The sequence below is a fragment of the Lasioglossum baleicum genome, chromosome 12 (assembly GCF_051020765.1).
Source record: "Lasioglossum baleicum chromosome 12, iyLasBale1, whole genome shotgun sequence".
NCBI classification, from domain to species: Eukaryota; Metazoa; Arthropoda; class Insecta; order Hymenoptera; family Halictidae; genus Lasioglossum; species Lasioglossum baleicum.
Genome location: NC_134940.1, coordinates 5315482 through 5766299, shown reverse-complemented (window position 1 = coordinate 5766299; position 450818 = coordinate 5315482). Strand labels below are relative to the sequence as shown.

Below are 450818 nucleotides of genomic sequence, written 5' to 3'. Positions count from 1 at the left end.
AAGAGTTCTCCTGATTTTTTCCAGGAGTCCGTTTAATGCGTCGAGGACCGCTCCAAAGGTTGCTGCAAAGCGTATCGGACCCGACAAACTGTTATTAACACACCTTTTAGTTTCCACAATGCTTTCACGTTGAAAGAATATTCATTTCATACTGGAGCTGGGCCATTCGTCATTGACGTTATCGATTTATCAACTTCGTTTAGTCAATTTATTTATGAGGGCATACGAAACAAGATCTGTTAATGCGAATTTGGTTTTTGGTTCTTGCGAAATAATGTACGATGTGGGATAAATAATTCGCGAGGATGGTTCGTATAAATATCGTCGGATTACTTATTAATGTCAGCGCGATGAAAGGGGTTGGTCCGAAACAGAGGGGTTGCTTTTGCGGGCGCGTATTTCTGGGACGGTTCTCTCGCGGGTCGAAAGGGTGAGAACCCGGCCGGGCTTGTCTGATTCGAATTGATTCGCGGAATCGGTGAAAGACCAGCGTGGGGTTCTCGTGAAAAGGATGAAACGCAAACTTTTCAGCCGACGTGCTCGGGTGCGATTTTTTTTTCTTCCTCGTTTTGCACCCCCTCGTTCCGGTCACCTTCTTTCTCTCTTGACGCTTCAAGCCCTTTCTCCGTGAATCGCGGTTCCGGGTTACTTGAAACGGCCAACTACTATATTCTTCGTTTTCTTTCGCTGCGTCGCTTCAGAAGAATTAAACACTGTTGCTGTACATTCCCTTCCCCCTTCCCTTAATAAGTATGCAGACACTTATCGAAAAATACAGCTGACTTGGGAAAAAGTTCAGCAGGACTGCGTTTTGTGTAAGCGTTTTGTTGAAGTTACTTTACTAGTGGATAAGCTCTGCCGACAAAGTTATAATAAATGTATTGCAAAGATACCGTGTCGATGTTGACGTATTGCAGCTAGTACCATTCCTGGCGCTGTTGTTCGATTCGAATGGTCGACACCTGGTTCGATACGTGCGATTTTTGAGGATTTGAAGGATCAGGCTTTGCCGCAGTTGAAATCCACGGACTGATTGATCGCGGTTTGCTCTGGCTCGCGATTTCCTGCGAAAACATGAACGTTTGCGTGTCATGGTCGCGTTCGTACGAAACAACGCCGGCAGCTGCTCATCAACGGAGTTGATTCAGCTTTGCATAGCACAAGTGATTCGCCCCGTTGTCGTGGAATTTCGGTTTCAAGCCTGTGATCATTAAGGCGCCGTGTACAGACACACTGTCTCTTTGACGGTGCTCCACGGAATGCCTGTAAGTTGGCACAAACGATCGTCCTAATCTTACACGGAACTTAGGGGTTCTAGATGCACAAAGGCCGACGAGCGCGACCATTCCCGTTTGATCGAGATTTTTGGTGTCCCATTAGGTCGCTCGTCGAAAATGTTTCCCGTCCAGCTTCTCTGTTTAGGGGAACAGAATTCTCCATTTACGGGAACAATGACAATATCGAGGATTCTCATCTGTAAGGTGAAAAAACACGTTTCAGCACGTTCGTACGTTTTATGCATTTTTAATGTGGCAAATGAGTTTTCTCGTCGCACATCATGAGATTTTCCGTTTCACCGTGTTCCGTAGATTGGTATAAATAAAACCACGATCCATCCACGTTTGTAATATACACAGTGGAGCATCGATCGGTTAATGCATTGCTTGGCAAAGCACGGAGGAGCGGAGATGCTGCAACGCGAAGCAGAATGGAACACGGAGCCGGCGAGTTGCACGCCGTGTGATGGGTCACGATTTTGTAACAGCATTACCGAGGTATATTGTAACTCGGCTGTAACTAGTAATTCGAACTGGCTCTGGCTATAGTCAATCAAGATCCCGCGGCGGTCCGGCCACGGTAAATTGAAGCGATTCTGCGGGGTACCGTTGTCGTGATTCCATTTCTTCCCCTGGTCTACGAAATTGCGAGCTCGAGCATTTGATCGCCGTGTAGCGCACGGGAAATGCAAAGGATCGACTCGCATTATCGAACAATCCGATTCACCAAAGAACACCGGCTTTCCTTAAACTTACTTTATATTTTAATTCAATTATTTCCAAGGCATGTTGGATAGAGCAAAAAGAAGTACAGGGTTTGTCCAATAAGTATCGGAACTGATTTTTTCCATCCAGCGGCAAAGGGTGGAGGGCGGTTTCAAGGGGCTAAATTGATGGGGGTGTTGTCAGGTATGCTAGGATTACAAGTTCATTAGTTTCCCAGCATTTGGAGTGTGAAGATCGTGACAGAAGTTGAAGCGTGTTTGGTGCACGCGTCGAGATTCAAGATGGAGCGACCAATCGAGTAGCGTTGTGCCATCAAATTTTGCGTTAAACTTAACAAATCTGCTACAGAGACTTTAGACATGATCCGTGCGGCTTATAAGGGCGAAGCCATGTCCAGAACGCGTGCTTTTGAGTGGCATAAAAAATTCGAAGATGGCCGGGAAGACGTCGAAGCGGCTTCGACCGAATGCCTAAACAGCCTTGCAGTTACCGAATTCCAGGAGACGTATAAACAATGGGAAAAGCGCTGGCAACGGTGTATCGATTCAGAAGGGTCCTATTTTGATGATTATTAAATCCATGTACAGAGATATTTTCAATAAATTCTTTTTTATGACTTCAGTCCCGATACTTATTGGACAAACCCTGTATACTAGAAAATTGATGAAAAAATATAGGTCTATCTTTAACGGGTTTGGTGGTTTGCGTGCTGACGGCCTTAAAAATAGTATAGCGATCCGTCGAGCCCATAAACGCTCTATTTTCGTAGATTTTCAAACGCGAAGACGGACTCGATTGATCCGGGGGAAGATTGTGTGACCTCACGAACGCCCGCGGCGCGGCGCGGCGGTGATTAGAGCAAAACGCTTCCGCAAAATAGCTGAGAATCAACCCTGGCCGTGTGCGTGAACAATCCTGAAACAGTTGCAAACAATATAGTCGGCCCGGTATAATGGCGGAACGTATTTAAACGCAACGATAACTCACCGAATGTCCCCGACATGCCTGATTTCGCGGGAAACGGTGAAAGGGCAACGAGCAATGGCGCTCGAAAACGAGGTTAATCGTGGTAAGTTTCCGTTGTAACTTTATGCCGTTCTGTTAGTCCGTATAGTTCACTGTTCCGCTATATACCATATCGTCTGCGAATGGGCTGATTTATTGGCAATTATGGATCGACGACAAATGCCAACCCGTTTGCGGGCTGGCTGCTGGTAAACCTACGACGAAGTAATAATTACTCGAAAGATCTATGGACGGGGACTTGACGGGCTCTACCTCACACCGGAGCATGTTAACCCACGCGCAACGGCTGATGTTACGTGTCAAACAAGCTGTTGCGGATAGAATGGCGTTTGTGTGTTTTTTGTAGTTCCTAAGTTGTTGTATTGGCGTTAGAGTAAATAGTGCGTTGGATTACTATTTATAAATTATGATTGTACAAGAGGGAGCGGGGAGGGCGAGAGTCTGTTATGTTCACGAGTCTCCTGAAGTGGGGATTCCCGCTGGCATCGCGAAACGTGTGTTGGACAACCGTATGGTTGGAAACCACAATGTACAGTGGCGTGCAAAAGTTCCCCGCCAGATGATTTTTGCGATTTTTCTTCTATAAGAAAAGCGTTAAGAAATTTTTATTAGTATCATTTATTAGGGCGTATCACGTGAAAGCATACTACGAAAAGCGTCAACGCTATTTCTTTTTCTTGTGTGTTTGTTTGCAGAATATGTATACAGGGTGTCCCAAAATTCGTGAAAATCCCGAAAGGGGGTGGTTCCTGAGATCATTTCAAGCGACATTTTCCTTTGCAAAAATGTTATCCGCGGCTTTGTTTAGGAGTTATTAACGAAAAACACGGACCAATCAGAGCGCGACCTAGACACGAGTTGGGACAGTCGGCCAATAGACAGCTGGCGCGCCGGGCCGACTGTCCCAACTCGTGTCTAGGTCGCGCTCTGATTGGTCCGTGTTTTTCGTTAATAACTCCTAAACAAAGCCGCGGATAACATTTTTGCAAAGGAAAATGTCGCTTGAAATGATCTCAGGAACCACCCCCTTTCGGGATTTTCACGAATTTTGGGACACCCTGTATAGATTAACGTGTTCAAAAGTTCCCGGCGAATTTCGATTATAAGTCTGTAAAAGGTCAGCAAGTGTTTACATTCAAATAATATTACGTAGCTATATTACTTCAGTCAAATAATGTACCGCAAAATTGCTACACAATCAAAAACGTACATAATTCTTTTGTTAAACATACTGGCCGGGAACTTTTGAACTCGTTAATCTACATATTCTGCAAACAAGCACACAAGGAAAAGAAATAGCGTTGATGCTTTTTGTAGTATCCTTTCACGTAATATGCCTTTATATATGATACTAGTCAAAATTTCTTAACGGTTTCATTTGGAAGAAAAATCGCAAAAACACCATCTGGCCGGGAAGTTTTGCACACCACTGTATAGGTCACGTGTAAGGTCGCTGATAGTAGCGATCTATAGACCCGTTTATGGCCCAAGGAGGACGGTGTGACCACCCTTCTGCGAATTGGGACCACGTGCACGGTAAGACTTGAGAGGTTGAACCGGGGCCGGTAGGCGTGCGAAGCCGGCGCGCGGCGGGCAGCGGTGTGCCTCCATAGCCTTCGTTTACAACCCGGTGTTTCTATCATGTGTTGAGACTTAACACAGGCAATTAAATAAACTCGATGTTCATGCAGAGGTATTTTTCCGGGGAATTGCGCACGACGTTTCGCTTTAGCAGATAGTTTTATTAGACTATCTGGGAAACCGGATCCGGTGCGCGATATGCCGTTTAAATCAAACGGGGAAACAGGATCAATTTACCAAAACAAATTCGAGGCTCGGAACGTACGGGCCAGCATTTTTGCGAACCGATCGCTGCGTCGATCCCCCGGTTTGGAAGAAGATCGCGAAAAATGCCACGCAAAAAAAAGGGTAGACAATCGTGCGAGCGCAGGTTGACACGCTGTGGAAAGCCCCCGACGCGACGTCGATGCAAACGGGGGGTGAAGGGGGTGTTGCGAAGGGGAGAATACCGGCGGATGGCTGATGCGAATTGAATCATGGGGGCGTTTTAGCGTCTACGTGGGCCGCATTCGAAATATCAAAGCTCCGGGAGCCCCATCCAATAGAAGATCGGGCCCGGCACACTCCGCAGAAATAAGATTTACTCCGAAAAATGCGAGAACCTTTTAATTTAATGCTGTTCCGCTGAATGACACTCTGTATACACCGTTCACTTTACAGAATTAACCGGCTCGAAAGGGAGGACGCTTCTATGAAACATTCAACAGCCTCCAGTCGGTTTGCTACGCTAGCCAACCTTAATTGTATTTTCTCTTATAGAATTTTATGAGTCAAGAAATTATACGTTACACTACGAAGCTAGTATTCATGGTCTAGCTATAATACAATTAAAAAATATGTTAAAAATGAACAGCACAGCGAAAGAGATTGAACAAAATTTCTGACCAGTGTAAGATGCTGGAACACATAGCTACCGATTTATTTATCGCCAGCCGGCTACATTGTGCTACTTATGCCTGAAGTTGCACGTATCGAGCAATCGCCATCATGCGAGCTCATCCCGCTGAGCCCATCCCCGATTCGCAAAAGCGAGGGAAACCGGAAAGGAAAAATGTTCCTCGAGACTGCATCGATTTTTAAATTTGTTCGCCGGCGTGCAGGTGGGAAAGGGAGAGAGAGTTCTCCTTCAGAATTTGTCCGATTGAAAATTTATCCGATGCGCGCGGTATACCAAGCAGCCGTTGCCCCTTCGTACCACTCCTTCGTCCGCCATTTTTTCTCCGTACACTCGCCTTATCCACCTTTTCACTGTGTATCTTCTTCTTTTTCGCGTATTTTCCGCTGCTCTCCTCTTTTTCCCCCGTTTCTTCTCTCCGCGAGAGAAACAGAGAGGAGACCGTCAATAATTTATCAATCGTGAGAGCCGACAGCGAGAGAAATATTTTATTTCCTGTGTTGTTATAACTCGCTTCGGATCCTGAAGAATTCAGGAACGACAGCACCTCTCGTCCCGCAACCACTTGGATTCCGCGCGCGAAAACTCCCGCAAGAAAAACGCGACATACCGGGGAACAGCCGGTTGCTAATAGCGGTGACTAAAGATCGTCGATTTATTGTTGCTTGCGAAATATTTCCGCGACAGACAGCAGTCTAAATGTGTGTGAATGTTACATCTCGTTAGAAAGGCGAACGACATCCTCCAGCTCTTAACACTAAACCTACCGACCATCAAAAGTGACTGATGTGTATAGTATTATAAAACTAACAAGATTAAATTTATTTACATTTTGTGCGGTTTTTACTATAATATATACTGGAGTCAAAAAAGATATTCAATAAATTCCCATGAAAACACCTTTACAATCTCAATAATTGTCAAATAAAATCCTAAAATGAGTCATTTGACTCCTCGTGGTAGGTTTAGTGTTAATTTGCACAATTGCTTATCGAATCTGAAAAATGTTACCCTATTTGGTTTCTTGTTGTATCACTCGAGTTACTCGAATAATCTCGACGAAATCATGAAAGAACTTTCGCGTCAGGTGTGTAGCGTGAATATTCAGAGCCAGGGGACAACAATGATCGATTCCATGGCAGATCCGGCTCAAGGGAGAGCGAAGCTCCAGCCGGGAGGTCAACAGGAAAACAAGAACGACGGAAGTTAATACGATGAAGACGAAAAATCCGAGGTCGACGGAGAGAGGGAGAGGGGGAGGGGTGAACTGAAAGCAGCGCGCAAAAGTTTGATACGCTTTAGAAACAAGTAAGATAGTGGAGAAACTGGAAAGTCGAGAAGTCAGGTGCAAGAGGGGAAACGTCGAAGTCGATGAGGGCAAGAGGTTGGAGGAGCAGAATGTATCGATGAAGACACCGGACTAGAATAGATGAAGAAGTTTTGACTGTTAGAGATCCCACCGTGCGAGAAAAAGAGAAAACTGTTACGCGTCTACAGTGGCGTAAACATTTGCCGAAAAGAATTGAAAAAATCTGCCGGAAGAAAGGAAGGAAAGGTGGAACGCGGAAAAGTAAACAGATAAAAATTTCACTTTTGCTCTAGTTAATTCTGTGGCCGAACTTGTGCACGGTACTTTGCCTGCGCATAGTATCGCTCACTATAGCGAGCTATGGCTGTGATTCTGGCACAGTTCCGTGGTATACTACTTCTGTTTTCTACCGAGATACTTGCTTCTGGAAGAAAGTTCACGCGTGTCTGGATTTTTGGAAAATTCTACGGCGGATTCTCAAATAATATATGTTTTACTACATCGATTTTATTTTTCTCGTTAAAGCGGTCTGCAATTTAATTTCTCAGTGAACTTAAATATTTATGTCTCGGTCTAATAGATTATTGTCATAGATACCCAACCTGTTCGAAATCGAAAGACTATTTTAACATCAACGATAAACAGCAGGTTTTAAATTGCACCCGACGCGACGTCGCGCCACTTGTTTCAAAATGACTGCCAGGTTAATTACACTTGTCGGCCACGTATGACATTCAATTTTAATTCGAAATCATCACGACCTACATACGGGTCGTGGAACTCTGTAAACGCGTTACACGCGAATTTAGTTTCTATAACGAGAGCTTCGTTATGTCAAAAATAAAGTAGGTACTTTGCAAAAGCTTCATTAACCTTCCCTTACTGTTTTCCAACAGAATTCTGTTGGAAAATGAATCATTATTCGACACTAAACTATTCCGCTTTTGATACTTTTAACATTTTTTTTATTCGACGATAGAATAATGGAACGTGTATCAGTGTAGCGAAGGACGATTGGATCCTCTGCGACGATGAATCCAGATTTCAAGTTGTTGATTACAATACCGATCGTACGGGAACAAACTTTTCCCGGATGTGTTTTTCGCGACGTGAAAAATAATGAAAAAAAAAAATAACGAAACACTCTGTATACTTTATAATTAATGCTGATATCTCTGACGTGCAGCGGATAGAAGTTCCACCCGCGCGCCGTGAAAGGTGAGAGTGAGAGAGAGGAAGAAAAGAGAACAACTCTCGCTTAAGCTTCTCTCGGTACCCGATGGCCGATGTTAATATATAATACGTGTCAGGTTTAAACAAACTCTGAAAATAATTAATGGCGATAATCTGGAGGGCGCATGTAGACCGCCAGATGGTGAGTTTAATAAGTCAAATTAAATTGGATTAAGAGGAGCCGTGCTATCCGAGCGATGCCCGAGGATTTTGAATATTATATCAGGAATTTTCTATGAGTCTGTGTCGGAACAGCTGCGAACTGGTTTGCTACATCGCCGATATAAAGCCGGATATCCAGCGAAGATGTTCTTTGTACAATTGTTCCGAACTGACCATGCTGCATCTTTAATTAATTTTAATCCCTCGTTGCGGGAATTTTCAAAACGGACGGCCGAGGAACGGCGCAAATACAATTTCAACTTTGAAACTGAGCTCGTTTGAAATAACTAGTTCGCAATGCCCGGAATAACGAAGCATCTCATTCTGATTTTCCGACTGCCTTTTTTTGTACTTTTTAATTTACGATTATTGAGATTGTAACGATGCATGCATGAGGAATTATTTAACAAATTTATTTCTTTGTGTACGACTGTGCAGGGCTAATTATCGCTCGCGAAACAAATGAACGGTTTTTGGAAGCGCGAGTTCGGAAAGAGCAATGGGCAACCCTTTTCTTGTCCCCTCTCTGAAATCGCCCTTTTACGACAGCGCGTGAAATTATTTGCACTCGATTTTCACGTCGCAAAATCACGAGGGCGCGACACGCTTGTATAATTCGCAAATGTTTTCCACATCTGTACAACGGCCGGCCGATATTACGAGGCTCTTTCACCGTCACCAGAGCCGGACCGTGCAATTAATGGCGGTCCTTTAAAACCGGCCAGCCTTTTCGGCCGTCTATAATTCATCATTAGCGGCGAGCGTGCTTTTCGTCGTTCCGTGATCCACGGTAAAACATCGAGTCCTGCGAATCGACGATGAATATTGGCGATTTCGCGGACGTGCAATGGCAGGCCCGAAAATCTTGAATATTAGTACGGTCCATCGGGACACATTATCGACCGGTTAAATTTAGAAGAGCAATAATTATGCTCGAAAGGGGACGCTATCGCGCGCCGACCCCTCATAAAGAGCTATATCGTCTTGATGCAACCCGAGGGTCGGGGGCTGGTTAATTAATAAAACACTCTCTGTTCATTATCTAATTGGTAATTGGATGAAGAGCGGAACGGGGAATAATCTCACTTTTGATGCGTCATGCTAGATCGCCGTTAATGCCCGTCCCTTGATTTCACTGACGACGTGAAATCGGGTCGCCCAGGATGGGGTTGAGGGTAGAAACATGATTACAAGATGGCTACCTATAATCGTTGTGATCTTGAGACTGCCGAGAGCCCAGGTATCCTTGATGACGGGTCGTAATTTTCAATTTTTTGGATTCATCGTATGATATTACAATACATTCGGAAAAAGAGGCTAGCTCCTAGCCGATTAATCAAACTGCCCTAAAGGTTTTTCAATGATTATCAAACCATTCGAAAGCTGACCAAGAAAAACCTCTCCGGATAAAATTTCAGCCATCTAGCTTGCCTGCGAGGGTAGTTGCAGGGTAAATTAGATTTTGCGCTTCTAAAGCGCATTTTAGAGAATTTTTTCAGATTTTTTTGTTGCAAACTGTGCTCGTAAAAAATGAGAAACCAACAAGTGTAAACTTTCCTCCTCAAAGCAGATACGTCGAAGAAGTTCGGTTTTTATTGTTTTTCACAATGATCTCCCGCAACGAAAAATCTGAAAAAAATTGACTGCACTGCCTGTTTTAGAACTTTATCAGGGAGCTAAACAGTAGAATAGCATGTTCTCATATTTTCTAGAAATCTGCATACTTCCGATCTTTTGGGGGGTTTTTCATTTTTTACAAGCACAGTTGGCAACAAGAAAGTCTGAAAAAATTCTGCAAATTGCGCCGTGCGGTAAAACGCGAAATCTAATTTACCCTGTAACCAATGTTGGGCAAATTTTATTTTAAATAATAAATAATTAATGCAAATAATAACTACACTTTTTATTTAAATAAATTATTATTTCTTATTTGCAAATAAAAGATTATTTCTTATTTAGATTGAGGTGGAAATCAAATAAATAGTTTTTGATCTTCTCTTATCTCTTGTATTTCGTATATACAATGAACACGTGCGCGTTTTTTGTCTGCTATAGCAACCTTTTCAGGTATACCGCCAGTGTACGGGCCCGTCCGAAGGGCCTAGCTGCCTATAAAAAATTCAATTTAATTCATTATTTGTCAATACAAATAATAATTGAAATTGTATTTATAAATAATAATTAACTCTATTATTTTAGATAATTCATTTAGACTTGCTCAAATATATAATAAGTAACTTGTTATTTAAATTTTTATTTAAATAAATTTATTTATTGTCCAACACTGTGTGTGCCTGTAACTACCCTCGCGGGAAAGCTAGAGGGTTGAAACTCGGAGGGGTTTTTCTTGGTCAGCTTCCGAATGGTTCGATAGCCATTGAAAAACGTCTTAGGGCAATTTTGACCATCTTAATCGGCTAGGCCCGACTAGTTGACACTAGTCTCTTCCTAAAATAAATAGCTGAAACAATAAATCTTCACGAAATCATTTAGCATCGCGGGGGATTTGAAAGGCAAATGTCCGAAAATCCTAATTCTCTATCAGTGCTGCGTCACGGAAATTAGGGACCTCGAACACGTCGCTAGGGGAAGAGAGAAATCAGGACCAACGAGCTCGAGCCTCGGCGCTCGAAGAAAAAGCAACGCGCGGGGGTGGACGAGTGACAAAACCGTCGTAGCCGGAAGTCGGCGTTGCACAATCGTGCCAGACGATTAAGGCGGCAAAAAGGACCACGGGAAGAGGAGGGTACACACACAGGGGGTCGTGGGGTTGCCACGGGGAAGACTCAAGGTGTATAAAGTGCGGCGTAATCAGTATTCGGTCGGCACCGACCGGAAATTCAATTCCATCTTGGGGTTATAAATTTTTTGCACCGCTCGTAAAGGCGTGCTCGCGGAGAATCATCGTGATATACTGGGTGTCTCGTCCAAAAGGGGGTTGCGCTGCACTAGTTCGCGTTGAGATGCTAATTTTTACGCGAGAGATACCGTTGTTCGTCTATCGATGGAATGGTTAGACCATATACAGCAATTGTGGTTGTCGATGACCATACATTGGAAGATTTCACAATTGCAGTTATCAGCGAGTATCCATTTGGAGGATTTCATAACAATTATATTCTTCGTGTATGTTGCAGAAGCTGTGGAGCGCGTCAGTCGCGAGAAAAGGGATTTGCCAATATAATTGCTAATGTAGCAGCAATGGGAATGTATTATTCCAGTAACTGGTGACGTCGACATGCTAAACACTATGACGCAAGCGATCGCGTCGATAAAAGCCCTCCGGATAACCGGGAATTCCGCAAAATCGAGCTTACTGTCGTCAGTGAGCAGGACCCACCGACGATTTCGCCGTTGTAACAAGAAATTCCTGCGGTCAGCCGAATTGGGATCAACGAAGAAACTTTGCGCGCGAAATTGAGGTTCTATCGAGGCTGCAAATATGAATATTGCGCGCTAAGTGCGCCGCACAACTATCGATCCCTCGAAATACCGATCGTTCCTATCCCCCAATCGATTCTTCCGTTCACAATGATTCGCGAACAACACAGCCGACAATGCATGATTTACCCCACTAAACGTGAATCCATTTTCCCGACAATAAAAACAATTCGAAAATAAAACAGAATGTTCCCCGCCCCCGGTCGTGTTTCCAAAAAAAACATCAATCAAGCGAACTCGGCTCAATCTATTCATGCCTCGCAACACGCTCGAAAGAATGATAGAGGCATCATTTATCAAAAAAATTTTCGATTACACCATATGTTTTGATATATTACTTTTTACGCACCAGGCTGTCCCGATATAGTTGTGCTTTGATGGCCGTCTTCACTAAAATCACTATCCCGGCCGAGTTCTAAGGCTAATTAACATTCGAGCGGGTCCTGCTTTAATCTTGCCGACTTCAAAAGAAGAGACTAGCTCGGGGATTTTGTGCAATCTCGGTATAGTTGATTCGCCGTTCCGCGTCGCAGACTAGTTTGAGGCAAGCCTGATTTAGGTTCAATTAATTTTCATCTGATTTGTAATCTAACGGAATGTATTGCAAAGAAACTTTCGCATGCCCAAAATACTACTATATTGCATCCTTCGTGGCAATTTCAGTTAATAAATGTTACTGTATGATATCCGACGATTAAATGTTTAATTTTGCAGTCCTCGGAACGGCAAGTGGTCGATAAACAAATTGAAATGATCAAAGAGTTGTGTAATAATCCGACGATTCGACATATATCAATTACACGTAGAGACAAAAGTTTGTTGCAGCTCTCGCCCCCGAAAACTCGTCCAAACATTTCGCACGTCAACTGAAACGAAACGAGACTACAAATAAACACGTCATTACCTAATAATTAATTTCGCGGACGTATCAAGCGAGCGTATCATTTTAAATAAACATTGCGAACGTGATTCCGTAATATTTACGGAGGGCGTTAACGAGGCAATCAATCAACCTGGCTCGAGCCACGTTCTCGCTACAGTGAAATCGCATTAACAATAAGACACATAGGAGGGTGCGCTCGAAAAGTTGGTAAAATGCATTTTTTACTCCTACGTCAACAGTGCTGCGGCTACTTGCGATTTCTCTGCAGTCTTTTTCAAATGTTCTTTTTCACATCCGATATTAAAAAAGTTACCATCTTTTAACTAAAGTATCAAATAAAATCTAATTGATCGGCAGCAAACAGAGCAGAGTCTTTCTTATGGGGCGCCAAAGAGCGCAGGAAAATGCAACTTTCTTGTGGAGTCAAGAGAACCAAGAAGAGGCAACGACGAACGACAGTGTTGTTGCTCGTAGAATTGTAAATTAGTTTTACGATTCACGAGCTTCGCGGTTAAAGTAACAGAAGCAGCCGTGTTACTGTTAACCGTTATGTTCGTACATAAATATAAAGCAAGTCCTTCGGACCCGAGTCGACTATCAAGCAGCCAGGATGGATGCCAAGTCGATCCGCGAAATATTGCGGCGTATACTAGACGCAGCGTTGTGAATAAATTTATAAGCGTTGCTTTTCTATTGCTCGTATCCGACGTTGAATAAGTCTCTCTACATTGACTTCTCGTTCGGAATAATTGCTCCGCAGCTGTCGATGAATTGGTAACGATTAGGGGTGTGCAAGTACCCGAAATTTCGGGTTCGGGTCGGGGTCCCGAAAGTTTGCAATCTTCGGGTATCCAAATACTGAGTTGGTTGGGATTAGGTAGGGGAGAGGGCGGCAAGGTAAGCGGCTCGCGGTCGTCACTGCAAACCAATATGGCGGCACCCTTACCTGTCAAAAACACTGCAGATTGCTCAACTTTAAGGGTCATTCCATGCCGAATCGATCACTTTTTGCAGGCACCATCGTCGATTTTGTTCTAAATGAAATATGTTGTAGTCCATGAGAAATTAGGGGAAGGGGGTAACCACTCTTGGTTACAATAACAAACATGCTGATTGTTTACAAGCTCCCTTTGCAACAGCATTACCAATTAGGAACACTAGAAGCTTTCATAGCTTTACCCCATTATCGAATAAAGAACTGCTGTGCAAAACTTGCTCGTGCGTTGATGATGGCTCTATTTTTAGTGTAATGAAATATTATAGTTTTTCTTATATTTTTTCCATAATCCTTAAGTCTACCCCACACAATGATCCTATCCATATTTCTTACCATAAACTCTCCTTATCCCTCCCCGAGGGAAGAAAATCACCACCTTTTCTCGTGGCTTCCATTGAGCAACGACACCTTTTTTGTAGAACATATAAAATTCGTATAAAAACTAATATCAATAAATGAAGTCATGATTAAAAAGGTGTTGTTGGCCAAGAGTGGTTACTAATATTGTTCTCTTAGTTGTATACAGTCTGCTGGTATTTTATTGACACCAGCGGTATAGACAACGGACCATAATAGCCGTGCGCTCGACTCGTCTCTACCTGAAACGGGGGTACACGGCGTCCTTTACCAGCTCATTGTGACATCAGTTTTAATGACACCATCTTTTTCAAGGGCTCATTTTAAAGGGGAAACTGCAAGGAATATAACCATATTTTTTTTCAAAATTTAAATCACTCCGCCCCATCATCGAAAAAATCGTAAAAAGAGAAATCGTTTCCATTTTTCGACATTATAAAGTTGATTTTCGAGGTTGAAAAAATTATTTTGTAATAGCCCAATCCTTCCCGAATAAAACAAAAAAAATGTAGCTCAATCGGACAAACAGTTCCAGAGATAAAAATTCGTAAGCGAGGCCCGTTTTCGCCGAAACGGGCAAAAATTGAAAACTTTGAAGGCCTGCCATTTCTAAAAACATTCGAAAGCGGCAAAATGATGACTTAAACCCCCCCTAATTTCTCGTGGACTACAACATATTTCATTTAGAACAAAATCGACGATCGTGCCTGCAAAAAATGATCGATTCGGCATGGAATGACCCTTAAGCAAGCATTGATTGATCCTACAGGATCGAAACTTCGATCTGTGTGTGTGCAGCTGCCCCGGGTTCAAATCTACTGGATTACATATGAAATACATCATAATTTAGAGGAGACAGGCACAAACTTTGAGTCCGGTAAAGTAAAGAGCAACCGAAATATGAACTATAAAACCACCGTCGCGTCGGTGCGACGGCGACACGACTGTTTTGCTTACTAATATGTATAGTGCTGGAGTTGTCGGTGTAATATATGAATCACTAGACTGGAGTGCTAAGGGTTAAGATGTCCAGTCACACTGTCCCACAAATTTCAACCTTTTTTATGTTCCCAATATACTGTTGGGTGGATCTTTTATAGAGTTTTTGCGCTGATTCCGAATCTGTCCTTAATTTTTCTCCTACGCACGCACAGTTTTTGAGAAACATGATTGAAAAGAAACGTATTTTTCAACATTTAGCAAATATTGTAATGTTATTATAAAAGATATTGAATTGTTCTTTACAGCAACAGATTCTACAGTGATACCCAATACTAATACATTATGATTGTTTAAACATGTTTAAACAAGCATTAAAAGACGGAGAGACACCACTTTTGCACCAATTTTTGAGGATATTGTTCAATTTATCTAAAAAAATAAGGGTCCAGTGGAAAATTGAACTATACCACGCGATAGAGCAGACTTTTATCTTGAGGAAACACCATTTCAAGTTTGCATGGTCGACGTTTTTTCCAAACCAGAAAGCAAAATATGTGGAACGCCTGTTCTAGTGGTAAGCGCCACTGGCGGCAACTCATGTCGGGCGAAGATATTTTGCTTTCTGTTTCGGAAAAAACGTCGACATCCCAAACTTGAAAGGGTGGTTTCTCAAGATAAAAGTCTGCTCTATCGCGTGGTACAGTTCGATTTTCCGGTGGATCCTTATTTTTTGAGACAAATTGAAAAATATCCTCAAAAATTGGTGCAAAAGTGGTGTATCTCCGCCTATAGCGATTGTTTAAACACGTTTAAACAATCATAATGTATTAGTATTGGATATCACTGTATTCGGGAAAGTCTACAGAATCTTTTGCCGTAAAGCACAATTCAATATCTTCTATAATAACACCACAACATTTGTTTAAAGTTGAAAAATACGTTTTTTTTTTTAAGTCATGTTTCTCAAAAATTGTGTGTCTAGGAAAAAAAATTAAGGAAGAATCGGAATCAGCGCAAAAAAGCTCTATAAGAATCACCCAACAGTAATTGTGGAACAAATTTGGTGTTGGACAGTGTCATCGGTTGTAATAATATTTCGATTTGTAATAATCACCGTTCACTAAACGCTGATATGATCGCAGAAATTTCGGGTACCCGCACACCCCTGGTAACGATGGACGGTGAACTAACGTGACAAATTCAAGTAAATGCACAACTAAACGCACAATTGAATTTAAGTACGGGAAAGAAATGAATGAAATCGCTACGGTTGAAGTACAACAGTGCTGCGAGAAAATCGGAGTTACACTGATTGGCTCTTGAGCCGTTCAATTGTTAATTTAGGGGCGGAGTTGCGGGAGGAATTGCGAAGCAAGGAGTGAAAGAATATGAAGGGGAGCGATAGGAAAGGCTGCGGCGTTTCTAGGCGGAAGGCTATTTAGATTTATTCGCGAATCCTCGACCCGCCGATATATCCTACGAGTGCACGTGCCAATACCAATAGGCGGAGTGGTTAATACCATCTGCCCTGGCATCCATCCTCGCTACTTGATAGTCAGCTTCCATTCGAAAGCTTCGTCTTATACCACGGCCTATACAGTAATCCTAACTCTCATCCGCTTTTTTCCCTGAATCCCCTCTATCACGGATCGGCATCGGCTGCATTCCTCGAAACGGTACAAATGTCAATTGAAATTCGAGAAATTCAGACGATTGTTCCGATACCGGCCCGCAAAAGCTTAATCTAGAAATTCCGTACTTCAATCACTTTGTAGTCTGCGAACTGTGGCCGAGAAATTCGTGGAAATAATCGGTCAGAACTATTTATTTTCCTGCGGAACGACCATCCCGTTCGTAAATTGAAGCCGAAAGTAATTAGCTATGGCGCGGCCGCACAATATGATGGCATAGCTATAATCAGATGGCTTAGGTTAGTTTCCTGGTTGCGAAAATACTAGCCCTGAGTGTAACTTCCGGGGCGAAACGGAGCCTCGGATTATCCGCGGAAGTGCGAAGAGCCTTTTAACGCGGTATAATTTATTTAAAAGCCGAGCCTGGCCCCTCGAAAAAGGGAATCTCTGATGAAACAGCCTTAATTAGCGCAGAGTTTCTTCCCTACAAATTCTCCTTTCTTTTTGCGAAAGAAAACCGCGAGGCTGCTGCTCCCTCCTTTTCTTCGCCCTCCTAATCGTTACCCTGCCATTTTCTTTTAACAGATCCTTGAAAAAAAAACTCCACCCTCGCCGTTCAAATTTACCTGCAAAGTGGATATTTGATTAACGATATAACCACCAACAATCAAATTGGTTCGTGAGATTGATTTGTAATTTGGGACGCTGCAATACTGATAACAATTGTTATAGAAATATGGAATCTGATATTGATGATATTGTCGGTTCCGGCGGTTCTATCGCTAACAAGTAAGATAACGGGTCAAGTATAGCGGCGAAGTTCTCCGGGCTGATTTAATTAAATGAGTATCGAGTGACTTATTTATGAATATTGTACGGAAATATGTTAATGACGCAGAGCGAGTGACACCAGCTGGCACCTAGAAACAAGGTCGATCGATCGGCCAATGAATTTTAAATAATCGAGGGCGACTTAATGCATGTAACCTAATTAACATGACACGCGTCATAGATTCGGATCGCATGCAAATGAGACTGTTCACCGGGGAACAGAGATGTGGCGCTTCGCCATTTTCTAAAAGTGTTTCCTCCAACCTGCGAATGCAGTTAAATTGATAATTACTTTTCTTGAACAAGCAAGGTGTCCAATTTGAGCGGACAATGAAATGAAGCAGAATTTAATCTTGAAAAAGTGATCATTTTACACCACCAAAACGATCCTAGAAAATTGGTTTCATTTGGTTTTTATTCAGTTTTAATGGAGGTTCGTCGAATTATTTTTTTGTAATAATTTTATATAGAGATAAAAATTGAAGGAAAATTACAATTAAATGTTGGAAAGTTGTTGCAAAATTTTATGAACTGTATGTGGATAGCAATGCAAATGCGAATTGCAGCGAGTATTGACTGATGCGCGTGTTTGTACGAATGTAATTAATATCGATTTGATACATAATATTAAGGCCGTAGAAAAGGATTAAACTCTAATTCCTGATTACTCTAGAATTCGTAATTTCCCGTTAATGATGATGGAGTACGTAAAACTGGACACTTTGCAACACCTTTAAATGTCATTGCAAAAGCAATTTACATCGGCCGGCAGAGCTTCACAATTAAATTTTGGTAATTACGTTTTCACTGCAATTCTATTCGAATCCTATCGAGCAAAATTCTGAATGTGCTCAATATTAACGTCACTCCTGCTGACAATGGAATTCGATTGACGTTTTTACAGCAGGTACTGTTCCCAGTCTCTCTCATTCCAAACTCATACATAAAATTCCTGTAATAATCTACTCATCATAGTTAAAAACAGGAGAGAACCAAATGAATCCTTCAACTTCGTCAAATAGAAATGTGTCCATTAATAATAATTTAGGATTGATTGCCGCTATCACATCTCTGTAATCTTACCCATGACTGACAACCCTAAATTTACACGTGCTTTAGTCTTCTAAATCAGACGTAAGTGGCTCTTTACTTCTCATCTTCTTAATAATCTAAAAATATTTCTGTAAAAGGATTTTCCCAGAACCATTTAGGAAACTTGCCCTATTAAAGTTTAGACTCGAAATGAATGCTAATGTGCTATGTAAGGAAAGTATAAAAGGTGTAAAACATATAAGAGATTTAATTAATGTACAAGGAAGTAAGGAACTGAAAAAATTACTTGACGCGTCCTACATAATTCACCACAGATAAAAATCGTATCTATTAGCGAAAGTAGAATAAAAATCAAGACAGAGTTTTAAATTAGTTGCGACTTAGCATTTCTAAAGAAATCGATATTATTCAGGAAAAAAAGAGGAATTTCCCATTGAACAAATTGCCGGTCGACTCAGCGGCCCCAACCCCCATGGACTTCTTAACCCGTGGAACTTTTATTCACCGAAATTGCGTCAACGATTTGACGTAATGCCATTGACTTCTTCGTTTCGCCTTACTTCCCGGTGCTGCGGGGTGGCAGGGTACGCAGAGAGACGTTTCGCATCCAGCGTGCGCGGACGGAGATCGAATTTGCGAAATGGCTGTGTACGAGGGTTGAATTTCTGACGAGGTAATTCGCGGGGTGGCGCAGGGGTGGTAAGAAGAGGATTCGCAGACTGACGTCCCGCGGAAGCCAGAACGGAAAAAGTTGTAGGGGACGAAATTCAAAGTGAATTCCCCCTAAAATAGGCAGGCCGCCGATTCCGGCGCGTTTAGGGTGACGAGTTACTGCGCTTTCCTTTCAAAAGATAGATCTCTGACACGTGATTCTTCCCATTCTTTGATAGACCCGTCCCGAATGCAGCTGCAAACTCTTCTTTCAGGAAAGAAATGTTTCTGATTAAATATTTCTGGTGAAATATTTCTTATAAAATGTTTGTCCTGAATGCATAACATCCACAATCGAATAATTAAGTTGCAGAAGCTTGAACGGTGTCAGAGCAGAAACAGGGTCGAGAACGACGATACAAAGAAGAACTCCAAGATGGCGATAGGTGCAAAGACTGGTTCAGTCTGGGAGAAATTTTCCGAGAACGATTCCTTTTGTCTCGGGGATGGCGTGAGACATGAACCTGACCTGACCCAACTTGATTCAAGTCTGCTTCATAGACCGTGTAAGAGCGAAAGAATAGAGGAGGACACGAGCCGGAAATGAAGGTAGCTGGGAAGTTCGCGCGGCAAACATACGCCGTTACCTTCTGCCGAGTAAATTTTATCGAATTCGGTGATCCTTTAGCTTCGGGAGAACGGGGACAGGGAACCGTAACATGTATTACACGGCAAGCTACGCAGCCAGAGCCGGAAAATGCCAGGCGAGACGTACAACGTGAAATCAACGGTCCACTCTTGTGATGCTGTACTTCCTTACTGACAATCGAACTTCTTTAAGGAGTTGCACTGCCTTCGCAAGCGCAAAGTGTACTGAATTTTTAGAAATTTTTTTCTTTGCAATAGAAACGCTTTTATCCGTAAAAGAACCGAAGAAAATTGGGAAATCGAACGATTTACCACGATTATTTAAATTTTCCAAGTGAAATGAGCTTTCCCCGACATGGTCAATTATTTCCAACAGATCCACTGGGATTCTCACGAAAGTATTATTACAAAATGGAGTACGTCCGGCTGTAAAACAAACGTTGGAATTTAGCGTTATCTGTTCGCCGGTAAAAATAAATTGCGTACTCGGCGGATTATTTTGTGCATACAATTTATTCTCCAACCTCGAAATTCAAATATAAAATACTATTCGAATTTACACAATGTAATCGTCCATGTTAAAATAGTAACTTGGAATAATCAACAATGCGTATTTGAACAGGGGACGTGTGCACGTGCGCGAAAATCGAAATTTACAAGCGGAAAAATGAGATAGAGATAGAGCGAGAGAGAGAGAGAGAGGAGGGAGGGAGAAAAAGGGTAGAGAGGGCTCGGGTGCGGACGCGCAAAAATGCAAGCTTTTTCTCCGACGTGTAAAATCATTAGCATCCCAGCGAGTTATGAAGCTCATTTGCATTCCCGATGCCCACGGTATAATGCACCCGTTCCTGGAGATTCCTCGATATTCGCGTCAATATCCATTTTTCCCCGTTATTTCCTCTCCTTTTTATTTGTGTTTCATTTGGTAAGCCCCGGCACGAGCAAACCGTGAATCTCAAATATAAAAACACTATTCAATAGACGAAATACATTTTGTCAAGTTAAAAAAAAGAAGGAAAGAGCTAGATAGAAAGATGGAGAGAGAGAGAGAGAGAGAGAGAGAGAGAGAGAGAGAGAGAGTAAATTCGATCTAACTTCATCCCGTCGATCCAATTTCCAATAAAATTCCTTTTCGAGAGCCCGAAATTGCTTTGCCTCCTGAGAATGCAAATATTCGAGTGTCACAGAAAGCATCGCGCGAGTTCGGCTACTGTGTTTCCGTACCCGATTATTATTTTTCGCGAGCGCGAAAATAAATTCGTCCGAGAAACGACATCGCGAGACCCCGCGAATGCAGATCGACGATCGAAAACACGCGCGCCGACGACATAGACATTTTGTACTTTTTTTCCTCCCCTTTCGATTTATGGCTCGACATACTCTCTCTGGAGGCACGCACAATTTGCGTTTCGGGACACGTTATTAGATCGATATTTTCTCGGCGGGACGGTCAATTTCGATTTATCACGACTAAATGTGTATTTCTATCGAAAGTCGCAAAAATTAATCCTAGCAAACCGCGAGACGCTCTTATGATCGTCGATCGCGGGAATTCGGTGGGCAGTCGGTCGCACAAATTTGTATACACCTAAATTTTCATTGTATGAAGTTCAGGAGACGCAGACAAAAATTCTCGGAATTTGATCTCGATGAAGAAAAATTGGTGGCATTGAACCTTTTTTAACAAAGTAATTCTGATTTGAAAGGTGTATAAACAATCACGCGAGTCACTATATGACCGGAAAGGGTTGAATTAAAGTTGCCTAGGTGATTTTTGCCTAAAAATTTCGCTATATAATTGACGGAGAGGGTGATATATCACGGCTCCGAATTCGGATCCAGGGCTCAGAATTCTGAGCCACCGGCGCGGCGTCCGGTCTCGTACGTGCGATTCGCACCGGGCCCGAAGTGCTCTAATTGAATCGTTCACCGGCCACGGAAAAGATTTCCACGGTCGCCGAGCGAGAAGTTTCGACGTCGTTTCGGGGAAACTCTTTCGCTCGCGGAGCTGAAGCAAGGCTAAAATGGGGGGCCGGTGTGGCGTGCAGGGGCGGAGTGCGGAAGAATTGGATTCTTCATCAATCGAGATCGGGCAGGCCGCCGGTGGAGCCAAAGCTGTCTCTGGAATCCTTTTGGGCTCGCTCGAAATGGCTGCCGGGCGAGGCGTCTTTCAGGCGATTCTCGAAATTCAGAAAGTCCGAGCCGCATGGGCTGTAGGCCTGCATTGATTGGGCAAAGGGTCTTTGTTCAGGTGATCCGATTGTCTTCCACTGGACCTAGGATGTTTATGCTTTCCGAGTACGTAGACTCTATTCGATTGCTAATCGTTTTCGGCAGTTCAATCATTGTCGACGTTTAAACGGTTATAACCAGGGACCACAAGAATAATAGTTATTCTAAAATTTTCTACGATAAAGATCATTATTAAAAAGTTTATTATTATTAAAATTTGAGATAATCTACGCAAAATATGAAGACAAAAATTCGAAGAACAAAATGATTAAAAAATATAAATTTTTACACTTTTTGGTTACAAGTAACAGTTATTAGTGTCCAAAAAATTGGAGCCTTCTCGACAACCGGGCCTGTCGTAGCAGAAATCGAGCCCAGCGTGCGGAGGCCACCTAATGAGCATTATACTGGCCGAACGTCGCTCGAAGCACACGATGGCTCGATTCTGGTCATGGCAGCAAAGCTAGCTTGGGCCAGTGCTTCGATTGTGCCCAACATTTTTCGTACGATGGATGGCCGCTAGAGGCGCTGCGCGGAAAAACAGTAACGTATCTACTATTGGGTAGCAGAGCGGCCAGAGCCCTGAGACAGTTATATTGGCGGGAATGTATCGAAATAATCTTACCGGACAAAAAGACTCCAGGACGTGTCCTACGAGTTACAAAATATACACAAATACACTTTTTATACATTCATTTTTCAGAATCAAATCATATAAATTTTTTTAAATTCTGCGGGGTGCTCAAGGAACCCCATTTCATCTACCCAATAGTAGATACGTTACTGTTTTACCGCGCAGCGCCTCTAGCGGCCATCCATCGTACGAAAAATGTTGGGCACAATCGAAGCACTGTCCCTCGGCACCAGCCCGGCGCACGCTGCCCTCTTAAAATGGACCGAGCAGCCAGGATTGTGCCATGCCCCGAATCATTTTTGCTTACTGGGGTATGTCGGCACTGTTAAACTCTGTTAATCTTTTTTCTGTTTTGAATTACACCTACTCATTTTTGTCATAAATGCATAAAATCCGCAATGTAGTTATAACTTTGCCAATACGAATCGTACTGAAGCCTCTGTTTTCACAATCCGTCATTCATTTTTTTCTCAAATTTTTTGCATAACCTAGCGGGTAGAAAATCGGAGACCCCTTTTTTCTCGGAAGGAGATTTGCATAAACATCCTGGATCAGCTAATGCTAAATTGTATTTACTTGAATCAAGAAGCTGTCAGTCCCGCTATTTTCGGTTATTTGCCTTTCCAAACGAAGGGACGAAATCACAGTGCTCTCCGCGCTGTTGCATAGCCCTCCTTCGATGTCCATCATCTTTCAAGAATAATTACGAGTTCGTTTAAAATGATTAATTCCGACTGTGTCGACAGAATAATAGAGCATTTATAAAGCAATTACAGGTACGATTATTCATGACATATGGAGCGAATATTTTAATACCCGTGACCAATTCAGCACTGTGATCGATACTTTCACGAATATTATGTTCGGGACAAAAATATTAGAAGTAAATTGGTAAATGTTATTAAATTAAACTGAAATAAAATCACGACGATTGCGACACTATCGAGGATAGTGCAAGGAAATATTCACATTTTATTGCTATCAATACAGCATAAAAAAATATATAAAAAATAGCATGTACGTAAATTCGCAAATGTAGACGATCTTAGGAACATAAATTATAATTATTCTAACGAAAGATTCCGCTACGACGAATATAAATACAACGTAGTTTATATTAATAGTAAACATTATGATAAAAGAAAGTGCGCTATTAGTGACTTGAACAATTATAACATAAAAGAGTCACTGAAAAAAAAAACAACTATCACGTGAATTAACTATGAATACCAACTTGTCGTCGGATTTAAGTGCTAAAATTCAAACAAGCCTACTTGCGGATCCAGTAAATGACGATAAATGAACATATCGAATGCGTATAGATTTATAATATTTTGATCTTGCGATCTTAAGGACTGGTAGGAGTTATATGACTCTGGGAAATTGCAATAATCAGGGAAATCTGTTACCAGCTTGGTTTTCTCCTCGACGACCTCGACTACGTTGCCATCCTCCGTGCTGGTAATAATACCGGTTCCCAGCTTCTTCCCCAAAATTTTCACTTCCTTTCGGCAGCCACCGGAAGTGTTCACGACGTTTGTTTCGCAGCCGTTCGTGTTCACCGCGGTGTTCTTCAAGAATTGTTCGTACGGAGTGAGCAGCTTCATGTTCGAGTACTGGGACGCCATAATTTCCTGACTGTGGTTTTTCGGGCCCAGGATTTTCACCTCGCCGAGGCCGGAGAACAGCTTCGAAGATTGCAGGCTGTCAGTTGTTCTGCTACCGTGAACCTTCGTGTGAAATTTCAGCGTTTACGTGGAATACTCAATGTATTATTTTTAATTTAGTAAAAGTATTACAAAAAGACTGACGCATTCTTCTTGCGATTTATATGAAACTCTTTCCTTAAAAATCGTGAAATTTTGAATGAAATACCTTTGTACTCTGGTGCGTGGTTCCCAGAATCTTCAAGTCCGATTGACCAATGGGCATCAAACCCCCGTCAGGTTCGCTGTCGTCGAATACGGGTGACAGTTTCATCTTGCTTTCATAGACCGAGTGATGTTCCTCCATCGTTGAACTACCGAGAATGTTCAGATCCTCAGTTAAACTAGTGTTGCTCTTCAAATACGGAAGCGTTTCACTTAGGATCGACAAGGGGGGATGATTTTTCAATAACAGGGAGGATATCGAAGGTTGCGAGGTGGTTGACAAAGTGGAAATGTCGCTTCGGTGACTGAGAATGTTTGTTAACTCTTGTTGACTCGAGGGTACTCCTATACCTATCATAAAAGTCAGCGTATTCATATTTCAACAAACTCTTCTCGCTCGCAGCGTACGAGTATAGTTACGTTCATAGAATGGTAGCGTTAAACAATCGAACAATTTAGAACCATTTATCTTCGCGATACTCTCAGAACCAATGTTTCCATTCAAATTTAAACTTATTGCCATCAATTCGTTTCAATATCTTAAAAATAAGGAATCAACTCGACACAGAATAAAAAATCAATTGCTACAGATAGGACCCTACAGATTGTCCCAGAAATTTCTGGGACAATTATAGGCTGGATATTTTGGGCATTTATCGAGCAAACATTATATTTACTTTTCTCATCAATGCTGTACATCAAATCAACAGACTAGTGATCCATTAGAACAAATTAAATATTAATTCCTTATTTTCGATTCTACAATTTTCTTGATATTCTCACAACTATTTTCTATTTAATGACTCCAACCGATGTTTCTAAATTGGTCGATGGATTTCACACATGTTCCACAGATTCCAGAATAGATCTCCTGAGAACATGGAAAGAAACGTGAATTTTGGATATTGAAAAGCATAGGAATTGAATCAATGTGAACCTTCGTCGTCGTGTTCCGCTAGGTCTGCGTCAATGGACAATGATTTCGGGCCAAGGATTAAGTCGTCGATTTTCGGCTGTGAGAGGAAACTGATACCGTCCACGAAACGATCGTCGAGGCTCTTGATGTCGAGAATCCTGATGTCTTTGTCCTCGAGGATCTCGATACCGTCCATCGATATGGGTTTCTGCGTCGAGGCCGAGTTAAGTACCATGATCTGATTATCCGAATCCCCGATGATCACCTCCCCGTTGCCACGTGTGCTCATCACATTGATCGCATCCGCTTCGTCGCCGTCGAGGAGCGTCACGTCATGAGTGTTCTGCGCCATCAGATCGCAAGCTTCGCTGTTAGTCATCACCTAATTAGCCCAATCAACACAGAAAAATGATCAGTAATCCACGACAAAAGTATTCCATCAAGCAGACTTTTGTCAGCGTTCCAGCAAAACTCAATTGTCTAAATTTTTTATTTCTGCACCATTACTTTCCATAAATCGATCAGGACTTGGGCATAACAAAATTAACTAAGGAAGTGAATTTTTAAATGATAATTTTGGATTTCAGTTAACAATTTGTCAAGATTGCTTTTCGGAAGAAGGGACCTAAAATACATTAATAGTCACAATAGCTGTCCACTCTGCTCCGAGCACCCCAATGTCATTAGTTTAGAGCGATCATAGTAGGGTGGACAGCTATTATGACCGATGGTGGGGCCTCTCCTTTCGAGAAACAGGCTATAGCACTTTAACAGATCAATTATCAATTTTTCACTATTTAACTACATTGAAATATTCGCAGAAACTTAATCAAATACAAACTAGTCTCTAAGGGGAAAAAATTCTTCCAGAATTCTTCCAGAATTTTTTTAATGAAAACTCTGTATCCTGGTTCGCACATTTAAAACTTGGGAGAAGCTTTATCATTACGGTTAACAGAATGCGTGCCGATCATTATAACCTAGCTGCTTCACTAGCGTGGGTAGGTATTGTCAATGATAGCCAGGTTAAATGCAATCAGGCCTGCGAAACCCTTGATCACATAATATAGGAATGCGTATTGTATGATCCACAAAAGCGCACTTAGTATAGGCCTTCAACGTCCTCTTAATGTAGACACACTCATAGCAAAGCCAAATATTGGAGCTTGTCTTAGTATTCATTCTTTTTTCAAAGATTGTAATTTACATATTTAGTGTTAACGCACATTCACTTGTATTATTATTGTATTATTACTGTATTATATATTATTGTATTCACTTATGGATTATTCCATGCCAAATCGATCACTTTTTGCAGGCACCATCGTCGATTTTGTTTTAAATGAAATATATTGTAGCCCATGTGTGTGTGTGTGAAATTAGGGGGGGTTCAAGTTATAATTTTGCCGGTTTCGAATTTTTTTAGAAATGGCAGGCCTTCAAAGTTTTCAATTTTTATCTCAGGAACTATTTGTCCGACTGAGCTACATTTTTTTTGTTTTGTTCGGAAAGGATTGGGCTATTACAAAATAATTTTTTCAACCCCGACAATCATCTTTATAATGTCGAAAAATTTAAACAAATTCTTTTTTTACTTTTTCTCCATGATGATGCTTAGTGATTCAAATATTGAAAAAATATGGTAATATTCCTTGAAGTTTCCCCTTTAAAATGAGTCCTTGGAAAAGTATCGTTAAAATTGGCGTCACAATGAGCTGGGAAAGAACGCCGTGTACATCCGTTTCTAAATTATGACTTAACCCCCCCCCCCCCCCCAATTTCACAGGGACTGCAACATATTTCATTCAGAACAAAATCGACGATGGTCCTTCAAAAAGTGATCGATTTGGCATGAAATGACCCTTATATTATTCCTGTAAAGCAAAATAAACCCAGAAGGGTTTAAAATGCTTACAAATAAAAAAAAAATACAAGCTGGTGCTTTTCAAGATATAATAAAAAATAGGAGAATATGGAAAAGAGGAATTGCTCAATTAGGCTATCCATTTCGAGATTTTGATTTTGTAAATTTCTATAAAGTAAGAATGGCGACCAGTTCCGTCACAGAGAAGAACAGACAAAAATCAGGAGTCGTTTCAAGGAGGTGGCAGGCTAAGTGGCAAAACCGGGTGGAAATAAGTAGGAAAATCATGATCGATCTGCTTCATCACCTCGTAACGACCATCCTCGGTGGCTCGCACGAATTGTATCCCGCCCTGGGCAGCCAGTTCCAGCAACTCGTTGCAATCCTCCATCGTCGGGGATACAACAGTTCCATTCTGGCGATTTGGCTCGTTTCTCGGGGCCTCACTGTACGTGAACTGGGAATCCAATGCCGTGACTATGCTCTCTGTCGACAATGCACCAAATAAGGACCACATTACCACGACAGTTTGAAAAACATCGCCGCTTTAACGAGTCAATTATAGTCGTGCGACGACGTTGAATCCTGGCGCCGCGCCGGTTGTGATTTCACCGTAAACAGAAATTGTTTGATCCATCTATCGATTATCACCAACTTTATTGGCTACAATTGTTCGGTGGTAATATCGGAAACTCTTTGCAAAATCTGTTCTCTTGTAAACTTATGTTTCTAATTATAAAGCAACGAATTTGAAATGAGTGATTCCGAGACCGCCCTCCTGTAGTTCTTTAATTCGTTCGTTAATCCTTCCCTGTAGAATTGTCTATTTTTTTTTATATCCCTCGTTCCTGATCGTCCCTTGTGTTCGTGATTATTCATACGAAGGTAATCCTCACCGTGTTCGTTTTCCGGACCAGGCGGCTCAACTATGAAATTGTTTTTTCCGTCGGGATCAACGCGTTGGATGACAGTGGCAACCACGGGCACCTTTATCTGCACTGCTTTGATTCTGTCGGCGTCCGGCGTGATCGTTGGGCTCAGGGTCATCTTTCCGGCTATTCGTAGATCTTCTGCTGTCGCCGGTGTCAGGATCTATCAAATAATTGCACGACAATATTTTATATTTGGAAAATAAAATATAATTTCAAGCTTATATTTTGTAACAATCCTGGTAACTAAAAATTTACGTTTGAACATCGGCTTATTAATTTAGCGAAAAGAGAGTTCAAAACAGGACTAAACAGAAAGTCACATTTTTATGAGTTCCAGTCGGCGACACTTTCACGAGAACAGGAATTCCCTTGGCAGGCTTGAAAAGTGCGAAAGGTGTTTGGTTCTCCAACAATGCCATTTCCATCGCTTTGGTGTCGATCTTATCAATCACGACGGATTCCATGACATCCGACTTTTAAGAAACATTTATTATCATTTTATCGTTGTTACATTTATTCGTCTAGCTACCTACTATCATATGAAACATAAAAACTTGATATGGCAGATGATACCTTAGGTGGGCTACGAACCACAAGCAGTGGGTCTTTCTCTCTAACTTCGATGGTCTGATTGCGTTCACAGATTGGCAGATGCACGATCCTCACATTTTTACTAAAAATTAATTTTTTTTATCAATGTCAGCGAAACAAATGTGCCAGATACAAATGCATTTTTTTATGAAAATGTAATGATCATAAGAATATCATAAAGCTTTGACCAGAATTCCCGTAGGAGGATCGACGGGAGATCAAGTTTGCTGAAAATTATTGAAGAAAGAGCGAAAGAGATATACGATCTCAAATAACTCGTAAGTTATTTGTTGTACAAAAATAATGTTCAAACGAATGTTATATGGTTCCTAGGGGGACATACAGTGCTGCAATCTGCTTTTTGTTACTTCGATTTTTTATCAAGATATGCAGGTCACCTTCAGTTTTTTAAATAGAATGCCCAATATTTTTACTCGAACTCGGATGAAGCACAAAATTTTATGTAAAAAAGTATTGGCCTTCGTGTATCGTAAATCTAATAGTTAACGAGATATTGTCGAAATCATTTTCCATATGTACTTATTCAAATTGAGAGATATCAGTTCAAGCGCCTACTAGGTTGCAGATAACAGCTATTATACATATGGGAAATTATATCGATAATATGTCGTTAACTATTCGATTTACGATACACGATGGTCAATACTTTTTTACATAAAATTTTGTGCTTCATCCGAGTTCGAGTAAAAATATTGGGCATTCTATTTAAAAAACTGAAGGTGACCTGCATATCTTGATAAAAAATCGAAGTAACAAAAAGCAGATTGCAGCACTGTATGTCCCCCTAGGAACCATACAACATTTGTTTGAACATTGTTTTTGTACAACAAATAACTTACGAGTTATTTGAGATCGTCACGTTACAAGACTCACCCTGTATACAGGGTCTGTCCGGAAAGTAATGCGACCACATTTTTAAAAAAATCTATTAAACATATGGGTACAAACCTTTAAATTTCTTCAAAGTAGGATCCTTGGGCGTCGACACATTTTTTCCAGCGCGATTTCCATGCTTCGTATGCTCCCTGGGAGGCGTTTTTTGGAACCTCTCGTAGTACCCTCGTCACAGCCTCTTTGACGCGTTCCACGCTTTCAAAATGGCATCCTTTTAGCACATTTTTAATTTTTGGAAACAAGGAGAAGTCGGCGGGAGACAAGTCAGGACTGTACGGGGGTTGAAGAAGTGTTGTGATCCAACTAAGAAGTACCGTTTACTGTTTTCCCCATAATCTACGGAAAAGTTTTGGTTGGAAGTGCTCGACGAGGCTGCGACGAAGGTACTACGAGAGGTTCCAAAAAACGCCTTCCAGAGAGCATACGAAGCATGGAAATCGCGCTGGAAAAAATGTGTCGACGCCCAAGGATCCTACTTTGAAGAATTTTAAAGGTTTGTACTCATATGTTCAATAGATTTTTAAAAAAATGTGGTCGCATTACTTTCCGGACAGACCCTATATGTAGAAAATAGGGGGAGAATAGGGTGAGGGAAGGAAGGTCGACCAGAAAGATTAACATTCAGGCTGCGTTCATTTATCCATAGGAGAGAGAAAGGCTGTCCGTCAGGTAGCAAATTAAGCGACGTCTGCGCCGCGACGTCTACCTACTTTCTTATGACGTTCGGATCGTTGATTTCTGGCTGCGAGGATGTCGGATGTCGATACTTTATGCCGTGCTTGTACTCCTCGTGCGATCTCAAAGAGAATCGACGCGGAAACTCTTTGCCGCAGATTCCGCACACGTACTGCATTTTCTCCGCGTGTGCATGCGCTTTGACCTTGTGGCAGACCAAATTCGACATTTGATTGAAGCCTTTGCCGCAAAGCTCGCATTTGTACGGCCGCTCGTTCGTATGAGTAAACACGTGGTTCCTCAAATTGCCTGACAACGAAACGGTGTTCAACCATTAAAGCTTGTAATCATCCCCAGAATTATATTGACCGACCACCCCCCCGCGGTATCGCGATCAGTTACAGACGATTTCGCGTTTCGATTTTACAAGTTTTATGCGATACTATATCCGGTTTTCATACCGCTTTTTTAACGATCGGTGAGAACCAAATTGTTTTGCGATTGCAGCTCGTCAATTGAGGTCGAACGATTTTATTTTTATGAAGCCATTGAATATTTTTTGAACACATGTAGTCATGGCAAGAAATATATTTTATTCTCTTTGTAACTGTTTTTTTTTTTTTTTGGTGTTGTTGTATGTCTTCCGTGAACGTTGCAAATTTTCACAATTTTTATGTATTTACCTTTTTGTCATGTATAGCAATTATTATATTCGATACCTTTTTGATGAAACCCTTTTCCGCAGACCTGGCACTTGTGTGGCTTGTGCTCCGAGTGTGTTTTTCGATGAGAGATTAACGTGGATACCCTGTGAAATCGAAAATATCAAATTGAGTATAACATTTAAAAATACAAATAAGATTCTGTCATTAATGCATAATATAAATATAAGTTAATAAAATATACGATAATGACCACTGCGAAAACGCAGAAACAAGCATGTCCGTATAGGCAATATTTAAAACATTTGTCCCAGAGAAAGGGATATGTAGGGGCGCGAAAATGAATCAGTCTACTCGTCGTATCCCCGTAACGCGCTTAAGCGGAGTCGTTTAAAAGAGAGTCCCGCTTTATTAAAGTTAATTCATAAAAGGACAGAAACGTCAGGCTCGTTAAAAATTTTCTTCTGCCGTTCCCGACAATCGCGCGGCCCGCGATCCGCGCCGCGATTCAAAACGCTAATGACCCGACGTGCTCGGTTAAGCGCGCATAATTAGTTTCCTTGCTTGTGGGTGAGATTGTAGTTTCGAATTTTTCTGCGCAGTTTTTCCCGTCGCTGGAACAGTACAAACGCGGCATAAAAGTTACAGGAATTCCAGTGTAACGAGTCCAAAACGATAAATATTTCTAGCATACATAAAAAGAATACAGAATTTTTGAAATAAGCTCACAAAATTGTATAACCCTGTTCAGGAGAAGAGGCTGTAGATAGAAACTTGAAGTTGGAGAAAGGATGACCCGTCACGCAAGAATACCCTTTTAAACGAGTACCAGATTCGGGGATGGTTCACGGTTGGGTAAGGTACCCGAGCCGAAGAGGAAACGGGAAACACGGTATTGACGGTTCCATACGATCGCAAAGTTACGCGAAACCAATTCGGATGCAGAGAGGAGTGTCATGAAGAAATTGCGTATCGATTCGTTTGCTGACCTGTTGAAAGTTTTCTTGCAAAATTCGCAAACGTACGGCCGGGCGTCGCTGTGTATCGCCTTGTGCTGGCTCAGTGTCGATAGCTGGCGGAAAGCTTTGCCGCAAGCCTCGCATTTAAAGTTTCTCTCGTCGGTGTGGGTCGGCAAATGTCTCATCAAGGTGTACTGATGCCGGAACTCCTTCGAACCTAGTTCGAATATTAAGCTTCTCAGTACTTCTTTCTCTTAAGGGGGGGGAGAGTGTTTAACCGACTGTCGATCGCATCGCGGACACAATGCCACTCTGTCCTACCCGATTTAAGAGCCGAGAGTCGCATTGCCAGAAGCCAGCGATATCTCTTCCCTTTTTTTTTATTGTAACACCAGAATTACCAGAGCAATTCTTTTATTAAAGTGGATAAGATCTTTTTTCGTAACTGAATGTTTGTAGTACTTGATTCAATTTTTTTTTGTTACTCACAGATTCCGCATTCCCAAATTTTCAAAGTTTTCCCATCGCGTTTCAGGTACTTCACGAAATGAAGCTTTGATCTTGGATCATCTTTGTCGATTAGGTGAGTCGTAGACGATGATGGGCCTTCGACCATCGGATGCGAGTACACCATGACGTTGTTTTCCGGTGGAGCGATATTTTGATCCAATATCTGAAAAGAATTGTGCATTTATAATGACGAATGATTAAATTCCATATTTTATTCTCAGTCTAAATTTGAAACTTCCAACGCGAGAATTTAATTAAACTGAAATATTTTAGGAGGAAGTGAATTGGAAAGTAACATCTACTAATGCGTTCATCAGATATTAATAGGAACATTCTGTTATTAAAAGGAACATTTCAGAAGTACTTCGATAATTCAAAATGTCTACCTTGTACTTAAATGCATCCTTGCCAAGGAATTTCGGTACGCTGTCGTCATTGTTGATCACCTCAGAATCTATGGCAACGTCCAGGTTCATGCAATCATTCTAATCGCAGATAAATTATTTATATATAAATTACAGGAATAATGATACTTTAGAGTCGGTGTACAAAGTATTCGTACACATTTTAAAAACGAATAACTTTTTCAAAAGTGGAACCAATAGCTCGAGTTTTTTTCAGACGTCAGATAGATTAGTTTACTAGCTAATGTGTAAATAATTCTTTTTAAAATTGTTATTGGTGGCAATTGCGGAGGAAAAAGAAAAGGTCATGATTTCTAAATGTTTTATCTGTGTCTGTAATGAAAATTTAAAACACGTATATTGTAAATCTAAGATAGTTCTATACATGTTCAAAGTTTCATTGAAATCGGTTGACGCATAAAAAAGCTATGGGCAATGTAAGATGTAAAAATAATTGAATTTAGGATTTGCGATTCATTTAATCCGCAGATTCTTACAATTTTTGCTATTTTCAATCAATTATATTTCATAAGAACCTTGATCGATTTCAATGAAACTTTGTACATGCATAGAACCAGAGTTGGGCAAAATGTAATTTCAGTTACAATTACAATGACTTACCAATTACTGTAATTTGAAATTGCAGAAATAAAATTACAATTACATGTAATTGGTAATTGCAATTACTTTGACTCGACCAGTGATTGTAATTGCGGACCACAATTATAATTACAATAATTGTGAAAGGAGTAATTGCAATTACTTAACACGATTACAGAAATTGTAATTGAGTCTAACGATTACTTCAGTGTAATTGTTCTTTTAAACCACTAATTTTTATGTTTTGGACCATTTAACCGTTTTCTTATTGTAATTATAGTTTACTTTTGCACGTGTAACTGAAGATGAATTAAATACTCATGTAATTAATTACTGCCCAACTCTGTATAGAACTAACTTACAATTAGATTTACAATATACATATTTTAAATTTTCATTACAGACACAGATAACACATTTAAAAATCATGACCTTTTCTTTTTCCTCCGCAATTGCCACCAATAACAATTAAAAAAAAAAATTATTTACACATTAGCTAGTAAACTAATCCATCAAACGTCTGAAAAAAACTCAAGCTATTGGGTCCACTTTTGAAAAAGTTATTCGTTTTTTAAATGAGTACGAATACTTTGTATACCGACTGTATATCGAATAATAAGTAATAAACTAAAAATGTTAATAACGACGATTACTTGAATCAACTGATGTTCATTGGCGGAAGTCAAACCGGGAAGAATAGTGACGTCGTTTCTCCCATCGGAACCTGTAGTCTCTTCCTTCACATAAACTTCATAAACGCTAATAATACAATCAACAAATTCTGTTATCAATATTCCCATTTTTCATAAAATACGACAAACAGATTTTATCTTTGATTTTGCTACACAACTTACGAAAACTAGATACAAAAAGAATCAAGTTTATTAAAGAATTCGTGAAGTTAAAATTGAAGATTAAAGTCTTGTTAAATTTTATTATTCCATTACATTTTAAACTTTCGAGTGCCTCAAAAAAATTCCAAAATCTGCAGACTGAAAATTATCGTCGCGTGAGCTCTTGTGAAATTTCGGTTACAATTTATTTACGGAGTCAGGAAATTTAAAGGGGCTTATACAAAATGAAAATTTTCCCTCAAGACTCCCTGCTCCGTTATCTGTAAACGTCAGAACTTATTTAGTGGAATAGGAAAAATCCGGGATTAAATCCGAGAATAAACTTGATTACACCGTAATCACTTAGGTCTAACCCTGACCTAACTCTCGGCCCTAACCGGAATGCATGTTAATGTTTTAAGCTCACCTGATAACCTCGTCCGAAATAGGACGGGAGAATTGCTCCTGTGAATCTTCGTACTGGGTCTCCCCTACAAAGTGCAACAGTGCTTTGTGAAAATTACTTGTCTTTTTCGCAGGAGTAATCATTTCGCATAGCCGAGCTTGCGCGGAATAATTTTTAAAAAACTGTTATTCGCCCTGGTACACATATAAACGTCTGAAGAAAATATTTCTAACGAGAAGAAACACTAAAAACTATTACAATACTCTTTGAACTACTTTCGTTCTCTGTTAAAAATAATTTTCTTAGTGGATTTTCATGCGAAATTTAATTTTTCTATAGAAAATTGTGGGAAACAAACGCTTCCTTATATTTTTTAATTTTTACATGCCACAAGTGCGTGATATTCTGCAATTAATAGTATTTAATCCTTTGGTACATGCAAAATTTTATAATGAAACTCTTCAGAAGTGAACAAAATTTTTATCAAATTGAAAGTTTTTAATTTACCGGTTTATTAAAGCAGATCTGGTAATGTTCGTGCTGTAGCCGTAACCTGTAGCCTGTGCATATTGGAGTCTGCCCATAAATTTCACTCTATGTAGCAGCATAGAAAATAAATTCTATTCCTTTCTGTGCTCGTCGGGAGACACTTGAACCTTTCAGGCGATCCGTTTATATTCTCGCGAAGGGACGAAGCGTAACGAATTATCGAAACGCGAGCGCGTCCACTTGAGAAATGCTTTCTCGATGAAAACTGTCACGCGATTCCGGTCAGAGTCGCCAAATGATTGGAATAGACTAAATTTAAGGGGAAAAAGTTCTCTCTGCCAGTACCGAATTAGTCGCGCATAAAAATCCACCGTTTAATCATCATTACCCTAATTACAAACAGACTTCACAATTTCATGTATCCAAATTTAAATTCAGTAGACATATGCGAAAAACGTAGAAAAAATGTAAACTGTAGAATCTCAAAAATATGGTTTTTAATTTAATAAATCCTAACAGAAAGCTCGCGTTCAAGATTTTCCTCGAAAAATGTGGAGCACGATACACTTGAATTTTAAAATATCCCATGATAGTCTTTCGCTCTTTTTCATTTAATAATCCACTCCCCCACTGCGCTTGCTGATGCTACAGTTACTTCAGCAAATCTTTTATGCACTTTGCGCAATCTGATCGCGCTCAACTAAAAGAATCCGTAATGGGGACGAATGAATAAATCGCATTACTTATATTATATTGATTAAACGCCCGAATTTCGGGCTATAATTTTTGTTCCCGTTTCAAACCTCGATGGAAATCCTTTGAGATTCTTTAACAGAATATTCCTTTTTAACGCGACCGTAAAAAGAATTTCAAATATCAAAATGAATTCGGAATTAGGACATGCATCTGGCAATTTTTCTGCTTTCTTCTGGAAAACGGATATTTTTAATACTTGAAACGAGGATTTTTTGTGAAAGCTGGCTGGTTAAATGTTGAACCAGGAATTACGCGAGTAAACTCGAAATAATAATGCTTCATGCTTCAGAATTAATAGTACGTGGAAGGGGAACATTTTTATTCCACATAAAAGTTCGTATTCTAATGATTACGATTGAGAGGCACTGGTTTAAATGGAAATGGAGAGACGAGCACCTTCTCATACAATGTATCGCGATTCGATGACGCGCCTCGGACAATGTTGCACCCAGCCGTGTGAATAGTCTTATAATAGTTCGTTCACTCTATTCTGAACATCAAGTAGGTACAAGAAACACGAAAATATTTTATGAAAACATCAATTCCACTAGCAAAACTATTAAATAAATTACCAGACCTACAATGCCACAAATATTTACTCATACAAACGATTCTTCTGGCCGACGCAAAATTTAATAAATTGCCGACGATATTAAAAGCGAATACTTCGAAGCTGCACATAAATTCACTGTCAGGACTCAATAGAAAACAAACTTCTTTGCGAATAATCCAGAACGCAAAGCGAATGGAGGAAAAGGCCGGCAAGCTCGCGCGTTACGATCGAAAACACGAAAAAGCATTTACCCCGGTCGAATGAGAGAACATTCCGCAGTTAGAAAGAATAAATTAGAGTTTTTCGTAAAATTATGGACGAGATCGGTAGCCATTGTGATGAAATCGGAGGTTCGCGAACAGCCAGAAAGAAGGCGAGAAAAAGACTATCAATTTCGCGGGGACGCTGACCGGCAGGAATATAATGTCCCCACGGTCCTCGCCTTTTTTCCGGCTGCTGTTTGCAAATAAACGAAAGCCGCCATTATCACAGCTCATTTTTCACAGCCGGAGGCGTGACGGATCGTGGAGAGGACACAGCCAGTCGCGTATCGCGATCAAATTCGCGTCGGTTCGCGAAAACGAAATAAACCGAGCGGAAAAAATCAAAACAGAGACCGGAAGAGAAACTAAATCGAAGTGCGATGTAATAGTTTTTGCGGATGATACTTACAGTTGTATTCTTGTAGAAGGTTATTCTGGGACATTTCTCTCAGTCGTGAATCCGAATCACTTTCCACGTGGACGTCTCGCAGCCTGATTCGTGTCGATCGCTGACAGCGAAATCTTTCGGGACGGTCGACGGTCTCAGATCGGTTTGCTCATATCGCCGCCATACGGGCAACTTCGGAAACCTATCCACCAGTATCGTGTCTCCCGTTTCTGCCGTCCCTGAATTTCTTTAATTGGAGCGGGACGTACATACATAATTCGTTTTTTTAAATTCGTGTGATATGTGAAATTTTTATAATTCTTATACAGGGTGTCTTAGCTGAAGGAGGCCACCTAAATATCTCCTTTATTTTTAATGGCACAAAAACAATATTTTTGACATAATTCAAATGGTAGCGAAGGAGGAATATCATAGAACAATTTTTTTTATCCGGTTATTTTTTACCGGAAAAACTTATTTCTTTTTTATTCCATTTTGTTAATGACTTAAGCATATTCAAATGTATTTTTTCAGTCGCTATGAGATGGAATAAAAACATAAGTTTTCCCGATAAAAAAATAACGATCACCTCGAAAAAACTATGAAAAAATAACCGGACAAAAGAAATTGTTCTTCTATGATATTCCTCCGTCGATACCATTTAAATTATGCCAAAAATATCTTTTTTGTGCCATTAAAAATAAAGGAGATATTTAGGCATTGACTTTCGTTTAGGATACAAATTTCTTCGAACGAGGAAAACTTTTTCGTTGACTATTCTATGCTTGAATTTGAAGCATTTTGCATGAATAAAAACTAATAGAATTTCTTCCATTTTTTGAAGTCTAAAAATTTGGTCTTTCTTCTAATTTAAAACGACTTTCTACTGAACAAAACACATTTTCGTTCTTATTCGAATTTCTACCGGAGACCTGTGAGAACGGGGATTTGCGTAAAGATACATATAAGGATAACAAGGACCGTGTCGATTTGCTCGGTGTTTGCTTGATTAAAAGCGGAACGAAGCTCATTGTCAGTTGAAGTTCCGGCGGCCATCCGAAGCGTTAACAAGTTGAAGCGAAGTGATTCTGCCGTTGTAACACGAACCCGATCGGATTCGATTGCAGAGCCGCGGCCGGCGTGAATATTCTCCCGTGGAAACACCGAAATTCTGTGCGATCGGCGGAACACACAACCATGAAGCCATCTTCTCCATCGTCGAAGTCGCCGGAATTGCCCGCCCCGCTCTCGTCTGTTTTCGAATTCCGGTCAGGTACATCCACATCGCTGTTCTCCAGTCCGGGGCCGGTATGGTCTGCGGCATACTTGCCTGACTCAATTATTACTTGCTACTTCTTGTTACCCGCTGTTTAAGTTGCCTCGACCCTTCCCTACTCCCTCCCCCACTCCTCTACTATTCCAGTCAGCCGGCCTTCGATTCGCCCTCTGTCTACGCTAACTACACCAATAAGGGTTGTTCGCCAACGACTAACGCTATCGTTCGCCAAACGTGTTTAAAACGTCGAGAAAAACAGGCCGGGTTAATCGCCGGGAAAAACTCCATGACCGATCGATTTGCCGGGCGATGTAGTTTCTATCCTTTGACGTTTTCCTACCTTTACTGCAGCCGCCATCTTGTTGGGTTCTGTCAAAATAGTAGCAAAAAGTAGGAAATACTTCGCAAAGTCAAAGGAATAAATTGTAGTCGGTAGATCTTTGAATTCCTGTAACCCCGTGTCCAAATTTTTTAAAATATTCTAACTCTGTACAACTGGAGTTTAAAAAATTGTTTTTCGGTTTGGTTTCGAGTGATATTTTGAAGAAAAGTTTCCCCTTCACAATGACCTTTAAAAGATTAGCTCGAGATTTTTTGTTTCGGTTTTATTGTACTTTAAATGAAAAGTGTGCCGCAGGCGATAAAGGATGGAGCATTTTTCCATTATAATTCAGTGTTCCTTTAATTTTGTAAAGTAGGTTACTTTTAGAAACGAAGAATACGTACATTAGTGATTACTGCATTTTAGTATTCATATTTTAATTAAAAAATAACAGTGAAAATGTAAGACTTTTTGATATGGTATAAAAGCAAAGGGTTCTATTATACAGGGTGTTTATTTGAAAATTTTCCAGCCGAATATCTCGAAAAGTATGAAAGATATTAAAAAAGTGTAAAAAGGTTTGTCCCAGGTTTCAAATGGAAACCTGCGGATAAAAAAAGTATCCTACGAAAATTGCTGGTCCTTTTACGTACAATAAGATCACATAATAAAAAATATAGGTTTCCATTTGAAAAAACAAATTTGACCTTCAAATGACCTTGAAAACGCCACTCAAATAAAAAACTAAGACTGTCCCCCTCTTTCCCCCTCGAAATCCTTGAACACGTGTTTTACGCTTTTTTAATATCTTTCATACTTTTCGAGATATTCGACTGGAAAATTTTCAAATGAACACCCCGTACACTTACAGTCGGTGTACAAAGTATTCCTACACATTTTAAAAACGAATAACTTTTTCAAAAACATTGTACATGTATATAACTGACTTACATTTACAAAATACAATTTTCATTACAGGCACAGAGATAAAAAAATTTTAAAATTGTGACCTTTACTTTTTCCTCCGCAATTGCGATCAATAAGAATTTTAAAAAAAATTATTTACACAATAGCTAGTAAACTAATGCTTCTAACGTCTGAAAAAGCGCAAGCTATTGGGTCCACTTTTGAAAAAGTTATTCGTTTTTAAAACGTGTACGAATACTTTCTGCACCGATTGTAATTCTACAAGCAGGAGAACACGGAAAAGAATTTGTTCATGGTCATAATTATACTCGTTATCTTGTATTTTACTCGTTACCTTTGTAATTCCCTAATTAATTTTAATCATATTTATATCAGAGATGGTATTTACGTATATATTCCTTATATATATATATACAGGTTAGTCCTTCAAAGCATTTATAGTAGAATGAATAATACAAGAACATTAATTTCACATTGCTTTTAATAATTCAATAATCGGTATTATATTCGATCTTTTTGTTTCGGGCTCCTAGCAATCAATAATTCAATGCAGTTTCACGAATTCGCATTTTCAATTCGATTCAACGGAAGCATGGAAATATAATAGAGATGGAAAATGCTTTGAAAGTGTGCAAACTTCTGAATCAGCGACTACGAGATAAAATGCATTCCCGGTAAACATCGAATGCGCGTAATTTAATCAAAATTCCCAATCTCTAAGAATTTGTACCTTCTAAATGCAAAATCAATTTTCTGAGACAATACGAATCACAAACCCTTCAGGCGTTAAATTAGCCAATTAAAAATTCAATGAACTCAGACATTTCCAATATTCTATAAAAAAGACGTTCACCGTGTACACGTAAATTCTATCTTCTGTTTTTAATAAAATGACGTCCACCCACACGACAGAAATAATAAAAATTTCCTAGCCTCGTCGCAGCATATTTATCGACGATTCGATTGAGCAACGAGCCGTTAACTTCTACGAGGGAAATAAAATAGCGTACGAGGTGGTCGGACGTTCGAACGGAATGTTTTCACGAACTCCAGCCCTGGGTGAAAAGGCGCAGGAATTTGCAGGGGTGGAGTCGAAGAGGGTTGCCACCGGGAGAAGAGACGACAATTTGATTTTGCAACCCAGATAAAGAAAGCTTTCTTCCTCGTTATTGGTTACCAGTGAGTGGAGAATTCGGGTCCCCTCTCGTTCCCGAAACCGAGCGAGAGCCTTCGTCGTTGTAGCCTTTATACAATGAACGCGCCTAATCGAATCCTTTAGCCCGGGAAAAGGTCACATTTCTGATGTCTGAAAGGGAGAGGACAAAGCGGATGATTCAGTCGAACGCGTGCCGAACGAGGACAAACATGGTGTTATCGTGTCGGAAGGTGTTTGAATTTTTCAAAGTGGTCCAGAGAAATAATTTCAAAACATCAACTTGTTGGTCCGAATATTCTTTCGACAGATCGTAGTTGCAAGAAGAGCATCGCAGAATCGGCTGATCAAGCAACACGTTGCGATGTTCTCCGGTCGATCGGTTCTCGAGGTAAAGCCGGTCCATCGATCTCCATCGGCGCGGCGGGCAAAGCCCGGGAGATCGATATCCCCTCGAACAAAGTATTATTACAGGGGCGGCGGTTGGAGCGAGAAACTTGAGGATTCTTGGGTGGCCGGTCGGTCCGGCCCGCGGAATGTTTGGGAAATCAATTTTCCGTGGGGGCAGAGGCGGGGTATATCGCGCTTATCGTTGACCCCGGAAACGACGTCGAACGGGGTCAAAGAAACTCCATGGGAGAGCAGCAGCGATGGAGTCGATCGACCCAAAAACAAAGCTGTAACTCGATAGAGTGGTCTCTCCGAATGTGACACCGGTGGAACTCGTTGTGACAGAGGGGAGTTTGGGGAACCGGTGGCCGATTCTCCTTCGTTTCCGCTCATCGTCCCCTTGGACAGGGCTGCACGGGGGTTGAACGGAGAGACCAGAGGACGACGACACTCGTCTACACCAAGACCACGGAACTGTCCAACTGTCCAAGTGCCCATTTTCGTCTTGGCTGGCTCCATCTCCTATCTTGAATAATATCTCCGTCGGATACCGACGAGCACGTCTCCCGAGTCTTGACAAATACCACCGCCGGCCCCCGTACCTTTCGAGTTTACCTTACAGGAACGTGCCGCACATATTTCGATCGGAACGCGGAAGGGAATCGTTGCGAAGGGAGCAGATGGCCCCGGCTCGCTGGCAATACATTCCCCAGCGAGAGCTTCACCGACGACCAAAGAAAATTATTCGACCCCCGCACCTGCATACCGATTTCGTTAGGCCCGGCGAACTCGTTCCAATTTTTCCCTTGATTGACAGTTCATTGTCACACAAAAGACGCAGGATCCCAGCAAAGAGACGATATAGGCGACGGTCGCGATAATGTAAACAATGTCCTATCATAGTTTCGATCGTTTACCGTGGAATCGCAACGAATAAAGCGTTTGCGAATCCTGCGAGCTGCGCGACTAGAAAATACGACACGGAGACAACACGAGCCACCGGCACGACCCGTTGAATCTTATTTTACGCGTGTGGGGGAACGGTCAGCCCTGTTCGAGAGGGAATATTTCAGAATAAAGAGAGAGAAAAATCCTCAAGACTTACGAAGTTATATCTCCGGACGCGGGAAACGTGTAGCACACCTTGAGCGGCTGGTTACCCCGGACAAGCCGCGGGGAACACTAATTATTTCGCAATCCCGGCACTCACCTCATTTCGCAGATAGTGTTGCATTAAGAAAATTAATTTTTTACAGGCAATCCTGAAGGAACGAACGTGGTGGGAGAGGGTGGAACGTGTTCTCTGTTCCCCTTCTCGGGAAATTGATTCGAAATGCTCTGCAGCCCTCGCCGACAGCAATCGGATGTAAACTGGAGATTATGCCATTAAGAAAATTAATAAATGAAAACGAAATCACACGCGCCGCTCCATTAGGAAGATGAGTCTTACGAAACAGCGCGTTGGTTGACCAGCACCGTTGATCGTCTTTACGGGTGTGTTTGTTAAGATCGCTTTTTTTCTACAGGATCGATTAACGTTGCACAAAGGGAATACCGGTATTCCACTCTTTACAGCTTCTTCATTCGGCCGGTTAATAAATAATGAAATGGTCTGCAGTGTTGGATACTTTTGTACTCGTACATGATAAGCGCCCGGTGACGGTTTTGTGAAATAAAATATTGTTGTATAATCGATAAAGTTATTTTAACTATCTCAAATTGCGCCTGTTCATTTTCAAATTAATGAAAAGTGAAATAGTAAATTCATAATGACGATGAAGCATTTGGAAAATTGGTGCAGGACGATTCCAGAGAGAGAACATTGCATCACGATGATAACAGTAATAATCTACAAAAGACCAGTGTAACAAAGAAGAGCCATTTGTGCAATAAAATACGTTACTAATTCTGGAATGCGCATTAACAATTTCTTGCGAAATAATGCCGGAGGTATGCATACGTAAAAACGAATGCATTTTCATCGGCGGAGACAAAAACTGGCTGTTTTGCAGTTAATCCCCGGAGCCTCGCATCGGAGAAATTCAATTTTCCGGGAGCGCGGTCTAAAAAATCTGTGCTGGTAGTGTACGTTGTAAAAAGTCGAAACAAAAACGGAACAACAGAAGATCGCGACGCGACCATTAAGCAAATTAGACAACTGAATGCGACGAGCTTTTATGACGGAGAGGAGAGTGAAGCCGATTACAGGAGGGAGACATTTTCGTAGCGATGTGCATAAAAGAGCGGAGCGTTTTCTTTTTTGTTCGCAGAATGTCCGGGCAACCAACCGATCAACTAACATAATGAGTAGCATTCATGATAACGGGACAATAAAATTTCTCGATAAAAGTTTCAAGAAGGGGAGGGGAGCCGGGAAGGGGCTCAGAATATTCTGAAACGCAAAATCGCGCGCGATATATATCTTGGCCGCGTAATGACTATTAAAGTCGAGGAATTTTTAACTGATTCGAAACTCGAGAGAATGGCTTGGACGGAAAGACGTTCGACGATTTAATCGGCTAAAGTTATCGTCCCGCGTACCCGATTCCCGTTGCTTTTACCTCGGGTGCTTCTCACCCTCTTCAGCTCGTTCCGATTCCATCGGAACGAACGCCATCTTCACTCTTTCTATCGGCGCTACAACTATGTTTTATTTATACAATCTTCGACTACCCGCCTGGTCACAACCAACCGCCGCCACGGCAATAAAAGGAAAACACGGATGAATTTAGCAGACTGTCTCGAAAATCTCCAAGTCAATTCATCCATTTCTGACGCCCCCGCAACCCTTCTGATTTCCAATCGAAGGGGACGAAAGCTAATTGGCTGCAGAATCAGAGAAACACGTGTCTCGAAGAGAAATTAATGGAGAGAGAGGGAGAATAGAAAGATACACGTGTGTCGTGCGGGCTGCTTGAAAGTCACAGGGCTCAAATACATTCGACCACCTAAATTCGAACAAGCAGACTGGAAGAATCGAAAAATATTGTATTATACTTCTCAAAGAAAATTTCTGTTCTGCAGCTAGACATTCGCACTTTGATGATTAGGAAATGCATACGTCTTTCGTTTTATATTTCTTTTCGCTTAGCAGACTACGAAATAATACACGATATATTTTCTGTATGTTGCCGAAGCGAAACACAGTTTTGGGGGAAGAGAGGTTCTCACGTTTTCTCTGGCAGCGGGTTCTGCGGAGCGCATTTCGATTTCTTTATCGGAAAAGTGGCAAACGTCAATCCCGGGCATGGGGAGTAGTTGCTTTTCTTACCGATCTGAATTGTAAATTTCATTTTCTTAATAGCGCGGAGTTCAACGTTCAAGAAGCTAGACAGTCGCCTTTCGAAATGTAACGAAACATTATTGATGTAAATTTGTCTCGGTGCCATCTTCTCCAGGCGAATCGAATATCAAGTATTGACAGTTGCGGCACGGCGGAGTCGATAGAAAAAAGAGAGGGACAACTGTGCATGAAGAAATTACGTAAACTTTATTACGGGAAGTCTGTTATGACACTTCGTCGCATCTAATAATCATTACACAGAATGAGTCGACTACCGATGCTTTCTTAAGGTTTGAGTTTGCTCGCCGAGACTTCCGTGCTCGATGAAATTCTCAGCGGCTGGAACTTCTTATGCAACCATTACAAGTCTCCTGCTAAGCATTGTAATACGAACTGTTAAAAATTTGAGATACACAATTATCCACAAGAATTAGTGAATTTTCACTCGAGCTATCAAAAACAAATTAAACACATTTCTACGCAGTGTGTCGTCCAATGGGAAAAAGTCCTAAAATCAAAGTGTAAGATCTGCAAATTTATTTATCCTAAAAGGTTCATAACAAAACGTAGTTCTTAAAACTATCTTCAATTTGAACTGAATAAATCAATCTGTTATTAAAATTGAGGCTGAAACTTTACTATCAAATTCTGTGCATTTTTTTAAACATACGTCCCTCGCAAGCTATTTGGTATTTTAATTTGATTTTTAGGGGCGTGTTTAGTATTATAAGGCCTCTAATCTCCCAAAATTTTTTTTGAAATAATCGCAATTTGTCCCAATTTTTTATGTTCAACATTTATCAACTTTGATTCGAGTTTTAAACAAAGTACCCCCAGATAACCACGTGAATTTTTTTACGGTAATTGGTGGTATATTTATGTATTCAATTTTATTCTTATAAATTATATATTTAGTTTTGAAATTGTTTAAATATTTACAATCTTCCAATTGAGTATTAAAGAAAGTACCAATAGGTTCCTTTGAGATTTTGTATTATATTAATTCAGAGCACATTAGATTTGACCTTAAGTGCATAAATATACACAAACGTTAAAAATAGAAATAAAATAAAAATCTGACTTATCAGATTCCAACCCACACACTTGTTCTGATGATAGTGAAGCTGAAGTAGTATAGTACGTACACATATTATTTAATAACATATTATCTATGTTTATTAATTAATTCATTCATTCATTTATTCCTATTCATTCATTTATTCATCATTTATTTCTAGGTAAACAAAAGGAATTCTTAAGGACTCCTAAGTTTTAATTCCTCCTTGTGAAGATTTAGATAAACAATGTATATAGTATAGTACATTTGTTTTAAATTTTCGTTAAAATTGTAAACCACTTTTTATTCGATTAAAAAAAAACATAAAAAACAAGGTAATCGCAATTTAAAAAAGAATTTATTTTAAATAATTAAAAGAAAATTTTTTTTATGTACCAATCGATTCGTCTTTGCATTTTATTTCAAAAATATTGAGGAATTTTACTCGAAAATAGAATAGCTAAGAGTCATGATTTTTTTCCCGAACGCCCATTTACTCGACACACTGTGAGTCGTTGCAAACTCGCATTCTTCGCACGCCACAACAATATTTTATTCAGACATACGTATAATAACTGAAAACGCAGAACAAGACGGGACGAAACCAAATATGAAAACATGAAAAATGAATGATTCATTGTTCCGGGCGCTTTCGTTTCTGTTTTCGCGGGTACGCGCGGCCGTTGTTTGTTCGTTTCGGCAAAATTAATCCACCGTCGGGATTACTTATTCGGCGGAGGCAAGTTCTGCGGCGAAAACGCGCTGAAGTTCCTTCGGGTACAGCGTTAGATAATCCGGAAACGTGTTTGACTTTTAAAATTTATGAAACTCGACTGACTAGATTAGACTCTAAGCAAGTTTGCGGTTTTCATATCTAACTTCCGTTGCTGTTTACGCACAGCGACTGTTCAAACTTCCCCCTCTGTTCCTCCCCCGCCCCCCCCCACTCTACCCACGTCTCTCGGCCCGTCCACCCACCGCGACGTAAGTGCGCAAAGGTCTCTATTAACAAAGTTTTAATCGAATTCATCACAATGCGCCGTTTCGTTTAATGCAAATTCGTCGGTCGGAGACGCGGAGTCTTCCTTTTTCTAATGTCCCCAAATGAGGAATAAGTCGCATGAATTTTCGCGGTATTTGCCGGCGACAGTCGCCGTGCTTAAATGTCTTTTGCAAACTAAAAGCTTCGCGAAATATAGGAACTATTGGAAAAATTGGTCTGCTTTTATTGCATCTCGTTTTATATGCGATTGCGACGCAGACATTGCAGAATATTCTACATTTTTGGTCTCTCGAGGAAGATAACGGTTTGCCAACGCAAAATATTATTACAGCGTGTAAGGAATACAGTTTGATAACAGCTACATCTATAACGAGTTTCGTGTTTCCATTAAACTTACACAGAAAGCAACTTCTAATAGTTCGTAATAATCGAAGCCGTATTTTACGTAGAAAGTTGCACGATGTTCAAACGCAAGAAGTTCAGAAACACCGAAGAACGTATAAAGTATCGATGGATGTGGCCATCGGTGTCCGTCCCCTGAACCGGAAGTTCCAACGATTCTCCACTTGGACGAAGGCTTTCGCGGGGAATGAATTTTTTAAAGCGCTTCTTCCATTATAGTTAACAAAAATTTCTCCGACCTGCTCGCTTCTTCATCATCCCTTTTAATCTTTAATCGGTCTTTTTGTAAGTAGGAAGTACTATCTACCAGAACGTTACATTCTATCGTTTGTATTCTTAATTAGTTGAAGAATTAGCCTCTTTGAAATTTCACGAACGAGGGAAAAATCTTCGTTCGTAATTTAATCGAATATTCACGGGCTACTTCGACCGTCATTTTTTTAATGAATTCCGCACACTTTCGCGGCGACCTAGGCGATTTCCTTTGAACTAAGTTCGTCCTCGTCGGTAGATGACAATCCGTAGAGAAAGGTGACTCGTTACGTTAGATGCGCGAGGAATCTTTTAGCTAGTAAACTTTTTCAATTGTGTTATATGTCTTGCTGATCAGCTCTTTCCATCGATTGAATATCAATTCTCGAGAATTGCACAATTTCCGATAATGAACGTTCTAAGAATGTCGATAATTTTCTACCCGTCACATCTTGCTCAAATTCGGAATTTGTTAACAGAAGGTAAAAATATTTCCTCGGCAGCTCGAAATACGGGCACAAAAGGCGCCAGTTAAGACCGCATAAGACCATTCACAGAGATCTTATATTTCCACAATGCTCGATCCGCGGAACGACCGGTGACTCAATAATACAAAATAATATTTCGTCGGGATGGTCGCGGGCAAAATGCGGGCCGCGTCGCAAGATTTCCGGGGCTCGTCAATGGACTGCGAGAAGAAGGAAGATTACATCATTTCACCGGGGGAGCCAATAACGCGACGCCACTGTCGAGAATCGAGGACGCCAGCTATAATCGGAATCAATCGTCCCGTTAACGAGGTAGTAATTCTTCCTCTCGAACGGCGCCGGGAAAAGCGGCAACGAGAGGGAAAGAGCGAGAGAGAGAGAGAGAGAGAGGGAGAGCTCGGTGAAAGTGTTCGGCGTCGCAATAGGGGCGTCACGACGCCCTGGCTTCGTTCTGGAGAGCAAGTGCGCGTGGAAAGTGGATGGCGGCCTTGTAAGAAGCAACGTAAATTGTTAAGGCCAGGCCCTGCCTAGTTGTAAATTAGAAAACAGGCAATCTCGCTCGGGTTGGCTGTTTTCCCGTTTCTTCTTCTCCCTTTGTTCCTTTTTTCTTCTCCGCGACTATGTGTTTCTGCATCCCTCTCTCCTTTCTTTCTTCTTTTCTCTTCGTTTTCCACCCCCAAACCGGGTCGTTCCATTCCTCTGTCCCTACCGACGTTTCGTCGTGTGCGCCAGGGTTTAGTAGGAGCCATAAAAGAAAAAACGAAAAGACCGAGGGTGTAAAGGGTCTTAGAAATCCGGCCGAAATTAAGCCGAAACTTACGAGCCGGCACCGGAGAAGCGACAACGCCCGCCAGAGCATCTGTTCGGCTGTTCGCCCGTTAATTAAGTCGTTTTCGGAACCTTCACGACCCGCCTGATCGCCGCTTTCGCCTAATAAAATTGGCTTCGAGCCGTTCCTCCAGCGAGGAATACCCACGGCATTCTTGTCGTGGTAATGTTTATCGCGGGCTCGAGGGAAACTGCGTTAATCGACGATGAACACCTGGTCTGAGAGCCTTCTGGGTGGTTTTGAGGTGAACATGTGGAACTAACTCTCGTACGCTTCTTAGAAACAGCGTGAAAGGTCCTGGGCATTTTTATTTGACACCTTACGGTACGAAGTCAGGTCTAATACAATAAAATTTTCGTAAAAGAATGATTAAAAACAGAAAAGTTCATACATTTGGATTAGTATCGCCTCATCGGTACATCCAATCTCGTATCGCGTTACACCCACAAGATCATAACGCGAGGGAAATGAAATCGTGATAACAGTGACTAGGATAAGCGCCACTGCGGAGAACTATAGCACGATGAAGTGAAAGAATCACTGGTTAAATGGAAGATGGAAATAAAAGCGAGATCGAAGAGAAGCGACGAGTTAACTCGTCGGGCGGTTGGAACGAAAACATTGGTCCGTCCGGCGAAGAGAATAAACAATGTCGGATATTCTATTTGTTCAAGTGTACAGTCTAAAACGAGAGGAACCTCGGCCGCAATAAAAATACCAGTAGATTCGGAGAGTATCTCTCGGCGTGGCCGCAATATCACCGAAATCTCGTCAGAGATTCGCGCGAAAAAGAGATGGCAAGCCGTCGACAAAGCTTACCGTCGCTCCCTCGGTCGATAAGAATAATTTGGTAGCGTCGGATTTCAATCTGTCGAGATGACGGATGTAACGTGGGTGGGGGGACGGGATGGAAAGAAGGGGTTCCGGAGAGAAGCCACGAGAGAGGCGAGCAGAGGAGAGGAGAGGGGAAGAGAACTTTTCTAAAAGGATGCCGGCGTGGATGACGAGCCAGGGGCGGCTCCTTTTTAATATCTCTAATATTTCCAGCCGATATTCCCATTTATTCGCGATCCATCACTTGTCTGATGTGTAACCGGAATCCACCCCCCGCCCCATCTTCGTTTCGCCAAAGGTTCTACATCAGAAGTCAATTCGATATAGGTGGGTGTAGTTCGAATTTCCCGCTGTGTAAAACGATCTGGGCCGCGCGTGTCTGCGCGCTGCCATGCCGGTCGAGTGCAGAAGCTGTTGGCAAATGTTTTCTTTCCAGATGGAAAATAACCAGCCCCATCCCCCCGATATACCACGTCCGGGTGCATCGATTCCAGCACGACCGGTATGGAAAAATAATTCTGCTTCGCGTAATTTCCGGCGACGGGCCCGCGCCGCCGAGTTCCCACCCCTCGAGCTTGCAACGCTATATCTGCCGCAACTATTTTCGTTAAATTGCGCCCGAACCCGCTTCTGTTTATTTTAACAATGAATTACGATCGTCCCTGGATCATCTCTTTTTATTATCTGTTCGTGGAACGATCGATAAAACGTTTTTGTTTATTTTATTTTGATTCGTTTCTTGATATGCCAACACTTTCCAATTTAACTATCGATTCAGCAGCCTCCAGATAATTATCTTTCTGTAACGATCGTTGTAGAAAAATATCTGAGAATAGGACATTTGAACTGATTGCAGAAAAGTTGATACTATTCTTCCTTTAAGGGCCGGTATAAAATTCATTACCGAAAGGATTCTTCCGGTGAATATTTCAGAAGTCGAAAGACTTTTCGCCGGACAATCGAACCATGTCCGTGAAGGACCTCGGGAACCGAAACTCTTGTCGGGACACATCGAAAGCGCGGGCAATAAAAAGAGGATATCGACGGTCGCTGCGAATAACTGGGCTCCTCGCAGTGGTTACGCCCAGTTCTAGTCAGACTTAGCAGTGGGTTGGTCCGATTAGGGTCAGCCGAGAGTGGAGCCAGCCTTTGCTTGCACCGGATCGCGTTCTATCCTTCGCAAAAAGAACCTTCCATCCGCTTTCTGCAAAGGACTTCAGAATCCGCCAACATTATCGGACCTCTTTCCCAGGAAGTTTTTCGGAAAATCAACGTCGTTCCGCTCGCCATTCGGACGTCCGGACTCCAGGCGACGTCCGACCAACTTTTTATCGGTATTTTGACCTGTTATCGTTGATCACTTAGTTTTATTTCCTGCTGAGTAACCCGTTTGTTCGGTTTCTTCGTTTGTTTTCGCAAAATGACGACTGGACTAGTAATAGGATTGCGTCAAGTTTTGTGTTTGGTGTTCGATGGATGACGGAGGGGTTGTGTGACGTTGCATATCGTCTATGAAAGCTTTCTGCTTTATGACTCGCGGGTATCAGACAAATCGATTGCCGTTTGTTTATCAGAGATTGATGACGAGGCTCGTGGAGGCACAAGGACGCGAGGAAATAAGGCGCGGACCACTTGCTGCCGTCGATAATCTAGTTGAAGTGATTGGATATGGATTATAATAGGGTTTCGACTCCACCGTGAAGCACTTCACTCTCGAGCACTCGACAACTCACGTGGATGGATCAACAATAATCGAAATGGAACCTCAGCGGATCAAATCACGCCCATCATGACCATAGGCAAACTTTAAAACATTACTGTTGCTTCAAAATCCGTACAACTGTGTCGCCGAATCAAATACACTCCATTACAAATGCACACAATCTAACAGACCAAACAGAATTAATTGCTGTTATTAGCCTTTCACGGACGAGGATTATTTAAAAATCCGAAGATTATATAAAAAATTAATCAAATACTCGGTTTCTCCATTTCTACCACGCTTATATTAGCTTGCCGTGTCGTTGTTGTATGCGCCAAATCTTGTAATCGAATTTTAAACCACTTCCCGATGAGCTAGAGACTTGAAACTTTAAACATAGCTCAGAACTGGATGACAATGCAATATTAAAAAAACAAATTTTAAAAAAATTAACCGTCACACCTCGCCGCGCGATGCTCGGTAGTATGCCATCGCGTTCAGCGATCCCCACCCCGCGCGCCAGCGCTCCCTACTCCACTACGCGTTCCCACTCCGACTTATCCCCACTCCACTGGCCCACTTCGCACCGAAGGAGCTCAGTATGGTTGTGGATTTCGGACAATTTTAGACAATTTCAGACTCCATCAAGAAACCTCGTCGCTCGAAGTCATCCCCTCATTCTATCTCGCGTATTTCCATATCTTACTATTTCTACTATATCTTGCGTTCAATTTAAAAAAGACTAAAAAGTAGGAAATAAAAAAATATATATTAAAAAACTTTTTAAAAACCACGCTTACATTAAAATGCACTGAAAAGGAGAAAATAATTTTTTTAGACATTAGTCACTATAAATAAAAGCGTGGAGCGCAAAACTATATTGACGTAATCTTCGTGGGTGCTCCAAGCTTTTATTTATAGTCACTAATGTCTAAAAAATTATTTTCTCCTCTTTAGTGCATTTTAATATAAGCGTGGTTTTTAAAACGTTCTTGTTTATATATTTTTTTATGTTTAAAACCGTATACACAAACGAGACCAACGTCGCCGCGAGATAAAAGACGCGAAAGCAAATCATAAAGATCGAAGCGGTTCTATAAAAAGTAAATATATTCCCCGCTAACCATTAAAGAAGGAATCAAAGATGGCGTAGGCGAGCGTCGTCGTGTCGTCGCGTCGGAACGAATGTTGACTGAGAGACAGCGGTAAATTTTGCATGCAGAGGCCCGTGCGCCACGGGTCGCGAAATTCTCTCATCTTAATTTTAATTTCATCGCAAACACCGGCCGGAGAATTTATGTAGAAATATTCATCGTTGGTGTACGCGGTTCGTCCCTCATTCTCTCACGGGAACTTCAATATAGTTACGCGACGATGTAATTGGAGTTCGAAAGTTTGGATTCATTAGCGCCGAAGCGGCCTTATCTCGAGATCTAATTCGTAATACTTCGGGGATAGGCCGAGAGGCCGCCTGTTACTTTCAAGGACTTTCGAAGTATCCAACCGCCCCCGCACCTTTTGCCCCCGATTCGCATAGGTGGCTCGATTCCTCGAACGATTTGCGCCTAATTGCTGTGGTCCTTGTGCAAAAAAATATCGTTGACAATAGCCGATTAACATGGTCAAAACTGCCTCTAGAGGTTTTTCAATGACTATCGAACCATTCGAAAGCTGACCAAGAAAAACCCCCCCAAGTAAAATTTCAGCCCTTTAGCTTCCCGCGAGGGTAATTACAGGGTAAATTAGATTTTGCGCTTTTGAAAAAAATGTGACATATTTTGGATCGTAAGGCGCATTCTACAGAATTTTTCCAGATTTTTTTGTTGCATACTGTGCTTTGTCGCACCCTGTCCATCGTTGCTTGACCCTTAATGTCTCGATAGAGATTTTAAATGATTTTATCGGCAGCTTCTTTGCAAGGACAAGAATCGTTTATAGTAGCAAGCCTACGGAACAGGCGAACATCGATATTGGTTCTGATGCATTGGGGAGGGGTATGGAAATCGTACAAAGACGATGAAGACGTCAGGGCCGGTTTTCCGGGGAGCACGCCGCGCCGATGCTTAATCGAGCAGATAAATCGTGCCGAGGTACACATCGCGGAACGATGCTCTTGGAATAAGAGTTCTCCAGCGGAGTCGACGAAGCGAGAGGGAACAGGGTTGCGGAGGACCTTATGCCGCCACAAAAATATTTGTTTACTCGAATCCTGTGCATAACAACAGGGGGAGAATTTCGAGCCGAGCCGGTATCGTAAAGGCAAGGATGCGATGCTCATTCCTTTGACATCGATACTTACGTTCTGTGTACTCTTCCGCGTTCTTTCTTTCTTTCTGTTTTTGTCGGCCGCGAGCGCTACCAACCCCCCTTGGAAAATATTCCTCATACCGAATTCCTTCTCCTGCAAATGCAAACGCGAGCGCAGACCGCGCGGTTACACCGCCTCCTTTATTTTTCCACTGTTTTCCTGATGTTTATGCAAACAGCGCGACGCACCGTGTTCTCCCCCTCCATATTTATGATCGCGTTCGTGATCATGGCCGCATATCAAAATGGTCGACAACGCTCGCTCGGCCAGACAAGTCGACGATGATCGACGGCTGATCGAAAATCTGTTTTGAGCTCGAAGCACTGGTGTTCGTGGATTTGTCTTGGTTCGAACTAGTGTTCCTGATTTCTCAACATTTTTCATTTCTCGAGAAATGAGAAACAAGACTATATTTCTCGAGAATTCTTGACAATTCTCTAGAACTTTTAATAAAATAAAAAAATATTGGAAAACTTTTGATATTTGGAATATCGTTGATAATATTTATCGAAAGCGTAAAAAACTCATTAACTCAATGTTTATTCCTGTCCAATATGTACATTAGGGTGGACCTAACTGGACGTTCAAACTAGTCAGTTATCAAATCATTTCAACAAAGAAATGATTTCTCATTAGTTCTTTGTCACAAAATCGATTTTTTGAAAAATCCTGAGGTCGTAGACAAATTTTGAGACCAGATTTGAAAACAGCGTGAAAAAATCTACAGGAAATTATGTGTAGCATGTTAAAAAAACATTTTCCGCACATGGTATTGAAAAAACCGCAATTTTCTTGACATTGTACAAGTTTGACGAATTTTTTCAAGGTTAAAAAACTTCGTACCATAATCTCCCTATTTTTCCCATATCCTGTCAAGTTTCAGCTGTAATTAAAAAAATTTCAGCGCTCTATCTCATTTCTATCGGAAGTTCTTTGATTTTGTCTCCGATTTGGACGAAAGGTCCTACTGTGCGCCGTAGGATGTGCCTAAAAAGGGTTTCCAGAAAACAGTTGACCCGTCCCCATCGAAGATTAAGCTTCGTTTCAATGAAACCCGACGAACATCGTGCGTGTAACAAAACGACCACGATAAGGATCAGACCAATGCGATTCCGTTAATCCGAACGAGAGGGATTGTTCGCCGGTCTTCACTCATTGCGCAAAGGAAAGTTAGAGGCAATTAGATGATCCCGATAGGAGGAGCATAATCGGGGGAACGGTCTTGTGCCCCGGCCCTTTTCGTAAAACAGGCTCAATCAGAGCTAACCCAGACAACGCGTTCCGAACATCGCCGATGGGGAGGAAGCACAGGACCTCGTTGAAGTTGTTCCATCTACTAGGATCCGATGATAACGTCCGTCCCCTGGTAATCTGACCGCTTATCTGGCTATTTTTTCTCCTCCCTCCCTCTCTCTCTCTCTCCTTCGTGTTCCAGCGTTCGATCTTTCTTCCTCGCTCTCTCAAATCGGCCGGAAGTTTCCGGGAGAGGGAATTAAAAGGTCCGCTTGCCGATTTGGTGGAGTCGGTAATCTCGGTGTCGCGTTGCGGCAATCCTCTAATTCTATCGTGCGTCGTTACGATAAACTCGCCCGTTTTATCCGAACCCAGACCGGAAATCGAAACGAACGCCGGCAAACGAACCTTCAATTTTGCTGCGTCGAACAGCGGAAACTCAACATTCGTGGTCCACCAAGGTCGCAGTCTCCGAAATCCAATATTTCGAAGCAGCGAAAAATAATGCCAGGCTTCTCCGCGCGTGTTAGGTTCGTTTTCAGGAAAACGATGGTCCCCGGATCGTTTCCACGCGCGTCCGACGAACAGCTAAGAGAGGAGCGTCGCGTGATAAATAAATAGGGGTCGATGGCGTTGTAAACGTCCGCAGTAAAGTGATTTAGCCACTTCATTGGCTCATAGAGAGTTAAGTGCAGACGCGGGCTACATAAACGCCAACCAAGAGATTCACTCGGCTCTCTCTTCTGTTCGTTTCTTTGGCCACGACGTCCGCGTCCTTTAACTCAGGAGGGGGTTGGGGATGGTAGGTTTCCATCCTTGGCCGCGTAAATCCCAGGTCGACGGTTTCCCATCGGTTTACTCTCCTGCGAACGTAAAATGTGCCTTTATTTTTACGTTGGATTTAACCGCGCGGCCTGCCGTGGACTTTTCGAACGATCCAACCAACCCCCTTCAACCCTCGCGAACAGCCATCCCCTGTGTCAATAACGGAGATCCACTACCCGCGTCCACCGTCGACGGGATCCGCTGGTTACTTTCACGGGAACGCGGCAAGCCTGTTAATTCTGAGGGGATGAACCAGCCTCGCGTACCGGAAACTGCCCGGCTTTTTCCCCAAGAATATTTTAGAACGGGCCTTTACGAGCCGGACGCTGCACGGACTATCGTCCTCGCGATTTTGTTAATATATTTTTGCAGTGGAACACCCGTTGTGTGGTAACAAGGCTTGTTGTTTTTTTTTATAACCATCTCCCCTGATTTCAACCCTTATGTGATTTCTAACACGTTCAATACCACGCCGGTTACCGGATTTCATGCAAATTAATTTCTCGAAAATTCTGCGCGAAATACAAATTCTGTCTGCCACAGTCACCGTTAATCGAACCGAACTGTTTTGGAAATATGGATTACGCGGCTTGGCCCGTCGGCGATATGAATATCAATTGAAAAATACACAAAGGGAGAACGGTAAAACAATCGAACTTACGGAAACGACGGAATAACGAGCCACGTTTCACGATCCCCCTTCGGAGCGTCTAAATCAAACTTGCCTGCCCGGTGGACTTGTTGTTCAACGCGAGGGTCGAAAGACTCGCCAGAGGGTAGCTCCCTCATTTACCCCAGTTACGAACACGACCCTTCCACTTAATCATCTTGATCGATTCAATATGAATGTCCACCGCGGCCGACAGAAATCCACGGTGTTAAAACACTCGAAACGAGTGGACGCGACGACTCTCGTTGATTAAACGCACCTCGTTAATCGACACACTCGAACCGCGAAGAACGGGGGCTAAATAATTCACGCTCGCCGATTAGGAGGTAGTCGCGGGGCTTCATTAACGTTACACCATCTATAACAACCATTTCCATGTCGACGGGACAATATTTAACACGGTGTACGCTCGCGAAAATCCGCGCAATTAGCCACCTTTTAATAATTAATTACTCACGCCCCGGACGCGGTATGCGAATCGCGCGACTTCAATTTTCTTCGAATTCGTCGCTGTTGCTGTTGGCAGATTTTAATTATTTTCGCACACCGTTTTATTTCGTGGATATTTATTTTTATTGAATAATGTCGTTTCGATGCTTTATGCACTGACGCGAAACGATTTTGGTGGTGCAATATCTTTCAAATTCTATTTCTTCCGACCTAGATTATTTTCATCCTATAAGATTTTTCTTCAATTTGTGGACATGGAGGTGTAAATTGGTGTGGAGGCAGCAAAAAGAAATCGGGAGGATTTGTATTTCCATTTTCCGATGAAGCGATTCGACGTAGCGTGAAGTCATCGGGATTTGTAATTAATTAATTCAACTCGCAGTGACGTCGCTTTGTCGTGGTTTGAATATTGCATTTTTCCATTAGCAGCTCGCAGTTTCCCATAATCGATATTTAATAATTCACGGGGGCGGAGGACGAACGAGAGAGGCAATGCGTGACAAGGGAGAAACAAAAATTGAATGTTCACGGTTAAAAAGACCGCGGTTTTACAATATACTGATACATATCGCGAACGAATGACGGGATCAGCGGCAAAACTGCGCACTATTCTCCATACGCAAACACGCGAGATGTAGTTATTCGGCGGTCGCTAAATCCGCAGCAATAATAACAAGTAGAAACTGTTTGCATTGGAAATTAGTCGCGGTTTTTCCGTAACGAAACGATTGCCACGCGGTTGTTGAAAAATAAACCCCTGCAAATCCCGTACAACGTTGTTTTATCTAATTGAATTCTTATGGCCTGCGCGATAAACAGACCCAGAACAAAATAAAGCCGGAGAAGGTATATATTTTTCGAAACTTTTACCATGTTCCCGTAAATTCAATTTTCCCATCTACAATCTGAAACACATTTTCCCAATGCGAATATCTCACTTTCGCAAATGAGAAATACGCAAAGTTTATCAATCAAATGTTTCATGATTAAAAACTTGATAAAACGCGTTTTACCAGATCATAATTTATGGTTCTTTCAAGTTGTCAATATAATCACGCGAGTTAATTAAAATATAAATTTTCTGCTGCTCATGCACCCGGATGATTCGAATCTCATATTACAAAATTACATACAGTTATTTATTGGATGCGTCCAACAGATTTTTAATTTGAAATTACACGCTCTGCTGACACACCGGCAACGAATTTTGATTTCCGAATTTCGCGAATACATTTAGCACACGATGGACTCCCGTCTGGCGTTTCGCGTCTCCAATCTGTTAATATAATGAATTTTTACATCGTTTTCGCATTAATCCAGAAGTTTACTTCCTCTCGAACCCACCATTAACTCTCGCTCTACACAGTTAAGAGGGTCCGGACACCAACGTCGCAGACACGCACCGAGAACCGCTAGATCATTTAATAAATATGTAATCGCGGCAAGCGGGAACTTTTCTAATTCCTTAATCCATCAACCGAGCAGATTCTCGGGGAAGAAGAAAATAAAAGTTCGCGGCATCGACCTGCGATTCCATAAAACACGTTCTCGCATCAGCAAGCCGCTGTGAAACACTTCAGACGGATCTCATCCATCCAATCCATCGCGCCGCGCCGGTTTTCCTCGAAGAAAGGAAGAACTCGATCTTACCGGAAAAATCGGTCTGAACGGAGTCGTCTTTGTCGTCTGCTCATCGAAATTCTGTGGCGACCGATTTCTCGAAGGCGACTTCATTTTCCATCGGTTTTAATCTCCGTGCTGCGAGCTCGTTCGCGCGCGTGTTCGGAAAACCGTCGACCAATGGGACGGCCGACTCTTAACAGGAGTAGACAGATGGATTGAAGTGCGGAAGCTCTGTATTCAAGTACTATCCAAGTACCGCGAAGGACGATGGCGCTCGTTCCGCAGGAGAAATACGGGGGCGCCGACGCGACGGTAGCTAGCTGTACTCGGAGTTGATGGCGTCAGCTGTTACGTACTGTTGTCGAGGCTCGACCCCCTTCGACCGATCTCCACCCTGAGGAAGAGCACCTGAAACGAAAGAATACAATATTCTGGCCCGCGGTGTCTCCACCGATTGATAATCCCCCATTTGTAACCCGGTCTGGTATTTGTAGACCGATCCTTAAAAGTAACTGGTACATGTTCCCTTACAAAAATCACAAGATTGATTTTACAGTGCTGTGAATAATTATAAACTCACACTTATTTCCTGTATTTTATCATTATTATTTCCAAGTATCCACTAAGCAAGTTTTACTACATTTATGATGAGGTAGTACGACATTTTCTACGTTAACAGTTTCTTTCTATCTATTCTTCATGCAATGTAGTAGCTGAATGTTTCAAAACAAGAAGATTTGAGCTGTGACTATGTAGAAACGTTCCTCAATTTTTTTCAGATCTTCTTAGTGATAGTAATGTTACAGCAAGTCTCTAAAACAATTTTTTTAAGGATCTTTGAAACAATTCTGTACTGTACACTATGCCGCGTGGCGCGCAATTGAGTGATGTAGGAAAACAACGAATAATCGATTTGGAGAGCTGTGGGAAAAGTCAACCACAAATTGCGAGTATAATTAATAGATCCCAAAGTGTAGTTAAAAATTTCTTGAAACTTGGTATTGAAAATTGCGTCAAGCGATTAGGACGACCTACATGATTTTCGTCAGCTGTAAAACGTGCAGTTTTAAAGGAGATATCAAAAACTGGAACTTCCTCCTCTAAAATTGTGAGTCGATTTAACTTGAACTGTGATTCCAGTCTTGTAAGAAAGTGGGTTGCCAAACCACCATTACAAAAGAGTCATATTGACGCTAGTCTAAAATTTGCCGAAATATTCATTTAAAAAAATAGCACGTTTAGACATGTGATTTGGAGCGATGAAAAAAATTTTAATTTTGGTGGGCCTGATGGGTTCAATTATTATTGGCACGATTTGAGGAAAGAAAGAAAGATCATGTCGCGAAGAGCTCAGAGAGTGGATTAGTCATGGTTTGGGCTACCTTTAAAAACAATTTTAAAAGTGAAATGAGCTTTTGTAAACGGTAGAATGAATGCTGCTAGTTATCAACGGATGTTACACTACTATTTGTTGCCTTTTATAACATTAACAGAAGACGATAAAACGATTTTCCAGCAAGATAATGCTCCCATTCACACAGCGTCCTCTACAAAAAAGTGGTTTCAAAAGTTCGGGATCGAGCTATTACCATGGCCAGCACTGAGCCCTGATTTGAACCCTATCGAAAATCTATGGGGTATCTTTGCGAGGGAAGTTTATGATCAGAAGAAGCCGCCAATAGAAAGTATTGTCGATCTTAAAAAAAGAATAAAATGTTCTTGGGCAGATATTCCAAATGACATCTTAAATAAGTACACTACTAGTGTTCCTGACCGGCTTTTATATGTAATAAAAAATAAAGGAAAATGTACTAAATACTAAATGAAAGATATTAAAATTAATAATGAGTCTATACTTGTTCACACAGCTTAAACCACAATTTTAAGAACAAATGCCATTTTTTCCTAATTTCTGAGGAACAAAACTAATATTTTTCGTTTGCTCACTTTTGTTTTGTATGAGAATATAAAAATGCATAAACGGTTTCGTTAATTTTTGTTTCAGTACTATGAGAAACATAAAAATATGGTTGAGTTTATAATTATTTACAGCACTGTACATAGACTTAGTGCGGCCCTTATTGTAATACGTGCTCTACTAAAGATATATCTATACAACCATTCCTTATGAAATCATTTTTATTATTCCAATAATTGTAAAATAAAAAATCTGGAACCGGTCATTTTGACCGGTGTTGGTAGGTTTAGTGTTAAATAAGATGAAAGTTTAATACAGCGGTGCCTCGATATTTGTGAAAACAATTGTGTTGTACCGGGTGGTCCAAAAGTAATCAGATCATTTAAAATTCGGAATTCTTAATATACGAATAAATGTGAATTTTGAAAAAATTTTGCTATTAAACATCCCACCTGTTGCCGAATTTCGGTTACAATATTGATCTATTGTTTAAACATCACATAAAATATTCTTTTCTATTTCTTAACCCTGTCCATTCGGTTATCCTATAACCATTTCAAACACGACTGAGAACTCGGTGCAAAGCCACACCACCTAAAAGAACCTGAATTCCCAGCATCGTAAACTAAAAGAAGGCATTCGCAAGTAAAGAGAACCTATTGCGAGTAACGACCAGAGGAAACAATAAGAGGACCCTGCGAGAGGGGAAGAAGCTTCATCGCGAATAGTTATGGCGCATAGAATTTGATGTGAAATCGAATTCACCGGATGGAAAAGCCGAGCCGGGAAACTGGTTGACGTTGCAACCGGACTGGGAGATTTTTGCAAACCTGTTCGCGCGAATAAAAATTTTTGATAACTCGGAATTGATCGGCTAACTGTGAAAAAAAACGGTTTCAATAACTGATCTGCAATTCGCCTGAGGGGCAAAGTATATTTCGACGAAAATTATTTATACCAAACCCATATAGCTATGCGTAATTTACATTTTTATAAATAATACTGTAATATGTAGTCTAACCATGTTCTTAATTTATAGGCTTATTAATAGGGAAAATATTTTGATTAATAGGGAAAATACGGAAGCGCGAAATTCTGGCGAACAGTCAACCGAGTTCGATCGTAATGGGATTGGTTCGTTCGAAGTTAACATTTCATTTCGACAAATAATGTTCGTTGCATTTTATCCCGTGTCGATATATGGAATCGAGTACGACGCAGCGATTAAAAGTTTCAAGCGAAGAATTAAACGGACATTGAACGGTAACGAAGATGTCATTGAAGCGATCGGAAAAGCTGGAATGTCGCTTTCATTCGTTGCATATTCATTGTTTCCATTATATATTTATACGTCAACCGCGATCACCGATATAATCGTTACTTAATTATTTATCGTAGAATTTAATATTTGTTTATACTTTCGGCCCATGAAACGGGATAATATCATTCGGAATTTCCCGTAAACGTTTACTGAATTTATAACGTGTTTATACGTTCAGCTGAATTTTCGATAACGTTGATAAAAAATGGTTATTTGCTTGTTTGATCTGAAAATTTTAGCAGATCCATCATAAATACTGTGTGGCAGTGTTTAAGTTTGTTTTCCAGATTAACTATAATATATAAGGAGGCTCGACACGGAATTCAGGCTCGATACGGAATTCATAAAGATTCGACACGACGTGTTATTTCGTTGATCGCTCGCAGGGGACTGTCTCTTTTTATTTTTAAACAAAATCACAACGTAAACATTAACAAAACATTAACGCAATCAATAAAAACATATATAACAGTTGCAATCAATAAAAACATATATAACACTTGCAATCAATAAAAACATATATAACATGCACACTTACATCATTCTTACAATTCGGCCGTCCTGACGACAAATCGTCCCGATTTACCGAAATATAAACAACAAATATATACCGATGACAAATATATGTCGATTCACAGCGGCCGTCCTGACGACAAATCGTCCCGATTTACCGAAATATAAACAACAAATATATACCGATGACAAATATATGTCGATTCACAGCTTACAACTCTCGGCCGTCCTGACGACAAATCGTCTCGATTTAATATCTAAATATAAAATTAAACACCTAAATCTACGGTGACGGTTGCCACGGTCGCATGTTGGCGGCTTCCCATGTTCCACGGTAGGGTATTTGCGACAACTGGAACCCCTCTACATCTTTGATTACGTATCGATCGTTTCGCAATACACGATCGATCTCGTACGGTCCTTTAAACCGCGGAATCATTTTTGTTGACACTCCTGGGGTGCAATCGTAATTCTTGATGAACACCTTATCTCCAACCCTATATTTATTCGGAACCTTATGTCTTTTATCGAAAGTGCGTTTTTGTGACTCCTGATTCTTCCGAATCTGTTCACTAGCTTCTTTTCGGAGGCTGTTTAAATCACGGGAAACACTAATCTTACCACTGATTTCCAACATATCACGCAACCCATCTATGACCTCACCACGCTGTTGCATCCCAAACAGTAACATACTCGGACTCTTGTTGGTAGACTTACAAAAAGTATTATTGCACGCAAATTCAACCTCTCGCAACACATTGTGCCATACCACACCACGCTCACTCATCAATTTAGCGATCATCGGCAAAATTGTGCGATTATATCTTTCTACCTGCCCGTTCGCCTGAGGGGAAGCGGTCGCTATCATAACGTGTTGTATATTATACTCTTGTGTAAACTCATCAAATTCACGAGACGTAAAACAACTTCCTCGGTCCGAAACGATACGCAGTGGCCGACTATAATGCTCGAAATACGATTTTAAACACTTTATAAGATCGGCGGTGTTCGTTGTTTTAGTTGGATACATTTTAATATACTTAGTGAACGCGTCGACTACAACAAATATATAATTGTAACGCGATTTGTGCGATCTCGAAACAGGAGCCAAATGATCAATGTGTAGCGTATCAAAAGGTGCATCCCCTTTCGGTATACAGTGCAAGGTACCTTCCAACTTTCCGTAGTTTGGCGTGTACGCGATACATTTCAAACAGCCACGAATGTGTTTCTCGATCTTGGATCTCATATCCGGAAACCAATAAGTATCTGCAATGTTCCGCGCGGTTTTCTCAATTCCGACGTGTCCCATCTCATTGTGGTATTTATACATAACGCTCGATTCCAAATTGCTCGGCACGTAAAACAAAATTTTACCCTGATACTTCCGATATACTAGACCGTTCCTCATTTCGTACAATTTACTTTCCGTGGTTTCTAACTCTGTACGGATTTTCTCGATATCTTTATCATTATGTTGGCATAGCGCTAAATTTCTATCGAACGAATTGTCTTCGATCACGAGAACCTGACGACTTAACGAGTCTACGTGGAGCATACGCGAACCAGCCCTATGCTCTAGCACATAGTCGTAATTTTGCATTTCAAGTACCCAACGTGCAATTCGAGGATTGGTCTCTTTTTTATTTAGTGTCAAACTAAGAGCTTGACAATCCGTAAGTATCTTAAATTTTATTCCTAGTAAATATGTTCGGAAACGGCGGAGGGCAGAAACGATTGCTAGTGTTTCTAACTCGAAACTATGATAGCGCGATTCAATCTCGGTTGTTCGTTTAGAAAAGTAAAATACTGGATGCAGCTTCTTGTCGGCTTCCCTTTGCAACAGGATAGCACCAAACCCCGACGCGCTCGCGTCACAATGCAACTCAGTCTCGTCTCGCGGAGAATAAATACTTAATATCGGCGCGTTTAACAATCGATTCTTAAGCATCTCGAATGCTTGTTTTTCTTTTTCGCCTAACTGAAACTTCGCATCCTTTCTCGTCAAATCGTACAAAGGCTTCGCGAGGATAGAAAAACCCTCAATAAATTTCCGAAAATATGAACAGAGGCCTAAAAATCCCTGCACCTCTCGAACATTTCGCGGGAGAGGAAATTTCTTTACCGCCTTGAGTCCTTGTTCCGTCGGCCTAATTCCTTCGTTCGTTACAGTATAACCCAAATAATCGAGTTTTGTTTGGAGAAATCTGCATTTATCTAACCGTAAATTCAAAAGATTCGCTGTAAGTAGTTTAAATACTTTTCCGAGGACTTCCATATGATGTTCTATCGTCTCTGTCGCGATAAGAAAATCATCCAAATAAACAGATATTTCGCCCTCATTGATTAGTTCTTTAAAGATTTCCGTGACATAGCGTTGGAATTTAAGAGGCGCACCTTTTAACCCGAATGGCATCCTCGTGTATTCGTATTGCCCGAAAGGCGTTACGAACGATGTAAATTTAACCGACGCTTCGTCCATCTTAACATGGAAAAATCCATCTTTTAAATCGAGTGTCGTGAAATATTTTTTTCCCTCCAGTAGATCTAATTGATCTTCGATCAATGGCAGAGGAAAGTTATCGCGAACCGTGATTTTATTCAATGTGCGGAAATCTACGCACATTCTAATTTCTCCGTTCTTTTTCTTCGTCAGAACGATAGGAGATGCGTACTCGGATGTGCTCTCCCTAATTATACCTCTTTCTAATAATCCGTCGAGGATACAACGTAATTTATTTTTCTCATCATACGATAATCTACGAGGTGAAAATGAAAAAGGTTTGTCGTTCGTAAGCGTTAATTTCATCGTATTTTCTACGCTTGGCTCTGCAGGTCTCTGTGCGTTAATGTACGTCTTATTAAACAACTCGCGTGCTCGTGTCTTAATCTCAGCCGAAAGGCTCTCGTCGAAATGCATGTCGTCGGCACTAATGCACGCGTTAACCTGATCTACCTCAATGTTCATAATGTCGGCTATATCGTTGCATTCTACCGTTTCTTCTCTACTCAACGATAACTTGGCAATTTTCATGAAGTCGCGTCCTAAAACTAATGGGTTTTTCATCGTTTCATCCGGTACAATTCTCAACGTAACATAATATTTTACTGCGTCATAAATAATCGTAGCTCGCATCTTTCCTAAAACGTTCAAGTCACTACCATTAATTCCATGAAACCTATCTGAATCGCGATCGGTCATAAAACACATTCTCGGAATGTAACCCTCTTTAACAAAACTAATCGGGCTCCCTGAATCAATTAGTGCGTTTACTTTTGTACTGAAACTACCGCTCTCGCTACTTATCTGTAATTCTACCGCACGCCGAAAGTCATCGACTTCTTTCCGCCCACGGGTAATGTAGTTGACTTCGCCCCTCGTTGTCTGTGTGCTGCATTGATTTGCTCGATGACCCATCTGTCCGCACGTGAAACAGGAACCCCTTTCTCTTGCTGGCTTCGTACAATCAGCTGAGAAGTGACCCGGCTCGTTGCAATTAAAACATCTCCGCCCGGTGCTCGCTGATCCTTGTCCTTCCCTCGGCGATGGCCTTCCCGATCCTTGTCCTTCCCTCGGCAATGGCCTTCCTGATCCGACAGCTGAAGGGCCTGTTGTTTGGTGGCGTATGGGTGGTCTACCGGATCCATCCAACGGTGTGACTTTACCCGACAGCAAAACTCCTTCCGATAGTCGCGGTCTTCCCGCCGGCAACTTGACGTTTGTGAAAGCCGTCAGTATTTCATCCACGGACTTATAACACTGCACCTTAGCTTGTATTTGCAATTCCCTATTCGGTATACCGTCAACGACGTAGCTAAGTAATTCTGTTTCCGAAACAGGCACTCGGTTTGCAAGGATTGTCTTATCATGCACGTAATCGGCGAAAGATTCTTCCACGGCCCATTTCCTCGTTTCAAGCTCGCGTCTCAAACATAAAGGATCTAGTCGTTGCCCGTACAGCCTCTTCAACTCTTTCAAAAGCTCATCGGTACCTAATTCCACACAGTCCATTCTAGAATGATACCACTTCAATGCGCGACCCGTCAATCTGCTACACACTAGAGCTTTCGCTTGGTGGTTGTCCAACTCGTACGTCGACAGGAGTCCTCTCACCTGTTTCTCCCACCGGTCAAAGTCCTTACTATTCCCACCAAATTCACCCACTATTTCTTTCAACTCTTGCCACTTCTTCACTCTCGTCCGTCCAGATGCGCTTGCTTCTGATCTTGGCGTCTCCCGTAACAACGCCAATTCTCTTCTAAACAGTTCGTTCTCTCGTACAACAACGTCTCGTTCTCTCCTTAGAACGTCTAATTCGCGTAAAATTATCTCGTCCACCAGCCCTCTCGTATCGGGTCGATGGCGAGTCTCGTCGCTCGTCCCCGCAACCGGTTCTTCCGTACACCCATCATCTGTCATAGCTAATTCTTCCACTGTGACACCAGCACCCAATAAACGTTTTATCAGTTCGGCCTTCGTACCAGTCGATTGCAAATTCTTGGCTTTCAGCTTCTCTTTCAGTTCCGGTACCGTAAGAGAACAACTCATTTTAAAGCGACACGGTATGAAATTTCACACAAATGTCCGTCACGTAACTTCACGTAAAACCGACTTGAAATTGAAATTGCAAAACGACTGTCTCAATCCCACTTCTGAAAATTATAAGGAGGCTCGACACGGAATTCAGGCTCGATACGGAATTCATAAAGATTTGACACGACGTGTTATTTCGTTGATCGCTCGCAGGGGACTGTCTCTTTTTATTTTTAAACAAAATCACAACGTAAACATTAACAAAACATTAACGCAATCAATAAAAACATATATAACAGTTGCAATCAATAAAAACATATATAACACTTGCAATCAATAAAAACATATATAACATGCACACTTACATCATTCTTACAAATAGTCCATATTAGAAGCACGCCGCACTATTCAGCCGAGTACATATCACGGTAATGCGCGATATTGTGCGAGATACGCGCCGAGATTCGTCTGTCTGGGCATCGTTCATGACAGCCGCCATTATGAAAATTTGACACGCCGCCACCTGACACACATATGTTTTCGCCTACTTTATTGGTCACATACAAATTCGATGCTCCTGGCCGTCACTCATTGTACACAAGCGACTATTTAAACGTCACGCCAGACATCGCCAGACACTGATTTATCGATGGTACTTAAATCTGACAACGAGGGTTTGTGAATTGATGCGAGCGGATCACACATTGGTCGGATTTCACGCGAAACAACATCCTGCCTTGTTAAGGCGTTAATATGTGCTCACCAAATTTCGCACATTCGTCAGGCGTTATTGAAATTAATGTGCGGACGACAACTCTAAGCTTTAGATACCAGAATATCCTCGTTCGAACATCTTCGTTTGTCCATAATTCCAAAATATTCTATTAATCACACTGTAGCAGTAAAATCGGAAAGAGAAGCATCGATTCCGGTGAAAGCTGTTCGGTGGACGCGTCGCTGTCTAAAACCCGTGTAACTATATTAATATTTCTCGCCGGGAGTGAATAGTTTCCATTCGGCGCGATCCCATGCTCGTTTTTTTTTTCGTCCACGGCAGCCGAAAAGAGTCGTGTTTCAATTCGCGGTATACTGTGTGAGTAAAAATGGGCCAGTGTATTTAAGTGGATTTCACGCGGACACACTCGTGGGACTGGCCGTCGAAAAACGGTCGATCGATTTCGACAATTTCACCGACGACAGACCGCACCGACCGGACTAGTTACCGAAAATTAAAAAAAAAAAAAAAAGGGAGAGGGAGAGAACCGGCGGGAAAGGAAGAGCGGAAAAGAGGAAAAAAGGATTACACACGCGGGTGGAAGAAGGAGAGTTACGTCGACGACTGACGAAAAGGGACGAGCAGCCGCCCAGCTGCGGGGCAAAACGTTCCAGCCCCGAATAAACGTCACCGATACGCTCGTGCTGCGTTCAATAAATTGTTGACGGTTCATAGGGAATCGCGGGAAAAGTTGTTTAGCGTTATCGCGCGAAATAAAACTCGAAATTCTGTTTCACGCCGCGCTTTTTAGCGAGATTCTTCTATTCGCCGCTGACCATTCCCGCGCGCCGCGCGCTGACCTTTTTTAATCCGTCTACGCTGACCTTTTCCGAGCGCGCGATATTTTCACCTGATGCCGATATTGCCGATGCACCGGTGATCCGGAACGGACTTCCGCTGGATAAACTATTCATTATCTGAAATAATACCCGAAATTCGATTTTACGCGCTATATCCCCGATTCTGTTCTGCTCCGTGTCCCGACCATTCTCAACCGGTTTTTCCAAGTCCTGACTAGATTGTTGATTTGTGCGCGAAATCCAAATTTTCTGCGGTAATTGACAGGTGCAGGAGCTACAGTCAGTTTCATAATTGAAAGCAGATTGTGATTTAAAAATCAGAATGACATTTTTTTTATTTTACTCTGTTCCATTTCATCATTCGTATCGCGTCGTATAGTGCACACGGAATTATATCCGAATAAAACTAGATCGCAAATCTTCATTCGGCTCCCGAAATAAATTCGGTTATTACGGGTCTCGCCGTTGAAATAAAGTTTATCGCCGCATCAATTAACGGTCGCGCGCGGGGCTATTTTAAAAAATCAATTATTTCATTTGCGGGGGTTGCCGATCGATCGATTGAATTTGAATATTCTGTACGCGGGGGGCATCGTTTACAACGCGTGAGAAAAAAAGAGGGAAAAAAAGGAATCACTCGCGCGCGCGCAACAAAAAAAAAAGGTCGTATCGTCGTTCCCCGAATGAACATGCAAATGCCGGTCGGATAATCAATTTGAATAATTACTTTCGGATATTCGGTATTAACGGGGTCCGAATGTGCCGTGTCCCGGTATTCCCATGGCGTCAATAAAGAAATAAAGGGTTCGGACTGTCCCCCTACCCCTACCCCTTTTTCCGGTGCCGTTTTTGTTTGCTACCGTTCGACATCTGTCGTGATGTAATATCTCCGGCGGAAAATTTGACCGGGGCCGCGGACGATTCGATTCTCCATTTGCATGACAAATGTAATGGTTGCATTTCGGTTTGCGTAACGCGCACTCGATCCTCGAGTCGCGTAACATTGTTGCGGTGGACGCCATGCTGCGCTGAAATAAGTACAAATATAATAGGGCCATCCGGCGCGGAATCGGACCCTTTTCGGAGTACCGGTTTTGCTGAAATTGGGATATGTTGACGTCCACAATGTGCAAACGTATTCGCCGATTTTTGAAAATTCAGCAAATGGCACAATAAACAGTAAACAAAATTTTATAAATGGATGGTTAACATAGAAAAGCAGTGGAACTTTTAGAACAATTAATGAACAATTATTTCTTAAACAGAAACTTGAAAAATTGAAGCATCTATGGCAGATTGTTGGGTTAGCTACTGCGCGAGATAGAAAGATTATTGACCCCGGCGGTTTTCATTGGTAATTTCCAAGAGGATATTCGGAGGATTCCCCGGGGACCAAGCCGGTTGTGTTTCTTGTTTTATCAATCATGAATTTCCTCGATAATCGTTTCGTTATCGGTTCCCTCGACGTTACTGCCCCCTAGTAGACCGTATATACGACCGTCGCGCTTCCCTCTTTGGATACCCTTTTTATCTTCAAAACATCCTTATGAACTTTACTTCTGCTGTTTCTCCGTGAGTTGATATCACGAGATTTCATCCCTACGTCTATTTCTCCTTCCCTCTGTCAACAGTGTTACTAAAACTCGTAATAAAATAACACCATTATTTTCATTACAGATCTAGCTGATTTACTTATTAAATTTTTCTGTTGTTCTATTAAGTATGTAAATATATTTATTATTGAATAAGTAAATTTAGAGAGCTTGAGAATCGGTATATCGTGTCATGTTCGACGGGTCGACTTTAATTTAACGCATTGAGTACAATGGACACACGGCACACACTCTAACCGCTGTTTGACTAATGCACTCGCTTCGATCTCGCGTACTTGGACGATTTAATTAGCTGCGTATTCAATTACGGTGATCGAAATTACAGTAAACAGAAAAGTCAAGAATTATCCGAAAAATCATCTGAAGGAATAAATCTTCATAATTAATCAAATATAGAAATCAAAGACGCTCTTCAAAGTTTGGCAATATTAATGAATTATTAAAATGTAGAATTGTCGTTCGAAGTGAAAGGAATACATTTTCAATGTAACGCGTGTTTTTTATTTTGAGATACAGTTGAAATATTTACTGTTCGTCGTAAATAATAATCGTTGGTCGTGACAAGAATTATTTCCACCGACTAGAGCTTCTCTTCACGATCGATCCGACATTTTCAAACGATATCGGTTCATCCTGCACGAGCCTATACACGTATACATCTATTTCGCTGAACGTGTTAGGCCACTACCAGCCCGACAGATAGTGCATCTATTAGTCAATACTGAATGAATATTTAATAGTGAGAGTTATGGCCTCGATCAAATTCCAGGCCGTGCGCCCACTACTTACATATATTTCACATGCATGACTGGTCGAAGTACGGGATGCTCCTATTATTTACGTTCGTATCTACACATGGACAGGGTTAAAGAACATCTTTCCAAACCTTTCATGCATCTTATATCCACAACTTTATCCCTTCGCGTTACGTCAATGCGTAAATGCGTCAACGGGGCAAGTGCGTTAATTGGCTATTTTTATTATAATATGAGCGAAATTTCTCTAGCTTGTATTTATTAATGTAGTATAAGTTAGTATGAACTATTCGACATAGATGTAGCCTACGAATAAAGGTGTTTTCCTCGCTTAAATCAACCAATGCCAAACAGTCACGTGCGAGGTACACGTACAACTTTGAGGTTACCCTGAACGTGCAATAGTTTACAATTTGACAAGTTATTAATATATTCTGTGTTGTTATTTTAGGTAAGTACGACAACTATGGATGTAGGTTTACATTAAATAAAACGTTTTTATTGTATTTTCTAAAATTTATTGAGAAAAACACTAAGATGCACTTGCCCCGTAAATATTACTGCACGGGGCAAGTCCGTACTATCACGGTGGGATAAGTGCGTACTGTATGGGTAACTATAAAACTAAACAATATATTTAATGCAATAAAAAGCATTTTGTAACAGGCTTGATAATAATTCTTTCCTTGCCCCGTAGCACTCGAAACATTTTTAACTCTCAGAGACGGACTTGCCCCATTTTCGGGACAAGTGCGTCCTAGTTGACACTTTGTACAATATCCAATCAAAACGATAATTTTCAAGCGAAATTAGAATCTTACATAATACTAATTCATCAGTAATAACTGTGGCAAGAGTTTGATACCAAGAGCGTTAAATTTTTACATACCAGACTGAAAATACATCAGTTTAAAGTCCAACTTTGCAAAAACTAGGACGCACTTACCCCATTCCACCTTAGCACTTTATTGTCATTTGGACGTCGCATTCATTGAACAATTTAAAGAAAAGAAATTTGATCGCCGGTGCTCGTATAAAATATAATTCGCACTCGCCACAAACGATTCCACGTTCATCGCACCGTGGACGCTCGTTTCGCGAGAAATCAATTCCTCGACGTCCATTACGAAGGAAAAATGTTCGCCAGAGGGCGTTAAGGGAGAGATCATTCCACGGGGGATTAATTTCGCGTCGTCATTTTAAAGACAGCGATTCGAGTAATTACGAAAGTTGGCGCGGTAGGGGGTGGAAAGGAGAAGGCCTGCCTCCGTCCGGACGGTGAGAGAAAAATCGAGGGTACCAACACGAGCGTACCGGGCACGTCATAGTTACATAATAAAAGCGTCGAAATCTCGACGCGAGTCTAAGATCTCACGGCTCAGAGGCGTTATATGAAGTCCTTTAAGCCTCGCAGCCCGCCGAGTCTTCGGGGCTGCTGCCCGATCGGAAAGTATTTCTCATTTGGCCTTTGAGGCTGCTCTCAGGATTACCCCCGCTCACCCCCTCGACCAACCCCCTGTCTACCATCGCCCTCGAGCATCCCCAACCCTCCCCGGCACACATCCACCGAAGACATCAATAACGCCAACTCGAAACTTTCGCTCTGCTTCGAAGTGTTTCTCCCCTGTCCGCTCTCCTATCTTTCTCACTCGCCCTCTCGCGAAAGCGAGCTTTTACCCCCTCCCCCAACGTTGCCCTTCCGCCCCGTGGGTTTTTTTAAATTTTTTATGGAGCACGTCCAATGGCCCGAAAAGCAATGAACTTTGCTCGAGAGGTGACAAATGGCCATCGCGAACCAGCCACGAAATATGAGGGACAGGGTGTAATCCACGCTGCCGCAGGACAGAATGGAATCCGGAGACGATTGTAACGTTATTTTATTTCTGCGTCGACGACCCGACCTTCTGCTCCGCATTCGTGACGTCCATAATCTGCTGTTCCACGCTGTTAACAGATATACAGTTTTTGTTTGCGATACGAAACATTTTCATTTAAATATTACTCGTTTTAAAGGGAAAGATTTAATCGTCAAACCTGTAATAGATTCATTCAGGGTAAAATGTTTTTCACGCTTTTACAGACGATTAAACTCAGTTTTTGATCGTTCCAATCATGGCAAATGCTATCAATAAGCTCCTGGTACAAAATATTACGAAATCCAGCTCGGATAATAATTCACTTCATCCCCCAGAAGCCGCGCGGCCGAAAACAAGCGGCGAGTGAAATTAAAAAATTTGGCGAACGGTGGAACGGATGGTTTCGCGTACAGGGATTGCTAAGTTGCTGCCACAACGCCTAAGAATAATTACGTTTCTCGAGGAATAAATACCGCCCCGTTGCCTGTTTATACCACCGAAAAGCTGATCGTTATGTCCTGCGCGCGATAAACGCCCGGTAAACGAGATGCTGAGGGTGAGAACAAGAAAGAGAGACGGGGAGTGTAGAAGAAAAAGATGAAAAAATAGAGGAGTCGAGGAATTAATTGAAAACACAGGCAACGAGGTGCAACGTCGTTTAACAGCGAGAGCCCGGAGTATCCCGAGCCCGAGGGCCACGAAAATCTCGTAGGCGGTAATAATAAAGTAGACGATAAATAACCGCGTTTAAGTGGTAACGTAATTTCAGTTTCTACCCTTACAGGACCATTAAGGCCATTATTGCGAATCTCTTAATTTGCGAAAAACACTGTTTCCTCAAGGGGTCGGGAGAAAGCCGCGCCGTTCCACAGAGGCCACGTTAAATGGCGACGAGGTGGCGAGATTGTGTTCCTGCACCTGTTGGGGTATTATTCATTTCGACTAGAAGCTCGTTGACACCTTTTTCCCACTCCTCACAATTCCTTATATTACCTTGTGCCGCGCCGCACGCCGGTTCAAAATCACTAGCTGGTCGCCATTTTGACGCGCTTCTAACCTCGTTTCTCATCTTCTAAAGACTCAAATCATAGAATCAACTGCCAATTAAAATATTTTTGAGCCATTTGTAAAACATTACAGATAGTCTACAGATTTTTCGACAATTTTTTAGCTATTAATATCCACAAATTGTTTTAGAAACTCAAAGCCGTCAATTGTTTCACATAGAAGTGAATTTCGAAACGGAAAATTGCAGATTTAATAAAACCTCGGCCAGAGTAAAATAATTTCATATCGTACAAAGTATTAATCGTTTATTTCAATCGTTTCAACATAGACTAAATTGCGGACTGCTAATCGGTTTACATACATGAACTGCAAAACGAAAAATTGCAATTTTATTCATTGAAGGTATTAACGTTACCATACACCATACTCAAAAAGCATTTCTGTTGGGAGCCCTTCAAAAATAAATTTCGGAAACCCGTCGCTGTCGGCAGTCTATTTATCAGTTAAATGCTCGTTAAGAAACTGTTGCGGACGGCGTCGGGGCATTTGATTTCCAACGTGGGAGGACTTCCATTTAATTTGAAAATTTCCTCGGGAACGACCAGAGAGAAAGAGAGAGAGAGAGAGCGCCGTCACTAGAACTCGCGAATTCGCTAATTGTCACTCGGGCTGTGCGGCGCGGCCACTTCCGCTCTGGGAGGTCCGAAAACGCGCATAAGTCACGAAAAACGATTAGCGGCTGAACTAATTGAGAAAACCGCCCCTCTCCTCTGGAAAACAGAGGCATCGTGCGCTCGTGTGGGTGTGCGGCCGAGGGCCGGCAAACACGCTCACCGGTCGTCACAACGAGAAGATTAATCGCTTTAATTTCCGAGACATGATTAATCATAATTAACAGGGCCGGGGTTACTACGCCGGTGGAAAAAAGATAGAGACAGGGGGTGAAAAGAGAGACGGGGAGGAGGGGCGGAGTCGACGTTTGTAGCGCGGAATCATTTACAGAGGGTTGAGGGAGAGGCAGAAAAAAAAGAGAAAGCCGTGAAAAATTCACCGCGAGCCACACCGGGGAATTAACAAGTTGTTTTATGTACAAAACAGAAATGGACGCGTATGAATGACTCTGTAATTGAAATATATCCAAAGTATTGAGTACCCGCGGCGAATGCATGGATAAATCGGCAAATAATCTATCAGTTTGTGTATTCCGCCGACAGAAAATACTCAAATCTCCATCGGCCTGCGTGTTCAATCATCCTGCGGAATACCAAATATTTTTCTAATCTCCGCGCGCCCGGTGCGTCATCGATTTCCAAATATCACATTTTTTTAGTCGGCGTCTAATTAAGCAAGCGACATCGAGCGGGGAATACATTTTGGTTTCACTACCTACCTCTCTACGCATATAGATCACGGAATTTACAAAATCAAATTCACATCGATGTTTCGCCATTGTGTCTATATTAATACACTGTATTACAACATACTATATTACACATTTACTCTACGTGTGAGAAGACACCATCTTCTTCATCGCACATGGACCATCCCCATGACCGAGGTTCACCCTACTATTTCCATTCAATCATCGACGACATCGACATGATATCAACTTTGATAATTAAGAGAAGAAGAAGGTTCTCGAAGTTTCGCGGTATCGAGACACAGGGTCAGCATCCGTGAACGAGGGTACGAGAAACGCAAAAAAAATGGCGGGGTGAACGGTGTTTCTGTGAAGCGTACGTCGGGAAATCCTCGAGAGAGGGAAAAGTTGATCGTGCATCCAAGAGCGACCCAGTAACAGAGTCCTGCGCGTGACAGAGGTCACGACACGAGCATTATTCTCCCCCGCGCTCGCGTTCGACTTCTGGGTTCTCGCTGCGCGCGAGAGAAACAAAGAGGGAAGGTGAATCCGGGTAAAAGGAAGCGAGTTTGTCGTAACAGCGGGTACTGACTTTATCGGCCTTTCGAGTTTATATATTTCCCTTTTACAAGAGGTGCAACCCCCGCATTTTCACGCTCTCGAACGAAACCGCCGCCCTCTTCCTTTTTTCCACCCCCGTCCTGCTTCTCGCACGCCTCTGCTTCCAAACCCCTTCCTCGGCGTCGTCCTACTTTCTTCCTTTCTCTTTCTGTCCCTCCTTCCGTTCTGACACTTCCATTCAACGGACGACCACCACCCCCGGCCGACCCTCTACGTAGCACGCATTCATTTCGCCCCACGCCACGCTGTTCACCCTCTTCAACCCCCTTGCAACGGTAGACCTCTCCCGGCCACTCTCCATCGGTTATTTATTCGCGATAGTTCCTACTTTTTTACGGTTTACGACGCTATATCGACGGCTTTTGTTCGTGCCCGTCCCTCCTCGTTCGCATCTGGCGATAAGATACACCGGGAAAACTACCCTCTCTCTCTCTCTCCATACGGTCACGCCGTGCCGAAACAGAAATTCCTCGTTCCGTTACCGTGGCTCCGAGCTGATGCGAATCGTATCTTGCCTCGAGAGCAAATGGCAAGATTGCCGGGATTATTCGGGACGTTTGGGTAGTTGCGGACTATGGGGTTGGGTTATGGGATTGTGATTAACCTTAGATTTGCCCTCGAATGGTGGGACTCGGGTTCATTGTGATTTTAAGAATTACGAACTTGTTCCATTTCAATTCCAATTGAGAAAAATGCTGTTTTGGGGATGATTGACTACACTGCAAATTATATGCATTTACGATTTAAAAAATTTAATAATACTGTTGTATTGTTTCCAGGTGCCGTGTTATTTCAAAACCGTGTAAAAGAAAAGTTGTGTGCATATCGATATTCGAAAATTCTTGTACCCTTTCTACTGTTCCGACTTGTCTCTCGTTTCTGCGAGAAGCGCATCAAATCCGCAGTCTACTGATAAATGATTCAAACTCGAGGCATTCGGGTAGCGTGCCCGAATACTCGCGTCGAATCCTTTTCTCGTGGAGTCATAAACTTATCGCGAAATATGTTGCCTCGCCGGCGGGCGTTTCGCCGGCGTCGTCGCGACGGAACGGCGTCGAACGTTCGTCTCAGCGGGTTTCGAGAAGGGAAATAATAGGACGAATGGAAGGCAACGAACGGATAGCGAGAGAAGATCGAGAAGGAGACGTGGACCAAAAGCTAGAGAGAGAGAGAGAGTGAGAGAGAGCAAAGGAAAAAAGGTACAAAAGAAAAGTAGCGAAAAGGCGGGCGAGTGAAAGGCGTAAAATCGCAGGAACCGTGCACGCTGGAAGTACATAAACTCGAAAGCTCAATAAAGTTCGCAGCTACGGCTGCAACCGGTTACGCCTTGCGCCTCCAACCCCTTTCGAATCCTAGGGTTCGACGATTTTTTCTTGGCCTTGCCACGGTCCTGGCCCGCTCCCACCCCACCTCGGAAGGTCCTCCATTTTCTTCTGGACTTTTTGCCTGGCAAAATTGGCCGACGCTCGTTCGTGACGCGAGTCACGTGCAAAAAAGGCTAAGTAGTAAAGTCAGGCGATGGCCAGCCGACGGTGGAATTCAAAGGGACGCGTGCACGGTTTCCGGCCACGGCCCTTTCCCTTCGTTTCGGCCTATCGAACCCGCAAGAGAATCGGAGCGCTGATTCCCGATGGGAGTCGTGACCCTTTTCACTCGATCTTCCCGCAAGTGAATCCGGGATCCTTCCCAGAAGGCAACCCATTAGGTTCTCGATTTTTCTGGGGTGCTGCACATCGATTGTTTACAAAAGCGATTAACCCTTCGCAAAAGCCTGCACTCCTGAGAGTTACACTTCGCTAATGACTTTTTAAAGTTTTTACTAGAGCTGTAACGTGGTCTATAGGTGACCGTGATTAAAGTTAACAGATCGCGCGATCAAAGGAGCGCAGTGTAGAGAGATTTTTGCGGAACATCTGACAGCGCGCATCTTAGTCGCAACCGACTTATAGAGCAAGAAAGAAGTCGCAGAAGGCTACGGGATTTCCAGGCGATGAAGCGGGGAATTGACGAGAGGAAGCATTCGCAGAGCCGGGAACGATGAAACGGCGGTGCATCAAGTAAATCAAACATTTGTGTCGGTTTCCGGCACGGGGGCGAGGGTGGGGCGAGTAAAAAGAAATCTTTTAACCAGATGATACGAGGAAAGAAGAAAAAACGAACGAAAGGGACCAGAGGGCCGAGGAAAAGGAAATTTTAAAGCTGTTCGAAACGGAGGCTGGATAGAGAAAGAGACGAAACGGGAGGGGGAATAGAAAAGTTTCTGTAAATTTGAGTAGTGGTTTTAACGCTGGTTTAAGGACCAGCCACCGCTGACCGTCTATAAAACCGGCGGCTTTCCTACGCCAATGCGACCGAAGGCGATTCCCGCTTGACGATCGATTGTAATTAAATGGAAACGCTTTTACCTCCGGCATGGCAGGCCACCTCGCCGCTCCCGCCTCGTCATCTTTTTATCGTAACGCTGAATAATACTTAAGCTGCCGTGGAAGATGATCGTGGCAAGCGATGTCGCTACAAGGCGTCCTCGATAAAGAGACAGAGAGAGGGAGAGAGAGAGAGAGAAACCCCTCTGAGGAGCATTGTGCTCGAGAATACTCTCGAGCTTGATTGTAAGTACTCGGCCGTGCCTCTCTTAAACCTCGAATAGATTAGAAGATGGTCCTTTAAACTTGTACAGGCCATTACCGTCGCCTTCTGTCGCTGTCAACTTCGAGACCACGTCGGTCCAACGCTAATGAAGCAGCTGAAAAAGGAGACGGCATGATCCAGGTGTATCCTGCTTTAGGACTCTGCTAGAATTCGTTGCGCACGTCTAGAATACTTTGTACGTTGTACACGACTAATACATTCATGATATTGAAGGAGTGCGACAAAGAGATTTGTGGAGGACCTAGGAAGTATTTCATCGAAGACATCAAGGAGGTCCGCCATCGAAAAGTTGACCGAGCTTTTAATTTAATGGAGACTTGGCATCTTACGATTTCGTGTGGAACTTTCTGCGGCAGGCGGGTCCTCCTGGAAATCTGCACTTACAATCGACTACATTTGCGGTATTACGGCTTACTGCGAACGGAAGACCATGAATGCCATTTGGAAATCATTGCCGATCGGAGAGCCAGAAGCTGTTGTAATGCTCTTAGGCGGACGACACAAAGTGAAAGGATCCTCGTCCCGGGGCTGCCTGAAAAGGGTCCGCCTCCGCGTGCACCCTTTCTTTTCTCCACACACTCTAAAATATTTCTAATGGTATATCGAATCTGTTCTACGGTCTACGCCGAGGAGACATATCAGTTATTTCTTATACGCGTCTAAACATTTATAATTATGAACAGAAAGGTTAAATTGTAGCGAAATTGAATGATACGAGAACTGACTTTTGTAACTCAAACAATACTTCTTACTAATACTAATTTACTAAATGCTAATAGCGATTTTACGATACTAAAAAGGCGCTTAATGGACAGTTCATAAGTCAACGTGTAAATGTGCATATAAATCATGCAGAAATTCAGCATAGCGAATCGTGGCGCCATCTTGTTCGATATGCGTACAACCTCCTTCACCAAAGAAAGTGTTGCAACCCCTATTCGATACTCAGGTATCAAATATTTTTATAACAAGTTGATTCTTCAAATATTAAAAATGACAAAGGCCAGCAGAGAAGCATTAATTCCGCGCCACTTCGGAAGACTTCTAAGCAATGAAAAACTACATGACTTGAACATGACATGAAAAATAGGAAATCGACTGAGTAAGCGTTTACCTTATAAGGGTGGACACGAAACACTATGTCGAGCAGAGTTTCCATCATCGGGAAAAAGGGGTAGAAGCACTAGCGGCGTCGACAAATGAGAATTTAAAAGCATCTCGTTGACGTGGCTCTTACCCCTCTGGCTTTCAACATCGCCAACAACGATCGACATTAATTAAAGTAATCGTCTTAGCGATTGGAATGCACAGGTTTCTCCGAGAATAAATAATTTATGAAAGCTCGCTGGAACCAGGCGAACGAGTGAAAAAGAAAAAAAATCCTCTATGGGAATATATTCTAAAATATTCGTGAAGGATCTCATTGACATCGAGTCAATTTTGAACGAACTAACGGATCATCCATGCTTACATATAAAACAAATTTATAAAGATTATTACGATCACTTTTATTCCTTAGAGTGAGAGCAATATTACAAATGAAACGTATAAAAATATCTTTATGCTTTAGCGGCATCCTCTATTGCCAAACTTTGAGTGGTGATCGGTTTCAACTCTTTTATGCCATCTTTCGATATCATCTGAACCTTGAAGTTGGGAAGATTAACTATCAAACGTTTATGAATTTCTCTAACGCACAATTTCATTAGGTTGTATGCTTCCTCCTCCGTTGAGTCTATAATAAAAAATATTAAGCGTAATCTGTTTTGTACGATCGTAGGCAACGATAATGTTTTAAGAAATAGTTTCTCTTACCTAGTTTATGGTATCTGTCTAAAATAGACAAAGTGAAGAAACCTCCGTAACCATGCGCCGCGTAAGGCACTTTGACGCACGAAGCTAAATAGTCGATAAAGAACAATTCTGGTCCTGTGCTATCGTCGTATCCGCCCAGCAGCAAATTAACAAAGTACGGGGTTCGGCTTCTCAGATAATCGGCCAAGTTTCTTCTTGTGAACCAAGCGGCAGCGCTCGGAGACAATTCGTAACCGTTTCTCATTTTATACAATTGTATATTCTTTCCTATGTATTCTGAAAATTGTGTTGCGTCACCGGATTCTCCAGACACAGCCATCACGAGCTTGCTAGAGATTCTATGAATCTTCTCCTCGTCTGAAACAAGAAAAGTAATACAACTTGAATTTATGTTCGGTAGAAATCTAAATCGTAAAAGTGCCGAGTAATAGAAAAATTGTAACCAAACAAATCCCTTACCGCTTTTCATAACCATGATCGAATGGGCTGTGGTCATATCAGCCGCGACTAATACAAAATCCTTGAATTTTATTCCGATTAAACACTCCATTTTAATCAGCTGTATCACTTGATTCTACCGTTGCAAAATACAACTTGTTTTCAAACACTGAAAAATGCCTGTCACCTACTGGTAAGCTAACCTCCACTGCTCCAATAATCATTCACCGAAACAGAGAGTATATGAGAGTATGAGAATGCTCGCGTCCGGGGTTTTGCTGTTCCCGGTACAGTGCTGCCCCCTAGTCTACTTTTTAGCCTGGATCAGAACCTATATTACCTTTAGCTTGGATCACAATCAACATCGTTTTTAACCTGGATCAGATCCTTGCAGCGTCACCTACAAGAAACTAGACAAATTACTAGGGCTGCAGGCGACTCGCCTGCACTCGTAATTTGAAATTACGACGCGAATTATTTGCTTCGGAAAATCTGCAGAAAGCGCCATTAAATGTAGCGGCAAAGCGCTCAAACTATTCTAGAAAATAGATAGTGGCGCCACCTTACAGAAAAATGATGAATTAAGTATATTAGAAGTTTTATCTTTTGCGCCCACTATGCGAAATGGCGCTAAATTTATATTTTCGGGAACAGATAATTCGTGCCGCTTTTTGTATTAGTTCTTAGTGTGGATTTATAGTGGAGCTGCGAGCATCGATGATAGCGGCGCGGTGAAAAGAAACCAACATTCGCGACAACATTTCGACACATACTAATGAAAAAGAACATATGTATTTTCTTTGTTTTTCTTTTTTTTTCACCGCACAGCTCACCTCGCTGCTCCACTATAAATCCACCCTTATGAGCGAAACGGCAAGAATCATTTACTCTCGCGCTTATAATTGCAATTATAATTTTCGTATTCGCAAATATACTTTTCGCATGTCTATAAATTAAAAGAAAATGTTCCTTATTTATAATATGAAAAATAATTTTCGAAAGGCTTTCAGCGACAGCTGGTGTCTTCAGGGACGTTAGAAACATCTTACAGTCTTACACTGTTCTACTTTCCCCAGCTGCAAATATAGACTGGTCCTTGATTCAAACTGAAGGCAACATTCAGATCGCAACAATAGCGCGCCATTGTTTCAAACAAAAGCGCGCTTATGCTGCAGAATGAAAGTCTATAGCTTCTTTTATCGTCCTTAGAATCATCGACCTCCGGCACAGACCCAAGATTAAGTCTGTGCCTCCGGTCCAATTATCTATTTCGGATACGTTCAGCACAGATCTCTATCAATTGATACACTAGAGTTCGATGACCTAAAAACTTCGGAAAAGTAATTTTGACAAACGAGTCTTTTTTCAAAAATTCTTGGAAATCATGTTTCTTCAGATTACACAAATGGAAGGTAGTGGACGGCAGAAAAAAATTCATGTCAAACGCTCGATAAAACTTTATTTCTTCCGTGTGTGTCGCGTTGCGTGTACATTCGTGTACAGAACCGCTTGCGCGTGTGTGTGTCCGCGTGCATACGTGGTCGGAACCATGAAAAATTAGAAAAGAGAACCGTGTGAATGGTCTTAGCGCGTTCTTAACGTGAAACTCTTGGGCGGAGGAGAAGTTTCTCCTTGTTTCGACATAGTAGGTCTTCGCCACAACCCTTGAAGGGCTGCGCTATTAAGGCACTCTATGCCAGGAATACGTTCAGCGTGCACGCGCGGTACAAAGAGGATCCATCGAGTACACAACGCACAATAATCTCTCACAATAATCCCTTTATACACAGGGTGTCCTCGGTATCTGGCTACTTCTCAAAAAAGAAATGCTTCATGAGCATTCACCCTGTATATGTATATATATGCCTAGAAAAGAACGAGTCACTTTGCTTGCACTTAAATCTGCAAAATAATTCGCGTACGTGTACGCAGGTTTCGAGGGAAATTAAAAACTAGGCGTTATCCTAAAATTAATTGGACGGCGGTCTAATGCTTACTCTTATCGACCCGTTCGTCTCCTCGCTTTTCATCGTCGCGGGGAATGTAATCAGAAAGCAATTTTCCACGCGTCTCGTAAAATGGCGAAATAAAAGTCTGGTAAAATAGAACTCGCGTATCTTTCTCTGCGCTTACGGTACGGTGAAAATGTTAAGTAATGATGAACAAGCGAATTCCATTCCAGAAGTTTCATTAAGTTCAGTTAGGCTCGATAGATTTCCGGATTCCTGTGAACGGGTCGTGTCGTAAAACCTAAAACAACGTAACGTAACGTAAATGCTATGATTGTACTTGCTATAAACGGCAATGAAGGGGTTGCCTCTCTGACGATCGCGAACCTTCGTAGGCAGCGACGAGCATAATCGAGTGTACCATTAAATTAGGCTGTCCGCGCAACTGAGACAATGTACATACATACAAACACGCTAGGCTTCCTATACACATATAGTACGACGATAATTAAAAAAAAAGAACTGATGCGTTGCACGGGAACGGTACACTGAACCGTCAAGCTCGATGATGGTTCGAGAGGCTAGCTCGATGGACTACGAAGGCCACCATTCCGTGTTCCATAGGCATCGATGAGTTTCGAACGGGGAACGATGGAAATGGACGAAAACTGATACTCTGTCCATCCCCATTCCCAATGTTATTCGCGATTCCTTCGAGTTCAAAGGCGGTTTTAATAGATCCAGTTGACGGGGACCCATTGGTTCTCCCTGGCCAGGGAGTCCAACGCTGCGACCACCTGTCTGAAGGTGTTGTCAAAGTCCTCGTTCACTATCACCTGGTCGATGTACTTCTCGTAAGCCCGCTGCAACGCTGCAGACTCTTCCAACGTGGATTTCAGATCGTCCTCCTGTTGGTTACAGAGCAATAGTTACTTAAATAGTTTGGAATCCGTGGTACTTGGTGCGGTTTCGTTTCTATCGGTGATCGCAGTTTTGCTTTGGTTTTCGGTGCCGAGTAAACGTGAAGTTTAGAGTGTTTCATACAAATAAAATGAAGAAAATCGTATAAAATGGAAATATTCTCAGAAGAAAAATTTCGTTTCACTTTCAATCGAACGCAATACAATCCACTAAAACTACATTCGACTAGCAAACAATAAACAACTGTTTATCTACAGAACTACAATAATGGTGAACTGCTAAATAAAAGGGGAAACGCATGCGAATACAAACCTCGTACAACGATGCAAGGGACTCCAGCGTCCTGGCTCTCCTCGAGCTGTACCTGATGGAACTCGCGCGGTCAAACTAGCGAAGCGAACATCAAATACATACAAAGATTAAATAAAGAACGCTACGTAAGAATGGGTGTGGGGCCTGGGGTTTGAATTTACCAAGAGAGCGAATCAAAGTATTCGAGTAATGCAGACGAAAACAGATTTCGTTTACCGCAATTGATCAAATGTTTGCGAGCAGTAGCGCGAACGAGGATCGCGATAACTCCGGCCGCCATATTCGGGACAGCGAAATAAACGCTGTACGGCCTCCAAAATCTGTTTCGACCGCTTCCGGGGGCAGGATCTTCCTCGAACGCATCAATCAATGGGGAGTGCATGCGATACGGATTGCAGTAACTAAATTACATTTACACAACGACGGCAAACAGACTGGCAGGCAGGGATCTTAAAGTGGTTGCGTCGTAAAATGTTTGATGCCGATGTTTGTTTTCGGACGCTCGCGATACACACAGTTCGGGAATTTCGTTTTCCCGTTTCTTTCTCGCATTTGAGACGCGTGGTACGCGCGAACCACTAAAACGTCGTTACCAGGAATTTGTTTGCGGATCCCGATCGTTCCGCGCGAATATAACCTTCGCGGAAACCGATTTACATCGCGTGCAAAAATATTATTACGACCAGCGCAATAATATTTAGCGAGCGTTCACGCGCGGACCGATCGATTCCTCGCGTTCATCGAATTATCGCGTCATTATTATTAATGGCGACTCAGATATTTATTTTTTAGTATCTGCCCGCTAGCATTCTTCCACTTTTCTTCGAACTTTCACGAACGATATCGACGTTTCGCGTTGATACTTTAATGAAGATCATTGTCGACGCGATTCTCTTGGTACGAAGCGAATATGCATTTTCGAGACCGTTAAGAGCCGCGCGATAGAATACAAAGAGCGGAAGGAGGCGTTTTAAGTATGGTAGTTACCATCAAATTTCGACTGCTTGCCCCAGTGGACCGGCCAAGGTCGTACAAGCACTTCAATTGTTCCATTCCAGGCGCGGCTATGAAGATCACGTAAGGCTTGAACTCGGTGCTGTTATGAAGGATCTTCAACGCAGCCGGACTACAGTCCAACACGCACATCCTTCCGCTTCTGATTAATTCGCGCACCGAGTCCAACTTCGTCCCGTAAATATGGCTACCGTGTTCGCCATACTCGAGGTACCGGTGTTCCTTGATGTCCATCTCCATCGATTCTCTATCCGTGAACCAGTAGCTTTTGCCGTCCTCTTCGAGGACTCTGGGAGGTCTCGAAGTGTCTAAACAACGTCAACATCGTGTTAAAAGCTTCAAGTTTCAAGCACATACGTACAGAATTTGAAAACTGCGGAAACTGTGCAAAGATTCATGTTTACATGGAACAATGGTGCCGAATTTCTCAGGATCGCTGTTGATCAGCCTGTTTTTCAATGTCCTGCGTCCTACGCCTCTGGGACCGACCAAGGCGAGCGTCTTGCGCCTGAAAGGCAGCGTTTTCGCGACTTCCTCGTACAGAAGCAGATCCGCGCCGTCGAATTCGCCGTTCGACTTCGACTGGTACATCTTCCTCTTCTTCTTCTTGGAAATCCGAGTGCCGCAGATGCTAATCTTGTGGACGAAGTCGGCTTCCGGTGGAACGAACGCTTTCCGGCGTTCTTCCAGTTCCAGGGACGGGATCAGACCCGGCGGGTTGCGACCTTCTCCATCGACGGCTTCAACTCGCCTGGCTTGCCACCAGTTTGGATCCGCTTGGTCGACGATCTCCAACACGTCGCCCTTCTGGAAGGGCAGACCGATCTCCCTGCAAGGCAGCAGCGTGTCTTCTGATGGGTCGTAGTCGAAAAGCGCTCTCATGTAACACTGGAATCAAAAAAATCACCGTTGGAATGTTTTATTCAAAAACTATAAAAGTTGTCCGATTTATTTGAGGACACTGTATTCATCGTTTATCGTCTCTAATCGCCGCCATTACGTTTGACTATAAAAATCAGCACTTGAACACTGAAATATAAACCTATAATTCCCCAGAGTTTTCCTAACACGGTTTTACGTCGCTATAAAAAAACCTTCTACCATCATCGTTTATTATAAACTTCTTCATGCCCGCGCAGCTACGCGAAACATCGACCGCGAGGAAGTCAGAGTGGGTTGGTTAGATCCGATCGACATGATTTATTCGTTGCAGTTGCAAACTATGTATAATATTTTACTAAGATAACATTGTACCATGTTCAAGGTTTCGCCGGTAAAAATGATGGACACTAGCGTGTAAATTATGAGGTTTCTAGTTTATGTTCCGGTGTAGGATCTAGGAAATTCGAAGTATGGATCACACACCTTCAATTTGACAGGTCGTTTACCATCGATCGCAATTCCAGGCGCCAACTTCAACGTGAGATTCTCTTTCGCGTCGTGGATGGCTTCTTGAAGCTCCTCAGGGTTACGGACGTCCTTTCCGTTTACCTCGAGGATCACTTCGCCGGTCCTGAGGAGTCCTTGCTTGGCAGCTGTGCTATCCTCAAGGATCCTGGCAATTATCAGGTTGCCGGACTCGTCAACCTGCACTGTCAGACCCTGCGAAAAACCAAACCCGAATGAATAAACGCGTTTGGATAAAGTGCATCCGTTAAATGCGAGTCCCTATTACTTCGGTTCATCGAATCTCCCACTTCAATTTCTCGAAAAGAATATGAAGTCGCTCAGATGTTCTGGAAATGCGTGGAGAACACGCACGTGGCGCCGCGCCGTATCGCGACCATAATAAACTCTCCGAACGTATTTATATACCGCTGCAAGTAGCGGCATTTCCGTCTTTTCTCCGTCCGATTCTGAATGGGAATTCTCTCACGTGACGGAATGGTAAACCTCTAAAAGTGGCTGCTCGGCTGAGAAAGTCCGCGCGAACAGCCACCTCTTTGTTAATTACTGAACGCGTCTCCACTTTCTTCATTCGCCACCGGCTAAGGAAACAAATGGCGGCAGACTACGCTGTGTAAACATGTGGGAGGATTTCGCGTCGCTAAAATTACAAACACAATTTTCCAAACCAAATCTACCGACCACTAAATGCGACTGTGTTTCTAACCTGTTTAACGCTAGGTTTACGGGATCCGTCAAAATGACGGATTCTAGTATTATTATTAAGATTGTAAGGATGCTTCTCGGAGGAATTATTTACCATATTTATTCCTTTGGGTATATGTCATTGGAAAAATGGTCAAAAATTTGAATAGACACATTCTTGCTATGTTTATAAAATAATGTGAAATAGTTATTTCTAGAGCTCCGTAAACCAAGTATTAAACTAAAAACGTGACTGAAATCGCTTCTGAAATACGCGTGGCAGTGAACGTGTTAATCGACGCGAGGAACAAAATGGTTAACGAAGGTGATGGAAGTTTCGCGAATATTACCAGGGGTTCGTTAGGCTCCCGCCTAAGTCCAACCATCCTCACAGTCTCTGTCCTCTCGTTGGTAGGCATCGCCGGTGGCAATAGTTGTGGCTTCGCAGGTGCTTCTTTCCTCTCGACGACCGCGTCGTGCGTTTCCAGAAGAGCTTTCAAGTGGGAGCTTCTCAGCAATCGTGTAAGTTCCCGCGCGTTCTCGTCCCTAGAGGCGCGGAGCCCGTGGCATATCTCGTCGACGATGTCACAGACGCACGAGCATACCGGTTCCACGTGGAGAGGAGGATCCTCCAAACGCTCCTGAACCTGAAACAGAACCACGGCGCCCTGGTGATCAAGAGGATTCACTCCGAAAACTGGTTTTCGCTCGGGCCTCCTTCCAGACCTAGGCCTCGCATCCACTAGCTTTCTAGAGTCACCGATCAAAACGCTCTTCTATAAATCGTTTCGATTTTCTTAGATCTGTCTTTCGATATCGTACGTTTTTATTCTCCTGCCAAACCAATCGAATTCTGGGGGACACGAATTTTGTGTACTAAGAAAAGATGATATTATTAGCATCGTGTAAAAGATACAATTCTCAAATTCTTTGATGTTTCTGATAATTGTTGGAAGTTTTGTTCGAGTGCCTTATAAGAAAGAACGAAAGCTAACGTTGCAGAAGGGAACAGAAACGTTAGTGTCAGTGACCAGATCAAACAGGGAGAGAAATTCTTAGGTTTGTGCAACGCTCTGCACGGAGCCGAGGCCCGTTCTACGGTGTTCGTCGAACCCACAAACAGTGAGCGGCTTTGAGCTGCTGCCAGTTGTGAAAGTCGAAACGGGTTTCCGCATTAAATTCACCGTACGAGGAGCCATGGTTGCTCTTTGTCCGCCCCGTGCAGCTCCGGAGAAACTGAACCGGACCGTGCGCCATTCGATCAACGATTTCTTCGATCGCCCACCATATTGATATATTCGAATGCGTCGATTACACTGTCCAACACCAAATTTGTTTTCAATATACAGTTGGGTCCTTCTTATAGAGTTTTTTGCGCTCAAGATAAAAGTCTGCTCTATCGCGTGGTATACTTCGATTTTCCGCTGGACCCTAATTTTTTGAGATAAATTGAAAAATATTCTCAAAAATTGGTGCAAAAGTGGTGTCTCTCCGTCTTTAATCATTGTTTAAACATGTTTAAACAATCATAATGTATTAATATTGGATATCACTGTATTCGGGAAAGCCTACAGAATCTTTTGCTGCAAAGAACAATTCAATATCTTTTATAATGGCATCACAATATTTGTTTAAAGTTGAAAAATATGTTTTTTTTTTCAAAGCCATGTTTTTCAAAAACTGTGCGTATAGGAGACAAATTATTATAAGAAGGATTCTCTAAGAATTCTCTATAAGAAGGACCCAACAGTATATTGAAATCATAAAAAAAGTTGAAATTTGTTGGACAGTGTTATTAAACGAATATATTATATATTTATACGTATTATGTATCGAATCTTTTGAAACAGAGACTAGCAAATTTTTCACAGTGGTCCAAAATTGATGATCAAAAAATTCATACATAACATTAAAACATTCATCACAGCTCACTGTAATCTAACAATAACCTGAAAACTGTTACTTTCTAGGATGGAATCTGTCACTGTTATGTCGGAAAGTATGAAAAATATGTCGGCGGTTTAAAATATTTTCGTTGGGACGTGGTCCAAGAGTGACCACATCCTCTCCTCTCCTCTGATAATGACCAAGCAAATCAATCACACGTTGGTGTTAACGATGCAAATATGTTGAAATCCCGAAGAATTTCGCGTTCCTAATTTAAAATGTGTTAGAAGCCTCTTTTCTGTGACCTGGAGAACAGAATTGTAGGAACGAAGACGAGTTTGGCGAATTTCAAATGCGGCCTTCTTTCGATTTGCCACCCACCGGAGTCAAATCGTCATTGTGCAACGATGACCCAGCGTCAACGAGGTTTGATTCGATTAGCGCTCGTCACGTAAGGCTAGTGTACTCTACGCTGAACCAGCCAATATATCGTCACAACAATGAACGAGTAATTACGAAAGTGGGTCGGTTCTCAGCGTTTCAGAATCACCTTCGAGAATGCTTATTACCTGAGCCAACCGATGGGGAACGTGGCGCGAGCAGTCTTGCAGACGATGTGAAAAACTGCGTGAATAAAAATTACCAGAATCAACGAGTCGGGAAACAAATGCATGCTTCCCCGATTCTAATTAAAATTAAACTAACGACGTTGCTGGAACCCTAGGAATTTCAAATCAAACCTAACGAAGCCTGTATAGAAATTTAGAAAGTAGTCGAAAAATTCAAATCCGCCTGTTTGTGTTTCAAAGATCTAGAAAAGTTTTGAATCATGGAAATCGCCAAAGGAAACAAATACGTCTAAAATTGATTTGACCCATGATAAATGGGCGAATCACCTGTGGCAAACAATTGCACGACTGTTTAATTTCCGGAAGAATAACGGAGCGATAAATTTCAGAGAATCCGAAGGTCTGCGAGGATTGCACTAACGCGCAGGAATTCCTCTGAATCGTTTGAATGGTTTCGCAAGAAGCACGAGGATTACAAAACACTATACAATTTTCCATACTTGACGAAAAGTCTGGGGCCGTCGCGCGTCGCATCGGCTATCGCGACATGGAAATCGCTGTAAGTATCGCTCGCGGCGACGATGAATCATCATCGAATCATTCCCGGTTCGATACATGTGCATCGCAGATGGACGAGCTATTTTCACAAGACCCGAGGGCTCTATGCGATTATGGTTGTCGGAGCGTCGCGTCGCTTAATCAAATCGCCGAGGAAAATCGTGAATTTCTGAAAACAACGATCGGAAAGATAGATTCTCTCGATCTTCGCCGGGCATAAATCAGACAGCAGACAGGCGACATCAAAGAGCACGGCTTCGCGGTGTGTTTTATTTGGACGTGCAGAAAAACAGAACGTGATTTATGGAGAGATATTAAGTATGCACGCTGAAAACTAAACGGCCTTTTTTTCCCACCGTCGAACTTCGAACATTGTTCCGAACGATTTCTGTAACTTGAAACATTGTTTGCGCTAAAAGTCGGGTTGTTATTGCTTTTGAAATAGTGGAGACTGAAATATTATTTTACCGAGCACGGCAAACAGTACGATATCGTTTGATTCGTGGGACGGTCTGGCACAGGTATGTATTTCTCTCCATGCGTCGCAAGACTGTTATCATTCCGGCCATTAATTACGCCACATTTGTCACGGGAACAACAGCGCGGGGCCGGTGTGTTCAGCGGACCTAGCACAGCCTATAATGAATTCCTCCGTCGTTCTGTGACGTCCCTGAAAACGCTGCCACGAATCCCGGCGAGATTGTTACAATCGAGGAACGAAAATACCGTTGTTGACGCGGCTCGCCGTTCGCGTGTGTCAATATCGAGTACTACGTTTCGTCATCGCTGTCATTCTCAGACCACCAAACGGTCTCTCCGACGGTCGCTGTGCCGAGAGAAATCAATAGCGACGCGTCGAGCCAACTGGAAAACCGTCATCAGCCTCCGGTCAGCTTTGTCACGACGCAAAAAGATAATCTGCTTCATTATTCATGAATTTCTCATTTAAAAAAAAAATGAATCGCAGTGAATCAAACCGTACGCTGCAAAGACCTCGATTCACGTTTTACGCTGCTCGACGTCGAGTATAGTTAAACCTTTCTCCGAGAGACCTCAAGGACAGCTGAAGCGACCATCTCGAGCTCTCCCTACCTTCCAATTACGAAAACCCTGCTCACGGAAACCAACAACTCGTTTCAAGCCTTCCTCTTTAGCGATGGCGAGATATGGAGAGCAGTTAGACCCTAGCCAATCTTCAAAGGACAGTTTCCCTTTCTCGGGAAATCGATGCGACTCGGTGTGGGGATCGAACGATCCACGAATTACTACGTCGTGATCTTGCGAGGCGTATCCAGAAGTAATGCTATTGAATATTCAATGGTTCATACGATAACAAGACTATGTGTAGCTATGCTTTATGGAAAAATAGGTAGGCGCAATTCGAAACAGTATCGATGTATTACTTTCAGCGTTTTGAAGTTGTCAAAGAAATGGACATGGACAATTTTGATTTTGCATAAAGATATAGCCTTACTTTATCTAGAAGACACAGAGGCACTGAATCCTAACCATCTACGTCTAGCGAATACTCAAGTAAATCCTCGGATTCAGGTGAGCCGCTCATCGAACAAGAAACAACTCCACCGTTGGCACAGTTCACCAGACTTGGCAGATCGAAGATCATCCGCTTTCTCTCGCGAGGAGAGTGCTGAGAACTGGATAGACGAGTTTCGTAGAGGAGCCTGACCTGGACCAGGAGATCAGAGCATAAGGAGCTTCAGGTGTTAATCGACGTTGGAATCATCGGGGTCCAAACTTTCCGCGGAGCTACTAACCTCGAAACTTGAGGACTCTATTCCAGGGACACTCTTTCAGGTATTCACTTGGGAGGAGACACTTTCAGGGATTACACTTTCAGGAACTCTTTCAGGCACACTCGATCGGGGACACACTTGCAGGGGCCACCTCCAGGGGCTGACTTCTGGGGTTAGCCTAGTTATAGCTAGGGATCTAGCTGCCAGACCAGGTTGGATCGTTTGAATCGCAGGATCATGTCTCGACTCACTTTGCAGGAGAAACCAGAGGTCGCCCGCCTCCCAGGTAGGACGCTCCCGTTTGGAGAACTCGCTGGAACGACTGTGGTTCGGCGGAGCGAACGGTACGGCCGGGTGTCGGTTTGGTGTTATCGATCAGGCCAGGGCCGTGAGCGGGCACACACGGGGTAAACGCACGAAGGGCTCTCGCTATGGACGCGGATCCCGAGCTCTGTTGCTGCTTAGGTAAGCGGCGTCAGAAAACTGCCGCGCCTACTGACGTTTCTTTCACCCCCACCTTCCACGGCTAGCCCGTTCGTTCAGCCTGCCCGAGTGAAACAGGTGGGGGCCCTTCTTCGGATGGTATGCAACACTCCGCTACGTTGCGCGCAGGGCCGTCTACCGATCTCCCAGACCCGACTGATCGGAGCAACCGTGTGTGCAGACGTGGCCTGGTTTAGCTGACACGTGGACTTTGCTGGAGATTTTATTTGCTGAATGAGTAGACTGCGGATTTTATGCATTTATTACAAAAAATAAACTACATCACGTATCTCTCGTTTTGAAAAGTATATGTATAATATCCTGAGAAAGAGTTTGGGATTCGAAACATCTTGTGGTTTATATTTTTGAAGCGTCCTGTACACCGACAAACGACCCGGTAGTTAAGTACAGCAGGTGTTTCGGATTGGGTCCCCCTGTTCTTACATCCTGCACGCATCCCTTGACATCGTCGAAACGTAACATTTTAGACTCGTTTCTTGTCACGCTAACTCCAACACTTATACGCTAAAAAATATCCTACAACTTCAGAAAATCTCAATACACACGTGTCTTCTATTAATTCGAAAATTGTTTCGAACAGATTACACTTCTCTTTCACACCTCGCAACAATGAAAATAGCGTAGTTTGCAGAGGATGTAAACAGACAAGCATGAACGTGCTTCGTTGAAGGGGAATGTTCAATATTCTATGTATCAACCTGCAAGATGGTGGAGGGGGTGGCCTAGTACTTAAACATTCCAATCGTGTTCGTCATTCTTGGATGAAAATGTACACACCGTTTGCCAATAGATGACTTTCTTTTGGCTGTTCCAGAAGATACTCTCACGGTTGAATTTTGTACAACTTATCCTTTCATACGTTGATATTGAGGATACGTAAAATGTCTATTGATGATGCATGGTGCATCAAAAGTAATTCGAGTTTGTCTGCGGGTGAAAGATAGCGAATATAATAGCGTGGAAGAAAAAGGTGATCCGCAGTCATCGACACCGATCCGTTTATCGATCTTGTGACATGAGTAGACCCTTCTCGAGATACTCAATAATCCGTTACGTGATACAACGGGATCGTATGGCTCTAACGTTAAAGACAACCATCGGTGTCAGGCGGTTCGTGAACCCTGGTACATACATTGAAAAATTTCTGCGAGCTTCGTAAATCAGTAGTTTGTAGGATATTTGGGTCAATCGATATCTAAAGTGGGAATCAGAAGATAACGCGTCAATTAGGATCCTTCAAATGCTGGTTCTGCTATTTTAACGCTCGTAGGAAATTCTATCTCGGTAAAGAAAATTGGAACCACTCGCTGCAATACACCGAGTTTCTGTCAGCCGACCATCAAAAGTGACTGATGTGTATAGTATTATAAAAATAACAAGATTAAATTTATTTATATTTATATTTATTTATATTTTATATTAATTATAAAATATATTCAATAAATTGCAAATTCCTCCACATTTCAATTTATCAGAAAAAAATTTGCAAAATTCTAAACGTTCAGTAGAAGATATAAACCCACCCCTGAGACCAGTAAATCGAGATTAAAAGAGCACGAGATTCCTCTCGTTGAAAATTCAGTTTGCAGTCCTACACGTGGCGAACTCGGAGCCTCGATACGTCACTGTCACTTACACGCTCGTGGATGTCGTACACGCGCTGGTTCTCCCCCCATTCCCTCTCGCGATTACAAAGCCGGTTGGAATTACATCGGCGCGGTGTACACGCGAGGTACACGCAACACGCCTCGCGATTTCTGTGAGGCAAGGCGAGGCGAGGCGTGCGATGACTATGCTCGAGGAGACGCCGCCGTTGACAATTGCCCGGGTTCTCCGAGGTCAGAACCAATTGCCGAGGATATCAGAGGAGTCGCGGCAACGATTTGTCAATCAAGACCGCCGGATTATTCACGATCCTAACCCAGACCTGACCCTGACTTCCGGCCGTCACGTATGATTCAGGCTGGTTCCTGCAGGAAGCTTCTTTCTTCTCCAAGCCTTGTCCTGCGGCTTCGTGATTCTTGTTCGAGACCGAAGGCACGACGATCAGGTTCCTGGAGAACGCTATTGATCCTCATTTCCTTCCGCCGGATATAAATTCTGGGGTCTTCTTTTAACATTTCATGCAGGTGTCGTGGTTACCTTGAGACTTCGACTTTCACACCTGGAATTCTTTTCGGGTGATGTACTATGGCTGCCATAAATTCCTGGATGAAGCAACAATGTGAATGCAATATTCCTTTTGTCCCATAAATAGTTTAATGATACGAACGTGAACTTTTAATTTAATTTTAATCCACGCTTCATTTAGATAGTCTCATCTTCCATCGAATTTAAGCAGGCGATATATCACAGCGCGTTTCTCTTCGCATTCCGCCCCATAATTCACTAACGTCCTATTAATCTAAATTTTCGTATTACTCCAGCGACCTCTCTTCCTAATTAATCACAATCAGCGACGTTCTGCGCAGCTATTAAGCACTCCTTAAACAAACTTGACGTGCAACCTCTACGTCCTCAACTAACAAAGATCTTTTTACACTCCTCTAACTCTAATCGACAGAAAAAAAAACAATCGACACCGTTTCCATTAATAGTTTCAGAGTTCCAATTCTCAATATTCAGTGAAGACATATTTAAAATATTGAATATTAATTTTTTGCAGTAGCAAACCTTACTAATAATGTTATAGTGAACTTCACCTTCTACAGGGGATGATGGATGGCTCCCATTAAAATTTCTCGGTGGCGCTACCGCGGTATTGTTTGTAGAACTAATTAGGAATGAAAAGCTTCACACTTTGCCTACAAAGAGACTACCAGAGCCCAAGTCAACAGCCTAATTTTCCGGAGCCAATCTTTTCACCGGCTTTCCGTGAAAACCAACAGCACCCCCGTCGTGTCTGTCATCGATCCCCATTGTCGAAGTTTACCGAATATCAGGCCGGAAACAGGCACCGCTGCTTAACGACTTTTCGACACCAGAAAGGCCTCTTCTCTACCTGGTCGAGATGGAATGTGGGCGCGACAGGTGAGAGGGGCCTTAACGTCTGGGAGGAAGCGTCGACCTGCGTGCAACCGATCGGGACAAGATAATTCAAACCGTTCCCGATCTTCCACGAACCTTAAAAACTCCAAGATCTCAAGGTCCAGCCTCCCAGATAATCGAGGAGAGATCTCGCAAGCTTAAAAATCTCGGATAAGTCACGTTCCTGCCCTCCTTCGAATTTTGAAGTCTCTCCAAGCTACTTTGAAAAAGAATTCAGTGCAGATTTCCACGTTTAGTGTACGATTGAACATCGATGAATTTATAAAGTAGTTCAAAGTAAGTTACGAACCTACTAAAGAATGGTAAACGTCAGGAACGACTGTGTTTTCCTAAATATTCATCGTTTATTTTCGATCGCTATAACTTTGCGATTCAACGCGATATTCCTTTCAAATGCGATTTTACACTCAAAGTCTGCGCGATTTTATTGCCGTTTTCCATTCGCAGTCTTCGCCATTGAGTCACGCGCCACTTCTCGGGAATCCGCGTTCGTTTCCGAAAAAGACCCGAGACGCAGGAATGAGAGATGCATCGGATCGAATAGGAAAAACATTTGAGATCACGTGGTGAGGTTTTCTTAGCACGTGGTGACTCTCTCGTACCAGGGCCGCTATACGACGCCCACGCCCACGCATTATTTCGGGAGCGACATAGATTTCTCGTGTAGAAACGCGCGAACAACACACCGGCCTTCGATGAAAATATTACCGTGTCGATTGTCTGGGGCCTCTATTCCGCGGTTCCTCCGTGACGCGAGCAATCGCGTCACGTCTCCTTTCGTCATCGTTATATAACCAACTACCACGAACCGAAGAAAAATAATGTCGGTGTCCAAACACACGATATTCTTCGAGGTACTCAACGATAATCGCTTTCTTCTCGTAAATCCTCCTACAATTTGTATTCACAATTCCTTCTTCTCGCGGTGTCTCTGCGTCTTCGGCGTACGAGGAATTCTGATTCGAACCTCTTCGAGCCATTTTTCTTTTACGCTTCATTGTTTGATTACGTTCGGCATTTTTGTTCTGCATAAATGTGCCGTCCCATTCGAAGAATGAAGTTGAAAATAGTCGACCAGTCGTGGATTTGGAAAGAAGAAAAATTAATTTATTAATATCTTCTGCTATTGTGTGTCCGTAGTTGTAGTTGCTTTAACGTACCAGTATCGATGTCATTCCATAGAAATAAATTTTTATATCGGAGCGAGTCTGCTCAATTCAGTTAACTCGGTGAAATTTCACTGAGCCGGAGCAGAACCGTAAATGAGCGTTTCCTTTCCCTTTCCCCCTCTCTTTCTCTCATTCCCTCTCGTTTTCGTAAAATCGAGCGATCGTAGTAAACACGTGGACACGTGCATGTGTCTCAGCTTCTACGTGCAACGTGCGCATGCTCAAGATATTGTCTGGTACTATTTGTTTATTCGTTTGTGCCAAAAATAATACACCGTAGACCCTGTGTGCGATTAATTGCATCGATCATTGAAGAATTGCTATTTCTTCGCTAACCATTCATCAAATCCATAAAATAGAACCTTAATAGTGCTTTAAAAAACACTCGATGTCACTTAAAAAATTGTTCGCTCTGTCCAACTAACTTCTAAAATATCCACCGCGTACTACGAAAGTAATCATGCGGTCGCTATCGATTCTATGTTTCTTCCAGGGTTCAATGACGGGGGTGGCCGGTGACGTAACACCGAGAAGGAGTAAGATAAAGGGCAGTGCAAACGTTCACTCACCTTTACCAGAGAGTTCACGACCGGACTGTCCAGCAGGCCTTTGAGGAAGATCAGGTCCGTGTCGTCCGCCACCTTGCCCAGCTCCTCCAGGTTGTCTCGTACGTGCATGAAGGCGGCTGGAACAGTGACCAGGCACTTTTCCATAACACTGTGGCGACTTACACGTCGGCGAGGGGCAACGACACTACCGGCGGCAGCGTCGGGACGAGGGTGCGGAAAAGGGAACGATCGGCGAGGGGTGGCCGGGTGTGGCCATCTTCCGGGTGGATCAATATTCGGCTAGCTACAGGTGGCAGTGCCACAGCACGCGGTCCTTCGTGCCGGAAAAAATCGAATACAACAACCCCATCAACCCTGAACCCACTTGAACAACGAATTTTTCCAACGAAACATTTTCTTCGCCACCCCGAAAATTTTCTTACCTCGGACAGTCATCGTTTAGACACGTCTGCATTTTTTACAACTATTATTTTCCTGCTTTGATCTATTTATGTTTTTTGAAATTTTTTGAAACAGTGAAATTTCTCCATCTAAAACAGTCTCTGCTCGCAATTAACTTTTAACTTTGACTCGATTGATATACAGTGAACCGCATTAATATTCGGACGCTCTGAAAAATACGCGATAACTTTTTAAATATTTGAATATACGATTTTTTTTAGAAGCTAGAGCAATTAGTTTGCTGCAGCATGTGAAAAGAAATTTTTTCAAAAATTGCACTTGATCGGAATTGCAGAGAAAATACTAAACGTTGGATTTTACAACTTTTTAATGTGGACCTATATTGAAAATTAAAAAAATACGTTTCGTAGATCGTAGAAAATTTTATCAAAATCGGTCGACGTCGCAATGAGGTACAAACGTTTAAAGATGGTCAAAATTTCAGTTTTTCACGATTTTAGTCCTCCAATCGCAATAAATCTGAGGCTCCTTACATCTTTCAATGCCAGTGAATGCCTGTAAAATGCAACTTTTAGTATTTTTTCTACAATTCCAACCAATTGCAATTTTTAAGAAAATTTCTTTTCGCATCGTGTAGTAAACTAATTGCTCTAGCTTCCCAAAAAAGTCCAAATCGTATAGTATAGTATTAAAAAAGTTATCGTTTTTTTTCGGAGCGTCCGAATATGAATCCGAGTCACTGTATAAATAATGCATCAGTCTACCTACAGTTCACCTACTCATCAATAGATATAGAAACTTCCAGTGAACTAAACTAGAGCTCAATTGACAATGGGTACAATACAGAGCAAGCTCAAGGATGAAGGAATTATCTTAGAGTTAACGAGTCCACCTAAAGACGTTCCCGAGACCCAGAACTAATTAGAGCACGCGTGCGACCGGCTTTGAGTCAACCTTTCTATTTCGTTCGGCAGCGTTACGAAATTCTTTTCCCGGATATCGGTCGGCTGATCTAAATTTTTTCCAAAAAGTTTTCACGTGGAATAGTGTTTGGTCTGCGAGGATTACGCGGGCGGCACAGCGCAGCGTGGGCTCTCGAAAAAGCTTTACGATGTTTAATTTCGAGAGACAGCCTGCACTTGCAGCTCGAGTGTTTTCGATAACGGGGCTGGCTACTTGAACGCGCGACGATAACCGATGATAACCGACGTCGTCGACGAGCTGGTTGCATGATAAATGCGTTACGAAGGTAAATATCGGCGCGTGGAATAGACTGGGACGACCCACGGTGATCCACGGTGTCGTCTGTCACGAGTGCCTCGACCTAATTCTCACCGCGGTGTATAGTTCCACGATTTTTCTTCAAACCATGAGGGACGAAGGTTGCACAGCCAGTGCTACCCTTAAACATTAAACTATCGAAATCACCCACTTTGCATTTTTTACTTCGTGATTGTATAAAACGTAAGGGTATTTTTCTGGAAAATTTAGAAACTGATTCATTCATATTTATACAATCGAAAGGGGGAGAGGTTTTCTTGGAGGACCCAAGAAATTTCGAACTTGTTCCCGGGCAAGCAAATATTTCTTCTTAAATTCACGGAACGGCGTCCGGATTCCGGCGTTGGGAATATTTTTCACGAAGGGACCCCCCCTGTCTCGATTCTTTGCATTCCTCTCTGTTATTCTCGATCTGCGACACCGATTAAACATAGCGATGTTCGCAACTCCACACACTACTTTCCCCCAGTTTACCATTTTCGATCTGGTACAATTTGGTCCCGTTCACGGCGTCGATGCTGTCCAACAGCCGACGGTCCTCGACCTTCTCCTTCTTCCCGAAGAAAACCATTTTACTCGACAAACTCTCGCGAACAAGTTCCACAGAAGGCCTTCAACATCCAACAGTAACCAACATTCACATGGTCACCGATTCGCAGCAAACCTTTCTTCAATATCTCTCTTCAGGATTGTTATACATCCTCTAAACTGGGTTCAAAACTTAATCTTAGTTTAAAGTCGTTGAACACCTTGGCAGACACGAAACTTCACAAAGGTCTTCAAACTGTCTCACTCGTTCATTTCATTTAGCTTCGGGTTTTCTTGTTGATCGGGAGACGGATCATAAGCGGACCAGTTTCTCTTCTAGGTCAGCGTCTGCGGAATCATCTTCGACGTGTGTTATCGCCTGTGTGTCGTATCATCTATGTTCGGAGCACGTTTAGGGATGAGAACACAATTGAACACAACTGAGAAGCTGTCGAGAACAGGTCTTTGCTAGATGTAGCAGGCTCGCCACGTCGGATCTTCGAGACGGTGGTAACGTGACCGCTTCGCGACACTACGTCGCGGTGAATGGGAACGCTGTGTTACACCTGCCGGGCCCCTACGCGCTCGGGGGACTGAAAGCGACACCCTGTGGAGGTGACGGGACTACGGAGCTAGGCCAGCGTCCACAACCAGCTCCCCTCGGACACGAGGAAATTCCCGCCACTTTTTAAGGATATCGCCGAAGGCGAACACGACGGTGAGAGTGCTCTTCTTCCTTTTGTCCGACCGATGACGATCGTGTTCCTCCTTTGCGTCAAGAGACATTCACCATGTCTATTTGCTAATCACCGCTCGGCGAGCTTGCGTTTATCGCCGATTGTCAATTCGGCAAAACAACGCCTTTTTTACACGGCTTAGCCGTTGGAATTTTAAGTATAGGGGACTTTTATGAATTATGTTTTAGGATCTTTCTACTTCCTCGATCGCACGGAAGAACAAGAAGAAGCGTGAGATATCGAGGATGGAGAGCGGCTCGCGTGCTGTCGTCGCCGGAGAACGATCGGAACTGGCGGTCCAAGAGATTTCGTCTGTGAACGAGGGATCAAAGGGAGGAGAAGAGCTATTCTTATTTTTCCAGACGAGACAGTACGAGTAGAATGGGACAGAGGGGGGAGAGAGAACTTGCACGAGGAAACGTAAGCACCACCGACTGAAAACTGGCCGCAACAGTCTACGTGGCTTACGATGGTCCAGAAACAAACCAGCTGGTTTCTGGGGAGGGGAACCATGAAGAAACAAAGAAATGTATAGCTACTGAGATTCGACGTCGTAATACCTGACGCCTGCTTCGTCGACGTCAGATATTGTGCGTCCTCACTGATGCTGCAGTCCTCTGTCTGTGTTCTTCGTACGAACTTTTCAGTTTCCTTTTAGTTGTTAGTGTTCGTTTTTGGATTCTTTTAAACATATTTTTTAATCGTTTTTTAACCATCGACCAACACTCTAACGAACCTATGAAAATGCCATGAAACAAAGTTCAAAAATAATTTCGAACAGTTTGTTAACACTTTACCTATCAAAAGTCTACTAATAGGATTTTCAATAATTGTGCTGTACCAAAAGAAAGCAGAGAAATGTTCTTTTACATTTTAAAAGCTTAAATGAAACTATTAGATAACGTTATTGAGGGTGACTTATTAGTTCGCAATGAACATTGCTGTTGCTATTGAAGTTACCATTAAAATGTGTTTAGCCACGTACCCTAAATTTTTCAAAATTATGCAATAATGACTGGTCGGTAATGCGTTCAGAACTGTTGGAATGGAGAGGATAAATATAGTTTAGATATTCCGGCTAACGAACGATCGGAAACGGGTTCTTGGCAGGTATTACCCAATATTTTAGAATCGTAATTGAGAATACACTGGCAGTCAGTTTATTGTTTAACATTTTAGTCAGTCATTGGAACGTTGCGATGACGAGCGTATCCGCTATAAAACCGCGTTATTTTTTGTTGAACGCCTTCGTCTTTCTGAAACTGCTTCTTATCCGAAAAGTCATAAAATCGAATAAGTGGTTTCTGCGTGGAGAATAAAGTGGAGCGCCAGGGCAGAGAGGGGAAAACGGAGTCGAGCAAAAGTTCTATGGTAAACTTTCAGCTATCCATCAGGGGAACAGTCGACTGATCTATCTTCATGGGCCGGGGCCGTGGAAATCAACTTGGAAGATTTCACAACTTTAGAGAAATAGGCGAAGTTCGCGAAATTAATATTTAGGGAAGAAGAGAACGAATGAACAGGGAACAGCCGAGCTTCGGAAGAAGAATTCAGTTTTCTGTAGCGAGAAATTTCGTAGCAGGAATAAAACATGACAATACTCGATAGTCACAGGTTACGTCGAGAAAAATAGAATCAAGTAGAACAGTTGGTTATGAACCTGAGGAACATTATAACCATCGCATTAAGTATTACTCAAGGCTATAAACTGTATGGCCGCTATTAGTTTTATCGACCGCTCGAGCTTTTCTTTGGAGAACACGTGCAGTGAATCGATCGTTTAATCTGCGGGCATAAAATGTGTCGAAACTCAGATTTTTCTGTAATGTACAATTCATTTTTCATCGTATAAACTATTAGAAATATTCTGACGATTGTTTTAACGATAGAAAGCGCTTAGAATGGAATGAAAGGGTTGATACGGAGAATCAAAAGCAGAAAAGACCGATCCACCGTTCCCGCGGATCGCGAAACGTGTAATTTGCGATACGAATTTCCAACGTCACACTGTCACCATAATCACATTGTAGCCGGCCTGTTATGATACGTGTCCCGACCACGACGTGAAAAGCGAAGCGTAATCCGGCATCTAAGGTGCTTCCCCGGAAATCACGTTAATTTTTAACAAGATCAGAACCGCTTCTAAGTCCTGCGCGAGCCATCTCTCGATTCTGGTAAACGAAAGTTTCAGCAACGAAATGCGTCAGCCCGGTGAAATCGTTTGGAACATTCGAGTTTATCCTCGATAAACTCCATCAGAGCCATTCAAATCGAAGACAGGGTCAACAATCCAACCGGAGTGGCGAATGGAATCTATCGAGAGCTGTTCCGGGAGCCTCTGACGGATCGATCACTAGCGGGTCCACGGAATCGAGTAAACGAAACGTTAGAGGATGGTTGGTTGCAACGCTGGACAATGTTTAACCACTCTTGCTGTTGGCTTCAGCTGAGAATTCATGTATGGTACGCGAAAGATTTAGGAGATTGACCTTCGTGTGCAGCTGTGAAAATGGTTGTGTAAAAGATCTTGCTGGAATGATAATAATTCATTCATTTTTCCTTCATACTTCTTCTGACTTTTATCATAATATATGCTTGATCGAACGGTTTCTCACAGAATCATGATTGAAATCAATGCGAAAGAAAGAGCCAGGAGCAAGTTGTTTCAACCTGGCCAGCAGTTAATGTTTTCAATTTAAAGCCAGGGTTGAGGATCTCGCGAATAGAAGATCAAATAAACGTTGCCGAACATCAAACGAGGTGTAAATTAAAAAAGAAACAAACATGGCACTTCGAGGAAGTGTGGCAGATCTAGGTGGGCAACGATCCCGTCGGTAGGAAAAGTCAAACAAACAGTGTCAATCGAGAGACTCACCGGAAGTAGACTTCAGATGAGGCAATTCTTTCTTGGGGATGATCGAGCATCCGCAGATGTCCTCGATATCCATCATCGACCTGCTGTTCTTCATTTTTGCTCAGGCTCGATTCCGATGCAGAGAAGATTTCAGGTGATCCCAACCGGCATCACGATCAGCATGGATCCCAGCCCCTCGCTTGCGATCCAGCGTTCGTGAGTCCTCGATCGATCGGCGACCCTGTCATCCCACCTCTCGAACGTTCCACGTGTGTTGTCCGTCAATCGAACTCCGGCCAAGATGCCGGCCGAGTCGAAATGGCAGTTAGAGATCTTCGGATCTATTCATAGATCACCGGAGGTGGGCTGCGGCCGAGGTTCTGAGGACGGGAAGAACGAACGAGGAAGACCGCAACGGGACCTATAAGCCCGTGCTCGGTTCGTGTCCAGTACTTATAGCTTGGCACCGAGCGGGGGTGGGTTTTTGCACCCTCTCTGCCTCTCGGTCGCTACCATCGGCCTCTCTTTCCCTCCGGCACGCTGCCTAGCGATTTCGCGACTCGTGGCAACGAGTGCGTCCTGATCGATCGATAGTAAACGCGCTCACAGAAGGGCTGAAGCATTCTTGATTGCCCGCCGCTGAACTAGAACGTCTCGAGGATTTCGAAATATTTCGTTTATCGATCTTCCTTCGGCGAGGGCTCGCTTTTCCGGCTGAGAGAGTTTTGATCGATCGAAGGGTGACAAATCTTCGATATCACTTTCTAACGAGGTGTTAGATCGTTTTGAGTAGTTGAAGACGTAAGGAATTTATTCTTGATGTTTCTACAAAGTAATGTAAAATAGGTAGTTTCAGCACGCCGTAGATCTAGTGTTAAGTTTAGGGGGGTGGTTTGATCGTTGGGAGAGTTACTGTGGCGATATTGAATAAAACGCGTCGAGTCTTTGAGAAAAGTAATGGGGAATGCTGAAGTATAGAAAATCAGAGACTTTTCGCTGAAGCGGTGGAAATGAATAGTCATTTCCACGATTAGAAAAATTTTGAATATTTTATCGACAGGATGACTTAGGGGGGGTGTTGGCTTTTGTAAACGTGGCGTCATCTTTAGGAGTTCTGTGGAACTGTTGGGTTGAAGTGTTGATCGGTGGGTGGGGGCACCGACGAGATACTATTGAAGACTGCCAGCACCGACCAGGTTGCCAGCACCGACGAAGTACCTCGTCGGTGGTAGGGGAATGGTTAAACGAGTTATCGATGTTACCAATTGCTGTGTTACAGAAATCTACATCTATGTAGACTTGCCAGCCGTTAGTAATTTGTCTACCAGTTAGAACGTTTAGCCACTACGCACAGTGGTGCCGATCGCGAATCTAGCTGAACAAAATTATTCTAGCATTATTTTAAGACTTAAAGCCGTAGTTAAGTATTTGGATTCGTCTTGACATCAGCTACAACAATATGTAATAAAAAATACTTAGTGACACTTAAAAAATTGACATGATCATATTTTTTTATTAAAAGAAACAGTTTCGTGAAATTTTTTTATTGGGATTTATAGATGACTGAGTATCGATTAACTTTTGTTCGAAACATTTTCTTGCCAGATTATCCGAAATGTTCAAAACATCGTGATGACAATTGGGCATTTGCACCGAAAAGCTTCCGAACAGAACCTTTTCATTGATTTAGCTGGCCAAAATTATTTATAATGTTTAATGACCCCGCAACGTTTTCAAATCACATATAATATCATTTTGTATTTGTTTAAGTATTGTATAATATATGTAGTTTTTCAGCTGCAAATATTCGTTCTTCGCAGCTAATATCCTTCACAAATGTATCGATCCTTCTTTTCTTGCTCTTGTCAGAACATTCATCAAATTGATCAAAAGATTTTCCATCTACTGTTTGTATACTTTTATTTAGAAACTGGACTTTACCGTCCAACCACTGTTCATTTTTATTTAGAAATTTAGCTATACTACAGTAACTTTTCTGCCACCCGTTCTTTAAATTTACGCAAAATCTATCACACACTTTTTGAATACACTCCTTTTGATCAGCACTACTGTCTTTTAAATTAAAATAGTGCACTGCATAATTATATACACAAGCATTTCTTTTAGCAACGTTCACCTCACTGCGCCAAACATGAAATAGCTCCGCGCAAGAAATTTCAGCAGGCGCCACGAAAATGTAAACAACAAAGAAGGTTGATACAGGCCGGCGATAATTTTTTTTACGATGGTTCTACCATATTTAATCTATGATTTGAGAGTGAAAGTATGACAAAGGATTGCAAAGCTTTTTTTGTAACTCTACCTAAAGCTGAAGCAACTTGCTAAGACAGAAAATATAATACTTTACAAATAATGATACAGAACTCAATTATTTACGTAGATATTATTGGTTTTTCTGTGAAATATATAAGTACATACCTTTCTTAGAATTATCCATATTCAACTAAGTAAAATAGACATGTAAAAAATCGAAGGCAATGTTTGTTCGGAACGCTTGAAGCACGACTGGCGCGTGCAATGGTTTGACACCCTCAAAAGCTAATTTTCTACCCGCTTTAAAAGCATTTTACAACACTTCTTCGAGTAAATGATCATTGAGCCTTACCAACCGTTTTATTAGAAAGAAATCCCAATATGTTTCGCGCTCTTCTGCGAAAATGTTTTACGAAAATGTAATACAAATTTGTATTTTCGTAAGAGGATAATTCGTGCCGATGTTTACGTTGTATCTGATAGCCAGGGCGGCAAGATTCGTCTGTAGTAAAGTTTATAAATGTTATAAATAATTTATATGAATGCTTGAGAGCAAATACATTGAAGAATAGCTGAAGACACTATTTGTTCATCAATTAATCAAATCTCAATAATCCTTTTCGACACATTCTGAAAAGAATTAGTTATTAGTGACAAACAAAGCTGCAAGAAATTCATGGTCAGCCGCAGCGGTGTAAACTGCTCGAACAAAAGCGAAATTGACATTTTATCGTGGTAGTGATGTTCCAGCAGCGAGTACAGGGTCGAGATACTAGAACATTGGGCTTGAAATGGAGATTGGCTGATTGGGATCAGGCTGGTCGAGGCCGGCTGCATAATCGGCTCGTTTCGGGCCCTCTTCCGGGTCTTGTCACTTGTCGTACTTGTTGTCATACGGAACGCGATGCACCGTGGCCTCGCGTTGTGCAACTGGAAAACAGTTCACGCCTCAGCTTCGCTCGACAAAGGTTCCGAGCCGTTCACTCGGCATTAACCCGGCAACTTATCACTCTTGTCACGCGGATGCGTCCTCGGAGCGGACCGCACGCGGATAAACGCTATCTCCGCGCGGTTCCTCATATCTCCGCGTATCCGTTATACAAATAGTGCTTGATAATTGGTGGCAACTATACGCGGAACCAAGGCAGGTTCCTTTGTTCGATTGTATTCTAAAGACGCTGCGAACATTCGATTAGGTGTAAGAAATAATTCAGTAGAAAAAGTGCAACTAAAAAGGAAGAAAATGGAGAATATAAAGAATGCAGTTGACTATAAATTTCTTGAAGTGCGTAATCACGGCAGAGAGGGCAGCATAGCCGGATTCAAAAGCAATTAAGGGGAGAGACTCTTTTTTCCAGGATTGCAAGGGTGCGGAATACGTGTTCTCATCGCTTGATAGTATCATACAAAGATGGGCTTTTTCAGTAGTCAAAAGTGCAAGACAAAAGTTATATTCTTACGTTTACGACGTGCAATTTGCATTATTCGGAAGCATAAGCTGCGCAGATAGCTATTTTTATAAAGTTGCGACAGCTACATGCTGCCGAATAATAAAAATTACACGTAAAAATAGGACTTTGATTGATCTCTTTGAGTAGCCCCATCGCGCATGCATTATTGAGAAATGAGAACGCGCGTCCCGCACCCTTGCAATCTTGGAAACGGGTCTACCCCCTTAATATGAGAGGTTTGCAATGCCACGTCGCGGCGGGAATTTAAGTCCAATTTCGCTACTACATATTTGCGTGCATCAATTCACGCTAATGAATCCCGCGTTGGGGCGCGAGTACTAATCTCCGTGGCACCGCAAGCTTTGTATTACCTTAATCCGCGTGTCCAGCATTGTGTATGTATGGCTAGTCCGTACATCTCGACCCGTGGATGAGACACGCCGCGGCGAGACGGGAAAAATGGGACGAGCATCAACGAGCTAATCAAACGGTATTAAGCAAGTTCGACTACCGCGAGGCACGTTTCACCGGGCGTGATAAACGTGATCTCGATTGCCTGGTTGTTTCTGCTTTGCTTGCTCGCTTCCAACTATCCGGCTCTTGTTCAATCTTCCAATTGATACAGGAATTATTACGGAAAGGTAATTCGCGCGAACGGCCCGATTTTACGGCGACGTAAAACGCTGCAAGGTCCGAGGACCGATGGCCCAGCTCTATCGGCGACGTTTTTTCGATCTTCGAAAAAAGAGTTTATGGACGGGATTAAAGATGTTACTGCCGATGTCCGCGTAGATATATCGCTGCACGATATGGAGTAAAATAAGGGCTGTGTTAAACGTTCTTGTGACAGTCTTGCGTTAGATGTCTGAGTGCGGGTGATTGCGTACGGTCGTGTCCGACTGTGAGAAAGAGTATTAAATGAACGAGGCCGTAAAATCTTGCGATTTGCAGTGTAATCGTTATCTTATAAAACACACACAACAAAAATGTTTTAACATTCCTCGTGCCCCGTTGCGTAACGTGTCATCGACGCACCGTAAGCAGATAACGACAGTTCATGCAAATTCGTATTTTTATACACTGTTATAAAGAAGATAAAGTAAAATGTTATTTCCCGGACTCTGTCAGTTTTACCGTGACGATAATAACATACTAAACTTTATTAAAACTTGCATTTTTTGCGTTACATCAATTGAATGAAACGCGCAAACATTCGCTGTCCATTGAAGAGTGATGGTAGATGTTGCATAAATTAAGGCGTGATCATCGCAATCGATCAATCGTAACTTAACTCTTTATTGAACAATGTTTACAGGTGAAAAATATTGCACGAATATTCTCCGATTCTTTTTGTAGTTACTCATTTCTGTCGTGGACGCGTGAGATCTGCAGTTTAATGATCATGTTACCTACCAACATCGTATGTGCAGCTGCATCTCGTCGCATCGAATGCGCCGATTATACGCTTGCAACGTCGTCGTCGATGCAGCGATGCTGCTCCGATCGAAACGATGAAGCGTTGTCGCTCGGTAACCGCGATTTACAGCGACGAATTTCGACGGCTTACAAAGTTATTGACAGCGCGCGCCCGTGAATCAGGATTATTAGTGACAGCCGACGACGGGAAAAGAATGTGAAGTGTCGGGGAGGACGGGTATCGTGGCTAGAACGGGTTCAGGCTGATGTTAATCTGTTTCAGTTTTCACGGGAGTTTTACCCTCGTCCTCCTACATTCTACAAACCTTCCACGTGAAAATCTGTCGCTCCTCTCTGTTCACCATTCTCATCGTCTAATCGCTTCTCTGATACTTTCCCAGTAGTACTAGATTGTCCTAACACAGAAACTGCAAACTGAACGCAAAGGAAAGCCATAGTCCGATCACTTCGCTAACAACTCGTTAGAGCGACCGGTTCGACGGGCCAACTTTGGTTTTCGCACACAAGTCTCACAGAGTATATCGCGTGGTTCTCGGCTCTGCGGAATTAGCAAAACATCTCGAAAGGGGAAGAACCATTGTGATGCACAACGGGTATGCCCCGTGTTTATCGAAGGAGGTGGGAGCACCTGCCACTTCCAGCACGTCAGGAAAGTACGCGATGGATCAGTCAGTGTCCGACGCACTTGTGAGATCCATCGAGCCGCGACGATCTCTCGATCGCCATTGAACGGGCGAGCTCCAGTTAACCTAATCGTTCTCCGTTGGAATCTGTCACGTGTTCGCCATGCTGTCGATCGGGGTAGGTAACCCTCAGACTGCGGGGGTAGCGACGCAGCTAATAAATTAACCCTTTGTCTTGCATTACCTAGACGGGCCACCTGCTGAACGCTATCGGGTAATTGATTATCGGGTGTAATCGCGGCCGCTCTGCGAAACTGGTTTATGTGTTTCTGTCTTAGTGTAATAATTAATCAATTAAAACATTCCTGTTACGTGCAATTGTTCTAGCGCCGCAGATTTTCCGTATTCAAACTTGGTAAAATTAATAGGTTCAGAAATTCTCTAAAAATACCTTGAAGAATGAAACGACCATGAACGGTCTACGAATTACAAAAAAATCGCAGAAAAATTTGGAAGCGAGGAAATCGCGGTAACTTTTCCCGGCACGTGCGGCTCAATAGAACGCCGATTTCCCGAAACTGTTTTGCCAATTTCCATGAGGCGATAATTTATCTGGTCGGTTCGTCACGTACAGGGCACGGTTTACGGTCACGCGTGATGCAGTAACAAAAAGAAACGTGCAGCGTTAAAACGTGAAATACGGCGACGATAATCGTCGAGGCTCGTTCGGCTCGCCTTTCTTTCGTTTTGTCTCTCGAGGGATCGACCTCCTCTCGCGGCGCAGTTCCGTTTCGACAAAATTCGAGGTGGTGGGTTTAAACGCGGGGTTTTAATCGGACGGTGAGAGGGGGCAAGAGGGGGAGAACGGCTTTGACGTATCGATTCGATAACTTTCCCCGAGCCCTTTTCGTTCCGTCAATGGAAAAGTTTTCGAAGGCTTCCGAGCCGTCGTCGATTTATCGTCGACGATGCAACCCCCGTTCACCCCTGGCGAAGAAACGCGAAAATACGACGCGACGGAGAGAAAAAGCTCCGGTAAATCGAGAACGGTGGGTTGTAATTGTTCGTGCGAGTTCGAAATAGTTTCCTGGATCCTCCCCCGCCGACCCTGTTAATGACTCTGGCCAAGTTCCGGATCGTTTTCCGAAATTTCGCAGCGGTGCGCCCTGAAAATTGCCGGCCGAGAACGCTCGCATAGCTTGCAACGTTTTCTGACTCGTTGCTGTATGTCTGCGATCCGTTTTCTAACCTATAGTTTTTTTTCAGCCTATTTTAAGCCTCTTGAACAATCCCGTCAAGACAAATCCAAAAACCATTAATTCTTCGGAAGAAAACCCTAAATACTATGTTCCGTAATTGTTTCGTCAATGGCACCAAGTACCAAGGAAGCACTCTTCGTTCACCCCTCGGTGTCCCTCGATCTGAGATTCATAAGCCAACGAGTCGTCTCGGCAGAAGCTCAAGAGTTCGCAAGTTAAGGGCGAAAGAGCCTGCGACAAGTGACTCCCTGCCCCTCTAACCACTGTCCCTTATTCTTTGGTGACGACTTCTCCCCTCGTAGGCCCTCGGTCGTGGACCATTAAGGCAGACCGGAAAGTTTCAGTAGGCACGCGGTGATTTCCCAAGCCGGGTGCAAGCTTAACGAGCCAGGCCGTGGGTCGTCGGCAATTTTCCTCGCGAAATTCCGCGGATTTCACCGGGTCGCGTCTCTCGAAATTATACTAGCACCCCCGGTCGGAGAAACTTTTATGCCCGGCACGTGTTCTTCCGGCTGAAGGAACGCGTCCCGTTGCGTTTTTCTCACCCCCTTGTCGCCACCTCCGTAGACAACATCCACACCGAAAGGCGGAGGAATTCCGAGGGTTTCCGAGGAATTCCAGGCACGGTGAGGATTTTTTTACGGAGCCGGGCTCACAGGAAACGAAATCTTTTTTCCAGGTGCTACAGCTGCTGGTGTTGCAGGGATCCTTGGCAGCCCTCGTCGCCGGGAAATCCAGTAAGTCCACCCTTTTGCTCCGTATCTGTCTGTCTATCTGTCCCTCTGACTATCTTCTTCTTCTCTCTCTCTCTTTTTCTATCTCCGACACACTCCCACGGGATAATCGCGCTTCGAGTAAGCTGCTTAGGGACCGGACATTGTCTGGAACACTCGGATGCCTTTGGATCCGGAGGCAGGCTAATGCTCTTCGACGATTCGCGTTATTTGTCTCGGGGCCAGCTCCTCCTTTCTTACAATCCTTGCTGGATCGATGCGATCAGGTCGTTTAGTACCTGAAAAACGCGGGAACGAGAGATGATCTTGATGTGATCATCCGCGCACTAATAGGCTTCTGCCGGTTAGCGAATAATGTGGTCCAGGGAGAACAGGTTCGATCGAGGCTGCTTTCAACATCGTTCTCGCTAATTTGATCGAACGAGGTTTAATTAACGGTTTTAGTACTTCGGCGGTGGAGAAGGCTCTTTCGAGACTCTGCGGGATGTTTTACGGTAATGTTCAGTTAACCCCTTCGCGTCCACTCTAAGCTTCTGGTTGCTGGGCCTAAGTAACCAAGCCAATTTCGCGTAATTTTTGAAAAGGCATGACAACTCATTTTGAAACCAATTGAAATGTATTAATCTGATTTGACCATGACAAGAAAAGTATAGAGGCGATTTTATCGTGACAAGAGTGTAGATACGAGAGTGGGAAACAGAATTATATTGTTGTTGTACAATATCCTTATTAAAGAAAGAAGATTAAAATCTTTCGATAAAAATCTAGGAAATTGTCGATGATAAGGAACTCTCTATCAGTATCTCTAGCCTTAGAGAATAAAAAAAAATAATTTCAGAACAAGTAGAAGGAAGCAAATATCGGCAGAATGTTAAAATTGGTGGAAAATCCGATTTCTTTCGAGGAAATGTTGAAATTCTTCCAGCGAACGCGGAAAGTTGTCGACGATAAAGTACAGCGCGAAATAGCTCCGGGAGTAGTCGAACGATATTAATCTTATCGCGAACGGGGAAATAATCGGTAGCGGTAGACCGAAAACCGCGGAAACCGCGAAGCACCGGCAACAAGAAGGATAAGAGTATCACTCGGCTGGGCAACAAAGTTACTCTTCGTTTTCGTAATGAAATTTCGAAATTTCTTGTCGGTTCGCGTGCCCACAAGAGCGACACTTAATTAATCTTTACGCGGCGCAACTCTCGTCTCGCTGATTTACATAAAACCTCGATTTCAAAGCGGCCGTCAACGTCACGTACCGAATATACGTATCTCCCTGGCTTCTATTTTTCTTTCCAACTTCCAACTTGACTTCGCGATAAACGCGAAACGAAGAACAAACCTGACCCCTCGGCGCGTGCGAGACAACGTCGTTAACGAGACCGAAGCCTTGGAGACCAGAAAAATTCGCGAAAATTACATTGTCGCTCCTCGTTTTGCTCCGAGAATGAAAAAATGCGACAAAAGACGGTGTTCGCCGATCGCGTAGTAACACCTTGAGATTTCTCGTTTGTTCGGAGCAAAATGAGAAATTATTTTTACTAGCTAAAGCAATGTAATTTCGAGGACTGGAAAGTACAGCTGAAGGATATTTTCAACATCTAAAAACATCTATAGACAGAAAGATATCCAAGTTTAAGAGCTAAAAGAACAAGATACATCTACTAAATTAGTGGAGATAAGAATATATTCCAAGAAGCAAGCTGCTCTGCAGAATTTCGGGTTTCAGGGTAGAAAGCACAATTCCAAGGTATTTCGAAAGCTTTGTCAGCACTAGAATATGTAAATTGACTCAGTGCGGTTTCGTGATATTTCCAAGCGAATATAAAGCATCGTTCAAGAATATATAACCAGTAGGTTGCGCACCCGCAATGAGGTATGCAAAATTAAATTTACAAAACGCACACAATTTTTCAACAAACCAAGCATTATCGATACACCGCGGATCATTATGCATTTATACTATCTACACAGTTTGAAAATACAAGAAAACATGTATAGTAAGAAACTTGCAGAATAATGCAGGAAATGTTTATTTTGCATAAAGATTCGCAGTCCAGCGATGGCTTCCGGTCACCATTGCAATTTCTGCGAGAGCCACGCGTTCCTGTTGTATTTTCCAGTCTTGGAAAGCTTTCACCTTTTCTTTTCAACAGCCAACTAGTTTCCCATCCAATTTGTCGGTGCCGAATCGGCACATTTCGTAAAAGTCGTTGTTTTACAGTACCACGAGTGATCGACAAAGATTTTCGCCGATACGAGCCCACCTCGGAGGACGATCATGGCAACCTGGCCGTGCCATTCAACCTGGAGGAGACATACGACCTAAGTTTCCGCGCGATCGGCTTCAACGGCACCTGGCAAACGGACACGGCTATCCTTTATACTGATAACTATACCGGCGACGTACGTGTGTTCGACGTGCCGTCGGGGATCAGCCGAATCTTCGTGGACTCGTCGATTCTGGTAAGGCAACGAATCGAGCTTCCCATGAAAAAGAGTGCACTATCGATCCGAGTCGAATCGAGTTTCGGGAGAAAGAGAGACAGATCGGCGGAGAGTGAATCGCAGATCGGCAAGCTTTCAACCTCTTGGCGATCGCAATGCACTTACCGCGCTTAAAAATGACCCAAAAACTTCAGAATCGAATATTTTACGTTTACCATTTAAAATAAAGACGCAGTGAAAAGTGGGAGAACGATGTAAATTTTCAGAGTTCGCAGCGAGTTTTAATTGGGTGTGTTTAATTTTTGGACGATGTTTGAAGTTTCAGTCGAGTTTCCAGCCTGTCTGCTCTGTCTTTTTCCAGCGGAACCGGCGCGTAACAAACAGCAAAGGCGTGTTTAATTAATCGTATGGAAATTCTCTGTACTGTCCGGCTTCCTCGGCAGAGAATTACACAGTCCACTTTCAGACGCGATCCAACAAACGATATTGATTCAAGAGACGCGTTACCTTCCGCTCAATTTTCCCAGGCCGCGAGTCGTCCGCGTCTTGTTCGTGCGAAACTTCCACTGAAATCACATCAATTAGTACCGGAAATAGTTTCGCCGAATCCTCGATCTAATTATTTTTCAGCGAATTCCCCAGTGTGTATATTAATCGTTATATGCATTGTTTTATCCATTTTGCAGTCTGCATAGTATTTGATGAATTTTTCAATGACGAATAGTCTAGAATATTTTTTAATGCCCGAATCGATTCAATCGATAGCTCCACCTTACGTGACGTAGAAAAATAGAGCTGTGGTCTCGGTTATCAACGAGTTATTACGCTATCGATCGACGCTGTCGATCCAGATGATTTATCACGACGCCAGGCATACCACATCCACAATCTATTTTATCAACAATACGGATCGCCCGTGTTATGCCTCGTTATTCCGATAGCATCCGGAGCCACGGATGTTTATAAACCTTCATAATCGCTTTCCTTTCTTTTATACACGTGATAAGAAAAGATGCTTGGTCTGCAGACAGATGTAAAACAATTGTAATAAAAAACGTCTGCATTCGGAGTCTGCTGATAATATTTGAATATTTTCAGAGCCCTTACAAGAATCCTCTGATGTCATTTTCGTATGACAACTCGCACATTCTCATCAGCTACGATTCCCAACCTGTAAGTGTTCAATATTACCTATAATACTACCGATACTACAAATTCTATAAACGCCATTCAACGAAAAATTGCAAACAGCACGCTAATTAACTCACACACGACTTTAGCACTTCGAGAAAGGTTTCAAAGCGACGTACACTATTTTTTCTAGGGCTTCAGGCACTCGATGCATCAAAGGTTCGACGTGTACGACAGGAAATACGGGTGAGTGTTCTGTGGTTCGCCTGTGTACGATAACTTTAACGATGCGCCGATAAGCTGAATTACGAAACGATCCGACGTTTCTATCGTAACAACGATAAAATTAACGTTTGCCACGCCGTTTTCCGTGTGCGCGATCGTTAACAACAGTGTGCACAAAGTGTAGGAGGCCGTTGCGATCGGGAACGATCTTATCGATCTTGTTCAAATCGAGAACTTGTCCGCAGGATTTACACTAACATTGCGGATGGAAAACGCATACCACTTGCGAAGTGGTCGCCAAAGAAGAACGCGGTGGTTTACATTCTGGACAACGACATTTATTACCAAGACTTCACCGTTCAGAACAGTCGGATTCGACGATTGACGTTCACCGGTGTGCCTGATGTTATTTTCAATGGCGTGCCTGATTGGGTCTACGAAGGTGAGAAGATTAATAATATTATATTTATAGAACATATGTTATTCAAGATCTACATACGCATTTGCAGAAGAAGTGCTGGCCTCGGCTGTGGCTTTCTGGTTCTCCCCGGATGGCCGTCACCTTGCTTTTGCGACCTACAACGACACCAGGGTGAAAGATATGGCGATCCTGTATTATGGGACACCAGGTGCCATCAAGGATCAATATCCCACGGAAGTGAAGATCAAGTATCCGAAGGTGAGCTTAATAAATTGAGAATCACACGGCGGATCTTTCACGTTTTTCCATTTGCCCCTTCCGTAACTCATCAAAAATTGATCATATCCAAAGCAGCATAGATGATCACAGAATATCTGAATAATTCTTGAGAAAAATCTTCCGTAATTGCGGAGTCCTAAAATTTATCATTAAAATTTCAACGAAATCTAATGCACCGAACCGAACTAGGTTAAAAGTCGATTAATCTCGTTCTTGACTCGCGGGACAGAATGCAATAATTCTGTCGGTTATAATCGTTCGTACGTCGGACATGGGGCACGTAATATATGATCCGTTTTGTACGAAAGCGGTGCATGTCCAATATTTCTTGCTCTGAGATATTTACGATTTTATATTTCAACGTCCGAAACTTTGGTTCGATGATACGCGGGAAATATTTCAATTTTAGATCGATGTGCATTAGTGAATTAATTTTATATCTGGCTGTACTATCGTCTGACTGAACTAACTAAGCGTCATATGGAATCGAAATAGCTTCGAGTGGGAAAAGGTTAAAAGCATTCGCGTGAATTTCGGGGCGTGCAAAGAGAGAAAGGGGGTTTCACGGGGAAAAATCGGTGGGATTAGACAATCGTGTCATCCCTTTGGCCAATTTGTCGGTCGACGGAGACATTCGTCGCGGGTTGAACAGATTAGGAAGCTCAGTACGGACGACTGGTCTCGTTGCCGGCTTTAAAAGGGGATGAAAGGGTTATCTCGCATTTAACCTTCAGGTTTTTCTCACCGGCACACAGTGGGTCAAATCGACGCGTTAGCTGTTCACTCCTATTTCACCAGTATTTCAAAACATAAAGACCACATTATATATGTCGTTGGATTCATCTTGGCGACAGCTATAACATTATTCAATAAAAAATCTATAGTTCTAAATAAATCATCAAGGTGACCACAATTTTTTATTAAAAGAAATATATTATTGAAATTTTTTGTATTGAGATTTGTAGAAGACTGAGTACTGATTACTTTTTGTAGGAAACATTTTTTTGTCACACTACCGGAAATGTCTGAAAACTCGTGTGAATAATGAATGATAATGGATAACTAGCTGTTCAGGCTTTCAAACGAGAGTAATCCATAATTTTTGAATGAACGAATTTTATGACATTTAATGAAATAACAGAAATGTGTTATTACTGTCTTATTTAAAGAATTACAAATAGTCAAACAATAATAAGTATTATATTTTACACAGTTACTGTGACTATAATCCATTAACCATACAGATTTGCGGCTTATAATTATATTTATCTATTACTAAACAAAAATCTATACAATAATTCTTATAAACAAAGATAATAACATTTTTATTAGAAATATATTACATATAATACATATAATATATATCACATATTTTTGTAAAAACACGTAACCTAACTAAGAATCGTCTTCGACGTCTTCTCTGTCAACCTTCTTGTCAAAGATGAAAAACTTTGACGATTTTCCTTAGTTGACTAAGTATTTTTTTTTATAATAAATTATGAACAATAATGTTTAACTCCTGGCGCGTTGTCAACATAGATATACATTAAGAACGTTTTTTTGATGATTTGAGCGCACTGGTTCGATCAATTGTTATATATAACACTATTTGCAAATTTTCACAATATCTTGATTTCAACGTTTCGATCTTCTTTTCGATCTTCTTCATTCTCAAATTTTCTTGAGAATGATCTAAAAGAAAATCGAAACGTTGAAATAAAGATATTGTGAAAATTTGCAAATAGTGTTATGTATAACAATTGATCGAACCAGTGCGCTCAAATCAGAAAAAAAACGTTCTTAGCAACAATCTACGATCGACATAAGGAAACATTTATAGATATACATGATTCATAAAACAAAAAATTGGGCACATAACGTTCAGTAGGTTTTCCAGGACATCATTATGAAGAAAAGGAATTTTTTCGGTGATAAATGGTATCCGAAAAAGTTTGATCTTTGAACGCTTATTGTAACGAGAGTTTTTAATATGATTTTCGAATGGAATGGACATTTAAGCAACATTATACATTCGTTAAAAATCGATATGAGGACTTTGATTTTTTATCCCGTGAACAGTTAGCGCGTCGATTCGACCCTCTGTGCTGCACGGCGCTGTAACCCATGCCCGATGAACGTTAAGGAAAATTAAATTCTGTTCTCTCGAGAGATCCTTGCGATTTCTTCCGTATTCTCTTCTTTCGTCTGCTTCCTCGAGCGTGTAAGTAACAATGTGCTCGAATCAGTTATGCTGGCTTTCCAGGCGGGCAGTCCAAATCCAATTGCAACCCTAAACGTCATTGATTTGGATAATCCGTCCTCCAAAGTGGTTAATCTCCAGTCACCCATTGCCGACGAGTAAGTATCCTCGATGCCTTCACTGTCGTAATTACAGCTGTCGCGTCAGATTAGCATGATTTTGAACAAACAGGGTCGGCTCTCGTGTGAACGGCGCGGCATAATACTAGTCACCTCGTTCTCTGATATCTTATCATCAGCGATGACTGATTGCGACGGATATTTTTAACACTGGAGCTTAGCTTCCAATGCTCTTACAATTCTCTACAATGACTTTTCTTTTCTGTTTTAATTAACTGTGTCTAGCATCTATAAAAGATTATCTAGTGTTCTTAATCCAATAACAATGAAGTACCTCGAAGAATACGACCGACTGATCTTCCAAGTTTACAGAGACACTGATACATAATTTTCGATAGAGAGAACGTTCTATACACGGTGAACTGGTGGGACACGCACGTGGTGGCGACCTGGACGAACCGGGTTCAGAACAGGTCCATTCTAGTGGGCTACGACACCGCTGGCAACGCAGACAACCTCCTCTACAAAGAGGAAGCCGAGGGTTGGTTGCGAGTACATCCGCCGGTTTACCACAATCGATACGCGGTCATTTTGGAACTGCAGAGCGAGGAGACACCGGTCGGTCGGTTCGTGCACGCGATCCTCTATGAGAACAGGTCAGGTGTATTGATCAGGTTGAAGGATTTAACCCCGAGCGCATCTGAAGTGATCAGCATTGTGGCTGTGGATCACACCAAGGAGATCCTGTACTATGTTGCCACCGGGGTCGGTCAACCGTCCCAGAGGAACATGTATTCGGTGCCTTTGGACGGCAGCGAGTTACCCACTTGCGTCTCTTGCAGCATCATTACACCTGAAGGTCGGTATTTCATGCTGGAATGTTCAATTGGAATTCGTTTGCTTTACCAGAGATGTTGAGAACGGAGAATTAAGTATGGTTTCTTTGGTGCTGTTCACAGGCAACGCCTGCACCTACGCGTACCCCTCTTTCTCCTCTAACGCTTCATACTACGTGGTGTCTTGTACCGGACCTAACCCCACGTTCGTCGTGGTCTTCGACTCTTCTCAAAACCCGCTCTACTCGTGGGAGGAGAACCGATCTCTCAGACGAAAATTGGCCACTCGTCTCCAGCCACTTATTCAGAATTTGAACGTCAGGGTGAACGGCTACGACAGCAAAGTTAGGCTGTACCTGCCTCCCGACTTTGATCAGACGAAGTCGTACCCTCTGCTCATCAACGTGTGAGTTCTCCTTAATTACCAACATTACCAACAAGAAAAAAGTACCGGGAATTGGTCAATGAAACACCAAATATGTATTATTCATCCTTTATTGTATCGCCTTCAAAGTAGGCCCCTTTCGAAATAATACACTTATGCCAACGAATAAGCCAATCATCAGAACATTTTTTAAACGCATCTTTTGGAATCAACTTCAGTACTCGCCGCGAATTCTCTTTTATTTCATCTATCGACTGAAAACGGGTGCCTCGAAGTGGTAATTTGAGTGTTGGAAAAAGAAAAAGGTCGGCCGGAGCCATATCAGGGGAATACGGTGGCTGCTCGATTAGATTTGTTGAGTGTTTGGCCAGAAATTCGTTCACAATGATAGCCTTGTTTTTGCAGAAAATTCAGGTCTTTCGGCACTAGTCGAGCGGCAACGCGTTTCATGCCGGAACAATCGTTTAAAATGGTACGAATTGATTCGTGAGACACAGAAATATCAGTGGCTATCTCTCTCAGACTTAAACGACGATTTTCAGTCACCATATCCGTTACTTTAGCGATGTGAAGTTCAGTCGAAGACGTTGATGGCCGACCAGAGCGAGGCAAATCTTCCACCACATCTCGACCGCTTTTAAATGCACTGTACCACTCATACGCACGTGTTTTTAATAAAGTCGATTCACCGTAAGCCTTATGTAACATATTCAATGCAATGCAATGTAAGATTTAAGACAAATTCTTTGTTCGATATTTTCATTGATTGTAAAAATCGCAAAACACATCGAGATGAACTGACAAAACGGCGCACTGTAAATAAACTAAATGACAAGTGACGCTCAAACTCCGCGTGAGTATAGGGGACATTTGTGCCAACCTAGCGACAAAAAGTATTTCAACAATCCCTTTAAGCGGGCTTTTTAAATGATCGATTCCCAGTACTTTCTTGACAGAATGTATATTCGATGTTCCCTTGCATTTGATCTGGACCATTAACTGACCATTAACTTCCCGCAGGTACTCCGGCCCGAACACTGTAAGAATCACCGAACAGAACATCCATGGGTTCGAGTCGTACATGGCGACTAACAGAAGCGTCATTTATGGTCACATAGACGGCCGCGGATCCGCCTATAAGGGAAGCAAGATGCTATTCGAGATCTACCGGCGTATCGGCACTGTAGAGATCGAAGACCAGATCGCTGTTACCCGGTAGGTAGTCACTGGTTCTTGCCAAGTTGCTCGGTTAACGGTGGTTCCGCCGTTTTTGGACGGAAACCACCATGTTTTAGCTGGTGGAGCACCAGGTGGGCTTGAACTTGCTTCGAATCGAGTTTCATGGTCTGGGACGGGTAAAGATACGAGTGTACTCGCTTTTTCGGATTGTGAAACAGTTCGTTTTTGGTGCTTGGCATTTTCTGATATAATCCTTTGAGATTTATCGTTCTGTTTGATAATTTTCAGGTATTTGCAAGAAACCTACCCCTGGATCGACGCGAACAGAACCGCCATGTGGGGTTGGAGCTATGGTGGGTTCGCGACGGCGATGACTTTGGCTACTGACAAGGATTCCGTCTTCAAGTGTGGCATATCGGTGGCACCTGTCGCCTCCTGGATTTATTATGGTAATTCTGTAGGATTTATTCAAGAGTAATTTTTGTTTTCAAGTTATTTAAGCACTCATGTGTTGATAATTTTCCACAGACTCGATTTACACGGAGAGGTTCATGGGTCTGCCGACGCCTGATGACAATCTGGGCGGGTACAACCGCACGGATGTGACCAGAAGGGTGGAGGGTATCCGTGGCAAAAAGTTCATGTTGATACACGGGACCGGAGATGACAACGTCCACTACCAGCAAGCCATGGCCCTGAACAAGGCTCTGGTCGACAAGGACATCATGTTCCGGCAGCAGAGCTACACGGACGAGGCGCACGGGCTGATCGGAGTCTCTCCTCACCTTTACCACACCATGGACCGATTTTGGAGCAATTGCCTGGGATACTCGCGCGCTCACTGACCCGAATCCTATCTGGATTAGCGACCGACGACCCACCGCGTCGCGACGCCAATCCTGGACCCGTTCGTTTAAGTCCGTGGGCGTCGCTCGATCGCCTAATCCGAGCGTCGCCCGCGCGAAACTCATTCCTCGCCAGCAAAACTGTCGCGAAACGTCTCGTGACACCGTCACGGGCCACTACTACGCTGTGCTAAGTGGCTATCGCTAATTCCCTTCGATGTCGGCCACCTTGTACCTCTGCTATTTCGAAGACACTCAGATTTGGTCAGAGACGATCGTAGTTTCCGTTCGACTCGCTTCAGGATCGACGAATAGAGAGCTGAATACAATCCTCTGTCGAGGTTTAAAAATTAGTGCCAAGTGTGCAATAATCTTTTTGAGATTTTTGTAGACGCTGAAATGGCTGCCAGTTTCTTAAAATTTTAATTTTCGATTCGTTTTAAGTTTGATAAAGATACCTTGTCTCGTTTGACAATAAAAAATTCCGGAACATGCACCCTCGAAATATTCGGGGATCACATCAACCACGCATCGTGCATTCACAATAACTCTCAATTGTTTCTTTTTTCACGGTCCATTGCACGCTGCGTGACTGCTGCAGTGAATATTGTCATTCTCTCGGAGAACGTGATGCAACGGATTGTTAAAATCACTTTGTTCCGCTTCGAACGAATTTTTCGAAGCAGCCTCTGGATGCTGTTCGCTGCTTCGAAAATAAACTTGGATACCGACTGGCAAACTTAACTGACCATTGTACAGTGTAATTTCACCGTGTCTGCTCAGCGGGTATTAATTAACAAAAATGAATTTCTCTTATTGTTTGTATGGGCAGACTGAATTTCGTTAACGGCGCTTGTACGTTTGATAAAATCTAAATTGATATGTACGATATTAAATGTTGGTCTAACAAGTGCAGATAGATGCATACCATATTGAATCCGCGACTCGCGTAAATAGAGTTGGCCACCGGGTTCGACGTCCTATTTATTTTTTACGTTCAATCAGCTGGAGCACCGTGAAATGTAGAGTCCATGATTGGCCGCGCGATTTCCGAATAATCACACGGCCGAGCGAGCCGGCGAAATCGCGTGAAAAATCCGCGAGCAGACAGAATCACAAATGAAGGAACAACGGGGCAACAGCCCTCGTCGAGCGACACAGAAGGAAAAAGCAGAGCTGGGAGATACACAGATCCTGTTCCTATTGTTATATCGAATCGATTGCGCTTCATAGCCCCACCCTCTCCCCCTGGCGAATTAATCGCCGATTCGCACGAGCGACCACGCGAGATTTGTTGTTTCCACGTACGACTTTCAGGGACGCGACGCGCTCGCTGACCTAAAACACTTCACTCGCCACCCACATTGTTTTCTCGTCTTATTTTTCTGCTCCTGTTTTCTTGGCTTCCTTCAACCAAGTTCTTCTATTTTATATTTCGTATTTCGATTCTCCGGTTATTTTCAGTTTCCTTCGCCGGGCGGTGTGTGTCTCGTATTACGCTTTCGAATCTTGACTTTAATTAAGTTGCTCGCTGATTTTCGTGTTTACTCGTTCTTCTGAAAGTTTGCCTGCCCGTTCTCCCCCTAAATCACTGTTACCCGGCGGTGTTTTATTTTTCCACGTTTAATTGCGCTCAGAATACACAACTTTTTTTCACTCGCTTTTCTGCTAGCCGGAAAACATTTTTGCGGTGGATTGTTTCATTCTTGTTCGTCGCAGCTGGCTTTGTTATTCCGGGATTTTCAAGCAACGCGTGCCTTTAGATTCTCTTCAAGTTTTCGAGGCTGAAGTTCCTCCTCGATAGACAAAAGTCAAAAAAGGATGTCGAAAGATTGTCCAGAGCTATTTCTCTCCGATCGACCGTGAAACCGATACAGAATCCCGCAAACAAAGTTTGTTGTCCTCTCAGCCGCCATGTCAGTCGCGATCGGCTGCAAACAGGACCTTTGTGCAATTTAATCAGTTCCTACGTATCGTTCCTCGGAGGAACCAGTTGCCAGGGGGTTGGGGTTGCAGGTGAACGTCCCTCTCCCCACCAGAAGGTACCCGACGACCCGGAATACCCGATTCGCCGGTCACAGAGACGGCACATTCGCCGATCGTGGAGCGCGTGTTACAACCACTGGAAAGTTTCCCCCGAATTTCGGCAGGTCGCTCTCGTTTTTGCCTCTTCTTGTATCAAATAGTAGCACGGAGGGAAAAGGGGAGGTCGGCGAGCTACCGCACGGGGTTTCGGGACGATTCAAATGAATATCGGCCGTTTGCGGCTTGCGGTAAGTAGAGATTTTCGATACACGTTTGGCTGAGAGCTTTTCGAAGCTTTTTTTTATCGCTCTACTGAAATTTTGGTGGACACAGTTCACATTATCGGCGCAGTTATTGAAATAATTGTATACGATGCTTGCGAATGCTCAAGGATCCGCAATTCGGCCGCACGTTGGTGATAAAGTGTCTCAGGAAATGTTTCACTATACCTTTCTCGTGTTACGACGGCGAGATCCTTTCGATATCGTGTCTTTATCGGAAAACAACAGCGGCCGCCCACGCAAGGATGTCCGTTTCTCGGTGAACTGGGCTAAGGCCTCTGTTCAACTCCTGTATATGCATATCCCGACGTTCGAGCGGTTTAAACGCTCGAATAAACGATGGGCCATCGCGAAGGACGAGTTGGCACGCGAGGCCCTCTGTTTCCTTTTGATTTACAGCTCTGAATTGTTTCGTCCACGAGAGAAAGAGAGAGAGAGAAAGAGAGAGAGAGAGAGGGGGAGAGCGGATCGAGGCCGGTTCAAAAATTGTTTGTCGACCGTCCAAGACGTACGTACGAACAATTCCCGCGAGAACGTTCGGGTGTGTTCCGCCGATTGTTACTTGGAACTGGACCACCAGGGGAATTCAGCTGAATGCGGACGCCGAGGTTAACTACGGGCAGACCGTTCCTCGATGGACATAAACGGGAATTATGCGACGATCGCTCGGACTGGTTCAATTTCCCGCGACGCATCGAACGGGATCCAAATAAATCGTAAAAGCAGCGATAAAGGAGTAGATCCGAAGTAATTGAAAGGGCGGGAATTGTTCGTGTCGCTAACTACAGATAGATACGGGGACTGGCAATTACTTCGTCCTGGTGAAAATTATTTCGATGGTTAGTTAAACTCATTTGAGTAAAATTCCCGAAACAACGAATTTTCACGAGCGTGCAATCGACTTTCTTCCACATCCCCATCCCCTGCGACGCTTTCGGTAACTGGAAAAGTTGCCTGTCGTGTACAGCACTTTTCCAGGCGTAGACTGACGCATTAGGCCGTATGCAAATTTGGACGATCAGCGGAGCAACCATCGATTTGTCATCCTGGTGTTTCACAGCAGCCGGGAACTCGGAGACGGTATCCGTTTTCCCTCGTCCCGCGGAACACGAAGATTGGTGTCCGCGTCACCGATAGCGTTTACGCGTAATGAAAAGCGCCGGGGACAGACAGAAAGAGAAGAAGAGAGATAAAGAGAGAGAGGGGGGGGGGAGAGAGTCATTGTTGCAGCCCCCGGCCCTGGGGGTTGACAATGGGGATGCACCTCGAGAGGCGACGCAGCTCCAACAGGAAGACTTTCAACGCGGGAAATAGACTCCGTTCCTTTTGTCTAGTCCTGCCAGCCATCCCTAGCTCGTAGCTTTTCATTTCGTCCTGTCCCACCCACGCCCAGTCCCCGAGTCCCTTAACTAACGTCCGCTGCAATTTATGCTTCCTCTTCCTTTTTATCGACTGGCCGTTTTACTCGCTGTCTGGGACGCTACTCTGGCGTTCCGCCTTGTTAGCCGTCATCTTTACTCGTTATCGATTCGCGATATGCGGTTACGTTTTTCGGAACCTGACACCTGAGGCCGGAAAGCATCCTTTCTTCCAGGATCGGTGGATACGGTGTTGGTAAATTGATGGAATAGTAACAAAAAACTTGACTGAAAAGTATAGAATCATTTTTCCTAAACGTGATATTTAAAAAAAAAATTTATTTTTATTTAAATAATTATTTTTTACCACGTTTTTATTAGCTCGCTTTCTTGTTTGTTTGTTTGTTTGTTTGTCTGTTCGGTGGCAAATTTTGCAATTGGTTTTAATCTAACTTCCTGATGAGCTAGAGACTTGAAATCGGTTACATGGCTCAGAACTGGATGACAATGCATTATTCAAAAAAAATTTTTTTAAATGTCTCTCCGTTTCCATTATAATTTCCATAATAATACGTAGTAACTTTGTAAACACCGCACGGAGCTCGAACGCACACTGAGCTCCTTCGGTGCGGACAGGGTCAGTGAAGTAGGGTTAAATTAGTAGGGTTTTTTAAAAAATTTATTTTAAATATTGCATTGTTATCCAGTTCTGAGCTATGTTTAAAATTTCAATTGTAAAATTTGTACCGAACAGACAAACAAACAGACAGACAAGAAAGCGAGCTAATAAAAACGTGGTGATTACATTTTTTTGGTATATTTTTTATGCTCTCTTTTCTCTCTTTTTCCTCAAGCTCTCCAACCTCTCTTCGACATTTCTATCTTCCCTCCCGCTCACTACATCCTCGATCCTGATATTTTCACCCATTACCCTGCATTCTCTAAATAAAGATTTCTTTAGAATTGTATTTTAAACAGCCGCTCAATTCGTCGCGCTCACGACAGAACACGCATCGATGAAATATTCACTAAGTCAGAGCAGAAACTGATAGGTATCGAAGAATATTAGTGCAGACCACGATGAATATTTGATGACACCTGAAAGCTTCTCAAGACATCCTAGAGGAACTTCCGAGATCTTGCTTGTCTCGCTGTTAGGCAGTTCGAGAACATCTGGTTCCGCATGAATATCAAAGGCCACTTTGAAATCTGTTCAGATAATTAAAAGGTTGCTACGGAACATCGTCTCGGCTCAGTAAACTGTCGATGCCTCGTGTATCCACACGCAAATCTGGAGACTAAAAAGAAACATTCTCGACAATCGTTAATGGTGTTTCCACTTTTCCTTTTGTCATAAGAAATCTTCCCGCTGACAAAGAAAATTATATTTCATTGTTAGTACGGGAATAGAAATGTTTCTTTCGACAAATATAATAATGGATCTGTTTTCATCAGTTTCTGGTCGACGGAAAAAAAAGAGGCTCGATGGCCAGCCATTTCACCCGAGCGAGGAGAAGAGGGTGAAAGCGGTGTGCGAATTTCCGCGAATTGGTGGCTGCAGGTCGGCGAGAACGACAGGCAAGGGGTGGAGAAGGAGGGGTCGGTGGTGTGGAAAGCGCAGCGAACCCGTCGAATCGCGAATAGCGTTAATTATCGACGAAGGGAAAATAAATTAACGGCGCGGCGGCCGCTGTACTGTCGTTGCGTTAGCAATAACAGGGTCGCCGGCCGTTTCATCCGGAAATAATTACCGTGAAACTGCCATAATTCCCGGCTATCCGGTTACACTGGTAACGGCCCCGGGAGCCTTCTCCGCGTAGGAAAATTGAAAGGAGAATGCTCGCTCGGCTCTTTTGTAGCCGCTTGTATTTCTCTTTCCGGTGTTCGATTTGTTCGAGTGTTTCGCGGGGGCCGAATTAATCGCGAAAAAACAGCGCGCGCCAATCGCGCCGACATAAAAGCTTCTTTTCCACTTTTATTACTCGTCGAAATGAGGGAACCAATATTTTTCAGCGGTTCTTGTTGCGTTCCGAGCGGACGCGATCTAAAATATCATTGGGCGAGTTCGAATTCCGCCGCAGCGGAAAATATCATCTCTCCTTTGGTAGAATTTATTTTAGAATGTAATGGACGGATGATATTTTTCGTAGCCCAGCGGTAAGCTCTTATTAATTTTGTGTAAACGGTTCGGAATGTTAATTGCAATCACGCTGCGAGATGCATGAAACTTTAGCAGGTTATAGTATATTGGGTGTATGTGCCAAATTTTGTATTTTAGCGTCTAGGTCGCGCTTTGATTGGTCCGTGTTTTTCGTTAATAACTCCTAAACAAAGCCACGGATAACATTTTTGCAAAGGAAAATGTTGATTCAAATGATCTCAGGAACCTCCCATTTCCGGCTGTTGAAGGAATTTTGGGACACCCTGTAGAAGAAGAAGATTGAAGATTGTTGACGAAGGTTTCCGAAGCTGTTATCCGCTTCTCTAATGCAAATGACAATTTAGCAAGTACATCAACGAATTTTGATCACACTTACACCGTGAGATGCAGGAAACTCTCGCGAAACTTGATTTCAAAGTTTTAATCAATTTTGTACTGTAAATGACAGTTTAGTGAGCATGTAAGAGAGTTTCAATTATAATTACACTGTAAATCGCGCGAAGTTTGATGATGCTACAACGATTCAACTCAATCTACAAAATATGAATGAAAGGTGAACCTTAATTGCAACTAAAATGTCATTCGAATGGACCAATCACGTCGTCAAATGCTTTGAGATCCATTTTTTTTAATCTGCTGAGTGGCTCCGTCCACGCAGTTCGACGATCTCGCGAAACTTTCGGTACCTTCGGAAGTTCCTTGCTCTTTCGCATTCAAGTTCCGAAGCTATTTCATCACTCTTTGAATAGACACCGGGTCGATTATTAGTTTCTGAACGTGAGCCCGAACGTTTAGCATCGACCGATCCCTAAAATGTTCCCCGTTATCCCATCAAATCGGCCGCTCACGATAGCATCGCTCGTAAAACGATTTTTTAGATGCTATCGACGGAATTAGAGACGCTATCTTCGAGGAATCTCTATTAACCGTTATTGGATCGGGAAATTCCTCGGTTGACGATCCGCGATTTTTGAATTGTGCGGATGCTGTTCCAGAATTTTATTCGTTACGAATTCAGACACTACAAACCTTGTTCTCTCTGTAACAATATATGTGTTACATTAAAAGTATGGTATGTCCACTATCCTCTCAATAATTATGTAGTACGTCCCTTCGGTTTCTCGAGTGTAGATTCGACATCAGCACCGATCGAAATCGAAATGAGCGTTGGTCGCGTGACGAACCGGAAATCCGTCTTCCAGGCAGGCAGCAGAAGGAAGCTAGGTGCCAAGGAGAATGCAACTTGTTCACGTGACGCACATTATCACAGCTGGCGTGACGTGAACCCATCAATTACCTCGTCTCCACCATCCTGAAAATAGAGATAGCCAGCCTTGAACTATAAACCACGGCGTTGAGACTTCCGTGCGGCCGCCGAAAACGCGTGCACTTTCTTTTCTCTTCCTCTTTACTCTTCCACCCGTTACCGACGATCCCCTTTTCTTGATATTATATATATCGTGCTACGATTCGCTTGGATGGATGCGGAGAATGTATGCTTCGCTTGGATATTTTCGAAAAGAATGCCTTCGCGATCTTTAATTCGTTCTGGTATGTGGTGCAGATTAAATTCTTAGCATAGCACCAGAGTTGGGCATTAATCGATTAAAATTTGAATCATGATTTATTGATTAATGTGTACGATTAATTCAATGAATGAAGTTAATCGTCAATCGTTGATTAAAAAAAGAAATCATCGAAAAATCGACGATTGATTCCATCGATTGATGATGTTAATCGTCAATCGTTGATTAAATGAAGAAATCATCGAAAAATCGACGATTGATTCAATCGATTGATGAAGTTAATCCTCAACCGCAACTAACGACTAAACTAGGAGATTAATTGTTAATTGCGTTTAACGATTGAACTAGAAATGTAGTCGTCAATCGTTGATTAACTTCACTTGCTTTGTAACATTGATATCAGTTATATAAATTCGTAACGGTCTTTATTGATTGCTTACAATAGATTGCTCCAATGTAATTATGAAACGAAGCGGAGGAAAACTTGGTGCGGGAAGCTACGAAGCGACCTTGGACAGACAATATCGTTGGATCGTACTCTATTGGTCGCCGATCGGTGGCGTCCGCCGATATTTTCCCCGGAAACGAGCCTTTTCCGCGGACGGTGGCCATTCAACGACACCGCGAAGAGCTCTTATGATTTATCGGTCGAACGATCGACTTCCTCGCCAGCTTGAAAATCATGGTCCACATCGTCGGCGATTTTCCTGACGGACGATCCCTGCCCGTGTTTGCACGGTAGAAACGCTTCTATCAGCCATCTGAATAAATGTCGCCCTTCCAGTTCTCATCTCTATCCCTCTCTTCCTCTCTGCCTCGTTCTAGGTTGAAGTGGCTCCTATGGACGGATTAGGTCGAGGAATAATTCAGTTTGCTAACTTGGGTTCGTTTAACCCGCTGGCTTTTTAATGGACCTCATTTGAATACCTTTCCTCGGTCTTTTTCGCGCCGGTTCCGGGGTTCAAGCCCGCTCGACGGTCCCACGAATTTTTTATCCACCCAGCAACGGAAATAAAATGGATATTTGGAGATTTGGTAGTATAATCTGCCGGGGGTAGCCGATATTTCGACTATCGAGCTTCGACTCCTTGACGACTTATCAGATCAGCTCGCAAATTGATTCGCCTCCTCTCGTTTTGGTGTCGTTTAAATTTTTAATCTCTTGGAATGCTTGAGATGAGCTACCAAATCAGGAAACACAAAGTTTCTCGAATATTTTACAGTGTTCTGGAGGAATTTCCCCGTTTAATTCAATCCCCCCAACGGAAAAGTCGTTCGTTCCCAATAAAATATTTCGCAATTTTGAACCTTTCCGCCAGGCGTATCGAAGTTCGAGGACGAAGCACCGTTGGAAAAAGTTTTCGCGAAGGAGGTCCCCGGCGTTGACCTCCGCGTTTCCCGAACGAATTTGTCTGGCCGTGGATCGATCTGGCCGCACGAACGAGAGTTTTTCCAAGAGCCGACTACAATTCCCGGTAAAATGGAAACATTTTATCTCGAGAGGCCGGCGCTCAGTATGTTTCCCGATGCAAATGCGCTCGGACGGACGATCGCCGAAGAAAAGGAATCGAATACCTACCCACACAAGGATCCTTCTTTTTTTTGTTGCCGGAAAACGCCACGGAATCGACGATGGAGATCCGCGGATAGAATCAAACTGTTCTCGATAGCTTCGCAAGGGGGTTATACAATTTTTGTATACCTTCGTCGAAAAATGAAGATGTCATTTTTATCGAAGTATTAATCTTCTCAAATTGTGAATTACTACTTTCCGAATTTCTGAAAGTTGAGTTTCGGAAAATGATAGTCGTGAAAATATGTGTCAGTTTTATTGCTCTGGTGAAAATCTCGGAATCGAGGAAGCATTAGCGGAATGATCTTTCTTGTAGTGTTCCCGTGTTTTCTTTACCTAGGCGGAGAATTTTCAAGTTTATTTTATGGTTTCCTTCCCGAACAAGAGTTTCCTGTTTCTTCCTAGGCGAGTTCACGTTCCGAGGACATCTTTTTCTGCGTGCTAGCTCATCCTCTATTCTTCATCAACAACTGCGACGATGGAGAGACAGTAGAGTAAGTGTTTTGTCGTTCCGCTTCCAGTTTTAAGTATGAAGAATGGCAGGGATGGATGATCTGATGGAAAGAAACGATACCTGTTACCAAGCGAAGAGTAATGATCGCCGGATCGTCCTCCTAGTTACGAAATTTTGTCTTCTTCTATTTTTCAAAGCAGCAGGAACTGCGCCGACCCTTCTCTTCAACAGAAGTCGACTCTTTTTTGTGCCGAAAAATTGACTTTGTAAAAATTTTCGAGTTTCCCTTCCACCCGGAAATGTATTCAAATATCTGAACGCGTTCTACGGTTCGTAGAGTAATTTACATTTTTCCCGGACGACTTTTTGCTTCGCTTTGAACAGCGGTTCTCAAATCCTTTGATGTAACAGATACACTTCTGACCTCTTCCGAAATTCTACACTCCGGCTCTGAATTATTCCGTGGCAATCCAGTTACAATCTTGTAATGAGCGTATATCGGCGAAAACTAAACTTTAACACGGACTTCCACTAGATTCCGTCCAAACGGTTTGCCTTTTCCGGAAAATTCCTCGCATCGATTCTGCTTTAATTGGACACTCGATTTGCTCAGTGTGGCGGAGGGAATGAAGACATTTCTTTTTAAATTGTTCCCCTCCCTTAAAAATTAGACCAATCAAGGTTTAATCGAACCCATAGCTGAGAACCACTGTCATCGACTCTCGCCACCGCCATTAAAGCGATGGTCGCGGTATCGCCAGGGGGTGTTCGCCGAGAAAAATCAAACCCAGGATTTTATCGTTGGATGCAGACCAAGCGGAAGATAAAATTCCAGGGGCGGGCGACGTCCGTTTCCGGTGGAAGGGTGTCGCTTCGCGTTTCGTCTCGTCGCGCTCGCGGTTTTCCCCGTTGAAACTTAATCCCGTCGAGGCTCGGTGGCTGCGATCGTCATCACGGAAACTCGACGCCTCGTCTGTCACATCGTTCGATTTCCGTGTCGACGAAAAACGTGGTGCTCCGCACGCCGATGTAATTCGCCGCAAACCCTCTGCCCTCTTCGCAAAACCCTACTGGCTTCCATTTCGAGTCCACGAAACGGGACGCCACTGCCGCGCCGCGGATAGAGATTAAAGGTAATTGAATATTCTGGCGATCCAGCTGGCACCGGACTACGAACAAGTATCCGGGGTCGAATGGTTGCTTATATGCGAGCGTTCGCTCGCTGCCATTCGTTGGCCGGTCGCCATTCCCGTTCACTTTATTCATCAGGCGACGCGCGCGCGAAACTTTCCACGCGAGCCGCGCCCAAAATGAATAGCAACAGCTTCTTTATTTTTTTCCCGACTGTTTCGGGATGGGTCCAAAGTTGTATTCGATAGTAGCTGGTAGGGGTGTGCGAGAACCCGAAATATCGGGAACCTGATGGTCGGGACGAGTCGAGAAGAGGTCGGGTCGGGTTCCCGAAAATTTCGAGAATATGACATAAGACACGCCTAAAAAGAATTCGTGATGGACAACATTCTTTCAATTTCGAAAACATCTGGAATAAAAAATCCGATGGTTTTTTCTGCTTTGGAATTTCGGGCATTTTTCTGTGGGAAAAGGTAGGAGAAAGATTGAATAAACATCTTCTAACATCATTTCAAATGCTAACAGATTGAACTTACAGATAAGAAAAGTTTGGTTTATACTGGACGACGGTTGATTGGTCGGTACTGCGCGACAGTTGGATGGTCGGTACTGGACGACAAAGAAAATTCCAAAACAGGGCTCGTTAATTATACTTAATAGACTAGATATAATATACATAATTCAACAAAGTCGTTTACTTACCTGAGAAACAAATTATCAGATCTAGAAAATAACTCTTCACACTCGAAATATCACGCTAAATGTATCAGAACTGCGAAAAAGATCGAATGAACAATGTAGCAACGAAACATATTACCCACAATAGTTATATTCATTTGTTTTCTTAAAGGAAGTGTAGCCATTTGACCTGGAAAGTCTGTAAACTAATTTTGGTCGGTACAGCACGACTCTCCCCTATTTCTCGCACACCCCTAGTAGTTGGCTTTATTAGTACACAGGTAAGCTTTTGACATTGTCGGACGTCAGTAATTGCCAGGAAGCCTTTTCGGTGACGTATCCGGTCACGTCGCTGATGCAGCGAAGGTCCCAGCAAAACGAGAATCGTGAATCTCAGTAGGCAGGGCTTCAGTCACGCCGAGGACATGTTTTCCCGGTCTGGATCGAATCACGGCATACACGTCCGGTCGCAGGGCTCGTTAAGCAGACCGTTTTCACCCCTTGTCGGTCACGCAAAATGGAAAGTCGCGGTCTAACCTTGTTCGCAAGCATCGATTTCCAGCAACCCGCGACTCACTTGCATGTGCATCCTTGACTCTGGCAACCTTTCCGTATCCAGGGGTCAAGGCCGCCAGGTGCGAGATTAGTCATTTGGGAGGTTCCTCGGCTGGGGACGATGGAAGGTCCTCCGCCATTGTGCAAAGCGAGGAGTTTTAGGTTAGATCGCGTGAGACCGTTTCTTTACGCTGGTTAATGTGCGAATGGTAATTGTTACGTGTATAGCCGCCGCGGTAGAGGTCGTCGGTATTTATAGGACAGGTGAAACTGCATTTTCGTGCGCAATTCGAACCTGTTCTATTTTTGCTCGGTCCTCGTGTCCTTCAAAAAACGTTTTCTCTTGCGATTGGACGCCGATTGTAGATTTAATCGTGTCTAAATTCATTGTCGAGACTTCGCACGGTTTTTATTCTGTGTTATTAACAACATTTTTGCATTGGGAATTTATACCAGTTTCCCATTATTTCGAATGATAACGAAGAACCTGAATCGCGTTTATAAAAATTGCACGGAGCTTTTCAAAATTCAGCGCTCCCTCAAGGTTTACGACCGCTTCGAGATTATTAGCTTCCCTTCGATTTTTAGATTCTATTCCGAGGGAGGAAAAATAATTTTTCTCGCAAAAAAAATGACCGGCGAAAGTAGAACATGGTCCAGGCCTGGCGCCCGTAAAATATCTCCGGCTAAAAATTCATGGAAATCGATAAGCAGGGATGACTCGAATCTCCATAAATCGTTTCGCGGATGGGGGTTAAAGTTCGATTTACGTGACTGCGGTACATCGATTCGAACACCGTCGAACAGCCCGGTCTTCCCGTGAACCATGGATTCCCTATTTTTCGAGTGTCGTCTATCTTTATTATCATCTGTAATGCGATTGTCAGGAATTTCGCGGCTCGGGCCCATCGCTCTGGAATCTTTATTGCATCGGCGCGGCGCGTCGAGACGAGCAAGTCCGCAGGTCGGAATATTATTAGCATGAAAATGTGACCGCGCAAATCATGATTTCCACGCGATATCCACTCCGTGAAGCTCTCTGGCCAAGTCACTTTGTTTGTTCGATCGAGGAAATCATCGTATGTTAGGATTAACGTCGTGAAGCGATCACGAAAATGTTCCTCGCGAATACGATGCAGCTGATCCTTTTTCTTCTTTGAACTTGTATTTGAATATATTTACAAAATATAAACCACAGGCGCGTAAAATCCACGATATAACGGGTAATTGTAAATTATCGACCATTAATTGGATTACTGTCAACGTAATGCTATTATATTTGTTGGAATTATATTGGGTCGGCAAATATAAGTCCGTTTGGTTTTTCAGAGTGGAATAAATCACAGAAACCGAACGAACTTATTTGTCAACCCAATATTTGAATCAGTTTGTAATGCGCGCGTTTTGTATTTATTTGTTCCTTGGAACAACGTTAAATGCAAGTCAAATTGTATTTTATATGTTATATTCATAAATGAAAGCTTCTACTTCACTTCCACTCAATAATCTCTAACAAAAGTTTATGGGCCCAGCTCTATTATAAGAGCGTCACAGGAATGATATGGTGTCACAGGAACGGTATGGATCTCAACATCAAAAAATGCCATATTATGCGGTCCTCATAATCGTACCTGTATCTGTTTAGTTTCGCGTGGTCCATTCTTATGTAAATCTTAGGTTAGGACTTCTTTTTGTTATGTTTTCTTTTTGTTTTTATCAGTTATACTGTAAAAACTGTATACATTTGTACAAAAGGACCTCGGTCCTATAATAATAATAATAATAATAAGAGCAATAACTAAGTACATCGAAATCAGTGATAATAAGAGGTTGGTTCAACACGTGGCTGTCTCGTTAAAGGAATAATTGGAAATGGCTAATACCATATATTCCAACAACATCACAGCAAATGCTAATAATAATAATCATAATTGATATCACATACCTCAGCCATATTAAAAATCAATTTACCCACATGCATTTGAACGCCAGTAGTTTGCACAGAATATTCCCGGTTTGTTCGCGCGTCAAACCGGACGGTCAAAGGTAATCCGCATTCAGAAAAATGCTGGAGCTCCATCAAAAGAAGTTTCAATCCTACGAGAAACACCCGGGGAGAATTTTAATTTGACGCATCCGATTGATTCGACGCAGTCTCGCCCCAACTGTATCGAATATCCCCGAGGATCAGGATTACTTCCGTTCGCTGGGATCGGCAAACGTAACCCGAACGTCATCACCAGTTTAAAGGCGTCGAGCGCATAAAATAATTTTCGGCACGCAAATGGAGTATAAAATTTTCAGACACGATTTTTCTACAAAGGAGAGTGGAAGGATTAACTCGTATTTGCGCGGCTGCGATTAGATTTCATATGAACGTAAATATTATTAAAATATACAGGAGTTTCTCTGCGGCTAAAATTATTCAGAACAGCACGAGGCATGTAGATAATTAAAAGTCCTTTATAAGTCAAAGAGAAATAATCGCGAATATTTCAATGAATTTTTATCCACATAGAATAATATCAAAATAAGAAACATAATCCCAGAACTGTTGTATTTCCTGGTTCAGTTATTACAACTCAGGGAACCAGCCCACTTACAATGCGGAGCACACACAGAAAGAGCTCGGCTCTCCTTTGTAGTTCGAAACCCGGCGAAACGGTGTAATTTGTTGTCCATTCGAAAAACTCGCTCGATAAAGAATATCGACGCTCTATGTGGGCTCTCATTTGCGTCGCCAATCGTTTGCTTTGTTCGCCCTTTAATCCGACGAGGCCGTGAAACAGTGCATGTTTTTTTATCGCGCGGCGAAATGAAATTTCATAGCGAACGGGGACCCGGTGGCGGCCAAACTGGTCGAAGGTAAATAAAACGAAAACTAACAGTGGCGAAAAAGTGCGTCCGCCGAGGGGTCGACGGTGACGACCAAGGGGACCAATGGAGGGGGTATTTTACGTATTCGACATGCATTCGAGTGGGTCACGTGCCAGAAATATCGAATTCGAGGTAACGCAGTTCCCCTTATTACTGGGGCGCGCGAAAAACGAATTGCTTTTGATCATTCCGCGAATTGACGAGGATCGGAAAGGCAATCGGGACGAGTGGCCTAAAAATTTAAATAGTAGCTGGGCCATCCGAGACGCCGCGCTGTTTATTTTGGACTGAAAGTAGCCTGCGGGGATGGCTGGTGGTACGTCACAGGATCGAATTCTGTGGCGCGACGAAATAAGGTCCGCTTTGCGAAAGAAAGACACGTTCAGTAGCTTGCAAGACAGAAATTGTAGAACTCGACAACAAGAGTGAAGATCGTTAGGGTAAGAAGGGAAGCTGTTTAGAAAAGTTAATTACCGAACCCGGAAAAGTTGTATATTGTACTTCGCCAAGTTGGAAATATGGAACGTCAGACTAAGAGATTGGACGGGTAGATTTTTATTTGTTCAGAAGACGCATGAGCTGCCGTTAAAACAAATAACGAGGACATACAATTAGCAAAATAAGAGGAAAACGAATGACTGCACGGGCTGCGCGTGATGGATGAGGGGGATAGTTGAAGAATGATGGATAACAAATGTTCGGGCTGACTCCGAAGGCTGGAAAGAGGTGAGCAAGATGGGTATCGGTATGATGGATAGAAAATTCGAGACGGAAATAACGAGAGTCATCGTAAACAATAAGTTCGCGAAGAGAAGGTATTAACTGCATTCTGAAGATATGATTAAAACGAAGCGGTGGTCCAGAGGCAGAAATAAGGAGGAAGGATCATTGTCAACGTCTTAAAGAAGTCTTAGAGGCCAGTGGTTATGATGGAAGACGGAGGATGCGTCTGGGAACAGAATGAATCTCATAATATACAATTTAATAACAAGACTCGGAGCATTGTAATCAGGGTTGCGTAAAGTCTTGGAGTGTCTCGATCACTGACGTTAAGCGGCTTGCGTCGGGGTCCAGACAGTGGACGGGGGGTGACCGCTCATAAAAGTATTTTCTCTTTCTGGTTTTTCCTACTGCAATTTCCTTCGGGTGGATGTTATCGACGGAAGAGCTCTGACGAATCCCCAGGATTTTTCGAGCGAAAAAATTGTGGGACACGACGTTTGGTTCAAGGAAAATTGGCGACTTGGATTTAGTTTGGAGAGTTCTCTTTGGCGATCAATGAGGTAGAAAATCGTCCAATGGCTCATTTAGGACAGACGTCATTCGACGATATTCATCTCTGAGTTATGAATTCTGGCTGCAACGATTTAACACTGACATCCTGAACGAGCACCGAAGACAAGGACAAACATGTCTGATTGGACGGTATGAACCCCGAAGCCGCGCTCCACTGTAAATACCTCAGCGTTTGTGCGAAACTTATAAGCGCGTCGTCATTGACTTAGGTTAATGACATCGTTAAAGGATCTCCGAGTTAGGTTAAAGTTTCCAGCGTCTACTCGCACGTGCAACAAGGAGGCTGGCTTAGAAACCCGATCGGTTCGGCATCATTAATGTACCTTGAGACTGTCAACAGTGTTTCAAACGAGGAAAACCGACATAAAGCACGGAAAATGGACGAGCCTAGCGAAGACGGGTTCGAAATTCCTGGTTCCTAACCCAGGTGGAACGTCGCATCTAGCTGGGTTACAAATTGAAGTAAAAAACGGAGCATCGCTGTAAAAGACAAATCAGGAATGGTGTAACACGACTTAGGGAAGATCTGCAAGCGCGAAAGAAGCAACAGAAGCCGAGGAAGAGAGAAGAAGAGCATCTTATCAAGAAAGACAAGAGGAATCCTCGCCGGAACGAGGCACCTGTATCAAAACGGTGTTTTTCCGGGGAACACCGGTGGCGTCGGCGTACAAGGCAAGAGGGAATGAAGAATCTCCAAAGGCAAAGAAAATGAAAACAAATGTCTGGCAGCGCGAGCAGGGTCGGTGGATGGGTGGTGGAAGCCAACAGCAGAAGAAAACGAAACGGCCATGGAGTAGCCGAGGGGATGGGAACGGAGGAACGCGTGTTCGAAAACACAGACACCTATCCTGATCAAGAAAGATCGCGAAAGCAAAGGGGACGCGGAGGATGGAGAAACGGAGAAACGTTTCAAGCGGAGAGGCAGGGAGAGAGAGAGAGAGAGAGAGAAACTGAGGGTGCGTGGGGGTGGAGATCCGAAAAGGGGGAGAGAGAGAGGATGGGGTTCGCTAGGGCGCGAGAGAGAGGCAGGAGAGGATCGGAGAGAGGAGAGGGAGTAGCAGGAGACCCGAGGCTGCGGCGTAGCCTCAGTGCCGGCGCAGTGGCCGGGCCATCGTGTCCTGTGCCCAGGTTTCCGTGTTCTCTTTTCACTCCGATCCTGCTCTCGGCAGTCGTCGTCGTCGTCGTCGTTGATCCTCCAGGGAGAAGGTCCTCTTCGTCTCCGCCTTTGGAGACCGTGTGTCGCAGCTTCCTCCGCGAAGCAGCTTTCCGGCTTCCCAAGGAGAATAAGTTCCGAGGAGAGTGTGCGAGAACGGAGGCAAGCGGGGGCGATGAAAGCCGCGACGCGTCGTGACACATGAAGAGAGGTCCTGCCGCGAAGGACCTCCCGCTGGTGTGCCTCTCTCTCTCTCTAGCCTCGCACGGCCCTGGTGTAGCTCTCCGGCGTTACTTCCCCCGGACGACGCGGCGGTGAAAATCGGTTTCCGGAACGCGTGAACGCCTCGCTCGCGGCTACCTAGTGCGAAATCCTACGCCAGTGAGACAGGACACCAACGGGAAAGGACACCCTGCCGGGCAGCAGCGGCCGGGAGGATCACAGGCCGAAGAGGTGGGAGCCATGCCGCCCGGGCGAGCTTCCCTCGAGGTAGCCAGGATCGTCCGGCATCCCTGTCCTTACGGTGTACTCCGTTCCCATCGCCTCTTTTGAGGTAAGAGTTTTACTATCTATTCTTCATTCTACAATCTCCCACTCTTCTCTGTCTCTCTCTCTCTCTTCTCCGCGTCTCTCACGACTGACACTTTCGCGACTTTACGCCGCCTCTCCGGGCAGCCGTAAAGCTCTGGAAGAGTGCGGGTCACCACCGTATCCTCCAGGACCCGGGCTCTTTCCGAAGCTCCCTGCGGGCTTGCGGGTGTCACTGTTTGACCCTGCCACTGTCGACCCTCTGGCCACGAGATCGGGACACAGTATGAAAGCGCAGATCCCGGCTTTTCGATTCGGTTTACCTTCACGAGGCTCAAAGTGTCTCACCGACGTGCTCTCCTAGGGTGTAGTCGAGCTATCGTGTTACTTTTACCGTGTCAGATTTCCTGATTGATCCGGAAACTAATTGAACCTCGTCGACTGTATTGTACTGCTGTTTGATGATTAGGGATTCCGCTTTTATTAGTTGCTTTCACTGATCGTAGTTTGATAGACTGGTGTGTGCTAGTTCGTTGAAGAAACAGCGGACAATGACGTTGTAGGGTCAAAGCTCGACCCCAGCGTCATCGAACAGCCTCTGTTGACATTCGGGGCGCACGGCGAGGCTTCCGGCTACGTTGGCCAGCCTGCCAATGCGGCGACGGGCACCTGTTCCAGAAACACTGCCTCTGTTTCTCGTTCGATGCGCGGCGTAAACATCGGAGGCTTTAGAGTCGCTTTGCCTGTGAAATCCTCGGATGAATGCTCTATTTTCGGACTCGTCCTTCTTTCGGATTCTAACGATCGAATACGGGAATTGTGTCGAACCAGTAAATCTTAATAGCGCTGCTCTTTCTGGCTCCTGGAATGATTCACGCGCTGAATCAGTTCGTACCGCATAGTGTTCGATTGATCGAAAATTCTGTTCTTCTTCGGTGGAGGAACTAGATATTTTTTCGTGAACTTTTATAAAAATGGTCCATGTAGACGTAAATTTGAGAGACGAAACTTTCGCTTGACGGGCAGTCAGCATCTGTACAGAGTAGTTAGTCGCAGTTTCGAAGTTAATCTGTTCGAAAATTCGATTCCCTCTGTTGATCAATAATTTAGAACTTCGACGGGACTTCCCCTGCTGGAGTTTCAGTTTGGGGCCCTCGATTAGACTACTGGAAACAGAAGTGATGCTACAACTGTGAAGAGAAACGTAATTTTTTCATTGGAGGAGAAATAATAATTGTTTGAATTTTTTAAACTTTATATATATACAACCAAGATGTTTCGCAAAATTCCCAAGTTTGTCCCTGTGCGCCGTTAGTGTTATGTTAGTGGCCAGTCCCCGGCCCTCTAAAGGTTAATAATAATTAAGAAAAATATTAAAATCACAGAACGAGGTATGGCTTTGAGAATTCACGCGATGAGGTATTTCGATAAAATTGGATTCGGCGAATCAAACGTCGATGACCTCCGATTATCTGGCAGTAATGACCATATAGTCAGGGTGACAAAGAATTCGGCTCCTCAGCCGAAATTAACCGAGGCCAGTATCTCGCGAACATCGGCGCGTTTCACAGCTGCGAATAATTATTACAGTGCTCGGAATTTTTGTCGGAATACTTGACCGTATATTCCAAGTGACTCTGTTATTTGCTTCTCACGGTAGAATATCGTCATTACCTTACTTCTTTTGCCTATTGTGTTAGTGAATTTTTGTAGAGCCGTTCTTATTGTTCAGTGTCTGTTCACTTTTATTCCGATGGTGAAATACATATATATAAAAATACGGCAAACATTCCAAAGTATCTGTGGAACGCTCCACGGAATTCACGGGAAGCGAATGAAACAGTGAAGCAAATGTTCCGGGCGGTTTCCTTTATTTTCGGGTGAGAGATCGTTAATTACATAAATTGCACTTGCTCGCTCGAGTTCTTTCTATTGACGGGTAAAGAGGAATCGTTTCGTTCCATTAAATTCTGTATTGTTGGCAAATTGTACGCTCGAATGCTGTAGGTGGAAACGTCTGTGCGGTCTCTGGAGTACCCTTAACAAGTACTGTACATATTTTTTTTAGTATTAACGATGTACAAAGGGTATAGCCTTAAAATTTAATGAAACAACTGGGCAGTTTTTTCCAAAAAATCCAGAAGACTGCTTCGTTCGGCCACCGAGTTTTGCTGCCGCTGTTTCCGACTAGTTGTTGATAATTATGCAATTCTTCGATTGCGCATTGTTTGCGAATTGCGCGCTCGACTGTGGCACGAACTGCTTCGGTCAGCGACGCTAACCTCGCTGTCGATGATTCGTTAGAGAGGTTCGCGGAGTTACGTCGCCAGCAGTTTCGCAAACGAAACGAAACCGGGCGAGAGCCGGAATTCGCTCATCGATTCCGCGATTCGAAGCCAAAGAGCAAGCAAGGGAACCGGGGTTTGCCCCGGAGGCTTCTCGGGGGAACAATGCGTCGAAAATCGGCGGTTCGCGGCATCGGACCGACCTTATTTATTTTTAAAGGCCCCGATGGCATCGGTTCGCGCCTGCACCCGACGCAAACAGAGCCGTATTTATAGAAGTCAGACACTGAAGCTTCGTTGTCGCGATCGAGCGTCGGCGAACGGAAGTGCGCAACACCGAGGCGCGGTATTAAATTCCTGCCGCGGAGGCGTCGGGAAATATTCCACGGCGATATTGTGCCGCTTTGTACAGCCCTGCCTTCGATACTTTCGTCTAAAATTTGCTCTCCACCCCAGCCTCTAATTCAACGCCTAGCCGCCGCGCAGTGGGCGAGAAACCAATCTTTTTGGACAAAAATCTGCCGACAACTCAGTTTTTCATCGATTCAATTGGAATTTTTTTTTAAATGTTCGTGAAGGACTATACTTTGATGACGTGCTGCGCGAAAATCGTTAACTGTCACAAGAAATCAAGAATCCTTGTCCACAAAACCCAATAACTCCGATACTTCATCCGCCCATACCATAAATTTGCATGAACCAGCTGAGTTGCCGACACTTCTTAACCCTAAACCCTAAACCGAAAAATTTTAAACTGTAAATCTGGCCCTGAGAATTACCAATTGAATAGGTTTGGGGTTAAGAAGTGTCGGCAACTCGGCTGGGACATGCAAATTTATGGTATGGGCGGATGAAGTATCGGAGTTATTGGGTTTTGTAGATAAGGATTCTTGAATTCTTGTGACAGTTAACGATTTTCGCGCAGCACGTCATCAGAGTATAGTCCTCCACGAACATTTAAAAAAAAAATTCCAATTGAATCGATGAAAAACTGAGTTGTCGGCAGATTTTTGTCCAAAAAGATCAGATTCTCGCCCACTGTGCGCCGGGTCGTAATGTCCCGTTTCGAACGTTTCATTCCAATGGAATTATAAAGGCTGTTCTCACTTTTCTGAGAAGTTGTTGAACAGCTTCGTATGTTTCAAGCAAAGTCAAATTCAAAGCTCTGCGGTTTTACGTGCATCCCGTTCAACGTTGAATCGTGACACTGCTCTTTTAAAGTATGGTACGTATCACTGGAATTTTCGTAAAATTCTGGAAAAATTTCACTAGACACCTCTGGGTATGTGGTCAGGGGCTGCAATGTTCAAATAGTTAACTGAAACCAAAAAATTGATCGTACAGGCGTTTAAATCTACATTTTCGAAATGAAAAAGGGTCTTCACTTTTTCCTGAAGAAGTATCTACTACACGAGAAAATGTCAACGAGACCCTCGCTATCTAAAGATTTGTACTTTGAAGCTAGACATTTCAAAGAATTTCTGCTCTCGATTACGCGGCGAAGCAGATTGCGTTCGATCGGGGGATGTGGGTCGTTTCTCAGACGGTTTATACTCGGCGGTCGATCCCGGTCCTAACTACTCGCAGTACTATAATCTGCGGGGGGAAGGGCAAAGCCGGGTTCGCGTTGAGAACGTAGCGGAACGGAATAAGGCGAACGGAAACGCTGGAACTCTCGCCCGGCTTCTGCTCGGGAAAATAGGGAAGGGACGCGGGTCGCGTACAAAGCGGTCGCTTTTGTTTGTTTTTACGTTGCATCGCGTCCTCTGTTAAGCGAACGCCGAGCCCAAGGGACGCCTGTTCAGCGAACGGCAACGTTATCCCGGCTTCGAGCTCCCTTAAATGAGTTTTTACGTCGACGTAACGGAGAACGGGATCCGCGTCGCGCGCTTTGATCCAGCGACGCAGGCGAATTAACTCACCCCTCCGACAACGAAAATCCGCCGGTTTGTTTTGTTGCTTAGAGACGCGCCCGCGGATTCAACGGTTTAAACATGGCGAACGGCAAAGCCGGCAAGACGAGCCCACGGAAAATCTGAAAACAATGGCCGAGACTAACGAGTCTCGAACATAGCGCACGCCCTGGAAAAAGTTTCGGTCGAATTTCGGGGGATATTCTGCCGCGAACCTCTCTGTCCCCAGTCCTCGTATTTTTCCACGCGACCACCGAAACTCGCTGCTGCGCTTTTGTAAATAAACAGAGTCCGCCGTAACGCTAATCTGTATTTTGCAAGAATGCCGCTTCTTCTCTATTTCCAGTCACTTTTTATATTTATTACGCTTTAACTTATTTCATGTTAATTTTTATTCTAAACTAGTGGATCCCTTCGGGAGACAAAGGTAGAGACGAGGGGCGCTTATGTACACGGAAACTTGATTTCGCGGGAGGGCTTGGTTGTTTATTAAAAAGGGGAAAAATTGCGTGACCGAAGGGGAAGGTACGGAGCTGGGAGATTCGCGGAGATAGAACGAAAGATTGGTGAGTGTGCGCATCGTAAAATCGTGGGAAGCGTTAAGAAGCCACGGTCTAATAAATTCCGAAGGATGCCGGGAGCGGTTCGCTCTTCGACAGAACGACCGGGCCGAAATTCTTCGGGGATGCCGTCTCAGAGGGATAGCCGGCATTCTTGGCGAGCGTGTTCGCGAGCGCGTACGACAATAAGTCACGCTCGAATTTGCAATAGCGTCGGCGCGGTGTCTACCCGACGGGAACACGGCTCGTTCCCCGGGGATACGCAAATTTTGGCAGCCGTGGCGGCCCGTAAACCGCCGGGTTACGTCTCGTCGCTTCCGGCACACGATAACGACCGGGCGGTTTCCGTAAAATCTGCCCGATTTTAATGCTAACTCGCGCGATGGGCTCCCGAAGACCGTAACGCTGTTCCAGGATTTTTTAAACGAGAGGAAAATCCTCGCGAAACTTCACTCGGCAGTTTCTAAGTGTCCCATTTTCCTTACCTACATGTGTAATTTCGCCATCAGTCTGGATAAGGGTTTCTGTTGTCCCACGTTGTATGTTTTTGAATATAAGTTCTGGTCTTTCAGTTGCTTAGGTATGTACATAAATTGTAACATGCCCCACTTTACTTGTCTGATCGGAGACATGCCTGTTGTACTTGTCTGTCTCAAGGCACACCTCTTCTATTTATCTGGTCGAAGACAATACTAACTTATCTTTGTCACTGATCTCCTCAGGGACCATTGTGCTTCCACGTTGTCTCAGTATAGGCTGCGATATTCAACTTATCTGTTAGATCGGCGACTAAATTCGTCACCTTTAAGTTGCTGCGAGGATAGTTATTTATAGATGTTGCACAGATTGCATATTGCAAATTTAGTTGGCAACCTAATAAATTACATGTAGGTCGTAAGTGCCCCACTTTGCTTGTCCGCCAGAGATAGGCCGGTTCTACCTGTACGACTATAGGATGACCCATTCTACTTAACTGATGATAGACTAGCCTGTTCTACTTGTCTGATCGTAAACGGGCTTATTCTACTTGTCGTATCACAGGCAACTTTTGCAATATTTTTTGTACAAGATCAGTGCCTATATCCCTTGCCTGATTATTGAGAGATTTATTTTACTAGTCTAACTATATGGAGCGACTTATTTCCGCTAGCATTGGACGTCTTATAAAATTATCATAACAAGTGAAACGGTTTTTCGATGCAACCGGTACATTTTTCCCGAGACTTTTCGCAGCACCGCGGACGTGAAGAGGGAAATTTGACCGACGGATAAGCACGCCCATAGAAATAGGAGATTCCGGGATTTATATGGGGTCGGGAAATTTCCAATTCGGCCCGAACGCGATGGAATTTGAAGAATTCCGCCGCAATGGGAAATTTATGCCGCGAAACGTCGTGGATTCGGGAGGAACTTCTGCCTTCTGAGTGCCCATTCGTTTGCCTGATATCCAATTCCGCATCGATTCTCCGCGAAATTATCTTTGTTGAGTTTTCGGAGCTCGTTCCCCTGCTGGAAATAATGTTACATCCTCGGGACAAGTTACAGGAGTTTCGGTGCAGTTCAGAAGCAAAGACGTGTCTGCCCTGAAATGCGGCTCGGTCTGCGGCGACCTGCTCGACGGGAAAATTCAATTTTATTTGATAAAATTCTGGATCCTGGAAGTACAATTTTTTCATGAGCTAGCAAAGAAGTTCTCTCGCGGAACTGTTGTTCTAACACGTATTTATTTAACCGGGTAATGAAACGTTGCAGAAATAGAAAGTTCATTTGAATTCACGGTCTTACAGCGCACTCTGTACAGCGTGCTGTTTCTAATGCACTCAAAATCGCTTTGGTGCGTTCCAAAGATGATTCGATTCGCTCGGAGGTTCCTTCCTCGGGCGACTAATTTAATTAGAAGCGTGCGTGCGACGATAACGCAGTTATCGGACGTCATCGCGTCATCCCCTGTTGACGGGCGACCATTTTACGATGCCTAGCTACTCTGTTCGGATTACTCCGGGATCTATCCTACATCGAACTTGTCGTAAACCAGCGAATGGGGAGTTCGTAGGTACTAGCAGCTGCATCTATTTCCCTGGAATGGCTTCCGTGAATTCCTGTTTGTCCTGAGCGAAGGACGAGGCTAGAATTCATTGACGACCAGGCAAGGTTTAACCGCTTCATAATCGTGAAATCGGCAGCAATTTGCTCCAGGGATCACGTTTAATTAAGATACACTGAAACGATGGTTGGACCCCATTTCAGTTTTCTGATATTGATTACCTTACTTTCCTTTGTTTGTTTGTAAATTGTAGGGTAAAGTTCCCAAATATGAACCACTTTTTGTTGATGTAATTCCTTGATTATTTTAGAATGCTCTTTTTCGTCCAAAAAATTACCAGTTGTAGATGCATTTCCTTCCTATAAGATTCTGGGGTCAAGTTTCTTCAAAAAGTAATACAGCTTGGGAAAAATGTTTTTTGTTGTTTGCTGTGTCATGGTATGCAGGTATACCTTGAGTCCTTAATATGACACCTAGTGCCATATTCGGCACCCACACCAAGAATGTCAATATATATATATATATATATATATATATATATCTACATCCATATTAGGGAACCCTTGGTAGTGCCATATTGGGAACTCCACGTGGACTGATAATACTAGCTACTGACAAAGAGAAAATGAATTTCAGCCCAAACCAACAGTTGGCAAACATTAATATAAATAAACTGATACTACAGATATGTTCAAACATTCCAAAATCACTTACCTTCCTCGAAAAAGATACAAACGAAAATCTAACCGCAAATATATTCAACACGTGGCACACCGTGCGACTTCCCCTTTACAAGATATAAGCTAGTGCCATAATAGGCGACTATACTATATGTGGGCACTTTACCCTACCTTTCTACGTTGCCTTACTATTTGTCTAACTATACACCGTTCCTGTTTCGATCTTCTGACCTTGGACAGCCCCTGTTCTATTAGGTTGTCCCAAAAGTTTCTTTCGGAATGTGTTCCATGAATGTTGCTAAATAAATTTTAGTACTTCCTAACATGAATTTGCATTATGTGCACGAATCGAAAACTAACTTTTGGGACAACCTAATATTTAGTCAGCAATATTAAAGGAACACATTGCGACAGAAACTTTTGGGACAATATAATACTTATCAACAACAACACCCATAACACTAGTCCAACAAAACCAGGTCCCACTCTAGCATGTCCAACAATTTAAATCCACCAACTAATGACAATAGTTTAAATAATCGTTAATATTTGATACACAGGAATACACGGATCGTGTCCATACTCGAAATACTTGGTGAACGGTGTGTTCGGGCACCACCCACGCCGCGGAACTTTCCGCTGGCCCGTCGCCACTTCGATTTATCGACACACGTAATATCCAAATGAAGCAAACTTTCGCAAATTAGGACACCGGGACATAGAGAATCGACGAGTCGAGCGTTCCTAATCAACCATCGGATAATTCTTGTTCAAACTCGAAATCGTGTTTCGACGCCCACGCAGTTCACATCGAAACACGTCGAAGCGACCGAAAGCGTAACGTAATTATCAGAAGCGTGATGCAAAAGAAATTGAAAATATCGAGCTTGATCCTGGCACTTTATTTTCCGTTTGCTGATCGCGACGAAGCTCGTTAATCGAGATCCCATTATTTCCGGGCTGGGTAAGAGGATAGAAAATTATTACACTCCTCACGTAATCGATACACCTGCGCAAATAATCGAATAAGGCCTCCGTTCGGATCAAACGAGGTGTCTGGGAGGAATCAACCTTGTTATATACGATCGATTTTTCGAGAATTCACTTACCTATCAAAATATTACAATATAAATTTGAACGCCTGTACAACAAGCTAGCGATATTACGAGTTTCAGCGGAGAAGTTGAAGAACAAGGTAGAGATATTATAAATTTAGAAACATTGGGAATTCAGCGAACAAGGTAGACATATTACGAATTCAAAAACTCTGGTGGATTTATAGCTGCAGAAGTCATAAATTTGAAACTACTGAAACATTTAGAGAACGCCGGAGATCCGAAGAAATTTATATCCGTTTTTCTAAATTGAGTCGCAAGCAAGAATGATGGACGAAATTTTCAAAAATCCCTGACAGTCGATCGATGAAAATTTGTAACATGTCGCACAGTTCTGTAAAGAGGCCTCGCGTGAAACATGTTACCCTAATTGAAAGTGAAGCCGAGAAATCGATCACGAACGTGACTTTACAAATCGGTGGATGCACTTCAAAGAGAGTAGCGATACAGAAATAATATCGCGTGAACAAATGTTCGCGTTCCCTGTTGTATGATTTGCGACTTGTTTTTGAGCTCTGGTTGTGTCTGTGTTCAAGCTTTCATAAACCTCGCTCGCTCGTGATTGATTGATTGTCCGGTGAGAACGATGAGTTACGCGTTTTTCCTTCGGGTTGTACACTGGAGAATTATTATTTAAACTTACACGGTGTATTAGACAGGCGATCTATAGACTCCAAAATACAGTGCTGTGAATAATTATAAACTCACAGTTATTTCCTGTATTTTTTCGTTATTATTTCCAAGAATCCGCTAAGTAAGTTTTACTACATTATTATAATGTGGTAGTACAACATTTTCTATGTTAACAGTTTCTTTCTATTTCTTCTTCGTGCAATGTAGTAGCTGAATGTTTCGAAACAAGGAGATTTGAGCTGTGACTATTTATAAACTCATTCGCTGTTCATCCCTCCTTAAGAACGTTTCTGAAGTTTTGTTAGATCTTCTTAGTGATAGTAATATTACAGCAAGTCTATAAAACTATTTTTTTAAGGATCTTTGAAACAATTCTGTACTGTACACTATGCCGCGTGGCACGCAATTGAGTGATGTAGGATAACAACGAATAATCGATTTCAAGAGCTTTGGGAAAAGTCAACAACAAATTGCGAGTATAATTAATAGATCCCAAAGTAGTTAAAAATTTCTTGGAACTTGTGCTATTGGAAATTGCGAGAATATCAAGCGATTAGGACGACCTACACAATTTTCGTCAACTGTAAAACGTGTAGTCCTCGTCTAAAATTGTGAGCCGATTTAACTTGAATTGTAATTCCAGTTTTGTAAGAAAGTGGGTTGCACATCTGGAAGGTTTAAATATCATAAATGTTTGCGAAAACCGCCATTACAGAATCGTCACATTGACGCCAGATTAAAAATTGCCGAAATATTCAATTAAAAAAATAGCACGTAGCGATATGTGATTTGAAGCGATGAAAAAAAGTTTAATCTTGATAGGCCTGATGGGTTCAATTATTATTGGCACGATTTGAGGAAGGAAAGAAAGATCATGTCGCGAAGAGCTCAGGGAGGTGGACCAGTCATGGTTTGGGCTGTCTTTAAAAACAATTTTAAAAGTAAAATAGCTTTTGTAAACGGTAGAATGAATGCTGCTAGTTATCAACAGATGTTACACGACTATTTGTTGCCTTTTATAACATTAACAGAAGACGATAAAACGATTTTCCAGCAAGATAATGCTCCCATTCACACAGCATCCTCTACAAAAAAGTGGTTTATTACTATTACCATGGCCAAGCACTGAGCCCTGATTTGAACCCCATCGAAAACCTGTGGGGTATCCTTGCGAGGAAAGTTTATAATCAGTAGAAGCCGCCAATAGAAAATATATTGTCGATCTTAAAAAAAGAATAAAATCTGCTTGGGCAGATATTCCAAATGACATCTTAAATAAGCTATTTGGTAGTGTTCCCGACCGGCTCTTACATGTAATAAAAAATAAAGGAAAATGTATTAAATACTGAATGAAAGATATTAAAATTAATAATGAGTCTATACTTGTTCACACAGCTTAAATCACAATTTTAAGAAACAATGCTATTTTTTCCAGATTTCTGAGGAACAAAACTATTATTTTTTGTTTGCTCACTTTTGTTTTGTATTCGAATACAAAAATGCATGAACGGTTTCGTCAATTTTTGTTTCAGTACTATGAAAAACATCAAAATATGATTGAATTTATAATTATTCACAGAACTGTGTAACTATAACTGAAATTAGGGAATATTTATTTGACAATTGCACGGGTTTCAAATAATTTGAGCGAAGGGTGCTTAGTTCGCGAGGAAACCTCCTCCATGGAAAAAATCAAGAGGTGTACCGGGACGAGCGCGAAAAGTTCGATAAAACCGATTGTTCGGGGGTGTAAAATCCGAAGCACCGATGAAGCCGGGTCCGGAGCGAGTACAAAAGCGATTCCGATGATCATCGGCAGTTTTTGTGGGACACGGCCGGTCGTTAGCCTCGTACAGGTTGTTCCGCGATCGTTTTCATTCGCCGTGCTATTATCGAGGGGTGGGGGTTTTAACAATTCGGCGCGACAGGGGACGATGTTCGAGGTACCGCTCGAAATCGGAAATTGAACCTGCGGATTGACGAGGGTCACACGCACCGCGGGACAGTCCTCGTTGATCTCTTAATTCGCGGAAAGTTCTTGCGGACCTAACCGCGCCGGTGAAACGCGGAATTTCAGCGAAATTAGCAAGCGTGGCTCCATTCGAAGGCGAAACTTTCTCGTAAATTGCGCGGTCGGCCTTTTCGGTCGAGGCTAATGAAATTTCTGCACCCGCGATTCCGCTGAATTTTTCGTCCCCCTCTACCAGTGAGAAATTCATCCATGCGGGACCGCGGAGGGTGGGGAGGAAATGAGTTTTCGCGGGACAGTTTAATTACCGGAAGCGTTCCTTTATTTTTATTGACCGTGGTGACGCGCGGCGAAATTCACCCCGCGAATTTCTGCGTCTGAAATGGAGCTACTTACGAGCCACGATGGAATTAAAGCGGTGTTCGGACGGCTCTATCGCTCGCTAAAATACCCGGGAAATTTGCATCCTCTGTGGGCATGACGGCGTAAAATGATGCTCGGGAGATTCGATCGTATATACTTGAAATCGATTCGGTGAGCTACGGTGGACGACGAGATTTTTTACCGAATGGAAGAAGAAGACAACAAGAAGGAACAAAATATTTGAAAAAAATCTACCTTCAAATCAACATTTTTTCGATCGACTTCTTCAAATAAATTCGCTTACATTTCTGAAGCATCAGAAAGGGCAACTCAAAACGCGTCGGAAGCTTCTGTAAGCATTGATTCACTCATCTTTTGCCCATCGTACCGACCAACACTCGAAATAACGAGATCCTCGGACCAGCGTGAACCGATACAATACCGACCACGAAGTTTGTTATCACTCTCTGAATTCCATGGTTGAACCGGGTCCTCTTTCGGTTGACCAGGTTCGTCGAATCTTCCGGGACAGGCTGTTGTTATCTTATTATCGGCGGCATTGTCCCAGAAGTTGAACGGCGCCGCTCCAGTTGTCCCGTTTGTGTCGGGCCGGGCTTGGAAAAAGGGACGATTTTCATGAGCGAAAAGTTCATTTGCCTCGGAGCGAGAGGCGCGGCGAGGCGCGACGACGGAATGAAACGGTACGCTTGTTTCATTCGGCCGTTTCGCAAATCGGCCGTGCACGGTTTCGAGTCGCGTGGCTGCCTTCATTTTCATCGTCGACGACCGTCTCTTTCTCTCTCTTTCTCTCCACCTACCATACACTCTCGCCGAGTATTATCTGCGGACCCTGTTCCCGCTATTGTCATTTTTTCCTGGGACAATTTGCAGGGAACATGAGTCCTGAATGGAGGACCAGGCGCGGACCGAGATTTCTCTTCGCATTCAATCCGCATGCCTCGGGATGGCCGAGCTGGTTGACTCGGAATTAGGGTGAGCACGTCGCCGTTTGCTCCAATCAACTCGCCTAACAAAACGTTCTCCTTCAGTTAAAATTATTATCATTATTTATTATGAACGGACCGAAGCGACCTCTTACATAAATGTTTACAATAGAAAACAATGAAAGACTACTCGTATAATAACATAGAAGGGACATGCACGAAAACTAATGGTACAAACTATATGGTATTATCCTATTGTAGGAACGTATAAGAATTAGATGTACGTTGGTGTTGATGCCGATCGATCGTCGGCGACCAGCTGGGTCGATCTGGCGATCGTCTGCTCATCTCGCTGGTCGTCGTTATGAGCCGACGATCGATTTGTTATTAACGACCGACGTTTGTTTGAATTTGTATTTAGAATCAGTTTGGAATAAACTACGAATCCGTTGACATAAAGCTCCTATACTATAATCCTGCGTAATTGTTTTTTAAACATGTGCAAAGACTCATTAGATTAATTAATCCATACGTAGATCTGGCTTTAAGGGTTTTTGAAATCCTGCTCCAGTTCTCAATACACGTTCAGGTACATAGAAATTGATTTGCGCAAGTAGAGAGGGACAATCAATATGATTATTAATTAAATTAAAAATAAAGCTCTGGTCGGATACCCTCCTTCGAGCAGACAATGTTTCTGGGTTCATTGTGGTTAATATCGTGGAGTAATCGTGATCAAAGAATGACATTGGATTATTTAGCTAATACGAACAATAATTTCTCCTGGAAGAAGAATATCATTTGTGGATTTCTTTTCTTTTGTAATTTCTTTGCTAAATGTTTATAAAAGTATTTTCAAAATCGCGGCTTTCGCGAACGCATTAGGCCGTCAGCGAGCGTAACGGAGTCTCGCGAATTCTTGACGAGGTCTCGCGTATGTATAGCTCACAGTCGGTTCTATCGAACGCAGGGCATTCATTGGTAATCATTTCCTAGCGTGCCGCAGTGCACCGATAAATTCCGCGCGACTGTGCGTTTTACAATCTGGCTCGGACTGCAACTGCACTTCCGTAATTCAATCGAATTTTCGTGGCGCGGCGTCACAATTCCGCGTATGCCGCGCCGAACGGAGCGCAATTAACCGTCATTAAAGTATTTAATAATTCGCGGACGCCCGTCAGGCATGGAAAATCCACGGTTTACTGGAATAACAATAACCCGATGATAAACTTTCCGAGCACACACGTGTGTGTGAAAACCCGCGGCGAACCCGCCCCATCCGTTCATTAGAATAATCAGGAGTAAAAGTTTCGGCGAAAACCGAGAACGCTGCATTGTTAACGGGAATTAGTGTAAAGCGGCGGATTGGGTTTCGATTTTATCGAACGTCCGCATTGTTGCCGGCGTCAATATTGCGCGTGCGTGTTAATTTTAATCGCGTCCTCGATTATATGTATTGGGCGGGTGCTGGAGTTTCCGCGACTTCCTCTGAAAACAATTTAGAAGACCAATTACACTGGTAAAATTGTATTCGATCGAAAAAATTAGTTAAAAAATTCGCAAGTTGATTTTCCTCGCTTCAGCTTCGTTAAAGCGAGGTAATTAATGTTTCTCCGTATTGCGACGCGTGGAATCGTGTTTAGGTGCTGAAGACGCGGTACCCTCAACGCCTATCTCACGTTCGATCTTCGAGCACGTCCCTCGGAATGATACGTCGCGACGGAACGATAAACGACGGGACCAATTATCTCTGCTTCCGGTACGTACGTCTCTCGCGTACACATTCTTCGAATTTTTATCTACTTTAACTAGCTCTCGACGAACGAACCTCGTGTTGTACGGAGGAACGAAGCATAGTTAATTGGAGGATGGTTCGTTGGGGGTTGATGAGCATCAATTTACCTTCTGCGGGTAACGTGAAATTAATTTTATTTTTCCCGGTTCGCCGAGGGTTGATGAGCACGAATTTAAGTTCTGGGGATAATGTAAAATTAATTTGATTTTTGATGGTTCATTCGGGGTTAATGAGCGTGAATTTAAGTTCTGCGAGTAACTTCAAATTAAGTTGATTTTTCCGATAAACACCCCTGTCGGGGGAAGTCTTTTTCATTTTCTTTGTGGTGTATTGGTGGTATTACTTAAATGAATAGATTTAAAAGACGAAGTCACTGCAAGGTGACCAAACTTTACGGACCACACCCAGCGGGATCGAACGGAGCCGATGGAATTTTGTCGGAACCGCGGGCGACGCGACGAAAAGAAGAAAGCTGCGGCAGGAGAAGCCTAGAGAACATCTCGCCGAATACTATAATAGGTGGGCGGAGATTTTTCCACCGCGGAAAAATTGAATCGTTATCATGAACCGCAACCGGCTAAGGCTGACGCGTGCGGTTTTGTTGCTCGTGCCGGCTTATGACAGAACTATCGATCCTACTACTGGTCCAACTCGAACTTTTCCTCTGCGCTACCACCCACCGCCCCCGCATCGTATATCCCAAATTCCTCTCCCTACCTCTCACTCCCATTCCCCCCTCTATCTCTCTCTTCTCCGCTCTCTTTCTATCTTGTTCGGCCCCGATCTCGTGCGTGAAACACACTTCGAGAGAACGGGAAGCGTTACGCGTCGAGGGCGCGCGTTCACCTCGCAAATTGCGTTATTTCGATCATCGATTTCCTTCTTCTCGCGAACGAGCTCTTATTGGGAACTTTGATTGAGTTTCGGATTAATTATGCCCGGGGAAACTTGACGGGGCGAACCTCGTTCTTCCCTGTGTCGTTGATTTCGAGAATTTTCCCGAAGATTCGCGGTGGAAACCCTCTGTAGTTGTCGTTAATATCGTCTGGCGGTGCTCCGACGACGTAGGCAGTGTTTACACACCCTCGTGTCTCACCCTTTTTAGTCCTTTGTTGGAAACTTGTAGCGGGGTAATACAGTTATCGAAGTTTAAAGGTTAAATGGCACCCAGCGACTCTCGGAAGAACTCGCGAAATCACGTTGGGTCCTCGTCGGTATCGTTCAATTCGAAATTCAAAGAATCTTTCTCCTAAATGCATTCCAATTAAGGATGTTCTGGAGGTATATAAAAACGCAACAAAATTTTTGAAAATTTGACAAGATATAATTCTTACTAAATTAATGCAATTACCAAAGTTTGGGTTCGATTCACTGCACCGTTTCAGAATTATAGCAACTTAAGGTTTGCACATTTTAACACGTCTTCTTATGGAGAATTCATAAAATTCCACTTGAAACCCTATTTAAACCTTGAAAAAAAAGCAAGTAGAAACTCCAGTTTCTTTTGTATGTAGTAAAAATTATGTAATTAATTATGTTGAAAATTTATTAGGATCCACTAAACAGTTACAGCAAAAAAATTATAAACTGTTACAAAACGTTAAATTTATCGTGTTGTCTCTCACTAGCATGGACACGTGACAAGTGTAGACCGCTGAATATAGCTACAGATGGTACAGTATTCGCAAAAGTTTAACGTAAAATATACTCATGAATGGCTTTCATTGCCATGTATTGATGGATTTCGAATTTCTTGTACTTTTGTCTCCCATTGTACCTCCGGAACATCCTTAAGTCACGGCAGGGCAACGAATTTTCTACGAGGAATTGCAAAGGTCCGTTTAGCATTAAGTATGTCACTGCCAGTGACGTGGTTTCCGGGGACAATTCCGGTTGAGTCTCTCGAATTTTGTGAGCGGTTGCGGTTTTCTCCAAGAATCTTCGTTTCACTCGTCCGAACAGACACTGCTGCTGTTTCTAGTCGTTCCATGCGACGCTCCGTTTCGTTCGGTTGATCCTCGGTCTAATTGACTGGATGCATACCACGCTCGGTCTCATTGTCTGGCAAGACACTACGCCCCCATTCTACTTGTCTGAATAGACACGGTTCGTGATCTTCTAGGCTCTCCCTGTATACACTCACTATTCCACTTGTCTGGCTATGAACGTCCCTATTTCACTCGGCCGACTATCAATCTTCCACAGTCCCTTTGTCTGACACCCGGCCTATTCCACTTGTTTCACGATAACTTACTTCTGATGCGACCTGTCTGATCTAGGACCGTCATTATTTTACTTATCAGATCGAAGATCGATCGCCCCTCGATTTATGTTATTCGCGGCAGGCTTGGATATAGATAAACTGGACTCTTAACGGAGCTTCTTATCCCTGATAAATAGACTGCGGATTTTATGCATTTATGATAAAAATGGGTAGGTCTAATGTCTGACAGTCAAAGAATTTAAATATACTACTAAGGTGGAGTGGGGTAAGTGCGCCCTGGTTTTTGCAAAGCTGGACCTTAAACTGATGTGTTTTCAGTGACACGGTTTTCACCAGCAACATTTCACCGACTCCACATTTGACCGACAATAACTTTGGCCGACAACGACTTTAACCGAAAATGATTTTTACCGCAAGATAATAGTGAGATTGAGAGTCGATAAGCAGCTCGCAGTAGGGTCATTCCATGCCGAATCGATCACTTTTTGCAGGCACCATCGCCGATTTTGTTCTAACTGAAATATGTTGTAGTCCATGCGAAATTAGGGGGGGTTTAAGTCATCATATTGCCGGTTTCGAATTTTTTTAGAAATGGCAGGCCTTCAAAGTTTTCAATTTTTGCCCATTTCGGCGAAAACGGGCCTCACATACGAATTTTTATCGCAAGAACGGTTTGTCCGATTGAGCTAAATTTTTTTTTGTTTTATTCGGAAAGGACTGGGCTATTACAAAATAATTTTTTCAACCTCGACAATCAACTCTATAATGTCGAAAAATTTAAACAAATTCTTCTTTTGCGTTTTTTTCGATGATGGGGCGGAGTGATTTAAATTTTGAAAAAAATATGGTTATATTCCTTGAAGTTTCCCCTTTAAAGTGAGCCCTTGAACAAGATGGTATCTTTAAAATTGGCGACACAATGAGCTGGTAAAAGACGCCGTGTACCTCCGTTTCAGGTAGAGGCGAGTCGAACGCATGGCTATTATGGTCCGTTGTCTATATCGCTGGTATCAAGAAAATGCCTGCAGACTGTATACGACTAAATAACCCTATTTATAACTGGAGAACGTTTTCTCCACGTTTCAACGTTTATCTCAACGTTTATCAATCGTTCTCTCTCTCTGGCTCACGGGAAACGTCGCGCGACGCTTGACCGGTTTGTCGCGAGTAAGAAACGATTCGATCTATCTGGATTCACGGACGCTAAACGTGAATATCGCTTCTAACTATCTAACTAAAACACAACTTTTCTTGTAACACTCTTTATTCACCAAATCTTATCAAAACCGGCTTGTGGTTTCGGTCGGACACATCAAGTGTTTGTGTACAAAGTTCGTTGACAATTTGAACGTATCCAAGTTGGGTGAATATAGTTACTTCTAAGTTAAGTGATTAGTTCTACCCTTTCTAATCCGTAACAAATTTGATCGACAACGATTTTGACCGACAACGAATTTGATCCACAACAACTTCAGACGACCACAGTATGTGTGTGTGTGTGTGTGTGTGTGATAATACTGTATGATAATACATAGAATACATATGATAATACTGTTTTGATAATAGATACTGTGGTCTTCTTGAGTCGTTGTGGATCAAATTCGTCGTCGGTCAAAAATCGGTCGGTCGGAGTGAATAAAATGAGTATAGCACGGATAATAAAGTTAGGGTAAAGGATAACTTTAAGAAGAGTCCGACCAATTCAAACATCAGCGATTATCGTCACTGTAGTAGCACGATCGTATAGACAAAGTTCAAGAACACACTGCTCGTTTGCCTTAGTGGCAGGATAAAGTAATGAGTCTTTAAATCACCCTCTTAGCAACCAATTAATTTCCATGCAGTCTGGGATTGTTATGAATGCACGATTCGTTTCTGCCTGTCGAAAAGCGAAGCCCAGTTTCTACAGAGATAGACGGCAAGCTGTGCTAAAGTCAGCACAGGCGGTTCCGACCGGGTCTGTTAATTACCAGCGGCGCGATGCCGTTTAATTAGCGATGATTTACTGCAAATTGACACCGCGACGTCATACGTTCGCGGCGACAATGCCGAGCGAGGCACGATTGTTGCAACAATACCGTGGAGCTGCGCGCTCGATTTACCGACAGACGGTGGCAATTTTCGCGACTCGCGAAATAAAAGCAGAAGGCTTTCTCAGGAATCCATGGACCCTGTTTCTTCGCGTTCGTTTAAATACTTTCTTCCCGGACGGAGAAGTTAATGCACTCCCCGAGGAATATTTAAGAGGAGAATAAATCGTTCAGCAGGATCGCAAAAGAGGAGCGAGCGCCCAGCAAAAGAATCCTGCGAAAAGAAGTAGAGCTCGGACTGTTCGCGTGAACCTTTGAGGGATTAATTTAGCACGTGAAGTCCTTAATAAATTGCAAAACTGTCTGGAAGATTGCGACAGTCGAGAGCGAGCGAGAGAGAGAGAGAGAAAGAAGCGCGCAATTATTTTTACTTCGCTGTTTCTAATTCCCTTTCCCTCGAAAATTAATTCATTCAGCTGGGAGAAAATATTTAACAGCGCTGGTTCGAAGATAGCTCGTGAAATAAGTGTACTGTTTCGAGCGTGTGCACGATGATGCGGTTCTAGCAGGTGCAGGAATGTGTCTGATGCACGCTTCGTCGAAATTGCCCCGCAAATGTCGCATCCACATCACGGACGAACGAGTTCTGCTTGTGTCACGAGCCTTTCAACGCCGTTACAACGACACACGGCATTATGAATTAATGATACGACGTTGGTGGTTGGCCAAAGCGCGGTTAGCCCTCTGAGGAACGTTATCCTGACCGAATTATGTCCCGCAGCGGAATTTTTAGTCACCGAATATTACTGGAATCTCTGTCGACCCTGTATCATTAGAAAAATCCCAGCTTCAAAGAAAATAAAGAAATAGAATTATTAGAATGAATTAATGGCGATGCGAGTTGTATTTAAGAGTTTCGTTTGGCGCTACGAGATTAGGGACAGATTTTCGAAAACTATCAGGATGTTTAATTCGAGCAATTTTAATTAACGCGGGTTGCGCAAACACTTGCAATGAAAATTTCCATTGAAAAGCAGCTGGAGCGGGCAACTGGTGGCCGTTTGTAAGCCGGGATACAATTTAATCCTTCGACAAACGGGTGGACGTATCGCAGTATTTCATTGTACTGCGCGGAGCGGGCTACAAATTGCGCGGAAAGATATAGGGTTATGCGCTTCGTGCGAATTTTCGAGGCGCTTGCTCTCCCAGCGTGTCCTCGCCGGTTTGTTGTAACAAAATCCCCGTGCTCTAGGCCAGCGACAGAGATGTAATTAAATAGCAGCCATCACACGCTAATACTGGCATCAAGGTACAAAATCTTCATGTTGCTATCCACAATTAATAATTGCACACCGTTACCTGACAAACTTCTACCATTGCTTCTACAAGAATCTAGGTGCACGGTAGTGCACCAGCCAAGTTCTCGCACTACCTCCTTTTACACGAAACAACTTAACCGTTTTTTGGAGGCTTGTAACTCGGCACTGAAGGCAGATTCATGTCTCAATATTGACAAAACATTAATCTTCCAACATTAGTAGGTTCCCAGATATAGGACCTCAAAAATAATTTTTGTCACTGACTAACTGACTGACAGATCATCAAAACCTTTTGGGTACTTCCCATTAACCTACAAGCTTGAAATTTTGTTTACAGGATGTTTTTGTTGGGATCTACTTGTTCGATTATAGACTTACTCGTACTGATTTATTGCATATTCACTGATTTGTATTACTTGTCTGGAAAAACATCTACGTGCCACAGAATATACTTAACGTATCAGAAACGGGTTTGTACGTTTACAGGGTAATAATTACTAGCACGTAGTAAATTTTGTGTGCATTGCGTATTTGACCAGCGTGTAGCGCAATTATTCAAAGAAAGCTCGTTGAATCGCGCTGCCAGAAAGCATACAAAGCGGAGGTCCGCGCGCGGCGCGGCGTTCGTTACTGGAGGTCCTTTATCCGGTGAAAAGTTGCTCCCGTCTCCGCTCGAAAGGATTAACAAAAGGACGATCAAAAGCGTGACGCGTCCGAGCCGGTTTCCGTTCGAAAACAACCCCTGTCAATTATACCGAGGGACTTTGTCGGTTCGTGGCGCGTAACGAGGTTCGTTTGCGCGACAAATAAAACAGGCCGTGGACGAGCGGGTGCGGGCGTTTTGTTTCCTCCAGCGGGCCGGACCTGTCCAATTTCAGGCTCTGTAAAGGAGACTGCTGACGATTTATGCCGGTTAATGCAGCGTCGATTGAAGGACGATGTAAATTAGATTTTACGCTTTCCCGTGCATTTTCCAGTCTCCGATGCGTTCTAACATTCTGTAGAAATGCGACATATTTTGGATCCTAAGGCGCATTTTAGAGAATTTTTTCAGACGTTTTTGTTTCAAGCTGTGTGCTGTTACAAATTGAAAAATCGGAAAAATATTCTACTGTTTAGTTCGCTGACAAAGTACTGTAACAGGCAGTGTCGTCAATTTCTTTCAAATTTTTTGTCGCGGGATTTCATTGTGAAAAGCAATAAAAGTCGATTTTTTCGACGCTTCTGCTCTGAGGAGGAAAGTTACACCAGTTCGGGTTATACATTTTTTACGAGCATAGCTTGCAACAGAAAAATTTGATAAAATTCTGTAAAATGCGCCTTGGGGTCCAAAACATGTCACATTTTTTTCAGAATTTTAAAACGCATCGGGGACCGGAAAATGCGCGGAAAAGCGCGAAATCTAATTTACCTTGTAACTATCCTCGCCGGGAAAGCAAGGGGCTGAAATTTTACTCGGAGGGGCTGAGTTTTTGGTCAGCTTTCGAATGGTTCGATAGTCATTGAAAAACTTCGAAGGACAGTTTCAACCATCTTAGTCGGCTAGGCTCTTTGATAAAAATATGTGCTCGAATGAAGAAACTTATCTCATAATGTCTAATGAAAGTGAAAAAATGTGAAACCGGTGATTTGACCGGCCGTGGCAGGGTTAGTGTTAATAACCGCGATCGTTTGAGATGTTCCTCGGAATATATTCTGCCGGCACCGATGGAAATCCGCCGATCGCCGCCAAAGCGAAGCTCTCGTTGCTGGACGAACTTTATTGCTGGACGCGTGCGGCGGCGACTCGTCCGCCAAACCCGAAGATTAAATTGGAATTCGATTATCAAAGCGACGGCGTTTCGCATGCCGCGCGTTGATTTACCTTTGTCGGTTGTACGGTGCGCGATATTACAGTCGCTGGTAAATTCACGGAAACGAATCTTTTGACGCGCTCTCGGTACAGCTTTATTTTATTTACTTTCGGTTCGCGGTGCAATAAATGTTTTAGCTGAGAATTATGCTATGGAATCTACAGACTGTGTTACGCAGATCGTCTGTTTGATGTTATTACTAAAAGTCTGTGTAAAGGCAACGTTCTTGTTCGCCGAAGAACGAGATTATTGAGAGACTACTGGATTTTGTGTTAATGGTTGGGCAAAAGACTCCTCTGGAGGCAGCAATGAAATGAACTTGTTTGACTGCAAACTGACACACAACTTAATCTGACTAAACGCTGACCTGTACTACTTGCTTGAATATACGTTGGCCTATACTACTTGTCGAACTACGCGCTGATCAATCCTATTTGTTCGACTACATGTTGACCTGTACTACTTAACTGACTACACACACGAGCCCATGCATACTGATCGCATGACCAAGGCCTGACCTATACTATTTGTACAAGAACAAACTGGGCTTAATTTGATTCTCGTGTAAAAAGATTTTACTGGTTCGGTAAAAACGAGCATTAAATTTACTGTTTTAGTTGCTGCATTTTAAAAGACCATTTAGAAAAGGGCCTAGCAGACTAAGATTGGTCCAGCGGCCCCACCCACAATTTTTATTGATATTGTGTGAAAAACAATGGTGTTAGGTTAGTTTTAGGTTGAAAGATAACCTCCTAAAATTTTAAGTCGCTAACCCTTCGTATAAGGATGATATGAGGGTAAATACCCTTAACTGTATCATTTTTTTTCTCGGTCGTTAATTAAGATATTTGGATAAAAAAAAACGAAAATACTCGAACTTACCTCCTTCATATCATACATTTTTTTCATCATCGTGATCAAATTATTAAGGGTAGAAAAAAAACATTTAATTTTTTAGGGGTGGGAATTGCAAGCAAACCTTCGAGTGACCACTTCCAAAAAATTCAAGAACGATGTTCTGTTGCTTATCTAACGTATAAAAAAGTTTCAAGACGGTCGGATTGGTGGAACATAGTTAAATATTGATAAACAAACAAAATTACGTCATTATAATGGTATAATGTACAGTGCAGTGTTTCTTATCAGGATATTAAGTCCCTTCTTGAACAATTATTTCTTTTTAAACGCGACGCATAGCATTGCATAAGTAGTATATAGTTTTATATGCGATTATATCATACATCTACAGGGTGTCTCAGACCACCCCTACCACCCATTTATAATCTAGAAAATAGGTTATTTTCAAAAATTCAAAGTGTTTCTTTTATAAATCAGATGCGCTGTGTCAAATGGTGATATTTTTAACTTCCGGTTTCGGCCGGAAATAGGTGATTGAGACCGGAAGTTTCATTATTCAAATGGAACATGATATTTTTTATTACGGATTCGGATTCTATGCGAAACCTATTTCCGGCCGAAACTGCTTATGGTTGTACGATAGGAGACTGTCTTTTCGAGATGAATAAATTCGATGATCGCGGCAATGCTCGTATCTCGAGCGGCATCGAGCGCCGTCGTAATTCTTCTCGCATGGACAACGTGTTTCCCATCTGAATGAAGAAACACGCACGCCACACAGCATTCGATAATAGACATGTTTTGCCGATTCGGGATCGATACCAGCGGAATACTCTTACGCTCGACTCCACGGCCGTTTATTTCGCCGACCCGCGCTCGGAGAATAATTTCCTTTTATCTTGCACGTACTCTTGCTTAACATTGTGTAGGACCTGAACCATAACTTTTCTCTTCAAAGGGAATTCTTCTATTAATCGATTCCCCGGAAGAATTGCATAACTAGGGCGATTTCTTCGCGAAGTTTCCGCGAAGCACCGAGCGCCGAACATTTTCAATAATTGTTCAAGGAATCCAGAACTGTTTTCGAGAGTTCCAAGACTCCGCCAAGAAAGTACCGCGGTCTTACTCAACGCAAGGAGAACCGATCGAGCTCGAAATGGAAGGAACAAAGAACGGAAACACCCCTCGGTATACTTTTCGGGTTTTTTTTTTCAAAGAAAGTCAAGACGAGTATCGCTTGCTCGGAAACGAGTGCAGTCGTTCCCGAGAAACGACTCGGTTTCGGTTCGTTCCGATCGAACGGAGACGAGTCGAGCTGAAAGATCCGATATCAATCAATTCGAGATGTCTAATTATACTGGCGAAGGAAGAAAAGTAGCATAAAGTATGCAGGCTTCCGAGGCTTATAAATATTGATGAACTTTTCCCATCGTCGATCGGAGAACAAATCATATCTAATGAAATCAGATCGATTCTGTCTATTTGTGGTACTCGACAGGAAAAACCTGGGTCACCCCGTATACACCAAACATCAGTGAAAGGGATTCCGCTGAAAGCTTTTTGAGTGCTCTCAACCAAAATTTCTCTTTTGTTATTTAAAATCCAACGCATATTGTTCATCGACGCGAAACGTTTGGGAACTGTTTGTCACGTCTCCTCATTGTTCAAAGGTGTCCGATAATGAATGCGTTTTAATGGATAATCGAACGTCATTAAACAGTGCCACGCATTTATTAACAGCAGTCCTGGAAAACAACGTGTCGACCGTCAGCAGCGCCAACAAACGGATTTACGGCTCGAATAGAATCTGTAATGGACCGTTGTTCGAGGCTGCGGTGGCACGAAAAAGAGAGATCAAAGCGGGCTCTATACACCTGCTCTATAATTTCCAGCGACAGACGGCGATAAATAAGTTTCGCGCAGAAATCGAATCGCGTCCATCGTTTGTCTATTTCTAAACGGTGGATTTTGCGCTCTCGTAGCTTGCGACGCTTTGCGTACAACGCGCAGTGGGAAAAATGGTCATTTCAAAAAAGTCATGTCAGAAAATAGATATAACATTCTTTGGGAATGTTTGCTAACCCTAATTATACCCATAATCATTTATTTAACAGCGATATAAGCACATAAATCAATACGTGAAAACTTCGAACATAGAAAAGTTACGAAGAATATTGTGTCAGAGCAACAAATAAGAATCTTTAAGCTTCTATGCACGATTTTCTATATTAATATAAGTAAATGTTTACATTTATGTTCACAAAGTTCGTTAGTAAAGTCCTTCACAATAATTTTTGGACATTGTTTAAGTACCCGTTTTCTATGCCGTTTAGTTGAATTTAACAGAGCAGAACTAGCGGATTTGGCCGAGATCGGTCTTGAAATTTTTTTTGCATTAAGGTCAAACTATACAGAAGAGATTCTGACAAAAATCAGCTGCGGACTAGTGCGGATCCGCCTGCCACCATTTTTTGAAGTTTTTGTAACACTATACTGTGGTGGACTGAATGACGCACACCTCCAACTCGGAAATGTTTATTTCTTCTAAGAGTCACTTTAGATATTATTATTATGCTTATTTTAATATAACTATTACATTTTTTATTTCTTATTTAATATTATTATTACTTTCTTAATGTCTTTTTATATTTGTTTATATATATTTATATAATATTTTTTTACATAAATACTATTTTTAAAGGCTTTACATATGTTAAATCTAATTTCATGACCTAACACTGAATCGGTTTCATGATTTTTTCCACCTAGACCTAGATAATTAAATTTTCTTAAAAATTCCTTTATATTAACAATCGAATGCTAAATTATAATACTTTATCTATAAGAAATTACATGTAATTCGAATATTTTTTTCAAAAATTTTTTTCGCGATTAAAATGACCGTAAACTGAAAGATTGAGGTCTCCACTTTACAACGACACCGCATACGTTGACCGCATCTGATGCGTAGGATTTGTTTCCACCTAGAATGGCCACTTTTCGCACTGTGCAACGGCGAGATGAAACGTTTCGTAAAAGTTTGCTCCTTTATAAGAATTTTGCTCCTAAAGAGCGATCTGTTCTACTGGTGGGGCCCAGGAGACAGATCAATTTTGCTTGTCCGGTTACAAATTGATCTCTCCCACTTGTCTGATGGAAGCTCGCTGCTATTCTAGTAATATCCGATGTAAAAGATAGCGATAGATGTCCTTTTGAAATTGTTCGGGCCGCAAAAATCGTGCGAAAGATACATGAAAATTTATAGACAGTTTGGTTCTATGTAACCGGTCGAGCGCCAGGGGCGTCGGAAACAATTTCCCAGGAGAAATGCCGGCAATCTGCGAAGCAATCGACTGTCCATATCGATTCGGTGTTGATTCTATAACCGTGGCGCTCTTCGGCCGCTGTCAAGACGTTGTTCGCAGCTTAGTCAACAGCGAACGCGGGTGAAGCAGTTGGTCAGTTTTCTCTAAGTTCCTCCTAAGTGGCGGGAGTTCGGCCTCCAGTGGAATACGTATACCGTTGCCGACTCAGACATGTCCGATACAGGTGTACACAAAACTCGTTAAAGGGGATCGGAGTTCGGTACGAAATACTCGCGCCAAGCTGCTTTACACCGTAATTGCTCCAAGGAAATTATGGTCCTGCTTTATGGAAGGCTTCAGATTATTACTAACAATTCAGAAGTTCTTCTTTTAATCTTAGCAAAAGTTAGACAAGTTTTGTACTTTTTAATAAAAAAAAAAACTATTCTTCTATTCTACATATACTGTGTCAGCGTGTAACGGAAGAATTACGGGTCTCAAAGTAATTGCACGCATCCATGGTCGGGTGAAATGAAGGAACGTACGCTGTTGCGGTTCAGTCTGGTTCCCCTCTGTCTCTGTGTGTTGGTCGGTGTGTGGCCACAAGCTGACCAATGGAACCACAAATCCCATTACACGTCTATGTTCTCCTTGGCTGCGCCGACATTTTCGTCTTAGTACCCCGTATTATTCTCGATTCATAGTGCCTAATCTCTTGCCTAAATTCTCTTTACCTGTCCGGCACGAGACAAGACCCTCTCACTAGTTCTGAGAAACAATAGACTCGGAAACTTCAGCTCCAATTACCTTTGAGAAAGCCCTTCTTTTGAAGGAAATCTTTCTCGTATACGTAAAACTCTTCACGATTATACCCTCCAGACATTAATTAAAAGGGAGCAAAATTGTCCTCGGACGATGAAATTCTCTGAACTTTGTGACATACATTTTTTACTAGAAAATTTAGAAATAAAATTCTCTTGATCGTGAAAACCAAACCTGTGTACACTAGGGTGGACCTTATTCTTTGACAAAAAATTTGTTTGCCCTCCCCCCCCCCAGAATTGTGATAAATATTGAGAAAATGATCTGGAAATATTTGAAAAGAATGCACAGCATATTTGAATATTTTTATTAAATCTTTACATAAATAGACGTTATGATATATCGTTGAATTTGCCTTTCTTTTCTCTTTAAGAATCCATATATAGCATAAACAGTTGTTAATAGAAAAAACACCTGTGACCTTGAAAACTAGAAAAAATATTGAAAAAACTTGAAAAAATATTTTTTCTCTCTGATACGATCTTGAAGAGTTTTTTCATATATACATAACTAACAGGGATATTAAGACATTCTACATGCTGCCGAATAATGCAAATTACGCCCTTTACATTTGTCACAATTCTGGGGGGGAGGGGCCCAAAAAAATTTCACAAAATAATTTTCGTCAAGTATAGCTAATTGTAAGGTCCACCCTAGTGTACACGATACTTAATTTCCAAGCGGTTTGAACACTGCGGAAGGGTTGTACGATTTAGTCGGCGAGGAATTATGACCTTCATCTAGTTTAACTGGCGACACAAAGTATTCGAATCCTGGTTTTAATCTGGCTCGGTGCTTCTTAAGACGTCTGGCAATTTCGCTCGTCGGCGGACCCGGTACTCGGAACTTGAGCGATGAAATTAGGGGGTTGACGGTCGGTCATGTCGAAACGATGGAGGGTTAGAATAGTGGTAGAACCTGGAAGGCTTTAAATTAATTTCCTTCGCAGCTGTCTCGTTAGTTCTCCGAGGCCGCTCAAGAAGTCCGATCTTCAAAGACGGTCACGTTTTAACAACTTCGCTGTATGTACTCCGAAACGTATCAAGTCACGCGAGTTCGGAGTTCACTCGATCCTGTTCGGCTAGAAAATCTCGTTCGAATATCATTCCCGATTATGCACCGAGTATATTCCCTTGTAATATATTTCCTGTCAAACTTTCGAATACCCCGTGCGCAGGACACCGGCGACACACTATATCACTTCATCGAAATTTCATGATACCCTCTGTACTTTTATATTACGTCAACTGTTCGAACTTCTTATCCTGATCGATACACATTGGCTAGAAAATCTGAAATGCCAATGCATTCTTCACTCGACTCGCAGAACGATTTGTCTAGCCAATGGCTTTCCTTTTCCACCGATTTTCTTGGTTTATCGAGAATGTTTCTTCGGTTTGTGATATTTTTCAAAATTAATAACCTGTCTCCACTGTGAATGGTTTGCTGGTCTGTCTCTTCTATTCCTTTGGTTTGGGTCTGACTAAATAGTTTCCTGTTACATTGATTTTCTCGTTGGTTCTCTGCAGAACATCTCTCTTCGTTCTCTGGCATTTTAAAATTACTAACATGTCAGTGTTTTGATTCCAAACATTTAAAAATCTGTTTTCAATTCTTTTGTTCTGCGTCCGATCTCATTTCATCTTCAAATTAAAATCTCATCTTGTTTCCACTGCGAATATTTACAATTGAGCTGAATAGCTAACTTGGTCAGAGGATTTCAAAAATCAATTTTCCAAGGAATTCCGGGGACAGTGTAAACTAGAATCGATAGAAACAGTTTAAGCAATACTTTCAACACGTCCCGGTGCTCCATTAGAATTCCACCGTGCCAAGTTCAACCTTGTCTCCGTGACCTCTCAACGCGAGAACGCGGATGGCCTAAAGATAAGGCACGTAGTCATTAATTTCGGGGGCAACACGTGCCTCGGGGTGTCGACATCGCGAAGACGCCCAGCCGTCGTCACCCGTTTGTACACCCCATGTACACCTCCAATTCTACCGAACACTAATTGTGAGCCTGTAATTTACTTACACTCGTGCCAGTTCCAGGAACGCTTTGAATTTCCACTGGAATTTCTATCTCCGTCTTGGTTCGTGACACGCTTTAGGCGAACACATGCTTCTTGTCGGTAGGACATTCGAAAATATCCTCGGGATCGGCGCGAGTCCTCTAATCTCGTTCATCCTGATCCTCCTGACAGTAACAGAAATTCAATTTTCTCGTCAATAAATCCTGTCTCACAGAATTGAACCCTTTACGCCCCGAGCTAACCATCGATTCTATTCAATCCGGCAGCCGACTAATCGTCCGAAAAAGTGCAATATTAACCATTAACTACTAGCGCTGGTGTACAAAGTACACCATTATTTAAAAAAATGTTGTCCCATCATAGTGCGACTTCCCCCAGCACTGCCGCTTCATGTAACCTACGCCCAATGTATCCACAAAATACACACGAAGTATTGTTTTGGTGGCGGCACGTTGAACTGTTGTTTCCGTGTATTCATTCGTACGGAAGAAGGAAATGAAGAGGAGCCGCTACCAGCTTTGGCAGGTATTTTGATACGAGCGAGATGTTTTATCTGCGGTAGGAAGAAGAATCGAGTAACCACTATCATCTGCGGCAGTTGCAAGAGATCAGTATGTAAACAACATACGACCACCGTTATTACATGCGATTCGTGCAAGATCGGCGAACAGAGCAGCGAATAAAGCGAATGTCAAAAAGAATGTCCCCAGATTTTCTTGTTTATTAACAATTATTATATTCATTTATCGTTATGTTCTCAATAAATATCATAATTCATCAAGACAATGTATTTTCTTGTACTAATACAATGATATATGTATGTACTTGATCACACAGTGATACATATGGTGTACAAAATACACCGCGCGACTACTTAAGTGAAAATTCAAGGCGCGCGGGTAGTTAAAGGTTAACAACCGTAAGAGAACAAATTATTTTCTGCAGTAATGCCCGGGCCATTCCACTTGCCAAAGGCTTTATCGTGGCGCCCTCCATAGCCGGAATAATAACACGAGTTATATTCCCGTGGCATTCGAATTCTATTGTTCACAGTCGCCATCGTTCGGGCCTATTGTTTCAAGTTACCGGATTCGCACTCTCTTGAGAAGTTTGAACAATACTGGCACGGGCACGCAAACGTTAACGGGTACTCCGGAGTCGTTCGAATCGACCGATCGACTATCTATTGCGTCCCAAATTAGCCAATCCGATACCGAGGGGTTTAGTCGGGGCGAGACCGAGTCAGTGCGCGCGAATTATAACCGTTCCCCATGAATCCTCGCGAATCGTGCTCGCATATGAATACAGCAATTAACGCTGACAAATATACCTGTTCTACCCGGGTAACACGAGTACGGGTTCTGCTAACAATGGTGTCGGATGGTGTCTGTGGTAATTGACGTTGCTTCGATTCCATTTACAGGCATCGTCGCGGGTTCAACGCCACTTTTATGCTTCACCCAGTATTTTCTTCTCCATTTCATTAATTAATCGTTCGATAAAATTTCTCCATTGTTTCCCATCCTATTCCGCGTCACTTTAACTGGTCGCCGTCTGCTCGATGTTTCGAGCCCGTTAAATCGCAGCTTCTGATTCAATTATCGACTCGTACTACTGTATTCTCTTCGACTTTGAGCTTTCTTCAATTGTGCACCGATACCAACGAAGTCCATTTACGTCTGGAGTCTTTGTTCCCTGAAATCTCGTTTGTCTGCCAGCTTCGGCCCGACTTTCCACGAATATTGTTCTTTCTACAGACGATGATTCTCCAGCACCGAAAGTTGTGCATTCGTCGATGATCCAGTGTATCCTTCAATCATAAAGTTGCCGCCGCCTTGGCGAACCGCATTAAACGCACGAGACGCTGCGCTGCTGGAAATACACACTCGGTTACCGTCGTCGGCCGAAACTTTCCACACAAGTCGCCGAAACACACAGACACGCACACTGTAGAACTTGGCGAGAGACATTGTCGTCGAGGATTAGTTTACGCGTTCACATGGAACCCGCTATCCCCTTGTGGACACACCAAAAATAATGGAAAGAAACTTTCTACTCACGCTGAGGCTGTCTTCGGAGTTTATCTGTTTTCCGTGCAAAGTTGGACTCCTATTCGTATTATTTTGCGGTGATTTGATCCACTAGTTTCACTATTGGCAAGGTATTCATTCGTTCCAAGTGTATGCGTTTGTACCGGCGAGTTCAGTGATCAAGGAATGTCTCCCCGTTAGTTTGCTCCGTGAAAAATCGTCCTCATCCAACGGAGGACCGCTGAAGACGATGCAATCTCGTGAGGGACTGCGCGCGTGCACTAATCTAGACCGAAAACGTCATTCGGTTTACCCAGGAACTTCCCCGGATTATTTGCATTGCATGGTACACAATCGCGCCGGTGAATATATTGGCATGACACGAATAATTGAATCTGACGGGGAATTTCGTTGCGGCGGCGTTCTGGATATTTAGTTTGAGTCCTCGGCGAAGATCCGGCGAGTTTTGCAAGACGGAGTTGGCAGTTGCGATCGAGGGAGCGTGCGAGTTGCCGGCACGAGTGTTTCTGTAATATCAACTGTTTACTTTGGACACGAATTTTCTTGCTGGGACGCTCGCGTTTCTCTGGCGGATTCAACAAAAATCTACTGCAAATAGAAAGCTGTCTGCAGTTCTAACGTAGCGAGCAATTTGAGGAAACACTTGCACAACTGTTTCCGTGATTTGATATCAGTCTTCGCGGATATACGAGACGGGAAAATATTCCGGTTCTTTTTTCTGCTCGTAGAGAATGCTTTGTTCAAACGAATCGGAATGTGAAATTACATAAAAATTAATTTTCTAAAAATACCACGTTTTTAAAACGGACTAAAAAGTATAAAATAATTTTTCCCAGCCCCATACAGATTCCTAATCCCATACAGATAGTCTTGAAAATTTGTGATTGTGAATTTTTAATAGCTATGAAAATCCTTGTAAGATTTAAAACGAAAAACGCGGGGCGCATGCAGTGGATAATTGATGCATGAATAGTTCACCTAAGTCACTAACAATTTTATTGCACTGCAAATGATATGAACTGTTGTGTGAGTTTTCTCAACAGCAGCTGCTCTCTACACTCCTTATTATTATCTTGCGCCCCACGTTTTTCATTTTAAATCTTAAGTGGAGTGTGGATGAGTCAGAGTAGGAACGCATAGTGGAGTAAGGAGCGTTGTCGCGCGGAGTGGGGATCGCTGAACGCGATTACGTACTACCGAGCGTCGCGCGGGGAGGTATAACGGTGTTTAATAGTTTATATCCTAAATGCACAGGCTTTTCTAAAATCTTTTTAAAAATATTGCATTGTTATCCAGTTCTGAGCTATGTTTAAAATTTCAAGTGTCTAGCTCATCGGGAAGTTAGCTTAAAATCAATTGCAAAATTTGTACCGAACAGACAGACAAACAGACGAACTGACATACGAGAAAGCTAGCTAATAAAACGTGGTAAAATAAATGATATGAACAAGCGAACATCTGATTTCTCGTCGAATCACAAGCTAACCTATTCTACTTAGTACAAACAAAATCCAGAGTATGCGCTTTAGAATTTGACCCGTCGCATTCGTTTGATGAATATTCATTAGATTGACGATAAAATCACAAGCGCGGCCGTGAGATTCTGCAAGGGTTTCCACTTTATAAATTAAAGTTTAAATTGTCGATTTGTATGTACGTCCGCAGACTACGGGAAATTAATGCCGCTATTCTTCTTGCTGCGAAACAAAAATTTCAAATACGTGTTTTAATTAAAGGCCTCCCTAACGAGTGGAATAAAAATATACAGAGCGGATGTTCGCTTGGTTTCGGTAACGAAGGGTTCAACGAGGAAAGAAATGTCTCTAATAAAGCAAGTCCACTTGTAGAAGTAATATAAAAGCGAGGCAGCGACGACGACCTGCTACACGACGGGCTGCTAAATTTTGCCTAAGAAATAACAGCAATTCTCAACCGGTCGCCACCTGCGCCAAGACAAAATTCGAGCCCTTCACGGCTTGAAATATCTGTGCTCTCTTTACACTTTTTCATCAGTCTCATATTTTTGAAGTATAATCCCAACACGTCAGAGGTTTTATGGACACTTCAGAGATGTTTCCCTAACTTCTGTACACAATATCTTGAAAACGAGTCAACCAATTTCAGCGAAACTTTACAGACGCGTGTTCGGTAAATATTCCAATATTACTCGAATACAAAGTCCGTAATTGGATTTTCTCGTAAACATATTATAAATTAAAATAGATTCTGTAAAATCTCGCGGAATACTCACTCAGAAATCCACCAAGTTTGACATCGATACCTGCACCTTCTCGCGGAGAAAAAAATTGCTGAATGTATCTTGCTCTTTTTATGCTCGCGGCAGGGTGAGTATCGCGACCCCCGCTGCGAAAAAAAGTCGCGAAAGCCGTTGAAAAAGTCGGACCCTCTCGGAGCTGCGTTAATTCCATGTGCTTCGTAGTCCCGGCAGAATTCTTAAGATATTTTTTTCCCTTTCACCGGCTCGAGGGGGTGGTTGTGCTCCTTAAAGATTGAATGAGGCGCGCGCGGCGACGTTCTGCTCGCGCGCTGCGTATCGATCCCGCGCTCCTTTTCGGTTTCTTTTTTTCTGGGCTCGTCAGGTGGATAGAGTTAATTACAGAGTGCGGTTGAGCTTCCACCCCTCTACGCCGATTTCAATGATAGGGAGAGAGAGAGAGAGAGGGAGAGAGAGCTCGGCAAATTTTTCGCCTCTTGAATTTTTTCGTACGGCTTCGAGAATCGCGTCAAGTGAAAAAGTTAATTAGGAAGGGGAAAGTTTACACCGACAATTCTTTCTGTTTAACCGGCTCGCTAACAACGACAGTTGCCGGTGCAACCCCTGACCAGGTTCTCTTGGAACCTCGGGTAAAGTTCTGTAACGACATCGGAAAACTATAGCTCGGAGCGCTCGTTCATATAATAATATTATAATTCTTCAGCAGGATTATTTTTTAATCATTAGAGATATCTTCGAGTGAGGAATTCCTCGGGTGAAAAAATCAGCGAGCTCCCGGCGATATTCCAATTATTAGGGGGTTATCATAATTACCCGGTATCCGGAGTGTTCAAGCGAGCGCATTGAATATCCCGAACGACTCGGGGTTTAATTAGAGAGGGCAGCTTACTTTAACGGGTACAGCTAGATTAAAGACCGCCGCCGAACTGCGCGGACGGAAAGTTTGCCCCGTTCCTCACCGGTCGTGACACTCGCCGCCCTCCTTCACGAGTCAACACTCGGGAGACACTAACGCGTGGACCGCAGCGCGATATAAACGGTGTTCAGCCACTCTGGAAACTTCGCCACGGGAAAACACGCCCCGGGCGATACTCTGGCCCCTGTGGTAACAGGAAGAGACGATTACGGCATCGTCTCGAATCCGACAGCCATTAACCTCCCTCATCCGTTGATGCACGACTATCCCCTACCTGTGTCCAACAGTAAGAACTGTTTCCAGGCGCGGTGCTCGCGGTTTCACCTTTACCAGTGACATATCTCCTCCCGTCACTCGTGACTCCTCCGCGTTTACGAGGATATTTTAGCGCTTCGAGCGGCCCTGGGATCAGCACCGTCTCGTGTACCGATTTGTCAGTGACAATGTCGATGCTGCGGGTGACCAGAGAGGAGTTAGATGTGACACTGCTCCCGGTAAACAAAGACTGAGCGGTTCCATTTGTCAAATAGACGCACTGCCGGCAACTTCTGATTTCTCGATAATGCAAGGACGGGGTTTTTTAGTAGTCAAAATCGCTAGATGAAAGATCAATCTATGCCATTGTTTGCCGCAAAAGTCCTTCTTTTACGTTTCCGAGCAATGGTTTTGCAATATTCGGCTGCATGTTGCCCGTCGGAGAGGCTACTACGTCGGCGTGACTGCAGCGTCATCTAACGGGCAACATGCGACGGGAAACATGCAGCCAAATATTGAAAAACGACGCGCGAGCGTCGTCTGTTTGGAAAGGAATTGCAGCTACCAGCCACAATTACAATTACAATTACATGTAATTGTAATTGGAATTGCAGAAATACAGAATTGCGCAATTACAATTACATGTAATTGTAATTGAAGATGTAATTAATTACCGATGTAATTAATTCCTGCCCAACTCTGCTGACTATAAATAAAACCATCCTGCTTTGCTGACTACATTCAGGCTGAATCTACTTCTTACTCTATGCTCCTTGAACGTTGCTCGACTATATTCGATCTTGTGCTTCGAAACGCAATCTGTGCACTGTGGGTTTAACGAATAACGAGTACAATATACTCGCCAGTTCAAACACAGTCTAATTCAGTTTTCTTCGATTCACCGTCCAATAACGTTATCCCGGCGGATTCAGCCTCGTTCCCCGGCACTCGAGCTTACTTTGTTCTACTGATTACGACCGGGTACAATCTACTTGGCTGGCCACACACTGATTCCTTCTACTTCCTTCGCTGTACTTCTTGAGAGTTTCCCCAAGCAGATGTTTCTAGCCCGGCTATTGTACACCTTCTTCCACTGTCTCGATGACTCTTTCCCGAGAAATATTCGTGCGCTTAGTCAATAAAGTATAAGGACAGAGTGACGTCAAGCTGGGAATTTAGAGACGTAAGTTCCCCCGAGCGATGTTCAATTTAATGATCGTGGTAGTTTCGCCATGTGTTAGGACCAGTTGGCTGGCTCGTAGCTATTCCGGCGAACTAATCCGAATTACTCCGGCCCACCGCGTATTTCTGCCACTTTGCCTTGTAAAAGAGCGGATTCGCGCGCCGCGAATCTCCCCTTTGACGATTCGCGTATCGCGTTGTTGAACCGCGGGGTTCTTTGGAATGACGAATAATTCGCTGTCTAACTGCGTTCCGCGGTAATACGCTACCACTTAAACGTTTCAATCCGCGAGGAGCGCTATTTAATCTACTTTCCATTGATACGGCTACCGAGCACATCTATGGAACCGGTATCGATAATTGCTGTGCTCGAGCAGTCTGTTTCTCGCGGAATACAGACACCGCGAAACGGATAGAGCAAAAATAGAGTCGAGGAACAGACGAATCGGTCTCGATAACACAGTAGAGAATCGGAACGCGGCTCCGTGCGGTGTTAGCCGAGTTAATTAGGACTGGCAGAGGTAACTTTGGAAATCTTGGGGAATTATGTACGGTTTTGGCGAAAATAGAGTTCGTTAATTAGAATTGATGTCCTCGCGGTTGATGCTCGAAGAGGATTGACGCTCGGAATCGCGTTACGCTGTCAGCCTCGCAAACTAATGGGAATGCCAAATAGCCAGTGGGTAATGCTAGCAAATTGAATACTCGGGACCGTCGAGTGGCCGTCTATCACTATTTTCCCGAACGGAACGCAGCTCGCGCGGAAACAGTCCCACGAGTGCAAGAAAATGGTCATGTTTGCGCGTTTCAGTCGACTCGAGGATGTCGACGATATGTGCATCGCGAGATAAACCCGTCGATAACTAACTCACACAGAATAATATGTGTGGGCAACGTTTACGTAGGATTACGTCGGTTAAACTGCTCCCTACGTAAATAGGCGAGCTCCTTCAGAGGTTCGGGTCTAACGATGCGCGAATTGGATTGATATTTAATTGCGGCATACGGAGCATTGAGCAGCTTCCTCTTATGATAATGTTGGAGCGGTTCTCCTTGTGCATTATGGAAGATTAAAGGTTGGCGCACATCGAGTTGACGCCGCGCTGCACAGTGCGGACAACGTGGCATATCTCACTACACGTGTATATCACGATGTATGATAAATTCCTTTGGCAAAACGTTTTATTAGGTGGTAATTGATATTATTAATCGTATAACAATAATTTTTATGCATAAATATTGTTAATTTTTTTTTAATTTATTAATTTTTTTTGTGAATAATTACTATTGCATTTACATTAGTAACCAAAGTTAGATTTTTATAAAAAATTTTACCATGTGTCGCACTCCCTAGAGTCCCAAAAATCAAATAATATTACATTAATTGTAAATAAGTGTTGCAATAATAATTCTGTATAATGGAAAATGCTCACCAAGGTATATGCAAATAATTATCTCGTTTGAATTTCATGCAAATGTTTATTTATAATATTTACAACAAGGTCACCGACCGAATTAACATTGGGTGACTGTTTAATCCGAAGCAATGGAGGTACGATAAATATGGTGATGATTGAGTTTAGATAGGACGAGAAACGATCGATGTGTATACCGAGTAGTTTAACATCAATAGAATTCTTTCGAAGAAGTTATTTTCTTGTCCGATCTGCCAATTGAATTGTCCTGGCGAAGTAGTTCGAGTGAACCTCTACAGAGTCAAGGAGAATGCAACAGTTCTTGGTCAGACGAGTGGACTACGTTGGTATGCAGTCAGCCAAGGAGATCAGGTCAGCCGCTAGCTCGACGAGTAGAATGGGAACGTCTCTTGTCAGTCAAGTAGAATTGATTCGTGCCTTGTACCAATGAATAGAGCTGCTTCGTATCTAATCGGACGAACTGAATGACATACCGCCGATACAATACGTTCTTCCTCGATATTAGAAAGTAGAAATTCGAACCTTTTATTGACAAATCAGGTCGGTGTGAATGTTCCAGTGTGGGCGCGAACATTCGCACTGTTCCCTTCGGACGTTTATTTCGTCCACCAAAAATTCATACTCCCCCAGACCGCAAATCCTCGATAAATTGACCAACAGCTCACCGTAATCGGCTGTCGCTGGACCGAAACTACTGCCATCGATCAGCAACCCAAGTGAAAATACTATCGTGTTATCAGATAGAGAATCATGATGGATAGATCCCCGAGTTGGTGATCGATGTCAGGATCTCTGGTAGCGCGACATATTGCCGGCCGGATTTATTATCGTCCTGGCAATGTCGTTGGCTTCGCGACATGTTGGTTCTGAGACCAAATGAAATTTTCTCGAGATGTCAGCGAGGAAATTTAGGGAAGCCGCCGGACATAATGCACGCAGGCGCGCACGCATCTTGCCAACGCGGAAGACAGAGGGACGCGGGATTGGTATACTAAATTCCCCAGGGTTGACACGTCTCGTCTTGGCTGGTGCTCGTTGCCGCATTAGCCGCGGGGGTGGAGCGAGGTCGTCGCTGGAAATGCAGCAGCATTTCTGCATTAACACACACACGTGCCAGCAAGGCTGACTTTCCAAGCTGCTGCGAGCAGAGGCGACGCCGCCGCGCCGTGATTCTTTCGCTGGCCCGTCGCCGCCGACGAATCCCCTTCGTGTGTTTCTAACGGCTTAGCTAAATGTCAAAGCGAACCTTGGTTCTACGAGAAACACAGCTGCACTGTCATTCCGGTTCAATCAAGCCGGATTATATCGAGCAAGCGTGCAATTAACGTGCGAGCTGTAGATCTTTGTAGAAAGCTCGATTTATCGCCAGCATTCGCTTCATACCGTTAGAAAATTAATTATTCGTTTGTGAGCTCTAGAAATTAGAGATACCCATTTCACGCGTAATTAATATATCCGTGCTGAATGTACTGAAGTACACGTGTCCACGTGTATCAAAATATACGGATAATACACGTATAACTGTGAAAATGAATATACGGGTACACGTGTATTATCCGTGTATTTTGATACACGTGTGCCCGCGTATTCAAGTACACGGATACACGGATAGTACATTGAAATATACAAGAGTTAACATGAGAGGTTTCGAAAATTAACAAACATCATAATTTCTGTTAGTAAACCTTAATCAATTAACTGATGAAGAGACACCAAAATCTTTACATTTTCCGGCAAAAGACGCTTCCTTTTTGCTGTACGTGTATTGAAAATAACGGATACCCGTATATTATCCGTGTAGCTCGATACACGTGTACCCGTGTATTATTTGCGTATTTCGATACACGTGTACTCGTTTACTTCAGTACCCGTGTATCCGTGTATAAAGAAGTACACGGATTAAAATACGGATATATATTAGTACACGTGAACACGTGAATACGTGTATCCTCAATACACGTCCAAAACCGTGATCTCTACTAGAAATCTACAAAATCTTCGAGGCGGAAAAGCCGAACAATTTAATCGACGCGCAAAAAATTATTATGACTTTCAAGCGGAATTAATCTTCGACGATCGTTTCCTTTTGTGGCTGGTTGAATTGTTTTCGAGAGCTTTCTTCAGGAGATTATCTGTGGTCTGGCTATTTCAAGCTCGACAATACGCACAGGAAATAGAGATAATACTAGAAAAGTACGATGGTATGGGGAATGTAAAAGGGAAAAGTGGTGGGGGTCGTGCTATTTTTACGGTTATACTACTAGCACCGCGAAGCTGTGTTGTTCCGTTTCCACAGCGACCCTCGGGTTGTGTAGCGCCGGTATTTTACGAGTTAATCGTGTTTATAGAAGGTGCACCGTTGTTATTAGACTTCTTGACTCGAGTGTGTTCCCTTCGTCGCTCGCAATTCTCCCCGAACCGCGCGCGTTCAATTCCGCTGATACTTTCCATTGCCTCGGCATGGCAGGGGGCCGTTCGCCGGTTAATTCAAACGATCACGGCTCCCAATCCGCTGTGGATTTAACGCGGACGCCGCACCGGGGCCGGAAATGAGGGCTGTCGGCGAATCGATCGAGGCTTGTTTGCCGAACGCTCGCGCGAGCCTCAGAGTCTGCCACATCCGCTCTCTAAATATGTTGGATAATATTGGATACGCCGTTGCATCCATATGATTTGCCGACCCTGCTGCGAGGCCGCTTGCACCTCGTTAACAAACTGATCGATTTTGATGGCAAAGATGCTTACGGCCATCCACTTCCATAATATCCCGGCGCTTTCATCGTTGTGATAACCTTACGCTGCCTGGTTACCTTGTGGAAATATTGTGAGTACAGCAATCAGCAGACCACGGATATTTCCGCAAAGAAAATGTTTATTTTCAGCTGTTCGATCGTAGATTCTTATGTTTTACTTATTGTTAGTCTCTCTGCGGGAATGCACTAATGCACTCCTTTCTTCCTCGCAGTATACAAATCTGCTTTGTTAGCGTTGCACGTATCTTTAAAGGCGCAGCTTGTTGCCGGTGACGTTCGTCAAAGGTGCGGAGCACTTTGTTTCGTTTCCGCCTCGGTTGTTGCGCCTCTGAGCCCGTTGTGGATGCAGGTGTGCGGGCGAGAGAAACGTTTTCTCCCCCGCATCCAAGAATAATGCCGAGTCCGGCAGAACTCGGTTGGCATTCTTTACAGTGGCGCTGAGGGAAATCCCCTTTTCGACCGCCATTCACTGTCGTCGCGCGCGCGGCGTCGTCGACACGTGCCATCGCGGAGACACATTTCTCCTCTTTCGAGGGAACAGCGAAAGGCCACGGGACACCGTAAATTCGACCTGCAGGGAATACGCAGCCGTATATCAAAGTAATCTCCATGCAGGTGCTCGTGGCAACGCGACGCGACGATACGGGAACGACGAACGAATAAACGATCAAGAAACCGTGGACAGAAAATTGTCTGGTCGAATCTACTAGTCCTACTCCTTCCATTCGATCAAATTCTCGTCCGAAATAACCTGCTGGATAGAGGGGGGCGGGGATCGATTCGATGGAGGCAAGCAAGGGTTCGGGGAAAAATGAGTGGACTCGTGACGGGAATTGAAAAGCAGCCGCGATGAATGGCCAGGAAACTGGCAGCGCCAAAGGGAAAGCGTTGCTCGTAATTACGAGGCACGCTCGAAACCGGAAGGGGACACGGGGCCAATTTCAGTGTGCCTCGGCCTTTTCATTTTGCGATGCGATAATGCCGCTTCCCCTTCGCTTGCTCCGATATTCTACGGAAATGTTCCAAACGTCCGATACTGGGCTGTCGTAATCTACTGAACTGATCGTTTACATTCCTCTCGTCTACCGGTCTGACATTATTTCGAGCTTGATTCCCCTTTTCATATGTTGTCCGATCATACGCTGCCTAAATCCACTGAATCGCGCGTGCACCGTTTCCGTAAGGGTGGATTTATAGTGGAGCAGCGAGGCGAGCTCTGTGCGGTGAAAAAAAAAGAACAAAGAAAATACATATGTACTTTATATATTTTTATGATATCAGGTTATTCCACGCTGTCTCGCTATGCACACTTTTCCTCTACTTTTCTTCACGAAAATTTTCTACATAGCTCAAACTTTCTCCGTGCTGAACAACCACGATTCCTAGTTATCTTTGTTTGTTGATGGCTGATTCTACTTCGTCTGATCAATGGCAGGCTTATGCGTGCGATTAATAACAGGCTTGAGCAACTTCGTCCGATCAAAAACAGGCTCATCCTGTATTGTCTGATCGCAATCAGGCTAATCCTACACTGTTTGGTCATACAGCCTGTTTCCTTTGTTTGCTCAAAGACATAAGCTACACCACGCGTCTGCTCAAAGACTGACTTATTCCACATGCTTGGCTGGAGATCAGTATATTCTACTTTGTCCGATTACACGTAGCACTGTTCCCGTTTTGCAGCGAAAGCTTGACTTGCTCCAGTTGTCCGGCCCAGGTCCGACATGTTTCACTTGTCTGCTCGTATGTGTCCGATTCTGCTTCGTTGGGTTACATCTCTGTTTTCGTTTTCATGTTCGCAGTGGGTGGAATTATGCGTCAATCATTCCGTCCACAAGTACAGTAATTAATTTCTTTTTCCACCGGTCTGACCAAGCACAGTGTAATTTCACTTGCGACCAAGAACTACTACTGGCTACGCTGCACAGTGGAGTATTTGGCCCGAAAAGCTGGCCAAAAGTCAATTCAAAAATTTTGTCTACAATATAAAATTTTTGCATTTTAAGATAGTTAAATATATATATACTATATATATTTAAATTTTATTCCCTCATGAAGTGTCATGCTTCATCAAAGATGGAGAGTTTCGTAGTCCTGTTTCTCTCAACTAGTCTCTGTATTACTGTGCGCACGTTAATGATTCTTCTATACCGGAAAGAAATGAATGCCAACTTTTCCCTTTACAGATGTTTTTTAGGTAAGTATGTTAGTACTTTACTTTCATTTAAAAATTATGCGCTTTTTTACTTGTGTTTTTGAGATTAGTGCTGTTAAAAGCTGACCAATAATTCAGTGAAATACATTAGAATTCAAATAGAATTTTAGTATGCTTCCAAGTGCGTCCAAGTGCTTGTTTTGGTGTCATTAGACGCGCCAAGGTTTCTAGTTTATTACATGAAAAAAATTGGTTGCTCCCTCGCGCTCCTCCGAATTTCCAAACGGTTTTTGTGGCAACGCTCGATACAATGTGGACTAAGGATGAGCAACCCGCGGCCCGCCGCACTTTCTCGTGCGACCCTTCAAAGATTTGATTACATTTTGACTTTTAAAAGTTCCTACAGTGTCCCGCAGCCTCATTGTACCCTAAATAAATTTCAAAATGTTGACATACATAATTTCTATTAAAATTACATGAATTTAGAAAAATTCCTGTGCGAGTAAGAATGGATGTAATATGTTAAAATGAAATAATATAAACACAAATATATTTATATAGAATTATAAATTTGTTTGCAAAGTTTCTATCCTACACATTTTTTTGAATTGCAGAATGCAATTTTATTCGTAAGAGCTCGGCGTAATAAAAACAAATAAAATAAGTTTGTTTTAAAAAATGGTTCCAACAAAAGTTGAGAATATTCTTTTTATAACAATTAATCAAGGTCACTTTGATTTTTTAAATGTTAAAATGTATTTTTTAGTTCATAATGTTGTAGCTGATTTTAAGACGAATTCAACGATATATAATATTATGACCTTGAGACCATAAATAACGTTGCAATAGTTTTGGCCAGCTTTTCGGGCCAAATACTCCACTGTGCGCTGTATCGACGCGACGCGACGGTCCGACAGGATACTTTAAAGTACGAAAATCTAATTAAAACGGTGTTTATATTGAATCTCGAGATTTTTCAAGCACAACGCAGATCCATTTAACTTAACGTTCGATCGAACGTTTATCCTTCATCGAGGGAACGAACGAGGGAAACCGTGTTCGTTGTGGCGCGCCCCTCGTAATGGCCGAGCAGCTCGTAACACGTGAAAGCCGTTTTCCTATCTCAGTTTCCCAGGTCGACCCCCAAGAAAGCTCAAGGACGCCCCGGCAGGAAAGTCAGGGACAAATTGACGAGAAGCTGACGGCTCGGCACGTAGAGACGAAGGACAGAGAAATCCCTCTGGGAGCGTAGAGTTTTCTGTACAGAGTGCGCCACGAGTAAATCCCTTGAAATTTTGATGCGGTGGAAATGAATTTGAGAAAAGGCACCGGAGATGGTTTCCGTCGTTGCACGCGGAAGTACGCTGACGGAGAAGCGAGTAGGAAGATGCGATTCCTCGCAGAGTCTGGCCTCGAGGAACGCAAAACGCGATGAAAACGATTCCGTTGAAAAATTCCGATCCTGTCGAGAATTAAATTATTTCCGTGCCAACAGAAACGAGCGTAAATAATTTGAAAACAGGAAATGGTTGAAAGATAAGGATAGAACACATACTATTAGCGCGAAAGAACATTCCCAAAGTTAGATACAACAGAAGTTGCAACGTATTTCACGTTGGAGTACTGCACGGCGTGTTACGTGGCACATTCGACTCCCACCGAACTGGCGAAGGTTCGGTTCCCCATCAACCGCCAACGATTTTCTTTCTCTGAAACTAACTCTAATCACCGGAGAACAACAACGGGAAACCTCTCTTCAGAAATATCCAACCGAATAAAAACATATTCCGACCACGTAGCAAGAATAGAAAATTCATTTCAGCTACCAGAGGATCCCAACGCGTTTCCACGGAATGCGGAGGTGGACAATATAGTGTGTGTTTGCATTCATGGATTTCTGAATCTTCGGAATCACGCAGGACGATGCGGAGAAGAAAACACAACCGTCGGCGCATGTGCCGGACATACGTGACGGATGATCACTGGGAAATTCAAGGGAACGGACGAGTTTCCCGATAGGCTGGGGACCGAATCCACGGGAACCATTTTCCGCGACGTGACAGGTGTTCGTGATTTTCGGAGTACGGGGAGAGGTAAAGAGGGGAGGGGAATGTCCTCTAAATATCAGTGGAAAAACGAGTGAAATGCGCTTTTCCCGTGTTGCGTGCTTTCACAGATCCCACCGTGTGCTCCAACGGGGAAACACAACTCTCTCCCTCTCACCCCGTTCGCTTTGAGGTCCGTCATATTTCTCCGGGGCTTTTCTGCCGCGTTTACGATGACGGTAAAGCTAACGGCCATCAGAGAAATCATTTGATCGTTCCGGGTCAGTCGTAAAGTTTCTACGCGGCGTTTTTCGAGGGCTGTTCGCTCGCCCAGGCTTTTGCTTATCGCCCGTCCAGTTCACGGTGTCACCGGGACTATAACTTCTGCCCACACGACTGTTTAGAAGAACTATATTGCCAATATCGTGTTGGGTCTCGAAAATGACCGTCCGGCTCTCAGGCAAACTGGCCTTTACGGCACGATGTTATTAAGATCATCGGAGATATTGCTCTTGGATTTCGTAGCGCGTAAATCGCAGCTGGGGGACTTAAACTGTGATAATCGTCGGGAAGTTTCGCTCGTTGGCGTGTTAACGGGACACCCTAGGGACTATCCTCGCATACCGAACGTGCCCTAATAGAACGTTATCGAACATGTTAATAGCGTTTCCAAATTTTCCTGACAGTATCGCGAGAAGTCTATTCAAATTCCCTGTAGACTGTCATACGATTCTCTGCAACAATGTTTCTTAAATTGGAAGGACAACGACTGAATCGGAGTTTTAGGGGATCCGAAGACATTTTATTCATTTAGATGGAATCGGTGCTCTGATATAGTTTTAGGACACAGAGGGTCGAAGAATAAGAAATGTCAGATAGTACAATGGCTGACCCAGTATTCGGTAGACTGGTGAAGACCTTCGCAGAGGTGTTACGCGCGTACGAGGGTGAAAAGTCGTCATCCCAGGCACCGAGGCGGAAATCTCGATATGCAGATTAGAAGGGTCGAATATAGAGGGCGAGAGCTCTGTCCAATCGGAGTTGAGACTCGGTTTCCAGCATCCATCCACTGCTGTGGAATATTCAATTGGTCTCCTGGTCGAACCCGAACCTGCCCTCTTCAACCCTCTGTTCAAAACCCTCTCTTCCCGCTGGACTAAAAGCCACTCTTTCTTTCGCGGTTCTTCGCGCTTCGTTTCGAATGCCGAGGGCTCTCTCTCTCTACCCATCTCTCCTTCTCTTCCCGGGTTCGTGAAGTCTTGCGAAAACAAGAAATCAACTGGGTTCTGGATGGAATCCATTGGAGAGGAGAGCTGGTCCGGTGTCCATGCTAATTTATGGATATTGCGTGGTGGTTCGTTAATAACCACTGTCCGCTGGGTCTGTTGGAACTTCCCTATGAAATAGTAGGTTCGCGAGAACACAGGAAATAGAGGTTGAATAAGTTCGAGTCTCAAGCTTCCACAATTTTATGCTTTGATAACTTGACTATGTTTACGTATCTACAATCTACAAGAACAATTTACTAATGAAATTAATTCAGCACGGTGGAAATAAAATGTGAAATTCTGTTGGTAGAAGGCATTCTATTTGACACTTTAGTTGCCGGACGTCCATTAACGCCAGAACCACCGGAGCTGTTAAAATGACATTTCAGTCTTCTGGTTTGGGTATTATTACGGTCGGGAATGTTCAACCCTTTTATTTTCTAGCAGAAATATAATGTACCTCGTTCGTTGAAATAATGCTGCGAGAAAAATCTACCTTCTCCTTCAAGCTTAGCTTCTGTCGTATTAATTAACTCGGTACAATTTATTTCATTAATGTGTTCTGGCAGAGAAATTATGAGACATGGTACATTTGTATAATCGTTAAAGGATGAAGTAGAAAAATATTCGAATATCCATAGAGTTTGGTCTATTCTATTTCTTGAAGAAAACAAACTTTATCAAAATGAAGAATCCAAAAATCTACATGGAATTAATATTCCCAAGACTTTGAAAGAGTAAGCACTATGCTTCTCTGTCCTTGGCACAAAGGATCGAAATAAAAGATCGCTCGGAGAATCGTACGCCGTGGGCATGGAAATGTAGAACTCCGTAGAACTTTCGAGTCACGAGTCCTTTCTTCGGGTTATTCGGCTCAGGATATGCAAACGACGAAAGTCGCCGGGTTTTCGAAGGGCCGTTGTCGGAATTAAAACCAGGATTGCCCTAAGGGGGCGGCCGGTTTTTCGACCGTGGGCCCGGTTGAGATTCATAACGCGGACCGCAAGGGAACTTGGCGTTTCTGCTCGCGAATTTTTCTCATCCCGTGCCTCTTGATTTCCATACATTCCGCATTCAGGTGCAAGCTTTCTCATTTCGCATTCCCTCTCGCCTTTCACTTGCAACTTCAGCCAATTCATCTTCCGCCATTACCATTCCCGACCGCCGCCAATTCCTCTTGTTGTTAACGGCGCGGCATTAACGCTAATTTTCGCGCACGCTGCCGCCATCCAAGTTCTCGTTGTTCCCTGTCTGCCGGTTCTTCGGATCCACTTTTACACAGTCGACGCCGCGACTGGATTCAATTTGCATACCGGGCCTGTGATTCGCGAATGATTTACACACGTTCCACCTCATTGCGTGGATCCCATACTCCCAGAGAAGTCGGGCTTCGATAGATCTTCGGGAGTACTCCCTTTTGAATATCCGACTTCACGGCCGACCACGTGATCGTTGTTCGAACCAACTTCCGAATTATACCCTGAGGAAACTTTCCGGGATCGAGATATGAAACTTAAAGGTCCTTGCCCACTAGACCGCACCACACCAGCACCGCACCAGCGTTTTCAGTGGCGCTCACCACTGTAACGGTCTGGATTAGGTTCGACGAAATCTGCGTCAAAATCAAAGAACTTTCGATAGAAATGAGATAGAGCGATGAAATTTTTTGGAATGAAAGCTGAAACTCTGCAGAATATGGGATAATTATGGAGATTGTGGTACGAACGTTTTTTAACCTTCAAAAAATTCGTTAAACTTGCACAATTTCAAGGAAATTGTGGTTTTTCCAATACCACGCGCGGAAAATTTTTTTTTTAACGTGCGACACATCATTTCCCGTAGATTTTTTCACGCTGATTTCAAATCTGGTTTCAAAGTTTATCTACGACCTCAGGATTTTGCAAGAAATCGATTTTTCTGAACACAACTTATGAAATCATTTTTTCGGTGAAATGATTTTGTGACCCACTAGTTTGAAGTAATATTGTATTCTCGTATATAAAACACATTAACAATGATCATAATGAAGTATTTGAACGTTTACTTAAAATCAGCGTGAAAAAATCTACGGAAAATGATGTGTCGCATGTTTGAAAAATTTTTTTTCCGCGCGTGGTATTGGAAAAACCACAATTTTCTTGAAATTGTGCAAGTTCAACGAATTCTTTGAAGGTTAAGAAACGTTCGTACCACGATCTCCATAATTATCCCATATTCTGCGAAGTTTAAGCTTTCAGTAAAAAAAAATTTCATCGCCCTATCTCATTTCTATCGAAAGTTCTTTGATTTTGACACAGATTTCGTCGGTTTGGCCCATAGTGAGCGCCAGTGAAAACGCTGGTGCGGTGCTGGTGTGCTGCGGTCTAGTGGGCAACGACCTTAATACGATTTCTTTGCAAAATCGTGTTCCACCTTTCCATCCTGTTGGCTTCGTTGAGACCGATATCTTCACAAAAATCCACAGTGCAGGTATTACCAAATAGCCGAGGTGCATTAGCCAGAGAACTTTCAATTTGTTTGTGTAACAGAATAATTAAATGGCACACACAGTTGGCTTCGAAAATGGGATCACCAGTAACAGCGTGGAAAAATTGCGGATCCCAGCGCGTTTCATCGTGCGAACAGCGAACTCAGCAGATCCCGTTGCTCGCCCGGCTAATAAAACGGCCGATCGAGCGATTCAGGAACGATAGTGTGCAGAACGGCGAGAAGGAGAGGACGGAGGGAGAGGGAGGGATAGACATAGCGATCTAAAACGAAGGAGGATTTCGCGCGCGTCGCGCTGTAGACGATATTATCCGCTTAATGACCGCGCGGATTACTGGCCGTATTTCGAAACGACTTCTCGTTGCCTTTGTTGTCACCCTGACGCCCCTTTCGCTAGAGAGCTGTGCGGCTGAACGGCCGATCGTTAATGTCAGCTACGCTGGAGATAGTTCTGCTGATCATTATCCACTTGCTAATTACTAGTGATCATTTATTGTCGTTTAGATGTGTGGGAGGGGGTCAAAATAATTTTATAAAGCAGAGAAACAGTTAATTTCATTGATTATGTTCATTGATCAGGCGCTATTTTGCTATTTGTCTGACCAGATTTGTCAGACAGATCCTATTTCACTGCTTATCTGATCATAACATGATCTATTCTACCGCTGTTTGCTCATATACTGCCCTATCTACCATTGTCTGTCCACACTCTCCTATTTTACTAGTGTTAGTTCATACACTGAATAATTATCCTACTGTCTGACCATATATTGCCCTATTCTACTTCGATCTGGTCCCACACTGCCCTAATCTACTACTGTTTGTATACACCTGAATCTACTGTTGGTGCAAGCATTGACTAATTCTCCTACTGCCTCCTCGTATACCATCCTGTAATTGACAACAGTGAATCGCCTCGTATAGTTGATTATCCGGAAGAAATAAGAAACGAGTCGTCCTTACATGTAAGTAATAGTTGCTGTAATACCGCAGAAATTGGCGTTTTGCCGGCGTAAAACGGGGACGATGACTTACGACGGCGTTCTAGACCTCAAGGCAGGATGCGGCTCGTAAACGGAAGGACGTTAGTTGCCGAATTAATAGTCCACCGCGAGATACCGGAACCGCAGTAAAACTTCGTCCTTCGTCCGCTCGGCTGCGCCCTCCTTTGTTAAGCTCCGACAGACAATAGTTTGTCAAGGTACCTGTTTCCTAACAACGACGTGCGAGTCGTGTGATCCCGTTTCCACAGTGGCAGCGACTATTTTATTGTGCGCCTGCACAACACACGCGATCGAACGTCCACCGAACAATTTCGTCTGGTTTAATAAAGTTCCTCGTTCATTTTAAGCTTTTTCGAAATTTCCGATCCTCCCGGTTCCTGTACATAAAAATCTCCAATAAAGTTTAACGAGATTTTTATTGGCCCGAGAATATAATCGGTACGACGAATTTTTATCGCTTCCAATTTCTGTTGGGTAAAGTGCCCAAATATGGTATAGTCGCCTGTTGTGGCACTACCTTGTATCTTGTAAAGGAGAAATCGCACTCCGGTGAGAAAATCCTCAAGAAATAGTTTATCATGTTTACTCAACAGTGTGCAGTGCATTCGCACCATTCCATAGATTTTAGTATCGATCCTTCGCAAGTTGTGTCTCCACGTGTTGAATATTTTTGCGGTTAGATTTTCGATTGTATCTTTTTCGAGGAAGGTAAGTGATTTTGAAATGTCTGAACATATCTGTAATTTCAGTTTATTTATATTAATGTTTGCCAACTGTTAGTTTGGGCTGAAATTCATTTTCTCTTTGATAGTAGCTGGTATTATCAGTCCACGTGGAGTTCCCAATATGGCACTACCAAGGGTTCCCTAATATGGGAATTATTGACCTTCTTGACTCTATTGACATTCTTGGTGCGGGTGTCAAATATGGCACTATGTGTCATATTGGGGACTCGAGGTGTACCATATTAAGAACTTCTTCCGCTGGAACCTGCAAAAATGACACCACAAAAATAATATTTTTCCCAAGCTGTATTAATTTCTGAACACACTTGACCCCAGAATCTTATAAAGAGGAAATGCATCTACAACTGGTAATTTTTTGGACGAAAAAGAGCATCCTAAAATAATCAAAAAATCACATCAACAACAAGTGGTTCGTATTTGGGCACTTTACCCTAAGTTAATCCATAAAAATTGACGCGTGCGCGAAAATCTGCTGACTGATGTTATAACAAACGAGCATGTGTCGAACACAAGGTATTTTTAGGACACACTGTACCGGGAACTAAGAGCCTAGATCCCAGCAAGGGGTGGCAAACGTAATGATTTCACTCGATCGACGCTTCCAAATGAATAGATCAAGATAACCACCTGGTCCGTCCCGGACTGTTTGCCCACCAGATGAGCCAAGAGAATGACCCTGCGCACTGATACCGATATCCCAGAGTCCTCTGGAAATATTTGCCGAGGCCCAGCAAATAGGTGAGGCAGCTCCAAGATAAATAAGGCAGTCGGGCTCCCCGATAAATGGGGTTCGTCCGATTCCGTCTGGTGAATGGAAGACGGTCGAAGGGCTGAAGGGACTTGACACAATACTGCTCCACGATCCCGCATCTTTGCAAGTAAGATTCAATGAACGGGGCTCTAAGATTCACCATAGCACTCCACTCTCTTGGTTTGCATACTGAGACATCAGGCCAGAAAACTTTCTTACAAGTTTTAAACAATCCGGCAATTTCTATTCTTGAATTGATTCTGTTCCTAATCGACGCTTGTTGATATCAAAAAGTTTCAATTTATTTAACCCCTTGCCGGACGTCTTTATGCACAAAAATGTCGTAGAAGGGAAAAGAAAATGTATATTATTTGTACGACCACATTTATTTTAATGCTTAAATATTGATTACGAACGAATCAAATTTTATTTCATCTAGAACGAAACGCGTAACATTCATATTTGTGAGACTTTGTTAAAAACCTTCGTCACGAGTCTGGCTCGTCGAAGCACGGCAAGGGGTTAGAAACGGTATTTGCACACGCGGATAAAATGTCGTGGATGTTGTTGGAGGCGGGTAAATCGCATTGTCCCCGTTCTAATGACGTACGACAGCACTTTCCAGGCCCTAATAGCTTTAAAACAGCCGGTGCAGCGTAACGAGGGCGATTAGACAATTATCGGCCGGCGTAATGCACGCGCAGACGTGATTCGATTCTTCATTAACGGTTTAAACCGATCCGCGACCGGATCATTCATCCGTGTTCGGTAAGCCGAAAACACCGGACTTCCGGTGTGACGCATTAATATGCTAATTATCGGGTCGTTAAGAGTCGGAGTACTCGCGGTCGCCCTATTCGCCCAATTAATATTCGCGAATTCGGTAAGGAGGTGGGGACGGTGTTCGACGTTAATGGAAAATTTAATTAGCGGCCCGTTTGTTTCGCTTGCTCGCTTAAATAATTCATGGCCGGCTGAGTTTCGCCGAGGAGAGAAGCGAAGAACGTCTCCGCGATATTAATGGATTAATCGTTCATTCGCTGCGGTTTCTTTCCCACCGTCTTCATTCTTTCATCGTTTTTTGCTCTTCTCTTGATTCCGAGTATTTTTACGCCTCGAGTGTCGCGACTCTTGAGCACAATGCACTGTGCTCGAGATGCACAGTGGAAGGTAGCATCAAGAAGCCCTCCATTTGAATATTTTTCGTTTTTACCGCTTCTACTTGAATATTTAGTGGGATATTTCAGCATTGTCGGCCTGGACCGTTGCCATTCCTCATTTCCTCGGCTTAATTGGATTTTTGATGTTACGTTGACACAGTGGTACAATACTTTATACAATGGAAAGGTTTCTGAAAGTCTTTATAATGGTAATAGATGGAGCAGGACTCGATATTTCGAGTATCAGTTTCAATTCGTACAATTAGAAACACTGTGGAACCGAGACCTTGCCCTCCAAAGGATCCAGGACCGTTTAATCACGGAGCAAAGCCGCGCAACCCGGTATCAGAACGACATTTCGTGTTTACAGAGGGGGCGCAGATAAAGAGACGGTAATTTCAGTCTAGTTACGAGATTCGTATCGGTCGTAGGAACGTTCCCAGAACCCTCTTATCATCCGGGAATCCTCTCGCAGGCGGCACCCTATCAGGAATCTCGAAAATGCCGAGTGGACCTTCGCGTGGGTCTTAGACGCTCATCAGGGTTCGATCTCTCGGAAGGAACGTCGTAAAACGTACCCTCGTCCCATTGAAATTTCAGACGTGGGGACCCTCTGATCCACCATTGGTCAATGGTTGATCCTTGAGGTCACTCGAATCGACGAATCAAACTTTTCGCAATAGAGACCAGGCAGAAGTTCAATTCATCGTGCTGCGAATTCGCATCCTGGTGATACAAATCCGAAAACGATTTTAAACGGGACTGAGTAAAATTGAGTAAAAATTCCGTTCGACGATGATTCGTCGATGATAGAAAGGGTTCAAGGTAAAGTACCAGGAAACAGATTCGCCTGTTGCAAGTTGCATCCCGTTCCGGTTTAATTTTGGTGTTGGTTCAATCAGGAAGCGTTGAATGGCCGCCACACACCATTCAATGATGGAGCCGGGTCAAAGATCGATGCTCTTGTTTCCCGGTGATGGGGTGTACCGCGAGATAGTCCGGCAGGTGATGGTTCTGGTTCCCATGGAAACCAGACTTGGCCCGGTTTTCTCCTAGGTCAGGGCCAGAGCCTCGTTCCTGCGCCCTTTCTCTCCCCTATCGTCGCGAACCCTGTCTCGTGAACGTAGTCGTTGCATAACAGGTGTGTGTTTACCTCCTCCCGATTCTTTTTGTCCCTCTCTCTGACATCCCTTAGTGTATTCTGTCTTCTCCTACCGTCACAATAATAACAGCAATTTATTTGACGGTGATCCTTTCATACAAAAGAGGAGACACTGAGGAGATATCGAGGACACGGTGACGCACACGGAGTGAACATAAAAGAAATGCATAGGATTGTAATAACGCCAGGTAGACTAGAAACCGTTTAGAACAAGAAAAATATGTAAAAAATACTTTTTAAAAACCACGCTTATATTAAAATGCACTAAAAAGGAAAAAATAATTTTTTTTAGGCATTGGTGACTATAAATAAAAGCGTGGAGCGCCAAACTATATTGACGTAAGCTTCGTGGCCGCTCCACGCTTTTATTTATAGTCGCTAATATGCCTAAAAAAATTATTTTCTTTATTATTTTATTTAGTGCATTTTAATATAAGCGTGGTTTTTAAGAAGTTTTTTTTATATATTTTTTTATTTTCTACTTTTTAGTCTGTTTTAAATGGAATGCAAGATATAGTAATACTGGTATAAAATAAATAGTAAGATATAGAAACGCAAGATATGTAAAATGAATAATAATTCATAGAAGATAATGAAAGTAATAATGAAAAAATATGGAAGATAAATTCCTCAAAAATGAAAATGATTTCTTTGATCTCTATTCTGATATTATATGTACTGAAAATGTTTGCATTGTATGTAGTTTAGCCTGTATATTGAATTTTAATGTTATTAGAGTGTTCAATGCGAATTTCATTCTTTCTTGAAAATCGGCCAATAAAACCGTTAAATGTGAATCATATAACAAAGCAATAACTTTAATCATTATTTCCATTTCTGTCCCTCTCCTGTCAGTTTAATCCAATAAAGTTCTTAATTCAGAAAATGGATTTTTGTTTGACTCCGGGGCTTGTAAATTACACTCTGTTTACACAAACGTCCGTCGAGTGATTACTATAAATCATTGAAGCTGCTAACGTTCCATTAATCCCATGTGACAATTTTTTTAAAGTTTATCTGCACGCTGAAAATAGTTTTGCAAACAGAATATTTTCGTTGTCAACATTTGACAAATGTGTAACAAGTTATTATAAAATTATGAGTATCGAGTGTGTATACCGAGTAATAATATTCTACAAATACGGGTAACATCGTCTCCCGTTACAAGAAACAGAGTATCCACTGCCAGGCATAATAATTGGTTGTGTTCAGAGTGAAACCGCAGTTACTATTTCGGTGTTTACAGCCTCGTAAAAATAGTAGGATCAGAAACTTTATTGCGGTTTTCATTACGTGTGTATTTATGTTTGAAGGTTTATGAATTGCCACTCTCGAGCATTGGTTTGTGGCTCTAACGATAAACTTATACCATGTGACGCAGTTCAAAATAAATGTCTTTGTTGTGCAGCATCCAGCAGGTTTGACGATCAATTGAGCATCGATGAGATCGTGTTAGATCACATTTAGCAGAACATAGAACGGTAGAGAGCCGCGAAGCGAGTGAAGACGCGGTCGGTACTAGAAACGCGATTCTATTTCGGCAGTGTCGCGTGCCACGAATGCCACGATCCGGTTCCGTCGCATCGCTGACACGATCTTTCATGCGACATGGATCTAAGGATCATCGCTGTGTGAATATGAGGACCGTAGTCCCGTCGAGGAATTTCGTAATTAGGTTTGAAGGATTGCGTTCCACCGAATACTCTTCCCCTCGACAAAGATGTAAACTTCCCCTACCAATTAAATAACTATCAATTAATAATTTTCCCCGAGAGCCTCATTCATTATTCAAAATACAGCGATTTAAAATTTCAACGAACTGCCTGCACATCAAAAAAGATGACGGCGAACAGATAGAAAGAAGAGAGTTAAACGGAAAATTACTATCGCGCGAGCGGAAGGCAGTATCGCGTTCTATCGATGGCGGAGCGTTTCCGTTGCTCCGAAAATTTCGCGAAGCCCATAATGCACCGGGCCGGCGATGCAGTTCGTTGAACCATTCTTTTCTCTCTCTCTCTCTCTCTCTCTCTTATTCTTCTTCTTCTCCTCTATTTTGCTCTTTCTCTGTCTCGGTCGCGGACGTTATTTACCGTCGGAAAAAAGGAAGTATTACTTACGGTTACCCATTCGCCAACAATTGCGCCATAAACTAACTTTCTCGGACTTCTATTACCGTTACCGGTCCGGGCCATTCGGCTGCCCGCATTTTACAAACTTCCCGCGCCCTCCTTCTTTTATTTTCGGTTCTGGTTTTTTCCGTGTTTTTTCCCCTCAATTTTCGAGACGGGGCTCTCGAGAGACCTGAGAGCTAGTGAAGTTTACGCGATATTTTAAGACGAAACCCCCGAAAACAACTCGATTCCTGCTAGCCGGACACTGGCCGACCCGGATCGATCGATCGTAAACTTGACTTATCGAGTTACATGGAACGCCGCGCCGCCACGGCTCGACCGCTGACGATTAACTTTTGTCGAACGTTACAAATTGTTCACGTGCCGCTGAACTTTCACATTCTTCATGATACAATCCCCAATCGCTGCGCATCGTTATTAGAATTAGACAGTCAAATAAAAAATTGAAAAAGTATAGTCACCTTTCTCAGTCACAAAATAACAACGAAATAATGAATAAGTGAATAGGATATTTGTCAGCAAACGTTCCGAATAAAACCCGGTGGTGATTTACCTGGGGTATCCGGCTGACGACGAAGAATAGGTGAAACTTGGAGGGGATGAAGACGGAAGAGACTGGGAACGAGACACTGGACCTGTGTTTACTCAGTCACGAGCACGGAACCGTTCGCTACGCTTCGAGACCGGAAGAACGCAAGTGAAACCAGCAATCGCAACCACGAAATTGTCTCGTTCCGAAAAACCGTCGGTTCCAATCCCGTCCGCGGTCTCTCCACTTGTGAATCGATTTTTTTTTAATGGTGCAGTGATCTCTCGACTTCGTCTTCGAAATCGAGTGTCCGACATCGATATTTGTTATTCAGTTTCCTGTTTCCTCTCCGACCCTCATCTTTTCTATAATTTTCCATGCACAAGCTATTTCTCACACTCGGTCCCACTTTTAACCAACGCAATTTTCCGTCTTTCTTCTGTATAGCTTCTATATATAGAGTGACTCGCGAGAAACGGAACACCTGAACGTCTCGACTTGGACCTAGAAGCACCAGTAATGCTTTGAGCTTAGCAGAAACAGCTTCGGGTAATTAATTCCCGGCGACTCTCGCCGCCAAAGTTATTTCCAAACCGGTTTCATGCGTTTGCAGCAAACGTAAGCAGGGACCAAAAATAACAGTTGTTCTAAAGTTTTCTACGATAAAAATCATTAATAAAAAGTTGATTATTATTTAAATTTAAGATAATCTACACAAAATATAAAGAATGAAATTCGAAGAACAAAATTATTAAAAAATATCAATTTTTATACTTTTTGGTTACAAGTAAGAGTTATTGGTGTCCAAAAAAAATGGATCATCTTCGATAACTGTTATCTATGAAGAAAAACTGTTTCGATTGCTCAAAGTAGTTATCGATGAGAGAAGTTTATTTCGATCGCTTATAACAGTTATTCATGAGAGAAATTTATTTCGATCGCTTATAACAGTTATTAATGAGAGAAATTTATTTCGATCGCTCACAACAGTTATGGATGATCGAATTTCTTTTCACTTGTTCATAATAATTATTGATGACAAAATTCATTTCGGTTGTTTATTTAATTATTGAGTTGTCTACTCTTTTTCGGATGGAGCAAGTCTGTGAAATTCACTGAGAAGGTTTCGTACAACAAGACGAATCAACAGACCATAAGAACAACACAAAACCTATTTGTTGAGTGTCTTTATTCACGGGGAGAAAATTTGAAAAAACTCATTTTTGTCACGTTAAATCTTGATTGTAGCAATTAATTTTATGAATAAAAAATTTATGAAATAATTGATTGTCTACCATTTGAAATTTGTACTATTTAATAATAACTGTTACAAATTTCAATAACATCGATAACTTTTCTCTAATTGATAACTGTTATAAGTGATCGAAATGAATGTCTCTCAACGATAACATTTACCAACAAGAGAAAAAATTGTTGGTTACTTATAATCCTTATTTGTAACCAATACGATTTTAGTCGACGAAATACTTGTTATTCCATGACTTTTTTTCTTTTTGGTTATAACAGTTAGGGTCCCTGAACGTCGTACTTTTACTTCCAATTCACTAGAATTTGTGATACTTCATATATTAATAAACGTGAAATTTGTTTTTCATACGTTAACCAATAGTTAATATCGAACATTTTTATTTTCTAATTTACTAACATTTCATCGCATGAATATCTATGTTTCGTTTGTCTTAAATAATAAATACTGGTATCTCAACCGCTTTTATCCAGTAGAGGATTGTTTTCGTTATGGAATTTTCTTATTCGATTTCTGTCCCAGCTCCGCGTCCTCAGCTTCTGAATCGTCGTCTCTCGAAGTTCTCCGGTTTCTCTTTCACAATCTGTTCGAAGGTGCGCGGAAATAGTGAAACGTTGGAAAGCCTGTTCGAAAACAACCGTCGTCGCCGTGTTTTCATCGGCGGATCACGATGTCATTACGAAAGCACGGCCATCCTGGAAATAACGAAAGCTCCGGAGCGAAAAGCACGAGGTGGTAACGCCGCGGGATAGTCTCGCCGACTCGTTGGCAACGGTGAGGCTCGTTTATATCACAATTATGCGCCGACAGATGCCCCGTGAAAACTTCTCATTGAAACGAATACTGCGTGCAAACTTTAAACGTTACCACCGTCGCGTCGTAGTCTTTATTATCAATCTTCTTGGATGATAAACTGAACATTAGAACTTTACGACCCGTGCAGGACTGCTCGTTACTCATTTTTCTTTCAGTTCCAAGTTCACCGAGTTCTTTCCAAGATTTTCGAATTTCCTCGAATTCCAACACTTCTCGTCCACCTTCCTCGAGTTCTACTGCATCGAACGTCCTCGTCCCAGCGCGGCGCGTCCTCGAGTTCCATTAAACGTTAACAAATCTTGTCGCAAGTTCCTGGAACAGGCACCAGCACCGTACACGGTTCATCGTGTCGATAAAGCCTTCGGCACGGACTATCCCGAGCTTTTCGAGAGCATCGAATAAATAGAGCGTTGCGCCGAGACCGGATCGGAACGCATTGAAATTCCTCGCACTCGGTCGATCACGGAGTTCCAACCAGAGTAGAAGGGGAACTTCCGCCACGAGTTTCCGGGAGCCTGGTGCACAATCGAGTCACCGAATTCGACTCGTCCCTTCGTTTTCTCGCGCTTAAATCGCCCTTTTCGAAGGGCGAAGCCTCCAGGCAATCCGCGAACTGAATTTCCATCGAACGCTGCCGCCGACGTTGCCGCTGGGCCAAACTTTATCCACAACTTTTCGAGTGGCTCTCGATGATTAGCGTTAAACACGAAGAAAGTTAGGGAAGCCTCGACTTCCCGGACCTGGCAGTAAGCTTTTTAGAGGTAATCGAATTCGTCGCTTCTTCCAAGACTTTCGAATCATTTTAGGGGTAATTGTTGCCCCCTCAGTTTGATGGTGTCAACTCACGTGATTTAATCTGTATTCCTCCGTAATCAAATTACCGACAAATTTCATGTCTCCTCTGGGCCACGAGAATGTTGGATACTTCGGAACATTCAAGTATGATTTTAAAATACAATTGCGTTAGGAGTGATCAAAATCAAGGGAAATTCCGTGGAACGACTGTGAACATTTCACGCATCATTTCCGTTGCGGATGTGCTGTTTTATTCGTGGACAATGTTAAAACGTTCTGAAGGAACTCCTTTTTTCCCTTTTCCGTGCTAATGCGGCCCGAGCATTGGAAACTCGTGCAGATTCCAGCGTCATTTTATTCGAACGTATTTGCGATACTGAATCGATTATTGAGAGCAAAGGGAGAGAGCAAGAGAGTGAGAGAGGGGTATGAAAGGGGTGGATCGGGGTCGCGATTCAATTTCGACGGGAATTTTATATTCCACGAACGATCCTCGATAATCAATGAAATGCCCTGGGATTCGGGAATTAAAATGCTGTCTTTCGAATCATTTAGATCGATATCGTGTCGGCGAAATCTCGTTTACGATCGAGGATCCGTGTTTATCGCGGGAACCGTTATTTTTCTATTTAGTTCGAACACGACGAACGCGGATCAAGAATATTTAATCGAGCCGCGCGGGTTGATATCTGAAAAATGTTATCCGCACCAGCTGACTAATTAATTATTTACGCGAATTTTCGTGTCGACACTTTAACCCTCTCCGAATTGAATTTTACATTGAAATTCGTCGCATTAAATGTTTAATTCGTTCAAGCGTCTACTTTTGCCGTAGTTTAGTGAACGCAACCAAACGAGACCCTCTGGATATAATTTTCCGCGGAAATTGGCTATTGAAAACCGTCGTAAAAATCATTTTTAACGCGCTTTTCCCGGCCCGACGTGTCGACAGCTCGGCAATTAGTCGATGACAGCTTTTCACGCGATCCCCGGACATTTTTCACGGTTTCTCCTTTCCGGAATTTTTCACCCGGTGCCGAGAATGAAGGTTAGATCGCAAATCACCTCCTTCGAGGCTCGATTAATGGTTCGTCGAAACCGGGAGCGTGGCCGCAGCGTAATTGGCGAGTTTTCGCCCGAGAACGACCTAGGACTTCAGGTATTTATGCAAATCGTCTGGGGATCGTGTCGCGTTCTATCTTCGGCTGCCAGCAGGTGGTGTCCCGATAAAGGCTATAATGGTCGGTTTTCACGCCTGCGACGCGACGTATCGTTTTCGCGAAGCATATTAAATCCAAGCCGACCGACGCGATTTATGACCACTTCTTTCTCTCTGTCTCCCTCTCTCGCGCGCGGTAAAACGATCCACGAAACTCGGGGGGGGGGGGGGGGGAAAAGCTCGCCTCGAAAAAGATGTCTGACGTTATCGATTCGACGTGCCGTTACCAGGCGAGAAAGTTCATTGTAAATCGGATCGCGATCGCCCCCGGGCTCCTTTCACCCGATTTCATTGAATTACGGCAATTAATTATTTATACGACTCCGGTAATGCTATCACGTTTATGCATACGCGTTTATTCCTGATTACGCTGGCCAATACCAATTTTGATTTCGATAATCGTTTAGCGATTCCCATGGATATCGGTGCGTTGCATACGAATCCGCGAAAGTGGTTTTTCGTTATCTACCTCAGTCCGTGGGGAAATTTGATTTTGGGATTGTAGGGTTTTTGAAGAGATCATAAGGAGTATAAGAAAGGGATAGATGAGGTGTGAAACTTAAGTGGAGAAACCCGGTATGGTCGACCAGATTTGTTTCGTTTTTTTTTCAGTAAGAAAAATGGCCGATAAGACTGTGCGGCTCGAATAATTTTTTGCCCCGGGGGTTTTTCGCTTGTTGGAGGGATATTTACGGCGTGCAATGAATAATCCGCGATGTTTGTCTATCCGTTCCCCGCGCGCTCCTCCCCGAAAAACCGAGCGTCCCGCTAAATATACGCGTTCGAATCTATCTCTGTCGACGCGGGGGCGGCGTGAGAACGGCTGCGAGAGATAGAGGCTATAGATAGAGGCACGTGTCCGGCGACAAGCGCGAATCGTTCCTCCATTGAGAAAGAACCGCGAAAAAATCTAGTGGACGCGATACCGACACGATCCGGCATTTTGTCCGCGTGCTTAGCCGTGACATTCTTGGCAGCGGCCAGCCTATCAATATTTCCGTCGCTGCCGTCTATTCTGGAACCGGCTGAGCCTGCGAACGGATAGCAGCGCTGCTTGTCCTCAGGTGGAAAACCTCAAATAACTGGGAAATCGGTGCAGAGCATATCACACGATGCGATAGTCACAACATATCAAAAGTAGACTATTCTCGCGTATAATTTAGTGATTCTCCAATTTCGTGGCGCAACACATTCGTTAGAAGGGAACAGATGTCCCCACTTTCGTTCCCAACGGGCTGATAGCTTGCGGCTCAGCGAGGATGAAAAATGGAAGCGACATTCGCGGAAGGGCCAGGTTTCCGAGGCAAAGGACAACGGGGCGGAGCAGAGATTGCAATTTGCAAGTCGGAGTCCTCTAATCGAGACGGACAGCGGGAAAGGGGACCGGGCAAATTGAAAAACGGAAGTGGCCCGGGTTCCTTGGCCACCTTTTTAACCACCGGTCGGCTTATCCGGCTTTGGCGCTCCGCGCTGATGAGAACACAAGACGAGGAACAAAAAAAAAAGAACGCGACGAAAAGGAGAACGTAAACACGGCTCCTTTGCTCGTCGAGATAGCGACCTAATGGAATTTCCAGCCCAGTTTCGAAAACAGCGCACGTCTCGTGGAAACGGCCACCGACCATTCGGAATTTGACTTTACCCGACGGCACGGATATCGTGTGGATCTTTCGAGAAGACGCCTGTCGACACGGACCCGGCCACCGCGCCGGCTCGTTGTAAACAATGGAACTTCTTCGAGAAAGTTTCGGCATTGCGAAAGGTAAACGGCGCACGCCGCCGCACAGTGGTCCGGATCGAAGAAGTTGGTGTCATTTAGCTGAAAAATCAACTTTCTCATATCGATTTCTAACAAAGTTGTATTGCTTCCTAAATGTCAATCAACCTCGAAAATGAAAAAATTAATGCAGTTTACCAAGAATTGTAATTAGGACGAAAGGTAGACATTTAGAGATAGTACTTTTCACCAAGAAAATTGCTTATCTTCTTCGAGGTGCCCTGATCACACCACTCAATATTTCTTATTTCTTCTTTGTTTACGATCAAGTGTACTCTTTTGTGTTACAAAATTAACATCGACACTAAAAGTTATTGTTCACAATATGTTAAAAATTAATATTCAATGAAATAAAAAAATTGGCCGAATTGTTTACATTTGACAAGGAATATCTAGAGAACCCTGGAAAGGCTTGTTTTATAACAAATTCGATCATTTTCAGCATTCTTTCCCGTATATAATTGTGCCAGAATATTGTCCGACCTCCCCCTACTTTGCAAGTTATCATTGTTCAAAGCTGTCGATGTTACTTCGCGACGAGTTTCGCTTGCGTAACTGATCAAATGTCCCAAAATGTCTTAAAAAATATCAATGAAAAGTTAGTAAAAATTATTGTTTAACAAATGCAAAAAATATTTAATTATCTCCAGGTAAGAATTACTAATTTTTTAATATTTCTGGTGAAAATTTCATTGCGACATCTCTAATAGTTCAAAAGTTATAACAAAATGACACCAACTTCTTCAATCTAGACCACTGTGCGCCGCGATCATGCGGAAAAACGAAGTTTCTGCGAGCTGAAGAAGAGAGAGAGAGGGATTTCCTCTCTGTCTCTCTTAAGCATCTTGTGAATTTTGGAAGAAATAGTTTTCAAAACATGTTTTGGATGTTTCGGTAGCCATCCGAAAATTTTTCGATAAGCCGATCAACGTGTAATATCGCTCAAGAGATACGTGACTATGAATACGATCGTCATTATTAATATCTGATCGCTAAAATCCGCTTAATCGGTCCCGACGAAGGTAAACGGCGCTCGAAACGCATCCGCATGTATAATTAATGCCAGGCCGAGTGATAACAGGGAATAATGCATGAGCCTCTTTACCTTTTGAGGTGTTATACGGTGTATAGTTGAAACTGAAACTTTCAACTGTACCCTTTTCTTGGAAGCGTACTAAATTCGTCCTTAAAATGGTGAAACGAAAATTTGCTCGCGTAATTAATTGTCTGCGAATATTCATAATAAAATGGTGCTTGATATTCCGACGTAATTTTCATGTTAACTACGTTGTCATAGTCTACGGGGACCTCGAATTTTTTTCTATCGTTAGGCGAAGCTTCCGAGGAAGCATCACCGGTTATTTTTCCCGGCGTGGTGCCTAACAAAGTTTACTGTCTGCGATATTAAAGCGGATCAGGTATCCGGGACATTGTCAGGCACGACTCTCTTTTTTATTCGCTGCGCCGCGCCGCGATAACGAAACATGTAAATCTCCGCAAGTTCCTTGTCGGTGCCGCGTCTCTGTCGTGATTGGAAAACTCAACGGAGCGTGTCGTTCCGTATAATGAAGTGCCATATCACTGACGGGAAACGAACGGCACAAACAGATCGATGTATCACAGACTCGCACGCTGAACTTTCGCGTGTACCGTTGGCTGCTGGCACGCTGTCTGGATTCTGCCGCCGCGAAATTTATTCCGTGATGTATTCGACACGATACCGCGGCTAGTAAACATTCTGTCTGGCCTTTTCGATAAAGCTAATTGCCATTCGCAAGTTCGAATGCGCAACTTCTGCTCGCCACGCTTTTCAAACAGTTTCAAACGAATTTTTACTCTTTTTCTGACCATTTTCGATTTATTCTACTTGCAACTAGTGTTCACAACGAAATCTGCATCTACAGGAAAATTTTATGTTTCAACCATTAAAAGCAGTAAAAAGTTATTGATTTAGCGGAACTTTGTCGGATGCCAGTGATAAAATGCACCAGTAACCTATATGAAAAAAAAATCGATGCTACAAAACAGCGCCGTATTGACTTTTAGTGCTAATGCAAATGGACAATGTGAAGTGAAACTTTTCGATGAGAAGTTTTCATGAAAGCTCGTCGAACGCACGCTATTGAGGTTTGCTTAACTTGTCTGTTCGTAACATGCTCTTTCCACTTCGGCCAGTGTTTGTAAATATTGTCGATGGTGTTCTGCTGACTAAACTCCACAATACGGTTACGTAAACAATTGTCCGGGTACAGGAGGTAAGCAAATATTACGAAATTACGACATGAACCCCCTTCGAATTTCAACAGCACTATATCGTGTTTCATTTTGAACAATATTGTCTTCCACCAAAACTAACCAATTCAGCTGTGGGACGATGTCAACGAAAACGTACACTTAAAGGCAAAAACTGTTATATCAGCGAAATGATGATTCAAACTTCCCCTAATTTGATATGCGCTATGTCCTGATCGATTTCGAACGAAATTCCCAGCGGTGGCAACGAGAAACGACCAGTTTCTCGTGAAGTAGCTTATGAGAAAGCTCCAATTTCGCTCGACGAGCTCGCTAATCGAAAAGCTCGCGACACCAGGCTGACGCATCGTAATGAAGCGGCCGTATCGATGACAATAGGGCTCGCGGAAGACGATGCCAAGGGATGCTGGGTATCTGGCCGCACGGTCGAGCACGTGATTAATTGCTCGATTCTCCCGAAACGCTGACTAAACGGCTAAGAGAGCGAGAGAGTGATATAGAGTGAGAGGGGCCGAGGCATCACCCGATGACGCCACGATATCAATAACGAGCCGCGTGAAAAGGAGGCCGACTTCCGGCCTTTCAGTGGCCTGTCAACCATCAACCGACGGAGTCAGCGGTTCCTTAGGAGGAAATGAAAGCCGACACCGCTTCACCGACTTCCAAAGATGACTCTGATCGCCGAAACAACGGCGGCGAAAGTGAAACTCGTATAGGCGCTTCAGTGTTTCGTGAGAAAGGGGTAGATCCAGGGCAAGGGGTTAATGGAATACAGAGAGTGACAGCAGAATTTTTTGTGTAACGATCTGGGGTGCGTGATAGACGAGGGTGATTTAATCTATTAATCGAAGGGCTGGTTCCTGAGTCGGTGTCCAGATGTGTGATTAAGGGCTGATTTAGATTGATCGGTTTGACTTGGACAATCCTGGTAGGATATGTTCAGGAGTGAGCCTTGTTTGTCCTATTCAACATATGTTTGTTATATTAATCTCATGGTTCGACATTTCCAGTATCGGATGCAAAATTTCGTAGACTCGTCTAGCAGCTACCCTCAGGTGGTTTATTAATTGGAATGGCGAAACGTCCGGTGGTGTTTCGTAAGGGATCAGCGGCGACGTTTCATTGGGTTTGTGCACACGCCTCGGGGACCGTCTCGAAAGAGGAATTGTCCGGGCGAGTAGTCGTAGAAGAGCGGCATTCAGCAAGGCCGCTTATGCCGCGCGAGCGGCGCGCAAGAATCGGCTGTGTGCTCGCCGTGCAAGGAGGACGCGTCGAACGAGAGAGGACGAGAGGAAACCGGAGAGGGGGTTGGAACGAGGGGGTGGTTGCGCGAGGGTGGAAGAGAACGGATGTCGAGTGGAACACATGCTCTCATGCGGAAAGTCTCGTCGTTCTGTTTTTGTCCTCTCTGTGTCGTGCCGGAGAATGCGGCGCGGCTGGAAAAAGGCGAGGCGGACCAGGTCGCCGGCTTTTTCCGCTAACCCTCTAAACGAAGGAATTTCGGGACGACTCGAAATTCGGAATTAGAGCAGCGCTTAATTACGATCGTAAGCTACCACGGTTTAAATTATCTACTATAATTGATCTTCGTTAAATAAAATTGCCGAGTGAATTCGAATTAATTGTCCCCGAGGGTGGCTCGCCAAATTAAGGGTAGCTCGCCACCGACACCGACACGGCCAAATGAAAATTTGCTGTGAACTCTGTGGACACAATTAATTGTACAAATCGGGAACACGCTATTGTTATTGGTTGCCAGAATTTACGGACGGATTAAACTTTATCGACGAACACATACCTGCTTTTTTAAATTGACACTTTCAATACGTGTGAAAAATAATTTATTTAAATCGTGAATACAACATTGGGTTTTATTTTTCAATATTTGTGGAAGAATTCATACCAGTGGTGGAAAAGATGGACTCATCTTTCGACATTAGCAGGATCGTGTAATGAAAATGTTCGTTTTACAATTTTTTGGACGGAATATTTTACCTCAGAAATTTCTGACAACCTTTCTCTGGATTTTTAGTTTGAAGAGTCGGGGCGGACGAGTTTTCTGTAGGATTCACCGGGTTCTAGCCGCGATGATAAAGATTTCCACCCTTTTTACACGCTTTTGTCTACGGGAGTATTTATTTCTGTCCCATGGACCGGACCGACGACAATGGAATCCGTTGCCAAACTGAAAAACCCCTTTCATTTCGCCGACAATCGTTCCAGGCGTTCGTTCCGCGACTTGGCACCGATTTCTCTCGCTGAAATTCGGTGAAAGTGGGGGTGGGTCACGGGGAAAAAAATTAACGGAGTTACTGTCGGTTTGGTCTCGCGGGCGTCGAAAGTTTCCCCGTTGCATTTCAACCCGAGCTCGTCTGTCTTCCGACGCAGACTGTTCCCGAGTCCCAACGAATGTCGCCATGTTTGGAAATCGACGGGGAAAATGGGTCGCCGAATAAATTAACGCGGTGAAACGCTCCGCAAATTTCGTCCTCATAGATACACCATCCTTCATTTCACAATATAGCGTTACGTTTCACAATTCATCCTCGTGGACACAACTTTTTAACGCGGTTTCATTACCATTTCCCGTATGTAGGTCACGATAATTTCACATATAAAGTTAACAAGTATTTATAAAGTAGAATTAGTCTGTGTTCGTAGATGTTCAGACTGCAAAGGTGTTAAGTAAAGTAATATGTAAGTAGAAACTACCAGCAGCTGCCATACAGGGATGAAATAAAACCCATATACGTTTCACCTAACACTGCTACATACAGTGAAATATGTTTGCATATTTTTTCATATACACAACTGAAATTATTTAAATAAAAAAAATTTTAATATACCACGATTTAAAACGGACTAAAAAGTATAAAATAATTTTTCCTAGCCCCGTACAGTTTCCTCCCTCCATACAGATAGTCCTGAAAATTTGTGGTTGTGAATTTTTAATAGCTATGAAAATACTTGTAAGATTTAAAACGAAACGTAGTAAAACGAGTGTAGAGAGTAACTCACACAACAGTTCATGTCATTTGCAGTGCAATAAAATTGGTAGTGACTTAGGTGAACTATTGTCAGAGTGGGAACGCCTAGTGGAGTAGGGAGCGCTGTCGCACGGAGTGGGGATCGCTGAACGCGATCACGTACTACCGATGTCGCGCGGGGAGGTGTAACGGTTAAATTTAATAGTTTATATCTTCTAAACGCATAGGCTTTTTAAAAAAAATTTTTTTAATATTGCATTGTCATCCAGTTCTGAGCTATGTTTGAAATTTCACGTCTGCAGCTCATCGGGAATTTAGTTCAAAATCAATTGCAAAATTTTTACCGAACAGACAGACAAGAAAGCGAGCTAAGAAAATCGTGGTAAAATGCGATTATCTCCATAACCTGATGAACGCGAAAAAAATCAGCACACTCGGTTGAAGCACACAATTCTTAAATTGTCCGGGAAGAAGACACCCGTGAAGAATAAGAATCACATAACTCAGGATCTGCGGGCTTAAGTAGAATCTCCGTTGCGCTGGTCAGACGCGTTTATCTTCCGAGCTAATCAGAGTAACGAGATTAATTCGTCTTGAACAGCATTGTCTCCCGACGTTATCATAGTTTATTCAGCATAGAAGCGACTTTTGTTTCGTACCAGTGTCTCCAGGCGACAATAGTCCTTGATTTGCATAAACATCCGTAGTATAGTCTGTTACACCTTGGTCCCTGTCTATTCTCGGATAATGAAGTTCTATTCTTACAGTGCCCCTGTAAATTGTTTAATGTGACAGTAGTCACGTCCGCGATCCGCGCTTTCCCGTACTGTTGCTACGTGATACCGACCAGTGTACTGTCTCTCAAAGCTCTGCGAATCTCCAATCCGATTTAAAATTCGATGCGCGGACCCCGCTGTTGTACGGCAGCTAATTAAATCCGGGAATATACGAGATAAACGGAGGTGTCCTCGGGGTTCTTCTTAATTGTCCTACTTCTCGCGATCAAGGATCTCCTCAAAGCTTTGCAAGGCGACAAATTCTGCTTCTAGTCACCGTGACGAAATATTTCCACTGCGTTGGGTACACAAATCGGCACCACGATTGCAGAAAACAATTCCGAAACAGTTTCGATAAGACGAAAGAAACATTACAGTATTTCACGATTTTCATAGTGCCGGATGAGAAAGGGGGCTCGTAATTCAAAAGAAAAGAGACGAAGGATAAGCGACGAAAGCAGCGTGTTGCTGCGGAAGCCGGTAATCCGCCATCTTGAAGTTCGATCTTCCCGTTCCGAGAACGTGGGGGATGAACGAGCCATAGGGATGCTCGTGTAGAACCCTCTCGTATCGAATATCGCCCCGACATTACGATATTCCCGGTTCGAATGGAAGATAGAAGCAAAGGCACTCGACTTATCGAGGTACTTGTGGCGCGCGACCTCGGAAACCGATAATCTGGGCCAATACAAAGGATAGGTACTCGATGAGAGCCGTCATTAGCTTCTAGTTATACACGCTGTATCTACAAAGTGACTTCCCAGTCCTGTTGCGATATATACACGAAATTAGAAAGATCTGTGGATGTTGATTATCAAATAAATGGAAGTTAAATGTGTTATTCAAAACTTGTGTTAACATTGTTGTTATTTATTATAACGAAATTAGAAAATCTATATGCTTTCACGTGAAATAAACTAAATCGTTAGGAGCTTACATCGGTACGACTAAAGGAACCGGTTTCCTAAGTCGTACCTAAGAATTCAATTAAGCAACAATAATAATTAAAACGTATTTTTCATTAATCTGTTTGGCGCATACATCGTGCACCCATGATTTGCATTTCAAGCATTGAATCATGTTCTCCTTCCGATCTTCTCCAAAAATAAAACAAAACCAATCGCTTTCCTTCTTTTTAATTTTTAATGCCAATTCCTTTTTATTAATTACTGCGTTTCTTTTATTTGCCGCATTTTTTATGTTTTCTTAATGCTACGTTGACGTTATTTCGACTGACGAGGAAGTACGACTTAGGAATCTCATATGGGCACGACTTAAGACACGGCAAAAGTTAAATTTAACTGAATAAAATGAATACGATTTCGTTTCGACCAAACGATTCTAAATTCTACTGAATTTATATTTAATAAGGAACATAATTTTATCAATAATTTACTTGCAAGATTCACTGCCAAACATATGCAGAAAATTGTAAGAAAATTGAAATAACATTACTTGATGACAGAATTTACATTAAGGCTGGTTCGTTCAAAATTCAAGTGGTACGACTTAAGCACTGGTACGACATGAGCAACCTTACCCTATCATATTGACTGTAATTGGAAAATAAATCCTTTAAAGGATGAATTGAGAAACACAAAGTGCCCGACTATGGCTATCACGTTCTACTTACAATCTAACTCACGTCTCCGACGCACCACATCCTTTCTGAATGATATTAAACCCTCTATGGGAAATTCGCGATACGAAATGGACGAGCATTAACGCAGATAGAGGCTCACAGCAACGAACCACGAAACAATCAGCGCTGAAATCTTTATTATAGCACGGAGGGTCGTTCGCTTGAACGTTCACGATCCACAAATCCCCGACAAACCTTTCCTCGGATCCTCAGCCCGCGAATTCCCAGCAATTAAACCTCCCCGACGATCCACGCCTATTAAAACCACGCGAATTTAAGAGCACAGAAGAAAACGCAACGGGGGTGGAAGGAAAACCACCCCGGAGCTAAACGTTTTCAAGCCGCACAATAATTATCCTCGCTTTATTCTCGATACGAAAAAAACCTGAAGGAGACGTGGGGAAGGGGTACAAAAAGCGAGGTTACGCCGTGGAGAGAGAGCGAGAGAGTAGGAGAGAGGGGAAAATCCTCCGGAAGCGAATTGTCTCGCGGCCGGGACACGCAAAAATGGGGTGCAGCCAACGAAAACTGGAGCACGCGTGCACATGTCGTAGAACTTTCAGGGTTGGAACAAAATGGAACGTTTTCGCCTTCGATGGGGCATTGATTTTCAAGTCCACTCAATTTCCAAAGTACCAAGTTTCCAAAAAAATGCCGATGATTCTAATCAGAAAATTGCATTCCCAGGGCAGCGATTAATACAATCGGTTTGGCCTGTTTCGCGTCAGTTTTTCGGCGAGTGTCTCGGAGTTAAAAATGGCGACGGGACAGTGGGACAGTAGCGGGACAAAACTGGACTGTCGTTGGTCGGGTTTAGCGCGACGTAACGCGTATCGATCGGTGCGTCAACAGACAACGTTTCGCGAAATGGAAAGCTTTCCGAACTTCGGGGAACAGCGGTTCCGCGGAGCTGCTGTTTACCGAGGTATTTCGGGCCGGGGATAGGGGTGTGGATCTAATAGGAAAAGTGTGAGGGTGGAGAACCAACGGGAAAGTTTCAGGTGCAAGTTGGAAATTGCGTTCGGAGGCTGGAGGAACGCGAGCGTAAGCGTGTTCGGCGCGGGTCTCTATCCCGATGATAGTTAATTAATGCAGACGAAGATAATAAGGGTTGAAGGATCAATTTGGCGAGATGTTCGATAAACTTCGCCACGGCTTACCTTCGTACGTTTCTTCGGCGAGCTTCGGCGGCTCTGTTTCCGACGTTGTGTACCTGAACAACATCTTTCTGCTGTGTCCGTATTTGTATTAGTGTTGGAATTATGAGTTGAATGTCATATCTATATGACTGTTTGTCTATGGTATTGTGTTGTGTTGTATGAGTCGACACTCTAGGTAAATAGTATGGGCTGTGACCGATGTGCGATTCGGTAGTAGTGAAATGTATTCAGTAGAGAACAGTGAGCCGTAGAGAGATATATACATAGAGAACAGTAATAGAGATATACACATCTAGTGAGAACAGAATAAGAGGTAGAGTGAATATAGAAAGAGAGTATATTAAAGAACTTCATTTGTGTGTGTGTGTGTAAAACCGTTAAATACTTATAATACAGACATTTATATACTACAAATATAAGCAATTTCCACAACGAAATCCACGATTTTCTACAATTAGTATTACAGCTTTCGTAAAATAGACTTCAACATACATGAATTTTTCCCATTCAATTATAATCAAACACTTGTAAAGTCCGTACGTAACTCGAAGGCCTCGTTGGATGTTTAAAGAGCGGAATATTGGGAAACAGGAGAGAGAGAGACAGATAACGGTAACGATGTTAATAAACCGGCGAGGCCATCGAAAGGAAATTAACGACGGAAGAACAACAGTCGAGCAAACTTTTCTCTCCTCTCTCCGTGCCAGCTTTTCTGGACGCTTTTTATTTCGCTGGTCCGTCGACGTCAAAGAACCGAAAAGAGAGAGATACCAAGGCAGAGCGGGAGAGAGCTAGCTCGAACGCCAGACAGTATGGATCCCGAATGGCTCTTCTTGGCACGGGGCCAGTTTACCCTCGAAAATCGAAGCTAAGCCGTCTAGGATTCATCCATCCTGCTTCCGTTTGTAAGCAAACATCGTAAATATACACCCTGTGGGTAGCTCGGATTCCAGGAAGGTAGACGTGCAGAGGAATTGATGAAATATCGCGTGCGTTGGTCTACTATCTTCCCCGGAACGGTGTCTCGAATAAAAAGCCGGAGAAAATTCTGCCCGGCTGACCACTCGCGGAGCTATACCACTGTCAGTTCGAAATATCCTTTGACGTTCGCTATTTTGTCCCCGTCGACGCGACGGTATATCGGGCTCTGAAGTATTTATTGGCATCGAATGGCCGTCTATGATCCGCGATTTATGAAATACGCCGATTTACGACGCGGCTGTCCACGATTTATGCGTTGCTAAATGCGCCCGCAGACGTCCGTGATGTGTATCTGCAAACTTCCACGGTTTGTGGGCTCGAGAGAGGGATTCTCGCGCTGCGTACAAGTTGCAACGTAAACTTGCCGCTGCATATTGAGATACAGTGCTATAAATTGTGGGCAAACGATCTTCGCCCAGACCAGAAAGTTAGCGTCTGATCAGAGCAATCTGGTTTTATCGAAGCGGAACGAAACGCGACATTGCTGCAACGCGGGCACGATGAACGACCGAATCGATTTCATTCTCTAAATTTGAGCAGGATGGCGCCAATATACCTTGACAAAGAATTTCATACACGCGGCCGGTAAAAGAGGGTCACGTTCTACGTAAACAAGAAAAATCAATTTCTAGCGATTTGTTTATGAGGCTGTGCATGCCGGACTCGATATTGCCGGGATTAATGTTTACCGACACTCTCCGAACAAAACGGGCAGGGAAAAATGCAGCGAATGGATGGGACATTTGTGTCGAAGAGTAGGGCGAAGCGTCTACATCGCGGATTCCATTGGTAGTTCGCGAGAATATCCAGTGGAACGGTAGAAATGAAGCTTTATTCCTCAATAAAACGGGACGCCCGGCGAAATATGAAGATGCAGCTGTTCTAACGAGAATATACATCCGCTGGAAAAGTGAAAATAAAGTTGAAGATGTTCTGGAGGTACAATGGGAGACAAAAGTACAAGAAATTCGAAATCCATCAATACATGGCAATGAAAGCCATTCATGAGTATATTTTGCATTAAACTTTTGCAAGTACTGTACCCTCTGTAGCTATATTCAGTGGTCTACACTTGTCGCGTTTCCATGCTAGTGAGAGACAACACGATAAATCTGACGTTTTGTGACAGTTTATAATTTTTTTGCTCTGTAACTGTTGAGTGAATCCTAATAAATTTTGAACATAATTAATTACATAATTTTTACTACATATTTTAAAAAACTGGAGTTTCTAGTTGCGTTTCTTCAATGTTTAAATAGGGTTTCAAGTGGAATTTTATGAATTCTCCATAAGAAGACGTGTTAAAATGTGCAAACCTTAAGTTGCTATAATTCTTAAACGGTGCAGTGAATCGAACCCAAACGTTGGTAATTGCATTAATTTAGTAACAATTATATCTTGTTAAATTTTCAAAAATTTTGTTGCCTTTTTATATACCTCCAGAATATCCTTAACATTGAACGCGCGAGTAACACGAGTAATTTTCACCTCTCTCTTTCTCTCTCTCTCTCTCTCCCTCTGCGTCGCGATTTTTCGAAACCTTTTCGAAAGATTTTCGGGAACGAGCTCGGAACTCGCGCGCGCACACGTCGACCCGCTCTCCTCGATAATTCAATTCTATCGCGTTTATTTCATTAACTGAGACGACGGGACGTGCACCAGTGCGCCGGTGAACGAAATTTCGAAAGCTGACAGAGCGTCGCCAAATAGATCAGGCTAATGGAATCTTCGGAATTCCCACACGGGAGTTATTTTGCACGTTGCTCTCGTCTAATTTGAAGACTAGGGATTTTTCGTTGCGGTGGGCACTCCGCCGTTCAGCCATTTAAATCAACATCTAGACTTAGTTCTGTAGCATAATCTTACAGAGATGTATAAACTGGTTGAAAGTGGCTATACCTTTTGCAAGTGTTAATACCAATGTTTAATGGCCGACTAAGGCGGTATAATTCCATTTGCGAATGCCGTGGAGATCCTGGATACAAGTAAAACGGAATATGAAACGTAAGAAGTGTTTATGGATTAATTAAATAAAGTAGAACGCTCCAGGAACAAGAAGTTGAATGTAGCCTCTGGTGACTAGTCTAGATGGTCATGTTCTACTTAAAGCTCAACAAACCCGCGAGCTTTATGCTCGCGATATTACAAAAGCTGGTAGGAATGCAGTAACCACAAATAAATTCTCTACGTTCCTGAATATGGAAAAATTCACTTTTGAATGTCTGATTAAACCCATCACGTCCTTCTTAAAGATAAATTAATTGTACAGTGCGTATTATGACGACGTACACGAAGTACGAACATTTGAAACAGTCCAATAAGTAGACATTAATTCCCGAAATGAAATTCAGGCCGTTGTCTGACCTAAACAGTACTGTTCCACTGAAATTGGTAAATTCTCAAACAACCCCATGCATTTCTGTGCTCGTTGAAGGGAACCATTGTCGAGGGCAGACTTGCGCGGACCATGATACGAGGAGACAAGGGTCGAGCGTTACACCGGCGGATTATGCCAACGGAAACGATCCAGTTTCCAGTCGTCGTTGGCCGATCGCAATTGCCGACGTGCCGGTCATTAATTTCAGCTGGCGCGGCCCTGTAAACCGACAGCGACGCGGCTCGCTTCGGAATTTTACCGTTTCGAAAATATTTCACTGCGACTCGACGCCGGCCAGCCTTCCGGAACGCTGGAATACCGGCGTTCATTAATAGGAACGCGGAACATGGCACAGCCCTGCCTTTTTCTACCGGTCGGGTTGTCTTTTTCGCGTAAATTCGTTAGCTCACCCCGTATTTCCTTCGCGGAACGTTCGACCGGACTGCATCCCCTAATTTATTTACACAAAGTGCTTTCTTGCGCTTGCGGTACCGACAGCTTCTTCTTGCCCGACTGAATTTTAATTCCGGCGAACCTGTTAATGGATTCTCTTGTTCCTCCTCGACGTCCCGAGCGGTTTGCAAACAAGTCAAATATCATTTCCGAGCGGCTAAAATAAAGAATTCTTTACTCTCTGATATTTCAGAAAAATTGGCTCGAGTCGCGCGAGTGTACGTTTAAAATCTCTTGGTTGTTATATAGATGAACGTTGCGTGCGTTTTGCTTTTAATCGAGTGTTCGATGAATAATGGAAGGCGATATATTTCGGAAAATCTACCAGGCGTGAAGCGAACGCGATAAAGCGAGAACACTCTCGATATCGCAGCTTTCCCGTTAATTAGGCGATTATTATGGCCGCAACTTTTCGGTGTATGACGTTTAATGAACTGTTGCGCGTGCACAACTTTGCGGACGTGCACCTGCTGCCCACTCTACACCGATTAGAGCCGTAGCCAGTAAAAAGCGTGAAGCATATTGATCTTGTTTGAGGATGGCAGGCGCTCGTGGCTCTCGGGCGATCATCCAGATAACGTTGTTAGGAATTTTTAGTGGGTCGAGCAAGCGATATCAGACGTCTTTATCGCGCGCCTTTGTCGCTCACCTTCTATTAGAACGCGTACGGAACTTGCTAAAAATAAATCGTAAGGAGATTCTTTGAAAAATTGCTCTGCGTTGTTTTACACTCTCCGCAAAAATATTTCGTCGCTAATTTGCTCGTTCCACGTCGTACCTCGACTCCACACGAAACCCCGGTAACATTCCACTGTTTCCATATTCAAACCCTGACGTTCGAAACAATGCAGTGGAGAGATCGGATCGGCATCAGCTGCCGCGCTACAAACCACCCCAAAATCCGAATCCGTCAAGTCGGTCGAAGTCCCCATAGCCAAGCCTCTATTCAAACTGTTTCCCCGATAACAAATTAATCTCTCGCAGACGTCGTGTCGATGGGGTCGCCGCGGGTCGCGGGCACGGTGTTGGAATAGTGGATCAAAGAATGCGTTCATCAATTGCTGTCGCGCGAAATTGGAACCCGATCGGAATAACTTGAAAACGGAGAACAGACACGTGAACCCAAAACCATCCCGTTTTCCGAGTATCCGGGCATCGAGAGTTTCCATTTTGCGCCTTGACAGTTCGCGTTACTATACCTGCAACCTTGGCTTTCCTGTAACCCTGAGAAATCAGCTTTGGTGAAACGTCAAAATCAATGCGGTCACGACGACTGTGCAGCATCGTCGAAGAACAGTTCCGAAATAATCCAATTGCGAAGACGCCGTGCCGAGTCGTTTCCTCAATCGGTATATTAGTCTCTGGATCTGGATCAAGTATTTCCAGGATGGTTCGTTAATGGGAGTCGAGACTCACTGGAAAATTATCCAAGGAGAGCGAAGCAAATAAGGGTTGAGGCCGTGAAAATGCGAATCGAAGGAGAGCAACTTCCGGACGGAACGGAGGGCCAGGGGTTTGGGAAAACGGGGTGGAAGGTAGAAGGTGGGACTGGTTCGACTCCTCGAGAAGTGTTTCGAGGGACGGGGCTAAGGGGAAGAAGGCTTTTCGTTGATTAGAGTGCCTCGGATTCCATAGAAACGGGATTTCGTGGATCGCGGGCTCGAACTCGGGGGGTGTGTTCTGTCCTCTCTCTTCTTCTGTTTTTTAACCTTCAACCAGGGGGATGTTTGAGATAAGTAAACGGACGGAAGAATCGATGTTTCCGTGATGGGAAGGATTGTCGTCGACGGGGATGAGGGGCCAGGGGACACGCTTGAATATTGAAAGGGGCGTAATGAGCGAGTGAAACGGGAGAAAATTGCGACCCGGAAGGAAACTGATTGCCGCTGCGTTTCCGAATGGTAATTAAGTGTGGCGATTCGTTTTTAGCCCGTGGGAAAATATACAGGAACCGAGGCGCGATTCATTCGAAATTTAGTGCAAGCTATTCTAGAATCTAAAAAGTTAATATAGAATTTAATCCAGAATTTAATCTAGACCGTGTAGAATATTCGAGAATATTAGCTGATCTCGCGTAGTATTTAAAAATTTATATTTAGAATTTGTGTTTTAATTTTTTGAGAAAATCGAGGTAAGGCTCTACAATTTTGCCGTTCGCTATTTATTTATCATATGTATATTCTCATGTTTCATAAATTCCGAGATAACTCCGCATATGGCAATTCTTCAGAGGGTTGTTTCACCCCTTAAACTTGAGTTTTCAGCTATAAGAAGCTGTATCCCCTATGTTCAGATATTCTGAGTGCCAGTAAAGTTTTATCGTTGTCGCAGAGGGACAATTGAGTATTAGAATGTGTTTTGCATAAACAATATATAGCCCAAAGAAGTCGACCTAAAAGGAAAAAAGAAGTTGACGATCGTGGAATATGCTACAATACAGTCAGACATTGCTCAACTGGAAAGCTCACGGGTGCGATGCTCATCCGACGTTCGCGTAATTATGCCTTCTTAACCGGGCGAAATTTAATCTGAGAATGTGGAACGTGCGAAAGAGCCACAGGCTCGGCTTCCCGAGGGGGGAGGGCCTGGACGAGAACTTGGCCAACTCGAAAACGGCTTATTTCCGACGATAAAGCGTTCTCGCCGAATTTCGAAATAACAAAACCGCCCCTTAACGGAATAGAAAATTCGTCAACGCCTAACAACGACCGTTCCCGGGGACATTCGATCGTTTGCACTCGGAAATTGTGTTGTCGCAGCCTCAGTATATTGTTCTCAGTACCTTCGTATTTGTCTACACCGGAAATTCATGAAGCTCGCCGTCCATTTATTGACCTTTTGCTCTTTGCGAGTTGGACACGTAGCGCTTGTACTTTAAATCGAATTTCACAGCGTTTAGTCCACTTGAATAGAAATGCGATATTGCTCGAAGATTTAATTAAAAAGGGACAAAGGGATGATTATTCCAATATTATTCGATAGAAGAGCTAACAAACAGCTACGGAAAAAGAATTGTTAGCCTCGCGACTGATTTTCTCGAGTGCGATGTTCGACGCTGGAAATAGTGCACTGGGGTTAAGAAAATATTTTCTCGCGACCATTCTCGCCGAGGAAAGATCGGATGAATGACTTCCGGTATAAAAGGGAGCATTCAGATGCCAATCGCGTATACCTAGAGTACACGTTGGCGTTTCACGATGCAACAAAGCCGCTGTTGCCTCGCGTAAAAAGGATTTCTAGAGCTTTAAGGAACAAAGATGAGCCACTTCTGGCAGCTGCCTTGCACATATCAGATTACAGCTCCTTTCTGTTGCTTCCTGTCGTTCCCGCCGCCAGGAACAAACAATCGTATTTACGTTAGCGCTCACGTGCCCTCATTGTCTCCGTTACTTCTCCGGCGGACACCTGACGAAATTGATACCGGCACAGGCTTGCCTATAGAAAAACATTCTTCTTGGCCATTAGTATACCATCGTTTTCAGTTCGACATGCACATTCTGTTTCTCTCGCCCCTCTCTCGCGATATTCTGCCGTGCTACGGACGGCCTTCCTTCCACCCATCGCAAGAATTTTAATAAGCGACCGACTTTCCACCACCTACCTTTTCCCTACCCGTGGGAAAGCGTACGGCACGCTGGTCCGGGTTAATTAAACCACCATCATAAATTTCGTGACCCGCGCCAATAAAGAGGTAGACGAGAGGGAAACGGCCGCGCGTGTGTTACCCTCCGCAGCGGAATCAGATGAAATTCGAGGTAGCAAATCTCTCGGCAGGTCTGCGATCTTTTTATAGAGAAAGATAATTAGGCGAAGATACGGTGGGGAAAATCTGAGGCGCTGGATTGGCTTCATTTTCTTAACCGAAGGGTAATATCGTTTATATTCCGGCAATTTTCCACGAGAAGTTCCGCTTTAGTAGCCTCGTGAGAAATTTTTATTTCGTCCGACTAATCAACGAATTTTCTGCTGAAAGAAATGGACCACTAACTCTCTTCGAATATATTAGAAATAAATTCTATATTTCAAATTCACCGCGTCCACTAAACGGTCTGCGCGCCCTCTTTCTATTCTTTTGAACACTCTATTGCTGTTCTTACTATTCACTCACCTTCTTCTTCTCCATCTTGAACGACCATCGTGTATATAATAAAGTGTACAATATTATTTAACAAGTCTGTATTTATTTAAAGTAAGACTGATTCTGATCCCGGTTGAATATCCTGTGAACCACAAATTCTAACAGAATATATTCTGTGTAAATACTTTGATTTGATGATTGACTTAACTATATATTGCACCGTAAACTGTTTTATAATGGCAAAAAGCACGACTCCGTGACAAAACTGTAAGACATGTATGAAATTCGACGAAAATTCTATGTAAGTCTTGAGTTTTGTCTTCCTTCATTCATAGTGTGATTGTTTATATTATATACAAGTATATTCTACAGTTCTACGCAATATCGAAGGCTACAATTCCAAGAATTTGGGAAATGTATGTAAACATGCTATCCTCGTCGCGACAAAACTATAAGACAGTAGCTTTTCGTCAGTCGATTTTATACTCTAATCTCAGTCACACTGTTACAAGTAATTGTGTACTTGAAATTAAACATTTTTTATTTTGTTCTTACATAATATAACTACAATGCCGCGTGGGAAAAAGCTGACAGACGGTGAAATAAGAGTGATCGTAAATTTAAAAGAAAAGAATACTTCTATTGCAGAGATTACAAGAGTGGCTGGGCGAAGTCGATGTGCCGTGCTCAATTATTTAAAAAGTAGAGAGCGACAAAAGCGATAACCGAGCGACAACGACGAGCCATTCTGAGGGTAGCGTCGAATTCTAGCTTGACAGCACGGCAAATTGCAGCGCAAGCTGGCGTTCACACCAATATTCGTAATGTGCAACGGATAATTAAACAGGCCAAGTCTTTAAAAAGACGAAAATTGCAGAAAAACCGCCACTTACGAATCGACACAAAGCAGCCGGGGAAGATTTTGTGAAGAGACATATCCAGTGGGAAAAAAGTGGAGAAAAGTTATTTTTTCAGATGAAAAACGTTTCAATTTAGATGGACCGGATGGTCTTTCATATTATTTTCATGATTTGCGGAAGGAGGAATTGCATTTGTCAAGGAGACAAATGGACGGAGGCGGCATCATGGTATAGGCCGCAATAGGGTGCCACAGGAGAACCGATGTAAAATTTATTAACACCAGCATGAATGTAATTAAATATATAGAAATATTAGAAGAACAATTAACGCTACATGCAAGCACTATTGCATGTGAAAATTATATTTTTCAACACGATAATGCCGCTGTGCATACAGCGAAACGTGTAAAAAAATATTTTGAAGACCGTAATATACAAATTTTACCATGGCCTGCGAGGTCTCCAGATTTAAATATAATAGAAAACATCTGAGGAATTTTAGCAGGTGCTGTATATGGAAATCGGAAACAGTTTTTGTCGGTGAAAGAGTTCAAAACTCGTATTCAAGAAAATGGGCCCAATTAAGTCAAGATCAAATAAAAAATTTATATAAATCGATACCACGACGATTAATTGAAACTATAAAAAATAAAGTTGGCACAACACATTACTACTAAAAATAGAAAAAAATATTTTTCATTAACTTCCACAGACTTTTTCCTACGTAAAATATACATTGTCTTCTAGTTTTGTCGCACCTTATTTTAACAAAAATTGGAAATTTTAATGAAACTTTTGTCAATCTAATTCAACAACATTGCCGCTATGGAAATGTATGTACTTTAGTTGATTCTTTGGATTAATAATGAAAACTTCTACGAAAAAACAAGTTTTAATAAAATATTGGCTAAAATCGCAGATGTCTTATGGTATTGTCGCGGAGTGTAGTTGGCGACTCACTGCGGCAGATTCAACGAGGCAGAACAGTATAAAAAATTTGAACGAGCGGGATCTACAAAGGCCAGTTCTCAGTGACCAAACTGCAGCCGGCAAAGTAACTCTGGGTCATGAGGAAAGTCCATCGGTGACCATCGGGTCGATCGTAAAACGGCGCTAGTTTATATCCCATCATAAGAACTCGCGGCATCAAAAACTTTTAGGGGCCATAATGGAACTTCTGTCCGGTTCCATAAAGTGTCACCAAAATCCCGTGTCAAAGTTGTAACGCTTGCTCCTACGTCCGACCGATAACGGGTCATTCCACTGATCGTTAAGAACTCCAATCGAAACGAGACAAGTGTAACTTTGCCTGGGCAAATAAACGTTCAATTATGGATTATGACATCTTCATTGCTTTAGGATAAATACTGTTGCAGATTGCAATCGTAAGGATAAATTAGGTTGAGCGAAGAAAAAACAGGGGTTGCGTCGGTTTCCAGGCGTTCGAAGAGCTACGATCACGTTTGAATCGCCTGAATTCGTCTTCGGAGAGAAAGGCGAACCGAGTGCTCTGTGAGAAACGATAGAGGCTGTAGATTGCGTTTCTGCGAGAAAATACAGCCCCTGGCTGGGTGCCGTGGCACTTAATTAATCTATAAAGCTTGTATTTTCATTACCGTCGTAAGTCTGTTCTAATGGCGGCGTGCGCCGGTGTTGAGTTTAATTACAAATTATCCGACGACTTTCAATTTTCCTCGAGGTTATTTTGACTGGCTTTAGGGGCCAATAACTGAGAAACTGGGGGATTAGTGTTTGCCCGTATCCTGCTATAAACCCCTGAAAGTCCACTGTAGAGGTCGACAGCAAACAGTACATCCACAATTCCGAATTGTTCTCGGTGTAATTATTTCTACGAGCTATACCGCTTCGTCCCGCATTTTCCGGTCACCCAATCACCGTGATTAGACTCTCTCTCGAACTTCAACCCTCTCGATCCGCGAGCGTGAACGTTCTCACGTGAACAGAGGGAAGCCCGGGTGTAACGAATTTCGCCCGCTCATCCGTCGCGCTTCGACGAATTACAAACTCATACTTTATACAGGGGAAACTCGTGCAACTTACCCCCGACCGCCCCCGCGCAGTGGCGTAGGATCCATCGAGCGTGCAACGCATAAACTTTTCCAATCATTCTCCCGCGCGGCGCAAGCACCATACAAATATAATTCGGTGCGCCCTCGATGCTGAGCTGGACGACGAAAATAGCATCGAAGAACTGGACACGAGTGTTCTCACATTTTTCCAATCTTCAACATTTCACAACTTTTTTTATCCAAACGGATGTCCAGCGAGTAAAGTTCGATTATTTCGGGTAGAAAATTCATCGGTTAATGCAACATTTTTGCAGTTGTCTTCTGCCGGGTTTTTCGGAGCAAATAATCCACTGTGCACCTGTTTCGTGATTCGGTTGGCCAGTTGGACCATGTTTCAGGCAGCCGAACAGTTAATGCCGCTCTAAACGTGCCAGCGACAGGACAATGGCGTCGATACGATTCGATTTTATTCGTGAAACTACGAGTGCTGACGCGGCCGACGCCGTCAAATCCGTTCTGCTCTTCCGGAATCGGGGGTTGAGGGGTGGACAGAGGGTGGACGGATGTTGAAAGGTGCGAGAAGAGGGTGTTCAGTTCAGGCTGGAAAGGGGTGGAAGAGGTGCAAGTGGTGAAAAGAAGGTCTGCAGAGGGTTGAAGGTGGTGAAAAGTGGTGAAACAGGGGTGAAAGGGGGTGGCGAACGGATGAAAAGATGTAAAAAGCGCTGGGAGAGGAGGCAGGGGGATGAATGAGGGTGAAACGGGGTGGGAAATGGGTGAGAAAGGAATAAAAAGCAAACGAGAGGGGATGGATGATGGTGCAGAGGGAGGACAGCTGAAGGGGGTGGAGGGGATGAATTCGTGAGGATCCTGCAAGCTGGCTACCGCACCGAGGCATCCGTCATCGTTTTTCACGGGAGACCACCTTTGCACCCCCAGACAAATGAGCTTGTTTTCACTGCATCCTCGCAGGTTTCTTAGATGAGGCATTGATTAGGGGAGGGCGAGGCTCTCAGGATAGCGAAAGGGTTGAACCACGCTAACCTTGGACAGGTATTTATGGTCTTGGTTGGGACCTCTCGGCAATCGGGCCAATGAAATTCCGATTTAGCGGATTCACCGAAGTTTTCGCAAGTTCGAGGGGAAAGTTTGCGATAGCTTTCCTGATGGAGGCGTTAGGGGCGAAATGGCTGATCGGGGTTGCGTTTTAATTGGGATATTCGGAACGCGAGGGAACTAGAGGCCTGCTGCTTTGATAGATGTTTATGGGCACTCGAATTGATACTTTGCTCGTCGAACAGATTCGCAAAACAGTCTTTTCATTTTCATATCGGGTGCGTTGTCCGAAATTTGTAGACCTGTTTAAGAGGCAGCCGTGTTCATGGAGTCTGTCATGATGTATGAGGGCAACTTCAGCGGGCGGATTCAGCACACGTAAACAATAAAAAGAGTTTATACGAACGCTTGTCCTATCTGACCCTGTTTCCAAGTCCCCGAATGTCCCATGCGATTCATACCGCTTTATCGAGTTTTATGAGGGACATTACGTCAAGTTTCACGACACGGCTGTGTACATACTCGAACAAGCCGCATGAGCAAGCGCCTTAATATCCGCAACGCTAACCCCACTTCCGGCTCTCCATCCAACCACTCGATAACGCGAAACGTATGTGGCGAATGCGATCGAGACCAGGGAATCTCAGGAGTCGTACACTGTGTCTCCGAAATGGTGCGACCCCATTTTAGTTTCAAATTAAATTACTATTTTCACTGAACATTTTCAATGGAATAGAATTGAACATTTCCCGAAGCGTTTGTACTCTTCATGTGAGATCTAGTTTCAATTGAAAAAACATGTTTCGCGAGTGATAAAAAGGTAAATCTCCGGAGAATCCTCGAAGTTGTTTGAAAGCACCAGTAAAACAGCGAAATATCTCGTGTCGGCGTCTTATCCGTGGGGAAACTCGGCTCGGGAAACACGATACCGAAATATGAGGTAGTATGGAATAAAATTCAAAGTTTATTGCTACAGTGCTGCAAATTCGTGCACACGCATACATACATGCGAAAAGGGTAGGGGCGCAAGTTCGCGATGGGGGCTGGGAGTCACGGAATCGCAGTAATACGTAGCCGAGGGGGGCACGAGGGCAAGTATATCGGCCGAAACGTGCTAGAAACGGAATTACCGTGAAATATACAGCGAACTCTGGCAAGCATGCACGCGATATTCTTTGCGTCGGCCATAAATCATGAGCATCGAAACCACGAATCGTCGCCGAACGCTATTGGCGCTTGGCAGAAACGCGGTCATGGTATTTGCGCAAACGATACGAAATAATTAAAATTAGTTTTCTTAGCGATCGTGATAGAGTGTTTTCAGAATGAAAGAAGAGATGTAAGATGTTCGTCTTGAGACAATACAGCTCGTCCGACCACAGCACGATCATTACCACTAGAATCGATTAATCGGCGATAAAGGCCACAATTTCCACGGAAAGAAAACCACGCTTCTTACGGCTGCACTCGTCGGTCGGGGACTGCACGAAATGAAAAACGCTTGATCTGCGCCAGTAGTCGGTGAAAGGCGAAGAAAAATCACGCGAGACGCGCCGCAAGAAAAGTTTAACGAGCCAAATTGGCGCCGAATAGTTGGCGAGCGAGAGAAAATAGCCGGGAATGCTCCGGGAAAAAAGTTTGCCCGGGATCTCGGGGATCTATGCGCGGCGCCGCCGACCCGCGTGAAAATTCGATTACCGTAAGAAGCTTTCGTTTTTGCCTTGGACCGTGTAAATGTTTTTGCTGGCGACGTTTAACGGCCGCTCGGTGCAAAAACCTCGAGCTAAGACCGCGATTTAACAGATTCCACCCACAGGTCCACCTCCCACCTGCAAAAATTACTCGGAAAATGGAATATAATCACTTTAGCACCCGTTGCCCTAGAAATTTCAATTTTACTGCTTCATTTCTGAACCGGATAGATTGTGTTACCATTGATCAGTCGAGTTCGAGCTTTCCTGCATAGCTTGTGCCACTAATATTTTGCTGCTACATTGCCAGTGCTAAGTTTTCCTAAAGACCGCGACGTACAAGGGGGTTGAAAGGGCAATTTCCAGAATTCTGAACTTTGCTCGATTAATAAATTACTGCGATTTTAATGAATTCTTCTGGCTGTCGTCTGGGCAGTAAGCGCGTTAATATCAACGACGGAGGGCAGGGAGAGTAGAGGGACCTTGCAGACTAATGGTGGCAGGGTTGAATAGGGTGGAAGGAGGACGTTGTCCTCGCGGAAGGGTTACCACGTTACCTCCCCCGCTCCCTCAGCCCGAGCGGTGACGTCAGAAGGGGTTGCGTTACGTCAGCAGCGCTGCAGACTGTGTGGACTCGAAGTCGCCCGATGGAGGGGTTAGGCGAACTAGGCTGCCGGAGGGGATTGCGAGGGAAAATGCTGGGGCAGAGGGATGACGCAAAATAAGGTCGTTCCACCCCGGATTTCATTCATCAGTCACAGTCCACGGAGGGCGGGCTAACCGGATTAATCGTCCACAGTTGTCAGGCCTGTCTAAGCGACAAAACCGAAATCGGAATCCGCGGATCGATGGCTAACGGAAGCGCACGACTGCTCGAATGCGTGCAAGATCCCTTTGTGACCGAACCCCTTTGAAATCAGCGCGACCCGTTCACCCCCTCAAAGAACTCCGTATCTGGTCCGGGATTTGATTCTTTGCGGAAAACGAGGCTAATTGTGGTCTCGGACCCTTACGTTTGCATTAAAAAATTGTTTAATCTTGTCCTTTACAATTATTACCCTACACAAAGATCCGCGGTCTAGTAATTGTACACGTTATTATAAATGGTGATAAGGCAATTTACTCATTGTCATTCCTCCTAGAGTATACGAGCAATAAAGGCGTTAGTATTATCATTACCGTGTTGCGGAACGAGTGCTCGTTTCATCATATTAACTTTACTATTGCTCCTGGCCCAATTAAAAAGGGGAATCTAATTAAAAAGAAACACGAAGTACGCTACCCTACGTACGCTAATCATGTATACATTAAATTTAACTACATTGCATATACGTGAAATTAAACTACGCTGCAATACGAATTCTAATACGTATGAATAATAATGGACCGAAGTTGATAAATAATTATTATTATCTTCGATATTAAATAAATGAAAGAACCTTTTCGGACAAAGTTCGCCAACACCCGTCGCAAAAGTCAGCGAGAAATTCGTCGTGATTCGTCGCTTGGTTGGCGAATTTGCAATTGACAGCGCGCAAACACCGCGACACCACTTACATAGAAGTTAAGGGGGGAAAAAGGCGGAACTTTAATTAAGGTTAATCCATCGCGAAGAGGTGGAGGGTGAAAGGGGGCTGTGTTCTGCGCGAGGCGCTAACTTCAAAGTGTCCCGTGCCAATTTCGCCAGCCTTTGCTGCGCCGCTGACGAACGGAAAGAAACCAGCGATGTAATTAAATGATTCCTTCGGGCAATAGCTGTCGGCCAGCTGCTCGACTGCCTCATTATCCGAATTCCACGCGATATCGCGTTCTCCTACTCGTCGCGGAATGATTGAATGATCCGTTTTTCGACAGAGAACAGATTCGGGGAGCATCGAACGCTTTGATCAGCCTTCCGCGAATATCAAACTTGAAATTCTACTTCCGTGGCAAAACATCAACTCAATCAAACGATGTCGGAATTTGCAAAGGGCTGGAAAGGTGCAGGCGTAATTGCTATAATCGGATCGTTTGGTTTCACCTTTCGCGAGACTTTGCTAATGTGTTTCGCGAAGTTGAATTTGAATTGCTTTGGGAGGCGAGCAAGGTTTTGAAGGAATACAGAATTTTTCTTGTCACTATAACGTTTAGGAATGGCGAAAATTATTTCGAACATTAAGTTGAATGTGGTTCTGAACTTCTTTGATGTATGATAGAACTTCGTCAAAGTAAATAGATTCGTTTTCGCGGCTGAAGTTCATGACTTCATTTTCCAAGATATGAGTGTGAGCTTTATCTTCTTCGGAACATGGAGAAACTTTTAATGAATTCCATTTTCTATTCGAACTATAAATTAATCGATCAAAATTTATAAAACCTCCATGGAGATTCACAGTTTAAGTAGTTGAATGAGAATTTTAACTTCCTCCGGATTTAAGAGCATCTTTCAAAGACTAAAGAATTTTCCTATAGATTCCATCCTCCAGAAGTTAGTCTTCAAGCTGTCGATTCTGTTTTGTACCATCCTTGAAGTATGATAGAACTTTAAACACGGTACAGAATTTTTTTTATCGTCCCCGTGCTCCGTGATTTAATTTCCGCAACGTCGAACGCGGTACTTTGCCGTCCTTAGAATACAATAAAACGACTATACATTCGCTATTAAAGAATCTCACATTTCCAGCTTTACGAAAGCTGCAAATCAATCCGGGAAAAGTCTACAAAATCTGTGTACAGATGTAACCAGGATAGGTTTCGTTCGTTTTTGGAACAGAACGCGGAGAAAACCTGCGGCCACGCAAAAATCCGCCGTTTGGTTGTTACAAGCGTGCGGAAGCGGGTCCCGTTCCGATGACAATGGGTGGCAGCAGCCAGCTTTACGTAATCTCGACGTTTTGTATTCATTGTTTATCGCGGGGGCCGTAAACGAAGGGCGTCTTTTATGCAACGGTTCCCGGGGACCGTGCAGCACCCAGGAGCGTTTCCCAGTCGTTGTTCGCTGGGCGGCAGATCGCAACGAGGGAAAATTGCATGAAAATACAGTTCACGTACGACCGCATGCATCATTTCAGCTTCCCGTTCAGTTCGACGTGACGGCTCGTCGTAAAAACGACGGGATATCTCTCGCGCCCGCGCTCGCGGTTTCAATAGGGCCGCGTTTCATACCGGCCGGAGACAGGATTACTGTTTGAATTCGAAGTTTTGCCGTCGCTCGAGCTCCGCGTCCAAGCGTTTGTAGAAATTCGCGTTTTGTTTCATTTTCCGATCGATTCGAGCCGATCTGCCACCCATTATACCCCTGTTCTCTTGCCCGGATGGAAAAAGGACGTGCGCGTTGCAGGATGAAAGCTCCAGCGAATAATTTCGAGCTCTATCGATTTATTGCTTTCATTTATTTCGTGTAGATTTTTCTATGAATAGGAACAAGTTCCATTTTGATATTAAAAAATTGCTGATCACCATTTTATTGCAATTTCCATTAAATTACTCGATTACTCGTGCAACTATTCGTTTAATTGCTTGTGCGACGACAATTCTAAAGGACGTATTAGTTTCGATTACGGATAATTAATGAACTTTTCCGCAAACACAGCTTTCTATGAACCAATTTATGGAGTCACTCTGTGCGCAGCATGAATGGCGACAAAAAAAAAGGGAACAGAACGGCGCAGCGAGAAATTCGCAACGAGCGTGATACTTCCGTCCGATAGCTCGCAGCTCGCAGTTAAATCGCTCTTCCGCGTCGCAGTTTTATAAACGCAATCGCGGGGAATTTAAATGCACCGGTGGAACGGGGATGGAGAAATCCGGCAGCCGCGGAAAGGCGACGCTGCCGGCTCTGTTTCGCGCTCTTCGCATTCCTTTTACGTCCCATAAATTCCTGTCGACCAGATCAGTAGTTCGTTATCGCGATCCGTGTTTCGGTTGCTCTGTGAACTTTTACGATCGACGAGCATCACAATGAATTAATATACGACTTCGGTTTACTTGACAAATTCGCGCTCGAGTATATATGTATCCCAACAAAAACATTCTGTAAACAGGAGCCAAGTTCTTATGGCCGTAAAAAGTTGTGAGATCAAATAGAATACGGCCAAGTTCGTTAGCTTAGAAAAATAAAAATAAAAATTAGTTAAAAAGAACGCTATTTAATTTTTAAACAGTCACATGGAGGGCTAAATTATTCAAACTTGGCCGCTACCTAACACGTTTTAGGGCCATTTTTCTTGAAATTTCATCAATTATCAAGTAGGTATCAGAGATTAACACTGCCGGCGAATTAGAACCCAACTTTACCTAGATTTTTTTTGTTATAATTTTAGTGTCATTTTCTACCTTATTGTAATCTACCGGTTTGAGCTTTTTGCCACTACCTCGAATGGCGCTATACGAACGTTTGAAGAGAGCAGATGATTCTTTCCGGAATTTACACGGTTCCTTATGGGAAAAGCGGCATATTTCATTTTCTTCATACATAACCTATTTCGTTTTTTTTTTTAATACAACCCCTTTAAGGTGTAAAATTTCAAACTTTCATAATTATTCCTTTGAGTGTTTGTTATGGTGGACCCATGTACCAAATTTCAAGCTTGTAGGTCAATGGGAAGTACCCAAAAGGTTTTGATGATCTGTCAGGCAGTCAGTCAGTCAGTGACAAATTTAGCGATTTTTGAGGTCCTATATCTCGGAACCTACTAATGTTGGAAGATTAATGTTTTGTCAATATTGAGACATGATAGCATTTAACAAGTGTACGAAATTACATCTCTCCATCTGCCTCCAGTGTCGAGTTATAAGCCTCTAAAAAACGGCTAAGTTGTTTCGTGTAAAAGGAGGTAGTGCAAGAACTTGGCTGGTGCACTACCGTGCACCTAGATATTGTCTCGCGAAGATGGGAACATTCTACAGTTTGTTTCGCTCGTTTCTGCTTCATTGACTGACTACTTCGGAGACTTTTCGGCGGACTTTCGAAGCCAGAGGACAAAACCAAGTATTCAATGGTGGAATGAATAGCAAAGCGAGTCGTATTTCGTCGACAGTTAAATAAACGGGACAGAAAGGGTTCGGACTTTTGCCAATTAGCAAGTAATCGACGAAGGTTTCAGGAAACTGTTTCCGAAGAGTTAAATGGTCGAAAGGTGTGGGGTGGGGCCGAAGCGCGCCAAAGAATAACAGACAACAGTGAAAATTCAATCTGACTTCCCGAACCGGTAAGTTAAACACGGTAATGGGGAATCGGAGCCTGGGAGGAACGTTATTGTTCGGATTTCAGGGGTGAGCTGGTCGAACGGTCCTCGCTATATAGACAGATTAATATTGATTTTTGATTAGAGCTCCATCCGCGGGGAAAAAGGTTAAGGACGGTTCCCAGCGAAATATCATGGCAATTTGCTCGGGACGATTCGTTTCTTTTACCCTTTCCGGTCTCATTAGACTCGGTTAGGAATATTTCCCAGCGCTTTTCATTTTACCCGGTGGGCTTCTGATTTGCAGTCGAATCTCTTAAAACCTGCTTGTAAAAAGCTATTAGAAAAATTATTTTTCGGTCACGCAGCAATGATTTATCATCGCAGTTTAAGATAGCAGATCTTTCCAAGTGGTTTCAAAGTGTAAGAGGCAAAAATTCACGAGGATCCTTAAGACGGATCAACGGATTTCACGGATCCGACGAATAATTCATCGGTGAAACAAACGATCGGCTCCAGGGGACGTTCCAAAAATATTTGTCGTTCTGGTAATGCCCGGACACAATTACCAGCAGCGGAAAAGATGAATAGATCGCATGAATCATCCCCGCGGGGAGCGGCCGGGAACAAAGGATAATTACGAATTCCTCGGGGAATTAAACCTGAATAAGGGATTACACCCCGCTCAGGTTGTCAGTCTTCTCCTATGAATAATTTAATTAAAGTCGAAATTTCCCGGCGGGAGGCCGTGCCGGCACGCCGCGCCATTAGTTTATTTTCGATTTAAATTTCAAATCGCGGCCACAGAGGCCTGCGCCGTCGCCGCGCGGACATGCAAATCCAAAATGCATATGAAGCAGTGCATCGTCCGTCAGGGACCCAGCTAAGGGGACAAATTACGGGACAATTAACAGGCCGTATCGATTTACATTCCAATTTCTTCTGTGTCCTAGCTCCCCGTTTCCCAAAACGTTGTCGAACGACCAGAACCTTGAATTTGCTGGGTCCCATGGCAATCACCGACACGGTTTTCACCGACAACATTTGATCGACAATAGCTTTGGCCGAGAACGCCTTTAACCGACAACGAATTTGATCGACAACGATTTTGATCCACAACGACTTGAGATACAGTATGATAATATTGTATGATAATACTGTACGATAATACATATGATGATACTGTATGATAATACATACTGTTGTCGTTTTAAGTTGTTGTGGATCAAATTCGTTGTTGGCCAAAGCTATTGTCGACCAAATCTGGAATCGGGGAAATGTTGTCGGTGAAAACCGTGTCGGAGACAATTGTGTCGGTGATTTCCATGGGACCCGAATTTGATTGGTTCGTGTTTTTGTATACAACATTTTTGAGATACGCTGTATAAACAATGCATGCATAACCTGGCCTCCTCGGCTCTTAATAAATCAATGAAAGAGTTCTCAGGAGAAGGTTTCCTTTCGTGTGGTTAATTGCGCCCGGCGGAATGAATGAATTAACCAAGTGCCGGCTATTGTTGCAGGTGAGGAACTGTGGATTGCTGGTGTTGGACCTCGGCCCCAGGAGTGGCCCGGGGGTTACCCTGGGGACCTCGGGGAAGTATTGGCGCAAGGACGAAGCTGTTAGGAACGACGAAGGACACGGGAGGCGGAGGAGGAGGCCGCTATGAACGCCAGCGTCAACATCGAGAGGAACTCTTGGCGGCTGCCTCCCGACGAGACCGTCCAGGTCGCCGATCCCCGTTCAAAGTCAGCCCAGGTAAAAGAGGTAAATCGCTCCAGCAGAGGACCGTCCGCGTCCTGCGTGCTCCCCCAAAAAGTCTCGAGTCCACGCCGCGCGAGTCGCTCGAGAGAGATTATTCGTTGACCTGGACCTCTGGCCGGGTTTCTATCAGGTTTCGAAGCATGAGTCTGTTGTGTGGCCCACTTCACCCTTCGCCGAACTCACCTCGACCCGCTCCTATTCCCCGTTTTCAACGTTTTGCCTCCCCACCGACCCCTTCCTTTTGCGTTATCGGATCACTGTGTCGAGCACTGCGGCCGGGGGTTGCTCTCGAACGAAAATGAAATGGATACAAATTCGAGGGTTTACAAAATATGCTACGATTCGTTAAACCTGTTACTTTGAAATAGAACAAAAATTTAACTCGATTCGATTGGTAGTTTTTCGGTTCGCTGGAATCCTCGTACGCACGGAATTCTGCACCCGACGCACCTCACGCACACCGTTTCTTTGTGTTTCCTCACAGAAAAATCGATGTACGTGGATTACACAACAACTAAAACCGTTTACACGACTGTAACGCATGCTAGTGTGAAGGGTCTGCATCTGGAAATGTGACTACCGGTTATGAATTAGCGATCCTGACTGGCAGAATTTCAGTGTTGTGGTTGCATCGTGACGGACACTTGCATAAATCGTGGGCACGTAATGCCGAGTATAAACGTTACTGTCAGACACACGTATTCACGCTGATCCATGGGAAATGTACGGTAGAACACACCTCATATGTATATGTCTCGTATAATATAATACAATGTCACAATGGGAAGTGGAAATGAGTTAAAAAAATTGAAAACTTCCAGCCGCTGATAAAAACAAACGAATTACAGCTCTACAGATCGAGAGCATTAAGAAAAGCTGTTAGGTGTGCACACGGCTAGTTTCAATGGCAACAAACCAGAAATACCGGGCGACAAGGCGTGCGAGGGAAACACGAAAATTACGCGCGCGAATTAAGTCAGCGAGTTTCCATTGTCTCGTCGCGAAACACTTTAAAGCGGAAAGTTTCTCGTCGCGCAAGAAGGGAAGTGCACACATCTTTTTCCGGGTTTCATTAGCCGCTCTTTGTTCGCGGAGATCTGGCTCCGGTTTTGGGAGCGTTTTCTCGCCTGAAAGAAAGGCTGTTACGTCCTCTGAACAACGCCGGGGTGTGCCTGTTTACGCAACGATGTCCGAATTAGCGAAACAATTAATGCAAACGAGCGTGGACGAACGAGCGAGCGGAGTTGTCTTCTACGCCGCGCTGCTGGTGCGTTTTCCGCGAGGACGATCAAGTTCTATCGGGTTGTTAAGTCGACTATTAACTTCTGCCTCGAATTATACGATTCGGCCAGGAGTTCAAGCTGCAAACTGTTTCAGCCGGTCCCCTTGCTTCGCTGTTATCAGATGAAAATATTATCGCGCTGTTGGAAATTCCGCGGGAAAGGTTCTAACACGATTTTAAATTTCGAATTTCTCTGACATTATCTGATAAAATGTTAATTACGTCGACTTAGCAGGCTGGCCTGCAGCGAAATTACATAAATTATTTTAACACAATTCTTGTGATGCATATGGTTGCATTGGATATAGTGAACGTATTTTTCGATTGAATTGTTTTGTTGAAAGCCTGCTTTATTTTACGTGTTAGATGTGTATACATTCATTCACGTACATACATTTACACGTACATGCATTTATATCTCTTTGTGTTTTCTAGATTAATCAGTTTTACTTTACGTTTCTTCTATTCCTTCTTTGGTTGACGATTTCATTTACATGCGAAAGGGCTCTTCCAGCTGCAAATGTATTAATAAATATGTAAATGGCAACTAAGCTGCCGATAGCTGCTTTCCGCAAACTGGAGTTTCAATTAAAAAATAATTGGAAAAAAGCACAAGCCACGATCATTTTTTAGGATTTCCGTGGGAACCGTTCGAACCTCCTGTCGAGGACCTGTAACTCGAGCGATCCTCGAAGCTATCGATTAATTAGCATTGCAAATTGCGAGACGGTTGAACGCTGCTCGAACTTCGTCTCGCCTGGACGTGACGCGACACTGCAAAAAAGTGGTTTGCGAACGGTTTAAGGAACTGAACGGAAAGAAAGGAACGCTAATTGCAAGGCAGCAGGCCGAGTACATGAATCAGAATAGTCTGGAGGGCCGGGGATTCATTATGCTGGGACTCCTTACCTCGGCTCCCTTTGTTTTCACAGCACTCGACGCCTGGCCGCGCGAGAATCGACTGAATAAGGGCCTCGGATGGCCGATATCGCGACTGAAACCTGTGTCACCGGGATTACGGCACCGCGAGAAAGTTAATTATGCAGAAGAGCGGCATCGACTCGAACTGAAAGTCTCCGATATCGATGGGGAAAGCACCGAGCAAAATCGGGAACCGAGAATCTCCAAAAATCCTGGCAAAAAGTGAACTAGAGTGAACTAAAAGTGAACTACAAATTTTATTATTATTATTATTTATTATGAACGGACCGAGGTCCATTTGCACACAAATGTTTACAATAGAACAAAGACTTAACCTAAATTACTAAGAAGGGACATGCATAAAAAAAACTGTTGGTATAAAGGTACTGATATACCGCGTAATTTTTTTTTGAAAGTGTGTAACGACCCATTAAAATAATCAATACTATTATATAGAGTGTTGGAGTTCGCAATAATTCGATTTATAGGATTTATTAATCCATATGTGGATTTGCATTTGAGTGTTTGAAAACCTGCTCGAGATCTCACAACACGTTCAGGTGCGTAAAAATTGATTTACATAAGGAGAGAGGGACAATCTATATGGTTATTAATTAAATTAAAAATAAAGCTCTGGTCGGGGATACGCTTCTGCGAGCAGACAATGTTCCCAGGTTGACTATGTTTAATATTGTGGAGTAATCGTGATCAAAGATTGACATAGGATTATTAATCTTATAAGAACAAAACCTAAGAAATTTATGCTGCACTCTCTCTAGCATGATTTCGTAATTTAAGCTATTCGGAGACCATACAACTGAAGCAAATTCCAACTGGGGACGGACAAGGGTAATATATAGCAATCTAATTGTGTGTATTGAGTGAAAATCAGTAGAAAAGCGTAGTATAAACCCGAAAATTTTGAACATAATGAAATTTTGAATACAGTAATATACAGGGTGAGTCACCCAACGTTGCCACCTCGAATATCTTTGTTGTTTTTAAAGATACGTCAAATGTCTGAGGAAGAAGTCCATGATTTGCGTCGCAGAATTGTACAGGAATGTAGAACTATTCCAACAGATACCTTCAAAAATGTTCGTTCAGAATTGCTTACAATAAGAATTCTGATGAGTTCTTCAAGAACTGCGTACAATAAGATCTCATAATAAAAAACATAGGTTTCCATTTGAAAAAACAAAGTAGATCTTCGAATGACACGTTTTACACTTTCTTAATATCTTTCATACCTTTCGAGATATTCGGCTGGGAAGTTTTCAAATGAACACCCTGTATATTGAATTATAGACTATATATTGAATTAATTGATACTGTCAGGTGTATACTGAGCGTTGATCCCGTCGTTAGTTCACGAAAAGCCATAGTCGCGCCATCTCGAGATGAGGAAGAGATGCGTTTAAAGGCCGCGCAGCCGTGCGAGCTGCAGATAACTGGCAGAGCCGATTTTCCCGAAGGTATAATTCACTGGGAGAATACTGAATACTGTTCATTCACCTCTTTCTCCCCGGCCTGGATTCTTCAGGAATTCTTGCAGCCGGGTTTTCAACCGTTGATTGCATCCGTGATGGAAATTCGGAGCAATAAGAAGTTGCTCGAGTGGATGAAGATAACTGGGAGAATCGGCAAATAAGTATCGTTTAGAAGCAGTTTTATATTAAATTCTTCAAGTCTCCAGAGCTACTTGAATTTTTACATCGACATTCTTAGGAAAATTTAACGTTCACGCTACGTGGAATATTTGATACTCCAAGGTCGGAATATTTTTAATAAATTCTGGGCTTGTTAAAGTATGGCATCCTTAAACAGAGCATTTCGATCCGCCGAATCGATATTGAAATCTACATGAATAATTCATCGTATAAAATTAAATAAAGCGGTACGTCACGGCTGACTCTTACGGGCATATACTACTTAATCGCTGAACCAGCAGTCTCTGTACTTTCCACTTGTGACACGAGCGACCAACTGCCAATCAGCACTTATCTCGCGGGTCTACCTATATCTTCTCACATTTAGCGAATCAAAAATCGATTCGAACTGAAACGATCAATCGCGAAGCATTTAGACTTGGAAGCATTCCGCGTCGAATTTCCGTGCGAGGGAAAATGGCACCGGTTTAAATATAGCTGGGAAGCTAGAACGTGGGTGACCTTCACCGGCAATGTTCATTCATGAGAGTGTCGCACGTGCCGTTGAAAATTCACCCTCGAAGTCCTCGACAGTCGAATCAAATGGCTGCTTGTGGCATTCACACGTTTTTTTTCAGGGTCCAACGACACAAATGTCGTCATTAGCCTACTTTAAAGAATGCAAGGTACAGATACGTGTCAGTATCAACCCCGGAGAGGCTGGAGGAGTATGAAAGCGGAAGAGGACGCATCAAAGAAGCATTCTTGGTCTCGCCTCATCGGTGGAAGTTTGGAAATTGTTCCCGCGGCATCATAGAATGTCACGGATGCCTCGCACTGCGTGCATCTCGGCTGTCGCATTATTTATAACTGAACTCTCCTAGATACCTCGTTGTCCAGGCATCTCTGTGTGTTCGCCGTGTACGTGGCGAGATGTCCCATAGAACGTGGCGAGGGCATGGGAACTCGGATTCCCGTCGATCGATAGAACCTGAGGCCTTCGATGCACGGCGGGAAAGTCTAAATTTACACCGACTGCCGGAATCCAACTCTGCGTGTTTGGATAATATTTACATACCGCGGCGACAATGTTGCGAGACCTGTCCCCGTAAATTTTCAGGTTCCCATGCAGATTTATTCATGAAAGCCGTACCCCTTCTCCCCATTCTCTCACTCTCTCTCTCTCTCCCTCTCTCTTTGTGCTCGTCACCGCCGCCGGGGCTGCAATGTAACCGCAGTTTCTAGCCCGCAAACTGTAGTCATAACCGGGAGGAACTCGACGGTCAAATAATTTTCATCGGTTTCCGGGATCGAAATTGTTTTACCCGTTACGTATGCGCCGACCTGGCTCGTCCGGAACGTACGTAAAAGCGGGACTGCAATTCCTCGAAAGATATCGGCGTGCTTTTTATGGTACCCCAGGCTTTTGTACATTCATGCGAGACGAGGTTGCATGGGATAGAATAATATGGTGACGGTTCGGTGGATTTGTTCTCTCTTGGTTTCTCTTCCGGTGGGCGTGGTTATTGAGATCGGTTCAGCTTTTTAGTCGATCTCAATTGAATCGTATCTGGACTGGATTCAACTTTTTCAAAATCAACGCCACCCAGTTCCGTGTTTTCCGAAGCATTCGGCGATTCGCACGCTTGACAACTCGGAATTCTCGTTATCGTTGGGCGAAAAGAGAGAGAGAGGATTGCGATCAACGCGAAACGATCGCAAAGGACGAAACGCTAGCGCCGTTTCCGCGAGATTGCATCGGCACCGGTGTTAATGGATCGCCGGCGCGATAACAGCGGTCGCAGTCGTTAAAGTCGTCGTTGTCGCAGGCGAATCCCCACGATCGCAGTACCGGAAAACCTTCCAACTGTCAGCCGCGACCAATTACAAGAGACCCAGGTCTGTTTTCCCGGCTTCGAGCCTCAAGTCGAAAGGATTTTCCCAGTCGATCCTTCAGTCCACCTTGACGCCCAGCTAAATTGCACGGTTCTCCGAGATTCCGCCGAGAAATGAAGTGTGGATATTCTGGCTTCATATTTTTGTTCGTTTTAAGACATGTTTCGTAGATGTTTGTAAATGTTTATACACATGCACTGTGCGTAGTTTCCTTCAATTCTCGAGAATTCTACACTCCCAATTACCTTGGCATGCGGCAATCATCGGTCTCGCTGATTTCGGCTTAATCCCGGCCGGTGTGTTTGCCAAACTACCGTTTCACAACAGGCTGGTTACGTTCAATTACCTAGTAAAAGCAGGATAGCTCGGTCCGACAAGCTGTCCGCGGCTTACCGTCCACGCCGACGAATCAACTGCGCCAGCAGTTGGCTCTCCCATCAGCGGGGAGCAAAACTTTCGCGAAGACGACCGTAGAACTCGCAGGAAAGTGGACCGAGTAGCCAGTGGAACTGTCAGTGCGCACGCGAACGCGGAATAACTTGATCATCCCTTTGCTTAGGGTGAGAGGAAGGATAGAGGCTTCCGTGTAGGGGTTGAAGTTGCGATTGTACGTGTGTGGGTGGTCCCTTTGAGACGGCCGAAATTCGTTGCAAACACTACGGACTGCAACACCGCAAAAGCAACATTGGCTGGGTTTGCCCGACCGTTTCATTGTCCGTTCCGGGTGTTATCTCCGGACCCTTGCTGATGAGAAGTCTCCACAAACTCCAGCACGATAATCGAACCACGGGTAATTGGGACACACGGCAACCAGCCGGACCTCAGGTTCATCAAACTCGGCCGAGATTGAAGATCCGCTGCACCAGGAAACGCACGACACTGATTCGTACGGATGAGAAATCGTCGACGGGAACACTGCGCTACACTCCGCGACAAAACTATAAGACATGTGCGAAATTCGATGAAAGTTCTATGTATATCTTGAGTCTTGTCTTCCTTCATTCATAGTGTGATTGTTTACATTATATAGAAGTATATTCTACAGTTCTATACGAAATATCGAAGGCTACAATTCCAAGAATATGGGAAAATGTTTGTAAACATGCTATTCTCGTCGCGACAAAACCAGGGCTTCAGAGTCGGAGTCGTGGAGTTGGAGTCGGAGTCGGAGGTAAAAAAAAAAGAAGAGTTGGAGTCGGAGTTGGAGTTAAGAATTTTTTCTACCGACTCCGAAGCCCAGGACAAAACTATAAGACAGTAGCTTTTCGTAAGTCGATCTTATACTCTAATCGCAGTCACAGTGTAAGAAGTAATTGTGTACTTAAAATTAAACATTTTTAATTTTGTTCTTACATAATATAACTACAATGCCGCGTGGGAAAAAGCCGACAGACAGTGAAATAAGAGTGATCGTAAATTTTTAAAAGAAAAGAATACTTCTATTTCAGAAATTTCAAGAGTGGCTGGGCGAAGTCGATGTGCCGTGCTCAATTATTTAAAAAGTAGAGAGACTTATGGAAAAAAACATCCTAGTGGACGTCCAAAAGCGACAACGACGAGCCATTCTGAGGGTAGCGTCGAATTCTAGCGTGACAGCGCAAGCTGGCGTTCACACCAATATTCTTAATGTGCAACGGATAATTATAATTGCAGAAAAACCGCCACTTACGAATCGACACAAAGCAGCCGGGGAAGATTTTGTGAAGAGACATATCCAGTGGGAAAAAAGTGGAGAAAAGTTATTTTTTCAGATGAAAAACGTTTCAATTTAGATGGACCGGATGGTCTTTCATAATATTTTCATGATTAGCGGAAGGAAGAATTGCATTTGTCAAGGAGGCAAATGGGCGGAGGCGGCATCATGGTATGGGCCGCAATAGGGTGCCACAGGAGAACCGATGTAAAATTTATTAACACCAGCATGAATGCAATTAAATATATAGAAATATTAGAAGAACAATTAACGCTACGTGCAAGCACTATTGCATGTGAAAATTATATTTTTCAACACGATAATGCCGCTGTGCATACAGCGAAACGTGTAAAAAAATATTTTGGAGACCGTAATATACAAATTTTATCATGGCCTGCGAGGTCTCCAGATTTAAATATAATAGAAAACATATCTAAGGAATTTTAGCACGTGCTGTATATGGAAATCGGAAACAGTTTTTGTCGGTGAAAGAGTCGAAAGCTCGTATTCAAGAAAATGGGCCAAATTAAGTCAAGATCAACTAAAAAATTCGTATAAATCGATACCACGACGAATAATTGAAACTATAAAAAATAAAGGTGGCACAACACATTACTACTGAAAATAGAAAAAACTATTTTTCATTAACTTCCACCGACTTTTTTCTTACGTAAAATATACATTGTCTTCTAGTTTTGTCGCACCTTATTTTACCAAAAATTAGAAATTTTAATGAAACTTTTTTCAATCTAATTCAACAACATTGCCGCTATGTAAATGTATGTACTTTAGTTGATTCTTTGGATTAATAACGAAAACTTTTACGAAAAAATTAGTATTAATAAAATATTAGCTAAAATCGCAGGTGTCTTATAGTTTTGTCGCGGAGTGTACTATGCGACTGCTCGATACCTGTTAACTTAGAACTGGCGCACAATGTTCTGAGATAATCTGGATTTTGAACGTCGTTGAAATCGATTTTGAAGCGTTCCGCTGTTTTAAGAGATTTCTTCATACAATTTATATAGAATCCACGAAACAGGGTGAAACAACGTTGAAAAGGTAAATGGTGACTTCACGAGTAGCCACTTGTTCCTCAACGACAGAAACTTCCTCCCTTCGATTATCGACCCCTCGAGGTGGCGACCGTTCTCTCCACCGACCCCTGAAGGACTCGACCCACAGCCGAATCGGCATATGCTGCCCCTTTGAACTCTGTTCCTTCCCAACCGAGAACAGGGAAACGAGAAAACGGAATGGCCGTTTGCAGCCAGCTGCGAGAGCACGCCAGTTCGGCATTGTCTTCGGGGCTGGACGGTGCTGATCTTGGTCCGAGGAGTCAGCACTCTTGTCCCGAAAAATGAGATCGGGGCTACGGAAATCGCTGGTGAGAGAAATCGTCATTCTGGACGCGTTGCTGAATTTTTAAAAGCTCCGGTAACTTATTCTGATCAAATCTTGGAACTAGCACACTGGGCCCAATTCCTAGAATAAACTCCAATCTGTTCAGCCAATTCATAGAATTGATAAAAATTCCACTATTTTTAAACTAGATTTAAGCAGCCTCCAGCCAACTTTCACCCGCAATGTCAGCCTTTAAACCGATATATCTCATCAGCCTCGAATTTTCCAGCAAAAAGACCCGCACAGGGCGATTCTACGGAAAAAACAGAACAGGAAAGTTCCAGTGACTTTTCTCCGCAGGTTCTTAGTTTCCAAGAATAGTGGACTGGAGGTTTCCGAGGACGCTCGAAGCTAAACGCGCGCTCGGTCCTTTCGAACGAAATTTTCTCAAAGACAAGAACACCTAGGAAAAAATTGCACAGCACGCTTTCGTTTCGCTTTTGCCCGCCGAATCGTGTGACGTCAGTCCCTTTCCGATCGGAGTGAGGGACAAGGAGGTATCGACATTTTTTGCGAGAGGTCCGTGGAGCGCATTATAATTGGAGTGGTGATGCTCGGCCGTTAATTGGAGTTGAATTTATGTGGCCGGGCCTGCGCGTTCGGCGCAAAGGAGAGACAGTAAACGATTTACAATACACGAGCCAGAAGCTTGCGGGTATATAATTTCTAACACGTTAAGAGAGGCACGGGCGAGGGACAAAGAGAACACTGAGGTGTGGAGGGCAATGAGCCAGAAAGTCTGGCAGAAAGATTCCTCTCAGTCGAGCCTCGTTCCTCGATGACGAAGGATTATGCTCGTTCGATCGACGAGCGACCCGTGAAAATAACGCTGATCGCCGCCGAAACAAGTGTCCTAAGCGTGTCAGAATGAAGTGTACCGTGCGACCAGTGACTCTCATCGGGGGAACCGTTCGTTGATCGTGCTATTTTCGGAATCCGCTGAACAACAACCATGGCGAACACTCCGCTCAATTTGTCAGAAGATAAGACACACTTTCTATAACGTCACGTTTTCGACAAACCTCCACCTCGTTCTCTTCACTCGTCGATTTCCTGCACTCCTCGTTATCTTCTAAGTGGACTGCGAACAACTTTCGGACCTCGAGAAACTTGACAGAACGAAAATTTTATCGAGAGAATGACACGAACATTTCAGAAACCCGTCCCTTCGGATTGAATCTGTTCGAAAATAAATACAAACAAGATCTGCTCTATTCTTTCGTCAAACCCAGTGTGTGTTACTCGTAAAATTATATTTTAAATGAACATAAGGTAATCGACACAATTACAGAGCAACCACAGTCGAAGAATAAAAATAGTGGAAACGAGAATACATAAAGGGCGAGGCTCAAGAATGTTCCAATATTAAATTCAGCCATACCGACACATTTACGGACATTTATTGGTGTACATATGTAGTTGACATTATTTCGTAAAATAATCGGTCCGCTTAGGAGGCAACTCGGAACCCGCTAGCCATTAGAATCTATTTTATTCCGGGCCTCTCGCCATGTTTTTCCTAACCTCCTCTCGCAACGATCGGCCAGCTGCAGCCTCGTTGAACTAAATAGAATTTCTTTGACGTGGAGCTTGACGGCGCTTCACCGCGTGCTATTTCCGTTTCTTAATTTTACCCGCCGCGTTATTAGAAGAGACTACTTTGTAGTCGGTCCCCTCGTCGCACACCTGCAAAGTCACGAAATGATGCCAACGCGGATCTTCCGAGATTCTTGCCTCGCGCTATTGCTCAATTGCCTCGGTCATGGGAACATTTGGCAATAACCAGATCCCCGGCCCATTCACTCCACCCACGTCCACTTGATATTGCGGAGGTTCAAGCAACCCGGTCTAATAAGCTCCGAACATCAACAATTTTCGATGGCCGTTGATCTTCCGACGATTCCCCTTATCTTGGAGTCGTTAACCTTTATTTATTCATTATTCGTGTACAATATTATATTAGAGACATTTACTACATTTCTACGGTATGTTGTCTCGCCAATTTTTTACTGTGAATTAAACATAAAAATAGTATTGTATTAATTTCTGTTGAGATGCACGTTTCTTTGAATACATTCTATACGAACTCGTTCATGCCAGAAATGCGGAAAAATCCAAGTTGAATGATTAGAAGGGAGTACCTGCTATCAGTGTTGGGCAACAAATAAAAAAATAAGTTGTTTGTTATTTGGATATTTATTATTTGAGCAAGTCTAATTGTAAATTAATTATTTAAAATAATAGAGTTAATTGTTATTTACAAATACAATTTCAATTATTATTTGTATCGACAAATAATAAGTTAAATTGTATTTTTTTATAGGCAGCTGGGCCCGACCACTGGCGGCATACCTGAAAAGGTTGCTATAGCAGACAAAAAACGCGCACGTGTTCATAGTACATATATACAAAATACAAGAAATAAGAGAAGACCAATAACTATTTATTTGATTTCCACCTCAATCCAAATAATAAATAATCTTTTATTTTCAAATAAGAAATAATAAATAGATCATTTTTCGAATTATTTAAATTACTTTTATTTAAATAAAAATTATTATTTAAAATAAAATTTGCCCATCACTGCCTGCTATTACGTCGAGCATTTCGCTAATTAATTAGGTGTCACAGAGTTTCTGTAATTACAAGCAACAATGGAGAAGTTACGTAATAGGGCAGACAGCGTACACGTGTATTCTCAGCCATACACCAGCAGGATATCACGTCAGCGGTTCAAGGAGATAGAAAATATTCAGTGCATGATACGTATATTCCCCAACAGTTAGGAGTGTATCAGTCTCTCCACCACAAGGTTCACTATATTACTAAATCTGAAACTAGCAATCGCTGTTATCTCAAGTGTTCCTCGAGCATTCCGCTCTCTCTCTCTCTCTCTCTCTCTCTCTCTCTCTCTCTCTCTCTCTCTCTCTCTCTCTCGCTATGTCTGTCGGTTACAACGAGCCTTCTTCAGAGTTCCCCTTACGCCAATAACAACAAGTACTCTTCAAAACCAGTCGCAGGAAGTTTACTCTACGGCAGCAAATATTAACACTTCGCCGAAGCACAGTGGTGCAATTTAAGAATTCCATTTTGACACCGTGCCGATTCAAGACGTTGCGCCAGAGAACACGAAACTGTTTGAATCGGGCTGGGAACCTGCGACATACCGGTTCTCTTCATTGAATTTACAAAAGATAGTCAGAGAACAATTTTACATTATACACAACCAAAATGCTCTTCCCCTCTGTGACCAAAAGTTGTGCCTTTGCATACAGACAATTTTAGGAATTGATGTGGAGGTTTGTTTTCAATTTTTGCTGCTGTGCAGTTCAATACGCAATTATACTCGAGATTATGATATCAAGAGACTTTCGAGGAATAAAAGAAAGAGATTCGTGTACGCCTATAATTCTGCAGCGTTCCGGAATCCGATAAAGCTTGCCAGATTCCCTGGCTCGTGCCGTGACCCGATATCTCCCTTTGCCCACCCCACGTATCTGCGAGACCCGTTCCGCGAGCCAATAAACGTTACGTTATCTCGCGAAAATTTTCTGCTCCCTTTCCCGTCCAGCCATCAATGGGATCCAGCGGAAAGAAACATTGCTCCCTTCCTTGGCTCCTGCTTATCGACTCTAGTTGCCACCCTCTTCGAGCTGTCCGTGGCATGTCTCTGACCATAGTGAACGACAACGAGCTAGTCTGACAGCCTGTCCTCGCGTGAACTCTTTTTACTGCGATAAGTGAAACCTAACGGTATTTGAAAATAGAGGTTGAGATAAATCAGGGTGATTTTTGGACACTGGGCATATCGTAGAATAATAGTGAGACAATTTCTCGCAAGAGCATTTTTATAATTACAAAACAAAAAATTTTCTTTGTCTGTTCTCATACAGTAAGGAGCATAACTGATTCAACACACTTTAAATCAGAATAACTTTTTTATGAATGGATCAAACGACTTCAATTTCTCTGCAAGGCTGGAAGAATTAGTTTAGTAAATGACGTCTAAAAAATATTTTTTGAAAAAATGCATTTGGTCGGAATTGCGAAAACAATTAGTAAAAATTGATTTTTACTACATTTTTAGCTGGGCCAATAACGGAAATTTAAAAGATGTATTTGGTCAACTCGTACAAATTATATACGCTCTGAAAATTTCATTGAAATTGGTTAATTGGTTTAGGAGTTATCAACGATCAAAAGTGGTAAAAATTGCAGTTTTTCAAAATCTCGACATTTTTACCGCTTTTGATCGTTTAGAACTCGTGAACCAATTAACCAATTTCAATGAAATTTCCGGACCGTATATAATTTATACGAGTTGACCAAACACATCTTTTAAATTTTCGTTATTGGTCCAGCTAAAAAAGTAGTAAAAATCAATTTTTACTATTTGTTTTCGCAATTCCGACCAAATGCATTTTTACAAAAAATATTGTTTATAGACGTCATTTACTTAACTATTATAATTCTTCTAGCCTTGCAGAGAAATTGAAGTCGTTTGGTCCATTAATAAAAAAGTTATTCTGATTTAAAGATGCTTGTTAGTGTAATTCTAGAATTAGAAATAAATTCTATGATCTATGTTCTTCATAACACACATATATGTCTGCAGCTAAATATCGGGAAACACATATCCTCTCGAAAGAAAATAAACCCTACTGAGCAAATATTGTCTGAAGACTGCGGCTTCGAAATGGAAGATTCTACATTTTTATTTTCATGGTGGAACAAAATAGCAAATAATCAAATTCTCAATAACAAATGTTACTTACGTGTTTTTATCCATCTAAATATTAAATTTCAGATAAAATTTGGCTGTACCAGTTTTTATAAGACCACCACGTATGAAATTCACCGGTGAATAAAGTTACGAATATCGCGAAATCCATTTACGTGTTCGGAGAACGATATCGATTGTAGCCAGCAAGAAGCATTATTCCAAAAAGCTCCAATGAATGTAGGGCAAAAAATTTATTTAATTTCCGATGAAAAATCACGTACAAATTCAACCCTTTGAGGACGAATATCAACATAATTTACGGTATCAGGCTCGCGTATTTCTAAAGATTCAAGCTAATTTAATTTCTATTTCATTATTTAATTCTCCGACCAAAACATCTGTAATATTTCTTAGTTAAAAATCAATAAAAATTTTAATATTGCTAGGACGCTTATCGAAAAAATCAGGCTAATTGCCGGTGGTTAGGGGATTTGAAGTGCGGGTCCTAGCTGCCGGTAGATTTGAATAATTAGATCGAGGTCGTAAAAATGTTCGACGACGATAACCGGGGTTTCCGCTCGCGAGGGATGTCGGGTAAGCACGAGAAACGGTTCCAACCGAAGTTCGACGTCGGCCTCGAGCACCCCGGAATATATGTTATTTCCATCGGGGACGCGGGCACCGTTGTAAACATGCAAATACCGCAGTTACGTCAAGCGACGAGTGCAGCCACGGAACTATATTGTGTAAATAACAGTGGGCCGAGTTCGCTTTGCACCGCTCGCCCTCGGTTTTTGCGAGGCGTAACATTAGTGCACCGCATTATTCACGGCCGCCGTGAGTCACAATGAGCGAAAACAGTGCTGCCGCGCCGGTAAGTGTGCAAAAACCTCACGGAAATCAGTGCGTCGTAGCGAATTAGCCATTCCATTACGCCCGAGCGTCGTTCGACAATAAACAGCCGCCGCCACCGACTCGAGTGTTTGTTGCTGCGCGAACTTGCACAGTCAAGTGACAGTGGTCGAGCTGTTGCGTGCCAGAAACCCAAATTTCCGGAAATAGTTTCTTCGATCCGTTCCGCTATGGTTTATTTCCAGATTACGATTATTAGACTGCGTTCATTAATCAAAAGAGTGCCATTTCCTGTCCCCAAAAAATTGCACGGGTGCATTTCACCCTCGAATTAACAATTCCTGGACAATTCTGGGCCGCAGATTAATCGACAGAGACCGGCCCCGGGTCGGTTTCATTACATTCTGCGGATATCAAAGTCGGAAGTCACGATTGAAAATCGAAGCACGCGGTCGTTGGATGTTCATTATCGGAAGAAACGGTGGCGAGCTCTAATTGTAGCAAAATTATTCCGTGTTTCATTATCGGAATAGCGGGCGCATCCCGTCGACGGGCCAGAACCTGCAGCCCGGCAGCCATTATCTCCACGGTCGATTAATTCCTGGGCCGATACATCAATCGGAACGCATCGAGTCGCGGTCTCGCTTTCCGTGTTCTCTTTTCGTCATTGCATTTGCGGGTCCGGGGCACAATAGGGTAATCCCGGACGCCACGCAGCCAGATATTCCATTCCCGGGCTCCAATTTCCATTCGTAGCCCCATAGGAGGGACCATATTGTAGAGCCGGAATATAAACCAGAAACGGGCCACTCTCTCTCTGCTCTAGAAAATACTAAATCCCTTGGAAGACTGCGCGCCGCGCCGGTTCTTCGAACAGTATCGAGAATCGATCGAGAATAAAAACATAAATGCAAAGCGCATCACTCGTGTTGCAGGAGGAAAAATTGTGTTAAACTTAGAGTACCGTAATAGGAAACTGTTTCATAGTACCCGTATCCGTAAATATATCGTTGAAAATTTCTAAGACATTTTGTTACGTTATTTGCACGATAATCGATGCATTAATGTTTCAAAGATATGGTATGCAAATATGGTATAGTCCCGTATTATAGCAGGGTTATTCAACTTTGAAAAATCTCCAAACCGAATCCTAATGATCTACATTATCTCTCGAATTTTTGGAAATTGTTCTACGCAGTCACGAGCAAAAAAATTAATTGGAAAATTCCGTTGAAACCGGTTTCTTGATTGGTAGGGTAAGGTGTCCAAATATGGAATAGTCGCCTATTATGGCACTACCTTAAATCTTGTAAAGGAGAAGTAGCACTCTGGTGAGAAAATCCTCAAACAATAGTTTACCATGTTTACTCAACAGTGTGCAGTGCATTCGCACCATTCTATAGATTTTAGTATCGATCCTCCGCCAGTTGTGTCTCCACGTGTTGAATATTTTTGTGGTTAGATTTTCGATTGTATCTTTTTCGAGGAAGGTAAGCGATTTTGAAATGTTTGAACATACATATCTGTAGTTTCAGTTTATTTATAGTAATGTTTGCCAACTGTTGGTTTGGGCTGGAATTCATTTTCTATTTGTCAGTAGCCAGTATTATCAGTCCACGTGGAGTTCCCAATATGGCACTACCAAGGGTTCCCTAATATGGGTATAGCTATATATATATTGACATTCTTGGTGTGGGTGCCGAATATGGCACTAGGTGTCATATCAGGGACTCAAGGTGTATCATATTAAGAACCCCTTTCGCTGGAACCTGCAAATGACACGCCACAAAAAAATATTTTTCCCAAGCTGTATTTTTTTTAACAAACTTGACTCCAAAATTTTATAGGAAGGAAATGCATCTACAACTGGTAATTTTTTGGTCGAAAAAGAGCATTCTAAAATTAATAAAAAAATGACATCAACAAAAAATGGTTCATATTTGGGCACTTTACCCTTTTTGTTTGATTGTTTTCCGTCGCTTCTTCAACTGCTATGGTTATTTCGCGACAGGGGTAGGGCACTTTACCCTACATCCTCCACTTCAGTCAACGAAAATCCGCAAAATCGTGTTTACGATTCTCCGTAGTCGCCTAACAGGTTCCAGTCGTACACAGAAGGAAGACCAAAGTAACTCACGTACCGCCAACCTCCGAGTTCACTATTCCCGAATAGGGAACGAAAGACTATCCCGTAGAATCGTCTCTGCCATAATCTCGTGGGTTTCGCGCACGTACGCGAATGAACTATCGGGAAAAGCGATAGTAGAACACGTTGAAAAATACCTGGTGGATGGTGTGTAACAGCGTTCGCAGCGAAGCACCACGCGGAATAGTAAAATGGCAGTGTTACAACGACGCCTATGATAGCATTAACACGATACGGAACACGGTGAATTCCGAGGGTGGCATAAGACCGAGGGAATATAATATTCTCGCGGCGCGTGGTTTCCGGAAGAAAATATCGCGGCGCGACTCTCTAGCCGACAAATTCCAGGTGTTCTGTCACGTACCGCGTTGGAGGAGTTAAAACGGCTGCTCTGTAACGATAATATTAATATAACGGGGTCGAAATATCAACATAATTTCCTAAGTTCACAACTCTTGTACTTCTTCATTGTATAAGTAGTGTACTGTCGATTTTGTCAGCAAAAGTGGTAGGTTAGGATTCAGAATTTGTTAAAAACATCGTACGAGCTTCCGAAGGATGATAAAACGAGCCATTTGCGATTACGGGCGATCGCATAATCCCGATGAAAATCAGTTTATTAATATAACGGGGTCGAAATATCAACATAATTTCCTAAGCTAACAACTCTTGTACTTCTTCATTGTACGTATAAGTGGTATACTGTTGATTTTGTCAGCAAAAGTAATAGGTTAGGATTCAGAATTTGTTAAAAAGCTCATCGTACGAGCTTTCGAAGGATGATAAAACGAGCCATTCGCGATTAGGGGCGCTCGCATAATCCCCATCAAAATCAGTTATCCCCCCGATCGTCAGATGAATTGGCCCACAGACACGCGAACAGCTATAAGCGTCCGCAGGCTAATCACGATGGTTCACGTGTGCATGGGTTCACTATTCACCGTGGAACGGTTCTAACGTTTCTCGTACACTACCGCATCACCGGTTGAATTATAACGAATAATCCCGCAAAGTGCGGCCGAGTGCATCGGCAAACAAGCGTGCGCGATCACGTTGCATCCTGGTGCATGGTGGCCACGATCCTGCGTATTCCGTCTTCGCGTATCGAAAACATTATATCCTGCTCCCGGGGGCGCACGTACACATGGTTGCATGATCGGAATTCAAAGGCGATGAATCGATCAGCCGCCCGCGACCGGAAAGAGACATTACAGGGGGTGGGGACACGAAACGGACGGAATAAAGAAGCAGTAACAGCGAGAGCAAGCAGAACAGACGAACAGGAGAACAGAGGCCGAAGAAGGACGGCTTTCGCGCGAGGTTCGACGATTATTCATCAGGGTAAACAAGTCGTCCGAAAGCGATTACCGTGGCCTGATGACGGCCAATCGTTCGATCATTTGCATCCAGCGACGCTGCTCTCGATAATCATTGCCCCGAGAGTGAAAAATACTCGCTGATTGCGATTTAACTCTCTTGACGTTCGAGGGGACTATGTTTGAAAATGATTGAGATGTCCCATGCATTGTATGGCTTCAGAATGGTCCTTTGATGCACTTCAAGTGCGACTTTATTTACCAATATAATTTTGTAATAGTACTTCTGAATTGTACTACCGAAATTGACTCGGATTGAGTGAAACTCGACTCGTCGACACGCGATAGCCATTTTATTTCCGCGATCGGCGCGGCGCACAGTGGGCCAGAATGGCTCAGTAGCTGTTCATGCTTATTTCACCATTATTTCAAAACTTAAAGACCACATTAAATAGGTCGTTAATTCGTCTTGGCATCAGCTATAATGTTATTAAATAAAAAATATATAGTTATAAATAAATATTGAAGGTGACCACAATTTTTTATTTAAAAAAAAGAAATTATTCAAATTTTTTGTATTGAGATTTGTAGAAGACTGAGTACTGATTACTTTTTGTAGGAAACATTTTTTTGTCACACCACCGGAAATGTCTGAAAAATCGTGTGAATAATAAATAATAATTGGAAACTGGCTATTCAGGCATTCAAACAAGGGTAATCCATAATTTTTGAATGAATGAAGTTTATTACATTTAATGAAATAACAAAAATGTGTTATTACTCTCTTATATTTAAAGAATTACAAAAATTCAAACAAAATTAAGTATTATATTTTACAAAGTTACTGACTATATTCAGTTGATCATATGCATTTTCCGTTTATAACTCTATTTATCTATGAATAAACAAAAATCTATACCATAATTCCTCTTAACAAAGGTAAAATACAGGTCTTCAATATGGAAAAACTGCTGTGATGCTATACTACGATGCTGTTACTATAGTCTCTCAAATGCAAATGATTCAACTAAGCTAGCAAGAAGTTCGAATATTTATCAATGGCCGTATAATCAAAAAAATTCATAAGATAGGTCTGGGTTAAGTCTTTAGACTCGTAAGAGCCGCTGAGTGGTCGTCAGTGGTCGTCAATGCGTCTCGTGCAAATAATTTCCAAACCGGGACGAAGTGGGACGAGATCTTTACAGGAACTTTTAGAGGAGACTTTACTGAAAATGTTCCACTTTGTTAGAGCTCCTGCCTCTCCCTGCATTTTAACTTATCCCTTGTCAAAGGTGAAAAACTTTGACGATTTTCCTTAGTTGACTAAGCATTTTTTAAAATAATAAATTATGACCATTAACGTTTAGTTCCTGGGGCGTTCTCAACATAGATATACATTATTCATAAAAGAAAATTTGGGCACTTAATCTTCAGTAGGTTCTCCAGGACATCGTTATGAAGAAACGGAATTTTTTCGCTGATAAATCGTATCTGAAAAAGTTTGATCTTTGAAGGCTTATTGTAACAAGAGTTCTTAATAACTTTAATTAATATTATCGTTTTCGAATGTAATGCACATTTAAGAATCACTGTGCATTGGTTAAAAATCGATATGAGGACTTTCATTTTTTAGCTCATGAACACCTAGCGCGTCGATCTGGCCCACTGCTGTGCGGCGCGGCCGCAAGAATATCGCGAAGTCTTTTCGACGGGGTGCCGTGGCGTGGCGGGGCCTGCGGACGCGCGTCACGTCGCTGGCATGCATATTGCATTCGGGTTATGTTTGCAACCTCGCACACCCTCGTCCTGTTTGCAGGACTAAGCCGGATAACACGTACCGGCTGTGTAATACGACCCGGCGCGGCGCGACTGGATTTTCGGGACCTGTTAGAATCGCCACGCGACCATCCCACGCATGCTCCGATACCAGCGGACATAACAGCACAAACATACACGCGCGTATTTGCGGAACGGGGACCGGCGGCGGCGCCGCGACGTCCTGCACCATGCCACGCCGTGGAGTCGCGTCGGCACCGGGACGCTTACAATTAGAACGGCTGTGTCTCCAACGGCATATCGATTCGACGCGTAAACGCGATTAATCCGCACGCTGTTTGTTCATCCGGAATTATCGTGAACGATGATCGCTTAATCTGCGACCCAACCCAGCAACCTGGACAGCTTAGCGACATCCGGCCGCCGCGGTGAATAGCGTTTCTTGTCTGAGCAACGTTGTCTCCAGTCAACTGAAAAAGCGTTCGTTCAACGTTCACAGGACCGGAGAACCATTTTATTGGATTGTAAAAGTAACGATCTAACGGAAATGAAAAACCTATGACATCATCTTATGTTTCCAACCAACGACTTTATTTACCACTCGCATAAAGATCCATTTACTCGATTCAGTTCCACAAAATCAACATTGCTCCAACAACCATACCCAACGTAAACTGACTCCAACACATCAAAACCATTTTTTCGAAAATCGTCACACCAGTCAGAGGCTAGCCCAGACTCGGAGCCACTCAAAATTGAGAGTGTCGACAATCAATCAGCCAGCATGATCGTGTGAAATTACTCAAAACAGACCCAACTGTCTACAGAACACGTTCCAAAGACCTCGTGACCTGCATGCCGTCAGCGCAAGCTTTCCGCATTGTATTATAGATCCGCAAGCCCAGCGGCTTCGCTGTGATCGATGGATCATTAACCGGCGTGGTATCTGCTCTATTCACAGGATCTAACGTACGGGGAGGGCGGCCACAACTGGCGGAGCATAATCTTCTCTTTGCTGGTCATCGGGTTCGTTATCGCCGGGATCGTCACGGCCATCTACCTTCTCGGGTGAGTTTTCCGCTCGCGACTTTTTCCTCTTCGCCGATTTTCCAGCGGGTCATAGTTCGTCGGGAAGGCGAGTAAGGTCGGTCGAGGGTCAAACGGTTAAGGACTACGCTGGATCACCCAATCCTAGGACCAGCTCTCTCTGCAAAATTAATCCGTTCCCCTTATCCAGGGGATCTGCCGATCCTTTTAGCGACGCGATCTGCGACTCGACTCTCGCAAGGAGTATCACCCGAAACGGATCGGATTTCGATCCGACTGAGGATTTTACGATGGGGAACGGAACTAGATCGCTGATTCGAGCTGGTTCTATGAATGGCACCATTAAAACCCGAACACCGGTTGTTCGTTCCTCGTAAGGAGGATTATTTGATTGCACCGAGGAGCAGGAGGATGGGTTCGGAGCCCTAAGGATCAAGCTGTGACGTAAGTGCGGATTTATAGTGGAGCTGCGAGCATCGATGATAGCGGCGCGGTGAAAAGAAACCAGCATTCGCGACAACATTTCGACACATACTATTGAAAAAGTACATATGTATTTTCTTTGTTTTTCTGTTTTTTCACCGCACAGCTCACCTCGCTGCTCCACTATAAATCCACCCTAAGAGTTCTTTAAGAGAGTCGTCCTCAGTTGTCCAATACGCATAGTGGAAATAATTCTCGGATCCGTATTCGCACTCGTATTCATAAGATATTTTTAAAAGCTGATGTTTTTGTGAGGACAACGAATGAAGATTTAATATAATGGGAATGAATATGTTTAGGTACGTCGACGAGCTGCTATATTGGAGTGGCAGGCGTCTCACGTTAGACGAGTGCCTTCGTGATGACCTGACGCCGCACAGGTTGACACCAACCTGGGTTTCCCACGACAAGTTTGTTTACCAAGCTGACGACGGCTCCCTCACTCTCCTGGACACCAGCAACAATTCCGTGTCCCTTCTTGTCTCCAATCACACGCTCGTAAGTACCACATTGCCATGCATTCGCAGTAAACCCGAGAAACGTACCCGCAAACAGTCCGACCAAAAAATTTCAAATCGATAATCAGAAAATCATCTGGTATTTTGTAAAACAGATAAATCACTTCTGGATTTTTATTTACATTCATCCCCATTTATTGGACATTCAGTATCGTACGCTCGATGACTGAACAATTTCACCGGAAGCATTTATTTATTCAGATAGAATTGGAATATTGATTTCAATACACTTCTAGAGAAACATTATTGCGTGATTGTTGATTTCTATCATCTACATGATGTTACCGTGGCTGTTGACCATTTCATTGTAAATATTAGCCTTTCGGCGTCAGATTCATTCGGAGTTCCAGGCTCTCTCAAAGATCGATATTCGTCGATTACAATTCTGTGCAATGTAAATTTATGAAATTCCCCTCGAACGGACTGTTACAATTTAAATAATCACGGGCTGAGAACTGATAACAGTTCAATACATTCCGTGTCATATAATAAAGTTGTCAATGAAGCACCGCGTACGATTTTATCAGAGCGAATATGAATTTGTCAAAGAGCGTTTACCAACGCGTCCCGTCCAATGTTAATTGCGATCGGACGAGGAAACAAAGAGAACGCCGGCAATAAAAATTAGATAAAGTGTAGCGGGATCGTCGGAAGGGCCAACTAACCGGAAACGCGTACTCGATCGGCCAACAAAACAATCGCCAGCGAGGGGAGACTTTCCGGAATTGTTTCGAAACGGCCATAGATCGGTGGTGGTGCGCTCCAATCGAGCGAGGGCGTGTGTCGCGAGCAATTTTTCGAAAAGCGTCGCGGTATCTCGTCGGCAGTTGGACGATCCGATAAAAGCTGTATAACGAGCAATCGTCGGGGTGGTCGACGGGAAGTGGAGGGAAATGGGAGGGGCGGGGCAGCGTGAAAATTAATTTGAAATTTCGTCGGGAAAACGCGTCGAAAAGTGCTTTAAAAAGCTCGGATACCCCGCCGAAAATACCTGACAATTTCGCCCGCCGCGTCGCTGTTTTCATCGAGCTTTTATCGGAGTTTATTGCACACACATGCTGGTACGCGATTATTGTTTCCCGATTCCGCATCCGAACGGGCGAATTACGCCTCGCTAATTTCCGGTGTGTCGTGGAGGACCGAACCTCGAGACGGGGGATTGTCGATTTGCATAACCTGTCGCGCGGCTTCAGTTGAATTTTAATCCACGACACGCATCCTCATGAATCTCTCCGTTCACTGTATAATTTTCTGGCGCATGCTTGTGCACTGCATCCAACAAAACGCGCATGGTTCATCAGGCCTAATAATAAAACGGTTGTTTTGCTTTCTGCAACATTGTAGTCTGGTTTTCGAGAAACAAGCCTGACATGCTCTTATAGTAGAACGTGATTGCAAATGATATAATGATATATTTTTCATTGTTTATAAATACAAATATTCTTCAGTTCGTGTCGATTCGCTCTCTGAAATGTTATTTAATACTCATGAATATTGAACTTTTCCTGTAATTATTCGTCTACGGTAAATATGTAATATTCGCTCTTGTGCATTAATTAATCGGTAATAATTTCGCGAGCTCGATCATGGAATAAATTAATAAATGAATTGTCGTAAGTTTCACCGAGCAACCGAACCAAAAGCTGCAGAATCTCTCAAAGCATACTGGCCCCGACCAATCAGACTCGAGTCCTCGAATCGATCGCAACCCACGAATGATCCATCATGTCACCCAACGTACGAGCAGATCGTTACGCAATTTAGAAACGTGTTTCTCGGCCAATTAATTCGCGGCCGGTCCCGTTACGTCGCGCATTATGATCCATATTGCAATTAGTCCATTGGACGGCTCGTTAATGAACCTAACAAATTGCTATAATCAGCAAGGTTCTGCCGAGGAACGATGATTTGTCGCAGCCTCGGTGTGTTAAACTAGAAATTTTAAATTCGGTGGTTCATTACGGCTTAATCGGCGTCTCTAATGCGTTCTGCTTTTTAAAGTAAATATTGTTTCACGGCCCGTATCATCGGGCAACGCCGGAATTATGTAAAGCGATAAATTTTGAATCGAGTAATAACATCGTACAGATTCGACGAACGATAAAATTATCGGAATAACGTAAAAGGGTTATAGTGTCATAGCAATTTTCGCCGCGCCGGAATTGAAAAAGAAATGGTCGTAGGAAAGACGAGCCCTCCAGGGAAATTGGGCATATTTCGGAAGGCATTTATTTTCTTGTTGCTCGTAAAATAGGGATCGTATTTTTGATGGGCCGCCGCGCCGTGCATATATTGTTTACCGTCGTACGTCAACTTTCGCACACGGAATCGCGAAAATATGGTCGGAATAAAATTGCCGTCAACATTTCCCATGCGAGCCATCAACACGGCCGACGAAAAACGGAAAGACACGCCATTCGTAAACGTCATGCCAACCACAACGAGCGGTAAAGTAACAGCTGCGGAGGTAGAATTATCAACCAGTTCAAGGCCACCGTTCCCATTACATCATTAAGCTTCCCCCGATTACTGAAACACCAACCTTTCTCCCGATAGATCTTTACAAAACACCGGCACCGTAAATAAACCAGCGGGGACCTCATCCGTTGTCGTACTCGCACACGGTGAAATATAAATAATTATAATGTCGAGTTTACTACAACATGGGTGCAGAAAGGGTTGAAAGTTCAAGTACATAAATAGAAGATCACTTCGACCTATCTAGCACTCTACTATTGAGAATATAAATAGCCGGAGGTGTCATAAAGATTGTCACATATTTGTAACAGAATTCGCGGTGGGGATAAGCGTGACCGGTTAAATGATTTTGCATAATAATATCAGTCATAATGACACGTTAAAGTACGAACGATACCGAAAGTCCGGTGGGATGCAAATGAATAAGGAGGACCAGTTGGCCAGTGCGCCTACAGAAATTTTCACTTAAAAATCCTGTCGGTATGAAGGGAACGGAGGGGGCAATAAACATGCTTAACCCATTTGTATCATAACGAACTATGAAACGAAGGTCCTTATCACCAAATTTTTTTATTATATTCAAGTACAAAAATTAGAATAAGTAAAAGAACTTCATATTTCAGTAGTCTGTAATTAAAATTAGAAAAAAATGTGAATAAATAATAATAAAGTTTACATAAGAAAAAATAAATTGCAAATATGTGGTTTACGCCCATATACATATATTATTGATAATGGCGGGAATGTTAATTAGTTATTTTGTGCAGTATGACAGTATTTGAAGTGTTGAATGCATAAAGCCACTTCACAATTTTCACACTGATAAATTGTTTCGCTTCTTTTCTTCCGGCTAGAGAGAAGGAGTAAAAGGGTCCTTCGAGCTGCTAGGCGGTGGGGTTTTTTAGTGGGTATGTCCTACCCTTAGTTTTATTTCGGATGGATGAGCCCCATACTACCGCCCCCCCTACGACCGTCATCTGGAGGGGGGTGTGCGTAAAATGCATTCCCCACCGCCCTAGAAAGAAAAAAAAGGCTGAATGATATTGACCAGCAAAATTGTGCGTGTATATACGATCCGGTGATAGTGGCCAGCAAAATTGTGCGTATATATACGCCAATGCTGCAAATGGGTTAACATCGGTATCAAACGGCGTCCTTTCGAGCCTTATCTATCAAGGAGGCGGACGTAGCCCGCGGCACGCCATAAAACAAAGAGTGTGGGTCGTATATAAGGTAAAGTTCGAGGTATTCTCCGGTTTATTCAAGGGAAAGGGGGTCATTCCCCTGCCCTCGTCCCTCTCGAATATTGCATTTTCTGCTCGATGGAACGATTCGTGCCCCGGAGCACCAGCAGTCCCCGAAAACGATAGACCGTAGCAAACAGAAAGCACCCCGGAATTGCCGGCGATGGCCTCGAACGAAGAATTTTTCGCGGCTTAATACACAGATTAATTTCAATACTGTTGATGAAACTACGTTCATTAGTCCATAACTAACATTTCTGCTGCTGTTAATAGAAGTATTCAAGAATGAAGGTAATAAAGAACGTTAAAAGAGAGTTTAAAAATGTGTCAAAGAGAAAAGTTTCGTGTTTTCAATCAATCAGGAATATGTTGATGTAAAACACGCACTCGGAACAGCATCGAGATGTTATCTATTGGTTAACGGATTAATAAAGAAGCCGTGTAGCAATAACAGAAAAATCGAAGCGTTCCCGGGCAAAGTGGCCCCGCTCCAAAACTCCCGTTTCTATTTCTTCCTGGAGCGAGCAGACAGGGTACAGATGAACGAACACACCGCATTGATCCGATCTGGCGTCCGGCAGGACACGCCGCGCCCGTCTCGCCGCCCTTTCAGAAACAAATATCGACTGCTGCCTGCTCAATTCCGTGCATATCCGCTGGTCGCGTTAATATCGCGCACGAGAGCACCGCTGATCCCATTTTCCATCGTCCTAACGAAAGGGAAACCGTCCCCTGCGGATTCTGGTGCCTTCGAATCCGCGCGAAAATAACCCGAGCACCATTAGCAATCCATTGCTATATTCTTCTTAATTCTATCAGTGATCTGTTTCGAATAAAAGCATTGCATCGCACTTTCGTTACAAAAACAATGTTCGGATACTGTTAATGCATTCGTTCCAATGCAACAGAATGAACCAAGCGTAAAGCAAAACGGGTTCACTATACAACTTGGTGATTGCAAATACCATCAATCACGAAATGCGACTTCAAAGCCCGTGAAATCAGATATTAATCGAGGCGACTACTAAAAAGAACCTGCTAACTACGAGCACAATGGTGTCCTGAAACGCAAGAACCGAAATTCGCTCGGACCCGCCGCGCCGCGCCGCGTTGATCACAAATCATCGTCAGTCGCGGCAAATTCGCGTAAACATCCACAGTTTACCGATAACGGATGTGTTCGAGCGAAAAGCGTGATGAATGGCGGCGCTCATTGTCGAACAGCTATCCGGTGTAAACGCTTTTAATCCATTCAGCGAGTAAATTAAAGACACCGAGCTGACCAGCATCCGAATAAGATAATCTGAAACCGGAGGACGTGTTGGTCGGGAGATTCACTGGGATTTAATGCATGCGTAATGAGCTACGGACACGGCCGCGATAATCAACATCTGTTCGGGCTGGGTGATATCACAATGTAATTCATAACGACCTGGGAATCGCGGGCGACTGTGGGCACGTAATTAAAGGCCCCGTGATTGATGTCGTCCGGCGGAGACTCGTTTGTATTCCCCGCGTATCGCTGTTCGTTGATTCAAGACAAAGTTTCGCCGTGAAATCCCGCTTGGAAAAATCGGGCCGGACGTCCTCGACGCGTCAGAAACTTCGCGAATTGTTTTGAACTCGCGGGAGCTGTTACGCGACCGCGCGAAAATTCGCGCGCCAACACACGCGTACATAGTCCCGAGGAAATGGGAAATACATGAAACTATAAATTTCGCGCGGCTTTATTTTCAGAGACAGCTGAACGTTCAAGGCTACCAGTGCAGCGCCGACCTACGTTACGTGTTGTTCAAGCACAATGTCAAGCCGGTGAGTAATGCAGCCGAGAAAACGGCTTTCGTTAGACCACTTACCGATGATTAGGTCGATCCGCATTGAAGGATTGTCGCAACGGATGAGTCAAGCTATGGCTAAACAATAATTGCGATAAATATTTTATGTTCTCAGGTGTTCAGAAATACTTTCAGTGCATTCTACACAGTCTACGACGTCACGAACGAGTGAGTACTCGCACAGACACCTTAATTCATGCTACTCCTCGGTTATTATTCGGAAAAAGACTACTCGAAAAATCTCCTACTGAGTTCCATTCTTTAAGGGTTGAAAAAGCATGCGTTCCTCGGAAAATTTTTCAAAAGAAACGTTTTCCGGGAGCACCCAGCGTGCCTCGCAATAAAGTAGCAACGATCCTCAGCATTTCCAATATATTACAGCCACCACACGCCGCTCCGGCTGCACACGTCTCGGAGGATGCAGCAGACACGGTTGCAGCACGCTGTCTGGTTGGGCAACACGACTGGTCTCCTGATGATATCCGAGAACGACATCTACGTGAGGATGGGGCCGTCCGCGTCCGAGGACGCCCGACTGACCGACACAGGTGTGTATTCGTTATGTGTATCTAATATAGTTATTACGATGTGTGGAGCCTGTATGTAAATATCGACTGACGCTGTTATACAACAGGATTGAGTTTGACTCGGCACTTACCCCACTTGTAACTTGACTTCGGATTTCATGCATTTGTGGTAAAAATGTGGAGGTGGAACTTTCGAAAAGTTGATGCAGAAAATTTTGCATAAAGTTCCGCAGTCTAGTTACACCCGACGAACAATTTCTACGGTGTTTCTAAACAATTTCCTAACAGGTGTTCCCGGCGTGATCTACAACGGGGTGCCGGATTGGCTGTACCAGGAGGAGGTGCTACCTCATCCCGAAGCCACCTGGCCGAGCCCGGACGGCACGCACCTTCTCTACGCATCGTTCAACGACACGAAGGTCACTGCCTTGGAGTTCCCCTGGTTTGGCACGCAGCCAGGTCAAGACGGATCCAGCTCCAGCCCGTTGACTACGCCCAGAAGAGGCTCCTTCCCGCCCTCGAAATCCGTCAGATATCCAACCCCCGGCTCCAACAATCCTGAGGTAGACCTCTGGCTGATGGAACTCACCAACACGACCAACTCGAATGGCAACGGGACTCTGAACAACACCATCGGGTGGAGGATCAGGCTGAAGCCGCCGTCTGTCTTGGATGGACAGTAAGTGGTCCTCTTGAGGACTTGCTTCAGGAGAATGCTGCAGTTCTTGGTGTTCGTTTTGTTTTTTACTCACTGGAGAATGTTCTGTGGTTTTCGTTCTTTTGGCGCTCACTTAGAATCGTTCTGTCGTAAATAGAGTACGGATTGTTTAGTTACTGGAGAATGTTACGTGGTTTCTGTTCTCTCGAACTTGCTTAGAATCGTTCTGTGGCAAATAGAGTATCATTCGTTACAGAGAGTACTACTTAATATCTGCCGGCTGGGTGGGCGACGACTCCGCTCAGGTGGCTGTCGTGTGGATGACAAGGAGCCAAAACCTATCCGTGGTGTGTGCCTGCCGTGCGCCATCATGGGAATGCGAAGAGACTCATACGGAAAGGGCTCCAGAGGGACAATGGCTCGATGCTCAACCTCACCCCGTATTCGCCCCTGATGGCGACAGTTTCTTACTGTTAGCATCCGTTCAGGAAGGTGATAAGGAACACTTCACCCACATCAAGCACGTGACCCTCACTCAGCAGAGGATAGCGGTGCTCTCTCATGGTCGCTACGAGGTGGGTAATACCGACCCAAAGTCTGTAGTCACCTAACTACCATATTATAAGGTGATCAGAAAGACATTCAGGTAATTTTTTCGCTTCCAGGTGAGCGAGATCCTAGCCTGGGACACCAAAGCCCACCTGGTGTATTACTTAGGCACCAGGGAGAGAAGGCCTGGTCAAAGACACCTATACGTGGTGCGTGACCCCACTGCCGACGACCCTCGCCGTTTGGAGCCGCTGTGCGTCACGTGCGACCTGGGGGAGGTCCTCTGGAGCAGCAGGTACAACCTACGTAACCAACATATCCTCAAAACCAATGAAGTTCGATTGTATCCTCAACACTCGTTGTTACAGGTTCTACTACACCAACTGCACACACTTCAGCGCGTCCGTGAGTCCTGCAGTCGCAGACAATGGTCAAGGCTACTACGTCCTGCACTGCGAAGGACCTGGCCTTCCTCTGGCAGGCATCCATTTGATGACCTCGCACAAGATGTTGCGCTTGCTGTACGATACCAGGCTCCAGCGAGGGGACAAGCTGTCTCAGTTGGCGCTGCCGACTCGGAGGAGCTTCGAGGTAACCAAAACATCCCGAAATCTGGGCATTGATTCACTCTTTAGCCTCATACGTTTAAATAAACTTGATAACTTTTCAGGTACCGTTGCCTCAAGGATGGAAAGCTCAGGTACAGCTTTTACTGCCTCCCTCGTGGCGAGAGGAGCTCAGGGACGCGGCTTTTCCGGTCCTGGTTGAAGTCAATGGTCGACCGGGCAGCGAAGCTGTCACTGACCGCTTCAAAATAGACTGGGGCACCTACATGTCCAGTCACAACGACGTCGTCTACGTCAGACTGGACGTACGAGGCGCCAGAGGTCAAGGGAAGAAGGACCTCTTCAGGAAGATCGGCGGTGTCGAGGTCCAGGATCAGCTGACCGTGTTGAGACACCTGCTGAAGACCCTGAAGTACCTCGACGTAACCAGAGTGGGGGTGTGGGGGTGGGGATATGGCGGATACGTGACCGCCATGGTGCTGGGCAACCAGGAGAACGTGTTCAAATGCGGCGTCGCTGTGAATCCTATAGCGGATTGGCTCTATTACAGTGAGTCATCTTCAGATTCGTTTAGTTTTCTCGGTGTTGGGTTTTATTCGGCTTGGTGTTGATCTTGAACTTCCGAATGCAGATTCCGCGTTCACGGAGCGAGTTCTTGGCGCTCCAGCCGAGAATTACAAGGGCTACGTGGAAGCCGACCTGACTCAACGAGCCAGGCTGGTGCCGAGCCATAGCCTCTACCTTCTTCATGGTCTAGCTGACCTCACTGCGCCTTACACGCACGGCGTCGCCTTCGCTAAGGCTCTGTCCGAAGCGGGAATCATCTTTAGGTACCAGGTACGTGGAATTCGAATTGCGTTCTTCTGGCTGTCCATGAAAATGAAAACTCATGATCGATTTCTGACGCAGAGTTACGCGGACGAAGACCACGCCTTATCAGGCGTGTTGGAGCACGCTTATCGTTCCATGGAGGACTTCCTCGCCGAGTGCCTCTCCCTGGACGCGTCCTAGTGCCTCAAGCCGGATACTCCCTCGTTGTCTCTAGTTCGCCTACTTCCGACACATCCGGGACGTCCGTGGATGCTCGTCAAGAAGGCTCGCCGTTCAGGATTAGTCTGTTCCGAGTGGCTGCCCCTAGTCATCCTCGCGTATCCCGTCGTCTTCTGCAACGTGGGAAACAGGGACACGCGCGAAACATGGACGAGGCTGTTCCTCGAGGTATCCAAGTTCACTGTTCAGATCGGAGCGTCCGTTCGATTCCGATCGATGGGACTGGGGACGATGACGAACCTAGCGTTTGTATAATTACTACCGTTCAGAACTAAAAAACCGTTGTATATCAGCCGCCTGCACGAGCCTGCGGATTCCTCTTTGCTACGAAAAACGAACAAAAAAAAAAAGAGAAAAGAAAAGAACCGAAAGGACACGCACGTTCACTTTGCTCCAATGGAGAGACAGGCACCCGCAGACAGGTTCTAGCGATCCATCCTCTAAACGTCCGTAACCTATGTCGAAAGAGAACACAGCTCGATCCTCTTAATGGATCCCGATCCTGGCTCGAGCTTACCACGAGCTTGCAAGCTCGCCACACATTTTGTATACCAAACCTCCATTATCCGACTGGACACACAAAAAGAGGATTCAGAAAGCGAGAGAGAGAGAGGACATAGGTTGACAAGGGACGATTAATGAGCGCATCGAGCTTAGCGCGAGTTTGCAAGCTCGCGCAACCACGTTTTTTATATGTATATCAAGGTTCACCGGTCGTGGATGAGTTTCTAGTTCGCTTTTACCAAGAGCGTCGAGCTTACCAGGGGGCGAAGCTTGCTGTGACCTCTCCTCGCTGTGTTTCTACGGTTTCGATTAGGTGGTTTTTCTAGCGTAAGCTCCGCTCTGGGTCGCGGGGAGAAATAACAACAACAAAAATTATGAAAACAGGCTTCGAAAGCTCCGGCTCGCACGCGATTGATTCCCCCTAAACACGTACACGGTGCCTCCTCCCCGGTCTCACGGGGGATAAAGCTGGCTACGCCTATGCGATCACACGTCCAGGGGTTATCGACACCATTCACCGTTAGATACGAACGCTTAGTCCTTAAGTTTTGTGTTGTACAGCTTGGCGCCTAGTCTAATGTACCACGAGGTGACACGCGTCTACGGAAGCGGAGACAGAGTGAGAGAGAATAGATCCTGGAAATCATGTCGTATTAAATCCGTCTTGTTAATTTTATTCGTTTTCGAATCATCAAGATCGTGCCAAAATTAACGAGCTGTAATCCACATGATTTCCAGGATTTCGTTCCAATGAGTCACATCATGCCCCACACACCGTTCGATTCCTTGAATATTTGTATATATCTATATACGTTTATTGGAGAACGTCTGTTGGTGTAGGGACGCGTTCCCTCGACGAGGTTCGCATGTGTTCCCGTTTCGTCGTTGATCGTTTGTTGTACTATATCGCTAAGGTGTATTATAATGGGAAAAGAGCCGAAGAAAGGACAAGAAGAAGTCGAAGAAACAGAGACGTACGTAGGTTATGTAAGTGAAGCGAGGGGGTGGCGAGAGGCTTTAGGGTAAAACGTTCAGATTCACCGTATACTTTAGCTCGTTCAAGCACCTCGTCAAGGGCAACGGGCCTTATCGTATACATATACCTTTTACTCGATCAACGTCGACCGCTTTCAGGGTCCTCGAGAGCGTTCTGATTAAGTAGGATCAGCTAGATCGTTCGGGACTTTCGTGATGTTCGCTCGGATGCGATGGATCGTGGCGGACGGAGATCGGTAGCTTTCGTACTCGCCTGATACACGATCCTTTGAAGTTCACAATATTTTTGCTACTTTAAACATTGAAATTCAAATCGTCCGTGTTACATAATCGCGATCTAAATCACTGGAATTGGACAATAACAGAAATGATTTAAAAACGAACCAATCAATGAAATTATTTGAAACCGAACACTTGAACCGATTCAAATTATAGGTTCAAAGGATTGAAATAGTGATTGGCTAGTTCGACAGACAAACCGGAAACAATCGACCCACGATCCTCCGTAATGGAGTCGCGCTCGAACGAAGAGAGTCGCACGTCGCCATAATCGCTGCCTGCCCAGCAGCCCTTAAATGCCGACAATCAAGGCTAGTGCAACTAATCAAACGATAATAAATAGAACGGAGAAGATGAAGAAATTACCTAATAATATTTAATGAATCTTAGATGAGTGAACGACGACGGTGGGTTCGTCCATGTCATAGTGTGTGGCCTCGACGAGAATCGAATAAAGAAAAGCAGCGGAAGAAAGTCTAATCTAGAAAACGAGTAGCAAAGGAGAAATGTATTTTGGAATGGTGATCTCGTTGGAGGCGAGACACGCGGACATGGCAGATCGATGGATGGAGATTCACGTGCTTGACTGTAGACAGTACAAAAGTGCAACGCGTGGCGAAGAGATCTAGAATCCACGTTTTAGGATCTAGAATTATTTTCCTCTGATAGAGAATAAATTTCACGTCGACACTGTCGTTCGTGATTAGAAGAGACAGGCTCATCTTTCGCGACTTGATTGACCCGAGCCTCGCATTTAAAGCTCCTTAGGGGCGAGGAACTACTTTCCAAAGAGACATTGCCTTATCTACGAGCGTTCGAACGTCGCAGCTCTCAGATCAGATTCATTTCGATTCGGAGGATTCTTGACCCTGGGTAACTAACCTCTCGCGAAAGTCGCGGTCGTCACACTTGTTCCAAATACAGTAAAGTCGCGATTTCTATCCCCGAGGGTCTCCACGCTCACTCTCCCTTGCCTACCCAATTCCACTGAGGGCGAACGCCGCAGAGTTCACAGAGCAGAGTTTACCATGCCGCGTAATCTGATCTTGGTTCGGGTATATCGGTGTGAAGCACTACTAATCCAATTACAAAACTTCTTCATTATTTTTTTATGGGACTTTCATCACCTTATTTCTGGCATTTTTCTGATTAAAATGATACTAAACACGATCTACTTTCAACTGTATTTATACAGTGTCCCACGAGAGTCGGGACTCATTTCGCGCAGCGAGCCTATCATCTCTCATTCCATTACCCACTCCCCACTTTCTTGAACCAATTAGGGCAAAGATGTGCAGCGACGAACGAAAACTGGTCTATACGCGAGTCCGGACTCTCGTGGGACCAAGTGTAGTGGTTTAATTGACGAGATGAAAGTTTCGGGCTAAGGAAGGACAGCGCGATCCGTGTTTACATGCTATTCTTTTCTACCTTCGGCATCCTTCGTACTTTCGGCGCGGTCGACGCAATCATAAAGAAATAATATCCCTACACGATCTCTCTCCCTGCTCGGAACCGGTGATGGGGGAAAAATCGCGACTTTACTGTATTTCCATTATCAAGCGGACCGATTAAATCGTAGCTTTCCTGCCATAAATGTAAAAATAATCTCCACAATTTCCAGCGGGGCTAAACACAGAGGGAGAAGACTACTCAGTTCGATCAGTATGTATGTTGCTCTTGATGAGTTCAATTTAAAGTTACGAAGCATAGAAATACAGTGTTGTCCAGAGTTAACTTCTGTCTGTTGGAACACTGTGGAGCAAGCTTAATTACCCGGGGTTAATTACAAGCGAACGATCTCTGCGCCACGTGGTAGGACAGACACGTTGTAGTTTCCACTGTAAAAACGTTTGTCTCGCGGCATTGTCATGTGTCGGTGGGGCACTACCTTTTTCCGACTCGTGTGTACTTGATCCGACGTCGACGAAAGAAAGAACAAAGCGTGAAAGGGTGCAGAAAAGCGTGAACGGGATGAGCGAGCGAATGGTGGCGCGAGAGTGTGCAATCGCAATCAATTATTAACTATAAATAACGGCAGAAAGTGCGGCGGAATTAACGTAGACATTAATAGGTACCGGAAAAAGAAACTGGCAGGCAAGGCTGACGGGAGAGATCGACTGGAAAGATCGAGAAGGAGAAACAAAAGCACGCGGATTCGCAAAGTCTGTTAATCGCAAAAAAAAAACAAAATGAAACCTTGGTAGCAGCGCATAAGGGTATCCATAAGCTTTTGGTAACGTATTATCGCCGCTAGGCTAAAAGAGAATTAATAAGATACAAAAAAAAAACAGAAAAATATATATATATTATATTATGAAAGAAAAGACAGAGAGAGAGAGAGAGAGGGAGAGACGCAAACACGCAGGAGAAACATTAATAAGTACATTTCACGCGGAAAAACTCGAGTGTTTCGAGAGCATCGGGCCCGTGCGAAACGAGACCTCGAAAATCAGCGTCATGGCGACGAGAACCGCTCAACCGGCGAACGGAAATCGCACCCCGTCGATGCTCAACGATTTCGAGTGGAGGTCATACTTTTTAATGTGCATTAAAAATGTGTGCTTCGTGTACACGTAGAGATCTCAAATTCCGAGGCAGCCATGGGAAAAAAGGGATACGTGGAACGACGAGCGTTTGTATAATCGGTCAACGAGAGAGGGAAAAAGAAAATAATATTAATAATTAACTATACGTCTATTCGGAAAATTATTTGGATAATCTGTGATACTCAGATTGACGATTATTATCGGTTATCTCGGTCGGAACTATTCGGAGAATTTTTGCGCAAGCGTTTTTAATCGGTGGCGTTCGTTATTAATATCGGGGCTGTTAGATAGGGGATCGACGATGAAGATCGAGAGACGAGACGGTCAAACTAAGCATGTCGCCACATTGTTATAAAAGTTTCCTCGAATTTAGAGAAACACGTTTTTTAATCTCCTCGGACAGATAATGTTAGTCATTTTAATGAGTCTTGTAAACTTCATGATCATTTTCTTGTTGCTGATATGTCTGTGTATCAAATATGGTAAACAGTGCACTAAAGATTCACAAAGTATAATTTTCAATGTAGAGATTTTTATACAATCTGACAAGTTAGAATAGAATTTGTCCATAAATAATTAACATTAGAAATGAATTAAAAGGTTTGCATCAACTTAGTTTCGTGTCGACTTGTCACAATCGATCAAGATCCTCGTGGTTATCGCATCGCCCCGAATCGCACCCAACTCGAGACGAGGTCCGAACGATCCATGGATCATCGGTAATCGGTAGATCGTACGGATCACACACACACACACACACACACGCGCGCGCGCGCGCGGACGCACACAAACACAAACACAAACACAAACGTGCTCGGAAGCGTTGAGTCGGGAACGTTTGCCCCTCGTTGCGACTCGTTGATTCGATTGCGGCTGACGCGCTCCGACAAATTGTTTTTTATATAAATAATGTTTGCTCGGATCATCCAGCGAGCACGCGCACATCGCGGCGATTAATCGTTCGGGAGATGCGTAATCGATAGTTTCTCGTGGGAGGCCAGAGCACGCGGATTCTTTCCACTCGGTTTTTTTACGATATTCGCACGGACCTGGAGATCGCGCGTCCACGAAATCGGCCACTTCGCTCACCAGTTCATTATATCTTCTTCGTCTTATTTATTATATTTTCCTTATTTATTTCATTTACAAACGTAGACTACACAGATTTTTAAACTTAACAGCTCGTTTGTTGAAATTTCTTTTCGAAATAAATTGAGTGTGAACGTCAAGCGAAATGTTTTAACGATTGGAACGCAGATTTTGTGCATCGATGTTAGGAAAAGTGTAAGAAAAATTCAAGTGAGCACTGATTCAATTTTTTAGCATAGGACGTTTTCAAATTAATCGATGTTCATTCGAGTGTTTGGCAGCCGATTTCGCGGATGTCTTTCAAGTTGTATTCCACGTAACACCCACGAGATAATCATGTTACTAAGACTCTGCGTTTTTTAATATCAGCGAGGCTCGGCCCGGACAACGGGCGGACAAAAGTGTTTTCAATAAACTGTTACATTACCTGAATTATCTGTTTACTTTTTTGCCACCATATAAATCCCATCTAGACACCTCGTATCGAACACGTTCAAACAAATGCTTTTCTTAGATTCTCGTTCATTTCTGATATTTCATCGAAACTGTCAACGCGCGGTTCTGATAAGAAAATCAGAAATTTTTTCGATACTTTTAATTGAGAATTATGCCACTGCGAAACCCACAAGGAAGGAGGCGAAGGCGAAGAGTAGTAAAAAATAGAGTGATTAAAAAACGGAAATCGACCCCATCGTTCACAGAAAAAAGGTAACGCGGATGTACAAACGATTTTATTCAAGACTATTCAATAATTTTAATTCGTCCATTCTTTTCACTGTGATAAAAATTGCAGCAAATCTTAACAAATAATCTTAAAAACACGAATTGCTTTATTATATAGTTAAGAACAATCGTTGCAATTTAAGGTTATCCGACCATCTTCACAAAACGAGATCAAAGAGCAATCGCAACAGCGATTCGCAAATGGCTTTAACAGATTCTGCGATCCTCTCGAGACAATCATCGGATAGCAGTGTGGTTTATTTAGGATCTTTTCAGAAAATCCCAGAGCTAGTGAACCTTGAAGACAGTGGCGACAATTGCGAGACCAAAATGGCGTACACGCAGCAGGAAATTAGGTCTTCACGGTCGCAGAAGGTAGTAGCTACTTTTTATTAATCTTGCTTCATTATTAATCCATCAAAAATTAAAGGAAACTACATTGTTCGTACAGATGGAACCAATAAACACCAAGACTCTAGTAATAGAACTCTAGTAATAATGGATTCCATATTTAAGAGGTGCCTTTACTATTCAATACTCTCTTCAAATTTCTACTGACATTCCAAAGTACCTATCAAAAACTACTAAATTTTATTAGTAAAAATTATTACCCCGTGTTTGACTGTCTTTCTGAGAAACAAAGAATATGAAATACTGTTTTATTTGAGATTATGTTAGATTTCTGAGAAACAAAGAATATGAAATACTGTTTTATTTGAGATTATGTTAGATATAATCACTTCCCTTGATCTTGCAAGGCAGATAAGTAACGCTCAGAAATTTTCTAGAAAAAGAAGACACGTTTTCTATCTCTGCTTTACCAGTTCGCATTATCCTGAGTTCTCTGAGGAACGTTTCAGTCATGTAAGGTCGACCTTCGATCGCGTTCAATTTCGATAGATCGTATTCGGTCAACGGAATCGTGTTCACACCCAAAGCGACTAATTCCGAAGGATGAACACCGAGCCAGCGCACGTTCGGACATGCTAGACTCGCCTCCTGATTGGACAAACTCGCAGACCCGAAACTGTTCCCAAAAACAATCAGAAAACTTCATTCGATCGTGTTCTTGCCTCATCAATACAAACGATCATAAATTTCATTTCACGATAGGAACTCTTAAAATGTCGGAAAAATGGTACCAATTATTTTTGAAGTACTTTAACAATTGTCATGATACCAATTTCTATAAAAATTAAAAATAGATCAACGAATAAATGAAGCAACATCAATTACTTTCCAAAGTATGAATTTTTCGACTCACCGATAGACGCACATGATGTCCACGCCGAAAGGATCGGCATCAACGAGGGCATAAACCGGAAGCGCCATTTTCTCTGCTAACAGTTTCACCAGCATCCTAGTAGCAACATCCGGATAGCCCTTGCCGGTAACCAAAATGCAATTCATCATCCTAGTGCAGTCCTCCTCCAGTAATTTCTGGAACACCGAGTCCTTCTCGACGATCAACACCATTTCGGCTCTCGTGCGCACGGAAATCAAATTCGACGCGATGTGCGGAACAAGGGCACCTCCTGGCACAGAGCAGTCGATAATTCGATTATCGATCACCGTGAGGGTTAATTCGCCGGCTGCTAATCCCTTTGACGTGGGCAGGAGATCTGCGCAATTGATTGTTAATGCGGAGGATTACGAAAGCGTTTCCGATTGTTGTAACGTGGATTCGCGGGTTGCAGCTAATATCCCCGCATTAATGGCTCGTTACAGCTGCCACATGATTGCGAAGATTACGCTACAGCTGTAATGTGCTACCTTTGTTTATAAAATGCGAATGTTTGACACGCGGTTTTAAATACGTTCAAAGCAATGTTTTACAGCCTCGTCCCGGGTCATTGTCGTTACCGTTCCCGTTCAATTTGAACGATTTCTAACGAGCTCGCAAATATGAGAGTATGGTGGAGATACCCACGTATTACGCAAAGACTCCGGTCCGCGGAGCGAGTCGTGATTTCAAAACGATAGGTATTAGTTCTTCCGAAACGATAACCGTGAGTCGTTCTTCCGAAACGACATCTTTTCAGTTTGTTGTGCCGCGAGATTAAAGAGTTTAACATTATAGTTATTCTTGGAAGTCGCAGAAACCCGGCTACCTCGAGCAAACCAGTGTTTATCGTTCACCCTCTCATACTTTCTCCACCGCCGGACTGATCCAACCCTTCCTACCCGATTCATAACGAAGTGCTCGTGTCAATTAAAATTAACGCGATCTGTTGCGCCCACAATTTTTCTGAAAGTAATAAAGAAAAGAAAAAAATGTCCTTTACTTCTAATACTATAAAAATACACATTCTTGCGTGATTAAAGCTTCTGATAGAATTCAGTGCTAATATTTTTTGAAATAATTGAACGGTGACTAACGAAAACACGAGGAATGACTATAATAATAATGAGGAATGAAAATAATAATACGTACTGAGCTCCCAAGGAGCGCAATTCAAAATTTTGGCCGCCTGATTCACAGCCAGGTCCACGTGTCTCTGTTCCGGAGCCAAATTCAAAGTGTTTCCACTTTTTAAATCGTAATAGAGCGATCGCCTTGTGATTGTGGTGTTGGTAATCAACAAACGATGCGCCGCAGCCATCACTGTCATCGTCAAAGCAAACTTTTCCTTGCCTCTGCTCCTCGCGAAATCAATTACCGTCTTTTTGTCATTTTGGTCTTTCTCTTCGACAATTCGATCGAAATCTTCTTGAGATTCGAATTCTATCTTACTATCTTCGATTTTCTGTGTGCCCAATGAACTGTAGCTCTGTGATGAAGAGCATGAAACGCTAGGGAGTCGGCCGGAACATAATTGTTCAGTCATTGTTGAAACCACGTCCTCGATGCGAGCTATTAATTGTTCCCTAGAAGTATAAACAATTAAATCATCGACATAATTTTGTAATAGAATATGTTACACACTTCATTATTGTAAATGAATAGCTATTATTATTTCACACCTATTCCCTTCCATAACGTTTTCCAATGCCGCCTTCCCTCAGATGCAAATTATAATATAATTATTTTCCGAGCAATTGCAGAACGGGTAATGTCAGCATTCTACATTTCTTTATTACCAGCGGTAGTAAATCAATTTACTGTTCTATTTAGGTAGAGAGGGCGGCACCACCGAGAGACCAGAAATAGCATCTCGTCGGTGATGGCGGCACCGACGAGATCTCATCGGTGCTGCCAGCCCCTGTCACCGACGAGAGGTGTCCCTGTGTTATTCAGCGGGACGGGTAACCGGGCGCGACGGGCGCGGGGATAACGTGAAAGTTACAGTGATCTGATATACCACATCGCTAAAAGTTCTAAATAGTGCCACAATAATGCCAAAACATCGTCTGAAATATGGCGGAGAATGTAACCACAGACGAGATATAGGAATATACATCGGTGATGTAACATTTAATAATAATCGATATGATTTCGTGATAATTCTAATTAAAGGATGGATCGAGAATATATCCTAGAGGGCGCAAGAAATACCGACATATTCGGGCGACACGAACTCCCATAAGGCTGGCAGTCTTTAACAGTATTTCGTCGGTGACCCTGTGTCGACTTTTGGCGCCGCTGAATAATACAGGGGGGCTGGCAATTTTTATAATTTCTCGTCGGGGTGACCTCGTCTGCAATGCCACTGCGTTGAATGACGCTGTTAGTAGATTTTTAAGAAATTACCCCTTGTTGGTAACATTCGTCTACCAGTTTCGGTGTTTCGCCACTACGTTAAATCACTCTAAATCTCGCCAAAGAGGGAATACATCGTTTCCAGGATTTTATGTTTTTATTTAAATTATTGAAATTTCAATTTTTATCATAACGAACGCGCTATTTAATATCCATAATACCAGAAAAGGCAAAACTGGGGATCTTGATACAGAAAATAGAGCTTCTATAATATATTGAACGATACTTTAGAAGAATTATCTTTCTATATTTCGCCAATGATTCGATGTATTTGCAAAAAAAAACACAATTTATTCTCATATCACGTTTGTAACATTCAATTTCAGGTACTTACCTGAATGCTAAGTTATCTTCAACGGGAAAGTCGATACTTTTCTCCTCTAAACTTCTTGTATCGCTGTTCGTAAAAACGAAACATCCCCTATTGAGATTGTTGCGAATTCTTGGCATTTTTACCTGAAATAATAGCACACAACTTTCACAACTTATATTCACCCAATCATTTTACAAATAAAAAAAACTCTGCTCGTCGGAGAAACCACGACGTCGTTCGAGATCCAATCAAATTTGGATCGCTCGGGAGCCATTAACCGCGAAGAGAAAAAAAAACCGAAAGGGGGTCGAGAAGTCAAAAGGTCGAGGAGGAAGGATCCCCCGGTCGGTTTTCTGTGCTCGCGAGCTCCGAGCGCGGCCGCGCCAGATAAAAATCTATCACCTATCCGAACGTAACATTCTCACAGCAATAAACATATTAAGTTGTACCCAGGGACGGAGAAGTATTGATCCTGGTGGCGTAGCGCCACACGGACAACGATCGACAACGATTTCCCGGTCCGGGGGACGACATACGTATCGAGTAGCGAATCTCAAGAGAGCCGGACACCCCGCTGCGCATTTGTGAGCGGCGGCCATTGAACGCTGCGCTACCGAGTGCACTAAAGACACTTCAGGAACTCATTGTGCAGTGCGAAACACATAGGCCCGCCTGCGGAACCTACGATTGTAACGAAATTCGTCGGATCTCGATCGGTGGACAAATTTTTCAATCGCTGAAACCACAGACAAGTCGACTTTGCAAGGCCGGAGGCTCAAACCGAAGCTGGAGCGTCTCCTTTAAGTATAAAAATATAAACAACATGTGCGTTTTCTTTTCATTAAAATGTTCAATTGAAGACATTGTCAATGAACGTTCGGGGAAAAAATGCTGCAGCTACACCTTTCCAGTATTGGCAATGTATTTTGGTCACGGACAGTCACCATCCGCAGATGCGGCGATAAATTTCCTTGGTCAGAAAACGTGGCAGGTTTCGTGAACGTTTACCAAAACTATCTACTCGAAGGGACAATGAATTCTAACGAGCACCGATGGACATTTGCGGCGCGTGCCGAAACATTTTAGGGTCACCCCTCCACCAGTGAATCCTACCCTCGTGACCCGTGAATGCAAATTTATGTTGTGTCGCGTGATACCGTACCAAAAAAATCGTATTCATTGCTTCCGTAAGCTGACGCGAATTGACCATATCATGGAGCATTAAGTTTCTATTTAAAAGCCTGACTTAATAAATCTTGACTTGATCATCTAAACTGGATCTGAATATTGTAAACTCCTGTCTGAATATCTGAATATCCTAAAACGGTTTAAAGGAAAATTCGCCACCCCAATAGATAAAAAAGAAACTAGAGATCGAGTTCGTTTTACTGGTTGGCCCCGATGATTGCATACATTGCGGTTCGACAGGGTCGAATGATTTTCCAAGCCGCTTGTGATTAAACGAGCAGAAGCTGAACGGCGTCTTGAAAGGCCGGCCACTTTGGCTGTGCATAAAGGGATTTGTTCACGACAAAATAACACGAGAGGAAGAGAGAGAAAGAGTTCTTGCATCGCTCGGTTTCGCATTAAAGACACTCGAAGATTGCTGCTCCATGAAGTAGGGGGATAGTGTTACATTGTGCGACGAGTATGTTCGAGAAACACCCCTGAGAATGCGCCCTCGAGCTCCTCAAATGGCCCGTATACGCGACCTCCTCAAAATATCGGTTGTAACCAGCGAAGATCACGAGGAACTCGCTCCCGATCGGCCTAATCTCTGTTCACACGCGTCTGAAATCCGTTTCATACGATCAGGGGAATTAAAGACGCCGTAATCCGTCGCCTCGGATCCCAAATATGTCCCATGAATGTTTTCCCTTTTGCTTTTTCATCGGTTTTTGCGGATTTTCGGTTAAATAGGGACCTGTTTCCGGTGCGAGGGTGGAAAATCGTAACTCGATCCCGCGGCAGGTATTTTCCATATCGAGAATAATCATGGATGAAATGCTTTTCAACGCAAATCCCTTCGACGCGACGAGGCCGATTTGCTCGAGGGGATCGAAAGCTTCGCCTTGTTCCGCATTCAGACGTCCACCTCGCATGATCGAGTACCGAGAATGCCCGGCTATGTACCTGTTCGATTCACTCGGCGATTTGTCAAAGCCGGGAAACTTCTCGCGGACACACGTGCAGAGGGACAATCGAAATATTTCTACTTCTGCGACGACCGGGTGAAACGTCGAATGAATGATCCAGGATCCTGGATCTGAGACTCGAGAACCTTGCTAGTCTGAATGCACCAATATTTTGGGCATGACGTTGACGCTCGATTCTTTTTCATTCTTTTTAACACTGCATTTGATAGACGTTCTTTTTAATTCTGTGCATTATTCTGTGATTCATAAGGAAAAACTTTTCTCCCTTCTCTTCAATCCATTAATTTATAAACAAGTAAATGAACACAGAAAATTTACCTGTGCTAAAATGCTCGTTACTACATCTTAGAATTAAGGGAACGTATAAGTTCGAATAAATTGGGATTTCTTTCTAGATCCCTGAACTGACTGTAACAGTTTGAGTTAAAAAGGAACAATGAGAACTGTAACAATGAATTTTTCAGCACCGAGAAAAAACAGTTCCATTACAGATTCACGAATGTCCTCGCATCAGTGAACAACATCAATCCACAATGGGGACGAAGAACACCTTTCTTCAGTTGGGCACCACCCATCTGCATTTCTTTACCCCCCGTACGTTAACCAACCCCATGCTCCTTCGACTCTAACCCCCACTGTTTGGACAAATACGATTTTATCTCCGGTTTCGCCTTAAGAACATAATAAAAACTGCGTGTAAGCGAACCGATGCAGATCGAGATCTACACGTTCGACGACGTCGGTTACTCGAATCATTCGATCGCGAAAGATCGATCGATTTATCGAGATTTCGTGGCGCTCGATACACATTGTGACATTTGTCAGACCTGTTGACCACGAGTATCGATTACCTGATTCGAACTACCCCATGGTGAGCAAAGAAACACATATTTTCGAAAAAGTTCTATGATGCGTCTACAGAAATTGTTTTATTTTTTGGAGATTTTGAAAATCCCCTTTCAGATGGCGAAAAACCTCAGAATGAAGTAGTATGATGATCCTCTCGCGAGCAGCTCGACGAATGACCGACAGGTTCCTCGAAAAACGATCTGCAAGAAGAGTACAGTCGCGATCTTTTTTCCCCGGTCGCAAAACGCTATCGTCGGTGCAAAAAGAGCGGTGAGAGGAAATTGCGAGGGAGAATGACAAATGGCTTGGACATCGCGATCCGAGCTGGTCCGGTCTCGATCTTGCTGCTGGATCGACCTATGAAAAAAACGTGGTGGCGATCGATCGCGATCAAGATCTTTGCGCGTGGCGATTCGCGAAATCCGGCGCTGCTCGTCAAAGAAGCCGCGGGATCGTTGAAATCTCTATCGTGGCGCGCAAAAACCGCGGAGCCGGAGCCGGGAACGACCTTCTGCCTTCTCGAACATCAGAAGCGTGTCGGGAAACAACAGGTTGCCGGTTTCCATTTAATTGGCGGTCGATCGGGAACCAGTTCGTCTGGTATAACTGACCTACACTTAAGAAACCGGGCACGCCCGGCCTGACGCCCCTCTGCTCGCCCCGCGTCTTGCAAAAACAGGGTCCGAGACCGACAGCGTGTTTCGCGATCAAGGCGACAGTCCGCGCGAGACTTTATTGTCATGATCGCCAAATCTATGCGACGACGACCCCATTATCCAGGCTGTCCACCTATTCTATCCTTTTCCGCGATTTGTCTACTCGCTTTTATCCCTCGCCGCTCTTTCGTGTCGATTTCACAAATTTTTCGCGGATTCCGGGCCAATAGAGCGTTCATGAAGTAAGAGTAGAGCGTTCTACATTTTGTTTATTAGGTGCGAATAGCGATCCCCATTTTACGCGTGTCTAAAATACACGTGTGCACGTGGAATCGATGGCGCATTTCGCTGCTCTCTTTCTTCCCTCCCCGTTCCCCTTGTTTTTTCTCGCGTTTCATTATCGAGCAGAGATCCTTGAGAAAATATTTGACGTGCAACGAGACCTGCACGATTCTCCTCCCATCTCCACCCCCACCGCTGGCTAGCTGGAGGTCTTAGTTAACCGAAGCCGAGAGCACGAGCTGTTATTAAGGAGTCCACGACTTAAAGGAAGCCGCAGAGTGCTCGTTAAGTGATTATGCCCCGAAAGATACATCAAATTGCCGTAAATTACTCGAGTAACCCATCTCTGTTTATCGGGTGCAAATGCATCTCGGGACTTGCAATCGTCCAGGTGCTTGCGAACTGGTACTCGATTCGTAGTCAGTTGGTATACTCGTATGTCAATTTCAATTTGTAGTTCAGCAGTTGCATTGCAGGGATATAATATTTCATGTTTCTAGAGGTTTACACATCCTGCGGATGTGCAGTGCCATCTGGGAAAGGACTCGCATAACGGAGGGAATTTTGGAAAAACGTTCAGGGGCGATCTGTGATTGTGTGAGACTTTTGTTCCCCAGTCTCGTAGGAATAGTCTGCCGAAACATTAATTCAAGGAGTCGATGACTATTGAACGGTCGAAAAGTTGTCGTTTAAAGTGACAGACTTTCCCAAGCCCACGATCCTCGTCGAGCACACTCTCGGAACACCCTGTTCGCAGTATGCGAACATAGCGGTTGTTACACTCACCCCGCTCGATCCCCCAAAAAAGTTCAAGCACCCCGGATAAGTGCACTCGGCAATTTCATCGAATAATCTATTCCCATTGCGTGCGTGTGCGTCGAAGAATTTGGGAAAGTCGGGATCGAACGAGTCGAGAAGTCAATCTTTACATACACTAAATTCCTTTGAATTCTTCATTAACATCTAAATTTGCTATAAGGAATTTGATTATAGTGTTACGTCCTAAGGTGGACGTATTATAGATTGTATAGTTTAATTGAAATTTAATTTGAAAGATTAGAATTGAGATACAACGCAGTTTTGAACCAACCTGCATTCACCGGCTTTGGTTCAGGTAATTGAGGATTTCTTAAATTCTATGTGACTTTGATCATAGATTTGGAACGTAGAAATCGAAGTTGGGTAATTTCTTTGAAAATGATTCGATATTTTAATGCAAGTTTAAATAAACAAAAGTATATCCTAGGCACCTTTCGGATACGTAATGTTATTGAGATCTTATTATAATTTGTTAGTAATTTTTTACTGCTAGGTAGATTTCGCCTTTCGTTCGAACAGTCGCTTCTGCGCTGGATTGGATGCTGTTTGAAATTGCTGATTTCTCCGGCGGGTTACGGATGTTCTGGAGGTACAATGGGAGACAAAAGTACAAGAAATTCGATAACCATGAATACATGGAAATGAAAGCCATTCATGAGTATATTTTGCATTAAACTTTTGCGAATACTGTACCCTCTGTAGCTATATTCAGTGGTCTACACTTGTCGCGTTTCCATGCTAGTGAGAGACAACACGATAAATTTGACGTTTTGTAAATTTAATTTAATTTTATTTTATTTTTTTAATTTTTTTAAAATTCTTTCTCTTTCCTGTTTTCTTTCTTTGTGTTTGGCTTCTTTCCTTTCCTCCGCTGCCCTCCTTTCTTCTTCTCTTTGAATTTTTCTTAATTCTCTTTCTTGTTTTAGTTCGGCTATGTGGCTTTCTAAAATGGTTTCCACCCGTCTTTTTTTTAGGCGTACCTGTAATACATATTAATATTTTTTTTTATTTTTTTTTTTATTATTATTTTTATATATATATATATTTTATTACTTTGGGATCCAACCATGGACGAGGAAGAGCTGGAACCTGGTTGTGTTACAGGTGTAGTCAATTCTAGCCCTTCGCCGCATGCTACAGCTGGAGGCTTCATATAGGCCCTATCGCCAATAAGTGAATCTATGGCCTACAACCACAAAATAAATTTTATAAATCTATACATAATAGATAGTATTGTATTTACATTTTTACGTATTATACACATAAGCATATACTTACAGAATAAAAGGCCCAACTGCTATACGCGTTGCCGCTTTTATTATTTTGGTCTTTTATATTTTTATAAGTACGACGTAGACCGGCAAATTTTGTCGAACATTGCAGCTAATTTACAGCATAATTACATTGCTGCAGTTGGGCTGCAATCTCCTTCCAAATTACATTGTGCCTCTTCAAGCCGTTTTTAAATTCGGCTTCCTTTTCCCTATGTACTGCCCCATCAGGCCACGTGAATGACTTGTTGGGGTGTTCAATTTCCTCACGTAATTCAGGAATAGCAGTAATATTATCCATTTTCGTGACAAAATCGCTTGACAGAAACTGCTTTCATATTAGCGCTACTAACTTCGCATCAAACGCTTCACCTCAGAGCTGTGGTGGGGATCTAGGGAATTCTGAGCGTTTTGATGCGCGCATTGAATGCAACGGAACACTTCTCTATGCGATTCATGCGCTTGAAGCGTGAAACGGAACGCACCCCTAGTGAGAGACAACTTTGACGTTTTGTAACAGTTTATAATTTTTTGGTCTGTAACTGTTTAGTGAATTCTAATAAATTTTGAACATAATTACATAATTTTTGCTACATATAAAAAAAAACTGGAGTTTCTAGTTGCGTTTTTTGAAGGTTTAAATAGGGTTTGAAGTGGAATTTTATGAATTCTCCATAAGAGGACGTGTTAAAATCTGCAAACTTTAAGTTGCTGTAATTCTTAAACGGTGCAGTGAATCGAACCCAAACTTTGGTAATTGCATTAATTTAGTAAGAATTATATCTTGTGAAATTTTCAAAAATTTTGTTGCGTTTTTATATACCTCCAGAACATCCTTAACACGCCTTTTTTCTTTGATGTGTTGATTAACTTCACTAAACTGATCACTAAACTTTCAATATGCTAGTGAGACTGAAATATTTAATCAATTTATAATATAGACTGAACTGTTGACTGTTGACTATGTACTGAGCTTTTAATTGATGTACGATGGCGATTGATAGAATTTTTAACTTTGACTGAACTGTTGACTGTGAATTGTGTACTGAGTTTCTGATGAGGAGCCATCCCTCTTATAGATCGATCAATCCATTGTTTTAATTTTCATAAGGTGACTACATCATCATCAATTCCTTTTAATAAATTAGTTCTTAATCGCATTCTTCTCAGTCACTCTCTTCTTAATCGTGTACATTGCATTTTTGATCCTGCTCTTGGTTGGATCATATTACTCTGCGCATTTCATAGATCGAGGAACAATCCATCGCTCATCGATTCTTCTGAAAAATCTTCGCAGTCTTCAGTAATGAACAGGCATCAACGAATATTCGCTCACAATTTATATTTGAAAATTACTCAATCATTTAATAAAATAAATTTCGTTACATTTTTAATTCGTTCAATGAAAATTTCAATTCAAAATGAGTTTTCTTAATTTTATCGCACGCAATGTGGTACAATATACGATAGTTCGACGTTAATTTTCAATTATAATATTTGATATTTTATTCCTCGTACATCATTACCAGAGTAAGTATTTAATTTAGAACATGTATGTTATGCATTATTGATTTTACCAATTATTATTAACGGCTGAACCACTGGACATGACAATAGCGGAACGGAGAGTTCCGAAATCATTCTCCGTCCATTTAGTAACGTTAACATGGCGATGGATCATGACATAACCAGACAATATAAAGTTGATTATTCATTACAATCATTCGCTGCTTCCACAGTGACGTTAATTACTTTTTGTGGATAACTCAGCTTGCTGTAAAGCCGTCAATTCATGGAGTATAATTAAAACAAACGTGAACGTACACGTGAACGAAGACGAAATCGTGGCGCGCGCGGCCCTGACCTTGAAACTAAACGTAATATTCTGTTGGTAACGGTGAGACTTTAAAAATTGTTCGGCGTGTGTCGCGTGTCGAGGCAATCTGCAGCTGCCGGAATTTTTTCCGCGAATTTTTCGCGATTCCGAGGCGAGCAGATGCGATTCTTCTCTCTCTTCCTCTTTCTCTTTCTTTCTGATTCATCCGCTCTCCGCCCAAACGGATTACAGACATCGATCGATCGATCCTCAGCGTGGTCGATGCGACCTTTGACTTCGCGGGCCACTTCGCGCAATTATCCTGCCATCATAATTTTTACACTTCCCCTTCGCCGTTTCTGCAAGGACTCGACGATTCATCGCACCTCGGCGGCTCGCGAAATTTTGGATTTATTCAGGTCCAAATGATTATAATAAAATACAGTTCTTAAATAAATCGTTTCAGCCAATGAATAAAGTACTAAATTTAAAAACTTTTTAATTGAGTACTCAATTTAATTTCCCATAAAGTCTGACGGTAGATGTTTCAGAGTACAAAGGTTTTCAGGAGGGGAAGATCGCAGTGGAAGGTCCCGACACCTTATCCCGCAACATCAAAGGCGGAGATTGGAGTATAGTTAGCGGAGGACAATTCGGGGGTTGCAATAATTAAGCGGCCCGGCCGGTCGTCGGATCCACGAATCGTTGATCCTGAAGGGCGGTCTTTATCGTGGCTTAAGTGGGGATTAACCGTGAGGAACGGAAAACCGTTGGCTGACCCTGAGGATCATCGACGTCTCGATAAGAGTTGAACGGTCTCCGATAAGCCGGCTAAGACTTTCCTGTCCAATGATCGCCCTTTGCGACATTACGATAATGAAGCAGCGAGATTATTCGACGATTCCGTGGATGATCAAACCGTTTAAGGAATTACAGTCTATAGAGGGCGAAACGCAAAAGGCATTATCCAATCTGGGTGTAGTACGACGTCGTCGGTCGATCGAGGCTCCCGGAATTTTTCGCCTTGTTTTTACGATTTTCATTTTTACACCGTTTAATTAACCAAGGCGAAAGAAGAGTCCTGGATTCGAGGACTCCATAATTTTCCACCGTTTCTACAATTAACATTTTTACGCTGTTTAATAAGATTATACAACTCACGATCAACACGAGAAGTTATAATCGACCAGAATCTCAGCAATATATTAGGTGTGCAAATAAGTTTCGTCCCCTATTTTCTACGATCATAACTTCTGACCGAATTCGAATTACTTCGAAAGAAAGAGCGTTCTTTTAGTTTTATGAAGGGTTATGATGAGCGCTCTAAGAGTTTCCAATCCTATGCAACAATTTCAAGCAATATGTCGTGTACGAGAAGCATCATTTGCGTCACTGCTTACTCTTTGCATTCCAGCTTAGGAAATCAGCTGTTGAAGCTACTGAAATGGTTTGTGCGGCACTGGGAGAGAACTCTGTATCTTACAGAACATGCAGAAAGTGGTACCAGAGATATAAAGCCGGAAATTGTAATTTGGAAAACGACGATCGTTCAGGTGCGCCGAGAAAGTTCGATGACGGTGAGTTAGAGGAATTGCTCAACGAAAATCCGACCCAGACGCAAGAAGAATCGGCAGAAAGAGTGGGAGTCACCAGACAAGATTTTATTACATTTTATGTTCGTAAAATGCAATAAAATCTTAAATTTGGAAGAAAAAAAGGGGAAAGAACTGATTTGCACAGCTAATACATGCTCCCAACAGCTTGCCAATGTCCTGGCAACTTCAACCGCTCTGAACCTTCAGGAAACCGAATCCAGAGGGATGCGAGAACTCAATATAAATCAGTAATAGTCTGTCGAATCGCGGAGGCGCGATCCATTCTGTTTGTTGGTTTTTCGAGAGCGTGCCGTTGGACGAGGCTCATTGTTCGTAAACATATGTTCCCGTGGGCGTGCAGGAAGAGCATCGAACGAGAGAGGGAGAGGGAGAGAGAGGGTAGACCGAAAGAAAACGGATGAACGAGTAGCAGACAGCCAGTCTGGCATCACCTGGACGAGGAGCACGCGCCTCTCGATCCTGCGACAGGGTGGGAAGGACACCGTTGCTGCATGGACATCGATGCAACTTGCACATTGTGCTCGTGCCACACCGCTGTCGGGCGCCCGCGTTGCCATAATGCGATCGTATAACGTCGCGTAACGCCGAGCCCAGTTGACAATACCTCGACCTGCCACGGCAAACCCTTTCGCGATCTATGAAAATCCTTTTAGCATCATCGATACCCGACCGGACCACAAAAGCTGCTCCCGGAGCCAACGCCGTGTCCGATCGCAATTAAGATCGAGGGTTAGACGTCTGGATCGTTGGGATTCAAGGCTTGCACCGTGCCGAATGCGACGGGGATTTGGATGTTGTGCAATTTTCTGATTTGTTGGTAAGCTACTTGTGCGAAATCTGAAGTATTTATTAAATTCTGATTGTTGAAACGATTTATTGCGTGAATTGTTAGGTATATGGAAAATTTCTAGTCCTTTGTTCTAGTCCGTGAGCTGGTGACATTCTCTATTAAACCATTGATGAGTCAAGTCTTGTATGTAATGTGTTTAAGCGAACGACAAGGTCCAGCAGCTAAGGACCAGTTAATAAGTAGCCAATGGAAGGACTTTTATGTGTCCTTGGTTGCGTTGAAAGGTGTTTATTTCACGCGCATCGTGAATCGTTAAAATAATCGTGTATTATTACACATACGAGAAAAGCGATTTGTAAGTGGCTTCAGGGGGAATTTCTCTGAAGAAAGATAAACGATTGGGGATTAACAAAATCCGTGGTTGTCAAACTGCTCTCCAGAAAATAGGAGAAATCTATCGAGGATAACGTCGCAGAACAACTTAACATTTAAAATAGCGCGAGTCCCAGCAGTTCGCAATAAGTGTGAAAGATAAAATCAGAATCTTTGAACCATTGGGTAGGATGGGTCAGTGTATCATCTCGCCTTCCGGTTTTCGCTAATTGTCGCAAGATAATCATCGACGTCGCGGGCGTTTATTAATAGAATTGTTCGCGAGCACAATAACGACTCGCTCGGCGCCTCCGCCGATAATGTTCCCCATTAATGTCCCGGGCTACGTAATCACGGCTTAACAGCCTTTCTTTTAAAAATCCCTCGTAAATCCTCGAGGACGGCAACTTCACGCCATAAAACACCGTCCACTCGTTCGAACCAGAGGAAATAAACGTTGTCGTTAATTACACCGAGCGTCTTGACTGATATTTATTGCTTGACATTTTATATATCTTCGACACTCGCGGCAGCTCTTTATCTGCAGAACCAGCACTCCCTCACGGATCCAACTGAAAATCCTCCGTATCCCGAATTTATTATAAACGGATTGCAAATGTTCGCGCCGTGTATGCTTGCAACAAATCTATCTTGTATTTAATCTTGCCTGTTCCGATCGTTTAATTTCTTTAATTAGATACTTTCAATGCGAAGAGAAGCTGCACATTTTCAGCAGAACTTGCAGTGTCTTGTACTTGTACTCTTGAACTTCACTGAATCCGGTCTTCGCCGCAACAAATCCGACGCAGCTGCATTGAAAAGCTATCGCGCCGTATGCAAAAGCCGATTCGCGAAAGGAGTTGAATAGTCGATCGTATAATTGAAACGCCAGTATAACCAGACCACTTGAAACCACATTTAGCCCTATCTTCGAAACGAAGTCAATCAATAAAGTTGAATACTCGACTCGGGAATTCCGCAAAACAGAGCAAATCGACGAGGAACGACCGCGGGCAGGAGCAAAACGATCGGGTTAAATGCACGCCGGTTAACCTTCGCGAAGTGAGCGCGATTTTTATGACATCCTTGACTATTTTTACCATAGGAAATGTAGTGTAGACACCCGCGGTGTCGCCGGGGAAGGATGAAAGCCGATAGGAGAGGCAATTAACGCGGTGTGAAATCTTAGGCCGGTGTCACAATGAACTTATTCGTTGCGGCTTGTATTGCTCGCGAGTAGAGCATTGGTCTGGCTGTTATCGTCAATTACGAAGATACACACGTGCAACCAGGGAAAATATAGCTGCGATCCTAGCGATATCGAAGTATCATCGGCTGCAGTCGCTGTTTTAGCATACTCGAGCGACAAGAAGATCGGCGAACTTCAATTTATTAACAAGTCCTGTTTAATATCCATTTTTATGGAACGTATCGAGATGATTATCGTTTTCGCTGGAAAATATCGTGTTACCCTTCCATAGCGATTTATAATAAGTTCTGCACTTATCGAGTGTTACAGAAATGCAAGGACTATTCCTAAAAGTGCACATCTGATCCAAACGTTTCAAAATGGAATTACGGACGAATTTTGTCACCAGAGGACCCCCCAAGAAATTCCTGACCTAATTCCCTACTGGCCCCCATCCGGGGTCCCTGAAGACGGTGTGGGCCCCAAGGAAGTGAACTGGGCCAATCGAACAGTGACACTTGTCGCGAAAGTGGCCTTGGAATCGCACCTTGCGACGTTCTCAAGGATCCTCTCTCGGAAGGAAGAGCTCGGACGGTGTTTCTCCAAAAGGAGCAAGACAGAGGGAACTGGTCTGGGTGCCGAAAAAAGGTCAAGGTGTGAGAAAACAGAATCAAAACGTAGAAAAATACGAGGAACGAAGAAGAAGAAGAAGAAAGAAGAATAAGAAGAAGAGGGACGGTCCCAGGTGGGCCTGGTGGAACCGCGTATAAATAAAACGTTTTGTAGCCAGTTTCGGGAGTGCGGTCGTGCAGGCCCACCTACCAGAAAAAGGGCTACCTGCCTGCCCTTCTGCCTGGCCCCCACCTTCGCCTGCACCCCACCGAAAAGTTTGAGATCTTCATTGAAACGTGGATTCCTCTCGCCCAGGGCACCATTGACTTCTCTTCTCGATCAGGAGCACGGTAGAGGGGACCTTTCTCGATAAAGGGAGCCAGCACCGATACACGGACACAATAGGGAACGACGTTAGGCCAACTCTTCGTACAGATGTAATCGCCTGGGAATCCGCGAGCTGGCGACTCTGTCAGACGACTTCTTTGACTTTTTATACTTGTGGAAAATAGAGGGGGGCGGTGGAACGACCCACGTTGAATGTTACGGGTGCACAATAACGTTTACACCCACCCATGCCACCATACATATTAGTGATCCATCATATGGGACACAGGATCGAAGACCTCTAACTTTTTCGTCGAGACTGATCTCACATTAATCTGCCATAGATGCACGCCATCAGATAACGCAAGTGCATTGCACCTTGTGCAACCTGCAACTCGAGAGCATTCTGTTAGAGGTTCTTGAACCTGGGCCAACCCTTAACACTAAACCTACCACCACCGGTCAAAATGACCGGTTCCAGATTTTTTATTTTACAATTATTGAAATAATCAAAATGATTTCATAAGGAATGGTTGTATACGTATGTAGATATCTTTAGTAGAGCACGTATTACAATAGTAATACGGTCTTCCCGTCGCTCTGTACCATTAATATATCCTTACCGTCTCAATGACTGTATTCTATCCTCAATAAGTGAGGACTTAGGTATTCATTTCTCCTCAACCTTGAATTTTTCCAAACATATTCATAATATTGTTAATTCCGCCTCAAGAACACTCGGGTTTATACTACGCTTTTCTACTGATTTTCACTCAATACACACAATTAGATTGATATATATTACCCTTGTCCGTCCTCAGTTGGAATTTGCTTCAGTTATATGGTATCCGAATAGCTTAAATTACGAAATCATGCTAGAGAGAGTGCAGCATAAATTTCTTAGGTTTTGTTCTTATAAGATTAATAATCCTATGTCAATCTTTGATCACGATTACTCCACAATATTAAACATAGTCAACCTGGAAACATTGTCTGCTCGCAGAAGAGTATCCGACCAGAGCTTTATTCAGACGTCGATAATGTAAATTTCTATTGAAATATTGATTAGAAGCTGCGACGTTCTATTGAAATATTGATTAAAAGCTACGACGTTCGTTTTTTTGTTGTATTGAAATATGATTCTAAAAGCACTTTTAGTTCTTCCCGAATTTTCCATTTTTCCGTGATACTTTTCCAATTTTTTAAAATCTAAAAACCTGATTCGGACTACAATGAACATTTAAAAAAAAAAAATTAGCCAAATCGGTCCAGCCGTTCTCCCGTTCTCCCGTGACCAACGAACAGCATTTGATTTTTATTATATAGATTTAATTAATAACCATATAGATTTTTTGTCCCTCTCTCCTTATGCAAATCAATTTTTACGCACCTGAACGTGCTTTGAGATCTCGAGCAGGTTTTCAAACACTTAAATGCAAATCCACATATGGATTAATAAATCCTATAAATCGAATTATTGCGAACTCCAACACTCTATATAATAGTATTGATTATTTTAATGGGTCGTTACACACTTTCAAAAAAAAATTACGCAGGATTAACTTATAATATCAGTACCTTTATGCCAACAGTTTCTTTTTATGCATGTCCTTTCTTAGCAATTTATGTTAAGTCTTTGTTCTATTGTAAACACATTTGTGTATAAATGGACATCGGTCCGTTCATAATAAATAATAATAATAATAGGGGCCGCGCAAAGTCTAAATATTGAAAATCAATCTTGTCATTTTTATAAGACAACGTGTGCGAGTACCCGTTATTTACGAGCTGAGCTAAACTCGATTCGATTGCTCGAGCCAAGTCGAGCGTTTGATTTTTCCGAGCTACTTGAAATCGTCGAACTGTTCGAAAAAATGCAAGCTACTTGAAAAAATCAAACGGCTCGAATATTCGAGCCCACGTAAAACTTCGATCTGCTCGAAACTGAATTTTCAGCTCGGACAGATCTTTATCTTTCGAGTTACCGTGCGTAACACACGTAGTTGACTGTGCAGAACACAGGCTGTTTGACAAGAATCGCGACTTTACTGTATTCGAGTAATTGGAAAAATTTCGAGCTAAAAATTTATTTTCAAGTAGATCGAAGTCTTACGACGGCTCGAATATTCGAGCCTCAAACAGTTCGTCGATTTCAAGTAGCTCGAAAAATTCAAACGCTCGACTCGCCTCGACAGACCGAGTAATGACTCGACTCGAAATTCGAGTACTCGAATATATCGAGTACACCCCTACTTTTAAGGCTTGGTAGGTTTAGTGTTACAGGAACCACCCAACAGAATGGAAGAACAGGATGCAATTGCAATATTCGAGATGGTGGTATTACATTCGCATTACAGGACCGACAGAGATATCCGGATGATCTCTTCTGATTAGCCACCGTCCATTACAACGGCAATTAATGCGTTCCGTCGATCATCTTATCCGTTTGAATTTCCATTTCGCAGCCGTGCTCAACGGCCATCTATAGGCAGCACGTTTCCACTTGCTCTCGCCGCAAATGCGTTTTGCAGCTGCGACATTTTTCTAGCGGTCCCGTGCGCTCGTGTCAGCATGAACGTCGGCTATACTACTCCTCAAGGCTTGTGCGCGCGCCCTGTAACTACCCATCGGCAGGATTTTTTTCGCTGTATCTGGATTCACCTGGCGACGATAATTGCGGTGAAACCACAACATAATCGTGCTCACCTCAGGTGCGCGGCCACGACGCGTCGCCCAACGTTACCAGCGCGTGTTTGATAGCCGTTATAAGAACGTACTAAGACAGCGCAATGAAAGACAACATGTCGGAGGATACTTAAGGAAACACGCACCTTCTACATCGCGATATAATAAATTGTATCAGTGATCGATCGGTTAGAAATTGATCGGCGTTTTATGTTTAACAGCGGGTGAAGGTGTTCCCGTTTCTGTAAAGAGCCGACGGAATATTAGAGCACCGGCTATTCGAGTCGTTTTGCATCGTTTGCGTCATTTAGAATGAGCAACAAAGAGGATATCTTCTTGATGGAAGACTCTTAAACAATATTGCCCAATCAGTTCTGCCGTCATCGCAGACGAAAAGCAATGGATTGATCGATGGATCGTCTGTTTCCGTTCGAAGAATAAATACCGACAGTTTCCTAACAATGTGGATCAGGTCGTGGTATTGTGATGTATATTTGCTACGCTGTTCCTCGTAGGAAGGTAGTAGGTTCGCCTATCTGATCAGGTGAGCTGCAGGGGGTGGTCCGCTGACCTCTTCGTCAGCGGTCTCGATCGTAACCCCTTAAAAAATAAATAATACGTAATCTGCTCGATCAGACGACACGCTGCCGGATATTCGGCATCTGCTCGATCGTTAATCTACACCACAAAATTCTCAAATATCTTTCCCATTCAAATTTCACCTGGAGCAGCTCTTGATCCCATAATTACCCGAAAGAGTAGCTGAGAGAGTTTCAGGACTTTCTCAAACGACGATCGGCCTCGTCGATCATCCTCGTTCGATTGATGCTCCATCATTCGAGGTTCGATCGTTCTTCAAAATCCGCGTGGCTATCGATTGGAGTCTAATGGAGCCTCGCCGTAGAACCAACGTTCCTCGGAAATGGCTATATTTACAAGGATTCGGCAGGCTCCCGTATAATCGATCTTAGATGGACCGTTTTGTGCGCACGACCACCGAAGAATTCGACCGTCTCTCGGTCCATGGGATTGCAGGAGGGAGGAGGACAGTGCAGAAAAGGTTTGGAAGAACGAGGGGGTGGTGGATGATCGCAAGAGAGTCCACGTGGGAGTCCCGTGGAGACGTCGAGAGGGCTGCCCGGACACGTTGAGATCGCGATAAATCAAACGCGCAAGGTGGAACCATTCCTTCCTCTCATGGTGCCGGGAAGAAAAGCCGTGGGGCCCTTGGAGAAAGCACCGGAGAAGAAAAGGGCACGCTCTGTTGTGACTCCGGATGATAATTTGTCCGCCCATTCGGACAGTTTGCGAGTCTCTGGAAATTCTTCTCTCCCAGGACCCTCGCAGCTCGTCCACGTTCCTGATCGTTCTCTTTCTCGCGGTAGCAGGTCCCCGGGATAATAATGGTCCATGGGACCCCCTCTTCACCTTTGGGAAGATTGCACAGGTGCTGGGATGTCCTGCTACTGGGTCGTCGAAGTATCCGCTCGTAAAAATCGATCTTTTTTTAACGAGCAAGGAATGCGGCAAGTGAAACCAAAGATTTTTCAATGGACGTTTGCTTTGCATGTTTCCACGTAGATTTTTCATGAGATGTTGTTTTGCAAGGACACACACAATGTCTTATACTCGATTTAACTCTTGAAATATGAAACCACATTCGATCATTTCAGTGCTCCACCCCGAACGTGTATCCATAATGAAACATCGGAGATTTGATTTGCTGCACGCGTGTCCCTTATCCGATTCTCTCGAGTTTCTCATTCCACGAATTTTTAAATACTCCCGTGCACCACAAATACACACCAGAAGTCCTTCAATCTATTGTGTAAGGGTGTGGAAATCTTCGAAATTAATTCAGCTTGTTCGGGAATCCTTATGCTAAACGTCCAGATAAGGGGCCGCCATCAAAGTCGTCGTCCTTCGGATTCGCGAAATCAATTCTATTTTTGCTGGCACGCGACCGACCGAACGCATGCGTCGCGTCGGGGCGCACGCACGCGTGCAGAAGCGAGCCGCCTCGCGAATTACAAATCGAGAAACCGAGAGAGGATGGGAGGAACGAAACGCGCCGGACAAGAGACGTCCAAACAGAGGAAAACGAGCAACAAGCAATGAAAGATCGCGCGAACGGGTTCCCGCGACCTTGGGATCCCTAACCCACATCTAATTCGCGGGTCTGGAGAACGGGACAAAGGATCCTCGTCCTTGACCATGTTTTACCCCATTTTTTCCCCCGAAAAAATCCCCTCTTTGTGAACGTTCTGGCACAGAAAATGTCTAGTAAAATGTCTATTTTATAGCATATAACGCAAAAGCATTTTTCTTGTGTTTTCCTCTGAATAACGTGCAAAACGAGCATCGATATGAACGTTTGCATAAAGAAAGGATCCATTATCCAGGGAATTGGCAAGCAAACACAACGTTCGGATGAAAAGTAGTAAAACCTCTCCGCCCTGGGTGACGGTAACGAGACAAATTATACTTCGTCGAGCGGAGTGCATTGTGCCAGGAGCGAGGATAAATACATTTTGTCGTAAAACGTCGGCTGGACGTTCCGAGGACAGGATAATAAGTTTTTGCCGCGGGGGCGGAGCTGCGCGTGCGTTCTTCCTTCGAGAATGAACACACGTTCGAGGAATCGGTATCGGTAAAGAAAAAGTTAGCGGCAATTTGCGTAAGCTCCAATTATAATTACCGGTGTCTGTACCACTTAATCCGTTTGCTTGCCCGTCACCGATGTTCAGACGACCAGTTCCGAAGGTTCGACATCTTCGAATCTCTCAGACAAGTAAATAACGATTCTATAGGATTGAAGGCGGATCGATGAAGTTGCAAGATCGAGATCGCTTCGGCTGGGGAAACAAGGCCGTTATCTAGGTTCAGAAGCGAGAGTGGCGGCCATAGATCAACCCGAACAGTTAGAAACGAGTCCGTGGCCGGTGAGGACGGACGATGATCGCGCAAGCGCTCGCACGCTTTGGCTCGTGCCAGTAATGAGCCCGCATCGCTACCCCGGCGACGTGTTTCAAATACACAAACGGTCGCACGAGCGATTCGCGTACGCACAGAGACGCTCGCATCACCGTGGACTCACAAACGGCCGCGGCAGACAACGCAAATAGACTATGCCACACGGGGCCTAGCACCTGCCCACCTTGTCGCTCGCGCTGGCACCGTCGCGCGAGACGATAAAAATATCGGGACCGTAAATTTCAAGGGAGCCGGCCTCTACAACGATCCTAAACGGTGACGGGGGTGAACGCAGGAGCTGGGTTTCGAAATTTCGAATTGTTTTGATGCAATAGATGCGATTTGAACTGGATAATGGAGGAGTCACTCGGTATAGAATTTTAGAATTTTTTCATTCTGTCTGTCTGTCATTCTTCCATCCGATCTGCGATGAAAAATACAAATACAAAGACCAAAGAAAGTAGATCGCTCCTGTAAATAATTCCATACAAATATAAATTGCCCGAAACCCCAGAAACTAAAGTTTGTACAATACGATACCTCGCAAGAGAAATCGACGCAAAACGATAAAAGGAAATTCGCCTGTTTTCATTGCGTAGATACGGCAGATGGTGAGCTCTTGCGAGTAGTCGTTTCGCGGTTCCGCACCTGCCGAACGGTGTAACTAACGCGTGTACGCATAGACGCGTACACGGACACATCGCCGACGATGCTTTTCGCTTGTCCATGAATCCCAAAGTCCGTGTATCGTGGATTCGCATCGGTAATAGGCTCCTTGGTCCCAGTATGAGCGACGGATACCTTCGATTTGAATAATCGATCTCTGCGCTCGCGTTGCGCCATTCGACCTTATTTTCGTTTTTGGATTCATCGAATGTTGGCCTCCGCTTGGTATGCGTGGGAGACTGTTACGCGAGAACTCGGAAGGAATTTGTCAGTCAGTTTGCAGGGAAAGTAAGTTGTAGAGAAGAGAAACACTCTCGATTGTTACCATACGGGTTGCACTTTTTTAAGTGTCTATGAGAGTGGATAAACGAACCACAGTACATGCTTCGAAAAGCTTCCAATCCAGTTTCTCTAATTATAATTTGCATACATTGAATAATTTCCTCCTTACATTTGTACAAATGGAATGTCTACTGCAAAGAAGAGTTTCAGAAGAAAATCGATCGCAGAATCCGTTTCCATAGAAAATCAGTAAGGAGGGAATAAAATTGTGAAAGGAGAAGAAATCGCGCGGGGACCCAGTGTTTTCACCATTAAAAGATGATCAAGGGGGACCGAGGGGCACGAGGGTCGTTCGTAGAATCGCGTGCAGACGAAACGGAGTATGCAGGCTCGTCCCTTTTAGCGCGTATTTAGCGCTGGTATTCAGTTTCGCACAATAAAGCGCTTTGTGGGGTATCCGCTTACCGGGGGCGCGTGGTGCGCGTGCCAAAATGAAAAAACCGCAAAACCGGCGCCCCGGACCCCCTTTACACGGCCCTACCACCGGTCCGGGTATCGAAGATGGCCCGCCATAGAACCAACCATTTTTTCTTCTGTCCCGAAATAATAGACGACCAGTGAGACTAGTGTATTAGAATTCGCTCGCGGCATTTAGTCGATTTCGTTAGTCGATCGAAGTTACTTATACAGAATCATCGAAAACGTCAAGATGCTAAGCTAAAAGTTACTATGCCTGTCCTCCAACACAATACCTTTACGACAGCAAAGGGCTGTCAAGATTCGTTCGCGGCAAACGACGAAATAAATTTTCAAAGCACGACGAATCGCAAGGTGGTGGCGTGAGGGTGCTTCCACGTTATCGGGGATCACGGTCTCGGGTTACCAACCCCTTGGCCAGTGTCTCCAGCCTCTGTTTAAATAATATTCCAGCAAACGGTATAGCAGCTGCCTAGTGTCGCGCGCCGGCCGTCACAGAGTTGAAACTTTCATTTAAACGTAACCGAAACGTCAGTCCCAGTAAACACCGGTTCCGTTCAAAGACGTGAGCAGCAAACTCCACGGAGTCACCATTTTATTGCACGCCACTTGTTCTACGTTTTATATCTCGTCGTAAATCTAAACGCTTCCGAAAGATAAAGTTGTCATAAATATAATTGTTTGAAATTAATTCTACTTATAAAGAGACTTGGTGTGAACCAACAATTCCACGTCTACTTAAAATCCCGTAACTTCGCCGACGTTGAATGCGACAGCACACGACCGAATGAGTCTGCAGCTTTCGGAATCGACTCGAAAACGACGATCATCATCCCCAATTTATGGCTCGTGCCCACTTCGTACTATGAATCGAATGATACGGCCCCCGTGACTTTCACTGTCAGTTCATGCGGCGAAGAATTCAATCAATCGATCCACCAAGCTCAAATGCAAAGGGCAACACCACCGTCTATATCGAATCATTTCGATGACATCAGGTTAATTCCGTCACAGATGGCCGGCTCTGGACCAGACAGAAACAGAGAGAGAGAGAGAGAGATCCACGTCGAGAATGATTCCACAGAAGCTGAACGAATCGTAATTCGAAGCATATTGCGAAGTGGTGCAGGTACGCGGGCAAGATGGCGGATGTTGATGAAATTAGGGGTTGCGGAGGTAGCACTCGCTACGCGATTACTGCAAATGGTGCTTGAATGACGGCGAGGGCATCAGACGGGGTTCGCGGACTTGCCAAGTCATTATTCATCGCGATAATTGTTTCTGGATGTTACGGTCGAATTATCCGAGAATTATCCATGTGTCAGAGCCGCAACTTGGCACGGCAGGTCCTGCCAGTGTCAGCAATAGTCCCCGAGGCTGGGCTTAATAGGTTAAACGGCATACTAAAATTGCAATCACGTTTTCACCATCGGCGACAGCGAGGATTAGCGACGTCGGCGCCCGGCATCGATATATCGTGCAAGTCACAGGAAACGCGAACGGCAGAAGCCATCGTGGAAAGTCCGGAGAGGAGATAATCAGCCCGTATGTTATAATCATCGCGTATTTGTTTCAGCCGTTATCTATCAGCCGCTTCACCTGCTCGCGCAAAGTAGAAACGCGTGCGCTCGCAATCGTCGTCCCCTCTAATGAGCAATATTATTGGACGGATAAGCGAAGCTCGCGGTTCCGGAACACGGGATTCGGTGTTAAATCATCGCCGCCATCCTCGAGGAAAACGTGGCCACGTACGACGAGCAATGGTAATCGCTCTGTTTTCCCTGTACGGCGATACCGAGGTGACGTCATCGCATCAATCATTCTCAATGTCGCGAATATTAGAACGTGTCGGAGAAAATGCTCGGGCATAAAATGAAAGAAATTCGTCGTCGTCGGCGTCGAAACGGATAAAGAGCGAAATCCAGTTAGATTCCAGGAGCGTCGCGTCGTAAGGGGTTGCGAGAGAGGAACGGAATTTCTCGGGCTGCTTTCCACGGCGATTTTTCGAGGTCGAAGCGGAGGAGGCGAGGCTCGCCGTGAAAGCTATGAATCGCATATTTGCCTATGAAAGGGATCGAAGACACCTGAGGCGCCACACACGGCGACGGTAACCCAAAACCCCCAACCCCTGAGTTGGTCGCAGCATCGCGACAGACATGTCTTGGCACAAAGGGCTCTCTCGTAGAGAGAGAGAAGGTCCCTTTTCAGGCCGCGCTCGAGATCATCTTTCTATTGATGCAACGTTCCGTGCCGCGTGTAAAACTGCGACGATAATGAAGCTACGCGAAAATCTGTCCGGTGTCGGCCGATCGCTTTATCCGTGAGCCAGAAGCGAATTGCATTGAAAATGAGGGTCGCGAATTCCTCTGCTCCGACTCAGAAAACTGCTTGAACCTCCAACATTTCTGTCCTCGTAATCATCGTTTCACGTTGTATATCCAATTTGAGCATTTACTTTGTACAATTCTATTGAAACGCATAAGAATCGACGAAAGAAGGATTTCTATGTTCCCGGTTGATGCAGAAGGGTGTAACGAAAATCTGTATGGGGCAAGCATCGAAGGGCAAATGCTCTGACCCATGACCAGTGGAAAACAGGGGCGTCCACGAAAAATGGTCGGATGAATCAGGAATTTCCATACGTAATTGCAGCGATTATAGCGTCGCGCAACTGGTGTCGTCGCGTTTCTCCGCAGCCTGGGCCCATGGTGGTCGCCCCCTTAACGCGGCCGTCGAAACCACGCGTGCACATGCCGAATTACATTTTTTTTCCAACATCGATGAATGGGGTGTCGAGCGTTTAAAACAGCATAAATTAGTGCGGCATTTCGCGACAGATGCGGGGGAGGCACGTGGCGGGCCAATATGTTCGTCAAATTTCGCCCGGGTGTCGGATCTGATCAAACCGGCCGCCGAAAATCGACGGAAATGGTCTGATCTTCGCACCAACGTGACTCAATGCCATCGCCTAACTTACATCCCCCTAATTCTGAACGAAATTGGCCAAAATTACATCGGGTGACCAAGACATAAATTGTACACTTTCGAATATGTATTGATCGATTGGAAAATAAATCTATAAAATAACTAACCAGTTAGAAATATCATATTTTTCTGTTCAACCCTTAGAAAATCTGCCCGATTGACATTTTCAGGATGGAAGTTTGCTGGGAAGGATGGAAGCTTGGATCGTTTCCTGGTAGCAATCCCGTCCACTTTGTCCACCGTCGTCCACGAACCCGACGCCATAATTGAATTCCCGAAAACGACGGGCAAAGGAGGGCGAGCGACGACGAGATGGCGTGAAAACGTTTCACGCGAGGTAAAAAACCCTGCAATTATACAGTCGTTACGTCCACAAATTACGCCGCGAGCCGCAACCTATCGCACGGAATCTACCCTTCCCCATTGATCGTGGCCCGTAATTATTAGAAGAGAGGACGGAGAGAGAACAACAAGGCCCCCGCTCCCGTTAACCTATGATTCACCTCTTAATGCGGCTCCTTCTGTGCTCGATCATTACCGCCCCGAATTAAATGAATATGTACACGAAACTCCGGCTAACTCGATTTACTCTTGTTAGCGAGTCGGCGACGAGTATTCTCGTCTGGACGACTTCGATACGCGGAAGCTCACTCAACAACCACATTTTTAGTGTTATTCCTCATGAATTCACCTTATGAATCTCCTTATGAATCCTTCCTCATGAACCTGAGCGCCGTGAAAATAATTACCATTCTTTCAAATAGTACGATCGTGAAAATACCTCCTTTATCATTATAGATGGCGAAAAAATTACAGAGTTAAAGCCTTGTTTCGACAAACGTCCGCAAGATGGACAAGCGATTGAACAAGACTTTCTCACAAGTTACTAAAACTGACACCAATTAGTATATTAAGAACTTTCCTCATGACATTTGTGTCTAAGGCAGAGTCCGCTAGATAGCCTTGCTGATGAGTCCTCTAGCGGGCCTAGGACGAAACACTCCACCTTTGTTTTCCTCCAATAAAATAGCACTTGGCATCTTCGCAGATTCAAATCCGAATCGGAAGCGTTATCTGGTTCAAACCCGAACCATAACGTTTCATGCCTCTCTTAGCTATATTCATTTAGTGTAGAAATTGTTCGAACCTGAGCGCTGTGAAAATAATTACCAATCCTCCTTATGTGCGAAGAAAGTATGAAGAAATGTAAGTATCTTCTGGTATAACATTTCAGGAACAGAAATAAGAATTCAATAATCGCCACGAGGCCCCCATGCACGGTTTCTTTTCATCGGAATGAAACTGCTCAGCGCCCATTGAAACGACGACACATCTATGGTGAAAACAAAACAGTTTCACCCCTTTCAGAGCGTACCTGCACCCAATTCGCATTGTCGACCACCAAATTGTACCATGAAACGGGTCTCGTTAAAACAAATGCAACCAGGATTCTAATTAGTATCAATCCCAGTGCCCTAAAATTCGCAACACACGAAAACGTATCCTCCAAGAGCAGCCTCATCGATGAAAACAGAACCGAGCCAGGTTAGAGTCTTCGAGATTTTCGAGTGGCACTCGAGACACCGTCGTTAGGCGAAAGGGCAAGACAATGGCCGCTGCAACGGAGCATTCACCTTAGCCAACATTGTTTTTCGGGCCACTTCGGGCCTCTGAAGACCCCGACAGGAAGTGGTCTTCGGACCGAGACCATAATAATGGGCGAAGATTTCGACGCCAGGAGAACCTGAAAATGACGAGGACCCACCGCGATGGCGGTTAGAGAAATTAGCAATAAGAGAGCATAAATTGTTCACGGGGGGTAAGGACCATCGCGGTTCCCGGGGGGTAGATTCGCCGACATATGGCGCTACGAATTCCAAAGCTGTTGTTGCCCTACTCTTTTTTTTTTGCGCCGGTGCAGTGCATCCTTCCGCTTTGGGGGCCACTGTCATTCCTATGCGCTGACGAAACTGCAATGCGCCCGACAGTGATCGCTTTTTATGCATTTTCTACATTGTATAAATTTTTAACGTACATGTTTACTGTGAATTAAACGAGATGAGGAATGTGACAGTTGTTGGAAAATGAGCATGTGGGTGTTTCGTTTGGGAAGTTGGTGAATAATGATCTTCTGGTAGGGTTGACCATAAAGTTGATCGTTATCGATTTCTGTTGTTTAGATTGGAAAGAAAATAATTGTAGAGAATTGGACGCTTGTTTCTTTCATTTGAATCCCCTTTTACACACGTCTAAGCTCGCTGGCAACCGCGAAGGGCTCGCAGTCGGAGAACAGAACTCGGAAAGAGAATTCCGATGTCGGCGCTTCTAACGAGAGTAATAAACGAATTAAGGGAGGGGTGTCCGCCGCGCCACTTTACGGACCTCGGTCCCCGGGATCGGTATAGGGTGGCTCCTTTTAACTGGTTCAATTAGGTCTCGTCCACTCGTAGGTGGGGAGCTGAGGTGGACGCATCAAAGCCACGAAACGCGTTTACGAGCGTAGAGAAACGTCGCTTTGTCCTGAACGCCGCAAGATAAACATCTTGAAGCCGTCTCCCTTTCTCTCTTTCTCTTTCTCTCTCGTTCCCTCAACCAAAAGCGACTTCGTGCAATTTCTGACTGCGGACGTGTCCGTGGACCCTGCATGCAACTCAGTGCACCAATACCAGCTCAAAGCCGTCCGCTTTGTGGCTTTTGCGCTCGAGACAATGGGATTTTCGAGAACGAGGCAGTCTGACCGCGTGTTTATGACACCCGGTAGATAAACCGATGCACCCCCGATTATCCCGACCCCCTATGAATCCTTGATGGAACGGGTTTGATGCCCCCTTTCAGTTCTCGATGAAACTCTTTGTATTTTCGGCGGGTCTTGCAGTTTCTGAAGACTTGAGCTTTCTGAACAATTTTGATAATCGCGACGCGAGTTGCATTCTGCGAACCCCCACGATTATGTTAATTTTACGAATTCAAACAATTCAAGAGAATCAGTTTTTTTGACAAAACCAGAATTTAAGGGGAACGATTATCAAAAGAGGGGCACCGAAACACTCATTGGCACCCGTAAATACCTACCACGAATCAACTTGGTCAATAGTCGACGAGTGAAGAGGGTGGGGGCGGAAAAGGGTCCATTGATCGATTGGTTTGTTCGTACAACGAGGAAACATTGGCTGGTAGAAGGACGACAGTCGAAACCCTCTGTTCTATTCGACAACCTTCGATACGGATGCCAGTGGTACAAATGAACGGAATTAAGGGGCTTTTAGAAGCGTATACACACACACATAGACAGGGGCAATGGCACACAACGGGGGTAGATAACTCCCGAGAGAATTACGAGGGGGTGAGAGAAAGAGAGAGAGAGAGACAGAGACAGAGAGAAGAAAGAGAGAAACATCGAAAGAGGAAACGTTCGAGGGGTGCTCTTTGATTGGTGTGGGAAGATTCACCGGTAGTTAAGCACTGTCACTGACTGCTCTTCCTAGGGAATTTCTTGGCGTAACGCCTACCGGCATCGATCAGCAAATCCCACCAAACACGCCCCCTCGGAAATTGCCCACTGTAATTAACAGCCTCTTCATTTTACAAATTATCTTACGATTCCGTGAAACAAAAAGGTCTAGCCGATTACGATGGTCACACTGCTCTTAGAGCTTTTTCTAAAGCTGACCAAGAAAAACCCCTCTGAGTAAAATTTTAGCCCTCTAGCTCCCCCGCGAGGGTAGTTACAGGGTAAATTAGATTTTGCATTTTCCGGTCTCCGATGCGTACTAAAATTCTGGAAAAATGTGAAATATTTTGGATGGAATATTTCAAATTCTTTTGTTGCAAACTCTAAGGGCAGTTGTGACCATCTTAATCTTTTCTGTTATTCAAATTCTTAATTCCACGGTTTCGTAAGATCGTCTACGGTGGAGTGTAAAAATTTTTTAAACGATCGCTTTATACGGGGAATAGTGTTTTAGGTTCGGTGAGCTAATCAACGGTCGACAATGCTTCCAGAACGCTCTAGGCCGGGGCTGACGATTACAATTTCAATGAACCACGCTTTCAGGGCAATCTTGGACGGCTGTTAACAGTCTGTTAAAGCAGTAACGATTCGATTCGCGAGACACTCGAGAATCGTATTCAGAGGAGTGCGCACTCGAGGTCCGAGTAACGCGAACACGGGATGTTTATGGGGCCGCGTTCAGACTGGTAGCGTATTGCTCGGCTCAGCATGGGGCATGTACAAGGCGCACCCGTACCCCCATGCTGTCAGTGAAGTGCCCCCTCGTCCTACGAATCGCTTATGTATATCCATGGGAAAAATATTGGTTTATTTGGACGCTACAAGACGCATTCGCGTAGAATATTAGACGTTTTGCGGTGAGACCGACCTGCCCGACCAATTACCCCGTGAAACGCCCAGAAAATTTTAATGGTGTCACCGATTCACTGAAAAATCATCTTTTTCTCGGGGGGTTAAAATTCTGTACACCCACAAAAATTCCGATTTCTATAGCGAGTTTGTCCAAACTCTCTCACGTTCATTCAAGATACAATCGATCTCTCGAAGACGCTATTGACACGGCGACAATGCTTTTGGACGACGGGGGTGAACATTTTCGGACACGGGGATGCGAAAGTCATGGGCACCGCCTCACGGGGGAATGTACCATGGTGGACACGTGACCACCAGGTTCGACACGTGGTTTCGAACGCCAGGTGGTCCTCCTACCGTCACGCACCGCATCGTTAAACGGCGATACCGTGATAAGAGGACACAAGCGGGGGTTGATGCACCCCGCGAGGCTTCGTTTTTCTGCAACCGTCTTATCACTCGCATCTATGCACCCCGGCGACCTGCTCGAACGTTTTGACAAATGAAAAGCGTGCCGTGGAAAAACGTGGAAACGTGCTGCCATTTTTTTTTGTCATAGGAGTGCTTGACTCGCAGCCGGGCCTTTCATGAGGGTTCAAACACCTTTTTTGAGAAATGAGTTGTGGCGACGATCCATCAAAATACTGGAGGCTTTTTACCGGAAATTGGATAACCGATTAAGAAAATTTATTATGTCCTAGCACTGGGTATTGATCATTTCTTTAGTTGGTATGGTTAAGCTGGGTTTCCGAAAGGAATCGTGGGAGGCCAGAAAGAGTGGATCGCACACGGAAATGAATGCCTTAATTCTATGCCTCGATGTGGGCGACGTGACGAGCCAATAAGCCATGACATGACCGATCAGTTTACCTCCGTTCCTTTCATCGTTTCCCGGCGCGTCGAGATTTTCACTATCTTCCGTATCTTTTTCCGCAGAGTTCACACGAGTCGTTCCACAGCATCGCTAGAGGGGGATGACGTTATATAATAGGGGATGATTGCCGTTTGACAAGCCCCTTTCGGTCCGTGCTTAATTCAAGAACGATAGGGTTTCGCTGGTAGCATCTTACATCGGGGGTGAGTCGAACCCCTCGTATCGTGGAAAATTATTGCGAATCATTGAAATAAATCGGCATCGACCGATGCCAAATCAATTTCATTTTTAAATCGATTCCGTTCCTCCAATTCATCCTTGAGAACGCCGCACACTAAATTAAAACCTACTCAGCCACCCCAAGCGAGGCTCAACAAGTAGAATCTTCCCCTAAGACTGATTTCAAACGTTCCTGATACAAACGGCCGAATTTCCAGATGATGAGAAAAATCAGAGCAGCGTCTCTGCGCACAATGCGTTCCCTTTATGGTCTTATTAGGACGTTTAACCGTCCCATATGCTCAGGAGCAGCGGCAGACTCCCATATAGAATTACCATCGAACCTAAAACGAGCGTCGCCCTCTCGAGCGCAGAATCCTCGGCCCGTCGGCGCGGCAGATAATCATTTTACTTTAATAGACTGTGATCGGCCATTCAGTAGGTGGAGCAGACTGTTTGCGTGAACGGGCGCGTGCCCGGGACTCAATGGAAGCTCCCTGGAGAGCCTGTTTCCAGTGACTTCGCGAAAATTCAGGATCCCCGAAGCGTGTTTTTCAACCCCCGAACGATGCACGAGCGCCGATTCTCTACGCGACTCTTTCTATATTTTCATTCTACCCGCTCTCGACGATCCAGACCGAAGTGGATCGAGCGGGGGCGAGACAAACGGATTCCTGAATCAATCTTGACTCGTGTCAAGAGACGGATTTTGACCTTTTCGCAGAATTTTTGCCGCCTTTTGTTGCGGGCGAGACGCGTGCGCGGATTTTAGAGACTGACGCGCTGATCCATCATGCGGTCGATGCTTTCGGAGACATTGTCAATTTCTGGGCAAACAGAAAATGCTTTTTTTCTAGTTTATGAAAGATGCATGTTTTGTAGAAAATATATTTTTGGCTGTTGCAATTGTATGTTACGAAACATCTGTGCCAAATACATTTTTGTATGTCTGGGGATTTAAAGGAAGGAATTTGAGATCTTTGCTGGTATTAAGAAGTCATTTTCGAATCGATTCTCAACGGTCATAAGCGCATCAGAAGGATCCCCAGTGCTGAAAGGATTACAGGGTTGATTATTGACACAGGGGGTTTGGTGGGTTTTAGCTGGACCCCTCTCGCGTCTGGTGACACCCTATATGTTTGAACACATTTGTTGATAACCCCTTTACGCTGCTCCGCGTATTGAGTTACGGGGATTTATGAAGTACAAATAGAAGATGCGTCGAAACATCGGGACGCGACACGGATTCCCATACCGCATGATCCCATTGGAAACCGCCCCCGTTTCGATCCGCCATTGAAAACGAAAATCAACAAAATCTCTCTGATTGTAGAATTTTATTTATATGAAACAGGGTCCAAAAACAACAGTTATTCTAACATTTTCTACGGTAAAAATCATTAATAAAGAGTTGATTATTATTTGAATTTAAGATAATGTACATACACAAAATAAAAGAAAAAAATTCGAAGAACAAAATGATTAAAAAATCGATTTTTATACTTTTTGATTACAAATAACAGTCATTAGTGTTCCAAAAATTCGATCCTCCTCGATAACTGTTATCGATGAAGAAAACTGTTTCGATTGCTCATAAAAGTTATCGATGAGAGAAGTTCATTTCAGTTGCTCATAAAAGTTATCGATGAGAGAAATTTATTTCGATCGCTCATAAAAGTTATCGATGAGAGAAGTTCATTTCGGTTGCTCATAAAAGTTATCGATGAGAGAAATTTATTTCGATCGCTCATAAAAGTTATCAATGAGAGAAATTTATGTCGATCGCTCATAACAGTTATCGATGATCGAATTTCTCTTCACTTGTTCATAATAAGTATTGCTGAGAAAATTCATTTTGGTTCCTTATGTAATTATTGAGTTGTCTACTCTTTTTCGGATGGAGCAAGCCTGTGAAATTCATTGAGAAGATTTCGTACAACAAGACGAATCAACAGACCATAAGAACAACACAAAATCTGTTTGTTTGTCACATTGAATTTTGATTGTAGCAATTACTTTTGCTACAAATAATTGATTGTCTACCTAACTGAAAGTTGTACTATTTAATAATAACTATTACAAATTCCCTTCATCAATAACTGTTATGATCGATCGAAATGAACTTCTCCCATCGATAACTGTGTTATGAGTAGACTGCGGATCTTTATGCAAAATAAAAAATGTTCGCATTGATTGCAGGTCACAGGATCCGAATAAAAATTGTATACTTCTTTTAATAATTCTATTAAGCTGAGGCTAATACATTGATGTCCTTAAATATTTATAACACGTCCACTGTTTGAAATTGTACATATTCATGTTTGTCATAAATGCATAAAATCCGCAGTCTAGTTATGAGCGATCGAAATAAATTTCTGTCATTGATAACTGCTACAAGTGATCGAAATGTATTTCTCTCAACGATAACATTTAACAACAAGAGAACAAATTTTCGGTTACTTATAATCCTTATTTGTAACCAATGCGATTTCAGTCGATAAAATGCTTGTTATTCTATGACTTTTTTCTTTTTGGTTATAGCAGTTATAGCCCCTGATAAGATATTGATTTATTTCGAATTTTTAATAATTGTAGAAAACTGTACGTTGGTTATTTGATCAATGGCACGTTTAGCGTTAACAAAGATATAGCATCGCGACTTTTAATGGTATTCACCCTACGAATGGTTTTATTTAAATTGTTCCAGGCCCCGCAGTCCATCAGGGTCAGTTTTTAAAAATTGCAAAATTTATATCGTTCACGCGTGCCGAAGTTAGAGCAACGAGGATCTTCTCGACGGGGAGTCCTCCATTTCGAGAGACCCGCGCGGCTTTTAATTTATGCAGGATCCACAGGGTCATATCCTAAACGGTTAGGAACCCCTTCGAACTACCGGTCAAAAAAAGTGGTCGCGTGCGCTCGGACCAAACGCCGGAAGCAACGACGGTTTAATGGAAAGAAATTAATGCTGGCTGTCGTTTTGTTCCAGCGATCTTCAAATTATGCATCTCGCCGCTCTACAAACTGACTCAACACCAAAGATGTCTAAACGAAGTAGAAGGCTCAATTTCATTTTATCTCGACACCAAGACAAGTGGTTCCCACAACAGGATTAATCAAAGCGCCGTAAATTCTCCGAAACTGGACTTTCACGTACAACAATTCTAAATATATCTTCCAAAGCAGTTCCCATTTAATCGTTTAAAATTAGCTTCATCCATTGACACAACCCCCAATTCATTTTAATCCGTAGAATTTCACAGAATCAAACGAAGCATACAACCGGTGGACGTATCAATTGAATAAACAATCAATTTGAAAGCAGCACCGATCATTCACCCACAGGATTCCTTCGAGATCGTTCAGCTCGTCGAGAAATGTCTCGGTTCCCGGATTCCCACCCCTACGCATCACCCTAAATTGAGACAAATTAATAGTGAGTCGAAGTGAGTCACCGAATAGGTGGCGATCGAGGAGCCTGTTCCAAGAACCCGTCCGAAGAATACGAATTCCTCCGACACGGTCCTGCGGACAACAATCGGCCACTTCCTCGAGAAAGGCTGTAACAAGTCGACGAGGAAACCGTTCGATCATGCGATCCGTCCAAGTGACGTCAAAGTGTGTCCCTGAGAGAAAGAAAAACGGGGATCGACTAGAAAATCGAAGCGGGCGAAAGGGGGGCTCGAAATGAAAAGAGAAAAAAAAAGGATTCGAAACGTGGTCGATCCGGGGACGCGATAAGTTATAAAATAGACGTATAGGTGCAACAACTCGTGCACGCCTATGAATTCGCAGCTGAGAGCATACGGGCGCCCTAATGGGGCACCACGAAATTCATCGGAAAAAATGTGTATAATGGTCAGGAGGAAACCAAGTCGGTCAGGTAAGGAACGTCTAAATGCTCCCGTATCGTGGAAAGATTCGACGTTCAGATACGAGGAACATATATGTGTATATGTTTTTTTCGTTGATCTTTCTTTTCTTGGCCACCTCTCGTTTTCACTTCTTTCGAGCCGGGCCGCGGCCGAGCCAATTTAAATCAATTTAGCCGCCATCCCCCGCTTAAACGAGCCTCAATTGGCACACAATGAGCCTCGGGGGTTCCTGAGCGGTGGAAGGAGCTAAAAGAGAGCCCAAATCTCACAGGCTCTTACACGAGAATCGCTCTTTGCGACCGGCAGGATGTTGCCCCCGCTATGAAACGCTTGGGGGATTTCAATTTATTTTTTGGAAGTACGTGGTCGTTGTCAAACGACGTTGCGACCAGGAATTAACTCGGTGAATCTACTGGAAAGTAACGTTATCGGGATTTTTATAAAATTGCCAATTAGTAGGCGAACAGGGTTTCACGCATTCATGACGCAGGGTTGTAGTTTGAATGAATTCGAAAGAGTTTCAAAAGAGAGGAAGAATAGAACAGTATACGAGAGACGAATTGGCGAGGAACGATGTTTGTTACGTTAGCCGTCTGCACTCTGTCTGGAAAGCCCTTACCTGGACAAAAGGGAGATGAGGCAAGAGAGTATAGTGAATTGGTAACCCGCTCGCATCTCTCTCGGCTCGTGCCGGCTGCTTCCGGTTTTTCAAAGAGCGGTGCTGCTGCCTTCTGGGACCGGAGAGAGATCTGATCTGTTGTGAACTTTGTAATTCACTCAGCGAGAGTCGCGTCGTCTTTACAGATTATCGGGGATCGAAGGCATGTGCGGTCTGAGCCCGTGTCCTATCGAATATGCGATCTTCGACCTCTCTAAACCGGCTCTGCGTTAATATTACCCGAAACGCTTTGACTTGAAATTTGTCGAAATATTCTCAAATTGATTACAGTGTAAAATAAATCTCAAGTTTATATCAACTTGATGTCGTTCGCTGTCGAATTTCTTCTGTTGTCTTGTGTTTAGACAATATTCTCTGTTAATGATCTTTGGTCAGGTTGTTTCTGGCCGGACAGACGGCCATTGTGCTCTGCGTTTAACCGAATTTACCCCGGAAAACACGCCCTCGAAATCAAGGGTTCGCTCGCAGCGAAAAAAAACACAACCCTCCGAGATCTGTCCCATGGGGTGTTGTGACATATGCTTCGCCGCGGCATATAACGATGGGATTTTCTGCGTGGAGAGCAGTCGCCTTTCGTTCCGATTGTGTAGGGACCAAGGGAGGCATCGGGTCGAAAATCGAGGAAGAATTCTATTATCCTGCCCTCTCGAGATAATTCGAAACATTGAATATTAAAACATTCTTATGATTTATAGCTGAGGATTTCGCAAAGAACGAATCAACATCGATGACAATTTTTCGAGCCACACAGTTTCCAACGATTTCGAAAAGATTCTTTTTTATCCGAACCGAATGAATGGTGTTTTAGCGTAATTCGGAGAGGAAAAAATTCTCACGTGAATCACAAATCGAGTTAGACTCATCCTCGTCGAAACGGCCAATGGGTATCGATTAAACGATTCCTTTTAATCACGTAATTGCGAGCACCCCGTGAAATCGGACGATCGCGGCCGGTTCACACGGTTTCTACCTGCGTCCACTGTTCCCGGTTCTCTCACATTCATTAAATCGCACCCCGCACCTTATCTCTTATCGATGGCAACACGACTCTCGCATCCCGCCAGAGAAGCCCCGGCAACTTTGCTACGAGCCACAACGACCGGGGGAACAATCGATTGCAGTCGATTAACATCGCCCCTGATCGCGTGTCGAATCATTTTCATGAGGTTTTCATCCCCCTGTGGCCTCTGCGTTCTTCGTCGCACACCCGTCGATACTATTCCAAATCTTTAAAAATTTCATTATTGTTGGCACGGTGTTAACGAAGTAAAACGAGGATGATTACGGTTTGAACGAGTGGAAGAAGGATGTGCATGGGCGGTTTCATGGTTCCGAGGAGACTGCGCACGTGGGTGACAGGTGATGGAATATTTAAGAGTCGCCTCCTACGTGCTACTGTTAAAGCCACGCGACGTGCATTCTATGCAAATGCCCGGCAGATGCACAGATACCACCGAAAATTTGTCCTGTGACCGTACGAGACATTATCGGCGTCGCTCCCCTCCCCCACCCTCTTGACTCCGCCCACCGAGCGAATCGATTGGCAGAACGTCCCCAAAAATTGTCTCAAAATTAACTTCAAAGTTGAATTACCATCCTCCGACCCCTATAAAATTATCTGAACACGATGTTTCAGTCGGTTGTAAACATTATCACAAAAACTGCACAACGGGGACATGTCGAAAAGTGTGCTCAATTAATTTGGGAAGATGAAACACATTCTCTTTGAAGTTATTCAAAGTTTGCATTCAGGTTTTTCTAGGAAAGATCGTATACAAGCATTTGTCTAGGTTAGATCGAGAACGATCAAAAAAGTTCAACTACCCTAAAGTGAAACAAGAAGCGATCATCCGCACCCCTACACTCGAAAGGTCGAATACCGAATGGTGCCGCCATAAAACTCCCGCGGAAAGAATAAAAAACTCGACTTATCAGTCGCACGGATAAAGCAAAAAATGGTGTAAAAATCCGGGACGCGCAGACAAAATGGCGTCGAAACTCGTCCCGGCGTAAAATCATAAAACAACCCCCGACGATGCGTGCCGGAGCGGGCGGCACGGTGAAAAAAATGGAAAAACGAGAAAAAGCCGGGGAGGGCAAAAAATTGTGATGTCGGCGGGTGACAATGGGGATCGAGGCGCAATTTTTTCGCGATACTTCCGCAATAATTGTCGTTTCGCTTCCGGTGTATCGGCGAGGACCGGGCCCGGAACGGGGGCGGAATGGCGACCGGCAAAGAGATAGTGTCACAGACAGAAACGTAGTTCGAGGCTACCTGTGTGCTAGTGCCGAGGCCACTGCCGACACGGGAACAAGTACAATAGGCCAGTTTCGGGGACAATAGCCGCGGCCAACAATCAAATCAGAGCGCTATCAGCCGGCCACCCACCCCATCCGCGTTTATCCTTTGATCCGCTTGCTCGCTCGCTCGCTCGTGGCCCCGGCAAACACTCCTGATTGCACACCCTCTGTGTTTAAACAGACCCGAACTCTGCCTTCTCCACCCCCGTTCCGATCCTCTCTCTCCCCGTCCTCCTGCCACCCTCCATCCTCCTGTAACCCTCTCCGCCACCTTCCACCCCCGCGCGCAGTTTCTCTTTTCGCCGCTTCGCTTCGCGACACCCTCGATGCTCGTTTTTCTTCTCACTGTTTTGCACGCGACGGCCATTTTCCGACGGAAAAGTTTCGATCCCCTCAACTGCGACGGCTAATTTGTATGGGCACGTCTTCGCGTTGCTCGAACAACGTCTAAGCGAAAATTTCACTTTTGAATCTTTTCAACGTGGAAGCTGAAGGAATCCTCATTTTTCATTTGAACATTTTTTATTTGTGCAAAGGTTCATTCACGATGTTGACGATTCAATTCTCTAATTATCTGTTTCCCGAGTGTCCCACCCCTCGACTCAACCCCTTGACACCACCGAACCCCTCACCACCAAACCCCTTAGCAGCACTTGAAGGATCCCGTGAGAGAATTAGGGGTAACATGGGCCAGTAGTCTGCACTTTGATGTACAACACTCTCTTCCGTCTTCTGGAAACGGTATCGTTCCATTTTAATGCGGCTCTTGCTCGGGTAAGCTACCCTTAACGATGTTTAATGTGTAATTTAGGGTTGCACACCTGTGAACACGTGGTAGGAAGTAACGGTAGAGTTATCAGGGAGAGACGCACGTGCCAGGGAGCCGACGCACACGGAATCGCACGTGCGGTCGAACCGTTCTTGCGGAAACGCGTCGTTGCGGAGGTGTCGCGGCGACAAGAATGCGCCACGAATTTCAGAAAAAGCCTTGTAGATCGTATCGCGATCGACGGACCGCCGGTTCATGAAATTGAGCGGCTATTCCGGTAACTGGGTGTCAAGTTAATCTACTTTACTAATTCTATGGTAATTCAGCCTGACCGTATCTTTTCTTAATTCAACCATAAAAATATTTTACCTTAGAAATGAACAGAGTAAACGAACTTAAAAAGACATGTTTCGTATCGATCTTATAACTTGAAAAAACCAAATTTAATCAGCACCATAAGGAGATCATCCAGATAATTCAATTAGGTTTCCTTCCACGCTAAGTGGTTGTTTAGACTCAATGGTGGGATCAGTGCTAATGCGAGGCTTCCAGAAACTCGTGGGGTATTGTTAAGAGGAATCCAGCATTTAGGTGGGAATCAGAGGAGCTCCTCAATTCCGAAGGACGCGCTCACCTCGTCAGATATGTTTGCGTCGTGGGTTCAGGTTCGATCGAAGCGTAACGGGCCGTTGTCTTGGATGCGGGTACCTAGGATCGACGGCAAAGGGATGGAGAAGGTAGGAAGTAGGAGGATACAAGCTGGGACACCCCCTTAGAGCTCCGCGGGACCAGCTGATTGCAAGCTCAGAGTGCTCGACGATCCTCTACAATCAAGCCACGAACCCCCTGGATTGATAAATCCAGCTGTATCATCTGGCTGAATCCTGCTTTGAACAAATAAAAAATCTGGTACCCCTCCCATACCAAAATCCATTAGATACATAGCTACCGACTTTTACAATTTACGTGATCATCTTTGAAAAACTGTAACATATTTATTGTTGCGCCACACATTCTTCGATGAAAAATGATTTTTGATTACATAGATCTAACTCTGTTTGACTGTGAGCTGCTCTTTTGTTGGAGCTCTGAGCAAAACCGCGAGGGAGACGGAAGGAGGACCGGCAATCCGTTCGACGAAGAAGAGACTCGACATGATGTCGAGCTTGTGGAGAACCGTAGCGACCGGCAATCGAGGACTAGAGGATCAGCGATTCCGGAAGAGGAGCAATAAACCCCGTATCGCATCGAGGAGGAGCGGCGGATAGAGCCGGTGATCGATCCTCTCTGTTAGGTCGAGAGGGGTTGCCGGCGACGATTATGCACCCTCTGTGAACTCTTGTGGCGGATTGGCTGAGCTTAGCCACTCCCCTAGGCGTTCCCATTCGACGAGCACGACTAACCACGCCGGCACACTATCCGCCGGTGGCAACGTGCTGGCTCCAGCTAGTACGCGACAGAGTGGAGGCGCCTCAGTTCACGAATCGACTCCGTGCCGCACGCATCGACACGCAGTATCTTCACACGCGTTCCAGGATCCGATCGTGCAGGATCCTCGAGCGATCGAGAAACGCTGCTTCTACATAGGAGCTTACCCGACAGGGTCAGTGGAGTTTGTTGTACACCAGTGTCCTACGGGTTCGGGCTATGACGAGACCGAGTTACGACTGTTAGAGGTTACTCTCTGACAGCCAGTGAAGTGTCCCTTGGTTCGAAACCAGCGCTGGACCACTGTGATCCTTCGACGATAGATATAGTAGCTGTACTCCGGTGAACGGCGCTACGAAGCAGATATGGTGGTTCTGTAAGTATTTCTATTTTGATCATTGTTTTCGAGACTTTCGGTTCGAATCCTGAGATAGGGGATGACAGGGGAGGGTGAGGTGAATATAGTGGTTGGATTGACTTGCCATTTCTTTGATATAATGCTCCGCTCTGAGAGAAGCGACAAATCTTGTGGATGATGATTTGTGTGAAGCTTCTGTTTGTTTTGGAGTCATGGATCTAACCTTGACGATTCAATTTAGAGACGGGGGCTAGGTCTGTAAAATTATGGTGAGAAACTCGGTCAATTTTGGAGCGTACATCATTTTGAACAATCCTCCTGCTGTATTGGGTATACATATAGCATTATCCCCTAACTTGCTGTGAACCTAGTAGACGATCTTTTATCCGAATAATTTTGATTGAACGTCAGTGAACGAATGATAGGAGAACCTCTAGAATATTGTCAACACTGATTTCCATACGAATTCCACGCGAACATTGACTTCCATCCGTTCCAAAATTAGCGGAGGTGTCTAATGGAAATTTGAAAACCGCGGAGCAGGTGGCGACCATTACGGCATCGATTTCTCTTCCTGGACGGCCAGCGAGATTTCCCTAGTATCTAATCAGTGGGCGTTCTGCGGGTTTCTCATTGGTGTGTGGGCGTTATCACGGTGCCCGATTGGTCGATGGGTTTTCACACATGCGCGACGTGACACAGTGCGTACGGCTGCTGAATACGAATCTAACGGATGTGATTCGCAAATTGTATGGCGAACTCCGGTAATGGAGTTGGGTGCTAACTGGTTCATGGGCTTCGATTTTTCTCCGGCTGCTCGACCGATGCCGTCACGAACTCGTGTCTCTAAATTGGGGATGGTGTGTAATTTCCTGTCTTATTAAATTTGTCAAAAGATTGTACGTACAAGAGCCAATACAATGAAAAATCGAATCCAAGACGAAAAATCGATGAAGTGTAACGATTGAAACAAGATGAGAGTCACGTGTGCGGGTTTCCCAAGTTCGAAAGAAAAACAGGACCGTCGTTAAGGGTAGGAACAAATGACGGCATCAATCGTTCGAACCCCGTAGCTCTGGCGTTCATCGAAAAGGATAATCGAGCGGTCCAACTGGAAAGGATCGTCGCCGTCTATTCGTGAAAACCCGATTACGGATGTACCCGCGCCACGCCATTGATCACGGCCCAGCACCTCGAAGACAGATTAAACGAATGTCCGCGGGTAAAACGATCTCCCTTTATCTCGCATCTCGAGAACGTTCTCTCCCTGTCCGCGGCGGTGAGGAAGTCTTTAAGCCCCGTCCACTCTTTCCTTCTTGTCCCTCTTTCTCTCCTGCGACTCCATCGGGACCCTTTTGTATCCTCGCGACCAAATGGAAGCTGACAGTTCACTGGGTTTTAATGACGACACCGGTTTTTGGGCGTGACGACTATTTCCGGGGTGGTTACGACATTTAGGCGAACTTTAATTCTCGATTCTCGATCGTAGAGAGAGAGAATCCTTTCTTTCCAATTACTACGAATAATTTTACCTCCACAGGGTCGTTTCGAATGGCCGCGGTTTCAGTAATTTTTGCAACGGATAAAAATAGAACGGTCCCCATTGAATTATTGTGGTGTAATTCTGAATTAACGGCTTACCGCAATGATAATTTCGGAATCCCAATGACCGACGCTGTAATCGAAATACCCCATCATTTTCCGGAATGGCATCGGACATTAAAAGTACGGGGTCCTTTGGCGCCATCGGTAATGTTTACGTTTTCTTCTCGTGACTGTGGATCGTAAAAACCGCTAACCGAAGTGCGAAAAACACAGGAATAATAGGGTGTCGGCGACGCGACGGCACGGAGAAAAAGGCTCGATAAAACACGATGAACCTCAATGAAACGCGATAGAGCCGAACAAAACCGGTCCAGCTGGATTTTTTTGTAAATTCTTTTAAATTTTTTTTCGCCGATTCCACCGCGGTCCTACACCTCCGGGGTGTGTACATAGAAATCGAGCGAGCGGAGACCATAGGCGAAGAAAAATAGGAAGTGAAAGAGACAGTTCGCGGCGGAGGTGGAGAAGAAAGCCGAAAGGTGTCGTTTCGACGATCCAAATTTAGATGAACGCGTGGGTCTCGTTTTACGACCGCGAAAAACCGTCTGGAGTATGGCTGTTACCATATAATTACTCCTCGACCACTGATTAATGTGTCCGGAGCTGAAAAAACCTTTAAAATTCGAACTTCTTCAATCCATTCAGTTGCCGTAAAGATTTCCATTTGCGTTTTCGACAAATCTATTCTTGAAAAGATTAGAAAATTGCTGGTTTTTATACACTCGATCTTCTCCTTCATGGAAGTTGGAAAGCTCGTAACAGACGTCGAGAGTAGTCACTTTCCCATATAATACAGCAGTGTCAGAATTTATGAACGATGCGATTTTGACTGAAACGCACTCTAATTTGCACACGAATGCGACGTTCTCAATAGAATATCGCGGGACGTTGAAATTTATGAAAATACGAGAATCGTATATGGCAAGCGAGTAGGCAAATAAAAAGTCTGTTAGCGAATAATAACGGAGCGCATGAGCCTCGAGAGCGTGAAATAGTCCGAGATAATATTCTGTACACCGCCAACGCGATATCATCGCGTGTGTAATCAGTTGGATTGACAAACACTGAAGATATTTGTATTCTTGTACTCTTGGACCAACATTTGCCGAAGAATTTCAACTGCTTGATGGAGGATTACCTGGGGATCCGTGAACATGTGTAGCTTCCGATATAATTTATGTTCCGAGATATCGAACTTTCTCAGTTTCAAAATCAAGCCTGGGTAAATGTAATTCTCAATCCAAAGATTCGTGTTTGTCACAGCTTTTGAAAGTTGAAACTTCTGAATGCATCGATCAAAAACGAAAGACGAAAGAAGAAAATCGAGATCGGACACGCGATCGCGAGTGCAGTGGATGCGAATCGAGGACCAGCCGCGCGCGGATTAACTCGTTTAGAAGTTAATCTCTGCGGACGATCCTGCTCGCGCGAATAGGCGATCGTCGAGGGCCTTAGGACGAGCGGATGCTGCGGCCGCGGCCGCGACGGGCACGAGCGTGTCGTTGAAAAAGGAGAAGCCTCGTCGTGAGCCGGGTCAGAAGCGTGATATTTTAGCGGGCTCGCGGTATCAGCGTTAATATCTGAAATTCTGAAGGCACCCATACCGACCGGAACGAGGATATAGTCCCTGGTCTCCCGTTTTTTCTTCCCTTTCTTCCAGGCCGGCCTCGTGGGCCCCGTGGATTTTGCATCTCTTTCGCGTACCTACCTATACCGTGTGCCCGTGTCCGTATCTTGGCCGGTGTTGGCGCGCGAGTCTGTTCGAACGCGCGGGACAATCTCAGCGCAGCATCGTCCGCCGATGTATCATCTTACGCCGGTGCTAAAGGCGATGACTTTATCACCGATCCGGGCAATCATTCACCTAGCCTCTCCTCTCCTTCCACGGCCGACTCTCTGGCCGTGCGTCCCTTTTCCTCCCCTTCTGCCAAAGCAAGCTCGCACCAACCACCCAACGGCTCCCTTCTCGGACCCGAAAGGTGTCGACGACGTAACAACCGTATATAAGTAAAACGCTTTGCGTGCCAGGGAACGCAACAGTCCCTCTCCTTCTCTCTCGTTCTCTCTTTTCTCCTTTCTTCGAGAGAGCCTTTGCTCCTTTTGCATTCAGCATAACGGATCGAGCGGACGAGACCCGTGGAATTATCGCCTCGAACGCAACGCCGCCGGGCCCCGAGATGGCTGCCGCTCGAAACCAAAATAATTACGGCCCTGGTTCATGCTCCTAGTCTCGGTAACCCTTTGGTGGATCGTTTATACGGTTTTTAAACGGTAGTGTCACATGGGGAGGGGGGAATTTCGGAGGGAAGTATATTTGCAATTCCCAGACTTCAACGCTTTTTATAAGAGTATTTAGAATTGAGTATGTCCTTGTGTTGTGACGCACCCTGTAAGTTCGCGAAGCATTTAAGCCCCGCGAATCGAATGACGATAGAACCAAGGTCCTCGAGAGGAGGCTCCAGGCATGCCTTCTAGAGCGTTTGTACAGGTTACGCGTTAGGTGCGTGCACACGTCGTTTCCGTGGGTTTTATCGAGTCGGCCGACGGACGTTTACGATCCTCGAACACCTACTCGAAGCCTGCTCGTCTCGCATGGAATCCCCGACTTCAACGTCCCGCAAAGATCGGCGAAAGCTCGATGAATTTCAATCGACGCGACGGTTCATCCTCGTCGCCCATAAAACTCCCAGCGAGACACAGTTTCGAGTTTTCCTCGCGGAATCGAGCCGACGATAGCTTCATAGCCCATTTCTTCTTCAAACGCAACTGTTCCATTTGCAGCACGCACTTTGATTCACGTATTTTTAATTCTCATCTGAGAAATCGGCTCGTATCCTTGAAATTTTTATATCGTAATGCGCAGCATGTAGGATTTTATGCATTTGTGAGAAGAATTAGTAGGTGAGGATTAAAACAGACACATTACCTCCAATTCTGTAAGAATGTAGTTTCAGATATTTGACTATTTCAATACTTCAAGGCCACCTCCATGTTATTTTTAAATATTTTAACTCGTAGGCTCAATATGGAAGAAAATGATGGAAGGGGAAGGCCATCGACGGAACAGCAGGTTGGCACCAGAAAACGTAGGCGAGTCGCGTCTTTCATGCTTCTCCTCATGGTCAATGACACTCGGTGGACGATGTTTATAACATACGCCGACGATTTCGCGACGAAATCAAGCGGCGAGCTTCGCCCCCGAAACGCACAATAATTTACCTGCGAATATTCGCAAAGTAACCTGCTCGCGGACACTACTCGATAAACCAGTCGAATCCAATGAGCGTTACCTACGCGACCTTACATCATCAGGGATCCGCGAATTCTAAAAATACGGAGCGTCGAAAGAAGAAAGCTGATCGCCAATTTATCTCTTTCCGAAAGAAGGAAATCATTCCTAAGATAATAATAATCTTACATGAAACTTGCACTTTTAAACTTCGAGAGCACAGTTATTTCGGAAAAACCAAATCTGACTAGAAACTCGGTTCAAGGATCGTTCTCGCGGGTCGTAATGTCGCCACAGATCATAACCGCAGACTTTAATGTCATCGGGAGAAAGGCAGAAGCTGTAGCATGACCAGACACGACCTAACACTTACGCCAGAATTTATGCAGAATCGTTAACCACGAGGTTCCTGAAGACGACGACTATTGAGGATATTGTTCGAGCTGTTTCGTGCTTATTAATTTCGTGTGCACTTACTATACACGATTGTAGGAGAAAGAATATTGTCGCTTCTCAGGCGAACCTCAAGGAAACTATATTGAACACTGATCGACCGCTTTTCTCCACAATTATAAAGAATTCAATTATATACTTTCCTGTAATTTCCTATAAAATCATTCGCAAAAAATGAAGATTCTCCGTCCGTGTAAATGTGCATTCTTCGTGGACAGCAATCGATTTCACCAGCATGCATGCTAACAAAGAATCTTATCTTGATTTATGAACGAGTTACAAACAAGCCTTGATTTATGAATCGTCCCGAGAAACCCATAAAAAGTGCACAACGAAGATTGTTTCCTAAAAACGAGTATAAGTGCATTCGAAAGAACAAAAATGACCGAGGGAAGAAAATTCCCGAAGGAAACCTCGACTACCGGAGATCGATCTTTTTCACGATCAGGAATCGTTCGCGACGAACATAAGGATTCCGGAAAGCCGGTGAACGTGGCCGTTGTCAGGCCACCCACGGGCTCCCATAAGTATGGAGCGAGGTACGGCCAGGTACGCACCATAAATCGGGATTTTATCTCGAAGCTGCTGGCCCCTTGGCACGTCGGCCATTGCGTAATCCTAAATTGGTCCTGCGGCCCGATGCAACGAGCTTTAGGTTCGGGAACTCAAGGTCGACCTTTCTTTATTAACCTAATTTTCACCGCGGTCGATCCTCCGGGCGTTTTAATACACTTACTGTCTCAATCTTGTCTCAATTATAGTCTCCGTTTCCATTGAATCAAGCAACTTTCAAACCTAATCGATTTTCTCTGAAGAATGAAGTTTCTTGATTTACAGCTGCAGAAAATTTCTCGAAAATATTTCTAAAACATATGGTTAAAATTCCAGCGAAGCGCAGTAGTTCTTTCGATGGGGCAATTAATCGCACGAGGCTGTTTTCTGTTGAAGGAGTCGCGTTGGGTCGCCGACGATGTCAGCGACGGTGGCCGGGAACCAGCAACAGCAACATCCCCATCAGGAATGGGACATCAACGACTCGAACGTGCCGAGGGTAATTGAATTTTCTCGCAATTCTACCATTCTGCGACTTGGGTAATCCCCGTGTATGGTCAAGGTTAGGTCCCGTCGCACCTGGGAAATTACCAACACTCGCGGCTTCCGACTTTCCCCAAATTCCATGAACAAAAACGCAGCCAGGTAGACTCATGAAGAGAATACCGAGTCTACTTTTCGGGGGCTGAGATCGTTCAAAACAGAAACCGAGGGTAAAGAGAACTCCGACATTACTGCCTCTTCACCGTTTACCGAATCTTCATGCAAACTGTTTTATGCGAGACTATGAACGGGCGAATACTCGAATGGAATCGTCTATATTGAATTGTCAAATTTATGGTGCGAAAGCTGCGCAGTTACGCTCTTCCTCGAAGGATTTCTCTTCACATACGTTTTTGTGCAAATCCTATAACTTCTAGATATGTTAGCTAAGACCTCGAGAAATTGCCTCCGGAAATATTATTCATCCCTGGTATATCGTTAACGAATTATTCGTGTATAACTTGAATTTGGTCGACAACGTTTAGGAACTAAGAGCGAATGCACTTTGTATGCAAGGTTCGACGTCTGACAGGGTTGAAGAAATTAACAAAATGATTTATTACCAGGTGGTAGAGTATGATCCTTGGTGCGAATGGGCAGATGGGCACGTAAGAAGGGTCTACGGGCCAGACTGCGAAGAGGCAAGAAGACACGCCTCTGGTTGGGCGATGAGGAACACGAACAATCATAATGTCAGTATTCTGAAGAAGTCGTGCCTGGGTGTCCTTGTTTGCTCGCAAGAGTGTATACTGCCTGGAGGAGGAAGGGTTCACCTTCGACCGGCTATTTGTGATAAGGTGAGCACGAGAGGAACATCGAAACCCATCATTTTCAATCATCTCTTTTTGGTAGACCAAAGTATCCAATCAAATTTACGAAAGTGGAACTGGAAGTCCTGCAAAAAGAATTTACTAGTATTTTATCATCCTTTACAATCGGAATATATTATCCTGATCTAGCCTTGCACGCTGGAGAAATGATTTTGTTTAATTGGGAGGATTTGTTCCGATTGTAAAGGATGATAAAATACTAGTAAATTCTTTTTGCAAGACTTCCAGTTCCATTTTCGTAAATTTGATTCGATAATATTATCCTGATCTAGCCTTGCACGCTGGACAGATTTTGTTTAATTGGGAGGATTTGTTGATGTTTAGGCGAGAAAGAAGCAGCAAGGGAAACCATGCCCTAACAGGCAATGCACGGGTCGATTGGAGATACTTTCGTGTCGTGGCCATTGCGGTTATCCCGTAACACATTTCTGGCGACACACAGAACATGCGATATTCTTCCAAGCGAAAGGACAGCACGATCATCCGCGACCGGAAGCGAAATCCACGTCCGAGGCGAGAAGAAGCGTGGGTGCTGGCAGAAGGGTGCGCGGACTCGCTGTTCTTTTGGCTAGCGAAGCTGCTTTAGGCTCCAAAGTATGTTACTTTTAACCTGAATTTCTTTACCAATTGTACGGAGCTCTAACCCCTTCGTGATTGAATTTTTTAAAAACAAGTTACACGATTTTTTAACTTCTCTGTATATACTCAGACTTTATGCAATTGAAATAGGCATCAACAATACTGTAGCTGCGCTTAAATTCGTAATCAATTTCGGCGACTTACCGGAAGTTGAGCTTCAAAGTAGAATTCCGGTCCCCAGACAGAACAGTTTCACTCGCTGTACAATCTGCTTGTTCCACGATTCGCTTTCACACAACTAACAATCAACTTTTCCCTATTTTACAGCTAATGTCACTGAGAGGAACGAAAAGACCGAGTTCAGACGCAATAGAACCACCTACGAGAGCGACGCAACCTCCGCCGCTGATTTCGGATAAAGGTTTATATCTTTTATCCTATAAAATACTTTGTCTAATACTTGCACGAATAAAACACTGTTCTACGAAGCTATTATCACCGTAAATTGCAAAGAAACAATGCGATAGTAACTATTTTCACCCGAGAAGAACGAGCTCGATCCGTTCTCGTACTTATTCTCGCGCCATTAACGATAACTACCTCCGCTTGGCGGCGACAGCTGCCAGACCACTGTCAGCACAGACGTGGTAAAACAGTAGACCTGACTCGCGATCTGAATTACCGACATCGTAAACAAGTCGATTTCTTACGCCCTCTACTCTGACGAACGATAAACGTTGGAACTAGATCCACGAAATCCTTAGACCATATACATATGTAGAATTATGCCACATCACATTTTAAACTAAATGAATTCAATGTAATTTTTACGATATTGTGAAAAATCATCCGTTAGATAGTGCTTATTATTTCAACATTATTTGGAATTCATTTAGTGTTAATATTCCTTTCGTTTATATGTATTTCATTTATTGTTAATATCCATTTCCTTTAAATACCTCTTTAAAATTCTCTATAGAAGCAATATATAGCTTAGACCACTTTCATAATTATGAATCTAGTTCACTGCGTTAGCGTGCGCTAATGTGAACACCATAAACATTCAAATAAACGATTTCCTCTCTTTTCAGGATACTCATGCTCCTGCCCACCGTTCGAGTGCATGTGCGGCCTTCAAACGAACATTTCCACCTACCAACCATCTCACCACCACCAAACAACGATGTACCCTCAGCAAACACCTCCGAACGACACCCCCTATTGGATGCAAGATCCGGTGCAGCCTCAAGAGAACACCCTAGGCTACAATCTAGCAGTTCAAGTCCCACAAGAAGCTTCTTACCCCGATTTCCCATCGTTCACGGGCGAATTATTCCAACCTGAAGAGATATTTCAGCTAGACCAACCCCTGCGACCAGAATTTCCTATGAACTCTCAGGACGTTGCAAGATCGCCACCCACGTTGCTCGACCTTGGTAGCGGGACCATCAAGTACGAGGTAAAACAGCACCAAGACCAGGCCTACTGGAATCAGTTCCTTAGCGAGGATTCCAGCAGCAGTCATCTGAGCATGCCGCAGGACGACAGGTTACAGTTCCCAAGTTTCGAACCAGAGAAAGACTCGAACGGCTTCTGCGCGAAGAGACCGGTCAACCAGTTCGTTCCCGACAAAGAGATCAATCAGAACCACTTAAACAACGCATTGAACTTCCAGGAGTACCAGCGGAATCAAAACCACAAGAACTTCGTGGACGGGTCAGTGAAGAACGATCAGCAACCAGGCTACTGGAGCCAGGACGATCGTCTAACCTTCCCTGGCTTCGATCCTCAGAAGGACGAAGGGCTGATGGCCTCCAGAAGGGACGCCAACTGTTTTCCGAAGGAGAACTGCCAGCCTGGGTTGATGGAGAACTATAACATGTACCCGAAGAAGGAGAACGAGATGCCGGAAGCCCGGCCTAGTCGCAGTCCCGCAGAGAACAAACAGTTCTCCTATAACGGTTACAGTCAGATGTTCGAGCAGGAGTCCAAGAACGAGATTGCGAGTCGATGTCACCAGAATTCGAACAGAATGGTCCTGGACGAGAGACTGCAGGGTAACTATGGGAACCATCATGAAGCTCCCGATTCTACGGAAAGACTGTTTCCAGACTCCAACGGCATGGACATTCAGTCTCAAAGTAGCCCCGAGCCTTTCTTCTACCCTAGCAACGACCGGTGTCACTATACTTGCGAAGTCCTCGACACGAGGCTGCCGCAAATGACTATGAACACCGGTAACACGCAGATGAACAATTACGGCGATGTCAGCGAGCTTGATCTGCCGCCTTTTGTGGATTATACTCTCGTAGGCATGCTATGTAGCTCCGCAGAGGAAGACACGTCGAATCTCTTGCCTGGTTGCCAGCCGAACACGCAAACCTACGTCACCCATCATTAGATCATCGAAGCGGTCTTGATTTGTATTATAAATATTGAATATACGATATAGTTGCCCCTGGAACGCGCGGCTCTCGAGTTTTGTTTAATCCTTCGTTCAGAGATCGACTTGGATTTGAGCTTTGGATCGGATGTTGTATTCCGGGGATACATTTAGTCGGATGAGCGTTTATTCGAGGGACTGAGCTGACACTAGTCGTCGAGGTTAACGGAGCAGGATCGGTTATGGTGATTCATCCTGCTTGCTCTGTTCGTTCCTCCAGCTCCTTGGCTAGGAGCCCTTATCCAGGGAAAAACGGGCGGAACTGCGTTCGAGTGAAACTATTTGATTGTTCTTGATTAAGGTGTATCCGAGAGAGACTGACGAAAGACACAGTTTAAAAGTATTATCACGTTTAACAAGACGAAGGACCTCTTTTTGTTAAGAAACTATCTCGAATTGTTCATTCGATTGATTTCAATAAAGAACCTTTTGTTGAACGAAGCTCGTGTGTTCTTCCCAACGAAAATAATGAAGAGTGGAGTTTGGAAATACCAAACTAATACAGGTAGGACCTATTGTATAATATTTATTTTTTAAGTAGGAGGAGGATTCGATGGCAGGTTGAAAACACTCGAGTCCCATGGAAAAGAGTCACGTAGTTTATTCGTAATTTCTTTATTCGTAACAGATACTCTCACGATCACAATTGTATGTACGTTATGTAATGTTATCATACACCTATTTTGCGTTACACTTTCTCGGATTACATGCGCGGTACTCTTCCCCCGCCAGTTTCACGAATCCTGATCACGGTGTACCACGACTCGTAGATCGAGATCGCGATTTTCTCGAGCGGCGAAACTCAATGGAGACGAGAAACGGAAACGGGCGCGCAATCGATCGCCGAACGATCGACGAGTGGTTTCCGATCTATCGTGATCCCGGGTTTCCCTTGATAAATCAGGATGCACGACGTTTCTAGACGAAGCACTATCGCTATAACGTTACTCGCGTGAGAAAGCGATCGCGAAGAATTAATTAGGAAAACACTCGTCCAGATCGTTTGCCCAGCGATTTCGCGGCTCGCGGATCACGTTGGCTAGTGAAATCCCGTGCTCGGAGCTAGCCGAGCCTTTAGGTGTGCCCTTGTTCCCCGGAAAAGGAATTGCTTGATCGAACGGATCTCTAAGTCGTCGCGAGAAATTGTTTTTTTTTCAACGAAACAGCTACGTCTTCCTCGTGGAAATTGTGAAATACGAAGATAATCGAACGAAATCCCAGCACTGGCTGAAGCAAACCTAAACGAGTCGCCTAACGTTCCCAATATCACGTACACGTAGAATATATATCATATTTTTCTTCACCTTCGTTCTTCCTCGGATTTTAAGGGGGCCGTCTCCTAGCAGATGACGGTCGCGCGTGAACACTCACACACCGCTAGAGTACACTCACACACCGCTAGACCACGTATACGTACGCGAGAATTGCTAGGATCAGGGAAATGCGTTCTGATTTCTCGATAATGCAAAGACGGGGGTTTTTATTAGTCAAAATCGCTAGATAAAAGATCAATCTAGTGCGCTGTTTGCTTCAAAAGTCGTTCTTTTACGTTTCCGAGCAATGATTTTGCAATATTCGGCTGCATGTTGCCCGTCGCATGTTGCCCGTTAGATGGCGCTGCAGTCACGCCGGCGTACTAGCCTCTCCGACGGGCAACATGCAGCCGAATATTGCAAAATCATTGCTCGGAAACGTAAAAGAACGACTTTTGAAGCGAACAGCGCACTAGATTGATCTTTTATCTAGCGATTTTGACTAATAAAAACCCCCGTCTTTGCATTATCGAGAGATCAGAACGCATTTCCCTGATCCTAGCAATTCTCGCGTACGTATACGTGGTCTAGCGGTGTGTGAGTGTACTCTAGCGGTGTGTGAGTGTTCACGCGCGACCGTCATCTGCTAGGAGACGGCCCCCTTAAGAAACCTTAAGCCTAGAAATTTTGGTCGATAAAAAAACAAAAAAAGACTATTTTCTACAGTATCGAATGACATATGTATAGTTTTCGTCCCCTACACGCGTCACACGTCAAACAAATCTACTACTATGCTTTCTTTCTCTTTTCTTGTCCATATTGTGTTCACTCTTTCTTGTAAGCGTTGGGTAAAGAACGGGAAATCTGATCGAGTCCGTTACGAGAATCCCTAGAAAAATAAAAACGTGGATATTTGTCCGCCATATTGGTTCGTCCCACTGGGAATTCTCGATCGCGCCGCAAGATCTTTCCCAAAAATACTCTGCCGCCGACCGGAAGTCCTCCAGACCCGCGTCATCAAATAAAACATCAGGTTGCCGCGCAAGTGTGTTGGTTTTTTCAAATGATTTATTGAGAATCGTGATCCAGGAGGCGCCACGACAGCGCAAAGAGCGTCGAATCAAACAAAACAATCGAACATTTTGACTGCACACACACACTGCTGGAAATGTTCAATAACGTCGAAGTTACATTCTTTGGTTCCTGTAAATTCAGAAACGATTCAACGAAAATTCTATAGAAGAACATGTTGCAGAGAGTTTCGCATGTGTAAAGTGAACGGAACCAGATCGAGCAGAATCTGCAATCAAAACGGAAGAAGCGATCTTCGGCTACGTTACTAATTCCACTATGTTAAAGCTTCCGAATGTCTTCGTTTATTCGCGAATCGACAGTTTACAGATTGCAATCGCCTCTCGCAACATGGTTCTTCCGGAAAGCATCGGTCGCCATCATGGAGCGACCAAGATCCCCGCGTCGATTCGTTCGATAATAAATTCGCTCGGTTGTTCATTGTAGAAGGCACTACTTTCTTTTATTTTTCATAGACAAAGGTGAAAAAAAAATGGTTTTGAACATATAATACAAGGTACTTCGAAACTAAAATTAAAAATTAAATACCAGTTTGTCCGTGCTGATCGCCGGACTTCCGCAGCAACCGGGCCCGGGCGAGCCTCGAGAGGGCATTCGCTGGCTTTGATTCTATTTGCAACCAACCTAATTGCTTTCAACGTGTTAGTAACTGTTATACGAGTAGATGCTGTGTCGAGGATGTGGACCGATTGCTCCAAGAAAAGTCACGAGTTCACCGAGGAAAAGAGACTCGGCAAGTACAAAACAATAAAAACAAACTCTTCACTCATGCAACCGTCCCGTTAAAAATTTCTTAGCTCGAGGATTCCTTAGCCCAGGCTTCCGAATTGTCGGACTGGTTCAAAGACGAACAGTAGGAGCAATCGTCCCACCTCCATCGCAAAAGGAGGACGCAGTCCGAGTTGGCTGTCGGCGTATAAGCTGCAGCGTCGTTTGACCGTCTAACGACGTTGCAGTTGAATGTCCGTGCAGCGTCTCTCGGGACACGAAGGTGCAGGATGCGAGCCCGAATACAGTTAAACACAGCGTGTCTACGTGGACAGAGGTTGCACGTTGTACGAGTCGGTTCGCCTAACTGCGCGGAGAGTGATCTACGAGTGCCTTCGAAGGTCGAACAAAAAAATTGAACTAATAGGAACCGTGAGTCGCGTGCGTGGTGCACTCGGTTTTCGCAATCGCGTGAAAAGAGCTACGTCTCCGAGCTACAACAAATCCATCGAATCATCGACATTCGGCAGCTAATGGAAGTCCATACGAAGTCGTGTCTGTCTAAAGTCATATCTCTAAACTCTACTTTCTTAAAAGAAACATACATTCGTTGGTTAATCTCGAAAGAAATAAAATCGTACGGATTGTCACACGTGGCTCTGGCAATGAAGTAGACTGCTGTACTATAACGTCGAAAATAAAAGACTCGTTTGGAAGATGCTGCAGATCCGTAGCACTTATACTCTAGTTAAAAAGAAAAGAAAATTCTGAGCTACGTTTGTCGAAGGTGTATAATGTTCTCCGTAAACTTTCAGTCTTGCCTTCGAACATTCGTTCAACTAAATCGCTTGAGTTACTCAGACACGAGTTCGCGTGGATTTTCGCTACCAAGACTTCGACACTATGGAAAGAGGATCATCGACAATAGCTCGTTAACTACCGAAAGGATGCTATTCACATTTACTACCACTTTATAAGGAAAATCCGTTGCGAGCAACGAAGTGTTTGTTGAAAGGCGCCAGAGAAGCGCTCGATTTCGCGCACGGTGACTCTCGGCGAATCGACGCGACGACAGGACGTCGACCGAAGCATTGGTTTGTGGCTACGAAAGGACAAGACGGGGTGCGGGGTCTCCCAGGACCCCTGACCGAGAATTCATGCTAAATGTGTGTTCCGCGGGTGCAATTTCGCTTACGGCCTGTAGAAGAAAGAGGAATCGTTAAATGATCTACGTTGCGCTATGTCAAAAGCGAGTGCGTCGTTCTCTCGACAAGTTCGAGGTACAGCCTACCAAACGAGTTTTTTTGCTTCGTCTTTTTATCTTACATTATCAGCATCTTTTCGGCGGGCCACCGTGAACGCGGGGCGGCGTCGCTCGAACTCGAAATCGGCGGCCGGCGATCGACGGCGAAATATTCCTCGATCCGCTCTCGATCTTTCCCCGACCACGAAGAGGAAAACGATTTGAGGGTCCAGGGAAATCGGTCTCGAGTGGACCGCGAGGCGTCGCTCGCCGGGGCGCCAGGAATTAAGATTAACTAACGACTAATGTAAGTAGAAGTGAAAACGTCGAGCCTAACGATCACAGCTATTGTACGATACTATGAGTGCTTAAACTGTCGCGGAGAAACGATAATAGTGGTAAACGGTTACGAAATCGGTAATCAAAAGGATGGTGTCCTCGCATTCTCTCCGTGTTGCGCCCAATACTCTCGATCGGATCTCGTTTCTCTCGAGCCTTGGTCGGTGGAGAAACAAAAAAATCTATGTGTATGTTTGTGTATATGTGTGTGTGTGTGTGTGTGGATATCTGCTCTGTGTACGCGTATTCGTTACAAAATTCATCTTACGAAGAGTTCGTACCTCGGGGCCTGAAAGACCTAATCCATCACCGACAAGATGGCGATTCGAAGTTAGGTGAGTGCCGCGTGGTCCCCTCGATCGCGTCCGCCATTCATGCGGCGAACTTAACCCATTCAGACGAGGGTTCCGAGATTTAGGAACGGTTCGGGTGCGGGTTTCTGCTTAGTTTCGTCCACTAAGACTGTTTTGCCGAACGTTTCCCGAACGTTGCGCCGCGCATCTTTGAACCGTCATCAAAGGAAAATCTCGAACCCGACGATTAGGGTTGACGATCGACGATGAGCCGATACCGGACATTGGTAAACGGCTCGAGGACGGTCCTCGCCGACCACGAGACACACGCGGAAAACGAAAATCAGGAGAACACGACCGTTTCCAAGTGAAACAAACTTTCGCTTTCTCTCTCTCTGAACGTGTTCGAGGACGTTTCTCGAGGATTGCACAAACATGGCAATTACGAATCGCTCGGTTTCTCGATAGAAAATCCAGCTTAGGACCTATGTATGACATCGTTACGCGAATATTGCACGCTTGGTACGACAGAGCACACGCGTATATTAATATACATATATATGTATGTATGTATGTATAATATGTTATATATGTTATATAACGCGTATATGTTATATATGTTATATAACGCGTAAATGTTATATAACATATATTTATATATGAAAAATGAAACGAAAAAGGAATACAAATCGTCGTTTACACTTCACAGCTAACCACAGCATTCGGCAATTATATGTTTCACTCGTTTTTTAAAAATGATTTATATCACAATAACGCCAGCGCATCCTTCCTTCTGATCGTCTGTCGCGTGCACACCAATTCCGGCGGCCCATACCTCTGTCGATTGGTTGATTCGATGGATGATCCGCCTGCATTGACGAGGCGTTTAGGATGCGTCTACAGGCTCTGGCAGGTTTTGGCCTTGATCCGAGGGATCCGTTTCCGGATGGTCGCGGAAAGGATGATGTTGCAAACTGGCGGACCCTGGCCCGAAGGTAGACGTTATTCTCGGCCTTCGAACATCAATTCAATCGTCGCGGAGCACCTCGCTATGATAAGAGAATGAATGGCTGTCCTCTCGAATGCTCTTCGAGATGTTCTTCAACGACTTGACACGCACCCGGTAGAACTTGGTGCCACGCGGCACTCGGAATCGGTTCTCAGACTGAAACAAACAATTTTTCGTTAATAACGCTCGCTAATGAAACTCCTGACCTTTTGTTGCTGTGGGAAAATTTTAAACAACCTGCATTAAAGAAAATGATTAAGCTGCTTTTAAAAGTAAGACTAGGTGACTATGAAGAAAACCAAAGTGTCTGGGTCAAGTGATCTGCAGGCTATGGTAACATCTGTAACATCGTACAACGGCCATTTCCGAAATCTTTGGCACAAAACCCTCACCTTCTTAGCCTGACAGTACTCCTTATCGACGACCTCGGCGATGGTCTGCTGCCTCTTGGGCAATCCGTCGGAGGTCGGGCCAAGATCCAACGCAGCGACGCAGTCGGTGTTGAGGAAGTAGAAGATGGGCGACTCCTGGTAGAGGGTGAAGTTCTCATGCGTGGGGTTCCAGAAGACGAGCACCTTGTCGCCGGGGTCGCAGCTGGTCACGGTGATGCGTCTCTGTTGCACCAGTTTCTCCGCGGTTTTCTTCATCTTCTTGCGCACGTAGCCGCAGTGCGCCATGCACATGCAACACTGCGGCTCAGGGCTTGTCGCTGCATCACGGCTGGAGCCCTCTGAGACCACGGCGACGGAAGCGATCATCTCCTTTTCGCGGCCCTCGGAGGACTCGCGAGCAGCGAAACTCCTCCTCGATCTCTCCTTGACCAGTTCCACCTCCAGCCGAATTTTCTCCGCTTTCAACGCCTCGATCTTCGTCTTAGCCGACTCCCTGTACTCCCGAAGCGCCTGCATCTCCGAGTTCAGCCTCTTGTTGTCATTCTCCAGCATCTCCATCCGCCTCGACAGACAGCTCTGGTCGTCGTTTGCCTCCACCCGTACCTTCTTCGACTCTGACACGTCCACCTCGTCCTTCTCAGCCCGCAGACCTTTCAGTACCTCCCGCATTTGACTGACGCTCATCTCCTCCGGAACGTTCTTGAACTCCTCCGACTTCGTCACTCGCCTGATCGTCGTTTTGTACTGCTCCAGCTCCTCCAGCAACGCAAACTCGCGCATCTTGTACATCTTCACCTCCTGCTCTTTCTCCTCCATCACCTGTCGCGCCATCTTCAACTCCTGATCCATCTTCTCCATGCTAGCCGCTCTTTCTTCTATAATCTGGACCGCAATCCGCAGCACGTGCTGCATCTGAAAAAAACAAATAGTTCAATTAGACAAACAGTTATCGCGATAGACTGCGGATTTTATGTATTTATGATAATTTTATTACACTCGCCGTGATATTGTAGACACAAGAGTCGCTAGAGCTCCCGTCCATGACGATGTCGTTCATCTGGACCCTGGTGGTCACGAGGTCGTCTTTGTACACCATGGGCAGCATGTCGGTAGCATCGACCAGCCTCTGTTGATCGGTGCTGGCGGTGCTGAGCCGGAGCTCCTGGATCGTCTCCTGACACTGGGACACCGAATTCGCGAGGGTCGTGATTTCCCGGAACCTATCGTTGTTCGCCTCCTTTGCGGCAGCCTTCTTGACCACGCAAGCCTGTTCGAGTGCCTCATTCAGCTGCTGATGAAGCCTCGTCCGCAGGTTCCTCATCTCGGTCTGCTCGGACTCCAGCTTCTGCCTCATGGTCGTCATCAGACGCTCGTGTTCCGATAGCTCCGTCTCCTTCTCCAGCACGATCCTCTTCAACGAACAGATCTCCTCCTCGTGGCTCTGGATCACCTTCTTCGCGTCCGCCATCTCGAGCTCGTGGCCGACCTTTAACTCTTGCTCTCGTTCCCGAAGAGGACGATCGTACTCGCTCGAGTAAAGGGCCAACGCCTCGCGAACACGCTCCGTCATCTCCCTGAGACCGCTCTTGTCCTCGCTCGACTGATCCCGAAGAACAGTCAACTCCTGCCGCACCGAGCTCATCGCCTCGCTAACCACCGCCTTCATCGTCTTCAGGATCGAACGCAGCCTCTCCACCTCCTCGCGCGTGTTTCCAAGGTTCTCCTGAAACGGCCAGCACCAAACACTTCCGTGAGAAACAGTGCACGAAATCTAACACGCAAGATTAGAGGACGTGTGAATACAGCTGCGAAATCGTGGTAGAAATCGGAGCAGCTGATTCTGCAGGAAAAAGTCCGGAAGCTGAAGTGACATTTTTTAGATCCAGATCTTTGAAGATAATCGAACTTAACATTTTTTCAAGATAGAATTCACTTCGTTTTTTCCCATAGAATCAGCAATCTCCTTTCATTTTGTACCATAATTTTCAATATACTCTTTGCACTATCGAGTCAGCGAGGAATCATCAGGAAATCTGTCGGAACGTTTCCTGACATCGAACTGTTTCAGTATTAACGCATTGTTCACCAAAAGAATTCTGTTAGTAGAGTTCTCGATGTCTGTGTTATATGAAAAAATAAATAAAAACGATAATACCAACAGAAAGTGTTAGATTGTATTAGCGGGAGTGATTTCATGGTTCACGATGGAAATTGCCATTGTTACTGAGAAGTTAATTATAAAATAAATACTGACAAAAATGTTACTGAATTCGAAGAGATACGAATGTGTGAATTTTCATCCAGATAGCGTATACAGAGTAGTATGTTAACATTCTCGACCAGTTTGATCGCTGGACTCCTCGCAGTCTCGGGAATTGTAAACTTGTTTTGTGACTAGTGGCGGAAAAGTTAACAGATCGGGAGTGGGAAGGCAGCTTTGATAAATGAAAAATGAAAAAAAACCCTGTGGAACAGTGCCCGATGCAGTAATGACAAGAGCCGGTTAGCATTCCGGAGAAACGAACTCGTGATTGAACAGATCTCGGGAGAGAGTGTGCGAGTGTGTGTGTGTGTCACACTTCGGGTTCTGGAGGGGACGGGATACGAGTGCGACGGCAGCTATCCTGTAATTAAAAAAAAATTAAGACACACGCACCCACGCACGACTTACACGCGGCGGGATATGCGGCTACGAGAGTGACGGGTTTCGAAAAGAGAGAGGCTAGACGATCCTAGGAGGAAACGAGGAACGGGGAGGGTTCACACCAACAATAGACGGCAGGCAAGAGATACATACCGGCGTGTCTGGGTATACATACTTGCATAAAGACAGCGCTAATAAATTGGGTTGCGAATGTAAAGACAATGACAACGAAAGTACCTAGAAACCACAGAGAAAGGGGAAGTAAGTGGAAAGAGATCGAGACTAGAGACGGTCACCGAGCTAGGTGAGGATGCGGGATCACACAGAACAGATGAAGGTGTCGGGAGACACGAATTGGTGGTCAGACTCTGGACCAGGAACAACTGGCAAGTATTATAGTCCTTTTTACGAAAGAAAAGATCCGCATTGTCCATAATAGTTGTTCATCGCACTCCTTAGATGGTCAACTATTATGACTGTGATGGTATTTGAGGGGCATTCTTTCGGAAAATAGGCCATAAGATGAGCAGGAGCGCTGGCGAGCACTCCCACGAGCTCCTACGGGCACAGATGAGCTTGGAGGCGGAGCTCCTATTCCCCACTCTCTGGTTTCTCGGCTCGCGCGGCCAGTCGCGCTCAGACATTACGTCCCCACCATGCCGGCCGCATTGCGCCACGCCTACGAAGCTCTCTCCACCAAACAACGAGTGCTCGCAGGAGGATCAACAGGAGCTCGCGAGCAGGGCCGACGTACACTGCCGTCCGTAAGTATTTGGACACTTGGTGGAATCTAATAAAGAGTTCATTTCATTATTCTTAATGATCTTACGTTTGTAGTGACTGTTATTTCGGCTGGAGTTAACCCCATTTTTTAGCTATTATTGCGATTAGAAAACTGCGTGCCACCATATGTCTAGTTTTCGAAATAAATTAGTACATTCTGGGTGTCCTGTTTACGGTTGCTGTTGAACATTAAGCGCATACCATTTACCTATTCAAGACATTTCACTTGGATGTGACGACACAGAAGATGACGTTAGGCACCATTTTTAGTATCGAGCATGAACTGTGAGCACGTTAGTACGAGACAAGAACGATATGAATATCCCTGGTGAAAGGGTTCGACGGTACAAATACTTGTGGAGGGTGGTGTACGGGTCACCGGTGCCGGTGGAACCGTGGCCCGTGTCTGACCTAAAGGGTAGAAGAGTAAGCAAAACAGTATCGAGAGTGTACCATCGGAGGGATGTTCTGAATTAGAGGTAGTGGAACGTTTACGGCTACGACTACGAGGTCTGTTAGCGAGCTGTAAGTCGTCCAGTACCTGGAGAAGGGAAATGATAGCCTGTTGCGGTCCGTCGGCAGGGTGCTCGCTGAGACTGCTCGGCAGGGACTCGTCCATGTAAAACTCAGTACCCATGAAGTCGGCGGCGCCAACACCGACCGATGGACTGCTACCGCCACTGCTGGACAGCTGATGCCGTTGCTGCTGCTGGCCGTCGCACAATACGGACCGGGGATTGAAGGATGAAGGATTCGGGCTTAGGGATCTCGGCTCCTCGGCTGTGGCCGAGGAAGCCGGCTGCTCGCTATACTTGGAAAGACCGTTCGCGGCGCGATGAAGCAAACAGCTTGACTCGACGTTCTCCGCGCACTCGGTTAGGGGACTCAGCTGAGACGGACGCTCGCTGACGGACAGGCTTGGGAAGTGGAAGGATCCAGGCTCGCTCGAGGAGGTCGAACGGTTCGTCAGGTCGACGACTTTCGAGTTCAGCGGGGATACGTTAGTCGAGGTCGAGGAAGAAGGGGACACGCTTCGCGAGCCACCAACCTCTAATTGTTTCTGACGCATTTGCTTAGCGCCGTCGAACGACTCGGGTTTCGAGTCCGTGGCGCCCTGCCCGATCTTCTCGAACTCCTCGGTGTCCGTCTCGGATTCGAAGTCACCCCTACAGTCAGACAAGTCGTCGTTAGTCATCGAAACCGTAGACATCGTCCGCGTATTCTTCTATCAGACTTCATTTGATTATCTCTTTTACTAATGAATTAAAATCAAGGGAGAACATCTCGAATAGAAAACCCCTAATTGAAAATTAGCTCCCTACTTTGTTCAGTCATTGGGTACCTGTCAGATAACATTGGAGCCCTAGCTCCTTCCTGTTCCTTGGCTGGTACGTCGTCGACTCTCATGGAACTGCTGTCTTTCTCCTTGTTCCCATCGGTGCTGGCATCGGTGAGACTCTTCGACAAAAAGAACTGCGTGATGCTGTTCAAGTCTGGTGACGATACGGTTAACGCCAGATCTGGTAATTGCGACCTTAGAACCTCCATATCATCCACAGTCAACTACAACAGCATAACACAGGTAAAAATCATCCGCGTAGTTCCAGGAAAGACAAACATCGTCCCTCAGTTTTGTACACACGTTTGGCAGTCCACCGTCGAAGACAGAAGGTGCCTGGGTGGCAAACGGCGGCGGTGTGTCCTCCAGACCAGGAAACAGGGTGTTCAAGAAGTGACCATCGAACTTGCTTTGGAACTCTCTTCGTCGGGCCAGTTCCTCGCTGTGAACAGTGAGCAGTTGGCAGGCAAGGTTGCTGGCCCAGACCAGGAAAGCTTGCGAGAACGTCCTCCTCCGGACCACCTCGGCTACCGCGTTCATGTACATCTGTGGCGCGAGGTGGATCTGCTGAAACACCTCCAGGTGCCTTCTAAGCCGCTTCAGACTCTCGTTGTACATCATTAATTTACTGTCCACCTCCCGCATCTTGTTTTCCACGTACATGACCCACTTGAGCCTTTGGTAGATGTTCACCGACAGCTCCTCCTTCGACTTGGTACACCGGCGCCGAATGTCCCTCAGCTGATTATGATTTTCCAGCATCACAAGCAACTGACGCCTGTGCGAGGTACAGAGATCAGGTAGCACGCTGGCATCGCCAAGATTGCTGGCGCGGCTCTGATTCTGCAGAAATCCCTGCGCCAGCTCGCCCTGCTCCTGCACCAGCCTCTTGGTCTGCTGCATCAGTTGCTCCAGCGCGAACAGCCGCTCCCCCAGGCCCTTGATCTTCTTCATGTCCTGCTTGCTCGCGGTGAAGATCGCTGCGCTCACCTCGATCTTCAACACGTCATTGAACAACTTCTCGTTGAACTGCTCCAAACCCCGGGAACACTGCTCGGCCACTTGCTCCAGGCTGCTCTGATTATCCTTCGCCGAGATCCAACTCAACAAGCTGAACACCTCCTCCTGGCCATTCGCGTCCTTCTCAGTCTGGATTGGCTGGTCATCCGGGCTCAGCAGACCCTCGGCTTGTGCCCTCAGCGCTGGCAGGATCGGTATCTTCGCCAGCATGCCCAGGTCTGCGTTGAAGCTGCAGCAGAACACAGTTTACAGATGTTAGTGCAATCATGCTAGAAACGTTAAAGCATCTTTTCAGAAAATACGATTTCTAAACCAGGTGGCGTAAGTATCTTCTTACACTTTTTGTCCGGTTCAAACAATTTCGCGGAACAGGTGTGTGCATAGACATCCGCCCGGTTGTTACTAGACACAGTATGTTATCAATGTTAACACAATTATGTCTACATCCTTAAACATTACATCAGCGCTACGTGCCGTCAGATTAGATCGTCTGTTTGCCGAGACGCATCTTCAAACAGAAACTTAGCGCGTGGAATGCACTTACGAGTAGAAATATTGAAGCATCAATCACCGTTTCGAATGAAACATTACTGAAGATCTACAATGTAGTCATGCGGGTTGATAGTACTCACTTTTGAAGAAGCTCCATGTGCTGCTCCCTCTCCGAAAGATAGAGAGCGAAGCTCTGCTGATGAACAGCGGCTCGAGACTGGAACATCTGCGTGATGTCCTCCAGATTCGCCACCACGGCGGCCCAGCCCTGTTGCTGAAGATGCTGATCGTGCACCAGCTTTTCACAGATCCTGGTCTGCTCCCCAGCCAACATGCAACATTGCTGAGCCAACTGGGCCCGGGCGACGAGTGTCTGATAAGTGGCGGGCATCGCAAGCGAAGAGTCGATCTGGCATTGTAGATCGATATCTGTAACAGCGAAAACAACATCCAATTACTATCTCCAACTGTAATAGCCACCTGTGGTATACAGCTCTTATCAATCGAAACCTTGAACGTCACAGAGAATCTCGATATCCTGATCGGAGAGCTCTGTCGACGCGTTAGGCTTGAATTACAGTATGTATCACCCGCTCGAGCGTCCGCGATCTGGCACTGTGTCAGGACGTTTATGTAACGGATGTTCTGAGAATTTGTGAAAAGAAAGAAAAACAAGCGGCGAGCCCAAGTCGCTGGGGGTTGGCGCGTGCAGTCAGGTGAGAATGAATTCGTTTTGTTTTGGGGAGTCGAACAGTGGGTGCTCGTGAAAGTGGTTGTGAGACTTCTTTTTCTGTAATGATGAAAGGAATTCTAATCTTATCTTTCATTCGGATGAAGAATTGCGGAGGCAGAAAATTGGAGGGCCAAAGGAAAGTAATTTTCGTGGCAACGATCAGCGGAAACGATATCTGCGGCGCGGTCCCCGGTCGACGGGGGTGGATGATGAGATCCCGAATGATTCGTCGGATCGTTGCCGGGCGATCTTTCCCGTGGAAAAGCGGCTTAAGGCGAGCTCGCCTCATCCGCCGGAGGCAATTGTCGCCGAACCAGGAAGCCTGGACGGCGTAATTCACTTCGTAGCCGATCCGCGGATCCAGGCTATGACGTAAGGGCACTAAAACGGCGCGCGAGGCGTGCCCACGACCTTGAGTTTTCATCGCGTGCCAAGATTACGTTGGCGAAGCTCGTGTCGATCAATTATATGTATGTATACATGGTATTTAGCGAGGACTGACCGGTGGCCACTCGAACCGATACGTCCACCCCGCTTGCTCTTCTCCGAATACTATCGAACCGCAGGTGTCCTGTTCGACGAGCTAGCTAACAACTTTCTGGACTTGGCTTTCGTCTTCATTTAGCGGTTTCGCGGATTGCTGTTAGCAGAAGCGACGACTATGACTAGTTGACAAGCGACAGTAGGGTGTAAAACTCTTCTGTAATTTTAACGAAAGATAATGCAATTGGAGAAAATCTATGTTTTAATGATCTACAGTAGAATGCCCCCTCGAAGCTCGGATCGTATTTATACGCTTTGGACGGAACGGAGGGGTTAATGCGGTCGCCGCGTTGTCTCGGCCCGATTTCCAAGCTCTGCTCGTTTGACCGAAATCCATCCGGGAGAGCTTTCCCACAGGCTGCATAATAGCGAAAGTGCGGCGAGGAACGGCGGAAAGACAACAGAGATACGGTGAACAAGGAATGTGTTGCACAACTGTCGGACAATGTATCGATTTTATGCGGCGCTACGGTCCGACCGAGCTTTTCTTCTTCGCGCGGAAACTGTCTCGCTGCTTCCGGTATCCTTGCAGCGGGAAAAGGACGAACGAGGACTCATTAGGGCATAAAAAGGCCACGCGCCGGAAATCGGCGAGCCGACGATGACGTCGCTCGCAAAACAAAAGCCGGGACGGAATAGAAACTACGGGAACTACGGAAACTTTTCCGTCCGGCGCAGCGCGGCCCGTTTGTTCTAGTGTTCGTGGATTTTTCATTCTCCGAATTTCATTCTAGAAATTCCAACTCGGTGTTCCGAAAATTGAGAAAGTTATGGGAGCGTATTGATCGATTGTGGATCGACAGCCGATCGGCCCAGAAACTCGTCGATACTTATCGAAGAACGACACAGGGTGCAATGGCACAGGAACGACGAAGAAGAATGGAAAAGAAACCGGGGAGAGGAAGTGATCACCTGCCGGCGATTTAATTGAACGCAGCTGCGCTCGATATTATGCAGATCCGAGCGGCATTATGCGTATTCCGGTGGAAACAACGGTAAATAGTCGCGATAGGGTCTTGATCCCACGTTTCGACCTCCTGACCCAGGTGTATTTGCAAAACCACGAGGCATCGTCCCCGCGAAAAACGCCGTTTAAGGGGAAATATTGCGACGAATCGTACACACTGTGTCACTGTGTGAGATCATCGTCGTTTGCGGCGTAGGAAAAAACAGACTCGAGAACGACCAAGGCGACTGGACACCTGCGCAGACGGATATCGCGATCGCGAATCACTGCGAAATCGTTTCTGAGATCACGCGCGTCGTCGCGTGTTAAATCGTTTCGCGAATACAGTGGTTTCATGACAGAGACGCCGGGGGAGATGCCTTTCTTGGCTTCCCGAGGGATCCGCAGGTGAAACTCGATCCACAGGACTTCGATCGACACCTCCCCTTGGATTCTTCTTCCCCTAATGTATTCGCCCCTTCGAACAATCGTTCGGTCTTTATAGATTTTTCACCAGAAAATTGTAAACACAAGGTGGCAACGCAGCGGCGCGTTGCCGAGTGTAAAGACGATAGAAAATTCACTTGTCGTGTAGCGAGGTGCATATGACGGCGGTGACCTCTTTTAATCACGCTATTGCATAAGCTTCCGGCACAGGGTTGAACCTGGCAAACAGGGGCCAAGAATTTCTCGGCACGACACTGAATTCTCAGAATATCTTAACTTGGACTAATGCTCCCTTTTCTAATTATATATTCTACGCACTACAAACACACGCCTACGCGTGCCGAAGTTCTGCTTATCGGGGGAACAATATTCTCATTCAGCACATTTTTGGGGCGTCGTTAACTCCGATAAGCTATTCTGCAGACGATTGACACCTTTTCGATTCTGTGTAACATTTGTCTGTATTTTTACAAAATTTCTATCCGATTTTGTTGAAATGTAATGCTACGAATATGAAGATAATTAGGGGCAATGTGTGGACGCTAATCGGATGATCTCCAAAAATCGCGTTTGGAACAACTGTTTACGTCCCATCGAGGTTTATTACGGAGCTTTATTACGGGTTTCGGACCACGCACCGAGGAGCATCGTATGCCAGACAATTACGATTGCTCATTTCATTCGCATTGGCCCTCGACAGCTGATACTATAGCCGAAAGAGAGAGGGAGAGAGAGAGAGAGAGAATGCGCGCTGGCATAGCGTCTCGATGGAACCGCGCATGAATGAAGAAGAATCATAGTTGGCCAGCTGAGCCGCGAACCATCATTTGCAAATCAGTGGCGAAAACTCGGCCGTCGGGTGTTTTGTCGGTGATGGGGGGTGGGGGTGGGAAGTCGCGTGCTTATCTGCACGCGAAACTAAGGCGAAAAAACGTGTGTGCAGTGACACGTGCGACGCGTGCATCCGCCGCGACGCGATTACCAGAATCCTTTACCACAGACGCCGGTTTTACGCTCGACCCGATTATGCGAGCGCGATTATCTGGCTCCATTTTCTACTAATTTTATTGCCGTTGGACCTAGTCGCGCGATAACCGAGTCTCGCGTTTCAGTTTCATTCGGTGAAGAGAGATCGTGCCACTGCGCGACTGTGTGTGTATCAAGCATGATGTAATTTGTGAGATAACGCGAGAAGGAGGAACTCAGATTTTATCAGTTTTACAGTCACATTGGTTAGCGATCTTTCGTGTGGTGTTAATGGGAGATAAGTAGCTGCAATTTATTTATTTATTTTCCCAATCCTTGAGAGTGCACGTGTGCGCAGCGTTTATGCAATAAATGCCCAAAGATTCACACCTCGAACAGTCTAACGTGATATAACATACCGGATAAAAATTATTTACAGCATGCATCGACAGCTGGTTATATCAAAAGCAAACAGTTCTCCGAATGTAGTTTCGATAATATAATGCTACTACAGATAAAAATTGTTTACAGAATGCACTGATAACCGCGTACATATATCAAAAGCAAACAGTTTCTGCGCATAGTTCGGATACAGTTGTATCTCAAAAATTGATAAGATAAGCTAATGAGTATTTCGAGACGAAGTGTATCTTCGGAAACATTCGACAGAATTCTCATATGATAATTCAATAGTGATAACACTAGTAGAAGGTCTGTCAATCTGTATAAGCACTTTACTAAATCTATTAAAAAGTAAAATTTGTTAATACTTTAATACCTTACATTGTGACTTGTCTAAAGAATATTTAATCCTGCACATGAATTATACAATTATGAGGAACGATAAGTTAACGTAATAGCGGATGATGATTGTCCATAGATAGATACTAATTAATTGATGTGGCCTATTACCAATTTAAATGATCTGAACAAGCGGTATTTCATGCAGCAATTAGAAAGTACAGATTCTACCATTAAAAGTAGACATTTTCTTTGCTGAACCAAATGTTACAAGCCTGCGAATTTATCTTCCAGTTTTTAAACGACTGTAATCTACATCTCTAGCGATTATTAAGACTGTCATTGTTCACTAACTGTAAGCCTAATATATGTATAATTGTTAATAAAAAAAAAAGAAAGTACAGAATTGTAAAGAAAATACGATGTCGATAAATTTATATAAACTCTTATATCCCGTTTGTCGATCGACGTTGTTGTACGCTTTGTACTCGTCTAAACGGCGTATTTAATCAAACAATTAGAAAGTATAGAATCGTAAACAGGATTATATACATAGCAATAGATCGACGGATAATAATTAATTACGATGTCAGTGAATATATCTAAACTTTCATAGCCTATTTGTCGATTGAAGTTGTTGTACGGTTTCGTACGCTGCAACTCGTGATCGACAATGGATAGATAATAAATGACGTGAATGAATTTTTATAAACTTACCTCTTCTATTTCAAATCAAGATGGCTGCCATATACTTATCCAAACAGTGGAAGTTGATCCGACAATTAGAAAGTGCATCACGTAAATAAGATGACTCGGCATTAGATCGTGATTGACCACGGATAATAATTAATGTTTTATATTCGGTTAATTAGATTTCTTGTCCGAGTCTCCGCTTAGACACAACCCACTTATCATCCAAGAACGCCCACCACGATCAAAGGCTAGATTTCAAGAATGAACGTACGGCTGATGCCTGCCACGATCTAATTTGCATGCAATAAGGAGGTACGCACGTACGATAATAAGACTGTCAGGATCGCCGAGACAACAGTTCGACGATAAACAGGAGGGGAACACATTTACTTTCATGCTTATGAGAGTCAAGCGACTTTCGATGCGACCGCGAACTCTGTGTATTACGTATATACATCTTGGAGAAGAAGCGTGGAAAAATGCCGACCTTCCGCGGAAATCGGCGGAATGAAAATATACAATCGCATCTGGAGATTCATCGGAGCCACTCGGCATCGAAATTCTCTAAAGTGCTTCTGAATCGCGAACATAAAAACCCGTTCTTTCGCAAAGACTCTCGCTGTTCATTGCAACGACCTCCGAAAAGGAGAGGCACGATATTTTTATCGATGCTTCAATAACGTTAACGAATTTTTACATAAACGATAAATCAAACTCGATCATCGGTCAACTAGATTTTTGCAGTATCGTTGAATTCCCAACTTCTGCAATTTTCTGAATTCAAAAGATGGATCAAAAATCGATTTGTTCAAACTTCTGGTTGAGCGTATATTCCCAACGGCGCGCACATAGTTCCAAGGAACCAATGGCATTTTTTCCACGATTTTTACGCGAACCGGAGGGATTCGTTCCCAGTGAAAGTCGCTCGCAAGCAGTTTTCCACTCCATGGATCAACGTCATCCCTCCGCGATTTTCGCTCAGGGGAAAACAAGGCGCTGGAAAAACTATTTCGCCGTTGAACTGCATCGTAGAGCCAACCTGGACCCGTGAAAAATTCAGGCACACAGCTTTTTTTGGTGCTCGAGAGACGAGGAGCTTTTAAATTGGAAAGAAACGGCACCGATGCAGCCGCTGTAAAATCATGATTTCCATCGCTTTTACGGGGCAAGTCTGTTTAAAAAGTTCCGTTCATTTCAATTACAAAATACAGAGCGCTCTCCTTCGATCGCGTTTTAAATACTTTAGAAGATGCTCGGGTAATTAACGGCGAAATGAATTGCCTTCAGACCCTATGCTCTTTTCCGTTTTTCTTCGCTGCGCGGATGAAACGCTCAACTTTTCCGAATTACTTCGATTGAATTAATGCGAATATTAAAGAACTGAATCGTGCAACGTCTTGATGGTACGAATAAGTGTAATGTAACTATTTCTGTGCCTCCTAACGGTTAACATCGATGATATTTTGAAAGTATCACGAAGAAATTCTGTTTTACGAGCACAAAGAAACCTCGACAGCTGTCTTCGTGGAAGACTCGGGGTAGATTCCTGGCACCCTAGTGTGAAACGCAAAACCAATAATAAAGAGGGTTTCAACGGGGTGGTGGCGACTGAAACGCTTACAACTCCAGTTCTCGAGGAAACTGGAAACTCTGGGGCTACCGGAAACCGTGGACTCATACTTGAACAAGTTGAGGATGAAAAAACGACACCGACCGACACGTAACTCCGACGTAACACTTACGAAATCGAGCACGCCTTCGCAAGAACAAGATCTTCTTGCTGAAACGTCCTCCTGCTAATTCTATAAATAATTATTTAACAGCTCGTCGTTCAAATTCAACTGACAGCCGTCATCTTCTCGAACTCTTACAGAAACACGTCAAATCTCAATAAAAATATGTCACTGCACGATTTGTTGAGTTGAACACCTTTAAAATTCGAATGGAGAAATGGATTACAATGTACGAGGGTAAACGAATATTTAATGTAAATGATATAAAATATCAGGTTGATTAGACTGCTTGCTTACAGAAGCAAATATTGATCTTCCCAGCGAAATGTAAACGATATGGAAGCGATGATAAAATTATCTGTCATTCGAGGGTTAACGACTGACCAACACGAACATCATTTTTATCAAGAATTACAGTGCAAGATCGCCATGTTTGCTGCCCCCACTTCAGAGAATCTGGCATTTCGCGTTGCAAGAAAAATGCAATGATCAAGAAGCACTAGATCCGAGAAGGAAACCATCGGGTTACTAGAATAAACCCTCAAGGCTGGGACCTGGTCCAAGTATCTGATATATTGTCCCTATGCATCACGCCGCGCTACTGTGTACCCGCCGAATCTACGATCCCTTGTCAATAAATGATCGTAACATACGATGCAGTCGCACTGGCACAGCAAAGGGATGTCTTTGCACTAAACGCGTCTCAAAGGACTTTGGCATCTCTTCTTTCCCCCGAATCTTTCCAAAGGATCACAACGTCTGACACAAAAGCCGATGAAACCAACAGAGACTAGAGTAACAATGTCTGCAGCTTCCAGCAGTTTGCTTGCTTGCATTTTTCAGACTTTCGGTAAATGGTCTTCAGTGCTTGGTAACATTCGCTTTTAACAACGACTATTTGTTAATTATCGCCGTTGAAACTGACCATCGCGATCGGACGTTCGCGCGCGTCGATGTCGAGACAACACACAGCCTAAAATTTCGCTCGAGTTGTCGGCGTGGATTCGTTAGTGTGCAGGCGAGGCCGATCCCAATTAATTAACACGGCCGGGCGTCGGGACGAAGTGAGAAATAAATTAGCCATCGAATCTCGAGTGGGAGGCAGCTGTCGTTTCGTAGCGGGCACTCGGTGACCCGAAAATTAATGGAAATCGGCTAGGTGTTAAAGAGCAACGGAAGAGCCAAATCCGAGAGAGGAGAGAGGACGTAATAAAGCGTCGCGCGTTGGCACTCGGCATCGAGCCGGCCCGATATTCTTTATTTAGCTGTCGATAACCAATCGGCCGGCTTTTAGTTAGACCCCGATACTATTTCTCCTCGTGCACACAACGATGCTCATTGTTGAGGAGAAAACATTTCGGTGTCGATTATCGCGCGCCCCCACCAACCGCTGCCACCCCACGGGAGATTAAACCGTAGAAAAATATGTTTTTGCGCGTATTCCGACGAGCACTGCACCGCGACCATGTTTGCCAGCTAAACAGCGGTCGATACCGTCAAGGGAAACGCCGGAAGTTCCACGGTGGCCTTAGGGTTATCTTTCATCTCTAGAGAATGATCTTATTCCGCCCCGATCGAACCACCTAATCCTAATCTGATCATCGCCGAGGCGGATTGAATCGGTGATCGCGCTCGACGTTTGCTTCTTTCATTTATACAGCTATACCCTTCTGTGACGGCAATACAGAAAAATAATATTTTGCACAGCTTACAACTACGTGATCGCCAGTAGCACAGAATTGTCGAGAATATTATTGATGCAGAGTTTTGCATCGAGACCCAAATTGGCCTCGCGACGGAGCCTTCGTATCCTGTTATCGATTCGATGCGAAGGTTCCATCAACGCGATCCTCGAACACGTACGGGAAATCATCAGAGACTCGTCATTAGCACGGGCTTGATAATTGAGAGAAATTTCGTTCCTCAACCCTTTGCTATCCAAAGTCTTCTTTTCTTGCACAACTTTCTACAACATCTTCGAATTCGACTATGTTTCCGTACGTAATTTTATAAGCATTTCTTACCGGCGGTTTAACCGAATTTTATAGACCGTAAACAGGGGGGTCCGCTCGTCGCGTTGTCATCGTAAAAATTAAGTTCCAAGCCCGTAGAAGGAACAGTGTCACCGATGCATGACTGATGCGCCAGTCAAAGTGTTAACGCGCGGAACGGCTGCGTTTTCCACGACCTGTGGACCCCGCTGGTCCACTTTGAAGCCGGACTTTCACGGCTCCGTGATATGCTCGATAAAAAGCCGCGCTCGACGAGAGGCGCGCCGCCGCCTCGGCTGAAGAAACAATATTAATTCCGAGAGTTTCTCTGCCTACTTCGAGTTCGACCCGACTTTAGCCCGAGAGGAACTCAGGAGAAGCGCAACACTGCCGAGACTCGATCGCCTGGGAAATTGAAAACATCTGCCGCGCGCGCTGCGTTTACCCATTTAGAACCATTTACTCACAGGCGCGTTTCTTCCAATATCTCCGAATCATCGTCCAGATCGATCGTGCCACGATTTCCGTGCTCGAGACACAATCGATCGGCCGGGTCGCTGCGTTCGATAAAAGGCTACGGTGCGTGAAAGTTGCGGCGAAAACCTCGGCCCGTGTTCCATCGAACGATGGAACACGCGTGCAATATCCATCGGGGAGGTCCCTCGACGTTCCACGTCGTCGTCGACGGTTCTCCGAGTGGAATCGATACACGCGGTGCATTGAATCCATCAGGTCGGTTAGGTCCTTTTATGTAACCGCCGCTAGGACGTTGGGAAAACAGAAAGGAAAGTGCAGCGTGTGGGAATCCAGCCGCGTTACCGTATCTTACTTAACCTTTCCGCGCGCGATTTACGAGGAATCGCGAGTCCTCGGGATCGTCGGACGAAGTATAATCGTTCAATCATATACTGTACTCGTTCATTTCATCAATCTTGTGAAATTGGGAATAAATACTATTATCTTCGTCAACTATCACGTCGTTAAGTATGAAACTTGTGTTGAAATTTGTGTTTTAGACATGTCTATAGACATCTCCGTTTCATTAAAAAAAATTAGTCCTCCGGTAATACATTCCTAAAAGCGACCTACTTCTGCGTGATTTGCAGTCTCCCCTCGAGGGCCCCGTAAACGAACGAGTATTCCCTTTCTTGAAATCCATCAAGAATAATGAAGAATTGCATAGTCGTCAGGGTGTTCATTAAACCCGGTGGTCTCCAGCTCGCAGGATTCTGTTGGTACACGATTTTTGAGTCGGTGTTCGAAAGCGAGCTAATCAAAAGAAGGTCAGCGGGCATTTCCCGGGCGAATCCTTTCCGCCCGTTAGAAAGGGGGACAGCGAGAAGAAGAGGAGAAGGCCTCGGGACAGACACGGGTACTAATTTGCTGGCATTCAGACGGCAGCTGGGCAGGAAACGGTAGCAATTTTTCCGCGAGACAAAACCATCGCGCCGCAACGGAGAAGTAAAGGAGACGCGTTGTTGCTCTGGGCGTAGCTATTCTTTCACAGTAGCCGATATTACAGCATTAAAGTCGACGTAAAGGGGGATTAATTCATTAAATAAGTTTTTCTGCCAATTTGATCTGTCTTGCTTGTTAACGTCTCTCGAAATGTTCGTGTTTGAGCTCGCAGAATCGCAGGATCCCGAAGAAGGAGGAACAAAACTGCGGACGCGGGTCGACCTCGTTCACACGGCCGGTATATAATGCGGCTAAATAATTGCACGGTGGGAGTGATACACGGAAAACTGCGCGCCTACTTTCCGCGTAAAAAAGCCGGCGAACAATATATCGCGGCAACGGCGCGCGGCGTGTGCTCGCACTTACATCACCTTCGACCGCGGCAATTGCCACGCGCGTCCGTGGATATCCACGCTCGTTTCATCGTTCGCTGCAACAGTTTTGCTCGTTTCCTTTGAGAACCTTTCCGCGAAATCAAGAACAATCCTGCGCGACGAAGGAGCAAGTGACGAGTTCCTTTGTGGGGCGAGGAAACCAAAGACGGTCGACTCTGCAACCGAGGATGAAATTTTCTGTACGATGATTTCCGTTGCTGCACCCAGAGTTGGGCTAAAATTTAATCAACGATAGGCGACTAAATTTCTGCTTCAATCATTAATCGCAATTTGTTTTTTTTCGATGATTTCTTTTTTTAATCGTACACATTATGTAATCAAACAATCATGATTAAAATTTTAATCGATTAATGCCCAACTCTGGCTGCACCTCGAAATAATTGCAGACATGAAATTATTTTATCGTATGTGTATATATGGGAAACACAATTTGGCTAAAGAATGTTTTCCGTCTGTGTTTTGCAGCGTTACCAAACGATTCTTCAGCGATCGGCGTGTCGTTTTTTCGAGGGGCGTCGAACAATTGGCGCGAGGAGAAATGAAGAATGTTCTAATGAGGACAGTGACCTTGAACAGTCAATTCAATCCACGTACACCGGCTCGGTACACTTTGCAACACTTTCTTCCTCGCATTACGAATGCTGAAAAGTGAAATAGGAGAGCCGGGCATCGATCACACGAGCCTGAACTAACGATACTCCTTAGTACACGACCACGATTCGTGCGCACACAGGGCGTATAATGGATGCGGTTCGACTTTAATTCGGATTAATGTGATTCCGAACAATTATAGTCGGTTATTGCGCCTGGCTTTCTAATCGAGAATTTTTCCTTTCGTTTTTCACGCGTTGCCCCGCTCGAAAGAGAATGACAGAACACACGTTTCTCGAATGATCCATTTAATCGCTGAAGAATTTCCCTCGGGTGCATGCGATCATAGAACATACAAACACGCCGCGGGGAGAGGTGTGACCGTTACTCCAATAAACACCATCGGTTTTTTCATTTTATCACATAAACGATTTGAAAGTCTGTCGAATTTAATAGAGTTCGTAGTATTCTGATCTATTAAGACATTAAACACCTATTACAGTGCTAGAGTTGCCTGTTTAATTGCTGTTGGCAAAGAGTATGCGTGTTTCGCGATACTCGGTTATGTTCCCTGATCAATATCGGTCAGAATGTAATTATAATTTATATTTCATCCCAGCCAAAGGATTCAGCTGAATTTTCTGATAAAAATTCGGTAAATATCAAATGAAATTTTAGGATGAAAGGTGGAGGAATTCAAGTTGACGATAATCGATTAATGAAACAGTGGTAAAAGCCGGAGACTCGCCAAGGAAATCGCATGACTGCGCGTCGCCACGTTCGCGTTCGCGTTCTGTCGCAACAGAAGGCAGAAAATAAAAGCTGTTCAGGGAACGGATCACGATAGAACTATAGACGATGCATGCGGAGCCGAGTCAACGCGTTGCGAGGATAAATAACGAACCTATTGATTATTCGTCCCGGAACACGGTGGATTTTTTTCCCGCGGCATGATCGTAATCTCCTCTTCTCTTTTTTCCCCCGAGACGGAGCACCGGGCATAGTTTTAAACGGTTCTTGCGTAGGTCGAAAAGTATAGCGTGTGCCCCGTCGTTCCCTGAATAACCAGGGCACGGTTATTATCGCACGTGACCACGTATAGTTATTTATCGGAATGAAACGCGGGAGAGCCGATTGTCAAACGATGACATTTAATCGAAACCGTTCGCGCTCGATACATAATTTCGCGGTCTGACGTATTAACACCCACGAGGCCGTTCATGGAAATCTCGCAACGGTAATTGCCGATACCACTTTTCTGTCTTAAACTATTCACCGTGACATAATCCCGCAATTTTCTGTCGTTCTTTTATCTTATGTCTATCGTCGAGCACGCGCGGTAACATCGGCGACTGTTGTGTCGGCCGTGTGCAAGGTGTTTCGCAAAGCGTGGGTGATTCCACGGACATAGATCCAAGAACATTCAACATCCTGGAAATGGTTTTGGCGCACAATCCTATTCATTCCTCCATTCATTTATATTTTCTAATCTCCATTAGTCTCCTTATTTTTATGACGCGAAACGGCTATAACGCTGCCGCTATAAATTATCAAAAGCTCTAAATATATTTTCCAATTTTCTGAACCACCCTCGGAGACTCACACGTGACCGGGCTCGCATAGCGACATAAAAGAAGATCTCTGTGGGAGTTTATCAGCTCCAATAAGAATCGCGTAATCGATCGTAGTGTTTACGGAGAGCGACGCGAGCTTCCCACGTGTACGACGATAAAACGCGAGAAAAAAAAAACATATCTCGTAGGTGTCCGTCGACAATATCTATCGATAGTTTAGGTACGGAGAGGGGTGGGCTACCGTTCACAGTAGTTTTCACGTGCCGGTTAAACAGATATCTATACTTTTCGCGAGTTTCTATCGCGGCGCGGCGGTCACGCGTCCACTCGCGGAATAAATACGGGAGCCTCTCGCTCGACGGGTGACGAACGAGTGACGCAGCTTCAATTTAAAGCAGACAAGCTGGCACCAAGCTAAGCTGCTTCCTATCTACTGCACGTGTTTTCCTACTGACTGGCAATTCGCGACGTTTGCACGTGCAGCGATACGCGAACCTGCGGTCGGTCTACGCATCCGCGGAAAACACTTCCTCGGAATTCGCTTGAGATTTCTTTCTTTCTCCAATTTTTTTACCACGCTTATATTAACTTGCCGCGTTGTTGTGTGCGTAAAATCTTGTAATCGAATTTTAAACCACTTCCCATAGTCCAATATTGTTGAAATTTTGTATACACACTTGCTTCCGATGACAATAAAAGTAGAAAATAAAATGTATAAAAAGAACTTTTTAAAAACCACGCTTATATTAAATTGCACTAAAAAGGAGAAAATAATTTTTTTCCTGGTTCTTCATAAAATACCGAATCCAGTTAAATGATTAATAATATTTTTCCCCAAAATTTTAGGCAATTAGTTCAAAATATCTTCTTTTATAAACCCACGAAGATTACGTCAATATAGTTTAGTGTGCTCTCCACGCTTTTATTTTTATAGTTACTAATGTCATGATTTTATTTGAATTTATATTAAATTTTTCTATTTATTCCGACACTAATTTTATAACAGAAGAAATTTTGAACTAATCGCCCACAATTTTGGGGAAAAATATTATTAATGATTTAACCGGATTCAGTATTTTATGGAGAACCAGGAAAAAATTATTTTCTCCTTTTTAGTGCATTTTAATAAAAGCGTGGTTTTGAAAAAGTTTTTTTTTTATTTTTATGTAGATATTTAGCGAGCTTTAGTGGACAATAAAGTAATAGCGTGTCCTTGAATTCTTTTAAAGTTTTCCGCTGCTTTACATTTCACAGCGAAAATTTCTTCGCGAGTGCATAAAACCTGCAACGCAATTAATTTGTTGGCTCCGTGCCAAAGTTTTGACGAATTCATAATAGATGGCGTGGTACGAGTTGGTAAGATGGATACAGTAAATCATTTCAGAAGTCATAGAAAATGTATGTTATTTCAGACAGGGATTTTGTAAGAGCTCGATTAAATTGCTGATTTTTAAGAGAATGCGATCTACATCATACACGTCGGAGTTTTTACACTGACCGAATATTTTTTTCTCTTCGATCGCAGCAACGGACCTTCGTGCGGGAATGATCGTGAGGGAAACGCGGAAGCGCTCGGAAACGGTAATTGTCAGTGGGGGCCAGGTGACGCGATAATATATGTACACGGTGTCGTGTATCAATGTACAACCAGAGTCGACAGTTAAATCGATAAATACCACGTGAAAATTCGCACGAGGTTCAGATCTCTTAAAAAAAGTGGATACCGATGATACACGAGCATACTTCAAGCGGTACGATAGACACGAAATAATGGAATACGGTGTCTGAGACAAAATTGGAATAGTTGACAGAACTTCGTCGCGGAAAGATAGATGGACGAAGTTCGCGAGTCTTAAATCACCCGTGACAGTTTCTTTTATATCGATTACCTCTAATTAAACGTGAAACACAAATAACAAATTCAGAAAACATACAAAAATTGCATATTCAACCAATCTACTTATTCTCATAATACAATGCGAGATCAAAGTTTCTGCGCGACGATTAAAAGAGGATAATATTTGGTTCGCGGAGGATTCCCGGGATCATCGAGAGGCATGTGGATTTTCCGACGAATTCCAGCGTTATTAATCGTTTCGCAAGGCGGGTGTCATTAAACGCGAATTCCGCCGACGAATTCCGGAAGCGTTTTTCCGTTACGAGCGATTCCGAGGAACATTAATTGCGCCAATTATATTATCATCGAAAGCGATCGGGCTAGCCGATAAGCGAGCCTTTGATGCCGGTTAATCATTCGTTCGGTATAATTGCTAGTTGAGCAGTTATCTACGAGTGATACCTGGATGTTGGTTAGGAATCGAGCGACTTTCCCCCACCACCGTCGCAAGACAACATCATTGTTCTTATTGTTAGATAATTAGGTAACAACCGAGCGCGATTCTTAGAACAGCGAACAATTATTCCATCGCAACGGTACCGCGTTACAAATTCTGATTGCAATTTTGCATGTTGCTCCGGAGCTTTACGACAGTTTCGGGAGCCGAATCCAACTTCCATTTGATGCTTTAGAACTTTTGCATTACAATTCGATCCCGGAACGATCGTAGAACGCTGGTTTCAACGTTCAATCAGATCCCGTCTATTCTAACCCTTTTATTGGAATTCGAGTTAGCCCGATGGTTCTACTGGGAGTTGCGAAAACTTCACATATTTTTCTTTGGAAAAACGTTGATTCGCGATTAGCTCATCGAGCAGGCTGTCATGCAACATTGCAACGAGAGAGAATCACTTTCGCCGTGTGTACGATGCAATTACGTGTACCTATCAGAAAGTCGCCGTGGGGTCTGTGGCGATGCGATAACACGAGGAGATTCGCAGAATGCAGAGACCTCGGCGAGGTCAAGGGCAGAGAGCCTCAAAGGTCCACGAGGAACAGCGCCAGCTCGCTGCGAACGCTGAAACATGCTTCAAATCCACCCTTTGACTCTTCTCATACTGCTATCCGCGTTTTCCAATTCCAATTTCCATTCAACATACTTCGAAACTGCTCGGGCAACACATCCTCCAAAGCAGAAATTTTTTCTCTTTTTTTATTAAGAAGAGAAGGAAAGAGACGATTCCTCAGCAGCGGAGCCGCCGGTTCGCTGTGAATTTTTCCGTGAGGAGGGCTCATCAATATTAAATTTGTACTCAATTTAACGCCATTAGAATCTCGCGAAGATGCACCTGCGATGTGTACGCGCATTTGTTCTACATAAATAATACGGCCAACAGTTAATTATGTATAGAATATGCTCGTCCGGCATTGATTATACATACACATTTATTCTGGCGTTACGTTCGTTTCGATGCAATTGTGTTGCCGGCTGAATCGTTCGGCAGCGTTACGCAGCGTTTTCGGAGTCCCGATTTAACCAGCTGTTACGCTCGCGTTGACTCGCTCAAATCACGGAAATGATAATTATCAGAGGTTAGGAGTTGCCTTAATTGGAGTCGGATCGACTGAATCGTAGAAACACGCGAATCGGGCATCAAAATAGGAAACGCTTGGAAAAACGTGATTCTAAGTCTTCTCGACCTTTTAGAAACTACTGCCTCTCCGGAGATCATTCGTGGAATTGGATTTACATAGAAAATGTAAAAGGGCGTAGAAACATGCCGATGAAACCGTAATGTCTATTTCGAAGTAGCTATCAAACGGAGGAAACTATAAATAGGGGTTGGAAGCGCCATTTGTAGGATTCGAACAAAAATTCGAAAAAGTATCTAGGGACCTGCCGGCGAAACCCTAATGTCTATTTTAAAGTAGCTATTAAACAGTGGAACCTATAAATGGCGGTAGGTTTGGACGAAGATGGTGAAAAGCGACTAATAGGGGTGGAAAGTTGCAGGGGAAGCCTAAAATAGGAATCAAATGTAGACGCACGTGACTGAAAGGTTCCGAAGTAACCGGAGATGGTCGAGGGGACTCGAGAAAACAAACTGGTTTGGGCTAGGGTGACAGAAAATACGACCACCTAGACCGAAAACCTGAAAAAGAATCAAGATTTTGTCTCCGGAGACTCCAGTCGCGCTCATCTATCAAAAGAAATGGCTAACTTTTTATTCCGTGATAAAGATCGACTGCGATCGGGTTTTCGAGTTGATTCACTGGATAGTGAATTTTTTTGCAAACTGAAATCGAGTGCAAAAATAAAATGAAGATTTGCGATAGGAGAAGATTCATTCGGGAATTAATTCTTTATGTTATTGCAACGCTATCTCTTACGGATCTGGAGAAGTACGCTTTTGAGAGTGTTTCCTTCTGCGAAACGCGATAAACGACGAATAAACTGGCCTAACGCACGCATAATAATCGCGATTACGTTTCACGTAGCACCAAGGTCTAGCAAGTGAAAAAACGCTCACGTAAGCGATCTCGGGCCACTTAGATAAAAATACGCGAACGTATGCGTATTTCATGCTGCCGTAATTGCGAGAGACAGACAGAGAGAGAGAGAAAAAGTAACGAGGAAAACGATCAGATGAGTCAACGCTCGATTTTTCATGAATCTCTTTTACGGCTAGCGTTCGTTTAATCACGTGATTTAATGCCCCCGGATAGATATATAATACATTTTCCGTAAAATTAAATTAAACGCATCTCTACATTTCGACCCGTAAATAATTCTGTTCTCATCGAGGCACATTTTTCTATCTTCGAATATAATATCAACGAGTTACTTCAACACTAAAAGATAAAATTGCTAGTGTGTTGGCTTATGTCGATCGCAGCTAAAGAACATAATCGAATCCTGCTCGTTCGTTTCGGAGAAACAGAAATCCCGATAGCGAGATCAAAGTCGTTGAACCATGGGATTTATTAAACTACGAATACAGAGGGGGTGGAAGAGGGGGCGTTTTCGCCAGCGACATTTACGAGCGGGCATCGTGACGGTATCGCAAACCCGTTCTGTTAAACAAGAATCGAAGGAGAGAGGAAAAATACACCGATACCGGCCGGAGAATAATATTTACGAAACAGTGCAGCCAGAGATCGCGGGGTGCGCGCGTTTACGCGAACACGAAACGTCACACGTGTACGAGATTCGAAATTCGAAGCTGCTGCGACTGTTGAAATTCAATTTCACGAGACACATTGAAGAGCAGTATTTTATACAAAATTTGAATGTATCCTTTTATATTGAAAAACACCGGGTAAAAGACGACAAGTATAATCTTCCTTATCATCGTTGCAGTGTGAAACTGACAGCGGTGGATAAGGGTTAACGTTCCTTTGTAACGGAGTATTGTATCCTTCGAATTTAATGCACTGATATTAAAGTGCGCACTCTCGTCCAGAAGTTCGCGGAACTTTTCGTTTCTCGAGAAAATCGCCCGAGGCAGGAAATTCGAGCCGCCTGTGTTTTAGTCTCGAGAAAAACTCAGGATTTGAAAGTTCCGTCGCTACTTGCTGCCCCCGGATCTAGAAAAATGACTTTGGAACTACAATTTGGATGCGAGTGTAGTTATTAAGATGATCTTTTCCTTTTCTCATGGACAATGTCGGCCTCTGAGGGCTCCTGTTATTAGCGTAATCGTTGCTCTCCTTTTCAAGGGCGAGTTTTTACGTACATTACGAAAGATGCAAGCTCTTCTTATAGGCAAAAAATCATCGCTACAGACATTACATTTACTGTAAACATGAATATCAAGAAATAAGCACATTAAATATGATCGTAAAAGACTCGAAAGGCGCAGCAAGCAGTAGAGCAAACACGTCGAAGGAAGATTTGAATGACCGATCGGTTACACTTCGCGCAAAAACGATTGAGAATGCTAATGTACACACCGGAGGTAAAAAAAAATAGTGACCATTGAGCTAGGTCAAATCAAAATAAACTGCGCAGGTACGCCACCGGTACCTTCGAAGAGGTTAACACGGTGATTCTCAACCATGTGAACACCAGTATTATTCATTTATTATTCCGGAGAACTTTACCATGCGGTCAGAGAATACATAGTAATTAGCGTGCACATAAATGTTTCTTGATGCTTGCATACAGAAATCGAAGGCAGTCCGGCGCCATTACGTGCGCGCATAATGAGGGATTAATAAAAATGATTTCGAGCGATTTGTTCCGCAACAAAGGTCGCTTGCGTTTTAATCGGATACAATTTCGCTTGCGGCTATCTCGGCAATCTATGGGCGAAATAATGGGAATATTATCGGGAAATGAGTGTGCAAGGGATCTCGCTAATCAGTTAATTAAAGTCGTCGCGTTAAATGTAGTGCCCGCTGGCCGCGCAGGTCCACGAACTATTTCCCCTTGACCGTGAGCGATTATTTCAAGTGAGGCACGTCGATATGATTTTATTTTAGGCCACTTGGCACAATGCGTTATTGTGCGATACCACTCCGCCCCTGGAGTACGAGCACTTGGAAACCTTTACATTGTCCGCGAAACCTGTGCGATTACACGTGCAGATCCAGCGGGTCCTTTGCACATCTAATTCCATTTACCGATCAGGGCGGTCTTTCCAAATCGATTTTAACAATACAATAGATTAATTAATACATCTGATATTTAAACTATCATAATTTCGTAAAAAATTATCGTACGACAATAAATTTGGAGTCGTTTTGAAGCTAGAAGTCTTCACCTCGAAGACGCGCAAGGGATCAAAGTCACAAAGAAGGTTTGAGTCGAATCATTTGGCTTTTGAGGCTCCTCCCATCGGGGCTATGCTGATCCATTCTATTCTATTTGGATTCGAGCAGGCTCAGAAAACGGTCAGCCTCCTTCGTGGCCATATTTGCGTGGAATCATCGGTCAAAGACCTGGGACGCGACACGGTCCACATCGGAACGCCTGGAACCGTGTGGCATAAATTAATTCAAGGCCGGTCGGGTGAAAAGAACTAGGGACCGCAAAAAGAGAAAAAAAGAGCGGGAATAGAACAGAGAGAGAGAGAAAGAGAGCAGAAAAGAGTGGGCCACGTTTTCTCGAGACATCCGGGGCCACGAGCGTTCCTTTGTCCCGCGTGAGGAAATCCAATTTCGCACGCGCGTTGCGCCATCGTGTCGTCGATCAGCTGACCGACACCGAGCCAATTGAATTCAATGGCCGGGGAAAGATATCGACGATTGCGAAGTCCCGCTCTCTCACTCGAGAAAGAAAGAGAGATCCTGCGCAATCATTCCTGCCATTCGATAGGTGATCTCTCTTCCTTGAACCACACCGGAGAATTAGAGAATCGGGATCAGCAGATCCTGGGAAAAATTTCGGTCCGGTAATTGCCAATTTTCTGCCGTTTGAGCTCGACGCGTTTGAAAAATTGCGGGCTTTTGTTTAACTGACCGCGCAGGCTTGTTGAAAGATGATGTTTTCGTTTCTGGCTGTCTTGGGGCCAGAACGGTAACCTTTGAGATTTGATGAATTGTCACAGCGAGATTTTAGACGATATTGACTATTAGAAGAAATCTTCAATTGTTTAAGAGCTGTGATCGAGAGCACGACTACAATTAATCTGCCAATGCACGATATTACAGTTCAGTGACTCGTGATAACGTAATCGCCGAACGATCTCGTCAGTGAAAGTATGTTTGCGTTGGGGATTCTGTCTGCATCTGTCAAAAAATCTAGCTACGTACAATCTAAAGCTCGAACATCTGTCGTAATATTCGCTCGACCAATAACCACACTCACATCGGTATTTAAAGAAGGAAACCATAATTTATCCACTGGTCGACATCCTCTTCGTTCAAAATAATCTCTCGTTAAAGAGAGCAGACCAGTTCTCAGCTGTTCTCGAAACGGATATTGCCACTAGTATTTTTACCATTTCCAAGCAACGGAGCGCACAAAGCGCGGTACCATTTAAATAGGAAACAATGGCGCGCTCAGGATCTAACATTAACGCAAACCCAATATAAAATGTGCAGACAATGGGTCCGAATTCTGCGCAGGTACGTCACAGTTGATACCAACAATCGCGAATTAACAATGCTCTCGCAAATTCCAGTTCGCAGGGAGGTGATTCTTTGTGTTTCTCCGATAGCGGGCATTCAGCAGCCAGTGGCATTATCCCGGTCATGCGAGCCATTCTCCGGTGCCGCAGCTGTTCCCATCTGCAACCGGGTTTCCGCGAACGGAATCGCCGTTCCTGCTGGCCACGGTTCGCGTGTCGTATCGTCAGCTGACGGCGAAACGTCACGTAAGCGGCTTCGACTATCGATAGAACGTGAGAGAGCCAGGTCATCGGGTACTTAAACGCGTGACCATTATGCCGATCACACGCCGGAGAGACGGAGAAAAAAAGACAGCGAGGGAGAGAGACGGTGCCATCTTCGCCTTGAACACGTTTGCCGGGGACTATCGCTCGTCAACCATTTATTGTCGTCGCACGACTCGCTCGCTGCGTACATTTCGCGTTTACTTCGATCGCAGAAATATTCATGAGTTTTTTTCTGGACGAGTCCGATGCGTTCGCGTGCTCGCTTTATTCGCTCGCAAGCACCGTTGTTGCCATTTTTGGCACAGTTATGCACGGTTTAATCTGCGCGCGGACTTTCTTACGCATCCACTGCAACGGCACGCTGCTGCTCCTTCCTCTCTTGCCAATACTTGGACTGCAGATCTAGATAACTCGATAAGACTCTCCAGAATTCGCGAGGATCCCCACGAATTAAAAAACCGAGATAACTGCGAGAATGGTCCGCGAAAAGGTTCGGTTGACGGAATCGAGGTGCACTCGAACCGTAACATTTCACAAATAAATAACGGCGCGCCCGAACGACTGCGGCAAATGCATCTCGTAAAAATACGCGGCTACATTGTTTCGGCTGCATGCAGCGGCTCGGTTTTTAAAGGGCGGTCGTCATGCAACCGTGAAAAATTCCGACGACATATCGGAACGCGTCGTCTAAAATCGGTCGCGTGACTCGGAAACGTTTTCCGGCCGCGTTTATGCTCGTTCGCCTACACGGAGAGGAGTTGTTACCCCACACTGCCGTGTTCCGCGCTCGTACAATATGCATGGAGCACGGAATCGAACCAGGTGAAGGGAAGATGACTCACGTCCAACCCCCCACCGCTCCCCCCACCGCTTTCGCCTGTAATTAAAACCATAATTCTTCTTATCGTAATTGCAAATGTTGCTCGACGACTTTAACCCCCGGCCGCCCGGCGAGATTTACAGCGTGTACCACGCGTTTATCAACAGTTAAATTAATTTATGCGTGTACAACAAACTGCCATCGACGGTCGGAGTGATTAGGATCCTCCTCAAGTCTGGTGACCTTGAGATATGGTACCAAGGTCGACGAACTGGGGAATGTCGCCTGTAATCTTCAATGTTTTGCAACATTTGAACAAATTTCAATTGCACGTGTGCATAGAAGTTTAGTGAGCACAACTGCTACCGTAAATAAATGAGAATATACCCAGGCGGTCCAATGAAAAAATTCAGATTGTTTCTGGCCAAATTCACGTATCGAAGTATTCGGTGAAATCGTCCCGCGACAATTTCGAAATGCGCCGAACGCGAACGTCGATCGGTTCACATAACTCGAATGGGCATTATTTCACGGTTATCGGCGACTCGACCTTTCGGGTCACCGAGCTGCGACAATGAATAATAAATAATGTTCTCTCAGCACAGAGATCTGTGTTAGATGTCTTAAGAATAAAACAGTGGTGAAAAAAGAACCGCGTGGCAAGGGGTTAACGCATATATAATTGCAATCTAGCTATAATAAAGCCATTAAAACAGTTTCTGATTTATTCGTTGCCGCGATCGATGAAAACATGTAACCCACATCGCGGCGACAGAGTTTAACGTTCGAAGACATCTGAATCGGAAAGTTTCCCCCGGCCAATTAAAAAAAAATGGAAAAACAAGAAGAAACAAAAACTCCATTACAGAGTCATTACGATAATTATTATAATTGCAGCCGTTAGCGTTCCAGTTCCGCAACAACTTGAAACAACCGGGGGAGAGCCAGTTGAAATAATTAGAAACGTGCTGAAAAGGAGGAGGAGAAGGAGAAGTCTCTCCCCGTCTTCTCCCGTCCCAATTTAGTGTCGCATCTTATATGTTATGTATGTACATGTACATACTCGCGTGTTGTACACGTATACATACTCCAAGCGGAAAATTCTTGCCGCTTCGACCCCAAGTTACTCGGCTGTAAACGGCGAGAATCATCGGCCCGTTATGTACGGTCTCGTACAAGTTTGAAGCCGGGGCCGGCTTGGAAACGTCGATCGAGGATCTCGAGACGTCGCCTTTAAGCCAAACGAAATGGAAAAGAAAATGTGGCACGCCTCTTCGCGGTAAACACCGAAACCTGACCGGGTTTTTAACCGACTTCGAAAAAGGAGGAGGTTACTCAGTTCGATCTGTATGTGCCTTTTTTTCGCTTTTGTTTTCTATGTATGTTCATCGATTACGCAAAAATGGATGTTCTCGGGATGGTCCCGTGCAAAAAAATTTTACATTTTGTTATTTTATAATTACGATTTTATTTGCGAAAATGTAGGGTGGTGATACCGTTGTGAACTCCGCTGAATGTTAGATATTAGGAACAGTAACGACGCGTTACCGTTATCGATTGCGGCTTCCAGATATTTATAAATTACGATTTGAAATGTGACGGCTGACAGAGATAAAAAGTGTGAAAAAAGTGTGACATAAAAAAAATTTTATAAAAAAAATTAAACCGACTTCGAAAAAACACTAACAAATATAAAATAATTTCCATTTAATTTATATGAATACACACGAACTTAAATACAATACAATCTTTTCGGAGGCGGCGCAAAATTGAAAATTTTCGGTACTGGGAATTACGAAATCAGCAACATCTGTCATTTGGAAAATTTTTAATTTTTGCACCGCCTCCGAAAAGATTGTATTGCATTTAAGTTCGTGTGTATTCACATAAATTAAATGGAAATTATTTTATACTTTTTAGTGCGTTTTTCGAAGTCGGTTTAATTCTTTTTTATAAAATTTTTTCGACGCCTACTGTCGGTCGCAAAAATATCTGGACACCGCTGCTATTTCCACATCAGTGCTCCAAACTTTCAACAGATATACAAGAAAGCTTGACGAACATCAGATTTTTCTTACAAAAAGATTCGGTCACTTGGTAAACGCAACAGATCTTAACTGCGAGAAAAGTTAGAGGAAAACGAGAATCCACGTGCAGATATTACCATATTCGAGAGAAGTGATGCAACCGTTGCGTCATTTAGTATCGCTAAATCAGTAGCTGGAGACACAACGTCTGCGAGACTGACTGATTCCAATGTAACTAGTTGGTTCTTGAATTGTAGCTGGTAATGACATTCTACAGGTTAAAGAATCTGTAAAATGAGATTTGCGCAGTAAAATTTTTCTAGAACTCTCTTGATGTACGATAGCAACATTGAATGTTTCTTTTAAGTTCCTACAGAATAAATGTCTAACGCCGATTTGTTCGGAAATGTGACAATTTTGTTTTACTTTAGACTGACTGTGTCTATATGGGTAGACGGTGGTTTTTTGCAACCCACCAGGAACCGCATTGTGAACGAGGTCTTAATGAATCGGTTTCCGCGCCGATTGTTCCTCGTCCTCGCGCGGCAGCTTTCATCGCCGTCCGAAGGCAAGACTCGCGTTTTTCCGGGATTAAAGCGTGCTTATTGTCTGCGAACAAGGATTAAATTCATTTCGCGCCTATGAAAACGAATGTGCGCATCGATCGCGCGAGATACTAAAAATTTCAAATGCTGATCAAAATTGAACGATCGCGAGACACACTAAAACTGATGTTTTTAAGCAAAATTGCAACAGATCAATGGTCACCAATTTTTTTTATCTACTTTATCTCCTATTAATAAGGCACGAATTCTGGAACAAAGCTACATATACGTGGAAATGATTAGCACCAATGGAGGATCGTTCGAAGCTCATTAGCGACGCCACAACCGGTCTAAAATTTATGTGCGGCTCCCGGTTTCAGAGACACGTGGCATGGCGGCCTCGCGTCGTTTTCACTATATAGTTTTGCGTAGGAAACGACGTATCGCATTGTCCTGTATCGGGCTCCTAGCGAGGTACACTGGGAATGACGCAAAAATCGTTCGCGTTTCAAGATTCGAGTTCCGATGACTTAACGATAAGCCCGTCTATTTTGAACGTTGTCCTTTCGACTGGTCTAGCTGCCTATCATTGTCTGTTAACTCGGTCGGTTCACGTGGCGTCGATTAACTAATTTTGCTTAGAAAACGACGTACAGCGGGCTGACCCAGTTTCGCCTCGAAATTGACGAAGACGCCAATTCAAGCGGAGCAACTGGATGCACACGGGATCGCACTTCGACGCGGTCGCAGATCGTTATCCGCCGGATAAAAGAATCAGGTCGAAGATGGTCACGAGGCCTCGTTGACGGGGGTCAAAGTCTTGTTGCGTCTGCGATCGTTCTTCGAAACCGAGGCCGATAAAAAGGGACAGTCGATCTGCGGCCGATTTTCTTTCTCTCGAACTGTTGATTATCGCTACGAGATGCATCTTGAAGGCATGGAGAGCGATAAATAATTTCAATGAAATTGCTTGAAACAGTAAAAATGATTTCCTCAGTCGTTCCAAGGTTCAAAGAAAGAACAAGTCGGCCGTGACACTTTACGACGCCAGCGATACAGCGGCAGAAAAACATCAGAAAAGAATGCACCTGGGGCCCCTGACATACACGACACGGCCGTGTCAAGGGTTCCATAACGATTCAAAAAATGAATGCACCTCGATAGGTCGCCTGCATGCTTCGCTAATCGACGACAGCTTGGGAAACGGATTTTCCAAGCTGGATAAGTACCAAGGAGATAGTAATTGCTGTGTTTAATGTATAGTGAAACGAGATTGTTACGACAACTGGCTCCTAATGTATGATTGATCCTTTCGTTTCGGGTCACTTGTTAAACGATTTTATTATATGTATTGTAGCAGCGTTGTTGCAACAACTGGTTCCTTCTGATCGATCTTATCGTTCTCTCGCTGTAGGCCACCTGTGTCGTTTATATTTTCTACAGTTGTTGCAACAACTGGTTTCTATTCAAGCATTTTATCGATCGACGTTCAATTTTTATTTTTTAGTATTTGTTCGGACCTTGTTTCATCAATTGAGACTCCTGGAAGGTCTCAACGTGGAAAAACAAGCTGTTTTGTTAATAAAAGAATGGGCACTTGTCTAAGCAGGTGCAGAAAGAACTGTTGAATATTCCAAGCAATATTTCGCAATAAGACCAAAACAACTTCTTCGCATTTCTGATCTATTAATCAGACTGACGCGCACACAGTGCCGTTCTTAATTAATCGGTCAAAATGAATTTCACATGAAACCTTGTTTTTAAAACACGTGCCGAATAAATCTCTCACATTTCTGTTGGCATTAATTACTTTTTAGTACATCGGTTGACGCTGTTTTTATTCTATGATGACGAACACTGAACGTAATTAAAATATTAGTCACCAGGTAAATATACCGTTTAGTGATCAGAAACGTAGAAGATAATCTTTCAAGTGATTGCAATCGATTAAATCGAAATAGACAAACAACTCAGGTGAAGTTCAACAGTGCTTCCATATTATCTTCATCCACTTCAGGTGGTGGAAAACCATGATGCAAGAACCAAATGAATTTTATCGTAAAATTACTGATGCTTAGGACCAAGATTTTCACGATTTCGCTATTGTCGATCGCGAGAAAGATCGATCATAGGTTCGGGATAGGTCGCAGCCGGCTTCGTGCAGTTTCGCCGGGAAAATCGAAAGTGCTAGGCGATAAGAGCGAACTTGATCGTTACTTCATCGAGAGCCTGTTGCAGCGGTGACCGCGAGGTGCATCGCGGTGCAACGTGCAACGGGTACGAGCGGTCTCTCTGCGGTCGCGTTACCGGTCCGCGTCGAGAAACGTGAATTACCGCATGAAACCCGAGGCTGCGAGGATGAAATAGCCGGATGGAAAGGAATGGAAATGAACGAAAATTCTTTCACGGTTCTGAATGGAAAAAAAAGGAATACGGAAAAAGAACGAGAAGGAATTACCACGGCCAAAAGTATGTCGGACACGAGCGCAGGGCGATGGGAAAACAGATGGTCACGCAGCCGCGCATCCTGTTACACGGTCTCCCTTAAAATTCTTCATTACCGTATTCTTGTGCGTTTCTGTATTCGCGGTAAGTAATTGTATTCCTAAGTGATTATTCCTGTCAAGCGCGTTCGCGGTTAACGCCGCTGACCAGCGAGTTACCGCTCCGAAAAGTACCACATACAAAGACGGAACTAGTTAATTTTGATGCGGGCAATAAATTTTCCTTCACTTGTGTATTTACTTCGATAACTTTTGATTCATATGAAAATATTGCGAAGTTGTCGATGACATAATAGTTCCAACCGAGAGTTATAAATATTAAATATGAACATATAGCTAGGTTTATGTTCGTATTTAAATTTATGTAGAGCTGTTCAATTATTCAAACTTCGAAGCATAACGAAGTCGCTTTAAACATTTCGGTTCCCCGCGTGACGATTAATGAAATGTTAGTTACTTTTTCCACGGTTTTATATCGTTTGAATTGAATGAAATATTCGGTATCCATCACAGCCTCTCAAAGAAACAAAATAAATCGGCTAAAGCAACAACTGCGTTTTCTACGGATCGCCTACTTCCGATCACGGACATAGTTATCAACCCGACTGCCTAGATACATACAAATTGCGCCTGCAATTCCGCCTCTAATACCTACAATACAGTCGAAAGAATATTTGCAAACCGCTATAAACAAGCTTAACCATCGAGTAAAATTTAGAGGTAGCTCGCAAAGCCTCGAGAGAAGCAACCACGCATAGGATTCGCATTCGCGATTGCTATGTTCCAGGTTTCCAGGTAGAGGGGTCGTAACACGTCTGATTTGCGGCCGAATCGGTGCTAGGAACACAAGCAAGCTTTCCGCAGAGAACACAAGCAAAGAGTACCAGTGAGATCATAGCTCGCGGTAATCGTTGTAACATAGGATCGTGAGGTGTAATAGCGAGTCGAATGTACGGCCGAGCGTTTAGCGGGGTAACGGTATGGAAATCGCGCGCGGTTAACATATCGTTTAGCGTTCGAACATAGTCCTTGCGAGCAGACGTCGAACCGACGCGCGACGGACTGACGGTGGCTCCAGGTGGAGGACGTCGACGGTGACCTGGTTTCCAAGACGCCGCGACGCGCGTCTAGACGCTCTGTCTTGAAGACGTGACGGCGTCGCGAGGGTGGCCAAAAATGGCGAATATGCCAAAATGGGGACAATGATAAAAATAGTTGTTGATACCCCGAACGGCGGAAGCCTTGGAATATCATGAATAAATTTTTTATCTTTCTGCAAAATGTGTGATAACTGTCTGCAATAATGGTTTTGTTCTTTCTTTGGCAATTAGACGATTTTATTTTACCATAGATATCGCCACGCACACATATCCCCAGTCTGGTTTTCCCGAAGTTGTTACAGAATTATTTTTGCCTCAGAGATTTTGTTTCGATGTTCCCGTGGTGTGCAAGGGAGGCACACCCTCGAACCGTTACCCGGTGACGAAAAATAAGCTAAACGACCGGCCAACATTTCCCATTGTGCCCGTTTACGGTACCGTGAGCCCCACAGTTGCCCGACGAAGACAAAGACAACCTTCGCGCTGCCGCCGTCGCACGGATATCGTTGTCGTCGAGCTGATATCATCTAACTCCTTTTTTTCTTCCCTCTCTTCTCGTTCTCTGTGCGCTTGCCGATAAGGATCGTTATTAGCCGCGTCCTTCCGGCACGATTCTCGGTTAACGAAGACAGTATAGTCAGTATAGTGTCGTCGAGATCGCCCCCTCCTCTGTGTCTCTCTCTATCTCACTGTGTGTTCGCGACCATCTTGTCGGAAGATATTATTTTCGTCACGCACGCGTTTCCATGATGCTGCGCGGATAATTCGTGCCGTTTATGAATGTAAAACAAGTACCCTAAGCGGCAGGAATCATCCGTTAAACTGTTCTGCGTGGTTGTACTTGGGTTGGTCATGCTATGTTACGTGAGGAAACTGCGGATTTTATCGATTTGATTTTTTAACGCGAGTTACAGAGATATTTAAATATAAATACATATATTTGCTTAGAAACCTCCAAAGCAGAAACCGAGCGGACTCTGATGCGAGTAGCACGCGACGGTTAAAAAAAGACGCAGATTGAGTAAGTGTCCCGATTGCACAGAGTCCGTCCGCTAAATTGAACGGGTCCGCGTATGATCGGGATACACACGAAGCTCGCGAATCACTACGAATAGATTCGTTATGTAAGCCTGCTCCTTAGTTCCGCGGTATGCAAATGCAGTATTATGATGCAAAATCTCTTGCACGCGGACATCCCGCGGCTGTTTTCTGGCCGGGTAGTTTCTCTGCGAGGGAACGTTTCTGCTTCGGCAAACAGAAAACGAAGAAGACGCGAAGGAACAGGATCGGCGGAAGCTCGAGCTGCGACGGGCGTCATTATCGTCGCGCGCTATCGATCAGAAAATCCGAAAGCACCGCGGTTTAAAGGATCACGATCGTAAAAAGACTGCGGAAGGTGTTCCCCTTGACTCCGCGGAAACTTTGTACTGCTGCTTTATCGCGGCCACTCGACGCGACGTTTTCTTCGTCGGGAACTTCCCTCCGAGAGAAAATTATTAACTGGAAACACCGAGATACGAATCTTCCGACAGACTTGTTTGCAGTTTCAGGCACGAAAGTAAACGTATGCAATTAAAGAATAATTATAAATTTTCCTGCGGAGGGGCTCTTGCAGGAAAGTTATACAGCAGGAAGTTATACAACAACGATTAAGAGTTGATTCGCTGGAACAAAATGCGAAGACCTTGGAAAGCTTGTTCGGAGTAGATTTAGGTTTGTTATTCTTTGTTGGTACCGAACGCGTGTCCGTTTTATTTGTTTCTGTTGGCTCGCGAGCAAGCGCAGACAGGAAACGAAAGAAGAAACGCCAACGGACCGCAGCAGGCTAAGGATATTCACAGGTGAAGAAGCTCGTCACTCACCGGAACCATAATCTATGCTCGGCTTGGGTGGAGTTTGGTCCTGAATGGCGGCCTTGCTGAACAAATAGATCGGATTCGTGTCGGTTCCGGCCGAGTAGGAGCAGACACGCGCGTCCGGCTTCAGGCTTTCGCCTCCGCTCATCAGGAGCACCTGGTGCGTCGCTACCACGCCGCATTCTCTCTCGATCGCTTCCATCAGCTCGGACACCCTGTGACAGAAAGAAACATCATGCAGATTAGCGCGAGACAACATCGCAATCATAACGAAACAGCAAAAAGAATTTTACACGCGCCTCCATTCGTAAAAACATATTTTCATGAACGCATCCGTTCGTACAAACAGCTTTTGCTAAAGGTAATCTTGATTAGAATAGAATTCTTCAAGTGTGCGGACATCTTCTTCTTCTTCTTGCTCCAGTGTGAAGATAGCTTAAGGTTGTTGCGTTGTTCGCGTTATAAAACATGAAGAATCTGCTTCCTACCATATCGTAAGTCCGAAACAGGATCCGCGAGAGAGCAGGGTGAACTGTTTAAGGCTTATAATCCCGGCGGATAATGAATTCTGCAATAAACCCAGCCAGTTCTAGAGCTTCAGCGTCGGCGATGTCGCGATTAAGGTCAAGATTATCTCTACCTGTATCAAAGATCCATGCTCTTCGACGAGCCCAACAAAAGTCCGACTAATTGGGGGAAACTGGAAAGAGACTTCTAAAGATCTAGCGCGAGATCCATCTTCCGGATCCAGAAAGCCGCGACCTGGTTTTGCGAAAGGCAGGAGAGGAGATCCTGACAACCGGATGACGTGTTTCCGCGGTGGAAACTGGGAAATAGGGGGGCACCGCGAAAAAAAGGAGAGAGAGAGAGAGATAAAAAAGTCCGCGAACAGCAGCGCGGCGATTCGCGAGCCTACTTTCGATCTCAAACGCGACTATCCGTTCCTCTCTATTTACTACGATGCTTCGAGTAATCCACGAGGGGCCGTTTCACGTGCTATAAACCGCGAAGAGAGCAAACGAATCTTGAAATATTGATATGTTTGACTTGAAGAGCCGCCCCGAGGCTAGAACGTTCCTCGAATGTACAGTTACCTGCCGATCTAATCTGAATCAATTGCAATTAATCGCAGATAGTCGGCTGCCAAGTAATTACAGGAGATTTATCAGAACATTGAAAATCTTCCGTGAGAAACGATTAACACACAATATCACATTTTAGTCAAAAATTAAATTTAAGATCATGAGACCGCTTAGAGTTTGACGAAGTTCTCAATATTTATTGAAGATTAGTTTGTTTCGTGTAGAACCGTTGTGATTTAGTTTAAGTTTGTAATAGCAAGACGCAGAGTAAAAGAAAATATTACATAAACATATTTTCGGCAAAAAGACCGAGCAAAATTCAACTGGTTTTTCGTTCGACGCTACTTAACAACGATCAACGATGTTTATCTAATCTGTTGCGTTCACTGAAACGAAAGGAAACCAGCAGGAAGCTCGTTAATGCAATAAATTCAGTTTCTCGATAGACTAATTCTATACAGGATCAATTTCGTGTAACTTCCCATTTTTCACAAATCATTTATTAAGAAGTAAAGTATGGAAAAATTTCATTTCGTCGATGAGAATATTTTTATCGCGAAAAATGAGGTAAAAGCTCCGCTAATTGCAGTTCACATGGACGTTCCTTTTCCCAGATCTGCAGATACCATTTATCGGAAAGCAAAGCAACGAAACATTTCATATAGCTGATTAAGAAACGTCTTACGACGAAAATAAAGTAAAAGCACCATCAATTGCAGTTCGAATAGACTATTACCTTCCGAAAGATTCGCAGATGCTATTTATTGAGAGTGGAGCCAAGGAAAAATTTCACTTTGCTAATTAAAAACGTCTAACGGTAAGAACGAAGTCAAATCACCGCTAATTGTAGTGTACGCAGACACTTCTCACTATTCTAGAGATCTTTCGACGCTATAAACGCGTGGAAATCCGCAGTCCAATTAGTCGAAACAACAAGTTCTAAAACAAATATAGAACATAAAACTGCGTGCGCCGGTAGCTGAATTGTGCGAACGAATCCGTGAGTAATGTTAGCCCTAGCCTTTAGTAGTGTTCGCTCTGTGTACAGCTGGTTCCGTGTCGGAAAATCGATTCGCGGCACGCGTCTCAGCAAAGCCGATTAAATTAAAGCGTTCTAAAATTCTGAAAAAAATGTAACATATTTTGGATCCTAAGCAGCATTTAAGAGGATTTTTTCAGATTTTTTGTTGCGGGAGATCATTGTGCAAAACAATAAAAAAGTAATTTCGTCGACGTTTCTGCTTTGAGGAGGAAAGTTACATTTGTTGGTTTTTCATTTTTTACGAGAAGAGTTTGCAACAAAAAAATCTGAAAAAATTCTCTAAAATGCGCATTAGGATCCAAAATATGTCACACTTTTGTCAGAATTTTTATTGTGAGAGATCATTGTGAAAAACAATGAAAACCGAATTTGTACCACCCCGATTTTTCACACTAAAATCATCAGAGTGTTCATTTTGCAAATAATCCCGATACGAAAACTGGTGCCGTGATTCGACTGATCCCGATAGGGTTGCATGCGGTAATTACTTCAAGGTGATATTGATCCCCAGAGGGGAATCCCGTAGAACGCGTAAAACGCGTAGCGGAGCAAACAGTTCGGATTAATGAATAAGACTGCACGGTTCCTCGGTTGTGCCGCGTGGCTCGCCGGGTCCCGCTCGAATGCACCTTTTCTAATTAATACGCGATGCTACTCGCATCGTCCTCGCCGCGAACAAAGAGCTTCTCCTTGTGCGTTATTCAGCCTCGACGAGGGTGTTGACGACAACTCCGTTCCAATTCCTTTTACGCGTACGTTTATGGCCGCTCGTCGGCGTCGGCGAGCTAAGAGCGTCTTCGAGAGTCTCGCCGCCGTAAAACTCGCAACAATCTACCACTACTGGCTCGCAATCTTAGACGTGTATCGGCTACCTCTCGGAGAATTAATTAATTTATATCGACGTGCGCACCTGCAGAAAATTGCGAAAAGAAACGCAATTTCTGTGCAGTAAGATAAAATGATCGTAAGGGAATCATGTTTCCGGATTAAATTCGGAGCACTATCCGCAGCGAGCGTCAACATCATTTTCTAGAAATCTTCGCTAAAACCTCTCGGAATAGTTCTGAATAGGCGAGTAAACAATCGGCTCGAGAGCTCTTTACGGAACTGCGGCCCTTTCGAACATAGAATTCTGCGTTTTCTGGTAGAACGGCTGAGGCAAAACGCGACATAGAAGGGAAAGAATCCCCGGAGCATTGAATGGAACCGAAGTAGATTAATGCTAACCGACTGAAGACTTTGTTTCATCGATTCGCGTGGCTGGAGACTCTTTTTTCTATCTTTAATTACCAAAACGAGTGAATGGGAAATCGTGCAATCGTTATCGAGGATCTCGCCGCTTCGAATAAGGTAATTTCTCAAACAACTGAAAATTAAAGGGAAATAGTGAAACTAACGATGAATATTTATAGCAGAATCTAGTAAGATTTCTAATGACTCTGACATATCTAAAAGGATCTCGAAAATTTAATTAATAATCTCGGGAGAAGTCGTAATACGATATTACACAACACGACTCGTCAGTTTACGAACGGAATCGGTGTAACCATTGAACAATCGATTAAGACGTCCCAGATCGGTAATATTTGACTTTTAAAGCGCAGTTAGGTAACCGTCGAGTAAAGTGTTAACAACATTTCGGGTTAAGAAGCGTTCCGCGAGGCGTAAATTGGAACCGGCCCCGCCATGCCAACGCAGAAGACAGTCTTCCTTTTGGTCGGGCGGCTCTATAGCAGTCTTCAAGAAGCAATTCAGTTCGAATCGATTGGAGTCAGCCGTTTCCTCGGTGACAGAAACAAAGCGAACAAGTGTTAACTTGTGACGCTACGGGTCCGCCCGAAGCCAGTTGACCGACGGGGACGGAAAACTAATCGCGTCTAATATTAACGAGACCCAATTAGCGACGACGCGGGTCGAATTGACTCGCGAGTTTCCGGCCGGTCGTGGGGCTTCCGCGCGAAACACATTCTGCATAGATGTTCTGGGTAGGAGTGTGCGAAAAGCCGAAAATTAGAGAAAATTTTGGAATCTTCGAATGGGTCGAGATTCCGGACAATTTTCGAGATTAGTCTTGAGAACGCCGGAAATTTCCAAGATTCCCGATATATTCGGAAACCCGTGAATACCGTTGCTAAGAAATCCCAAAAATTCTCAAAAATCCCAATATATTCGGGAATCTCAAAGTTCCCGGCCTCGCCAGCTCGATATTTTCAGGTTCTCGCATGACCTGCTTCCGGAGGCCTCAGTCCTCCAATTTGCGCACCGAACTTTCTGAATCGCGATTATGGCAACCGACGTTCGCGGTTTAGCGGTACGCTTCGCAATTACGCGAGAAAATAAACGCAACGGGGTAGAAGGCGCGAGGTGGATCGACACGCATCGTTAATTGCGTCGACGAACGGAGGGTGAATGACCGACGTGACCGCACTGTCTTGATGCACGAATATTCGTGCATTAAGATAGTCTTTCCAGCGCGTGGGATCATCCTCTCTCTCAATCGTGTAATGGCTGGCGGAACAGCTGGATCGTATGTGACATAACGTAGATACATGGTATGTATGTAAGTACGTGGCCGTGCGAGCGTCAAAGGCGGTCTCGGGACTTTGAGGAGATCTATCGTCACGTTACCAAGACAGAATCGATGCACGCATTGAAATAGAATCGTGGATGGCCTGGTGATTGATCAGTATCCGCCGTTACGGTCCCTTAATGAGCTGATGCCGTGATGGAAATCATGGAAATGTACAAAGAGCATGGGAGTGGGCTGATTTGGTTTTGGAAATGGACCAGTTGATTTCGATCTCGGTATAATACGTCAATATTTGTACCGAACGCACATGTGGGCGTGGCTTGGCTGTTCTTCGTGGTAATGAAGCTAGGGATCTGTTTCAGTCGACAATTTCTACGAATTCTGGCATGTGAGAGTTGGTAATGAAATCTTCTAACAAAAAGTTTATCTTTGATATCTATGTGAGCTTCGAAGCTCAGGCATGAACGGTAACCCTACTACATACAGGAGTATAATATTCCCTCTGCATCGAGTATCCTGAATGGGCGTGGCTTCACACCAGTTATGAATGAAAATGGTACGTTAAATAGCCATCAGAACTTAAACAATTTGCCACAATCACAATCCTCGATCTACCCTCTAAAACTTTCAGTAGAATACTGTCTCCATCCCCGTTGTACGCCCGAACACCTCCAAAACCCACAAGTTCCGTTGCTCGAACCTCTTCCCTCAAAGAAACCGCTAATGGCGCGTATCATCCGCAGAGAGCTTAATAACGACAACAATAATTCAAACATGGAGGAGAGCCGCACGGCTGAAGTGCCTCGATAAATTTCTTCCCTGACATTAAAGCTGTCTCCACGAATTATACTAAACCTCCTGGCAGTACGAAAGAGCAAAGGTGTCCGATTCACCGGGGCACTCGCGGAAACTTCTAATTAGCGTGGCCCCGCAGATCAAGCTCGACGACACGTGACTGATGTCCCGTTTCTAGAAATCGCAGGACAATTGCAACAATATGCCACGGTTCACCCGTGAAATCCCGCGTAAACTCCCGTTGGATCCCGATATAACGAACGGTAGAAAAGTTCGAGCGAGGTTTCGTGCGTTCGGTTCAGGCTTCGATCCTCCGGACTTTCTTTTCTCGAAGGATACATAAAGTGGTTGGTTTGCCAATCCGAGCGCACGCCGAGCGTAACACAGCTCGCGCGAGCGAGGGATAATGGCTCGAACGAGCGGACGGACACGCCGAATCGTTTTCTTCATCGGCGATAGTTGCACGCCTACCGGTTTTATTTTCCTAATTCACGCTGGCCTCATTCCGCGCCAACTTTTCCTCGCCTCGCGTACCGTTAACACCGTGCTCGTTCCCCTTGCGACGCGAGCCAACCGCGTTATATCAGGTCCGAACGAAAGTTCTACCGAGCGCCGCTCTTAAGAGGCTATTCTAGTTTTTCATCTCCCACAATCGATTGTTCCTGTGTTCTACATGTTCTTTGAATAAAAGTGTCGTAGAACACGTGTGCAAAAGGATATGTGAAAAATTCGCAACACCCCTTAAGGGGGTACGTTGATTTTGTTACGAACCTAAGCAAGAACACCCCTCTACTCGAGGCAGTGCGAATTAAGCGATATAATTTCCTTGTTTGCGCACGAGTCCCCGGTATCATCGCGATGATAAATGGAAGCGGACGAGACAGAAATTCAAATAGTAACGTCTCTCGCTTCCGCCTCTCTCACGCCTCTACCTCTTTCTCTCTCTTTCTGTTTAGTATCGCTATCGTTATTGATATCGCGCAACGTTACTGGGCCAAAGAACACGAGAGGCGGCATCCTACTTCCTTATCGAAAAAGGTGAGGTTCACCGCCGCGGTACGCTTTACAACCTAACTCAACGATTGCGTGCCGTTCATCGATAATCTATCGTGAGTTTCTGCGGTAAACATTTACAAGGAGCTCTCTCGCGAAGGAAATCCAGGCAATAAAACCAGAAAACGGTATCGCGATGATACGCGCGCGCGGTGTGTTCGTCGGTGAACGATCGAGCGAGCAATCGGAGCTTCGGGATCATTCGTCTTTGTTCTAATGGCAAACAATTTTGCTCTTGAAACCGCAAACAATGGAAGCTTCCTCCGATAAAAGAGTCCTGGGAGAACTAACAGAGGTCCCAACTGATTTTTCCAAAGAATTTTCGTGGAGACTGTTTTACAAAACAGACAAGAAGGAATGAGGTTGTTTGTGCAAGGAAAGGATTTCCCGGCTCCAGGATCAGAGCGATTTATCTAGGGCTGCCAGCAGCCTGGAAATAAAGCGGAAATGTCATTCGGTGGGAAGCGGAGTTCCAAGGAAAGTTTCGTAAACGGCGGTAGCCGTGCAAAAGTGGACCGACCGTTTGAAGAGCGGCGAGAGGTTCGAGAGATGTAGCGTTTTGCATCACACATTAAGGACTTGGCCGAGTTTTGTCCACGGGTCAGACTCGTGTGTGACACAAGCGAACGGCCGCCCACGTTACCCGCGCCGCGCCGATTCCATTACTATTTTCGTTGCCACCTGCAACAACCACGAGGAGAGCGTCGTCCGTCTCTCCTCTCTCGTTAGAGAGGAAAAAGGCCTCTCGAGCACGCGTTGCCCACGTCCGTCCGCGATAGATCGATCGTTTTGCAATCGTCTTCACCTTCGACGGATCCTTGGCGCTTCCACGCGGTGTCGTTGTTCGCGTTAGAGGTTGCTAAATGATTGACGGCGACCAATCCCGGCGACGATTGAGAAAATCTTGCGTGGCAAAAGAATCAACGATGCACGTCGATCGGAACGAGCCTGCATGCATCACCGTCGAGGAGATATTCGATCTTTGTTTGATGCTGTTCGAACAGTAAAAATGGAAATGAAAATGATGGGCAAAAATCTTCAAAGAAGCTAGCGGCTCAAGAAGATTACTGCCCGGGTATGATGGAACACCCTCAGCCACAAAAGAATCCCCTATGATTTCGCTTCTCCAAGCGGCAGTTGCAAATCCGTCATGGACACTGATGTCCATGATTCTGGCCAGCGGAATGAATCACTGTAACGAAGTGTTACTCACGCGGATTAGACAAAGGGACCACAGTCGTTCCTTCAGGTTACAATCACCACGTTCATCCGAGCTTAACTGTATTTGTCCTTCGGTCCTACAATGTGTCGGGCTCGGGCGGGCATCCGAAATATACCTACGCTCGGATAACCTACCTGTTTCAGATAAATTCGAGTACGTCTCCGAGTACCCGGTAAAAGAGATCGTGAAGGAAGCAAGATTTTCTCGAGTGTCGGACGGTGTCCGTTCGCAAAACGTCGAGAGAGTACGCGAACACAGGCCAAGAAAGGACGTTCGAGCGGCCTATATTCGCCGTATCTGCGAGGCGGCGGAAGAAATGAGTTTCCGCGGCGAGGAAGCTAACGTTCGGAGGCTAGGCTTGGTCTGATAAGCATCGGCCGGAGTTTAACGAGGGAGTTTAATCTGGGAATAATATCGAGCGAGCATGTATGATGTCATAAATAATACGAGTACAGTCTATCCGGAGGAAAAAAAGAAAATCCGAGGCAGGCGATGTAATTCGCACGGAGGAAGACGTTCCGCAACATCCGCGATTTCTGCCTCCCGGGGAGCAGCAATCTCGTGTAGTCTGAAGCGAAACTTCAATTGCAAATAAAAACCACTAGCCTCCAAATTGAACGGCCAATTTGAATTAGCTGTGGAACCTCCGAGGGAAACTTTCTATGAGTAATCGGAACAGCTGTGGTCTGATTGCGGATCTCGATTTGTAGCTACCTATGGAGACTTGATGAGTAGTCTCTGGGATCTTCGGGCGTTTATAAAGTAAATAGAACGGGCACATTAACGTTGAATCATCTAGACAGTGATATAAATTGTCTCGTTCGCTTGGACTTCGCTAAATTATTTATTAGAATGATCATTTGCGTAAGATCACCGTTCATTAAAAATTGTTATGGGGTCAGGTTTGCACCGAGTTAGAGAAACACTTCCGCGGGGATCGCCGCTTAATTCCTCGACTGAGCGGTTAATTAAATGTCCGCAGGATGATGTACGATTGCATCTCGTCCTACATACGAGCGGGACACGAAAAATCTGTTGATGGAAAAGTTCCGGTATATCGTTCGGGGCTGGCCGTGGCCGGTCAATATTCTTTGACGGAAAATGAATATTTAGAGCGGCGTCAATTACCTACTCGATATTCCGCGTGCGGTTAGGGTGGTTTGAAGGAAGTGAATGAAGGGCGTCGAATGGCCGCGCACAAGAGGAATGGACGGAAAAGGGAAGGGGATTATTTATAGGACGGGAATAACAGATATCGGGTATTAGAGAACAATATATGGGCTGTTGCTCAACACCATCGGCGTTCACGTTTTTCTCTCTTCTGAATAACGTAACGCTATTTTTGGAACACGCTTACTTCGTGCAATATCTCGTACAATGTGTGTAACAATCTGTAGAATCGTAGTATTCTGTGGGCCAATAGGCGGAAGGATACAATTCTGGTATTTTTAGAAAACAGAAGAGCGACATATGCTGTTGCGACCACCGATATTGCGAGTGGGAGCGGATTCAACTATTCGCTGCTATTTCCAAAGCTTCATAAGCGGATTGCGAGTGTTTACGGGGGAATGCGTTCGTAAAAATATACACCACGTGACTATCGGTGCAGGTTCCCTTTCTGCAGCTTCGTTGGTTAAATTCGAACATTTTCTGTCCGAATTGTATACTGAACGAGGAGTGGCAAAACAAACAGAAAAAAATTATAAAAACCCTTCGATAAAATCATTCATACTGAATAGCAAGTTTGTTTACAATATCGTGTCCGACTCTTAATGAAGATTCCGAACAGATTCAAATAAAAATGTATAAAATTCTATTTCGGTTTTGTTAATGTACAGCTATTGGAGAACATATAGGCATACAACAGATATAAGTTTCCTCCTTTTTTAGGAAATTACGATCTACAAAAGAGTTCTAATCACTGAAACCGTAAAATATTAGGTTGTCCGAAAAGTTTCTTCCGGAATGTGTTCCTTTAATGTTGCAAAATAAATACTAATAATGCGATAATCTTTATGTTGATGTTTTAGTACTACCTAACATGAATTTCGACTATGTGCATGAATGGAAAACCAACTTTTGGGACAATCTAATATTTATTTAGCAATATTAAACGAACACACTCCGAAAGAAACTTCTGGGACAACCTAATAAATCGTAGGGCAAGGGGTAACCCCTGAAACGCATCGAAACCTGAAGGTTCCCGCCGTAAACAGTCCCGAATCCCAGTCAAAATATTACTCACGGTTGCAGCGCCAGCTTGATGTCGAAGGTGATGGTGGTGCCGGTGTCCACGCGGAATATGTACAGCATCTTGGGGCCGTTGGTGTTCCTTCCAGTGCTCGGACACGGTATAAACGGCCAGCCCGCCTCAAGGACCCGACTGGCATCCGGCGTATCTTAGACGCTGCCAGGTATCGTCCTTGTTCGAGGACCTCTGGTCACCTCGCCTCGGCTCCAGTGTAATCAGCTCGATCGGTGCCTAACCCTCGGTTTGCCAGCGCGAGCTGATGTGTTTTCCTAGGGTTTATGCCACATCGATCATTTCCACGTAATCATTCATCGACTCAGAGTAGTCTTTTGGATCTCTCTCCAGTCGGATACGAGGATCTCGACTCGTACTCGCAACCGTACCGTTTCCTGTTCGAAATGATCGCGTGAATCCCGCGCGAACCTTGTGGAAACGACTCTGACCAGAACAGAGAGAGAGAGAAAGAACAGCTATCTCTGTCTCTAGGGCAACTATACACACAACCACTATAGACACGGTGCAGCTACGTTGGTAGCAGTGATTGGTTCAGCTGCCCTCGCGGAAGGTTTATTCAAAGACTCGTCGAGACACCAACGAATTCGGCAGGCCAGGACGAGGTTGCATCAGGTCAGGCGACTACATACACAACATGCCCCACAGTTAATCGTTGTATACAGTCTCGCTGAAAGAAAGAGTTCGCAGGTAGAGGCTGACGGCACGGTCGATCGTTATTTACAGCGTCGAACAATCCTCCGTTCCGTTCGGGTGTAAATCAGCGTAGTACACGCAGAGCAGGAACCGACCTGCTCCCCAATGGTCCGTAGATTCGTGTTGCAGCGACGCTTCCGAGGACGATGAAGATTTTCGTCGAAGTTGGTCCGCCTGTCATCGAGCTGCACTCTTGTATCCCGAAAGCATCGGTCGATCGCGCGTCCCCCGTTTTTCCGTGATGTAACGGATCTTCTCTCTTGCCACACGATTTCTTTCTCGTCTCTCCCCTTTAAACACACTACTCGCAAAGATAAATCTCGATCAGCTACGGCACAACAGCTATGTCGATACACAGACAACGCAAGTGTTTTGAATGGACAGGGCCCGTCGCGGAACGAGTTTAGTCCCGGATCAGCTGCTCGTCAAAACAAAGCACTCGCGCGTACACGAAAGGCCAGCGATTCTTCCTCCTTCGAGCTGTTGGCCAGGACGATTGAACCCAGGTACGAGTTTCGTGCTGGTTTTATCTGGTGGACGCTGTCCGCGGGGACCCGTCCCAAACACCGGAGATCAAATCGACACAGGCCAGGTAGCTCGTTCCCTAGACCGAGAGCCGTGTGTACACCGAACAGAGTGACGTACCGACCACAAGAAACAACGCTGCGCCACACGCACGGGAACCTATGCGCAGAGAAAGAGAGAGAGAGAGAGAGAACGTTTCACGTAGGAACAAAGAAACTCCACTTTCGCCGCGGATTTTTGCTGTACCGATTCCGTTTCACGACGCCTCACGATTCCGACGCCGTTGACCGCTCGTTCCCGACTTCTGTACGCGATCCGCTCGACCAAGCCAGTCCGACGAAACAGACATTCGTATTCTCCAAGAGCTCTTGCACCGTGCCTGACGATCAAGGTAGAGGGGGCAACTAGCTCCGCGCAGTCCCGTTCAACATTTTGCTCTGACGCATCGCGTCGCCAGCTGTTTACTGCCGATCTGGCCGAGCACGGAGAACAGAACGTCTGCTCGCCCGTGCACGCCGCTTTCACAGATATTCCACTCGCCACTCAGCTGTTCGCACCGCGATCGCAGCGCCATTCTCGAACCACGCGAAGATGGCGCCCGTAATCGTTGCGGCAATTTCAACGTCGCTCCTTTCAAACTATGCTTCGTCGCTCTCGAAACGCACCTTTCTCCTCGGACCTGGCACAACTGGAAACACTTTTCGACAAGGCATTTGCACATCTGATTATTAGACTGAGGATGCTTATAGAATTTGCAATTTTTCAAGATGAATTCTCAGAAACTTGAATCAAATAGAATCTTATTGTCCGTGGTAGTAGCCTTTTTTCAGCTGAAATAAATTCGAATCGTACTGAATTCTATCGTGTTTTATATCCTAGCATTTTTTGAAAATTTTACTAATTATACAAACGCGTATCAGTAATAAAGAAAAGCACAATAATAGGTTAATTTCGTTTATTTATCTTACAACTGCTGGATCTATGACCGTAGAATATGTATCTTGTATATTTTTCAACAATTGTTTGTACATTTACTGCTCCTTGATTGATCTACCGTAACGTGTTTGATCAGCGATATAGCAGAACGATGAATTATCGTGTACGAGACGTGTTGTCTCAAGAAATTTCAATAGGGTTGTTTTTTTATACTCGAAGCTCTGTTTGTGCGTGCGCGTCAGATTAGATACGCGACGAGGTTATAATAGCAGGGATAATTCAAAGTGGTTAATGAAAATAATGGTGCAGCGATCGACCAGATGTGGCAGCGCGCTTGCGCACAGGGATAAACGACCCAGCGCTATTATCGCTTCCGTGTGGAGGCTCTTCAAGCTGCAACTCGACTGTGAAAGGGGAGAAGTTGATGCAAATTTCCGTGCTGGCAGAACAGAACTGCGTGGGGCCGCAGCTACACGCGGCCGTGTTTGTTTATATGCTGTAACGCTATCGCGGCTTGCAGAAAGTTGTAGGCAACCCGACGTTCGCGATTTTTGACCGCGCTTTGATCGGCCCCTCGCGTACCTCTCTCATGAATACGTACCTTCAGTCTAGGCAAATAATAAACACACGGGTTCGATATACAACACATACATAATGCTCCGACCCGAAAATAACTATTCGTATTCGTCTCGCGCATCGAGTAGTAGGTCGGCGCGTGTTGTCTTTGATCTTAATGCGATGTTTAATCGAGAAATTAATACCCGGTCATCTTTAGGAAACAAACGCCCTCGTACGATTCTCCGCGTCGCAGTATGCAAATATTTCCCGCGGAATTGCGCCACCGAATGCCACCGTAACTCGGCAAAACTTTCGCAATGTTATATTTCGGCTATTAGGTAGACTCTTCTGAAACAATGGAGATATTAAACAAATTTCCAAAGCGTTTTTCCACGTCCAGAGATCTTCAGGATTTTAAGTCCTCCTCACTTTGGGAGTTCTTTCTCCAAAATTTTAACGCCACCACCAGTTCGCCCCAGATAAACCCATTGCTTCCGACCAAGGAAAACAGATATTTTACGACGGCTGGCAAACTGGTCGTCCACGATAAAATCCGGGCGTAAAAAGGCGACCTTTATGGCTTCGACAAAAAAAAGGGAGGGTCCGATAAGCGTACTGTAATCATCTTAGAGGCTCGTCGCCAGTCGCGTTGCACAAAACAAAGGAGGCAGATTCCGATCGACGACGGAATAATTTAAGGTGATCGCGTTAGACGGTTCGGTCTGCCCGTCTATATTCTTTTCTAGCGGTTCTAGCATACAGGTATAGCTAGAGAAACGTTCACCTTTCGATCGTGGTCTCGAAAGTGCTAGGGCTCTCTGTAGTCATTGTTCCTCGTGCGCGTTCGAGCGGACACGCGCCGGAATCCGCGCGACGCACACGCTCGTGGTTCACGCTCGGCTCACTGAATTTTAATTCTGTCGCTCTAACAGACTCTAGTGTCAATGTATGACCAGGAAAACTTACTGCGCCGCGGATCCGACATTAACTCGCCCCGGGACCGACGCAGTTGAGGCGATCTTGAGCCGCGCGTGTGCGTATATAGGTGTATATAGGTATTGTGGCACGTGGCTTACGATAACGACGCTGCTACATGTCGCCAACAATCGTGTCTGCATAGCAGTACATATTAACATAAGGGAAAATCGATTTCTTTTATCATCGATCTTTGAAGCTTTGAAAATCTTTACATAAATCAGTCTAAATGTTTACATGTATCTCCATTTGTACCGCATATTTCTCAACGAAAAAATTTCTGCACGTTCTCCAAACACGAGACAAGTTAGCCACAAGGTTTCAGAAAGCTCCGCGTCGCAGTTTCCCAAGAAAAAAATCGCAAGTATCGCCGTATTCTTAGAACTCTAAATCGAGCTCCCCTCTCTCTCTTTCTCAAAGGACTAACAAAAGAGGAAGTATATCGGAAACCGTCTAGAGTAGGGGAAATCATTTCCGACATGATAAATGAGTCCGAACCTCTCTCCCCACCTAGAACATTATACGTATACACGTTGCACATCGTCGAAACGAACATTTTACGCAATCGAGTGCAATTTCTTTCCGTGTTCGAACATTGTCAACGACGATCACAATCTTTCGATACAAAGCTGTTAACGATTTCCGTGATTAGTCATACACGATATTTCGTTGTAATGCCTATGCAATATCGATAAAAAGACATGACGAATACGTTCGTCATCTCGACGAGATTAATTTTTTGAACGATTAATTCGCGTTAACAAGTCTCGCTCGACTTTGTTCGTTTTCTCGTTTGTAACGTACATGTATTGATAAGTTTGTTGATAAGACAGGGTCATCGATGCACGTTTTCGGTGACGTGATCACGGTTCTTCCGATAAGGTGATCGAGAACGATCAACGCGCGGCGAAGAAAGCCATTGACATTGGAAACGCGTCGCGGACTAATGACGTGGGGAAACGAAACGATTTTCCCGACTGTTCTGGAATTAATTGACCGCCGAGGAGATTTATTCCACGCGATGCAGATTTGCATCGGCGCGGCGAGCCTTTGTGCTGTCTTTGTTGCTCGAGCTGATGTAACGCTTCTTTTTTCTGTAAACGTAAACTTTTCGTGTGTGGGAGATATTGAACGTTTCTTGAAGATTTCCAGAAAATGATATGTTGCTAAAGTGTGCTGCATATGTACACAGTGTCCAGATAACTGCTTTATAATGGGTTATCCAAAAGTACGTTTAGGATGTTGAATGAGAATATCTGTCAAACGCCATGTTTGTTTCTTGTCACTTTCTTGTATTTCTAACCTACAATGATAGACAATTTTAACAATGGAGTCGTATACGATTGAAGAGCGTGTTAAAGTTATCAAAATTTATTTTGCAAATCAGTGTTTCGTGATTTTTTCGGCACACATACATAAAAGCAAATCCATCAGAGCAAACAATTCGAAATTTGGTTAAAAAACTTGATGAAACTGGAGGTGTTCATAGTTCATAATTAACCAAAGTGTGACAGACCAAAAACAGCTCGTTCTAATGAAAACATTGCTGCTGTTCGTGAAAGTGTTGCTAATGACCCATCAACATCAATTCCACGTCGTTCTCAAGGATTGAGTAAACGTGGTCGTGGTGGTCATTTGACAGATATCGTCTTTCACACATAATTATCATGGATGATACCTGATAATCACATAAAAAAAACCAATAAAATTAAAAATAGTATGTTTTTTATTTAAACAAAACTCCTATAGTTTATTTTGGATAACCCTATACAATATCAATGTACGTCGGTCTCCCCTATCCACCGCATTCACTCGGATTCGATCGTGCCACGAGGAAGTATCGAAATTCGGCTCGATGAAGAAATTACCCGGCCAGGGCCGTACCGTTTGAAGCAATTGCCGGTAGTGGGGCCCGGTCGGTGATCATTAACGATCGTTTTCCCCTCGCGAAAACGCAGAACCTTGGACTCGGTTGGCGGTAAGGTAACCGGCCCGGTTCTCTCGGTTCTGTCCGGTCCGTCGGCTGATTTCTAGATTTTGCTCGGGTTGCGAAACGTTGCGCGAGCATAATATAACACGAGGAGGCTGAACTGAAACGTGAACCGTGCACCTGGTGTGCGCCCGCGAACTCTTTCAATTCCGCTCGTTGACGTGCCCGGCGACGATCAATTATCCCCGCGGTGTAAGCAAGTCCGCGCGCGATAGTTCCCGGGAAAATGTGGTGGCGCGGGCGCGTTCAACGGGTTTTTGTTCCGTACTCGGCCTCCGATTAGCATATGCAAATCCGATAAAACGTAACGAGCCGGCCCCCGGTAATTGAGCGCGTTAAGGGAAAGCAATGGCTGCGATCCAATCGTCTCGCCGCAATAACGCAATAAAGAAGGTGAACAAGAGAGGCTCGTCGCGTCGGCCAGCGCAGCGGTCACGGCCTGCGAATTTTCCGGCGAAACGGACAATGCGTTTTTTGTTTTCATCGTTCCTTTTTTTCTCTCTCTTACTCTCCACCGCTCTAATGAATATTTACGATCGACGGAAAATTCCCCCGATCCTTAATGCGCGTTTCGGCGAACGCTTTCTCCATTGTTCCGCCGATAGGAAACGCGTCTCGGATGAACCGTCTCGCACATTTTAATTATCGAGGGTAGAAAGTCTCCTCTCCACCGGTCGAAAAATTAATAACATCCAGCGGGCAGCCGCAGGATCTTTGGCAATTAATCATTCGAAATTGTAGAAAGCCTCGTGTGGATCCGAGTCCGGCGAGTCCTAATGATAGATCGCTTCGAATCGTAGAAAGTCTCGAAAGATCTCCGGTATAATTAGCAAGGTTTCATTGTTCAAACAAAGAATTTCTTTAGCACCATCTTACTGAAAAGATCGTGTCGAAGGAAATTTTGTATTTCGAAGTTTCGTTCATAAGATGTAGTTCGCACAGCATCGGCTACATTTTAATCGGGTTCTCCCATCCCCGCGCTGAATAATTCAAGAATCGATCGGACTTCGATCTCCCGTTAGCATCGTCCCCCGAAGTGTATTTTCATCGCGTACACACTCCCCATACCGTTACGGAGCAATTAAAAAATTTCTCCCATCGTTCTCACGTCGCTCATGACCCACCGCTTCGTAGAAAGTTCATTAGCGGAACGGTAACGCGACGGATCAAAGGGAAAAGGGAATCGACCGGATAGGTTCAACGATCTCCTCGATCGAGTCGCGTTTCTCGCAGGAGGACGATGTCATCATCCACTACGGAATGACGCAATTCCTAAAAAGTTCACGATACAATGTTCATTTCACTGTAACACATTGTCCGATTCAAAAGCAGCAACAAACTGTGCCCGAACTGATAAAAATCGCTGCGCAGTAGTGATAGAGGAAGACCGCGTCACGTGAATCATCGTATCGGCTGATCGATCTATGGATCAACGGGAGAAAGGCGGATCGGCGCTTGAGGCTCGGCTAGATCTCGGCGCTTGACGAGCGGATCGTTGCGTGCGCGCGACACACGCGCGGTTTCTACGCCTCTCCCCGCGTCTCTACTCCTCTCGCGGTTCTCTGGTGTTCTCTGAAGGTCTCTCGTTAGGCTTCGCAGCACGCGAATCGCTGGAGAGCCATGCGGGAGGTGCGTGGCCAGAGCGAGGTCAGCTCACGCACGTGCACGTCGTGCGTACCTCGTACTATTATGTGTTATATGTTACGGGCCCCGCTCTTCGCTCTCGTCCCGTTCCAGCAAAGGCGTAACCAGCAAAAAGGGCGCAGCGAGAGCCTCGTTGTTAGACCGTTGCATAATGAACAGGCCTTTCTTTTTTTCTCTCTCTCTCTCTCTCTCTCTCTCTCTCATCTTTTTTCCTTTCTTCTTAGTCCCCCTCCTCCCACTGCACCGTTGATCCGTTTTTTCTCCCTACGTGTCTTTTTGTTTTTTTTTTTTTAACGCTCCCATCTCCGTGAAACACGACCAACACACGGTAACGACCGTGTTTCCCGCGTCTCCTCAACTTCTGCAATAGGGAAGAAGAAAGGTTCGACGCGCTTCGCCCCTGATTTATGAACCCCAGATCCGAACCCGAGCCAAGGTCTCGACGCTCGTTGACCGCCGACGAATATTGCAAATTTACGGGTCTGGGCCAGAACAGTGATTTATAGGACCCCGAAAAGCCACGTGGCTTTCCGGCCGGTGATAACGGTGGCCATTTCTTCCTGAACGCGTTTGGCTATATTTGACTCCGACACGCGAGGATTAACGATTAAGCCTATTGTTTACTGTTTTTGGGGAATTATCGAGGGGATCGTGGAGAATTGTTTGCGACGGAAGGTATTTGTTGGCTTCGATAATGGGAAACTGGTTTTTTTTTATCATAGAATTGAGTGGGTGAGGATCAAATTGATTATTTGGAAACCAGTAAGGTGGAGTGGGGTTAGTCTGCCTACGGAGCAAGTCCGTTAATTGGTTATTTTAATTATAATATGAACGAAACTTCTCTAGCTTGTATTTATTAATGTAGTATAAGTTAGTATTAACTATTCTACATAAATGTCGCCCAAGAATAAAGTTGTTTTAATCGCTTAAATCAACCAATGCCAAACAGTCACGTGCAAGGAACACGTACAACTTTGAGTTTACAAATTTACAAGTTATTAATATATATTGTGTTGTTATTTTAGGTAAGTACAGCAAATATTGATGTAAGTTTACATTAAATAAACCGTTTTTATTGTATTTTTTTAAATTTATTGAGAAAAAAACACTAAGATGATCTTGCCCCGTGAATATTTCTACACGGGGCAAGTACGTACCTCACGGTGGGGTAAGTTGGATAACTATAAAACTAAACAACATAATTTAATGCAATAAGAAGCATTTTGAAGCAGGCTTATTAACCATTCTTTTCTTGCCCCGTAGCACTTGAAACAAGTTTCGAAAGCATTTTTAAACTTCGTTTTAATATCACTGTATCCCCTTTCATATTTCAGCATAAAAGTACTTGTTTGTTTAAAAATGGATAACTATAAAACTAAACAACATAATTTAATGCAATAAGAAGCATTTTAAAGCAGGCTTGTTAACCATTCTTTTCATTTTTAACTCTCAGAGACGGACTTGCCTCATTTTCGGGGACACTTTGTACAATATCCTATCAAAATGATAATTTTCAAGCAAAATTAGAATCCCTCATAATACGAATTCATCAGTAACAGCTGTGGCAAGAGTTTGATACCAAGAACGTTAAGTTTTTACATACCAGACTGAAAATAGATCAGTTTAAAGTCCAACTTTGCAAAAACTAGGGCGGACTTACCCCACTCCACCTTATTTGAGAACGTATGGAACTAGGCTTTTGGAATGGAGAATCGTGTGAAGAGGGGCGAGCTTAATTTAGAGACGCGTAAAATGAACTAGAAAATAGAGAACCCTCCATTCACCCCGATGGTCATCATTCAGTTAAGAGTTCAGTGACCCTCTCTCCGTCGTCTACGAACCCATGTATAAAATGTATGAGCCGCAGGCGGCCATCTTGAATGTCTGTGTTTCTAACAAATCCTGCGGTCTCTCCGAAGGGTGAGGATATACATTTTTCATGCTTCTGCGCGCGGTCGGCTCACGATAATATTGAAGTTGAAATACGCCGACGCCGAAAGTTTTTCTACCATTATTCATGGTCTATACGATGTTTATCGTCCAACTGTAATAATGTTTTAAAAATTACATCGTACAGCGACTACCGGTAAAGTTACAGGATACATTTATGTGCGTTTTACAAAAATATTGAACGCAGTTCCGAGCTTGAAAATCGTAGATTCTCGGACGGAGATCTCTCGAGGCGGACTAATTCGTTGTCGACTAATTAGCACGAAAGTTCCACGCACTATCGATGGGGAAAGATTGCGCGGCGACGTCGGTTTCCCGCGGTTGACAAATGTCTGTAATCAAAGAGGCAGCATGCGGTAGGTCCGCGTTATCGCTGCTAGACGATTATATAAGTTCAGATTACGCCGACGAGAAAATTAATATTCAGTAACGGCAGTTGCGCACGTTGCGCTCCGTTGGATGCGAGTTTCAGGTGAAGGATACAACCAACGAAACCAGAGATGCAATTGTATAGCGCTCCGAGTAACCAAGGTCGACATACAATGTGTGCATGGAACAACGTAATTCGCAACTAACTTATTCACTTTGCCAAACAAATTCGTTACACAATCATACTATTACAAATAAAACCGCCCAAGATCCATTTGAAAATTTTTCTTCGCTGCGCCAGTTCACGTTGCTCGTTGAGAATTATCGTTCTGCTCTTCAGTGTGGTTTATCAGCCGTTCCCTGTATCGTATTCTCTCTTCAGCGAGGACGACGACACGCGTAGAACATTTACACAGTAGCAAACGTAACGAGGAAAACGACAGATAAGGAACGAGTCGATGCGTCGCGAAGAGACTTCTGATTTACCGGGCTAAATCAGATTCCTGATTTCCGGTGAAAAATTGGCAAAGAGTATTAAATATTGCAGAAATCATTTGATAAACTGGAGATAATGTTAAACTCGAGTGGCTTGTAGTCTTGAATTTTTCGAAAATAGAGAAGAGCCGAGATAACAGTCAACCTAAAAACTGTGCTATCAAGTAATTAATGAGCGTCGCAAGTATCATTTATCTCTGCCACGAGCGAGCGAGACGCTGCTTATGTGGGACGCAGAAAATTGGTGGTCAACGCGTAACGTGGACGATCAAGATCTCTCGGTTTGAATCAATTAGGGCCTGTCCGCGGACGAACATGGTAAAACTGAAGAAAATTAAGGGTTACGTTAACGCGTATGAAACGGAGCAGGAAAACGAGAAGACGTACGAGAACAGGGGTACGGCGATAAAAATCAAAGACATTTGCTTTCCCGCGACTCGGATCTGATAAAATGGCAACGGGACCAACAATCGTCTGATAAAACCGCACACGTTTGTAGTATTCGTTCCGGGCCGATAATCTCTGCGCAATAGCTTTATCTAGAGAGCGAATACTCGCGACACTGTTCTATATTCGGCCCAACAAATATTTCTGGCCGCAGAAACGATCTTGGCTCGGTATGGCCGACATGATGCGATGCACGTGGGTTACGTGCATTCGGAGAAACGTAAAGGAAAGGAAAGTTATCGGCCTGCTGGATCTCGCGGTCGGTGCATCGCGTAATTCGTCACAGTCGTTGCACCAGTGACGAATGAACCACCTGTCCTGCACGCGAAATTATTCATCGGTTAAATTTAGAATCTTTTTGTCTCGGCTCGTGCCGCCGCCTTATCGACCGTGTAATTCGCCGTCAATCGAAGATCGAGATAAAACGCACGCCTTGTCTTTTATATTTTTTTCCGCTACGAACGATCTTGCGACTCATTGCACCGCGTTCACGATGGACAAAAGTTAGGAAATCACTTCTCTGTTCACGAACACGTATCAGCCATCAAAAAATGAAAACATTAGCAAATTAATGCCGCTACAGCAAAACTGTTTGTCCATGCTACGTATATTGTTTGTAAAATACGGAATAACACCAATTCAAGGATAAAGATGTTTGCTGCGACAGGCAGCTTATCGAATGTTTTTTATAGTTGCGATTGCAACGCAATTAGGTGAAGTGAATATCATAGTCGTACATATAGAGTGGACAGGTCTGTTTCTGATTTGCATGTGCGTATTTTCTGCCACGTGTGACCATTCGACGCGAACTTGGTAATCAACAGGTAGTCCATCGAGACAGAAATTTGCATGTCTAGGTAGTCGATTTTCGGAGCATCGTTGTTGTATGAAAATTCGACAGAGTCGATACAAAGTCCAGTGTACACTTGATACAGTATGTTTACGTGTTTATCGTCACATTATAATTTCAAAGTAATACGTTTCATAGTAGACAAACACAAGAATTAAAACGTCACTTTGTTATCGTTCTGACATCGCATTTAACTCGATGGAAATGTAAGAAGTACAGTCATCTTTTTTTTTTTTAACGGAATAATGCATATATTATTGATAATTGGAGCAGTGGGAAGGACTATTTCTAGATGAGTTGTATAGTTATAAAAATTCGCAGCATAGGTGTCCTTGGCTGATCAATCGTTTTCGCTCATGCTGCAGGCCACTCGATGCTTAATGGCTCGTGGTATCATCTCTCCGAGATGGTCCCAGTGATCGTCTCGATTTCAGGGCCTCGTGATCACCGCGGAGGAGTAAGTAACGAGGTTTTGCGTGCGGTATCAGCTTCGGTAACGTTTCGCTCGCGCCATTCTCTTATGAGCATTGCCAGCCTGACATCGATACTGGACGATGATATCGTCGTGAGGTCAAGCCGAGCACGTGACAAGATGTAAGCATAAGCATAGGCGAAAGGTGGAAGTACACGTTCCTTATTATCGGTTACATTTTTTCCTCCGCGTTTTTCTTTATCGCGATGCGCCTTAGGCAAAAATCGACGCAGAAGTGAATTCACGCACGGCTTAGTATCTCGACCTTGGCTCGGCTAAATCATTGGTAAAGTGAATTTCCACGCGGATTTTTGCAAAACAGCGATAGTGTGTATCGAATATATCGTCAACTCTTATTTTAACACGGAATCGTGTTCGATTTATTGGAAAGAAGAGCGAGACGATTTTATCGAATGTTGTCCTTTTCTCCGGAGTGTAATGGCAGCCTGATTATTCGCGCGTTTCGCGTAAAAAGCGGCGAGCCAGGTCAGGGACCGTGAAAAACTCGTTTCTTATTCGCGGCTGCGAAGCAATTAACGCCTACCCCGGCTTTTGTCATCCGAGGCACCAGACGAAAAGTTGTTGGCCTCGTTCGACGTCTTCGTTCTCTTTCTCTCTCTCTCTCTCTCTCTCTCTCTCTCTCTCTCTCTCTCTCTCCTCTCCTCTCCTCTCCTCTCCTTCTTTCGACGATAACGCTACGCGCGTTCGCTGCAGATCCGCTCGAAGACGAACACTTTCGCGCGGAAATGTTTCCCTCGACAAAAGACGATGGAAATTGAAACTTTTCGGATGTTATTCAATTGTTTGCGGTCTTTGAAACAAATGAACAATGGCCATTTGACGTCGTCCATGCATAATATTTATTCCTCGGAAATTATTCAACATGAAAAAAAATAATTCTTGGTGTAAAGTTTAATGGAAATACTTGCGTTACCCTCCGTTGCTGAAAAATGCAGTAGTACTATACTTGATAGCTTATTAGATGTTTTAAGAATGCCAACATGAAGGTGTGTCATTAGCTCATGTTCTGCATAAAGAAACCCTCACTGTAAATTCATGCGAATTTAAATTTTTATCAGCAAACTCTGAGAAATTGGAGCGGAATAAACATTCATGTTCTTGGCTCAGTATTTAACTAGAGTAAAACTAAACTGGTAATTAAACTTCACGATAGTTTCAAAGAGTTTGAATTTCAAAAGTGAATTACAAAAGGTAATGAATTGAAGACTTTCTGTTTGTTAAATACCATTTAAGATTTAACATAACATTGCAACTACGTAGACTGTTGTACGATGTCAAGCTTGTTGCATTATGGAATCAAAAATGGCGGTCGACTGCGCTAAAAACCGTCATTCGCAGCGTACGCGCGAGCGCGAGCGCAGCAAGAACGAACGAGGCGACATTAGCCAGTTATGATACAAGTTTATTGAATCACTGTTTGTTTTACTTCCCGAATCAACAATGACAGTGGGCCCCATCGTGTGTTCTCGTCGTTTTCATGATGATTCGTCGTATAATTATGCTAAAACCGTTCGTTTCAACGTGTCTCCCTTGCAGCCGTCGATAGAATGATGATCGTGATGGTAATAATAATAATAATAATAACAATAATAGTAATAATAATAATAATTAATGATAATTAATCAATAATAGCGGTAATAGTAGTAATAATCATAATAATAGTAATAATATTATACAATAATAACGAGAGATATGCTAATTTCTCCGATAATAATCAATAGATAACAATTAAAATATACATATGATTGTTTCATAGATTTCCTCGTGTATAATAGCAATCGGATACCCAATCATTTGACTCTCTTTCGTTTTTTTCGTTCGGTCGATATTTTTCATATACCTAGTGTCCCTATACATATTAGAAATTTCCCCTTTGATTCGTGATATGGTTTTTGTGACGCAGTAATGAATAATGGATTAACGCGTGTAGGTTCGAATAACATCCCCTACAATGCCCGTCACTTTTTCCGTGAACCTTCTCAGTCACCCTTTTTCTTTTTCGCTGTTTCTCACTCTTTCTCTCTCTCTCCCTCTCTTTCACTCATCCTTTCACTCTGTGTCACTTTTTCTCTCTCGCACGGATACGTTTTTATCAAATTGTTAGAGCTGCTCTCCCCCGGTGATACTAATTAATCGAATCATATATGCGTACATAGTTGCAATATATATACAGTACATGTTCTCGGCGAGCGAACACCTCGCCGGTACAAATAGCGATTTTTCGATTATTCCTACGAACGTTCTTCGTAACAAAAAAATCATCCTCGATCCCCGTGTCACAGGGTCCATTCAAATGGAGCCGATTACAAATCGACGATTACAGTCGAATCGACGCTCGCGATTAACTCTGAAAAAAGCTATCCGCTCGTTTATGTTTCCGTTTTCGTCCGGAGACGATGGCGAACGCTGCTCCCGATCGTCGATCATCGATCGTACACGTCGAGAAACAACGCGCGCCCTTCTATTTTCATCCTAAACGGACTTCGCCGACGATTAAAAGTACTCGAGACGGTACGCGCGAAAAGTGCTAGTGTTAGGTACAAAGAGGAAAATATATGTATATGTATATATATACCTATATGTATATGTATATACTATAGCGTAGGATGAAAATAGCGAGTGTCCTCTTTCTTTGGAAAAATAGTCTCGAAACCTGGTCTCCCGCGAGAAAGACGAAACCAAATTAACGAAATCGTGCCTGACCAACTAAACTGCGCCGATCATGGTGCGTACAAAGCGTTCCACAATAGACAAGATCCATAGTGGTGTCTAATGCAATTGAAAATCCATGAACATGTCCACGAAAATAAATTACAGCCCTCAATTTTATAAGTGATCCACACATTTTTGGTTAGACGTTCATTTCAAAAGTATCTGACAAATCCTCGACATTTTTCGAAAGATCACCGTTTATATTCAACTCTGATGACTTCTGCACATTGATAAAAATCACAGCAACTTCTTTTTAATTTGTCGAAGATCCACTGGAAGGTCAAAGACCGTAATGTTTTTCTAGACACGTCACTGCATCCTCATTTGCAGAAGACATTTAGGTGTACTGCCTCGCGTGAATCACTCTGCACACACTCTATCTCTCTTTCTCATTCTCGCTCACACTTTCTCGCCTCCTCTCCGTTCCATATTTACAAATTCACCTAGGTATACAAGCTACGCCTGAGGCTAGAAAAAAATGCGATCGCTTGAGCGCAGGCAGGTCAATCCTCGATCCCCTCGGTGAAATCGAGATCACCGTGATCGACCTTCAGCCCGACGCGTGAAGATCGACGTCGATCCGCGCGTCACGCGAGCACAATTTTCCCTGCGGGGGTGGAAACGGTCGAAAAAAATGTTCGTCATGGTGATACCGCTTTTGTAAAATGTTCGTTGACCCCCATGGGAAATGTCGGTGACGCTCGGAGTCTCTTGAAATCTATCCACAGCACGTGTACAATGACATTTTCGAAACCGTCGAGAAAATACAAAGATCGCGCGCCGAGAGAAAACGATATTCGATCTTCGATCGTTAATTCATTATTTTATGGTACGTCTCCGTAAATTAGTGACATAATCGTACCTTCGCAATGAGGATACGCGCTATTACACTGTGCAAGACTGTATTTTAATTGAACGTTTCTCAAATATTTTCAACGTAAAACATGAATCTGTTAGTAATTATATGAAACGCAGATTTGAACAGTAACGATTACGCGGTTGTTTCTTGCATTGATTTATACGGTAGAGAAAGTATACAAATGTATTTTGCACAGTGTAGTTATTGTTTCCCTAAATTTGTTCTCTCGTCAAATTTCTAGTCTCGATCCGCGTGTCCCGATCGACCGGCGAAAATCCGATCGCGACGATCGAAATCGTGCGCAGCTATGTGTATATAAAAATCGGAGAATAGTGTTTATGTACAGTGTTCGCGTGGAAGGCAAGGCTACACGAATAGACTTCGTAGACGAAGCGGTCTCCCGATGGAGCTCGCGTAATTAATTATACACATGTTCCCCTCCGTAACGTCGCGCAACATCCGAGAACGCTGTCTTCTCTTCGTCCTCGTTGGCTACTTTGTGCCATCGATTTTGTGCTGCCTTACGATCGATTGCGTCGTAATAGGGAGTCAAGTACGACGTTAGGGGGGTTCGCAGAGGGCGACGCTACGAAGGAAACAACGCGCGTCCGCACAACAACCATACAATTACATGGACACGTCGATAACACATGAATACATCGTAACGTTTAATCACACAACAACAATTCTCTCAATCTCTCTCTCTCTCTCTCTCTCTCGCTCCGAAATTCGTAGAAACCGTAACAATCGTATAGAAACTCGAAACTCGTCGCCCTAGCTTCAGTGTGCACCATCGCCCACAAGCATTAGGACCTTGTTTCTTAAACATTGTCAAAGATTAATTAATAAAGTGACTTTTTAACTAGATGGAGCTGTACACGAGAAGATTTGAATTTGTTTTTGCTCGTGTGTAGCCTACGGATTTTATGCCATCCGATTTTCCGTGTTATCATTCCCGCGCGAGTTTGAATGCTTGTGGACGCGTGACTTAAAATCGATCCAGCGAATTTATTTAAAAAGCTTCGAGCCCGAAGAACCCCTTTCGATATACAGGGTGTCCAAAAAACGTTTTGAAAAATACCTTCGACTGTCCAGGTTCCCCGACCGTGAGAACGTCTCTCGGCTTGAAAATGATCCACTAGCTGCTCTAAATGTCGCGTATAAAAGTGATCGTGTGGTCGTCCGCGCTCGAGTCGATCGTCGAGTCGACCAAAGCTGGGCTACATTTAAAAAAGATCGAATGAAACGCAACTTGTTTTCACTCCAGAGTCCAAAGACAACATCTTCATCTTAACACTTTCTCTAAAAGTTCGTTGAATTACGAATGAAATCCTTGTCGCTTTGAATTGTCGAGACATTCTGAAGAATTAATCTTTGATTTGAAGAAGACTATTAGGAAAAATTGTAGGTCAAGTGTGTTAATTCGAAATTGAAGAGACCTTAACAGAAATCATACCTATTCGTAAATGGAGTTAAGAATCTTTAATCACTTAAGGTACATTTTACTTGACACTCGGAGGTTTAGTTCGATGCCCAGTTTGGTCGTCGAGGAAGAAAAACGAAAAGGAAAAGTGTAAGAGAGATTCGTGTCTGTGCGCACCGTGTTTAGGGCATCAGGGCCCAGCGAGGGACCATCCGAAGCCCTTACAAATATTATTATATTAAAATACTCGGTGTAAAAATATGTATGATACAGCCGGTGGCGGATCGCTGAAATAGCCGGCCCGTCCAAGAAAAAGAATCGAGCTGGTCTCTCTCTCTCCAGCCAGCGAAGATCCTGGTCGTCCTTGAACCAGCTCACCGGAAGTCCTTCCGCGAGCGATCGCTATGGAAGTATCCCGGCTTGTACTTCGTGATTCGTTTGCCTCGACCGTGTTTTGATCGTGTCGTAAACTTCGACGCGAATTCTTTCGTTCTAGGTCGAAAGTCCTTCTTGTTCGTGTCGCTCTTCATCTTCTTGTCCTTTCGTTTCATCCTGCTGCTGCTGCTGTTTCTTCTTCGACTCCTGAAGAACGGTCGTCCCGATCTAAGATCCGAGTTTGATCGCTCGATAGCAGTTCTCAAGAATTTAGTCGGTGGTCTGCGTCGGGGGCGCGCTCCTGCCCCCGTGTCCATCGCTTCTTCGATTTCTGGTGACAACTCGGGGCAGCGCGACGCCCCCGAGCCTCAGGTCACGTCTACCACGAGTCCATGAATCCGATCGTCGGCTGGCTGCTACGTCAGCAGCTTGAAGAACATCAGGGCTAGGGATATGTTGATGAACAGCACCAGCATCACAAGTTTCTGCCGGGAGAACCAGTCCTGAAAACCAATTATTTCGTCAGATATTTTTATTTTCAGTCTTATCGGTGTTTTCTGCTTGCGTCCTATCGTAAAGTAAACGTTATCTTTTTTTTCTGCACGATCTAGCATCTGTATTATGTGTGATTAAATGCTGTCAAAAATAAATATACCCAATAACAGTACACACAAACTTGCCTCGATCAAATTGAAGTTAACAAGTGGCCTCTAAACTTCCTAAAATGCAACCTTTTCCAATGAGCGAACAGTCGGTAAACAATCGGTATCTTTGTGATTAGCACTTTCTATTAACAACATCGCGCTCACAATCACGTCTAAAAGCGTCCGAACGCAACATTGCTACGACTAAACCGCAATTTTCGCTGATAATCACAGCAGGCGGTGCGATACGGCGTAGCGTTAGAAAAAGAACAGGCTGTCCACGTGCAAGAATGTGCAAAGGAGTTGATTTCATAACAGTGCTCGTCATACTGTGCTACAGCTCATGCAACAAGTCTGTTTAAGTTACGCGAGAATCTCGTGATAGTAAAAATAGTCTGTCTAACGCGTCGCTGGAAAAAATCAAATCGAGAGAAAGAGAAAAAGAACGAGACCGAGAAGTGTGCCGATGATTACTCTGTTACATAAAACTAAGTCTGTTGTTAAGGTTTTACGCGAGCGCGTAACGCGGTTAGCTGGTCTTGAGTACGTCGAGAACATTCTGATCGGCGCGGCGTGGCTGCTGTTTATCGCGAAAGGTGCACGCACCAGGTAATTGCGATTCAGAGGATGACCGGTGTAGACCGGATATTCAAAGCGGCCGGCGCGATTAAATATTCATAATCACGTATCAATACTCGCGCGACCTACTCTCGCAATCGTCCGATAAGAAGTGAGCGTTTTTGCGTCGTGTCGATTCGAGTGTCAGGTTGTCCCGCTCTCTCTTTCTCTTTTTCTTTCTTCCTTCGTATTTCCCTCTCTCTCTCTTTCCCCTTCTTTATTTTTTCACCAAGGCCAGTACGACTGGGGTATTGCGTCTATTCGTCGATCTACGCAACAATTCTACCCGCGTTTTCGAAATGCCAACGTCGCGTCTTAGCTGGGACCATTTCCCATTTCGGCCTCGTCTCGTTCTCACAGGTCAAACCATTTTTCTGAGAGGCCTTACAATTTTTCTGGAGTTTCTACGAAATTCATCTTCGCACAAACGCTTTTGTGGGTCTCTGGGAATGACCGACGGAATAATAAATATGCTAACTCATCGTTTCGACGAAAAGAAGGGATAATTCCTGGGAGATACTCACTTTGACCTGAGGACTGACCAGGTACAACAGAGGATTCGCTCTGAGCCTCTCGCTCTCGTCGATTTGCCTGCGGATCTCCTCCCTCCTCATGCTGCTCAGGATACTGACTTCCTCCCTTGATAGTGGTGCGCTCGCTGTCAGCTGGATGGGCTGTGCCACATCCGGCAGTGACTTTTTTCGTTGAAGGGAGACCGCCGCTGCCGCCGGTGGCATCGCCTGCACGAAGAAAGGAAACGAGAAACAAAGAGAGAGAGGTGGCCCACGGACACAGTCCTTAAATTCTAGAGGTGCGTGTGCATATAGCGTGTCCGCAAACGGACAAAGGGTGCCCGTCAAGGAACACCCTTTCACAAAACTTATAACAATCAGCTCGTTCGAAATAAAGTTAGTAATGTACCGAAATATTGTACAGAATTCTGATAAACATAAACAGTTAGCAGTGGCGCCTCAAAGTCGCCACTCGAACGCAAAAGGTAAAATCGGTTCGGAACCGGTCCGAGGCAAGAAACGGCAACTTGCTCGGCGTTGGTTCATTAGCTCTCCACGTTTTCACGGAGTTCTAGGGAAACGGGCTCGGAGGAGTATAAGCCTAGGGGAATCCTTGGACGCGTTCCAAAACGTGCAGCCTCGCTCGTAATCGCACGTAATAATGATGCGAAGACCACGCTGTTCTCCGTGTATGCGTTGACCTTCGACACCAATTTTTCGTTCGCCTTTCGAAGAATCTCTCGAGACACGATAACCAGGCCGCTAAAGATTACAGTGTCCTGGCAATGTTACACCGATACTAGTGACCTCCCGGCAGCAACTTTTACACGGAAGCGGAAAGTGTCATCCGATAAAACGCGCCGTAGATTATCATAATCCAGAGCAGCTTCGGAGCTGCAAGAGAAGTCGCGAACAAAACCGTTCTCTCGTGTCTCTGTTTTATCTTTTAGTGGATTTCTACGGTGCTTTACTACGCGTAAAATTAAATCACCGTCTCTGTCCCTTTATGGCGATAGTGTTCAACAAACTATGGAGCCCCCGCTGCCTTTAATTAGCCCCTGATCGCAGCTCTGGTCTCGTGTTAGAGCGGTATCTCCGGTCATGGGTCGGCGAGACTTTATCGTCGGTTTCGAGGTTACTTCTCCGGAGCATTGTTAATTGCACCGCTAATGCGATGCCCGCGAAGGAAAGCTTGCCATTAATTCTCCGGCTCCTACTGTCAAGCTTACCGGACAGTAATCCTCCTACACTTTCGTCTATCATCATCCGACGTGATTCATGGTGCAGCTGAATCAACCGATGTCACTCGAAAAGGGATTCGAACCGTGGCACCTGTCGATACCGACACCTATCCTGGAGGTTCTTCCAGGTCTCAGAAAGTGGCACTTGGGATTTTACCTTTTTTTCTGAAGCCTCGGAAAATCTGGTCCAGAATTGTTTAGACGGTCAATTTGAGTGATTTAGATAATTTCGAGCAACAAAACAGACGTGAGGATAAGAACGAAACATCAAGTTTTGAAGGGGAATAATATTTTTCTGAACCGTACACAAATATCCAAAGTTAGAGGATCAGAAGAACGAATAGCATGAACAGCACGAATCGCATCGATCAAAGTCAACACAGCCGAAGAATAACGACTTGCGTGGGCTGTCAAATTGACAGGCGCCGTAAATCTACTGTCAAAACCCCGTCACAGGCTACCGGTATTCCCCCGCCATCCTCGCCACTAGAGAGGGTAGTTAATCTCATCACCGTGGAGGACATCGGCAAACTTTTGTCCTTTTCGTACCTCCACAGGAGGCGCGACGATCCAGGACTCCGAGGCCCTCCTGGCCATGAGGGCAGGGCTGCATAACAGCGCCTCTTCCTCTTCGTCGGGCTCTGACCAGAACATCTTGCTGAAAAGAGTCCTCGAGCTTCTTCCAGGAGCAACCAAATCAAAAACTTCCTATCTCGTTTGAGTCACCGGTTGATGCACCATCTTCATCGTACACTGACTATCCCTGGACATCCTTTGACACTTTGTGGACCTCGCAATTCTGCCTAGATACACAACATCTTACATGCTAGCAGAGATACATCTTATAAATCTTGATAGATAGGAGACAGAGGTTGTCTACTAGGTCCAGAAAATGTCAAATCGCGAGCTGCGGATCTGGAGAACTGTTCTAAAGGGGGTGGCCACCCTTCGGGCCTGTTTTGGAACTAGAGAACCGTTTATCCTAGAACTTGTTCGCGTGTTTTCGCGACGGTGAAAATGGGAAATTCGGACCCGCGGCCTCCTGGTGAGGAAGCCAGGCCGCAGACTGAACGGCCCTGGCTGGTCCGACCGAAATAGAGGGACGCCCCACTATCTTCTCGTCAAAATAGCGTCGCGACGCTCACGGCTCCCGTGCTCGCGACGCTGCCAGAGCCTTGTCGATCCACCGCTGCTTGATTTATGGCAGCTCGTCGCCGTGCGCCGCTCCGTTGGCATTATTTCGGAATCGTTTCGCTTTTTCGTTCATATGTGTCGAACGCCCGGTATCGGACGCTATTCTTAGGCTGACTTCAGGTACGCCTCGACGACGAACCGCGGATCCTAAGGTGCGGCGACCTTGATTTCTCGTGTGGGATCTGGTGGAGCTTCTGGTTGCGTGAATGAGCTTTACCGAAGGCCATTTTCTCGGTTTCAAGAGGTGCTAATTCAGTGCAGCACCTGTGTTTCTTAAACGAGCTCAGATTTTGCAGATCTGTCTATCTGAATCTAATCCGATGCACTTGAATGGTTGGAGTAGACGGAAGTGTAATGGTTGGCATTGGCGCATAAGTATAGCCACGATTTAAGGAGCAAGTTCAGCAGTTTTGGTTAATTAAAGGCACCGTCATGAGCAACAGCTGACGAGATGCCGGGCAAGAGCACACCTCCATTCGGGCCGTTCACGGCCGAAACTCCACCGGAAATATCGTTACGCAAATACGAACCAGCCGAACTTGCAATTCGCGTTCTCTGATTCATCTTACTGGTATGCAAATAAATTCGTCGCGATTTTCGAGAACTCTGTTTTCGATCCCCTGCACGCCAAAATGGGACTCTGCCCACTTTGTTTTCGCGCTTCATTGATGCCGTGTTTACTTTGCTTGTTTCAATTGCGCCGTTACTTCATGTATTCAATTTCTGATCGGACATTCCAGTAAGATTAGAAAGATACAACACTTTTTATCACCGTACATGTAAAGCTTGGATGATTGAACAATCTTTTGAAATATCTAGACATATCTATCTTGATATAGTCTAGACAGTTGTTACGTGCATGTGTTAAATGCTTGAAACCGGAAGTGGGAGTTATTAGTTGAGACGTTCTGCATATTTGTGTGTAAATTCGGTTCGTCGGAATGTCGCGTTTATACCTCCGAAATTCCTTGGAACGACGCAACACGACATTGGTAATAATTGTCGGACGCTCCTCCGAAGCGAGCTACCGAAATATCGCAGTTCGTTTTCACGCCAACAGGTATTGTCCCGACCAGTCCATGCATCGCTATGCGTACGTGCGAGAACACCCCTGTTTCTTGGCACTATCTTAGCGACCAATTAAACAAACGTACATTGTTACGCAAAGATTCGGACGATTTTTCCTTGGCAAGGTCTTGAAAACAACACTGTCGGCGAACAGAGGTGCCATTGAACGTACTATTCAGTGAATGCATTCTTCCGCTATGAATCACTGTCATCATCAAAATTTCGTATCTGTACTCGAAAAGTCACCGGAATCAAGAATGGAAATGATCAAAACGATGAAACAAATTCTTCATCCCAAAAATTCATCTCAACCCATAAAAAGTACCAAGAACAAAATACCACCCCATATAGAAATACTTAACACTAAACCTACCCTGGTACATGTTCCCCTATAAAGATGACAAGATTGATTTTATTTATACTTTGTGCAGCTCCCCTATTGTAATATGTGCTCTACTAAAGATATCTATACAATCATTTCTTATGGAATTATTTATTATTATATCAATAATCGTAAATTGAAAACTCTAGAACCGGTCATTTTGACCGGTGATGGTAGGTTCAGTGTTAAACCGTGAACGAGTTAGGATCGACATGTTTCGCTTAAACTTCTGACAGATCGAAACGAACTGAAAAGAGGCATCGTGGACGAGAAAATGATCCAACGTCCTCCTAATCGACATATTTTTAATCTGTCGGCCAATAACAGCTGTTACATCACGTACATAAATACATCCAATACATCGAACCAACGTTTGCAGTTTATCGTTGTGTAATTAACAGAGTTTCGGACGCCGGTCGATCACTCTACGACCTGTACGCCGTCGAAATCGTTTCCTCGGAATGCAACCTGGAAACGAGAGTGCATCGTCGAGTGCATCGGCCATTCAAGCTTATCGATCTGGCTCCTCTAACGCGAGTCGAAACTCCCTACGTTCGTTTTCCTCTAATACGCTACGATTTATTTCTCTTTTCTCTTTAATAGTAAAATACACGGAATCTCTACTTATTTGGAATTTCGGTGGATCGTTCACATGTGCCACTGAAATTCGATCATCATCTTCGTTACTTTAATCGTCGGCAATAAATCGAAAAATCTCAACGAAAATCAATTACATCGATTTCTATAAATTTCAACAGATCTCGTTTATGTGAACGCAAGTATATTAGAATAAATTGTAGTGGAGGATGAATTGAAATCAATAGGAAAACGATCAAATTTCGCAGTGCCACACCCGTCGGCCCGAATCCGCACATTGTATCCCAGTATTCTCGCGAAAAGACACTATCGAAAAGCTTGGCACTTGAACAACCACGGACATCAGGTTCGCGTCGCGGACGCGTTAAAAAATAGTTTTTGAAAGATCAAGGAACTTGGGGAGATTCAATTACAGCCGGGCCTGTCTCTCCTACGCGTTATTTTCGCCCGCAAGGTTCCAGGTTCCATTCGATTCGGCTCTCTCGTGATCGTCTCTCTCTCTCTCTCTCTCTCTCTCGCTCTCCCTCTCTCGCTCTCGCTTCGTTTCCTTAGGCACGACCGTTGTTGAGGTACGATTTGCAACCACGTTGAATCGGGAAATCGAGGAAACTTTCGGAACAGGCCTGTTTCCGATTGAAACATTCATACTCGCGAGCCGTAGAAATGCTTTTTAAAAATTTTCGTAGAAACGCTTAGTTACCGCGTGGATTGAGCAAGATGATGAATCAAGTCGCGTTCCCACGAACCAGTATTTATTATGCAACCCTCACGTGTTAGGAGCGCTCTAGATAAGCCCCGGGGCCACCATTTCAAAAAACAACGAGACAGAAGACTGTCAATATCGATTTTTCCACGCATAGTGCTCTCTCAGAGGGCGTGGCTTCGGCGCTCCCGATTTCCAAGGAGCCAATGTAATGCCCCATAGAGCAATTTATTCTCTTGCTTAATCCGTATTGTCTGGAATATCGAAAATCTGGACGATTCGTGTGTACACCCATCCAAATGGCTTACAGACCAAAATCACATAGCAGAATTGCAGAATAAAGTTTAGTTGGTGCGAGTGCGGCCTTAGAAATCAGCATTGTTGTCCGCGAAACGAATAGTCTGTTCACTTTGATCTCAGAAAAACATCGTCGAAAAGTATATATGGTTCTTTTACGTTTAAGAAGCTCAACGTGGCGCTCGAAAGGCGATTCGTAATTGTACTGTGAAAAAGTTGTGAATAAAATAGAGCAATCTGATATATATATATATTTATACGCGTACGTGTACGTATGTGTGTGTTCGTGTATGCGCGTCAGCGAGTCGGTGGATTTTTGTTGGGGCCGCACCTAATGCACAAGATTAATACTTTCCCGCGTTGGTCTAGTTCGACAAAGAATCTCAATAGTTCAGCAGAGGTATCTCGAGTTATAGTTACGTATTCATAATGCACATTTGGTACTGACGTTTGTGCTTTCTCGGTAACGAGGATCAACCCAATCGAGAAGTTCGTTTCATCACAGGGAGATTAAAAGATTACAGTCAAGGTCGCTATCCCCACTCCAGGTCGCGGTAGGAGCTCCTCCCACGCGTAAGCTACGCCTCCTTGCGCAAGAAAGAGGGGAGAGGAGCCTGCTGCAGTTCTTCGTAGCCAATAGACTCCCCAGGGATTCAATTCATAACCCTTTTGTGTAACGGCAGATTAATCAGCAACTCTGACGGAATGTTTTAATTACGACGATGATTAAAGAGCCCGGTCGCATGCGATTTCATTAACGATTCTTCCCCCTCGTTTCGCTCAATTTCGTGTTTAATTATATCGAAATCCGTCATTCCCGGAAAAAGCGTTGCTTGTAATCAGTAGCCAAGTACATACGACAATTTCAAACAGCTAGCGAGTCCCAGATCATCGTCTCGTTAGCCTTTACAAAGTAATTACGCTCCCGCCGCGTGTCTGCTCGACGATTCTGCTCTCGAGAGTACAATAAACGCAAGAATACAGCTCCCAGAAGCCCCCGTTCTCTCGCGGACACGCGGCAAGAAAAAAAATATTGTTCGCCATAGTTCTGCATCTCGAAAGGGTTGTCGTTGTCGACCAGTTGAACAATATTACCACTTAATTAATTAGACACTACTGTCTCTCCGTACTTATCTCTATGAAACGTGTGTTCGTGTATGTTCGTGTGTCTTTATATACAGGGTGACCGACTGAAACATTTTCCGAGGTGATTTTTAATTGATGTTTGAGATCGAATTGTGCAATCATCCCTTAAAATGTTTGACAGGTAGTCGAACGCCTTGCACACATACAATATATATATATGTATATAATATTATATATATCCCATCCTGTGGAACTGGTATACAGTATATCATAAACTTTACAGACTGACGCTACGTCATAGAAGCATGCGTTAGAAAAATAATGTCTCTGATCAAAAACAGGAGTAAACAAGCGGCGTGGAGGTGGAGGAGAGAAAGATCATCGTTGGCAGGCCCCGCGAAATCACCAAGCCAGTCAGAACAGAGGTGGAGTATCGGTGGAGGGGGATCGGGGGCGTGGCCAGTGACCTCGCGGAGGGGGTAAAGTACGTCCCACAGTGGGCGGATCGAAGTGTTCGGATAAAAGAGGAGGTGGGGCGTACCCTGTTTGATGTGGGGAAGTTCTCGGGACGGGTATCTTTTTCGAAGCTTGTTAGAAACAGAGTGTAAAGGAGAAACAAGAGCAGTAGAATAAGATTGACAATGAAACCGGGTCCCCGCCTCCACACCGCGCGCGCGGAACCTTACCTTTCTTCGATTTTCCTTGAATTGCTTAATCAATGGACGTCGTTACGATACTTGCGCTTAATTAATGGACGTAGACACCGAGTGCTGGGTTTCAAAATCAATTTCTGTGCGTGCGTGGTCGTGCGTGCTCTCGACTTTCACTGTAGACTCGAGGGGGCGTGGCAACGGAGAATGACGACGGGAATTCGAGTGGGCGTGTTATTTACATGGCTGCTGGAGAGAACTATTCGCATCGGAGCATCGAAGCAAGGGGTTGGAGTCAAAGCGGATCGTGTGCGAACGTTTCGCGCAATTCTTTTGCACTTCTGCACTTTCGTTGCACTTGCATTACCTTCATTGCCGATGCTGCGACTTGCATCAGGAAAATTTCATTTTCTATACGGCCAATCTTATTTGGTCACTGAACCGTTCAACATTTAATCCTCAGCGTCTCGAGAATTTTTTAATGAATTTTATAGCGCGAAGATAATCGAAATAACAATTGCGTACCGGTAATTAGAAGAATGTATGTATTTAATCGCAACATCGACAGATCGGGCGCAATTCGCGTGCACAATCCGAGATCGTAATAAATCTTTGTTCATCGTTCCGCTACGTCTATTGTGCTTCCCATAAAAAAATAATTTCGTCCGTCTCTGACAAGAAGGCGTAAAGAACGTCGCTCGTTTCGTTCGATGCCCAAATTCGGCTTAACCCTTACAGCCTCGTTAGCATTTGATCTCTCGGCTCTCTTCGATCGATAGTCTCTATCGTTCCGCGAAGCTGATTCGTCACACGGATCGAGGAGTTACATCGATCGTCAGTTTTCCTGGGATTTTTGTTTAAAATTTTCTACGCCGGAAGGGTTAAATGCCTATCGATCCGCACGTCGCGAGTTGTCTATATACGTAGTAGCTAATAACAATCTACAACCAGGTACAAGTTCTGCTTCGCTAATTCACACCTTGAGAAATCGGAAAAAGTCGCGGTCCACAAGACGAGGCTGCAAAACGAATTTTTGAAAGGTGCTTGCTAAGTGTGGATCCTTTTTGCTGCATACTAAACGGGGTCTGTGAACCATGGTTGCGCCGTTCGTGACTCACGGCGATACGCTGTGTTTGCGGATTCAATATTTCGAATTTCTGAGTCATCCTTACTTTCTGCATTGTTCCCGATTGGACACTCTTTCGCCTGGCAAAACTTTTTGTGCGAAGTTCAACAAAAGTCGGTTTTACTAAAAGCAGCCTTTCAATTCCAAAGATTCAATTTTTGAATAAATATTCCTTCAAAATCGTGAATAGGGTAAAGAGCCCAAATATGGTATAGTCGCCTATTATGGCACTACCTTATATCTTGTAAAGGAGAACTCGCACTCTAGTGAGAAAATCCTCAAACAATAGTTTATTCACTGTTCATTCAACAGCGTGCAGTGCATTCGCACCATTCTACAGATTTTAGTATCGATCCTCCGCCAGTTGTCTCCACGTGTTGAATATTTTTGTGGTTAGATTTTCGATTGTGTCTTTTTCGAGGAAGGTAAGTGATTTTGAAATGTTTGAACATATCTGTCGTTTCAGTTTATTTATATCAATGTTTGCCAACTGTTGGTTTGGGCTGAAATTCATTTTCTCTTTGTCAGTAACTAGTATTATCAGTCCACGTGGAGTTCCCAATATGGCACTACCGAGGGTTACCTAATATGGGTATAGTCTTTTTATTGACATTCTTGATGAGGGTGCCGAATATGGCACAAGTTGTCATATTAGGGACTCAAGGTGTACCATATTAAGAACCCCTTTCGCTGGAACTGCTGTATTAATTTTTGAACAAACTTGACCCCAGAATCTTATAGGAAGGAAATGCATCTACAACTGGTAATTTTTTGGTCAAAAAATTGCATTCTAAAATAATCAAAAAATAACATCAACAATAAGTGATTCATATTTGGGCACTTTACCGTATAATTATTGGAAGAATTATTGGATCGTCGATTGACAGAAAGAAACAGATTTTTCATCAGACTCGGATTACAAAATCGAACCCGCCACGTGTGCAAACAACACGCTGTCTATCATCGAGCAGGATGAACCAGCGTTCGCCTAATCCACCGAATTAGCTTTCTATCATGTTTCTCGTCTCGCAGCCTCGTGGTGAGTCTGGCTCGTCGACCGTTGAGACTAAAGTGTCGATCTGAAAATATTTTTCTTTTCGACACGCCAAACAATGGTTCCGGTCAGTGTTCCCGTTGACGGGCCACGATGTAAACTGCGAGAACGTGCCCGTTCAAAATTTAGGTTCCTTCCGACTCGAAACCGTGACCTCATGATCTATTAGGTGTAGAAACAATCTCTCTCCAATTAACTCCGCACAAACCAACATCCAGCATTCAAACAAGATCTTTTGAACCTGAAGCAGATTTATTTAATCAAATAAGAATTAGAACGTTCCTTAATTCAACGTCTTTCAGTCTTCATCGCGAACAATCGTCTGAAGTCGTTAATAGGGGTGTTACTTTCCTTCGAAGGTGGAAGTTTTTGAAGCTTCTAAGCTTCGAATTTCGGAAACTTTGAAGGTGACGAGAATCGAATTTTCGAAGCTTCGAAATTAAAACCTCCGTAATAAATTATTAGAGGAATAAAAGAAACGGAACTTCGGTGATTCGAAGTTCGAAATTTCGCTGCTAAGTTGTATTTGATACAATTACAGACACTCCTACATTTCGACGAAATGTGTCACCATAGCTGATAGATTGATTAAGTTACAACTTTATACGGTTCGAAGATTTCGAAACATCGCGCACTTCGTCCCCTTCGTTCCTTCGAATCCTTCGAATCTTCGAATAGTTAAAGCTTCGGAAAAGTGACAGCCCCAGTCGTTAATCGATCTGAACCTCCTGTAATGATTATTTCAGTAGAATGTTGCTACCACCTCGAATTCCGAAAGAATTGATTTCCACACCTAATACACACACATCTCATGCCAAAAAGTGGATCGTGTCTCGGTAGAACACGATGTTTGATCGATCGAAGAGCGTGAGACGCGCCCGATTCTTCTCGCATAAGCACCGTGGCCGGGTCACTTTGGCACAGACTCCATCGGGAACGTTATCGTTCGACAACGAGGCGATTACGTAAATCTTACGTCGTAAAATATGATCTCTGGGACCGGGAATGTGTATCTGGACCGGCTTGGCCGGTAGAATGTGAAAAGTGCGTCGCCTGCTCGTTTCCGATTGCAGAGAGCTCTGCTCTCTGAACCCTGTTTCGCGAATTCACCCTGGATCGTCGAGCGAGCAAGAAAATCTCTCCGCTAAGTTGATTAAAATCGATTCCATTTACTTCGTTACTGAGTAAAAGCATGCTGTACAAGTAGCCTCGGTTACACGGAACACAACGTTACACCCTGCGACATTGAACTCTATGACCACTAGATACACTGCGACACGACGAACAATTGGTTAAACTATAGCGTACCGGTGGACGGGACGATCATTAGGCTCTATTGTTTGGTTTGTTCTAGGCTATATTGTTGGGACATCGATGCTGAGAAATTGTATAATACTTTGCTGCACGACAATATGTTTGTCAGACAAAGGTTTGTCCATTTCGAGGTTCGCCTTTGTTGGGAATGATTTTTGAACTTCAGTTATGTGTACAGGATTGAAGAGAAGTGTTAAAGAAAACAATACATTCGATTGAGGCCTGTGAAGAGCGAAAAAGCTGGAGGACTGGACACTACCAACAAATACTAGACCGCTAAACTGGGGGTTCTAACGTTGTATACAGGGTGTCTCAGCTGAAGGAGGCCACCTAAATATCTCCTTTATTTTTAATGGCACAAAAAGAATATTGTTGGCATAATTTAAATGGTATTGAAGGAGGAATATCATAGAACAATTTTTTTGGTCCGGTTATCTTTTTATTTCATTTTGTTAATGACTTAAGCATATTCAAATGTATTTTTTCAGCCGCCATAAGATGGAATGAAAAAAAATTTTCCCGATAAAAAAATAACGATGAACTTGAAAAATCTATGAAAAAATAACCGGACAAAAGAAATTGTGCTTCTATGATATTCCTCCTTCGATACCATTTAAATTATGTCATAAATATATTTTGTGTCATTAAAAAGTAGAGGAGATATGTAGGTGGTCTCTCCTTCAGCTGAGACACCCTGTATATTCTACAACCTACCCTAAACACTGTAATTATAGAAAAAGTAAAGTGTATAAAATCCTCCGATGAACGTAAATCTATTTAAGTCTCCGTCCGTCCATCAGCACTGAGATCTTAATCTAAATTATCCTTTCTAAACGTTTCCCTGATACCTACTCGTGGGTATCAAAGTGCCCTAACCTTCTCGTAGAACATTGCCTAATAAAATCAGACATTGCTGAGACATCCAGGGTGAGATCGCGAGAGCCGTTTTTTTTTCTCTAGGTCTCGAGTGAACACGCGGCGAAACGCGGCTTGAGCTTCGCCTCCTCTCGCAAATCGCAATGTGTACATTATTTATTTATAATACTTATACTCATAGGGTTGCGCGGCCCTTCGACGTTGCGGCGAAGGCGGGGACCGTCCGGCCTGCGTCCTGGGATGGCATGCACAGAACACAGCACAAAATGCCACACAGTTACACAGACAGACAAAATCGACAGAGAAGAGAAAAGATACAGAATACAGAGGGAGGCAAAATATATATTCTTTGGTTGGTTTCACGGGGCTCTGTGGATGGTCGAGATGATGAGATACGTGTGTGAGGAGGTTGGAGGTTCCAGGTGGTCGTTTAGGGTAGCATCGAATCATGGGCGAAGCTTTATGGTCGTAAAACCGTCGTTGATCCGATGGTCCTGTAAAACTCTGCGAGGAAACGCTCGAAATCGTTCCTTGATCTCCGGAAAATCTTTGTCGATCGTTCGTCATCGAAACCACTCGATCAGGGTGGCAACAAGAACCGGATTGTGCGTGGCTAAGTCTTGGTCGCTAGCTAGCAACTACCGCGCAACTATACTGACAAGGAGTGCTGCCGAAGAGACTTTGGTTCTTACATCAAAACGAAAATTCAAATGTTAAACAGGTATTTGTTTTGGCTGCTGTTCTTGAAAACAAACTAAAACGAAAACTAACGAGGAATACACTTATACCACAGTGAACTAAAGAATTTTTGAAAAAATCAAGATAATGAATAAACACCAAAAAAGCTTTATTATAAAATAATCATCTGGGTGGCACTCCCTGCGAAGCAAAGATTTTTTATTCGACAGCTAAAGGGTTTAGAGAAAAATCGTACGATGCGACTAAGCAAGCATTGTGAGGCGACCGAATTCGAGTATTTTGGTGGCAAAGATCTACGGAACCGATCGATTGAACAATCTACGTGGCGGCTACGTGGATCGGTGATCGCTACTCGGAATTCTCGGAGTTCTTTAGAGGCGGTTACGTCGGCCCGATGGTATTTCCTTTCGTGAGAAAACGTTGCCAGGCCATAAACTCGGATGGTACGCGTGAATGAACGAGTAACAGTCGAACGATTGTTATCCTGTTTGACGAGGCCGCGGTATTTTCGATCTCCCCGGAAAAGCGTCTCGTCGGTTCAAGATTCGCCGAAGTATCCCCGTTTACGATGAAACCGCGGTACCATCTCTTATTTCGACGTTTCCCGGAGAATTGGGAGTTTCATGAAGAGAGTGACAAACGCCTAAATGATGCACTAAGGGAGATTCGGGCGGAAAACGGGTCTTTCATCTTCTTGGACCTTTTTCTGGATAAATTAGGAGATATTTCATCCGATATCTATTCGACTGCAGAAAAAAAGTAGTTGCTTTAGTTTGAGTTATAGACTGGTCTCTACGTAATTTGCATAAACATTTGCGCAACGATGTCTAGCACGAAGGTTAGCGATAACAAAATAACGTCGAAGGTCTTATTCTTAAACGCTGCACTTTGAATGCAAATACACACATATTTCGTAATGTTGTGAGAGCTAATAGTAATAGAGTTTTTTTTCTGATATGTCATTATCAATTCAAAGTCCGGGGCAATGCGGTTTTAACATTGTTTACTTTCAGTCTCTTCTTCGACAAAGCAAGGTACGGTATCACACTCCATAAATTTGATTAAACAATGATATGAAACAGAATATGAAATTCAAGATCCAAGGGATTCAGGGCCCGTTTCCCTTGCCTCGTGAGGCATGTGCCAGGACGACGGTGTCGCGTGACAAATAGGAATATGTAATAAATAAATGTAATAATATCTATACGGTGTTGATTAACTACGATAGTAGGAGGACTCACCTTCGGTACTCCGCCCCCACCACCACCACCACCACCACCACCACCACCGCCTCCACCACCACCGGATACGGTTGGACCGCGTCCGGGAGTGACGTAGAGGCTTTCGGTACGCTTAGGCTGACCCTGGCTCGGCAGGATGTCCTGTCCAAGGCCACGATTCTTCAGCAAAGCACCTTCGAACTGACTGGAAGTCGAGGCGACGTACGTTGGCGTCGCAGTGCCGCTACCCACCACGGATCCGTTCAGAGGCGTCCCTGATCGCATCACGCTCGGTGCTCTCGTTGATCTGTATTCAAAATCAATCTTTCATCTCGTAATCACATCTTTAGGGGGTAGACTCGTTTTCAGGATTGCAAGGATGCGGGATGCACGTTCTCATTTCTCGATAATGCACGCCACGGGGTTTTTCCGTAGTGAAAAGCGCTAGACGAAAGATCAATCTAGGCCGCGATCGCCCTCAAAATTCCTATTTTTACGTTTACGAGGCATCATTTGCATTATTCGGCTGCATGTAGCTGTCAATGCAAATTACGCTGCCGAATAATGCAAATTACTTTTGAGGGCGATTGCAGCCCAGATTATATTGATCTTTTATCTAGCGCTTTTCACTACTGAAAAACCCCATCGCATGTATTATCGAGAAATGAGACTGCGGATGTTATGCATTTGTGACAAAAATGAGTAGGTGTAATTCAAAACAGGAAAAAGATTAAACGACTTTAACTATACTATTTTCCACATATAAAAATCATTAATGAGGTAAATAAATTTGTACTTAGCTCCTATAGCTTGCTATTGATGTACAAGAATTTCATTTTGCATAAAGATCCGCAGTCTAGAAATGAGAAAGCGCATCGCGCACCCTTGCAATCCTGGAAACGAGTCTACCCCCTTAACCATTTTAGCAGCTAAGAAATATTCTGCGGAAAAATATTTTTCACGGGTTTCTTCGGTTGGATCGGATTGGAAATACTTTAGTCACCTGTCGAGCATATCCTGGGGCGGATTCGTGATGGTTTTATCGACGGACGGCTGCCTCGATCCAGTCAACCGGGTATGCGCTCTAGCGTAACGATCCACGGAACTATCACGGCTGGGCGGCCTCTTATAATGATCTAGTCTGTAAAACGATCGATCGGAACCGGCCGAATTAAAATCAGGTCGCTGCGAACCAAGAATCTGCTCGTTACGAGCGGGTTACGAGTAATCAAATCTCCCATCTGGATCGCGGAACTTTATGCATCACTTACATTGGCCAGACGAGCTCTTTGTACCGGTATTATTCGCAATAACAAATATTAGACCAGCATAAAGACTCTACGAGATTGTAGGACGTTTTAATGATGTAGAACTTCCCTACAAACATTAAAGTTTTATTTTCATTTTTAGTATTATCGAAGGAAGGAGACGTCTATGAAATCACAGTAATGCATAAACTTCCACAATATCTGTAGACCGCGTCTCGAAATAAGATACTTGACACGGCAATCAGTTTCGGCTATTACCGGAGTGTATGTATAATTGGAAAATATTTGCGGCAAACAAATAGCCGACGGTAACTAGAGATATCTGGTCCGCAATGCGTCAACAGAACCCGGTAAATATTTATACCGAAATTTATGGATCGCGGTAAATTTATCTTTCGAAAACCGAGAATATTTTTTAATGGTCGATAGGTAAGGTCGAGACCTGTCGTTCAGAGTCTGGCCAATATTCCCGGGTCGATCTTGCGGGGTCAAGACCCTGCTGTTTCTTCGTATACTCGTCGAACTCGGTGGTCGTTGTGCGTCCCCGATCCCGTCGGGCTGATATTGTTGCGGAACCTGCGTTTGTTGTTGCAGCGGCAGTTGTTGTTGCCCGTAAAGTTGCTGGGAACCGTATTGGTTCATCTGACCAGGCCCGTACTGATTGGGTAGTGTCATCTGAAATAAATCCGACGGAGTTAATCGCGATACTCTCGAGTCGCTGAAGCTGCTGTGGCACAGCATCTCAGAAGCAATTAACCCTTGTTTTCTCAGTTTAATTGGTTACTTCATTTCAAATTGACACATTCGTAAAAACATTCAGGTGGCAGAAGCATTTGTCAATTCTTCCTTTGACAATGGAAACCCGAGGTGAAATAAGTTTATTAAATTTTTCAATTTTGTCCCCTATTAGTCCAGTCAATGAATGCTCATAAGGGGGGTGTAGAGGGAAATTGAAGGAACACAATTTTTAACATTGGGACTTTGTTTGGACGAGTTAAACATACTAAAAGTCCCCACTCCTAGGAGGTGAGCGGGGTGCAGGGGGCATGTAGAAGGTCTGCTTTTTCGGTTTTTCACTTATATCTCGGAAACTATGCGTCCTAGCGATAAGACCATTCTATACAAAATTAAAGCTGACAAAATATGCCACAAGATTGATTCGATTCAGTTTTTCGGTATCTCGCATAGTTTTCGAGATATGTACGCTCAAAGTTCACTAATTGTGAAAAAGAAATTTATGCCTCATGTTTTTTGCCTTATTTGACTAGCTAACTTTTCAGCACAATTAGTGAACTTTGAGCGTGTATATCTCGAAAACTATGCGAGATACCGAAAAACTGAATCTAATCAGTCTTGTGGCACATTTTGTCAGCTGTAATTTTGTATCGAATGGTCTTATCGCTAGGATGCATAGTTTCCGAGATATAAACGGAAAACCGATAAAGGGCACCTTCTACATGCCCCCCTGCACCCCGCTCACCTCCTAGGAGTAGGGACTTTTAGTATGTTTACCTCCTAACTAGTCCAAACAAAGACCCAAAGTTAAAAATTGTGTTCCTTCCATTTCCCTCTACAACTTTTCGTTGACTGGATTATATCGTTTTCAAAATGTGTCAAATTGACCCGAGGAACAGACGAAGATTAATTGATCAAGCATCGTTAAGATGTTAGCCTTATTTGGGGGTCTTAGGGACGTCAATGTGGGACTATCTAGCTGGGTCAACTGTGATCAGTAGGATGATGAAGAAAGTATGTCATCCAAGCTGTATCATCAGAATAAAACTGAACACTCTTGCAAGCCCAACACAAGAACCAGATCAAACAAACTCGATCGGATCGCTCGTATTAGAAAATCCCGTCGAGTCAAACAGAGCGTACGGGCAGGCAAGCAGTCCAACAGATAGTAGATCACCTGCTGATTGGGATAAGCCTGCATATTCTGATAGCCTTGGGGGCTAGCCTGCTGCTGTTGATAAGAGTAGGGGTCCGCCTGTGGCGGGCTGATAGGTTGGTACTGCGGCTGACCGTACGGACTACCCTGAACAGGGAACTGAGATTGCGGGACGAACGGGACTCCGGGATATTGTCCCGGCTGCTGATACTGATTCGGTAAACTGTTAGGGTACTGGCCGGGCGGCATAGGATTCTGGGTGATCTGCTGCGGGAACTGCGTTTGGTAAAGGTTCTGTCCGCTCAGGGTAGTCTGATTCAGCTGGCTCAGCGGCAGCTGGTTGATGAGCTGCGCGGGAGTCACCTGGGTGGGTATTTGATTCTGTGTCAGCTGATTCTGCGGCAACGTAGCCTGGTTCTGGGGCAGCTGGTTGCCCAACAGAGGATTCTGCGGCAGCTGATTCTGCTTCATACTGGCCCTCCTAATCGACTGCATCATGTTGCTAACGGTGGACGTGTTGGTCGTCGACGTGGGTTCCATAGAGGGTATCGGGCTTTTCGTAGGACCCTGGGGACCAGCATGATCCACGCTGCTGGCTTTTTGAAGAATGCTCTTCCCTGGAACGGTGTCCTGCGGGGGTGGCACGTATTTAGGGATCTCCCTGTTTCGTAACCTCTCCAGTCCAGGTTGCCGGAAGTCTGGTGCAAATTGTTTCGCTGTCTGCTGGGCCAGTTCAGAGTCCTCTCTCGCGTGTTCAGCTCCGATGTCCGCTAACTCTGCTCGCCCACGAGCTGCCGCCGCTCTGGAGATCGCGATATCGGCTTTCTGAAGAGCGATCTTGCTAGCTCTCTGAGCAGCGTTCACCGCAGCCTCTATCCTCTCGCGGAATTTCGCCGATCTGATCAGGAACAGGTGCTTCTTCTTCTGGCTTGTAATCAGCACGTTGTTCTTGTACTTGCCCTCCTCTTTCGTGCCGTCGCGGAACGTTGTCACACCGTAGCCGTACTTACGATTGTTGAACCATTCGCCTTCGTACCGGAGACCGTCGCTGCGCTCCGATATACCGAACCCGGTTCTTTTGTCGTTTTTCCATTCGCCCAGGTAGGTCTCCGTTACCGAGGCATCCATCTGCTCGTCCTGCAAGCAGAATTTTCGAGTAAGAAACTGTCTATTGTATTGGATCATGACGTTTTTTTAACCCGGCAAATCGTGGAAAATTCACTTCGCCGTGACGGCATTCAAAATTTAATGACGCCAGAACCAGCAACGAGCTCGCGCTCTTTCAGAATTATACTTTTCCTCGCAATCGTTATTTTTAATCCGACTTGAGGTAATCCTCTTGCTCTGCCCACGTTCTTTTTCAGTGTTCCTTTCTGTTTAATGATCCTCAACGTATTTCCCTCGGAAGGGAGCACAGTAGCTAGAGATTTAGAGATTGTACTATAGTAACGTGTACCTCGATGACAAAGGACGCGTTGCTGTCCGTATGAACGGATGCCGATGCTTGACTCTGCGAGCTTTCCGTCGACATCCATGACGCCGAGCTTGCGTTGCTTCTAATACTGCCACCGGTGCCCCGTTTCTCCAAGTCGCCTGTGCTCCTCTGCTTTCGAATTTTCAGTCCCTGAAATTACAATTATACTGTGAGGAACATGGTCTCGTTAATTATACTGAAATTGTGGCCCTGGAAATGGGTCAAGAATATAGAAAACGGCTGAACTTTGTTTGCAAGAGATTTCAGGATAAAAATTACACTTTACCGAGAGGATTCCCTTCTTCAAGGACTTCTCCGTCAGGCTCTTCCTCCTGGCTGGAGGATCGTCGCTTCTAGCTTTCAGTACAAAACCACCCCTGCTGTCGTCAACTCGACGATCTCTCTTGTCCGTTGGTTCCGGCGTCGGGGCGACAGGTCCTCCACCATCGGCGCTTCTCAAGGACGTCAATGACGCCCTGACTTGCTTCGACGGCTTGTAATGACTCGCTAAACCGAACGGTGCGCTTGCTCTTACGCCGTAGCCATGCCTCATTCCACGATGCCACTGGCCTTGATAGGTACCTGCAAGAAAGAGCATCCTTCTTTTAATCGTTTCGCTCGTGTACCTTCTATTCAGATTTCAGCATCAATAATGCACGCGTTTCGGCATGATTAGGGTAATTAGCCGTGGCTGTGCGAAATGAAATAGAACAGCACGCGATAATATAGATTATTCGCCGTATTATTACATCGAATTAAACAATAGTACAAATTATGAGTCTCGGTTAATGAATAGGCATCAGTGATTCAATGAAATTCGCCGTTGCAGCGGCCGACAGCTGTCGATGCAGCCGTCGAGGTAAACTTCAAAGGCTTGGCACCGCTTTGATCCTCTTCGTTCAAAGGTAACGCGAAATTTTCTGCAGTCAGGGGAAGAAATTCAATTAAAAGTTTGTTCTCCCGTAGAAAGAATGAGGAGCGAGGAACGACGGGTTCGACTCGCCCTCCCTACAAAATTGATAATAACCATCCCCTAAAGGAGCGTCGCGTACCCATCGCGTTTACACGACCTTAATACATTTATGCAGCAGGGAATTTATATTCGCCAGTTTGTTCCTGCGACAAATTCGGGACGGGGCGGGTGCAAACCACAAATTGGCCGCTGCGTGATACAAATACGGAACACAGTGGCTGTAGAAACCTTTGACACGCTTTTCGAGTTTCCAACAATCGTCCGTACTTCGACTGTTTTCTTTCTAGATGTTCTATTAGTATATCGGAAGATAATTTTGCGGGTGGGACATTTCTTTCGTGACTGAATGTATAATGGATTTGGAACATTGATGCACGATCTCTTAGCTGTTTGATAATTATAAAAAATAATTGAACCTACCTCGAAACAACGCACTTATGTGAATACACACGAACTTAAATACGATACAATCTTTTCGGATGGTGGCGCAAAATTGAAGAAGATTTTCCAAATGACAGATGTTGCTGATTGTGATTTCATTGGAATATGGTGGATTTGGAAATCAGTAGATGGGAAGATAAGATACATTAATATGTGAAAGTATGTAGAAGAATTTAAGGATTTTCTTAATTTCCAGTGTCGAAAATTTTCAATTTTGCGCTGTCTCCGAAAAGATTGTATTGTATTTAAGTTTGTATTTATTCACATAAATTAAATAGAAATTACTTCATACTTTTTAGTGCATTTTTTCGAAGACGGTTTACTTTTTTTTTTATAAAATTTTTTTTCACACTTTTTAGTGGAACGAGCAGAATTTGTAGAACACCGTAGGATGGTTTTTCGGTCTTATTGGTTATTAGCAATAAAAACCGCAATTAATGAAAAAATGCAAATTTCTTTTCACGGGACCACCCCGGGGACATACTCTACAAGATGCAAAAGGTTTTGTTCCGACTGATCCATCCATCTCGGCGTAATCAGTGAACGTACATAGAAAAAAGCGAAAAAGGCACATACAGATCGAATTGAGTAACCTCCTCCTTTTTCGAAGTCGGATAAAAAAGAAGTGAATGTTGGGACTTGGAGATTTATTGTGTCGACGCTTTCTAGAGCCACTGCAGTTCGCCGACCCCCAAAAATGGGGGGATCTAAGTGAACAGAAGTTTTAGCCAAAAAGTGTCACGAGGCGAACAGATAGGAACTCAGGGATGGAGTTTACTCGGTCGGACGCGTGGGTGCGCTCTCCTCTTCGAGGAGCATGCAAATTCCATGCCGATGAGATACCGCAGACCGTCTGCAGACCGCCGATACAACCGGATGGACGGCGGTCGTAAAAACCAGTCATTAACGCCGCGCCGGCCTTTCGCGGAATAACCCCGCTCTTTGGTTTTCATTCGGTCGCGTGAACCGCGAGCCGCGTGTCTTTTGAATGGTACAGCTGTTGATTCTTCGTAGAAAACGGTATTTCTCTTCTTAATCGTCTTTTAATTACCGCGGAGCAATTTTTGAGTTTGTTGAGGCGGTCTAGGTAGTTTTATTTTTCCCTCGTCCATTTTTGCCATAAATACTTACAAAAATATTCCACAGAATAACTATATCTACCAATACGTATCTTGTTAAAAATTGCCCATCAGTATGTACACTGAGAAAAAAATCCTGTCGAAACAAGAAAAATATATGTTGATTCAATAAGATGTACTATTGAATAGTGCCAATATCATATGAACTTATTTTAATATTTAATACTATTGAATTTCAATAGCAAAACTCATTTCCGCCAATCATATAAGCGAATAGCTTGACATCAATGTTTTCAAAAAAATAAGATATGGCCTCAAACCAATTCCAGTATAAATCAATACATTTCTCAAATTTTTTTAACAACATATCTGATTGAAGGAAAACGAGAAATATTACGAATAATAATGTACGGTATTGAATCGAATAATATTTTCAATCATTTCATGATAGACAATTCAAATACATCACGATTTGCTTCTAAATACTATTGAAAAGAATACATTGATATTCATCGAAGTAAAAACATTACAATAACACGCGTGTTATTGAAGTAACTACTTTTTTTTCTCAGTGTACCCGAAAACAAGCTCAAAATTGGATTTGCGTTTCAAAAACGATCCCCCGCGGCCGCATTCGCGTTTTCCTGGTTCCTCGAAACGTAAACATCCCCCAGCAGTGTTTAAGTGGTTGTTGAAGGGGAATGCAACGCCAAAACCTGTTTATTGTAATTCTCTTTCGGTGAGTTATCGTTACACAAGCTTCTCTCGGAAAAAGTATTTCGTTGCTGGGCTCTGAAGCAAAGCGTGTTTTCAGCACTCTGGGATGATCAACAAAGTGGCGGCAACTCTTGAAAGCGTTTCCACTCTGCACTCCTACCCGTTGTAATCCACCATTATTCGGCCAACAATAATCATCAAAGCTTTTCGTCCCGTATTCGGCGAGCATTAAAAAAGTGGCGCGAATTCAGCGGGAACGATGCATCCTGCTTCTCTCTTCTTTTGTATTCGTAAATATTGCATTCGCATCCATCGACCTGCTTCGACGTTTTGTTTGCGTGCGTGTGTATACATAAATCTCGCGAAACTTTGCACTCTTTCTATTCCAAACATCTATTTTTCTATGTTATTTTTATTTTATCTTCTTGTATTTTAAAATACCGAAGATTAACATCACGAATCCGATTTGCCCAGCAAAATTAATCCTGTTAATGATTTTCTGTTGCAGAAACGTTGCCGGTGACACAATTCCATTGATTAAATTAATATTTTTATATTGAAGAAATTGAAGCGCTCGATTCATCGTAAAGTGAGAAGTTTATTTTATTCGATTCGAGTTCTCATTTCGCTGATATAAATTAGCAAGCTGGATATATTGCGTAACGAAGTGGAACATCATATAGTTATTTTGATGAAGACATATGAAGTTCATTGAGAGGAGAATAAAACGAGAGAACCGGTCATTTTATTGAAGTATTTGTCTCGTTTAAAGCAGAACATAGAATTTTCCGGCCAACATTTGGAACGGGCGCTTTGTCGCCGGGTCTCCCGAGACCCAGGTCGTATTCAACGGCCATTGAAGTAGTTGAAGAAGCAGATTAGCGATTCAGGAGCGTAATTTCGTGGAGCAGGGTTCGGATCGTGCCGAACCGTGTCGAGAAGCACGGCGTGACCCACTTGCTTAAACGCTGGCGAAATAATATTCCGGTTGGAAGGAGGGAGTCGGCCGTTTCCATATCTACAGTCGGCTGCAATAATGCCCGTCCGCAGACTCCATTTTCTCTCTAGCTCTCGCTCCAGCCCGTACTTTTCTGAAACGAGGCTGCCGGGGGATCGATCAGCTGGAGACGAGCTCCGCGTAACGACCTCAGCAAATAGATCATCCGCGATAAGTTACGCTGTTAATTTTTTAATCCGCCATTGTCGACGCCGTGGTTCAACCGAGAGAATTTCCCTCGAACCGTACCAAATTCTTCAGAAGATTCAAGGTTTCCAGACCGCATGTTGAAGAACGAAGTACATAATTCTTGCGAAAATATTTGACATCTTCTTTTAGTCTTCGTTCACATCGATCGGGGTGAAAGCAACCCTTAAGTTTAATCCTCGGCTGCTCTCGTTGGGTTATAGATCGAGAGGAGTCGAGGCTTTCACTTTCTTGCCGTCCTGTAGCAGGACGTCTTAAACGAATTTTTTAATTCATATCTTGAAAATATATGTTTCGTATGTTGATATATCCTTCAGGACGAATATCCTTGAAACAATCCACGTGTCTACAATTTCCTCCACCTCTCCACCGAGACTGAAGTCATCGACAACATCGTTCTCAATGTTCTCAGCCGAAGAGGAACAAGTTCAAGCCTTCAGAAATTCCTCGATCGAAAATCCGCGGATGACGCGTCGCATCGAGATTAAAGTTGCACGTTACGACGAAAACCGCTCCGACAATTCAGGTCAGCTCCCTTTCTCGGAGACGCCTGGGGACAAAAAGCCCCGTCGACGACGTCTCGGTGTCTGCAGGTCCTTAACGACATCGGAACAGACGTCGCGATATCCGGAGGGAATCGGAGCTTGCAGAAAGCAGCGATGATCGCTCGGCTACCGATCAGGTATGCTCGAAAATTCTTTGAAAAGATCTCGGCGCGAAAATCGATTTTAGAAGAATCGAATCGGAGTCGACATCCCCGAATCGAACGTATGTACTTACTATCGATCGCTTTCGCCGGCCCACGACCTAGATTAATTATTGTCGAGCGTGTAATTTCACAGCGCGGCGCTTGGTCTGCCGGCCGTCTGTTTCTTTTGACGCGGACACGACTAAAAAGAGAAGGTGAGAGTGGGGGGAGAGCGTTTCTCTCGCGGGAACTTTTACTGGTTATTGAATTTCCGTCGACTCGGCTTTTCCTCTTCTCCCCCGCGCTCTCACAGCTCCTACCCCCCTCGAACGGTTGCTCCACTTTGCGCGCCTCAAGTAGTATCGAATTTCTCGCTTTTGTCGTGCCTCGACTTTATTTCAATTCCAGTTATCCCCGCGACCAAGTTCCACTCCTCCTCTTCCTCCCCCCGCACAACCCCTATTGTCGGCAAATTTATTCCACGATCCTGATGGCACCTCTTCCAGCCCGAGGAATCATCTCTTTCGGATTTTTAGAGGATACCGATGCTATTTTACCGGATAATTTATTTCTCCCCGTTGCTGCTGGCCTGTTGTGCGAGCAACGGACAGGGTCTTTATGCAAATTCGCATTTGCATGGACTACTTGCTGGGAGCAATGAGATTTTCTCTGTAGATCTTTTCCCGTGAAAACGATCTGAATTTCGTACTGAGCTTTCGGCGAAGTATCGTTTTACGGAGGTTTACATGCAATTGGTTTTATTCAAACATTTAAAACCAAGATTATAAGAACTTTCTTGATCAGAAGATGAATCACTACAGAAAAAGCCATCAGGACCTCACCCCTTTCCTCGCCCGTAGATTTCCTACTCAGGCCCCGATCTCGTCACCAATCGATTTCGAAGCGTTCCCAAACGACCTGCACCGATTCTCCCATCAATCGTGCTCATTTCTCAATCGCGACCGTTCAATTAGGATCTAATTGCCATCCAATAGGCTTTGTCCTCTGCTCACATCGCGGAACACAGATTGATTGTTCGGAAAAACCGTCGGACGCGGTCGTTCCTCTGTTTATCAAGCGACTTCTAACTCCGCAGGGTCTATTTACTCTAGCAGCTAGAGAGGGAGAGAGAGGGGAGGGGGTCCACACACACAACCTGTTCCGCGTGGACTGCGAGGGTGAAGTCTTCAACGTGAACACCCTTTCTGGATTATGTCCGTCGCGCGTGCTCGCCGAGGCGCAAAGTTCCGCTCGACGCAGGTCTGACAAGCTGTTCAGACCTACCGTGCCGCGAGGAACTCGTGCAAAAATAATCATCGATGAATTTCGTCGCTGAAAAATTGATCGCACGCGCCTGCTTTTTTTCTTTTGGCCCCTGGCCCTGTTTCCTCGCTGCTGGACATTCGGAAATTTACGTCTCTCCCGTTGTCGAGAAACTTCCCTCAGTTCTCGAAGAGTTTATAACTGGTACAAAATTGTTGCTCTCTCGCAGAAAATTGCCGAAGCCAGAGAACGAAGGGAACGTGTTAATGACGAACCATCACGCGACATAACAATATCACTATGTCATTCGAGTTCTAATGAAGGTAATTGCATCGTTAAAATGAAATGCGAGAACGATCTTTTGATAAAACTATGACAACCTTGTACACGATTATTTCATTAGAATTAATATGTAGAACTTCCAGAGACGACGAAGATGATTACATATATAGTGAGTACTTCTCGCTCTTGAGGAGAAGTTAATTAATTAATCCTCTGGCAGGTCGGCGTGAATGAAATTCGTCTGCGTCATGGCTGTTTAGTCTGTCTTCGGTATGTATTCCTTTTGCCGACGTTTATTATTACTTTATTATTACATACACCGCTTTCTGCAACTCTGTTATATCGTGTACATAGCGAGTGTTTAGTTTGCGTTTAAAATTAGTATGACGGCCCCACTATTCTGAACTACAATTTCATTTGACCTATCCTGATTCAACCAATCTAATTGTCCGCCCTGTTCAGCGGTCAGCGTACATCTCAGTAAAAAATGCTAGAATCAGACCACCAAAAATCCAGTTTAGATTTCTCGATTTAGTAAATTGAGAGGAATGGTGAGCGATTCGACGATCGGATCGTATCGATATCGAGGGAATCCGTGGTCGACGGGTAAACAGAGGCGATCGGTACGGTCCTGCTTCGCTACATGGCACCGGCTGGCCCGCCTGAAATAGCGCGGCCACCTTCTAAGATGGTGGTCGGCTGCACGTGCAATCGTAATCGCGCCTGTGCTCGTGAGAATTGGCCGTGCGAGTGTATTTCGGTCCGCAGCCTCCATCAGATCGTCACCAACCACCCCACGGGCCTGTCGTTTCCTCTCGTCTGTTTGTTTCTCTCGGATAACTCCTCTCGATACCTCGACGGGGACCGCGTTCCTCCCTCCTCTGCCACCTTGCCCCGCCATCAGGTCGGATTTCGTACCTGACCTCGCTCTTTTGTCCGCTCGGCAGCGGTTATGTTTCGACGCTGATGGAAGTCGGACGAGAAAGTCGAGCGTCGGGTTTCCCGACCGCGAACGAGCCGTCGCTTGTTCCTGATAATACCCATTATACAGGGTGACCCAAAAATACCGGAAAACCTCGCAAGGGGTGGTTCCTGACGTGAAGATTTCCATCTCGGCTTGCCACACCATCGTTCCTCGTATCTTCTAAATAAACCCAAAATTAGCCGGTTCGAGTCCCGGCTATTTCCACGGGGCTCGTTATCGAGCTATCGTTTATGGCTTTCAATGAAACGCTATTAATCGACGCGCGAGAAGCGCGTGCGGAGCAGACGGAGAGTAAGCAGACAGGGACGAAGGTTATACGTATAGACAAGGATAGAAGATGAGAGAGAAAAAAAGATTGTTCGCGTAAAAAAAGGCGATTCTAAAACTGTAACGAACACGCTCTCGCTCTCCCTTCGACTACGCGTCGAGCTGTGTGACGCAAGGCGCTCGAAAAACGGAAATGACGGCAGTCTGCAGAAGTAGGTGACGCTGGTTTAATCAACGGAAGGTCCGGGCGGCTTCTGGCGAACGGAAAACGAGAAAAGAATCAAGAGGAAAAACACGGAAAAAATTGATTGAACGTTTGTTACCCGTTCAGGACCGATTGTGTATCGGTGTAACCGGCTCGGCAATCCGAATTGACCTCAACGAATGGACAAGAGAGTTCCTGTGTTGCAATGTTAACTGTGCAAAGTCGGCTGGGTCCCTGGACGGTTGTAGCTGCCACAGAGAGAATTGTTGCCCTCCTCATCGTCGCGCTAACGCGTTGCAACGCCGGTCCTCGAGAGCACCTGCGCTCCAGGACGAACCTAACAGAATTACCCGCTCGCGCGCTGCTGGAATGCTTTTAGCCGAGTCTTTTGGGAATGGTTGATTGCGGCCGACCCGTTCGAGGACGCTCCGCGTCGAGTGCTGATCCGGCAAACATAATCACTGGACGCTCGGGGCTCGCGTATGCTAATTGAAAGTCATATTTCGGCCCTCCGCGTTCGTTTCTCTGGTAATTGCTCGCTGTACTCTCACGTGGAAACGCTTCGATTGTTTTATTTCGAGGGGTCTTCCACTCGGCCAGGTTATTTTATCGAGCGTTATTGTTGTTTACGTAGCGGTTTCATTGCCCCCTGTATTTCTACGTTTGTTGTTTAATTTTAGCTCGTCCCGCGCGACTGAATGTTGAATTGTGTTCTCAGTATTCTTCCAATTGGAGAACAGGTGAATTTTCCCTTACACCACTCATAATCTTGTAGGCACGCGCGATGAAGCAACCTGTATAAGCATCACCGATCGGAGTCACTTTCGAAAAACCTCGACCTCGGTGGTCAGAGTTTCGTCATCGAAGAAAATGAAACAACAACATTGAAAACACCCCCGGATCCGTTTTAAGCGTCTCGGTCGAGTTAAGGCACTCTCCAAACGCCATTCCATTTCTCCGTGGCACGTGGCCGACGTATTTATTTATAAATACCAATGCTGCCGCACACGCGCGCACATGGACACCCGATGCGTGTGTCGGCTCGTGTGCGTGGCGTTCGATGCGTAAGCTTGACCTCGTGCTGGGGTGGAGAACACACCCGGTTGACCTCCTATCAATCTAGAGAACCCGCCCGATTAATAGAGCTCTTGAACCTTCCACGATCTCTCGATACAGAAATCGAGGAGTCGAGCCCTTGGGTCGCGATCCGCTCTCGAGAAACTTTGAGGCAGGTCGACCCGGTCCTGGAATCTCGAGCATTTTTCCACTTCAAAGGAAAATGTTTGCCTGGGCGGAGACCGTGGGATTAGCGACGACAGACTGCACCTAATTGGTCCCTCCCAATTATCTCATCACATTCTATCGTGAAACTTCAATTTTATTGATAAATCGAAGGGGGACTCTCGAATAAAGTGATCCAACTACTTTTTCCAGAGCTAATATCCAGCAGATAAACGATTGAGCTTCTCCGAGACGTGGCAGAGTTATTAAAAAAAGTCTATGAATAGGCTTCCAAGTAGCGGGAGAGTTAATATTAAAAGGGGGAGTGTTCCCGAGCGAAGTGGAAAGTGAACAGAGCTCGCGTAGGTGTTAATATCGGTGCCGACAAATGGTTCTTCGGTGTAAACACTTGTTGCGAATCGATTGTTCCCCGTCGTGGACTCGTTAATCGCCGGCCGGTAACCAATTTACCGAATTCCTGGCGGTAGCGCCGTCGCGCGGTGTGTCCGAATTAGAATCTTCTCCACGGACTAATCGATAGAAACCGTAAATTTCACTTTCGTTCGGCTCTTCGACGCCGTGCCGCGTCACGTCGGAAAGAAACCTGTTCCACGTTCTCTCTAAGTAAGATCCTTCACTCGGTATCGAAGCAGCAATCGACGCCCGGCGCTGACGCAGCGGCTATATTGTCTCTAATTTTAGAGCGACGTTCGTTCATTGACGAAACTTGTCCGAGTTTAAAATAAAAATGAACTTCGACTTGGAGAGAACCGGGATATGTACGTATCGCACGCGAACGCTGTTTACCCACGGCGATCCTGGTAGCTGGCGATGATAGTGATCGCTTTCTGTACTGCTGACGCATACGTTAACATCCAACGATTGTTCTAATAAGATAGGGGCATTGTCACGGTGATTTTCTATACTTGGGTAACTTGGAAATTGGCTGTTCACGCTTACCAAGAGTCCCATAATTTTCTTCAAAGGGTAGAATTTAGTAGGATCATCCCGATAATGCAGAGAACGCGAATATTTCCGTAACCCTCCGTCCCCGGTGACGCAGATTTATAACATTGTTGTACGAGAGCGCGCCGGTATCATTCGCGCTGCCAAATGACGCGCGTGCGATCAGAATAACGTAGCCCGGTAACGAATGCGGAATGAGAGGGATACGCCGAACGGCGACGGGATGGGAATTTTTCATTCGGTTCGGAATCGTGGCCCCGACGTCACGCATGAAAAATAAATGGAGAACATTAGGTGGTGCGAGTCTTTCTCGGGCTTCCTCCGAGCATCGGCAATTTTAGATCGCTCGTAACTCATCCTAGATCGCCCGTACTATTTGATCCGTATCCTACCCAGGGGGTGAGATTTTTCCTCGATGCCGTATCCGCGTGCTTCGTTTTAAAACAGGCACTGCTTTGATGGAATTTTGGGAAATTAGATTAGATTAAATTAAATTGTATTTCAGAAGACCTCTGAATCAATTTTAGTTGAAACTCTGCTAGGTCGCTGGACCTCTTTGGGCCATGAATTCGCATGGGCTCATCAATAGAGGAATTTCATTCGAACGTAGATGCGGCACGTTTCCACGGACCGAAACGGAAATGCAAAGCGATACGTGTCGGTGATTCGGTAAACATCGGCGATCCATATTTCATGATCTATCTTTAAACGTCAATATAACCTCGTTAACTGTGTACCAGTCGAAATGTCGAGCTTGTATCTCGGCTCGTGAATTTTACGGTACGGCTGAAAAATGTCTGCCGTTCTCTCTCTCTCTCTCTATCTCTCTCTCTCTCTCTCTCTCTCTCTCTCTCTCATTTTCTCCCACTTCTTCGCTCTCCCTAGAGCCGCACCCCTATGATCGCAATAGTAACTTCTAACGTTAACACGAGGATGACACGTTCTGGTTTGTCACGTGCACCGAGATATCGATCCCTTTAAAAACCTAGCATGTCGCTACGAAATAATCAGCGAATACGATGTATCCGGAAGATTTTCATTAGCGACCTCATAAAGCAGCGTAATCCTATAAGGTGGAATGGGATAAGTGCGCACTAGGTTTTGCAAAGTTGGACTTTAAACTGATGTATTTTCAGTCCGGTATGTAAAAACTTAACGCTCTTGGTATCAAACTCTTGCTACAGTTATTACTCATGAATTAGTATCATGTAGGATTCCAATTTTGCTTGGAAATTATCATTTTGATAGGATATTGTACAAAGTGTCAACTACTACGCACTTGCCCCGAAAATGGGACAAGTACGTCTCTAAGAGTTAAAAACGCTTTCAAACCTTGTTTCAAGTGCTACGAGGCAAGAAAAGAATGATCAACAAGCCTGCTATAAAATGCTTCTTATTGCATTAAATTATATTGTTTAGTTTTGTAGTTATCCATTTTTAAACGAACAAGTACTTCTATGTTGAAATATGAAAGGGGATATTAAAACAAAGTTTAAAAATGCTTTCGAACCTTGTTTGAAGTGCTACGGGGCAAGAAAAGAATTATTATCAAGCCTACAAAATCCTTCTTGTTGCATTAAATATATTGTTTAGTTTTATAATTACACATACGGACTTGCCCCGTGCAGTAATATTTACGGGGCAAGAGCATTGTACGGGATTGGACTCGATTAATGGTTCAATCGTAACCCCGCTGCGCTCGACGAATAATTAATCTCGTGAGGGCTGGTTGAATATTGTGGTTGACGATGATGTTGATAGTGAAGTACAACACTTTAAATTACAGTTTACTTACTAAGTAGAACTCTTCTTTAATAACCAACTACTATGTACAAGTTTGTACAACGTAAGATGATGTTCGTTCAGTGCAGTTCGGTGGTTGAGAAGAATCTGATCTTTTGAAAAACGCTTTGCTGTTGACTAGATGTCTTTTTGGGGGTACAAGAAATGAGTGGTGGGAGACAGTGTTTAAGGAAAGGGAAAACTACAGAAGAGAGGGAAGGCTGGAAATTGCAATAAAGAAAAAAAATGCAGGGACAAGGATGGACCTGAGGATTGGTGAGTTGGGGAAAACCAGATGTGAAGGATGTGAAGGACTAGGGCATTCGCTCGGAGTTATTTATTATGGAGAAAGTCCTTAAAACTATGGGGGTGCGTGACAAATTGTAAAACTTGGGTTTAAGCACGGTTTAGAAGTTAAAGTGAAACGGAATTAAGAACTAAACGTGACAATGACTGTTGGTCGGGTGTGCTAGCAATCCGGACAAGCATCTTAGTGTTTTTCTCAATAAATTTAAAAAAGTACAATAAAAACGGTTTATTTAATATAAACCTACATCAATATTTGTTGTACGTACCTAAAATAACAACACAGGATATATTAATAACTTGTAAACTATTGCACGTTCAGGATAACCTCAAAGTTGTACGTGTACCTCGCACGTGACTGTTTGGCATTGGTTGATTTAAGCGATTAAAACACCTTTATTCTTGGGCGACATTTATGTAAAATAGTTCATACTAACTTATACTACATTAATAAATACAAGCTAGAGAAATTTCGTTCATATTATAATAAACATTTCCAATTAACGCACTCCACCTTAACTTCCGCAATGAAACAATCCGAAGAACATCTTTAACTAAACTTAATAAAGCAAACGATTCACAATAACACAGAAGAATAAAAGATTTCATAAACCAGCAGAAAATATAATTAAACCGCAATTTTACGACAGCATAAACTTCTGAAGCACTCGAATATCGCGGGGAGATGGAAGGAAGGCTGAACCTTACTTAAGACAAGAAGTATAATAACAAAGCAACGATTAATTCCGCGAAGTACCAAAGTCCGGCTAAACTTCGCGCGTTTCCTCGGTCGCGAGGAGATGGTCTCGACTTAATGAAGGAACGGAGATTCGGAGGAGCCCGATTAATTACTCGGCCGACACGAAATCAGGAACGGGCCGAATGTTTCGCGGTCGTTCCTTCGTTTCTCTAGGGATTCATAAATATTAAACGGCTGCTCTACGCCCTCGAACAAGAATGTCGTTCGTTTAAATAATGGATGCTCGCTCTGCGGCACGCTCCTGCGAAAGAAAGAGTATACATAGTATAAGTATACGTCGAGCGCATATCTCGCGGGAGTTCGGCACGTGATGAATGCGAATTCCAGCGTGTAACGAATTACGCTCGGGCCTCGTCAGTGGAATCAATCTTTCCATCGGGAAACGATTTTAGTTAAACATCTCCTAGTCACTTCCTCCCCCCCGAGCCGATTTTTTCCAGCGAATATTCTTGGCAGGCTGAAAACTGTGTTTTATACATAATAATTGTATGATTCTCTCAGAAACTTTCCTTGACAATATTTTTCAATGATTCTTTTGAGGGTCCCACAACCTCGTCACCGATTCTACAATTTTCTCGAAGAGTCTTTTAATCTTCTCAGAATTTTCACCCCCGGCTGCTTCGTTGATGTGTTCCATAAAAATGCAAATTTCCAGAAAGTTCCACAACCTAGTTGTCATGCCGAGATTTCGTGAAGAAGCACGAGATTTAATTCAGGATGAGTTTCGTTCTTATTCTGAAGATCGAGATCCTTATTCAACCCCTCGAGAGCCCAGCCTGTGGCAATCATAAGCTACGGCTAGCGTAATTCACATTCACGGTATGGTTTACGGCTTCTTGGGTCTTCTCAATTTTGCTTTTATATTGTTTCCAGTAAAAGAAGGGCTGTAGGTTCTTTCTACCTTGACCGAATTACTGAAACGTGTTGCAAAACGATTATTCCAAGAAACTGCAGTCTCGTCGGTCGTCGAACAGAACCGTAATACTCGTAAATGGTTCCCATAGCATATTTGCCTACGAATTAGCGTGGCAATGTGAATTGCGCGAATTATAAGCCAGCTGAAGCAGAAAGCAGAGTCACATATGTTCCATAGGGTGATCTTACCCCCATAGGGGGTTGATAAACGTCGCAGCACACGTAAAACAGGATGGGACCGGGTCTGAAGATTTATCGTCACCCGAAACTGTCGCTCCAGCTTAATTATTGGCCGTAATTAAAGGTCGACGCGAGGAATTCGCAGAAGATGGAGCGCTGTTTCCTGGGGAAATTTATTCGCGATGTTTCGGGAACGATTATCATCCTTTTTTCGTTCTTCCGAGTGGTTCAAAATGGGGTTGGATAGATTTAACGGCATTCCGAATTAATTAAAATCGCAAATTAACGGGTGGCTCCTAATTCATTCTAGAATTATTTATTATCATTCCAAGAGCCAAGTCATCGGATACGACTGCATCGCAGTGATACGATAACACAACTTCAACTTCTTTGACTATCCTCCTGGAACGAAGCAGCGACTCCAAGTAACAGAAAAATGAACAGAATCCGCGGAAAAAGAGGAACAGCGGGTAGAGAAAAAAAGGAACCAATACCGTCGCAGTATGTCAAAAGAAAGCAAGCACGAAGGCGCAGAAGAGCAGGAAGTATAATACAAAGGGACAATAACCGGGGAATAAGGAAAAATAGACGAGGTATCATCCACAAAGGGAATTTTGTTTGAACAGGACGGAACGGGGTCGATAAAGAGCAACATCGTACCAAGGAGTCGAGATAAAGTCAATTGAGACATAGAGGATGCGGGTGGTTTCAACGATAACTCGAAGCAATTATCTCGATCGCGAAAGGACGGCTAACGGATCACGACAAAGAATTAAAAAAAGAAGAAAACAATCGTTCCGAACGGGACAGTCCAATTTGCATGATTATTCGCGTTAAAAATTAATTGCAGCCCCTTTACACCGGTCGTTACAAGTGGAGCAATGGTGGAACAGTGGTGCTCGGTAAAAGGCGATTATCTCGTCGAGATAGAACGACAGCGATTTATGCTAACTCCTTCACAGGGAAAAAGCAGCTCGAGATTAGCGGGATCGCTATCATGTAATTGTAAAAAAATTTTTTCGCTTACGGGCCGTTTTATTTCTTCTTGTCTTGTTCTGTTTTGTTTCGCGATTTCTCTTGCCAGTACGAATTTCTCGTGCATCCAAGTCTTACGTTAATTTTGAATTTAAGTTGTGCCGGCCATTTTGAATAAGCGTTTTGCGAGACATTGCGAAATAAATGGCGAGAGAGATCGTGTTGACGAAATGTTGAGGGGAAAGGTGAAATTTCGTTTGCGGAATTCCGTGGAACTCGGGGCGTCGATTACGGGGCCATTTCTGTTTTCTTTTCGCCGTCGGATTCTTATCGTTGCTCCTCGAGGACCATGAGTGCACTCGCGAAGCTTATCTCGCAATCAGCGACGTTAGGAGCTTGAGAACGGGGTTGAAGGCGGGGGCTGGAAACGATTCTACAAGGCCCTTCACCAAAGAAAACAGGCTGATGCGCTGGGGGTTGATTTCACGCTGGAAAAACGGACTTGAATAAACCGACCGAATGGCAGGCGTTCCTTATTTTTTTTTCCCTCGCGGAATACCAGCGACCGGCTTTTCGAGATTAAAACGACCCGAACCGGGGCTCTCTTCTCTCTCTCTCTCTCCCTCTCTTACTGACTCTTCTTTTCTCTCGTCGTCTCATTCGTTTTGAACCGCGGCGCTTTTTTCCAAGCGTCGAGCTATTCGATCGTGTGCTCGTTTGCAATTTTTAATTCTGAAAAGTGGACGAAAACGCGCCCGATCGTTGAATGCAGCATGCGTTCAAGAAATAGAGCTTTATCGAGGGCTTAATCAACTGCACGGGAGTTTTATAGTCTGCTTTTCAGATGCTCCAGCTATTGAATCTTTCTTCGTGTTTATTCTAATTAAACCCTTGCCGTATTTTAACGAGTCACGCCTGTCACGAAGATTTTAAACCGGGGACCAAAACTGTTATAACCACTAATAAGAAAAGTCATAAAATAACAAGTATTTCATCGACTAAAATCGTATTGGTTACGTTACAATTGTTATCGTTGCGAGAAATTCATTTCGTTCACCTATAACAGTTATCAATCAGAGAAATTGATTTCGATCGCTCATTACAGTTATTAATGAGAGAAGTTCATTTCGTTCGCTCATAACAGTTATTGTACAACTTTCAAATGGTAGACAATAAATGATTTAATGAATTTTTTATTCGTAAAATTAATAGCTACAACCAAAATTTAATGTGACAAACAGACAGATTTTGTGTTGTTCTTATGATCTGTTAATTCGTCTTGTGCGAAACCTGCACGATGAATTTCAGGCTTGCACCATCCGAAGAAGAGTAGACAACTCAATAAATAAGCAACCAAAATGAATTTTCTCATCAATAAGTATTATGAACAAGTGAAAAGAAATTCGATCATCAATAACTGATACGAGCGATCGAAATAAATTTCTCCCATCGATAACTGTTATGAACGATCGAAATGAAATTCTCTCATCGATAACTGCTTCGATCAATCGAAACAGTTTTTCTTCATCGATAACAGTCATCGAGGAGGATCCAATTTTTTGGACACTAATAACTATTATTTGTAACTAGAAAGTATAAAAATCAATCAGTTCGTTCTTCGTATTTTTCTCTTTATATTTTGTGCACACTATCTTAAATTTCAATAATAATCAACTTTGTATTAATGATTGTTACCGTAGAAAATTTTAGAATAGCTGTTATTTTTGGTCCCTGTTTTAAACAAAGCCTAATAAATACATGAATGTTACGCCTTTCTTTTTAAGTTAAATATAATTTGATTCGTTTGTAATCAATGTTTAAACATTAAAATAAATGTAGTCATACAAAAAATATAAATTTTCGTTTCTCTTCTACGGCATTTTTCGTGGATAAAAACGTTTCAATCGCTGTAACTGTAAAGAAAATGACGTGGCAAGGGCTAAGGCAGAAAATGTTAATATTCTTTATATTATACAAAGATGTTCGCGGCTCAGAGTATGAAATAACGCTATATGTAAATTGTGTTGTAATGTCCCCGAGTGTAAACAGACAGACACCATAATTGACCTTGACCAACAATCAAAGGGTTCAAACAGGGTGCGCGATGAATCAACGAGCCCCACTCTCTAGCCGCTTTGAAGATGGACGCGTCCAACGGAAGCTGCGGTAAGTATAACCACGATTGCTCTCGCATAGACTCGTCCTTCTCCACGCGGTGTGCACAGAAATGCGCTTGCACTTTGCACACCAATACCGATAAGCTACGCTTCGACGTGGGATTGTTCTCTTCAATCTAGTCACTTCACCGCGAGCCTTTGTAGTCGACGACCATGAGATTATAAACAGAAGGAAATTTCGCTTTTATCGACGCGCCGCGCCGCCGCGAACCTAACCCGTCGGAGGATTTTCTAAATTAGGCTCAGACGATCTTTCTATACGCTTTACTTTTCTTTTTTTTTAAGGCGGTCGCATCAATTACATCTTTTTACGTTGATTTTGTCCTTTCACTCTTTACAGCACGGAGAAGCAACTTTAATTTTGCGAACGAGGTTATTGAAGATTTGTGAGTGTCTTTTAAGATCGAGAATGTTTCATTTTTCCTTTAACGAGAATGTTACTATCGATAATGAAATCGTGTTTTAGGAGGTTCTTAGGTTGCTCGGAAATTACCAAACGAATTTTATGTTTCACGGTTTTCGAGCGTGGAGCCAATTTTCTTCGCCAATCCCATTCTCCACGACTACAGCTGGTTATATTCGTAATCGTCGTGCGAATAATTGGGAGACGTTCATTAGAACGGCCAAGTGCTCGCGCTAGCAGCTCGCGAAACGTCACGAAGAGTTATTCCTTCGTTAATTTTATTACGTGCTTAAACGAGCTCTGAAACGCGGGAAATTAGTGTGGGGTGGATTCACACATGTCTCGATCCAATGGTTAGTTTCTTTCTTGCTTAAATAAAAATCTGAATTTCCTTAGTGTTCATTAGGAGAACAAATGTATACAATGAAAAATTTGAAGAACGACTAGAATACGAGCTCTAAACACAATTTTGTATGAAATTAAAAATTGTTCATTTGTTACTTATTTAGTACTCTTTCAGATAATTTAAATCACCGATGTATTTGGTTATATATTCCCCGTATTTCTTGAAATATACGGAATGTGAAGAATAAATGTTGAGTGGAAATGAATTCTTTGAGCATTTTTTGAGTCGGTACTCTTATGTTTGCACTGTAAGCTCCTAAAAACTCATTTTTCTCAGCTTGCTAGTTCAGCTATTATAATTGAATGAAGAAAATGTTGACGCTTTCTTTTACACCTCTGTAAAACCAACAATTTTTAAGATTTCAAAAAATTCCCTGAGATACGTTTATACAGGGTGTGGCCGGACGGGTGGTACAACCGAGCAGGCGGTGATACTACATGTAAAAATAAGTCGAAAAAAACGAGAAACATTTTTTCGTTTGACGCTTCGTTTTCGAGAAAATCGAGTTTAAAGTTCTGCCTGGTTCGCGTGCTTCAGTATATGCACAAAGTAGAAATTGGTTGATCATGGTCATTTGTCTGTATTTTCAAACTCGATTTTCTCGAAAACGAAGCGTTAAACAAAAAAATGTTATTCCTTTTTTCGACATATTTTTACATGTTGTATCATCCCCTACTCGGTTGTACCACCCGTCTGGCTACACCCTGTATATCATTACAAATTACAACGTCTCGAAATTTGAACAAAATCCGAAACAGTAGCCCGAAAACTATTCTGAAGCAATGGGTCGACAAACGCATGGCTCCGAGTCTGGACTGCCTCGGAAGTAGTGGGTCAAAAAACGCTTGCGTTTGGGTCTGGCGCAACATTCAGCGGTCTCTGAGCGAAACTACAAACGCAAACGTGTGCGTCGAACACATATCGTAAATCGATCGACGCACGTGTTTGAGTTTGGGCGATGCTCTTCCGCTTGTCTTCGCAAGTGCAATACAAGGAAAGACATACCAAATACCGTAGAAACACAAACTGTATGGATAAACTGGAGTATGGATAACGAAACGCTGCGTCCAGACGAGCAGAGGAGATCCCACTTTAAGGTAGGTCTCGTTGTTTCGCATTTGAATAGCCCGCCCGGAATAGGAGTGGGGATAGCTGCGAGCGTGTATCGAGGTGATCGATCGCGATTCCTCGGAGAAATTCCAACAAAGGGAATTCGGAATGAACCGCGTCCCACGCGAATGGTTTCGTTGAGAACTGCGATGACTAAATGCGGCACGTCGATCGCCAGTTTCGAGAACCTCGCCTACAAACCGATGCGACTGCGAATACGAAGAAGCATCCGGGCATGGTCACGTCATCGCGGACGTGCGTGCCCTGTATTCGCGCGAAAATAGCATGATTATTCGGCCGGAATCGGTCGCGCGACGGACGCACCCCGTTTCGCGAACCTCACGAGACGAAACCACGAGAGCACGCGCACGTGCTAATTAATGGGGCCCATTTTCGGAATTCCAAAGCGTACACCGCCTTTGTCTTAGCCGATTAAGATGGTCAAAACTGCCCTTAGAAGTTTTTCAATGACTATCAAACCAGCCCAAAAATAATCTGAAAAAATTTTCTAAAATGCGTCTTGGGAACCAAAATATGTCACATTTTTTCAGGATTTTAGAACGCATCAGAGACCGGAAAATGCACGGAAAAGCGCAAAATCTAATTTACCGTGTAACCAGCCTCGCAGGAAAGCTAGATGGCTGAAATGTTATTCGGAGGAGTTTTTCTTGGTCAGTAAATTTTATCGAAAATTCATTGAAAAACCTCTAAGGGCAGTTTCGATTATCTTAATCGGTTACGCTCTTTTTAACCGGATTTTCGGAAGAAGGAAAAACGATAGAAAAACGAGTGGCTCGTTAGGCATTCCTTACGGAACGATTTTACGGTCGACCATACATCATCGGCCACGTTTCTTCCTTGACACGGGGCGCCTCGAGATCAGAAAACGCGGGCAGCTGGCTCCAGCGGCTCTAAATAAATCGCTCAAGTGCACCAGGCAAGATGAAACGCAATGAAACTTATCTGCACCACACATTCCCTCCCCCCAACCACCCGTGACATCCCGTGTCTCTACCCTCGGCTTTCCTTTTGTGTATCTCGTTGCTCTTTCTTACAACTATACATATACCTGCACTCTACATATTTCTGCAACTGCATCTTCCTACCAACTTTTTCCTTGCCATTTTTCCATGCGATAAAATTCTTTTTAATACCGCTCGATTGCACCCTGCAATTTTATGGGAAGGAACAACATGTGCCAATATCAATTTTTAATCCCTACGTCTTCGACCACGTTTCCTTTTCATGTTTCCACATTTCAAGATCTTCCTAGTTATTGACGAGTCTCCTGCAAATTGAATGAGATCCCACTATCTTCTTCAAATAATCATTCCGCAGCTCTCCTCTCTCCATTTACGTTTCTGAATGATTGGTTTCTCTTCTCCGAAGTTCGAACGAATTTTTCTTTCGGAAACCAATCGGAATCTATCACGTCGATGTCAGGAACAAAATGGTGTACGTTTCTCCCATTTATTCTTACATCCATTCATTCTCTCAGTCTTCATTTTCACGATACTTTGGAAGTTTCTTCTTGAATTATGAAATGATTGGCATGTACCACCGGAAGAAACAAAATGGTGATCATTTTGAAGAAACGTGAAGGGTCCGGTAGTCGGAATCAATAAATCGATTGGTCCAACTTGTCGCTGTCCATTTCGTTCATAGACATATAGAGATAGACTGCGCGGCCTGTACGAAGCGCTGAAGCCCACAATGGCGGCGTGCGAGAGAGAGAGAGAGAGAGAGCATTAGCCGGGGTCTATAGCGCTCTCTTTCTAATTGATGTGTCGACACATCATATAGAAAGAGAGCGCTATGGACCCCGGCTAATGCTCTCTCTCTCTTACTCTTTGTACCGCGCGCCGCCATTGTGAGCTTCAACTCGCCCATAAGACGGCGCAGTCTATCTCTACATATATGTCTATGATTTCGTTGTTCTTTCTTTGGTTCGTTACCGAGTTTACAAACGATGTACGCTCTCTATCATATTGATGACTGTGTCTCGGCTGTGGGATTCGCTGTGGAAGAACATAATCAGTCACTTCTTTTAAACCGTTACATCGTACAGTGTAACGTTACGACAATCCACTGTGGAAAGTGGCTACCGATTGGTTGTGCCGCTATCGATCGATTGGGAAGCATTAGGTCAACGGCGTAATTACCGCAACAATTTCGTTCCTATTCCCACTTGCTTGTTGCGATGCTGTGGTTAGGGTTCCTGCCACTCGCAATAGACTTGCTAATCAAATTGTCAACAAGAATATAATCTGGTCAATATATAATATGTTTATATTTTTTGAAGATCGAATCTATCCCATCACCAAACGAAAATTTCTAGGGTACCGAAAACAGCATTCAGTATTCACCGAGAAAATCGTCAGATTTCTCGGCCTTCGTTCGATCTAGGAAAATTTCCTAGACGAAGGACATTGCGAGAAGGACATGATCGCCGGCGTATCGGAAGAGAAAATTCGATCACTCGCAATTTGCTCGTTCATTTCCCGCTGGCGTTCGAGGGCAGATGCTAGGGGTAGGTGGCAGCAGGGGTAACTGTTGCTCCATCGAACCAAGAAAACGCTGTCCACCTTCGGGACAAGAGATAGAAGGAAAAAGACACTGATTCGAACCACGAGGATTCCTAGGAAAGACAGATTTCAAGGGTCGGAGACATAGATCCGTCTTCCTGTCTCGATCGGTACGAGTTCCCATTTGTCTGAAATGCGTTTCGGGACACTTTGCATCGAGATTGAAGACGCGCAGATTAAATTTGTTGGAGCCATTTTCATTTCGTAAGATCGCTCTATTTCCTGCTCGGCAAAAGCGTTACGTTTAGCAATTATTCCTGCCGTTGAAACGCTTCTTTAATTGGTCGCCGCGGGCATCTTTGGAGGTAGTACATATACAGGTGGTCCTTTTAAGTAGAATTCGAAGATCAAGGTCATGTTATTATACATATCTGAATGTATTTCTCGATCGGTTACACGCTGGAATAAAAAAAAAATGTAGTTATGAGTCAAAAAACACCTATGACCTTGATAACTATCTTGGAAAAAAATATTCTTGGCAGCTATTTGATCCATCGACACCATGCACATTACGTAACAAATATTTTTTGCATCACAATAACCTGAAGAGATATTTAGCCTGACTTAACAGGGCCACCTTGTATAAAGTGGAATTTTTCTCGCATATAGTGTCCTTTTATTTCGAAAGACAACACTATTTCCTGCCGAGTAAAATTGTTTCGTTTAGCAATTACCCGTACAATTCAACCGCCTCGGTAATTGCTCGCCGAGTCCGCGGGCCGCGAACAGCTTTCGAGGCAACGGAAAGCAAAAGGCAGCACCGCGCGCGGCGCCTGCAAGTTTTCTTGCATGTCAGAGACAACGTTTAACCTCATTCCGGTCCAAGATGAAGGACAACGCGGTGCGCAACAGAGGCCGCAGAGGAAGAAAGGGCACGACGATTGAAACGCGATGGTCGCGTTCCCGTTCCGCTGCGTGGCGTTTATTTAATATTCATAATTCGTTCGGGGCTCTCGGGCGCGTTGCTTCGATCCATGAAAATGCAAAAAGGAACATTGTACGCTGCGGACTCTGGGGCGCTGCGCGGCTCGTAAAGTAACTTTTAGACCGTCCACGATAAAATCGTGTGACTCACCCTCCAACTATTTTCCGAGCGCGGCGCTTGTAACGTTTCGAAAGTCCGCGGACACGACCTCGATTTCACGCGTAACACTGACACACGACTTCACGGGGAGGAAGAAGAAGGCGAGGAGAGGAAAGAAGGAAAATAAATTCAAGATACACACTGGGACGATTGTATTCGAATGCTGGACATCGCGTTTGGCACCCCTTTCATTTTTAACAGACTTCGGAAAAAGGAGGAGGTTACTCAATTCGATCTGTATGTGCCTTTTTTTCTATGTACAAAATATTCAGACACCACTATAGTTTTGACTATTATAGTCCGTACTTCATAAATTTATGGAATAAGAACAGAAAGAAGTTTCACGTATGTTACTATGCAGTGTGTAGTTAACATAAATATAAGAGATATTTATTTACGATAAGTGATTACATAAATAATAAAAGAAAAATGGAAAGTACGCTCATTTTCATGCCACGAAAATATTCGGACACTATCAAAACTAAGTTTATAACACTATATATAAATCTTGTTTTTACAAGTTAATATTGTGTTGGATATCGCATATGTTTTATGACGTGCTGTAATCGCATTGGCATATTATAAATTATTCTTTTTAAATAATCGTGTCTAATACGTAGCCATTCTTCTTGCAGACATCTTTTTAGTTCGTCCTTTGTGTTTACTAATTAAACTAATATCAATTAAATTAATTGTGTTAATTCATCCCATAAATTTTCAATGGGATTCAAATCTGGTGATTGCGGTGGTGGGTGGAGGACATTCTTGCAACTGTAGAATAAGAATTCTTGCACAATACGCGATTTGAGCTTTGGGTCGTTATCCTGATAAAATTTTATCCCACTTTGGAGTCCCATATTATCAGCACTCTTTTAAAAATTGTTTTGCAAAATGTGCAGGTACCTATTTTTATCGAGGATGTCGTCGATAAAAACCAATTCGCCTACTCCATGGGCCGAAATACAGCCCCACACCATCACAGATCCACCACCGTGTTTCACAGTTGGCTGCAAATGTCTCAGATTTAATTCTTCTTTCGATTTCCGCCATACCCTAATTCTTCCATCACTTCCATAAATATTAAATTTGGACTCGTCCTCGATAATTACGTCTTCCCACCACTGACTTTCCTTTGAAATATAGTTCTTTGCAAAATTCTATAAAGTCTATAAAAACGAAGAAAGAAATTTCGTCAGTTTTTTTTTCAATTCACGTTTATTGTAATATAAACATAGAATTGGTTGTTCTTCCTCTATTCAGCCCACAAAAATATTTTTCGACTTGCTAACTGTGAATGACACTCGTCAAGGTGCGATGGAGCAAGTATATATGCCATCAAAGCTTTATAAAAATACTACAAATTTTTGTCAATATCGCGGGTTTTCGTATATTCGCCCCACTATGCGCCGTGACGAGACGGTGTCATCGATTTTCTGCGAGCTCTGTCGCGTGGACAATGCGAGAGTAGTCCAGTAAACAGAAAAAAATGAAACGGGGGGTGTCTCTGATTGGCAACGAAGTCGAAATTCAAACTGCTTTGAACTTTGTGCTTGAACGCGTTACTTTCCTGAACTTGAAGAAGACGCAAGAATTGCTTAAGTGATTGCGGAGATTCAGAAAGTCAGCCAGAATCACAGCCAGACATTAATACAAAGTGGGAACTGACAGAGGAGCCGGGGAAGATAAGAAATTAAGAAAAGGAGCGGAACAAGAGAAGGGTGAGTTTTGAAACGATGAAAGAGCAACACAAGCAGGAAAGTTGGTTTCCTTTTGGAGCCATTATTCGGATTCGTAGCTTATTTACGACAGGCTGATTCCCAAACGTACGTGACCCGAAAACGTCGTCTGCTCGTACGCCTGACGTTTGTGAAGGGGATGTTATCGAGGGTTGAAATTACGAAGTTCGAGACGTGGCGCACGCTATCGGAACCGTCGACAAGATAGAGGAATAAGACTGTGTTTGTTTATTTATTTGCTACACACGGAAGCTTCTGCTTTTGGCATTCTACTTCTGCTATACTTTCGAAGACGCGGCACCTTGGGGCGTGGGCTCTAAATAGATCTCATTAATCACTCGCCACAGCACGACGAATTGTTCTATTATTTAAACGACTGTGGAATTATTTTTGCTTATTACAGCTGTTAAAGCTGAAGAAACGGCTGAATAACTGAATGATTTCCTGCTAAGCATAGACGGGATGAAACGCTATAATTATTGTATAATTTAATCGTGGCTCGTCGAGCGTATAATTGTTCCGTTTGGCTAATTCGATTCGGGTGTTGTTGACATTCAGAGCAAAATAGCTATTTGTAACCCAATTATAGTGCGCACTAAATAATAGTGTAATGCTGAGCTTATGTAATTCTCCGACGTTTATTAACAAGAAATATAATTAAACGCAGAGATTCTATTCGTTCGCGATACACGAGAGCCGAAGGACAGCTCTAAATTGTTTAAACTATTTGAAAATACTTGCGATTCAGGATTATTGTCGATTTTAATCGATATTAATCGAGTTGTAGAAATTTGAATGGAGCCCGATGGTTCTGCTTATTAATTATTAATCCAACGGAACAGAACGTCGAGAAGACGATGGCCGGGTCAGATCGTCGGCCAAGTTGGCAGCGTTCCCGGTTTCGCGCGAAAAAGGGGAGCACGCTGCTCGCAGACGGGCTGATAATTAAAACGCGTATTAATAACTACAAATTAAACGCAGAAAAAAAAGGAAACGGAATCCCGGGACCGTGTTTGATCAAAGATTGTCGTGGCGTCGTTAGAACCATTCGATCAATTTGCGTCGGACTGAAATCTGAGCGGAAGCGTCAGGGACACGTGTCCTGTTTCTTGGCGCTGGCACAGATTTCTGCGAGCAGTATCGGCGTTCAGGATACGCAGTATCCTTTGATCTAAGAGCAACAACTCTGTTCTATACTCTCACTATCGCGAGCTCCTGCACGCTTAAGTCTTTTATAATCAGTTTACTTTGTGTTTAATAAAACGAAACTAACTGTGTTCTCTAGATCCAACAGTCGGTGAAAAATTGAAGAATCTTTAGCGTAATTACGATTGAGAAACGTGCGCGAGTTACATAATGTATGGAATCCTTCAGACTGCAGTAGATTGTGCCCGTATGTGGTCAGACACAGACTGCACAATTGCTCGGTTGAAAGTATTCAGTGATTCCTCTTTCAAATCGAACAACCTTGTTTCTGTCACTTGAACTAATCGCAATATTCTCAGAATCTCTTTCACACGTCGTCTCTCTAGCAAACCAATCCCTCTAACATCCGAAAAAAACTCAAGTCGTCTGGTCGATTTTTAAAAAGGTTGTTCGACTTTGAAGAGCGTCAGGAAAAATTAAGCTAAAAAGTGGTTAATAAAATATATAAAAAAGACTTTCTAAAAACCACGCTTATATTAAAATCCACTAAAAAGGAGAAAATAATATTTTTCCTGGTTCTCCATAAAAGACCGAATCCAGTTAAATGATTAATAATATTTTTCCCTAAAATTTTAAGCTATTAGTTCAAAATTTTTTCTGTTATAAAATTAGTGTCGGTGTAGATAGAAAATTTAATATAAACTTAAATAAAATCATGACATTAGTGATTATAAAAATAAAAGCGTGGAGCGCTAAACTGTATTGACGTAATCTTCGTGGGCGCTCCATGCTTTTACTTACAGTCACTAATGTTATGATTTTATTTAAATTTACATTAAATTTTCCTATCTATTCTATTTCTTTCTAATTGCTTAAAATGTTGAGGAAAAATATTATTAATCATTTAACTGGATTTGGTATTTTATTGAGAACCCAGGAAGAAAATTATTTTCTCCTTTTTAATGCATTTTAATATAAGCGTGGTTTTTAGAAAGCTTTTTTATATATTTTATTTTCCACTTTTATTGTCATCGGAAGCAAGTATATGTACTTACAGTTACTCGAACTAATATCTCGACGCTCTAAAAAAGACGTTAACCTTTTTGATATTGTACTATACGATTTGAACTTTTTTGGGGAGCTAGAGCAATTAGTTTACTACAGGATGTGAAAAGAAATTCTTTCAAATATTGCAATTCATCGGAATTGTAGAAAAGATACTAAAAGTTACATTTTACAAATTTTTTATATGGCCCAATATTGAAAATTTAAAAAATAGGTTTTATAGATCTGTGTGAATGAAACATATTCTGAAAATTTCAACAAAATCGGTCGACGTTGTAATGAGCCACAAACGTTTAATGATGGTACAAATTGCAGATTTTCACGATTTTTATATCTAAGAATTCTCACATCTTTCGATGCCCGTCGTTTTTCCGGCATCAGCCGATTTCGATGAAACATTCACAGTGCACATAATTGACACAGACCTACAAAACGTACTTTTCAAGGTTTCAATATAGAACCACATAAAAAAGTTGTAAAATGCAACTTTTAGTATTTTTTGAAAAAAAATTCTTTTACATCCTGTAGTAAAGTAATTGCTCTAGCTCCCCAAAAAAGTTCAAATCAGTACATTATTAACAAAAGCTATCGTCTTTTTTAGAGCGTGCGAATATTAATTCGAGTAACTGTATACAAAGATTGGACTATGGGAAGAGGTTTAAAATTCGTTTGCAAGATTTTACGCATACAACAACAACACGGCAAGTTAATACAAGTGTGGTGAAAAAAGAGAACTGTCGTAAAAATTAGACTCACCACTGTCGGCGTAGGTCTCCGAGCCATAACCATCCTGAAGACCACTCGCCCACGTGCCCTCGTACCTCGCCGTGGACGTGGTCGATTGTCTGACACCGTATCGACCCTTGAATCCTTGCGACCATTCACCGCGGTATATCCATCGTCCCCGGGTTTCCATGCCGAGCCCGTGCCGCTTCCCATTCTGCCACTGGCCCTCGTAAGCCGATCCACTGAAATCGAATATCCTCGGTAACAATCCGATCCATGGATCCCCGGCCGAATGAATCGCGGCCGGCGGACGAACGGGGTAATTATAGGACCGGCCCTATTCCTTCGCACTTGTTGCTTCCGTCGATCCGATCTTTTCAGTTTTTATGGATCGTACGTCACTTTTATGCTCGCTTTTCGCAGTAATGGTTCTTGGCCTACGAACGAATTTAATTGATCATTGTCCGTGCGGCGGAAGTCGCAAATGTCGACTTAAGAGTCTCTAAAGTCTAGATACTATTGTGTTCTTATACATGCAAGTCTTCTATCTTTAGCATCGAAGAAAATTCTTGTAGTTAAGGGATTTTTAAAAAGAACAGAATGCTTAGAGACGATAATAACGCTTTTGTAGCATATGCATACAACATCCTAGCCGATTAAGTTGGTCACAACTGCCCTCAGAGGTGTTTCAATGGCTATCGAACCATTCGAAAGCTGGCCAAGAACAATCCCTCCGAGTAAAATTTCAGCCCTCTAGCTTGCTCGCGAGGGTAGGTACAGGGTAAATTAGATTTCGTGCTTTTCCGAGCACAGTTTCGAACAAAAACGTCTGAAAAAATTCTCTAAATTGCACCAAAATATGTCAAATTTCTTTCAGAATTTTAGAACGCATCAGAGACCGGAAAATGGACGTAAAACGCAGTCTAATTTACTAAGCTAGAGAGGACCAAAATTTTACTCAGACAGGTTTTTCGTGGTCAGCTTTCGAATGGTTCGACAGCACTGTCCAACAAATTTAAACTTTTTTTATGTTCCACAATTACTGTTAATATCTTGAAAAATTGGTGCAAAAGTGGTGTCTCTCCGTCTTTAACGATTGTTTAAACATCTTTAAACAATCATAATGTATTAATATTGGATATCACTGTATTCGGGATAGTCTACAGAATCTTTTGCTGTAAAGAACAATTCAATATCTTTTATAATAACTTCACAATATTTGTTTAAAGCTGAAAAATATGTTTTTTTTTCAAAGTCATGTTTCTCAAAAACTGTGCGTCTGGGAGAAAAATTAAGGACAGATTCGGAATCAGAGCAAAAAACTCTATAAGAACCACTCAACAGTAATCGTGGAACTATGGTGTTGGACAGTGTAGTCATGGAAAAACCTCTAAGAGTAGTTTTGACCATCTTAACGGACCTTTGTTAAGCTAATTGTAGCATTTGAACGGGCGCGACTGAGGATGAACAGAAATTTTGAAGAAATGTTTCTTCCATTATCGAGTTTGCCACAATCGTGAGCTAAGCGTAAGTAATCAGAGTGACTAGGATGAGCCGGCTCCTCGTACTCGGCTAGCACGAAAGGAACTCATTATCGAAATGTCTCAGCCCCTTCCAGACGCTATCTCTCTCTTTCTTACTTTTTTGAGGAAGTCGCGCGGAGCGAATCCGTCTCGAGGCTCGAGCCGCCTCGCTGCTCGAATCCTTGAACCTGAAGAAGCCATTTTCCTTTCTACGTTAGGGGACGGTAATGGCCATCTTCTCGGACGGTTCGACGAAATTGTTGGGATTTTCTAACAATCCTGCTATTTCTACGAAATTGAAGAGGCAGAAACTGAACCGGCTGCGGACAATTAATGGGAACATTCCGTTTTCGATCGACCGACCAGCTGGGTCCGTTTTATCCCAATATTCGGAGACTTCGTTTCGTTTCTCTTTTGGCTTCTGGCTAACTGAAGTTGCCAGCCGTAGATCGGATTCGATAAACGGATCTTTGGGAAGTACGTGTGCAAATATTCTCTGAAAAAAATAGCCATTTTTTTTAGAACTTGACTAGGATAAATAGAATAAATTTTGGCTTAAAGTTACAAATATTTGCGCGAAGAATTTGGCTAGAATTTGTTACCCAGGAGTTTTATAAAATGTTCAAAAATCAATCGTGGCAGCCTGTTTCGTTGTTCGCGGCGATAATTGAATACGGGATACAGAAAAGGCGCTCTCAGTAAACGGAAAATCTTATTAAGCCCCCGTATGCGAAATCCGAAGTTAACCACCGCGTCAGCAACTCGGCCAACTAATCTTTTAATCGCTCAGCCCGGAGATCTTTATGAATTTTCAGTGCTTCGTGATTTGGGAAACCCGGGTGAAATTCAGATTCCAACTGTATTTGCCGAGACAGGCAATCGAGCGGAAAGCATAAAATCGTGTGAAAGAGAGAGAGAGAGACTTGGTAGATACAGCATTCGATTAATCGTCGTTTCCTTCCGCCATCTTTGTTATCGTTTCTTTTTATTTGTTCTCGGCGTGAACAGTTCGCCGGAGATTATTTCCCCGGGAATTACGCTTGGACAATCGCGACGATGTTCACGTGCCAATGCCGCTTGTAAACACCGCGCCCGGCAGCTCGTTTTAATTAACTAGGATCGGAATTGAAAGTTCCGTCGATATCAGGCCGACGGAAAACTCCAGACACCCTCGGGACGGATAGAGGATCGATCAAAATGGAGGCCGTCCTTCTACAAGCAAAGTTTCTACAATTTTTCTCGATATCGAAGCGTGTGTCGTAAAACGCGCCACGGAGAAAGTCGGCGAAAATTGCACGAGCATACCGAGGGCTCTCGACGAATGTAATCAACGAGAAAATCCTCGAAACATGGAAACAATCTTCGAAAATCGCGGGGAAAATACAGAAACGACTTCAGTCATTTTTCGTCGAAGCGTTCAATTGATTTAATATTTTCTTTTGTGTAGAGAAAATAAATGAGTATAAAATTGCAGAATGATTCTAGAGATTACAATAATCAGACTACAGCACTGAGAGGCAGGTTCGAAGCCGCGCAAATTAAATTTCCAGAATATAGTTCGAGCTCATAATCCGCCAGCGTCGGTACAAACAATTAAACACATCTGTTCGCTGTGGATTGCAGGCGTATCGTGCAGCGTGGTTCGAATAATCATGGTCAAATGTCACTCTGGACAAGTAATTAATCACTCATAAATAAATAGAGTCCTTGTTTCCGGTACACAGATGCACCTCCGCCGGCGATTTTCGTTCGTGGGAACGATCATGAATACGAAATGATAATCCTACTCCCAGTGTTCTCGTTTCAATTAGTTTTATTTGAAACGCCACTCCCGATGCTACCATTTAATCCTTTATGTCCTGAAGGTACTTGCGAAGTGCATGTTTCGTTAAAAAGCGAACCGTGTGTGTTCGCTTGGATATATATATATATATATATTGCTTTTTCACCTTGTTATACTTCGTTTGAGGCTCTGCTATGTCATGCGTTAACGATTGCAAAAAATATTTATACTTAGCAAACGCGTTGCTTGAGCGGACTTGACGTTTCTAGGATGAAGATGCCGGTGCGAAAATAAGAATGACATAATTCAGGATAATCCTCAAACGATCAGTTTTTTATTTAGCTTTAGCCTGAGATCGGCAATTTTCTCGTCCGCAAATGAAGGACTATTAAAGACGATAAAAAGTTCGCATTACCCAATAGCGGTTGTACAGATAAATAAAAAACACTTTTTAAAAACCACGCTTATATTAGAATGCACTAAAAAGGAGAAAATAATTTTTATAGACATTAGTGACTATAAATAAAAGCGTGGAGCGCTAAACTATATTGACGTAATCTTCGTGGCCGCTACACGCTTTTATTCATAGTCACTAATGTCTAAAAAGATTATTTTCTCCTTTTTAGTGCATTTAAATATAAGCGTTGTTTTTAAAAAGTTGTTATATATTTTTTATTTTCTGCTTTATAGTCTTTTTTAAATGGAACGCAAGGTATAGTAATACTGCTATGAAATAGTAAAATATGGAAATACGCGTGATGGAATGAGGGAATGACTCCGAGAGAGACGTCTCTTAATGGAGTCCGAAATTGTCCGAAATGGAACTGAATGAACGGAATACCAAACTGACTGAGCTCCTTCGGTGCGAAATTGGTCAGAGTGGAGTGAGGATGAGTCGGAGTGGGAACGCGTAGTGGAGTAGGGAATGCTGGCGCGCGGAGTGGGGATCGCTGAACGCGATGACGTACTACCGAGTGTCGCGCCACGAGGTGTGACGGTTAATATTAACATTTTTTTTCTCCTGAACGCACAGTTTTTTTAAAATTTGTTTCTTAATAGTCTCTAGCTCATCGGAAAGTGGTTTAAAATTCGATTACAAGATTTGACGCATACAACAACGACAACTCGGCAAGCTAATATAAGCGTGGTAATAATACAATTAAGAGATGGAGATACAAAAGACTGTTGTACTATTTTTAACTTGAAATATAATTTCTGTGCCAACATTTAAATAATTCTTGAGAGAGTAGAGCGGATGGACAAAATTTTCCGCGTGTAACCGCAGATCCACCGCGTTATTGCCATTGATCCCCATAATCTCAGGGATCACCGGCTCCCTTTTCGCGTCGCTGCCATCAGCGACAGTCGTAGCATCGCGATTTATCGGGGTGTCCCTTGTAAAACGTGACTTGACGAAGACCTTGCTCCAGTTTGGACGGAAACGAAACGACGGAATCTCTCGGCCCAGATACTTGCTCGCGAGGAACCCGAGTTCCCCATCTTCCTCTCTCTCTCTTTCCCCTTTCTATTTTCTTCCCACGGGTATTTCCACCCTTCCGGCCTCGCGAGCCACGGGCTCCGATCCGAGGGATCCACCGAAAGAGAATATTAAAAGATTAGGGTGGTTGCTCGCCACGGGGCCATTCCGTGAACCAATGAATTGTTAATGCTGGGACTACCCAAGTGACCTACTTCAGATTTTCCTTTTTACGATTACAAAGGTACACTCTGTAACATAATTGTTCAATGAAGGTGTTAAATATTCAATTTTTTTTTGAAAAATCGTCTATTTCTTTTACAGCAAAAACGTGTATGTAATTCTAGGAGAAATACGATTACTCGATCTGGAAAAATGCATGACTCACCGCACATAATTGCTCGAACCACGCGAAAAAATTACGATCACCCTTGCCACGAGGATTTCCTTATCATAAGGATTTTTCGATCTATTTCAACGTCAGATGAATTTTAATAAAATGGTTTTTTCAATGATTAATTTCTGCTGATGTTCATCAATGTTCACAAGATAGTGCTTGTAAAAATGGAAGTTGCAAAGTGGTTATGTATAATACGTCTGAATTAGAAAGTCGTCTGGTCTGCGTGACTTTCATTCGCGATACGATCGAGCCTCGATCCTCCCAGCGACATTTTTCCTTATCACGAGCCACCACGGAGTCCACCCTACGCTCGCGTAATTGTTTTAATGTCGTTGCTTAATCGATACGCATAGAACAAGCGAGAACTTCGTACCTTCACACCAAATTGATACTTTGATGGCGGATGGAAGGATCTGACTAGGTCATCTTGACACCTTCATGTAATTTCTGTTCAGTGTCGTTCCGTAACAAAATTTATTTTATCTGCTTCTGCATCATTAAACAATCTACAGCCTCCCATCAAATTCAACGTTTATTTACATAATCTGTGTCTGAACGAAGTTACCAATTTATCGAGGATCTATGGATTTATCAAGTTTTGAGGAAATTGAATGAAACGTAAGAAAAATGTTAAATGCAAGCGAGCTATAAATTTCCGAAGGTGAAAGCAATTTTTCGATAAAAAGATGGAACACGATCCCCATTGCATGGCCTACACGATTTGGCAGGCTTCTCTAACACCAGAAAGATGAGGAAATTATATCTCGAGCAAAAATATAGACTTCCAGAGATGAAAGCTTCTTGTTCATCAAACAAGTTCACGTTTCTCTATAAACACAGCATAATGTATGTATGTCGGAAAATCTATATCATGGAATCGGGTTGGATCTATTATTAAGCGTCGGAATTCTTGGATTGTTTCGATAGTCCAAGCATTCCAAGAACTGACATTCAATAATTACTGGAGCACACTAAGAATTCCTGTCATCCGAGCTATGCGATCTTTGACTATTTGGTTTCGCGCAAGAATTTTATTTATGTATTCCTAGTCCGTCGTTAACGAAATAAACAGAGAATTTCAGCTAGAATTAGTTTGTTAATTTATGGGATCGTCGGATGTGAAACGAAGAAAGCGATTTCTAAGTAATCCCCGTTTCATTTGTATGTTCGAGGTTAGGCGAGGCTCCATTGATGAACCGCGACTAAAAATATGGAAAAATGTAGGTCAGTTCCCGTATCCGTCGGAACGTGTGTCAGCAGATGTTAATAACAATTATATTTACGAGCTCTGGTTGGACTGGACTATTTAAAGTCGCGTGACAAAATTTCTTCCGGAACGATCGACGCCTCAAATATAGTCGCCGCGCCGCGCCGCCCGGTTTCGTAGAAAGAAACCATGAACGTTTCACCGATGATTCCGGCCGTATTTCGAAGCTGATTCATTAAATCATGCGAGGAATCTAATAGCGAATAACCAAAGCAATACAACAATCTCCCACAAGAGACTCTTCAGATTCTTGTGTTTTCAGATAAATATAGAAAAATTATAGCCATATCTCGGTGATTCTAAAAAACGTTTGTATATTCTGTTAAACGTCTTTTAACGAAGCCCCTTGAACGTAGTAAGTTGTTAATTAAGAATGGCGAGTTTAATTCTTATTCATTTTCGCCGAGCACTCTCGTAGCTTTTCTTGCGACATTAAATTGCATCCACGATAATCACGCCAGCATCCACGTTTACGGGGGTGGATGCTCGGAGCTCTCCTCGAGACTTTTAAAATGATAGCGTGATTATTTATAATCGAAGAATTATGCGCTCGCCGGGCGAGTCTACTTAATCCTCCCTATCTCGGTTATTCCCGTTGGACTGACCGCGAAACGTAAACGCGTTCGTAATCCATTAGAATTGCGCAATAAATCCTCTGTTCATTAACGCGTAATCATCCTGCTCGGCGAAGTCCGATTATATCACCTACTAAAATTATCGACAAGCCATCGCGTTCTCCGCGACCGTAATGGGTATAGTTGCTACCAGCAGGATCTACGTGAATTAATCATCGGGATTAAAAAAGACGCTAGTTCCATCTCATTTTCTGAACGGAATGGTCGAGACTATTCCACACCTCATCGGAGAAGGTATGTATCGAGATTCGGAATTTCGATCGTTTAATCCTGACACAGAAGGTTCTTCAGATTTTACAGAATGTATGTAATCATTTGTATATTTTCAGTACAATTGCAGCACGAAGCATCTGTGATCAATAGAACTGCGGATCTTGATGCATTTTAAGCAAAATTAAGTAGGTGAAATTCAAAATTGTTGGAAAATTTTCAAAATTCAAGAAGTCAGGGTGTACTCCTTTATTTTGAATGGCACAAAAAAAAAATATTTATGGCATAATTTAAATGGTATTGAAGGAGGAATATCATAGAAGAACGATTTTTTTGTCCGGTTATTTTTTCATAGTTTTTTCAAGGTCATCGTTACTTTTTATCGGGAAAACTTATCTTTTTTATTCCATCTCTTGTTAATGACTTAAGCATATTCAAATGTACTTTTTCAGCCGCTATAAGATGGAACAAAAAAGAATAAGTTCTCCCGATAAAAAGATAACGGTGACCTTGAAAAAACTGTGAAAAAATAACCGGACAAAAGAAATTGTTCGTCTATGATATTCCTCCTTCGATACCATTTAAATTATGCCATAAATATTCTGTTTGTGCCATTAAAAATAAAGGAGATATTTAGGTGGCCTCGTTCAGCTGACAATGAGATTCCCTGTATGATTTCTCCTCCATTAAAATCATTAAGGGAAGAAATAGCATTCGCAAGACAATTTTTATTTTGCATAAAGATCTGCAGTCTAGTGATCAGTAGTTCATCGTAAGCAGCTAACAGTTGCGAGCAGCATCGGAATACGGTCGAGGAGGAAGAGGAAAATTATTTTGCCAGTAGCAGAGGGGAGTGGAGGGGAGACTGCCTGAAAGCGGCCGGAATCCTGGAAACGGCTCTCGGATCCGGGAAGCGATTGTCTGCGGCGTCCGTGAACTAGGTCCTAAACGCTCGGATCCCAGTGACCCGGACTCGTTGTCCTTGCACTCGGTGACCCAGTTTCAGGATCGGGAGAGATTCCCGCCCGGCCCCAGGTATATACCAGGGATATATGTGTCAAGGTCCCTCTGCCCCTTTGCCACCTCCCCAACCCCCTTCGTTCATCTCGAATTGACGGCGTTAGAAACGGTTTTCGCGACGTGGCGATAGAACAAAATCGTCCGCTATTTCGAGACGTGGCTCAAGAAAGAAATTCTTTTCTCCTCCTATCTCCATTTCCCCACCCCCTCAGGTCTTCTCCCTCGGATGTTCAGCTGTCCCACTACGTCCGAGTGACGCGACGTTGACGTCCAACGGATTGTACACAATGCGACCGAAATAGGCAGCCGAACCGGCGAACTACCGATGCTTTTGTGTGCACGCTGGAACAGCTAGCAATGGATTGCGGAATTTCGGGGATTCAGAATTAATTTGGGAATGCCGCTGTCGAATGGAGAGCTGCTCCTTTGTTATCAGCTGTTTGCCTCGATAATAGTGCGGAGTGGTATCACGAGGTGGTTTAGTGTTCTGTTGTGGAGCTCGGCGTGACTTTGGCCCGAATTTTTCTGCTGCGAATGCAGTTCAGACAAGAAAACCAAGTACGAACATATTCTAAACGCTTTACACCCTAACAGCAGCTATTAAACGAATAAAAAGGAAAATATATACACGAAGATTGACTCGGCTTTTAGGGAAATGGTTAATTCAAAAAGTTTTTTCCCCCGCATACTACAGCATACGGACATTTCCTCGCATAGATTGTTCGTTTTATATTCGAAGCGCAGGATCTGAAAAAGCTTTTAACAACCGTGCAACAAGTGAACGCTGCTTATTATGTAACGAAGCACTGGTTAAAAAATCTTTCGTCCGCCATCCGCGGAATATAAATCACAGAAATTCATCGAGAAACTTCAGCACGCCTCTGCGGGTTTAATACCGGTTTAATCCTGCCCCGTGGCTTCTTCGATAAAGTATGAACCGCGCAGATATTTCGATGAAACCGAGTCAAAGAATTGTTTCTCCCTCGACCCGATTTGTACAGTTAATAACGCGTCATGAAGACGGCAACCATTGTTGGCTCGAATAAATAAAGCGGCAATAATGAAAGTTGAACGGAAAACGTTCCAGATCCGCGAAAAGATGGTTTCAAGAGTTTTTAAAGGACGTCCGAGCGTTGAAACAACGGACGCGAATTTCTCATTGCGACAGAAAAGTCGAGAGAAAGAGGGCACGTCTTAACGAGGTAATAACGGGGAAGATACGATTACTTCTGAGCGAGATTCGAGGATGTGAATCGGTTGAAAAATCACTTTTGGGATTCGAGGAGACCGTGGGAATCCTCTTAGCGAACAGTTTTCCATCGATTTTTCTTCGGGAGCGCGAGTGTGCGTTTTATACGTGAAAGATAAAAGCGAAACACTGGGAAGCAACGATCCCAATCTAGCTCTTTAACAATCCAATATTTGGAAATTTTTTAACACGAGAGCAGAAGGTATTTTGATTTGAAATTTTGTACGCTTATCAAGTAGAATTTGAAGGAATGGACACAAGTATTCTCAAGCAATTCTAATGATTTTTTTTCAGAGTTACAGCGGTAGAATTAAAAGCGGTGAAACAAGTTTAGATTACAAAACCCTTAAATTTCATTTGAACACACCTAAAAGGCGACTGGAGGCATTTGATCCGCCTTGACTGCTGTTCTTGTCGCATAATTGCGTTAATCCTCTTACGATCGGTCCACAAGGAGATTTGCTCCTTTACGTGGGCGCCTCAGGACGGAAAGCTTCCGAGCCCAACTGAGACAGCGAACCAATTATCCGTAAGACGTTCGCGATTTGCGTACTTTCGAATCGCTACCAATAAAGCGACGTTAACTTTCGCAATAAGAGCCCCGTCGGCGACGGTTGGCGACAATAAAACCTTGGATCAAGAAAAGAGCCACGAGAAAAGACATGCTGGAAGTAAATCAAGGATTAATCCAACTTGACGAGAAGTGCTAACACGGTGTTGGTGGATGGACGAGAGATATTCTCTCGCGGAATTAACAATGGGTGCAGCAAACCTGGATTACAACAGAGCCGACCTAATCCGGTCTGTAAATCGCAAGAATCCGCGAGTTCTACGGGATTCACGACCCGATGTTTTTAGCCTTTCGTAGGGCTAAAATGATTCCTGAGCCTTGGAAAAATTGTTTTTTCCTGATCTTTGTGGATCATTTGAGCATTTCAAGGTTCGGGGAAATTGTTTGCTGCGGTGGGTGGAGATAGTTTATACTTTTTAAGGTTTAATCGTTGTGGGCTGACCATTTTGACAATTTTATCTTCTTTGAGGGCAAAGACTATAGATTGTAAGTACAGGGTGGGCCATCTAACGTTTGGAATTTGAATCGGCTATAAAAAAAGAACTAATGAATATTTTTTCAAAGTTATGAGTTTATTAGAAAGATTAAACCTTTCCATTTAGGAATGGAAGACAACATCATTCCAATGACTGCCACGGCTAGCCTTACAATACCCCATTCGATCAGTCCAATTTTTCAGTACATTTTCGATTGTTTGGGCCTCTCATTTCCACCTCGGAGGATACGTCAATAAGCAAAATTGTCTTTATCTGGAGCTCAGAAAATTCACACGTCATCGTGGAGAAACCAATGCATCCACAACGAGTGATTGTCTGGTGCGGATTTTGGTCTGGCGGCATTATTGGGCCATTTTTCTTCGAAAATGAGCAAGGAAACGCCGTTACAGTGAATGGCGATCGCTACCGCGCCATGCTAAGCGATTTTTTGTTTCCCAAAATTGAAGAGGATGACATAGACGACATTTGGTTTCAACAGGACGGCGCAACGTGCCACACAGTCAACGTAACAATCGATCTTTTGCGCATTGTTTTCGAACATCGCATAATCAGCCGAAATGCTGATGTCAATTGGCCACCTCGAAGCTGCGATTTGACTCCGTTGGACTTTTTTTTTTGTGGGGAGTCATTAAGAACAAGTGTTACGCTAACCATCCAGCGACGATTGACGACTTGAAACACGAAATCGAAGTTGCCATTGACGAAATAGAGGCCCAAACAATCGAAAATGTACTGAAAAATTGGACTGATCGAATGGGGTATCGTAAGGCTAGCCGTGGCAGTCATTTGAATGATGTTGTCTTCCATTCCTAAATGGAAAGTTTCAATCTTTTTAATAAACTCATAACTTTGAAAAAATATTCATCAGTCTTTTTTTACAGCCGATTCAAATTCCAAATCTTAAATGGCCCACCCTTTAGTAGAAGTGCTAACACGTTCGAAACAACAATTGAAAAGGGGTCGTTTCGAGACCAAGAACCATTACTATGGGTGCTTCATCCAGTAGGAGAAGCGTCGCGTAAATTGAACACACGCCAAAAATGAATATACAGACTGCAGATGTTTATGCATCTATATCGAATTCTATATCGAATACGCCAGAGTTAGATGTTAAAGATCGGTAGTGCACCGAGCGAGAGAACCTACTGTAAAGAAAAATGCTCTCACCTAGGCCAGGTGTAGACGCCGGAGACCTCGAACCCGAAGTGCCAGCTCCCGGAGTACGCTCCCTGGCCCTTGGGCCCTGTGCAGACGCCGTGTCCATGGGCCTTGCCGTCTTCCCAACCGCCGCAGTAGGTGCCGCCATCATCGAAATCGAATCTGCCGCCGTTAACCTGGGCACGATTTGACGTCGCGGTGGCGGTACCTGTCGCTCCAGGTTGGGCCGTGCCTATGCCACCTGTTTGCGGCAATTGGGCACCACCTGCCACACCGTTCGGTGCCCCGGACTGTTGGCCAGACTGTGGCTGTTGCTGCATCTCTCTGCACCGGTGCTCCTCCACCGCCGCCTCCTCCTCCACCACCTCCTCTTCGTCTCCCCACTGTCGACGTTTTCCTCGTCCTTCTCTTCTTCCACCTCTTCCTCGTCTTCTTCTTCGTCGTCTTCGTCTTGGTCGTCTTCGTGATCGTCGTGGTTGTCGTCGTCGTCGTCGTGGTGGTGATCGTTGTGGTCGTCGTGTCGGCCCGTTAACAAAAACCGCACCAAAACCGCCCCCCTGGACGTTGCTCCATCCTTCCTGTCCGCCTCCACGTTTCTCGTCTTACGCGTCTCGACAACGGACCTCTGCAATATCACACCACCAATCTCTCTTCAACAAAACTCTATCTTCACTCTGATCTTGATCACCACCGAGACACACGAGGCCGCCCCCCCACCCGCGATCGTTCTTCGCGTTCCGGGAGCCTGGGACCATTCGCTTCAGGGTCCCATTCGCGGGGACCCTTTACGCCACCCTCTTTCTCTCGATCGATCTACCCTCGTCGACGGACGGACGGACACGCGGGTGTCAAGGACACCCGGTTTTTCTGCTCGGCCCGCGATTCGGGCGCTATAAATACGAGCCCACCAGAGGCCAGAGAACCGAAGCTAGATGAAAATTTTCTAGGATTCGACACGGGTTAATTTTAGTCCCCTGTCGCTCTGCGCCGAGAGAGCGAGATCGACCAGAGAAAGAGCGAGCACACGAGTAGACGATCGCGAGGCTCGTTTGCAAAGAGAGCCCCTCGTCGATCCTGGTCGGTTTTCTGGTTCGATCGTGCGGACACCAGGCTTCCCTGCGAATTGGACCGCGCGGTCTCGGCCTTGAAACACGCTTTCGAACACGCCGGGGGATCGATAACGGACGGTCGCAAAGATCTCTCTCCCTAGGAACACCTTGGTCTTGTGCACGCTCCCCTCTCTCCTCTTTCTCTCTCTCTCTCTCTCTTTCTTTCTATATCACCTCCTTCCTCAGCACCTCCCTAGAGCAAGAGTGAAAGAGAGAGAGTATACACCTCCCACAGAACACACACACTCTCACCCACTCTCGATTCGATCCGACGCGACCCGATCCGATCCGTGATCGGCGTTTCGCGCCACCTCGGGTTACGTACCCGCGGAACCAACACCACCGAGGCTCTAGCTACCGAGAAGCTCACGACGCGAGAGTCGGACCCTCCGCGTTTCAGCGTACCCGCCTCCAGGCGTTCGATACCCGCCACGACACCAGAAGAGGATGCGGCCGCTTCCCCGTCGTCGTCGAACTTGTCGAAACTCGACGGCCGAGCAGCCGCGGTTTCGCCGTCCGTCTGACGCCGTTACGCAACGCTTCTATAAGCATCCGTGATCCGCTCGGAATGTGGCCCTCTCTCTCTTTCTCTCCTGATGCCCCGGTCTCTGTCTCTCTCCGACGACGTGTCTTTCTCGCTCTAACCCGCGGTCCTCACGTCGTCGTCGTCGTCGTCGTCGTGTCGTGGTCGTGGTCGTCTCTTCGTGCGTTCTCTTTCTCTCTTATCCACCTCTCCGCCCTACTCGCGCGAATCGGACGAGGATCGAAGAGAGGCGCGAAACTGTTCAAGCTACCTGGGGTAGCTAGCTAGGCTGGCTGGCTAGCTAACTTGCTCGGTTCGTTAAACGGTGTCCGCCTAGCAGCCCGAGGAGGAGAGCGAAGCAGCATTCTTACGAGCGTGTAGCAGAGATCTCCTCCTCCTACGTGTGCGGGAACGGTCACCAGTGAATCAGCCGCCTCGCGCCGCCGCGCCGCCTCTTCCTACATGCGGGCTCTCGTGTCAGGCTTAAAATATTCACTAGACTTCGCGAATCAGCTTCACGGGCGGCCGGTGGTGTTCCGCCGAGAATGTGGAACGATCTTCGCCAGATCTATGGACCTCTAGCCTCGTGATCCGGATAGAACGGATAGATCGATCGCTTTTATCCCGATTCTTCGAAACTTGGAGGCAAGATGGGAGAAACTATCGGAGAATGACCGAGACGAAGAGGACCACGCACGCCCGCCCGCGAGCACAACGAAAGAAACGACCAGGAAAACCAACGTCACTGTCGTCTCTCGGTCGTCATGGTTGTCGATGGTCACCAACGACAGAACCACAGGTCCGCGCACACCTCCGCACCTACGTCCGTCCGCTCTAGCGATGCTAGAGCGGTGCTCGCTCGCAAACCGCACGAGCTCTAGCCTCGAGCTTCGGCTAGCTGGCTAGGAGCTTCTATTTTTACCATGGGGTGGCGAATTGTTCCCCACGCCGGCGGCCCACGAGGCGGCAGCTCGAGAGCGGACAAGCCGAGGTTCGCCAATGCGACCGGGTTCAAACCATTTATAAATAGTTGATGTTCTCGCGCCGCGCGGAAAATCGGCGACCATCGCACCGGACCCGACTGAACCAGACGCGAAGCCTTCCCGCGGAGAGGGACGCGCGATTTATGCGAGGAGAAAGTAGGTTGAGGTTCGAGAACGTTTGCTAAGGTTTGGAACACACTCGGACTGGTCGGAGACTCAGTTGTGCGAGAATGGTGGCTGGGATTTGGTCCAGCAATGTGCAGGAGCATCGTGGTGATCGACGATGTTTGGAGAAATGCTTTGGACCGGTTTGGTGTAGTCTGATGATTGTTGGAGAGGATTATATTGAGAATGTGTGTGGTATTGTATTAGGTTGTCCCAAAAGTTCGTTTCGTTCTCGATTAATGTGCTCAGTGGAAACTCAGAGTAGTTTTTGAGAAAACCAATGGCACGGTTAAGAAAGGGGAAGCTTAAGGAATTAATTAACGAACAGAAGATTGTGTTGTTTGTGTATGCTGATGTTATCTAACAATATGGAACGTGCACGTAGTGGAAGAGACTTTTAGGACAACCTAATATATTCGAGGTGGTTATGTGGTGTCAGTCGTAAGACAGTGACATGTCTAGTGATGATCGATGCGTGTACATCGTGGTAATGATCATTTATGAATGTAATTGATAATGTAAAGGATTTATTTGTAGGAATGTATTCGATTAATTTTTCGCCGTTTAACGAATTGATTGGAAACGTTTGTAAACATTGTAACGGATTGCGGCTATTATCGATGCAGCAGATAGATGGATATTGATGTATGGCTGGTGTAATATGCATATGGACCATGCAGGTGGTTCTGATTAACCAGGTGCCTCATAGAACAGGTCTAATCGGACATGATGTGCCGTCTCATGTGTTTGTCCATGGGAAATTAATGTATTGACCTAACGTACACTACGGTTACATATGGCATTTCCGATTTGATTACAAAATTATATCGAGATATATAAGAAAAAAATGACAGTCGCTGGAAATATGCTACCGAGGAATATATACATTTATTAAAATGGAAATAGAAATCAAATTTCCAATGTAATGGGAACGAGAAGAGATAAGAGAGCTGGTTCTGCTTTTACTCTACGCTTAAATATTCTACAAAATTGAAGACCATACTTTCAGGCGATCTGTCGAAATAGAATATAGCTTCTTTAATATTCCGGAAAATCTGTCAAAGTAGAGGAGAAGCTCGATTCTCTAATTAATTCAACAAAATTAGGTGCAGCAGTCCGTCTTGCCTCCAGTATTTAAGAAAATCTCTTCGAAATTGTATGAATTCACAAAGGATCGATTGGTGGAATAATTCGACAGCGAAAGAACAAGACTCTTTCGTGTTTAATGAAAGCTATTAAGAGACCTATTAATTGAACGAAAATAAGGAGAGCATCCAACTCCAGCAGAGTTCGATAGAAACTGGACAAAGCAGGACGTATCAATCTCTGTATTCCTTAGTATTTAAAAAGAAGTCTATCAAGAGCATATCAATTCGCCAAAAATAGGTGGAATGCAACTTTCTCGAAACCGGAAGAAAAGCTCAGTTCACGGGGCAGTTCGGCAGGAGAATTACAAAGGCGGGTGCAGCAATTTCTTTAATGTCGAAGACGAGATGTCGGAGTCAGAGGAGAGCGTATCGATTGGCGAAAATAGAGGGGAAGATCGATCGGCCGAGCGATTGCGATTGCGAGAATAGAAAAGCGGAAGAATCTGTCGGTGCATGCTCGTTGAATTCTATTGAAACGTCGCGCGAGCGGCGAGTTCGATCGTTGATGGGGGAAAACACGAGTGTCTATAGACGGTGCACGCTGCGGCTGCATTTTTGATGCTGCACATGCGGGCCGGGGCGATGTCGGTCAGTTACATTTCTCTCTCTCCCTTTCTCTCTCTCTGGTCGAGGAACTAGGCTTCCTTCGGCTCGTCGGAGCACACATTCGACCAATGCTCGGTGTCAACGATCCAACGGGAACAAATATCTATGTACACGTCTATATAATGATCGTACATATGTTTTACACGTATATGCACCGTGGCATGTGTACATAAGAGGAGGCGGATTGAATCGCGTCCGCGGTACGAGTAGCCGGCCATCTGCGCGCGTCTTCTTTTTTATATAACAACAATCAATTAATCGATACCGTTGCACGCAAGAACGAGAAATAATCACGCGTACAACGATGATGCGACGATCCGGCGCGGCCAGGAGGAAAAGAAAGAGGCTATACAAAGCGCCGGTACACCCTCATTATTAAAATAACTCCTATGAGGATGTTCGGTCTTGAAACCCACTCGGTTTCGAGTGCCAGGTCTGGGTTAGCCACGCGGCTGTTCACGAGACTATTCGAATCTCGGGATCCAGTTTCCTCCTCTTCGATTCTTACAAATCGAGTTTTTCGACGGTCCGCTGGGGATCAGTTTCGAATTCAATCGGAAATGGAACCTGACGAAATTAGCGGTCTAGATTTAAATCATGCGCGAGACCCCGTTCATCCATTTTTGTATCCACACGTACGGGAAAAAATCTCCATTCTACTTGCGCTGGTCT

At 43.8% G+C, this 450818-nt stretch overlaps 12 protein-coding genes across 27 annotated transcripts; 5 read left to right on the top strand and 7 right to left on the bottom strand.

Annotated features, from left to right (window-relative positions):
• Window positions 1–20154: 20154 nt before the first annotated feature.
• Window positions 20155–37465, bottom strand: LOC143214371 (uncharacterized). Its single transcript, XM_076435337.1, has 17 exons — window positions 37118–37465; window positions 34669–34732; window positions 34062–34167; window positions 32791–32889; window positions 32384–32567; window positions 31925–32111; window positions 30993–31081; window positions 30309–30582; window positions 28666–28765; window positions 28413–28565; window positions 28057–28252; window positions 27468–27646; window positions 25318–25678; window positions 24385–24731; window positions 23919–24239; window positions 23086–23199; window positions 20155–21862 (listed from the first exon to the last, which is right to left on the bottom strand). The coding sequence occupies exons 1-17, from the start codon at window positions 37149–37151 to the stop codon at window positions 21722–21724; spliced, it is 2949 nt and encodes a 982-aa protein (XP_076291452.1). The 5' UTR covers window positions 37152–37465; the 3' UTR covers window positions 20155–21721.
• A 41864-nt stretch (window positions 37466–79329) lies between these two features.
• LOC143214649 (proteasome subunit beta type-2-like) lies at window positions 79330–80346 on the bottom strand. The gene is made up of 3 exons (XM_076435952.1): window positions 80121–80346; window positions 79662–80018; window positions 79330–79581 (listed from the first exon to the last, which is right to left on the bottom strand). Exons 1-3 carry the CDS (start codon window positions 80209–80211, stop codon window positions 79406–79408), a joined length of 624 nt encoding a protein of 207 aa, XP_076292067.1. The 5' UTR covers window positions 80212–80346; the 3' UTR covers window positions 79330–79405.
• Window positions 80347–81048: 702 nt separating this feature from the next.
• Vari (MAGUK p55 subfamily member vari) lies at window positions 81049–102660 on the bottom strand. Of its 5 annotated transcripts, none has more exons than XM_076434218.1 (8): window positions 102268–102660; window positions 96445–96560; window positions 86737–87033; window positions 85661–85897; window positions 84700–85183; window positions 84269–84603; window positions 83282–83356; window positions 81052–82956 (listed from the first exon to the last, which is right to left on the bottom strand). In XM_076434218.1, the coding sequence occupies exons 1-8, from the start codon at window positions 102359–102361 to the stop codon at window positions 82780–82782; spliced, it is 1815 nt and encodes a 604-aa protein (XP_076290333.1). In that variant the 5' UTR covers window positions 102362–102660; the 3' UTR covers window positions 81052–82779. The 5 variants fall into 5 exon arrangements, with proteins under 5 accessions (XP_076290334.1, XP_076290333.1, XP_076290332.1 ...); XM_076434217.1 differs by lacking the exon at window positions 102268–102660 and adding an exon at window positions 98602–99335; XM_076434219.1 differs by lacking the exons at window positions 83282–83356; window positions 102268–102660 and adding an exon at window positions 98602–99397 and having other exon boundaries at window positions 81049–82956.
• Window positions 102661–105464: 2804 nt separating this feature from the next.
• Window positions 105465–121016, top strand: LOC143213955 (venom dipeptidyl peptidase 4). Of its 2 annotated transcripts, none has more exons than XM_076434351.1 (14): window positions 105465–105805; window positions 107813–108209; window positions 109970–110027; window positions 112243–112484; window positions 113565–113639; window positions 113791–113843; window positions 114068–114264; window positions 114332–114501; window positions 116786–116880; window positions 117240–117700; window positions 117801–118083; window positions 119083–119277; window positions 119530–119690; window positions 119770–121016. In XM_076434351.1, the coding sequence occupies exons 2-14, from the start codon at window positions 108195–108197 to the stop codon at window positions 120084–120086; spliced, it is 2322 nt and encodes a 773-aa protein (XP_076290466.1). In that variant the 5' UTR covers window positions 105465–105805; window positions 107813–108194; the 3' UTR covers window positions 120087–121016. The 2 variants fall into 2 exon arrangements, with proteins under 2 accessions (XP_076290466.1, XP_076290465.1); XM_076434350.1 differs by having other exon boundaries at window positions 107792–108209.
• Window positions 105805–107800, top strand: LOC143213956 (uncharacterized). The gene is made up of 2 exons (XM_076434352.1): window positions 105805–106612; window positions 107671–107800. Exons 1-2 carry the CDS (start codon window positions 106402–106404, stop codon window positions 107763–107765), a joined length of 306 nt encoding a protein of 101 aa, XP_076290467.1. The 5' UTR covers window positions 105805–106401; the 3' UTR covers window positions 107766–107800.
• A 16060-nt stretch (window positions 121017–137076) lies between the features above and the next one.
• LOC143214588 (A-type potassium channel modulatory protein DPP6) lies at window positions 137077–262425 on the top strand. Of its 7 annotated transcripts, none has more exons than XM_076435816.1 (14): window positions 137077–137707; window positions 227599–227834; window positions 248460–248566; window positions 249328–249526; window positions 255006–255080; window positions 255219–255271; window positions 255485–255651; window positions 255919–256309; window positions 256545–256863; window positions 256954–257132; window positions 257206–257428; window positions 257508–257952; window positions 258035–258240; window positions 258313–262425. In XM_076435816.1, exons 2-14 carry the CDS (start codon window positions 227742–227744, stop codon window positions 258412–258414), a joined length of 2559 nt encoding a protein of 852 aa, XP_076291931.1. In that variant the 5' UTR covers window positions 137077–137707; window positions 227599–227741; the 3' UTR covers window positions 258415–262425. The 7 variants fall into 7 exon arrangements, with proteins under 7 accessions (XP_076291931.1, XP_076291926.1, XP_076291929.1 ...); XM_076435811.1 differs by having other exon boundaries at window positions 227599–227843; XM_076435814.1 differs by lacking the exon at window positions 137077–137707 and adding an exon at window positions 190522–193244 and having other exon boundaries at window positions 227599–227843.
• Window positions 259850–316836, bottom strand: Mei-w68 (meiotic W68). The gene is made up of 5 exons (XM_076435824.1): window positions 314291–316836; window positions 268628–268749; window positions 267028–267461; window positions 265858–266215; window positions 259850–265620 (listed from the first exon to the last, which is right to left on the bottom strand). Exons 2-5 carry the CDS (start codon window positions 268741–268743, stop codon window positions 265320–265322), a joined length of 1209 nt encoding a protein of 402 aa, XP_076291939.1. The 5' UTR covers window positions 268744–268749; window positions 314291–316836; the 3' UTR covers window positions 259850–265319.
• LOC143214591 (uncharacterized) lies at window positions 263719–266653 on the top strand. The gene is made up of 2 exons (XM_076435822.1): window positions 263719–264968; window positions 265045–266653. Exons 1-2 carry the CDS (start codon window positions 264795–264797, stop codon window positions 265084–265086), a joined length of 216 nt encoding a protein of 71 aa, XP_076291937.1. The 5' UTR covers window positions 263719–264794; the 3' UTR covers window positions 265087–266653.
• Window positions 305959–316899, top strand: LOC143214590 (uncharacterized). Of its 3 annotated transcripts, none has more exons than XM_076435819.1 (6): window positions 305959–306313; window positions 312531–312633; window positions 313244–313474; window positions 313832–314101; window positions 314414–314507; window positions 315178–316899. In XM_076435819.1, exons 1-6 carry the CDS (start codon window positions 306303–306305, stop codon window positions 316485–316487), a joined length of 2019 nt encoding a protein of 672 aa, XP_076291934.1. In that variant the 5' UTR covers window positions 305959–306302; the 3' UTR covers window positions 316488–316899. The 3 variants fall into 3 exon arrangements, with proteins under 3 accessions (XP_076291934.1, XP_076291935.1, XP_076291936.1); XM_076435820.1 differs by having other exon boundaries at window positions 305959–307155; XM_076435821.1 differs by having other exon boundaries at window positions 312531–312847; window positions 315178–316898.
• Window positions 316900–318409: 1510 nt separating this feature from the next.
• Window positions 318410–386529, bottom strand: Atg17 (autophagy-related 17). 3 transcript variants are annotated; one of them, XM_076434953.1, is made up of 9 exons: window positions 368947–386529; window positions 358984–359192; window positions 329277–329565; window positions 327928–328873; window positions 327628–327848; window positions 326827–327451; window positions 323853–324581; window positions 322859–323770; window positions 318410–322622 (listed from the first exon to the last, which is right to left on the bottom strand). In XM_076434953.1, the coding sequence occupies exons 1-9, from the start codon at window positions 369012–369014 to the stop codon at window positions 322485–322487; spliced, it is 4137 nt and encodes a 1378-aa protein (XP_076291068.1). In that variant the 5' UTR covers window positions 369015–386529; the 3' UTR covers window positions 318410–322484. The 3 variants fall into 3 exon arrangements, with proteins under 3 accessions (XP_076291068.1, XP_076291069.1, XP_076291070.1); XM_076434954.1 differs by having other exon boundaries at window positions 323859–324581; window positions 368947–371088; XM_076434955.1 differs by having other exon boundaries at window positions 318411–322622; window positions 327334–327451; window positions 368947–371065.
• An 11-nt stretch (window positions 386530–386540) lies between these two features.
• On the bottom strand, window positions 386541–391865 carry LOC143214220 (uncharacterized). The gene is made up of 3 exons (XM_076434966.1): window positions 389826–391865; window positions 388048–388263; window positions 386541–386764 (listed from the first exon to the last, which is right to left on the bottom strand). Exons 1-3 carry the CDS (start codon window positions 389928–389930, stop codon window positions 386678–386680), a joined length of 408 nt encoding a protein of 135 aa, XP_076291081.1. The 5' UTR covers window positions 389931–391865; the 3' UTR covers window positions 386541–386677.
• A 2908-nt stretch (window positions 391866–394773) lies between these two features.
• Window positions 394774–446081, bottom strand: LOC143214217 (uncharacterized). Its single transcript, XM_076434956.1, has 9 exons — window positions 445622–446081; window positions 433853–434064; window positions 406462–406757; window positions 406158–406325; window positions 404723–405838; window positions 403253–403485; window positions 402546–402683; window positions 401564–401849; window positions 394774–399858 (listed from the first exon to the last, which is right to left on the bottom strand). The coding sequence occupies exons 1-9, from the start codon at window positions 445930–445932 to the stop codon at window positions 399799–399801; spliced, it is 2820 nt and encodes a 939-aa protein (XP_076291071.1). The 5' UTR covers window positions 445933–446081; the 3' UTR covers window positions 394774–399798.
• Between the last annotated feature and the right edge of the window lie 4737 nt (window positions 446082–450818).

What these genes read in the sequence shown, in the direction of transcription:
- LOC143214649 (XM_076435952.1), bottom strand. Translation starts at nt 80,211, where the DNA reads ATGGAGTGTTTAATCGGAATAAAATTCAAGGATTTTGTATTAGTCGCG. An exon ending in GATCATGGTTATGAAAAGCG is followed by an intron (nt 80,019 to 80,120) that starts GTAAGGGATTTG and finishes TTCTTGTTTCAG; the next exon opens with ACGAGGAGAAGATTCATAGA. An exon ending in AGACAGATACCATAAACTAG is followed by an intron (nt 79,582 to 79,661) that starts GTAAGAGAAACT and finishes TTTTTATTATAG; the next exon opens with ACTCAACGGAGGAGGAAGCA.
- LOC143213956 (XM_076434352.1), top strand. Translation starts at nt 106,402, where the DNA reads ATGAGACACGCCGCGGCGAGACGGGAAAAATGGGACGAGCATCAACGA. An exon ending in ACAGGAATTATTACGGAAAG is followed by an intron (nt 106,613 to 107,670) that starts GTAATTCGCGCG and finishes AATCTGTTTCAG; the next exon opens with TTTTCACGGGAGTTTTACCC.
- Mei-w68 (XM_076435824.1), bottom strand. Translation starts at nt 268,743, where the DNA reads ATGCCAAGAATTCGCAACAATCTCAATAGGGGATGTTTCGTTTTTACG. An exon ending in TTGCGCTCCTTGGGAGCTCA is followed by an intron (nt 266,216 to 267,027) that starts GTACGTATTATT and finishes TCAATTGCGCAG; the next exon opens with ATCTCCTGCCCACGTCAAAG. An exon ending in GACATCATGTGCGTCTATCG is followed by an intron (nt 265,621 to 265,857) that starts GTGAGTCGAAAA and finishes TTTTGGGAACAG; the next exon opens with TTTCGGGTCTGCGAGTTTGT.
- Atg17 (XM_076434953.1), bottom strand. Translation starts at nt 369,014, where the DNA reads ATGCTGTACATATTCCGCGTGGACACCGGCACCACCATCACCTTCGAC. An exon ending in GCTCCAATGTTATCTGACAG is followed by an intron (nt 327,452 to 327,627) that starts GTACCCAATGAC and finishes GTCTGACTGTAG; the next exon opens with GGGTGACTTCGAATCCGAGA. An exon ending in TCTACAATATCACGGCGAGT is followed by an intron (nt 323,771 to 323,852) that starts GTAATAAAATTA and finishes TGTTTTTTTCAG; the next exon opens with ATGCAGCACGTGCTGCGGAT.
- LOC143213955 (XM_076434351.1), top strand. An exon ending in GCCTGATTGGGTCTACGAAG is followed by an intron (nt 114,265 to 114,331) that starts GTGAGAAGATTA and finishes ACGCATTTGCAG; the next exon opens with AAGAAGTGCTGGCCTCGGCT. An exon ending in CGCCTCCTGGATTTATTATG is followed by an intron (nt 119,691 to 119,769) that starts GTAATTCTGTAG and finishes AATTTTCCACAG; the next exon opens with ACTCGATTTACACGGAGAGG.
- LOC143214588 (XM_076435811.1), top strand. Translation starts at nt 227,742, where the DNA reads ATGAACGCCAGCGTCAACATCGAGAGGAACTCTTGGCGGCTGCCTCCC. An exon ending in GTCTACGACGTCACGAACGA is followed by an intron (nt 255,272 to 255,484) that starts GTGAGTACTCGC and finishes AATATATTACAG; the next exon opens with CCACCACACGCCGCTCCGGC. An exon ending in TCTCTCATGGTCGCTACGAG is followed by an intron (nt 256,864 to 256,953) that starts GTGGGTAATACC and finishes TTTCGCTTCCAG; the next exon opens with GTGAGCGAGATCCTAGCCTG.
- LOC143214591 (XM_076435822.1), top strand. Translation starts at nt 264,795, where the DNA reads ATGGCTTTAACAGATTCTGCGATCCTCTCGAGACAATCATCGGATAGC. An exon ending in GGTCTTCACGGTCGCAGAAG is followed by an intron (nt 264,969 to 265,044) that starts GTAGTAGCTACT and finishes TTGTTCGTACAG; the next exon opens with ATGGAACCAATAAACACCAA.
- LOC143214220 (XM_076434966.1), bottom strand. Translation starts at nt 389,930, where the DNA reads ATGTTCTGGTCAGAGCCCGACGAAGAGGAAGAGGCGCTGTTATGCAGC. An exon ending in TCGTCGCGCCTCCTGTGGAG is followed by an intron (nt 388,264 to 389,825) that starts GTACGAAAAGGA and finishes TTCTTCGTGCAG; the next exon opens with GCGATGCCACCGGCGGCAGC. An exon ending in TGGTCAGTCCTCAGGTCAAA is followed by an intron (nt 386,765 to 388,047) that starts GTGAGTATCTCC and finishes ATTGGTTTTCAG; the next exon opens with GACTGGTTCTCCCGGCAGAA.
- LOC143214371 (XM_076435337.1), bottom strand. Translation starts at nt 37,151, where the DNA reads ATGTCCCAGAATAACCTTCTACAAGAATACAACT. An exon ending in GATCCGAACGTCATAAGAAA is followed by an intron (nt 28,766 to 30,308) that starts GTAGGTAGACGT and finishes ATTAATTTTTAG; the next exon opens with TAAAAATGTGAGGATCGTGC. An exon ending in CCGAGGATGGTCGTTACGAG is followed by an intron (nt 25,679 to 27,467) that starts GTGATGAAGCAG and finishes TGGGCTAATTAG; the next exon opens with GTGATGACTAACAGCGAAGC.
- LOC143214217 (XM_076434956.1), bottom strand. Translation starts at nt 445,932, where the DNA reads ATGCAGCAACAGCCACAGTCTGGCCAACAGTCCGGGGCACCGAACGGT. An exon ending in ACGCGTCCTTTGTCATCGAG is followed by an intron (nt 405,839 to 406,157) that starts GTACACGTTACT and finishes TTCTGCTTGCAG; the next exon opens with GACGAGCAGATGGATGCCTC. An exon ending in AGGCTTATCCCAATCAGCAG is followed by an intron (nt 403,486 to 404,722) that starts GTGATCTACTAT and finishes GATTTATTTCAG; the next exon opens with ATGACACTACCCAATCAGTA.
- Vari (XM_076434217.1), bottom strand. Translation starts at nt 98,698, where the DNA reads ATGGTTTTCTTCGGGAAGAAGGAGAAGGTCGAGGACCGTCGGCTGTTG. An exon ending in ATTGTACCAGATCGAAAATG is followed by an intron (nt 96,561 to 98,601) that starts GTAAACTGGGGG and finishes TCACTGTTCCAG; the next exon opens with CCGCCTTCATGCACGTACGA. An exon ending in CAAGCAGTCGAAATTTGATG is followed by an intron (nt 83,357 to 84,268) that starts GTAACTACCATA and finishes TCGCTTCGCTAG; the next exon opens with TTTGACCGCGCGAGTTCCAT.
- LOC143214590 (XM_076435819.1), top strand. An exon ending in GACCGGCTATTTGTGATAAG is followed by an intron (nt 313,475 to 313,831) that starts GTGAGCACGAGA and finishes GTTGATGTTTAG; the next exon opens with GCGAGAAAGAAGCAGCAAGG. An exon ending in AAGCTGCTTTAGGCTCCAAA is followed by an intron (nt 314,102 to 314,413) that starts GTATGTTACTTT and finishes CCTATTTTACAG; the next exon opens with CTAATGTCACTGAGAGGAAC.